At 43.3% G+C, this 501751-nt stretch overlaps 2 protein-coding genes and 1 pseudogene across 2 annotated transcripts; 1 reads left to right on the forward strand and 2 right to left on the reverse strand.

Moving 5' to 3' along the window:
• Positions 1–48397: 48397 nt before the first annotated feature.
• PLXNA1 (plexin A1) lies at positions 48398–102009 on the reverse strand. The gene is made up of 32 exons (XM_045849678.1): positions 101814–102009; positions 95177–96434; positions 92936–93118; positions 81964–82104; positions 80954–81054; positions 80485–80608; positions 80245–80398; positions 79776–79875; positions 78227–78341; positions 75407–75607; positions 73112–73208; positions 72847–73040; positions 72566–72717; positions 72361–72481; positions 71912–72048; positions 70515–70682; positions 69838–69931; positions 69408–69647; positions 69157–69300; positions 68576–68810; positions 65859–66001; positions 64233–64489; positions 63816–63882; positions 57763–57909; positions 57500–57659; positions 56506–56609; positions 56102–56198; positions 55561–55751; positions 55283–55452; positions 53710–53922; positions 53479–53629; positions 48398–51654 (listed from the first exon to the last, which is right to left on the reverse strand). The coding sequence occupies exons 1-32, from the start codon at positions 101828–101830 to the stop codon at positions 51559–51561; spliced, it is 5772 nt and encodes a 1923-aa protein (XP_045705634.1). The 5' UTR covers positions 101831–102009; the 3' UTR covers positions 48398–51558.
• A 26746-nt stretch (positions 102010–128755) lies between these two features.
• On the reverse strand, positions 128756–465874 carry CHCHD6 (coiled-coil-helix-coiled-coil-helix domain containing 6). The gene is made up of 9 exons (XM_045850165.1): positions 465761–465874; positions 425150–425270; positions 421245–421317; positions 419188–419332; positions 286817–286840; positions 285333–285395; positions 191365–191435; positions 131494–131629; positions 128756–128867 (listed from the first exon to the last, which is right to left on the reverse strand). Exons 1-9 carry the CDS (start codon positions 465845–465847, stop codon positions 128817–128819), a joined length of 771 nt encoding a protein of 256 aa, XP_045706121.1. The 5' UTR covers positions 465848–465874; the 3' UTR covers positions 128756–128816.
• LOC123826195 lies at positions 366685–367988 on the forward strand (annotated as a pseudogene).
• Positions 465875–501751: the final 35877 nt, after the last annotated feature.

The following is a 501751-nucleotide window of genomic DNA, read 5'->3' on the forward strand; positions in this document are numbered from 1 at the left end:
AGCCTCTCTGGGCCTCATTTTCTCATTGGTGAATGGAGAGCAGAATCTCAACCTTGCAGGGAACTTCTGAGTGAAGGGTCATTGCACAGTCCTTCTGGTTTCCTGTCTTCTTCTTCTTCTTGGTCCTAGCAGCCAATTTAAGTGCTAAGGTTATTCCTAAAAGCTGATTCCCCATCACCCAAGGCCTGTATATTAGTTTGCTATAATGCATGACAAATTACCATAATTTAGTGACTTAAAACAATACCCATTTACTATCTCAAAGTATCTGTGAGCCAAGTGTCTGGACACAGGTTAGCTGGTCCTCTGCTTGGGGTCTTCCTCAGCTGAATTCAAGCTGCTGCCTGGTCTTGTTTAAGTACTCCTCCAAGCTCACTGGTTGTTGGCAGGATTCTGTTCCTTGCAGCTATATGATTAAGGTTCCCATTTTCTTGCTGGCTATCCATAGAGAACACTTCTCAGATTTGAGAGATCACCCTCAGATCTTCATCATGCAGTCCGCTAACAACACGGCAGCTCACTTCTGTACAGCCTACAGGAGAACCTCTGTGCAGGTTGCTATGATGTACAGAAAGAGTGTAATAAAATGCAGCATGATCACAGGAGTGACTACTACCCCATGTATCCGCCATATAATGTAACTAATTAAAGGAGCAGCTATCCCATCATATTCACAAGCCCTGCTCATTCTCCAGGGAAAGAAATTATCCAGGCAATATATCCCTGGAGACAAGAATCTTGGTGCCATCTCAGGATTCTTCCCACAATAGTCTGCAGATGGCTCGACAATCCTGAGAGCTTCCAATCAAGAGCCCTGAACTCTTTATTAATTATGAATTTTGCCTAACAACCATTGCCAAGCAACAATTCTTCAGAAATAAATACTCAAAATTTTTTGTGGTTACTTCATGGTAAGGGTGAAGAAATATGGGTCAGTGGTTTCTGGGATGAGGATTACATATGGACAATCCTCTTTCTAGGCGACTGGAGTATGGGAGTCAGGGAGTCTGGTTGGTTCGCTGACCACCTATGTGACCTTGACAAAGTCACATTACCCTTCTGGATGTCAGGTTTGTAGCTGTCCAACTGGAATGACTTCAGTGCTGTCTTCCTTGAAAGGATGCAGGGAACCCAAGATGCTTGTATCAAGAACATGAATACTTCTAGAGTCCTCAGGTGGTGTAAAGGAGGAGCTCTGAGAGTGTTTTTCCCAATTGTATCAAGAGAAATGTTTGGTACTAAAATAAATGTTCTTTCATTCAACACTCAATCAGCACCTACTTGTCTGTCCCTCTGCTGAGTCCTGGGACCACAGGGATTCTTCACTCTCTCATTTATTTACTCATTCAATGAATATGCTATTGAACACCTACTATGTGTCAGGCACTGAGGCACTGTCACATTCTAGGGAGGAAAAACATAGAACAAAATAAACAAGTAAGTGTATGGTATTTCACATGGTTAAAGTTCAATGAAGATAATTAAAGCTAAAAATCGGGAGAAGGAATTATCAGGAGACAGGCAACTATAACTTTAAATAGAGTGGTCAGGGAAGTTCTCATGGGAAGAGAGAGCTTTGAGTAAAAACCAGAAAGGGATGGGGAGAAAAACATATAGTGCAGGCATCTGAGGAAATAATTGCAGGTAAGGTAAAAGCAAGCAAAGGGCCCTGAGGCACAATATGTGCCTGGTCTGAAGAAGTCAGCCAGGGAACCAGACATGCCCCTAACACAATGTAAAAAGGGCTTCTGTAGAAAGAACCACAGGAAACCCCTCAAGGAGAGATAAACCACATGAAGAGGAGTCAGCACAATGGCCCCAGTTGCATGCATCTCTGCTTGTGAGGCGGTACCCTTACTGGTTACTGCTATTACACCAGCTTTCCCTGAACTACATACCGCAGAACAGACAAGTGACCTCTGTAAAATGCAGGCTCCATCAGCCCCACTATAGGCCCTGACTAAAAAGTTTAAGTGCAGGACCCCAACCACGGCCTTCACATCCTACTCCCAGTCCTGGCTACACTGGGACCAGAAAAGCTCGAACACTTCTAATTTACCTTGGGCTGAAGGAGAGGAGGCAGCCCTCCCACCAAGACTACCCCAACAGACCCCAGATGTAGGAAGAAAGGTGTTCTCTGAGAATAGAAAAAAGCTGGAAACAGATCCACATATCTATAGAAGCTTGACTTATTACCAAGGTGACCTTGCAGGTCAGAGAGAAGGAGATAAACTAGTCAAACAAGAGTATGTGATCATTGGTGATCTATATGAAAGTCATGAGTAAAGTTAGATTCCTGGCTCATGCCCTACACAAAACCCAATGAATGAAAGGCTTAAATCTGAAAGTTCAGGATACTCTATGGGAGAATATCTTCATGGCTTTGGGATTAAACAAGTGATTCCTTCAGCAAACAGGAAAAAGGAAAAGACCAAGTCAATTATTTTAAAATGAAGAATTTCTTTTGTTGGGGAGGTTGTAGAGAAAAAGGGACCCTAGTGCACTGTTGGTGGTATTGCAGACTGGTACAACTACTATGGAAAACAGTATGGAATTTTCTCAGAAAACTAAAGATGGATCTGCCTTTTGACCAAGCAATTCCACTGCTAGGATTCTATCCTAAGAACTCTGAAACATCAATCCAAAAGAACCTATGCATCCCAATGTTCATAGCAGCACAATTTACAATAGCCAAGTGTTAGAAGCAACCTAGGTGCCCATCAGTAATGAATGGATCAAAAAACTGTGGTACATTTACACAATGGAATTCTATGCAGCAGAAAGAAAGAAGGAACTCTTACCCTTTGCAACAGCATGGATGGGACTGGAAAGCATTATGCTAAGTGAAATAAGCCAGGCAGTGAAAGACAAATACCATATAATATCACCTTTAACAGGAACCTTGACAACAAAACAAAGAAACAAGCAAAATATAACCAAAGACACTGAAATAGAGAACAGGCTGACAGTGACCAGAGGGGAGAGGAGAGGGGACTTCAGGGGGGAGGAGGGAAGGGTTTACAAGAACAAGTATGAAGGACACATGGACAAAAACTAGAGGGGGTGGAAATGGGAGGGAGGTGGGGTGGGCTGGGTGGGTGGGTTGGGATGGGAGTAAAAGATAGAAAATTATACTTGAACAATAATTAAAATAAAATTTTAAAAATAATAAAATGAAGAATTTCTTTTCATCAAAAACCCATTAAAAATTGAAATCAAATCATCAGTTACAAACTACAAGAAGGTATTCATAACAGGATTAATATCCAAAATATATGAAAGACTTCAGTAATCAATAAAGAAACAGTATAATAGAAAAATGGGCAAAAAGATGTGAATAGGCATTTCACAAAAAGAAAATCTAAATGACTAATAAACCTAATTAGTAACCTTGGAAAGTCAAGTGAAAACTACAATGAGATCCATTTCACACACACCAAATAAGTAAAAAACAGAAACTGGACAAAATCATGTGTGGGTGGGAATGTGGAAGAGAGGGGATGTGTTCTCATGCTGGTGGGAAAGTGAACTACTGCTGACCCTTGCAAATCCGTTTGCTGTTATCCGGGAAGTCAAACATGAAACACTGACCACTAGTGATTGTTCTCCCAGGAGTAAACCCAGGAGCACCAGGGGCTATTCAGGTATTTCACAGCAGCCTTGTTAAAGTAACCCAAAGTGAAAATGGCCACATGTCCATGGATATGGCAGTCACGGACCATCCTTACAGTAGAACTCTCTGCAGCCATAAAAACCACCAAGGTCTTTCCAAGGACTGTCTGTGTCATTGCCATAAAGAAGCCCCAACTATACATCAATACCAACAATATCAAAACCCTTGTGTTGAGCAAGAGAGAATAATCTCAGAAAATGAATAAAGTGTGACTCCATTTACATAAGTTAAAAAATGGGCAAACAAAACAGTATATTGTTTAGGAATGAAACTATCAATAAAAGCAAATAAGCATTCAACATACATTCCAGAACAGGGAATTAATTTGGGTAGAGGGGTCTTACAGGTGCTTCTTAAAGACTATCAACATCACCTTTGTCAACCTATGAGGTATACAGGTGTTTGTTTTGCTGTAAGTATATATGTACACATATATTTTATATATACTCTGATGTGTGTGATATATTACATAATTTTATAAAACAGTTTGGAGGGAAGATTACTTGCTATACTGTTTGGGAACCTTCAACTGTGCTAGAGAAAGAAAGAAAACAAATGGGATGGGTGAAATTCTAGATGAAGCATAGGTAAGTTAATGACCATGACACAAGTCAGAGAACACAGCACCTGTGCACCAACCATAGATAAAAAAGGGTGGAAGAACCAAGTAATAACTAGCATTAATGACACTAAATATGCAACTGAATATTCATGATACATTAAATTCATGACTCACTTCATTTTCTTGAGGTCTGCAATTGGTCACTCACTGGTGATCCCATTTGGGACCCTTTTGTGCAGGGGTGTCAAACTCATTTTCACCAGGGGCCACATCAGCCTCACTGTTGCCTTCAAAGGGCCAAAATAATTTTAGTACTGTATAAATGTAACTAATCCTCAACTGTTAAGGAGTTGAAATTGCATTCAGTCCTTTGAAGGCAACCATGGAGCTGATGTGGCCCCCAATGAAAATGAGTTTAACAGCCCTGTTCTTGTGGCTGGTTCATATGTGGACAGCTCTTGGCCAGATACTTGCTTTTGTGCTGCAGATACAAAAAGTGGCAGAGCTAGCTCCTGTCCTTGGCCCCAGGTACCTTCTGTCTGTCAGACCCCTGACTTGCCTCAATTTTGGTCCTTTATAATGCACCATCAGCTGGAAGGGAGCCTGAACCTAGGGACTTTGCATACCAGAATAGGGAGTGAGGGCTTCCATCACCTGTACCTACCCTCTCTAATGCCTTGCTTCTTGCTGTGTGATTTAATTTATTTTTAATAAGCCATATGCTTCAGGCATCTGTTATGGTCCATGAGCATCTATTAGTAACCTCTGAGAAATTCATGCCATCCTCTGGTCATGGCAGATCCCATTGCATCAGGGTGACTTTCCACACAATACCCACTAAACTAAAAGTGGAGAAGTGGTGAACAGGGTGAGGGATCACTAAAAAACAAAATGTCCAACATTCCCAAATGAGTATGCTGGGAAGGAAGGGAAGAGTTCATGAAACGGTCCCAGAGAACAAACCCCAACTAGAATAACAGGATGAGAAAGGGTATCCAGCCCATACCAGGATGTTGAAAAGAGTAAGAGCCATGGAAGGAAGTTCAGAGTGTGGGTGTTTTAGGAGGCATGGAAGGAGAGACCAGGTGATAAATTTAACTGTGGTGTGATAAGAATGAGAAGGGGAAAATATTTTTAAGAATCAAAATTTTGATTCTTAAGAAAGACCTGTCAAAATCCAGTGACATTTGAGGACAATAAAATGTATACATTTTTTAATTAACTGGTTCATGAAAAAATTCAAACAGTGCTAAAAGAGCAGTGTCTCCTTCTAGGTCTTCTAGGGTGTCAGCTTTAGTGAATGGGAAGAAATGGCATATAATTATCTGATCATTTGTTTCTAAACAGTCCTTTCAAGGCAATGCAGGCACTGAAGAACCTTCAATCAACACTTCACCATCATCTCCCACTCATTTTCCTTCTCTCTGGGAAAAGAGCTATTATACTGAAGAAATGTATTGGGGTCTGCTATGCATGCAGTACCGAATGAGACATGGTAAGAGAAAAATCAAATTATGCATATATTGTTTTGAAACTAATCTATTGTGTTGAATTATACATATTTAAAACATGTTTAAAAATTAGAGAACCCTAAAGGTTCATCAATAAGAGAAAGTTTAAGTAATTATGATACATCCATGCTATGAAGTACTATACAGCTATTTAAAAGGATGGGGCAGATCTATATGTATAGACACAGAAAGGTGTCCTTGATAAATACCAGCTGAAAAAAGAATTCAGAATGAGAGTTTGTCAGTTGAATCCTGTAGATAGTAGGCACTACAGCAGTCAGGACAGTGCAGAAGGTCTCTTGGGAAAACCACCTGGGAAAGGAAGATCAGAGAAACAGGGTTGGGTGGGAGAGCCCTCATTCTCCATGCAGACTGGACAGTCTTGCCACCTGATGGGAGCTGCAGAGTACAGATAACAGTTGGAGGAGCTGCATTAGGCAGAAATGAGCAGTTCCCATCTTGCCTTCTTGCTGGCTACTGGCTGGAGCTTCTCTGAGAGGCCATGGTCTTGCCTTAGAACCTGAGCTCCAAAAGAGCTCACAGCCACTCACAATCCTTGCAGTGGGCCTGTGAGCCCTTTCTCAAAGGGGAATTAAAGGGGTACGTCTCCATGTCTGCCCAAGTAGTATGATCACATTTTTTGTGGGAGAATGTTCACACAGGAATGTATTCTCAAGTCTACGATTAGCCATGTGCATAGAAAATTATCTCAAAAGATACATTCATAATAGTTAAAAGTGGTAATATCTGGGAAATGGAAAAATATAAGATGGTAAGAAAATGTCATTTTTATTCCTTTATTTTATGTTTCTATAATGTTTAAAATATTTCTATATCTACTAACCTTATATTTATAAAATAATTGAGGTACCCTGGTCAGGTGACTCAGTTGATTGGAGTATCATCCCATACACGAAAATGTTGCAGGCTCAGTTCCCAGTTGTGGCAGGTATGGGAGAAAACCAATCAATATTTTTCCCTCATATCAATGTTTCTATCTCTCCCTCCATTCCTCTCTCTAAAATGAATAAAAACATGTCCTTGGGTAAGGATTAAAAAATAATTGAGGTTTTTGGTTAAAGGTGATGGACTGACCATATATGAGTTTCCCTTTCCTTCCATTCAAGATTGTAGTAAAGAAATTAAAAATGTTTTAAAAACTTAAGCCCACAAAGGTATATGAAACGTTAGAGGGAACAGCAATAGTTAAAGATATTCTCACCTTTTGGAAGCCAAAAAGGGACACCTCACTTAACAGGTTGGAAAAGTCTCAATCTCAAGTGTAAGCGAAGCCAGATACAAATGAGAAGTCAGACCATTTTCCCTGCAGAAACCCCACAGGTCTTGAGACTTAGTAACACCAACAATGAAAGGAATGAAGAGCCAAGAAGAAAAGAGAGGAATGAGTTGAAAGTCTTTATACATTACTTCCAATCCCTTACTCTGCCATGCCCCAAGCACAAGACTGCAGACTTATTCTGTTGATATATTGAGCAGGAAAGACGAGAGAGATATGAGGACACAGGATGAGACCTAGGGTTAAATACAGAGTGAATACTTCAAAGTCTGGATACTTAATGGTAAACACTACTCCTTTACACCATACACAACTCCAGCAAGAAGGAGGCTACCCATCTCCTCTCCCTATACCCCCAGTAGAAAATCAGAGGGTTCTTCTCCAGATATTTGGCAGTTCTCAAAAAAAACAAAAAACTTGCTCTCTCCTGCAATTAACCAAAAAATAAGCTCACCAATCAAAAAGCCCAGCCCATAAGTACATAACATCCAATTAGCTCTTGATTATGAGTGGAAAACCAATGATGACCAGATACATGCAGTAAGTCCCAGCATGATAGACGGATAACAAAATAAACATAGAACAGGAAATTAAAGAAACCAAAGATAACAGAGGAAGCAGAAGGAAGCCTTCAAAAATGCTAATTAGTATTCTTATAGAAACAAGAGAAATGCTACCTATGTAAAACAAGAACAGTACACTCATTTTAAAAAACAGCAGTACTAAACACTTGGTGAAGATGTGAAACAACAGGCACTCTTGATCATTGCTGGTGGGAATGTAAAATGATACAGCTTTTTTTGGAAGACTGGCAGTAACCTAGCGATCATGCTGCCAGGCATTTACCAAATTGAGTTGAAAACTTACATCCACAATACTACAATTTTTATGTCAGTTTATTCATAATTGCCAAAAATTGGAAGCATTCAAAATATCGGTCAATAGATTCATGGAAAAACAAATGTGATACATAAACACAATAATTATTACTCGGTGATAAAAAATTAAGTGATCCCCCAATAACTTGATAAGTTATATAAATGTCTAACCACTATGCTGTACATCTGAAACTTGAATTAATACTGAATGTCAACTGTAATTGAAAAGTAACAAAAAAAATTAAAAACCACTAGCCTCAAATATAATGGATTTTAAAAAAGAAAGAAAGAGAGAGAGATACCAAGCCACACACACACAAAAGGAAACTTAAATACATATTACTAAGTGAAAGATGCCAGTATGAAAATGCTACATACACTTTGACACCAATTCTATGACATTCTGGAAAAGGCAAAATGATAGAAAGTGAAAAGATCAGTGATTGCTAAAACACAAGGCATTTTTAAGGCAATGAAACTAATTCGTATGATTCTGTAATGATGGGTACATGATATCATGCATTTTCCAAACCCATAGAACTGAACAACACTATGTGTTAACTATAGACTTAAATTAAAAACAATGTATTAATATTGATTTGTTAATCATAACAAGTGTACCACACTAGTGTAAGATGTTTGTAATAGGAGAAACTATGTCCAGGAGAGGGGGATTACATGGGAACTCTGTACAATTTTTCTATAAATCTAAAACTGTTCTTAAATGAAAGTCAATTTTTTAAATGATAACTGCAAAAAATAATGAACCCCAGCATCACATGTTATATAAAAATGAACTCAAAATGGATCACAAAGTATGGTTTTAAATATAAAATTATATACATAAATCTATAAACCTTTTAAGAAAACAAAAACAGAAGATAATCTGAAGATCTAGGGCTAAGCAAAGACTTCTTAGACTTGCACCAAAAGCATGATTTATAAAAGGAAAATTAATAAGTTGGAATTCATCCAAATTAAAAAAATTTTGCTTGCAAAAGACCTTATTATGAAGATGAACAAACAAGCTACACACTGGGAGAAATACTTGCAAACCACACATCCAACCAACAAAGGACTGGTGTCTGAATATATAAAGAACTCACAGGGACTCCCAGCCAAGATGGAGGCATGGGTAGACACACTGTGCCTCCTCGCATAACCAAAATAAAGAGAACAAAAATTTAGAAACAAAAATACAACCAGTACTGACAGAAAATTGAACTGTATGGAAGTTCAATAACCAAGGAGTTAAAGTAGACATATTCATCAAGACCGGTAAGAGGGTTGGAATTGGGCAGCTGGATGAAGAGGGGTTGCAGCAAAAAAAAGCAGTGCTGGCGGACCCCCAGTGCTCAAGACAGCAGTGGGTGGAACCAGTGAGGAGGCAGAACCACACAAGGCAGCTGGCAAACCAGGTGGTCCGACATTCCAATGCAGATAAACCAGGCGAAACTGGGGAGTGAGACAGACTGCACAACCCAGGCTCCATCTCAGGGAAATGAAGCCTGAAAACACCAATTAAAAACACCTGTGGGGGTTGAGGTGCCAGGCGAGACTCCCAGCCTCACAGGAGAGTTTGTTCGAGAGACCCACAGGGTCCTAAAATGTACACAAACACATCTACATGAGAATCAGCACCAGAAGGGCCTACTTTGCTTGGGGAAAGTGGCAGAAGTGACTGAAATCCAACAGAGACCTGGGCAAGCACCATTGTTCCCTCTTGGACCCCTGCCCCACATACAGCATCACAACTCAGCAACTGGGTTGCCCTGCCCTGGTGAACACCTAAGGCTCCACCCCTCACTACATAACAGGCGCATCAAGACAAAAAAAAAAAATGGTCCAAACAAAAGAAGAAAACAAAGCTCCAGAAAAAAATACAACTAAGTGATGAAGAGAGAGCCAGTCTATCAGATGCACAGTTCAAAGCACTGGTGATCAGGATGCTCACAGAATTGGTTGAATTTGGTCACAAATTAGATGAAAACATGAAGGCTATGCTAAACGAAATAAAGGGAAATGCACAGGGAACCAATAGTGATGGGAAGAAAACTGGGACTCAAATCAATGGAGTGGACCAGAAGGAAGAAAGAAACAACCAAACAGAAAAGAATGAAGAAACAGGAATTCAAAAAAATGAGGAGAGGCTTAGGAACCTCCAGGATATCTTTAAATGTTCAAACATCCCCGAATTATAGGGGTGCCAGAAGGAGAAGAGGAAGAGCAACAAGTGGAAAAGTTATTTGAACAAATAATAAAGGAGAACTTCCCCAATCTGGCAAAGGAAGTAGACTTCCAGGAAGTCCAGGAAGCTCAGAGACTCCCAAAGAAGTTGGATCCAAGGAGGAACACACCAAGACCCATCATAATGACATTACCCAAGATTAAAATGAAGGAGAGAATCCTAGAAGCAGCAAGAAATAAGGGGACAGTTACCTACAAAGGAGTTCCCATCAGACTTGCAGCTGGTTTGTCAAAAGAGACCTTACAGGCAAGAAGGGGCTGGAAAGAAATATTCCAAGTCATGAAAGGCAAGGACCAGCCCTGGCTGGCATAGCTCAGTGGATTGAGCACGGGCTGCAAACCAAAGTGTTGCAGGTTTGATTCCCAGTCAGGGTACATGCCTGGGTTGCAGGCCACTGCCCCCAGCAACCACACATTGATGTTTCTCTCTCTCTCTGTCTCTCTCCTTCCCTTCCCTGTCTAAAAATAAATAAATAAAACCTTAAAAAAAAAAGAAAGGCAAGGAGCTACATCCAAGATTGCTCTATCCAGCAAAGTTTTCATTTAGAATGGAAGGGCAGATCAAGTGCTTTTCAGATAAGATCAAGTTAAAGGAGTTCATCATCACCAAGCCCTTATTATATGAAATATTAAAGGGACTTGTCTAAGAAAAAGAAGATAAAAAATATGTATAGTAAAATGATGGCAAACTCACAATTATTAACAACCACACCTAAAGCAAAAACAAAAACCAACTAAGCAAACAACTAGAAGAGGAACAGAACCACAGAAATGGAGATCACATGGAGGGTTAGCAACAGGGAGTGGGAGGAGGAGAGGGGAAAAGGTACAGAGAACAAGTAGCAGAGATGGTAGATAGAAAATAGACAGGGGGAGAGCAAGAATAGTATGGGAAATGTAGAAGCTAAAGAACTTATAAGTATGACACATGGACATGAACTAAAGGCAGGGGAATGTGGATGGGAGAGGGTGTGCAGGATGGAGGGGAGTGAAGGGGGGAAATGGGACAACTGTAATAGCATAATCAATAAAATATATCTTTAAAAAAAAAGAACTCTCAGAATGTACCAGTAAAAAAATAAAGAACTCTCAGAATTCACCAGTATTTTAAAAATGGAGGAAAAGCATGAACAGACATTTCACCAAGGAAGATATACAGATGGCAAATAAGTGCACAAAAAAGATGTTCAGCATCATTAGCTATTAGGGAAAAGCAAGTTAAAACCACAATGAGATATAATATACACCTATTAGAATGACTAAAACTTAAAATAGTGACAACACCAAAAGCTGATGAGGATACAGAGAAATCTAACTGTTCATACATTGCTGGTAAGAATATAAAATGGTAGAACCACTCTAGAAAACAATCTGGCAGTTTCTTATAAAAACTAAATATGCAGCTATATGCAACCAAACAAATTGTACTCCTGTGCCTTGATCACAAAGAAATAAAAACTTAAGTTCCAGCAATAATCTGTATGTGAATATTAGTAGTAGCTTTATTCTTTTTTTTAAGATTTTATTTATTTCTTTCAAGGGAAGGGAAAGGAGGGAGAAGGAGAGGGTGAGAAACATTGATGTGAGAGAGAAACATCAACTGGTCACCTCTGTACACACCCCAACTGGGTACCAAATCCACAACCTAGGCATATGCCCTGACTGGGAATCAAACCAGAGACCTTTCACTTCTCAGGATGATTCCCAACCAACTGAGTCACACGACAATCATAGCTTTATTCTTAAAAGCCCAAACCTGAAACAACCCAGATGTCTTTCAGCAGGTAAATGGTTAAGAAAATGTGATCCATCCATACCACAGGATCCTATTCAGCAATCAAGGTATGGACTGTTTCTATATGGAACATGTCAACTGATTCTCCAGAGAGGTTTTTCTGAATGGAAAAAGGCCAATCACAAATGTTACATAAAAGTGAGGAGCATGAAAAGTCTGCACACAGGGTCATGAGATCCCCAGTGTATTCACAGAATGGCTTTCCAGAAGGAGAGCAGAAGGCTCCTCTCTAGAACATCTTGGCCCTGTGGGTTCATCACTGGGAAAACCACCTGTACACATACCCCACCTTCAACACAGTTTCATTTTTGTTTTTTATCAATTACAGTTGATATACAGTATTATATCAGTTTCAGATGTACAACATAATGATTAAACATTTATATGACTGATGAAGTGATCACACTAAGTGTATCGCACACTGGACACCATACGCAGTTGCTATATTATTGACTATATTCCTTATGCTGTACTTTACATCCTTGTGACTGTTTTTATAACGGGAAAATTGTGTATCATAATTCTTTTTTTTTTCAACTTTGATCTCCCCACCCTGCCTCCCTTCTGACAACTATCAAAATGTTCTCTGTATTTGAGTTTGTTTCTGTTTTGTCTATTTTGTTTTATAACTCTGGTTTTATTGATTTAAGAAAGAGACAGAGAAAGAGAGACATCAATTTTTTTTGTCCCACTTATTTATGCATTCATTGGTTGCTTCTTGAATGTGCACTGACCAGAGATCAAACCCATAGTTTTGGCATATATGGACAACACTCTAACCAACTCAGTTACCAGGTCAGGGCTGTTAATTTTATTTTTTTAGATTCCATATATACTTGAAATCATGTGGTATTTTTCTTTCTCTGTCTGGGTTATTTTACTTAGCATAATACCCTCTAGGTTCATCCACATTGTCAAAAATGATAAGATTTTATTCTTTTTATGATAAAATAATATTCCATTGAATATATGTTATTACATCATCTTAATATATTCATCTATCAATGGACATTTAGGTTGCTTCCATAGTTTGGTTATTGTAAATTATGCTGCAATGAACATAGGAGTGCATATATCTTTTCAACCTAGTGGTTTGGATTACTTTGCATAAATACTGAGAAGTGAAATTGCTAAATCATATGGTAGTACAATTTTCAATCTTTGAGAAACCTCCATATTGCTTGCCACAGTGGTTGTGACAATTTACAATCCAACCAACACTGCACAAGGATTTCCTTTTCCCCACATCCTCACCAACACTTTTTGTTTGTTGATTTATTGATTATAGCCATTCTGACAGGTATGTGGAGATATCTCATTGTGGTTTTAATTTTCATTTCCTTGATGATTAGTGCTGCTGAGCATCCTTTCATATGTCTGTTGGCCATCTATGTGTCCTCTTTGAAAGAACGTCTATTTAAGTCCTCTATTCGTTCTTTAATCATATTATTTTGGTTTTGGTTTTGGTTTTTTTGGGGGGTTGGTGTAAAGTTATAAGTTCCTTATAAATTTTGGATATTAACCAATTATCAGATGTATCATTGGTGAATATCTTCGCCCAACTGGTAAGACAGCTTTTTGTTTGGTTGATAGTTTCCTTTGCCTTGTAAAAACTCTTTAGTTTGATGTAGTATTATTTGTTTATTTTTTTTCTTCTGTTTCTCTTGCCCAAAGAGGCATATCCAAAACAATATTACCAAGACTGATGTCCCAGAGTTTACTGACTATGTTTTATTCTAGGGGTTTTATGGTATCTGGTCTTATATTTAAGTATTTCATTCATTTTGAGTATATTCTTGTTTATTGTGTAAGATAATGATCCAGTTTCACTCTTTTGCATGTGTTGGTCCAGAAACCCAGTAATTGAAGAGACTGTCTTTATCCCCATTTTATCTTCTTGCCTCCTCAGTCATAGATTTATTTTTAAGTTTTCTACTCTGTTCCATGGATCTATGTGTCTGTTTTTATGCTAGTACCATGCTGTTTTGATTACTTTAGACTTGTAGTATAGGTTAATATGAGATAGTTTGGTACATCCAATGTTGTTCTTCTTTTTCAAGGGTGTTGTGGCTATTGAGACCTTTTGCAGTTTCAAATAAGTTTTAGAATTATTTGTTCAAATGATACCTTGAACAAGGGTTTGATCTCCAAAATATATAAAGAACTCACATGACTCCACTCCAAGAAGACAGAAAACCCAATTACAAAATGGGCAAAGAACTTGAACAGACACTTCTCCAAGGAGGACATACGGAGGGCACAGAGACACATGAAAAGATGTTCAGTATCACTAACAATCAGAGAGATGCAAATTAAAACCACAAGGACATACCACTTCACACTGGTCAAAGTGGCCATCATAAACAAATCAACAAACAAGTGTTGGAGAGGTTGTGGAGAAAAGGAAACTCTAGTACACTGTTGTTGGGAATGCGAACTGGTGCAGCCACTGTGGAAAACAGTATGGAATTTCCTCAGAAAACTAAAAATGAAACTGCCTTTTGATCCAGCAATAAATCCACTGCTGGGATTATACCCTAAGAACACCAGAACACCAATCCAAAAGAACCTATGCACCCCAATGTTCATAGAAGCACAATTTACAATAGCCAAGTGCTGGAGGAAACCTAAGTGCCCATCAGTAAATGAGTGGAACAAAAACTATGGTACATTTACACAATGGAATAATACACAACAGAAAGAAAGGAGCTCCTACACTTTGCAACAGCATGGATGGATCTGGAGAGCATTGTGTTAAGTGAAATAAGCCAGGCAGTGAAAGACAAATACCATATAAACTCACCTATAAGTGGAACTTAATCAACAAAACAAATAAGTGAGCAAAGGGGAACCAGAAACATTGAAATAAAGAACAAACTGATGGTGACCAGAGAGGAGGGGTGAGGGTATAATCGGGAAAAAAGGGGGACGGACCATCAAGGAACATGTATAAAGGACACATGGACAAAGCCAAAGGGGGGTAGGATCAAGGGTGGGAGGTGGGGATGGGTAGGGCAGGGGGACTGGTGGGGAAAATGGAGACAACTGTGGTTAAACAACAATAAAAAAATAAAAACAAAAGAAATAAAAAATAAAAGAAAAAAGTTTTAGAATTATTTTTTCTAGTTGTGTGAAAAATTACATTGGTATTTGATAGTGATTTCACTGACATTATAGATTGCTTTGTTTATATGGACATGTTAACAATGTTAATTCTTCCTATCCATGGGCACAATACATGCTTCCATTTATTTGTATCTTCTTCCATATCTTATAGTATTCCAGAACAGGCCTTTTACCTCTTTGGTTAAATTTATTCCCAGGTATATTATTATTTTTGATGCAATTGTAAATAGAATTTTTCTTAATTTCTCTTTCTGATAGTTCATTACTGGCACATAAAAAATGGCAACCAATTTCTGAATATTAATTTTGTATTATGCTACTTTACTGAATACATTTATCAGTTCTAATAGTTTTTTGGTAGAATCTGTAGGGTTCTCTAAAACATAGTTTTGTGACATTGGCAAATAATAAGTTTTAGTTCTTCCATTCCAGTTTTAATTTCAATTTTAATTTTTCTTATTGTTTGATTGCTGTGGCTAGAATTTCCAGCACTATGTGGAATAAAAGTGGTGAAAGTGGACATCCTTGTATTTTCCTGATCTTAAGGAAAACCCTTTTTAGTTTTTCACCATTGAGTATAGTGTTAACTGTGAAAAGGATATATACAGCTTTTATATGTTGAGCTATATTTTCTCTACTTTTACTTTGCTGAGAGTTTTTATCATAAATGGATGCTGGATTTTGTCAAATGTTTTCTCTGTATATATCAATATGATCATATGATTTTTTTACTTACATTTTGTTTATATAGTGTATCATATTAATTGATTTGAGGATGTTGAACCAATCTTGCATTCCAGGAATAAATGCTACTTAATCATGGTATATGATCTTTTTGATGTATTGCTGAATTTGGTTTGCTAATATTTTGTTGAAGATCTTCTGCATTTATGTCTATCAAGGATATTGGCTTACAATTTTTTTCTTTGTAATGTCATTGTATGGTTTTGAAATCATGGTAATGCTGACCTCATAAAATACATTTGGGAGCCTTCCCTTCTCTTCAATTTTTTGGAATAGTTTGAGAAAGATAGGTATTAATTTTTTTGGAATTTTTGATATTCATCTGTAAAGTCATCCAATCCAGGATGTTTGTTTGTCAGGAGTTTTTAGATTACTGATTCAATATTCTTAGTAGTTATTGGTCTTCAGAATTTCTGTTTCTTCATTATTCAATCTTGGAAGATTGTATGTTTCAAAAAATGTATTCATTTCTTCCAGGTTGTCCAATTTCTTTGCATATACTTCTTTGTATTATTTTTTTATAATCCTCCGTGTTTCTGGGGTGTCCGTCTTCATTTTTCCTCTTTCATTTCTAATTTTATTTATTTGGGTTCTCTGTCTTTTTTTCATGATGAGTTTTGTTAAAAGTTTACCAATTTTATCTTTTCAAAGGAGCTTTTGGTTGTATTGATCTTTTGTAATTTTTAGACTATTATATTTATTTCTACTCTGATCTTTATTACTCACTTCCTTTTTCTCACTTCAGGCTCTATTTGTTTTTTCTTTTTCTAGTTCCTTTAGGTGTAAAGTTAGATTGTTTATTTTAAAATTCAACATTTTCTTTATATTTTTTGCTTCTTGAGATAGGCCTGTATTTCTATGAATTTCCCTCTTAGAACTGCCTTGGCTGTGTCCCATATATTGCTGTCATTGTGTTTTGATTTTCAGTTGCCACAAGATATCCTTTGATTTTTTCCACGATCGTGTTGTTCATCAATTCATTATTCAGTAGTATGTTATTTAGCTTCCATGTGTTTTTCTGTATTTTGGGATTTTTTTCCTGCCATTGATATTTATGTTCATACCATTGTGACTGAAGAGAGTACTTGACATGATTTCAGTATTCTTAAATTTACTGAGATTTGCTTGTGGCCTAAAATATGGTTTATCTTGTAAAATTTTCTGTGTGCAGTTTGAAAGAATATATATTCTGCTGCTTTGGGGTGAAATGTTTTTAAATTAAATCCACCTGGTCTAATGTGTTACACAATGCCACTGTTTCTTTTTTTGTCGATTTTCTGTCAGGATGGTCTCTCCATTGGTGTCAGTGGAGTGTTAAAATCTCCTACTATTACTTCAGTACTGTCAATCTCTTCCTAAATGTCTGTCAATATTTTCTTTATATATTTAGATGCTCCTACATTAGGTGCATAAATGCTTACAAGGGTTATATTCTCTTGTTGGATTGATTCCTTTATCATTTTGAAATATTTCTCTTTGTCTCTTATTTTAGCCACTATTTTAAACCCATTTTTGTCTGGTATACATATTCCTATACCAGCTTTTTTCATCCCCATTTTTATGGAATATCTTTTCTCATACTTTTACTTTCAGTCTGTGTGTGTCCTTTGATCAGAAGTGGGTCTCTTATAGGCAACATATGCATAAGTCTTATTTTCTTATCGATTCACCCACCTTATATTTCTTGATTGGAGTATTTAATTTGTTTACATTTAAAGTAATTATTGATAGATATGTAGTTATTGCCGCTTTATTATTCATAGTTTTACCTTTTTTCCTCCCCCTTTTTCTTTTTTCAAAGTACTTATACTCTTCACTTTATTTTTATAACTTCCCTGTAAAACATTTTATTTTCTTTTACAGTTGGTTTTATTAGAATGTAGGAATTGAGAAAAAGTGATAAAAAGAAAAGGAAACTATAGAAGTAGCCTAAACATTATCACAGCTATGGAAGAAAGACAGATTTAATAATTTTATTATAGGTACCTATTTTTATAACTCAGTGTGACACTTTATTAATTTTCAGTGAAAAGTACAACCACAAAATGAACTAAATTCCTGATATTACCTGGTTTGCACATTCTCTGCCCTATAAAAAATGCTTCTACATTAATTCAAATTACTTGGTAGAAATGCAATCAAAGCACATTTATGGGATGATCCTAAAGGCTTATATTATCAAATTATGACACATGATACCTCTCAACACACTCTAAGTCTGTATTTGCCAAGCAACCAGAATGTCCACATTAGCTGGCCAAGTCACCTTTATCTCTAAGTGGTGCTGAAAGTATGCTGACAGAATTGTATTCTTTGACTTCATGCAGACCATCTGTCTTCTTCTTCTTAAAGAACACCCTTTAACATTTCTTGCAATATTAATTCAGTGGAGATGAGAACTATTTTAGCTTTCTCTTGTCTGGGAAGTTCTTTACCTGTCTTTCAATTCTAAATGGTACCTTGGCTGGATAGAGGAGTCTCAGTTATAGGTCCTTGTTTTTCATCACTTTGAACATTTCATGCCAATCCCTCTGGCCTGCAAAGTTTGTGTTGAGAAATCTGCTGGAAATCCTATGGGAGTTCATTTGGAGATAACTAACTGCTTTTCTTTTGCTGCTTTTAAGATTCTCTCTTTGTCTTTAACCATTGGCATTTTAATTATGATGTGTGTTGGTGCGGGCTTTTTTGTTAGACTCTGTGCACTTCCTGGACTTGTATATCTATATCCTTCACCAGGTTAGGAATATTTTTTGTCATTATTTTTTCAAATAGATTTTCAATTTCTTGCCCTCTTTCTTCTTTTGCCCAAAACCCCATGATGCAAATGTTGGTATGCTTGAAGTTGTCTCAGAGCCTCCATATTGTATCCTCATTTTTTAATTTTTTTCTCTTTGCTGTTCTAATTGGATGTTTTCTGTTATCTTGTCTTTCAAATTGTTGATTTGACCCCCTGCTTTATCTACTGTACTGTTGATTCCCAGCAATGTATTCTTTATTTTAGTTATTGTATTCTTCATTTGTGACTTGTTCTTTTTTATGTTTTCTATCTCCATTTTTATGTTTCCTATCTCTTTGTTAAAGTTCTCAGTGAGTTCATCTACTCTTCCCCTTAGTTTATCAAGCATCTTATTATCAGTGTTTTGAATTTTGCATCTGGTAGATTGTTTGTGTCTGTTTTGTTGCACTCTTTTTCCAGAGTTTTGTTCTGTTATTTTATTTGGGTCATGTTTCTTTCTTTAAGATTTTATTTATTTTTTTTTTAGACAGAAGGGAAGGGAGGGAGAAAGAGATGGAGAGAAGTATCAATGTGTGGTTGCCTCTAGTGTGCCCCACACTGGGAGCCTGGTCTGCAACCCAGGCATGTGCCCTAACTGGGGATAGAACCAGCAACCCTTTTGTTCTCAGGCCAGTGCTCAATCCACTGAGCCACACCAGCCAGGGCTATGTCAGGGCTGTTTCTTTATATTCTCATTTTGGCTGCCTCCCTCTGTTTGTTTCTATGTATTAGATAGGTCTGCTACATCTCCCAGTCAGGGCTCTGGTGCCTTCTGGGTCCATCCTTTTGGTTTGTAATTTGTGGAGGTGGTTCTGTGGTTCTCTGGTGCAGTCTGAAGTCAGCCACCAAGTGTGTTGGTTCTGAGGCCTCTTGTGGGAGGCTGTGGTGCAGGTTAAATTCAACCACTGCCTGTGCCCTGTCCAGGGTCACCTGGCAGGAGCTATAAAGTGATTTGCATGTAGTTTCTCCCTGAGCTGGGCTAGGAGGAACCTGAAAAAAGCTAAGCTGCAAACTGAGGTTGGCTGTGTCTAGTGCTAGGTTTGGGGCCACCTAGCCAGGAATGAGTCATGCTGAGGTCAACTGACTTATTTGAGGTTGGTGCACCTTTAAGAGATTTTAGGAAAATTTCTATCACAAGTCAAGACATGCTGTTTATGTGCTAAGGCCAATAGAGTGGTTTGGTCTGGGTATGTGACTTGGGTGAGGCAGGGTCTTAGGGAATCACCACAGACAAGCAAAAGATGTTAGACAGGTTAATGCAGCATTCAGATTGGGCATCCATTTGTACCTGCCAGCTGTGTGAATGTAGGCTCAATGAAGAAACAGTGGTGTCTGTCGGCACTTCTGTCCCCGGAGTGAGTTGTCCTAACCCTGCCCCTCCAGCCCTTGCCCTGAAACTAGTCAATTCAGCTTCTCACCTTGTTTCTTTGGTGCTTTCTGAGCTGTTGCCCTAGCACTAAAGCTCAGAGCAAGGGAGTCCATGACAAAATAAGCCTGTGCATGGTCCCTTTAAGACCTATAGTACCTGGGTGTTCAGAAGGCCTCCCTCTCACTCAGCCACAATCCCCGGTGGTTTTCCCAGGCAGATAGTATGGCAATGTATCTTTCCAGCAGTGGAGCACTGGGTTGTGGAGGCCCATGTGGGTTTGGGATCACTTGCTCCATTGGGGAGACCTCTGCAGTTGAGATATCCCTCCTGTTTCTTAATACCACACTGTGGGTATGGGTCAGACTGATCCATGTCTTTGCCCCTCCTACCAATCTTAACGTAGTTTATTTTGTATATCCTTACTTATAAGACTTCTGTTCAGCCAGTCTTCAGGTGGTTCTCGATAATTCTATAGTTTAGTTATAATTTTGATATGGCCTTGGGAAGTGAGTGAGCACAGCATTTACCTACTCTACCATCTTGACCAGAAGTCAGATCATTTTTAAGTTTTTAACTATATTAAAGTATAATCAAGGTACAGTGATGTGTACTCATTGTAAATGTCCAGCTGCATAAATTTTCACTTACTAAACACACTTGTGCCAACAGTACCCAGATCAAGAAATAGAACATACCAGCATGCCAGAAACCCCTATAGTCCCTCCCAGCTCCAACCCCATTTCAAAGATAACCACTATCCTGACTTCTGGCAGCATAGATTTGTTTTGCCTATTTTTATGCATTATGTAAATTGAACCATGTATGTGCACTATTTCATGTCCAACTGCTTTTACTGAATATCACATTTGTGAGAGTTGCCTGTACAAACTACTGCATAGTATCCTGTTGTGGGAATATACTATTTTATCCATTCTACCATTGATGGGCATCTGGGTAATTCCCAGTTTGGGCTCTTACAAATGCTCATCATGTGTTTAATTAGCTTTTATTGTTTCTCTTTAAATATAAATAGATAGGTAAAGATGACCCAGAGAAAACCTCTAATATAAAAATAGAGAGTAAGGCAGGGTCTCAGAGGGCTTCTAATGTAGTCAGCACAGCAAAACTTCAAAGAAAAACTGAAACAAATATCTTCAGAGAGATAAGGGAAGATCTATAAAAGAAATACAAGATGCCCTAACAAAGGAAATTCAGAAAACAATTTCTATGGAACTCTTAGAAATTAATTATGTGGGGACACAAATTTTATAATTCAATAGGATGACTGAAAGTCAAAGCTGAGGGAATCTTCCAGAGAGTAAATTAAAATGACAAGAGAAAAGATAAGAAAATCATAGTCAATCCAGGATGTCCTGTATCTGAATAATAGGCATTCAGGGAAAACACAGAAAACTAAGGAGAGAAAATTATCCAATAAAAATAAAAAGTTACAGAAGTGAATAACATTAGTTTCTACAGTGACAAGCCTCACTAAGGCCCAATGAACTAAAAGAAAAAGATACAAGCCCTGGCTGGCATAGCTCAGTGGATTGAGCGTGGGCTGCGAACCAAAGTGTCACAAGTTCGATTCCCAATCAGGGTACATGCGTGGGTTGCAGGCCATGACCCCCAGCAACCACACATTGATGTTTCTCTCTCTGTCTCTCTCTCTATCTCCCTCCCTTCCCTCTCTAAAAATAAATAAATAAAATCTTTTAAAAAAAGAAAGAAAGAAAAGAAAAGATACATACTGAGGCACATCACCATAAAGTGTCAGAACACTGAAGGCAGAGATGCCATACACACCCCTGATAGACCAAAATGGCTCACTTACAAAGGACCACAGTAGCCCTAGAAGCTGAAATACAATGATGCAATGACTCTGAATGCTGAAGAGAAACATACTGCTACCTAGAATTCAAAACCCAGCCAAATTGTTATCAAGTGTGAAATACATATTTCATAGTGTAAGTGTAAAATACAATATTTTTAGACATGCAGGGTCTCAAAAATCTTGCCTCCTGCCTACTCACTTACAAACAACCTACCAGAGAATGCACTCTGTCTACATGTAGCACAAGCCAGGAGAAAAAGAGGACACCCCCTTCCTGAGGATGGAACCCAGGACTGAGGCAAAGGGAAGTTCCAAGCAATGAGAAAATAAAAAGACCTGAGACCACAACAAAAGTCAGTTTAAACATCCAGACTCCAAGAGGATATCATCAAGCAAAATTAAAATTCATGGATTACTAAAGTGTTTGAATTATCATCATCTTCTTCATATAAAAAATAGGACAATCCCAAGCAGAAGACTGCATAAGAAAAAAGGTGATCATGACACACTATGTGACTCAGCTATGAACAATATTAGACTGCAGAGTACTGTGAACCCTGGCCATCGATTTAACCAAAAACTAATTGAACTTCAAAGGTAGAACATAGAGGTAAGAAGGAGAGAGATGTACAAAAGATCTACATCCTGATTGTATAAAGATGTAATTCAGCATTTAATGTCTAATATTTAAATGTCTAGAATTAGTAGTACAGTTTTATTACTGAAATTGATGATGGCACATAACAGAAAAGGCATGTAAAAGGCTTAAAAATAGTTGCTTCAAAGGAATGGAGTTGGGTAGAACAGAGGACAAGATTTTTGTTTTAAGCTTGAGAATGCTCTATCTGAATTTTTAAGCAATACACATTTTATTGTGTTAAAAAAATTAAGTACAGAAAAAGCCTCTATTCACGATTCAATAAAACTGGGTATAACTAATATATAGGTCCTTTGCCTGGAAAGGTTAAATCTCTCTTTTAAGCAACATTTGGATCAAAGAAGAAATCAAAACCTAAATTTAGAATGTCCAGAAATAATAAAAATACTGCATTAGAGCTAATGGTCTTCAGAGGAAAATTCATGGCCTTAATTATTAATAAACAAGAAGCAGTGAAAAAACTGAATTAAATAGCCCTATTGTTACAGAACAGAACAAGGGAGGCCTGAGACAATATACTATTATTGAAAGAAGGCCCCGGGTCTGTTATGTCCGCCGCCCGAGGAAAGACGTCTCTCAATGCCAGAGATTCGTGAAAAGGAAAGGAAATGTTTATTTAATGCTATACAGACTTCAAGTAGTGACCTAATGTCTTCATCAAAAATCCTAGAGTCCCTTAAAACACCCACAAACAGACACAGTCCTTCCTTCCTTCCTTCCCCCTTTGCCCCGTCCAGAGTACCGTATCTCAGGGAAGGAAAATGAAGTCCATGTCTCAGACAGTACTCTGGTTCTTAGTTAGTCCTCCATCTCGACTGGGAGACCTCCCTGGGTTCCCGGCACCCTCGGCTGAGTCGCCGGATCTCTGCTAAAACCAGGTGGTGGTTCCCCTTCTAAAGCTGCGGGGGGTCCCCACTCTGTCCAGGCCTCGTAGTTCTCCCTCTCAGGGCTGCAGGAAGGGGAGAGTCCCCACTCTGCCAAAGCCACGTGGTTCTCTCTCCTAAAGCAGCACGGTTCTCTCTGGGATGCAGGAGTCTCCACTCCGTCAAAGCCGCGTGGTTCTCTCTCAATGGCCGCCAAGTCTCAGTTTTTAAATCCCTGCGGCCAATCTTCCTCTGCAGCCTCATTTCTGGCTCCTCCCACACTCGGCTTCACCTGCCAGAATTCATATCCTTCCATCTTTACTGGGCTGCCATCACGAGTCTGGGCAGGTGTGGCCCCATGTCCTGGAGCCAATCTTCTCTGAGCTCCCACACAGACACTGTAGCTTGGGGGATCTGCCCCCAGTCAGGTCTTGGTGGGGAAGTTACTTCTATTCTCCTGGCTCAGAGATGATCACAGCTATTTAACATATCTAAGCTACCAGCCAAAGGCTATAGATATGTTAAATGACCACACCAGAGGGTAGCTGCAAGGCTGTTGCTATGCAAAACAGCTCTCAATGGCCTTGCTCCATTTGTCCCTTCCCCCAACCCACACCCTGGGTGGGGGGGCATGGATACATCTTAAAATCTCCTGGACACCTTAAGTTCTGGACCCCATTTCAAATGCCCATTTGGGGTCCCCCTTCTTGGGTGCACCCTGTAACACTATGATTCTGATAGCAGTTTCAACATATTTTTTTTTAATAACCACAAAGCAATTCTCAGACACCAGCTAAGTCTCCTATGATTCAACTCAATTCTGACACTGTCTACCTGGAGATAGCACAGACCCCACAAGTTATGGGCTCAGTCCCACAAAACTGGCCCCCAACACTGCCTGCCCTACTTCAAATGTCATCCATAAATCCAGGTTCTCACATATGCTTCTGATTTATGAACTGTAGATAAGAGGTTCCCACAATTTCCTCCCAGGTCTGATTAATTTACTAGAGCAGCCCTGGCCGGTGTGGCTCAGTGGATTGAGAGCTAACCTGCAAAACAAATGTCACTGATTCGATTCTCAGTCAGGGCACATGCCTGGGTTGCAGGTTAGGTCCCCAGTGGGGGTGGGGGGCATAAGAAAGGCAACTGCACATTGATGTTTCCCTCCCTCTCTTTCTCCTTCCCTTCTCTCTAAAAATTAAATAAATAAATAAAATCTTTTTAAAAATGTACTAGAGCAGCTCACAGAAATCAGAGAAACATTTATTTACTAATTACTGGTTTATTATGAAGGAGGTAACTCAGGAATAGCCAAATGGAAGAGATGTGTAGGGAAGATACAGGGAAAGGGTTCGGAGCTTCCAGTGCTCTCTGGGCACTCTCCCCCTAATCTCCATATGCTCCCCATGCCTGAAGTTCCCTGAACATCATCCTTCTGGATTTTTATGGAGCCTTCATTACCAGGACATAATTGATTAAATCACTGGCCATTGCTGATATTCAACCTCCAGCCCCTCCCCACTCTCTGAGCTGAGGGCAGTGAGATATTGAAAGTTTTTAACCTCTAATCACCTCTAATCAGCTCCCATCCTTAGGTGACCAAGGGGCTTTCCAAAAACCACCTCATTAACATAACAAAGACACCCTTATCACTCTCATCAAGAGATTCCAGAGTTTTAGGAGCCCTGTGTCAGACACTGGGATGAAGAATATATATTTTGTATTAGAAATCACAATATCATAATCTCACTCAAGAGGTTAGAAAAACAAAATAATCCTGACTGTAATTTTTGGCTGCCCAACTTGTGCACACCCTGTGAGCAGAGCCCCCAAAGGGCTACATTCCCACCCAGTCAAGGATGTGAGCTTATGGCAAGCCCAGAGCTTGTCAAGCTGTGGTCAGCAGCCTCTGAGATTGCCTCAGCTTCCCCACCCACTGGCAGTCACAGCCTGTGTAGCCCTTCCCAGCCTGAGTGGGCCCAACCTGCAAGATGAAATGCATGACTTCGAAGGCTGGGCCACAGCAGGCACTGGGGCTTCCTCCTGGCCTTCTCTGGTATCACTTGCTTTGCAGCAGCTAGACACCATGATATAAGGACACTCAAGCAGTCCTATGGAGTAGAGAGGCCCCAAAGGCAGGAACTCCCACCTTCTGTCACACCAGCAATAACTTGCCAGACAGTGAGTTGCCACTTTGGAAGTGGATCCTCCAGCCCTCACTGGTGTGGCTCTGAGTGTTGGAGCATTATCTCATAACCAGAAGGTTATGGGTTTGATTCCCTCTCAGTGCACATACCTAGTTACAGGTTCGATCCTTGGTCTGGGTGCATACAGGAAGGCAACCAATCAATGTTCTCTCTTGCATTGATATTTCTCTGTCTCCCTTCCTCTCTCTCTGAAAGCAATGAAAAAATATCCTCAGGTGAGGATAAAAAAAAAAAGCAAACTCTCCAGCCCAGTCAAACCTTCACATGACCACAGCCTTAGTCAACATCCACCTAAACCACTCCCTGACCCTGAGAAACAGTGTGAGATCATTACTATTTATTGTTTTATACCACTAAGCTTTGGGGTGATGTGTCATGTAGTAATAGATAATTAATACAGTGGCATAAGAATCACTGGGAATCTTGTCAAATGTAGTTTCTCTCCCAGTCTTTAGGCAAGTCCTAAGGTTTGGCACTTAAACTAGATCTTGTGATGCCAATGGCTGGCCCATAATTGGCACATGAAGAGTAAAGATTTGTTTCCACAACCAGAAGCTTCCACCCCAACTTGAATGAAAAGCTGTGACACAAATAAGTAGACAACATGATGAGGGCAGGAAGGCCCAGAGTATTACAACAGTGGTGACGATGGTACAAGTCATCTTCCAGTGCCAGCAGTGACAGCAGTGAGGTACCCAGTCTTGCAGAACAGCTTTGTTATGTAGACTTCTCAAGGTCCTGTGAGGTGCCCCATAGGCTCTCGTTAAATTCTGGTTTTATTGAAATTATAGTTTGTTTCTGTTTGCCTGTAACTGGGAACACTGCCTGATAGAGCTAGCCAATGCTAAGGAATAGTTTCTGGCCAACACTTCAACAAAATGTCATCACCTAGACAAGGAGAACACTTGCCCTTGGCCTTAAAAGACATGCCCTCTTAAGGCAGGATGGTGCCAGAAACTGTGTCTCGATGACTTTGCTACTGTGAGGCCCAGCACCTAAGAGGCAGAAGATGAAGTTACAGGCCAAACCCTGTCTGAGACAGGGGAGTGAACCCACTGGAGCTACAGAGCCCAGGCCTCTTACAGGGGTCTTCGGAGGAATACTACATCATCAATCTGTAACTGAACATACCAAACTCAGAAGCACTTAAGGAATGACATAATATATAAGACTGAGTTTACACACCATGCCTTGAGGGAACATGAGAAATCTGGGAGAATCAAGCTGGGCATGAGCAATAAAGCCTGGGCCTTCTGCATTGATGGGAGCCACTTGGCTGCCCATGGGAGTAAGACTGTTCAATGCTATACTCAAAGATGGCATGTCAGCAGGTTAGCAGGCAGAAGAAGGAAAGGAGGCTAGCTTCTTGCCCAGTGGGATATGTTTAGTTTGTTGGAATATTTCAGGGCATCTCTGGAATCCCAGGTACACGTGGAGAGACTGGTTGGTGAAGTAAATAGAACTGTGGTGTAAGAATGTTTGGATAATGAGCTTGTCATCAAGGGCTTTGGAAGGGCAAGGAAAGGCAGTCCTGGGTTCTGGATCACACCTCCAGTGGGAAACGGGAAGTTTAGCACAGAGGGCCCATATACTGCCCATGGGGCAGTGGAGGGTCCTGTGGGGGATGACATCAGTTTTCCATTTGAGAGTATATGCAGACACTTCCCACTCCCAGTACCTGATTCATCTAACTGCAGGGAACAGGTATCCTAAGTGATGAGGGAGACATCCCATGCAGCTGGCCAAACATCTTTTCAGCTTGCCTCCAGCATCTGACTGATGCAGACACTGACCCACAGTGTCTGTGGTGTCACGAATGAGATGAAATAAATCCACGCAGACTACCAAGTCCTGTGGAGGAAAAGGGACAGGGCGACTTCTCTCTCAAGGAAAGAGCAAGCTTTGAAATGCTTTGGCCACCCTCTCAAGAGGAGAGCGTCCCGACCCTTGCCTTGAGATGGTTTTATTGGATTGAATAGGAATACAGGGTGTATACGTAAAGCTCATTAATCATTATCAGGCAGTAAGGATCAAACAATAGGTAACATACAAAGAACTCTGAGGGACTATTTTGAGTCAGGGTTAGAGAGCTAAATGGACATAAAACTTTGGGGAACAAACTTACTTCTTCCTTGGACCCTTATCATTTAATTGAGAGCATTCTAAATAAAGCAATTTTCACAGGATTTTACATATTCTTTCTTAGGCCTCATCGCTGTAGGGAACCCACCCTTTCCAGCACAGGGCTGCACCCACCACCAGCATTGTTTCAGGCTTAAGGCATTGTTTCAGGCTTAAGTCAGGCAGGGGAAATAAGGCAGCCAAGAGATTAGGAGAATTCTGGAAGACAGAATGAGGACTCAGGCTATGTCAAAGCCAAGGGACGAGGGTCCATCACCCCTGTTCTGTAGCCACCAAGTCCTTCCCTGGGGGCCCCTGTGATCATGCCTGTCTTAGATCATCCCTCTCTTGATGAATCTTACCCATCATTGGCTAACTGATCAAGCATTGGGGGCCAGGCAGGGTGAAGTAAAAGAGGCAGAGGTGGTGCCCATGACAGGAAGATAAGCTTTGTCTCCTTAGTGGCTTATGGTCCAAAGGTCACTCACTCAGCCTCAGCCATGGGGCTGAGCCATAGGGGGTTACAGCTCCTGAAACCAGGCAGGGCAGTTCCCAATATCTGACAGGCATGAGGACCTTGAAATCGTCGGGGTTATTGACTGCAAGCAACAGAAAGTCCATGTATTGATGGTCAGGGATAACTGGCAGGCTCTCTAGGAAGCCTGAAGAACAAGAGAAAGGGGAACCAGGCAGGAAAAACTACATTAGGACCACAGCCAAAATCGTACCACAAAGCCAGTGTAGGTGGCTAGGAGTCCACAGGGGTGGCATGGACTGATAGGTGACACCCTTGCAAAGCCTAGCCAAGTGAGGGGGCTCAGACCAGAGGATCTAATCACAAGAGTGTTGATGCAGGTCATGTGCAGTGTCTTGATTGTCAAAGGGACTGGGAATAGGAGCCTAACTTTTAATTTATGAAATGGAAAATCTACAAGATTCAGAAGATGGAGCCAGCTGGACAGGCCAGACAGCAGCAGGGAGGTCACACCCAGGCATCTGAGAAAGAAGAGTAATGTGCACCCCAGGCCTCTACCAGCCAGCCACACTGCAGGCCTTAGGAGCATAGGCCCTTGGCCTTTAGACATCCTCCAGGCCACATAGGGAACTCAAAACACTCAAGGACACTTCAGACTCCAGCCATCTTCCACAGAAACAGCAACCTAGCTTGGAATGTCAGGGCCATGTCATAGAGAATCACTCATCTGCTCCCACCTGACAGAGGAGCCCATGCTGCTCTCAAAAAGCAAGCTTTTAGCACAAATGTAGCAGAAAAGGGTCACCTCATTTTACTGGCATGGAACTGGCCACATAGCTCTGTTTGCTGGTAAAGACTGAGAACGAACTGTAGACACCTTAGCTCTTATGTCCCAACCTGGTTCATATGCTAGGGGTAATGTCCTTGGGGGTAGAGCAGGGGCTGCTCCCCACAAATGGGAAGGCACAATGAGCATCGTCTGCCTCCAAGAAGTGGCAACCCACCACCTCTCTGTCATCAGCTCAGATTGCTGTAAAAAACAACACAGACTGGGCAGCTCAAACAAAAGGCATTTATGTTCTCATAGTTGTGGAGGCCTGACATCTGAGATTGGGGTGTGGGCAGACCTGATTCTTTCCAGGCTTCTCTTCTTGGTTTACAGACAGTCATTTTCGTGTTTTGTCCTCACATGTTTTTCCTCCTGTGCGTGTCTATGTCCTAATATCCTCTTATAAGGACACCAGTTCTATTGGATTAGGGCTCACCCTAGTGACCTCATATTACTTTAATTACCTCTTTCAAGGTCCAAACACAGTTGAATTCTGAGGTACTGGTGGTTAGGACTTCAACATGTGAATTGGGGAGGATACAATTCAGCCCATAACACTGCTGCTTAACTAGGGTTGCCAAATAAAAACACAGGACAAGCAGTTAAATCTGAATTTCAGATGAGCAATAAATAATTTTCTACTGTTTACCTGACATTCAAATTCATCCTGCATTTTATCTGGCAACCCTCTGCTTAACAAACCACTCCAAACTCTGCAGCTTAAAATTAGAACTATTCATTATTGTTCACAGACCCACAGGTCTGCTGCTTGGTGTCAGCTGATCCTAGATGACCAGGACAGCTGGCCTCTCCTCCACATGGCCTCTCATCCTTCAGCTGGTTGGCCCAGGTTTGTTCCTACAATCCAAGGAAAAGGTAATACTGCAAGCCTCTGAAGGCCCTGTTTCAGAACTGGCACACAAACACTTCAGACATATTTTGTGGACCAAATTTAGTCACAGAGTCAGTCCAGATTCCAAGGGTAAGGAAATGGAACCTGCATACTCTTGGGAAAGGCAAGAGAGGCTGTAATAGGGAAGTAAGGAGCAGGGATGCTTTTGCAATCAATCTACCCTGGCAGCTTTGGAACTCCCCAATGTTGAGCCCATGGTGACTTCTTCATGGAGGGGAGAGCAGTTGGGACCCAGAGCAATGTGGGTAAGTCAGAGCTGGGAGCCATGGTCACAGAAGAGAAATGACCCTCTGAGTAGAGGGCACAGAGGTTCTGCTCTGGACCGGACATGGGGGAGAAGTTGTCAAGGTCCTGCACATTCCTGGGAACAGACTGTGGAAATGGCTAATCCTGCCTTGGAACAGGTGACAGCTCTATACATCTGCAAGAGAAATGGTACTGATGCACCTGGCTGAAGACAGGCAGGTGAGGATGGCCACATAAAAGTGTGGGTTTTGCATGTGCAAAGACCAGGCAGCCATTCAACAGATATTTCCTGAGGTCCTGCTGTGTGCCCAGCTCTGTTCTGTGCAGAGAAGATACAACAGGGACCAATACAGGAAATATCTCTCTCACACAGAGCAACAAACAAGACAGGTAAAATGATGGTGATAGGTGTATAGAGAAAAATACAGCAGAACAGAGAGCTGGAGACAGATTAGGGGTAATGGCCATTACAAATAAATTGGTTGAAAGTCTCACTGAAAAGGCAGCACCTGAGAAAATGGATGGAGAATTCAAACTAGCAAAATTTAGACACTGATGTGTATTGTTTCTAGAATCTAGGGGGTCATAACATGGGGACCCCACGTCATCTCCTCATGCCAGCCCTTCCCAACAGATCTCCCAGCCCCACCTGCACAGAGCTGTGGGGACAGATCTTCTCCTGACTTCAATTTAGTCTGATGGTGGGAGATATTTTGAGACTCAATTGTTTTGGAAAGTATTTCAATTGGCAGGAATTTAGCAGTCAAGAGTAACTGCCTATCAGCCTTTGAGGGTCCCCACCTGAGAAATTTAATGGGCCTTTATCAAGCATGCTAGGAACTCACCCTGGTTGAAGTGACTCCACAGCTTTGAAGCTGCATTATTTTTTTTTAAGATTTTATTTATTTATTTTTAGAGAGGGAAGGGAGGGAGAGAGAGAAACATCAATGTGCGGTTGCTGGGGGTCATGGCCTGCAACCCAGGCATGTACCCTGACTGGGAATTGAACCTGCGACACTTTGGTTCACAGCCCATGCTCAATCCACTGAGCTACACCAGCCAGGGAGAAGCTGCATTCTAATCCAGGATTATCCACCATGAGCAATGGGCCAGGGCTTCATGTCCTTTCCATTGATGTCCAAACAGGATCCCCAACTGTCTGTCAACCTCGGTGGGTAGAGGTAGAAAGGGACTGTCTGATTATGATAATTTAAACTGAGGAACATTATGGCCTCTCACCTATTGTGGCCACAGCACCTCTGAACAGATGTCCCTGATACAAGCTACAGGGTCCTGGGTTGCAGAGAGAGGAGGAGGCTTCCATAGGTAAACTAGAACCAGGAGGTTTCTGGTAAAGAGCCTCAGATTTTGAGAAAGTCCATCAAGGAGTTCCTTTGTAAGTTCTTTCTGTCAGAGGCTGGGGCTGGGGCTATAACACTTCATGACAACTTTCTGTGCTCTGGTTCAGATCACCCACAGAAATAGCCATGATCCATTGGGTGGCCAGGCTCCACTGCGGGGGGCAAAAGGGGGGCTCCTATCATCCCCCACAATGCTTCATGAAGGGTGGAAATTTACTAGGAGCAAGAGAAGGAGGAAACTGGAAACATCTGGTGGGATGTCAGCTCCCCTCCCCACCATGGGAAGCATGAGCCCTATTCCACCAAGACCTTCATTAGTGTCATTGGGGTCAGAGCTTGTCAGACTCAGAAATAGGGCAAAAATGCAGCTGACAGTGGTGTGTCCAGGGGTGAGAGCCCTTGTACCTGTGGGGGGCTTGTTGAACAAAACAGAAAACATTCCAGCAACTTCAAGAGAAAGATGTTAAACAATGGAATGGAGTCCTTGTACCACCACTGGAGAGGCTGAGAGATGACTTCTGGTCAGGGCCTCTAGGTGGCCTCCATTGGAAGTGTCAATATCCAAGACATTTGGCAACAACTGTGATACAAGAATTAGGAAGACATTGGATCAAACTGAAGAACACTAAAGATGAAACTCAGATCCTAAAAATAACCAATAAAATTAAAAATCACCTTCAAGAGAAGACAATTAGACAGATGGCCAACTTCTTAAGAATAATAAATGGAGCCATAAAACAATACACTAACATCTTCAATGTGCTCATAGAAAATTACTCAACAGATTTGCATACCTGGCAAAAATCATCTTTCAAAAAAGAGGGTGAAATAAAATAATTTCAGAAGATAAAATTTTTTCTTTGACAACAAAAGAAAAAATGCACATCAGACCTCATGAAAATTACAAACCTTTGTGCATCAAAAGACACTGTCAACAGAGTAAACAGGTAGTTCATAGAATGGGAGAAATATTTGCAAATCACAATAGATAAGAGATGGAAACAACCCAGGTATCCATTGACAGGTGAGTAGATAAATAAAAGAAAATGTGGTCTATATATACAATGGAATATTATTCTCCCATAAAGAGGAAGGAAATTCTGACACATGCTACAACTTGGATGAATCTTGAGGACATTATGCTTAAGTGAAATAAACCAGTCACAAAAATACATATATTATATGATTCAATTTATGAGGTCCCTAGAGTAATCAAATTCATAGAGACAGAAGTAGAATGATGGGTGGCAGTGGCTGGGGTTGGGTGGGAGAATGAAAAGTTGCTTTTTCATGGATACAGAGATTTAGTTTGGGAAGATGAAAAAGTTCTAGAGAATGATATAGTGATAGTTCGCAACAATGTAAATATATAAAATGCCACTGAACTAACTGCACACTTAAGAGTAGTTATGAATGCCCCTGACCAGGTAGCTCAGTTGGTTATAGCATTGCTTTGCTCTGCCAAGGTTACTGGTTCAATGACCAGTCAGTGCACATAAAAGAATCAACCAGCGAAAGCATAAATAAGTGGAGCAACTCATTTATCTCCCCCCCTCTCAAATAAATAAACAAATAAATAAATAAGTAAATAAGAATGGTTATGAAGGTAAATTTTGTGTAATGTATACTTTAATTTTTTAAATTTCAAAATGAAACAGCAAGTTTATCACCAAGTAACAGATTCAAAAGAGCTTGTGCTCAATATTTCTGTTTGTTCAGAGTTACTTTCCTTCTGTCTTTCCCAAGCACTACCCTTCCTGCCAGCTTCAAATTCTCTTTCTTGGATTCCATCCCACACCTCTGAATCTAACATCAGATGTCTCATTCTGTTATTAAAAACTGAACATTTAAAAGACAACACCAAGAAATTGAGAATATAACCCACAGAATAAGACAAAATTTTTTAAAAATTGTATATTTGATAATGAACTTGTACCTAGAGAACTCTTACAACTTAATAATGAAAAGACATATAACCTAATTTTAAAATAGGCAAAGGACCTGAATAAATGTTTCTCCAAAGAAGATCTGTGAGGTCTGTCCAGAAGGTATCCAGCCATGTAATATGAAAAATACAGACATTTATTGAAGGAGATAACAAGATATAAGAAACTTTGTACACAAGACAATGATGCCTCATTCACCTTCAAAGTAGGTACCTTGAGACCTCACACAGTACTCCCAATCACCCCCAGCTACCTCGTATTTCCCTGAATCTCACTGATGGTCTGAAATATCTTCCCTTTCTAAGGTGATTTCAGTTTTGGGAAAAGCCCAAAGTCACAGGGTGCCAAATTTGGGCTTTAGGGGGTCTGGGTCACCTGGGTGATTTGATATTTTGCCAAAACACTCTGCACAAGATATGGTGCTTGAATGGGCACATTATTGTGATGAAGATGCCAATCACCAGTTGCCCATAGCTGCAGCCTTTGATTCATCCAAATTGTTCCACAGAGGAATGTTCAAGCTTAATGCAAAATTTGATGCAAATTCATTGCTCTACTTGCTCAGTCATTTTGAATGTAATGGCCACACAATAAACACTCTCACTCAATGGTGTCTACCACCCCCACTGACTAGTACAGTGAAACCATCATTATTCACACATGTGAATTCCAGTTTTCTCATCTTGGCAGCCAGGTTACATTGCTGTCACACAAACCATTTCCATTATATTAACAATACCTGGACTTTTTCCGGACAGACCTCGTTGTATAGTCATAAATGGGCAATAAGTACATGGCAAGATGCTCAATATCATTGATCATCAGTGGGATGCAAATAAAAAAAATGTACAATGAGATACTACTGCATACCTGCTAGGATGACTATAATCTAAGAAACAGATAACAATAAGTGTTGAAAAGTATGTGGAGAAAATGGAACCTTCATATATGTCTGGTGAGAATGTAAAATGGTATAGCTGCTGTGGAAAACAGTTTAATATGTCCTTCAACTGCCAGACAAAATTTTCCTATGACCCACAGCTCCATTCCTAGGTATCTGTTCAAGAGAAAAAAACATGCATCCACACAAAAATTTGTACAAATATACACAGTAACTCTATTTATAATAATCAGAGTGGAAACAACTCACAAGTCCTTCAACTGTTCTACTTCCCTTTTTCATATATATCCATTGCTTTAGTCTCCTAATTTGAACACTATTTGTGTTTCTGCCCAAACCAGTGCTTTCTAAATTGCTATTCTTTTCATCTCACTTTGGTCTTTTATTTTTAGGTTAACAATACAATAGGTAGACTTCCAGCCAAGATGGAGGTGTAGGTAGATACACTTTGCCTCCTCACACAACCAAAAGAAGGACAACACATTTAAAAACAAAAAACAACCAGAACTGCCAGAAAATCAAACTGTATGGAAGTCCAGGGAGTTAAAAAAGAAACATTCATCCAGACTGGTAGGAGGGGCAGAGACAGGCAGCTGGACAGAAAGGACTTGCAGCAAGGTGGCGGCTGGCAGACTGGGTGGTCCCACATTTGCATGCAAATAACTGGAAAAAACAACTGGGGAACAAGACGGACCATACAACCCAGGGTTCCAGCATGGGGAAATAAAGCTTCAAAACCTCTAGTGGTAAAAACCTGTGGGGGTTGTGGTGGTGGGAGAAAATCTCAGCCTGGCAGGAGAGTTAGTTGGAGAGACCACAAGGTCCTGGAGTGTACACAAACCCACCCACATGGGAATCGGCACCAGAAGGGCCCAGTTTGCTTGTGGATAGCGGGGAAAGTGACTGAAATCTGGCCAAGAGCTAAACAAACAAGATTTTTCCCTCTGGGACCCCTCCCCCACATACAGCACCACTAAGCAGCAAGCTGGGTTGCCCACCCTGGTGAATACCTAGGGATTCGTCCCTTACATGTAATAGCTGAGCTGAGACTATATATATATATATATCCCCTAATGAAAGAACAGATCAAAGCTCCAAAAATAGAACCAAACACTGAAGAGATAGCCAACCTATCAGATGCAGAGTTCAACACACTGGTAATCAGGATGCTCACAGAAATGCTTGAGTACGGTTGCAAAATGGAGGAAAATGTGAAGGCTATGCAAGTGAAATGAAGAAAAATGTACAGGGAAACAACAGTGAAGGGAAGGAAACCAAGACTCAAATCAATGATTTGAAACAAAAAGAAGAAATAAACATTCAACCAGAACAGAATGAAGAAACAAGAATTCAAAAAAATGAGGAGAGGCTTAGGAACCTCAGGGACAACTTTAAATGTTCCAACATCCGAGTCATAGGGGTTCCAGAAGGAGAAGAGCAAGAAATTGAAAACTTACTTGAAAAAATAATAAAGGAGAACTTCCCCCATCTGGGAAAGGAAGTAGACTTCCAGGGGGTCCAGAAAGCTCAGAAGGTTCCAAAGAAGTTGGACCCAAGGAAGCACACACCAAGGCACATCAAAATTACATTACCCATGATTAAAATGAAGGAGAGAATCCTAGAAGCAGCAAGAGATAAGGAGAGAATTACCTACAAAGGAGTTCCCATTAGACAGCTGATTTCTCAAAAGAAACCTAACAGGCAAGAAGGGGCTGAAAAAAAATATTCGAAGTCATGAACAGCAAGGACCTACATCCAAGATTACCCTATCCAGCAAAGTGATCATTTAGAATGTGAGGTCAGATAAAATGCTTCCCACATAAGATCAAGTTAAAGGAGTTCATGACCACCAAGCCCTTATTATATAAAATGTTAAAGGGACTTATCTAAGAAAAAAAAGATTAAAAATATGAGCAGTAAAATGACAACAAACTCACAACTGTCATAACTGAACAACAGCAACAACAAAAAACAACCAAAACAAAAACAAACTAAGCAAACCACTAGAACAGGAACAGAATCACAGAAATGGAAATCACATGGAAGGTTATCAGCAGGGAGGAGGAGGAGGGGAAATAGAGGGGAAAGCTACAGAGAACAAGAAGTATAAATGGTAGGTACAATATAGACAGGGGAGGTTAAGAATAGTATAGGAAATGGAGAAGCCAAAGAACTTATATGAATGACCCATGGACATGAACTAAGGGGAGGTAATACTGATGGAAGTGAGTGTGCAGGGTAGAGGGGAATAAAGGGGAGGAGATGGGACAACTGTAATAGCATAATCAATAAAATATATTTTAAAAACAATACAATAGACTACTATACAGTCATAAAAAGGAATAAAGTCCTGATTCATGCCAAAACATGGAAGAATCTTTGAAAAGTTTTGCTAAGGGAAAGTCACCAGGCACAAAAGGCCACATATTGTCATTCCATTTATATGAAATGTCCAGAATAGGCAAGTCTATGGAGAAAAAGAATAGATTAGTGGTGCAAGGAGCTGGGAGTCAGAGGGTGGCAGACAATGAAGGAAAGGGGGAGGCAGTTTCTGTCAAGGTAATGAAGATTTCTAAAATTGATGGCAGTGATGGTTGTAGAGCCATGTGAGTATACTATAAAGCACTGAATCATACACTCTAAACTGGTGAATTGAATTATATGTTAATTATAGCTCAATAAAGCTGTTTAGCAAACTAAAAGCAGAGCATTTCCTCTTTCCCAGTTCCCACCCCAAACTTGCATGCCCAGATTCATCAGATACTCAGGAAACCAAGAAGCCCCTGGATAGCAGAAATCATTCTCCTCGGAAGCAATTGGTGTTAAGACAGATGACTACACACATGTGTGTGCACACACAATGAAAAAAAAAGCATATTCTTTCATTCCTAGAAAATTGGTCTAGTCCTGCTTTGTCAAATAAAATATTACATGAACCAGAAATGTAATTTTATATTTTCTAGTAACCATAGTTGTAAAAGTTAAAAGGAACAAATAAAATTAAAAATTTTTAAACAATTTATTTATTTTTAGAGAGAGTGGAAGGGAGGGTGAGAAACATTTTTAAAAGAGACAGAGAGACAGAGAGGGAGCGAAACATCAACTGGTTGCCTCTTGAAGTACCCCAACTGGGAACTGAACTCTCAACCTAGGCATGTGTCCTGACCAGGAATCAAACCGGCAACATTTTGCTTTGTGGAATGATACCCAACCAACTGAGCCACACTGGTCAGGGCATAAAATTAAATTTAATAACATTTAACCTTATCTACCCAATATATTATTATTTCAACATGTAATCAGTATAAATAATTTTAATGAGATATTTTACATCAGATGTGTATTTTACACTCAAAGTACATCTGAGTTCAAAGTAGCCACATTTAAAGTTCTCAACAGACAATGACTACCACACTGAACAGTGTAGAGCTACATTCTTGAGGTGGCAATGACAGATTGATTTGAGCAAAGCCAGGAAAAAAAGGGATTGTCTGTTTAATATGATTAAAAGCCAGAATAGATCTTGTCTCTAGGCACAGCTGAATCTAGGAGTTTAATGTCCCTCTCCCATCTGCCTTCTTCCTCTCTTCCCATCTCCTTCTGCCCTTCCCGTTTTTTCTGTTCTTGTTATCACCTCTTGGCTTCACATTCCTCTGAATTCCTCTGATCTGGATGTACCCCTGGGCAGGGTTGTAACGTGGCCCTGGATAGCTCATTCCAAACAAAAGAACATTCTCTCTTTTCAACAGTTTCAGGTGACATGCTGAGCCTGGCAGAAGGAAGCAATGCTCTGACTGGGGTCAAGTGTCAATGAGGGGATATGGCCAACTGCCCAGAGTTGGGAGGAAGAGCAGCTCCCTAAAACCAAGGACTGGCAGGCAGAGCCCACATACCCCTAGTCTGCAAGGGAGCCCAGTGTAATCTCTAGGGTTGAAAATGCACAGAGCTCTGCTCAGGTATTTTTGTAGCCCCTTAATTTTCTATAATTTATCTACTTTTTCTCCCAAGTTTCTGCTCTACTGGGAAATAGGAGCAAAACTTTAAATCTCAATCTAGTGCTATTTAATGTCTCTTTTGTTTAAACAAAGTTTCTGTTGGAAAAAAATGTTAAGTCACAATTCAACTTCCTAACAACGGTTCTTCTTCCTTTTACTTCCTTCTTCCCAAGGTCTGAGGTCTAAGGTAAAGCTTACCAGGGTTCCTGGCACTACAGAAGGGACGTGTATTGTTCTGTCAGCCTCCAGTGGGAGTGTCTCACCCATTCAGGCTCACCTTGTACAGCTGGCAGGTTGTGCACTGCAGAATTCCATAGGGGACCATTAACATCAACAACAGTGTAAATGGCTCTTCCTGGAGTTTGGGCCACAGCCCTGGTCCCATGCACCTGTGCTCCTCAGCCTCACTCCTTTACTGAATGCTTTGGCATTTGGACACGAACTGCTCCTCTGTCCTGACTCCAGATGCTGCTCTGCATCTCCACCCTCACCCCAGTACCTTCCTCTTCCTAACTCCTGACTTTCTGGCCCCAGCCCTGCTCACTGTGGCAGGGACTCTGATTGCTCTCTGTATCTTGAAACTGGTTCTGGCACTTGAGACACCTTAAGGGGTTTAGAAATCCCCCTTCATTCCTGACCATTGGCTCACAAAGGAAGAGGGTGCTTCAGCCAGAAGTGATGGGAGAATTCCTTTGCTCTGGATAGTTATTCACCCTCCAGGATAATAGGATGGACAGGGTATGAAATCACACCTACAAATATCTCAAACATAATCCCTGTTACTCTTTTTTTTAATGTATTTGATTGATTATGCTATTACAGTTGTCCCATTTCCCCCCTTCACTCCCCTCCACCCTGCACACCCTCTCCCACCCACATTCCCCCCTCTTTAGTTCATGTCCATGTGTCGTAAGTTCTTTAGCTTCTACATTTCCCACACTATTCTTGCCCTCCCCCTGTCCATTTTCTACCTACCATCTATGCTACTTATTCTCTGCACCTTTTCCCCGCCTCTCCTCCTCCCACTCCCCTGTTGCTAACCCTCCACGTGATCTCCATTTCTGTGGTTCTGTTCCTGTTCTAGTTGTTTGCTTAGTTTGTTTTTGTTTTTGTTTTAAGTGTGGCTGTTAATAATTGTGAGTGTGCTATCATTTTACTATACATGTTTTTTATCTTCATCTTCTTAGATAAGTCCTTTTAACATTTCATATAATAAGGGCTTGGTGCTGATGAACTCCTTTAACTTGACCTTATCTGAGAAGCACTTGATCTGCCCTTCCATTCTAAATGGAATGGCAAAAAAAAACTTTGCTAGATAGAGCAATCTTGGATGTAGATCCTTGCCTTTCATGGCTTGGAATACTTCTTTCCAGCCCCTTCTTGCCTGTAAGGTCTCTTTTGAGAAACCAGCTGCCAGTCTGATGGGAACTGCTTTGTAGGTAACTGTCTCCTTATTTCTTGCTGCTTCTAGGATTCTCTCCTTCATTTTAATCTTGGGTAATGTCATTATGATGGGTCTTGGTGTGTTCCTCCTTGGATCCAACTTCTCTGGGACTCCCTGAGCTTCCTGGACTTCCTGGAAGTCTACTTCCTTTGCCAGATTGGGGAAGTTCTCCTTTATTATTTGTTCAAATAACTTTTCCACTTGTTGCTCTTCCTTGTCCCCTTCTAGTACCCCTATAATTCAGATGTTGGAACATTTAAAGATATCCTGGAGGTTCCTAAGCCTCTCCTCATTTTTTTGAATTCCTGTTTCTTCATTCTTTTCTGTTTGGTTGTTTCTTTCTTCCTTCTGGTCCACTCCATTGATTTGAGTCCCAGTTTTCTTCCCATCACTATTGGTTCCCTGTGCATTTCCTTTTATTTCGTTTAGCATAGCCTTCATGTTTTCATCTAATTTGTGACCAAATTCAACCAATTCTGTGAGCATCCTGATCACCAGTGCTTTGAACTGTGCATCTGATAGGTTGGCTCTCTCTTCATCACTTAGTTGTATTTTTTTCTGGAGCTTTGTTTTCTTCTTTTGTTTGGACCATTTTTTTTTTTTGTCTTGATGCGCCTGTTATGTAGTGAGGGGTGGAGCCTTAGGTGTTCACCAGGGCAGGGCAACCCAGTTGCTGAGTTGTGATGCTGTATGTGGGGCAGGGGTCCAAGAGGGAACAATGGTGCTTGCCCAGGTCTCTGTTGGATTTCAGTCACTTCTGCCACTTTCCTCAAGCAAAGTAGGCCCTTCTGGTGCTGATGTCCATGTAAGTGGGCTTCTGTACATTCTAGGACTCTGTGGGTCTCTCCAACGAACTCTCCTGTGAGGCTGGGAGTCTCGCCTGGCACCTCAACCCCCACAGGTGTTTTCAATTGGTGTTTTCAGGCTTCATTTCCCTGAGATGGAGCCTGGGTTGTGCAGTCTGTCTCACTCCCCAGTTTCGCCTGTTTTTTCTGCACATGAATGTGAGACCGACTGGTCTGCCAGCCACCTCGTGCACTGCACCTGTCCACAATCTGCCACCTCACTGGGTTCACCCATTGCCACCCCACAGCCCGGGTGCGCCAGCCACTGCTTTTTTTGCTATAACCCCTCTCCGCTCAGCCCCCAACTCCGCCCCTCCTACCGGTCTGGATGAATGTGTCTATTTTAACTCCTTGGTTGTCGGACTTCCATGCAGTTCAATTTTCTGTCAGTACTGGTTGTTTTTTTGTTTCTAAATTTTTGTTGCCCTTATTTTGGTTGTTCAAGGAGGTGCAGTGTGTCTACTTACACTTCCATCTTGGTGGAAAGTCCCACTGTTACTCTTTTTTACACAAATATTATCATACAATTCTATTGTCAACCCTGACAGGAGTTTTAGAGTTGGTCTTCCATTTTACACATGAAGAAACTGAGGCTGAGGAAGAGACAGAGGCTTGCCCCATCACACAGTACTAAGTACAAACACCCAAGTTTTAAAGCCAGGAATTCCTCTTCCCCCTTTTGCAGACTGTTGACTTGAAAATAAATTTGTGTCTTGAAAACTATTCTTAAGTAATTCATTCCAGCAACAGAAATGGGGCCTTTCTTGTTCTCTTTCTTGGACTCAAAACTGTTGCTGCACTCTCCCCTCTGTTCTTTCAGGCCCTACAAATACACAAAGAATGACAAGGGAGATAGATACAGCACTGCTCAGACACACTTGAAGTCAGAGTTGGTGTCCGAAGGAGGGCCCTGGGGGCTTCCCCAGGAGCGTCAGGAGGTCAGTGGGAAAAAGGGAGGTAAAGTGCTAGCAAAAGCACTCATTCAGGGCAACTGAGACAGGCAGGGAAAGAGCAAGGACACACACTGGGGGAGGACCACTGATGCTAGGTGTTTGAAATATGTGGGGCGGGCACCCTGGGAGGTATGTGAGCATTGTAGGCAGGATAGACATGGTCTTAGATGAAGCTGAAGACTCTCCCAGGCAGCATTCAGTCACAAAAGCAGTGCCCCAGAGGGAACTTCACACCAGTGGAGAGGCAGAGGGGGCAGGAGCCTCAATCACTCAGCTAAAGGACAAGCAGGCAGAGGTGGCAATACCGGCTCAGAACTGGGCTGCCAGACAGTGCCAGGATCAAGTGGGGGGCACCCTTCCTGGGGGATTTTGGGGATCTCTCCTCCTCCATCTCAGCCTCCTGCCAGGGCAGCTGGCAAGAGAACCAGGGAGCAGCATGTACAGGCTCAGCAGGGAGCACAGAGGGTCCTAGCACCATGACTGTGCCCTGGGTCTCTCCACACCTAGCAGACACTTGGTAACTTTATCAGACAGAAGGACTTTATTTGTGTAACCACTTGTTGCTAAAATTTAATATTACTTTCACTTTATTGTACTATTTTGTCAGTCACCTATGACAAGCAATACCAGTCATCCACTTATGATAGTGCATGAAGTCTCCCTTTTAAATAATTTCTTCAAGTTAAAAAGGGGAGAGTGTATTTAGAGGAGAATTCAAAGTAGCTGGAAGGACCCCCAGTGGCCCAGGGAATTAAAGAGGTGAGACAATGGTCCCACCTAAGTAGTAGGACACTTGGGGGCTGTGACAGGAGAGGGAAAAGCTGAGGCTGGGGTCCTGGCCAGATGCTCCAGGAAGCACAGAGCCTGCTCCCCGAAAGATGGAACCTGAATCCAGCCTTCTAGATGCACTACTCTGGCTACATAGGGCAAAGGAGCAAGTCACCACTGCCATACACCCACATACTGTATCAGTTCTGAGGACAAAGGACCCACTTCTCTCGCAAGAAATGTCTTTAAAATAAAAGGGGGCTCATGGACCCAGATGAAGAAGACATCTCAGTCCTCATCAAACAAGCCATCTGTGAAAATGCACTTTTAAGACAATTCGTAAAACTTGATATGCAAATATTAATTTTATTAGTGCAACAATCACAAGGTGGTTATATAAAGAAAAAATGTCTTCCTCCATTAAAAAATAACAAAAACAGCATCATGAAGAGAGAGGAGAGAGGTGCTTTTGAAAGCTGGGTGGGAGCAAGTTTCACAAGGGAGCCACCAGGTGAGAGAGGGAGGCTGGAGCCCCAAGCCCAGCTGGGGCTTGGACACATGGGACCATCTGGGGTTGGGTCACAGCTTCCAACCCCCTACTTTGTTCATTAGGCCTGGCCAGAGTGAGGATGCCTAAGGGATCTTCCTGTAGGAGCTGGGGGGTTCAGACTGGGGAAGGTGGGACCAAGGGCAGGACTGCACCCAGAGGTGTCAAGTCCTTGCATTTGAGGGGTAGATCAGATCATCAAGGCCAGAGGGAAGAGTTGAGTGCTTCTTCTGCAGAATACTCTGGGGCCCTGTTGTCCACACAATAAAGCTCAGATTTTTTATATTTTTAATTATTATTTTAAAATGTGGTAAATTACACATAACATAAAATTGAACATCTTAACAATTTTTAAGTATACAGTTAGTTCAGTAGCACTAAGGACAACCATCACCACTATCCATCTCCAGAACTTTTTCATCTTCTTAAACCAAAACTCTGGTCCCATTAAATACATTTCCCTTCCCCAGTCCCTGGAGACTTCTACTTTCTGTCTCTATGACTTTGACTACTCTAGAAACCTTATATAAGTGGAATCTTACAGTATTTATCCTTTTGTTACTGGTTTATTTCATTAAGAATAATGTCCTCAAAGTTCCACCACACTGTAACATGTGTCAGAATTCCCTTCCTTTGTAATGCTGAATAATGTTCCATTGTATGTACAGATCACATTTTGTTTATCCATTCATCTATGAGCATGGGTGTACAAATATCTCTTCAAGACCCTGGTTTCAGTTCTTTTGGGTAAATACCTCTAAATAGAATTGCTGGATCATACAGTAGTTCTATTTTTAATTTTTTGAGGAACCTCCATACTGTTTTCCACAGCAGCTGTATCATTTTATATTCCCATCAACAGTATGCAAGGGTTCCAATTTCTTCACATCCTCACCAACACTTGTAAGCTTAAACTCTACATGGCATTCGGCATCCTTCAGGATCCTGCCTCAACCTAACCTGATGAACCTGTGGATGGATGTTTAGGAGGCTAGAGAGAAAGGAGGTATGAATTGCTAATAGAAGTGGGTAGATGGAAATGTATGATGGTCAGTGGGGTAGACTGGTGGGTGGGTACAATGAAGGAACAGTGGTTGGTTGGGTGGGTGAGTTGGGTGAAAGGTTGGTTGGTGAGGGTTGATGGCGTGAAGGAGGAGAAATGGTACTACTAAGGCTGGAGTAGGCCACCTCACACCCAACCCCAGTCCTAGAGGTCCCCAGTGCTAGAGGTCCCCACTGTGGGGACTTCTTGTGGGGAACTTCCAAGTTAGGGATCAGAATGCACCAACATCCAAATTGCGCACAAAGTCTATCACCCCTAATGGTCATAGATGTGGCACTGTTCCCCACCATGTCATTTCATGGCCCACCCCACCTGTCACCTGGCAGAGCTCACTGGTATTGTGCGTGGCCTCAGGCCAGTCTGCCCCTCAACAGAGGTCACACAAGCAACAACAGCTGGGTGGAAAACAGGATTCAGTCATTTTCAGTACTTAAAGTGGGCAGTCAGCAATTAATTACAGCCCCCAGAAAGAGACTGGGTAAAGATGCCCCAGAGCACCTCTGACAAAAAATCCATCCCATCAGGAATCCTGGGTACAGACACAGGCAGAATTTACAAATTGCATGAGACCCCCTAGTTCTATACAACTTGTAAAACACTGAGGAACAAATGGACTGACCCTGCCTCCTGCTGGGCATGTGACCCAATCAGAACACTTCATCCCATGGCCCAGCATAATTTATTCAAATAGGTACATGGACCCTACAGTTGGTCCATGAAATCCCTATCTAGACATGTGCTCACCCAAGCCACTCTTTCCACCATGGTTACCCAGCTGGTAAGCCTAGAGCTGCTAGCAGCCATCTTTGGGCCCCATTTAGGAAGAGCATGCCTGAGAAAGAAGCCCATAGAGAGGACATGGAAGGAGAAAGACAAATTCCTCATGACCTTATTGAGCTCCTGGACCCATCCATGCCTGAAGCTAGATGAACCCTGGGACTTTTCTATTACATGAACCTACCAGTTCCTTTCATTGTTCAAGCTAGTTTATGTTAAAATGGGCACCCAGCAAGGAACATAGGTTCAGGTATTTCTTGGGTGGTTTTCAACTGGATGCAGCAACGATGCTGGAAAATCAATTTCTTTCAAACTGAATAATAAGACCCCAAGTAAGCTGGTAGACAATCTGGATTTGAATCCTGGCTCTAGCACTGAAGCTGTGTACATGGGCAAGTGATGGACCTTACCTCTCTTTTCCCCCAAGCCCTCTTCTGTATTGATAATGCTATCAACTTGTATCAGTCAGTGTCATCTGAGTTGTGCTGCAGGAACAACTTTCAAAATGTTCATGTCTGGCGCAACTAAGCTTTGTTCTGTGTTCATGTCATGTGCCCAATAGAGGCTGTTTGAGGCTCTACTCTCTGGATCCTCACACCAGGACTAGATGCCCAGCCCAGATATGACCCAAGTCACTACTACTAACAATCCAATGATAGATTGGAACAAGTTACACAGCCCCATTTTCAGAAAGTCCACCTATTGTCACAGAGCAAGACCATTCGACATGCTGTCAGGTCACCAGGAAGGCCCAAAAGGGGTGCACTGGGGCCAAGATTGCTGGGGATGTCTGCAGGAGCCTCCCAATTGGTTTCTGGCTTCCTCTGGCCTCTGAACCTCTAGTCCCACAGCCCTCAAATGCAAATCAGAGCTCACATTCCTTGCTTCCCAAGGAGCCTCAGAACAATCTGCCTACTCCTCTTTAGTCTTGAGGCCCCCACGATGTGGAGCATCCTGGGTCTCAACACCTGCTGCCTTCCTCTTCCTCCTCCTCCCCACACATTGCCCACCCCACCTTCTCTCCCCCATTATTCATTTCTGACTCAGGAAACACTTTTCCTGATACCACCATTACTGCTCCCTCTTGGCCCTCAGGTCTCCATGCCACTGCTTGTCCCCAGATGACCCTCCCTGTCTACCTGGCTGCCGTCACATGTCATTATGTTGTCTTTATACACATGCCCCAGATGCTTTTACCTTAGTTTAGTATGGCCTACTAGTTTACCCCCACTCACAGAGTTTGTGTGCCACCTGCTGTCCCATCGCCAGGGCTTAGCACAATACTGGGCACAAAGAAGGGACACAGTTAAATGTGCCGGATTGCTAGCCTCACCCTTCTGCCATCCACAGACACCCCCATCCACATGGCCCAGTATTAGCAGCTGATGGTTTTAGTACCCTCCGTGCACTGCTGGGTCAGCAATCAGAAGGCACCTCTTTCCTTTACTGAACCAGCTGTACAGTCATGCTTGATCACTGCATGCTGTGCACCTGATTGCAGCTCAGAGATGATCACCTGCTTTCAGGCAGGCAGGCTGGCAGGGCTGGAGGCCCAGGCAACCAAACGAGGGTAATTGAGACAGGGCTGATTGTACTGGAAAGCTGGAGGGGCCCAAACCGTGAGAACTGGACATGTCACACCTCAGATTGGACCACATTTGCTAAATTTGTTTCCAGTGCAATTTCATGGTGATTATACTGATGTCTTTTTAGTAATTGATGCTGGCACTAAGCATGACACCTGCAGCCCTGGCTGTCAGAACTAGCCAGTTTTGGGGCTGGAGGTATTATGATTTATGGCCTGCTGTCAGAGCTCTTGGAATGGAGAGGTATTGAAGGAAGGCAGGCTGGAGTGCTACCAGGGTTTTCTGGGGATCTCCCTACTGATTTGCTGTGGCCTGCTTTCTGCCTGGCTGTCCCTTACTATTGTGTGGCCTTGGGCAAGACCTATGTTCCCCTCAGCATCCTAGGTTCAGGATAATAACTCCTACCTCAGAAAGTGGCTGTGAGGTCCCAACCAGTTCATTTACCAGAACTTGGACAGTGGCTAAACTACAAGTGGGTAATCAGCCTCTGTCATCATCATTGCCTAGGGATAGCCTGAAGATCAGGTATAGAACAGATCCAGATAAGCCCTTTGGGAACACCTCACACTTGTGTCATCCAGATATAGGCCTGCTTTACCCAAAACTATCACATCTGGTCCTCAGGCCCATCTTCTGAAGAGGAATGGCCATCCCTGTTGGGCCATGGAGGAAATGAGTCCAGAGCCAGCAAAGGCTGCACTAAGACTTTCTCCATCAGAAAAGTATGTCAAAATTTTTATGGGATGGAACAGCAGGATCTATGCTGGAGAAGCCAGCATTTCTCTACAAAAAGTGCTCTAAGAGAGGCCAAAACATGCAACTTTAGCCCTAATATATGAGGTCCATTCAGAAAGTATCCAGCCACATAATATGAAAAACAGAGACATTTATTGGAGAAGATATAAGAAACATTGTACATGGGACAATGACGCCTCATTCCCCTTCAAAATAGGCACCTTGGGACCTCACATTTCTCCCATTCACCATTTGCTGCCCTGTCCTATTTTCCTGAATCTCACTGATGGTCTGAAATCTCTTACCTTTGAAAGGTGATTTCAGTTCTGGGAAAAGCCAGAAGTCACAGGGCACCAAATCTGGGTTATAGTGGGGCTGAGTCACCTGGGTGATTTGATATTTTGCAAAAAACTTTGTATGAGGCATGGTGCATGAGCAGGTGCATTTGTTGTGATGAAGCTGCCACTCACCAGTTGCCCCTAGCTGTGGCCTCCTGAATCATCCCAATAGTTTCCATGGAGAAATATTCAAGCTCAATGTAAAATTCGATGCAGATTCGTTGCTCAACTCATTCAGTCATTTTGAATGTGACAGTCACACAGTACACATGCCACACAGCACACATGCTCACTCAATGGTGTCTATCACCCCTACTGACTAGTACAGTGAAGTCATCATTGTTTATCCATGTGCATTCCAGTCCACTCTCCTTGGCTGCCAGGTTACACTGACATTGCACAAACCATTCTCATTATACTAACAATGGCTAGACTTTTCCTGGACAGATATAGTACAAGGTGGGATCCCAGGACCAAAGTTTGATGCCCACAGGCATTTCCCCAGGGTTGTCTGTATCAGAGGCTGCATTTTAACAAAGCCCTCAAAACCACTACTCTGAGACGGAGGTCTACAACTCTGTTGCATGTAAGTCCCTGGGGAGCCTCTCAAAAGAACACTGCCAGGACCACAGGACCGATTGGCTGCCAAGCTGCTCAGACCCTGGTGTTTTCAGGTTCAGCAGATGATCTGAAAGTGCTTCCAAGGCCCCACGCATCTGTGGGTTCACAGCACACAGAAACAGTGCAACCCTAGCCCAGGCAATATACCTCTTGGGCTGCTGAAACATTGGAGGCCAAGAATCAGCACCTGTGGTCAGCCTGGGGTACTGCTACTGCAGATTATGCTGACCACTATCAGGAGCAAGACCTGGCTGCACCCTGTGGGCAGGGATCCCAGCATGGCCTGGGAGATGCCATTCCAAGCATGGGATGTGCTTTGCATCTGTAGCCATGTGCCACACACCCACCCTGACCCCTCCCAGCAAGAAAAGCCCAGAGCCATGAGGTTTAGCAAAAAATGTTTAATCTCTCCTTAATGTGTTTATTTACAAGTACTAAATCTGAAGAACAATAAAATAGGAAATGGCCATATATTTACACAATCTGTGGGCTGAGCACCTCATCAGCCACATTGTTCCTGGGAGAGGAAGTGGCAAGGGGCAGCTCAGGCCGGCCTAAAGATTACTCTTCTTTTGGATGGGGGCCCTGTGGCATTAAAGGACAGCTAATTGTGGGCTTCATCTTAAAAATATCTCTCTGTAAATATATCTATTCTAGCTTGTGTAGCACCAACATGAGCCATCACATCCAGAACTGGGAGGAAAACCAGGGTGGAGGCTCTCAGCAAGGTCAAACCAGAGAGGGCAGGAACATTTGGGGCCCTCCATCACAGGGTGACCCCAGCAGCTCTGCCTTGGGTCAGGGAGCACAGGGCAAGTTCGAGGTATGTGGAGAGGCCCTGTTGCCAGACCAAGGCATGAACCATCCCTGGGGAACTCCTGAGACAAAGGGAGAAGGTTGGAAGGGGAGGCCTGAGGCAGGACAGAACATAGCAGCAGTGCCTGGGACAGGAGGGATGTCCCTGAACAGCACCCTGTGCCGTGGCCCAGACCCCTGGGCCTGGGACTGCAGAGGGGCCTTTAGGATAGTCACATCCACCTTCACTGCAGAGTAGGACTCCATCCCCAGGCTCCTGCCAGGGCCCCACACCCTCTCAGGCCTGTGCCAGAGCGTGGATCAGAGCTCCTGGCAGTCCCCAAGGCTTAACTTTAACTACACGACCTGGCAAGAAGGGAGGTACGGAACCTCCAGCACTGGGTAGACAGCAGGCTTAGAATCAGCTGGATCAGCTCACATGTAAACAGATATTGCAAAAGTGCTTGCCCCCAGACAGGTATGTGCCTTGTTGTAGGCCACTCCCCTCCTCCTGAGGGGAGCACAGATGGTGCTCTGCTCTACAGGCTGGGAGGCCTCAAGGGGGGAGGGTGGGGACTGGATTCTGAAAAGGACAGAGAGGGGTGGAGGAACCCCAAACTCCATGTGGAACTGGAAGAACAGGGCTTTAATTAGAAACCAGTGCCCAGGGAAGACTAGAGGAAATCTGAGGCCATACCCAGGCACAGGCAGGAGGCATTAGAGAGGAGGCAGGGGGGCACCCAGGGACTGGAATTCAGACCAAAGAAGTGGTTACCAAAAAGACAGCCTAATTTCTAGAGCGGCCTCAGCTCTGGTCCCATAAGTCGGCCCAGGCACAAGCCCATGCAAGCTGCACTGAGTTCAGCAGGGCCTGCCAGAGCTCCAGCTAGTCATTCACAGCAAAAGGGGACTGGAGCCTTATTCACTGCCCACCCCTTTCCGTTTCAGAAGCCTCTCAAGTCAGAGGAGTTCTTAGATTTCACGCTGCTTCCCCAAGTGAGGGGGCAGCCCTTAACCTGATCTCCAAGGTGTGCAGCCTGGTTCCCCAGCTTAGGAAAGGGGACCTCAAGATCCACAGTTAGCTGTCCCTTAAAGTCTGTGGGAATTTTTAGTACCATCAAAAAACTGAACTTGAAGGGTCGGGGGACACTTGTCTGCTTTCACAAGTGGCTGATTAATTAAAAAACATTTAAAAAGTGTCTAGCAACCTCTAGTATTCAACACTTGCAGTTTTAAAAAAGATCAAGTCAGACTTAACGCTAGCACAGTCATGCAGAAACTCACAACCCTTCGCCCTGGAAGTGGGGGAGGGGGGTCCGCATTGAGAGAAGTCCTCTCCTTTTTACATCAAAACAATTAACTGGACAAACCGCAGGTCAAGGGGCGGAGGCCTGGGGTGTTCTGCTCAAGGAAAATGGCCACTTGCTTCACGACCATTTGGTATTGCTTTCCCACTGCCTTAATTTTCTTATTCTAAATTGTAAAATTTCTCCTCCTCCAGTCAACTATACAAGACCCCACTGGGGTTGGAGACTGAGGCTAGAGCCACACACACACACACACACACACACACACACACACGTATATATAATAATATACAGGTTTTGTTTTAGTTAAAAATTTGTTCTCTCTTGCTCACTGAGGGGAGGGTGGACAGAGCCAACCATCAAGCCCTCTGGTCACTGTGTCCTGCTCCCTGTCAGGCTGTGGAGTATGACCCACAGGGCCCAGCAGAGTGCAGCAGGATTTCTTTGTTCCCCTTAAAAGAACAGAAAACAGTCCCCAGATGTCCCATTGCACTTGAGGGGCCAGCACACAGCTGAGATGCCAGACTGGAAGCCGCTGGAAGGTGGAAGTGGAGGAGGAAAGACTGAGATGGAAGGAGGGAAGAGGATGGTTGGGGCTGCTCCCTGGAGCTCCACACTGAAGAGCTTGCCCAGAGCAGATGCAGTGGAGGAATAAATAATGGGAATGTGCACTCATGACTGGAGCTCCAGGCCCCAGTGGCTTCCAGAGGCACAGCCCTGAGGACACAAAGGGAGTCGTTGAGTCCTTCTGAAAGACACTTGGGAGCTGTGAGCACAGCCTTCCTACAGACCCTCCATAGGAGGGAGCTGGGGGCCTCTCGCTGGGCAAGGTGCTCCTGCCTCCACCGAAGAGCACACAGTGAATCAGAGGATGGTAGTGTGCTGCAGCAGCAAGCATGAGGGTGGCAGGCGGGTGGCAATGGCCCAGACTGACTTTGGCTCACCTTGGCTCAGCCTGGTATTCAGCCTCCCCCAGGCTGCCAGACAGGCCTCAGCCCTTAGACTCTGCCAGGGAAGCTAGGAAGGCTGACCTCCTCCCAAACCCTCATCCTGGCTCTTCTGGCCTTGCCAGTGTGGCCTCAAGGAGACGACCAGACTGGAAACTCCCCTTCTGGAGGGCTCAGCCTTTCTCCCCAGGTCTTCAGCAGTCACCTGAGTCACCTGAGAAGGATCCACCTGGGCTCCCCCTGCCCTGTGGCCAGAAGCTCTGGGCACAGAGGGTGCTGCAGGCACTGTCTCACCTACACCAGTAACAACCAGGACCTCTCTGCCAGGGGGAAGGGAGGGCCGGGAGGACACTGGCCTGCACGTCTGCCCTGAGCACATAGGCACTCAACACACACGGCAGAAGGCTGCCTCCAGGGACCTCCCAGCTTTGGCTGTCAGGTTGGAGGCCACCTCTGCAGGTCCTTTCACTAATCTCCCGCTGCGCAGTGGCAGCCAAGAGGCTCAGCTGCTCAGGGCCATTGTGTCCACCACTTGCTCCAGCTTGCTCCGGAGCCGCTGTCGGCGAGCCTGCTCGTCCTTCTCCAGGGCTGTCAGGATCTGGGGAAGCAAGTAGGAATGTTAGCAAGCCTGGCTGGGGCTGCCACTTACATGGGACCACTACACGGACACTTGGAGGATATACACAATGACCAAGTAGCATGGCTGTGGCTGGCAGGAGCTCTGGAACAGATACCTAATTCCAACCTTTCCATTCTGTGCTGAGGGACCTGGGTTTTGAGCCTGGACCCCTACAGGACCAGTGTGAAGAATAAGTCCCCTTTTTCCTTGACCACTATTCTTATCCTTCAGCCCCAAAATACCAGCCCCAAACAGGGCTCTAGTCACAGCCAGCCCTTCATGTCCCCTTGGTGCAGTTCCCTATTTGTAGATGGGAAGAGGGCCTGACGACCTGGGACACTGACATGCCACCAGCTCCTAGAAACCCTCTATGCACTGCAACTTGGCCTGCTGCTTCCAGCTGCTCTAGGAAGCAGAAGCACCCTGAGCTCACATTCCTGGTTCCTGCTGGCACATCAGGCCACCAGCATGTGGCCATGTCGCCATCTCCCTCCACCCCATCGCCCCAGTTTCTCTGTGTCCTTTACAGTGGAGCTCCTCAGAGAACCTCTGGCTCCTTTCTGGTTTCCTTCATGAGCCCAAGGATGTCAGGCTTTAGTCCCCAATCCCCAGGCAGTATCACCTAGTGATTGCTGCTTGTCCTTCTCGCCCCCGGGACACCTGCCACATCTGCCCAACCTCGCTTCTAGACACCCTGCCCCTGCCACCTCAGAGTCTCAGCCTGTCCTCCTCCTACTCCAAGGCCATCTCCTCCAGTCTAGCTGAAGGTCCTTCTGCTCACTGCTGACCCCCACACCCTGACCTTAGAGCCCGAGTCTCTCCTGAGCCCCAGCTCTACTCCCCTCAAATTTAAATCAAAGTCCAAGGCAGAATCCTTGGACTTTCCCACCTCCTATAGCTCACTCTGTCATACTCCAAGTCAGTCTGATCAGCAAGTCCTGGCCCCTCCCACCCATGGCTCAGCCCTTAGTTGGTCCCTGCTTCCCCCTTCCCCTGGTCACCTGACAGTCAGATCATAGCTCTGTCTCTAAACCCTTATGACCCATCTCATTTTCAGGGAAAACCCAAATTCCCCAAGGCCTACACACCCAGTGACAGGCCTCTTGCCTCATCCCGGCCTCCCCCTCCCCCGCTCCTTCCCTCCTCCCCGTTCCTGACATGGCTCTAATTCAGCCTCCTGGCCTCTACAGCCCTGTAGCCAGACCCACTCTGGCCTCAGGGCCTTGGCAGTAGCCATGCCCATCTTCCTCCCCAGCCTTGTGTGCCCCATCCAATTTAGCCCACAAGTCAGTCCTCCTTCCTCAGATATCTCAGGGAGCCCCATCACTGTGCAGCAGACTGTAAGGAGACCTGCTGAAATCTCACTCCAGGTCAGCAGAAAAAGCACTAAAGGAGGAAGGCTCTGGTGCCTGGCCCTAGAAATGTCCTCCCAAGCCCATCAACCTCATAACAGGCCCTCAGAGAATATTCCATCACCAACCCACATTCTCCACCACAGGAAGCCATTGTAATCTGCTCCCCTGAGCCCCAAAACCGTCCAGAAGCATGCTCCCTAACCTGCTGCAGTCCAGCCTGACACTGCCAGGCCTGGTAGTAATCACAACAGTGTTGTATCCCTGCCCCAGCAAGTGAGGTGGCCAGTGGGTAAGCAGAGCCAGGCCAGAGGCCCAGGAAGAAAATGGGACTGGGTGAGGTCGGCCAGAGGGTCTCGGGGAGGGAGTCCTGCTTAGCAAGGCCTGGTAAAGGGCTGAGCAGGGTGGAGTGAAGCAGGCAGCTTTGGGTGAGACTGGTTTGGGTGCTCACCTCATCCTTGTACTTGGTGATATAGGAGTAGATCTCGTGCAAGGCGCTCATGCTGTTGAACTGGCTCAGGTGCAGCCGAGACTGTTCAGCCAAGTATGCACTCATATCCTGGTCACTGATGGCAGGCATCTTGGCAATATCAGCATAGTACCTGCCAGCAGATGGCAGGCCAGCACATGAGCTGGTTCCTGGCCCTTGGCCCACCACCCACCCCATGAACACTCGCCTCACCTCTCCACCCAGCTCTTATAGTTGGGGATGTCCTTGGCATAGAGCAGTTTGTTGGAGGGCGAGTCCTTGCCCAACTTGTGCTCAGACGTGGAGCAGGAGTCCATAAAGGTCTGGGCCACCACCGACAGGCAGGCATCTGTGATGCTGCTCTTATGGATGTCGAACACAAACTGTGGGTTCTTGATCACATTCACCCAGAAGCGCAACGGCAGACTGTGGGGAGGCAGGCCAGATGCGTGGTCAGACAGGACTTCAGCATCCCTTCCAGACAGCATGGGGAAGTGGCCAGCCAGCAGCTTCCCAGCGTGCCTGGTTCTGACCTTCAATGACCATGGATTTCCATGCAGATGAGGAAACTGAAGCCCAAAGAGGAGTGCAGACTCTCAGGAAGTGAGGGCTGTCTCCTGCCACCCACAATCTACTAGAGCACAGTCTCTTCTGTAAGTATGGTCACATGGTTACATGCTTACAAACACACTCACATATGATCACAACCCTGCTTCTGCCTAGGAAGGGCTCCAGAGGACACATTCCCACAGACACTTGACCTCTGTGCCCAAAATGCCTCCTCTAATACAGCCATCAACTGGGCTACCCAGTAGCCACAAGCCAATTGTGGTTGTTTAAATCTAAATAAAGTTAAAAATTCAGATTCTCAGTTGCAGTAGTCACATGTCAGGTGATCAGTAGCCACAGGAGGCCAGCAGCCACTACTCTAGATAGCACAGATCTAGAACATTCTGTCACTTCAGAGTATTCTCCTGGATGGTGCTGACCTAGATGATGATGTCTCCCATGGTGCCCCATAGAACCTCTTCAAGGTTCACAGGCAGTACAGGCAGATCAAGAGGCCCAGGTCTGTGCCTAGGTTTTAGAAGTGACAGCACATAGAGGCCAGAGTGATAGAAGGGGTGAGACCACTAGGGGATCAGGGAGGAAGAGGCCAGAGGCACAGGAGCTTCTCTGAGGATGGGCCAAATGCTACAGGTGCACGTGGTCAGGTTCAGAGAAACAAACACCAGACTGGGTAGTGGCTGCTGGGATGGTGAGGGTGGGGGGGAGGGGTGGGGGTAAGGGTGCTGGCTACCTGAGGGATAGTGAGAGTCCCAAAGCATCTGCTGTAACTACCTCTGTCATCCTCATCACTGCCAATGGCTGGCATGGTCTGGCCCATCAAGTTTGTTTCTCACACAATCCCACACTCATTACCATTGCACACAGCCATGTATACCCAGGGAAACACATAGCACATGTGAGTAAACATACACATGCACACACATGCATACATCTAGCTCCCACAGCAAAGCAGGTCCTCTGAGTTGGAGCATAGGACATGCCCAGTCCCAGAGCACGGCAGGCAGTAGACATGCCAAACATGGGTTACTCAGGAAGGCTTACGTGAAAATAGGCTGACCACAGCTGGGGAACAGCTAACCCAGGCTGGACTTCCCCCTCAGCCATCAGAACAGGGCCCCCAGAGGACATGCCTCCTACAGAAGCTCAGTCTCAACCCAGCCTGACTGTACCCCCATGCCCCACATGGCCCCACTGCTAAATCCCACTCTGAAGGTACCAGTTGCTCTTCCAGGTGTGGCGCACATCTGAGTCGTGTATCTGGTGCTGGTCAGCCTGCTCGTCCAGGAAGTCAAACATGTACTTGATGGCCAGAGGCAGGGCTGAACCCCGGTGTGCCGTGCTAAAGATGGTCTCAAACAGGTCATCCACAAATTTCTGCAGTGTGCCCTATATGTAGGCGAAGACATAGAGCTCTAGGGCACCACCAGGAGCCCCTCACATCCTCAGCTGGCTGTGCTGCCACCATGTCCCCACTGCCTACTCATCCAGGCCTACCTTGGTGGCCAGCAACCGTGTCAGGTATATCTCTGAGACCATCTTACTGCCGCGGTCACCCTCCCGCTGGTCCAGGTGGTCGTGGTTCTTCACCAGGTGCCACAGCTTGGTGCCGCTCTCCAGGTCAGGTGTGATCATGGGCGTACGCGAGCGCAGGCTGTCAGGGCTGCTAGCTGTGCGTAGCATGCTCTCTGCAGGCATCACACAGTTAGCTGGAAGGCCCACTGCATCCAGCACCCATACCCTGCCCTGGCCGGGCAGCCTTGGCTCAGAAGCTGCTCGGTCTGAGTCTCAGTTTTCAAATCTGAAAACTGGGGTCCTCAGCCCCACCTCCCTGGCTGTCAGGGACAGGAGACATGCTGTGTGCTATAAGGGGAAACGTGCAGCCTCCAAATTGAGGGAAAGGCCAAGTGTCCAAGTGATGAACCATGCATGATGTGGCCTCTTCCAGCCTTTACAAGGCCCTGCTGTAGAGGGGCCCAGGGGAGGTATCCTATCCAGGCCAATGAGCCCTGCCCACTATCCCCACCTGACCCCTCACCATATCTGCTGAGGGACTTGGTAAAGGTGGACGAGTTAGAGATGTTGTAGGCGGACGTCTGCTTGGGCACCAGCGCCACCGAGGACCCATCCGTCACCTGTGGGCAGAGGGCCGGGAGACTCGTGACCCACCATTAGGAGCTGTAGACACCTTCAGCCCTTCCTGGTGCTGTGCCTGGAGGCCAGTCACTGCGCCACTCTGAGCCTCTGTTTTCCCAGTGGCGCATACCCAGGACTGTTGGAACAACCAGATGGGCCCAGTGTTGGGTCTGGAAAGATCATACGTGTGACCCTTGTCCGCCTTTCTGCCCAATATTTGTTGCCCATGCACAACCAAAGGCCTGGATATCAGCTTCCAAGGAAAGAGGCTGACCCATGGCCAGAGGGTGGGAGGTCCAGGATCACCTGATAGTGAGCCAGAGTATTCAGCCTCTTCCAGTCATTGTCAATCTTGGTGGTGACATCCTCGTCCTGCAGGATGATTCGTGCCATGCGGCCCTGACGCCACTCTGAAAAAGAGAGGAACACTGAGGGACAGAGCCACAGGAAAGTGCCTCCATTGCCCCCTTTCCTTGGTCTCACCTCTCAGCCCAAGAAGCAAAGGTGTCCTATGGGCACATAGTACAGGGCCTTGAACAGTAAAATAACAAAGGGACAGGGCTTCTCCTTTCCACTGCCCAAGCAGCTCCCATCCTGGCTCAGAGCAAGAAGCAGTATCCCTACCATTAAGTCCTGCATCTTGCAGCTGCAGCTGTCTTACTCCAGGGAGCCCACCCCATGTGACACCCTGCCTTTGAGCTCCAGGAAACTCTTCTAAATTCCTCAGCCTGAGCTCCAGGGAGCTCTTCTAAACTCCTCAGCCTAGCACAAGGCTCCGCCTCTCCAACCACACCAGGAACTTGCTGGCCCCAGTCCTGCCCCTGTTCCTGTAGTCTTCCCCTAGCTCTGTAGACACCCTCACATGTCCAGCTCATGAGTCAGGGTGCCACTCCCCCAGCTCTAATGGCCCACCCTCCTCCTAGAGTAAGTGGGAACTCCAACTCTTGGCCCCTCCCTAGATTGGGTAGTCCTCTAAGGGTACTCCCTGATTCCATCCTCCACCCCACCTGCCTCCACCCTGATCCACCCACATCTAGAGCCCACCTGGGATGGCATCCCTTGCCTCATGCCTTCCTCAACAGCCTCCTGCCATGGCCTCTAGCACCTTCCGCCAGCACCCAGTGCCTGGCCTGGAACAAGAGGCCCTGCTTGGACTTTTCCAGCTAAGCCTGTTACCTGAGGCCCCCATACACACACCATGGCACTGCCCCTCTCCTTGGTCTGCATACCTTGGCAGGTCCACTGTCCAGAACCCCAGCACAGCCACATTAGCATGAAAGCTCCTCCCTCACACACTTACCCAGATCCATGTCCCCAGCCTTGGGCCGCTGGGAGTAGGGCACACCCTTGTACACAGCATCCAGCAGCTTCTCCTTGACCTGTGTCACTGTGTCACAATTTAGTCCCTTCACTGGCACCTCAGGTGCATTCTCGTTCTCAGGGTTCACACAGTTCAGGGTCTGGGTGCAAGGAGGGGTGCAGCATCAGCGCCCACCTCTTAGGGAGCAGGCCCATGGGAAAGTATGGGTGGGGGACAGGGCAGGATGCTGGGCCTGCACTCACCAGCATCTTGTAGTCTATCTGCTGCCGGATCAACTTGTCCTCACTCAGGGAGTAGCGTGCCTCGCCTGTGATGGCATCAATGGGGCCCTTCTCCATCTGCTGCTTGATGGCGCAGTACAGCATGAAGAGAGGCTCCCCTGCGCACTCCTATAGCAGGAGGCAAGCAGGCCATCAGTCTGTAGCCAGGACCCCAGTGGCGTCCACCCCTGCCCACTTTCCCCCACCCTTCCAAGGCCTCTGTACTGTTCCCACAGGAGAAATGAGCAACATCTCCAAATTTTTATAAGAAGTCAAGTAGAACCCTGATTTCAGAATCTAACAAAGACTATGTAAGAGAATAAGTTAAACAACAGACCCACTGCCCCTATGAAAGTTGATGTGAAAAATCCCAACGTGACCTTAACAGGGAGTGCCAGAAGTGTATCAGAGAAGAACATGATGTGGCCAACCAGGCTTTATGCCAAGGAAGACGAAAGCCCTAAAGTCTCCCCAGCTCAGGTCTCAGTTTGTCTACAGCCCCAGTCCCCAGCCAATGCCCTAGCACCCCACTAACTGAAGCTTGCTGAAGTACCAGCGCTGGACCATGGCATGGGCAGATGCTGTGCCCATGTTGGTTGTCAGGACCCCACACCTGCAGGCAGAGGGCTAACCCCTCTGTTATTTGAGAGGTACAGACACACTGACCCAGGGCAGTTCACCAGCACTGAGGGGCACAGGAAGCCAGAGCCAACGCCCTGTGGGGCGGCCTCTGGGGACTGTGTGAAGGTATACTCTGCCCCTATCCCTGACCATCACAATTAAGCTTGGCATACCACAGCCCTGAAAGCTCCTCCAACCACCTAGTGTCTCACCTCACCCTGGCCTTGGCACCTGATGTCACTACAGCCAGAAATCTCTTCCCCAGGTCTTTACTGGTCCTTCTGGACTCCACCCAATTTCCCTCTCAGAAAGGCTCTCCTTTACCACCAGGCCAAAGCTTCTGGCCCTCACTGCCATCAGGGTCCTGCTATAATACCCAGTTTCTGCTACTCTCTTTGATGCCTTCTCCCAGCTGGAGTGGAAGTTGCCTGAGGGTCAGGGTACAGCTGGCTCACCTACATTATACTGTAATGCCCAGCACAGAGCCTATATATGCACGGGGCTCCAGATACTGCTGGACAACAAATGCCATTAGTGAAAAGAGTTGTCAGAGGGAGAGGCTCATGTCCTTACAGCAAAATGAAGAAAGCTAATGTCAGAGACTTGCCAGTCTCATTGGTCCCAGGGCTGCCCCCAACTGCAGGTGCCACACCTTGAGGGGCCAAACTTGCTGTGTCCTCTACACAAGTGAGGCCCCACCTGACTGTGGGCACAGGAACCTTTGTTGCCTTGGCTGCCTGATGGAGTTCAGGAGTGTACCCAGAAAAGGGAGCACACTGGCCTCCCCCACTCCCTCCATCACACAAATAGCAGCTCTGCCCCATAACCAGATGCTCTGGTTTTGTTGACATCTGCAATAACTAAAGAAATGGCTCAAGATTCTCCAAAAACATGCTTGTTTCTGAAATTGTTTGATTTGCAAACTTCACTTCATTAAGTTAGCTAAGAAGAAGGCAAGAATGGGTGCAGACTAGGATGTGGTGCCATTAATAGCTGCCTATCTTCCTACAAACCCCATCTAGACAAGTCCAAATGCTTTCCCAGGGGCTCTTCTGCCTGCACTCTGCTGAGGAGAAAGGGGCATCTATGAAAGTCAGAAGAAAGAGGTTTTTGGCCTAGGGTTACACAGTGAATAAGCAGAAGCCAGAATTCTAACCCAGATCCATCTACCTCTAAAGTACCTAGCCCTTAAACATCAAGTGTCCTCACAGAGAAGGCGTAAGCTGAAGGGGCTTTCTATTCCTGGCCCAGCCAGCAGGCCCCTAGTGCCAGCTCCAATCCCTCTTGCAATACCTGCCCAGATGGGGCAAAACAGGAACCAAAGAACCAAAGGTCAGGAGATAGGAGGGCCCAGAACCCAAGGACCTCACTCAGTCTTACCCTCTCTAGAAAAAGGATGCCCTCAGATGCCTCCCAGCCCCAGCTCTGAACATGCAGAAATTGCCAATGGATTTTCAAATAAAAAGATAGTACAAATATAGGTCATTCTAAAAATGATGTTGGAACAAGTACTTCCCTACTTGGGAGAGGGGAGGAATCAAGTGAAATCCCTACCTCATGCTGTACACAAATAAAAAGCATTTCTATGCACAGCACAAAGAAGTACTAAAAATGGAAAGTTTATATTAAAAAAAAACAACTACTGAAAGACATAACCCTAAAAAAGCAGGTAAAGGATAAAAAAGACATTCAAAGAAAAAATTAAAAGTACCCAATCAAACAAAAATATGCCCAACTTGTTGAAGAAATGGCAACTGCAGCAACAAGTTGGCAAAGATGAAAAAAAACTGATAAAGCAGGTGTTATCCAAGGTATGGATTAAGATTCTCAAACACTGAATCAGCACAACCTTTTTTTGCAAGACAACTTAGCAGCATATACTCCAAAAAAAAGTGAACGTTGCCTGTTCACTTACAATCACTTAAGTGTTGACCCAGCAAGCGAAGCGAAGATCACTGGATCAGCATGCCGGCTGCAGTGCCAGTCACGGAGAAGGAAAATTCAAGCTCTCCTAACACCTATCAGCAGTACAACAGTTAATAAAATGTATGATACCCACACTAGGGAACATTATGTAACTGCTAACAAGAATGAGATAACCGCCTATGTCCAAACTTGCAAAGGTGATGTCCACAACACCTTTGCCAGAGATGGTGGAAGCACAGTATAGTACAAAATGTATGGTACTACAAAAGAAAAAAATCTTATAATGAAGAAAATGTACAACACTAGGATTTTTCTTAATATAAAAAGCATACTCTATTTACAGATATTTGCTTTAGTTAAGAAACCAACCTGAGAGGGCTGATGGCTGTTAGCTTCAGAGCTCACAGGGGCCTTCGTCCTTTACTGCTCACTTCTGTGACGTTTAGGTATGCTACACGGAGTATGGGTTACTTTTCTAGCTAAATTTTTGTTTGTTTGTTTTTAAAGACAGCAAAGACTGAAAGGGATTTGGGTTGTTTGAAAAAATTTTGCACAACAATAAAAAAAAAGTTAGTTACCAAGCCATGAAAAGATATGGAGGAACCTGAAATGCACATTACTAGTGAAAGAAGACAGACTAACAAGGCTGTACACTGTATGATTCCAAGTATAGAACATTCTGGAAAAGGCAAAACTGTGGAGACAGTAAAATATCAGTGTTGCCAGGTGAACAAGTGGAGCACAGGGATCTTAGGGCAGTGAAACTACTCTCTAATACAATGGTGGATACATGTCACTATCATTTATCCAAATCCACAAAATGCACAGCACCGAGAGTGAGCTCTCGCATGAGGTATGGACTTTGGGGGTAATATTATGTTGGCATAGGTTCATTGATTGTAACCAATGCACTACTCTGGTGAAGGATGTAATAATGAGGAGGCTGTAAATCAGATATAAGAGATATATGGGAAATCTCTTAACTTCTCAATTTTTCGGTGAAACTAAAACTGCTCTAAAAAATCTAGTCAAAACATGGACAAATGGAAAAAAAACTGAATCATCACAAGAATTTTCTGTTTGTATTTGTATGAGATGGTGGATGTTAACTAAACCTGTTGTGGTAATCATTTCATAAAATATGTAAATCAAACCATCATGCTGTATGCTTTAAACTAATACAGTGATATGTCGAATACAACTTAGTAAAACTAGACAAGAACTACTACAGTGCAGTTGTCTCTCAGTACCCACGGTGACTGGTTCCAGGACCTCCCCCATAACAAACTCCGCAGATGCTTAAGTCCCTTACATAAAAAGGCATAGTATCTGCATATAACCTACAGACAGCCTCCCATTTACTTTTGATTATCTCTAGATTACTTATAGTACCTAATACAATAGAATACTGTGTAAATAGTTGTTTTACTATACAGTTTAGAGAATAATGATGAGAAAAAAGTCTGTACCTGTTCAGTACTGACACAACTATCATAGGTCTAACTACACAGTAACACACATAAAAATGTTAACATCTTTTTTCCTTAATATTTTTGGATTGGTTGAATCCATGTATGTAGAACCCACAGATACAAAGCGTTGACTGTATACTGTGAAAAAAACAAAACAGCCCGTGGCACAAAGAAGTCAATGGACAGGAGCAGTCTGGGCCAGCTTCAGGTACTCCCCCTGCTGTGGGTGTGGGCAGACAAATGTCAGCATGGCTACCCCACCAAATGGCCCTGGGGCAGTTCCTCCTGTCCAACATATCTCCTCATCCATATTGTGAGGGACAAACATGATTTGGGAGTAAAGGAATGCTCCGAGCAGATCGAAGCACACCCTGGCCCTACTCAGCTCCTTCCATGGGACCCACTGGGGAAAACAAGGGTGCGCTAGTCAGCTTGGCCCAGGGATCCCAAAACTTTTGTTTTCCCCCTTCCTGGATCCCTCCTTCCTGCTCCTTTGGCCAGTCCTGGCCTCTCTCTCCCTCTATCCACTGCCTCACCCAATCCTCCATAAAGTGGCTCCTGACCTCAATCCCACAGCTCCCTAACAACAGAACCCAGTCAGCCATTCTGCTTTCAACATCCTGCGCTGGTCCCATTTGCCCCACTTCCTGCAGCCTGATCCTCCACACAGCATTACATAGAACACACACCTGATCCAGGTGCTCAGCTGAGTCCCCTTTCTCTGCCTGGGGGGACCTGGGAACTGACAGGGGTCAGTGCAGCTAAGAAAGCTCGGACCCAGTGGTTCATGTTCTCTAAACCTTGTTTCTCATGGCTTCCAGAATGCAATTTAATGAGAATGTAAATTCACCATACAGCCCCACATAATTTCACAGGAAATACACAACTTTGTGTTACTGGCTCCCAGTTCAGATAAAAAGAACCCAAGCCCCAGCCTCCCTTGCCTCATAACCATACCTCACACCCACCTCAGAGCTGTCACTCCCTCAACCTTGCTAATTCCTCCTCTTTCTTCCTTGCTTAAACCTCACCCACCTCCTTGACATCCACCCCTTTTTCACATGTCCTGATTCCCATTCTCTCCCCCCAGACAGGCAGGAATCTGCTCTGGGCACCTCTGAGCCACTCTGTGTGGAGGGCTGAAGCCCCTCACCCCGTGTCCCTGATTCAGTAAGGACACAGGGAACAGCGGTCCATGGCTAAGAAGCAAACATGGAGATGTGCAGGCCACTAGGTTCCACTGCTCAACACACTGTCCATCTACAAGGCATCTACAGAGGTCAGAGAAATGAGGCGGAAGCACGTGTGAACATATACCCTGCACTTTGCCTGGGGGCCTCACTGCTCCACCTCAGAACATCTGCCAAGCCTTCATATTTCAAGGGAAACCACTTATCTCCAGAATGATCTCCTACTTTCTAAGTGCAGCCCAAACAGGATCCATCTGGACCCATATCTAGCCTGAGGCTGCAGTTTGCACCCTCTGGCCTCCTCCCCGTTCTGGGGACAGCCACAGATTAAGAACCGTCTTCTAGGATGGGGGACTTTCCTCAGCCTGAGCAGGGGCATGTATGTGCAACACTTCCCCACAATAAGAGTCAACAGAAACCCCCAGACATCTCTGCAGCCTGGCCCAATACTGGGTGCTGAACACACGGAGGCTCCCACCAGGGTGTCCCCCTTCATCCTTAGGTCCAGGACAGAAGCACAGTGCAGAAACCTAGGCCTAGATCCAATTCTAGCTCAGCCACATGACGGCTGTGGGGCCCAAGACAGTTCGCCTCAGAGTTGGGGTGTCCACTCCTGAGTCCGAGGCTGGGTGAGGCCTGGACAACCTCATGGAGAGTCACGAGAAGGGCCAATGGGTGCATGTCCTTCGAGAGCCCATGCTGAGGCCCCAGCTCCCTCTGAGCCACTCTGGGCTGAGAATGTTCGTCTCTGGTTTCCTCCTTTCCTCCCACCCATCAAAATGTCCCTAGTACTCTCTTGATGTTCTCTCCTCCTCAGCCCACCTACCTTGAGGAATTTGTACAAAAGGAAGGTGAACCAATTGGTCAGCATCTTCTCTGCCACTGACTCGGTCCTGGAGACAGATACAGGCAGGTGTGACATAACTCCCACCACAGACCCACACAACATGCCCACCCCACTATCCTCTCCTTCCTACAGCACTTAAAGGTCAGGCATTGAAAAGCACCCATGAATGGTGGACAGCTAGGGGAGATCCCAGCTCTGGCCCCAGAGTGGGTCTCTGAGTATGACTCAGGCCTGGCACTAACAGCCGCAGAGTGGAGTCCCATGCCTGGCACACCTGGTCCCCACTACTAACATCCAGTCAGAGAGAGCTGATGCTTCTCTCAGAACCACAATGGTACAGTTCCTGGAGCAGGTACTCAGTGGGGCCTCCAGTGTCTATAGAAAGTGTGGGCTCACCGCCGCAGCAGCAGCTTGGGGTGGTTTTTGCTCTCTAGGTTCTTCTCAATGAGGTCAGACAGCAGCTGCTTGAGCACGCCTGTGGCATACTCCATCTCGCCCTGCAGAGCTGTCATGATGAGTGAGGCCACGTTCCCACGGTCACGCATAGAGAAGCTGCGCTGGGCCTCCAGCGTGCGGATAAAGGTCAGCAGGAAGTGCTTCTTCGTCAACAGCTGACCAAACAATGTCAGTGATTTCTCCACATTGGCCTGCACCTGGGGAGGACGGGAGCTTGCTCAGATCCACAACAGAGAACGCAGTTCTGTGATGGTGGGGAGAGGCAGGGAAGGCCTTCTGGAGGAGGGGCTGTCCAAACCAGGTATACAGGGGAAGGGCAGGGCCAGAAAGCAGGTCTCAGAGGTAGGTGACATCACCCTGACAGGTGTCCAGACCTCAACTGTCTTCAGCAAAATAGATGTAGCCTGGCAGCTGCCTGAGAAGCCTAATCCAGGCAGATACCCAAGCATATTAGCATCAGTGATGGGTGAAGAATGAGGGCCTGTTCCTGCCACCCTCTCTGCAGCCAGGCCCTGGGACCAGCACTTCCTACAGTCTGGCTCTAGCAGCTCAGAGGGAGCCCAACACAACACCCCCATCTGCTGGGCACCAAACGTGCACATACATGGCTTTACTCTGCTCTTGCCACAACCATCAACACAGAAATCATCCTCCCCACTTCAGGAAAGATGCCTAAAGTCCAGTAGAGGAAGAGGCTTATTTCGGGCCACATGGCATGGAAGTGAGAAAAAGAGTTGGAATGTAGGCATGGCTGACTCCAGGGTCCCCAGCTCTCTCATCTGTACCAAGGCTTGTCAGACGGGAGGTTCCTTACCAGGCTATGCCAGAGGCCACCAGTAACACCTGGATCCCAGCTCAGGCAAAGAAAGACCCAATAAAAGGAAGACATGGAGCTCCCAAGGTGGCAGCAATCCCAGGGAATGCCTGGGCCCAAGCCAGAGTGATAGGAAAGCCCTTTCAGGTTCAGTTTAAGAGGAAACATCCCACCAATGGAACTGCACAGGGTGAGTAGGCCTTCCAACATGCAAGGTGTGCATATGGGATGCCTTTGGCCAGAGAGCATGACAGAGTTAATCTGCAGAGCCCTGGCTACTCCTAACTAGGAACTGGGCTCCCAGCCTACTGTGGTAAACCTTTAGAAAATGTGTTGTGCCAAGAGACTGGGCTCTGCCAACATCTTCAGAGAAAAGCCCTGCTCTCTGAAGACCTCCATGCTGCCTCAGACACATGTTCCCACCCCAAACAGCCACAAGAATTCCAGGCACTTACTGGAATTCTTACACCTTCCAGTATACATGGGCTGGCATTCAGAACCACCCAGGAGATAAGGCAGGTGAGCTATAGGGTGTATGAGATGGACTAGAGGACCCCAAAAAACAAAGGCAGCCCCAAGGAGCCCAACCACTGGGGTGGTTTTCTGGGGTATGGTCTCTCCCAGGCTCCTGCCAGCCCTTCCTCCTTGCTTCCCAGCTCCGCTCCCTGTATTCTCATGCCATCCCTCAGGACCCTTCAACTCCCCCACAACACCTCAGGCAAGTGCTAGGTGTGCCCCAGACAACAGCCCACCTCCATTTCCTTGAGCACTGGGTGGTCCTCAATCCCTGGGAAGAGCACCCGCATGGCGTATGTCCTGTAGTCGAGGAAGGGGATGCCAGCACCGTCTAGGTCGTTGGTCAGCTCATGGATGTCTGTCTGCAGCTCTGCAAAAGCTGCAGCCAGACCGGGTATCAAGCAGGTGCCCCACTGGCCCCCAAGCCTCCCCCCAACTCTGGGCCAGGCTCAAACACTGGCTCTGCTGCTTGCTGGCTGGGTGACCTTAGGAAACTACTACACCTGCCTGTGCCTCAGTTCTCCTAGTCCTAACACAGGGATAAAACCCTTCTGTTTCTCTGAGTTGTCACAGGATTAGCCAAGACAAGAGTAGAGAGGGTTCTGGGACAAGGTCCAGGTTGTAAGGGGCCCCCATACCTCACAGTGGCATTTGGGGGTAGAGTAACTATGGGTGCCAGCTCTTCCACCACCTGAGGGGATTGCCCGCTGCCTGCCCTGGCTCCCCTGGACCCAGTCACCTGGGAAGAGAAGGGGCAAGTCCAATTGAGGGAGATGACGAGTGGCAGAGGTGCCAGGACCCAGAGGCTATGGGCTGTCCCCAAGCTTCCCAGCACTCCACACTGATAACCACCAAATGCACAACTCAGGCCAGCAGGCCCTTTACCCTGCCCACTCCAGGAGGTTTTACCCCTTTCAGAAACAAAGCGGGCAGGGGCAGGCCCTAACAGAAACATTCCAGAAGTGTGAGATATTGATACAGCTGCAGCCCAAGGGATGATCAGGGGCCACAGGAGCACCTGGTGGGCTCCGGGCAACAGCTGACAGGTTTGAGAGCCAGGTCTTCATCTCTTCAGCACAGCTGCCAGGTGTCTGACTATTTCTACCTGGCTGCTCTGGAGTATCTGCCAGCTGCTGCACCTACACGTGTCTACAGATCAAGGCTTTTCGCACACCCACCTCAGTGGACAGCCATCCTTGACCCACTGAAAGGTCCTGCCTATAGAACTCCCCTATGGTCACTGTACACCTGCCCCTGCCCCATCAGGACTGCCTAGTGGGCAGGTAGGTATGTCCAGGAGTGAGGGGGCTCCCAGGACAGGCAGGATACTCAGCAAATGAATACTCCTGTCCCATTGGAGATAACAACCTATTGCCAGGCTCATTAAGGTCACGAGGCCCGCATGCCATGGTTCAAAACCCACCTAGCTACTTAGCCTATTTTCCTTATTCAAAAACAGGAATACTGCTAGCCTCTGCCTTCTAGAATTGTGAGCGTTCACTTATTTCTATCTGCAAAATGCTCAAGGTCACACCTAGCACCTGGTAAGCATCTCATGGCTAGTAATTATCATCAGTGCTGCTCTGTTCACCCCTTGTAACAGCCCCAGACTCCTCAGGTGAGACTCAAAGATGCGCACACAGCCCGGGACCATGAGTGGGCGAAGGGTGCCGCAGGCTGCACTGTTACTGGGGACCCAATCCTGACACACCATCTCACACTCAGCCAGGGAAGCCAGTGATTATGGGCCAAGGCTGCTGTCTGCTGCCTTGAGCACAGAGGCACATGCATGGGAGATGAACCCAATGCTCAAATAGCCACTGTGCAGCCCACAGCCCCAGCACTACCTCCCTGCTGCCAGTACTTAGTCCCATCCACCCAACCAGCAGCAGTGCCCTCAGCACTGCTAGGGATGAGCCAGGGCCTTGGGCATACTGACCTTCCTGTGACACATCAGACAGAGATGGGCAGCCCCTGGGGATGCCCTCTGTTCCAGGTTGCTGACACCCTAGCCCAATTGTCACCCATTTCTGATGTCTGCAACCTCTGCCTGCCAGAACCCAGCCCATTCTCTACACCACCTTAACCTGCTCTTGGGGTCTACCCACTTTCTATCAGGGGCTTCAAGGACACAGGCTTTAGGGGCATGTGACAGATATGACAATAAGAATTGGCCAGAGTTGGGCACAGTGGAGAAGCTGAACTCACCCACTATGGTTATCTTGTCACCACAGGGAGAGAAGAGCCCCGAGACAAGGGACTCAGGCTTACATTGTAGAAGCCAGCATACCCTTCACTTTCCCTGAAAAAGCCAGTCAGAGCTTATTTTTGCCACCCATACCCCAGGGTCATAATGTACACATGCCCCAACTTAAAAGGATGGACTGTAGCCTTGATTCCCTGGGAAAGGGCTCCTCAAGGGCAAATGCCAGTTCAGATCTCAGTCTGCATGTGCTGAGGGATAAAGAAAAGGATCCACTCCTCACCACCACACTTGACCACACACATGAAGCCACCACCACATCAGCACTAGTATGCATGCTGCACTGCCCTGCAGGATCTGCACAGGCCATCTGGATACTCACAGCACCCAGTGAAGTGGGCATCAGTACTGTGCCCATCCTACAGATAAGGAACCAATGCACAAAAGGTTAAGTGTCCATCTAAGGTCCTATGGCCAAGCTGGGGCTCAGATGTAGGCTCTCTAGCTAAGGAGCCTGTGTTGTAAGTAGCACCCCATGGAAGCTGTACCTGCTTCATGGCCCCAGTCCTCAGTCGGCCCTGCCTCCTCTCTGGGATCAAGCTGGGAATAGTGAGGCCATCGAAAATGTTGCAAACTGAGTAAAGTTGGAAGACAGGATAGGCCCTGGCTCAGAGGTAGCAGCACCCTCTATGAGCCCTGTAACCCGGGAATCAGCCCCCCATGTTCCCTGTGCCCACAACCCCAACAGACCTTCCTTGCATTCAAGGGCCACGCGGGACTCCAGGTTGTCCATCTGGAGCTGCAGCCGCTTGAGGGTGCGGTCGGCATCTCGTGACTTGCGCTTATAAGCGATGAGCACGACCACGATGACCAGCAGCAGGAGGCCCCCGCCCCCACCAATGCCCACAATGGCGGGCAGGGTCAGCAGGCTGTCTGAGTACACCTGCAGCATGCCCGGCGAGAACTCGAAGCCACCAGCCCGAACCTGGGGATGGGGATGCAGGCTGCTCAGAAAGTGACATGCCCACTCAGTCTCCTGGCCCCACAATCTCAAGATCCCTACAGCATCTGTCCCTGGCCAGGGCTATTCAGCAGAGATGGGAACACAGGGGGCCCATGGTAGGTACCAGGACCCCCAGTGGGCCCCAGGACTGGGTAAGGGCCAAGTTGGGGCCTGTACTAGAGCTGGGCTCCCTCTGGGCAAGAGGCCAGCCTGGGGCTCAAAGAGTTGGTGTTGCCCTGGGTGGGACTGGGTCAGCAGGTCAAAGGCAGGAGGGACCCAGAAGACCACTGCTGGGGCTGAAGCACAGATGGCCTGGCCATGAACATACCGTGACCTTGTGCTGCCCTGTGAGGTTGGGTGACTCGCATAGCAGCTGTGTCTCTGACACTGTGAGAGTGCAGGGTGTGGAGCCGATGAGCACTGTGTAGTTGAGCCTCAAGTTGCCGGGTGCTGGTGGCAGGAGATTCCGCCCCTGCGGGGGTTGGGGTAAGCCAGTGAGCATCATCAGTCTTGCTTCCTCACCTGCACCCCCACCTAGCCACCCCACACGCACACCCTAGCCCACAGACTGAGGCCCACCTTGAGGATGAGCGGGGAGCTGGGTTTCAGCTCCAGGAGGCCAGTGGGGCTGAGTGGCTCCAGCACAGGGTCGGGAAAATAGAGGAATGAGGAGGTGTTGAGCACAAGCAGGGCACGAACGTCATCCATGATAAAACCCAGCTCTTCAGGTTGCTCCCCCAGCTCCGGTGGGGTGCGGGAGGGATTGTCCACTGATGGGGCCCGGCACACCATGGTGGTATCGTTGTACACAAGGCAGCTCTGGGGACACAGGCAAGGAGACACTGGGCTGGCTGCTCTGCACATGGAGCCAGGCCCCGGCAGAGCCGAGGGACTGCAACTACATATGCACACCAAGGCCAGGGCCAGCTTCCTTCCCTGGAGCTTCCAAGTACAACCACAGCCCTAGGTAGCTCAAGCTGCATGGGGAGGGGGCAGGGCAAGGACTCACGTTCTCCCTTTCGACACCTCCGTACTTGGCCCGGATGCGGGGTTCTCGGATGGTGGCCAGGTTGGTGCCTGTGACTGTTAGAAGTGTCCCTCCACTAGAAGATGAGGGAATGAGTGGTCATGGGGTGAAGCTTTCTGCCCTGGCCCAGCACAAACAGATGGAACAAGATATACTACCAGCTTCACAGAAGACATAAGCAGGTCGCAACCTCTCAGCACTGGAACTCAGATTACAGCAACCACATCTCAGAGTGGACAAGGGTCCAACATCCTGAGAGCTGTGCCTCAGACACCTTATCTTTATTTTCTTTTGTTTTGTTTTGTTTAAGAGCATAGCATCAGAGTTTAGAGGGACTCTTCCTTAACATGGTTTTCCAGGTTGCTGCACACAGAGCACAGGAGTGACCAAAATCTTAACTTTGCTGTTTCTACTCCCACCCAGGGATAGACCCGGTGGGCAGCATAGTCAGGGTGTCACTACCCGCTGCCCAGCTCTGAGTCAGGACTACCATTATAAGGAAACTCTATCAGAAATTCAACTGGTTCCTCTACATATTCAGAAAATTTGGTGGCAGGACCATACAAGGAAGAAGGGAGAAGAGAACCTAGTGTAAGAGCCCCATCCTTGGCAGCATCACATGGATCATTGGGGCTAGGGACAGGCTGAGGCAGCCCTACCTGTTGATGCTCCACTCAGGATCAATCTTCAGGATGGTGGGGTCCTCGGTATAGTTGTATTTCACCTCAGGGTTGGTAAGCTGAGCACGGTTGATGTTGATGATGATGGGGGCACTGCCAGGGCTCTGCCCAGGGGGTGTCAGACACCGGATCTCCCGGGAATTCCTCCTGAAGGGGCCAGGTGGGACAGTGAGAACATGGGTGGTGCAGCTCACCTCCCAGATGGCCTAAGCTTCTAGGCACCAGTGCAAACAGGCATGTGGGCAAGTTACTCCCCAGGCCTCACCTGCCCATTTGTAAAACAAGGCCACACCAGGACCTGCCCCCAGGAGGCTGACAACTGTTATAGCCACTTACCCATCAGCCCCTCCAAAAGGCCAGGTAAATGTCTATCTACCTTGGGCCCAAGCCTGGCCCTCTCTGACTGAAACACCAGGTGAAGGGCAAGGGGCAATCCTGACTGCCCCACTCACTCTTCAGGTGACCCAGCCATGCCCATGCCTGAACTTGTGAGAGCCCCGCCCAGGCAGGCACCACAAGCAGGCCTGCTGGATGGGAAGGGAGCTCAAGAGGCCTCAACACAGCCTTGCAGCAGCCCAGGGATGGGCAGCAAAACAGAGCCTGCAAGACCTTGACCATCCTACCTGCTATGGTGCTCCTCCATTTAGCCTGTAGCTTCTGGTGCCAAGAGAGCTGGAGTGCTACGCTCAGTGCCAATTCTTGCTATGCTCAGTGGTGCACTCGCCTCCCCTGATGTGAAAGTGGGGCTAACCCTAGGCCTGGACCATGAGTAGGCAACATGAGCTGGCCAGAGTAGGGGAACTGGGTCACCCCCACTGGGCAGCCAGCCAGTCACTGCCTACACCTGGGTACCCATCTACTCAGCTCTTTCAGCACAGCTGGGAGGCCCCACAGCCGCCAGGCCCTCAAGCACAGCAAGGCTGCAAACACCAATAATTAGTCTGATAACGGGTAATTACCACAGGAAAATATTTAAAGGGCTGTTCCATTATCATCCCTAATCTAAAATTATCCACTTCAAGCCTCAGGGCTTTTGTTAGCATTTTTTTCTCTCTTAAATTAAAAAAAAAAATACATTCCAAAGGGATTCCCCAAGCTGAGGACAGGGTCAGGACAGGGTGGTTGTGCCTACCCCTTGGGCACAGGCCCTGCCCAACTACCAGGTCTGCCTACCAGCCCTTCCTACTCTGAGGTAACCTGTCTCCATGGTAACTTTCTCACCACTGGTTTCCATAGTGATCACCCTGGCCAGGCTCTCCACGTTCCCCTTGTTTCCCAGGCAACAGGAAGGGACATGCAGCCATCTGAACCAACCACCACCAAGAGAAGGTGGGCCATGCCTACCCCTTCACCCCAACCCCATCCACACCCCTTACCAGGAGAAGGAGCAAGGCCGGCCACCAACAGACACAGCCACATCACTGCCTGCATTTAGGTGGCTGCCCTCGATGCCAATCCACGTCCCCCCTGAAAGAGGCCCCCGGGCAGGGCTCACACGGTAGAAGGTTGGAGTCTATGGGAAGAAGAAACTCGCTGGAGCTCCAGGAAAGGCCTACCCCCTGGCCCAGGGGACTGCTTGCATCCCCAGCCTTACCAGGCCCTGTGCTCATGGGGCTCTCAGACACAGCCCACAGACATGGTCCAAAGTGCCTAGGGGAACCTGGAGTCAGGTTTCTGAGGAGGGGAGGTAGAGACCAGGAGAAGAGGTGTTGCTGCATGAGGAGGCCCAAGGAAGGAGAAGGAACTCACCTACGGAGACAGACCTCACAGCCCCCTGGGGCCTCATGGGAGAAGAGGGTTCTGGGCTGGGTGGATTGGGGCTTACCACAAAGGTGAAGCGTTTGGGTGACAGGGCCCGAAACTGGGGGGAGCAGTCCCGCACGCACACCTCCACCAGGGCATCATGGGCCCGCACTGTGCTGGCGTCTCCAATCTCACAGACGATCCTATGGGGTATCAGGGGATTCAGCAGGCTGCGGGGTCCAGCATGGGTGTCAGTGACTCCCCTACCTACCCTGGGCGGTACTCACTGCTCAGCGCTGATGTACTCGCTCTCCACAGGGCTGCACAACACCTTGCCCACACGCACACCCAGCCGCACATCCTCGAAGCGCAGGCCCAGGTTCTCACCCATGATTGTGAGCCTCGTACCTCCTTGCCGTGGGCCAGTCTCTGGGGACAGCTATGGGGAGACAGATGCTGGGAGGCTGAAGCCAGTCAGGGTCATCCCAGGCTAAGAGGAACTGCACAGGGGAGGTAGCTGGGCAAGTAGAGCTCTCACTGACCTCAGTAGCCTGAGAGGGTCACCTACCTTGAAGATCTTAGGGTCGGCACAACGGCTGCTGCCATGGTGGGCATGCATCCAGGTGACAGGCAAGTCGGCAGGGCAGTGGGGGCGCAGGGAGCAGCGGCGCTCGGCAACACACCAGCCACACTCAAATCGAGGGTCAGCTTTGAGACAGAGGCCACAGCTCTCCCGCAGGGCTGGGCACTTGTAGAGGTGGGCTACAGGGAAAAACATGGTCAGCTCTACCCAGTCACAGCCCCACCCCCAGGGGCCACCCCACCTGGCTCACCCTGGATGTTCTGAGGGTTATCAATGATGAAGTTGCCATTCCATACCACCGACAGGTTCACAGGCAGGTCGCTGATGTCATTGCCCTCATAAGAGTACTGCAGGCAGTATGCAGAGCAGTGAGGCAGAACCCCAGGGGGCAGATCAGGGCTTGTGTGCCCCTACTGGCCACCCCTGGGACTAGATGCTGGGAGAGAGCTTGACAAGGCAAGGCCTGGGGGCTTTGCCTGCCCAGACTGGCATTTCCAATCCAGAGCTGGATATCCAAAAGAAACACCTGCCCATTAAGCAACCTAGGCATCTAAGCCTCTCCTGCCACACCCAACTCCACCTCTGAACCCCCAACCAATGTCTTCCTTCCTAATGGCCATGGCCCCTGCTTTCCAGCCAAGCCTCTGTCCCCAGCAGCACATGAGGCGTATCCTCCTAGTCAGGGGTGTCAAACTCATTTTCACTGGGGGCCACAACAGCCTCACAGTTGCCTTCAAAGGGCCAAATGTAACTTTAGGATGGTATAAATGTAACTAACTACTCCTTAACTGTTAAGTGAGAACTTAGCGCTGTCCCCAGGTAGAAATAAGGTGCCAGGTCAGATAAAACAGGGTGGAGGGCCGAATTCAGCCCACGGGCCTTGTGTTCGCCACTGTGCTCTAGGTTGACCTCTCTACTTTCCCCTGTAGTCAGTCTCACCAGGAAAGCAGGACTTCCCAGCTGGATCCCTTGGATACCTATCAAAGATGCTCTGTGAACCTCCATTTCTACACCTGCCAAACAAGCTCAGTAATCCCTACACTGGGACTGCCTTGAGGTGCAAGCTGTGTGCCTTCATCCCCTGGGCAGAGGTTGGCAAAAATCACTGTCAAGTGAGGCTCAACTGCCACCACTTCCAGGCTTAGAAACATTGCCCCTCCCCAAAAGCCCTGGCCCAGAACTTCCAGCTGTGTCCCACTTTGTGAGGTCCTCCACTCCATCCCATAGCAATTCATCATTACTTTATCTGCAGGAATTTAATTGGATCCTATCACATTCCCTGATACTCCCTTTTCCCTTTAAAAATGGCTACAGAAAAGATAAATGTAAGCCTGGTGAGAGGGGAGAGGCAGAGGGGTTGAGGAATGCAGGGAAAGAGGTGACAGAATGGTGAAGAAATAAAGACACAGAGAGACATACAGATGGCCTTAGATGGAGAGGAAGGAAATGATGGACACAACAGGCCGGGGAGTCACAGAGAGATGCAGGTGAAAGGAATGGCCAACAGAACTCAGTGATACAGCAAAACAGAGAGAAATGAAGGACAGGACAGGCAGAACAGCACAAGGAACTCTAGGGCCAGGCAGCTGGGTAACCTGCCCCTAGGAGCCTGCTATGGCCCCTGGCCCCTGGCCCCCAGTCCCCAGCCGCCCCCCTACAGCCTCCTGCTGGGAAAGCGAGGTCGGCCAAGGGGCCATCTCCACTGGCAGGGGGCCAGGCCTCTGCCTCAGGACCCTTCCCTTGAAATTTTAGGGGTAGGGACCAAACACAGGCCTTAAAAGAGGACACAGAGGCACCACCCACCAACAGGGCCTCACCCACCACAGGAAGCCTCCTGCTCTCCTGACTACATTCTTCCTGAACAGATAAGGGAAACCAAGTCCTGCTAGTGACCATGGAAAAACCTGGGGCCTTTTGAGACCACCATTCCCTCCTGACCACCAGGGAAGGTTTTGACTCTGCAAAGATTACAGTCACTAAATTCACTGGACTTGATAAAAAGCTTTGAAAATGTCATCCTATTAGATTTGAGGCTCCAAAGGCAGCTGCTTTCTTGGCATTTGGACAATAACCCCCTGCTAGTGTACAAATGCACAGGCCACTATAAACAGTTCCTGTGTCTGGCCACAGGATATATAAAAGGAGCTGAGTGCTTGGGCACTATCACCCTGGCCTAAGCCCTCCTAGAAACACTGGGTGATGACAGCATGTGAGTGTTTCTACACACCTTCAATCTGGCCTCCTCACCCACATTTCTAAAAATCCCATGCAAAGCCATCTGCATATCCCACCACACCTAAACTGCCCACTCTCATGTCTGAGATGTGCTCCCTCCAAACATCTGGGTGACTCTTGGAAGTGCCCTAGCTGCACACCTGAAGGGCGTGGAACTCACATGGGGAGCTCAAAGTGCCTCTGAACACCTGACTGTGCCCTGTCCTTTCACTCATGAGCAGAAACTGGATAATAACGCTGTAAGTGTAGTCAGCCTAGTCCAGCAGCAGGAGTCCCCAAAAGGGCCCCTGCCAGCTCCAGATGGCCTTACCGAGGAGTTCTGACACTGCAGGCTAGAGCTGTTGAAGCGCAGGGCAGTGACTCGGGCTGGGCTTCCCGGGATATGAAAGAGACACTCGTATCCACGCTGGCCCGACTGTGGCTGCGGCAGGTTCCGGGCAGTGAGGGTTATAGGCTTCACCACACCCACTGGCACGTAGATCTGGGTGGAGGGCAGGATCTGCGGGCAGTCCTGGGAGTGACAAGGCTTCAGCTGAGCGCAGAGGAGGGGGCCAGTGAGCCTGGTGTAATCCTACTGCAGCCCAGACTGTGCTTCTCCAGAGTAAGCACCACTGTGCCCACTTTACACACCATCAGACTGAGGACCTCAGAAATAGTTCATCCAGAGCCAGGAGGCCTGGCTTCTAAACTTACCAGGCTGTATGGCTACATTCTGTGCCCTGGGCTGGCCCTGTCCCCTCTGGGCCCAGAGTGCCCTCTCTGACTAGTATTCTAGGACTCTACCATTTAACAACCAAGGGGCCCCATCTGGCCCACAGCTGAAAAGCTGTGAGACAGAAGGGCTTCTGGCCCTTGAGACAGAAGCAACCAAGAGTTGGGTGCTGTGGCTGTAAGCTCTGCTGGGGACCTGAACAGCACATAAAAATAGCCAGGCAGAAAAACAGTCAGGGCCCCCAAGGGCCAGCATTTCTGCAACAATAACTGACGCAAGGGCCCAGATCCCTTGCAGCACCCTGACAGCAGCCACAGGAGGAGACAGCCCCAGGGGCATATCAGCAAGCTGAGCTTTAAATAGAGATACTGAAAACAGGACATAATCCCCAAGGCCTGCAATATCTCCCAAACTGGTGCAGGCCCAATCCTGGCTCTGCAGAGGTTTTGGAGCCCTTAAGGGACACTGGGGGAGCAAAGCCAGCAAGGTATGGCCAGGCAGCAAGACCACTTACCCTGGGTCTACAGGGTACCCTGCCACCACCAAGAAGATGATGGTAATATGTATGGGGGTCCAACAGCCCTGCACTCAGGGGCCATCACCTATGCCAGCACTCTCCTAGCCATTTGAAGGGGTGCTCTAGCCCAGCCCCCAGGCCAAGGGATCTTCTTGGGGCTTTCCCAGACCTTGGCTGTCCTTCCTGGGCCCCACAGCAGCCCTGGCTCATCCTGGCCACCAGGACTATTCTCATTGTCACCCCATCTCACACCTCCACTCTTCATGGACACTATCTCAGCTGAACAGGAGGCCAGTGTCACTGTCAGGCTCTGTGACCCCTGTCTAGTCTCTCTGGCTGAGCCTCAGCACTTGGGGACCTCAGGCATTTAGAGGGACCTCTGACACTCCTTTCTGACCCAGTAAGTGACTTGAGATCAGGCTAAGCTGGGAGACAGACAGTGTGGAACAGTGGGCCAGGACTCTTCCACGAGGGAACTCCTTCCAGTGGGGTAGAGAACCAAGATACTGCTGAGTGAGCATGCTCCTGAGTGAGGGGTGTCCCCAGAGGAGCCAAACCTAAACCAGAGATGGGAAGGGGAAGCCTGGGCTGAGAGCTCAAGTTCTCCCAAACAGTGGAATTGGTTAAGTCTGTGGATATGTTATACTCCTTATAAACATAGGCATAAAACCTGGGACTACAGTTTAAGAGGAATATCTGTGGAATAAATCCATTCCCCAATAAACTTCCATGGACACACCATTGTTCCCAGCTCAGCGCTGCATGGGCAAATGCCTCAGGAGGGCTCCGCACTTGCTGCTCACCTTCCCTTGGCCATCAACACCCACAACAGTCCTCCCGAGGTTCCTAGACCCCAGGGTCACTAACTCCACTGAGATCAAATGCACCAGCTTCCTGCTGCCCCAGGGCGCCTGCCCAACCCAAGGAAACATTTGCCCAGCTCCTAATACAAGCCAAACCCCTAGGAAAGTCCAGACTGCCCACCCCCTATGCCCATGGCCTTCACATCAGCTGCTCTCACAGACACTGCTACCCCCAGATGCCCTCGGTCCCTGTCCACTCTCAGCCTGCCCCCCACTACCGTCTTGTCTGATTATGTGCAACAAAGGTCCAGGGGGTGATGGTGAGGGGCAACCAGGGGAGTATCCTCCTGTGAGGAAGGGCCTACTGTATGGTAGGGGCCCTGTGCATGCATTTCCTCTGCACCAAGACTATCCACAGATGTCCAAGCCAGCTACAGTCCCCAAGTGCCCCACAGCCAACAGGATTCACACCCTCTTGCCTGTCCTACAAACAGGCATTGTGTTACTGCAAAGGACCTGGTTTCAAGTCCTAGCTCTGCACCTGCAAGCTGGACATGGCGACCCCTGCCCACTCTCTACATGCCTGGCAAGTTCCAGGTCTGCTCATCATGGTTCTGAGAGACCAGTTTCCAGGAGTAGCAGCCCTACTGCTTGTAAATAAAGTCAGTACCTTACCGAGGCTCCAAATAATTATAATCTAATTACTCTCAGTTACCATGCAGAACCTCAGATAGCTCTAGGAACTGACCAGCTCCCCTGCAGGTCAGTCTGACATGTTTCCTGGTTCACATGACACTGGGTCTACCTAGCCAAACACCTCACACTCCAGGCTCCCATTCCCCTGCATGGACAGTCCCTCTTCACATCATCCCCCAGGGGAGCCCACTAGTCTGAGGCTTCTGTGCCTCCCCTAAAGGTCACAGCCACAAATGTCATTGGCTGGCCTCAGGCCAAGACAGCCATGAAGGATTTCCCCAACCTCACAGACCTCTTGGTTGGCATCCCAGCTATCCACAGGAGCTCTCCCAGGCCCCCCTGCAGGCAGCACCTGGTTCTGCTACATCTCTGAAATACTGCATCACCCCAAGAGGGCCTTACCTCGGACACATTGACGCGGCCCTCCAGGAAGGCACAGTCGGCGGCATTGTGTGTACATACATGGCGGTATTTGCACCAATGGCAGGGGAAGGAGCCATTCACACATGGCAGACAGCTGTAAGGAGGGTGGTGGACAGTGAGGATGGGTATCATGTGCCTCCCCAGTTGCCACACAGAGCCACACCACACCACTTCCCTACTGCTCCTCCAGTGGCTGATCACAGGGCCAACCTAGGGTCTTTGCACTGGCTGATCCTCCACCTGCTCAGAGACCTTCCCTGTCAGCTGGTCTTACCCACTGAACTGCCTGGTGCTCCCCTCCCTCCTTCGTTGCTCTTCCCCAGACCTTTAAACACCTAACAGTCCACCCCAGAGCCAACCCACAGAGACTTCCTGATGATGGCAAAAGTCCACACTGTCCACTGTGGTGACCCCTGGCCACAGTAGGACACACATGATAATTACCACTGGAAATGTATTAGTGCATCTAAAGAACTACATATTAAGTTATACCTTGTCTTAACTTGGATTTAAATTTTGGTGGCTAGCAGCTGCTGCAGAGCTACATAGAACTGTGGAAGACATGCACCCCTGAAAGCTCAGTCTGGCAGGAGCTTATTCCATTTATTCTGATACATCCCCAGAGCCTGGACAGGGCCCTTTCAGTGCTCTGGCCCCTCCCTGCAGCTTAGTATGACAGGCGCCTTGTCTCCACAGCCTCCATGGCCCCCTTGACCTCCAGGCAAATGCCACTAGCTCTCTAGAGGACCTCTCAACCTGCCAGCCAGGTTTCTCCTGAGAGTCTCAATCCCCTCCAGCTCTGCAGTGCAGACTCCAGCCCTAAAGATTCCAGCCTGCCCAAGACAGAGAGGTCATACCTTGGTGATAACAACAGTCAGAACATGTCAATAAAGGCAGGCACAGCTGAGACTGACCCCACCATCCCCATACCCCATGCTGGCCTTTCCAAGGCTGGGCACCCTCCAGGTCAGGTTTGGGGCCGAGAGTGCCCCTCTAGGCTCAGTGTCCCAGCTCATGGCAGTCCTCAGCCTCTTCTGCTCTTCCTGCTGCTCACAGCCAAGAAAGGCAGCAGACAAGTACTAGGGAGATCTCCCACTCTGGTTCTCTGTACCCCAGCCTCTCCACCCCCACCCCTTGACCCACACCTGGGGCAGCATGAGTTAGAGAGGAACCAGACTTCTACCTGTCCCAGAACAGCAAGCACTGAATACCCTAGCTTGTCCCAATGGCATACCGTTTGCCATCCAGATGATGCAACAGCCTCCCTCCTCCAACCCCCCAAGCTCTTTGCCTTGCTCTGGTGCCCATAGGCCATTCCTCACACCAAGGCTAAGAGCAAGATTCTCGAGGTGTGAACAGATGCATGTCACTCCCTACCACCTCACCTACTCTGACCACTGCCCCAGACTCAGACTCATCTGGACCCTCTGCCCAGAGGGCTGCTCTCACAACAGGCCTAGCCTCCCGCACTGACCACTGGCCCATGCTGCACCATATCCTGCCCATGCAGGAGGCCTGAAACACTCACGACTGGTGTACGCTGCAATTGTAGAAGACAAAGTCCACGGATGCAAACTTCTTGCCTGTCTCCTTAGACTTCAGGTAGAGTTTCACCACCCGCTGGTCTCCTGTAGGGCAGCACAAGGCTCAAGTCACCAGAGCCACTCAAAATCCCTCAACCCAGAATGCCCATGTGGGGCAATCCTGAACAGAAAATGACCTTGCCAACGACCAGCCCAATAACCAAGTGCAAAGCCCCTGGCGGTATCACAGCTTCTCTAGCTTGTGGACCCCTGAGCATACCAGGAGGGCCCCCAGCATCTTCACACCTGTGGTCCCTGCCTCCTATCTATACTGCTCCCATTTGGCATCTGTTCCTTACCCTACCATGCTCCTCAGTTACCATGTGACACCTATTCTCTGTCCTAAACAATGATCCACCTCCCCAGCAGGAGGCCCTTTTAAGCACTGCCCAGACCCAACTGTGATACACTTACCCTGGCCACGAGTGATTGGTGCCACCTCCTCAGAAGAAGGTGAGTAGCAGTGGATGCGGCCATCCTCCAGGATGCTTTCAGACTCAGTGAAGTCCTCAAAGGAGCAGTTGACACCAGCTGAGAGGTCGGGCACATTCCAGGCCTGTAGCACAAGCTGGGGCCCGCATGGCAGAAGGTGTGGATGAATGGAGTCCTGTCATCCCACCCATCCTCCAGCCCTTGCTAGGTGGCCACACTCACCGGGACCTGGGACATGGTGACGGAGACATTGCGAGGCTGCACAGTCAGCTGCACACACTGCAGCAGATCTGAGGCAAAGCGCTGAGGCTCATCTGCCCGCTCACAGGTGTCCCGACGGGAGCAGCTGCAGGCACAGGAGGCTGGGCTTAACATGGGCAGGGAGGTCCAAGGAGCAATCCAGCACCTATGCCCTGCTCAGCAGAGCTAACACCTACACTGGGGAAGCCCACCAACTTCACTATACCCCTTCTTTATTGGCATGTAATTGGGCTGGCTGTCACTCAGCTAGCTGCTCACAGGAAACTGTCAAACCCAGGGCACCTTGCCCAGAGAAGACCCAGAGGAGCTTGGAGAGAAGCTGTGACCACCTGAGTGCATATTAAGGCTGTCTGGGGCCCTCCAGGGCAGAGAGAGCCAGGCCAGGGTGCCAGAGTCCTGCTGTCCCCACCTCACCCCGATCCGGACTCACATGCTATGCAGAACACACCAGCCACAGTGGGGGTCCCGAGAGCCCAGGCACAGCTCACATGATGTGTACTGCACACAACTTTCCACTGGCACTCGCGTCACCTAGGAAGAGAAAACTCTGTTTCAGGCCCCCACCAGGGCCATCCCAGGTACCTCTGGCAGCCTCACCTCCTCAGCACCACTGTGTGCCCCTCTGACCCCACACTCCTGGGGCACCCCCATCCCAAGACTTCTTCCAGCTAGGTCTATTCAAAAGCCAGTCCTGAGTGACACAGCCTTGACTGAGTTAGTCTCCTAGAAGTCCAGGGTGGTGACAGCCAAGGAGCAAGTTGGTGCAGGTAAATCACCCAGAGAAGAACCAAGAGCCAGAGTTATGCTCCCATCTGTCTGGACTCTGAGGTTCCAGAAAGATCCAAGGCTCCTTGACCTGAATCCTAACCACAGGGGAAGGCTATGCCTCGCTCACCCTCACCTTGCTTGCTTGGCCCTGAGGTCCCCATGGATGTGAAAAAACCCAATAGCCAGAAGAGGGGCAGAAGAGAAGCAAGCGCTGACTAAGAAGAAAGGGAGGTCTTGTCTATCCCATCTGCCTCCCAATCTCCCTTCCCCCAGCTGCAATGGTTCACTGGGTAGACCAGAAGGACAAGGCTGGCTGCAAGGAGGCCAGACCAGGAACCAAAGCACATGGCCCTGACAAGCTCAGCCAGGCCAGTCACAAGCTCCTGCTCAAAGTCCCCACCAGGCAGATGAGGCCAGTGCTGAGCCAGGTCACAATCTGAGAGCTCATGGCCCCAGATGCATGCCCCAAACCCTGCAATGACACCAATACCCAGATAATGCTCTCATTCAAATATTTGCTCCTGTGAGCATGAAGTCATTCAGGGAAGGGCTGGGAATTCTATTCCTGGCTCAGGAGAACCTAGAGGCAGCATGGACAGTGTGGGCCCACAGCATCATGTGTAGTACCCTAGGGAAGGTCCACCCACATGCATCTGGCAGTATAGCACCCACCTGCTTTTCTGTCATGGCGTAGAGGTACTGGTGATCAGGGCTGAGGACCAGGTCACGAAGGATAGGGCTACCCTCTTGGGCCACCACATTCTCGTAGGCCAGGGCCGGCTGGCTGCTGGGGTTGGCCAGGTCCACCAGGATCTGTGGCAGTGAGGGCCTGAGAGAAGCTATGCCGATGTCTTTATGCCCCAGCCCCACGCCCACTTAAGGTGAGGGTCCCAAACCCCTCCCCAAACCATCCCCCAAAGCCCTAAAAGAACAAGGAAGCCCCAAAAGAACAAGGAAGCCCCCACCTCAACCCCATTAGCCTGCATGAGACAAATTGCATACTGTCAAGCTGGTCCTGGCCTAGCCCCTTCGTCAGTCAACAGAGGCCACAGCCTAAGCTGCACAGCCATACCCAATGCAAAGGCAGCAGGTGCCCCTGTGAGTGCATCACCTTCCCTGTGACAGGCTGGGAATCCCAGGTGAGAGATATCTCATGGGAAGGGGGGCAAAGAGGGGACTGAAGGAACTGTAAGAGGTCCAGTGCAGATGAGAAGGCTAAGAAGTGAGACCCCTGGAGCCTCCAAGGTGAGAAGGCTATATCAGTGTGAGGGGCTGAGCCCCAGGGCACCTTGGAGTTGGGGCACCCATCCCGCAGAGGAAGGCATATTTCAGATACCAAACAAGCCAGGCATTAATTAACCATCTCTTCTCTGCAGCTTGCAATGCTACAGGTATTTTTAGTTGCTTTTACCAAACAAATGTATTTAATTAACAGAGAGACCCAGGGGACTTTCCAGAGATGGGACTCATGGGGCAGCATCTGCTCAGCTCAGCTGGTCTGGGCAGGCTCCCATGGCTGATGGCCCTGCTCAGGCCCCTCCCTGCTCTGGCTATAACCAGAGGGGCCAGCCCACCTTTCTACCTACACCTTGGGGGCAGGGACTGGGCCAAGGCTCAGCCCAGTACCTCTGGTTTGCACCCCCACACTGATAAAACAGGGCAGGCATGACTGACAGGTGGGCTGTGAGGCAGGTAAAAGCCCCTGGCTGGAACTGGCTCCAACAGGGGCTAGACAAGGGTAGCCAGCCAGGGTAAGGCACTGTGTCTCTGGGCCAGAAGCTGCTGGCTGCAAGAGATGGAAGGCTGCATTCCTGAGAGCCCAGAGCCACCTCCCACCCCCACATCTGCTCAGCTGCACATCCTCTCAGTTGCCTCCCAGCCAGGCAAGCAGGCTTAAGTCAAACCAGACCAGGAAGAGCAGGGCCCAATGCTGGGAAAGGGGTGGCAGACCTGGGTTGGGCCTGTAGCTGCCCAAGTGGCTTCAGCCCAGATCCAGCCTACTCCCACAAACCTCCTGCCCTGCTTGGGTGGGTGGCCTGCAATTAGGTACTGCTCATAGGAGCTGGAGGTCAGCTCCTTGAGACGGCTGGGCCCAGGAGAGACATAAACCACAAGGGAGGACCAGGGAAACCAGGAGTCCAGTCTCTGGACCCACACTGCCTAAGCCCTGGCTCAGATACTCCCAGCTGTTGACTCTGGTGGGGTGCTGAAACCTCTCTGAGCCTCCGCTTCCCTACCTGTCAAATGGGAATGGCAGTCAATCAAAGTTTTTCTAAGGAGTAAATGAGGACCAAACCAGTGTACCAAACAGGGAACATGAAGTAGCCAGTCCCCACAGTAATAACCAAACCCCAGCAACCAGTCATATAGGCCTGGCAAGGCCAGTCGGGAGAGCAGTCAGGGAGCAGGAAACAGGAGAGCAGGGCAGGGCTGTAGTGGAGGCCCAGAGCTTAGACTGACTACCTTAGCCTAAATGACCAGAGTTAGGACTCTGGATTTCTCCCCAAGGCCTGGCCCTCCCTTGGCCCCATCCCTGAAGATGCTTCCAGTAGCACCCAGAAGCCCAAGCTGGACCCTATCTCTGAGATGCAGGCCTATAGCCCCTCCTCCAATACCCCAGGGTGGTCTCTCTCACTGGGGAACACCTGCTCCTGGGGCCTTGACAAGGGACACACTTGAAGGGTCTGCTGAACAGAGATATTTGAGGGGCCCCAGCCTCTCCCATTCTGACCATCAAGGGCCACATGGTGCCAGTCCTGACCTCCACCTGGCCAGGTTTGCATGCTCCTCCCCTATAAGGGATGAGGGTGTTGACTGAGGCATGGATGTCACATCCAGGGGACACACCAGCTCTGAGGCATGGTGATGGGGGAGCAAGCAGAGAGCAGGCCTCCTCCTCTGGGTCCTGGGGGGGCAGGCCAGGCCTGGGCTACAAAATGCCCCTGCCCCTGGGCTGGTAGCATGCCAACTCTGACAGATGGCACCCAACAGCTGTGACGGGGAGCATGCACATCCATCTGTCCATCCGCCTGCCCGATGCCAGACAGCTCCCAGCCCCTAAACACACATAAGCAGGCCCTAGGGAGACGGGGCATTTCTGGAGGGCACAGAGTGAGGTGGGTGTAGGAGGCCCAGGCCACAAACCAAAGGGTAGACATGGGTGATAGCCTCATGCCATGCACTGAGTAGTCATGGTCCAGGCTCAGCAGGGTCCATGCATGCACACACATAACAGTTGGGGGTCCAGCTAGGAATGACCAGTCCTGGGGACATGCCTGCTACATCCCAGATAGTTTTCAGACTGCAGAGCTAGTGTAACACAGACAAGTATACTGAGGTTCACAAGGGCCCTGGACTGCCAACTGGACCTGGGGACACAGAGTCTGTCCCAAAACTGGGAGGATGGAAGCAGCATGCTACCAGGAGGGCATTCTAGGAAGAATGAGCATGTAGGGCAGACACAGGGCCAGACCACTGGCAGGACATGGGGGTACATGCCACCATTGGCAGCATGCATGCTGACACCACACCTGCAGCTGTCCACTTTAGGGCCACCCAACTGGGGGTGGCCCACCATGGGGCAGCTGGGCCTGCAGAGCACACAGAATACTTCCAGAGTCCCCTGGTGTTCCCCTCTACCTCTAGCTGTTACCTCTGTGTTTGGCAAACCTTTCCCCAAAGACCACCAGAACACTCCAGGACTGGCTGCAACTGCCTTCCCTCTGACCTCCATCACAAAAACCCTCAGGGCCTAAACCTAGCCCTGCCCACAGAGATCCCTCTGCTGTGGTGCCATTCCCCACCTCTGCTGAGAAAGGAGCCCTCCCTCTACTCAGATGGCTTTAGTGAAGCTGTCCAGCCTCCCTAGGCACATCTCCCAGGCTGCACTAGGCCTGGTTACCCACCCACCCACTACTCTGGACCAGAAGGGCATAGCTACCAATACCCAGACTTTACCTGGGTTTTCCAGCCCTGTCCACTTCTCCCCTGGTCTTCCCTCTCCCTCTGTGATGGGGAGTTCCCTGGATTCTGAGCTGAGTCAAAGGGCTATCAGCACCCCTAGGGAAGGGCCACGCCCTGGAAACCCCTTAGAGCCAAGACAAGGCAACAGGCTGATTATGGGCCATGTACCTAACACCACCACCACTAGGGTATTGCTGCCCTCTTCACAGATGAGCCAGGGAGCAGGTTCACTCCTTCATCCCCAGGTCCCTGTAGAGGGAGCCCTGCCTAGGGCCAAGGGGAGGTAGAGGGACAGGTGGGTGGCCCTTAGCCCTGAGTCTCCTGTTCCAGGCTGGCCCAGTTGGCTGCCTCTACACTCATCACTGCATGGCCCTGGCCAACTGCTGCAGGCAGGCAGCTGACAGCCTGACCAGGTCAGCTGTCCATCCAGCCCAGAGCCAACAAAGGGTCCATTCTCCAGGCTGGGGGGCAGGAAGGGGCACTGTGGTGGATTTCTGGGCTGTCCAGGCTCCTTGCCAAGGCCGGCACGTGCCCTAGCTGCCTGGAGACAGGGGACTGCCCAGCCTGGCCCAAAAGGAGGGGAGAGAGCTCCCTGCTACACCCACCCCAAGATGCCAGCCCTCGTGTCTCTATCTGTAAAGTAAGGGTGCACTGACTGAGCATAGTCCTGGTCTCTAGAAAAGGGTGGGGGTGAGTACAGGACCATGGGTGGGAGGATAGGCAGAGAGTGGGGGCAGTAGCCAGCGAGCTGGCTACACACAGGGCCAGGACCTCACAGGCATCTCCCTCCTCCTGAGATGCAGCTGCCAAGCCTGTTCCAAGCCCCATTAGACAGGGTGGTCATGGGAGGGGCTGCACAAGGTGAAGGAGCCTCTACCACCCTTTTCTGGAAGGATTTGCCAAGTGGCAGATTTCATTTTCCCAGTCAGGGACAAATGGCTGAGGTTTGGATAGACCCAGCTCCTAGACTTTTGTTTATCCCCTCATGGACTGCCACAGGATTCCCCCTTCCTCTGGTGGGGGTCAGGTTCTAGGCCCCTTCCTGGGACCATTCTCAGAAAGGCCAGGAAGAATTTGATGGTGGAAAAGCAACTAGCCATTTCCTATTAAAACATGATTTCCAAGAGGCCCCAATGGCTATAACTGGGCCAGACTTATTACCTGGCAAGGTGTGTTGGGGGAAGGTCCCAGGAATCTTATCTTTCCTACCTGCAACTCACAGACATGTAAGAACAGGAACTAACCAACAGAAGCAGTGGTCCTTCATGACCCCTCAGTCTCATCTGCCAACTGAGTGAGAAGCTCAAGGTTCCCAAAGTTGGGGAGGCCAGGCTGCTGGAAGCTGCGTGGAGACTCAAGGTTCAACCCTGCCATAGAGCGGAGGTGCAAAGCTCTTTTGGAGAATCTGCCACTGCTGTGGAGGCTGCACAAAGCTAGGCCACGAAGCAGTGTAGACTGCATTGTCCTCCATCACATGTCATTGTCTGGGACTGTCCTTGGCTGGGATGTGGCCAGGGTGCCCAATTGCAGCCTGAAATTTAGCACCTGCTGCAACCAAGGATGCTGTGGCAGACAGCAGTGACCATCTAGCCTGATGTCACCTCAAACCCAAAAGCCATTTGCTGCCCACCCTCCCATTTATGATTCCAGAGCCCCACGGAGCTGGTCCTTCACAGACCCATATCACCCACACTATCCCTACCCACTGGGTCCCCAGCATGACCAGGTAGAAACAAGCTCCTTCCACATTCTCGAAGCCACCACAATCCTCTGGCTCCCTGCTCCCACCTAGGCCAGCCCTCCAAAGCCTCTCCCAGAAGCCTATGGGACATCACCCTGCCTCAATGCTAACTACTGCAGAGTCATCAGTAAATTGCCCACCACATGCAGAATAAGGGATGGCCTAGGCACCAGATGACATCTCTTCTTCCTCAGGCCCCCCTCAATTCCCACCATGCACTAGGGCATGCACCCCTGAGCTTTGATCATGCTGTTCCATCCCTTCAGACACCTTTCCTAGCAGACTCCCCAATCCCCTGGACTGTTCCAGCCTTTGAACTCATCTCACTGTGCTGCCAGGGACTCCTACACACTGACCCACAAGAGGACATCCTGGAAGGCAGGGCTCTATCTGCCATGGAGGAGAGGAACTGCTCACTATAAGCACTAACCTTGGGCCTTCATAAAGCTGTCCCCACAAGGATGGCCCTGAGTCTGGACATGCTAAATACTGAGCACAGCGAGGACACTGCTAGCCTGCATTTGCAATGGTCGTACTTATCAAAAGTACCCACATGCTCCTCCCAGGGCTAAGGCCTGATTAGCCAGACCCTACAAAAAGGAGGGCTTGGAGTACTAGGCCCATGACAGAACCCTCTGTTGATGTCTGTGGGCAACTTCTCTGGCTAACATGTGGCATGGGCTCTGGGATAAGGGGCTGGGATGGCACTAGACAGACCCACACGTTGAATGAGAAGTCTCTGCCCTTTTGGCTCAGTGCACCATGGTCAGTTGCACCCAGGAGAACCACAAAGAACAGAGCACACAGACATCCGCAGGATACCAGAGAATGCCACTCAAAGGTTCTAGCAACTATTGTCCTTGGTGGGCAGGAGTAGTACACCTGTGGGGCCCACAGGCACAACAGCAAAGACATGAAACAGACATCCAAGACCACTCCACTCCTTACCAACAATCCCTAGGGAAATGAACATAACCGGGACCAGTAGCCTATCATGAGCATAACTGCATGCTGACCAGCCACCCTACTAGGCACTACCACATGTCCCCACCTAGTCCTGGAAATACCTGGAGATTTAGGACAAAAAAAACACAAAAACAGGTCTGGCAGCCCCTCTCCCAGGTAGAAACCCAACAGAAGTTCAGCTCTGTGCTCACACAAGTTGTGCCCATAAGCCATGTGTGCATAGAAACTCACAAAGCAGCACTGCTGCCACAAACCCACGTAGAACACATGCAGCTCCCCCAGAGCAAAACATCATGCACATATGTGTGGAGTACACACCACCACAACACAGAACCAGCCCACACAGTACGGGAGAGTCCCACAAAGAGTGCTGAGCAAAGGAAGACAAAAGAAGATGTGCTGTGTGGCTCAAGCCACAAAAGTCCCCAAACCAACAACACAGTTCCAGGGAGGATGGAGATCAGACAGTATAGTAATTCTTAGAGAAGGGGAGTGACTACAGGTTTCAAGGGGACAAGGTGCCCAGTGTGCTCTCATGTGACACTTTTGAGGCTGCCCACCCACAGCACTGTCCTGTGGATACATCAACCTTCAGAGTGGACACCAGTCACAAAACGGCCACATACTACAGGCAGCCATGTGCATGTGCGCAGGGCTCACAGTTCAACATAAGAATGCCTTCAGGTCCACAGAAGCCAACAGTGCAGGCTACCCCATGGAGCTCCTGTGGGCCTCTGGAAGACAAGCTGCTAGAGATCAACACCACCTTGCAGACACACAGGATACAGATCCACAGGGCCACAGGAAGATCAGAAGGTGGCACAGCAAGCTGAGAGATTGTGGGTCTAAGACCCAGTCCTGCCCAGCATCTCTCTTGGGGCCAGTATCCCTGCCCTTAGCCTTACAAGGCTCCCCAACCTGCCTCCTGCACAGACCTAGGCTTTGGGGAACAGGAATCCCTGATGGATGCACCAAACAGGCTTTCAGCCCAAGGGAGGGAGACCTGGCACAGAGAATGAGAAGAGGCCCACAATGGCTAGCCCAGATGCAGGAACTTGCTGCCAACTGTTCCACATAGATCTTGAAAGCACCACTGGACTTTCAGGATGTCTGAATTTCAGAATCCTGTCAGGGGAAAGGTGGTACAAGGGGCATGGAAAGATGCATTCAGATGGAAGCTTTCAGAGACCTTCCCCTGTCCCTAGGAGCCCAGGTCCAGAGCAGCAACCACAGGCAAAGCAGTGATGCCTGAGGGGAAGGTAAGAACAGGTAGCTCCAGGTGTGAAGCTGCGAGCACAGGGACAGCAGCCTGGCCAGCTTAGCCCAGGTTCTGGGGGGACAAGCACTATAGCCACAGCCCTCATTCTCTCCTTCACAGAAGGATCATCACAGAGGAAAAGAATATCAGCATACCCATGGGCCACCCAACAGTCCCAGGGAGGCAGGACCCACTCACTGTGGAGGGAAGGAAACTCAGGACCTGAGAGGAAGGGGCTTCATTGAGGGACAGGTGCAGCCCCAGCACCCAGCTAGATAGCTGTCTTGGGCCCCACCCCAAGGCCCAGTACTCTGGGGGCCCATAGTGTCATGGTCTGTATCCCTAGGACACAAACTCATGGCTCACAGCAAGCTTGGGTTGATTCACGATGCCTTCTCTGTTGCCAAAGCTTAACAATCAAGAGATCTCACACAAAATACAGATATGAGCAGACAGGGCCCACAGCCACCAGGGAAGGCAGGGCTGTACTAAGGACAACACTATATTCCTCAACCAAGCCCCTCGGCCCTGCAGCAGGGACAGAACCTACGCAGGGCTAGCACCAGGGCACCCCTCACCAGGCCCACAGGGCAGGGACTGTTTCCACCTTTGCTTTGCAGAAAGGGAGAGTCAGAGAAGCCACTGGGCTGGGGAGAGTGGATGTCCACTAGCAGGAGTCCAGGGCCTGTTCCCTCCTCACCCACCACAGGTACTCAAACCGGCGGCTGCCCTTGGCAACTCCTACAGGGCCCAGGGGGTCTCCGGAGGCAACAGGAAGGGTTGGGGGTGGGATGGGCTATATGCAGGGCTGGGGTTCTGGGGGCATGTCGGCTGTGGAGGACAAGCTGCCTATGTTGGGGCGGGGAGAAGCAGGTGGCAGGCAGGGCCAGGAAGAGCCAGGGAGTCAGGGGGCACCCCCAGTCAGCCTTTACCAGCTGAAGTTGGCAGGTATTAGTCAGCTATAATTTTATATAACATTTGGAGGACTCTACCCTGAGGGCCACTCATGGTCCCTTGAGCTGTTCAGTCCCAGGCAGTAGGGAAAAAAGAGGTCTGCCTTAGGCTTACTCAGGGAGGGAGAAGGTAACTGAAGTAGGGGTCCCCATTTCCTGTCCTCCAGGGACCCATACAAAAGGGTGAGAGGCTACAGTCAGAAGCAAGGACCCTGGAGCCAGTAACCCTGGACATTAGCTACTTCTGCCTACATGCCTCAGTTTCCCCACTTGTCAAGGGGATGACAGGGTTGCTGTGAGAACTCTGTGAGATGCCAGCACACAACACTCAATGCATGTACTAAGTGGGGAACCGAAGCACATCAGGCTCCCGGTCTGCCTGCACATCTTCACTCCTTTCTCAGGCTGTACTCAGGGAAACCATGGCTCAGAGAAGCTGGACTGGTCAGCTCTAGATCACACAGCTGGTGAGGAGGAGAGCTGAGACCACACTATGCTCAGCCATATGTACAAGACAGGAGTGAACAACAATGTGACAACCCCCTGAAATGCCCTCTACTCAGGCAGGCACATTTGGATGGAAGGAGTACAGGTGTCAGGTCTAGGGTTGAGGCCGGGCACGCTTCTATGGGAGAGCCAAAACCAATGCAACAGAATCCAACTCAAAGAGCTGGTGGTGGACAATCCACCACCAGGCCAGCAGCACCTGGGCATGGCTGACCCCACACCCAGAAAGGGCACTGTCCACTCACACGCAGTGCATGGTGTTCAACCGATGATTCCAGGGGTGGAAAGAGATGGTACCCAGAATGGGGCTCTTTAAGACAGGTATGGTGGGTGGGGGGAGGGGGAAGGTTGAGGAAATGAGGAAGGGGACTTCTGGTTTTGGCTGCTCCATGCCCAATGAAGCCTCTTATTGATGGGCCTTAGTCAAACTCCACAATCCACATGCTAGGTCTCAGTTTTCCCTCTGTGGAAGTGGGTAGGGAGGCAGGAGAGCAGGACTAACTGGACTCAAAAGCTCCCACCCAGATTTCACCCAGAAGATGCCCTGGAGCAGGGGAGTAAGAAGGATTTGGGGAGGGGGAGAATAGGGCTGGAGTAACCTGTTCTCCCTGCCTTGCAGGATGGCCTGCTGCCAGCTATCAACCATTGACAGATTGGAAGAGGCTTTCCTAGGCCCAGGGAATCCAACCTCTTGCTGGGTAACAGGCTCTGGGATACCCTGTGCAATGAGTCCAAGAGATCCCCACCTCTACTTCCATGTACCTGCCTCTGGCCTCTACCAGGTACAACCTGCACAACACACCCTGAAGAGGCTCAGAGGGCCTTCTCTGCTGCTCTCCCAGGCCCATGTGTCCTCCCTGGGGCAGGAAGAAGGAATGCATGCTGAGTTGGGGCCTCATACCTGGGAAGGAAAAGGGCTCCACACTTAGGTTGCAAGCAGTACCCCCAATATCAAGGCTGGGGGTGTGAGGTGGGTCACACAGGAGGACTGGTTCTGAGGGCACAGGGGCTTGCATAGATGGTGACTGACAGAGTCTGCACTGGCCTGCCCCATACCCTCAGTAGCAGAAGTTATGCAGGCACTCAGCCTCACAGTTACTGTGAGCAGAAACCCATACCATCACAAGTTGGTCTTGTCAGGAGCTAGGCCCCAGGGCTACCCCAGCCCAAACCTGTGGAGAGGAGGTGGTGTCCCTTCTCAGAACTCACAGAGTCTGCAAGTGGGTAGGACATAATTCCCAAGGTACTCACCAGGCAGACATGGGGAGACCTCTCCTATATAACCCACACGGCAGCTGAGAGCACAGGCAAGCCCAGCCTCCACCCACGGGTGCATAGGAAGCTGTGTCAGCACTAGTCCTCAGGACAGCTTTTATTTCACCCACCAGGCTCCACTCCTGCACAGACCCTCTAGGGCACCCCCACCCTACAGTCACCCTGAGAACTTCCACAGCAGGCTAGCCCTACCCTGGTCTGGTCCCCCACCCATCAAGTCAGCCTGATCCACAAGGTGGCTTACTCCACCTGCTCCTCCAGGAAGCCCTCTCAGCCCTGTTCCATAACAGCTTTGCTCAGACCAACACTTGCTGGTAAGAAGGAAACCTGGAATCACCAGATAGGTCTTATCCCACAGAACCCCCAGTTCTTATCCTGAGAAGCCCAGGGGATGATCTTAAAGCTGGTCCCTGTCACTCTGCAGTCAGTTACCACATTCTACTCATATTAGCCACTGGTAGATGGAGGTAAAGGGCACCACCCTTGCTCTGCCCTTGGCCTTGCTGCCTCCTCAAAGGGGGGGTGGGTCTCCCTCACAGCACAAGATTACCTCATCAGACACTGGATCACCAGGAAAAGAGGGAACCCAGGCAGGCATACCTGCCCCTACCGCCCACACACAGACTTTCAAAGTTACCATGAGTCCCCAGAGAGTAGGGCCAGCATCTCTAGGCCACAGGAGGATGGCAGGATAGAGAGCCAGACCCCTCACAAACCCTGACCTGCCCAGCCAGTGTCTTTATAGTGTCAGATGCAAAAGAGACACCCAGGAGGAGCAAGGGAAGACAGGCAGGGGCCCACTGAGGCACCGTGACCCACCTTTTACTCCTCACCCAAGCCCCCATGGTCACTGAACCTAGCATAGGGGTGGTGCCCCCACCTCTTCATATACCAGATCTGGACTCCATGTCCAAGAGCAATGCTATCTCCTACCCATAGCTCCATCCACCCCATCATACCACCCCCATCCCCAGGCCTGACCTTTCGGATGTGGCCATTTCGCGTGCCGGTGAACACCACAGTGTGGCCCCGGTAGTCATAAGCAGCCACGGCGGTCAGACCATCCTCCTTGTCCACAAACAGGGGCATGCCCTCAATAGTAATCGTGCCCCCCAGGGGCTGGTTGAAGTCCTGTCCGCAGAAGTCATCGTCGATCTGTAGGGGCTATGGGAGGGTAGAGGTGAGTCTCTGGGCTGCCCAGCCTGTCCCAAACACCTTCTCCCTAAGAGCAGGGCCTGGAAGCCAGGACCAGCCAGTTCTAACTGAAAGTGCCCACAGAGGGTCTTCAGAGGCAAGCACATGGCCACACAGAACTTATATGGCCTGGGGCACTACCCATACAGATCTGAAGGATGAGGGACTCCTGAACCAACTCCACAGATGGAGCAACCCAGGCTCCTCGAGGCTGCCCGAGGGCCTATACAGGCCCAGAGCTAGACCCATGTCTCACATGCACACTACACACAGACCCCACATCCAATTTTGGAACGGGAAAATTAAAGAAGGAGACAGCCTGGGAAAGGCCAGGGAGCAGCCAACCAGGAGGCCAGGCCCACTGCACCAGTGACAGCTACACAGAGGCAAGGGATAGCTGTGGGTGGGGGATGGGAGACACATATCCTGTCTTAAATGGTTTATTCAAGACAGGAGACAAGGGTCAAACCTAAAAGGAGAAGGGAAGGGCCCCATCTCAGGAGGTGACTGAGGATGAAGTTCCAGAGAAGCTAGGAGATAGGGAATATGGGGGCTGCTGCTCTACCACAAGAGGGAGAAAGAACAAGATGAAAGAGGCAGGTTCTAGGTGGATGACCCCAGTCACAGGCTCAGGGTCTAAGGTTTGCAGGGGGAGAGGTCACCAAAGAGGTAGGGTCACCAGGACTAGGAGCCAAAAGTGGGCAGACAGATAGAAAAATAAGGTCAGGGCTGGGCCAGGGTCCTGGAGGGGCCCGAAGATAGTGACCTGGCTGGGGAAGACCATGAGGAAGAGTGAAGAGGATGTGAGGAAGAAGCGGGAACAATGCCCAAGGAAGGGGCAGACCTGGCCTTGGGCACAAGGAATGCCAATCACACAGTGTGACCTCAGCAGAAGCTGCCTCTCCAAGCCTGAGTTTCTCCATCCATACATGGAGATAAAACATCTTCCCTGAAAGGCCAAAAAGAGGATGGACAATGCATCTGCCTAGTGCACCTGGGACTCAATGTGGAAATAGCCCTGTCATGAGGCCCCACTGGACAGGAGAAGTGGACCTTTGTTGTCCTACCTGCCCTAGACACAAACCAGTGTCACTCTCAGTATAGAGATGGGAACACTGAGACCTAAGTGGGTTTTCCCTAGCCTCCTAACAAGTCCTGGGTAGTAGGAGTAGTAGGGCTGAAGTCTGTCTTGGATGTCCCCAACATGGGTGAATTCTCAGCTCTTAATACTCGCAACCCTGAACAAGTTCCCCACTAAGCCTGGTGCCTTCCTCTGAAAAACAGTGGATGCTACTACCTGGCTAAACGAAAAAGCACTGGCCCCAGGCAAGCCCCATCAGGACCTCAAGACAGGAGCTATGGCTGCCAGCTACTGAGCTCACAGCACACATGTGCTCAGGCAGCCCCAATGTCAGGGCTAGTGTTGTCTGATTACGCTGCCAGGTGAACTTCCAGGTGAGGGCAAAGAGACCCAGAGGGCAGGCACATCGCCAGGTGCCCAAGACAAGGGTGAATAGAGCCTCTTGACAGGGGACTGTGGAGCAGACAGTGTCTGGCACCCACCTGACCCTGGTCTGGCCCCAGCTCTGCCTCTTACTGACTAGTTATGTGACCCTAAGCAAGTCACCTATCTGAGTCTCAGAGACCACATCTGTAAAATGGAGACTAGCTAGAGCCAGCAAGTACCCAAAATACTGCCAAGCACCTGGTCAATTCTTTGTCCAACAGGGGCTTGTGGACTGGTGGACATGATACTATTCCCTCACCCCCCCTACTAAAGGAAGAGGATAGTACACACCTGCAAGCTGGCTCTGAGGCCAACACCAAGTGGCAAGCCCCTGTGGTGCTGCAAGCCTCTAGGAGACAATGGGCAAGCAGCAGCACCTGGCACAGGGCAAGTTCCACATGGACATATGGTCAGTACTGCTATTGTTTCAAAGAATGAAGTCATAGGGAGCAAAGGCTGCCAAGTGGGTGAGGCTGGCAGGACAGAACAGCATCACCCAAGGATGTGAGGTGTACACTCACCGAATTGATGCAGCCCAGCTCCTTATTGAGCAGCCAGGGCAGTGAGAGCTTGCCCTCACCACGGTAGCAAGACTGGATACGCTCCTTGATCTTCTCCTTGATGGCTCTGAGTGTAAACAGGCAAAGCACTGATTCCTTAGGCGGCTTCACACGGTTCTTCTGGCCCTGAGCGAACACAGTGAAGAGCACATCCTCATCATCAGCCAGGCCCAGCCGGTGGGCCAGAGCACTGCCAGGCCTGCTCAGGTAGGCATCCTGCACCAGGCGGTACTCCACCCCCGCCTGCTCACAGCCAATGGGGAACTCAACATACGAGTAAAACTTGGGGTCATCAACACACAGCCGCACAATCTTGGAGGTGAAGAAATGCTCGCCAGCAGCATCAGGAGAGGTCAGCTGTGTGTCCAGCTGCAGAGTTAGGTAGTACACAAACTGCTCACTGCGGAAGCTGTACACATAGTAGATGTCGAAGGCTGGGAACTTGGACAGTGTGTCCGAAGGGATCTTGAGCTGCGATGACACAAACTCATCCTGGTACACAAAGCTGAACATGTCCGCGTCCTCCTCATTGGCCATGAGTCGGCGGCTGGACAGAGTGGGGAAGTATTCAGACTTGCCATCAATGGGTGTACCCACGAAGAGCTTGGCCTGGGCCTGGCCTGGCGGTCCAGCAATGAGCACACCTGCCATGCTGCCAGCCTCACGCACACTGGACAGGTAGTGCTCTTTGCGGTGGTGCGGTTCACCCAGCTTAAAGAGGTCATCCAGCCGCAGGAACTGGCAGATGCCCTGGGAGGCACTGCCACAGGCTAGCAGGCGGTTAGCAGCATAGTCCAAAAGCAGCAACTTGTTGACATTGTCAGTGCTGCCCAGGCCATGTGGGCATGATTGCACACTGGGTGGTGGGTAACACTTCTCATTGTCCTCCACAGGGCCTGTCACATGAGCCCGCAGCAGTGTCAGGTTCCCCGACAACTTGAAGATGCGGTTCACCGCACCTACATACACCTCACCTGTCTGCTCATGGACCACTAGGTGGGTAAGGCCCCAGTCGCTGGCTGAGAAGGTGCGGAAAACAGGCTGCAGACCCCTGCCTGCCCTAGTGGCACCCGCCACTGCCCGAATAACCCCCAGCAACAGCAACAGCATCAGGAGCAGCCACAGGCTCAGACGTAGCAGTGGCATGGCAGGCCCGGGCCTCAGGCCTCGGCGCTCAGGTCCTCCAGAGATGTGCATTACAGGGCCAGGAGCTTCATCCCTGTGGGGAAGACAGCAAAAGAGGGTGTGAGTGTGGGCAGGGCTTCACCCCCAAGAGGGAAGACACACCCACATGCCATCTCCTGAGCTCTCTGGCCTGCCTGTCCAGGTTGGGACATCCCACGCTCCACAATCTAACCCTGGAGAAACCAGAGGTACAGAGAGGACACCTTCCTAGCCTAAAGCCCTGCAAACAGCAAGCAGTACACCAGGAGTCACCAAGACCAAGCCTGTGATCCAAGACATAGCACAGGACACTTGTCTAGCCAACAGACATGGATCATGAATGCCTAGGCCTGCCATTGCTGGCTGGGTGGAACAGAGTAATAGACCCAGGAACAAGGCAAGAGAGAAGATCTGGAGTCTAGACTGGATGCCATCACCTGACTCAGAGCCTCCCCATGTCCTAGGAGCAAGCCCCCCAAACTCTAAGCTCCCACGGCAGGTGACAGCCTCTGTCCTAGGCTCTGGGGACACATGCTCCTTTGCAGGCACTGGACAATCCTACTCACAGACACTACCCCCACAGCAGATGAGGGCATATGGGCAGCAACTCTCAATGTGGGCAGAGGGCAATATGGATCACCTTGGCCCTAGGGCCAGCCCCTTGCTGGACCTCGAGCCCCTTTACTCTGAGACTGATACAGAAGCCAAGTTGTGTGCATCTCCCACCTAACATCCCCAGCCCCAGCCAAAGGGTGCCCCCAACCTGTCCCCTCACCCCTTGCCCCATGCTCTGACCACTCCCAGGTTTCCTAGTCAACTGCCTCTGAGTTCCCCTTTGAAATCCTCAACCCAACTCCAAAGAAAGAGAAATTTCTCCAAAGAGAAAGGGGAACAGGGACTCCCTGAACCCCACCCCTCAGCAGTAGCCCTCTCCCCTCAACCTCCAGCCCCCAGGCTCACCTTCACCTGCCACTCTTCCCTACCTCATCACGCTCCCAGCACCATCCACCCTCCAACAGGCCCCAAGAATGCCCATGACCCTAACCCTTGATCCCCAGATCACACTTGCCCCCTAGACCTCCCCCAATCTGCCTATCCCTCTCCCACCTGGATGAACTCAGCACTGCCTCTCATGCCCACCTATAGCCCAGTCTCCACATAGTAGTCCGAGCCAAGGTCACTAGCCCCCCGCAAATCCTGTCACAGCTCCCTTTGCTCTGGAAAAATCTCATCTCCTCCCAGCCCAGAGGCTGACAGTCAGGTACTGGGTTAACCCAGACTCTGTCACTGTAGCCATGCAACCCTGAAGAGAGATCACTCCTCTTTCCCAACCTCAGTTTTCCCATTTATAAAATGGGGAGGACAACAGCTTCCCTCTCATGGGTAAAAGGGGAAAGATCAGGGCAGGGCACTCCTGCAAGGTGCCATCAGCAGGGGTAGCCTCTCCATGCCAGCAAGGACCTGGCTCTGCCAGATATACTGGGGCCTCTCACCCAACTCCTGGCTGGAAACTGAACCCAGAGATGCTGATCCCCAACTGCAGGTAGGTGCTGGCAGGAGCTGCACACATCCTTTACTCCCAGACAATGCTCCTAATATAGACCGACAGCCCCATTTTACAGGTGGGGAAGCTGAGGCCTACAGGACCTTCTGCCAAAAAGACCTTCTGCCAAGGTTGGAAGATGGGCACAGGGTAGGTGGCTCCTAGACAAGGCCCAGCAGTCTCTGGGCCTCCATGTCCGCCTTCTCCTGGACCCTTGGACTTGCTGTCCCCTCTTCTGGAGTGCTCTTCCCTCCCCTGCCCCCACACCCCTGCTCAGTTTCAGCTGTCCCCCTGATCTGTTGCTACCTGAAGGTAGCAGCTGCTCCCTCACAACCAGTTACCCAGTTTGAATTTGCAGCACAAAACCTGCTAATGGCATTGTTACTCCCAGATGCTCCTCCCACTAGACTGACAGCTCCCTCAGAGAAGGGCCAAGCTCTGTGGTTTGCCTCTGTATCTCCAAAGCTGACCCCAGGAGCCAACACTTATAATGAATGAATGGATGAATGGATGAATAAAAGAGTAGGTCCAAACAGAGCAGGACCTGCTTTCTCACTTTGTTCTCACTTCCCACACACCTTCTGTCCAGTGAATGCCATACTCACTCCTCAGACAGAGAAACTGAGGCTCAAGAAACAAGAGGCATTAGCCAGGATTCTACCAGCAAGAAAACCAGGTTGTGCTGCCTTGCAGGACCCTCCCAGCAGGCTATCTCAGCTGCCTTTCCTTGAGCATCTCTGCCTAGACTTAGCCCCCAAAACTACAGCCACCAGGGACCTCTGCTGGCAGCCAGGAGAGGAGGCCCCCAAATCCCCACACCCTAACCCCAGCTCAGGAGCCCAAAGGAGCACAGAGAAAAGGCTCCTCACAGTGGCAGCAGGGCCTGGGCTAAAAGCTGAGTGCATGTGAACACCAAAGAAAACATGAATCACTCACCGTTTATCAGTTCAAAGCAGACCTGCAATTACCAGGGGCTGGGCTCTCCCCTCCTCCAGGATAATTATACACGTCTTAATGCAATTATGGGCCCTACTTTTTATATTAAACAGAGGGATCCAGTTGAAGAAGCCACCATCCAAACTCTGGGCCTACCACTCTTCTTCCCCCACAACAGAGGCTGTGGGGGAGGGGCAGGGAGGGGCAGGCCAAGGGGAGGAGAGGGGAGGGGCAGGCCTAGGGAATGGGACTGCCTGCCAGGAAAAGGGGGATCGGGAACCCAGGGTGGGTTCCTCAAGCCCACCATCTCACAAGGGCCAGCAAACATGTCTGGGTCATTTCCCCTACCTTAGAAATAGGGTGCCCAGGGCTCAGGTAGATTCAAGGTCACCCAGCTAGTCCTGGCAGGACAGGGACTGATTCCTACACTCTTACAGAGACTTGGACGGCCAGGCTTGCTGGACTCCCACATACCTCTGACCTGCCCAGGGAAAAAATGCATTCATTCCAAAAAACGCATTCATGCCAGGGTGCTGGGGAGGGCCTTGCTGGGCTAGGGAAGGGGAGCAACACACATGGTGTGCTCTGTGGCTGAGAGGGGCTGGGAAGGACCAGAATCAGCCCCTGTGGTCTGGGGAAGCTCCCCCAGGGAGCCTATTCACCTGTTCTAGAAAGACTAAGCCCACAGGAGCTGGTGGGGGAGGAGGCACCCTGGGTAACAGACAGCAAGAGCAAAGGCCTGGGGTGGAACCTCCTGGACCATGCAGAGGGAACAGTGAAAATGACTGCAGCTTCCTGGCATGGAAAGCAGGCTATGCTAGGGCCCAGTCAGAGCCAAACTGGGGAAGGAGAAGCTGAACTGGTGTTGGATGTACCAACTGGGGGTGAGGCAAGGGACAGAAAGGCCAGGACAGAGGCTGACAGACCTGGTACAGTAGGCTCCACTCCTGCACAGGATGGGCTCAGTTGTGCAGCAGAGTATGGAGTGAGCAATGTCCTCTGTCCTCCCAGACAGCCTCTCCCCACTACTCTTATTCACCCTGAGAAATAAAGACCCTCACTCACTCACTCAGAGAGAGCCCAAGTTCCATATTTCTGGCTTGGGATCTTGCTGGGGCTTGGACAGGTTGGGGCATGGGAAGCCTGAGAAGATACTGCTATCCTGCCCAGTGGTATACCATTATCAACCAGGACAGAGAGCTACCTATCACCTTACCTCCCCCAACAAAGGCCTCAGAAGGTGGTCCCAAGATGGCCCATTCTCCCACCATTGCAGTCCTGTTTCTCAGGAAAAGTGCCTTCACTTGGCCTTCCCTGGAATTGATGCCCTCTTCTCCTGGCCAGTTTTAGACACAGGGAACCTTCCTGGGATATCAAAATACACAAACCACCTCAGGGCCACAGGAGGCCAGCAAGGGCTGTCTGCTTTGTCCATGGCACCTCATTTGTCCCCCCAGTCCCAGGCACATACCTCAACCACAAAGGGGCTTACCAGACTTCCATCCATGCTGTCCCCTACCTGACATGCCCTTGCTGGGCTTCTCTGTACCACCCTCCCAGGCTGACTTGCAGCCTGACCCTGGAGCAGAATGGTCTGCCTCTGGCATTGCAACTGGGTGCTCCTCAGGGCTGGACAGAGTCTTGGCTTCCTGGTACAAAACCTGGTCTCTCCTGCATATTCTAAAGCCAGCAGGGAACCGAGGACACCTGGAGGGTGCTCCCACAGGGGCCAGAAGGGCAAAGGCTGAACCCCACCCTAACCCACCCCCCTAGTCTCTAACCAGACCCAGAAAACTGGCCTCAGCAGGGAAGAAGGTACGGAAGCCCAGGCTCAGGGACCAGAGGCACGGGCCTCAGCACCCACAACACACACACCCCTTTCTTTCAAGGGGCGTGGCCCCCGCACCCCAGAGAACAGCAATGGCAGCTCCAGGCTCTAAGCAGTCAACGGGTCCCTCTCGCCTCCCCCCGCCCCGCCACCCCTTTCCCAGGCTGCACTTTCGATTTCACAGCAGGCAGGAGACTCCCTGGAAGCCCCGCTCCCCCTTCCTGGAGGCAATCTGAAATCAGCCATGCCGCCTCCAGCCACGGTGCACACCAGGCCCAGACTCTCCAGGAAGCAATTGGGAGCCTCCGAGGAAAGCAGACTGACCCTGGAGAGGCCTTACGAAGGGGAGTCCGAGGAGGCCCAAGCTAGCGGGTCGACCGCCCAGGAGGCACCCGCACCGCCCCCTCCTAGCCCGGGTGTGCGGCCCCGTGGGCGGGCGGGCGCACGGACTCAGCGCCCATCTCCCCGCACCCCACCCCAGGAGGAGTGGGGACGGGGACGCGGAGGGTCTGGATGAAGCTGTTCCAGCTTCCACCCTAGAGCCCTGAGGGGCGACAGTGGGCGCAGCCCCACACTCCCTTCTCCAGCTCCCGCGGCCCTGCCGGGGCCTGCACAGCCCCGCCCCCGCCCCGGCCCGGCCCTGCCGGCAGAGGTCCGACCTGTGGTCCAATCTACCGGTGCGGCCTGGGCACCCGCAGGGCCCTCCCTGCGGGGCAGCGGCAAACTTTCTTTCCAGCCTTTGAGGAGAGGGCAGCGCCGGCCCTAGCCTCTCAGCGCCGCACAGAGCGCTGCCCCGCGGTGCTCAGCAGGCCGAGCCCGGCCGGCGAGGAGGCCAATGGCGCAAGGCCTTGGGCCGGGTCGACCCTGGCCGAACCGATACAGGACTAGCTCAGCGCCGGCACCGCGGCCGCGCCCGGACACACTAGGGAGTCGGGCCGCAGCCGCAGGGGCACGCGGACACGCGCGCCGCAGTACCCCACGCACACTCCCTGCCCGCCTGGTCGCACGCCCGCGTCCTCCAGAGATCGCTGCCGCGGGCCAGAGGGCGTCTCCCACCCGACGCACCCTCGCTTGGGACCCCCGCCAGCCCCTCTCCCCGCCAAGGGGAAAGTTGCGCCCCTACTCACCAGCTGCCCACGGGCATGTCCCGCCGATGGCCATCACCGCATCCCACCGCTGCCGCCGCCTGCTCAGCCGCGGGGCCGCCCAAGCAGCGCAGGCCGAGGCCACAGCCGTAGGGCTCCGTTGCGTGGCTGCGTAGCCACTGCCCAGCATGAATGGGGCGCTCAGCCCCGAGCGGCTGCGGACCAGCCTCGATCTCGCCTCCCGCGGAGCGCGGTGTGGCGCGCCTGCGCGGCCGGAGGCCGGGGGCTGGGCTGACAGGACTGGAGGGGCGGGGCCGGCACCGGGGCGGGCCCGCAGCAACCTCCAGATGGCGCTCTCTCCCGCGCAGCGCGCCCTCCTTGTCCCATCATGTGCTTTCAAAGGGCGATGCAGCTACCGGCTTTAAATGGCTCTGCTCGGGGGTAGCGGCGGGATGTCCACAGGTGCCCCCCCCCCGTCCCGGCTGTCCCGAGCCTCTCCAGGGGCTAGAAGCACAAACTCCGTTCATAGAAACGTAAATGGAGGCCCCAGGAGGGAAAGCGCCCTATCCAGGATCCTTTGGCGCTGTAAGTCCTCAGCTCTTGGATTCGGTGACCGCCAACTGCTGGGTGGAATGGGTAACCTCTCTAGTGAGCAAAACGGCGCCTTCTGCCCGTGGAACTGCAAGACCCACGCTACTCTCCTCCCTGCTGCATATTCATTGATGCGGACGCGACCCTGGAGGAAAGTTCAGTCCTGAGGTGGAGGGGGGTGGGGGTGGCGGAATGGGAACCCGGGCTGCCCTGGACCGCGGCCGGGTGGACGGGGGGAATGCTGGGGCTGCCCAGCAGGAGGACAGATGCAGTCACCCGTGACGGTGCTTTCCCTGTGGCCTGCATATTCCGAGAGCCGCCCAAAGACGTGGGCGCAGGGAGGCCTCCTAGCAGAACGCCCCAGGCAAGGTGAGGCCAGGTGCAGGAGCGCCTTAAACCTCAAGGACCAGCAAACAAACCTCCTGATGGGTAGGCGAGCTGCATAGGTGAGAGCAGCAGAGTACCTCCACGCTCATGCTGTGTAAGAAGCTGACTGTCATCCCCACAGAGGAGAAAATGGTTGTAGTCTCAGGTAAGGAACTTAGATTGGCCAACGGTTCCCTACCCCCTCGTTCCTCTTGCTCCCTTGGAGCAGCAGCCGCTATCCTATTTCAGGGTTAATCCTTCCCTTGGTTTTCTTTGTGTATTTCAGTGTAGCCTGCTGCTTTGCTGTGCTTGTTGTGGAACATCACAGAAATCCGATCTGCTGGATGTGAAGACCCATAACTGGTGGGGTTGCTAATGGGCAGTTTGTTCGCTCTGCTTTGTAATGTTCTGGCATGTGGTACTAGTCATCCCTTCTGTTGATGGGCCAGTGCCCCTGGTTTAGAGCTACTGTGCAGTGAGTTGCTTTGGACATATCTTTGTAGTCTCTTGGCAGCAGTTAGACCCTGGGGTGGACTGTTAGGTCACCAGGTGTGTGTACATTTAGCTTTAGTGGATAACCCAAAACAGTTTGTCCAAGTGATAGCTGGGTCTGCAGTCCTGCAGCACTCTGGGAAGGCCCCAGTGTTAGCATAGGTAGCTAGATGTTAGTAAAGGAAAGAAGCAAAGGGAATCTGACACTGTTCAGCCTCGTGGGTGAGGGAGCTGAATTGGACACTGGGCCTGTTTAGCTGGGAAGTTGCCGCATTCATGGGCTCCCTAGGGGATTGCAGCATTGTTCCCCCAAGAGGATTAGCGCCTCTCCCTCCCCTGTGTAGGTAGGAAGGACGAATTTTTCTCTCTTCCCAGGATACAGCCATCCATCTCCCCTCCCCCAGACTACATGGGGAAGAAATAAACAATAAAAAGGAAATTCCTCTGCTGGGCACATGCCCAGTAGAAGCCAAGATGATAAGGGGGAGGTGCTTCCACTTTGAGGCATGCACAATAGAAGCTGAGATGGTGGCCATAAAGTCCTGTCTGTCTAGTCTGAGAAAAGGAATAGTTGTAGAAAATGGATTGGTTAAGGGGAGGACCTAGTGCCAGCCTGCGAAAGATTGGGAAGTTTATTGGTTAGTTTGAAGGAGGTCCCAGTCCCTCCCAAGGCCAAGATGATATAATCTGATATAATCCCAGTTTAACAAAAAATCAGTCTCTCTCTCTTTCCCCCTCCCTTCCTCTCTCCCTCCCAACACATGTGCTCTCTGGGTAACTCAAGCCCTGTTCATTCGTTTATTTAGGTGTTCTCTCTCCATAGCAGCTATGTGGCCCTAACAGCTGCCTGGGGCCAACAGCAGACAGCACAAACCTAGGCACAGTGCCAGCCAGAGTGCAGCCAGGAACAGACTATGCTAACTGAATGACAACAAACAGAGATTAAACTATACTAAACTTAGGCATGGCACATGACTTTTGGGCCTTGACTTTTTTTGTACTGGGCTAGATGAAGACCAGACTGGATTTTGTTCACAGTGGGATGAATAGAGATGAAGTACTTAGAACCTGGGGGTAGTCTTCTATTTCCACCCAAATAAATTTTGCCAGCAGACCTCACCCTCCTATGTGGGTCCCCAAAAATGTTTTTCTCACAACACTGCGACAACCCCATTTCCACTGGTAATACCAGCATGCCCCATCTTCACCCACACTTGGTACTGTTGTTCTGGAGTTGTTGTCTATCTGGTGACTTTCACTGATTTTTTATTGTGGATTTAATTTGCATATCCCTGAGTGAGGGTGAGCATCTTTTTCTAAAGTCCTACTTAGTATTTCATTGAACAAGCACTAATCTAGCACTGAATCCATATAGGACTCTGCTACTTTTAAGAGATGAGTAAACTGAGGCAGGAGAGGAGAAGGGATTTGCCCAAGTTCCCTGGCTGTAGGGTGGCAGAGTGGAGAGGCTACCCCTGGCAGTCTAGCTCCATAATCTGTGATCTCAACTCAGCCTCTCTGCTACAATGCACGCTTATAAACCAGCCAGCCAGATGCAAGCACCTTTGTTCCTCGTGGACTTCTGAGCCATACCACCTGGATGTGGATTCTGGGGCGGTTAGTTAATAGGCAACAAGTCCTATCTGTTTCCAAGCCCTGCTTTCCTCACCTCTGAGAAGGAGTTGGAGACCTGTCTGAGAGATGCGGTAAGGAGGTATGAATTTGAGCACTACAGTGGGCCTGAGGAAATGTTCAACCCTGTTCCCTATGTTGGCACCAGGGCTATTCCCACCACTCTGTCTGCTCCTCGCTAACCTATCTTCTGTGGAGCCACTAAGGCAGGCACTGCTTAAGGCCCTTCTCACTCTGGCTCAACAGTCCCCAAGAGCCAGGGCCACTCTATTGGGATCCAGCCCTCTATCTTCACTGTCTCCTGAAATGGCTTAAGAGGGTTGCTAGGCTCTGGGTGGCAGCCTGCTCATAGTTAACACGGCACCATCTTGTCCTACAGTTGCCCAACCAGGAACTGCAGTGTCCTGAACACCTTTCCCTTCCCCAGGGCACCTGCATCCCTGAGCCCTATGGATTCTCTTTGCAAACATTACACCAGATTATACCACTTCCCTCCATCCCCACTCTGTCCCCTGCTCCTGCTCATATCACCATTCTGTCTACTCCCCACACAGCAAAGGCAAGTCTTTCCAAGATGAAAATTTGATTATGTAACACTGGAACGTCACACACACCATCAATTCCAGGAGAGCCATAGGCCCAAGCTCCATTAAGAAAACCACAAGACTTTTAGAAGACAACAGAGCAGATTATCCTTATGACTGTGGGCTAGGGATGATTTCTTCAACAAAACATCAAAAATAAATAAATAAAGGAAAACGTAAGTCAATTTGACTACCTTACAATTGGTTTTTTTTTGTTCATTAAAAATTAGAGTTCATTGAGAGTTATAAAAAGGAAATGGCCAGAAAAGCGAGGATTTAGGAAAAGATATTTGCAACACATTTTTTCCAAATATGCATATTCATGATATAGAAGGAGCTCCCAAGAAGCAGTGAGTAAAAGACAACAATCCAATAGGAACATGGGGAGAAGAGCCCAACAGGCAGTTTGTTGAAGAGAAAATAATTAATAACTGTTGCTCCAATGAGCCCAGTGCAGCAGTACCTGCTCTCTGGAGCTCCATTGAACCCAGGAGCACCTGACCTGAATTTAGCTAGGAGCTCTTCACCTGCATGAGTCTGAGTGCCTGGCTGTACGTGCGCGCCCCCCCGCCCCCGTTTCCTGACACTGCCATCCACGGAGGTCGCCCCTGTGCAGTTAGAGAGGCAGAAGCTCAGCTAGATTTGTACCAGGCATCATGGGGGTAAAAGAGTTAGTGGGACAGGTTGAACCTTTCTCTCTGTATTTTCTCTGTGCTTTTTCTCCTGTTGGCCAAGCAGGTCAGGAGGGCATGGGGATCCTTGGATGGCATGGAACAATTTCTAGGAATGACTCTGATTGGGGTTTGAGAGGAGGTTCTCACCACAGGAGCAGCTCCCAGGGCCACTTCTGCATGCTATTGATTCAGAGCTTTGAACAAAAGTAGATTCAAGGGTGCCTTCTTTCCTCCAACAGTGGGCCCCCACCACTGATGGGTAAGCAGGAGGCCAGGGGAGGAAGCAGAGGGTGTACTGGGTACCCAAAACCCTTGTGGCATGCCCACTGATCCCCGGCTACTGGGCTCAAAGCTAGGATCACCCTGACTCCTGCCTGTGCCTTGCCCCCCATGTCAGAACCATGTCTCACCTTCTCCACTCCTATCACCTCCTGCCCCAAGGATGTGGAGGTGTTCTTACTCACCAGCCTTCACCTGCCCCACCCTACCCAGCTCTGTGTGGCTGAAAGGATCTGGGAGAGGAGAGGAGGTAGAGACCCTCCAAGAATTCCTTCAACACACAGAACACCTCCACCCCTAATCCCATGTTATGTGCACATACGTGCATATACACTGGGGACAGGCATGGAGCAGGTGTTCCCTGGGGGTTCTTTGATATTTGGTGGGGACTTGCCCTGGGCTTCCTGGCTATGAGTATGAAGTGCTATGAGTCATCTTGGCTTCTCCTCCCACACACCTCTGGGATGGTGCTATCAGCCTCAGCCCACATGCAGCTGCTGTGGACACAGCAGCAAGCCACAGACATTGTTGCACTCTAGAAGCCCACTCTGGCTCCTAGGTATAGAGAGGATTGAGGAGCCCATCCAGGGCCCAGAGCTATCCCCACAATCCAAACCTTTGGCATGTTGCTCTAAAACAGGAGGAGAGGGGTTCAGCTCAGGGGCCAGCACTCTGGAGAGAAAGTTGCTGGGCCCACCATGGCCATCTCCACCAGCCTAGCCCATTTTCCAGCCACCCCTGCCCTCACCAATTAGGTGCTGTTGGTTGCAGGAAACAGAAACTCAACTGGGCTTATGCTCCAATGGGGCCTACACTGGCTCAGGTGAGCAGCAGTTGGGCATGGCTGCATGGTCATCATGGGCTCTGCTGGTCACTACCTTGGTTCACCCATGCAGGTCTCTGCATATGGTGGCCTTGGCAGCTACAGGTGTTTCTTTGCCAATAGGTCCACGGAAATTCCCAGAATGGAGCCTCATGAAGTGGGCAGGATCAGATGGCTGCTTCAAACCAGTCATGGTGGCCAGGGGCTACAATCTGACACTTGGTGGTCAGGAGTCAGGAAGCTCTCCAGAGCCAGGGGGGTGGCATGGGGGAATGGTTCCCCCAAACAAAATCCAGGTGCAATTATCAAAACAAACAGGCCTGGATGGAGGGTATGCAAAGCATTCAAGGACCACCACCTACCTAACTGCTTTTCCTCCAATGTGCCCAGCATTGTTTTGCCATGTTGAGATTCTTTTTTAAAAATTACAGTTTACATTTGACATTATTTTATACTACTGATAGTTTCAGGTATTAAGTACAGTAGTCAGACAATCATATACTTCACCAAGATATTTCTAGTACTCACCTGGCCCATTAGATAGTTATTACAATATCATTGACTATATTCCCTACACTGAACTTTACATCCCCATGACTATTTTGTAACTACCAATTTGTACTTAATCCTTTCAACTTTTTTACTACCCTTCCCTCTTGCTAACATCAGTCTGTTCTCTGTATATATTATATATGAGTCTGTTTCAATTTTGTTTGTTCACTTATTTCATTCTTTAGATTCCACATGTAAGTGAGATCATATAACATTTGTCTTTCTCTGATTTATTTCACTTAGTATAATACCATCTAGCTCCATCAGTGCTGTTGCAAATGTTAAAATTTCATTCATTTTTATGGCCTAGTAATATTCCATTGTATATGTGTACCAAAACTTTTTTATCCACTTGTTTATTGATGGGCACTTGGGTTGCTTCCATATTTTGCCTGTTGTAAATAATTCAGTAATGAACATAGGGATGCATAATAGGGTGGGGCAAAAGTAGGTTTACAGTTGTTGGTACGCAAAACAGAGTTTATGCTTGCATTATTATTTATTAACTATAGTGTTATTTTGCATATAAATACTTACAAACCTACTTTTGACCCACCCTGTATTCTTTTGAATTAGGTTTTGGGGTTTCTTAGGATATATGCTATTGGGTCATAGGACAGTTTCATTTTTAATTTTTTTAGGAAATTCCATCCTGTTTTCCACAGTGGCTGCACCAGTCTGCATTCCCACCAACAGTACACAAGGGTTCTCGTCTCTACACCTCCTCCAACACTTGTTATTTGTTGATTTATCAATGATAGTCATTCTGACAGGTGTGCAATGGTATCTTCATTGTGGTTTTAATTTGCATTTCTCTGATGATTAGTGACATTGAATGTCTTTTCACATGTCTGTTGGCCATCTACACATCCTCTTTGGAGAAGTGTCTCCATTCTTTAACTGGATTGTTTGTAGGGGTGTTGGTGTTGAGTTGTATGAGCTCTTCAGAAATTTTGGATATTAACTCCTTATCAGATGTATCACTGGCAAATATCTTCTCCCATTCAGTAGGTTGTCTTTTCATTTTGTTGATAGTTTCTTTGCTGTGCAAAAGCTTTTTAGTTTGATGAGTCCCATTTGTTTTTCTTTTTCCCCCTTGCCCAAGGAGATTTTCCTGTATTTTTAGGACTATAAGACACACCGGACCGTAAGACACACAGGTTTTAGAGGAGGAAAATAGGAGAAAAAAATTTCAAGCAAAAAATGTGGTAAAATATTTAATGACCTATTCCACCCCACTCCACCACCACTGCCCCCAGCAAGCCAGGTAAGCTACACTCAGACTATAAGATGCACCTCCACTTTCCTCCTAAATTTGGGGTGTCTGTCTTATAGGCCGAAAAATACGGGTACCAGAAAAAAACAGTGCTAAGAGAAATGTCAGAGTTTTTACTCACTATGTTTTCTTCTAGGAGTTTTATAATTTTGAGTCTTAATTTAAGCCTTTAATCCATTTTGAGTTTATTTTTTTACATGGTTTAAGAAAGTTGTCTAGTTTCTTTTTTCTTTTTTTTTTTTGCATGTATCTGACCAATTTTCCTAACACTATGTGTGGAATAGACTATCTTTACCCAACTGAATGTTCTCACCTCGTTTGTCAAATATTAATTGGCTATAAAGCTGTGGGTTTTTTTCCTGGGTTCTCTATTCTGTTGCATTGATCCATTCCTGCTTTTATGCTACTAATGCTGTCATGATTACTATAGCATTGTAGTATGGGTTGAAATCAGGTAGCTTGATACCTCCAACTTTGTTCTTATTTCTGCAGATTGTTGTGGCTCTTGGGGACTCTTTTGTGGTTCCATATACATTTTTGGATTATTTGTTCTAGTTCTGTGAAATGTACCATTGTTGTATTGATAGGAATTGTGCTGAATCTATAGATTGCTTTGGGTAGGATGGACACTTGAATGATGTTAATTCTTCCCATCCATGAGCACAGTACATGTTTCCATTTATTTCTATCTTCTTCAGTTTCTTTCCTCAGTATGTTATAATTTTTTAGGAATATGTGTTTTACATCCTTGGTTACATTTATTCCTAGGTTTATTTTAAAAAATATTTTTATATGCTTGTGTACTATCTGTATATCTTCTTTTTTTAACATATTCTATTGATTATGCTATTACAGTTGTCCCATTTCCCCCTTCACTCCCCTCCATCCTGCACCCCCTCCCATCCACATTTCCCCCCTTTAGTTCATGTCCATGTGTCATACTTACAAGTTCTTTAGCTTTTATATTTCCCATACAATTCTTACCCTCCCCCTGTCCATTTTCTACCTACCATCTATGCTACTTATTCTCTGTACCTTTGCCCCCACTCTCCTCCTCCCACTCCCCTGTTGCTAACCCTCCATGTGATCTCCATTTCTGTGGTTCTGTTCCTCTTCTAGTTGTTTGCTTAGTTTGTTTTTATTTTCGTTTTAGGTGTGGTTGTTAATAATTGTGAGTTTGTTGTCATTTTACTGTCCACGCTTTTTATCTTCATCTTCTTAGATAAGTCCTTTTAACATTTCATATAGTAAGGGCTTGGTGATGATGAACTCCTTTAACTTGACCTTATCTGAGGAGCACTTGATCTGCCCTTCCATTCCAAATGAAAGCTTTGCTGGATAGAGCAATCTTGGATGTAGGTCCTTGCCTTTCATGACTTGGAATACTTCTTTCCAGCCCCTTTTTGCCTCTAAGGTCTCTTTTGAGAAATCAGCTGCCAGTCTGATGGGAACTCCTATGTAGGTAACTGTCTCCTTATTTCTTGCTGCTTCTAGGATTCTCTCCTTCATTTTAATCTTGGCTAATGTAATTATGATGTGCCTTGGTGTGTTCCTCCTTGGATCCAACTTCTCTGGGACTCTCTGAGTTTCCTGGGCTTCCTGCAAGTGTACTTCCTTTGCCAGATTGGGGAAGTTCTCCTTTATTATTTGTTCAAATAACTTTTCCACTTGTTGCTCTTCCTCTTCCTCTTCTGGTACCCCTATAATTCGGGGATGTTGGAACGTTTAAAGATGTCCTGGAGGTTCCTAAGCCTCACCTCATTTTTTTTTGTATTCTTGTTTCTTCATTCTTTTCTGTTTGGTTGTTTCTTTCTTCCTTCTGGTCCACTCTATTGATTTGAGTCCCAGTTTCCTTCCCATCACTTTTGGTCCCCTGTACATTTTCCTTTATTTCACTTAGCATAACCTTCATTTTTTCATCTAATTTATGACCAAATTCAACCAATTCTGTGAGCATCCTGATTACCAGTGTTTTGAACTGTGCATCTGATAGGTTGGCTATCTCTTTGTCGCTTAGCTGTATTTGTTCTGAAGGTTTGATCTGTTCTTTTGTTTGGGCCATTTTTTTGTCTTGATGTGCCTGTTATGTAATAAGGGGTGGAGCCTTGGGTGTTCATCAGGGCGGGGCAACCCAGTTGCTGGGTTGTGATGCTGTATGTGGGGCAGGGGTTTGAGAAGGAACAATGGCACTTGCTCAGCTCTCTGCTGGATTTCAGTCATTTCCTCTGCTTCCCTCAAGCAAACTGGGCCCCTCTGGTGTTGATTTCCGTGTGGGTGGGCTTGTGTACATTTTAGGACCCTGTGGGTCTCTTCAACAAACTCTCCTGTGAGGCTGGGAGTTTCTCCTGGCACCTCAACCCCCACAGGTGTTTTCGATTGGTGTTTTGAGGCTTTATTTCCCTGCGCTGGCACCCTGGGTTGCACAGTCTGTCTTGCTCCTCGGTTTCACCTGATTTATCTGCACCCGAATGTGTGATCACCCAGTCTGTCAGCCACCTTGTGCACTGCGCCCCTCTACAGTCCACCGTCTCACTGGGTCCTCCAGCTGCTGCCTTGTGTGCCCGGGGTCTGCCAGCCACCACTTTGCTGCGACCCCTCTCCACCCAGCCACCCGACTCCATCCCTTCTACCAGTCTGGATGAATATGTCTATTTTAACTCCTTGGTTGTTGGACTTCCATACAGTTTAATTTTCTGTTGGTTGTTTTTTGTTTCTAAATTTTTGTTGTCCTTATTTTGGTTGTGCAAGGAGGCACAGTGTGTCTACCTATGCCTCCATCTTGGCCAGAAGTCCCTGTATATCTTCCCTAGGTCTTTTTTTGATGCAATTGTGAATGGGATTTTTTTCTTAGTTTCCCTTTCTGATAGCTCATTATAGGTGTATAAAAATGTAAACATTTTCTGGATATTTATTTTGTGTTCTACTACTTTACTGAATTCATTTATAAGTTCTAGTAGTTTTTTGGTGGAATCTTTATATATAGTATATATACGGTTCTCTCTCTATATATAGGGTTCTTTATATATAATAGTACAATGTTACCTGCAAATAATGACAGTTTCACTACTTTCTTTCCAATCTGAATTCCTTTCATATCCCCTTCTTGTAAGATGGCTGTGGCCAGTATTCCAGCACCATGTTGAATAAAAATGGTAAAAGTGGACATCCCTGTCTTGTTCCCTAAATGCTTTTAGATTTACCCCATGGAGTATAATGTTAACTGTAAGTTGGTCATATATAGCCTTTATTATGTTAATATGTGTTCCCTCTATTCCCACTTTCCTGGGAGTTTTTTTTTTAATCATAAATACATGCTGGATTTTGTCAAATGATTTTTCTGCATTTATTGATATGATTATAGGACTTTTATCCTTTATTTTGTTTTTGTGGTGTATCACATTAATTAATTTGCAGCTACTGTGCCAAGCTTTAATCTCAGCAGAAAATTCAATTTGATCATGGTGTATAATCTTTTTAATTATTGTTGAATTTGGATTGCTAATATTTTGTTCAAGATTTTTGCATCTATGTTCATCAGGGATATTGGCCTGTAATTTTTTTTTCTTTGTTGTGTCTTTAACTGGTTTTGGGTTTGGGAAAATGCTGGTCTTATACAATGAGCTTGAGAGTCTTCACTCCTCTTGAATTTTCCTATTAGTTTGAGAAGCAGAAGTATCAGTTCTTCTCTGAATGTTTGGTAACATTCACCTGTGAAGCCATTCAGTCTAGGGCTTTTGTTTGTTGGGACTTTTTTTTTAATTACTTATTCAATTTCATTAGTTGTAATTGGTCTGTTCATACTTTGTGTTTCTTCTCAATTCAGTTTTGGAATATTGTACATTTCTAGGATTTTATCCATTTCTTCCAGATTGTCCAATTTGTTGGCATATCGTTCTTAATAGTTTCTTATAATCCTTTGAAAGGATTGAGGGGTTCACTCTCAGTTGTTAATGTCTCTTTTACTTCTGATTATATTTACTTTGGTCCTGTTTTGTTTTTGTTTGTTTGTTTGTTTGTTTGTTTGTTTATCCTTGATGAGTCTGGTAAAAGGCAGCTTTTCAAAAAACCAGCTCTTGGTTTCATTGATTTTTTTGTATCTTTTTAGATCCTATTTTGTTCATTCTGCTCAGATCTTTAGTAGTTCCCTCCTTCAACTCACTTTGGGCTTTATTTCTCATTATTTTTCTAGTTCCTTTAGGTGTATGGTTAGGCAGTTTGAGATTTTTCTTGTTTCTTGAGATAGGCCTGTAACGTTATGAATTTCCCTCTTAGGACTGCTCTAGCTATGTCCCAAAGATTTTTGTGTTGTGTTTTCATTTTTATTTGTTTCAAAGTATCTTTTGATTTCTTCCTTGATCTGATGGTTAACCCCTTTATTATTTAGTAACATGCTATTTAGCTTCCATGTATTTTGTTGCTTTTCAGTTTCTTTCTTATAGTTAATTTCTCATTTCTTTACCACTATGGACACAGAAGATGCTTGATATGATTTTAATTTTCTTAAACTTATTGAGACTTGTTTTGTATCCTAACATGCAGTATATCCTGAAAAATGTTCCATATGCACTTGAAAAAATGTATGTTCTGCTGCTTTTGGGTGAAGTGCTCTGAAAATATCTATTAAATCAATCTGGTCCAGTGTGTCATTTAAGGCAACTGTTTCCTTGTGGATTTTCTGACTGGAAGATTATCTATTGATGTCAATGGGGTGTTAAAAGCCCCCACTATGATGGTATTACTGTCACTCTTTCCCTTTATGTCCAACAAGATTTGCTTTATATATATTTAGGTATTCCTACCTTAGGTTCATAATTGGTTACAAAGCTTATATACTCTTATTAGATCAATCATTTTATCAATATGTAATGTTCTTCTTTGTCTCTTATTATACCCTTTGTTTTAAAGTCTACTGTGTCTGATATAAATATTGCTACCCCAGCTTTTTTTCATTTCCATTTGCATGAAATATCTTTTTCTAACTCTTTACCTTTAGTGTGTGTATGTATTGTTCTCAGATGGGTCTTTTATAAACAGCATATATATGGATCTTGTTTTCTTATCCATTCAATTATTCTATGTCTTTTGATCAGAGCATTTAAGCCATTTACATTTAGAGTGTGTTGGGAACTGTCCTGCCTGGTTTCAGAAGCTGTAACCTTGCCAACAAGTGAAAAGGCCCACTGGCTAGGGGACCTTGGGACCATAAGCCACTAAGAAGACAAAACTTATTCTCTTGGCAGGGGCATAGCCTCTGCTCCCTTTACTTCACCCTGCTTGGTCCCTAGAGTGTGGCTGGATAGTCAATGATGGGTAAGATTCCTCAAGGAAGGAACAACCTACAACAGGCACAGTTGCGAAGGGGCCATTAGGAAAGGACTTAGGAGATTGTGGAGAAGCAACAAAAAATCGTACCCCTTGGCTTTATCATAGCCTGAGTTCTCACACTATCTGTAAAAAGTCTCCTAATCTCTTGGCTTCCCTGCTTACCTCACCTGATTCAGGCCTGTTACAATGCTGAAAGGGGGTACAGCCCTGTGCCAGAACCAGCAGTTCCCAGTGTGGTGCAGGGTGGTGGGGGGTGGCAATCAGGCCTGAGAAAGAATGTATTAAATCCTGTGAAACCTGCTTTGCTAAGAATGCCCTCAATTTAAATGTTAAGGGTCCAAGCACAAAATAAATTTATTTCCCCAGGTTTTATGGCCAATTGGCATCACCCTGTCTACCAGACCCTGACTCAAAAGGACCCCCATGATCCCAGAAATATTATCTATAAACCATACCTCCCTTCTTTGATATGCATCCCTATGCAAGCTAAACTCAACAAAAGCCTGTTGAGAGAGAGATTCGAGACCTTTTGCCTCTGAGAGACTGGTCAGCCTTTTCTCTCTAAGCAAATCATGTCTTGGTGGACTTATTCTCATCCACCACAACTGGGAGAGCTCTGCTGGACAAAGCTCCCCCACATCTGGTGCCCAGAACAGGGACCTGATGGTTCAGGACCTGCATCAGCCAGAGGCTATGAGGCATCATTGTGGATGGCACACCTAAGAAGACAGAACTCAGTGCTATTGTACTCCCAGCAACAGTGGCACTGCATCTTTCAGTAAGGCTGCTAGGTGTGTTACAGATAAGAGGAAAGGTCTATCTCTCACCAACCCTTGAGTGGCTTTCTTTGCATTTCGCTCCCCTGCACCCTCTTCTGTGAATAGTAGTCTTGCTTTCTCTTTCCAAAGCATTTGCTGTACCTCACAGGCATGGGTCAAGCATTTAAAAGCCACTAGGGTGCTTGCTGCTAGAAGACATGTGTGAAAGGATAAGCTAGAACGTGCACTGGGACAGAACACTAGGTTTCCTGCCAGCTGTAAGCAAAAGTCCATGCAATGAGAGGCACATTGTAAAAGCACTCACAGTCCCATCCTCTGCACACAATCCCCACCTAGGTTTAGGCATGGGGAAGAGAAAGCAAAGACTTTCATTTTTTATCAGTTTTTGTAGTAAGGTATTTATGAGCCTCTCAGCTTTCCACTGAGCCCAGAAATAAAAAGAGGCACTCCCTCCCTCTGGCTTGAGATTCAGGCATCCCTACATAAGTAAAGTCCTCGTGGAGGTGTCCTAAGGTCATTCCTTAAAGACATAAAGGGGTCTCATAGGGAACTCCTATCTACAGTAATCTAATTTTCCGGTCATCTGGGGAAGTGCAAATAAGGATTGATCATCCAGCACTGAGCCCCCTGGATGTTTAAGACAGTCAGGGGAGAAACAGAGGCATAAGAGAGGCAGGGATGACCAAGGGGTGATGACCTTGGGAGTCCTCCTCACAAGCAGCACATTTTGACCCACTACACTCTCCTCACTAGCAAGAAGCAGGATCTGAGGGTGCAGACTGAGCAAAAATGATACTAGATTCTTAATCACCATGCTTGTGGCAGAAGAAATTCCAGGGGAAAGTTGGGCAGAGAAGCCCTCATAATTAGGAATGCTTAGAGAAAAAAAGAGAAGGGACCTATGGGAAGGTGTAAGTGACTCTGAACACCAGCCAGGCCCTTCCCATGGGTTGCCGCAGCTGTGGTGGGCATCTCAGCTGTGCCCAGTGAGCCCAGCTGGAGTGCCTGCCTTCACACACTTGCAGTGCTGGCAGGGCCAGTCTCTCCGCTGCAGATAGGCAGCGGGGCCAGGGGGTTGGGGGGCTTGATCCCCTTGTCTCCCCTCCTCCCTATGGGCACCAGAGGAACCTCCCCATCGCCAGTGCCTGACTGGGTCCCAATGGGCCAGTCTTCCCCTAAGGCCATGGTTCCATGCAGCATCTTGCCTAAGCCATTGCCTAGCAGCTGAATTGGAACTGGCACAGACAGCACATCATGAAGGGGGGTTCCAGCTAGGTCATACCTGACATAAGGGAGAGCAGCACCTGCACTTTGGGAGGCTGCCAGCATGCTTAGTCTTGTAAAGGGGGTTTCTACTATCCATCTACTATATATATATATCTCCCCCAGGAAAGGTACAGCATTATCAGCCTTGGCAGTATTTAGGATATGTCTTATTTCACTGTACGGTTAGGCCTCAAATAGTTCAGATCCAGGAAACAAACCTTCAAGATGTTACTAAATAAACAAAAAAAGGGGGTATTTCTCAACCCCCCAAAAGTGTGTGGTCTCTTAAATGTTTTGGTCTGGATGGGCAAGTTGGATGAATTCAGCCTTATATCCTTCCCACCCTGCTTAATATCTAAGGCAGGGACCTCTTCACTCAGTGGAGAATGCAAATCACCCTGCTCTCCACTTAATCCCAGACGGTTGCAACCTCAAATAATTTGGCAAGCAGATGTTACTCACTATCCCCACTTCAGAAGATTCAAATATTTACATATATCTGTAGACACTTACTCAGGTGCTCTACATGCCACTCCCCTCATTGGGAAATCAGCAAAGAATATTAGAGCTCATTGGCTTGAGGTCCTTCTCCTCTAGAGACTGGTCACCTTTCCTCCCCAAGCAGATCATGTCTTGGTAGATTTATTACCATCTGAGCTGGCCGGGGGAGATCTACTAGATGAAGCTCCCCTACAAAAGTGATTATTAATAGATTTGCATTTATTGCAATTTTATTCTTTATAATTGTGTTTCTTTTTTTTTCTTTTCTTTTCTTAAGGTGGGCCCTTTTACATTTGTTGTAATACTAGTTTGGTGGTAATGAATTCTTTCAACTTTTGCTTGTTTGGGAAGCTCTTTATTTCTCCTTCAATTTTAAATGATAGCCTTGCTGTGTAGAGTAGTCTTGGTTGCAGGTCCTTGCTTTGCATCATTTTGAACTCATGCCAATCCCTATTTCCTGTGAAGTATCTGTTGAGAAGTCAGCTGACAGCCATATGGGAACTCCTTTGTAGGTAATTGTCTTTCTCTTGCTACTTTTAAGATTATCTTTGTCTTAAACCTTTGGCATTTTAATTACGATGTATCTTGGTGTGGGCTTCTTTGGATTCATCTTGTTTAGGATTCTCTTCTTCCTGGACTTGTGTGTCTTCTTCCTTTACCAAGTTAGAAAAGTTTTCAGTCATTATTTCTTCAAATCAGTTCTCAATCCCTTTCTTTCTCTCTTCTCCTTCTGGTACCCCTATGTTGCTGATGTTGTTATGCTTGATATTGTCCCAGAGGACCTTTAAACTATCCTCATAATTTTAAATTCTTTTTTCTTTTTGCTTGTTTTGATTGGGTGTACTACCTTGTCTTCCTAATCACTGGTTCAATCGTTGACTTCATCTAACCTACTGTTGATTTTTTCTAGTGTATTCTTCATTTCAGATATTGTATTCTTCATATCTGACTGGATTTTTATGGTTTCTATGTTCATTTTTATGCTTACTATTCCTTTGTTAAAATTCTCACTGAGTTCATCCATTCTTCCACTAAGTTCCTTGAGCATCTTTGAACTCTGTATCTGGCAGAGTACTTGTTTCTATTTCATTTAGTTCTTTTTCTGGGGATTTCTCCTGTTCTTTCATTTGGGGCGTGTTTCTTTATCTTCCAATTTTGACTGCTTCTTTGTATTTGTCTATGTGTATTAGGTAGATCTGCTATGTCTTCCAGTCTTGTTATGATAGCCTTATGCACTGGGTGTCTGTGAGGCTCAGTGGCATGGTCTCCCTGATTACCTGCACTAGGAGCTCCAGGAATGTTCCTTGTGTGGGTTGTGTGAGCCCTGCTATTGTATTGAGTCTTGATTATTGTTGGCTCATCTGTGGGTGGGGTTGACCCTCAGGTGGCTTACTATGAGGATTGACCCTAACCATACTTTCTGTAGGGTAGCTGAATTCACAAAACAGAATTCACTCTAGCAGGGGCTGGTGCCTGCTCAGATCTCCCTTTGGGTATGCACTGTGGAGTTAATTGGGTTGTGTTCTGATATGGTCTGAAGCTCACCACCAGTTTGTTGGTTCTGGGGTCTCTTGGGAGGGATTCTGGTGTAGGTCAATGATAGGCAACACCTATAACCAGTCTTGGGCTACCAGTTTGGAGCTACATGGAAGTTCAAAGTTTGTGGCTGCCTCTGCTGGGCCTGGATATACATGAGAGGGGCCGAGCTGAATATCCAGGCCAGCTTCCATTAGCAGCAATCCTGAGGGCAGGTCAGCAAAAGTCCCAAGGCACCCTGAGATCCGCATTCACCTGCCTTTGCCATTTGGATGCTTGCTAGGCTCAGTCACCAAAAGTGCCTCTGGTAGTATGTCAGTTGCACGAGGTAGAGTCTCAGTAAGTTACCAGGTAGGGTCTAATAGTATTCACTAATAGTATTCACCAGGTTGATATAGATTCAAACTTTGTGCCAGTGATGGGTCTGAGGCTACCTGGCAAAAGTTTCAGAGGATACCATAGTCAGCTGACAGCCACTCTGAGCCTGAGGACATTTGTCATGGGGCAGGGTTTCAGAGAGTTGTCAGGGTGAGGCCAGCAGAGTTCATCAGGCTAAAGCAGACCAAGATGTGACTGTGTGGAAGCAGGGCTCTGCACAGGAATGGTGGTGCTGGTGTGCAAGGAAAAACTGGCCCTTGCTCTACAGCCACAAAACTGAGTTTCTGCCACCCCATCCCATCTTCCCAGACCTCAAGAGCCCTCCAAAAAATTCTGCACCATAGGCCCAGGCTGCCAGCAGCCAGCTCACTTCTTTTCATACCTAGAGCTCCACACAACAGGGCCTCAGGGAGTCAGGAAGATGGGGCTAGTGGATGTTCCGTGGCAGGGGTGGGGATGATTTAGTTGTAAATCCAGTTTGGTCCTAGAGGAGGTATGTGTAACTTTCACCTACTCTGCTGACTTGAATCCTGCAGAAGGCCATGCTGAGATTCTTGCTCCAAAGATGCCTTCGTATATCAGCTCTTTCCCCATGCTGTGCCCTTGTCCAGGAATGCCCCCACCTTTATTTTCCATATTTTGAAGGCCTATGCTCCCACTAACTCCCCTTCCTCCAGAATTCCTCCTTGACTACAAGTCCTCCCACTCATGAGCCCTCCTCAGGCTTCCTGTCCCTCTCTGTGCCAGCTGTGACTAGTGTGGCCTTAGGTCTGTCACCAGCTGTCCCTGGCCTTGAGGGTGCAACCAGGTTGCATCCTCAGCACTATGCTGCATGGAAAACACAGTAGCAGAGCTCCCCACCCACCAGTCCACAAACATTCCTCAAGGACACTGGAGGGATTCAGCATTGCCTTGCCCTGGATTACAAACTCAGATGACTCCAGGGTCCAAGTAGGTGATGTATGTAAAGAGTAAGGCAGGTTGGATGTAGAAGCCAATGAGGGCTGGAGTGGGCAGTGAGCTGGAGCTACAGGGAAACTGTGGAAAGCATGGACATGCTCTTGGGAAAGTGTTGAGTGAAAAAGACACACCACTGAGAAGAACCTATCCAGAGGATCTCCAGTTTTCAATCTTTGACTTGGGCCAACTCCCACAGTGCCATTGTGCCCAAGAGGTCCAGAACGGGTGCTTGTCACTTTGGGGCTCACAGTCAGGTTGCAGATGATGTCCCTAAGGATAGAAGAAGCCCTCTCTGGGTCTGTGGCCTCTGGAAAAGCCACTCCCTGCCCTTGTACCTCAAGCCCCAAGAATCAGACCCCCAGGGATCAGGAAAGCAGCCCAGGTTTTCTCATTGTGTTAAAATTCCCAGAGCTGAAGTGATTGAGCTGAACCTACCCTCCCACTCAAAGGTAACAAGACTGTGCTCTCTTTGCCACCCAAGCAGGGTCTGAGGAGGCAAGCTATAAAGCCAAAGGCTGAGATGCAATGTGGGATCTCAGTACACAGTAACCCAAATGTGCAGGACCCACTCAAAAGTCACTCGTCATAGCAAGCACCAGGGAAAGTTCAGCTTGTTTGAAAGTAACACAGTCAACAGATGCCAACACTAAGGTGACCCAGATGTTGGAATTATCTGACAAAGGTTTTTTAAGTAGCCATCCACTTTCCTCTGGGTGAATTCTCAGGTGCACTCTCCCTATAAGTTGGCAAAGATTCTGGCAGCTTACTGGAGTGATTGGAGTCATGTGATTGGCCTCTCATCTCTCCACAGCAAGGCATGGTTCAGGGGGGAGGCAATGCCTCCCGATAAACCTCCAGAACTGTTTATCTTCCAAGAGGTGTTACCATTTTTTAAAAACAATTAAAACAGGCTTTCAATTATTAAAATATATGCTCAAGGTACAAGAAAATCCAAGTAGCATACGTAATGAAAAACTAGGCTCCTTCCTACTGGCCCTCAGCTCAGAGACATGGTACACTACTACAAGCAAATGCAGACACCCATGGATATTCTTGCCTCTGTTTTCTTAAAAGATACAAACTGTACATCCTGCTTTTGACCTCCTTCATTTTCTTTCTTTTTTATTTTTCCTTACCAACAGATTTTTGGAGATCATTCCACAAGATACTTCCCTCTCACTCTTGAACTTGGTAGAAATAGAATCCTCGAGGACTGTCCTCCAGTAAGTCACACATTTGTGTAATTCTCCCTAAAAGTATGTGACTAGCTTCTAACCAGTAGGTCATGAGAGCTGCCTTCACTGACTTTGAAGAAGTGAATGCCCTGTTGAGGGAGGGTCTGTGAGTCATGTGGCCTTGGACTGGAGTACCTTTCATCTTATAGCCAAAAAGGAAGGAGTTCTGCCTATAGCCAGGGGAACTTGGGAGAGGAACCCAGGCTGGCTATGCCTTGACTGTTTCCTTGTGATGTCCAAGCAGGGGACAGGCTCAGCCATGCCAGGGCTGACCCAGGACCACATGGTTGTAAGTAGCTGGTTTGTGGTCATTTATTAGGAAGCTAAGAGAAGCGTGGACTCTATCTGGCTTTTCTCTCTTCATTAAATGTGAGATTCATTCTTGTCATTATGGGAACTCTAGTTTGTTCTTTTCATTGCTAGAGAGTATTTTGTTGTATACACAACAACCTATCCATTGCATTGTACGTGGATATTTAGGCTGTTATGAATAAAGTCATATGAACATTTCTGTGTGTACCACCCAGACACTACGCACATTCATTCTCTTGGATATCGACCCAAGAGTAAACTTGCTGCATCAGAGTGTAGGTGGATGTTTAACTTTATAAGAAACTGCTAAACCACTTTCCAAGGTAGTTTAATACTGCATTCCTAGCAGCAGTGCATAAGGGACCTGGTGGTTGCTCATCTTACCGGCACCTGGTATTGTCTGTCCTTGTTAAGTTCAGCCAGTGAATGGGTGTGCAGAAGTATTTCTTTGTGGTTTTATTTTGCATTTCCCTGATGAGTCATAAGGACATAGAACATTTTTTTCATATGTTTATTGGCTTCCCTTATGAGGTTCCTGATATCACTTTGTCTGCTCTATAGCAATTTGTTACCTGCCTTTGAACCCTAAGCTGGAGCTAGAGGGAAAGAGAAACTCTATAAGGCATGAATCATTGAGGCACTTCATGGAGCCCAAGCATGAAAGCCATACAGAGGACAGAGCTAAGAGATGGAAATAGAGAGAGACCAGGTCCCAATAACTGTGAAAGCTCTGAGATCCACACAGGTCTAGGCTACCTTCTGGGCTTTTCAATCACAGAGGCAACAACATTCTTTTTGTTTAAGTCCATTAGAGCTAGGGTTCTGTCACTTGCACTAAAAGGGTCCTACTGAGGCAGGGCCTGAGTCAGCCCCTGTCAGGGTTCCAGTCTGCCTAGCTCTCCAGGACACTTTCTTGAGGCCCACTGAACTCTGGAAAGGAACTGGGGAGGGGTTGTGACTCTGAATTCCAGGTGCTCCACTAACCCCCCAACCCATGCCCTCTGCTATGGTCTGCACCCTTCATAGCAGTGTGTGTTTTGAGGCTGAATAATCATGTAATTGAGTTATTGGTTCCATAGTCAAACTTCAGCAAATATATTTTTTATAATTAGTTGATGTTTACTTAACAGGAATCAATGGCTCACTAAATTAATGAGGCAGGTTATCAGGTATGAAGTGGAAGTGTTTTTCCTTCAGCACAACCCAGATTTGGCTGTGCTGGTTTCCAGGGCACAGAGATGCTGGCAGCTGCCTTGTCTGGGAGTGGGACCTCCCACAGAATGGGGGTGTAGGTGGCCTGTCTTCCCTGGACATGACAACCTCCACCCCTGGTGCTCCTGGGCCCTACTTTTTCCCCATTGCAAAACATCCTATAACATTGATTTTACCTTGTCTCTCTTGGATCTCCAAACTCCTGGGGGCAGGGTCCCTCTGTTTTGCTCAATGTTGCATCTCCAGCTCTAGAACCAGGACTGCACATAGCAGGCATTCAATGCCAATGTTTGTTGTGCAAATGATGAATAATTAAGGAGATCCCTCCTGCTGCTGCAATCCTTCATACCTTTGGACCCTGCCTTTTTCCTCTCCTAACTTCACTGCCCCTGCTTAGCAGGTAAAAAAAGTTCCTTATTTGGAAAGATCCAAATTCTGCCAAGGGGCAATCACTGGGCCACACAGCCCTTGTGAAGACAGAACACAGGGCCACCTTGACCCAGGGCCCAGGCCATGGAGGGCTACATCCACCAAGGGCATTCAAGAGGAGATCAGCTTGGAGGCTATTTTATAAAAATGTTCAAATTAGTTTAGAGCAAAAGAAAGTATAGTTAAATATATATATCTAAAACAAAACACACCCATCATCTAGTCATCTTGTCCTCTATAATATTTTGGTATATAATCCTTTGTGAACATGTGTATATTTTTACATATGTCTAGGTGATGTTTCCATCCAAAGAATAGGTCATACAAAAGATACTACTTATTTTTTTGAAATAGTGTGAGTTCCATGTTAATAACCATACTTCATGTCACTGTTAGTGGATGCAGAGCTATATTTTTTTATTTTAATTTTTTAAAGATTTTTTATTGTTATTCTTTTACAGTTGTCCCAATTTTTCCCCCTTTTCCCTCCCCTGCCCTGCCCACCCCCTGTTCCCACACTGTTGTCCATGTCCATGGGTCATTCATATGTGTTCTTTGGCTAGTTCCTTCCCCTTCTGTCCACTATTATCTACACTACCCACCCCGTGCCTCTGGTCACTGTCAGTCTGTTCCATGTTTCCATGCCTCTGGTTCTATTTTGTTCGTTAGTTTATTTTGTTCATTAGATTCCTCTTATAGGTGAGATCATACGGTATTTGTCTTCTACCGACTGGCTTATTTCACTTAGCATAATGCTGTCCAGTTCCACCCATGCTGTTACAAAGGGTAGGAATTCCTTTTTCTTTTCTGTTGCGTGATATTCCATTGTATAAATGTACCACAGTCTTTGATCCACTCATTTACTTATGGACAGTTAGGTTGCTTCCAGCACCTGCCTATTGTAAATTGTGCTGCTATGAACATTGGGGTGCATAGGTCCTTTTGAATTAGTGACTTGGGATTTTTAGGGTATATTCCCATCAGTGAAATCCTATTCTATCTAATACATCCCCTATTGTTGGACATTTAGGTTTCCAGTTCTTTGCCCTTGTGAACACTATGATAAACAAAGCAGTCGCTTTACGTGGCCAGCTCTGGCTAGGCCCTCAGATCCTAGAATAAGCCTCAGCTCAGAGAAGCCCTGATCCCACAGCCTGAGAACCCAGGGCTAGAGCTCCCAGGGCTTCTTCCTAGGGGTCTTCTCACAACTGAGCTCCAATGTCAGTTCTCCTTCTAGACCATCAGCCAAGCAGGCATGGATCAGGTATTGCCATGGTTTTCACAGTGCCTACAATATAATAACAATAACAGAGAAGCCAAGTCTGAGGCAGAGATGAACCTGCAGGACATTCATTAGGGGCCACCCTTGAGGTCAATACTTACTAGTATAAGGGGAAGGGGACAGGGGAAGGGGACAAGCTGGGCTGCCATGCAGTCTCACTGAGACCCTGCTCAGCTCTTGGGCACAGACACGCTTGTAATAATTGGATGTAGCTCCTTGGCCCCTGGGTCATGGCTTTGGTGAAATGCCTCCTTAGCAAAGGCACTTCCCAGAGCAAGAGACCTCAGGGTTGAAGGCTGTCTATGACAGCCTTGAAAGGAATTTGAGTGGCAGGCCCTCTACTATCACACTAATGAATACCATGTGAGGGACACCTGTCCTCACCAGCCCCTAGGAGGTAGCACCTGTGACTGTCACCCTTTTACAGATGAGGAAACAAGCTTAGAGGCTCAGAGATTGCTGCTGCTCAGATACTCCCAGTCAGGCTGCCTAGCAGGCACTGAAGAGACCTAGCAAGGGCCAGGACAAACACTCCAGGACACACGACCTGTGCACTCTGATTTCTTTTGAGTTATGACTGGGCAGAGGGGTGCATGTTCTCAAAGATCCAATGACAGTTGTGGATTTGGCTGTTTCTCCTTTCTGATCCATTGATTTTGCTTCATGTATTTTGCTCTTGTACCAGGTACACACATAGTAAGACTTAAGTCTCCCTGCAACTCATCCCTGTTACTATTTGAAATGGCTCCTCTGTTGCTCACAGCACTCCTTTTCTTGATGTCTACCTTGTCTCATAGGAACATGACCATTCTAGCTTTCTCAGAGTTTGCAAGTTTATCTTTTTCAACTAACCCATGCCCTCAGCATTAAGGTGACATCTCTTGTAAACAACTACAGATGACTTGAGTGGGGGTTTCATTTCCTTGGTTTTATTTTTTTGTGAGTTTGTACACTTTAAAAGGCTTTTGGTGCTTTTAACCAAAAGTGTCCTGAGAAGTCATAACTAGTCACCTCCTCCAGCAGTGGCCACAATGCAGAGCCCTCTCCATATCTGCAGTGACACTCTCCTCCCTCCTGTGCCCAGTGCACATGAGACATTCCCTCAGCACCCTGCCCTCATCCCCACCCCAACCACCTACAATGACTTGGAGTGTCTATGGCTGTGTCTGTCTTAGGTGGAGAAGGCAGCAGTTGTGAGTGGATAAAGTGGCAGCATGTGCCTGAGGCAGGGCCCCTTCCTCCCAATGGGAAGGAATCGGTACCTCAACCTGCTCAGGGGCCCAGACCCAGCCCTGGTGCCACTGGGCCTTCCAAGATCAATAATAACATTGGAAGGAAGGAATTTTAGCCATTTCTTCTGCCAGGGGCCACATTCCCCATCTGGGGATCAAGGCAAGGGTAAAGAATGCAGAATTGTCCCCTTCAGCTGGATCCTTGGAGCCTGGCCCAGCCTACAACCAGGATCCCACCTCCAAAAGGAGGTGTAGCATCAGCACTGAGCACCATGCAATCTGAGGCTAGTTACTCCCATTCTCTGTATCACAGTTCCTTGGTCTGTAAAGTGGGGCAGTAATGGCAGTAACTATTGCATAGGACTGTGTGAGACAGGCGTGGGAGGGTACCTAGCACATGATTAAGTGTCTGATGAAACTGATTGATAACTGGGAATATTCTTTGCAAGCTGGCCATCATGTGCCAGTGAAAACAGTAAATGCACACAGGTGTGTGTACATGCTGACACTGGCACCCACTACTCACACCCACCTAAGCACAGGTACACATACCCACCCAGTACATCCCAAATGTCATGCTGATGTACTTCCTGCTAACCTGCTTGTGATCCTGAGTCTTGGTGCTACCCCTCCACATAAGGGGCAGTTCTGGGACAGACTCATCTTCCAATCCCTGCTGGGTTCAGCCAACAAGAGGCACGAATAAATGGAGGATGGAGGATGGGAGGAGGGGAGAGTCCATAGGCAGTATCTCTTGCAGCAGCAGTGTCCTGTCAGAGGCCTGTTTTCAGCAGGGCCTCTGTGGTGTAGCTTCCACTGGGCAATCCTGTCTCTTCCCTTTGTCCCTTTAGTCCTGGGGTGAAAGAAGCTTCATACTGTTGCTACTTTCTGGGTTACTATACCATCACATTTAACGTTTCAGCACCTCTATCTCCTTGTGAGCAACTCACTGCATTCAACTCCCTATGTTTAAATAATCAGAGTACTTCTACAATAGTTTCCTAGTTGGATCCCGGATGTCACTCACAACCAGTATCATCATATTTAATCCCCCACAACTGGGCAGGATGGGTATTAATACCCCTTTCAGTAGTCACACATCTGAGACCTGAGCCTAGGATTGTCTGCCTCCAGGTCCACACCTTGCTGGACATAGCTCTCAACCATGTAGTGCTCTCTCAGACCTGACTTCTATAGGTACAATTGTGTGGAGGGATTGGAGATGCAGATCCACATGTAAGCAGGTCATATAGAGATGTATACACACATGCAACAAAGCCTGCACCCTAAGCACATGCACTCCCTCCCCGCCCCACACACTGACATTCCCATACAACTACACAGATGGCTCTGAACACTCACCCCTTATGTCCCCAATAGGGGAGGGGTAGATATCAGGCAAGGGAAGCTGGTTCTGACTCCAGAAAAGTCAGGGAAATGGGCTGAGATCCAAGTAGAGAGAGGCTAGGAACATTAGCAAATGGTGAATACAGCTGGCTGCCTGTGCACAAACACAAGTACACATGCATATACATGTGCATGCACACAAAGGTACCTGTATGTATATACACATACAGGTAGACAGGTACACACAGGCCCATGTGTACATACAGTTGCCCCTAAATAACACCTGGGTAGGAGTATGGAATCTGGAGTTATTCCTGTGAGATTTGGAAGTTGGACAAAGCCCTGGACACCGGAGGCTTCTGAGGAACTCTCAGAAGGGCCCCAGCAGTTTCTGGCTGAATGACTATTCTGATGTCAGTCATTCAGCCAGATGTTCTGATGTCTTAGATCAATCAGCCAGGTGGAGGTAGAAGAAGGTATATGGAGGATAAATGGTAATGAAAAAAATACAATAAAATAAATTTTAAAAAAGATCAATCACCTGGGTGACCTATCCATTAGGCTGACCTTGCAAAGGGCCAGCCCCTCCCTGGGCTGCCAGTGGGAGGTTGGGAGGGGGCTCAGGACAGAGTACCCTGACATCCACCCTGACCATTTACCTCTGTGTGGTTTAGTAAGCTGACCCAGAACTTCTAGATAGGGTGTCTCTTAAAGCTCTTTTCCTCTGCCAATAGTAGCCTGGCTGAATAAAACTGTTTTATGCTACCTGCTCAGACACCTGGACACCTGCCAAGCCTCAACCTCCCACTTGAGTCTGTGAATGAGGATCTGGGGATGAGCAGAAATGTTTGGGTTGCAAAGCCTGAGTTAAGATTGCAGTCTCTTGGCTCCAGATGACTTGGGGCTCTCCAAACTTTAGCAGGAAATCCAAGTTCACCAGCTGAGTGGTTAGTAGATCAGAAGCCCTGGCTCACATTCATCTTGCTGCCTCATCACACTGGGTCAGGCCAGAGTACAGCCCTAGGTGCTCTAGGTGCCTTAGCTGGGGGTCCTGCCAAAGGTCAAGGACTAGCAGGCCAGTGTTTGGACACCAGCTAAACAGAGCACATCTCAAATCTAGCTGTCATCTGCCTCTCAATCTCTTGTGTCCCTTATTTTAGTCCATAGAATCAACAGCACCCAAGTCAGAAATCTGGAAATCATCCTTGATCCCCTCTCTTCCACTCAGACCCAGAGTCCTGCCATTTTAACTTTTGAGCTCAGCCTCCATCTGTCCCCTGGATCATCTCACAAGCTTTCAGCAGTCCTGTCCCACTTGAGCCCAACATCCCATGGGAATGTGTGTGTGACATCACTCAGAGGGACTGGACAGGGCTGCTCCCTAATGGACAGCCCTGTAGCAGTTTGGCATGGCATCTACCCCCACTTTGCCCTATGGCCCCCACTTTGCTTTCCACAAACACCCAGTATGTGCAGTCTATGCTCCCCCAGGCCCACATCTGGGATCCCACTCTAACCAGCCTCCAGCTTGCCCAGCAGTCCTCCATTTAGAATTGAATTGGAGCTCAGGCAGAGCCTCTGTTAGGAAGCTGGCCTATTCTTCCTGCTCTGTCCCTAGAAAGAACCATTTCCCCCTCATTTTATCTCATACCTGCCTCTGGCTACAGCAGAATTATGGGTTCCCACCTGTATCCCCTAGTAAGCTGGGTGTTCTGGTGCTCTTCAAGGTGTGCAGCCTGTCTCATTAGCCTACATTGCTGGGCTCAGCACAGGGCTGGACAAAGGAGGCATCAGTGACTGTCTGTCAGCTATGGAAATGACTGAAAACAAAGATAGTTGCTTTATTTGTTTTCAGACAGTAGCACATCCTCCATTTCTTAAGCACATGGTGGCCCCAAGCACAGGGGCATCATAGGCATCTGGCAGAAAGTGGCTATGGCCTGGGGGGTCTATAGGCTGCAGTCCTATAACTGGTCCCTTCTTCAGGGCTCCAAGTCATAGCCAGGGTCAGGAACAATAGTTGCTTCTGAACCCTACAAAGGAGAACAGGTCAGAGTTCAGTCACGGCCCTCTTGCAGCAACCCTGCTCACTCTCAGAGCCCCAAGAGGGCCTAGGCTCTTAGGCTGCCTAGGAGTATAACTGTTTAATGGAAATGGTCCTCCCCACCTGATCCTAAGACCCAGAAGTAGCCCTCTTTACCTCCATGACCAGAGCCCCCTCAGCACATACGTATAGGGACCAGCTAACACATATCTTCCATTCATCTGACCTCCCCACTCCCAAAGATAGACAGGTGTCAGCTCAGTTCTCCTTAGCCCCACTGAGGTCTCCTCTCTGTTCTCTGAGAATTGTCTATGTGAAACCACTCAGAGAGCATGCTCTGGTATAAAGCCCTCACACTTTTGCTTGCTGTTCACATCCTTACACATGCTTATGTGCCCAGGCTTTCAAGGTGCTGCACAGGGGCGGGAACTTGTCCAGTCTGGGAAGTGCCTTCTACACAACTTCCAATCAGCTGGGCCTCTGTCCTGTATCTACTCTCTGCTGCCAGAGACACTGCCACCTGACCATTCTAAAACCAAATCACTAACAAAAGATCCTTGAACTTCCATTGTTGGTTCTGCCAGGCTCCTTCTGTGATAGAGGCTGGCAGGGGGCAGTGGGACTTTCTCTGGCACTGTCTACCTTCCACACACAGGGTGCAATTGGAGGGTTTGGTACTGAGGCCCTTCTGGAGTCAGGTCAAAAATGCTTTTCTGCAGGGAGGAAAGGCACAGGTGTGGGAAAGAGGGAGCCAGGCCTGGCAGTGCCCCAGAGTCTTTCTTGGGCGTGCTGGAGCTAGAGAAAATGCAACAGAGTTAAATGCAATCTGCCTTCCTTCATGACAATACCCTGGCCTCAGTGCAATGAAGCTATACTGGTAGGGCTGTCAAAGATATACTCTGCTGGGGAGAGGGACTGACAACTGCCATGGATGTGGGGCCTGGACAGAGAGCAGGAGGACAGAGATGGGGTTCTGCCAGGAAGCCAAGGGGGCTGCAGCAGGACTGTAGGTCTTTTCCTTGGTAAAAATAAAGTTAGGTATGTGGTGAGCAGGGGCTTGAAAGGGCCCACTCAGTGTGGTCTAGCAAGCTGGCCTAGGTCCAGGCTCCTTCCATGGACAGTGCTGCAGTGATGGTGGCAGCATCTTTTCTCCTCAACTTGAAGTAGAACAAAGAGCTTCCATGCTCTGCAGGGGTGAGGAAAACACCTCCTATCCAGACTCTGCACTCACCTGATCCCATGCAGGCCTGAACCTGGGTTTACTCTGTCCCAGAGCTGACTCTGGGCACATGTGAGCTGGGCAGAGCCTCAGACAGGCTGACAGGAAAGTGAGAAGAGCTCTGGTTAGGTCAAGCTGTTGAGCAGCTGACTCCGCCAGACCAGGCCTGAGGGCCACTTGACCTATGACCTTAGGCTTTCTACCACCAGTACCCACAGCAGCTTGTATCCTACTTGGGTAAAGAGGCTTTTCCATGGAAAAAAGTCCCCATCTTATAGTTTAAAAAAAATCATCACTCAAGGATATTAATTTTAGAGACAGCAAAGAAGGGAGAGAAAGAAAAACATTGATGTGAAAGAGAAACATCAGTTGGTTGCCTCCCGTTTGTGCCCCAACCGGGAATCAAACTCACAACCTAAGTAAGTGCCCTGACTGGGAATCAAATCTGCAATCTTTCTGGTGCATGGGATGATGCTGCAACCAACTGAGACACTTAGCCAGGGCCCACAGCTTTCAAAAAACACATCAGCCCTCTGGTGAATCCAAGCCACCAAGGTGCCCCTAGGTGTGTGTGTATAGGTGTGCCATGTCAGGGTGGGGGGAAGAGCCAGGTTCAGTCTAAACAGTGTACTGCTGGACTTGGATAGGGAGATGGAATGGTTTAGAAGAGAGCCAGGAACTGGGGAATATAGAGGAGAATGACAACTGTCTGGAAGGGCCAGGGAAAGAGGGCAAGGCCTTGGGACCAAGTCTCAGAGGAAGGAGGCTATCAGCCTCAGATATCTAGGACAGTCACAGCCCCCCTGAGACCTGGGCCCACTGTTACCCCTTCCCACCCATCAGAGGATGGTCCCCTTCAAATGACCATAGGAGTGGGGCGGGCAGAGAGGTATACCCAGGCCCCTCATCCTCTAAGGCAGATTACACCCGTTCCTCCACCTCCAGAACCCCAAGCCTCTTCCCTTCCACAGGGCTTCCCTGCTTTTCCCATGACTCCTACCCTATACCATGGGCCCTCCTCCATTCTCTCACCCCCAGGTGCTCAAATGTAAGAAGTGGGTGGCATATGCATGCCCTTAACTAGGTGGCTGGCTCCTTGAAGGTGGGGGACTGACTTTATGCAGTGCTGCTCCTAAACTCAGTCTTGTAGGGCCCAGTGTCCACAGGGCCCTTTTCTTAGCTTAGATTTCCAAGAGCACTGGTGGAAACGGCCAGGTGGGAAGTCTGAACCAGGAGGTGACTAAGGGACTCTAAGGCCCACCAGTCCCTCACTGTGTTAAAGGCAGAGACCTTCAGGTTAGAATGTCTGATGTAGCAGACAAAGATGGCAGACAGTGTCAGTACTGGCAGTGCCTGCCCCCCCAAACCCCCACAGCCCAGCAGCCCAGGGGTTTACCTTGTGGGCAGCAGTCACGCAGTGCTGGTAAGCCTTGACCAGGTCTGAGCACAGGAGCACCTCATGCAGGTGGTCGCTGTAGCAACGAAGGATCTGAACCTGCAGCCCTGAGCACACGGGCTCTAGCCTGCGAGGCCTGCAGGACAGAAAGCAGGAAGATCTGGGGCTCAGTTGCAGTGGGCAGAGAGGGAATTGGCTCACTTACTTAACATGGGTTAGGCAGTGGGTTTGGCACATCAGCGACCAGCTACTCCTCAGAGAGAAAAAGGGGACCAAGGAGGATCTGGTGCTGTGGGGTCTGAGGCTTAACAGCAGCAGATACCCATGGGACTAGGGTCTTGCTCTAGGGGGAGAGGGCCCAGTCACTAGCCAGAGGATCTCAGTGCTGATGCTTGCTGCCTCCCAGGACAATTCTGGCCTAAGTTGTATACCCCATTGTGACCTTGTGATTATACACATTGTAGCTACTTTCTACACAAGTAGAAAACACACAAAGTTGTTTTTCTGATTTCAAAACCATACATGCACAATGAGGAAAACTGGGTATACTATAGGAATATCTAAAAAAGAAAACTGTTCAGAATCTCACTTTCTAAAGATAACCACTTCAGTATTTTGGGAGTACTTTACTATATTTTTTCTTTCTTCATTTTTCAAAGGAGGTTTAGAACCTACAGAAACTTAAGATTTTCTTTTTAAAATATGAAATGAAAACAAAAAAACTGAAATAAAATTACACTAAAGTTGGTCACCAGGGTCCTTGGTCTCCTCTCTGGTGTATCTCTTCCTGATTCCTTCTTTTTTTTGCCCCCCCCCCTCCTTGTTTTTCTTGTTCTTCTTGTTCTTCTCTTTCTCCTCCTCCTCCTCCTCTTCCTCTCTCTCTCTCTCTCTCTCTCATACACACACACACACTCACACCACAGTATTGCCTTTGTGCCAGGCACCACCCTACTCACCTACTCCTGAAAGCTCTGAGCATTGTGTTATTATTTATCACCCCCTGTTACAAATCAGGAAACTGGGGCACAGAGAGGTTAAGTAACTAGCCCAAGGTCATACAGAGGAAATGGGAGTAGTAGGATTATTTTTTTTGCACAGTTTGGGTTGTACTGGTTCCACAGATGGTTTTCTGACTTGATTTTCAGGCTAGGTCCACATAGGAACCTTCACACCCATACAATGAATCAAAATACCTGATGCAGGCTTTCAGAATAAACACCACACATGGCTCAGGGCACTCAGTGAGAGTTAAAAATGCAGAAAATCGCTCACCAATGGAAGGATTACTATATCCTTTATGCACCTCTGCTCCTGTCACACAGGAGGACTTGTAGGTGAATAATTTTCCCAGTCCAGGATCTCTATATTTAAAAAAATCTGTATATTTTTAAAAATCTAGCCATGCAGTAAGTGCTAGAACAGAACAGCATCCTTATTATTTAAAAAAATTTTTTTTTGCTCTGGCTGGTGTGCATCAGTGGATTGAGCACCAGCTTGTGAGGGTTGTGAGCCAAGTCATGCCCCCAGGAGGGGGTGCATGAGAGGCAATCACACACTGACGTTGCTCTCCCTCTCTTTCTCCTTCCCTTCCCCTCTCTCTAAAAAGAAATAAGTAAAGTATTAATTTTTTTTTAATAATAAAAGGACTGGCACAAAGGAGTGACACTGGTTAACAAAATTATATAGGTTTCAGGTATACAATCATATCATACATCATCTGTATAGTTTGTTCACCACCCAAAGTCAAGTCTCCTTCCATTACCATTTATCCCATTTTACCCTCTCCCACCTCTCCTAACCTCCTTTCCCTCTGGTAATCACTATACTGTTGTCTGTGCCTATACATTTTGTTGTTTGGTTTTTGGGGTTTTTTTGCTTAATCTCTTTATCCAGGCCCCTCCCCTCTGAGAGCTGTTAGTCTGTTCTCCATGAGACTGTTTCTATTTTGTTTGTTTGTTTATTTTGTTCATTAGATTTCACATCATAAATGAGATTAATGGTATTTGTCTTTCCCTATCTGGCTTATTTCACTTAGTGTAATGCTCTCCAGGTCCATCTATGCTGTTGCAAGAGGTAAGATTTCCTTTTTTACAGCCATTGTATTCCATTGTGTAAACATACCACAGGTTTTTAGCCACTCACCTACTGCACCATTATTATTTTAAGATAACTGAAACACACTGAGTTCATCAGTTACATACATAAAGGAACAGAATACTCAGTTGCTCAGGAAGTAAGACACCCAGGATTTACTGTCACATTGTAAGAGTGTAGGGGTGGCACTTCCAGTACTGCTGTGCCATTAGTGATGCCACCCGGCCCAGAGATCTTTCCTCCTTCCTCCATACCACCAGGTGGTGGCTGTCATCTCAGGTCTGTTGTTTCATACACATCAGCTTTCTCCTTTTCTACTACCCAGCATTGGGTCATATGCCCACCCCTAAAACCATCACTAATGAGGGGAGTGAAGTGACTGTGTTTAGCTAAGACCAGTTAAAACTCAGGCCAAGAGCTGGAATAAAAATGATGATTTATAAACTAAAGAAGCCATGCCACGCCAAGTCACAAGTTTGTTACTCAGAAGGTAAAGAGCATGCCTAGAGAAACAACCTTCTCATTTCCAGGAAGGAGGGGAGCAGAAGGGATGGCCAAGCAGGCCATGCTGGCCAGGCTCTGCCCCAGCAACGTGAGATTGCCTTCTGAGGATGCAACCACGGGGGACAAGGCTGTTTCCGTCCTTGAGGACACATTTCTGGTTCATGTCCATACAGTGCAAAAGGAGGTCTTAGACATTTCTTACTTAAAGAAGACATGTGGCATTTTTTCTCAGCACATGGAGACAGATGGGCTCCTCAGATCAGGGGATCCTCTCCCTGGGTTCCACCCCTCACTGTAGACAACTGGGATACAATGGGGTGACCACCTAATTTTTCCAATGCTTGCAGAATGTCTCTCCATTCTTGTCTGTAAAAACTTTTTTACATGGATGCATATACTTGTGGGTCTTTAAAAAATGGATTTTTTTTCTTGAGGACAGCCAGGCTTTGGATGGGCATTCCATCTCAGTCAAGTTCCCTCTCTGACTATGCTTACCACTATAGTTCCAACTGTTCCATGTCTTCCCATAGGAACTCCATGAAGTAATACATAGATCTCTGCTTTCTGCCCTCCATTGCACTGTTTTCCCCTCTTTGTTTTACCCTGGTTTTCCATTCTTCAAAGGCATGAGCCTCTCCCTTCCCATTTCAGACCTGCCCTCATAGGGTGCAACCTGTGAGGCTGTCTTTCCATGGGCTCTCCTCTGGTACCTCTGTTGTTCTTCACACCAGCTCTACTCCTACCAGAAGCAGGAGCACCTGAGGGCACAGGTATTACTGCACCCTCATTTGCACTCCCTTAAAGCAGCATTCCACCATACCATTACCCCCAGGAGGGCCTGTTCCTGGCCACAGCTCAGTTGCTGGTAGGCATAGCAGACCTCCTTGATTGGGGAAGCACCAGGCTCAGTTCTGAGGTAGGAGGTTGGTATGAGGCTCACAGGTCTATGTGAAGAGGTATCTTGAAAGAGGATGGGCGGGGTCTGAGTGGCCTGAGCCAGATGGGGTGGCCGAGTCATCCTAGAACCAGAGCCCAGACCCTGAAGAGTATTGTCCTCTCCAGACCTAAAGTAAAGACATAACTCTCACTTTGCAGGTTATAAAAGGGCAGAGCAGTCTCTTCATAACTTGTCCCTCTCCCTCTGTCCCCTCCCCATTTGGTTTCAAGTCCCTACACAAGAGCCACTGTGTGTTTTGAGAGCAGACCTCACCAAATACCTAGTGGGCTCTCAGCTCAGGAAAAACTGGGCCAGGGTGAAATCCATCCCTTCCACACTAGCACCACCTCTGGGACTGCAGAGGCCTTTCTCCTCAGGGATTTATCAGGAACAATATGAGGAGACAGGATAGCAGGCAAATGTCATCTGGAAGAAATTTCACCCATCTGCCTGCAAAACAGCCCTGAATGAGATCTGACAGGGAGAGCACAGATCAACACATAAAAGGCTTTCTCTGAGCAGGGTAGGGCTAGCCTGCAGTCAAACCATTCATGAAAGTAGGTGTATTCTATCCAAGCACAGTCCTACTGAGCCCTGGTCCATCGTAACCTTGTATATACTGCACAAGAAACTGCTCAGATTTTCTAAAACATCCAGTCTGTGAACAGCTGCTCTTCCAATGCACAAAAAAAAAGGTATCTAGAGGGTTCTGCGAACTTTCCAGGATTGAGATAAGCCCTGTTCCCCTGTAGGAGGGTATCTGCTGGCTTTGGGGTGCTTAATGTCACCCAAGTCAGAAGCCTCACATGCATTGCTAAGGATGCCACTAGCCTCCTTGGCCTTTACTTTCTTCGTCTGAACAATGGGGATACCACCTATCTAGAGGCTGATGAAGAACAGACTGAAGTGTGTTTTGTGAAGCGCCAGTCTCCCTAATAACCTAGTTGTGAGTGTGGGACACCAAAGCAGGGTAGGGGTCAGGTGAAGTGGGAGGAGCTGAGGAAGGGAAGCTGGGGTTAATGGCGGCACTTGATGGAGCAGAGCTAAGGAGGCTTTGGGGGTTATGACTCCAGATGTGGCCCTGATAAGGGAACCCTGTCTGAATGTGCCTCTCTATATAACCTAAGCTTCCATATCATTCTAGACCCAGTTCAGAGCTTGCCCAGGCCTCTTTCCTCAGGAATCTTGGTGCCTCTTTTCCTCAGTCACCAATCATGGCATTCCTTGTCCAAGGAGCTAGAAAACCTGAACTTGGCACCCTGGGGGCCAACAGGGAAAATACAGATTTGGGAATCTGACAAACCCAGGGTAAGACTTCAGCTTTGCCACTTTCACCATGAGGTCAGGAGTCAGATGGGGAGGAGAACCCCACCATGCAGTGCTGCATGAGACTCAGAACCAGTGGGGCCTCTGGTCTGGCAGTGTCATGGGCACTCAGGAAATGGGCTGCTGCTCTGCCTGCACAAAGGGCATCCACAGCCTGTCTCTGTAATTGCCCTTGGCATGGGTGTGATGGACACAAGTAAGCAGAGACCACCTGATTCCAAGCACTTCCCTGCCCACTCACACAATAGGCCCTGTGGCTGACCAGTCACTAGGGACATAAGGCAAATGCTGGGGAGTGAGGACCCCCCAGAAGCTAACAGGCTGCACTGAGGCAATAATGATCTCTGGGCATTCAGAATCATGCATGTGCCCACTCTTCTGCTCTGGCAATGTTGCCCAAGAACCAGAGTTCTGCCTCCTTGGTGGTAATAACATGTTTACATGATGACAGTAGTGATAAGAACATCGGAAAAAGGAAAAGCATTATCCAGGAATAAAAACACACTACTCCTTCTCATCCCACAGCACCACATGCAGTTAGGCCCATGAGCACAGTGAGGAGCTGCCTTTAAACCCTCCAGAATGCAGCCCAGTTCCGCATCTGAGAAGCCAATGTCGCTCTCCCCACCAGGCATTGCACACTGGGCACTATTCTATCTCCAAGCTGCTACACCCCACCCCACCCCACCCCACATCCTTTGGACACAAAAACCCCTTCTAATTTCTTGTGCCAAGCAGAAGCTGTTTGGGTTTGAATTAGTTTGGGACCTTTTGGAAAGATCAGTGTGTTTTCAGTGGAAAAGGTGGAATGGCAAAGGTCTAAGAGAGAAAGGCCAGTAGGAGACCATTGGCTATTGGGCATCAGAAAGAAACATTGACTGGCTCTGCAGAAGGACTCAGCCCTGTTCCCCAGGCCAGCCTCACAAGCTCCTTCTGCTCAAAAGTGCTCACCCATCCCACTCACCAGGCCAACAGCATCATTTATTCTCAAGGCTCGGAAGCTCATTCCTGACTCTGCTCTGTTAGCTCTCTCCCAGCACACCAGTACATGGGCTTACAGTCCAGTATCTGAACCAGAGTTCTAGGCCTTTGCTTGTGTGGGCACTGATGGCCAAGCAGCCCAGGGGGCAGCCCACAGGTACCTAGGAGGCCTGGTCCTTGCCCTAGCACACTTCCTCCTGCACTTTTACCTTGGATGACAGCATAAACACCACCAGCCAAGCTGGGAATCCAGTTGTCCCTAACTTCCCCTACAGTCTATTCCCACCTTCCCACCACACTGAAGTTGCCCTAAGTTTTATCTCCCAAAGCCCCCAGTCCATCCCCTTGTCCCCATCATCATTATAACAACTAATTAAACTTTTCCTTATCTGCAGCTCATTCTTTCCACTGCAGTCAGTAATTTTTCTAGAACGTAAAGCAGGCCACAGATTTCTAAAACACCAAGCCAGTTTAAAGCCCCATTTCTTGGGTGATTACAGCTCACTGGACCCCATGTTAAGAATTACCCTGTAAGATGGGAACTATACTTTTAATTTATCTTAAATGAAGAAATAGTGGCCCAGAGAAACCCAGCAGCTTGCTTGTGCTCACCATCTGACAAACAAGGCCAGCAATCAGGTATGAACCTTACTCCAGGTCCACTGCCGTTGAGTGGTCCCCACACACCCTGTCACTGCCATCCATCATTTGTATTTAGCTGTGCTGTTAAAATCACTGTGCCACTAGCCCAAATGCCCTAAGAGGGCAGGTTGTGTCCCAAACATCTCATAAATTGGGTAAGGGATTGGTTTCAAGCCTTGGGTGGCCTGCTAACCTCTTGGCCTTGCTGCCACTTCCCCCAAGCATAGCTGTATCAGGGGGAAGCACCTAAAACATGGCTTGGGGATCTGGGGGCTTTTCCCACTTTGTCTTTTCCTTCTCCCTGGACTCACTGTTCTGTCCATGGGGGCAGAGCTTTGAGCAGCCTCATCTGTCTATGAGAGCCTCCTCAAGTTGCTCTCACCAGCATGTATACCACTGGATTCCATGTTCGCCTATGTCCGCCTATGGAACACAGGACTTGGAGCTGCATGGAGAACACATGTGGCTGGGTGTGCCCTGACAGCAGTATCTTAGTGACCATTCCCCAGATTCTGCCATGCAAGGACCTCAGAAACTCAACTTTATGAAGCAGCGACTGTGCACCATGCTAATCCATTAGTACATGATCACCAGATGAAGCGGATTTATCCTTTGCAGCTTCCATGGGGCTCTGCCCACCCGGGTCCACACAATCAAGGATGGGCTACCATAATCTTGTCCCACAGCCTCACAGGCTGAAGAAAAGTACAAGGCTAAAACTGTGCCCCTACAGGGAAGACCTAAAACTAGACCTCACACAGGCATGACCATGGCCAAAAAAGAAGCATATGCTCCCACCATGTGAACTTCTTGATGAGCAGCTAAGAACCATTTTTTGCTTTCCTATAGCACAAGCTAATACATTCAATCTTTTGGCTTATGTTAGCTGGGACTGGGTGTCTGTCACCTAGTGCAGCCAAAAGCGTGGTCTAGAGAAGACAATGTGGTGAGGTTGGGGGGTCAAGGGCTTCTGAGAATTGTCTGCACACATGAAGGAATGTCTCCCTCCAAAATCATTTCTTTCTCAAAACCTCAGAATGTGACCTTAATTGAAAACAGGGTTGTTACAAATAAAATGAGTTAGAATAAGTAATTCTGGGGTAGGGAGGGCCCTTAATCCAATATGGCTGGTGTCCTCATGAGAAGAGGAAAGACACTGAGACACAGACACACAGGGAGAAGGCCACAGTGATGATGGAGGCAGAGACTGGAGTGATGTATCTACAAGCCAGGGAATGCCGAGGAGCTTGAAGAAAAGCACAAAACATAACAACCCTCCCACCTTCAGGGAAAGCCAGTCTGATTTTGGCACTTTGTTGCAGCAGCCCTAGGAAATGCACACTGTCAGCCACACAGGAAAAGGGATCTGACCTGGTCTCCAGAGGCAGAGTTGGAAGTGCCAGCCAGTGGAAATTGGGTGGGAGGCAGATGAATCACTAGTCACTTTCTAATAGAGCAACATGCGAGCTTCTATGACATAAGGCTGCTTGACCACAGCAGTCATCCTTTAACATATCCAGCAAGTACCAGGCTCTGTGGTTTGCACAATGGTTTACTATCTCCATTTAGAGAAGAGCTGGTTCCTCTGACTGCAAGTCACCTAACTGGCAAGTGAAGGAGCTGTAATTCACAACCAAATCTGTAGAGCTGCTCCCTGTGCTCCCGTGAAACCTTCCCCAAAGGGAGAGATCTGGATAAAGATCAGGCTATGAGGGGGAGATGACAAGGGGCACATTTTTATCTTGGTAAACAGTATGGGTGGAAAATCTAGACTCATCTGATATTACATCTGGACAGGCCCATGGTTCTGGTCATACTGAGAACCAATACTTGCCAGGGCCTACTGTGTGCTAAGTCCTAGGCATGTCCAGAATAACCCTGTGAGTGGGGCATTACTGTCCTTTTCTGTAGATGGGGACACTAGTCTCAGAAGGTTAAGTAACTTGAGATCACACAGCAGTAAGATGGAGCCAGGATAAAAGCCTGGTGTATTTGGCTCCAAAGTCTTTGCTACTCACACTGTGTCATTGAGCTCCACTCGATCTTTGGAAAATCTCAAAATATTCCAAAGAAGAAACAACCAAGAAAGAAACAAAACAATAAAAAAACAAAAGACACTTGCTCCAAACCACACAGTAGGCAGGGTACCTCTATGGGGCCAGAAATTCACTGATCCAAGTGGGGAGTAGAAGAGAGCTGGTAGACCCTGATCCACAGGAGGAAGAGTGAAGGAGAAAGATCATAAATGTGTAGCCATGCAAGGAGGCTGAGAACAAAGAGCAGCATTAACTGGAAAGGTGGGACAGAGAAAACAAAGGCAGCAAACAGTTCCACCAGTACAGCTGTCACAGGAGAGGGTGGTAACAGCATCTCCTGCCTCTGAGCCTGAGTGTGCACAGCATCCTCTTGTATGCAGACCCAAACTCTCGGTGCTCTCTTATTTAATAAATGAAATCACAACAATTTCTCCTTCTATTATCACTGCTGACATCAATCTGATAATATTGGCCTGATGTGGAATTGGACTATTATATGTCCTTCTGATTATTTAATTTCAGAGAAACATCAGTAGGGGATGAGTATATACAGCATGCTTTTTATTACAGGCAGCACTAAGAAGATTGCAAGTGAATTAGACATTCACCTTCTTCAGCTCCAATTTAGCTGTTTAGGAAAGGTTTCTGCTTTAACCCGTAGCTAGCGCTGAGGTGCTGATGAGACCAGCTGGTTACTAAGGACTTGCTTAACTGGCTGCTCTTGACAATGTGCCATTCAGCCTGGGTAAGTGGAACCCCAAAATCCTGCCAATCGATCAACATACCATGTGGGATCACTATCAGCTACTGAATCCTGGCCTCTAGCTGCCCCCAGCTCTATTCCAAGAGCCAAGGCCTGGTGAGATGGCCCTCTGCTGAGCACTGAGGGAGAGCTCTGCTCACAAGAGGATACAAAACATAAACTGGCCTCTGGCTGTTGCTAGTCAATGAAGGAGAAGCTGCCTGTGACAGAATTCTTCTCTAGGACTATCACTTTGTGTACACATGTACAGGTAGACACACATACCCAGAATGGAAAAAGGCCATTCCTGGTTTTGTTCCTTTGTTGAAAATACAACAGAGGAGGCAGAGTTTCCCTTAAGGACCCCTCCCAATTCACTAGACTTGTGGGATAGACACAGGTTGGCACCTTCTGGGTGGCTGTGATGAGGAAAGAAACAAAAGGGTCACAGTGGTATCTGGTATCTGAGGAGCACTACACCAAGCTCTCCTGGGGCTGAAGAGCTTTCTGGCACTATTTTTGCCAATCAGAGGCCCATACTGTAGTACCTTGGTGGCCTTGGCCCTGGAGTGGAGGGGTTCTAAGGCCCCAGCCATGTTCTGCCTGGGGCTGCTGAAGATTTTCAGGACACCATCTCAGCAGAATTATTAACTGCATGAAATGCCTCCACAATCCCAGTCGTCACAATCCCCAACTTCCTGGAGAAGTCACTTCTTTTTTTAAAAAATATTTTATTTATTTATTTTTAGAGAGAGGGGAAGGAAGGGAAAAAGAAGGAGAGAAACATTGATCATTTGCCTCTAGATCAGTCTCTAACACGTCCCCAACTGGGGACCTGGCTCGCAACCCACGCAACCCAGGCATGTGCTCTGACTGGGAATGAAACCAGCAAACTTTTGCTCTGCATGCTGATGCCCAACCCACTGAGCCATACCAGTCAGGGCAGAAGCCACTTCTTTCCCCACCTTTTCCCCCTGAGACCTCACTGTCTCCCATGAGGGCAACTTAAGTCAGTTCCTGACTAATTTACAACCCTCCCTTTAGTTTGCCCTCCAGCCCACATCCTGGCTAACACCAGGTAGAGAGCCGCTCTAAACATGACAGTATAGATGCCCTGGCCCTCATCTTCTTGCTGTAGAATGGCCAAATGTCTGGGCCTGCCCTTCAAGCTCCAAGCTTCAGCTGCAGCCATGCCCACAGGCAAGGATCCTAGAACCAAGGCCTGACTGGCTCTACTCTCTTGCCCTATACCTCCCTCCTCTCACAAGGCCTTTTCATGGAGAACACTGCTGTACAGATGACTCCATTGCTCTGCTCCAGGTAAATGAAGGGTACTTCCTCATTCAGGTGACAATTATTTACTGAGGGCCTACAGTGTGATAGACCCTCAAGAGACAAAGCCTCAACTCTGCCCTCAGGGACTCACCCATGTACTTAAGGTTCAGAGGCAGATCCAGCTCCTCAGGGTGCCATCCAGGCCACCAGAGACCTCTTAATGCCACAACCTGAAGAGGAAATCAGCTTCCTCCTTCCTCAAGAGCTGTAGCAGTCACCTTCCAGAGAGCACTGAATCACAACAAGACCATCCCCAACCTCCTGCTTTCAGCCCTGCAACTGCACTTTGTCCCAGGAGATGAGAACAGGCTATAGGAGGGGATCTATGCACACAAGAGAACTGCAGGGGACTATGTGTGGCAGTGCCAGGTAGGGAGGAACATGACTTGAGGCAGGCTTTTGCTGATGTGACACATTGAGTGGTGACTCTGGATTCACAAGTTGGCTGACTGGGACAGGTGGCAAAAGCTGTCATGCTGTACTTGCACAAGGTGTGTGCAAAAGGACCGAATCCAGGTACTGCAACTTATGACAGGTGGCCTGCTTACCAATCCCTGGGAATTTATCCCTGAGGCACTGAGGGCCACTGAGGGCCTTGCTGAGAGGGGTCAGTGCCCTTGGGAGGTCTGTGATGACTGTTCTTCAAAGGCCAAGGCTGAGGTGGGAGATGCTGCTATGGAGGCAGACTCCTGAGGAGTCTGGGCAGTGCCTCTGACCTCAGAGCCCAGGGAGTCAGTCACTGAAAGGCGAAATAGAAATTTCTTTGTTGATGGCTACCTGGCCAAGGTGTCCCTGGGACTGAGATATAGAGTGACCTGCTCAAAGACTTGATTGGTTTGCATAAGTAAAAAGGTCCTCAGTCAAGTGAAGAGAGATTTGACTGGAGTCACCACAGTAGACCACAGACAATAGTCACAGCCCTGCCCCAATCCCCAGGCCCAAGCCCCTTCCATCATACTTCACTTTCCTGTTGCTAGCCTACCTCACATCCAGCCTGGGCCATGGCACCCCACACAGCTTTCCTGTGATTCCTTCTTACTACCCACTCCCCCACCCCCATCTCTGAGGGAAGGCTCCCAAGGGTCTAGCCATTGCCACTCTTGCTATGTGCACCCAGCCCCATGGGTGGGACTCACATGGCCCAGGACACCTTCATAGCAGTCAATGCTTAACACTGATTATAAATGAACAAACCAAGGAACTGCCATCAGGGCTAGGCTGGGCCACCCACAACCCTCCAACCTTCCACAGCCACCAGTAGAATTAAGGCAACCACATGAGCTAAGACACTAAGCCTAGGCATAAGAATGCTGAAACTGCCCCCGCCAACCTGTCACACCAGTACAAGAGAGTTCACAGTATTATGCGCTCTGGTGAGAGAGCTATCCCCCACAAGTGACACAAAGACAGAAAGACCAGCAATGAACCCAGATCCAGTCAGGTGTGCCTCAGACAGAATCACCTTATTGGTGGTGTTAAGCAGGCTCCTCCCTGGTGTCCTTCCTTACAGGTGCCTCTCAGGTTTGGCTGACTCTCACCTTTGACTGCCTATGTGCCCTTTGCCTAGTGAAACTCAAATCAAAGTTTTGAGGTCCTTACATCCCAACATGCTTATGGGGCTCCTTAATGTCACCAAACCCTCTACCCTGGACACCTGGCATGGGTCTTAGGAATACCCCCAACACCTCCTTCTGCTTACCCCTTATGGTCAACCTACACAGGCCATATTCTTCTACCACCACCAGAATAGCCTCATCTAGGGGCCTATTCCCATCTGTCCTCGACTGTCCATGAACTCAGGCTCTTCCTGAAGCTCTGCTCACTCCTTGACTGCACTTGAAGGGCCCCACGGGACCCCAAGGTGAATGCTAACTCTGAACCTTATCTTCTTCAGCTATCCTGAAACAGCTTTTCCTCTCTGCCTTTTAAGTTGTAGAAATGTTTTGTCAGCTGAAATCTTACACAGAATCACAATGAATGAACAGGTAAGTATTGGCAGGGGACTTTCCTGTGAGTCCTTCCCCTCACACTATAGTCTTCTGCAACATATTCAGAAACCTAACACACTGAAAATCATAGAGGAGGACTTCTTTCAGCTAGCTCTGGCATTTTGCATGGGAGCACCTGAATACTGGGGCTGTTTCACTATGTGGGAGAGGAAAAGGATGATGGCCCCAACTTCCTGTCCACTGACAGTGACAGCTGAGGAGATAAAGGGGATCCTCAAAGACATCAATTTTCCCTGTTCCCAAAATGTCACCAAAGGTAAGAAGGGAATTGTGGCAGTGTCCTTTATGGAGAAAGCACCAGAAAAATTGGTCTCATCCTCTAATGTCATATCTTGGCTTTAAACCAGAGTTGGTTTCCCTCAATATAATCTCAGAGTTAACTATGGGTCACTGGAGTTCAGCAAGATGCCTGACACAACCTAATCCAAGGTGAGGAAGCCCACACAAGCAAGGATGGGGGACATGGTTATGTCCTGCAAACATGCAGTGGTGGAAGGAGACTGTCTCCATTTCAACCTGAAATGGTTAACTCCCATCAACCTGAACTTGCTGAAGGACTGGAGCTCTTCTCAAAACACAAATGATGGATGCCTTTTCCTTCCACTTTGCTTTCCCTCTCAGCAGGAGAAGCTGGAAAAAGTGGGTGGTAAAAGGCCGCTAGACAGTGGTGGCAGTGGTGTGCCTGCAGATGAAGCAGTGGGTAGGGATGCAGAGGTAGGTAGAAAGACAGCCAGAACAGTGGTACAATTGGTTACACTGAGTACAAAAGTTCAGTGGTTGAGTAAGGAAGTATATATGTTCAGGATATCAGGAGCCAGACCTCTCGCTCTCTGAGAAGAGACCTCATAACATAAAGAAGGCTACAAGGAACCTGAGGTATTAGAATTAGAAGTATTAGTGTAAGCTATACATACACAGATAGACATGAAAATCCTTACAGATGAATGCACATGTGTATGTATGTTCACAAAAGCACACTCAGTGCCCAGGTCTTGTTCTCTAAATACCACTCTCCAGTAAAAGGAACAGCCACTTCTTGAAGAAGTGGCTGATTCCAGGACTGGGACTGGGAAAGAACAAGATAATCCTGGAACACAGTGTGCTAGAGGAAAAGGAGTGCTCAGGGAAAGAAGAGATATGTCAGAAGGACAGAAGAGTCTGTTTGAGGGCCAAATCCAGGACATTTTGAACATCAGAATAAATTAAAGTATATATACAACCCAATGAGTAATTGTGAATCCTTGACTCTTTACTAAGATAAACAAATAAATACCTAACTAATTGGGGCAGAAGGGAAAACTCCTTTAATAGAATGTCAATTCATAAATATAGGAGAAACAATGGAAATAAATAATCACCATTTGAAACCATTATTGTGGTGGCTGATTCAGGCAAGAGTCATCCCTGAGAGAAAAGGTTGCTGGGTGGAGGTGTGATTAAGATCAGGATACTGGCATACTATGGAGTATCCCCACATGAAATAATAATCAAATACAAAAGGAAAAGGCAGGCTTTGTACTAGAGAGACTAGGCAAATACCAATGTAACTAGGTCAAGGTCAACATCACTAGCAACAGGATGGGAGGCACCGTGAAGGCCACAGCACCAGTTTGGGGTCTTCCTGCCAAGAATGTATAGCTAGAGTTTGGTCATGAGAAATACTGGGAGGATCCAGGTTGGGGTCATCCTACAAAAAAAAAAAAGAAAAGGTCTGTACTGTTCTTTAATACTATCCGAATCATGAGACAGGGAAAGGCTAATGAACTGCTCCATACTGAATGAGACTGATGATACCACAAGAGTAAGTGCACCAGAAATAAAAGAGATGATGTTCTGCAGCAGGTAAAATGGGCATGTGGTCTGTGGCTGAATCAGTGTGGGTTTCCTGACTAGAACAGGTTTGTATAGTCTGAAACATGTGCCCTTGGGAAGTACATGATGGAGTAGAATACTTAGAGGTGATAGGTCACCATGTCAGAAAAAGACAGTATTTTTATCTAGAGAGAAAAGGTGGTAGTGCAAACTGTAACATGTAAGCAGTTAGGGAATCTGAGTTATGGACAAGTAGAAATTCACTGTATGACTCGTGTAACCTTTTATGGGTTTGAAAATATTTCAAAACAAAACAAACAATAAAGATGGTGACTTGAGAGGATTGAATATATTAAAAAAGATGCACTTATTGCAAGAAAAAGTCCACCATAGCTGCATAATATGTTTTAAACATATTTAAAACATGCAGGACTAGTGTTGAAAAACAGTCTAAAAATAGGCCTGAGAAATTCAGCATATGATTGGGCGGAATTTTGTATCATTGCCAATGGGACAAAGGACTACTTTAGGAAAAAAAGGAAGATCTGTACTTCATATCTTCCACTTAAATAAATCACAGTTGGGTCCTTTGGAGCAATGATTTGATGACAGAGAATAAAATCAGAGGCACTAGTCCTAAAAATATGAGTACTGGGGGATGCAGGGTCCTAGTAATGAAACTCAGAAACAGAAAAGTGAACATCAAAAATACTTTTGTTCCCTACTCCAAATCAACTTCCAAAGGGCAAAAATTAAAAAAAAAATTAATTAGAAAAACAGCTACAACAAAAATGATACATGATTAATAATACCATTATACAAAGGTCTTTTAAAAAGAAATAATAAGAAAAAATGGACAAAGGCTGTAGGGAATTCACAAAAGAAGAAATACAAATTGCTAGTAACACAGAAAGGGTTTAATCTCTTTAATACCTGAGGAAATGAGGAGTACTAAAAATGAGAGGTTTTGTTTATTTGTTTTTGTTTTTGAGATTGGCAAAGATATTTTTTAGAAATGTTATAATCCTATGCTTGAGGAATTTGAGGACACTGACACCCTCTAGCATCATTGTTTGGAGTGAAAATTGGTACACAACCTCTATGGTTCTGGACACCAGTTGGTAAGTTGTAAGTACATAAATATATATATGTAGCCTTGGCTGGCGTAGCTCAGTGGATTGAGTGTGGGCTGCGAACCAAAGTGTCGCAGGTTCGATTCCCAGTCAGGGTGCATGCCTGGGTTGCAGGCCATGACCCCCAGCAACCGCACATTGATGTTTCTCTCTCTCTCTCTTTCTCCCTCCCTTCCCTCTCTAAAAATAAATAAATAAAATCTTTTTAAAAACTTAAGAAAAGAAATATATATGTAGATATATGTTTTGTGTGTGTATCTTTTGGCCCAATACTGCCCTTTGGAAGGATTTAAACAAATAAGTGCACAAAAAGAGACAAGGCTGCTTGTCACAGTGTTTGTGATATTGGTAAGAAAATGGGAAAACACCCAAGGATTCATCAATAAGGGATTGATTATATTATAAATTCTGCTGTAATCATACAGAAGAATAATATGCTAATTAAAAATGAAGATATAAATCTCCTTTAACTGATGCAGAAAGAGGTTCATGGCATGTTAATGAGGGAAAACAGAAGTAAAAGATACTGAACTGTGTGTTTCTCAGGAGCTCATGATCCCACTCATGTGCAATTGTGTATCTATGTTCTTGTGAGCAGAGTGATGTCACCAAAACATAAGCATGGATAAATTTTAGATTCTTTTTTTTAAAGATTTTATTTATTTATTTTTAGGGAGGGAAGGGAGGGAGGGAGGGAGAGAGAGAGAGACAGACAGACAGACAGACAGACAGACACATTAATGTGTGGTTGCTGGGGGTTATGGCCTGCAACCCAGGAATGTACCCTGGCTGGGAATTGAACCTGGGACACTTTGGTTCCCAGCCCGCGCTCAATCCACTGAGCTACGCCAGCCAGGGCTCAATTTTAGATTCTTTAAACTCTATATTTTTCTGCATCATTTCAGTTTTTACAATATTCATGTATGATTTTCGAATGAGAATACAAAACTATTTTTCATTTTGAAAAACTATAAAGATATATACTCATCTGAATCTTTTTATCAGTAAAATGCTATAGTAAACAGCAAATCAAATGATGTATAAACAACAAATCTACACATTGTAAATATAAAGGACTGTACTATGTACAGTGCCTGGATGGATTTAAAAACACATATATTTAATAACATATACGTACACACATAGATAACAGTTATAGAAGATGAAGACAGATGGGCATGAGATGCAGAGTAAAGGAGTACTTCCATGTTGTAGGAGCTTTATATTTGTTGAACCAGAAGGAGCAAATGAAGGGTATCTTTATCTCTGAAATTCTAAAATATAACTTCCAAATCAATTTGCTCACAGATAGAGTAAATGGAATGAGCGTAAATTCTGGCATAGTTGTTAAAAGATCAGTAATAGTATTTTGGCATCCCATCTTGTTCCATCACTACCCATGTATGTGAGAGATAAATTCCTACTTTCTACACTGTCACAGGTCACAGCTGTCACAAGCCAGTGGCTGCATGGCAGGAAGCCATTCCAAGGCATTCTCCTGGTATACATACCCCTGACTCTACCCCCACTCCAAACACACACACAGACTGAGAGACAAGCTAAAACAACAGGTAAAGACAAATATAATATCCTTCACTGGGGTTTAAAAATAATCAATTGAACAAGGATAGGATGGGAAAGTTTGGTTTACCAGACTTAATACAGTATTATTAGAGTTATCTTCCTAAAACACACATCTGATTATATCATTTCATAGTTCAGGTACTTCCAATAGCTTCCCAAAGTATCAGAATAAAGCCCAAACTCCTGGCACTCAAAATTCCACCATTTGGTCCCATTTGTATTCCCTAGCCACACCTCCCTCTGAGGGGTAGATTCTGGAGGCAGCTGTCAAGGGTTTCAGTCTAACTCTCCTGCTCATTACCTCCATCACCTCAGGCAACTGTCTATAGAATAGGGATAATAAATGAGATAATATATTCACAAAGTGCTTATGGTGCTGAACCATAGGAAGGGTCTGATAAACACAAATGCCTTCCAACCTATCTTTCTCTGCCATTCATAGGAACATTTGCAGGAGCACCAAGGAGCAAAGGAAGAACAAGACAAAAGGCCTTGCAAGAAGAAAGGGACAACTAGATAGCTTATTGACACCTTGAGCTGGAAGGCAGTGAGGGCCTCATCCCTAGGAACATACAAATGGAGCTTTCTGAGAGGCTCTGTGACAGACTGGTAGAGCCTAATGTTCAAGGACTCCTGAGGGAAGGGGATCCCATGGAGCTGAAGTCTAGCCAGCAGGGCTGATCCTTCCTCCTGTGCCTGGGGTGGTTACTGACTGATGGCCCTGGAGGAAGATGAGCTCTCTTGACTAAGTACTGGGGCATCTTGGGTACTGGGATTTTCCCTCTTATGATGAGAGGCTTTTCATTTAAAACCTTACTGGCATGAGTCTTTTAATGTGGTTCATGGCAGAAAAAATTGCAACTTGGAAGTCTAAACTGGCTGCTGGATTCTAGCAGAGTCGACAGCACTGATAAATAAGATGAATGGCATTGATCAAATCTTTATTGTGAGCCAGGCCCTCCACCTCCTCCTTTATATTTATATCTCATGTGACCTAAATGCCATCTTATTGGGTGGTTCTCTCACCTCCACTTTACGGCTGAGAAAACAGACCTGGGAATATTGTCTAACCTGCCCAGAGTTCCAACGCTAGCTTGCAATGGGTGTGGTACTGAAACTCAGGTGTCTTTGCTCTCAAGGCTAGTGCCTAGACTCCTCTCCCTGCAATGCTAATGTAAAAAGGGTCATAATCTTCTTTACCCCTAGGCCAAAAGTCACTAGATGATGGCCAATTTGCTCTAATGGAAATAGATTCTGTTGCATCTTATTCTTTTACAAACTAGGAGAGTGAGGATACAGTGTTCTGGATAAGAAGAGCTGTTTCTTTGGGTTCTTAGGGTCATAATTTGCTGCTGGCTATCTGCAGAGTAAAATAATCAGCAGCCTGGCCTCTGTGTAGAGCCTGGAAATCCCACATTTTCTCAGTCACATGAGAAGTGCTAGACTGGGGATCCTTATGTGGATCTAGACTCCAGAGGTTATTGCAATTGCAGCTCCCCCCAGCAAGAGACTGAAAGAGCCCTGCAGTACTTTCTCTGCACATGCCCTCCAATCCCTTTCAAGCCTATCTGCCTCACACTGCTCAAATTCTTACTGATATATGCTCACTGGTGTCACCTGAGGATGAAAAGCATACAGAGCCACAGCAATGTAATGAGACCAGTGATTCACAGCACAACCCATGTAGAGATTCTGAACCTTTAGAGGGGCATTACCACGTACTGAGCTCCTTCACAATGTAGAATTCAATATTCACACAAATGAAGACCCTGAACTACTGCAGGTAGAGTGTTTGCCTGAGGTGACCCAGATCAAACTCCAAAGCCCCTGCAGTCCCAGGACTGGGATTAGAAGGTGCAATCTTCCCCAAGACCAGCTGCAAACACACTGGTCCTGAAGGTTGTATCACATGTAGCTCTATCTCTCATCCAAACCTATGGTCTTCTGTACTGCCCAAGCTGCTCCTCTGTGATGCTTAGAAGCTCAGTCTCTCCAATTCCACATGGACACCAAGCTCAGTGATACCTTAGACCCTGCTGTATGTCAGCCAATAAAATTTGGACATGTGGCATGGGAAAATCCCAGTGGACTGGAACAAAAAACAGGTTGGTCCCTACTTGACTACTAACTAGCTTCTGACTTTGGCAAAGTAATTTCATTTTATTTATACCTTCCTCATGTTTAAAATGGGAAAAGAAAGTGTGTTCTGCAAGATCACTGGTTCCACGGTTTTCTACTTGTGTTACCTCGATCAAATTCCTGTTTATGTAAATGTCCAGTGGGGACAGCACTTGTCATGCAAGGCTGCCTTGCAGATGAGGAGGAGGGCTATGTGGGGACACGTGGAACACAAGTCTGGTGTCTAGCAAGCTGGGCACCTGTGAGGTGGTGGGAACACTAAGAAGGGTGGGAGGCAGGCAAGGCATTAAGGAAGACATAGACCAATAGTGATGTCCAATAGAGATAGAATGTGGGCCATATATGGAATTTAAAATTTTCTGGTACCCACATCAAAAAAGTAAAAACAAATGTATGAAACTAATTTTAATAATGTACTTTATTTAACCAAATATTGTCATCTCAACATGTAAGCAACACGTTGAGATATTTTTTATTCTTTATTTTGTGCTAGGTCTTTGAAATCCAATGTAATAGCCACATGTGGCCAGTGATGACAGTATCTGAAAAGTCTAGGACTAACAATTTTGGAGGTCTTGTTTGGTGTCAACTTCTGTACTAGGTTCTAGAAACATCATCTCATATTATCCCTATTCTAGCCTGCAAGGACAGTACATCACAAATAAGGAAACTGAGATTCGGAGCAGATGAACCCCTTGTCCCAGGACCCAGAGCTAGAGTCACATAGGAGGAGAATTTGAACTCAGGTTCACCTGGCCGTGGGGTCACCAGGAATGCTCTGGGGGCTCTGCAACCAGAGAGACAGGAGAGACTGATTCAGGGTTGTGGGTACCACAGGGCACAAGGTGAGTTCCCAGATGCAGGCAACTATTTAGCCTGGGAGTGCCTTGTATAATACACTTTACATAGATCAAGTACATACCTACACTGTAGAAGAGTGGCCAAGGCTTTCCTTTGATGTGGATTTCTGGGCCACGAACCAGCAACTTTCTGCCACATTAGACAAAGGCAAAAGGCAGAAGGCAAAAGGCAAAGGCAAAGGCAAAAGCACAGTTCTCCCACCCATTCCAGCACTATTCTTCCCTTTTTTGAAATGCATGTTGGCCTGGCATTTTACCTCCTAAGCAATTCAGTTTAATCCATGCTAAAGATTTGCTATACTGTATAATCACCTTTTCATAATTTTTAATTCCTCAGGATGCATTTCTGCTGCTTTTGAAAAAATAAATGTAGTTCACTACTCATTTTTACCATATGGAAAGTGTCATAAATTTTACATTCATAACTAGCTTCGAGGTTTGTATTACGCACATCCTATTTTTTTTCCTTTAGACCTTCAAGCAGACTTTTGGCCTTGGCTTAAATAGGCATTTAGACCAAGCTGCAAATGGTTTTGAGCTAATGTAGCAAGAATCTGTACAGTAGCAAAACCTAAATGCAAAGAGCCATTTGTGACAATTGTTACCTGTCTACAATTTCCCACCAGGGTAACCCAGATTAGGCTCATTCTTCTGTGCTTCATCCATGCAGTGTTATTCTCATCTGGAACTTCAGCCTGGGATTTACAGACTAATCATTCTGTGAGCCTGGGTCTTACAGACTAGCCATCCTGTGATCCTGGGGTCATGAACCTGTCACTGAGTGAGTCTGGGACTCAAGACTGTCACTGTGTGAGGCTGGGACTAGAGGATGCAATGATGTGAGCTTGAGACTCCAGGACTAGTAATCTAGTTAAGTTTAGGATTTATAGACTAGTCACCAAGTAAGCAGGGGACTCACAATACATCATTGTGTGAGCCTAAGACTCGAGGACTAGTCATCAACTGAGCCTAGGACTTAAGGACTGGTCATTGTGTGAGCCTGGGACTTATGAACTAGTCATTGAGTGAGGCTGGTACTTGAGGACTAGTTATCATATAATCCTGGGACTCAAGGACTAATCATTGTGTGAGCCTGAGACTAGAGGATTAGTCACTGTGTAGGTCTAGGACTCAAGGTCCATTCATTGCAAAGCTGAGTGAGGTCAGAAAAAGCTGATCCCCAGGAGTGTTCCTAGTTCAAGACCACTCCAATAGTATTGTTGGACACAAACTGATGTTACACCTCAGACACACTGACTCATGTTTCATGCCAGCACTGCCATCTTGCTTATAGGAAACTAAGATCCAGTGTGAAAACATTACCAGAGGCACTGGCTAAGTGTCCTGCAGAGCCCAAGACAGAGCAGGTGATTTGCAGTCACACATGAATCTCAGAGCACATGGCAAGATACGTGCTCTTTCCAAAATGATTCCTAAACTGATGTGTCTTTAAAATATGAAACTGTGTCATAACAACTGTTTTCTCTTAGGATCAATGTGGTCACTTTTTCAGTCCCCTTTTATTTAAAAAACAACAACAACACTATATTTCTAATCCACATTTAGAACCTTATACCCATTTGAGGTAGGCATCATTTTACCTGACCCAAGGAGATAATATAAAAGATAAAAAGGGGGGAGCAATTTTGCAAGGGCTCCCAGCAAAGCCTGACATATGCTTCATGACAGTGACATTGTGCTCCAAGTGCTGCCAGCACTGTCAAAACTAACAATCCCAGAGGACAGCACTCTTAGCCAATTCACTAATTAGGGGACTGTTTGTAGAACTAATGGAAGGGTAGTCATCTGTTAGTTTAAGTAAAACTTTTGGACATTCCTGACAACTGTCATTACAGAAGTCTGGAAGGCAATTCATCAATCCCTGTGAAATTCAAAGGAAGAGCCTAGAAAGCTAGAGTTATTTTTGACAATAAAGAAGTGAACATAACCCCCTTAAGGCATTTGCTGGTAGGAACTCCCTGTCTTTGGCTCCTAACAGATCCCTTAGCAGCAAATAAATATGTGTACATACAAATGCAGGCATATTTCCATGTTTGCATTCCAGTGGTCTGATTTCTGTGGGTTCAATCCAGTTTCTTTCAGATTTTGATCCTAGGGAAACAGTCACAGCTAATGCCATTGACAGGAGAATAGCTCAAGAATCCCAACATGAAATGTACCATTTAATCTGGTGAGGGGCCAGGTAAGTGTGTGAGTGCATGAATGAGAGAGCGTATGTGTGTTGTGTGTGTTAGCATGTATATGAGTGTGTGTGAAGGAGTGAGTACATGAGAGAGAGTGTGTGTACATAGAAAGATATGATATTTTGATGCTGCAATCAATTTTCCTTGACTTGAGTGTTAAAAATGAATAAAACCAGCAAAGTTTTCCAAAGATGATTTTATTGCTCCTTAAATAAGTTATAAAAAGCATGAATTGTGAATAAAGAGTATCATTGTCATTGCTGGGAGATATTTTAGGAACAGGCTAAAGCAGTGTATAGAATTAGGGAATTTTTTAAACTCATAAATGTGGGACCTGAAAAAATTAATTCTTCTTAATTGTTTCCACCACCAGGATAAAATTTAATTTGCCATCCAAAGCTTCCTGAGCCCTTTTACCTTGGACTTGCTGAGTATATGGCCCACCACCCACAAAAGCTACTGAAGAGGCACAAGGGAGAGCTAAAAGCCTCTCAGAGCAGGATTACAAAAAGAGGCTGCACCACAAGTGTGCACTCAGCTTTCCTGGCATCCCCCCAGCCTGAGACCCTAACCCTTCAGCAGCCACCAGATGCTGACCCCATCCCACTAAGGTGGCTCTCCTTTCAGACCCAGGCCCCCTAGAGGGCAAGAGTTCAGTGATGGTGGCTGCAACAGGTGGCTGCTGAATCAATGCCCAGATGGGTAGCTCATCACAGTGAAACTGGCTCTGCAGCCTTTCCATGCCAGGTCTGAGCATGCCCATTTGTGGCAGCCTGGTGTTGCTGGATAATGGAGTATACTGGCTGCTCTGCAGTCCAGCAAGGCAGCAGGAAAGTCTGAACCCACCTGAGGAACCAATGCCAAGCCCACAGACCTCAGAGTACATGAGGGATAGTGTCCCAGAATCCCCTCCTGCAATGCTGTCAGTTGCTGCAGGCTGAGGAAGACCTTCTCTTGGGCCTGACCCTGGACAGGGGTCCGAATGAGGGAAGAACTCCCTGATTGGAAAGGAGGCAGCAGACCCCTCCAGCGTCTAGGGTCTTTGGAGCTATTCAGAAGCTGGGATGGATTTACTGGCATTCCCTGGTGTCTTTTCTAGGAAAGCCAAGTGTGAGTAATTTGTTGGCTGGAACACATTCACTTTGGCAGCTGATCTGAACTGCAGGGCTCATAACAATCATTAGGGAGTTTGTTTAAAACAATGCATACTCCAGGGCTAACAGCTTGGGGTAGGATCCTAGATTCTGCATTCCATGGGATTCTCAGGCAACCCAGGGTTATAGCATATGGGTACCAGCAAATCTGCCACAGCACTGTGTCATTAAGGCTACTGAGGGTCCTATGGACAGGAGGTGCAGCAAAGGCCTTGAAATGGCTCTCTCCTCGAAACAACGACACAGGACATCATACCAGAGTCTCTGGCATCTGATGAACAAGGACCTTAATGACCCTGAGCTCTTGGTGGCTGCAAGACAACACCTACATCCCAGGCTGTGGACAAGAAAATCCAGGACTTGAATTCTGGCCCCACCATTTCCTAGACCAATAACCTCAGGCAGGTCAGCAGGCTGGGCTTCAGTTTCATCATTAAAATGGGATAAGAGTATCTCCCTGTTTCAGGCAGGTGTCAGTACTCCATGAAAGGGGAAAAGGCCCAACCTTCTGTGTCATGTCTGTGTTGGCCCCTCTTTGCAAGTGCAGATAACACCAGAGCCCTGTAAGCTGGTATGGGACTCATCCTTTTCTACTTGGAGCAGATGATTAAGAAAGGGAGCTCTGAGAGCTCTGAAGGGGGACAACTGGAAGATGGGGTACAGCCACTAAGAAGGGAGAGGAGTGTTAGGCAATGTCTACCTGAAATGCTCTGGGGAATTCTGGACAGAAGAAAGGCTGCCTGGGCTGAGAGAGGTCAAAGTTTACTTGCTCCTCAAGCCACCTTAAACCATGAAGTGGTCACAAGGGCCACACAGTGAGGCACACATGTTCCTGTGACCAGTCCTCTTAAAAGGGTTCAAACAACAAACAGGCCTCCACACACCAGCCTAACCAACCAAGACTAGAGGGAGGCTGATAATGAGGCTGATAATGACCCTGAGGTCAGCTCTGAAAAACATCATCCCAAAAAGCAGGCCCTGAGGGTCCATGATCTGGGCCCAGAATGAAAATGAAAGATTCATCTAGAATTTTCACTTCCATGTGCAAAATCCCAATTAAACTAGTTTAAGCAAAAAGGTCATTTACTGCCCCTAGTAACTGGGAAATCCCAGAGTGACTCAATGAGGGATCCAGAGCCTAGACTTCTCTGTAGGAAGGGCAGACAGAGGGGTTCTGGTCCCACAGGGATGAGGCCATTCAGGGCCTTGGATGCTGGACAGAAATCCAGTGGGAAGCAAATCCTCATGTTTCTCCTATGCCCTGCTCCATGGAGACCTGCCCCATGCAGCAAGAATGGAGCCTGCCCACCAGGGATTCCTGAGAACACAGTGGCCTGGTCTAGGAGGGTGACTGACTGGGCAGCAATAGGGATAGAGTGGAACAGAAAGTCCTTATTTAGACACCCCAACCCATGAGGCTTTAGGGGGCATGAACAGGTGAGAGAAGCTGCACTTTGGGTTGATTTCTGTTTGCTTCCTAAGGAGATGGAGCTGTGGACTGCAGAGGGAAAAAGGATGGAAAAAGGATGGAAAAAGGCTTGCTTCCTCAGCCCTTACAACAGTCCTGAGCTCTGGATTGTCACCCCTTTTTCAGAGGAGAGGACTTTGGCTCAGAGGGGAAACTTACTGACCAAGTTTCATGTAATAAGGGAGAGGAATAACCAGGGTTTAAAGCCCATGTCTTTCCATTGTACCTGACCACCTACCAGAAGATGAAATGGAAACTAGGCCAAAAGTATAGGTCTTCACAGATGGGAAGGTGAACAGAGGGCACCAAGCTCCTCTCAGTGCCTGCACTCAAGAATACCAAGGGAGGAGTTTTGGCCAAGATGAAGGAGTAGGTAGAGACACTTTGCTTCCTCACATGAGCAAAAGAAGGATAACCAATTTAAAAACAAAAACCAACCAGAACTTCCAGAAAATCAAACTGCGTGGAAGTCCAACATCCAAGGTGTTAAAGCAGAAACATTCATCCAGACTGGTAGGAGGGGTGGAGACTGGAAGCTGGAGCAGAGAGGATGCATAGCAAAGTGGGGTTGAGGCAGCAGGAGAAACTCCCAGCCTGGCAGAAGAGTTCCTTGGAGAGACCCACAGGATCCTAGAATGTACACAAACCCACCCACCTGGGAATCAGCACCAGAAAAGCCGAATTTGCTTGTGGGTAGTAGGGGTAGTGACTGAAAGCGGGCCCAGAGCTGAGCAAGTGGCATTGTTCCCTCTGAGACTCCTCCCCCACATACAGCCACAACTCAGTGAAGTGGTTTGCCCTGCCCTAGCAAATACCTAAGGCATCGCCCCTTACAACATAACAGGTGTGCCAAGACAAAGAAACATGGCCCAAATGAAAGAACAGATCAAAACTCCAGAAAAATAATTAAGCAACAAAGAGATAGCTAACAAAGCTTCTCTTCAACAAAGAGAAGCTATTAGATGCAGAGTTCAAAACACTGGTAATCAGGATGTCCACAGAAATTATTGAGTTCAGTCACAAAATGAAGGAAGAAATGAAAGCTATACAAAGTGAAGTAAAGCAAAATATACAGAGAACCAACAGTGAAAGGAGGGAAACCAGGACACAAATCAATGACTTGGAACAAAATGAAGAAATAAGAATCATCTGGAACAGAATAAAAAAATAAGAGCTCAAAAAAAAATGAGGAAACAACTCTGGAACAACTTTAAACATTCCAACACCTGAATCATAGGGGTGCCAGAAGGAAAAAAGGAAGATCAAGACATTGAAAACTTACTTGAGCAAATAATGAAGAAAAACTTCCAAATCTGGCAAAGGAAACAGACTTCCATGAAGTTCAGGAAGCTCAGAGAGTCCCAAAAACGTTGTATCCAAGAAGAAACACACCAAGACACATTATATTACATTACCCAAGATTAAAGATAGGAGAGAATCTGAAGAGCAGCAAGAGCAAAGGGGACAGTTACCTTCAAAGGAGTTCCCATAAGACTAGCAGTTAATTTCTCAAAAGAAACCTTATAGGCAAGAAGGGGCTGGAAAGAAGTATTTGAAGTCATGAAAAGCAAGGACCTAATCCAAGATTACTCTATACAAAAAAGCTATCATTTAGAATGAAAGGACAGATAAAGTGCTTCCCAGATAAGATGAAGTTAAAAGAGTTCATCACCACCAAGCCCTTATTATATGAAGTGTTAAAGGACCTTATTTAAAAAGAAGGTCAAAACCTCTGAACTGTAAAATGACAAAAAAAACCTCACAACTATCAACAACGGAACAAAAATAAATACATAAAAACTAAGCAAACAACTAGAAGAGGAATAGAACCACAGACATGCAGGTCACATGAAGAGTTATCGGGGGGGAGGGGGAAAGGGAGAATGACTGAAAGATGTACAGGGAATAAGAAGCATAAATGGTAGGCACAAAATTGACAGGGGGAGGCTAAGAATAGTATAAGAAATGGAGAAGCCAAAGAACTTATATGTACAATCCATGGACATGAACTAAGGTAGTGGAATGCTGGAGGGTGTGGAGGCACAGGGTGGAGGGGAATAAAAAATAGAAAGTAAGGGGGCTAAGGTGGCATCAGAGTAGGAAGGAGCAGATATGTCTTCCCTCTGCTCAGGGGAGAAAATCTTGGCCGATCTATGGAGTAGAGAAGCAAACAACCAACATACTTCAGCATATGTGAAAATAGGGGACCAAGCATTGTGGTGGAACTGAAAAACCGGACCCTAAGAAGAGTGATGCAACAAGGTAGGGTCCCGGGGACTAGCGTGGGGTCTGGGGGCTGCTGCCCCAGGCCCAGGGCCTGCTGCTGGGTTTGCCACAGAGTCCTTGGGAGAGAGCCAGGACAACTGCTCCCTCCCCAGCCAAACAAGGTCTGAGCGGCACTGGGAGGAATCCAGGTGCTACCAAACACACAAGGGCTGTGAGCACCTTTGGAGGCTGTGGACACCGGAGGGGATGGGTCACGCAGCGGGCCCTGATCCCCACAGTTACTGGTCTGGCTGGAGAGTTTGGCTGCCAGAGAAGCCAGGCCATTGTGTGGAGCAGCAGGCTTGAACAGGAGGAATTTCTTAAGAGGAAGGAGTGAAAAGACAGACACTGTTTGGGGAATTGTTCTAAAGTGGTCAATTTCTCCAGCCTCCCTGCGACTCAGCTGGGGGAGTGCAGGCACGCGCGCAGGGAGAGCATCCCCACACCCCAGTCCACAGCAGTAACCCTGGGGAAAGGTGTGATTCCCACACCCAGAGAGCAAGGCTGAGGAGTCACATTAGCTTCCCAGACAGTGCAGGAGCCAGTGCATGCACCACTGACCCAGGAAGAAATGCCATACCAATCACCCCTCAGCCTGCCCCAGCCAGCAAGAGCAGAAAAACTGGTTTGGCCACTTTGAAACCAAGAAACTTCTTAATTCTATTCTATTTTTTTAACAATTCTTAATTTTTTTAACTTTTATTGTTTTTATTCTCTTTTGATTTCTTTTTCCTCTTTCCTGCTTTCTTGTTTTATTCCTTCCTCCTTCCTTTCCTCCAATTTTATCTCTTCTTCCTTCCTTCATCTGCCTTTTTTATTTTTATTTTTTTAATTTGTTTTCTAAATACTTACAAGTGAGACAAAATCCTGGATCTGTGAAAAGACCAAAGTTGAACCCAAAGAAGGGGCATCACAACAGCTGGGACAGTGAGACAAATTTCACTCTGCTATTACAGAGAACCTGCAAGTTATTGCATATTTGTATTATTATTATTTTTCCAGTATTCTTACATCTGTTTTTCAATAGTATTTTTGTATCCCTTTTCTTTCTGTATAGTCTTCTTTGCCTAGCTGGTTATATTGTATCATTTGACAGGTTTCCCCTGTTCTCTCTTTCATAGTGCATTGCTAATTTACTGTCTTTCATGTCACTTGTGTTTCTTTAGCATACTACTCAAGGTCCTATACTCCCTATTCTTGTTATCCAGATCATATAGATTCTGTCATATGATTGTTGCTCTAATATTATTGTAAATAATAGCTGTTCCATATAATTGTAAATACTTCACAACACCGTTCTCGGATCTTAGCCCACTTCACAGTTTCCTAAACTCTATTACTATAGTTGTTAACTCTTTTCTCTCACACACTACACCTATTTACTATCCTTTACTCTCACCTTACCTCAGAATCTGACATCCCACAACCTCACTACTTTATAGATCCAACTCACAATCCTTCCTTCCCCAACAAGAGTCTTATCTTCTTTCCATCCTTTCTAAAAATCAACTATCTGGGTGGAAGACCATGGTTAACACTATACATAACCAAAGGATCTCCTATCTCTTCTCTACTTGCTGCTACTGTAAATATTACAGAATACTCTCTTGTTGTCTTAAACCATTTTGCCTTCCCCCTCCAACTGATCACAAAAAAGAGTAGGTGGAGGCGGTGAACACCAGGATACCCACTGGAAGAGGAAACCCAACAACAAAGGAACCACTAACAGATAACAGAAGAAGGTAAAGGAGGGAGTGGTAACCACACAAACCTCAATCCAGGACCTATGTGGAAATACAACTAAACAGTAGAGACAATACCCAATACAAAAAACTGAACAAGAGCAAGGGAGAATTCTTAAAACCTTATACACACAGAAGAACCAGCTTCAACACAACCTGCCCTCACCAGCACAACAAAATACAAGAGGTGGTGGACAGAGTGACCCTCATTAACCAGCTGGTTGAAGGAACCACCAAAGAAAGACCTAAAAACAATCAAAACCCAAAGGCAAACACAAAGCCAACTTAAATGACAGCCCAAGACCAGTGAGCTCAGGAGATCGAGGAAACTGCACCACTTAATCTCACTGCTATTCTACTACAGAAGTTCACACCACAAACCCAGGGAGCCAGAACAGGTCAATCTAAGAAGCTGAGGCTAAAAAAAAAGAGTCTCACAAACAATGGGAAGACAAAGAAACAATCCCCAAATGAAAGGAAAAGAAGAAGTCTCAGAAAGAATGTTAAATGAAATAGAAGCAACTCAACTTTCAGATACTCACCTCAAAGCAATAGTTATCAGGAAGCTCAATGAGCTCACAATGAGCTGCCAGAAACTACAGGGAAACTACAATGAACTCACTGAAAACTATATCAACATGAAAAAGGAAACAGACACTATCAACAAGGGCCAAGAGGAAATGAAGAATACAATTTCTGAGCTGAAGAGCACAGTAGAAGGATTCAAAAGCAGGCTCGATGAAGCAGAAGATCGGATCAGCGAGTTGCTGGAAAAGGGAGAAGAAAACACCCAGAAAGAGCAAGAAAAGGAAAAGAGGCTCAGAAAGAATGAAGCCTGAGGGATTAAGAGAAATGCAAGACAATATGAAATGTAATAATATCCACATAATAGGGATACCAGAAGGAGAAGAAGAAGAGCAAGGGATAGAAAACCTATCTGAAAAAGTAATAATGAAAAACTTCCCTGATTTGATGAGAGAAAGAGTCCCACAAATCCAGGAAACACAGAGAGTCCTAATCAAGAGGAACCCAAAGAGGCCCACTTCAAGACATATCATAAATAAAATAGCAAAATACCAAGACAAAGAGAGAATCTTAAAAGCAGTAAGGGAGAAACAGGAAGTAAGATACAAGGAAGCCCCAATAAGGTTAGCAGCTGACTTCTCAATGGAAACGCTCCAAGCCAGAAGAGATTGGCAAGAAATATTCCAATTAATGAGAACCAGAGGTCTGCAACCAAAGCTGCTTTACCCAGCAAGGCTCTCAATCAATATAAAAGGCCAAATAAGAAGCTTCCCAGATGAAAGAAGTCTAAAAGAATACACCTCCACCAAACCACCTCTGCAAGAGATTCTAAAGGGACTGCTTTAAGGAAAAGAAGGAAAAGAGATAGAGGAACACAGGTACAAAAATGGCAATGAATAAGTACCTATCAGTAATAACCTTAAATGTAAATGGATTAAATGCTCCAATCAAAAGACATAGAATAGCTGAATGGATAAGAAAGCATGACCCACATATATGTTGCCTACCAGAGACCCACCTCAGGACAAAAGATCTACACAGACTAAAAGTAAAGGGCTGGAAACAAATTTTCCAAGCACATGGACAGAAAAAAAAAGCCAGGGTAGCAATACTCATATCAGACAAATTAGACTTCCAAAAAGGGCCATAAAAAGAGACCCAGAAGGTCACTTCATAATACTCAAGAGAAGAATCCACCAAGAAGACATAAACATTGTAAATATATATGCACCCAACATGGGAGCACCCAAATACATAAAGAAAATCTTAGAGGACTGTAAGAAGGATATTGACAGCAACACAATTATAGTAGGGGATTTTAACACCCCACTGCCAAAAATGGACAGATCTTCCAAACAAAATATCAACAAAGATATTGTGGCATTGAACAATGCCCTAGAAGAAATGGACTTAACTGATTTATATAGAGCCCTTCATCCCAAAGAAGCAAAATACACATTCTTTTCAAACGCACATGAAACATTTTCAAAGATAGACCACATGGTAGTGTCACAGGTGGGCACAGGTAACCAGGTTCTTAGTGATCGGGACAAAGAATTGAACCGAACACCCAGAGTTTATAGAAGAGAACATGGGAGCAGGCCGACTCCAAGCAGAGATTGACCTCATGGGCTGGATGGACTTTATTCTTATAGGGTGGATCTTTCCTGGCTAGTTTTAGTGGGCTTTTACTGAGTATATATGAGTAGTTGCATTACTTTAAAGCTACTGTACATGTGGTTTCCCATGATCCTCCCCGATTGGCCACCAGGGAAGAGCGTCCCACAATGCTACCAAATTGAGAATGGGGGTTTCTCCTGGGGTCCCCCTGTACTAGGTTTACCTTTCCCTAAGCCAGAGAATTATAGCTTTCCATGCTAGAGATTGGTGAAAAAGAAAAGAGTTATTTATTCAAGTTATACAGATTAAAAGTAATGACTTAATGTTTTTGTCAAAATCCCAAAATCCCTTGAAACACCCATAAACACATACAGTCCTTTCTCACCCCTTTGCCCAGTCTGGGGTACCGTATCTCAGGAAAAGAAATAGAAGTCCGTGGCTTAGGCAGCTCTCGGTTTTTCCTAGTAATTTGTGCTTAGCTGGCAGGCCTTCCTTAGTTCCCAGCACCATTGGTTGTGTTGCCAGGATCTCTAGCTAAAGCCTCTTGGTGATTCTTCTCATGGCTATGGGGCGGGGGCTGATCCCCCTTTTTGGGAGAGTGACGGTGATGGCAGTGGCAGCAGCAGCAGCAGTGCCCAGAGGGCTAGCGCAGAGCTTATTGTGTCCTGGCCCCAGGTCCAGAGCAGGTGGCTGTGAGGTTGGCCTGAGGCTCCAAGAGCCCGAGCAGTGAGCATGGGCACAGCACACCAAGGCCTGATGGTGGCTGCAGCAGCTGAGCAGTGAACTGGTGCTCCCGAGTTACTTACTGGTGTGTTGCGCGTGGGTCACCGGCTAGCAGTGACCACGGCACACTGTGGATGGCTCGACAATACGCGAGAAAAAACACACATGCACAGAGACAAACCAGTTTCTGTGGGGAAGTAGGGACAGAATGGCCACCCCCCCTAGTGGGGAGCGCGCTGATCCACCGTCCATACCTGCTTTTATTAGGCTCATTTTGCATAATAACTCAGGTAACGTACAATACTCATTAGGGGAAGTAAGGAATATAGAAAACAAAGAGCTCTGCCAGTCCATTGAGTTGGGGGTCAAAGAGCTGTAAGGCCGAGGAACAAACTAGCTTCCTCCTAAGACCCTCCTCATTCAACTGAGAGCGTTCTTGAACAAAGAAGGTTTCACAGTAATTTACATGTTCTTTCTTAGGCCTGATCACCCCGGGAAATCCGCACTTCCCAGTACCGAGCTGTACTTCCCCGTCATTGTTTCAGGCTTAGGTGGAGCGCGGGAACTAAGGCCACCGAGAGATAAGGAGATTTTCTTCTGGGACGCTGAGAACTCAGACTTTGTCAAAGCCGAGGAGTGAGGGTCCATCACCCCCCTTTTGCTGCAGCCCCCCAAGTCCTTCTTTTGGGGGGCCTCCCAAAGTGATCGTGCCTGGCTTGGGTTGTTCCCCCGTGGGGAATCTTACCCGTCTTTGGCTAACCGACCAAGCTTTTTGGGGTTCGGCAGCAGAAACAGCATTACTGCCAGGGAGATAAGCTTTTGTCTCCTTGCCGGCTCACGGTTCCAAGGGCATTCCCTTAGCCTAGCCTAGGCGGGGGTTTCAGTTTTCTGATACCAGTCAGGGCGGTTCCCAACACTGGTGGCCCCTTCTCATGGCCTCGGCTGCAGAGCTAGCTGGGGCTCGGAGCCAGGTGGTAAAGGAGCCGCAGGCAGCTGGATCCCGGACAGTGTCTGCACAGCTGCGGGAGTCCCCACTTCTGCTAAAGACGCATGGTTCTCTCTTCAATGGACACCAAGTCTGGGTTTTAAATCCCTGCACCAATCTTCCTCTGCAGCCCCATTTCTGACTTCTCCCACACTCAGCTTCACATGCAAAAACTCTCAAAGCCTTCCAGCTTTACTGGACTGCCATTGTGGGTCTAGGCAGGTGCTGCCCCATGACATGGAACCAATCATCTCCAAGTTCTCACGCAGGTACAGGCACTGTAACCAGGGGGAGTTGCCTCCCAGGCTCTGTAACCAGGGAAAGTTACTTCCATTTCCCTGGCTCAGAGCTTGGCCAGAGCTATTTAACATATCTGTGTAACCAGCCAAAGGCCATAGATATGTTAAAAGACCACACCAGAGGGTAGCTGCAAGGCTGTTGCTATGGGAAACAGCTCTCAATGGCCCTGCTCCATGTGTCCCTGCCTCCAACCCACACCTGGGGTAGAGGGTGAGGACATCCTATATTTTTTTAAATATTTCCTGGACATCTTGAGTTCTGAACCCCATTACAAATCCTTCTTTTGGGGACCCTTTGGCTGCACCCTCCTACAATAGGACACAAAGCAAGCCTCAACAAATTCAAGAAAACTGAAACCATACCAAGCATTTTCTCTGACCACAAGGGACTGAAACTAGAAACCAACCCCAAGGAAGAAACCCAAAACACTCAAAATCATGGAGATTGAATGGCATGCTATTAAACAATGAATGGGTCAAGAATGAAATAAGGGAAGACATCAGAAAGTTTCTGGAAACAAACAAAAATGAACTCACAACAACCCAAAATTTATGGGACACAGCCAAGGCAGTCCTGAGGGGGAATTTCATAGCGATACAAGCCTACCTAGAAAAGATAGAAACATTCCAAACAACAACCTAACCTACGTCTACAAGAACTTGAGGAAAAACAACAAAGACAGCCCACAGCAAGCAGAAGGAAGGAAATAACCAAGACCAGAGCAGAATTAAATGACATAGAGACTAAAAGCACAATTCTAAGGATCAATGAATCCAGGAGCTGGTTCTTTGAAAAGATAAACAAAATCAACAAACCTTTAAGCAGGCTCATCAAGAAAAAAAGAGAGAGGACTCAAATAAACACAATCAGAAGTGAAAGAGGAGAGATTACAACTGACACCACCGAAATACAAAGGACTGTAAGAAATTACTACGGAGAACTGTATGCCAAAGAAATTTGAAAACCTAGGTGAAATGGACAAATTTATAGAAAAATAGAATCTCCCAAAAGTCAATAAAAAAGAAGCAGAAAGCCTGAAGAGACCAATAACAGCACATGAAATTGAAGCAGTAATCAAAAAAACTCCCAACACACAAAAGCCCGGGTCCAAATGGTTTCACAGGAGAATTCTACAAAGCATTTAAGGAAGAGCTAATCTCTATCCTTCACAGACTATTCCAAAAAATCCAGAATGATGGAAGACTCCCAAACTCTTTTTATGAAGCCAGCATCATCCTAGTCCCCAAACCAGATAAAGACACAACAAAGAAAGAAAACTTCAGGCCAATATCACTGATGAACATAGACACTAAAATCCTCAACAAAATATTGGCAAACCACATCCAACAATACATTAAAAAGATCATACATCCTGACCAAGTGGGATTCATCCCAGGGATGCAAGGATGGTTCAATATTCGCAAATCAGTAAGTGTAATACATCACATAAACAAAATCAAAGACAAAAATTACGTGATCATATCAATAGATGCAGAAAAAGCATTTGATAAGGTACAGCACCCATTTATGATAAAAACACTCAGCAAAGTGGGAACAGAGGGAGCATTCCTCAACATAATAAAGGCCATATATGAGAGACCTACAGCCAACATCATACTCAATAGGCAAATACTAAAATCTTTTCCACTAAGATCAGGAACAAGGGAAGGTTGTCCACTTTCACCACTTCTATTCAATATAGCATTCGAAGTTTTAGCCACAGCAATCAGACAAGAAAAGAAAATAAAAAGCATCCAAATTGGAAAGGAGGAAACAAAACTGTCACTGTTTGTAGATAACATGATAGTGTACCTAGAAAATCCCATAGACTCTGCTTAAAAAACTGCTTCACCTAATAAACGAATTTGGCAAAACAGCAGGATACAAAGTCAATATCCAGAAATCAAAGGCATTTTTGTATACCAACAATGAAACAGCAGAAACAGAAATCAGGAAAAAAGTCTCATTTGACATAGCAGAAACGAAAAATAAAGTACCTAGGAATAAATCTAACCAAGGAAGTAAAAGACCTGTATAAAGAAAACTACACAACACTGAAGAAAGAAATCAAGGAAGACACAAACAAATGGAAACATATACAGTGCTCATGGATGGAAGAATTAACATCATCAAAATGTCCATGCTACCCAAAGCAATTAACACATTCAATGCAATGCCTATTAAAGTACCAATGGCATATTTCACAGACATAGAACAAACACTTCAAAAATTTATATGGAACCCTAAATGACCCTGAATAGCTGCTGCAATTGTGAGAAAGAAAAGCAAAGTAGGAGGGATCACAATACCTGATACCAAATTGTATTACAAGGCCACTGTAATCAAAATAGCCTGGTACTGGCATAAAAGCAGGCACATGGACCAATGGAACAGAACAGAGAGCCCAGAAATAAGCCCAAGTCTCTATAGTCAATGAATATTTGACAAAGGGGGCAGCAACATAAAATGGAGTAAAAACAGTCTCTTCAACAAATGGTGTTGGGAGAACTGGACAGCTACATGCAAAAAAAATGAAACTCGGGCACCAACTTACACCATACACAAAAATAAATTGAAGGTGGATAAAAGACTTAAATATAAGCCATGTCACCATTAAAGTCCTAGAGGAAAACACAGGCAGGAAAATGTCAGATATTTCACACAGCAACATTTTTACTGATTTATCCCCCAGAGTGAGGGACATTAAGGAAGGAATAAACAAATGGGATCTCATCAAAATAAAAAGCTTTTGCACAGCTAAAGGAAACAGTATTAAAATAAAAAGAGAACCAACTGTATGGGAAAACATATTTGCCAATGATATCTCAGACAAGGGTTTAATCTTCAAAATATATAAAGACTTACATGACTCCACTCTAAAAAGACAAGCAACCCAATTAAAAAATGGGCAAAGGACTTGAACAGACATTTCTCCAAGGAAGACATACAGAGGATCCAGAAACACATGAAAAGATGCTCAATATCACTAGCTATCAGAGAGATGCAAATTAAAACCACAATGAGATACCACTTTACACCAGTCAGAATGGCCATCATAAACAAAGCAACAAACAAGTGTTGGAGAGGTTGTGGTGAAAAGGGGACCCTAGTACACTGTTGGTGGGATTGAAGACTGGTACAACCACTATGGAAAGCAGTATGGAATTTTCTCAGAAAACTAAAAATGGACCTGCCTTTTGACCCAGGAATTCCACTGCTAGGATTATATCCTAAGAACCCTAAAACACCAATCCAAAAGACCCCAACCTATGCACCCCGATGTTCATAGCAGCACAATTTACAATAGCCAAGTGCTGGAAGCAACCTAGATGCTCATCAGTAAATGAATGGATCAAAAAACTGTGGTACATTTACACAACGGAATTCTATGCAGCAGAAAGAAAGAAGGAGCTCCTACCCTTTGCAACAGCATGGATGCAACTGGAAAGTATTATGCTAAGTGTAATAAGCCTGGTGGTGAAAAACAAATACCATATGATCTCACCTTTGACAGGAACCTAAACAACTAAACAAAGAAACAAACAAAATATAACCAAGGACACTGAAATAAAGAACAGACTGACAGAGTTCAGAGGGGAGAGGAGAGGGAATTTCAAGGGAATTTCAGGGGAAAAGGGGAAGGGTTTACAGGAACGAGTATAAGGACACATGGATAAAAACTAGGAGTGGGTGGAAATGGGAGGGAGGCGGGGAGGGTTGGGTGGATGGGTTGGGATGGGAGTAAAAGATAGAAAATTATACTGCAACAACAATTTAAATAAAATTTTTTAAAAAGAATAGAAAAAGTGAACAACTGTAATAGCATAATCAATAAAATATACTTAAAAATAAAAAAATAATAAAAGAAAAAAGAATAGCAAGAGAACTTGAGGGTGAGACCAGTGAGCTACTGTAGGTAAACTTTAAAGATTACTTGAGAACAAGGAACACTGTAAAGGAACAGTTTTCCATTTCATGGTTTTCAAAAGAGTATATTCCCTAAAATGTAGGCAGCACTCAGATAAGCTTCTAGAGTGGTTTAGTAAAGAGGCTGGTTTCAGAGTGCTTAGAAAAGGACCTGGTGTCAGTAGAAACAAGTAAGCCCACTGGAAAGATGTCATTCCACACTCTCTTCTCTTCCTTTTAACAGATATCCTGGCTAGGAGACCAGGGCCATACAATGGCCTGCTAGCCCCAGCCTCTACTTTCACAGTCTCACCTGGTGGAAAAGGATGAATAACATGGGCTGGATGCCTCAAGAAGTAAATATGTTAGGAATTAGTTGTATCACTGAACCCATGTGCAGGAGGTCAGCTTTAAAGGAGGTCTCTACTGGTGTTCTGTTTACAGCCTTGTGCAACTTAATGTTTTCATCAATAACTTAGTTGAAGAAAAGGTACATATAGCAACTTTATGGAAGACTGAGTTGGGAAGGATGATTCATGCATATGCTGGGTGACAGAATCCACATATCCAAATAATCAGCCTGTAGGCTGGGCTGAATATACCCAAATAAGTTTATTGGGGATAAATACAAGTTCCTCAACCCAATTCCAAACAGCATTTAATAGGTGTGCATGGAGATGAGCTTGCAGAAGCTTTATATGAATGGTCAGTGGGGTCCTGCTAATTAGACAGTGCACAATCAAGCTAATAAGGTGCTGCAGCCTGGCGAGTGTGCTGTTGACAGAACCATCTCTAGACAAGTGAAATGATGGTACACTGCATTCTGGCTGCTCAGCCTGCTCTGGATCCCAGAGTCTGTTGCTAACAGGGAGCAAAGGGAGAGGAGATGGAGATTGGAAGCCTAGCATGTGCTTTGTTCGGTGATTTCAGGAATTGGGTATTACTCCTGAAAGGATTAAGCTTAAGAAGTGTAGGGGGACACTACGTTCAAATATCTGTCTGGATGGAATACAGAGGCATTGTCACTGTGCTCTAGAAAGTTCCAAGGACAAAGCTAGGAAGTTCCCAAGAGAGCCCTGAGTTCCACTGGAGAGTGCTTCTGTAATAGTTAGGGCTGTGCACAGATGGAACGGACATGGACAGCTTGGTGAGGAAGAATCCTGCTTGCATCTTGTACTATACTGGATGACCCCAAAGGCCTGTCCAGCCATGGGGTCTGTGGTTTCAGAAATGGCACCAGGCAGAGTGACTCAGACCCTCATGTAATTGGTGCATGTATGTGTGCATGGGAGGGGAGCAATGATGGCAGTGGTGGTTAATCATGGCCTAGTATAGATACTCTCAACTTCCCAGAGAGACTGGGCTTTATGGGAAAGTCTTAGAATCATAGATCTTGACTCTCTTGGATCTGACTATACCCAGAACAAAAGCCCTTTCCTGTACAATAAAACCAGCAACCAACAGCCACAAGTCAAGTTGTGTCTCTTAGGATATACTCTGGCCTGGGTGTACTTGGGGTGGGCATAAGTCAAGTGCCAAGGGTTTCATGTGGCCACCCATACTATGCACACCATTTTGCTGAGGGAAGTCTTCAGGGAAGGCCCTCTGCTGGCACTTGCAGAGACAGATAGCTCTTTAACAGCAGGAATGGAGACCCCAACCATTCAGACCCTGCAATATCCCCACCTCTTCCTATAGTCTGGAGACTGTAAAGATCTTGAAACCACTTGAGATACCTGCTTCCACTAAATGTCAAGGTCTGTTAAAATGAATATGATTTTACAGAGTGCTGCAGAGGAAATAAATCTGGAACATCCACCCGATCCTGGAATAACTGGATTCCAGGACACAGTATCCAGCCTCTACCATGGTAGATCCTCTGGCAGCCTCTTGAGAGGTCAACAGAGCCCAAAGCCCTTGGTGCTTGCAGAGGACAAGCAGTGTGGTTGACTGTAATCAGATCTGAGGGGAATTCTTTGTCTCTGCCACCATTTTACCATCTAACAATCTTTTGACACGCTGGCCAGGGCTACCTTCTTGGGGGAAAAATGTGCACACTTACACACCACATTGTAGGGTGGGCCCATGGCCAGGCCTATCGCAAGTTAGACAGAAAGGCCCTACCTCCAACCAGGCTGCTACTTTCCACGTCAGAAATAATAAAAAATAAACATGAGCAAAGCTTCCTCTCAGGGAGCAGGGCAGCGCAATAGTACTTGGAAAAATCACTCTAAGATGCTCGTGTTAAGCAATAGCCTCTTCAATAATTAAAAAAAATTCTTCTACTGTAATAACATTTAATCCCTGGAAGTGAATCTAAATATAACAAAAGTGCACAAAAGAAAAGAGCCCCAGCCATGCCTTGGGGGATGCTGGCTTTATTCCCAAAGTGAGTCCATTAATAGAGCTGAAAATGAAATGCCAGTTTCATCTTTGTGGAGGGGAGGAGATTAACAAATTGTCATCTCTAGCCCAATTTCCCATCTCATGGATCTCTAAACAGTATGAAAGCACTGGGTGGGAGCTGCCCCTCAAGTCTGCCCTCTCCCTGGAGCCTGCAGCTACCCTCCTCAGAACCCCCATCAGAATCCCTGGTTCGGAGTCAGGTGTCAGTCCGGGACCTTGTCTCCAGGCACTTCAAATGCAACAGGACCTTCACTGAGCCCACTGCCCCACCAGTAGCTGGAGTGGCCCTCATCTGCCCACAGCACTGGGGGAGGGGGCAATGAACAAACCTCTGGGAGGCTCACGATCATCCCACCCTCAGTCAAGAGTTTCTCTGCCTTTCAACTTCTCACCCACCCACCACTGGACCTGGCTGGCCTTCCTGGCCTGGTGTTCAGTCTCCTGATAACTGACTGCACCCATGCCTGGGTATCTGCCCAAACCATTCTAATTGCAGTTGTGTTCCAGTGTCAGAGACAGCCCTGATCCTCCATCTAGAAGTCTCATCACCCTCTACAGCATTATTCTATTTTACCTTCCACATAGCACATTGTATAATGACCTTATTCCGCTACTGACCATTTGACCATCTCTCTGCCCTGAACACAAGGGCCCCTCTGCCTGACTCCTGCTGTAGCCTGGAACATGCCTACACAGACCCCCTCTGTGTGTAGCCACCAGATGGTGGGCCCTTATAGTACTGTAGCAAGTCCTAGGTAGAATTGCCTTCCACCCAACACCATTAACCATTTTCATCTCCCAAATGTGGCCAGTTATCTTTCTAAAACACAAATCTGATCATGCCAATTTTATCCTTAAAAGCACTTTTATGGCTCACCACTGCCTGTAGGGTGAATTCCACATTCTTTCATTAGCTCAGAAGGCCCTTTGTATCTGGTACCAACCTGCCTTTTCAGCTGCATCCAAGCCTCATCCTTACCCCCTCAAATATGGGTTTCTCCCCCCACAGTGCAGGTACCCTACCTTCCTTAAACAGCCCACAGAGAAAGATCCCACCCTGAGTCTCTGTTCACACTGACCACTGACAGCAGAGCCTGCTTGGATCCAGCACAAAGGTGAATTCATCTCTTAAGCCCCAGTGTACCCAGGCAGAACTCATCGCTCCATTGCCTCTGCTCTGAGAGTGCTTTATTCATATACTGCTGTTGTGTGTAATGTTACGTATTGTTATGCAGCATGTATGTAATGCTATGGTGGGTTTCCACTCATTAAATGGGCCCTGGGGATAGAAAGGTGAGTAAAGCAAGTTCCCTGCCCATAAAAAGTCTGTGGTCTAGTAGAATGTGATACTTGAACACAGAAGTGCAAAATGGTGCTATAAGTGGCACCCTAGAGTGTATCCCAGTGACCCCCAGGTTCCAAGGGGCACAAAGGGGGCATTCTATCTTGGGGTGGGTGGCGGGGGGCGGGGAAGGCTGCAAGCAGGGCAGCCTGGGGGAGTGTCTGTGCTCTCCAGTGGAGGCAAAGACTACATCTTACCCATTGTGCACACGTCCTATCTGGTACCGGTCTCTGGAGAGGCTCCAGATTACCATTGTCTAACCCTCTTTACTTTTCAAAAGATTTTATTTATTTATTTTTAGAGAGAGGGGAAGGGAGGGAGGGAGAGAAACATCAATGGTGGTTGCCTCTCACACAGCCCCTACTGGGGACCTGGCCTGCAACCCAGGCATGTGCCCTGACTGGGAATCAAACTGATGACCCTTTGGTTTGCAGGCTGGTGCTCAATCCACTGAGCCACACCAGGCAGGGCTATAATCCTCTTTTTGAAGTGGTTATAAAATACATTTAGAGAGTAAGGTTATATGCAAATACAACCAGGTTCTCCCCAACTCCCTTTTGTAGATGGTGGTCCCAGTCCCAGATCAGGTGCTTTGGGGATCAGGCGCTAGAAGGGGGATGGCCTTCCTGACCTAAGCAGCGGTCAAGAGCAAACCACCAAGAAACTCTTCATGGGAGAAACCTGGTGGCCAGCTGGCTGCCAGCCAGAGGAGGCAGAGACAGAATGCTGATGCTGATGCTGAGGAAGTAGCCCTTCTAATCCTTGTGATAAGATGGGGAAGAGGGCTGTTACACCACACATTACAATTACAGAATAACACTGTTGCTTTTCCTTAAATATCTTCAGAGGAAGATAAGGGCGCTATAGCTTCTTTCCCCCAGTTACCACATTATAATCTCTCATTGAAAATCAGAAAGTCCTTCTCTAGAGCTAACTTAAATTTTCAAACTGCAGTGCAAGGCTCTAGTCCTGCTACAAGTGAGATTTCTGAGGAATGCAGTTACATGCTGTAGCCAACCTTCTCCCTCCAGGAGGCATTTACCTACTCAACACTTCAACTCTTCGGCCTCTCTCCCTCTGCAGCCTCCCAATCTCTCTACTGCATGCTAGCATGGCACAGTAGGAAGCACCAGGTGCCCAGTGTTTGATTTATGATGACACGTACAGAATACAGAACAGAAAACCACTGGCTAATTTCTAAGTTTCCTTTGCTCAATAGCTTCATTCCAGGTGGAACTTTTGCATATATCTGCCAGCAAAAACTATATTGCCTGCCTCAAGTTTCATCTTTCATGACTTCCTTACTACTGTGTGAAATGGTATATCAGCCCTAACCTAGTCAGTAGTACCTGCAGGATCCTGTATGAGTGTGCTGGTCCCTAATTAAGGCAGGTGATGGGGGCCTGGAAGGAAAGGAGCCCATCTTTCCCCAGACCTCCAGCCTTGGAGGAGCTGGGCTTCTGACCCAAGAACCTCAGAATGTCCATTCTGGCTTCATCCAGAATCATATCATATCTGTGTTTACACATCATAACAGATTTCTTCTGAACACAAAAGCTGTAGCTTAAGGACATTTAAAAAACACAGATCTAGTCCAACAGGCCCAGTCTTTGACGGAACAAAAGTTCAAGAAAAGGGCACTAGTGAGAGTTAGAGGCCAAGACTTGACCAGAAAGCAATGCACATACAAATGTACACACATATGTACTCACACATGTGCATGCACACATACTCACATATACATGACCTCCTGCATATTCATGCATGTACATGTGCACATGCACAGTCACACACATACTCACATGTACAACCAGGAACACAGTGCCAGGGCCAGTTCTTGCCTCTGTGTGGTCACTGTCAGCTGTCAGTTTGAGGATATAATTGTCCTATACTGGGAAGCTCCCTCTCCTTGGGCCCAAACCATCAGCATTCCTTCTCTTATAATTATCTTTATATTCTTACTACATTAGCTATACATACTAATGTATTCTTTAGAAAATTTAAAACACCAGATAAAGGTAAATCCCCTTTGACCTTTTTTTATAATTCTAAACACGCTGGAACTGCCCAGATGTAACTACTGTGTTCATTTGGAGTGTGTTCTTTCAGACTTTCTTCTCTATATCCAGATAAGTTACGTGTACTTGTAGAACAGATAGTGTGCCAGTGTATGTGTGTCCAGTGTACATATACACAATAAACCACAACTTGCTTATTCACCCAAAAAGATGTCTCAGGCATCTTCCCATACCAGTACACAGAGCTCCCACTCATTCTTTTTAACTGCCATTTGCTATTCCAGAGTCAGATGGATAATGCTATCCACTGACCTGTTCATAGGCAGTGAGGCTGTTTCCAATTTCTCACACTTGGAACCAGGGTCACAGTGCCTCCTAGACTGTGTCTGCTTGTGCACACATGGAAGGTCTCTTTAGGGCAAGTCCCCAAAAGGAGAGCTGTGGGGTACTCCCTTCCTTCACGGCTTCAGGTTCAGAGAGTCGCTGAATCACTCTATGCATCAAGGACTATATGCTCCTTTGGCTACTGCACTTGAATCTTTTCCTTACTAAAATGTAAGTTTCTATATAATAATACTAACTGTTTACTGAGTACTTATTAAGTGCTTAACAAAATACTCCTGATGCCCTCAAAACGAACTTCGGAAGCAAGGAAAGTGTTCCTCAGAGCAGTTACATCATCTGACACAGGCCACACATCAGGCAGCACCACTGAGACATGCATACTCACTTGTTTGACCTCAAAGTTCCATTCCACATGGGGTCGCCACCCCATACAGGGCACTGCACATGCTACAGAAGCCTCCACAGAGAAGGTACTTAAACAGTGAACTATTGATTTTTAAATCCCACCCTTAATGTCCATACAACAGGCATCAGCTCATCAGCCCATCCAACACACACTTGGTGGCATCTATCACAGCTAAGCCCTGAACTGGACAGTGAGGGTCCAGAGAAAAAGAAGATATTGGATTGACCTCTGGGTAAGACAAACAGTAAGCAGAAAAGATGCTTAAGTTGAATTTTGAACAGTGGGCATAATGTGTAAGGAAAGAAGAGGGAGGGTATTCTAGACAGAACACAGGATGTACAAAGAAACAACTAAGTAGATTTTGTGTTCTGAAATCAGGAACCAAGCACAATATCAGATTTGAAAACCATCTTTAGAACTCATTAGATCCAGGGATGGCAAATAGGTTTCACCTTGAATGTCAACCCTGGACATTTGATACCAGTTGCTAGAGTGCTATGCTGAAGATCTTGAGGTCATGTCTAGGTTCAGCAGGAGACTGCTGGGATCCACAGTCTGACAGGGTACAGATGGGGGTAGAGGCAAAAAACCAACCTCTCCTCTCCCAGATGGCGCAATAGTGCCTTTCTGCAGGAGGCCCAAAGTTACTAACCCGCACAACCAGCCTAGGGCTTTGGCCCTAGAGAACACTGTCATCCCACATTTTCTTTTTGGACTTTCTATCCCCACATGGTACTCAAACACTACCTCTGTTGGCCTTTTTTCTCTATCTCCATGCATCTTTGTCTTTCTTGCTACAAAACAACAGGACTCTGCCAACATTTGGTGTGGGAGTAAATACCTACAAAGGGCCCTGCTGTTTGGGAAAAATCACATGCACAAACATGCACAGAGTTGTAGGCTGAAATGTAAGAAAATGTTACAGCTCTAGGAAAGTCGGTCAGACTGCTAATCAAGGAGTAGCTAATCCTCTGTCCTGTAAATTCCTTGATAGAGGGTAAGCATCCCAGTATAGCAGGAAAGAGCAAGTATTGTCTCATGCAGACTTGGTTCAAATTGCACTTTGCTGTCACCTGGTTGTGTGTCCCTGGGCACTTGTATGGATTATGCACTTAGTCTTGGGAATCACCACTGTCACTATTTTATAGACTAGGAAAATGAGCCTAGTGACTCAGTTTCCACATTTGCAAAATGGGACAATGATGGCCTCTGCTACATGAACTTATCTTGACTAGGAGATCCCAGGTATTGTGTATGTACCTAGCATAACAGCTGTACATGGTGATGGCCAATAATTGCTTTTTTAAAAAGAAACGTATTAGCTGAATTTTGAGTTGTTAAATGAATTATTAAGTGGGATTTGATTTGTTAACCTCTCAAAGGGACATGTACACCAGTTTAAGCCACATATTTTGGTAAATTTCTGAACAGAAATTTCTCCTTTTAAAGGGTTAGGTAAAATAGGGAAGAGATAGAAATATGTCAAATTCAAATTAATTTGAACATTATCTGAAATAAAGAAAGTTTAGAATGCCACCTGGGGACTTCCAGCCAAGATGGAGGTGTAGGTAGATATGCTTTGCCTCCTTGTACAACCAAAAGGACAACAAAAAATTTAAAAACAAAAAATAACCACAACTGCCAGAAAATTAAACTGTATGGAAGTCCAACAACCAAGGAGTTAAAGAAGAAACAATCACTCAGACTGGTAGGAGGGGCAAAGACAGGCAGCTGGGGTGGAGAGGATATGCAGCAAGGCAGGGGCTGGAAGACTGGGAATGCAAGGTGGATGTGGGCAGCCAGAGCAGTCCCACATTTGTGTGCAGATAAACCAGGATAAACAACTAGGAAGTAAGACACACCATGCAACCCAGGGTTTCAGCACAGAGAAAGAAAGCCTCAAAACCCCTGACTGTAAAAATCTGTGGGGGTTGTAGTGGCAGTAGAAACTCCCAGCCTGGCAGGAGAGTTCCTTGGAGAGACCCACAGGGTCTTAGAATGTACACAAACCCACACACTCAGGTATCGACACCAGAAGGGCTCAATTTGCTTGTGGGTAGTGGGGAAAGTGACTGAGCTGGCCCAGAGCCAAGCACACAGCATTGTTCCCTCTCTGACCTCTCCAGGTGAGTACCTAAGGCTCTGACCTTTCAATGTAACAGCTGTACTGAGGAAAAAAAAAAACAAACAACAACACAGCCCAGATGAAAGAACAGATCAAAACTCCAGAAAAACAACTAAGCAACGAAGAGATAGCCAACCTATCAGATGCAAAGTTCAAAACACTGGTAATAAGGATGCTCACAGAAATGGTTGAGTATGGTTGCAAAATGGAGGAAAAAGGGAAGGCTATGCAAAGTGAAATAAAGAAAAATGTACAGGGAACGAACAGTGAGTGGAAGGAAACCAGGACTCAAAGCAACAATTTGGAGCAGAGGGAACACATAAACACTCAGCCATAACAGAATGAAGAAAACAAGAATTCAAAAAAGTAAAGAGAGTCTTACAAACCTTTGGGACAACCTGAAACGCTCCAATATCCAAATTATAGGGGTGCCAGAAGGAGAAGAGGAAGAGCAAGACATTGAAACTTACTTGAACAAATAATGAAGGAGAACTTCCCCAATCTGGCAAAGGAAGTAGACTTCCAGGAAGTCCAGGAAGCTCAGAGAGCCCCAAAGAAGTTGGATTCAAGGAAGCACACACCAAAGCACAACATAATTACATTACCCAAGATTAAAGATAAGGAGAGAACATGAAAAGCAGCAAGAGCAAAGGAGACAGTTACCTACAAAGGAACTCCCATAAGACTATCAGCTGATTTCTCACAAAAAACAAACAAACAAACAAACAAAAAAAACCTTGCAGGCAAGAAGGTGCTGGGAAGAAGTATCCCAAGTCTGGAAAGGCAAGGTCCTACACAGAAAATTACTCTATACAGCAAAGCTATCATTTAGAATGGAAGGGCAGATAAAGGGCTTCCCAGATAAGGTAAGTTAAAGGAGTTCATCATCACCAAGCCCTTATTATATGAAATGTTAAAGGGACTTATCTATGAGAAAGATGATCAAAACTATGAACAGTAAAATGACAACAAACTTAACTATCAACAACCGGATAAAAAAAAAACCCAATAAGTAAACAACTAGAACAGGAACAGATTCACAGAAATGGAGATCACAGGGAGGGTTATCAACAGGGAGGGGATGGGGGTAGAATGGGGGGAAGGTACAGGGATAAGAAGCATAAATGGTAGGTACAAAACAGACAGGGGGAGGATAAGAATAGTGTAGGAAATGGAGAAGCCAAAGAACTTATATGTATGACCCCTGGACATGAACTAAGGTGGAGGGTGGGGGTACAGGGCAGAGGGGAATAAAAGGAAGAAAAAAATGGGACAATGGTAATAGCATAATCAATAAAACATACTTTAAAAAAAGCAAAAGAAAAATTGAATGCCACCTTATTAGGGGTTCAAATAAATGACCATTGTTTTAATAGGTAATCAATTTGTCATTTGCTCACTAAGTAGATGCAAAGCAGGGAAACTCAAGCCCCTGAAAATAATTTATCCTTCCAGTGGGGTCCAAACCTCTTTCTCATAGTTTATTTAAGAAGCCTCCCTTGCAGATGATGGTGAAAACATATAGCAGCAGCTCAGCTCCAGCAAGTTCCAGTTGGTCCTGTCCACATTAATCAGATATCTTTGTATCAAAGTACTTAGAGCACAATGACTCAGTTATAAGAAATAGTTAATACCCTTCTTCCTTCAACTCAACTGTTCTAACCTGTTTGAGGGCTGGTTCTTTGTGGGGCCAGGGAGGACTGTATAAGTTTCCTGACAGGAAGAAGATGAGACCAGCCCTGAATGAATCCCACAGGAAGAGAACTGAAGGTTGTCATAAAAAAATAGATGTGATACAATAAATACTGAATGTTTCCTGGGGTCTTAATCTCTTCTTTCAGAAAATCTGAATAATTGTACCTGCTGCATTGTTGTGAGGTACATGGGTCTGTATGTGTGCCTGAGTGTGTGTGTGTGGGGCGGGGGGGGGTTTGCCTATGCATACATACTTTGAATATTCATTTCTATCTAGACAATAGGATTCTTCCAAAACAAGAGTTCTCAAACTGTGAATGCTGACCTCGCCATCAACACCCTTCAGTCATAAGTTCTGTTGACCTTCAACTCAACCAGGCACCTTCTGTGTCCCTGTACCAATGCTGGGCTTGGAAGACTTCAGGAAAGCTTGGTGAGCTCAAGAAAAATTTGGAGAGTCACCCATGTCATTGTTGTCCAATGCTGTTAACATAACCAGTGTTTGACTCTGCTTTAGTACTTATCGTTTCTTCTACCTGCTATGGCCATTTTCTGCTTGGCAAACTTTAATCATCCCTCAAAAGCTAAGTCATGACTTCTGCTCCCAGCTACAGTGGAGTAGCTTGTGGTGGGGGGGGGGGGGAAATAAAGCAAAAAAAAACACTATACTCTGTTCTGAGACAAAAATTTTTAAATCTGCCATAAAAAAATTTGTTTGAAGGCATCTAAGGACTAAGACAAAGTAGAATTTAAGGGCTGATTATGAAAAGAAGGTAACTATAGAAAGGTAAGTGTTCATTCCCTAAGCCACTTTTGCCCTTAGAGTTTTTGCCAATTCTTGGTTCAGGAAAGAAGGCTTAGAGTAGGGCAAACAGTGCCAGCTAAAAAGCAGAAAAGTCAGCAGGGCTTTTGGCAACTTCACAGGACTGTAGAGAAACAACATTCCTTTGAAGGTTGAGGCTGCCAAAGCAGCTAGGATTTGAGGGACCAGGGATCTGGAAGAAGGGAGCTAAAAAGAAATAAGCCAACACTTAGTGGTTTTCCTCTTTTAAAGCATATGTCAAATTCCTGAGTATACTCAATGCAAGACGTTAAAGAGCTAAGCAAAAAGCCACTAAACACAGAGTAGCATTTTCAGAAGTCTCACAAAGCTGAGGAAGCAAAAGTAGAGGAGGAATAAAACAGTGGGGAAAATTACTTTGCTAGGCACAGAGACAGCAGAAACCAAGGTGCTAGGGGGAAGGAAGCTCATGCACAGTAGAAACCAGATGACACAGCAGAACTTTAGAGCATGAGCAGTAAGACCCAGAATGATGGCACAAAGGGGTGGAGCCTGCCCTGGGAAAAGAATCAGACTGGATAAGGGCTTGGAACCCAGGAAGGTCCAGAAAAGGAGGAGCGCCCAGCACCAGGCAGGGATGGAGTGGGGAGGAGAACCCATGAAGTAAGACAGATGGTTTGAAAGAAAGCCTGCTCCTTCCTGAAAACCAAGAAAGTATATGGAGGCTTATCTAGTAGCAGTTGCTACTAGATGTGTGTTATGTCCATTCACCCCAATAAATCTTGCCATTTCGCTTTACAAAACTAAAAAAATAGAGGTTTAGAACTCACTAACAAAAAGGAGCCCTGGCAATCAATACACTAGGAATAGGGGTAAATCAGATGTAGCCTGAGCTTCGACTAAAACTGCAGGCAAACCTCCATTCAGCTCAGTCCCCCATGGGTTTAAGGTGATCTGCTTTCACTCAGGTAGTAAACAAGAAATAGGGCAGAGCATCTCTGAGCGGAGATAATACACTCCAGAGCCACTGTACTTTATCTGTATAATGTGTGATATTCAGTCAAACCACACAAAGAAATAGGACCAAGACAAAAAATATGCCACAGCAAAGGACCCTCAGATGATATCAAAATAATAGATGGCAAAATCTAGAATCTCACCAGAGACTAAGAATTTTAAAAAATGAAAAAAGAGCAGATGGAACTTCTAGAGTTGAATAAAATGAAATAATTGAATTCAATGAATAGGTTTAAGGCAGACTTGACACATTAAAAACAGGATTAGTAAAATGCAATGTTAATAGAGAAAACTCAGGCTATTGCATGGGAATGACAAACGATAGATGAAAAACAGAAAAAAAAAAAGTGAGATAGTTATATATGTAACTGAAATTCCAGAGAGGAGAAAAGATAAAATAGGGCAGACTTTTTTATTTGCAGAGATAATGGCTGAGGAATTTCTGAAATTAACAACAAAAAAAATCAAACCCCAAGGCATGAAACCCATGGTGGGGGCAGAGAGAGGGGCAGTGGAACTTACACCTAGGCATACCACAGAAAACTGCTAAAAAACCAAAGGCAACAAGAAAATCTGAAAATCAGAGGAAAAAAAGAATTTACAAAAAAGGAGTAATAATATCAACAGATCAATAGCTGACTTCTTCACGGGGGGGGAAACAGAGATCAAATGAGAATGTGAAGATACCTCCAAAGAACTGAAACAAAGGATTGCTATAATCTTCAAAATGATTTCCAGACAATTAAAAACTTGTAATCAGCAAAGCTGCACTAAAATAAGTAATAAATGAGTCCTTCAGTTAGAAGGAAAGTGATCTCAAGGAGGAACTGAAACACATCTGATCAGTTCACTAAGGAGGAGTAGGGGAGGGGCCAGGAGAAGGTTGTCCTAGGCAATGGTAAACCTGCTAGGACAGGATTGGCTGAGAAGCTGAATATCTCCAAAGCTCATAGAATTATGGGCCAGAATATTTAAAATAAAACAAGGGCTCTCTGGTTCTCTGGCTCTGTCTTCCTCGAGGAAACCTGCATTTCCCAAAGGACAGTATTTTGGATGGGAAGAAACTCTGGGTATGCAGCCTAGGATGGGGCTGGCCTGGCAGAGGGGTGGCAAGGTTATTCTTCTTTGGGTGTTCTAGAGGGGGTAAGCTCTGAGACAGAAGCCTGCCATTCTTCCAAAACTGCGTAGCTTTTATATCCTATGTAGTTTGTAAACTAACCCTATAGAAATAATATAATTAAAAACTAATGGGGAATGATATGAGCACTCAGTTGTTAAAAGAGTTTCGCCTTTAATTGATAGGCTTAAGTGATTAAAGCTGTAAGTGACTAATGTATGTAGAAAGGTGTTATTCCAAAAATTGTGTACCTTTTGAATAAAGACTTATTTCCTTTATCACCAAACCTTGGTCTCTGGAATTTTGGCTAGAGGGTGGCAGAAGGCAGCAGGACCCCACTTGCTGTTCAGTAACAGCAAGAGTCAGATGACTCTGGTGAGACCCTAGCTTCCTATGGCTGGTCAACTGCAAGAATGGGACTATGGGGTTTCCCAGTCTCCAGGAATTCTTCTGCATGTCCGCTCAAGGCATTGGCTGCCCAAACATGCCTGGCTGGTGAAAAGGAAAATGGGTCTGGGAAGGGACAGACTGTGAAAGAAGGTCCAGGTGAAGACTGCTTTGGGGAAGCCATTGTGTGGGGACCACAGTTTATGAGATTGGTTGGCAGAAGGTTTACTGGTGAGTACTCTTTGCAATAATGGAGTGGTGGATACCAGTTTTGTTTGTATGTTCTCCGGTTTCTTGGATTTTTCTGGTTATAGCTTTTGACCTATATATCTGGGCCAATAAAGGTAGTTCTGTGCTGGCTCTTAGAAGAAGCCCCAGTAGGATTTTGGCAGACTGGAGTATGTATTGTCATTATTCAATGTCCAAGGAGGCATTGATTAATTATTGTAATACTATGTGGCCTACAGATGTTTTGGATTGTGAGGAAAGGTGGCCCATGCATGGCTCCCCAAGTTATTGTACCGTTATGCAATTGAAACAGTATTGTCAACAGATAGACAGATGGGATGAAATTAATTATGTCAATGCATTTATGTTGTTGCATAATAGAGTTTCACTGGGGACAGAGAACCATTTGATGGTGCATAGAAGAGGCCTCAAAACCTCTCACCACTAGTAAGGTGCAGGAAGGAGAATGAGGAGATAAATTTCATCAATGCTCTGAATCCAGAGGACACAGGGTGGGTGGCAGGAGGAGCTTTCTCACCACCACCCCCTTCACAAGCTACCCCTGAAGTAAAAACCACAGAGCCAACAGCTCCACTCCTATATGACAAGGGATGGGTCTCCACCTCAAAGACCTATCAGGGCACCCAATTTGTCCAGGGAGCCTACTTATCTGGAGCAAGCCAGTTTCCTCTGAGGCAGTATCTCATAGGTGGAATAAATCAACAAGGCCAGTCTGCTAGCTACTTTTGGGCCCATACTCCATTCTCCACTTTAGACTCACTGAATTGGAAAAATTGCAACCCCTCATATAAGGATGACCTTCAGAAAATGGCAGGTGTTATCACTTCCATTTTTGCCACTCATCATCCAAACTGGGCAAATATACAGCTCCCTTAACTGCAGATGAGAGACAGCTGGTTATAAATTGGGCTACTGAACAATGTCTCCACTAAAAGAATCCCAATGGGGCCCCCAACCCAGCTGGGCAATTCCCTTGACAGAGTCTAACTGGAATCCAAATGATGGGGGACTATCTTTCCTGGAACATTAGAGCAAGTACATACTGGAAGGGCTTAAGGAAGGTGTACCCAAACAAGAGGGCCTGAATATGATACTGGCTGTTCAACAAAGACCACATGGGGACTCTTCTGAATTTCTAGAGAGGATCAATCAGGCCTATAAGAAGCACAGTGATGCTGATCCACAGGCACCAGAGAATCTGTGGATGGTGAACATGACTTTTATTGGGCAAAGTGCTCTGGATATCAGAAAGAAACTTCAGCATTTAGATGGAGATTAGGAATGAATCTCTTTCAGCTAGTGGACATAGCATTTAAAGTTTATAATACCTGGGAAGACAGGAAGGTAAAGCAGGCCATGCTGTTCTTAGAAACAGGATGGTGAGACCAAAAAAAGAGACGGGACCTTAAAGGATGGAGGAAACACCCGCTAACTGCCAATCAATGTGCATATTGTAAGGAAGAGGGCCACTGGTGAAGAGAATGCCCAAAACTAAAAAAAGGAAAATGGAAGAGATTAGGTTTGAATTTTTAGAATATTATATAAATGGAATCATACAGTATATATACTCTTGTGCCTGGCTCATTTGGTCAGAAAAATATTTTTGGGATTTATTTATATCATTGTATTGCTTGTATAAATGTGAGACAAGCTAGTAAGCCAGGACAAGTGGAATAGGGGAACTAAGTAGATAGTTAATCTGGCAAGCAGTTTACAGTCATCTAGTAAATAAAAAAATCCTATCTTCCCTAAACCAAGGACACTTAGGAGTAAGTGGTTTACATTTCTCTTCCTCCCCAGCCAGAGGGTAAATAGCTTAAAACACCCTACTCAGGGAGTGGCTGAATTCCAACTAGTGTCATTTTTATTAACCACACCCAAAGACTGATGAAAATTCTGGAAGACTCAAGGTCCTGAACAGCAGCTAGCTGAACAATGGACTGGTCTCTATGATGTCCTGTTGACAAAGTATTCTTCTCTGAAGCTGATGGGAATCAAGCCCCGGATCCACCACACACTGACAAAATGGGCACTGCCTGAAGAGGACACAGACCCTGCTTCTGTGGTTGGTCCTGAAAGGGAAAGCTGGACCTGCACTCCTGAAGGAGATTTGAAATTCCTCTTCCAGAAAAGGACAGTGACTCCCAACACAGGGTGACAATGTTTCTTTTACTTTATTCGTGTGCTTGTAAATCTAAGGGCTTTTAACTGCCACATAGTGAATTTGAGTATTATCCTTTCCAGTGTGGAAAAGAATGAGAATTGAAAGTGAATTATGAGTAGATCTGAATGAGTAAAGGTATATAGAAAAGTTGTGAAAGTTCTAAACATGGAGGAAAGGAAACTTCACTCTTGGGTACAGTTATTCTTTGCTTGTTTTTTATTCTTATGGGGACATGGTTGGAACTTTACTGTTTTGGGTACATCGGGAACCCTCTGTCTCTGCTGTTTGGCACTGGGACCTAGAAGAGGTCATCTGTGAAACTGGTTGGAGAGGATGCCTTGGTCATTTTGGACCTAGGAGGGGTCATTTGGTGCCAGTGGAATCTGGCTTGGAGCAAGACAGCATGTCTCTGCCATGAGACTAGGTGATGAGAGGTCATGTCTCTGCCAAGAGACCAGTGGAGGGACTGATAGGCAACAGAATGCCTCTACCATTGGGGCTCTGTGCCATGGAATGCTGGTCAGTGTGCCAGCTAGGGTGAGTGGTCAGGTCTCTGCCAAAGGACCAGTGGAAGCACTGGTAGGCAAGAAAGTGCATCTACCAGTGAAGCTTAGGACCATTTGGGCTCTAAAAAAAGTTGCCTGTGTGACTGGTTAGTGGGACCAGTGGAAAATGAGACAAGATTATAAGGCTAGTTCCAGTCCGCCTTCTTTTGGAACTCTGTCTTTGCTTCGGACTTTGCTTTACTTTGGTTTTTGAAGGAAACTGAGGTTTCCCAGGAAAAGTTGAAACTTAACATAAAGTGAGAAAGTAAACAATAAAAGGTATAAAGCATGGAAATGTAATCTTGGTGCATACTGGAAGGACAAGGATTTTCCTTCATGCTTTATATTTTTCTCCCTACCTGATCCCTCCAGAATCTGGCATTCAGAAGATGGCATAAAGTTTCTCTGCATAAAACCAACAAGACTAGTTTCCAATGGTGGTTCTGTTAGCTAAGACTTTGACTGGAATATCATGCCTGAAGGAGGCAGGCCTGGACTCTGGTTATTACCAGAAAGCCTTAAGGAACTGAGGTTGACTTTCAAAGCTAACAAAAAAGCCCACTGGAGAAATGGCCTGGTACTGTATCTGGTCGTGTGGTTCATGGCAGTATTTTCAGGGAAGGTATGAATGTTGTTTTCCTGAAAGATGGCAAAGAGGAACCTTAACACACAACAGGAACCTCAAGGATTTGAGGGAAGCAGGTATTTCAGGCAAAGCTGGATGGTAGGTGTGTGGCTTTGTTTCTGTGCCCTGGAGGGTGGACCAAGACTCAATCTAAAGGTTCCATGTTTGAGGTCCAGCAAAGCAGACTTAAGGATCCTAGGTGATTGATAATTGCTCTTATTGTATTTATGCAAATGAGCAGGCAAAAATTAAAACTGGACTTAATGCAGTCCCTTTGAGGACAATGAGGGTGATCTTGAGAAAAATTGTGTCATAAGGAAAATCACAGTGTTCAGTGGTGGATGTTGGTCTAGTGCAGCTAACAGTCTTCAAAGTTTTGTTTTCACTTGGAAGTTAAACTGGGTTTGTGACATCATCAGAGATGTTCAATTTACAAGCAAGAAGTATTTGTCAAATTGTCATTGTTTGATATCATTCTGCCCATCAGTAAACAAGTGGATCAGAAAACTGGTATAGTTTCACAATGAAATACTACACAGCAGAAAGAAAGAAGACGCTCCTACCCTTTGCAACAACATGAATGGAACTGGAGAGCATTATGCTAAATGAAATAAGCCAGGAGATAAAAGACAAATACCAAATGATCACCTATAAGTGAAACCTAATCAACAAAACAAACAAGTAAGCAAAATATAACCAAAGACATTGAAATAAAGAACAAACTGACAGTAACCAGAGGGGAGGAGGGCAGGGATAACAGGGAAAAAAAGGAAGGGTTGTCAAGGAACATGTATGAAGTACACATGGACAAGGCCAAAGTGGGATAGGAATGAGGACATGGGGATGGGTGGGGTGGGGGGAAGTGGTGGGGGAAAATGGAGACAACTGTACTTGAACAACAAGAAAGAGAGAGAGAGAGAACACCAAGACCAGCAAAACAAAACAAAACAAAAAAAAGAGGAAAGAATAAATGGTTTCTACTTCTCCTTCCCAACCAGAGGGTAAATAGCTTAAATCACTCTACTCAGGGAGATAACAGAAATCCAACTACTGCCATTTGCCAATCACATTCAAGGACAGATGAAGTTAAGGGAATAAATCTCATTTTGGCACATCAGCATAAAACTGATAAACATTGTATTGAGATTCTCCCCTATGACCTCCCTTAAAAGTCTCAGCCTTTAAAACAACTCAAAACAAAGGTCCCGGTGTGCACTCTTTCTTCTAGGAGCACACCCATTCCTTTGTCCCCCACCCCTCTTCTTCTCTCACAGGCAGGCATCTCCTAAATTTTAAGGGACCCCATGAGACTTGCAGCCAGGAAGCCATGGGCAGAGGCAGTTCATCTCAGGCTAACCCCCTGAACCTGTCCCCTAGGCCCCCTTCTGTCTGACTTCCGAGTGAGCTAAAGCAGCACTGACTAGGTTCATTTCTTTTCTATAGCATTTCTAGAGAGCCAAGGCAGCCCTGACTAGGCTCTCCCCTTGCTTCCTTGTTTCACTGTCCCCAGCTTTAAAAAACATACTTTTAAAATCACCTGGACTCACGTTGTGAAATGTTTCCTAAACAAAGTCAAGAGCAGTGGCTGGCCCTAGGCAGAACTGCTCAGGGCCAGGTCCCCTTCCTGGTAACAATAGCAGACACTTTATACATGTGTGTTAAATAAATATGTGAATACATGGACATTAATTGACCATGTAAATAACCATTCAGTTTACTCAAAGTTGTTAAAAGATGCTCATTGTCTTGGAAGAAAACTCTCCAATATTATTGCTGACAGCAGTTGGCACTAATTCCTGTGGCATTTACAATGCAATTTACAACTCTTTGCTAACCCGAGAAATCTCCCAGTCAAGGATTCTAGCCCCACCCCTAATGTTTAAATACAAAAAAAATTTAACTCTACACTATTTACTGTTTACTTTGGTAAAAGATAAAATGTTTTCTTAGGTAAACTCTATTTACTACATCTGCTCCATCTATGCCAAGCTAGGTGCTATAAAAGTGATTCGAATGACTGCCATTATTAGTAATGGTCTATGGATGAGAAAAGGGCCCCATAGCACACCTAACAAGCTCAAGAGGGGCCTGCATGGCAGGCCTTACAAACTGAGAGACCAAAAGTAACCACATAATGTTGCTGGAGCAAAAGAAATTAGACATTAAGCTCAACAAACTGAGAGAATGAGCCTGTTTGCTTCACCAGGAAGATACAGTTTACACCTCAGGGGATCATAGCATTTCTCCATCAAGGACATTAACTAGCCTCCCTTCCCCACTCTGGTACGGAATTGTTGCGGGGTGCAGGGGGTGGTGCCTGACTTACGAGGCCAGTCAGTCTAACTAGGGGGTATAAACCTATCAAAAGCATGTGAAAACTTGGGAAGTTTATTGCTTCTTTTGAAAAAGCACCTGTTCTGACCCAAGACCAAGCTAATATAAACCCAGGAGCACAAAGAAATGCTCTCCCTGCTGTGCCCCCCCACCCCACCCCAACCCAGTAACACACTCATTCCATGCATTCATGCATTCTTTCTCTCCTGGAGCAAGTGAACATGTGGGTCTATCTGCTACTGGGTCCTGTGGCAGACTGTGCAGCCTCAAAAGACTAAGCTTAATATGAAGCTGAAACTCTAGACATTGGCTTTTGTTTTGGCCTTGCTAAGGACACAGCTGGACTTTTTCCATGGTGGGACAAACAGAGATGGAACACTGGAAACCCAATGGGCAGCTTTGTTTCCACCTGAATAAACCATGCCACAACACAATCTCCTGTGCATGGGTCCTCTGAATATTTTCCTCACAATCTTGTGGAAAAGCCTCCTTTCCACTAAAAAACAATAGGATGGGTTGTCTATTAAAATTGCTGACTAAAAGTGGGTCCAGGTAGATAGTTAAGCCTTAGGCTGGCCTGTACATTCCTTGACAAAGGTCAGTCTTCACCTTAAGTGAGCCTATGGTCTTTTTGCATCTAAGAACATGCCTTTGAAATGTCAGAGGAATCTCCTTTTCCAGGAGATTCCATGCATTGTGTCCAATACAGACGCAATTCTGCTTAGTTTAGGGTGAACATCATAGGAAGGTCTGAGGGGTTCCTGTGGGGAAGAGACAGCCAGGCCTTGTGCTCTGTGTCTTTTGGGTGAAGATGGTGTCCATGGACCTGGTAGACCTTCATAAAGTAACCAGAGGCTCTGACCAACTCTCTTCTCCTCCCTCAAGGGTCTGTCCCTTTCAAGGGCTAGTCAGGGTGACTTCCAAGCAAACCAGTCACAGTACAGAGTGCTGAGTGTTTGTGGCTGACACCATAAGAAGGAAACAGGAGGTCTGGGTGACTGGGAGGTGATACATTGCTTGTGAAAACAGCTGCTGATGAAAAACATGTGAGAAGCCAGGAGGGGCAAGGGCAGATGTACATGCAGTACAGGCCTAGGATGTACATAGGACACCTGAAGCTGGGGTGAAACACAGCCAGCTTGTGGGGAAGCTGACTAAAGAGCCAGTTTGGGAAAGAGAAAACAGTTATCTTGGAAGAGTTCAAGTCCTGTAGTAGTAATAGGAGACTCGGAAGAGGAACTTCCCAGTGGGCAGATGGAGATGAGGAAAGGCTTGCGCCTTCCCATTGGGGCCCCACAGAGCCTGGGTCCGAGTGAGTGCCACAAGCTATGTGGACCCTGAGGAATGGAATCTTCAGCTGCCTTAACAGGATGTGTAGGCCACACCACACACAGAAGCTCCTGTTCTCCCAAAGAGGGCCCATGTGGCTCACCTGGGGCTGACAAATACTCAGAATCACAATCAGTGAGAGCAAGAGGTTGGAAAGCAGTCACACCTCAGCGGTGGATGGTTGACAACCACCTGAGTAATGTAACTCCTAGAAAGGGCAAAATCGAGTTAGCTCCTCACCCTGGCCCACCCCTTGAAGTGTCTGTGGGGCAGTGATGCCAATTCCACAGTCTGGTCTCATCATGAACCAACTGCTGAGGGGGAGAAGCTCTAGGGAGAGGCCAGGCAGCTGTGTAGTCACTGACCATGCATTTTGTCACATGCCATGTGGCCCACAGTCCTGAGAGTTAGGTCTTCTGGCTTCCTGGTCCCTGGCTTAGTGAATTTGACCCTACTGCCATATTCTTTCGCAACCTCATATCTTCTAAAGGCAAAGGGGAGCTAGCATGAGTATATTTTTAATCTGAGTGAAGGATTGGTTATTTGTTTGCAACATCCCTGACAATGACTTATTTACTAAGTATAGTACTAACTGATAGGTGCTCTTTAGGCACTTCAACCATATGCTCTCATTTACTATTGTTGGTTCCATTTCACAGATGGAGAACTGAAGCTAGAGTGGTTGTCCACAGTTGGGTCAAGGCTAGCTGAGACTGCTATGAAGCCACTATTCTTCACTATTTTTCTTTGCATTTTCCCTGTCCCTTGAAGGTCTCCTCTGCACATAAGATGATCAGCAGGTTGCAGCCAAGAGCCTGCCTGGGCTTTGGAGTCAGGCTGACCTGGAATCACACCTTAGCCCTGCTTCTGATTAGCTCTGTACTCTTGGGCAAGTCACTTAACTTCTCTGGTTTCCTTATCTATAAAACTTAGAGGAACAAACCCTTTAAAGGTTTGAGTGAGATACCATGTAGAAAGTAGACCTGTGATGTCAACTATGTTGGTATAGTGTGACTTAACATCCAAACCTGTAGAGAATTTTTTTTATGAGTTTATTTGAGCCAAACTGATGACAGCTGTCATGAAGCAAACTCTCAAAGAACTGAGAAAAATGCTCTGGAGAATGGCAGTTTTGCAGCTTATTTTATACACTAGCATCAAAGGAGAAGATATAAGAAGGGTTACATGAAATCCATTGGTGGTAAATGAAGGGGGCAGGAGAAAGCAAAGCAAAGAAATCTCTGGGACTGGATAAAAAAGTAAACCAGAGAGACACATACTTGTTTTACATTGGTAGGTACAGTATTAGTTAATAATTAACATTTACAGCACATAGTGATGGTATGTGAGGGAACAAGAGAATAATGTGGGGCCCTGTGGTCTACTTTGGTGCAGTATGTTGTACAGGAGCACAACAGATGGGGGAAAGAATGCTGCTCTCAGCAGCACCATGTGACTGGAGTGAACCATCAGTATCCATAGCCCCAGTCCTTTTGGGAGTAAAACAGGGGCCACCTTGAATGTCAGCATACAAGAGGTTGTGGCACAGGGCCAGTCACCCAGGGGTGCCTACAGGGAATAGACCACCTCCACCTCCTGAAAATCACCTCCAGGAATGGCAGATAAGCAGCATCCCTTCCTTGACTTTCCTGGGGGCCTCATGGCCAGCTCCTGGGCTGGGTCACAGGACACTTGGCCTGAAATAGCCCAGTGAGTCTGCTGCAGTTACACTCCCATTTGCCAGGTTGCTAGGGAATAAGTAAGAGATCATGTGGCCAATTACAGATGACCAATGGCTGCCTCAGATCTAGGTGAGAGAACTGAGTAACAGATGGTCTTCTGTGTCATTAGAGAAATTTGAAATTAGGCAGGTGGCTCCGGGTTTCAAGTCATGTATGGGAATTTTTTTTTTTTTACAAATACAGGCTAAGTTTACGAAGAATAATAAACAAATTCTTACTTTATTGTGCCCTCCATTTTTGAAGCTGCCTCATGGAATTGCTGTGAAGATAGTTTATACATCTCAGCATTCTACAAAGAGAAAAACACAACTGGTTACCAAAGACTACAATTTCCCTCTGGCCCCTTCAAGTAAATTGACAGATGTTAATTTCTTGATCATCATCAAAGCAGACTGGTAGTTGATCCACAGCTTGTGTCTAGCTCCCACTCTGGACCAACCATAGTTACAGAATTCCATAGGAGCAAAGGATAGAAGGACATGGATCCTCTAGTGCACAGGTGGCAAACAAAAGGCCCACAGACCAAATCCGGCCCTCCATCTTGTTTTATCCTGTCCAGCACCTTGTTTCTACCCAGTGGCAGTGCCGAGCTCCTCGCCCCTAGTTAAGGAATAGTTACATTTATACAGCCCTAAAATTACATTTGGCCCTTTGAAGGCAACTGTGAGGCTGATGTGGCTCCCAGTGAAAATGAGTTTGATGCCACTGCTCTAATGCATGGGTCAGCAACCCACCACCCACCTGCCACCCCACCTGCCACCTGTTTTGGTCAATTAAGTTATATTGGAAAATGGTCATACTCAGGATTTGTTTACACATTATTTATAGTTGCTTCTGTGCTGCAATGGCCGAGTTTAGTGGTTGCAATGAGACTGTAGGGCCCGTAGAGCCCAAATTATTTACCATCTTTAAAGAAAAAGTTTGCTGAGTCTGAATCTAGTTCAAGCCTTATTTTATAAGTAGAGTCTGTTGCCCAGAGAGTTGAAGCAACTAACCCAAAGTCACACAGCAAGTGGCTGTGTCATGGCTGCAGCCCAGATGTCTGATCCTGAGTCAGGCATGAATTCTGCTGCCTGCCAAGACCAAGGTGCTTCTTGGCATGGTGAATGTCCAGCCAGAGCCTTGCAGGGTGGTTCCAAAGGCACACACATCCTTCCTGAGGTTGCCTAGTGAGTGAACATGTAAAGAAACAGGCCGGTGTGGGTACAGCCATGTTTGCAACAAGGTAGAGTTGGATTGAACTCTAGGGGCCACCAAAGTGTGACTCTGGGCCACTTCACCTCTTTGTGCCTCAGAAGCAAATTGCTCCAGGCCACACGCCCAGAATCCAGCACTCTCCACTTATTTCCCCAAGGAGTCCAAAAGAAATGTACCAGCTATCTCCACCTGCCACCATTGCTTTTTGCAGAGAACTATGAGGCTTGTGACTAGTAGACTGGCTTGCAGAAAACAGTCTTAAGGATGAAATCACCTAGAGGACTGCCCAGGACAGGGTTGGCAGTCAGACCTCCCCAAAGAGGATGGCAAGATAGCAGTCAGATAGCTTGACTTGAGGGGAATGAACCTCTCCTTAGATGGGACAAAGAAGGTGGCAAGTGCCCAGATCAGAGCCAGGCAGGGAAAGCACCCTGCTCCATCACCCATCTTCAGGGAAAGTAACCAAGGTGGGGAAGGAAGCATCTTTCCTAGGACCAACAGGACACCAAAGGTGGAGTATGGACACAAACAGACCCTTATCCCCATGCCTGTACCACAATCTCAGGGAAGAGCCAAGTGGGAGATAAACATGGAAGGCTGTTCCCAAGGGAGCACACCTGGGGCAGGAACCACAGTGTACAAACTCTGCTCTGGGTAGTGCTGGAGTGAGGCCAATGCCACACCTTCTAGTCCCTTCCACTCACTCCCTGCTACTGAGTGAGCTTGGGCAGGTCACACTGCCTCTTCCTGGCTTATGTCCTCATCTCTGAACTGGGAGATAGCTGATGCCTTCCCTCAGATGACCATCAGGCACATAGCTGGATGAGAAAGCTGCCACCATATGACAGGTACAAAATAAAGTGGGATTCTCCTTCCCTCACAGCCAGGCTGCCCTGGTTCCCACAGGGCACTCTGTGCTCACTCTGAGTTGACCAGCATATTTCTCTCTGGAGCTGGATGTTCTAGCCGAGAGATGCTGATTTTTCCTCAATCAACCTGACATTCATCTGACACTGACAGTTCCAGGCAAGGGAGTAAGGACAGAGATGAGTGAAATCAGGGCCTCCTCTCCACTCTGAGCAGAGGCTCTTATGTGACACCCTGATGGGGACTGCTGAGACTCAGTTTGTACCTCCAGTTCATGGATCTTCACAAAAGACTGCACAGTCCAGAGACCCACACTTTAGGCACATGATGTTTGTGTTCTTTGGGTCATGTACTTCCTTGAGCCTTGTTTCCTAGCAATAAGACAGGATACTCCCTTCCTCACAGGGTGGCTGAGAGACCATGCCTAGTAGTGCCTGGCTCAGGATGCCTTCCGTATTCCCAGTAACCACTATCATTGTACCATGGAACTTTCTAAAGCTAACATGTACCTTACCTAAGCACCCCTCAACTGATCCCAGTCTGTTTCCTTTCCCACAAGACAGCCTCACAACTCAAGCCTTCTCCTCTTTGGAAAAGTGCCAGGCTCCATTTTCTGAGCCCCACCACTCGTCAATGTCCCTTTCCAAGGGAGTATCCATGTCCCAGATGGGCCCAGCATGCTGTGGGCTAACGGAAAGCTCAGTGCCTTTGCTCTGACCTTGTATTTCCAGGCACACAGCCTGGAAAGGGTGAACATGGTAAGCGGTTAAGTTGACCACAAGCTCAGACTGAACATGTGGTCAGCAAGATTTGTCACAGGATGTGCCCACAGGCCAAAAAAGTGGTTGTGATTACCCCACTGCAGCTTCCTCTATTGTTTTGCAGAATGACTCAGAAGAAGTCCCCTTCCTTCCCTGACCCACTCACTCTGTCATCTAATCTGCCTGAGCAGACCTGGGACTGATGGGCCACTGTGGAATACCCCATTGTTGCTCCCCTGGTACATGAAAGTCCTGGTCAAGCCCTGGGAGTGCTGAGCTGGCTTCCTGTGTTCACAAAAGCTTCCTGCACCTTCCTGAGGCTTCTGAAGAGCACCCAGAACCTTCTTCTGGAAATAGCAGGGCACTCTGCAGACTTCTAAACCACACAACTATCATGGGCTTGTAAAGGACTGGGGCCACTGACATTCATACTGGGAACCAGTGAGTATTGAGACAAATGAGCCTGCTCCCAGGTCTCATGGGGCTCACAGTCAATGCAACATCACAATTACAATGGACATTTGGCCAGTCATCCCAGGTGATGTGAAGGCACCAGAAAGGACAGCCTGGGACAGACCATTAGCCTGGCTTTTTAGGCGCTAACAGAGGCATAAATCTTTCTCCTCCTCCTCCTTCTTCTTTTACATTAGACAGTGTTTGAAAAAACAACACAACACACAATTTAGAAAGGCAAAAAAGAGCCCTGGCTGGTATGGCTCAGTAGGTGAGTGCTGGCGGGTGAGTCAAAGGGTCGCCAGTTCAATTCCCAGTCTAGGGCATGTGCCTGGGTTGCGGGCCAGGTCCCCAGTGTAGGGTGTGCAGGAGGCAACCACACATTGTTGTTTCTTTCCCTTCCCCTCTCTAAAAAAATAAATGAATACAATCTTTAAAAAAAAAAAAAAAAAAAAAGAAAGGGCAAAGTGTAGGTATTTGGTGACCAGTAAGCTTTTCAACAGCTTGGACCTCAGTACTTTCACCTCCTTTGCATGTGCATGCCTGAGTGGGCTCATGTATGCACACCCTCTTCTGGTTATCTCCTTATCTCTTCACTTACTTCTTGGTGGCCTCATACATTTACTTGCTGAGTAAAATCCCATTGTAGGGCTTGGTGTCCCAAAGCTCACATTAGCAGTTCACCACCATGCACGTTAGGCTGTTTCCCATCTTTGGCTATTATGTGCTGAAACATAGTATCATGACATCTATACCTTTGTGCTCTAGTAAGTATGTCTGAAGGTACATTATAGAGTCAGATTCATGGATCAAAGTGTACATCCACTGTTAAACTGTCTTACAGAAATGAGCCAATAATGAGGGAGTCATGTAAAAGCAAGAGGGAGCAAGAGGGGTAACCTTTGGTAGATGCTATAGTCCCATCAAATGCTACAGCAAAGGAAGGAGCTGGGAAGAAAGTCACCTTGGGACCCAGTGAGGCAAGGGGGTAAGTTGGGGTCTCAAATGAAGGCTGAAAGCCTGGACCTCAGCCCACAGTCAATGAGTGGGGAACAAAGGTTTTCTTTTTTAAGCAAGGGAGTGGCAGGGTTGATTTGTATTTCAGAAAGAATATTCTGGCAGCAGTGTGGATAGTGGAGTGCAGTACCAGGGGGGCACCTGGGTCCCCACAGCACGATCCCACAGCATCTGTGCCTGACAAGGAGACCTATTACCCATTCATAAGTCACTGGGAGATCGTTCTGAAATCACTGTACTAAATCTGCACACATTAATTAACAGCCACTGATAGTGAACTGTTATTTCTGGAGAATTTTTCTTTCCCAGCAGACTCTTCTGATTCCTCATTTTTGAGTCTTTTTCTCTGCCCTATAAATGGCACCCCTCCTCCTTTCTCCTCCTCCTCCAGCTGCTCTGTATGCACATTTGAAACCAGAACACCTGATTTCCATTAATTAAATCTGCCATTAAAAATTAAATAGTGTGAGCAAGAAGGTGTGTTATCTCTATGGGTTTCAAAAGTTGCAGTGTTTCTTCAATTACTTCCCAAGCAGTTTTCATATTTCATACTGTCTGATTTCTCCAAGGGTTTGAATTTGCAAGATCAAAAGAGAGTGCAAGGGTGAGGGGAAGCATGGTGAGAAGGCTCAGAAGGGGGCGGGGGACAGGGAAACAGTTGTGGCAGGCCAAGGAAATGGTTCTGCTGCACCCAATGAGGATCTGAAATACAGGAGGGGCAAGGCCTGCTTAACCCACTAGACCATTCCTCGAGCAGGTGTGAGCGATTGAGGACAGGAAGACAACCAAGCTCATTCTGACTGCCTGCAAAGAAATGACTTGGGAACTTGGGAACCTCGACAGACACATACCTACACTGGGTGTCATGGGACATGAAGATTTTATGAGGCATTTCAGTCCAACAGAAAGACAGAATTAAGGTCTAACAAGCATATCAGGATCAAGGGAGAGGCCACCTGGAGCAGTGAGAATGGCTATGAGGCCTGGAGTCAGATGGGCTGAATTAGGACCCTGTTCCCATAAGCATGTAAATGTGGGCCAGCATCCAGACTGGGTGTCTGCCTCCTTGGCTTCTTGTCTATAAAATGAGGACATCAATAAAGCCTCTTTCATACAGTTTTGTTGGAAGTGGTATAGATGCAATAAGATAATGCATACAAAATGCTCAGAACAGTGCCCAGCACAGGGAAAACTCAATTCATGTTTTAAGAGCTTAGCACCCAAATATATATCAACCAAGGAATACTTCTGGAAGAGAGACCTGGAAGTGCTGAAAGAGTAAGGGAAAGTTACTTGAGGATGGAAACTCCATAAAAAGAGGGATTTTCACATGTCTTGCTTGCTGATCTATCCCCAGAGCCTCTCATACTGCCTGGCAAATAGTAGGCCCCCAATAAAAAGTTGTTGAGTAAATGGAAATAGGGGTCAGAACAACTGGAAGATCCAAAACCACTATAAAGACATGGTCATTTGCTTAGTCAATTCAGAAAGTCTGCTGGGCTGCCACTCTGTGACTGGTGTTCCACTCCAGAGGCACTAATGACAAGCCAAGTTTGGAAACAGCCCTGTGAGGGACACAGCCCTGTGAAGAACACTGGGTGTAACCACAGCTCAGAAGCAACTGAGAGCTGGACAGAGAGGGGGCTACAGGGGTTAAAAAAGAATCTGGAACTTGGACGTTTTCCCCAAAAGTGAGAGCATTTTAACAAATGCTTGGGAGAAGGTAAGAGCACCACTCACTGTTTCTTTTCTGTGGCTACAAGCATGTTGCTCACAAGGTTCCAAAGTCCACTTAAGCCAGGTGCTGTGGCAGGAACCTCCCAACAAGATGCCCCTCTAAGGTAGGAATGTGTACACCTTGCCATGTGGAAAGGACACATATAGAAAACTGTGAAGCCTAGGACCCTAGTTGCCTGGGGCTGGGGAGGATTCCCAGCAAGTCAGTGTAGCTGGGGAAAGGCCCAGGGGTGAGGGCTCAAGAAGTCCCAGAATCTGAGAATCAAGCTCAGGTGCTGTCAACATGCCCAAGGCCAGTCATCCAGGCAGATGTAGATCTCACCATCTAAATTACAGAAGCTTCCCAAACCTCCCATGAATGCTAATTTAAGAAGAGGGGAAAAAGTCTATTCAGGATTTGGAAAATGTCTGACTAGGAAAGAATAAAAAATACAAAGAAGAGATCACTAAGTATTTTGTGAAAAGTTGAAAATATCAATGTAAATTTTGTAATCCTTAGGTGAACAGATGGAAATTCAGTTTGGTCAAGTGTCTAAACAGCTGGTTCTTGGCTTTCAGTGAAGTTGGTCCACTATTTCTTTGCTTTGTTACTCTCCTCCTGGCACTGGTTCCTTTTCAAAACACTCAATGGACACCTAACCTAAGTTTAAAAACTACTCCTCCCTCTCTGCTCCCTTGCCCTTCCCCTTTCACTTTCCTTTAAGCCACTGCTACTGATAAAACAGCCTTAAAAGGAAGCTAGCCAGTTATACCCTGCTCTGTTGTCATGTGGAAGGAGTACCCATTTTTCCTGACTTGCTCTGGCACTTTCCCAGGATGGTGTTATGCAGACCACAGTCTTCACCTTCACCCCAAGACCTAACCTCATCAAAATCCATCTGGGATCCCTTTAATACAGAAACTCTTCCCTTCCACACTCTCTTCACCTCAGGCCCACCACTGAATTCTTCTATAGACATTAATGCATAGGGCCACACCCAGGGCTTCCCATTCTCCAGGATGGCCCTAAGAGTTCTTCCTTCATTCCACAGGACAACCCCTCTGGGATTCTCCCTGCATCTCCAGGATGGCCCTACTTCGTTCCTCATCCTCCCCCCACTGCCCAGGACTGCCCTACCTGAAATGTTGCTCCTCCTTGTGTCCCTGACCACAGGTTACCCTTGTCCACTTGTCCCAAATTCTTCTTTCTGGCCTCTGCTTTTTGATGCTGCCCAACCTCCAGGTAACAGTGCTTTCCTAGTTCCCTTTTTAGCCCTTTCTTAAATCTTCTTCCCTTCTATTCATTTAGGCTCAGCAGTCCCTGCCATTACATTCTAAGACTTCAAGCTCCTCACCCACTAGAGCACAGATTGCACTGTTAAATCAAGTGCTAAACCATCTACCTTTTTTTTTTTTTGCCCTGGGCCTAGGACACACTAGAGGGACTAAGAGATCTGCCATGACTGCAATAACCACAAACTCAGGGCTCCAGCCTCAGATGAACTTTCCCCACAACTTGTAATTCTTGACATTCTGGACAAGTTTCCCTGCCCATTCTACTAGATAGCTATCTCAGCCTTACCTGTTATCCAGCCCTGAACTCCTATGGTCAGCAGGTGACTTGTCTTTATTTCCATGATGACAGAGATTGCTGCTGGGCATGCATATGTGCACATTTCCCTCAGTAACAAGTGTACCTCTGCCTACATCCATGACACACCACCCACAGAGGAGAGCCCATCATCTATTCGAGTTCCTGGGTTCCAGGGCCTGTGGTGTCATGGTAAGATGATCCCCTCTCCCTGGTCCTGTTTCTTCATTGGACCCTGGGGAAGAATGTCTGTCAGTCTTTTTGGGGTGCTCTGAGCATGCAGTGAATAATGCATATGAACATCCTTAGCATGTTGTCCAGTATGTCAAGGTTCAGTTGTTTCTTTCTTTCATCCAACAAGTATTTATCGAGTGCCTACTGTTTATTAAGCCTTGCTCCACAATCAGGGGGGGCAGTAGTAATCCAGAGAATTGATCTTTACCTTCACAGAGCTAAAAGTTTGGGTATGGAAAAGCAAGAAAACAAGTCTTAGCAATAGTAAGCTCCATAAAGACACAGTAAGTTAAACAGATAAGGAGCAACAAGATGGGGGTTGGGCTATTTTAAATAGGTTGATCTAGGAAGGCCTCTCTACTGGGGTGACTTGGGGTAGAGATCTGAAAAATGTGATGAGGATAATACGATGAAGGGAGAGGTCCTGAGGTGAGACTACTTAGCGTGTTCTTGGAAAAGAATGAGCACAAGGAGCACGGATAGAATTTGTTGAGAAAACAGAAGCAGTGAAAAGACATAAGGGCCTGACGATGCTCACACAGAGCCCCTTCTAGGATTGGCAGGAAGCCACTGGAGGGTTTGATCAGGAGGTGACACATCTGATTTCCATGCTGGAAGGATTACAGCTGCTGTGTAACGGAGAGCTACTAGGAGGAGAGAGTGGAAGCAGCCAGGCCACCTGGAGGCTACTGCAGGAGAGAGATGGCAGGGCATTTACTGAGGGGGTGACAAACATGCTCTGTACCATCAGCTGTGGAGAAACAGACTGGTACCTCAGTCTTGGCCCTGCTGAGATGGAAATGTCCAGGACACAACCAGTATAAAATTCAGGAAGGCTATGGGGATACAAATGAGGAGCTCAGGGGCATGGCTGAAGTCCAGGTTATGATTTCTATAGCTTTTGCTGCAGCATCTACTCAATGTCTTACCTGAATATAGAAATCCCCTTTGGCCCTCACCAGACCCCATTCCATTAATGATCTGGTCTCATTCGAATTTCCTCTTCCTTTTTGTCATAACACACCACCTCCAGAACTCGACTCTTACAAACCCTCATCTTCTGGTTCTCTCATTATGTGTCTGCTCCCTGCATTTCCTGCATTAATGAATACCACCACTCCCTCTCCAACTCCTGCAAGGTAGGTGACCTGTCAAAAATCACTCTAGGGGCCCCCATACCAAGCTGGCAACCAAACGTGAGTAACTCTGCCTCCTGCTTGTCTCTCCTTTTCCCCATTGTCACTGCTTTCATTTGACCTTTATTATGTTATGAGTGGACTATTATGAGTACACACCTTATTCATACACCATGCTGGTTCCCCACCATCTGAAGAGCAGTGTCTAAGACTCTCGCTTTGAGATTGTCCTCTCTAACAAATGACTTTGGAACTGTCCCTCATATGCTCTGTACTTCTTGCCACAACTCATCATTTTCCAAGCCTCCATCATGTTGTCTGCATTGTGTCCCTGCCAATTCTTCCCCACCCACCTAAGAAACTCTGATTTATGCTTTGAGACTGACCCAACAACATCCCCTCTGCTGGGCAGTGTCATTCCCCTCCCATATCCCAGGCAAATTAATGATTTCCTTCTAGGTGCCCTAACTGAGACCTACTGTTCAGTAGCATTTCCCACAGTGCACTATAATCATCAGCTAATGTGCCTGTCCCCTCACATGGATGGGGACCATGTGAGTTCAGAGTCCATACTTGAAGAACAAATGAAGGCATTGTTGCTCAGCTCACTCCGGATCTGTGGACTCTGTCTCCTCCACATTCTCATGAGTGTTGCCTCACATTACCTTCAGCCTAAGTTAGCCAACAATTCTCTACCTAGTGGGCCTCCAGTCCCTGGTCTAACCTCCTTGGATCTGCTCCCCACCCTCCAAGGCCACGGGAACACTCCACCTGAAGTGCATACCTGACTATGTCATGACCCAGCTTATGTCCTGCACCCCTCTTCCAGGCACCCCATCTTGCCCTTCCAGGCACCCCTCCTTCCCTGGACATCTATTCCCAGGTCCTATTTCCTAACACATCTGGCTGGCTGCCCTCTGAACATCACTTGCTAAGGTGCCACCTGCTAATGGAGAGTGTTGTGACAGTGGCTTTAAGTGAGACCTCACATAAATATTTGCATTTGTAAAATGTCAGAAAAGAAGTAGGCTCTCTGTCTGTCTCTCTTTGCTGTGCTATGATGAGGAGCCTAACGCTCAGAACTGGGTTTTCTGGACCATACCTCTTCTGTGGGTTTGGCTGAATCTCCTAGCATTTCAGTGGTTTCTGGGGTGTGTGTTTGTGTGATTGGGGGTGGGAGTTGACTACTCTCTCCTTACTAAGGAATGAAAAGTATAGAGCCTTGAGCATCTACATACAAGGGGGGACCCCCACAAAAACCAGAATTATCTTCTAGAGGGCAGGCTCCTTGTAGTACAGGCTTCCCCAACTATGTGAGTGTTCTAGGAACCCTTCTGTATCAGTGTACTAGCTGGTGTTGTTGTGAGAGGTTGTGTTTGGCTTCAGTGAATTTTTTTCAAAGACTCTTTCAATGTGTTTGCCCATTTCATGATGGGTGATTTATGAGCACACCTGCCCAAACTGCTGAGTGTTCAGCAGTTTCTGACCAAAAACAGCATGACCCCAGTGCCCCACCCTCCCTGTTTACCCAGTCTCACCCCAAGTGACTTCTTTTTGTTTCCACAGATGAGAAGAATCCTCACAGGTAAAAGTTTTGCTGATGTGGAAAAGGTGAAACAGAAATGGCAGAAGCACTAAAAGGCATTAAAATTGATGAGTTCAAAAACTGTTTTGAGCAGTGGGAAAAATGTATTGATAGGTGAATTGCATCAAATGGAGAGTACTTTGAAGGGATTAAAGTTTAAACATGTAAAAATAAATACACACTTTATTAAAAAATTCCAGGTTTTTTGCCCCCCCCGCCTTATATAAGCATGTACACACATGGACACACATTTTGCACACTGTAAAGCACTAGGCAAATGTAAAGCTGTGTTAATTTATAATAACTGCACAGGTTGAAAAAAATTTTTGATTTACACTCAACACTAAACATTAATTGCCAGATACTGGGTGAGTGCTGATCTTCACCCAACAGCTGTTTTTCATTTAGTTATGTGTCTGGGTGAGAAGACCCTCCTCTTTGGGGTATATTTGTCAAGATTGTGGAGGACTGATGGAATCATATGGTTTCTCACAAACAAGTTGAGTGATCTGCATAGAAGGGGTTCAGCGTTAGCTCTTGTTTGAGAGTCTAATGGGAAGACTTTGTATTAGAGTGTATAGGAAGGCAGAAAAAATGAAGTTAGAGAAGTGGGATTATTTAAGAAAAACTTCATGGAAGAAGTATGATAAACAAGTTAAGGGCAAAAAGATCAAAGTGATGTATGAAAAAAATTGTTGTAAATATCTATGGTATGTGGAAGGCAAATTTCACACTGCACAGATCTGGGACCTGTAGACTAGGATGGAAACCCTGGAACCAAAATGAGGCCAGGAAGTGGGCATTAAAGTGCAAAGGAAGGCAAAGAGTTTTAAATGACTGCTAAGTATAGAGCAGCACTTAACCTAGATGGACAGAAGCCACGTAAAGGCAGACAGGGAGAGAATTCAACAGTGTGCTTGCAGTAAACAGGACAGACAAGGTATGGGCAGCATAACTGCTCTAACGCAAAAGCTGCACAGTTAGCCATGCCTTGGTTCTGCTGTTTTTGTTTTGTTTTGTTTTGTTCTGTTTTACGTTTGCAGAAATATTTGGCTAAATGACTATCTAAACAGTGTTTGAAAACAAAGCGCAAAGCACAACAGAAAATAAAAAGGAATAAAAAAATCAATACAGGTGAATTTTAATTCCAGTTCTGTAACTCACTGGTGATCTGATCCTGAGTTAATTATATGGAGTCCTGCTGCTGTGAATTGATGATTCTCTGAAACAAAGAATAGCAGAGTAAAAATCTCAAGGACAACCCTAAAAGCAGTGAAAACCTCTAAGGCTGAGAACTCTATGGTTAAGAAACAAGGGGTTTGCAGTGCAGGCCCTCTTAGACTCTAGTTGCATCAGACCTTCAGGTGCTATGTGTTTAGGTCACAGAGGTATTAAACAGATGTTTCTTCTTTTGGTGCTGATTCATGAGTTTCTGCATGCATCCAGATGAACTTCAGAGGCAGGCTCTCAGCATGGCACTGCACTCAGAGATTCTCAGCATTAGGACGCTCAACTCTCTGTGATGGAGGCCAGTCACACATTCCTGAAAGCACGCCTTTAGTCCCTCTCAGAAGACTTGCAAGAGATGGAAGATCCCCCAGGCAGGCAGCTACAAGTTTGGACACCCTGTTGCTTAGCACCTGGTCCTCCCACAACACTGAATGCTGCCTCTTTATCCCACCTCCACCTGGCCGGTCTGAGGCAGTGTGGCAGCCTGGGGCCCTGCTAATCAAAGGAAACCTCATGCACCAGCATAATCACTATCACCTGGGAGGTTGTTTGAACTCAAGACCTCAGAAACCAGGTCCCAGGTCATCTGTGTACACAGAAAGTTTGAGCAGCATAGATGTGCAGAAGGTAAGCCTCCTATGGACTATATTAATTTTTCAAAAAATGTGAATGCCCTTGATGAGGTCCTGTCCTCTTTAGTTCACCACAGTCTTTATATGTCCCTGTGGTTTTATACCTGCAACTCCATGTACCTGACATTCCCACTGAGCTACTGAAGGCAGCCATGCTGTGGTCCTTAGATTGGTGTTTACACTCCAGACTGGCTGGCCTCACTGAGCTGGCACATGAGAATTACCTGGTACATAGAAGAGTCTGATGATTGGTCTAGGGTAGCACCCAAGCATTGGTATTTTAAAGAAACTCCCCTAGAGGATTCTCATGTGTAGCTGAAGTTGAGAATCACTGTTCTAAGGTCAGGGAAAACTGAGCTTGACACTTTATATTAAACCTTGGCTTTGTCATTTGCTAGTTGTGTGTCTTTAGGCAAGTTACTTAACCACTCTATGCCTTGGTTTTCTTATCTATTGAATGAGGACACAAAGAGTAACTACATAACAGGTGTGGTGCCTCCCTCAAAAAAGTGCTGTAGAAATGAGGGAGACAGTATTGGTACAATAGCTAGCAATGCAATAACACTCATAAATAATAATGGTTAATGATATAATTTCACTGAGGAGATCTTATCGAAGAACGTGACCCTCCAGTTATGATGCCATTCAATTTTCTTTTACTAGCATCCAACCCCTCCTCACATGGCATAGTTTCCAATGTTCCCCAGATCCTGCAGGCACTATTTGGAAAGAGCCTCAGTTGATCCATGTTTCAGAGTGGAAGGAATATCAGTCCAAGATGCCAGTCAAAAGAATATTAGCCTGACTAGGAATATGACTGATACAGATTACTCCCACAGGAACATGGATTGCACTAACTTTCAGGATGATGCCACTTGAGTCCATCCTGATGCTGGCCTCTTCAGCATCCATTCCTTTTCTCCCTCCCCAACTGCTCCCTATTTTACTTGAAGAATCCATGTGGTTCTAGGGAAGCAGATATGGAGGTAGCATTGTCTGACTGAAGTCAAGCCAACCAATATATCTCACTGACCTACCCACAGGACTGGTGAGTGACCTAAGCTGGTCTGGCCAGGCCAAGTAAAATTTAAGATGATGCTGGGAATTCTGAGGCTCAGCTGGTATTGCTTGCTCTGGATGGTCAGAGGAAGACAAATCCAAAACAGTCCAAGAGAAACCAGCCGAGTTTGTGAAAGAAACCCAGAGCGGATGCTGCACCACTTCAAGTGTTGTGTCACACATTTCCTTATGGGTTAAGCTCATATGCCTACATCATGACCACTCTGCCACTGCTAAACTATATCAGCATCCAATCTGTTCTAGGTAACTTACAAACAGTATCTCGTTTGCCAAGGTCACAGCAAAAAGGCTGGCAATTAAAACCAATTCTTTCTAATTGTTTATCACATGGAAATTAATGGCAGCAAAAAATCCCAAGTCTTTTTCCTTTTCATTTTATTTTTTAATCATTTTTTATTGTTATTCTGTTATGGTTGTCCCAATTTTCCCCCTTTGCCCTCCTCTGTCCATGCCACCTCCAGCTCCCACAGTCAATTCCCCCTCCCCTCTGGTCACTTTCAGTCTGTTTCATGTTTCCATGCCTGTGGTTCTATTTTGTTCATTAGTTTATTGTTCATTAGATTCCTCTTATAGGCGGGATCATATGGTATTTGTTTTTCACTGACTGGCTTATTTCACTTAGCATAATATTCTCCAGTTCCATCCATGTATTTTTAAAATCATTTTTTTATTTTTTTAGTTTCAGTTGACATACACTATTTATTAGTTTAAGGTGTACAACATAGTTATTAGACATTATATAACTAACTAAGTGATCATCCCAATATATCTCATGCCCATCTGACACCATACATACTTAATAGAATATTATTGACTATAGTCCCTACGTTGTACTTTACATCCCCATGACTATTCTGTAACTACCAATTAGTACTCCTAAATCCCCTCACCCTTTTCACCCATCTCCTCAACCCCCCTCCCATCTGGCAACCATCAGTTTGTTCTCTGTATCTATGACTCTGTTTCTATTCTGCTTGTTTGTTTATTTTGTTTTTAAGATTCAATTGTTGATAGATATGCATTTATTGCCATTGTATTGTTTGTATTTTTTTCTACTTCTCCTTAAAGAAGACTTTTTAACATTTCATGCAATACTGGTTTGGTGGTGATGAATTCCTTTAGTTTCTTTTGTCTGGAAAGCTCTCCCTACCTGTCTTTCAATTCTAAATGAAAGCTTTGCTGGGTAGAGTAATCTTGGTTATAGGTCCTTGTTTTACCACTTTGAATATTTCTTGCCAATCTCTTCTGCCCTGCAAAGTTTCTGTTGAGAAATCAGCTGACAGTATTATGAGAGCATACTTGTAGGTACTAAGTGCTTTTCTCTTGGCTGCTTTTAAGATTCTTTCTTTGTCTTTAACCTTTTGCATTTTAATTATAATGTGTCTTGCTGTGGGCCCCTTTGGGTTGATCTTGTTTGGGACTCTCTGAGCTTCCTGGGCTTGTATGTCTATTTCATTTACCAGGTTAGGGAAGTTTTCTGTCATTATTTTTTCAAACAGGTTTTCAATTTCTTGCTCTCTTTCTCTTCTCTTTCTGGCACCCCCATGATGTGACCGTTGGTATGTTTGAAATTGTCCCAGAGACTCCCTTATACTAAACTCATTGCGGGTGGGGGCGGGGGCTGATATTCCTTTTCCTTTTTGCTATTCTGATAGGGTAGTTTTTGCTTCCTTATATTCCAAATCACAGATTTGATTCTCAGCTTAATCTATTCTATTGTTGACTCCCTATAAATTATTCTTCATTTATGACTAGTCCTTTTTTATACTGTTGAACTTCTCACTAAATTCATTGAGCATCCTTATAACCAGTATTTTGAACTCTGCATCTAGTAGATTGCTAGTCTCCATTTTGCTTAGTTCTTTCTCTGGAGTTCTGTTCTGTTCTTTCATATGGGATGTGTTCCACATTTTGGCAGCCTCCTTGTGTTTGTTTCTAAGTATTAGGTAGAGCTGCTACATCTCCTGGGCTTGGTAGAGTAGCCTTATGTAGCAAATGCTCTATAGGGGCTAGTAGCACAGCCTCCCCATTCACCCAAGCTGGGAACTCCAGTTGCAATCCCCCCTCTCCAATGTGGACTATGTACACCCTTCTGTTGTAGTTGACTCTTGATTGCTATTGGCATGTCAATGGGAAGGATTTACCCCCTTTTCTTCATGTCACTAAAAAGTACCTGCCCAAAGTTTTCTGGAACCAAGTAAAAAGTCTAACATTTATTCCCACAAAATTTCAGTGTAACAACTTAACAAACATTCAATTTAATGAATATGGTCTGGTGGGATTTTTGGAGATTGATTTAAGACTATGATAGTCAGGACACTTATAGTTGGTTGCAAATACTAGAAAATTAGACTTGAAGTGGTCTGAACAAGTAAAAGGAATTAGTGGCTCACATAGCTGCAAAGTCCAGTTGTACTTTTGGTAAGAATAAAATGGTTGAATAAAGGTGAATAAAAGTGGTTGAATAGGAAAGATGAATGAATGAAGCAAGAAAAGACAGTGTGCTCTTTGAAGCCCAAAACCTCATTGTTCACCAAGGTCACCAAACTTCTCTTCTGTCCTTTGGGCCTACACTGAGTCATGTTATTTGAATCAACCACAAAGGCCAAGAGGTTGAATGTGAAGATTAATTCAAGCCCATTGGGGAACACATTAGAATTGGCACTGGGTTCACTTCACTCAGAATCACATGGGCTATATGGACAGGAGTGGAAGATATTTGAAAGAAAATGCATCTAAATGAAAACACTGACACAAAAAAGGAAGGAAAAGTTCATTCAGGACAGCCTCAAATAGCAAATGTCTTTGATAGTCATTCAACACATTCACTATCCATTCAAGCTTTGAATAATTAACAAATTTGATGAGTGGACTTTCTTCCTCTTTAAATCACTAATAAAAATGTTGACTGAGACAGGAGTGAGAAGAAAGCTCTGGGTTGATGTTTATCTGTTTCTTAGCATCTTCCTAATGTGATAATTAAACCTATTACAAAGCAACTTAATCACCTCAACATTTAGCCACCCAACTCAAAAAGATGTCATTAGTCCTTATGCCAAATGTTCCATAGAAGCGTGGTTACAGTTAATCCAAGCTACTTTCATAATCTACCATTTTACATATCCCTAAAGAAAACAATGTCAGTATGAGACCTTTACAATATAACTCAAGCAATGATGAAGCCCAAAGCCCTCTCTGCACATCCAATTGCCCACTGGATCCAAATGCTCCACAGGTCCTCAACATATGCACATTTAACATGCTTTTTCCTCCTCCTATGCTTCACATTTCCTCTTGTTTTTAAATCATTTATTAAATAAAAATTCACATAACCTAAAATAAAGCACTTTCTTTTTTTAAAATACATTTTATTGATTATACTATTACAGTTGTCCCATTTTTTCTCCCCTTTATTCCCCTCTTCCTTATACCCTCTCCCACCAGCATTCCCCTACCTTAGTTCATGTCCATGGGTCATATATACAAGTTCTTTGACTTTTCCATTTCCCATACTATTCTTAACCTCCCCATGTTTATTTTGTACCTACCATTTTTGTTTCTTATTCCCTGTACCTTCCTTGCCCGATTCTACCTCCTCCCTTCCCCACTGATAACCCTCCCTGTGATCTCCATTTCTGTGATTCTGTTCCTGTTCTAGTTGTTTGCTTAGTTTGTTTTTCTTTTTTTAGATTAGGTTGTTGATAGTTGTGAATTTGTTGTCATATTACTGTTCATAGTTTTGATCTTTTTCTTAGATAAGTCCCTTTAACATTACATATACTAAGGGCTTAGTGATAATGATCTCCTTTAACTTACCTTATCTGGGAAGTACTTTATCTGCCCTTCCATTCTAAATTATAGCTTTTCTGTATAGAGTAATTTTGGATGTAGGTCCTTGCCTTTCCTGACTTGGAATACTTCTTTCCAGCACCTTCTTGCCTGCAAGGTTTTTTTTTGAGAAATCAGCTGACAGTCTTATGGGAACTCCTTTGTAGGAAACTGTCTCCTTTTCTCTTGCTGCTTTTCATATTCTCTCCTTATCTTTAACCTTAGATAATGTAATTACAATGTGCCTTGGTGTGTGCTTCCTTGGATCCAACTTCTTTGGGGCTCTCTGAGCTTCCTGGAGCTCCTGGAAGTTTATTTCCTTTGCCAGATTGAGGAAACTCTCCTTCATTATGCTTTCAAATATGTTTCAATATCTTGCTTTTCCTCTCTTCCTTCTGGCACCCCTATGATTAAGATGTTGGAGCATTTAAAGTTGTCCTGGAGGTTCCTAAGCCTCTTTTCATTGTTTTGAATTCTTGTTTCTTCATTCTGTCCTGGTTGAGTGTTTATTTCTTCCTTCTGCTCCAAATTGTTGATTTGAGTCCTGGTTCCCTTCCCTTAACTGTTGGTTCCCTGTACCTTTTCCTTTATTTCACTCTTCATAGCCTTCACTTTTTCCTCTTTTTTTTTTTTGTGACCATACTCAACCACTTCTGTAAGCATCCTGATTACCAGTGTTTTGAATTCTGCATCTGATAGGTTGACTATCTCTTCATTACTTAGTTCTATTTTTTCTGGAGCTTTGATCTAATCTTTGACTGGGACCATATTTCTTTGTCTCAGTGCAGCTGTTACATTGTAAGGGGCAGAGCCTTAGATATTCACCAGGGTGGGACAACCCACATTGCTGCATTGTGGCACTGTATGTGGGGGAGGGGCCTGAGAGGGAACAATGCTGTGTGCTTGGCTCTGGGCCAGCTTTCAGTCACTTCCTCCACTACCCACAAGCAAATTGGGCTCTTCTGGTGTGGATTCCTGGGTGTGTGGGTTTGTGTATATTCTAGGACCCTGTGGGTCTCTCCAAAAAACTCTCCTACCAGGCTGGGAGTTTCTCCTGCCTCTGCAACCACCACAGATTTTTTCAGTCAGAGATTTTGAGTCATTATATCCTCGTGCTAGAAGCCTGGGTTGCATGGACTGTCTCGCTCCCTGGTTGTTCCTCCCAGTTTATCCACATGCAAATGTAGGACCATGTATTCTGCCAGCCACTTCCTTGCCAGCCTGGTCCTCCTGCTGCTGCCTTGCCACCCAGCTGCCCATCTCTGCCCCTCCTACCAGCCTGGATGAATGTTTCTTCTTTAACTCCTTGGTTGTCAGACTTCCATACAGTTTGATTTTCTGGTAGTTCTGGTTATTTTTTGTTTGTTTGTTTTTAAATTTGTCATTGTCTTTCTTTTGGTTGTGCAAAGGACTCAAAGTGTATCTACCTATGCCTCCATCTTGGCTGGAAGCTCTAAAATAAACCATTTTCAAGTGAACATTTTAGTGGCATCTAATACAGTCACAAATGCACAACTACCACCTCTATGAATATACATGTACATACTTTTGAATCCCTCTTCTCAATTCATCTGGGCATATACCTGTGAATGGAACTCACAGATCATATGGTAAATCTGTGTTTAACTTTTTGAGGAACTGCCAAACTGTTCTCCACACTGGCTGAGCTGTTTTACATTCCCACCAGTAATGCATGAGGGTTCCAATTGCTCCGCATTATCACCAATACTTTTCTTTCTTTTAAAAAAAATTACAATCATCCTCATAGGTGGGAGGTAATATCTCACTGTTGTTTTGATTTGTATTTCCCTAGTAACTAATGACATTGAACATCTTTTCAGGTGTCTGTCAGCCATTTGTATATTCAAGTCCTTTGCCCATTATTAAATTGGGTTGTTTGTCTTTCTGTGGTTGAGTTGTAAGAGTTTCCCCCATTTCCTTTTAACTGAGTTATTCTAGTCAAAACTTTCAGAAATATCACTTCTTTATTCCCTCTTTACCCTGACAGTCACCAATTTCTGTTGTTATGTCTCAGAAATGTAGAAAATCTCTCTACCCTCCCTCCCAAATGCCCTACTTCAGGTCCTCACTGTCTTTTCCCAAGACAATCATGAGAGCCATGTGTCTTTTCTCTCCAGCTGCAAATTTCTTCCACATAACTGCTAATTTCTCTAGCATAAACTTAATCTTGTTACGCTTCTGCTAACAACATTTCCCAAATCTTGGCATCATCTAGGAAAGCCTAAGCATCCTGGCCTGGTGGTGAGCCCTCCACAGGCTGTCTTCTAGTCTCTTGAGTCCATATGCAGCAACTCTGCTCCAAGGAAGCTCTGTGAAGCTGAGTGCCATCCACCTACCTGCATTCTAGGTTATGCCCTGGCCAATGTGGGCCCAAGTCTAGAAAACAGTTCCCACTGTCTCTCTGAAGGTTCTTCTAATTCACCCTATCAGCTCTGACACAAAGTCATGTCTTTGGGGATCTTTAGTGGTACCACAGGATTATTTTTAACATGTGATATACATGCTACTAAAGATGCCAGCACACCCAGGTTATCCTTCCTGGAGACAGTGCCCAGTCGGGAGGCTACTCATGATTGTTGCTAACTGGACCTAGGGTGGACCAGGCCACCGGGAGAGAGTACAGTCTGGAGAACAGAGGGAAAATAGGCTAGTTGAATGTGAGAGGAGAGTGTATAGAACAGAGCAGGATGGAACAAGAAGACATCATTAAAAGAGCACAAATGGGTCTCAAGGCCAAACAAGAGACAGTAGATTCCTGGGTAGGCCTTAGTTGCCCAATATCTTCTCACACCTGGGCTGTGGATAGCCTTAGAGTGGCTTGAGCATAGTCTAGGCCTCACAACCACAGTAGCAAAATGCAGAGCCCCCAAAGATGCTTTGTGCTGACCTGAATTGTGCCCCAAATTCACATGTTGAAGTGCTAACCCCAGTACCTCAGATTGTGACCTTATTTGGGAATAGGGTTGCTGCAGATAGAATTCATTAGAATGAGGTCACACTGGAGCAAGAGACAAACAGAACAGGCACAGTCTCACTCTTGAGAAGCTTACAAGACAGTATGGAGACAGACAAGAAAATGAATGAGGTACTGCTATTTACACAAAGGAAATCAAGCAGGACAGTGTGATGGAGAGCAAAAAAGAAGGGTGAGGGAAATCATCTCTGAGGAGTTAAACTGTAGTTGGGACTTAAATGGGAAAAAAAATCAAAAGGTAAGGAAGAAAGAAAAGGAAAAATAAAAAGAACAAAGAGAAAGGAAAAGAAGAATGGAGAAAGAAGGTATGGAAGGCTAGTGTGGAAGGCTGAGAAACTAGTGAGTGCAATGGCACAGGTGAGGGTGGAGGATTTTCTGAAGTGAAGGCATGTGGGAGGGGGAAAGAGCAAGGACTGTGGAGGACACGATGCCAGGGCAGAAGCTATAGGGCTTCAAGTGCTGTGACCGTAGCTATGGAAGGATCTGAAGTAGAGGATAGTGCACATAGATTACAAAGCTTCTGGGAATGAAGGGGTGGGGGGGGCATTCAGAAGAGAAGCAGGAAGACCACTCTAGGGAGCTACGGCAAAGGTCCAGGGAGAGGTGAATGTGACCTGTCTTAGGGGTACTCACAGTTGTTTTTCCTCCTACTAAAGCAGGAGCTTCCAGAGAACAAGGACTGTGCTCACAGCAGGTAGCCAAGAAAGATTTGCTGAGTGAAACATGGAACCCTTTAAAAGGAAGTGGTCACAGGAGCCCACACAGGTGTGAATAGAGCATTCCCAAATATAACTATATGCCGGTCTCGTGAAAAATATGCCAGGGAGGCCAGCCAGCTTTCAGGGTACACACTTTAGAAAATCTCTTCTTCTCCTTGAAGAACCAGGGTTCAGTTGGCTGTTGTTAGTCTACAATACTTCTGTACCCACATCTTACAACTTCCCTGGAAGCCTCAGGTGTTTTCCCCTCAGCACTCAGCCTCCCTGAAGCAGTGTAGCGACTGTTTCCCAAGGTTCCCATGTTCTGCTTCTCTAATCCTTTTTTGGCTCAGAACAATTTCTCTAATTTCTTCCTCGAACTTCTGAGAGATAAGACTAGTAGAGTTGGGGGCTCTGCTTTTAGATGGCAGATGTGGGCCCCATCATGGTTAGACTTGGCCTATCTCCATCTTTGTGATCTGTGACAGCATCAGGAACAGAATCTTATTTTAAAAAGTAAAGTAATTGTATCCACTAGAAACAAGTAGCTTAGAATTCACCAGGAGAGGAAATACACTGGCCTTGTTTTTGAGCACTGGATGGGTTACATACAATATGATTGGTTGTGACAGGGAGTAGTGACCACAACACAAATACATTAACATCCTAATGGAGGCAAAAGGTCAAAATTTTCCATGCAGTGGTTAGTCAGTGTGGCAGACAGCTGCTGCTTTTGCCACCCAGCCTCTACTCACTCTTTCTCCTCTGAGTCACTGTAGCCTACCCCATTCAAATCACTGTTGGTCACTGAGGCTTAGCCAGGAGTGTGTCCATCAGCTAGGGATGAGTTGGGGAAGGCCATGTACTCTCACTCTGGGTGACTGGGGTCAAGCAGCTTCATCAGAGCACTTGTGTTTCCATTCCTAGTTAAGTGGACTTACTCTTGTGGATGTTGCAATGACATGAACATAAAACTGCCAAGGGACACTTTTTGGAACCTGAGAGTGGAACCCATCTGAGGAAGCAGAGCTGAGTGAGGGTTCTCTCAATGACCTCATGGAAAACCAGACTGGAGAAATACCTAAAGCCAGATCTAGGGAGTGGTGGGGGGGAACAGAAACAATTGTACTTGAACAACACTAAATAAAATTTAAAAATAATAATAAAAAATTAAATTAAAAAATAAAATAAAATAAAATAAAATAAAATAAAATAAAATAAAATAGTTTTTAAAAAGCCACATCTATTCTGGGGTTTTTGACTGTGTGAGCCAATGTCTCCCTCCCCTATCCCTTTTCTCTTTTTTAATAAAACCATTTAGATTGTGATTTTTGTCACTTACAACAGAGTCCTCATTGATGTGGCCTCTTTTTTTACAAAAGGGATTACATGAGAAAACAACCTTCCTGCAAAAGAGTGAGTGACTGCTGGAGCATGGGGAGAAGCTGTAAGGTACTTACCCTGTGTCAGGGATGACAGAGGGTGGCCTCCCACCACACATCTTGCCACATGGATCAGGCTGGGACAAGGTGCTGGACCTAAGTGCACAGGTATCCTTCTACAGCCTCAGAGGTTGCCTGCTGGACAGTCACTTCAGGGCAAAAATGTGAACTCCATCAGCCTGAGTCAGTAGACCTGAGGGGCATCATGGTATCAAACATATCGAAGAGAGCTGAGAATGATGCAAGCCCCACAAACTCAAAGTTCTCTTCCAGGATTGTGGCAACATTACCAGGAACTATGCTCCCAGGGATCAAAATGCTATACAAACCTTGGCTGGAACAAGGGGATGACAAGTTACTCCAACTTTTAAAGAAAGTGCATTCTCACTGTGAAATGATCTTCCTATTTCCAAACAGGTTGATTCTGGGGTTACCTATCCCGAGTGGCTAGGCCAGTCTTGGTGACAGCCAGAGACACCTGGGGACATATTCTTTTTTATAGATGAGAAAACAGAGATAAAGAAACTGTCCAAAGTCACAAAGCATGCCAACAGTAGAGGCAAGATTTAAACCCAGGTCTGTCTGACTCCCCTCACCTTCTCTATCAGAAAACAGAGTGAAACATACTAGTGTAAAAGGCCAGTAAAGAATATGAACAGGATCAAAACAGGTGAAAATGCAGGGTGCTCTAGTAATAGTGATTATCCTAGTTAGAAGAGGCTGCCTCATGCCCAGCACATTCACCTGCAGCAGCACCATTTTATTCACCCAAGAAGAGAAGTAACACTTGCTTGATTGTAGTTGGTAGGGTAATAATATCAGTGTAATAATTTATAGTTTTAATTTGAATACTTCGCCTAAATTGTCATATGGTGTGCTTGAGTGTGATTTGTTATCTTACAGAATTACAAGCTTATGATTTTATAATAATGAAGGGCGTTATTTGTGCCAGTTCCTGTATTTTAGAGTTGTTATCTGTTGATACCGTGACATTCCTGTGAAGGGAGATCCCTGGTAATTGTGTTTAGTGATACACATAGATTACTGCCCCTGAAGCACTGCCAGCCTCTCCTTGCTGAACAGAGATGACAGCCCAGCTGTAACAACACAGTGGTGGGACTTTGGTGTTAGCACTGCTCTCCCTCCCATGAGATGCCCTCCTTTGGCTCTCATCCCATTCTTTGCTATGTGTCTGTGAGGAGATCTGTGCTGATTAAACCTCTGGTGAGAAAATGACATTAAATGGTAGCCTGGGCCACAGCCTTAGGAAGGTGCTTGTTTAGACCATGGCTCTGCTAATAGGGAAAATTTATACACCTGGAAAGATATTAGGGTAGCAAGACAGCTCGAGTTTCTCACTAGGAAATAAATTTCATGTGGTGCAGAGGACCCACCGGGGAGGGAGGCGCCCATCATACTCATCAACTGTCTCCCATTCTAGGGTCTGCTATTCTTCTCTGTGAGGTAAACTGGCTGGATTAGAACCATCACCCACTAATGGGTTCATATTCACTTTTAAGCTCAATTGTCCTGCTTGTCCCTCCAGAAGGAAAGCCAGACAGGCTTAAGGAAATAGGAGCCTGGCTGGTGTGAGATGAGCTAGGCCAAATCAGCTTTCTTTTTGGGACTAAGCAGAGAAGCAAATGGAGGCAACTCAAGAGGAAGTCATTAGGGTGGATCAGGGCCATGGAACAGGCTTGGAAAGACCTAAGGAGACAGGCAGGCTTGTGGAGCTGTCAGGGGTGGGGGCTGAACACAGCCCAGCCCAAAGGGAAATACCCACCTGCACAGCTGAGCGCCCAGCTGACTTCCTGGTTCTAGTTTTGCACGTCCTTAAGATAAACTGCCATTTCTTAAGAAAATCTATATAATCTAACCAAAACATTTTCCAACAAAGTCCCAAAAAGCAGAGGAGAGGGAGAACACATGCCCTCCAGGGAATAGGAGGGTAAAGCCTGACATTGCCCAAGGCAAGGAAGAATAAAACTGCTTTTGAAATTGCCTGTTTTATCTTAAAAGTAACTTAAATTTTCCATGCTATTCCATAGTATCAGTGTTTGCTTTAATATAAAATAGTATTTCTCCCCCTGAAGCTTCATGTAAAAGTGATGTTCCAGAAAGATGAGCCCCTTCTAAAAGTCTGTGGTCTCATCTCCCACACCTGGTCAGTGGGCAACCCTGGGAGGCATACACCCTGGGGTGGAACAAGCTGGCTAGCAGAATCTCCAATAGTCCTCCTGGTTCTGACCTGCACACAGTTAAACAGAGAGCTTGTTAACATACAAATACTGGCTCTTAGGTACCTCAGAGGCAAGAGGTCTCATCTTTAGTGTGGGCCATCATACAGCCACACACAACTGCAGCTGGCAGTTCCCCAAGAAGGTTCTCAACTCATCCCTCACCAACATAAGGTATGATGCCAGTGGTCATAGGCAGTAGTGGGGATAGGGTCAGAAAATACAGCAAAGGAACAAGTTTGAGGCCAACAGGAGTCACAGCCAACTGGCCACAAAACTCTCCTTCAGTGCCTAACAAGAACTACAAAAGAACACACTCATGATCTGTGGACTTCTAAGGAAAACCCTTTGCTGTCCAAATGACGGGCAGTTTGTTCTATTGATAAAGATGGGCTTCCCACTGACACCTGGACACACATTTCTGCTAGCCCAGATGACATTTCTACTTCAGTATCTCGTGAACTGTGCTTCACTGTGCAGAAGACATATCATTTACTCTCTCCAACTAAAGGGTTTGTCCTCCTGCCCTTCCTCCTGCAGAATGATGGATATAGACAATGACACAATGAAAAGCAGCCAGCCAGCCACGGCCATTCCTTTCTGTCATCCCCAATACCCAGAGAGGAAAGAAGCTCTTGGAGGAATCCTTCTGTCTCACTAATGCACTGTGCCCTCTGGCAAGTCACCTCACCTCTCCAGGTTCTAGCAAAATGAGGCAATTAGATCACATTGATTGGAAAGTTCTTTCCAGCATGAAGAACTGCATTTAGCATGCAATTGTTAACCAGAACGAGAAAGGTTTATATATGCCAACAGAGAAAGAACTCCAAGACATATTATTAAAGAGGAAAAAGCAAGCTGTACAACAATATACTATGATTTGATTTGGATAAACTATATGCTTGAATACGCATTAAAATTTTTTGAAAGGATACGCAAGACAGTGTTAACAGTGTCTACTCTGGCAAGTAGGATAAGGAATTGGCAGAAAAGTGGTGTTCAGTTTCACATGTTTAATCATGTGCACACAGGGCTTTTTAAATTAAATAAATAAAGGAGTGGAAAGCATCAATCTATTGTCCCATGTGTCTCAGCATCACCTCCAGATTTTGGCTCATGCTGGAATGACAGCTCCAGTGTCTCTACTGCCTGGCTGTGTAGCTCTGCCATATGCATCTTGCAAAACAGCAAACAAAAGCCCTTTTCTAGTCACTAGTCTAACAAGGTCCTTCTAGGCTCAGCCTCCCAAATACCCATCAGTTCCTTCTGGGCTGGACTTTGGGCAGTGTGTTTACAACTGCGGTGGTGTTGGTGAGCCCAGGGCAGGGTCATTTGTGGGCCAGCTGCCTCCTCCCCTGATAGTCACTGTCTCCTGTGTATGGGCAGGCACCATAATATCCAGTGTATCCCCAACCCCCAGGGGTTGGTGTCTTTTCCCACAGCTCTAAGATACCCATTTTGGGATATACTCTCCCCAGGCCTAGAAACAGAGCTGTACAGGATGCTCAGGATAGTCACTGCCTCTTCCCTTTGCTGAAATGAAGTCAGGTGGGCCCCCAACATCCCTCCCCCCACAAAGCTGTGCTTTAAACCACCTCTCTCCAGGTGAGCTCAGTGTCTACTCCCAGATGGAGCTCCTCAGCTGGCTCTGGAGTGTCCTTCCCTGGGCAGCCTTCCCTTTGGAATCAACCTGTCCCATCTGGAGCTCTGCTATTATTACACTGGTATCATTTTATTTTTTGTAACAGTAGCCAAGAACTTGGGCTCACTGAATCAACGGCCATTATAACAAGTCCTAAGCAATAAACAGGAACTATTAGTCATGCTCAGTATCTGCCCTGACCTCATCCAAGGCTGGCCAGAGTACTGGAAGCAGCACCACCAATTCCCATAGGGCAGAGAATACAAATGAGCAGCTCAGGGAGACAAGACACCTCAATGATGGTGAGAAGAGAGAAAAATCTCCCTTATCCAGGAATCCAAAAGATTCTGAAATACTTCATTCAAAGCTTACAGATCACTCAATTAAAAACAAATCAGTTGAAGATACTTTTTGGCAATAAGAGCTATTTGAGAAAAGGAAAATCTCAATCAGCAGTACTTTCACTTGAGACAGATGAAATGGAAGATAGAAGTGTCAGGGGTGAGGAATAGACACTCTGCATTCTATTGGAGAAATGGGGTTCCTTTTTTAGGCCTTAAATCTGAGAGAAACAATCTACAATGTCTCCTGAGGAGGGTGGTGACCCAGATCACAAGGTTTCTAGAACTCTCATCACATATAATGAGAATAAGGGGCTGGAGTCTGGAGAAGGGGCATGAAGAACACCTTCACTCTCTTAAAAGTGCATATACACAGGGACAGACCTGTGCCTCCAGAGGGAAGACCTAGGAATGTTGAGTAGAATTTCCAAGAATGCCCAACATAGAGAAAGTTCAAACTATCAGTGCTCTAGAGCAAAGAAATGAGCTACATTGTGAAGTGTGAGTACCCTATCATGGGAAAAATCAAGGTCAGAGGCAGTTCTCTGGGAATGCTATAGCAGACTGTTCTGGACAATTAGAGGCTGAGCTGAATGACTTCTATGGATCAGAATTTCAACTTGGCTGTGAAGTTTTCATGGATTTTGCACAGGTTTAGCATCTTTTTAGGACACTGCACCTTAAATGAAGAATGGCCAGCTCACCATGCCAGAAACTTCCTGACCTGCACAAAAATGACCTAGTGGTGGAGTTGAGTTTGCTGGCACTTAGGAGGCTGTGATAGCAGGTCTCCAGAGAAGGGATGAGCCATGATGGCACCTAGTTGTGGAGCTGAGTTTGCTGGCACTGAGAAGGCTGTGATAGCAGGTCTCCAGAGAAGGGATGAGCCATGATGGCACCTAGTGGTGGAGCTGTTTACTGGCACTGAGAATGCCCCCTACTATCTGGCCCAGAGCAGAGGCTGTGAGCCCACTCAAGAAAAGCAAGCAACCATGCAGGCTGCAAGATGTAATAGCTGATACCAACCCGGATCCAGGATCTGTGCAGTGTTTATGCCACAAGAATTTTCTCAGGGGTTCTGGAGTACAGCCAAAAGCAGAGATATTTCCAAAATGCCCAAGGGTTTCACTTTCTTTGCTCCAGCATACATGGCCACCCTGTGAGTTCTGAGTTGTTGGGGGATAAAGCTTTAATAGATGCTCTGGAACAAGGCTAGGTTTAACTTCTATCCCACATGTCCCTAAGCTTTCCACCTCTTCCCATACACACATTAGTTCAGGACAAGAGCCAAAGCCATCTATGATCCACTCTTCTCTCTAATTTAACCCCTCAAATCCATCAGTATATCTAGTCACTCTAACCTTGAACAAACTTCCAGTCTACCAGCACTCACCAACCCTTAACCAAACTTGGTCTCAGCAAACAACATCATGCATCTGGATGACTAAGCAAGAGCCTCCTAGCTGGTCTCTCCTCTTCCACACTTGCTCTACTTGTTTATCCTTTTCAGCGGCCACAGTCATCTTCCCACAGTACAGTCATATCTGCTTAAATCCTTCCATTCACTCCCCACTCCTTCGGAACATCAGACTGCTTTCCCATCACCTACTGATGACTACCTAGCCAGGCTCCTCCTCCTGGCTGACCTCACTGCCAACCCCCTCTCTCATCTCCAAAGGACTATGGTCATACTAAACTCTCTTGGCCCTTGGACATGCAAGTTCATGTCCACCTCAGGGTCTTCCAATTAGCTCTTCCTTCTGCTCAAAGACCTTCCCAGAATTCAAATCCAGATCTGTTCCCCCTAGACCTTTCCATGACTGCCACCTTCTCATTCAGCTTTCAATTCAGATGTCTTTTTCTTAGGGAAGCCTCCAGACCAAGCTAGTTCAACACCCCCAAGCCTATCCTAATACCTCTTCCTATATTCTGAATGCTCACTAGCACCTGAAATAATGTTTTCTGAAGAATAGAGCACTGCCTTGCTTATTGCAAACGCCCCAGCATCCAGAACACTACCTGGGAAGTAGTAGTTGCTAAATAAACCCCATCAGTTCAGCCCTAAAAGCCCCTCCCCTCCTCCTTCACCAAGAAATTCAAGGCCTAGAGCTGGAGCTTCTGCTTTCCCAGTTTCCTTATCCCCTACCAGTGCCCTCTGTAATCCCATCCAGTGAGACAAGGCTTCTGAGAGGGAGAGGTCATAGCCCTGGGGTGGGTTAGGGATAGAGAAAAAGGTCAGCTGAGAGCCACTACTCAGTAATACATCTGGAAATATCAAGGCACTGATTTTTCCAGTGCCTTGTTAAGGTCTAATGTACCTTATTAAGTTACACTAGTAATCACAAAACCTAACAATGTTGATTTAGAAGCATTCTTACAGAATGTTTAGCCCAGTAGCTTTCATACATAGAGTACAGAGATATTCAAATGGACTCTCTTGCTCAGAAGCCCAGCATATTTTCAGAAACACAAGGGCACTTCTTTGTGGGAGGTAGGGGAAGGACTCTTCCCAGACTTCTCTTCCCCCTCTGCTGCCCCTGGGAGACCTCAAGAAGTCAGTGAACCCACCTCTGTTGTAGGTGGGATGCTGCAGCCCCTTGAAGCCCTTCAGAACCACAGTACTCAAGGAGGGGAGCCAGAACTGACTCTGCCCTGAGGCTGGTGCAGGGCGAGTGCATGCCTGGGACACTGTCTAGCCTGGAGCCCTTGCTCAGCTATTTATTATTTCTCCAAATTGCTGACAACTCCTGCTTCCCTGCCGGCAGCAGGGCTTTTGTCACATAGAAACCCAACCCATTTTCCAAGCAGCTGGCAGATGATCCAGGGAAGCTCCAATAATGAGTAAAGTACCTTCAGGGTCACTGCAAAGTCCCTCTGACTAGCCCTCTCCACATGGGCTATGTGGGCTACAGGTGAAACACAGCAGCTGTGACAAGCTTGTGGCTTTGACAGAGAGCCCACCCACAGTGTCAGGCTACCTGATGAAAAGTCAACTCAGGGCTGCTGATCCAGATACCTGCTGGACAGTCCCTATACCCACATTACCAGCACACCCACAAACCTGAGCAGGGTTCAGCCAGCCACTCCCCTTGTGCTTTCTGTGGACCTAGACAGAGACTATAGACCACTCACCAGCCATTCTGGGATTGCTGGGGCAACCGGCTCCTTCCTATAAATGATGTTCCTGACACTCATGGAGTCCCTCTACTCTGGAGAAGCTGTGGGAAGGAGGTGTAGAAAAATGAGGGAAAAAATGCAGTGGTGGTGTGCAGGTATATCCTGCTCTAAGTGTCCTGAGGTGGCTTGTGAGTGTGGCTGCCATGCGTACCCACTGCATAAACAGGCACTTGGACTGGGCTGCACAAAGCCATGGTCATGGTCAATAAACACTGACAAGTATGGATACAAAAGGGTCAGTAGGTTTCTGAACTACCAAGCCTCAAAGCAGGTCAGCCTTTAAGGCCAGATATAGCAGTAGGGGTGACTGGTGTCATGGCCTGGCTGCACCTCATCCTCTGAAGGAGATGGCGGGCAGGGCCTGCTACTTTCAGCCTAGCCCTTTCACACTGACATCCTAAGAGCTGGCACAGTGACCTTTCAGACATCCCAACCCTGCCTTCAAATGAACTTTGGATGAAGCCCACACCCCTCAGTGCCCTCATAACCTTGATCTCAGCCCCTCTTCCCTTCTTTCCACTAAAACTGCTTCAGCTCCCTATGCCTTGACTGGGCTAATCCCTATACTTTTTCTACAGCCTCCCTGATACCATCTCCTTCAAGAAGCCTCCATGGCTAGGCATAGACAGTCACTCTGGGCTTTCATTTCTTCCATCTTGACATGCACCCCTCCATGCTAGAACATGCTAATTCCCTGTCTTTCACTTCCACCAGGCTGCCCGGCTGCCAGCCCCCTGCAAGCTGTAGGGTCTAGGTCCCTTAGTCCATATCCTGGTACTAAGCAGACCTGGAGTCCTGCCATGGAGAACAGTTAACCATCTCCTCACAGGCATTATGCTTTGATCTCCCCATGGCTGGGCATTGCACAGTGACATGGGGCTGACATGTCTGCCTCCTTCCCAGAGCAGAAGTCCCAGCTGATCCACAAGGTCTCTTCTACACACACAGGGCCTACTCAGACTCAGACCATCTGTGCTCAGGCGTCTCCCAGGGAAAAAAGACCAGCCCTGGCCTGAGGTTAAACAAAGCAAGCACAACTACTGGGATGCACCCAGAAAGCAGGTCTATTTCTGTCTCCATTGTCCTTTTAAGTATACTGTGGAGAGCGGGACCAATAAAATGGCATCGGTCCAGTCAAGATAGGATAAAGTATATAAAACAAAATGGTATCACTCATGTCAACCAAGATGGCTGCCAGTCAGGCATGATGCTTTGGTTCAGGAAGGAAACTACCTCAATCATGCCTGGTAGGGTGGAGTGTTCAAGATATCTGCACACATGACATGAATAGGCATGCCAACAGAGGCAGAGTACCCCGGGATAATCCCACTGGGAATTCCCCGACAACTTATTAGAGGTTTCAATGTATTTATCAAGAGACTCAGAAGAGTGGAGTACATGACCCTCAAGGGTATAAGAAGTGGGGAACCTCAGACTGCTGCCAAAATGGCTGAGACTCACACACCAATGTGCTGCTCCATGCCATGCTGATCTGATTGCTGTGCCTCAGGAGGCTCTGCCCCGCTGTTGACCCAGTTCTGGAGATTCTGCTTTATAAGATGCTGAGAGCCCCTCTGCCTATGGTGCTGTCTTCTAAACCCCTAGACTAAGGCTCTGGGACTCAGGTTCATTATCCCCCAATTCTCTTGCATGATGTTATTACTGATTGTTTCTGAGTGATTATTATTGTTATTAGGTTAGTTGATCTAAATTAATAAAAGCTGAGTGAATAGCATAGTCACTTGTGTTGGCTCCCTGGTATTTCTCTGTACCAGTATCACTTGTAGGACTGGTGGTTGTGTAAGTGGCTCGATGCTTTTGGTTCATAGGGCCTAGATCAGACAACCTGAGCAGGAACTGAAGGCTCTCTTATAGGAAAGACTATATCTGGAAACATATACTTACTACACGTACTCAGTCAAGGAGGGTGGTTTCCTGTGCCTAAGGGAAAATGTGGGTGGCCCACATAGCTTTCCTGCTAACTTTTAGCACATCATTTCTTGAGTATATGAAATGTCTAGTCCTACACACTGTTTCCCAGAGTACCTTTACTTCTCCCCAGTCCTGCCTCTCAGTCCTGACCCCTCTAAAATGTGGTTGAGTGGAGGAGCCCAAAGGAGACTAAGCACTGAGGTTCTGAGACCATCCCCCGCCCCAAAACATACCCCCCCAGGCCTCACCTCTCTATCTACCATCCCTGCCAGTGTTGGCAAGCTCTCCCAGCACTGCCTGGATAGGAGAGCAGCATCTGCAACTAAGCACCCAGGAGCTCAGGGATATCCTCTGCTCTCCATTGGTCTCTGGCCCCTCCATGTGGCCAGTAGCCTCTAGGAAGTCCTATCTCACGTGGGAGGCAGAGTTCCTTAGAACCCATGATGTAGCTGGGTGGGGTATCATGTCAATATTATAAAAATGTCTCTGTTAATGTCAGCAATATTAATTAAAATGCAGCCATTGGTACAGTATGTGGTACAAAAGAGTAACTCAGTATCTGCTGAATGAGGAACGGTTAAATGGAACAATACAATTAGGTGCAACAGAAGGGGAATTCTTAATTGTGCCTTAGCTTAGATATCAGATAACATAAGGAGTTCTTTATCAATTAGGACTATGTAGGGGAGCTTTGTCCACAGAGCCCCACCCCTGTCCACCACGGATGAGAATAAGTCTACCAAGACATGATCTGCTTGGGGAGGAAAGGTGGCTGATCTCTCACAGGAGAAGGACCAAGAGCCTTTTTCCTCAACAGCTTTTAATGGGTTCATTTACACAGGAATTCAGGTAAAGCTCATTACTCATTGCTGGGAAGTAAGGATTAAATAACAAAGGAACTCTTAGGTCCTATTTTGAGTCAGGGTCAGATAGCTAAAGAGCTGTAAAAAACTTTAAGGAACAAGCTTACTTCTTCCTTGGACCCTTATCAGTTAATTGAGAGCATTCTAAACAAAGCAGGCTTCATAGGATTTTACATATTCTTTCTTAGGCCTGATCACCCGTGGAACCCACCCTTTCCAGCACAGGGCTGCACTACTCTCTGTCATTGTTTCAGGCTTAGGTGGAGCAAGGAAAGTAAGGCAGCCAAGAGATTAGGACATTTTCTCACAGACAATGAGGACTTGGGCTTGTCAAAGCTGAAGGGCAAGGGTCCATCATCCTCTTTTGCTATAGCCCCCAAAGTCCTTCCTTGGGGGCCTCCCACGTGATTGTGCCTGTCTTAGATCGTTCCCCACTTGGGGAATCTTACCCGCCATTGGCTAACCAACCAAGCATTGGGGGACAGTTATGGATGAAGTAAAAGTAGCAGAAGCGGTGCTCCTGCCAGGGAGATGAGCTTTTGTCTCCTTGCTGGCTTATGGTCCAAGGTCATTCCCTCAGCCTTAGCCTAGGTGGGGGTTACAGCTTCTGATACCAGGCAGGGCAGTTCCCAACAGGACTACATTGGGCTATGGATGACAGAAGGCCTACAGTAACAGTGGCTCTAACCACATGGAAGGCCTTTCCCTCTCATAAACTGAATAAGCGAAATAGAGACAGGCTCATAGATAACGAGCAGGATGACAGCTAAGGATGGGGGAGGAGGTTAGGAGATGGAAAAACTGAGCAAAAAGGAAAAGGGATTCATGGACATGGACAACAGTGTGGTGATTGCTGGGAAAGAGGGGGATATAAGGGGACTAAATGGTAATGGAAAAAGTAAAATAAAAATATTTTTTAAAAAGAAATTTTTAAAAAAAGAAAAATACATTAACTGCTAGAAGAGTTTTCTTTTAAATACTAATAAACCAAAAGACCTCCCCCCACCACACCTGCCAAAAAGAAAAAGCCAGATTCAGGCTGACCCTGTGCGGGTGGTGAACTCCCTTGGGAAGGTCTCTGGCTGTCCCTGCCTGTCCACTTTAGCACCCTGGGTAGCCTCTGCCATCAGAGTTGCCTTTTTTGGAAAAAAGGGTGCTCTAGCAGTCCATACTTCAGTTATCCAGAGAGAAACAGGAAGGAAGGACTCCAGCTGAAAAGAGCTTTCTCTGAGGCCACACATATCCTTCCCTCATGTATGCAATGCTAGAATGAGGTCAAAAGGCCACCCTCAGTGGCTGACAGGCTAGACAATGGATGCTAGCAGGAGACTTTGCAACCCCAAATAAAACTAGAGTTCTAACATCAAGAGAAGAAAATAAGAATGAATATTGAGTTGGCAACTGGCAGTTTCTGATCAGGCTCATGCTGGTCTGTGTTCATAATTCTCATTCAGCTTCAAGGCTGCCCTGGCTGAATGGATACCATGGACTGTACTATGGCTTGTCCAAAGTGGTCCAATGCACAGTGTTTCCAGAAGGCCCCTGGCAAGCCAGGGCCACACATAGACATCACCAGTGTTTTGGTCAGTCTGGAGTCACTTGCAATCCAGAACACAGGACCACTGGAAATAAGAGGCTGAGTGTTACAAGGCCTGGATTTCAGGCTGTAATTCATCCCTGGGACACTGGGCAATGTGCTGGACTTTTCTGGGAGCCATTTTCTTGGGCCTTCACACAGACATAGCAGTAGGAAGCTAGTGTGTCTTGTGTGGGAACTTAGATCTTCTGACAATGGGACATTGCTAGAATATCCACAAAGATGGAAGAAAATAATGGCACTCTATATGAGAAGCGAAGAGATCCCTGAATGAAGAAAATAATAATGATAATAACAATGAAAGCTACCATTCATAGGCACTTATTATGTGTTGGGTTGGTAATCCTTAAGTAATGCTGTATGGCAGAGATCAACATCCCCTGTCTATACACTGAAGAACAAATGATGCTCAGAATGGTAAACAGCTTGCCTGAGGAACACTGCTGGATGGTATTCTAAAACATAGGAAACAGCTGCACCTGGCTGATCCTCCCATGAATGGTTTTCCCTTTCACCATGTCAATTCATAGCATAAAGACCAGGAACAAGTATAAACCTTAAACCTAGAGCAGGTACAACCAGGCAGAGGGGTTTAATCAAATTTTGGGGGAAATAAATCTTCCTCATACTATTAGAAACAAGAATAATTACTAGACCAGTTCTAGTTGATAACCTATTAGACCAAAGAGCAATTGATGATAAGTTCAAATTGCAGGGCTGTTGAGAGAAAGGAATTGGGATGGGGCTGGGAGGAAAGCAGTGGCTTCCAAACAAGGGTGGGAGCAGGAAAAACCAGCACCTACTGGAGGGAGGCTGCATCCTATGACAAGGTGCTGTCCTGGGAAGAAGGGGTGAGATGCTCCCAAGGTGCCTTCTAGCTCCTAGATTCGAAGTGGCAGCTTGGGAAGCATTCTGAGGATGTCTGAGGGAAAAGGTGTGCTGAGATGTAGTAAGCAGGCAAGCACAGGGAAGAAGAGCCAGGAGGAATGGAGCCAGAATTCTAGCCAACCAGAGGAAGAAGCAGGTACAAGGGGGTCTAGCGTGCCATTGAGCTTGCCTGAGGGGACTAAAGAAGGGACTCAGCCTGGTTACCGCCCAAGCCCTCAGGGGAAGCTGCCCATCTTGAGAACAAAGAGAATCCTGTAGTCTAACAAAGTTTCCCACAGTACCTCCAAGTAGGGGTCCCTGAAACCCTTTGGGACATACATTCTAGATTCTCATTTGGCAACTACATATCTGTGTAAGGCAGATGCTCCTCCTATGCTTCAACCAAACAATAGATCTCAATAGACTGAATTCAAGGCACATATGAGAATCTAGCTGTCTTTCTATTAAACCAGATATCAAGACTGCCAAAATGTTAAAACAATGTGTCACTCTCCACACTAAACTATTTTTTATTTTGAAAAATAATTATTCTTTTCATTAAAAATGTGATGTATATGCCCTATCCGGGTGGCTCAGTTGGTTGAAGTGTCATCCCATACACCAAAATGCTGTGGGTTTGATTCCCAGAGAGGGCACATACCTAGACTGTGGGTTCAATCCCTGCTAGGGGTATGTACATGAGGCAGCTGACTGCTGTTTCTCTCTCACATCGATGTTCCTCTCTCTCCCTTCCTCTCTAAAATCAATTACAAAAATATCCTCAGGTGAAGATTAAAAAAAAAGTTATGTATATTAACACATGATAGATTTACTGCTGTTATTTTAAAATACATGAATAAACTTTTTAAATATTCTGTTTCAATTTTCAACATGGTCAATGTTGACAGTTATCACCCATATAAACAAAAGCTTTTAGGGGTCCTCAATAGTTTTTGTGTGTGTAAAAGGGTCCTAAACCAAAGAGTTTGAGAACCACTGTCTGGGTATTCTTGACCCACCCTCTGAGGTAGGTGGGTTGGCTCTCTATTCATAGTGCATCAAGAAATGCAGATCCTAGAGTCATTCAGGGCAGCAGGAGAAGTGAGAGAAGAAATAAAAGACAGTTGGGGGTAGGACCTTGTCATGGACTCTTAGTTAATACTACAGAAACAGGTTGGGGCTCTGAGTGCCCAGCATCCATTTTGATCTTGACTCTCCCTTGAACTCTGTACTAGAACCACTTATTTCCATTGGAATGTAGTCTGGGGAAATTTTAATCAGGGGTCTGCATGACGCAGGCAAGGACAATGACATCCCCTCCCTGGAGCTGGATCCTTGGGTAAGGAGCATACAGTAAAAGAGCAGCCAGTATCCCCATCTCTACTGGTGCCTCCCTCCCCATGGCTGCTTTCGCTTTGGGGCTACCCTTGTCCTCCAACATGCCCAAGCCTCATTCCCTATCTTCCTATCCCTCCTGGGAGTCCTTATGACAATGCTGTCAGCAAACACATTCTTGTTATGTTAGCCAATCCACCACAGCTACTTGCAACCACCTGCCTCACTTGTCCCATTCTTATGACCTCTGCTTGCCTCCCTGCCACCTCCATGCTCACTATCTCAAACATGCCATGCCACCTCATATCTCTTCCTGTGTCCCCCTGGGCCTGACACACCCATTTTGCTGCCTCAGACCCACCTTCTAGCCAGCACCAACATACACCTCCAAATTAGGCCCAAGCATCTTCTCTTATGATCCCCTGAAGGGAAAGAAGCCTCTATGCCTCCACATGCCCCCCTGGATTCCTTTCATATCCCCCACCTCACCTAATGTCACCTGTAAGACTCAGTGCTCCTGGGAGGAGCCCCGTTGGAGTCTTCGCAATACCCCTCAGTATATCATAAGTGTCCAATAAATGTTCATTTCTAAATGACTATATGCCCAACTCATGGAATCTTCCAGGCAAGGTCAGATATTGCCTCTTTCAGAAAGAGTTTCAGACACAGCCTATTCTGGGGTACTTCACCTCCTGCTGACCATGTCTGCCTTCATCACATGTTGTTGTAAGCATCTGTTCCTGTTCTCCCCACAGACGGTGAGCTGGAGGGCAGGACTTGGGTCTTGATTGCTGCCACTGGCCCCCCTCCCTCCACTCAGCACCTGTGCCTGGAACCACAATGGCTGCTAAGCACAGGTGATATGCAGAGTCCTCCTGGCCCCTTGATCAAGGGCAGTGTGGATACTGGAGCTTCTGCACCTTGTGTCAAAGTCATGTAAAGTGAAATACAGTTCCTAAAAGAGGTGAGAAATTGTACCTGCTTGGAAGTGGCTGGGGGTGTTGAGAGGCAAACAATACCACATACACTTTTCCTGTGCCCACAAAGAACCAAGCTACACAGGAGCAAGTTGCTAAGCCTAGGATCATCCAGCCCATCTATGTGTGCCACACAGATCTGACTGACTAGTGATGCTCTACAGGAGGATAAGCTGAGGATGCTCATTTTAACTTCCAGAAAAAATTACTAAAGTGTGGTTAAAGGCAGATTTTGGAAGAGGCAAGGTATTTTAGCAGTCCCAAAGCATAATACAATATATTTACCAAACTAGATGGGGGGCATTGTCCCTGTTTTTGAACATGAGCATAGAACCTAACAATCCTCTCCAAAAGTCTATCCATAATTCCACTTGTCTGAAAGTCCAGTGTGATGATGTGAGTAGCCTTTTATAACAGAGGCAGGGCTGACATGTTTCTACTCAGGCATATAACTTTGTTTATTTCTATTAAAGTTTGTTAGTTAAGGAACTTCTATTTTCAAAGCAGAATAAGCCTTGGTAATGATGTTTCAATTCAGGTGTTTTAATACATTTAAACAGTATTCACAGAGCAAGCTTCTAAAGAAATCAATACAATTAGGCAGCTTCTCACATCCTTAACTTTCATCACTCACATCTGAGACCTCGCCTTCCAACATTACTTAGAATGTTTCTCTCCACCCCTGCCCATTTTCTCCTCCTGGGTTTTCAGTCCCAGAACTTCATACCCAGGCAGCACACCCTTCTGCCTTTCATTCTTGCAATTCTCTTTCTACATCTCCTGCTGACATCCACTCTCCTACCGTCCAATTCCTCCCAATGTTCCTTCCACTCATTCTTTGGGGGAAGACAAAGAGAATGGCAGTGGCAAGGCAACAGAGGACATTCAAATTCCCATTCATTTTATGTGCAAATCATGGGCAATAACTTTCCCTTTTACCCCTCAAAAAGAGAAAGTCTCTCTCCAGAAGCTGCTGCAACAGATGAGGTGATGCTGGGGCTTAAATACAGAATTTATTTTTTAGATATATTCTGCCCTCCTGAAATTTCACAAATTATATTATTCTCTAAAATAGTTCAGATATGCCCTGGCTGGTGTGGCTCAGTTGTTGAGTGCCCATCTGAGAATCGAAGAGTCACCAGTTGGATTCCCAGTTTAGGGCACATACCTGGTTTGTAGCCAGGTCCCCAGTAGGGGGTGCATGAGAGGCAACCACACATTGATGGTTCTCTCCCTCTCTTTGTCCCTCTCTTCCCCTCTCTAAGAATAAATAAATAAAATCTTTTAAAAAATAGTTCATATCTTTTACTGCAAACAATTACATTTTGAACAATTTTTTTTTGCAAAATATTTTTCAAACTCTGATACAACTGATTTTGCAACATGTGCTTTAAAATGATTTCCAATGAGGTACTGGATTCTTAAAGGAGTACAGATCAATGTGAAGATCCTAAGGGTCTTAGCAAAAGGGGGCTACCTATTCTTTCTGCTAAGAAGTGGAGGAAGCTGGAAGAACAAGGAAGCAGAAAACAAAAGAACAAGGAAGTGGGGCCAGAACATGATTCAAAGGAAGTAGAGGGAAATCTCAGTGTTCCCAGTACCTGAAGGTCACAACTTAGATCAGAGAATAGTTTTCAAAGGAGCTGGTAGAGTCTCCAAAATGTTCAAACCTCAAGACTACACAGTGAACCCAGACTGACTAGACTTGGAAGGATCAACGGATCATGTACACTCCTGGCTGCCTAGCCTCCACACCTCTTTCCACAAAGATCTTCACTTTGGGGAGGTGGGTATGGAGCTGAGCCTGGGAACATGTCTTAGCTTTGACTTTCTTGTACTTGTCCAATGACACCAGGTGTGTCAAGTAACTGCCATAGTCAGTGGTGCTCACCAAGCAACTCCTCTAACCTACCCAAAAATTGAACTGAGAGGAAGTCAAGACATGCAGACATATAACCCACTCATAATTAAATATGCCACATAAGCACTGAGGGCCAAATTCGTGCTCCCCAAAGAACAATGACTTCTGAAAAATCTGACCTTTACATTTCAAAATTTGGAATTGCAGTGGGACACCAAAATTTGGTCCTTTGTATTATTTCCTAGCTGTTTGATAGTTTGTGGTTTGAGACATACACACACACACACACACACACACACAGAGGAGGAAAGAGGTTTGAAAAAAGAAAGAGAAAAACTGCTAGACCAAACTTTCTAATCATCTACTTGTATACTCATCTCTTTCATGGACTCTTTTTGCTACCCAAAACAATTTGAAAGAAGTTCAATTTCTACTCTTGCTTTTGTTTCTCCTTTCCTTCCTACAGATACATTTTTTCATGGTTTGTCAAGTCCTGTGAATTCCAATTTCTCATTTTAGAACAGTTTCAAAATGTTGGTGGGTAGATGGCTTTGTGGGGACAATGTAGGGACAAAATTTACAGGAATTTTCATATCTGTAAATACAGTCAGTTCAATATATGTAGAGATAGTGAATAAGAAATATCTCATAAGTAAAATGGGCTGGCAGTTAGAAATCCACAGCCCATAGTGTGTATGAAGTAGGTTAAAAATAATTCCCTCCCTTATTGCAGAAATTACTAATTATCTCAATTCAATATTAACTGTATAAGAGGTCTTGCTAAATGTTTACTAAAGGTGTAAAAGACCTTTTGGGAAAATATTTGCTGTGTTTGCAGGACACAACCTAATCTACTAGAGAAGAAATTCACCTATTATGAGCACCCAAGTGCTTTTCTGTGGCTCACACCATTCCACAAACAAAGATCCTAAGACTTGAAGCTGAAAAGTGAGTGAGCTAGGAATTAAATCCAATTGTGTCTCACTCAAGCTTGCTCTTCTTCATCAAAGAATGATTTTGAAACTTGATACAAAGAAAAGTAACAGATGCAAATAAGTAACAGATGCAATAAGTATTTTGCTCCCTATAAAAAAACAAATGCCTAGATGAGCTAAGACTTGAACTCCATAAATGAGAGCAGAAAAGAAATCTGTAACCATCACTGTGTATTTGCTCTCCAAGCTGTGCAAATGCAAACAGGAAATGTCACAAGTACTGAGGAAAGCTACTCAGGTTTTAACATAAGCCTAATGTTTGGGAGCTTCAAAAAGGTATTTTTAAAAAGGTCCTATTTTCATATCTGTAAATACAGTCAGTTCAACATATGTAGAGATAGCAAATAAGCAATACCTCAAAAATAAAAGAAGCCTGGAGTTAGAAATCCACAGCCCACAGGTGGTACTGGGCTGAGGGACATTCTCCAATCTAGTCAAAGAAAGGCCATAAAAGCACAAGGATAGTGGGTGCCATGGCTGGCACAATGGGCTGAAAGATTCCAAGAGTGACTTAGAAGGTTAGCAGGAAATTAAATAAATAAAATGAATTTTAAGGTATTTAAAAGCTCATTTGTCTCCACGAAAGCACCAAGTGACACAGTGCATTGAAGAAGCCTTTGGGAGTCAGGGAAAAAACTGTCTGTACCAGGAGTGGAAACAACTCCTAGGAGACAGTGGCCAGTATGATTAGATCCAGTCCTGGCTCTTACAGAAACCCTAGGCATGTAATGTTGCTTTAGAAAGATTCAAATGCTCTTATATAAAATTGAGGAAACATTACTTCCTTATAGATTTCCGTGATGAAAAAAGAAGACAATTTCTGATGTGTACATGCCAATACTGGATGTTAAAGTAATTGCAGCTATCATAATTATTATGACCAACAATTGATTTGTTAAAGAAATTAACTTGTAAGTACTGAAACACTGAATTAAAAGAGTTGAGGTAGGGTCAGAGTTTATGCTGGAGGGATGTCCGTGGTGGAGGGCCAAGATGGTCTGTTAGCTCCACACCAGAATCTCTCCATGGCACTTCGCTCTTGATGAAGCACTTTGGCAGCACGTTCTGATTCCATCCTGACAACAGGGCTGGCAGCCTAACTGAAGGTAAGGGGCTCCCTGGGAATGTGAGAGGCAGGAGGAACACCAAACATAGAGTGCTTCACAATCCTCCAATGGCTCCCCGTACCACTCAGGATTAAAGTCCCAACTCCTAAGTCAAACTCAGGGTCCTTAAGTCTAGCCTTATGTTCACTGATTCCCTCAGGCATCCCACAGTCAGTCATAATCAAGGCTGTCCTTCCAGAAAATGCCATACCATCCACACCCTTCTACTTCTGCAGGAGCTATTCCTTGCTCCAGAAGTACCTGCCACCAGGCTTCTCCAATCCACCTTTGTACCCTTTACAAATCACCTCACATTCAAATGACCAATAAACTCAGGAAGAGACTCTCAGCCTCAATATTAAATCAAAACATACAAATAGGACACAAGATACATTCTTCCTATCAGACTATCAAAATACAGAAGCACTGCTATGCAGGTCTTTCACACACTGCTGGAGAGGGTGGGATTTGATGGAATCTGTCTAGAAGGCACTTTGGCAATCTGTATCAGCATTTTAAATGAGCATTTCTTGTCATAAAGAAATAGATAAGTGTAGAGAGATGTATATTAAATAATTTTTACAATAGCATTGTTTATAATAGTAAAAAAACTAGCAACTATCAGGGGAGTAAATAAATTATTGTAATTATTATACATGCAAAGAATAAAATACTACACAGATTTTTAAAGAGATACATCATTATACACTGCCAAGGAAATATGTCCATAATAAAATATGTGCTCCTATAAAAGTAGTTGAATAAATAAAATACGGGGCAGTGTGGGGGGAGGAGGGAGAGAGATAGAAAAAAGAGAGAGGTGAAATACACAGATTGGCAGATATGAGCTGCCTCTGACTTTCTGGATTGCCCAAAGCTGTTTGGTACCTCTGTCCCCTGGACTTCTTTCAGAGCAGTTTTCAACCTTGAGTGATATGTCCAGGTCTCCCACCAGACTCTGAGTGGCTAATCAGAACAGGCAAGGTCTGAATCTTATTCAACACTGTGATTGCAGCCCCCAGCATGCAACATGGCATATAATAAGAGGGAGGGTGGATGGGATGGATAAAAGGAGAAGAAATTCTTAGCATGACCAACACACAGCTTTGCTTTGGGTGAGCCCTGGCCAGGCCACTTAACACTTTCTCAGGATCTCTGACACCCCAGGTAAAGCACTTTGTCAGGAACTAGGGCACTGGCTCTCTGCCTGGAGATGGAAGAACTTCCTAACCCAGGTCAAAATTAGCCAGGTCTCCCTCATCTCTTTGAGTCCCTAAGAACCCAAAAGTATGGCTAATTCAGGCAGTGAGAAAGCACATACATAAAAGCTTGGGTGTGCCAGAGCCCAAGGGCCTCAGCTGACAAAACCTCTCTAAGGCTTGCTACTTGGCAAGCAGGAGTTGGCAGGGGGTGTCCAGGAGCAGAGCAAAGGTAGTCAAGCTCCACCTTTACCCAGCACACCTGTCCCCTAACCTCAGAACATTGTCAATCCCTAGCTCCTGCAAGGGGCACCTAAAGTTATCCCAGGTGCAAAACTTTCCCCTATCAGCAGAATGACCCTGAGAGGGAATTAAAAGGGAAAAACTTTTAAGGGATGGTGTGGGATAGGAAGGCACAGCACTCTTTGGGACAGGTCGGTCAGAACTGCTAAATGGGCTCCTGTGCCTCTGAGACCTCACCCACCTAGCAAAAGGAAGACTTCTCTTGTCTCCACTTCTGGCTCTGAAGAAGGAATGGCAAAAGGTGGTGGGTCTGCCTGGAACGTCTCTCCATTGGCATGGCAGGTCAGCCTGCTCTTGAGCAGAGGAGGCCTGAACATTGAGCCTGTTCCCCACTTCACCCTTCATATGTCAGGACTTGCTCAGGTTTGTGCCTCCTTCACTCTGGCTGCTACAACCCCACAGATCTATACTGAAGTCACCCTGTCCCAAAGAGTGAGCCTCACTTTGCCATTATTTTGATCAAACAAGTGCTGTCAGGTATGAACTGTAGATCTAGCACTGTGCCTGGATCAACAGGCACACTGGCAGCTAGGTGGTCACTCTGATTCCCCAGAAGCTAGACAACTTGCTCATGTAATCCACTCAGAATGTTGGGAAATATGAAGGCACTAAGAGAAGCAGGAAGCATGTGGTATGGGGGACTGGGGCAGGGAGCTGGGGGTTGCAGGGAGTGGTGGTGTCAGGAGGTATTCCTTGCCTGGGGCATTGAAGACTCAGAGGCATCTGTGTGGAGTGAGCCTGGGAGACCTACCAGGATAGCTGAAGAGTACAAATATGGCCCCTAGTGGGCAGATTCCATGCACAGGTCGGAATGCCATTAACTTCCTATTGAGGAGAAGGCTGTTTGCAGCCACAGGCCGACCTCTCCCATAAATCGCAGTCACCAGTTTAGGTATCTCTCTGACCCAAATAGATTTCCTTCTAGGATATCTTTGATTACTGCTGTGTCCATTTGCTCTGGGATTTCTTTAGAAATCCCAAGAACTCAATTCTCTGTATGTTAGATCTACACTGTAGTCCTCCACATCTATCAGCAACCGGGAATCATTTCCTTCATTTCTTATTTTTTCACCCTTATTTCTTGTTAGTGACTTCTTTTAACTACCTTGAATACATAATTTCTACTAGCAAAACTTTAAAATTCAAATAAAAAAGGCTCTTTTTAGCTTTAGTAAAGCCTTGTTTTTCTTCTTTAGCATTGCATCATTTTTTATATACCTCTTGCTAGGTTTTTAAGCTTTCTTTCCTTTTTACTCATCCTTACCTGACTAATCTCTCTAGGCCTAGAATTTGCCCCCAAGATAGTATAAAAAGGTTTCTGTTAAATCCTTATCATCACCTAGATTTCTTAGTATCATCATCTTAGACATTAAGCTAGCAGGCAATAATGCACATTTATATTTTAAAACTTTGTGATTCAATATGGTGCAGAGGGCTGGAGAATCTCTGCAAGGGAATTTTGTCGTTGTGTGGTGTTATGGATTAAACATTTGTGTCTATACCCCACTCTCCCCAAATTCATATGCTGAATCCCTGACCACCAATGTAGCTATATGTGGAGATAGGACCTCTTTGGAAGTAATTACATTAAGTGAGGTCATGAAGGTAGAGTTCTGATCCAACAGAATTGGCATCCTTATAATAAGAGACACCAGAGAGTTTAGTACTCTCTCTGTGTGTACACACCTAGGAAACAGAAGACAGAGAATAGATAAAGAGATGGTAGAGGTACAGGTGGAGAGGTAAAGCTGAGGTAGTGCAGCACTGTTTGGAGGATTGACTCAAATAATTATGGAGGCCAATAAGTATCATAATCTGCCACCTGCAAGCTGGAAACCCAGGAAAGTGGGTGATGTAATTTAATCTGAGTCTGAAGGCCGAAGAACCACATATCAATGTCCCAGGGCAGAAGAAGATGGGTATCTCAGCTCAAGCAGAGAACAAACTTGTCTTATTAAGGCCTTCAAAGGATTGGATGGTGCTCAGCCTCCTTGGAGGGCCATCTTCTTTACTGAGTCCACCAATTCAAGTGCTCTTCTCTTCTGGAAACACCTTCACAGATACATGCAGAAATCATGTTTAACCAGCCACCTGGATATCCCTTAGCCAGAGTAAGTTGACACATAAAGTTAACCATCACACCATTTAAAGACACAACAGCAAGGTGTCTGTCTACAAGCTTAAAAGAGAGCTGTGTCACCAGGAACCAAAATGGCTGGAACTTTGGTCTTGGACCAGAACTGCAGTTCTGGTCTTTCAACTTTCAGAACTGCAAGAAATAAATTTCTATTTTTAAAGCTACCCAATCACCAGTACTTTGTAGTGACAGGCTGAGCTAACAGTTTCATGTCTAATTTTCTGAGTGGTCTGGCCACCACTCCAGATCCAAGGTTTGCCTATGGACAGCCTCCTGGGGCAAGTACAAGTCAGGGCAGGGCCTGGCTCAGCAGAGCCACTCCCACACACTTCACTACCCTGTCTTGCATGGCTACCATACCTTCAGTCTTTGTTTCTACAAAATGCAGGAGGTTGTGCAACTTGACAGTTGCCTTTCTATGAGTTTCCTTCCTAGAAAGGGGGTCTGTCAGTGGGCCACACTGGTTTTTTCTTCTGATTCCCTGTACATCACAGGTAGTACACTGTCACATGTGGGTGGTGTCTTCGTGACCAAGTAAGAATGCTGATGGCTGCTTTTTCCTTCATTTTTTCTTTTCTTCTTCTTTTGTTTAACATCCTTTTGTTTCCTTCCATCCTTCTAGAAATCTTATTTCTGCTATTTAGGGGGAGAGTCTGGGTACAGGCTTACTCCATCTCTGTATTTTTATTTTCAGACCTACACAACTTGGAGACTAGTATGATAAATACTCATGTACGCCTCACCTAGATTCATCACTGGCTTGGGTTTTGCCACATCTAACACAGTTAAGCGTGTGTACACACACATACTGTTTTAGGCTGGAGCTATGTGAGAGTTCATTGATGTCACCATGACCCTTCACACCTAAATACTCCAGCTGCATCTTCTAAGAATAAGGATATTTTGATATTTTCCTATATCAACACAAAACAATGACCACGCTCAGGACATTTTGCATCAATAGAATACCAATATAAAATCTTCATATGAGCCTCAGCCTGTGTGGACCAATTGGTTGGAGCATTGTATGTAAATCAGATGGTCGGTGGTTCCATTTCCAGTCAGGGCACATGCCTGGGTTACAGGTTCAATCCTGGGTCAGTGCACATGTGGGAGGCAGCCAGTCGATGTTTTCCTCTTTCATCAATGTCTTTCTCGCATCAATGTCTCTCTCTCTCTCTCCCCCCCGCCCTTCCTCTCTCTAAAATCAATAAATGTATTTTGAAAAATAAAAAAAAATCTATATTTGATATTTTTCAATTGTTTCAAGAATACTCCCCAATTTGGGGCTCAGTCAAGGATCACACATTGTATTTAGTTGATGTGGTTCTTTATTCTTCTTTAGTCTTATCTGTTTCTTTTTTTGGCCTTTCAGGATACTGATATTTTTTTTTCTATTTTGTTTTGTATCATTTTTTTAAATTAATTTTTGAATACAGTTGTCTCCATTTTCCCACAACTTTCCCCTGCCCCATCCCCTCCCACCCTCAATCCTACCCCCCCTTTGGCTTTGTCCATGGGTCCTTTATATATGTTCTTTGACAACCCTTTTCCTTCTTTCCTCCATTATTTCCTCCCTCCATTATTTCCTCCCCCCTCCCCTCTGGTTACTGTCAGTTTGTTCTTAATTTCAATGTCTCTGATTATATCTTGCTTATTTGTTTGTTTTGTTGATTAGGTCCACTTACAGGTGAGATTATATGGTATTTGTGAGTCCAGGACAGTTGTTTTGGAGACTGTCCCTCGATTTGCATTTGAAGGATTATTTTCTCATGATTAAATTTATCTTAAAATTTGTGGTAGAGAAATAATATAGGTGATGTAGTGTCCTTTTCAGTGTGTCTCATTGTTGGGGATAAGAAAATTAAGGTGGAGACCACTAGACTTCTCTTTTGTATGGTAGATATTTTCTAGAGATAATCACAGCAATGTCTCCTGCCCCACATACTCTGTTTATGATGTGACATGATACTTCTCTCACACTTAAGTGAGGTAGACATCCCCTCACCCAACCCTGGGTGGAACTTAGTGACTGCTTCAACCAGCAGCATATGGGGAAAGTGACATTATGTGACTTCAAAAGCTAAATGATAAAACACCATTCACGTCTACCTTGCTCTCTTGAGACACAGCTGCCCTGCTGTAAGGAAGTCTAAAATAGCCCATATGGAGAACCACATGTAAATGTTTTGGCTAACAGGCCAGCTTAGGTTTCAACTGACAGCCAGCACCAACAGCCAGATGTATAAGCAAATGACAGTTCTAGATGATTCAAGCCCCAGCCATCAAGTTGTATCAGCCTTCACATCTTCCCAGATGAGGCCCAAGACATTATAAATAGCAGAGATAAGCTGTTCCTGTGCTTTATCTGAACTTCTGACTCACAGTACCCAAAACTGTGATAAAATGATTATTCAATGGCACTAAATTTTGACGTGATTTGTTACATATCATTTTCTACAACCATATAACTACAACCATATCATTTTCCTTCATAATGAATAAATAAGTTGAGGAATAATTCTATAAGACCATGTGATTATCCTATTTCCCAACAGTCTTTTATCCAATAGTTTTAGATCAATTCATGGTTTTTAATTGATTTAATCAGTATTATGATAGAAGCAAACTGTGATTATTATTCTTTCTATATTTAATAGTTGTCATTTTTAATAAAGACAGTTTTCCTTTCCTCATCATCTTTTGTTTTATATATTTTTATATCAGTATGGTCTTAGGTTCTTTTTAAAATAATATATTTCTGTAATTTTTTTATTTTTAAATATATTTTATTGATTATGCTATCACAGTTGTCCCAGTTTTCTCCCTTTTATTCTGCTCTGCCCTGCATCTCCCCTCCCAGCAGTATTTCTCTACTTTAGTTCATGTCAGTGGGTCCTACATATAAATTCTTTGGCTTCTACATTTCCTATACTATTCTTAAGCTCCCCTTGGCTTTTTTGTACCTACCATTTATGCTACTTATTCCTGGTATATTTCCCTACATTCTCCCCTCTACCCCTTTCCACCGATTTTCTTAGCTAAGTCCCTTTAACATTTCCTATAATAAGGGCTTGGAGATGATGAACTCCTTCAACTTGATCTTATCTGTAAAATACTTTATCTGCCCTTCCATCTAAGTGAGAGCTTTGCTGGATAGAGTTATCTTGGTTGTCGGTAGCCTTTCAAGACTTCAAATATGTCTTTCCAGCCTCTTCTTGTCTGTAAGGTTTCTTTTGAGAAATCATTTTATAGTCCTATAGGCACTCCTTAGCAGGTAACTGTCTCCTTTTCTCTTGCTGCTTTAAAAGTCTCTCCTTATCTTTATCTTGCATAATGTAATCATGATGTGCCTTGGTATATGCTTCCTTTTGTCCAACTTTGTTGGGACTCTCTGAGTTTCCTGGAAGTCTGTTTCCTTTGCCAGATCGGAGAAGTTCTCCTTCATATGTTTTCAAAAGGTTTTCAATTTCTTGTTCTTCCTTTTATCCTTCTGGTACCCCCATGATTTGGATGTTGGAACATTTAGAGTTATCCAGGAGATTCCTAAGAATCTCCTCATTTTTCTGAAATCTCATTTCTTCATTCTTTTCTGGTTGAATGTGTATTTCTTCCTTCTGCTCCAAATTGTTCATATGAGTCCCAGTTTCCTTCCCTTCATTTTTGGTTCCCTGTATATTATTCTTTTGTTTTTTTTTAATTTTGTTTTACTCATTGTTCAAATACAGTTTTCTCCTTTTTACTCCCAATCCAGCCCCCCCTCCACGCCCCCCACTTCCCTCCCATTACCACCCTCCCTTTAGTTTTTGACAATGTGTCCTTTAAGTTTGTTCCCATGAACCCTTCCCAATGTCCCCTGAAATTCCCTCTACTCTCCCCTGTGGGCACTGTCAACCTGACCTCTATTTCAGTGTCTTTGGTTATATTTTGCTCGTTTCTTTGTTTTGTTGCTTAGGTTCCTGTTAAAGGTGAGATCATATGGTATTTGTCTTTCACTGCCTGGCTTGTTTCACTTAGCATAATGTTTTCCAGGTCCATCCACGCTGTTGCAAAGGGTAGGAGCTCCTTTCTTTCTGCTGCATAGAATTCCATTGTGTAAATGTACCATTGATTTTTGATCCATTCATTTACTGATGGGCATCTTGGTTGCTTCCAGCATCTAGCTATTGTAAATTGTGCTGCTATGAACATTGGGATGTATAGGTTCTTTTGTATTGGTGTTTTAGTACTCTTAGGATAGAGTCCCAGCAGTGGAATTGCGGGGTCAAAAGGAAGATCCATTTTTAGTTTTCTGAGGAAGTTCCATACTGCTTTCCATAGTGGTTGTACCAGTCTGCAGTCCCACCAACAGTGCACTACGAATCCCTTTTCTCCACAACCTCTCCAACACTTGTTGTTTGTTGCTTTGTTTATGATGCCCATTCTGACTGGTGTGAAGTGGTAACTCATTGTGGTTTTAATTTGCATCTCTCTGATAGCTAGCGATATTGAAAATCGTTTCATGTGTCTTTGGATTTTCTGTATGTCCTCCTTGGAGAAATGTCTGTTCAAGTCCTTTGCCCACTTTTTAATTGGGTTACTTGTCTTCTTAGAGTGCAGTCATGTAAGTTCTTTATATAATTTGGAGATTAAACCCTTGTCTGGAGTATCATTGGCAAATGTTTTCCCATATAGTTGGTTCTCTTTTACTTTTGATACTGTTTTCTTTAGCTGTGCAGAAGCTTTTAATTTTGATGAGGTCCCATTTGTTTATTCTTTCCTTTATGTCCCTTCCTCTATGGGACAAGTCAGTAAAAAAGTTTTTGTGTGAAATATCAGAGATTTTCCTATTTATGTTCTCCTCTAGGACTTTAATGGTGTCACATTTTATATTTAACTCTTTTATCCATATCCACCTTGAATTTATTTTTGTATATGGTGTAAGTTGGTGCTCAAGTTTCATTTTTTTGCACGTGGTTGTCCAGTTCTACCAACACCATTTGTTCAAGAGGCTATTTTTATTCCACTTTATCTTGCTGCCTTCTTTGTCAAATATTAATTGACCTTAGAGACCTGGATTTATTTCTGGGCTCTCTGTTCTGTTCCATTGGTCTATGTGCCTGTTTTTATGCCAGTACCAGGCTGTTTTGATTACAGTGGCCTTCTAGTATAGTTTAGTGTGGGGTATTGTGATCGCTCCTACTTTACTCTTCTTTCTCAAAATTGCAACAGTTATTCGGGTCGTTTATGGTTCCATATAAATTTTTGAAGTGTTTGTTCTATGTCTGTGAAATATGCCATTGGTACTTTAATAGGAATTGCATTGAATGTGTAAATTTCTTTGGGTAGTATGGACATTTTGATGATATTAATTCTTCCAATACATGAACACAGTACATGTTTCCATTTGTTTGTGTCTTCCTTGATTTCTCTCCTCAGTGTTATGTAGTCTTCTGAATACAGGTCTTTTACCCATTTGGTTAGGTTTATTCCAAGATGTTTTATTTTTCTTTTTGCTATTTCAAATGGGATTTTTTCCTTGATCTCTGCTTCTGCTGTTTCATTGTTGGTGTACAGAAATGCCTTTGATTTCTGGATATTGACTTTGTATCCCGCTGTTTTGCCAAATTCTTTTTTTAGGTCAAGCAGTTTTTTGGTGGAGTCTATAGGATTTTCTATGTACACTATCATGTCATTGGCAAACAGTGACAGTTTTGTTTGCTCCTTTCCGATTTGGATGCCTTTTATTTTTTTTTCTTGTCTGATCGTTGTGGCTAAAACTTCCAGTACTCTATTGAATAGAAGTGGTGAAAGTGGACATCCTTCTCTTGTTCCTGATCTTAGTGGAAAAGATTTTAATTTTTTGCCCATTGAGTATGATGTTGGCTATAGGTCTCTCATATATGGCCTTTATTATGCTGAGGAATGCTCCCTCTATTCCCACTTTGCTGAGTGTTTTTATCATAAATGGGTGCTGTACCTTATCAAATGCTTTTTTCTGCATCTATTGATATGATCATGTGGTTTTTGTCTTTGCTTTTGTTTATGTGATGTATTACATTTACTGATTTGCGAATATTGTACCATCCTTGCATCCCTGGAATGAATTCCACTTGGTCATGGTGTATGATCTTTTTAATGTACTGTTGGATGCAGTTTGCCAGTATTTTGTTGAGGATTTTAGCATCCATGTTCATCAGCGATATTGGCCTGAGGTTTTCTTTCTTTGTTGTGTCTTTATCTGGTTTTGGAATTAGGATGATGTTGGCCTCATAAAAAGAGTTTGGGAGACTACCATCTTTTTGGATTTTTTGGAATAGTCTGTGAAGGATAGGGGTTAGCTCTTCCTTAAATGCTTTGTAGAATTCTCCTGTGAAACCATCTGGTCCAGGGCTTTTGTGTGTTGGGAGTTTTTTGATTACTGCTTCAATTTCTTTTGCTGTTATTGGTTTGTTCAGGCTTTCTGCTTCTTTTTCATTGAGTTTTGGAAGATTGTATTTTTCTAGAAATTTGTCCATTTCATCTAGGTTTTCAAATTTCTTGGCATACAGTTCTTCATAGTAATTTCTTACTATTCTTTGTATTTCTGTGGTATCTGTTGTAATCTCTCCTCTTTCATTTCTGATTGTGTTTATTTGGGTTTTCTTTCTTTTTTGCTTGATGAATCTGCTTAAAGGCTTGTCGATTTTTTTTATCTTTTCAAAGAACCAGCTCTTGGATTCATTGATCCTTTGAATTGTGCTTTTAGTCTCTATGTCATTTAATTCTGCTCTGATCTTGGTTATTTCCTTCCTTCTGCTTGCTCTGGGCTGTCTTTGTTGTTGTTCCTCGAGTTCTTGTAGACATAGGGTTAGGTTGTTTGTTTGGAATGTTTCTAACTGTTTTAGGTGGGCCTGTATCGCTATGAACTTCCCTCTCAGGACTGCATTGGCTGTGTCCCATAAGTTTGGGGTTGTTGTGAGTTTGTTTTCATTTGTCCAGAAACCTTTTGATTTCTTCCATAATATTATTCTTGACCCATTTATTATTTAATAGCATGCTATTTAATCTCCATGGATTTGAGTGTTTTGGGTTTTTTTCTTTGGGGTTGGTTTCTAGCTTCAGTCCCTTGTGGTCCGAGAAAATGCTTGGTATGATTTCAATTTTCTTGAAATTCCTGAGGCTTGTTTTGTGTCCTATCATGTGGTCTATCTTTGAAAATGTTCCATGTACATTTGAAAAGAATGTATATTTAGCTTCTTTTGGATGGAGGGCTCTGTATATATCAGTAAAGTCCATTTCATCAAGGGTATTGTTCAATGCCACGATATCTTTGTTGATATTTTGTTTGGAAGATCTGTCCATTTTTGATAGTGGGGTGTTAAAATCTCCCACTATAATTGTGTTGCTGTCCATATCTTTCTTGAAGTCCTCTAAGATTTTCTTTATATATCTGGGTGCTGCTATGTTGGGTGCATATATATTTACAATATTTATGTGTTCTTGGTGGATTCTTCCCTTGAGTATTATGAAGTGACTTTCTCGGTCTCTCTTTATGAACCTTTTTTGGAAGTCTATTTTGTCTGATATGAATATTGGTACCCCGGCTTTTTTTTTTCCTGTGCATTTGCCTGGAAGATTTGTTTCCAGACCCTCACTTTCAGCCTGTGTAGGTCTTTTATCCTGAGGTGTGTCTCTTGTAGACAGCAGATATGTGGGTCATTTTTTCTTATCCATTCAGCTATTCTATGTCTTTTGATTGGAGCATTTAATCCATTTACATTTAAGGTTATTACTGATAGGTACTTATTCATTGTCTTTTATGTACGTGTGTTCCTCTCTCTCTCTCTCTCTCTCTCTCTCTCTCTCTCTCTCTCTCTCTCTCTCTCTCTCTTTTCCTTCCCTTCCTTAAAGCAGTCCCTTTAGAATCTCTTTCAGAGCTGGTTTGGTGGAGGTGTATTCTTTTAGACTTCTTTTGTCTGGGAAGCTTCTTATTTGGCCTTGTATCTTGATTGAGAGCCTTGCTGGATATAGTAGCCTTGGTTGCAGACCTCTGGTTCTCATTACCTGTAGTATTTCTTGCCATTCTCTTCTGGCTTGAAGTGTTTCCATTGAGAAGTCATCTGTTAGCCTTATTGGGGCTCCCTTGTATGTTACTTCCTGTTTCTCCCTTGCTGCCTTTAAGATTCTCTCTTTGTCTTGAAATTTTGCCATTTTAATTATGATGTGTCTTGAGGTGGGTCTCTTTGTGTTCCTCTTGACTGGGATTCTGTGTTTCCTGGATTTGTGGGACTTTTTCTCTCATCAAATTAGGGAAGTTCTCCTTCATTACTTTTTCAATTAGGTTTTCTATCCCTTGCTCTTCTTCTTCTCCTTCTGGTATCCCTATTATATGGATATTATTACATTTCATATTGTCTTGCATTTCTCTTAATCCCTCTTCATTCTTTCTGAGCCTCTTTTCCTTTTCTTGCTCTTTCTGGATGTTGTTTTCTACTTTGTCCTCTAGCTCGCTAATCCAATCTTCTGCTTCATCGATCTTGCTTTTCATTCCTTGTACTGTGTTCTTCAGTTCAGAAATTGTATTCTTCATTTCCTCATAAGCAATATGTAATACAGTTGACTTTAAATGTTGAGCTCATGACTTGACCTCATTAAATTCATTTATTGACATGGACACTGGCCCACAGTGTGTGCGGTGTTATGGATGAGATATGAGATAAATTCACATGGACTACTGAGTCCTGTGGAGGAAAAGAGATGGCACAGCTACTCTCTCAAAGGAAGTGCTCCCAACCCTTGCCTTGACAGGTTTTCATTGGGTTCAATTTGCACAGGAATACAGGTAAAGTTCATTCATCACTGTCAGGCAGTAAGGATCAAACAATAGATAGCATACAAGAACTATGAGGGCTTATTCTGAGTCAGGGTGTGTTAGCTAAAGGGCTACAAAACTTTGGGAAACAAACTCATTTTCTTCTCAGACTTTTATCATTTAACTGAGAGAATTCTTAGAAAAGCAGGTTACACAGGATTTTATGTATTCTTTCTCAGGCCTGATCACCCAGAGAACCTGCCCTTTCCAGCACAGGGCTGCACTCATCTCTGGCATTGTTTCAGGCTTAAATCAGGCAGGGGAAGTAAGGCAGCCAAGAGGTTAGGAGACTTCTCACAGACAGAATGAGGACTCAGGCTATGTCAAAGCTAACAGGTGAGGGTCCATCACCCCCTTTTCCTATAGCCCCCGAGTCCTTCCCTGGGGCCTCCACATGAGCGTGCCTGTCTTAGATCATTCCCTCCTTGGGGAATCTTACCTGTCATTGGCTAACCGATCAAGCACTGGGGTCCAGGCAGGGTGAAGAAAAGGAGCAGAAGTGGAGCCCCTGCCAGGGAGATAAGCTTTGTCTCCTTAGTGGCTTATGGTCCCAAGGTTGCTCACTCAGCCTTAGCCATGGGCAGTTACAGCTTCTGAAACCAGGCAGGGTGGTTCCCAACAATTTATCAGTACTAGGAGGTTAGGAGGGTGTTTTTTTTTTAAAGAATTCTTTGGAATTTTCTATGTAGATGACCATGTCATGTGTATATAGGTACAGTTTTATTTCTAATTTCATATGCCTTTTATTTTTCTTGTCTTACTGCAGTAACTAGTGTCTTATTTGTGGCTTCACTCCAGCACAATGTTAAGTAAAAGTAACAGGACCAGGTATCCTTGCCTTGTTCCTGATCTTAGAGGAAAGAACTCAGTACTATTTCATTACTACATATGATGTTATCCATATGTTTTCTGGTATATGCTCTTTATTTTCTAAGAGTTTTTATTATAAATGGTTGTTGATGTTTGTCAAATGCTTTCTGTGTCAATTAACACAACCATTTTTCCCCCTTAGCTTGTTGATATGGTAGATTTCAACAACTGATTTTCAAACACTGACCCAGCCTTGCATACCTGGAATAAACATCACTTTATATACACATGGTGTACATGAGATGTGTCTGGGAAAAGTCCAGCCATTGTTAATATAACAAGAACAGTTTGCATGACATTGATGTAACCTGGAAGCCAAGGAGAGTGGACTGGAATGTGCATGTGTGGACAATGATGACTTCACTGTACTAGTTGGTGGGGTTGGTACATGCCCTTGAGTGAGCATGTGTACTGTGTGGCCATCGCATTCACAGTACACATGACTGAGAGAGTAGAACAATGAATCTGTATCAAATTTTGCATTAAGCTTGAACAATCCTGCATGGAAACTATTCAGATGATTTAGAAGACTTTCAGTATAATGCAGTAAGTGCAGTGCAAATAAAAGTGTGAAGCACAAATGCTTCAAAGTTCATCAAGAATCTATTGAAAGTGACCCACATTCTACAAGGCCTAGAACAATCAGAACACCTGAGAATGCTGAACGTGTACAGGCTGCAATCAACAAAGATTGGTTAGCCAGGTGACTTAGCCCCCTACAGCCCAGATTTCACACCCTGAGACTTCTGGCTTTTTCCAAAAGTAAGATCATCTTTGAAAGTGAAGAGATTTCAGACGGTTGATGAGATTCAGAAAAACACAATGGGGCAGCTGTTGGTGACTGGGAGAACTGTATGAGGTCCCAAGGTGCCTACTTTCAAGGGAGCTTGGGAATCATTGTCTTATGTACAACATTTCTTGTATCTTCTTCAATAAATATGTTTTTCATATTAAATGGCCGAATACTTTCTGGACAGACCTACATAACTTTTTATACATTGCTGGATTTGGTTTGAAAATATTTTGTTGAGGATATCTGTGTCTAAGTTAATGAGAGATATTTGTCTGTAGGTCTTCTTTGGTTTGGTAACACTATGTCTATTAAGGTAATCCTGGCTTCATAAAATGACTTGTAAAGTTTACCCTGATCTTCTATTTTCTCAAAAAGATCATGTAAAATTGGTTTTAATTCTTAGCCCTGGCTGGCGTAGCTCAGTGGATTGAGCACGGGCTGCGAACCAAAGTGTCGCAGATTCGATTCCCAGTCAGGGTATATGCCTGGGTTGCAGGCCATGGCCCCCAGCAACTGCACATTGATGTTTCTCTCTCTCTGTCTTTCTCCCTCCCTTCCCTCTCTAAAAATAAATAAATAAAATCTTTTTAAAAAGCCATAGAAAATTGGTTTTAATTCTTCTTTAACTATTTTACAGGACTTTTTAGGTTATCAATTTTATCTTGGTTGGGTGTTAGTAGTTTATAGTTTTCATGGAACTGCTCCATTTCTTCTATATTGTCAAAGTTATGAGCATAAAATTGTTCTTAGTATTACCTTATTCTCTTCTATGGGTTGTGAATTCTCAGGGATATAACCAGCTTCATGACAGACACTGATTTATGTCTTCACTCTTTTTATCTTTGTCAGTCTTACTAGATGACTAATTTTATTTTTCTCCTAGAACCAGCTTTTTTAAATCTCATTTATTCTATTGTTTTTCTGTTTCAGTTACATTGATTTTAGTTCTTATCCTTATTATTTTATTCTTTCTACTTGCTTTGGGTTTATTTTCCTCTTCTTTTACTAGTTTCTTGAGGTAGTAACTTAAATTTAATTGGGAACTTTTTCTCTTTTCTAATATAAGCACTTACTGGTATAAATTTCCCTTTTAATCATCCTTGAGCAGTATCCCACAATATTTGATATGGTATGTTGGGAATTGCCCTGCCTGGTTTCAGAAACTGTAACCCCTCATGGTGAAGGCTGAGTAAAAAGACCTTGGGACCATAAGCCACTTAGGAGACAAAGCTTATCTTCCTTGTAGGGGCTTCCTTGCCTCTGTCCCCTTTCACTTCACCCTGTTTGACCCCAGGGGGTGACTGGTTATCCAATGACAGGTAAGATTCCTCAAAAGATGGACAACCTAAGACAGGCGTGGTCGTGAACGGGCCCTCAGGGAAAGACTCGGGGGGCTATAGAAAAAGGTGGTGATGGACCCCTTGGCTTTGACATCACCCGAGTCCTCATTCTGTCTGCAAGAAGTCTCCTAATCTCTTGGCTGCCTTACTTCCCCTGCCTTATTTAAGCCTGAAACAATGCCAGAGGTGAGTGCAGCCCTGTGCTGGAAAGGGCGGGTTCCCTGGGGTGATGCGGCCTAAGAAAGAATGCATAAAATCCTATAAAACCTACTTTGCTAATACCCTCAATTTAAATGATAAGGATCCAAGCATGAAATGAGTTTGTTTCCCAAAGTTTCATGGCCCTTTAACTATCTGACCCTGATTCAGAATAAGCCCTCAGAGTTTTCTGAATGATATCTATTGTTTAATCATTTCTGCCTGACAATGACTGATGAGCTTTATGTATACCCCCTGTATTCCTATGCAAATTAAACCCAATAAAAGCTTGTCAAGGCAAGGGTAAGGGTGCTCTCCTCTTGAGAGAGTGGCCGAGGTGCTCTGAGGCACTCTCTCCTTTAGAGAGTGGTCATGCCATCCCTTTTCCTCCACTGGACTTTGGAGATCCATGTGAATTTGTCTTGTCTTATCCACAGTGCCGCGGACACTGTGGGCCAGTGTCCACAGAAATGGTGATTTCAATTATTATAAATTTGTTAAGGTTTGTTTTATGGCTCAAAATATAGTCTATCTTGGTTCCAGGAGTGTTTGAAAAAATATGAATTATGTTATTGTTGGAGTATCCTTTATATGTTAATTAGATCATGTTGGTTTGTTGTGTCATTTAGATCTTTTATATCCTTGATGATTTTCCAACTAGTTGCTGAAAAGGGGGTGTTGACATACTCCCAACAATTATTTTAGATTTGTATATTTCTCCTTTCAGCTCTATCAGTCTTGGTTTAATTATTGATGAGAGAGACAGAGAGAGAGAGAGGTCCATTTATACATTCAATGGTTGATTCTTGCATGTGCCTTGACTTGAGAATCAAAACCATAACCTTGGCATATAAGGACAATGTTCTAGCCAGTTGAGCTATCTGGCCAGGACTCTATTAGTTTTTGGTCCATGTATTCTAAGATTCTATTCTTTGATTGCACACACATTTAGGATTGTTATGTCTTCCTGGTGGATTGATAACTTTTATCATCATACGATGTCCTTTGATAGTTTTCTGATAATTTTCTTTGCTCTAAAGTACTTTAGCTGATATTAATACAGCTACTTCTATGTTTTATAAATGTTGACATCTTTATTTTTATCCTTTTAATTTCAACTTATGTCAATGTATTTGAACTGAATTTATTATAGAAAGCATAGTTGTGTGTATGTTTGTTTAATCTACTCTGGCAATCTCTGCCTTTTAATTGGCAAATTTGACCACTTACTGTAAGGTAATTATTGACATGTTAGAGCCTAAGTCTACCATTTTATTATATATTTTCTTTTTGTTCCCTCATTTTCTCATTTTCCATTTCAATTTTCTTGCTTCCCTGTAGGTTATTTAAACATTTCATATGATTCCATGTTGATTTATTAATAGTTTTTTAGCATACTGCCTCATATGATTTTCTCAGTGACTGCACTAAATATTACAATATACATATGTAACTTACTACAATCTACTGGTAATACTGTTTTACAACTTAAAGTATGAAACCCTTACATCCATTTAGGTTTTTTCTTTTATTTTCAAAATCCTTTGCTTTGAGCACTTTCAAGCATACATTTGTCCCACATCAGACAGTAACACTGAAACATTTTTTGTTTCAATCATTAAATATGATTAAAAAACTCAAGAAAAATCTATCTATATTTTTTTGCTTTTTTAATTGTTCTTAGATTTTCATGTTCCAAGATTATTTCTTATATCATTTTCTTTTTGTTTTAAGAACTTACTTTAGCCATTCTTTAAAGGTAGGTTGGCTAGCAGCAAGTTCTCTCATTTCCTGTAATCTGAAAATATCTTATTTCCCCTTAATGCCTAAAGGATAGTTTTTCTGGGTATAGAATTCATGGCTAACAATTTTTTTTTTTTTTTACTTCAGCACCTGAAAAAATATGTCATTTCCTTCTTGATGCCATGGTTTTAAATGAGATTCTACTGTCATTCAAATTGGTGTTACCTTAAACTAATATGCTCATTTTCTCTGATGCTTTCAAGATTTTTTAATTTAGTTTTCAGAACTTTCATTATTATGAGTCTAGGTGTGGATTTCTTTGGGTTTATCTTTTTTAGTTTGCTCAGCTTCTTGAATCAGAGCCTTTACTCCATTACTTTGGTCTGCTTGGTTCATCTGAGGTCACTGCAGTGCTTGCTAATCTCTGTTAGGGTTGCCTGTAGGGGCAAAAAGTGCTTCCCTGGGCTGTGGAGACAAAGATTGCTTCCTTGCCTGTCACTTGTTGTGGGGAAATCCTTCCTGCCAGTGTCAGACCTCCTAGGGTCTCCAGATGGGTGATGAGAGCCTTGACCAACAGGACACAAAGAGCACTGCCCTGGCAACTTGTGGCAGAATATTCCCCTCAGTTGTTTCTGGGTAAGAGACTTTCTGATCCACAGGAAAAAGATACTTCCCAGGACAGTGCTTCCTAGCCACCTGTTATCTCTAGGTAGGAAGGGGAGTCTCTGACTGAATGGACAGAGTGCTCCCATCGGGGCCCCTTGTAGCGTGATCCTGTTGGTGCTGTTGAGCCACTTGAAATGTTATGCTTATTGTATGATGGGAGTCTCTGGCCTGCAGGGACAAAGAGTACTTCTAGGGGACACTCGTCATTGGGATTCCCACTTGACCCCCTTGCTGGTGCTGCTGGACCTACCTGCTGTGGTACTCCCTCTGAATCTGGTGGAGCAATAAGCCTACTTGGGCAGTTGTCTGCCACTAGGATTGGGGACCAGAGATAATGGCACTGGGTTGCTTTCTGTTATTGTGTGGGACCTCATGAGGCACCACGCTCTGTTATTCTTCTAGTCCAAGGTCCCTAGCAAGTCTACTTTCTTCTTCCTACATTTTAGAGTTCTTGTATGGTTGCTTCCCAGCTTATTTCCAGGGCTCATAGTTATACTTAGTGGGAATGAACACGGAGAGATTGAGTCTAGCCATCTTGCCCAGACTATAAGTTCACTTAAATTAATATTGTTCCTTCTGTGTGGTGTGGCATCTATTTGAAATATAGTGAGGCTTATTTATTTCTGTTTCTATTGGGCTGGCCAAAAAGTCCATTTAGTTTATTCTATAAAATAAAAGACACATTTTTCATTTTCACCAATAATTATATTGATTTGGATATTTTTGAGTATCTTGGCTATCTCCTTCATGTCAGAACATTGATTATTCTCAATTAATGTCTTGATTTGATCACTATCAATTTCAACCAGTCTACCTGACTGTGGAGCATTGTCCAGCGAGAAATCTCCAGCATGAAATTTCATGAACCGCTTTTGACACATTCTCCATACACTGCACAAATCATTTTTTGTATTGCAGTTGTAGTTTTACCTTTCTTGAAATTTAAAGCATAACATGCCAAAAAATGTTGCATATTTTCTTGCATCTTCAATATTAAAATGGCTACACATTCACCAATTTTAAGGGGTTTTTTTAATGCATGATGATATGACAGCTGTCACAATACAATCTAGCAAAATTGTTTCAAATGAAGATAAAGACAACTAAGTACTACTAGAGCCATCTTATGGAAAAAAACAAATTAACTTTTTGGCCAACCCAAAAGTAGTTTTTAACCCCATCTTTGTTGATTTAATTTTTGAGTAAGCAAAATATTAGTATGTTTAAAAGTCAAACTATATGTAAAAAGTATACTCAGAGGTATACTCATTTCCTTCCCTGTCTTCCCACCCCACTTTCATGCATACTCTGTAGGTGACCATCTCATTAGTTTCTGGTTTATTCTTTCTGAGTTTCAGAAAATTCACACATTTGTGTCTTTTCTGTTTACTTCAGCTGAGGTGTGATATTGGCTTCAGGATAACAGTCATCAGTTGATCCTTCATAGCCCAGCAACTTCAAATTTTCATAATCTCAGTGTTTCTTATCAAAACTCCTTTGATGTATCTCTAATCCTATTTAAACCTGTTCTCTACATTCTGATCATATTCCTCAATCTGTTGAATCGTTCATCTGCTTTCCCTCTTTAAACTGTATTGACCCAGTTTTTTACTGGTTTTCCTCATAATTCTTTTATTTTAAAAAAATACTTTATTTAGTTATGTTTAGAGAGAGGGTAAGGGAAAGAGAGAGAAAGGAAGAGAAACATCAATGTGTGAGAGAAACATTGATCAGTTGCCTCTCATATGCCCCCAAACAGGGACCTGGTCTGCAACCCAGGCATATGCCTTGACTGGAAATTGAACTGGTGATCTTTCAGTTTGCAAGATAATGCCCAACTCACTGAGCCACACAATTCAGGGCTTCCTCATAATTCTTATTCTTCCTCCAATCATAAACATATTTGAGAGTAAATCTTAAAAAAAAAGATGTTTACCTTAATGGAATAAATGCATTCTGTTAAGAGTTGGTTTTAAAGTGAATTTCTGTGAAGGAAATTCCATTTTCCAATGAAGTATATTAAGTACACTGTGGAGGTGGGGCAGGGAAGTGGTCGTGGGATATAATTAATATCACAAAAGTGCTGCCTATACTTTTAAGATCACATATTCATGAGGGAAGTGAGATATCTGCAATGAACACTGCTGACAACTTAAAATGTTAACCACGATATGTCACCATATCTTTTAAAATTCCACAAAATAGAAATCCCAAAAATGACAACACAACACTGTCACAGTTCTGGTAGGCTTATCTGTCAGATTAGCCTTATACACAGTCCCTACATGTGGGCAAAGGTCCCCTGGAATCTTGGCAATTTAGCTCAATTTCTTCTCAAAAGGCTCAGAAACCTTCACACTCACTTTACTCTCAAATAGCTTTCTGCTGCTTTTGTGCCACTTGAACTCACCAGGATGCTTTTCTAGCCCCACCTACCCTCCACCCCTAGACAATGCCAGTCATGTCCACCATTGCATACTGGGGTTGGTAAAAAAAAAACAGATTAGAAAGCAGGTTTCCCTCCAAGTTGGCTGGGAACCCTATGTGATTTGCACATGAGTCAAACAATAAGCATTTACTGAGTATCTATAAGGTAGCAGGCTATATGAGCAGACAGTGACTGGCACAAAGTAAGTATCCAGTGAGTACCATTATTCTAGATTAGGCAAAATTACCAGCTAATAGCCAGCAACCAGAAGCAAAATTGCAGATTCTGCCATATATTCTACTTATTTCACTGATAGCCAGTGCTCTCATCAGATACAAATAGCACATAAAAATATTTGGCAAGTCTGATTATTTTAATAAGAGACAGTAAAACAACCTATATTCCTTCTAGGAGAACAGCATAAAGTATGGGATGCTAAAGGTTTTCATGGTGACATTCCTTAAGAGAATCAGCAAAAGTGCATAAATTCCTTTAATTCCAAAGCATTTAAAAAATATGGAGTACTGTATTTTAGAAGCCCTTTCATGAACTGTTCCACTTGGATAAATTATAGAGCCTCCCAGTGCTTGACTTTAAAATCTGGGATTGCACAAAGTATGATGCCATAAAGAGCACTCACCAGAAGCCCTGGAGGTCTTTAATTAAATACTATAAAACTGGAACCCACTTCTTCACCAACCTTTACCCTGCACATCATTGCCAGTATCCTGAATGTCTGAGGGGAGGCTCTGACGTGCATTTTTTCTTTTCTTTTTATTTAATGATTGTTCTTATTTTTCAATTAGTTGATATACAATATTATATTAGTTTCAGGTGTACACCCCAGTGATTAGTCCTTATATAACTTACTAGGTCATGATCCCAATAAATCTCATACCCGTCTGACACCATACATAGTGTTAGAATTAGAATATTATTAACTATATTCCTTTTGCTGTACTTTACATCCCTGTGATGTTCTGTAACTACCAATTTGTACTTCTTAATCCCTTCACCTTTTCCACCCATCACCCAAACTTCCTCCCATCTGGCAACCACCAAAATGTTCTCTGTATCTATAAGTTTGTTTGTTATGCTTGTTTGTATATTTTGTTTTTAAGATTCAGTTGTTGATAGATATGTATTTATTGCCATTGTATTGTTTATGTTTTTTATCTTTGTCTCCTTCTTCTTCTAGGAGATCTGTTAACATTTCATGTAATACTGGTCTGGTGGTGATGAACTCCTTTAGCTTTTTCTTGTCTGGGAAGCCCTTTACCAGTACTTCAATTCTAAATGATAGCTTTGCTGGGTAGAGAAATCTTGGTTGTAGGTCCTTGCTTTTCATCACTTTGAATATTTCATGTCAATTCCTTCTGGCCTGCAAAGTTTATTTTGAGAAATGAGCTGACAGTCTTATGGCAGCTCCCTTGTAGGTAACTGCTTTTCTCCTGCTGCTTTTAAGATTCTCTCTTTGTCTTTAACCTTTTGCATTTTAATACTGATATGTCTTGGTGTGGGTCTCTTTGGGTTCATCTTGTTTGGGACTCTCTGTGCTTCCTAGACTTGTATGTCTATTTCATTTACCAGGTTAGGGAAGTTTTCCATCATTTTTTTTTCAAACATGTTTTCAATTTCTTGCTCTTTCTTTTCCTTCCAGCAATCCCATGATGCAAGTGCTGGTATGCTTTAAGTTGTCCAAGAGGCTCCTTACACTATTCTGATTTTATTTGAAAAGAAAATTTTTTGTCTGTTCTTACTGGCTGTTTTTTGCTTCCTTATATTCCAAATAACTGCACTGATTCTTGACTTCATCTTCTTTCTTTTAAATTTTATTTATTTATTTTTAGAGAGGGAAAGAAGGAAGAGAGGGAGAGGGAGAGGGAGAGGGAGAGGGAGAGAGAGAGAGAGAGAGAGAGAGAGAGAGAGAGAGAGAGAGAGAGAGAGAGAGAGAGAAACATCAATGTGCGGTTGCTGGGGGTCATGGCCTGCTACCCAGGCATGTACCCTGACTGGGAATCGAACCTGTGACACTTTGGTTTGCAGCCCGCGCTCAATCCACTGAGCTACACCAGCCAGGGCAACCTCATCTTCTTTATTGTTTATTCCTTCTAAAATATTTTTCATTTCCAATTGGTTATTTTTTATGGTTTCCATGTCCTTTTTTTATGCTGTTGGAGTTCTCACTAAGTTCCTGAGCATCCTTACAACCATTATTTTGAATTCTGTATCTATTAGTTTGCTTGCCTGAATTTAATTCTTTTTCTTGTTCTTTGACTTGGGACCTGTTTCTATGACTCCTAACTTTTGCTGCTTCTGTGTTTGTTTTTATATATTAGTTAGAGCTGCTATATCTCCTGAACTTGGTAGAGTAGCCTAGTGTAACAGTTTCCTATAATGTACAGTGGCACACCCAAGATGGGCACTCCAGGTGTGCCACCCACCTGTGTGGGATGTATACACCCTTCTGTATACACCCTTGTAGTTGAGCCTTGTTTGCTGCTGGCACCTCAATGGGAGGGATTTACTGCCAAAATGATTGACTGCAAGGACCAGCTCAAAATACCTTGGAGAATCATCTGTGCAGGGGCCCACCTGACAGAGCAGGACTTACTTCAGTGGGGTCTGGTGTCCACTGAGTCTTCCCCTGAGTGTGTCACTTTTGCAGGTGGTTGTGTGCTGCTTCGATGTGTTGTGAAGCTGTGAACTGGGTATGCTGGCTCTGGGACATCCAAACAGGTACAGACCAAAGTCAGCTGCCACCTGTGTTTGGCCTAGGGCCACCCAGAATGAGCTACAAAGCAATCTGGAGATGGCTGCTACTTTTGCTGGTCATGGAAGTGCCCAGGAGAGGCCAAGTTGTGAACCAAGGATGGCTTCACTATGGCCAGGCCTGGGGATACTTAGTGAGAGTTAGGGAGCACACTGAATCCAGATGCTGCTTGTTTGAGAGATTTTCGAAAAGTCTGATGGATGATCCAAGACAGGCCATTTGTATGGGGGGAAAAAAGTGGAAAAAGCTTGGGAGGGCCTGCAAGTTAGGTGGGGCAGGATCTCAGGGAACAACCAGGGCAGGGCAAATAGTGTGAGCCAGGTTGATGGAGACTCAGATATGGCACCCACCTGCCAGTTCTATAGGGAAGGGCTCAGAAAAGGAACAATGGCCTCTGCCAGCATTTCTCTCTGGAAGAACACTGCCTCCACAGTTCTTGCCCTGATGCTAGTTAACTTGGTTCCTCCATCTATGTCCCTTGTTGCCTTTTGAGCTGCTACCCCAGGGCTAGAATTCAGAGGGAGTGAATACAAGTACATATGTGCACAGATCCTTTAAGAGAAAGTGCCTAGGACTCTAGAAGCCCTCTGTCTCATTCAGCCACAATCCCTGCTGGTTTTTATAGTCAGAAGTCCTGGGGACTTCTCTTCTTGGTATGGAAACTCAGGGCTGGGGGGCTGGGACCCCTCACTCTTCAGGGGTAAGCTCCACAGCTGAAATATCCCTCCCAATTTTTATCTAACACATATGGGTGTGGGTTTAGCACATTCTGCTCTTTGCTTCTCCTATCAGTCTCAATGTAGCTTCTTCTTTATATACTTAGTTGTAGGACTTCTATTGGCTAGATTTCAGGTAGTTCTGAATGATGGTTGTTCTGTAGTTTATCTGTAATTTTGATGCGGTTGTGGGACAATGCGAGTACCACATTTACCTATACTGTCACCTTGACTGGAAGCCTTCATGTGTATTTTAAATGCAGTAGGAACCACCTTGGCTGGTGGTTTGGTTGGTTGGAGCATCATCCCATACACCAAAATGTTGCTGGGTTTGATCTCTGGTCAAGGCACATACCTAGGTTTTGGGTTTGATCCCTGGTCAGGGTGTGTATGAGAGGCAACTGATCAATGTTTCTCTCTCACACCAATGTTTCTCTGTCTTTGTCTCTTTCTCTCTCTCTCTCTAAAAACAAATCAATAAATATATCCTCAGGAGAAGACTTTAAAAAAAAACAATAAAGAAATAAATACAGTATCAGCCATGTGCCTGCTCTTGTTCCCCTATGGTCTGCCAGTGTCCAGTATGGGCCTCAGTTGCTAGTGATGAGAAAGCAGGAAGCCTTCTCCTCTGAAGAGACCTGTGATGGCTGTGGTCCCCTTGTGTGGGAGGATAATGGTGTCTTTAGGCTCCCTAAGAACCTGTGCTGGAGGGCTACCATTCCACAAAGTACCCTTCTTCTTCTTTTTTTTCCTGCTCTAGATTTTGGATCTCTAGCGCTATGGTGGGAATAAGAATCACTTCCCGATCTGGAGAGTATGAAGTGGGGCTGTGGAAACTGAGGAGATGCAGGCAGAGGCTGAGTGCTGAGACTGTGAAGTTCAGGCCATAAAGATGAGGACCATCTTTTTGAACATTGGACCAGCAGAGTCAGTTTGTGGCAATAAGGAATCTGCACAATGGGGACTGCCACTAAAGGCAAGGAGAACATTAGGGATGACTGCTCTCCTCTGGGTAACATGACAAGGAGCTGAGGATGGGAGGAAGAGACAGATTTTAACTATTTTGGAATTGTGCTAATGAAATGAATGTAGAAAATCCAGGAACAAGGAAAGAAAACAGACCAACAGAGCTTGAGTTTTCCAATGTGGGTGACGAATGGGGCCATGCACTTCACATTACTGAGGAAGATGGCAGTCTGAGGTGACGGTGAGTTCTCTACATGGAACTGCCTCCACTTATGGCCTTGAACAACTCTTGGCATCCCTGTTTCTGGCCAGGCCCATTGGTACAGGCATGAGCCACCTAACCCTCAACTCTGAATTTTTTTTCCTGAAATCAATGACCCACTTTTGTTCCTAAGGCTTCTTCTGGGTTAGACTTTACTGTAAACACTTTTATCGATCCTAAAAGCAGGAACAAAACTGTAGGTAAACACTAAACCACTATGCAAGTGTTCATGCAAATAACAGACTGCTTGAGAAGGACAGTCCAGAGCAACCAGAGCTCCCAGACAAGCACTTCACAAGACCAGGATATAACAACAATCTGGAGATGACACAGTCTGGATACAGAACAGGCAGGGCAACATGGTTGCTTCTACAGGGCTGTGGCCATTTCCACTGTGACACACTTCTGCCTGCCCTTTACAAAGATAAACACATTACAGCTTGAATAGTGGAGGTCAGACTAAAGATTCTAAAATTGGCCAGCACCAGGTATAAATCCTAACTCCACCACTTATGAGCCTGGTAGTCTTGCACAAATTTCTTACAGTTCCTAAGGCCCCAAGTCCTTACCTGGCCAATGGGAATGACTGTATCCATGTAACAAGATCTGTGTGATGGCAGATAAAGCCTCAAGGGAATGCCTGGTTCTTAGGCACTTGACAAATGGCATATACAGGTGGTCATCTGAAAGCTGCTCTAAGGCCACAGCTCTCTGTTCAGTAGTGGTGGCTGCCAGGACAACAGAGGCCAAAAAGGGGTGTGGACAACCAGAAGGTCTTGTTGTGGTGCTCCAGTCAGACATGGCCCTATGGATTTGTTCCTTTGGATGACCTACCTGAACCAGTTCTCAGTTGAAGTAGCTTCTTGCACCCTGAATCTGGGTGTGCTTGAGGTCTCTCTGAGCTCAGACAATTAAGTCTTCCCCCTTCAGCTCTTACTCTGCCAACACCACTAGTAATATCAGTGAAGCATGCAGTATATAATGGACTAGAAAGAACAAACAAATGAAGCAAGGCAGGGAGAGGCCTTCAGGAAAGAGGGGAAAGACAAACAAATTCTGTACATAATGCACGTGAGCAATCACCATGTCTCCAGACAACACAGGAAGAGCAAGCAGTACTGTGGCCCTGGACCAGCTCTACCACAGGTCCTCTTCTAGAGAAGATGACAGGCCTGTGTAGCCTCCACTCCAGTATCTGAATATCCTAAAATGCTTTGCAAACCCTGATGTTTAATGTGATGGTAAACAGCCAGTGGAGATACACAAATGTACTCATATCACTGTGGCTACTTATGACCAGCTATGTCTGAGTAAGCAGCAATAAAAGCTGCCCCAGGATTATGGAGTTTTCTCACACTCCTGACTAGAAGGCAGAGGCATAGTAGTCCCCTATCATACAAATATGTACCTAACCTAAGAGTTCAAATATACTAAAACATACCTGGCTTTAGGGTGAAGGAAAGAAGAAGCAAGGTTAGGCCTAAGTGGAAAGTGAGCAGTATCTTGCCTCAAGTAGATCATGACAAGGACAGGGGCAGTGGTGACTGAGCAGCATCCTTATCTATAATCCATCTGAGGAATGTCTCACTTGGCCCAGAGGTTTTAGAAAATAGTGATGAAAATCTGGGATCTCCAAAGAAGCAAGGAGCTAGACCTAAGTTGGCCCAAGGGAAAAAAGCCCACTTGACCTCAGAGCTCCTGACAGTTCAGGAGAGGGTAGGTCTAAATGCAGGAGTGCCTAGGGCTCTCACAGGGGCAAGAGTCCAAGGAATTCCAAGCTCTAACCCAAGATTCTAAACTAGTACTTCTCAAATTGTTAGAATCACCTGTGGTTAAAATGCTGATCTGGGCCCACCTAGACCTGGACTCTCTACAGCAGGGGTGTCCAACCTGTGGCACACAGGCAGCATGACACCCAGGATGGCTATGAATGTGGCCCAATACAAAATCATAAATTTACTTAACACATTGTGAGATTTTTTTGTTTTCATTAGTGTTTGCATATTTAATGTGTGGCCCAAGACAACTCTTCTTCCAGTGTGCCCAGAGATGCCAAAAGGTTGGACACCCTTGCTCCAGAAGAAACCTGCACTTGTGAATAGGCACCTTAGTGACAATGATGACCAGAGTTGGCAGCACTATTGACCTTTATGAAGGATAATTCATTGTTGTGGGGCTATCCAGGACACAGTAGGATGTTTAAAGATCATCCCTGACCTCTGCCCATGAGATGCCAATAATGCCCCAGTATGGGCAATCAGTATGTCCCCAGATGTCACCAAATGTCCTTTGGAGGGCAAAATTGCCCCTTGTCAAGAACCACTGCTCTGTGATGACAGGACAGCTTAAGAATGATAAGAGTCTTTAAAAATACATTTCTGAATAATATAATTATGAAGGATCTTAATAATGGGAAGAGAATGGTGAGCACCTGAAGATTATGATGGACCCCTACTCACTCTTCCAGATGCTATCTAATCTTCCAAGGAGGAGAGCTATGATTCAAAGATGCAGAGGTAATTTCTGCCCTGGGATTCCCATAGTGAAACTTTTGAGAGTTCCTGACCTAGACAGTCTCTGGGGCCAGTGGACGGAGCTTTCACAGAAGCACATCTAACAGAGGACAAGAGGGTGCAAACCAGCTAGGAACCCTAAGAAGTGGAGTGGGCCTGTAAAAATAAAAGGATCAGGGGGCTAAGATGGCGTCGGAGTAAGAAGGAGCAGATTCGGCTTCCCTCTGCTCAGGGGAGAAAATCCTGACCCATCTATGGAGTAGAGAAGCAAGCAACCAACATACTTCAGCATTTTTTAAAATAGGGGACCAAGGATTGTGGCAGAACCAAAAAACCGGACCCTAAGAGGAGTGCTGCAACAAGGTAGGGTCCCGGGGACCAGCATGGGGTCTGGGGGCTGCAGCCCCAGGCCCAGGGCCTGCTGCTGGGTTTGCCACAGAGTCCTTGGGAGAGAGCCAGGACAACTGCTCCCTCCCCAGCCAAACAAGGTCTGAGCGGCACTGGGAGGAATCCAGGTGCTACCAAATACACAAGGGCTGTGAGCACCTTTGGAAGCTGTGGACACCGGAGGGGATGGGTCACGCAGCGGGCCCTTATCCCCACAGTTACTGGTCTGGCTGGAGAGTTTGGCTGCCAGAGAAGCCAGGCCATTGTGTGGAGCAGCAGGCTTGAACAGGAGGAATTTCTCAAGAGGAAGGAGTGAAAAGACAGACACTGTTTGGGGAATTGTTCTAAAGTGATCAATTTCTCCAGCCTCCCTGCCACCCAGCTGGGGGAGCGCCGGCACACCTGCAGGGAGAGCATCCCCACACCCCAGTCCACAGCAGTAACCCTGGGGAAAGACCTGATTCCCACACCCAGGGCACAAGGCTGAGGAGCCACTTCCAGCTCCCCTGGCCTAGGAAGAAAAGCCATATCAATCACCTTTCAGCCTACCTCAGCCAGCAAGAGCAGAAAAACTAGTTTGGCCACTTTGAAACCAAGAGACTTTTTAATTTGATTCTACTTTTCTTAACAATTTTTAATTTTTTAATTTTTATTATTTTTATTCTCTTTTGATTTCTTTTTCCTCTCTTACCTGATTTCTTGTTTTATTCCTTCCTCATTCCAGTCCTCCAATTTTATCTCTTCTTCCTTCCTTGGTCTGCCTTTTCTATTTTTACTTTTTTAAATTTTTTCTAAATACCTACAAGTGAGACAAAATCCTGGATCTGTGAAAAGACCAAAGTTAAACCCAAAAAACGGGCATCACAACAGCTGGGACAGTGAGATAAATTTCACTCTGCTATTACAGAGAACCTGCAAGTTATTGAATATTTGTATTAATATTATTTTTCCAGTATTCCTACATCATTTTTAATAGTATTTTTATATCCCTCTTCTTTTTGTATAGTCTGCTTTGCTAGACTGGATATATTGTATGACCTGACAGCTTTCCCCTGATATCTCTTTCCATACTGTATTGCTAATCTACTGTCCTTTAACTCACCTGTGTCTCATTAGCACACTACTCAAGGTTCTGTACTCCCTATTCCTGTTACCTAGATCTCATAGATTCTGTCATATGATTGTTGCTCTAATATTATTGTAAATAACTGCTGTTCCATGCAATTGTAATTACTTCACAACACCCCTCCCCCTCCAGATCTTAGCCCATTTCAAAGTTTCCTGAACTCTATTACTGTAGTGGTTAACTCTATTCTATAACACACTATACCTATTTACTATCCTTTACTCTCACCTTACCTCAGAATCTGACCTCCCACAATCTCCCTGCTTTATAGTTCCAACTCACAATCCTTCCGTCCCCAACAAGAGTCTTATCTTCTTTCCATCCTTTCTAAAAATCAGCTAGCTGGGTGGAAGATCACGGTTAACACTATACATAGTCAAAGGGTCTCCTATCTCTTCCCTACTTGCTACTACTGTAAATAGCATAGAATTCTCTGTTGCTGTCTTAAACCATTTTGCCTTCCCCCTCCAACTGATGACAAAAAAGAATAGGTGGAGGTGGTGAACACCAGGATACCCACTGGAAGAGGAAACCCAACAACCAAGGAACCACTAACAGATAACAACAGAAGAAGGTGAAGGAGGGAGTAGTAACCACACAAACCTCAATCCAGGACCTATCTGGAAATACAACTAAACAGTAGAGACAGTACCCAATACAAACAACTGAACAAGAATTCTTTAAACCTTATACACACGGAAGAACCAGCTTCAACACAACCTGCCCTCACCAGCACAACAAAATACAGGAGGTGGTGGACAGAGTGACCCTCATTTAACCAGCTAGTGGGAAGGAACCACCAAAGAAAGACCCAACAACAATCAAAACCCAAAGGCAAACACAAAGCCAACTTAAATGGCAGCCCAAGACCACTGAGCTTGGGAGATCAAGGAAACTGCACCACTGAAACTCACTGCTATTCTACTAAAGAAGTTCACAACATAAACCCAGGGAGCCAGAAAAGATCAATATAAGAAGCTGAGGCGAACAAGAAGAGTCTCACAAACAATGGGAAGACAAGGAAACAATCCCCAAATGAAAGGAAAGGAGGAAGCCTCAGAAAGAATGCTAGATGAAATAGAGGCAATTCAACTATCAGATATTGAGTTCAAAGCAATGATTGTCAGGAAGCTCAATGAGCTCACAATGAGCTACCAGAAACTACAGGGAAGGTACAATGAACTCACTGAAAACTACATCAGCATGAAAAAGGAAATACAAACTCTCAACAAGGGCCAAGAGGAAATAAAGAATACAATTTCTGAACTGAAGAACACAGTACAAGGAATGAAAAGCAGAATCGATGAAGCAGAAGATCGGATAAGGGAGATAGAGGACAAAGTAGAAGAAAACAACCAGAAAGAGCAAGAAAAGAAAAAGAGGCTCAGAAAGAATGAAGAGGGATTAAGAGAAATGCAAGACAACATGAAACGTAATAATATCCATATAATAGGGATGTCAGAAGAAGAAGAAGAACAAGGGATAGAAAACCTATTTGAAAAAGTAATGATGGAAAACTTCCCTAATTTGATGAGAGAAAAAGTCACACAAATCCAGGAAAGACAGAGAGTCCCAATGCAGAGGAACCCAAAGAGACCCACCTCAAGACACATCATAATTAAAATGGCAAAATTTCAAGACAAACAGAGAATCTTAAAGGCAGCAAGAGAGAAACAGGAAGTAACATACAAGGGAGCCCCAATAAGGCTAACAGCTACTTCTCGATGGAAACACTACTAGCTAGAAGAGAATGGCAAGAAATATTCCAAGTAGGCAACCAAGAGGTCGGCAACCAAGGCTACTTTACGCAGAAAGGCTCTCAATCACGATACAAGGCCAAATAAGAAGCTTCCCAGACAAAAGAAGTCTAAAAGAATACACCTCCACCAAACCAGCTCTGCAAGAGATTCTAAAGGAACTGCTTTAAGGAAAGGAAGGAAAAGAGTGAAAGGGAGAGGAACACATGTACATAAAAGACAATGAATAAGTACCTATTAATAATAACCTTAAATGTAAATGGATTAAATGCTCCAATTCAAAGACATAGAATAGCTGATTGCATAAGAAAACACGACCCACACATATGCTACCTACAAGAGACCCACCTCAGTATAAAAGATCTGCACAGTCTGAAAGTGAAGGGCTGAAAACAAATTTTTCAAGCAAATGCACAGGAAAAAGAAGCCGGGGTAGCAATATTCATATCAGACAAAATAGACTTCCAAAAAAGGTTCATAAAGAGAGACCCAGAAGGTCACTTCATAATACTCAAGGGAAGAATCCACCAAGAACACATAAATATTGTAAATATATATGCACCCAAAATAGCAGCACCCAGATATATAAAGAAAATCTTAGAGGACTTCAAGAAAGATATTGACAACAACATAATTACTGTGGGGGATTTTAACACCCCACTATCAAAAATGGACAGATCTTCCAAACAAAATATCAACAAAGATATTGTGGTATTGAACAATACCCTAGATGAAATGGGCTTTACTGATATATAAAGAACCCTCCGTCCCAAAAGAGCGAAATACACATTCTTTTCAAATGTACATGGAACATTTTCAAAGATAGACCACATGATAGGACACAAAACAAGCCTCAGGAATTTCAAGAAAATTGAAATCATACCAAGCATTTTCTCGGACCACAAGGGACTGAAGCTAGAAACCAACCCCAAGGAAAAAAACCCAAAACACTCAAATCCATGGAGATTAAATAGCATGCTATTAAATAATAAATGGGTCAAGAATAATATTACGGAAGAAATCAAAAGGTTTCTGGACAAATGAAAACAAACTCACAACAACCCCAAACTTATGGGACACAGCCAATGCAGTCCTGAGAGGGATGTTCATAGCGATACAGGCCCACCTAAAACAGTTAGAAACATTCCAAACAAACAACCTAACCCCTACGTCTACAAGAACTCAAGGAACAACAACAAAGACAGCCCAGAGCAAGCAGAAGGAAGGAAATAACCAAGATCAGAGCAGAATTAAATGACATAGAGACTAAAAGCACAATTCAAAGGATCAATGAATCCAAGAGCTGGTTCTTTGAAAAGATAAAAAAAATCGACAAGCCTTTAAGCAGATTCATCAAGCAAAAAAGAAAGAAAACCCAAATAAACACAATCAGAAATGAAAGAGGAGAGATTACAACAGATACCACAGAAATACAAAGAATAGTAAGAAATTACTATGAAGAACTGTATGCCAAGAAATTTGAAAACCTAGATGAAATGGACAAATTTCTAGAAAAATACAATCTTCCAAAACTCAATGAAAAAGAAGCAGAAAGCCTGAACAAACCAATAACAGCAAAAGAAATTGAAGCAGTAATCAAAAAAATTCCCAACACACAAAAGCCCTGGACAAGATGGTTTCACAGGAGAATTCTACAAAGCATTTAAGGAAGAGCTAACCCCTATCCTTCACATACTATTCCAAAAAATCCCAAAAAGATGGTAGTCTCCCAAACTCTTTTTATGAGGCCAACATCATCCTAATTCCAAAACCAGATAAAGACACAACAAAGAAAGAAAACCTCAGGCCAATATCGCTGATGAACATGGACGCTAAAATCCTCAACAAAATACTGGCAAACTGCATCCAACAGTACATTAAAAAGATCATACACCATGACCAAGTGGAATTCATTCCAGGGATGCAAGGATGGTACAATATTCGCAAATCAGTAAATGTAATACATCACATAAACAAAAGCAAAGACAAAAACCACATGATCATATCAATAGATGCAGAAAAAGCATTTGATAAGGTACAGCACCCATTTATGATAAAAACACTCAGCAAAGTGGGAATAGAGGGAGCATTCCTCAGCATAATAAAGGCCATATATGAGAGACCTATAGCCAACATCATACTCAATGGGCAAAAATTAAAATCTTTTCCACTAAGATCAGGAACAAGAGAAGGATGTCCACTTTCACCACTTCTATTCAATAGAGTACTGGAAGTTTTAGCCACAACGATCAGACAAGAAAAAAAAATAAAAGGCATCCAAATCGGAAAGGAGCAAACAAAACTGTCACTGTTTGCCAATGACATGATAGTGTACATAGAAAATCCTATAGACTCCACCAAAAAATGTTTGACCTAATAAATGAATTTTGCAAAACAGCGGGATACAGAGTCAATATCCAGAAATCAAAGGCATTTCTGTACACCAAAAATGAAACAGCAGAACCAGAAATCAAGAAAAAAAATCCCATTTGAAATAGCAAAAAGAAAAATAAAATACCTAGGAATAAACCTAACCAAATGGGTAAAAGACCTGTATTCAGAAAACTACATAACACTGAGGAGAGAAATCAAGGAAGACACAAACAAATGGAAACATATACTGTGTTCATGGATTGGAAGAATTAATATCATCAAAATGTTCATACTACCCAAAGCAATTTACACATTCAATGCAATACCTAATAAAGTACCAATGGCTTATTTCACAGACATAGAACAAACACTTCAAAAATTTATATGGAACCATAAACGACCCCAAACAGCTGCTGCAATTTTGAGAAAGAAGAGTAAAATAGGAGGGATCACAATACCCGACACTAAACTACTACAAGGCCACTGTCATCAAAACAGCCTGGTACTGGCATAAAAACAGGCACATAGACCAATGGAACAGAACAGAGAGCCCAGAAATAAACCCAAGTCTCTACGGTCAACTAATATTTGACAAAGGAAGAAGCAACATAAAATGGAATAAAAATAGCCTCTTCAACAAATGGTGTTGGGAGGACTGGACAACTACATGCAAAAAAATGAAACTCGAGCACCAACTTACACCTTATACAAAAATAAATTCTAGGTGGATAAAAGACTTAAATATAAACCATGATACCATTAAAGTCCTAGAAAAGAACGTAGGCAGGAATATCTCAGATATTTCACGCAAAAACTTTTTTACTGACATGTCCCCTAGAGCAAGGGACATAAAGGAAAGAATAAACAAATGGGACCTCATCAAAATGAAAAGCTTTTGCACAGCTAAAGAAAACAGTATCAAAATTAAAAGAGAACCAACTGTATGGCAAAACATATTTGCCAATGATACCTCAGACAAGGGTTTAATCTCAAAAATATAGAAAGAACTTACACGACTACACTCTAAGAAGACAAGGAACCCAGTTAAAAAATGGGCAAAGGACTTGAACAGACACTTTTCCAAGGAGAACATACAGAAAATCCAAAGACACATGAAACGATGTTCAATATCACTAGCTATCAGAGAGATGCAAATTAAAACCACAATGAGATACCACTTCACACCAGTCAGAATGGCCATCATAAACAAAGCAACAACAACAAGTGTTGGAGAGGTTGTGGAGAAAAGGGGACCCTAGTGCACTGTTGGTGGGACTGCAGACTGGTACAACCACTATGGAAAGCTGTATGGAACTTCCTCAGAAAACTAAAAGTGGATCTGCCTTTTGACTCTGCAATTTCACTGTTGGGACTATATCCTAAGAACACTAAAACACCAATACAAAAGAACCTTTGCACCCCGATGTTCATAGCAGCACAATTTACAATAGCTAGGTGCTGGAAGCAACCAAGATTCCCATCAGTAAATGAATGGATCAAAAATCTATGGTACATTTACACAATGGAATTCTATGCAGCAGAAAGAAAGAAGGAGCTCCTACCCTTTGCAACAGCATGGATGGAGCTGGAAAGCATTATGCTAAGCGAAACAAGCCAGGCAGTGAAAGACAAATACCACATGATATCACCTTTAACAGGAACCTAAGCAACAAAACAAAGAAACAAGCAAAATATAACCAAAGACACTGAAATAGGGGACAGACTGACAGTGACCAGAGGGGAGAGAAGAGGGAATTTCAGGGGGGAATGGGTAGGGTTTACAGGAACAAATTTAAAGGACACATGGACAAAAACTAGGAGTGGGTGGTAATGGGAGGGAAATAGGGAGGGTTGGGTGGGTGGGCTGGAATGGGAGTACAAGGGAGAAAACTGTACTTGAACAATGATTAAAATAAAATAATAAAAAAAAAGGATCAGGCAAGTTTAGCTGTTTAGAAAATGCTAAAGACAAAAATAAAAAGCTTTTAAAATTGGATTAGGAATGATAGGAACAAGAAGGGATTAGGCCCATATTGGGGTGAAAAGTTTTCAGTTAACAGACGATGAAGAGAAAGAACTACCAACTCCCATTTTCTATCAAGCAGAACAATCTTCAGACTGAAAAGGGTGAATCAAACACTGATAGGAGAGAATTGAAATGCAAGTTGGGGGAGAGACTGAGAGAACATCTAGTCACACTAAGTGAATTCAAATCTCCTGATCCAGAAGAATCACATCAGAGCTCTGAATTAACTTACAGAACAGACTTGCTCAAAGCTGGCAATCTAAGGAATGCAAAGAAAATGGGAAGATGCCCAAGATAAGAAAATGTCTAATGTAGCAAAGCAGAAAAGGTATTTTTGCAAGCCACAGTTGACGATCCAGACTCAAATCCCTGAAAGAATTCTACAGTCTAAGTACTTACAAACAGAAATGCCAGCCACCAGAAAGCAGCCTAGGCAGATAGAAAATAGTCAGGCAGACCCACCTATTCACTTCATCATAAATTGATGAGGGGACATTTCCTAGAGTGATAGGGACACTGTCTAGAGTGATGGGGACACATCCTAAGGCAATGAGAACACAGCCTAGACCACTGGGAACATCGCCTAGAGCAATGGGCATACCTCCTCGAACAATGGGAGACACCTCCTAGAATGATGGGGGACACTTCCTAGAGTGATGGGGACATGGCCTTAAGCAATGGGGATACCTTTTAGAGCAATGGGCCACCTCCTAGAGCAATGGGCACATGGCCTAGAGCACTGGGGGATACTTCCTAAAATGATGGGGGACACCTCCTAGAGTGATGGGGGAAACTGTCTAGAGCGATGTATACACAGTCTAGAGTGATGGGGAAACACCTCCTAGAGCAATGGAGACATTGCATAGTGAGAAGTCTATCTGGGTGGACCAAATAGTACAAGGGAGCTGGATTGGTATTCCCATTCTTGGAAGGCCTGAGAGTGAGGAGTAAATGGCTTGACCATAGTCTGTAGTATCTTCTTTCTCAGCATCATTACTGATGATTAGAGGAGGGAGAAGCAGCATGTGATCAAATCTGCAGGTGACATGAAACTCAGAGGGGGATTAAATATACTGGATAGATAACAGAATCAGAATCCAAATATCTTGAAAAGCTGAAGAGCCCTGCCCATCCCAATTAGATGAAATGGAAGTGTGTTGTGACGGTTCAAGGCCAGACAGGTTCTGGGATTCAGCTAGATAGAAGAACATATGTGGAACTGTTAGGATATCTGACATGCCTTTACTCAAGGGTGGGTGATCCACGCTTGCCCCAAGCCACGTCTCTTTGCATGGCACCCAGCAGGAAGCCCCTATCCCCTTACATTCTAACTATACACAAAGCCAGCAGGGAGCCAGAACATTGTATAATACAGCATGATTCTGCACACACAAGTCCACTCAATGTTATGGGAACCATTTATCAGACAGGGTCTCAAGGCTATGAGAATACTACTTATCTTGGTTCCCCAGACATCTGAGTGAGGAAGCCAGACTGCCTCCTTCTACCTTACAGGAGGGAGTATGGGTTCCTAGCAGTGTACACATAGGAAACCAAGGGACCTAAACACAGCCAAAGGCAGCTTTGCAGCCCTACCAGCAAGAAATGCCCACACAGAAGGACCAGCGAGGGCAATGGCATGGCCCTGTCCTGCCCCATATAACAAAACCTGCCTGCTGCCTTCAGTTCCAGGGTCCCATGGGAACAGGGACAAACTAAAATCTACCAAAAAAAGAATTACTTCCTGAGGATTGCCTGAGAGAACTGGAGATAAGATTTAACTTGGAAGGGTGGTAAGGGTAGGCTGGAAGGAGGAGTTAATCTTCACCTCTGATATACCACATGACCTTGTCCTGTGGGACTCTTAACAGCTTACTCAAGGTAAAAGTTGAAGCAGCAAGTGAGAGTTAAATGCAGGACACCTGAATTAACCTCAATGTAGAAAAAAAAATGCAGTTGTCCATTACATGGATGAACTATCTCAGGAGGAATGAATATGACCATATATCCATACACAAGATGACAGGCATGTTGATATGTTATATCATTCAGTTCTCATTAGTCCAATCAGACTGTTGTTATTATTTCCTGAAGAATACAGAATCTAGGTTCAGAAAAGTTAACTAGTTTGCTTAAGGTAACATAGTTGGAACTCAGGTAAGGAGGCAGACCCAGGTATAAATCATGCTTGTCCAACCAGTGGTGGAAAAACAGGACAACTCCTGCAGCAGGTCAGAGTCCCTTCAGACAAAAGCTTCTGACAGTGATTAGAATGGATAAATAGGATTTCAGAGAAGAGTGAACACCATCACTCAACTGGTAATAAAAAAGTACAAAATCAAAAAACTACTTTTTGCCCATCAAATCAACAAATTTTTAAAATAAAGATTTTATTTATTTTTAGAGAGAAAAGGGGAGCGAAGATGAAAGAGAGGGAGAGAAACATCAATGGGCAAGGGATACATCCATCATTTGCCTCTCACATGCCCCCAACCGGGGATCTGGCCCCCAACCGGGGACCTGGCCCCCAACCCAGGCATGTGCCTTAACTGGGAATCAAACCAGCAACCCTTTGGTTTGCAGGCTGGCACTAAAGCCACTGAGCCACACCAGCCAGAGCTTTTTTTGTTTTGTTTTTCCCCCAACAAACTTAATACAATGAAAATGGGGATGTTTTTAAGCTTATAATAAAAGACAGATTTTAAACATCAAAATACCAAAAACTGTATTGACAAAGTTAAAACAAGAAGAAATAGGAAGACAGTTACCATGAATATAATCACTGACAGTTAATATCCATTTCCATAAAGAGGTTTTATAAATCAATTTTTATTTATTTTTATTTATTCTTTTTTAAAAGATTTTCTTTATTTTTACTTTTAGATAGAGGAAAGGGAGGGAGAAAGACGAAGAGAAACATCAATATGTGGTTGCCTCTCACACGCCCCCTACTGGGGACCTGGCCTGCAACTGAGGCATGTTGCCCAATTGGGAATATAAATCAATTTTTAAAAAGATAAACTGCCTAATAGAAAAATGGATAAAAAATATGACAAGGCAATTCTCAAACTAGGAAATACAAGATGCTAATAAATTTATGAAAAGATGCTCAGCCATATCAATAGTTAAATGTACCAATTTTAAGGCTGATAAAAGCCTGTAATAGCACAGATGAGTGAGGGGAACTCACTAACCCTTTTTGTTGGTACATACTTCTAGAGAGAAATGTAGATGTATCCATTAAAATTAACTGTGAAAGACTGAAAATAACCCTAAATGTCCATTAACAGGTAAATGGTTAAATGATAATACCCATCATTCAGTCATTAAAGGAAAATGGCAGAAATGACATGCAAAGTTGTCCAAGACATACTGTTAGGTATAGGAAACAAGCTGGGAAATAGAAACTAGGACCTCCCCATGTGAAAAACAACCACATTCTATTCCTCATACAAATAGGGCTGATATTTGCTGAGGATGGCTCAAAGCACACCTACCCTTCTGGAGAGTCTGGGCCACATTTTCTCCACTTTCATAATGCCTTGACTTCTTGATGTATTACAGTTGTAATTATTTTTAATTTTTAATTATATTTTATTGATGATGCTCTTACAGTTGTCTCAATTATTCCCCCTTTGTCCCCTTCATCCAGCCTCCCCCACTCTCTCAGGCAATCCCACACCATTGTTGATGTCCATGAGCCATGTGTATTAAGTTTTTTGGCTACCTCCTTTCCTATACTGTACTTTATATCCTCATGGCTGTTCTGTAACTACTTGTTTGCACTTCATAAGCCTCTTACCTTTTCACCCATTCCCCTACAAACCCCTCCCACCTGGCAGCCATTAAAGTGCTCTCCTCATCCATGACTCTGTCTCTGTTCTTGTTTGCTTAGTCCATATTTTAGATTCAATTGTTGTATGTATTTATTGCTATTTTATTGTTCATAGTTTTATCTTCTTTTTTTAAGTAATTCCCTTTAACATTTCATATAATAAGGGCTTGGTGATGATGAACTTCTTTAGCTGTCTTCTTGTCTGGGAAGCCCTTTACTTGCCCCTCAACTTTAAATGATATCTTTGCTCGATAGAGTAATCTAGTTTGTAGGCCCCTGCTTTTCATCACTTTGAATACTTTGTTCCAGTCCCTTCTAGCCTGCAAAGTTGCTTTTGTGAAATCAGCTGAAAGTCTTATGGGTACTCCCCTATAGGTAACTAACTGCTTTTCCCCTCCTGCTTTAAAGATTCTCTCTTTGTCTTTAACCTTCAGCATTTTAATTATGATGTGTCTTGGAGTGAACCTCTTTGCATCCCTCTTGTTTGGGACTCTGTGCTTCCTGGACTTGTATGTTTATTTCCTTCACCAAATTAGGAAGGTTTTATTTCATTATTGTTTTCAAATAGGTTTCCAATGTTTTTATCTTTCTCTTCTCCTTCTGGGACCCCTATGATGTGAAAGTTGGAAGGCTTGAAGTTGTCCCAGAGGTTGCTTACATTATTCTAATTTTTTAAAGATTTTTCCTTCTTGTTGTTCTGATGGTTGTTTTTGCTTTCTTATATTCCAAATCATTGATTTGATTCTTGGCTTCATCTACTCTTCTACTGTTTCCCTGTAAATTGTTCTTTTTTTCAATTGGTGTATCCTTCATTTCTGACTGGATCTTTATTATGCTGTTCAGGTCCTCACTAAGTTCCTTGAGTATCATTATAACCAGTGTTTGATAGATTACTTATCTCCATTTTGCTTAGTTCTTTTTCTGGAGTTTTGATCTGTTTCTTCATTTAGGCCATGTTCTTTGTCTCCTTACTTTGGCATCCTCCCTGTGTTTGTTTCTGTGTATTAGGTAGAGCTGCTATGACTCCCTGCCTTGGTTGCATGGCCTAATGTAGTATATGTCTTGTAGGGTCCAGTGGCACAGCATCCCCTATCACCCTAGCTGGGTATTCAAGGTACAGCTTTCATGTGGGCTGAGTACACCCTCCTCTTGCAATTGAGCCTTGATTGCTGTTGGCAGGTCAATGGGAGGGATTTGCCCATGCAGTCAGCTACTAGGACTGGCTGCGAACACTGACCACTGACCTGAGCCCTTTGTGGAAGATCAGTTGTTCAGAAGCAGGGTGGCAGTGCTCTGATGTGGACTGTAGCTGTCCACTGGGTGCACAGGCTCTGGGGTTTCCTGGGTGGTGCAGGCCAAGGTCAGCCGCCATCTGTGTTCTGCCTAGGGCCACCCTGCATGAGCTATAAAGCAATCTGAGATGGCTGCTACTTGTGGTGGGCTTGGAGATTCCCAGACAAAGCAAAACTATGAATCTAGGCTGCTAGTGCCAGACCTGGGGCCACTTTGCAAGAGTTATGGGGGCTGGGAGCTTACTGAAGTTTGCTGTTGCTTATTCTATAGGATTTAGGAAGTTGAAAGCATGAGCCAATAACAGCGATTCACATAGAAAAGGTCTCTTTACAGCTTGGGTTGGCCCACAAGTTGGGTGGGATGAAGTCTCAGAGGATTTCCAGTGCAGGGCAAACAGTGTTAGCTAGATTGATGGAGTCTTAGATATGGCACCCACCTGCCAGCTCTGTGGCTCTGTGGAAGAAGGGACAATGGCCTCTGCCCACCTTTCTGTCTAGGAAAAAGCTATCCCCCAGCTCCCCCAGCTCCTATCTTGATGCCAGACACTTCAGTTCCTCCCTATATGCCACTGGTGCCTTTCAAGCTCCTACTCTGGTGCTGGAGCTCAGAAGGAGTGAGTCTGAGTAAGTCTGTGTGTGGGTTCTTGAACACAATGGTCCTCAAATGTTTTGGCACCCAGGACCGGTTTCATGGAAGACATTTTTACCATAGACTGGGAAGGTAGGGTAGGAGACAGGAGGCAGAGCTCAGGAAATAATGCCAGTGAAGTTTCGCTCACTAGCCTACCACCCACTTCCTGCTGTGCAGCCTGGCTCCTAACAGGCCACAAACTGGTACCAGTCTGCAGCCCAGGGGTTGGAGACCCCTGGTTTAAGGGAAACTGCTTGGGACCTCAGCAGATTTTCTACTGACTCAATCTCCACTGGTTTTTACACCTAGAAGTTATAGGGACTTATCTTCCTGGCAATGGAACCCTGGGCTTGGGGACCTGGTTGGGGGATATTCCTCCTGAATTTTTATCCACCACAGGTGGGTATGGGACCAGCCCATTCAGTGTCTCCACTCCTCCTACCAGTCTGGATGGATGTGGTTTCTTTAATTCCATAGTTGTCAGACTTCTATTCAACTCAATTTCTGATGGTTCTACATGATGGCTGTTCTATATTTTAGTTGTAATTTTGATGTGGTTGCACAAAGAGGCAAGCCATGTTTACTTATGCTGCCATCTTGACCAGAAGTCCCCATACTTGTAATTAATTTAATAAATGGAAAGGAAAATAGCCAATGTTGATGAAAGGGTGGGAGTCTGGCACCATTGTATACCACTGGCAGAAGTATAAACTGTTACAAACTTACTGCATGATCTACCAAGCTGTGACAAGCCTGAAGGACATACACAATCTATGGCCCAGTAATTGTAATCCTAAACATTTTTCCTGAGTTCAGGCAGCAATAAAGGTGGTCAAAGAAACCTCCACCCCCTTTTTAAAGAAAAGCCTAAAGCAACTTAACAGTACAATGAAAGGGAACTAGTAGAGTAAGTTATGACACAGTCATAAGAAGGAATAGTATACAACTAATTAAGTGTAGAAATAGATTTTATATAGAAAGAAGGTCCATAATGGATTGAGTTTTTTTAAAGGTGACCAAATGACATGGATGGTTATAATCCATTTTTGTAAATATTATACCATGACCATAACAGAAATAGATCTGGGCAGTATCCACCAAGATGTTAAAAATGGTTAGCTCTCTAGGTGGGGGTCTCATTTGGCAAATTTCATTTTATGTCTTGGGCTTATCTGTAATTTTTGTTTTTTTCTACCATGAACATGTGTTTCTTAAGAAATAAGTATAAGCAATTATTAAAAAGGCAATGCTGTTCCACAGCTGGTTAAGCTCCAAACACACTGCTAGGTAATTCTCATGATGCCCATGGCCAAGGCAGAGTTTTCAGGGCAGAGAGGCCCAGGATCCCTTGGCTAGCACCAAGCAACATGCAGAGAATCACCTTCAACTACTTGCATGAACTGCAGCCCCATTCTGCTGCTGATGCTGTGTGCTGTCAGTGCTGTCATCTGTCCTGACTGGTGAGCCACCGTGTCAGGCATCTACCAGGCACTAAGCTCACTCTGGGATCACAACAGTGAGTTAGGATGTGGGGCAGCAAGATGTGGTCAGAGGCCTCCAGAGTGATTCCAGTGTCCAGGGAGAAGCTGAATGGCTGGACAGCATGCCAGGTATAACTGTGGAAAGGCAGAAAACACAGGCAAGACCCAGCTGAGGAATCCCAGCTTTCTCCTGAATGCAGCAGGGAGTCGCAGGTGGATTTAGAGAGTCTTCCTTCAAGAAATAAATGCCAGATCATAGGTGGAGGGTCTTGCCAAAAGAACAACAGCAGGGAGGTGATGACTACCATTCAAGAGAAAGATTAGCAAGGCACCGCCATTGTGGAGGGAGGACACAGTAAGATCAGGAACCATAAGCTCAGTGACCTGGACAGGACTTGGTCACCAGTGCAACAGGGAGGCAGAGAAACAATAGAGAGAGGCCCAAGGGAACTTTTGGATTCTCTTCTCAGCAGCTCATTGCCAACTGGTGAATGAAAGGCCCAAGGGTCAAATTGAGCTAATCGAGGTTGAGAAGAGCTGAGAAGGAAAGGAAAAGGAAAGACCATGGAGTACCCATTTAATTAAAATTATCTGTTAACCTGTTTCCAGCAGGGATAGGTGGCAAACTGCATACATGACAGACAGACACTTCTGGATCTTCAACCTGTAAGTACCTACATAAGGGACTTTATGTGCTGCAAGAAAACCAACAGACAATAATGCTGGATCAGGACCTGCCATATGTTAGTGTACCTGCTGCCAGGAATGGTACAGGGACAACTTCAAGAATACACAATGAGCTGGTATTGGCTCAGTGGATTGAGTGCCATACTGTGAACCAAAGGGTTTCAGGTTTGATTCTCTGTCAGGGCACATGCCTGGTTTGCGGTCAGGTCCCCAGGAGGGGGCACACTAGGTGCAACCACACACTGGTGTTTCTCTCCCTCTCTTCTCCCTTCCTTCTACTCTGTTTAAAAATAAGTAAAATCTTAAAAAAGAAAATACACAGTGATTGAGCCTGTACTTAAAAAAACCCTAGCACCAAAAACAGAGGAAATGACATAAATCAGCAGATATGAACAATGCCCTCATCTCTATGAATGGGCTCTGGCCTTTCATGAAAACTTCCCCTCCTAACACAGGCTACAGTTGGCTTTTACCACAGTATTTACCTTTACTTTTCTAGACTGGTTTCGATACAGTGAAGAAGAAAAAAGGCAGTAAGAACTTAAGGAGTTCTTGCAATAAGTTGCTAATCTATACAAAATGGGGTAGGGTCTGTTCTAGGTGACAATAGACTTAATAGCAACCAATGGCAATGCAGTGATTGTGGTGGATCTTGACTTACACCAGAAACAAACAAAAAGACAAGCCAAAACCCTGGGGAAAGATATTGTTTAGGAAATTGGGGAAATCAATGTTAATTCTCTGAAGCAAGAAACAATATTGTAGTTATATAAGAAAATGTCCATACTTTTTAGAGACAAATATAGAAGTATGTAGGGGAAAAGTCATGGTCACTGGGATTTGCTTTAAAGTACTTTAGCAAAGAACAAAGAAGGAAAGGGGAATAGATATGAGAAAATGTAAAATTGTTAAGTCTGGGGGACAGGAACAGAGAGATTCATTCTACTATTGTCCTATTCTACTTTGAGTAAATTCCATTGTAGATTGTTTTAATACAGATTCAAGCAGTGTTCTGAGTAGCTGATGAACAACTGATCCCCTTAATTAGCCTGCCATAGCCTATGGGTAGGAAACTCTACTGTTCCCCATGATTCCAAATCATTTACAAAACAACTTGCTGCCTATTTCAAAGCCTGTTTCTTTAGCTGTAAAGTAGGGATGATAATAGTTCTTACCTCAAAAGACCATTTTGAGGACATAATACCTTAGTGCATGTTGTGAGTCTAGAACACACCTGGCACTTTCACAGCAAGGATTCAAACAAGGGCAGTTGTCAGTTTATCACCCAGATCACTGGGTTCTTATGAAGGTCAAAGGAAGGACTCCTGGTAAGGTATTTGGCCAGTCCTTTGCAAGTGGGGAGCACTCAGCAAATTTTAGCTACTGAGCACCAAGAAAACCAGTTTTGGAAACAGAGAGAGAGAATTTGTTAGCAATATTTTACCCATTTGATTCTCAAAACTGAAACTACCCTACAAAATAGGAACTACTACTACTCCAACTTTATACAAGTGGATTCAGAAAGAACTAACTCTTAGATCTGAAGTTTAATGGCTGTGAAACCTTACACCATCCCTTAACCTATGTGTCCTCATTTTCATTTCCAGTAAACATTCCTCCCCTATTCCTCCCCTCCCCCACTTCCATAAAACCTAAGTGACATAACTTAGGTACTGTGTGTCACAAAGAGAAGGTATGCCACCAGTTCAGCAGGGTTCTTATCCCAGACATCTATCCAAGAAAAGCCTGGTCACAAGACCCAGGAAAGCCACAACCTCTCCAAATGTGCAACAGAAACTATAGTCTCTGCTCCCTCTTCACCTCAAAGGTTATTATGAGATAAACTAGAGGATTTTTTCAAAGTATGAGATGAGACTAAGGTAAAGAAGCAGACATACCAGAAACAATATACAAAGTAGAGGTAGGGAAGGTGAAATGATGTGATGATGGAGGTAATGAGATGGAGGTGAAGGTGGTGAAAATGATGGTGATGGTGGCAGTGGATATGGAGGCAAAGGTGAAGGTGGTAGAAATAGTAGGAGTAGAGTTAGAGGTAGATGTGATAGAGATGATGGTGGAAATAACAGTGCCAGTGGAGGTGAAGGTGGTGGAGGTGAAGGAGGTGAGGGTGATGGAAGTGATGGTAGAGGTAGTGGTGAAGGAGTTGGAGGTGAGGGTAGGGGTAAGGTGATGGTTATAGAGGTGGAGGTAGGGATGATGGAAGCCAAGATATAAAAGCATCTAATTCTAGCACCTATAATTAACAACTACTCTCATGCTATATAGTGAAAAAACAAAAGCAAAAAACTGTAAGACTAATGAATAGAATGGCAAGGAACTAGAGTCCTGGTTATACTATTAACCAGTTATTTGACCTCTGGGGATAGTATAGCTAGCTGGTAATAGTAATGGCAGCTACTATTTATACTATAATATATTACAACAGGATAGGTTCTATGTTATACCCTTTATTACCTTAAAAATGTGATTATTACTGTCCCATTGTGAAAATGAAGACACCCAAGGCTTGAGGGCTTTAAGTGACTTGATCATGCCTATAAAGCCATTAGGTGATGAAGTTGAATTCAAACATAGGTCCCTCTAGATCTAAAGCTTACCCAGCTTACCATGTGGGTCTCAAACCACTTAGCTGCCTTTAGGGCCATTTTCTTATTTGTGAAAATAATTGAATTGAAGCAATGGTTCTCAATTTCTTTGCTTCCTCCTATCTCACTGACTACCCTTTAGTACTAAAGGCCCTGGGTCCCACTGACATAGGTATAAAAAGTCCATCCATGCTAAGAAAAGCTTTTCTAAATCTCAGTAATGTGCTCTTTCACTTACCACTTTTGTACACTATTGAGAATATACGAAATGGTCACTTTTATGTTGGTACCATTACCAAAAAGTGGTATTAGTGGGGTGACTGGTGTGCAGGTATCCTTCTTTACCTCACCTGGTAAATAACATCTGGACTCAATAATCTTCAAAAGTTCTTTGGGCTTACACCTTTTTACCAGCTCAGGAGATAAAGAACTGCTCCCATGATGACTGGGGAAAGTAAGCTCCTTCCTGACTACAGCCAATTTCTTATTGTACTGTTTTCAGGTCACTGTTATCTGTTCCCTCCTTTGAATTCCCACTGCTCTGGCAGCTTCTCTCTGTAGACATGTCACATTAGAGTTCCTACCTTGTCTCAGTCTTGCATCCTAAATAGTGAACACTTCTCTGAGTCTCTGGTACTGACTTTGGGCCTAACACAAAGCAAACCTCCCTGCACTCAGGAAATATCTGCTGGCCATTAGAGCCGTTGGCAGTCAGCATTTCTGCCAATAATACACACCAGTCACTCACCTTGCAGCCTCCTGAGCCAAAGGGTGACTCCTCTGAGAACACTTCTCTCAGATAAAACTGGCCCTTCTTATTGCATGCCTTCAAAACACCTTTGGAACTGGTTTCCACCAGATCCCCCTCAGCGACACATCATGAATTCTCTTCCTCCCATAAGTGGGCTCAAGTGACTCCCTCTTAAACTATAATGTTCTCTCTCTGTGGACCCATATAACTCTATATGTAACCTAGCTTCAGTCTCCACTGCAATCCTGAAAAGGCTCCTTCAACGTAATTCATGTGACTTTCAAAGCAATTAAGAGGCCTCTTCTCAATATTAGGTCTCTCTGACCTGCAGCCTTGACACTGTAAACTATGTACTCCTGAAGCTTTTCTTCCTGAGCTGATTTGGGAGGCAACATGAAGTGGGGGAAAGAGTAGACGCATTGGACTTCACCCAGCAGCTGAATGGCCTTTGGCAGCCCATTTCACCTAATCCCCAGTTTCTTTGTTTGTAAAATGTGTAATATAATATGCCTTGCAGGACTACTGGAAAGATTAATGATAACTTATGTAAAAGAACCTGGCACATAACACATGCTCATAAAAAATATAGTGACTGTCATCTTGCAAGACACAGAACTCTATGTCTGACACTTCTCAATAACCTGCTGGTCATCTCCACCTCATATGTGCATGATTAGAATTAAACTGGTGACCTTACCTAAATGTAGTGGCTCACTTGAATTTCTTTTTTCCTCTTAATAATTTTTCTGGATATCCAAGTTCCAATTTTTCTCCCTTTATAGCCCTTTAAGAATTCCCAACATTACCTCAAATGAAGGCCACACTTGCCAGCCAGTCATCCAAGGTCCCCCTCAATCTAACCCCAATCTATTTTTACAGCTTTACCACCTACTACCAACTGTCACCTTGGTTGAGGTTTCCATCCAGAAGCCCCACTTTCTCCATGTCCTGCTCATTCTCCAAACATAGCTTCTACCAAAAAGCCTTTTCAGCAAGAGCTCTCCTCTTTTCTTCCTGGAGGCCCACCATGTCACTGTTTCCTGTTTGTGCACATACACTTTCCTTTCATTATTCTTGCAAAATTTATGGAGCACCTATTTTATGCTAGACATTGCATCCCCAGCCCTTGGTGATGAATCAGACCAGTGAGAACTTTGAGCTCTCAGACCTTCACAGTATGGGAGGGGAGAAAACCACAGACACCAGGAGCCACAAGACAATGTGGCAAGTGCTAGAACATACAACAGGGACACAAGGCCTACAGGTGTGCAGAAGAGGGTGTGGTGGGTGATTCTGTTGGTGCCTAAGGGCAGGCCTGCCTCCTTCAACTGCATCCAACTTTTTATTAAGTATGACATACTGGCAGAAAAGTATAAAATCCTTTAAGCATAGCTTAATGTACTCTCACCACTGAACACACCAGTATAACTAGAACCCAGGTCAAGAAAGGGAACATTGCCCTACCTTATAAGCTCCCTGCATGTTCCCTGAGTCACTACTATCCTCAAAAGGTAATATTATCCCATTTGCTGACATCACAAATTAGTTTTGATTTGTTTGAATATCATATAAATGGGCCCATCTGATGTGTACATACTGTTGTCTGGCCCTTTTGTTCAGTGTTCTGTTGGTAAGTTTCCCACATCATGAAGCTTGTTCATCCTTGTTTCTGTGCAAGCCTCTGTTGTGGTGACTACTATAATGTATCTATCCTATTGTTGACAATTTGGGGCTATTATGAATGATGCAGTGATGACCATCCTACAGCATTTCTTTTGGTGAAGCTAGGGACACACTTCTGTTGGGTACACCATTGCCAGGTCATAAATAAGCTTATCTAGCTTCAACAGAACTAGATAACAGTTTTCCAAAGTGGCTTTGTCAATTTATACTCCCTTCAGCAGTGCCTAAGAGCCTGGGTTAAACCATAGCCTTACCAGCAACATCTTCTCTTGTGAAGTGGGATTTCCTGTATTAAACACCTCTTCTCTGAACCCTAGAGTGGCTCCTATTTTCCTTACACACTCTGACACCCCAAAAGATACCAGTCAGGGATCTGCTTAGTGCTGTCACTGAGAAGGCTCTAGGCTTGGCAGGGTCACATGACAGTCATTCCTTAAAAAAAGAAAGCCAGAGTAGAACAAAAACAAAAACAGGAGGGAGGGCTACCTACTCACATATCAATGCTGGGATGGTGTATGCACTGGCAGGAAGGAAGCAAGATCTACATTCTAGGGAAAAGAGCTTGAAATCCAAAAAGAACACTTATATTTCCAAGTTTCTTCCTTTTTCCCTCAGTTTTTGAAGCCAGACCCCAAAAATGCCCTCTCCACTTCACAGGTGCTGAGTTTGGGAAAAAAATGAGACTATTCTTATACAGTTGAAAGGTCCTCTGGTCATATGCAACTGGCTCTTAGGCATCCTGTCATATGGGTTCCTAAACTTTGACACCATTCCCCCCTTCTAAACTGGATTTTGAATTTCATAAGGCAGGAACCACAACTGTCTGAACTATATCGGGCATTTAGCAGAAATAAATAAATGTACAGTTAATGAATAGTTATGCATTTATTAAATAAGAAGAAAGAGGGTGGAAATAATATGAAAGAGAACTGAATACTCTAGAGTACTTTTACATAAATAACTACTCATCCTGAAAAGAATTAGCAGGCTAGTCTTAAAATTTCCATTTCAAAGATAAGGAAACTGAACCCAAGGAATTCAAACAACTTGCTCAGAGTCATAAAGCTGTTAAATTGTTGTGGCAGAACTAGGGCTGAGGTCTGCTGGGCTCCAAAGCCTGCTTGTCTCCCTGCCTACTTGGCCCCATGGTGGAGAGCAGAAGAGAGGTCAGCTCAACAGCTGTCAAGATCCTGTTCAGAGCCACTCAGCACCAAGGTGTCTGCTAGAAGACAATAAATGGGCTGGTTTTGAAGTGGCACAAGTTGCTCTTAGCCCCATGATAGCTGAATCCAGGTGTGGTATGAGTGGAGTTCACTCCTACTTCTTTTGTTTTCTACAGGAAATCACAATGTGGCAGCTGAGTAAAGGCCCTGGGAGATGAATTAATGTGGCAAGAAGTTCACAGATAGTACAGAGCTTTACCCTCCTGGGCTGTATATCCAATGTACAGAAATGGGAATGGCCTTGTTCTCTAACACTTTCAGGCATGTGAGAAACACCCAGCTGTAAGCAGCACTTGGTCTCCACATTGCTTTTTACAAAGCCCTCTTCTATCCCTGCACACTGAATGACCAATGAGTGCCACAGTAGTCATCTGAAAAAAGCCTGTTCCAGAGACTGGGCCATCATATAAGATAAAATCTATTTCAACACACATATGTGAGTACATGCATGAATACACTCATCCATTCAATCCAAACCTGAAGCATTATGACTTGAAACAGAATCCCTGATACTGCTGTATACTTGAAAGTGGAGCCATAGCATACGCCAACGTTTTTGCAGACATTACCCTGTCTAATGCCCCCATCAACTCCCTGAATGAATTAGTGTCTCCATTTTACAGTTGCAAAAGCTGAGATGTGAGAAGGTGCAGTAGCTGCAGAGTACAAGGATGCAGAGTATAATGATGCAGAGTGCAATGATACATATCTGCATGCAGGCCCAGGTCCATCATTTACTGGCACTGCTTTCTGCTACACAGCCTATGTGTGAACACCATGTCTGGGTGTGCTTCCAGGTGCCAAAAGAACTTCACAAGGCACCTCCAGCAGCTGAATGCTCTCTGTGGTGAAACAGAAAACACTTTTCACTTAGATCTTGCAGTGTGGGCATGAGGAACAATTACTCAGAAAGATTATAAGGCATAGGAGCCCTATGAAATATGATTTCTGTACTGAATAATCAATCATCTAAGGAAAAAATACTGTAATACAAAAGGGTCAAAAAGTCTCCACCTCCTTGAAAATGAGTCTGAATTTTGTGCAGGCTTTCCCTACATGCCAAGCACAATGGGCCAACACTCCAGGCCAGTATCCTGCAGACAGAAGGGCAGCAGGGATCCAGCCAAGAGGCCTGTGGACATACCATGGCACCTCCAAGAGCCCAGGCCACTGCCTTCCTCATCCCAACTTTCATCTGTGACAAAACACCAAATAACTTGGGGGTGGTAGAGGATGATTCAACAACTGTTCCAAGTTTCCCAAGTTTCCCCCTGAACAGGCTGCCACCATCAATTTCTAAATTAAGAGGAATTGGGGGTGGGGGGAAGTGGAGGAAAGAAAAGGAGCATGATGATTGGAAGGCCCTGAAGCTGTTTGTACAGAATCTGAAATGTCAAGGTCTGAGAGTATTAGACAAATGAAAGCAGAATTATATAAAAGCAACAGTTAATAAAAGAGATTGTCAGATGCTGTGTTTCCATCCTCCCAAGTCATTACAGGAGTAAAATTATCCACAGAGAAAATGGAAAACTTTTTTTCAAAGCTGATACAATTAAGCTTTCGACCATACCTCCTTGATCCCCTCTTTCCAGCCTCCCTCCATTCCCCAAATCCCTCACCAATCTCCAGTTCCTGGGGATGTTGGAAGCACTTTTCTTCTTTGTATTAGTATGAGCAAAATGCATGTGTTTGAAAGTCAGAAAGGAGATCATGTTTTGTACCACCTTCTGTATACATTCAATGACTATTCACAATCATGGAGGAAAGTCTCATTTAAAAAATAGCCTACATCTTCATACAAAAGAAATTTGGACTTCACTTTATAATGAGTGGGAAGACCAGATTAGAAAGAACGGCTTGTCCTGGAGAATTTCCTTTCCTTCAGGAAAGCAGAGAACCAGTTTTAAGGAGGAGAACTATAGTAGAGAGGAGTGAGGAGAGTGATGAGAGGAAACAGACTTTAGGGAAGGAAAAATGCTGAAGCTACTTGCTTTCCACACCAAACAGACACACGCTACTAGAAGCCAAACTCAAAGAGGGAAAATGCAGGAGGAGCACAGCAGGTGACTGTAAAATTGCACATATAACAAAAAACATCTGTGCTTATGAACATATGGGCAACAGTGAAAATTAGAGCTATGGCTGGTGAAATTTTTTATCCTTTGCAGGATCTGAAATCACAATCCTTGTCATTATAGCTACAGTCGAACCTGGGCAGCAGGAAGCTGTCCAGGGAAATATGTGCTTGCTAAGAGCTACCTCTGCAGGCAGCTTGAGGTTACCTGCCAACCCTTGAAACCACAGGCTGTCACCATCAGTACTCCGTGTTCACATCACAATTCACATGGTCCCCTAAACACCCCCAAAAGAGTAAACAGGTGAGGGTATCCATGGAGCAGGGAGGAACCTCCTTCATGTTCCCACTGCCTACAGAAATCCAGGTTATCTGCCAGGCCACAGGAGACATCCCCTATGAAAATCAAGCCCCTTAAGCAAGCTGTCAATTTCAAACCTCCAAACCATGACAAACAATTCTCAAAGATTTACCTGCAATAAGCTAATGGCTCAGGCAGCTTGGCATGCTGTCTCAGGAAGGAGAGAGAACAATTTTTTTACCCTTCCAACCATCCCCTCTCACGTTTTAAGTCATTTCTTTGAAAAAAAATCTGTCATGGTCAACAAATGAATACCCCCTACCCCCACAAAGTAAGCAAGTTACCAAATGAAATTTTAATAATTGTTATAGGTTTTACAAAAAAGAATGACAAAAATGACATGTCTTTGAATCTCATTCATGTCAAAGGCTTATCCTTAGAAAAGCAATGTAGTTGCACTTTGATCTCTCCAACTCCCATGAGAAAACCAATGATACAACTTTAATACATTTGTATAGCAAGACTTCATGTTATTATTATTTTTATCCAACACAGCTTAACTAAAGTGAGAAAGGTATACTGGGTCTCAACACTGCCCTGTGGCAAAATGAGTTTTTTCTAAAATTGAACTATAATGAGCCAGTCACATTCAACAAAAAGATCTCTGTGCCTGCCACCTGCTGAAAGGTTGGGGGTGTGGTGCTCATGCCCCTAGGATGACTGACTATTGGGGAAATGAGCACTGAGGCCTGTGGGTTCCTCTCTCCCCAGTGGGGTCTTTAGGACTCGGCCCCCAAAAGGCAGCCTAGCCCTAGCCTTACCTTCCTCTCAATGTGCGCTAGTTGTTCCTTATAGAGGGTATTCTGGCATCTCAGCTCCCTGGCCTAGTTGGAAGAGAATAAAGCTCATGTTAAACAGAAGCAGCTAGGCTGGGGCTGCAAGGTAAAACCCACAATGATTTCTGTTCACAAAGACATGAAAAGAACAGCAATAATGAACTGAAACCTATTCTATGGTAGATTGCTTACCTACCTTGTGTTTATTTTTCACCACAAAACTTAAAGGTAGGTCATTGCTACAACCATTTCACAGATGACAAGCACTAACATTTACTGAATTCTTACTAATGTATGTGCCAAGTACTGGTCTAAGTGCTTCTCACAGATTCTTTCATTTGATCCTTACAATTTCTCTAAAGGATAGGTAGGATTACTATGATCTTCTATTATAGATGAAGAAACAGAGGAGCTAAGTTACTCCAAAGCTCACAGCTACAAGGGAGTAGCTGGGTTTGAACCTCAGCAAATACAGGGCCTGACCATGGAGTCCTTACACCTGGCACCACACCATGCCACTAACTCACTGTCTAAATCATAAGAGGCAGTGCAGGGGTGCCAAAATGCCCTTTTCCTGGTCAGGCAAACTCTCTGCCTTAGGGGTCAGGGATCTGAAAGGTGAATAGTATCAGAATCCCAGAATCTTACAGCTGCTTCCTCACCCACCTGATGCAGAACAAACAGAACTGTTGGTGCACATAGCTGAGGACCCTCCCTCATGGTCACAATTAGGCTGAGAGTGGCTTGGCTAACTAGCACAAGCAATGTGGAACTAGCAGATTTGGGGCAAACCCACCCCATCCTTAACTAAATGGGTGGCCTGAAACAATTTCCTAACTCCGCCAAGTTCCTGCTCGGTTAGGTATAATATGCAAACCTGGAACGGGGCCCCACAGGACTGTGCAGAGGTAAAGGAAACCCCACAGAAAGGGGCATGGTCACTTCAGGCCATCACAATGGGACACCAACATCATGGCAAATCGGGGTCTGAGCACTCTGGAAGACAGGGTTGGTGCTTGTAGGAGAAATAATGCCATCTGTTTGCCATCTGCCCTCTGCTAAGGGTCAAGTGTGCTCAGATACCATTCTAGACTCCCATGTCACTTAAGTCTCATTATCTCAAGAGCACACAGCTAGTCCACAACTGAGGTGGCCCATGAACCTGTCAGTGAGATTCTGAGTTCTTGGCTTTTTCCTTCAAACTCCACTATGGTATGAGTACCTGGGTTTGAACTGTTAAAAAAATACTAGGTAGGACAAGAACTGATATTTTTGAAAGCTCATTTCCTTAGCACTGCTATTGTCCTTGGCATGAAACCTTTCTGAAGCCTCAATGGGAGTTGAGGGTAGGGGGTAGGTTGGTCATGAGCTGACTATACAACTGCGCCTGAGGAAAGGCTTGGGTTTAGAGGATCACACTGCTGCTAGGAAAACTCCAGGTCAGCAGGGCTTGGCAACAGGCCGACCACTTGAGAGTCAAGTTCTAATGCCAGCTAGACCACCAAGTGGCCTGTAAGCTTGAGCAAGCTTCTAGCCTTTTCTGTGTATTTTTTTCTTACCTGTGGAATAGAGAAATGAGTAGTAACTTGGCTCTGGAGGCAGCTGTAGAATATCTAAAATTGCCACAAAGGCTTCGGGAATGCCTATGTAATGCCAACACTTCAAAAAAGCTAAATACAAACAGTGAGGCTGAATGTTGGGGATTTCTTGCAGGATTTTTCAAAGCACAATGCTGAGCACACCCCGGGAATGCGGGCACAGCTAATTTGTGCTGGGCCTTCAGCAGACAGCCCTGAATGGTTAAGTATCCCTGTTGTAAACAGAGAAGTTGGTCTGATACAGTAAAGCAGCCAGCACAGAAATATCTCCCAAGACCCTGGACCTGCCATTTTCTGGCCAACAGACCCAGCCAAACAAGAGGATGACATCGGAAAGCAAAATTATTTTGAGGCTCTTCCACAGGCATTCACAAGGGGCCAGTGGGGCAGCAGACAAGGAGGCTCTTCCACACTTCTATCCACCATCTCATTAACACACTGGGATGCCTCCTCTGGGCAGAGCCTCCAGGAATGCTTAGCCCATGGTTCCTGGGCCTGTGCCAGCATGAACACCAACACCAGGAATGTGAAACAGAGCTAAGACTCCAGTCAAACCTCTCCAACCACCACAGCTTCCTCAGACCACTGAGAGACTGTTCACAAAGAAGGAGGTATATTGAGGAGACAGAAGGCGTTCTGTAGTCACATCTTTGCCACACAACTAAGCTGTTATCAAGTAAATAAGTGATGAACTGTTTCAAAAGGTATAAGTCTGTCTTGCCTACAGGAATGGAAACTCTAAGAGGAAAGCCCTTGCCTGATTCCAGTAAACCCCCAAAGCCATAGCCTCCATCACAGTGAGCCAGCCAGGTGACTAGCTCACTGCTTTCATCCCATCCGCTAATCAGCACTACCTACACATTCTGTTCACCTCTGAGATTTATAATGAAATCCAATGATTGACACTGGACAAGAGATGACATGGAAAAGGGCTATGGAAAATGAATAAGATATCAACACCTGGAGTTCAGTGCCTGGCCCAGAGCAGGCACACAATGATTCAATTCTGATGAATGGGGGTGGGCATCAGACAACACTAGTCACTCTACATAGCTGTTATAGTCCAATATCTACTTCTCAGCACTTGTGATAGGCCATGCAACAGGCATCTCTCAGCATGACCATGAAATTAGGGAGGCATAGACAGGTTTCAGTGTCTGATTCAGTAATCATCAGAACATTATTGATTGTCCACCATGTGAAAGACACTATCGTAAAGGGGATGGGGTTACAAAAGAGAAAAGAGACAGAAAGTTTCTGCTCCATGGAGTTTAGATCCTAGTGGGAGAGACAAATGTGTAAGCACATAAATTAGATAATTTCAGAGAGGAATTATGTGCTGGGGAAACCACAGACAGAGAAACATGTGAGGGTAGGAGTTGCCATTTTCTCTAAGGAGATTTCCAAAAGACTCTTCTTGGGGGAAAACACTGAATAAAGTATGTTGTTTCCAATACAAAGGAAAAACATCACCATTATGAAGATCTACTCAGCAGATTATAGTCTTTGAATTGGGAACTGAAAGGAATCTTTAGTGATTTAGTCAAGGACTTCCTTCCAGTTAAGAGAGCACACAATGAGTTCATATACTCTGATGTGTTTACTCTGCTCCAAGCATATAGCAGGCAGATTAAAAATAAGAGTACAAGACCAAAAAGACATGGTAAAGCTCAAAACAAGATAAAATGCCCAACAAGACAAATGCAAAGCAGATGAGGCTTCAGAGATAGCCCAAACAAACAGAGGTAAGGAACTGAAGCCAGGTTTGCCACACAAATCCTAGATTTCCCCCAAAATAAGAAGCTGGTGTAAAAAATTCCTCAAGATTCCCAAGCAGGATGTGGGTTTCAGTTTGCCTGAACCTAATTTCAGCCCACAGGCCAAGGCTATAGCCCTAACAAATGAACCACACACCATGGTTCAGGTCCCAGAGCCACAGCACCACCAGGACCACCACAGAGACAGGCCTCCTAAGGGCACAATTGCACCTGGCCCTGCACTTGGGTGCAGACATAGGCAACCACAGAGATGCTACAAAGGGAGAAAAGAGAATGAGAGAAAACCAAGCAAAGCAAAACAAGGCAAGCATCAAACTTTCTTCTTAAAACAAGCCTGCAAACCAATCCCAAATATGTGTAGAAATGTAATGCTTAGAAGGACTACCAATAAAATCAACTAGAATATGATTCTGAGACAGGCTAGTAAGCCAGGACAAGTGGATTAGAGAAACTGAGCCAGGATAGCTGAACAAAATGGCCAAACAATTTACAGCCAAATACAGAAAGTCACCTCTCTAGAGATAACATCCAGGCCTTAGTTCTATTTCTTGTCCAGGACCAGAAAAGCGGCAAAACCAGGTGAGTGATGCCAAGACCAGCTCCAATGACTAGAGACCCTCTGCCCTGGCACTGACCAATCAGTGGAGGTCACAACCCTGAAAAAGTGCACCTGGAAAACTGATGAATATTCTGCCGAAACTCTCCTTGAGACCTCCCCTAAGATTCCCACCTGCAAGAGAGAGATGAAAGCCTCAGGACAAAAGAAGTGACCCAGTGCAGATGGGGAGCAGCCCGCACTATTCTCTTTCTCTTCTTCCCTCACAGGCACACATCTCCTAAGCTCTAAGAGACTTGCAATCAGGGAAGCAATGGGCAGTGGCAGTTCATCGCAGGCTAACTCCCTGAACTTGTCCCCACAGGCCCCTTTTTCTGACTTCACAGTGAGCTAAGGCAGTCCAGCCTGAGTTCTCCTGTTCTTTCTTTTATGCTAAGCCCTTCCTTATTTTACTGTTCCAGCTTTAATAAATGTACCCTCACAGTCACCTTCACTTGTGTTGTGAAATCTTTCCTGCACTACATTAAGAACCCACACACTACAACTGGTCCCAGGGAGACCCTCTCAGGGTCAGATCCTTTATCCAATAACAAGATCACTCCTGATTAAATTTATTTATGGGACATTATAAACAGAATTAAAAAAAAATTTTTAATTATGCAAAAATTTAAATGCAAAACAGAATAATGTAATAAAACCACAGACAGCCATCATAAAGCTTCAAAAATTATAAACTAAACAAAATCTTGTTTAATCTATATTCTCCACAACCCCCAAACCCTCAAGTTTCTTGTAGGAGACCATTTCATCTGTATATACTACCATTGCACATCAAAAAAAAGATTAATGGTGGCAGAAGAGGGTAGAGGGGATAAATGGCTATGGAAGGAGACTTGACTTGGGGTGCTGAATAAACAATACAATATACAGATTATATATTATAGAATTGTACACCTTAAACCTATATAATTTTATTAACCAATGTCATCCCAATAAATTCAATAAAAAGGCAAAAAAAAGCTAATTTAGTATCATAAAATATTTAGCCAGTGTTCAAATTTCCAAATGATAAAATGTTTTAAATGTATAGTTAAGATATTAAAAAGATATATGGAAAGAATAACTTTTAATTTAGAAAGAAGAAATTATGAACCAGAACAGGAAAACCCCCCAACTGGGTAAATATTATAAATTTAAAATTCTTCAAAATGAAAAATAGGACAAACCCTAGATTGAGGGCAGTAAGGAAGAAATTAACAAATTGAAATATAGCATAGAGATTTCAACCAGAATGTTGCAATGAGAGACAAAGATAACAAGTGTGAAAGAAGAGTCTGTCAGTATTGACATGCTATTTCAGAACAGCATGGCAGGGAAGGCAGAGGAAGAGGAAGGTGGAAAAGGAAGAAAAGGGAGGGAGAAAAGAGGAAAGAAAAAGAGGACAGATGTAAAGGCAAGTTAGAGAAAGAGGAATGTGGGGAAGGTTAGGGTGAAGATGAGGTTGGGGGAGGGAGAGGTGGACATAAAAAGAAAAATGGGGGGACTCATGGAAAATGAAGGGAGAAGGAGAAGGAGGAGAGGATTAAACAGAAAATATCAATTAAAATTATAGGAATAAGTATAAGAAAACCAGTTATCACAATAAATATGTAGGAGACAGCTTCTAAAATGGACCACAGTAGTCATGCCCTTGTGTGATGCCCTCTCCAGAGTATGGGCTGTTGTCATATGACTAATTTCTGATGCATAGAATATGGCTAGTATGATAAGATGTCACTTTCTGATTGTCAAAGGCAGTGATTTTCATCTTACTCACACTCTCTCCCTCACTTGATCAAACGATAGAGATGTCCACATGGTAAGGAACTGAGCCAGTAAAAAGCTAAATCCTGCCACATGAGGGAAGATGAAGCAGTGCCTTCCCAAGCTGCATCCTCAGATGAGACCTGAGTGCAGCCTGTGAGAAACATTGAGGCAGAGGTACCAGCCAAGCCAGGCCCACATTGCAGATCCACACAAACCATGAGATAATAAATGTTGACCATTTTAAACCAAATTTTGTAATCTGTTATTTAGCAATAGGTAATACAAAATGTGAATCAATTAATCTCACCCTTAACATTACCACTTTGGATAAAAGAAATAGAAAGAAAACTCAACTATATTCCATTTATAAGAGACCCAATCCCCCATACTAATAGCCTTACAAAACAAAAGAAGACCATTCACTAGACATAAATATAAATGGCAGTCTCCACTGTTTTGTTTCATTTACACATAAGACTGAACATTCAAACAGAAAGATTTTAAAACACACATTAAAAAAAAGGGGGAACGATCTACCTTAAAGAAAAAATACTCAATAGAACCAGATGTAGCAGTGGCCCAGACATTAGAATCAACATAAAAAGACTTTAAAATAATTACAATTAATATGTTAAAGAATCTAGTAAAAAAGGGTAGACGCCACAGGTGAAAAGATGGAGAATTTCCACAGAGATATGGATACTATCTGGCCTCTATTATTCATGATAAGAAATCAACCGTTAATATCATTGAAGGTTCCTTTCATGTGATGAATTACTTTTCTCTTGCTACTTTCAAAATTCCTTTTTTGGCTTTGGATTTTGACAGTTTATGATATATCTAGGTGTCAATCTCTTTGAGATTTCCCTTTGCACAGCCCTACATATACATGCAGTGTTCTAGATTTCCTGAAATATGTCAGAGCTTTTCCAAAGTCCCCATGGGCATCTCATTCTCTACCTTTTCTTTTTAAGCTTTTGAGTTACCCTATCGTTTGCCTACACTGTTACCACCTCATCAGGCAGCTGTGATGTTCAATAATCTCCTCTGATAATTTTGACAAATGCCCCCTGGGAAAATGTTTTTTCCACTGGGTAATGTCTAAGTAACATCAAATAAAGACAGCCTTGCAAATGGTGTCTTCCAGAGTACTAGCAGATAGGAAAAACACTGATAACTCTAGAGGAATGGGGCTTAGAGTGACTCTAGTCCTTTTCTGCCCTGTCTAGTTGTTGCCGGGCTGCTGTTTTTTACCATGACTGGAGCTGTTGGTTTTCCAGGTTACTGCTTAGTTGGGGAGAAGAGGATGGGAATAAGACAGTTTAAAATGCCACAAAACTCACTGTCTTTACTGAGATTCACAAAAAAAATTTTGAACAAATATTCCTGGATTGCTGCAAGCCTTTAGTTAATTTTCAGAGGTCTGGAAAAATAGATTTTGACCACTTTCATTGCTTTTATGGAAGAGAGGATTTTCAGAGGTCCTTCACCATTCTCACTGACACTACCCAAAACTATAAAACAGAACCAAACAGAATTTCTAGCATAGTATTGTATGAAGTCATGCATTTAACAGACTGGAGAGAGCAAAGAACCAATGAAGTTGAAAACAAATCATTAGAAATTACTCAAAATGAAACACAAAGATCATGGAAAATAAAATGGAACAGGGCATGCAAAATAATAAGACATCAAATGAAATAGCATACACTTAATTGGAGTCCTAATAGGAGAAGAGAAAAATGGGGCAGAAGAGTGAAGAGACAAAAAACAAGAATTTCCCAAAATAACTAAATACTACACATAACATATCTAAGAAGCTCAGAAAAATGCCAGGAAGGATGCTTTTATAAAGTTCTCAAATATTTCCTGAAGTAATAGAATTTTTTAACACAGACTGTCATAAGTTTTTTAAAAAACTAATTTCAAAAGCAACCATTAAAAAAAAGTAACAAAAAGGGGAACAAATAAAAAGTCAATAAAGGAGATAAAATGGAATTCTAAGGTATATTGATTCATTTCCACTCTCCACTGCCCCCCACCAAAAAAATCCTCCATGAAACTACCAACAGAAGAACAAAGAACAAATGGAACAGAAATTAAAAGATGGTAGATTTAAATCCAGTCATATCAATAATGACATTAAACATAAATGGACTTAACCCCCATATTAGTTTCCTATTTTGTAAGAAATTACCAAAAAAAACTTAGTAACTTAAAACTATGCAAAAGTTGTAGAGTTCAGGAGTCCCAAATAAATCTTATTTGGCTAAACTCATGGTGTGGGGAGGGTTATATCCTTCTGGATGCTCTAGAGAAGAATCTATAATATTTACTTGCCTTTTTCAGCTTCTAGAGGCTGCCTGCATTCCTTGGCTCATGGCCCCACATCACCTGGACCTCTTTCCTTCTCTGACATTCCTGTCTCCCTCTTTCTCTGATAAGGACCCTTGAAGTTACACTGGACTCACCTGGATAATACAAGATGATATCTCCATCACATATCCTTAACTTAATCACATCTGCAAAGTACCTTCTACCATATAAAAGAACAAATTCACAGGTTCTGCAATTAGGGGGTGGGCATTTTGTGGGGGGCATCACTTTGCTTATCATATCCCCCAAAGAGAAAGCAAAACACTAACTCTATGTTATTGATAAGGAATACATTTTAAATATAAAAACACAAACAGATTTTAAAAAGAGAGGAAAAAGATATATTTAAAAAGATATATGGCACAGCTACTGAGGCGTCTGAGAGGCAAGTTAATGATCTAAATGCTTTATTTGCAAGAAATGAGATAAAGATTCCTCATTTCATGTATGAATAAAATAAGACTCAGATTAAGTAACTTGCTCCAGGTAATGCAGATGTAGGGCTATGAACAGTTTTCCTGACTCCTACTTTACCAACCTAATAATATTTTGGGACCATGGCATCCCATCCTGAATTGTTTTGATAATGTCAATTCACCAGTTGCTCATCAAACTGGATGCCTCTAAAGTTATGTATTGCAACAGTGCTTCTCAAATGTTTAAAGCACATTTGAATCACCTGAGATTTTGATAAAATACAGATTCTAAATTATAGGTCTGGGAAGGGCCTAAGATTACACATTTCTAGCAAGTTCCCAGGTAATGTTACTTTGGGTAACAAGACACTAGATAACACCTATAAAAAGATATATGATGATTATAATGACATCTCAAAGACCCAACAAGACCCATGATTGGTCTACACTGTGTTCCATACAACCCTTCCTTTAAATTACTAACTGTATTCTAATTTTAAGATATGATATAGTAGTGGTTTAAGAGAGCAGGCTTTAGAGTTAGAAAAAAAAAAAAACTAGATTTAAATACTAGATCTGCACTTCCCTAGTGACCTTGGTCCAGTCAGAACTTCTCTAAGTCTTGGTTTCCTAAACTGTACAATGGGGAGATTAACACCACCTATATTTCATAAGGTTGTAGTGAAGTTAAATGAGATTATGCATACAAGAAGTATAAAGCATTAAATGCAGTATCTAGTACACTGTAGTTTTAAAAAAATAAATGGAAGCCAAGAATGATTACCATGATAATAAGTATTATTAAATACTCAACCAGAAAAGAAAATATACCTATTCAAAACCATAATGGATATCAGATTTTTAACATAAAAAGGCAAATCTCAATGACAAATATAACTTTAAGATGATCTGAGATATTCTCTGCCCTTTACCTGATACTGAGGTGCTCTGAGATGCTATATGCCAACTACCCTCTAATGCTGGTACATATCAGTGTTAACTTTCCCTTGTTATACCTACATGTACCCCTCCTTAATATGTCTATCTATAGTAACTGTTAAAGATAACTTTTTAAAAATGTTATTGGATTTTTCTCTTGATATAATTCACATACCATAAAACACACCCTTTTAAAATACACAATTCAGTGGTTTTTAGTATATTCACTAAGTTGTGCAACCATCACCACTATCTAATTCCAGAACATTTTCATCACCCCAAAAGAAACTCTGTCCATCAGCAGTCCATCATTACCCTTTCCCCTCCTCTACCCAGTCCCTAAATGTCCACCTGAATTTTAAAAAGTGACATATATCCACACAATGGAATATATTCAGTCCTAAAAATGACTGAAGTACTGATAGATGCTTAAAAATATTATACTAACTGAAAGAAGCCAGAAACAAAAGGCCACATATTATGATTCAACTTACATAAAATATCCAGAACAGGCACATCCATAGAGATTAAAAAGCAGGTTAGTGGTTTCCATGAGCTGGCGATAGTAGAGAATGTAGACTGACTACTAAGGGTTTCTTTTTGGGGTGATGAAAATGTCCTAAGCTTAGATTATGGTGATAGCTGAACAACTCAGTGACTGTATTAAAAACCATTGAATTGTATACTTTAAATAGGTGATTTTATGATAATGAATTATACATCAATAAAGATGTTAAAAATATATAGGATTATAAAGGAAACAAATTATTCTTAAATAAAGTTACCAAAATTAAGGAACAAAAAAGACTTGTGGTTGGAAGACCAGTTAGAAGGCCTATGCAACAATCCAGGTTAGAGAAGACAGCATGAACAGAGGCTGGCTGGGGTGGGAAAGAGGGTCACACGAGAAGACCGCCTGATTAAATACAAGGAGGAAGGCAGGGAAACACAGCTTGCTGGCCTGAAAATGGGAAATTATATCCACCTAGATTGTGAAGACAAATTAAATAGTGCACCTTGTACTTATATGTGTCATCTATACAGAATGACATATATTTGCACAGATAAATACATTTATTTAGCACATGGATATACTTAAATAAACTGCTGAGTGTTGCCAGATGCCAACTTGTACTGTGTATGAATTTGTATGTATACAGAGATGCATTCCAAGATGACAAATTGTATACAGAGATGCATTCCAAGATGACAAATTGTGTATTTGCTGGTCTGTTTACCAGCCTGTACCCCTTCTAGACTGTAAGTTCCTAGAGGTCAGGAGAATTGTTGTGTTTGCTGTCCTATGGCCAGGGCCACACAGGTAATATGTGCTCAAGGAATAAAGTGAATGATGTTATTGGGAAGCTGATTTTGCAGGGAAAGACATGCTAATCTTTAAGAAGATTGCACACTGTGATACCTAAAAGTGTGGTCCAGATTCTGTCTCTAACAATTACTTGCCACAAGAAAATGGATGTTTGGTTTCTCTGAACCCAGGTGCCCTCGTAAGTTTGCCACAAAAGTTTGGGGTCCTTAACTGACTATCAAATGGGTCTGTACAGGTCAGAGTCCAAAAGAAAAGTGTGGAGGATCAGAGCTATGTGGGCATTGACTCCAGGACAAGGTCCCAGCTCCTTAAGAGTCCATGGAGAAACCAGGAGGGGCCACTTCTCTAGGATTAACTTCTTAACTTTCCAAACTAGATACTGTGCCAGGAAAGAGAGGGAAACTCAGCAATGTGCCATCGAGAAAGAGTGCTCAAAGCCATTTTTTTGTTCCTCATTACTGGATGCACATTTTCTCAGTCACTGATATCTTGCAGAAAACCTTGAGAAAACATTCTATTACAAGACTATCTGCTGAAATATTATAAGCTCTCTACAGTGCCCATTTCCTTTTATTACCAAGGAAAGTTACATGAAAATAGTTTTATTCTACAGACTTCTGTCTGCCCATGCTGCCTCCTTCCCAGTCTCCACCCACTGGCAGCAGTGCTGAGACCCCCATCCATGGGGTAGACACAGTGCCCACATCCAGAGAACCAGAGTACAGAGACTTTGAGTGCAAGAGATCACAGAGCAGGTGGCCTCTAAGGCAACTGAAGCCTGCTGTCCCCAGATAAACCAAGTAAGAAAATAATAAGACCAAAAGGAAAGGAAAAATGGAAATGCTTGATGCTGGTAAACTCATACATTTGATCCCATAAGTACAACGCTCTCTGCAGCCTTCCTTCCTCTTAGCAACATCCAAGTACTGGTTGAAAAGTATAATGTTGGCTATCACAGAAACAAGGATCAGCAGAGTCTCATGAAACAATTGAGAACAAATCAATAAAATTGGCAATGACCATTTATTAACAGTTAATATATAGTTACCTAAATGCTCCTTGAATTTACACAACAGTGTGGTGGGGTAGAGAACTATTTATTAAACCCATTTAAAAGGCAAGAAAAATGAGGCACAGAGTAATTAAGTCACCCAGAGCCACACAATCAGTACATGGTAGAGCTAAAATTTAGAAGTAATGTACCTCACCTCCCAGAGTGATAAAGTCTTACCTGGTATAATTTTCCAAGCAAGAGTATCTTAAGAAGCCAGGATATCACTTCAGCAGTTTCTAATTGAGTTCTAGGGCACAGGAAAGATGAGGGTTGGAAATTAAACATACCACTCAGCTGGGGTGGCAGAGAGAGGGTGGGCAGGAGGAACCCCAGATTAGCATAGAGCAACAGTGAATCACATGGGACCTCCTGCGTATGAAAGCTCAAAGGGACAGCCAGCCCAATCTCTTCTGGGAAAAGAGGCTGCCAGGCACCCTCCTCTGTCACAGTCCTATCATTCAGGAAGGGGTTATTTGCCCCTCCCGTGGACCACAAACCCCCTAAGGACAGTGAACTTTCATCTCCATATTTGAAACTGAACTCAAGGAAAGGGGTCACTAAACATCTGGTGAACAGATACAAGAATTAATCAGGAAAGGCAAATCATGCTGGTGGCCTATGAACTACTTGATCCTATTTTGTTTGGTCTGTTAGGTGGTTTGGGTTTAGTTTGGTTTTCAATTCAATCAATCACCAGCATTTACAAAACCATTTTATACAAAAAACATTTTTATTTCCATATGAAAAACTGGAAAATGAGGCATTAACCAAGTGTCGATGAAAGCTGCCCTGGGGAGGGGGTGCTTCTCGGAGCAGAGTGCCGGGCCTGATCTCAGTGGGACCTTTCTCCTCTTGTCATCTCTGCATAATTCCTGTCATGGCTTCCTCTCCCTATACAAATGTCTCTTCTGCTGCTATTTCATTCATTTGGTCAGTCAGTCACAAAAGTGTCCTAGATGCTCATTTAGCCAGACTACTCTTGGAGCAAGGAGTACTTCGATGAATGAGGGAATGGCTAGGTGAACACAAAAAGATGTTGGCCAGTGATGAGGGGCTATGCGAACAGAGTGACAGCCCAGAGAGGTAGGATGAGGAATAAATGACAAAACAAGGGCCCTCTGATGATGTGACATCTGGGCTGACAGCCAAAGGACAGGAAGGAAGGCCCACAAAGATGCAGGGAAGTTGGTTCCCAGCAGAGAGAACAAATGTGTATGCCCTTACCTGGAAAAATGTGACTCCCTTCAGAGCACAAGGAGAACAGAACAAACAACACAACAAACAGCTGAGCACAGAGGGAGTGGCAGGAGAGATTGCAAGAAAGTCAGGCTGAGGCCATCTGTGTGGGACCTGGCAGGTGGCACCAAGGAGTGTACACTGTCTTCTATGAGCAGTGGGAAGCCACTGGAGAGTTTTAAGCAGGAGAGTGATATGATCTGACTCATTTATTTTTTAAATCCAGTTCATAAAAGCTGAACTGGAAGGCTGCTGCCTAAGAGGATGGCCTGATTATCTTCCTGAGCCGTGCACTTGCAAGGCAGGCACAGAAAATATCAACCATGGTTAAGACAGCTGTATGCTACATAAAGACAGCAAAGAGAAACCTTTACAGAGGAAATAATATGAAATTTTCTAGCTGAACTCCTTTTTAAAAAATAGTGATAGAGAATACAGTCACTGCCTGTGAGTGAGGCAGGGGTTGTCTTTCGGGGCAGGATAACAACATGCCACTTGAAATAAGCACAAGTGGGATAAAGGGAGCTTACTCATATTTTGAAATCTGCAGGCTGAAAAGACAGGGAGAGGGAGGAAGGAACTAGGATTCCATTCAGCTGCCTGCTGCTTCTCCCTGTGGCTACAAGTATTGAGTTCAGAGATGATGCTTGAACATGACATGTGACTGAACTTGCTCCTAGCAGAGGAGCAAGGGTCAGTCTACAGCCCCAGCTGCGAGGGAAAGACACAAACTGAGCAGAGCCAGTCATGGGTGAGTGTGGGGCTCTCGCAAGCCTAAAGGCTTCCAGAGAAATCCTTCCCTGACCTGATGTGAACCCCAAACCTGAAGGTCAGTTGTGCTAATGGGTTAGAAGGTGTGTTATAGAATGCCATGAGGTGAAGGAGTCAGAGAAGCAGCTCCCAACTACCCAGGAGCAGGTGGCCTGGGGTCCTGGTCCCACCCTGAGCCTGAAGCTGTATCAGCAGGCAAGTTGGCCAAGCTTCACACCTACCACAGAGATCATGGGCTCTGTACAGCACTGCCCTATCTCCACTGCCAGCACCTATGACCTGGGCTAAAACAGAATCATCAAGAACATGAAACAGCTAGCTGCCCTGATACCAGCATGGAGCTTACTGGGCTCCAGGTCAGTTCCTGTGGCACTGCCTAGAGACTAAGCTGCAGAAGATGGTGACAATCATCCTGATGGCCTTCAAGGTCCCATTTGAAGGTCTGCTCCTCAGAGGAGCCACTCAGAGGTCTGCTCCAGCTCTGTGGGTCCATCAATAATCCCTACCTGTGCTACCTCTGGGGATAATGAATATGAAAAACTAAAGTAATACTTTTAAAAATATTTTATTGATTATGCTATTACAGTTGCCCCATTTTTTTTCATCCCTTTTGTCCCCCTCCACCCTGCATCCCCCATCCACCTGCATTTCCACCCTTCCCTTAGTTCATGTTCATTGACTAAAAATTAAAGTAATACCTTTCTTAGCCCTTGTCTCACCTACCTAGAAAATACTGCTCATGCCAAACTGCAGCTCTCCCTTGCACATCAGTTTCCATGGCATTTGCTTTTGGCTCCTACTGTTCCTTACCAGAAAGACCTCTTGTTCTATATACTTTTGGCCAACCTGGAAAATTTTTCACAACCCACCTATGTGTTCTATGGATCTTTGATTGTCCAGGCCCCAATCAACTGTTCCTTCAGTACCATGTAAAATCCCATCTTAGAGTCTTGGGAGACAATGGGAGATGCTGTACTATTTCTAGGTGGGGGCAGATATGTATGTTTGCTCTGCCCTGGACTCATCAAAGGCAGGCACCTGGCTGGGGCTCTGACAGTCACCATCCCATGAATCTAAATACTGAGTAAATGACACAGAATGAAGGAACTGACAGAGACCACACTGACAGCAATAGGAGCAGCAGTACAATTGAGGACACAACTCGTAGGGCTTCAGGACTGAGGCTTCCTTGTTTCTAGGCCATTCCCTAAACCTGGTCCTCCAGGTTCACATCCACTGGCTGGTCCACAGAATCCCTCCTGTGAATCCCTCTTTGATATAACAGCCAGAGCTGGTTTTAATGGCTGCAATCAAAATCCTGACTGATATATATATTTTCCTTCTCTCTCCATCCAAACAGAAGTATTTCTCTCATCTATACTCCCATTGCTCTTAAATATATTTTAAAATTATTCTAATTATTGTTTTACTAATTGATCTATATTTATTGATCCCCCTGCAAATATTTCCTGAGAGAAGCCCAAGTCACTTCTGTTTGTCTGGCATGGTACCTGGTAGGTAGACACTTAACAAATGTATGTTGAAGTAAATTTGTACTTACAACTTACGCCACCCATAACAATGCTATGATCCTCAAGGATCTTTTGGGGGAAGTTATATATTTATTCTCCAACAAAAATTGTTATTATTGTCACTATTACAATGGCATACAGGATATGGGTGCCAGATGAGAACTATGGACTAAACTCAGACAGCTATTAGATGGCAGAGCTGGGATTTGAACTCAGGTTTGTATGGTCATGAAGCCCACATTCTTTCTATCTCCTCACACTACTTCTCCATGAGTCTTTATTAAAGAAATACTACAGGCAAGTCACTACATAAATTATTCTAACAAATCTACTGTTTAAGATATGGTTTAGAAAAAGTTTTTAGAATCAACATGTTTAGGCATATTTTTTTTTATCATGGAAAATCTTTGATCTTTAAGAGGGGTATCAAGTTTCTGGAAAGAGCTAGAAGGTTTCTGCACCAGGGCCAAGGAAGGAGGCCAGGTGTCCTGCTGGGGGGCAAACCAGCCATAAAATTTGGAGTGTGTGCCCCAATGCCAGGAGGAGCTGACTTCCCTCATGTGGCTCCTAAACAAGCAAGTCCAAGGAGTGAGTACAGAATTTTGACTATGCTTAAATCTAGAAGGCATGTGTGTGAACATACATGTATGCATATGCATGTGGATGCATGCATGTGTGTACACATGTGGAGGGAACTGATTACTCCCCATTAACCCCCTGGTTATACCCCTGGTTATAACCCCCTGGTTATACTTGAACCCTTATAGGAACTGTGTCATTGTGTTGGGAACCGTCCTCCCAGGTTTCAGAAGCTGTAACCCCACAAACAAGCATAAAGGCCCCACGGCTAAGGGACCTTGGGACCGTAAGTCACTGAGACAAAACTTATTCTCCTGGCAGGGGTGCAGCCTCTGCCCCCTTTATTTCACCCTGCTGGGCCCCTGGAGGATGGCTGGATAGTCAATGATGGGTAAGATTCCTCAAGAAAAGAACAACCTAAGACAGGCACAGTTGTGAAGGGGCCATCAGGGAAGGACATAGGAGATTGTGGAGAAGGGACAAAAAACCCTCATCCCTCAGCTTTATCATAGCCTGAGTCCTCATTCTGTCTGTAAAAAGTCTCCTAATCTCTTGGCTTCCTTGCTTCCCCCACCTGATTCAGGCCTGAAACAATGCTGAAGGGAGGTTCCCAGCAGAGGGCAATCAGGCCTAAGAAAGAATGCATGAATTCCTGTGAAACCTGCTTTGCTAAGAATGTCCTCAATTTAAATGTTAAGGGTTCAAGTACAAAATAAGTTTGTTTCCCAAGGTTTTACAACCAATTGGCATCACCCTGTCTACCAGACCCTGACTCAAAAGGACCCCTGTGATCCCAGAAATGTTATCTGTAAACCATACCTCATTTCTTTAATATGCATCCCTATGTAAGCTAAACTCAATAAAAGCCCATTAAGAGAGAGGCTCGAGACCTTTCTCCTCTGAGGCAATGGTCAGCCTCTCCTCCCTAAGCAGATCATGTCTTGGTAGAGACATGTCTTGACAGAGATCACCAGATTCTCATCCACGGCAGCTGGGGGAGCTCTGCTGGACAAAGCTCCCTGACATCATTGTGTGCATTGTTTATCCCACTAAACTTTTAAGCAAGCACTGGAGGAGCTCCTAGCACAAAATGAAGGCTGGATCTATAAACTGTTGAACTCAAAATGATGACTAGGAAGGCAAAATGCTAATGGAAGGATTTTCCACCACCCTTCCAATATCAGTAGACCTTGCCTCGGATGAAGGCTTACCTTGCATAGTCCCTCACTCCTCTGAGAGTTATTATCATAGCACTAATTCAGGGGGCTCTGATCAATTCTGGTCCCATACCAGCAACCCCATTACTGGGTTTTTCCAGGCCACTGGGATGCACTACTTGAGTTCTGTTCCCAAGGGTGCCAGATGGCAGAAGAAAATACAACGCACGCTGAAATATTAGGATGGCAGCAATCCCAAGAGCCAAAAGACTCTCCAGGTACCCTGTGTCCTGGTCTTGGCAAAAACTAGAGAGTAAGTACAGTTCCTCCTCTGTAAGGCAGGCACTGACAGCTTCACAGCTCCAGGCCTAGCTGTTTTAACAGGAAAAAAGCAGCCCATACTCAGGAAGAGTCCTGCCAGCTATTGTTGTGGATTCTATAAATACTCAAAAGCAGCTACTATATGACTAGTAGAAGCTTGTCAAGGACATGGTCAAGATGACGCAGAGGGCCTATACTCAGGGGCTCCACCACTGCTAAAATAACACAGTCCCTGGCATTCAAGTGTGGTTTCTTACTGAGGACAGATAAGCTAACATAGAACAAGAAAAGATAGCATGTGTTAGGAGAAAAGAAGAGGTAGAACATGTTTGTTCAAGTGCCTACTATGAGCCATTAGACTCATTGAATGTGCCATTAGATACTTTGAGCCAGAGACATGTTTTGGAATCCCAATTCTCAACCTTACTATACACAGGGCTGTGAGAAAGTCAGCTCTCTTCTCAGTGGCTCAGTTTCTCTATGTACTGTAGTGAAGACTAACAAAAGCATATGTGAAAAGCTCCTGGCACATCATAAAAGCTCAATAATCATGTCTTTTTTCTCCTTAATTAATACCTGTTGGCTGTACATTTTCATATACCTTTGAGAAGCATTTATCATATTTTCTATCCCTTTCTGCAGAAGGGATCAAAACAGTAACAGCTCCAACACCCACAAAGTAAGCCTCTCACAGCCCGAAGAAAGAGTGTCACATGCTCACTTAAAATCAACAGCAGTTTCCCACCTGAACATTAAACCAAACACATTCTCCTTTTTTAATAATGGTTGAGAAGGTAAAGATGACTTATTTTTTACTTGGTAAGGATAGGTACAAGTCTTACCTTTCTCATAGAGATTTAAAATGTGTTTGAAGTCTACCTACTGAACATGAATCAGCTTTTCAGCTCAGTGGCCACACAGCACATCTGCTGAGACAACAGTAACTGTGCACCTTTCCCACCATACTAGACACCAACCCAGGGCAGACTGCCTACAGCCCTGAAGAGTTCTCAGTTGGTGGAAATGGGTCCTGCTGGGTCCTGTTTTGCATGAGGTATTAGGGATACTGAGATCAACTTGACAAGGTTACTAACACTTAAGGGGGGAGATAACAAAAGATAATTTCAATGTAGCACTTAAAGTATTATCACAGAAGCATCTGCAGAGGAGAGATCACCTGACTCTGGCTTAGAAAGGTCAAGAAGGTTCACAGAGGAGGCAACATTCCTCTAGCTCAAGACTGAGGGTCCATGTGGCAGAGAAATGGGAGAAGTACACAGCATGCAGCACATCAGCAGGCCTAGGCATGTGAAAGGGTTATCCTTTGAGCAGCAGTGGTGCTGCTCAGCTGTAGCCCAGAGGGAGTAAGGAGGAGTGCCTGGGAATGGGGCCAAAAGAGGCAGGCAGGACCAGAGCCCAAAGACCCCAAATACTATGATAAAAGGGCCCAAGTAATGAAGAGGTACTGAAGTGTTTTCATGAGGGCCATTAATACTAAAAACTGCCTCTTCCTAAGGTTAGTCTCATGGCAGTGTTAAAAGTTGATTGCAAAGGGGAGGAACACGAGAGTAAGAAGACCGTGCAACAAGAGATGATGAGGCCAGAAACCCAAACAGTGGTCATGATGAGGTTTCTTTATGAACAGAGATTATATGGCAAGAAGAATGTTCCTTTATTAGAAAAAAGTGAGTGGGTCCCCCTCAAGGTCCACAGGACAATGACTTAGCCCTCCAGTGTCTGTATTACAAGCTCCATCAAGGGGATACTTGAGCTGTGTGCTATGTGTAAGTGTGCCCCAGATTAATAATAATTCTCTGGTGAATGTACAGTACAAAGCATAAGCTGAACCTCATGTGTTCCACTCATAATGAAGGTTTACCAAATAAAAAAAAAGTGAGTAGGGACACAGGAAGAACAATGGGGTAGGACAGATGGCAAGCTCCATTGTGAACATGCTACTTATACAATGGTCTCCAGTGGGAGCCACCCAGGAGACAGGTGGGTTTGTATGTCATCTGAGGCCTAAGCCAGAGACAGGGATGTAGGGATCTTTAGCACACAGGGTACAGCTGAAACCATGGGAAGCCTGATGGATGGAATTATAAAGGAGTCCCTGCTTCCCAGACTCCAGAGTGACCTCTCTCCAGGTCTGATTCCTCAGCTGCCCATCAGTTCTGGGAGTCACCAGTATCCTTTCAACACATGCTTTTAAGTTTGCTGGAACTGGTTTCTAGGATTTCCAACTAAAGAATCCCAACTGATACCAGGGGCTCAGGCATGCCATGTTAGGAAAAATGGCAAGTGCATGGAGGACAGCACTGCACCCATGGAAAGAAAGAAGCAACTTTTATAGAAGGAAAGACACCAGAAGCTGGCACCACAGTCAGAGGCCATGCCAATGTAGTAGGGACCTGGATCCAACCTCATACCAGTCTCTTCTCCTCAACCTCAACAGGAACCCAAGAGCTGAGGCCTCCAGAGAAGTGAGCAAGCTTTTGCTGTGACCAAGAAATGACAAGGAGAAAGGCAGCAGCAATAAGGATTCTCCTGGGGCAGAGTCACCAGGAGGTTCTGAGATGGAGAACTAGCAATTCTGCCTGGAGATGCAAGTGTTCTCCACTGAAGGAGAACTCAAGTCACAAGCGGGGAGGTAGGGAAAGCAGTCCTACTTCTGGGCCCAGTATCTTGAGCTTCTCTCCATCCTGGCTTCCCAGTCTGCCTTGGGAACTGGTGTGGCTTCACACAAGCCATTAGGCAAGTATCATAGCACAGCTCCTGTCAACCCTGGTTGCTCAGTAGCTACTGTTGATGCCCATAGGGAGCAGGGTTCTGCCATTAGCCCAGCACACTAGACAGGAGGTCCCAAGTTCACACACTACTGTGCTGAGTGTTTAGAAATCTTTGCCAAATTATCTAATTACTCACCTCATATCTATCTTGCTGGATGATAGAAGTGTTCTCTCTCTTTAACAGACTTGAAAAAGAAAGAAAGGAGGCAACAGATTTAATGAATGAATGATAAGGCAACAGGAAGTGGAAAAGCAGACCTGATTTCTAGTTCGGCATTCTACTGACAATTTCTTGTAGTTCATTCCATTACCATTTCTTAAGCATGCACTCTATGCCAGACCCTGAAGTATAAAACACATTCCCTGCTCACAATTTAGCTAAGGAAAATGGCAGATAAATAACTGCTCATTCATTTATATTTTTAAATCACATTTTATTGATTATTCTATTACAGTTGTCCTGATTGTCCCCCCTTTGATCTTCCCTCCACCTAGTAACACCCACTCCCTCAGGCAATCCCCCCACTACTGTTCATGTCCAGGGATCATGCGTATAAGTCCTTTGGCTACTCTGTTCTCTATACTGTACTTTACATCCTCATGGCTATTTTATAACTGCCTGTTTGTACTTCTTAATCCCCTCACCTCTTCACTCATTTCCCCATACCCACCTCCCATCTGGCAACCATCGAAATGTTCTCTGTATCCAAGATTCTGTATTTGTTCTTGCTGGCATAGTTTATTTTTTAGATTCATTTGTTGACAGATGTGTATTTCTTGCCATTTTATTGTTCATAGTTTTGATCTTCTTTTTCTTAAATAGGTCCCTTTAACATTTCATATAATAATGGTTTAGTGATGATGAACTACTTTAGTGTTTTCTTGTCTGGGAAGCTCTTTATTCACCCTTCAATTCTAAATGATATCTTTCCTAGGTAGAGCAATCTTGGCTGTAGGTCCATGCTTTTCATCACTTTGAATAATTTTTGCCATTCCCTTCTCACCTGCAAAGTTTCCTTTGAGAAATCAGCTGACAGTCTTATGGAGACTCCCCTGTAGGTAACTAACTGCTTTTCTCTTGCTGCTTTTAAGATTCTCTGTCTTTAACCTTTTGCATTTTAATTATGATGGGTCTTAGAGTGCTCCTCTTTGCATCCCTCTTCTTTGGGACTCTCCATGCTTCCTGGACTTGCATGTCTAACATCTTCACCAAATTAGGAAAATTTTCTTTCATTATTTTTTTCAAATAGATTTCCAATTTTTTTATCTTTCTCTTCTCTTTCTGGCACCCCTATGATGAGAATGTTGGACCTCTTGAAGTTGTCCCAGAGGCTATTTATACTGTACTCATTTTTTTTAATTCTTTTTTTCTTCTTGTTCTTCCGATTGCTTGTTTTTTTGCTTCTTATGTTCCATATCACTGATTGGATTTCAGGTTCATCCACTCTACTGTTGTTTCCCTGTAAATTACTCTTTATTTCAATTGGTGTTTTGTCTGACTGGATCTTTTTTATGCTATTCAGGTCCTAAGTTCTTGAGTATCCTTATGAACAGTGTTTTGAACTCTATATCTGATAGATTGCTTATCTCCATATCATTTAGATCTTTTTCTGGAGTTTTGATCTGTTCTTTCATTTGGGCCATATTTCTTTGTCTCCCCATTTTGGCAGCCTCCCTGTGTTTGTTTCTATGTATTAGGTACAGGTGCTTTGACTCCATGTCTTGGAGTCAAAGTATAGCCTAATGTAGCAGGAGTCCTGTACAGCCCAGTGGCACAGTCTCCCCCATCATCCAAGCTAGGTACTTGAGGTGAGCCTTTCGTGTGGGCTGAGCACACCCTCCTCTTGCAGTTTAGCCTTGGATGCTTTTGGCAGATCAATGGGAGGGATTTACCCAGGCCAGCCAGCTGCAAGGATTAGCTGTGACCACTGACTACAAACTTCCACCCTCTGTAGAGGATCAGCTGTGCAGGGGCAGGGTGGTGGTGCACCTACATTGTCCATAACTTTCCAATGGGTACATTGGCCCTGGAGTTTCCTGGGTCATTCAGGCCAAAGTCAGCCCCTACCTGTGTTTTGCCTAGGGCCACCCTGCCTGAGCTATAAAGCAATCTGAGATGGCTGCTACTTGTGCTGGGCTTGGAGATTCCCAGGAAAATCCAAGCTATGAATCTAGGCCAGCTGCTAATATTGCCTGTCCTGGGGCTCACTGAGGCTAGCTGTTGCTTGTTTGATAGGAGTAGAAAGTTGTGAAGTATGAGCCAAGATCAGCCATTCGTATGAAAAAGCAGTTTGGGTGGGCCCATAAATTGGGTGGGGTGAAGTCTGGATGGATCTCCAAGGGAGGTCAAACAGTGTTAGCCAGGTTGATGAAGTCTCAGATAGGGCACCAGCTTGCCAGCTCAGGCTGGATTGATGTGACTTCTTTAATTCCATAGTTGTCAGACTTCCATTCAATTTGATTTCTGATGGTTATGAGTGATGGTTGTTCTATATTTTAGTTGTAATTTTGATGTATGTGGTTTTGCGAAGCAGTGAGCAATGCCTGCCTATACTGCCATCTTGACCAAAAGTCCTGTTCATTCATTTAGAGTCTCATTCATCAGATAGGCACAGTGTAAAAGTAAGTTCAAATCCAGCCTTGGATACCAGCTGTATGACCTAAGGCAAGTTTTGTAACTTATCTGAGCCTTGACTTTCCTGGATGAAACATGGCAGGCCCAGCTACATCAAGGTGTTACTGAGGGGGTTCAATGAAGTGACAATGTTAGACACCTGGCACACGGCAGGTGCTCAATGACTCCATTCCCTTCCTCTATTCCCAAGTTCTAGAGCAAATCCTTGGATACTTTTTGCAGAGGCTCCATTTTCTTTCTTCCATCTTTGAACCAAGGGACACCAAGTACAGTGAGTGACACACAATAAACCTTCAGTAGGTGAAGTTGTTTTCAGCATTAACATTTCCTGATGGCCCCCAAAGTGTCAAGCACTGGGCTGTACACTGAAACCACAGGATACAGTCATTCAACAAAAATTTATTAGGCCTATGATGTGCCAGCTACTGTTGTTAGTGCAAAGTTACAGAAGAAGAGTCTTTGAGAGCAAGAAAACTAACTAACTAACTAAACAGTTATTTGAGCCTAGACAATAAAGGAAGAACAAGCTTTCAATTCAAGTAAAGGAATAAGGGGGGTAGTGGTGGGGGAGAAGTGTCAGAGAATAAGCTGACTTCTAAGTTTTAGAGACCTGCGAGAGTCTCAGAGTAGATGTTAAGTAGACCACTTGTTATGCAGGCCAGAGCTGAGGGGTTTTCTGAACTTAAAGGGACAAGTGAAACCCAGAGAGGAGACAACATTTCTTGGGAAACCACAAAGACTGAAAAAAGAAGAAGCTGATGAAGTTAAGCCTGGGGGCTCAACATTTAAGGTGGGAAGGACCTACCAGAAGAGACTGAGAAAGACAAAACTGAGGATGAGAGTCAGAGGTCCCAGATGAGAGTGGCATCTTAGAAGCTAGGGGGAAGGAAGGTCCTTAGTATCGCACTAAAGAGAATGAAGCCCCCTTACCAAGCTACCAATTTAAGTTAGTGATTTTCAAACCATGTTCCCTTGGAGGTATCCCAGGAGCTGCTATAGCATGGAAGAGGTGGAGAGGTGGATGCACCACTGCTATTTCAACCAGAGCAACTCCATTTTCAATATTTTATTAGTTTATTTCTTAGAGAGGGGAAGGGAGGGAGAGAGAAGGAGAGAAACATCGATGTGTGAGGGAAAAATCGACTGGTCACCTCTTGCATTGTGCCCTAACTGGGGGCCAGGCCCACAACCCAGACATGTGCCCTGACCAGGGAGTCAAACCAAAGACCTTTCACTTGTCCAGACAATGCTCAACTAAGCCATGCCAGTCAGAGCAGAGCGACTGCACTTTCACTTAAGGGTCTTGTCTTTACCTCTGATCCCTCTTTGAATACTCAACAAATGCTACTGATTTTTCTTACTAAATATTTCCAGAGGCATTCTCCATTTCTTCCCCATCCATCATTCTGGCTCAGGACTGATTAACTGCCTCCTAGATTACTACACCAGCTGGGAACTGCTCTTTCTTCTTCCAGTGTTGCTTCACTCTGCAGAATTCCTCACACTGAAGCAAGATCACCTTACCAAAACACAAACCTGATCATGTTCTTTCCTTGCATACAAGCCTTCAATAGACTCACAATGTCCACAGATAAAAAGTCCAAACCTTCTTAAAATGGCTTTAAATCCCTGAAAATGGCTTTAAATTCCTGCTTACCCCCAAGTCTCATCCTGCCCCTTTCACTCTCTCACCTCCTGGCACACAGTCTCCTCTTCCTGGTTGGTTCCTCCTCCCTCTGCCCCTTCCAACATGTTTTACTTGTTAAACCCTACTTATTCTTCAAGTCTCAGATCTCTGGCCTTCCCTGATTTGTTAAGTGTATGTGACACACTTAACAAATGTGTGTCACAAACAAATTGGTAAGAAGCTAGAAAAGTTCCTTGGCAAAAGTGAAATAGGGAAACTGAGATATACCTGAACAAAATGGCTAAGCAATTTACAGCCAGATACAGAAGGTCACCTAGTATCTCAGCTGTATTTCAGCTCTAGGCCCAGAAAAACAGCAAAACCAGGTGGGTGACATCAGAATCAACTGCAATGACTAAAGACCCCCTGCCCTGTCACTGACCAATCAGTGGACACCATGACCCTATAAGGGCACACCTGGAAAACTAATGAATGTTCTACTGAAAACCTCCTGTGAGACCTCCTCTAAGATTCCAGCCTGCAAAAGAGAGAAAGAAAAACCTCAAGACAAAGGACCCAGCCATGTCTTGCCATTATTCCTTTTCCCTTCTTCTCCCACTTCTTTCCCCACAGGCATAAGTATCCTAAACTGTAAGGCAATGGCAGCTTGTCCCAGGCTAACCCCCAATCCTGTCCCCAAAGCCCCTTTCCCCTGACTTCCCAGTGAAGTAAGGTAGCCCAGCCTAGGGTCTCCTATTGCTTCTTCTGTGCTAAGTCCTTCCTTATTTTACTGCCCCTAGCTTTAACAAATGTAACCTCATAGTCACCTGGGCTCTGTGTTGTGAATTTTTTCCTACACAAAGTCAAGAACACACACATCACAGCTGACCCTACGTAGACACTCAGGGCCAGGCCCCCTCTCTGGTAACATAGCTGTCCTTCCCACGGACCACCAAGAACTTTCAGATCCCCACCATTATAGGCTGGATCTTGTCTTAGCTCTTTTGCAAAAACTGGCCCCAGGGTGGGAGTGGAAATTGTGGCCATATTGTACTATAAGCTTCAAGTTGACCTGCTAAACTGAACCTTAAAAAATCCATCATCACACTTTCCTGGCCTCCCTGTGGTAATGGAAGCAGACACAGCAGGAATGCAGACCACAACCACACTGGCAGATACCTCTGTCAGCTCACCTCATGCCTTGTTAGACCTTTTGACAATGCCATGAGGCCTGTGGCAGAAGAGACCAGGTTGTTACAGAGAATGGAATCAGACAATAGGGAGATACAAGGGGCTAGGGCTGATGTCTGTTGGCCCCCAACCAAGGAAAGGTTCCTGGTAGTGAGGTCCACTGTCTTGCAGGAAGAAACCTCTACAGGGAGCACTGGGTAATGGTGGCCAATCTGCTTAGCCTCTGTGGGCAGGAGAGTTCATCCTCCTAACTGGTGAAATGTAAAGGCTGCTATGTTGCCATGGTGATCTGCATTAGAGAACACTGAAACCCACATAAATAGGCCATTGCTTCATATGCCTTTATTTATTTCCTCTTAAAATATATATTTTAATATAGAGTCAAAACCAATGCAAGTAATAAACATAATAAAAGGCAGGCTGGCTGTCTCTAAGAGGATCCAGTCACCTCTGGAAAACTGACTTGGAACTTAGTAGTATACTCATGCACTCAGCAAGCATGAATGGATCAGGGAAACCTGGTGAGTGGCTGCTAGTCTGGGCTTTGTGGGAAACAGAGTCAGTGGCTGCCAAAGTACATGAGAAAGATGGGAAGTTCATCCATAATAGTTACAATAAAGGTGGGAAGTACCAAATGCGTATGAACTCAGAGGAAGAAAAGATTCCTTAGGAAGACCAGGAAAGAGGGCTACATACAAGAAAAGAGAGGAGTAAGAAATTCATGAACACCTCCCTCTGTCAAGTTTTGATTCACAGGTCATCTCACTCCATCCTAACAGGCACTAGGCCGATCATGCCACCTTGTATAGGGGAGAGGCTCTGAGGGAAGAAGTGAACTGCCCAAAGACAGAGCTAGATGGCAGCCAAGTCAGGATTTCAACCCAGACTTTCCTCAGCACATTCTAAGGCCCCCTGGTGGCATTCAACCAAGACCAAGAGACTACATTTCAAGTATGAAATGGGGTATGGGCACCCCAGGCTGGTAGCAGAATCCCAGACCCTTAGAGGCAGTGTAGCACAGGGCACATAGGAGGGAGGAATGTGGGCCAGATGGGGCAGGAAGTTCATGGAGGGGAAGAGGAAGGCTCAAATGTAGCCACCTATGAAGTTGGAAACTTCATGGAGTTCAGCAGAGATAATGACAACAAGACTGTAAACTGGTAAGCTATACAGCAGTTGACTGACCCTGGTGGCCCAGTGCCCCGCAGGGAGGATTATGGGAGGCATCCCTGAAGCAGTGGCTGGCAGGCAGCCAGGCACTTGGCCTTCTCTAGATGACAGCACAAGTGTGGAAACACAGTCAGCTGACAGGGAGAGGAAGCCAGGACTGGGGTTTGGTGTGTTTTTTTCCGGGGCGGGGGGGGCGGTGGCAGAGAGGGGAGGAGTAACTATCAGTGACCTAGAAGTGGCTTTCTAACATTTGCCAGGAAAGCTTTTAATTACAAAAAAAAAAAAAGAAAGAAACACAAAAAAGCAAGAAAAAAATCTATCTGGCAAAACCCCAAAGGTACTCAACTGTAAAGATAAAATATCAAGACTGCATTTTTCTTTTCTATAGTGCTCTAGCTTCTGTCTTTCAGTCATTAAAACAGACAGGCAAGGACATTTTGCAAAGGTATAGCCCTGAGCTCACTCACCATAATCCACTCAGGGAGAGTGGTAGGTAACTGTGTGAGATATAGGAGCTTCCATATCCTTAAAAAAGGGTCCCCAGCAGGACTCCTTTCAAGTTCCCTAGAGCATATGCATCATCCCCTGCTCCCATCATTATAAGCAAGTACGTTTAAAGGATACAGCTCAAGAACAAGCTGTCCCAATCTCTCAGGCCCACACCCAACATCTCAAGGAGTCCCAAGATTCTTGAAGTCATATCCTTCCATAAGGGAGACAAACTTCCCTTACCAGGGATAGCTGGCTGGCTCAAAATCTCTGTCACTGGGCACGTCTGCTATAAATAAAATGTGAATTGTGAAAAATCTAGGTGGTCACCCCATTAAAAGCCAAGCAATGGCTCTTTAGTCCATACAGCCACTGGGGCATTAGCTGTTTGTTTAGTCACGTCCAACATGACAAAGCCTCTGTGTACTTGGCTCTGTGCTGGGCTCCTGTCATTCTCCTGAGAAATCTGCTTCAAGCACAAACTATACACTGTAGCCAGAGGAAACAATACAAATGACATCAGTCCTCAAGCACATTCTGGCCTAGCAACATACAGTGCTCCATGAGAGGAGAGGACTGAGGAACCAGAAGGGCCCACAGAGAGAAGAGGGCACTTAGGCTGGATGTTAGCAGACATCTTTTCCTGGGGGTGAGGACCAGTGACTTAGGCATCTTTGGAGCAGAAGGTACATTCTAAGCAAAGCACAGAGAGTTGGAACTGCAGTCTTTCCCAAATGGTGAGATGTTCTATGCCTCCAGTAGAGGTGCAGGTCTCTTCTATTCCTTGGGGAAAAGCTCTGATGAGGCCAGCAGAGGCACAGCTAAACACCTTGACTGCTGAACTATAGGGCTGGCACTTGATCACAGAAATAAAGGAAAGCCTTGCATGGTTTTGATCAAAGGAGTAGCACCATCAGACATGTGTTTCTGATAGGTAATTCTGGGGGGACATGGTACAGGATAGATCCCAAAGGAGCAAGGATTACTGACAGAGATCAGGTAGGGACCAGGAGCCTGCAAAACAGCAGTTAGGACCAAGATTACCAGAGTGGTCATGGGGAGAAAAGAGGGTTGATTTGAAAGGGAAAATGTAAGGTTAAGTATATAGGACTTTGTTTTTGTTGTTTTGTTTTTAAGTAAATAGGACTTGTTATTGTAACCAGGTAAGAGACAAGGAGGAGTCAGAGATGCTAACCATCTGAGACAAGAGCAGACTAGGGAAACAAGAAAGAGAAATCTGACCTGGACATGCCACAGAATTAGGAGTCTTTGGTGTAGAAAGGACAGCTGAAACCACAGAAAGGTAGGAAATCACCCAAAGGTCTATTCAATAAAATTAAGATATGACCCTGGGGAACACCAAATATAAGGATCAAGTAGGAAATAAAACAAGGTCTTGATGAAAACATAATAACCCTGTGATAAAACGGCTTAGGACACCAAACTGAAGGTCTCCCAAGTTTGGGTGAGATTCATAAACTCCTTCCTGTTTGTGCTTCAGCAGAGACAAATTACCTTAAGAAAGCAGAGAGGCAGAGACAAAGAGATACCTCTAACATTTTTAAAGTGAATCCCTGGTCTATCCATCTGCTCTTTCAATAGAGAGATCTTTCCTATCCTATATGTTTTGTACACATATGATTTCATGCCAATAACCTGCCATAGAAAATTGTACCTCAATCCAAAAATACAAAATCAAGAAGAGCCACACATCAGTATTCTTGGCACAATAAGCCTAGCAAAGTTAGCTAAGTCTAATGCTTGATTCAAAAACAATACCTTTGGGGAAACTCTATTATATATCTCATAAATACTGAGTTGGATTTGGACTCTTCTCCATTTATTCTCCCATCTGAGTGAGAACTTTAAAAATCTAGAACTAACAGCTTTCTGGCAGCTCCCTCAAGCTGAAACTAGTATCCTGCAACTAATGGATACTTTGAGGTTCACTCTGGGCAGAAACCCTCCTGGCCCCAATAAACCAGCCCCAGGCCTCTAAGACTGGCTCAAGGGCCTGGAACCACAACTAGCCAGGAAACAAGTGAGGGTGGGCCCTGGATCCAGCTTGCGCCATGCCAATCAATGGACGGCCAGACTGCCCTGTGTAGGGCAGGATAGTGGGTTCTCCACCCAGGTATTCTGGCAATATGGCCTCTCTGTCTTCATTTGCAAAAATAAAGCTAAGGCCTTTCCCAAAGAATGTTTATGATGATTCAAGGAGTTACTGTGGGTAAAAGCACTCAGTAGTGGCCACAGTTACCTTTCTTGCTGTCCTTCCTCTCAATCTTCCTTGGAGATTACAGTGTAGAGGTACCTGCAACTTTAGAAAAACTCATTGAAAATAAAGTGACCATTCATATTCCTTAAGTTTTCTTCAAAGAGAAAACTGCTCTAGTATATTTTAAAATGACAGCAGCAATGTAATTGACTAACATCAATTTTTAACTGATTTACCCAAAACCTCTTTTGATCCTTAATAATAATCTAGTATGGTTAACAGGTCGGGACAGCATCCCTATCAACAAAATGAGAAATCCAAGATTCAGAGAAGTGACCTGACTTGCCAAAGTAAGATCACTTTGCAAGTAAAAGGCAAAATAGGGACCTGACAAAAACTTTATTTTTTTTTTAATTTTAAGATTTACTGACCCACACTGCTTACTGTGGGTAAGAAATTTCACACAAAATGTCTGATTCTAAGTTCTGTATGCTTCTACAACACCATGCTGACTCCCTAAAAAAAATTCATACTTACAAAGTTTAATTTTTACAAACTTAATCAGATTTGTAATATATAAAGCAAGCACTATGTATATATAATCACAATAAGTTCCAATACTGCATAGAGGAAGAGAAGCTACAGACACCAGAACTTCCAACAGGAAATCTCCAGAGAACAAAGACAATATACATTGGATAATCCACAGGTGCATATAAAATGGCAGGTGATAACTTTGCATGGTTGGTTACTAGACTTAGTATGTCGATTACATAGTAATGTATACAAATGTCAAACCACTATATTGTACACCTGAAACTAATATCAAGTTATATGACAGCTATTCTTAAAAAAAAATCCCAAGGTGCTAATCAACAGGCAAAAGAGATAGACTTCCACATACTAAGAGTAGTATAAAGTTTACGCAAGGAGATGAGAAGATGGTATCGGGATAGGAGGGAGTAGACTCCATTTCCCCCTACACACAGGAGAAAATCCTAGCCAATCTATGGAGTAAAAGAGCAAACAGCCAACAGTACCTCAGCATATATGAAAATAAGAGACCAAAAATTGTAGCAGACACCAAAAAAACAGACAGTATGGGGAGTGCTTCAGGACAATAAGGTCCCAGGGACTAGTGTGGGGACCAGGGTGGCTGCTGCCCCAGGCCCAGCATGCTCCAGGTCTGCCATAGAGTCCTTGGGAGAGAGCCAGGGCAACTGCTCCCTCCCCGTCCAAACAAGGTCTGAGCAGCACTAGGGCAACCGTGGTTGCTTGAAGTCACAGAGAGGGAAATAAGGTCTAAGTGGCAAACACATAGGCACTACAAGCACCCGCAGGGTCTGTGGACGCTGGCACAGTGATGGGCGCTGACCCCGATAGTCACGGTTCTGGCTGGAGAATTGTGCTGTGGGAAAGGCCAGGATGCTGTACAGAGTGGTAGACTTGAGTAGGAGGAATTTCTCAAAAAGAAAAAGTGAAAAGACAGACACTGGGGAATTCTCCTGCAGCATTCGCTCAAGCCTCCTCAGACCCCCAGAGCAGTGATCCGGAGGTTGCCCAGAAGTTTTTGCGGAATGCTCTGTGCACCCCCATAGCATTGCGAAGGGTGTGCACCAGCAGGACCTAAGCAGTGGCCGAGCACATGTGCGCTTGCACCCCAGCCCACAGCCGTAACCCCAGCAGAGAAACACCTGGATCCTGCACCCAAGGTGCTGCGGAGAGATGCCAGGCTAGCTCCCAGAGGCTGAATGACTGCAGACCTGGAAAGAAGAAAACCAATCACCCCTCAGCCTGCTGCAGCCAGCAAGACCAGAAAAACCAGTCTGGCCACTTTGAAACCAAGAGACTTTTTTATTTTCCTCTATTTTAATTTTTTTAATAATTTTTTATTTTTTAACTTTATTATGTTTTTATCTTTCAATTCCTTTTTTCTCTCTTTCCATCTTTCTTGTTTTATTCTTTCTTTCTTTCTTTCCAATTTTATCTCTTCTTCCTTCCTTCCTCTGCCTTTTTTATTTTAACACCTGGAAGTGAGACAAAAAATAAAAAACCTGGAATTGTGAAAAGACCAGAATTGGACCCAAAGAAGGGGCATCACAACACCTGAGACAGTGAGACACATTTCACTTTGCTATTACAGAAAACCTGCAAGTTATTGCATATTTGTATTCTGAGTATTTTTTTCATTATTCTTAAATCTTTTATTTTAATAGTATTTTTGTATTCCTCTTCTTTCAGTATAGTCTCCTTTGCTTGGCTGGTTATGTTGCATCATTTGACAGGTCTCCCCTGTTCTCTCTTTCATAGTGTATTGTTAATTTACTGTCCTTCACTTCACTTGTGTCCCATTAGCACACTACTCAAGGTACTATACTCCCTATTCTTATTATCCAGATCACACAGATTCTGTCATATGATTGTTGCTCTAATATTATTGTAAATAATAGTTGTTCCATACAATTGTAGATACTACACAACATCCCTCCCAGATCATAGCCCATTTCACGGTTTCCTGAAATCTATTACTACAGTGGTTAACTCTTTTCTCTCACACACGGCACCTATTTACTATCACTTTACTCTCACCTTACCTCAGACTCTGACCTCCCGCAACCTCACTGCCTTCTAGATCCAACCCACAGAGCCCTTCCCCCCACAACAAGAGTCTTATCTTCTCTCCATCCTTTCTAAAAATTGGCCAGTTGGGTGGAAGATCATGGTTAATACTACATAGACAAAGGATCTCCTATTTCTTCTCTACCAGCTGCTACTGTAAATATCATAGAATGCTCTCTTGCTGTCTTAAACCATTTTGCCTTCCCCCTCCAAGTGATCACAAAAAAACATTAAGTGGAAGCAGAGAACACCAAGATACCCCCTGGAAGAGGAAACCTAACAAAAAAGGAACCACCAACAGATAACAACAGAAGGAGGTGAAGGAGAGAGTGGAAACCACACAAACTTCAATCTAGGACCTATCTGGAAATACAACTAAATAGTGGAGAAATTACTCAGAACAAACAACTGAACAAGAGCAAGAGAGAACACTCAAACCTTGTACAAAAGTAAGAACCAGCTTCAACACAGCCTGCCCTCACCAGCACAACAAAATACAAGAAGTGGTGGACAGAGTGACCCTCAGTTAACCAGCTGGTGGAAAAGACCCACTGAAGAAAGATCCAACAACAATAAAAACCCAAAGACAAACACAGAGCCAACTTAAATTACAGCCCAAGACCAGTAAGCTCAGGAGATCAGGGAGACTGCACTACTGAAACTCACAAGTATTCTACCACAAAAGTTCACACCATAAACCCAGGAAGCCAGAACAGATCAATCTAAGAAGCTGAGGCTAAAAAGAAGAGTTTCACAAACAATGGGAAGACAAAGAAACAATCCCCAAATGAAAGAAAAGGAAGAAGTCTCAGAAAGAATGTTAAATGAAATAGAAGCAACTCAACTATCAGATATTCACTTCAAAGCAATAGTTATCAGGAAGCTCAATGAGCTCACAATGAGCTGCCAGAAACTACAGGGAAACTACAATGAACTCACTGAAAACTATATCAACATGAAAAAGGAAACAGACACTATCAACAAGGGCCAAGAGGAAATGAAGAATACAATTTCTGAACTGAAGAGCACAGTAGAAAGATTCAAAAGCAGTCTCAATGAAGCAGAAGATCGGATCAGCGAGTTGCAGGACAAGGGAGAAAAAAACACCCAGAAAGAGCAAGAAAAGGAAAAGAGGCTCAGAAAGAATGAAGAGGGATTAAGAGAAATGCAAGAAATATGAAATGTAATAATATCCATATAATAGGGATACCAGAAGGAGAAGAAGAAGAGCAAGGGATAGAAAACCTATTCAAAAAAGTAATGATGAAAAATTCCATAATTTGATGAGAGAAAAAGTCCCACAAATCCAGGAAACACAGAGAATCCCAATCAAGGGGAACCCAAAAGAGGCCCACTTCAAGACATATCATAAATAACATAGCAAAATACCAAGACAAACAGGGAACCTTAAAAGCAGCAAGGGAGAAACAGGAAGTAATATACAAGGAAGCCCCAATAAGGTTAGCAGCTGACTTCTAAATGGAAACGCTCCAAGCCAGAAGAGATTGGCAAGAAATATTCCAATTAATGAGAACCAGAGGTCTGCAACCAAAGCTACTTTACCCAGCAAGGCTCTCAATCAAGATAAAAGGCCAAATAAGAAGCTTCCCATAAAAAAGAAGTCTGAAAGAATACACCTCCACCAAACCACCTCTGCAAGAGATGCTAAAGGGACTGCTTTAAAGAAAGGAAAAGAGAGAGAGAGAAACACAGGTACAAAAATGGCAGTGAATAAGTACCTACCAATAATAACCTTAAATGTAAACGGATTAAATGCTCCAATAAAAAGATATAGAATAGCTGAATGGATAAGGAAGCATGACCCACACATATGCTGCCTACAAGAGACCCACCTCAGGATAAAAGACCTACACAGGCTGAAAGTGAAGGGCTGGAAACAGGTTTACCAAGCAAACACACAGGAAAAAAAAGCCAGAGTAACAATACTCATATCAGACAAAATACACTTCTAAAAAAGGGCCATAAAGAGAGACCCAGAAGATCACTTCATAATAGTCAAGGGAAGAATCCATCAAGAAGACATAAAAATTGTAAATATATATGCACCCAACATAGGAGCACCCAAATACATAAAGAAAAGCTTAGAAGACTTCAAGAAAAATTATTGACAGCAACACAATTATAGTAGGGGATTTTAACAGCCCACTCTCAAAAATGGACATAGCTTCCAAACAAAATATCAACAAAGATATTGTGGTATTGAACAATGCCCTAGATGAAATGGACTTAACTAATATATACAGAGCCTTTCATCCCAAGCAAGCTAAATGCACATTCTTTTCAAATGAACATGGAACATTTTCAAAGATAGACCACATGATAGGACACAAAACAAGGCTCCACAAATTCAAGAAAATTGAAACCATACCAAGCATTTTCTCGGACCACAAGAGACTGAAACTAGAAACAAACCCCAAGGGAAATAACCCAAAACACTCAAAATCATGGAGATTGAATAGCATGCTATTAAACAATGAATGGGTCAAGAATGAAGTTAGGGAAGAAATCAAAAAGTTTCTGGAAAAAAATGAAAATGAACTAAAAAAAAACCCCAAACTTGTGGGACACAGCTAAGGCAGTCCTGAGAGGGAAGTTCATAGCGATACGGGCCTACCTAAAAAAGATAGAAGTGTTTCAAACAGACAACCTAACCCTACATCTACAAGAACTCAAGGAACAACAACAAAGACAGCCCAGAGCAAGTAGAAGGAGAGAATTAACCAAGATCAGAGCAGAATGAAATGACATAGAGACTAAAAGCACAATTCGAAGAATCAATGAATCCAAGAGCTGGTACTTTGAAAAGATAAACAAAATCGACAAGCTTTTAAGCAGGCTCATCAAGGAAAAAAAGAAAGAGGAACCAAATAAACACAATCAGAAATAAAAGAAGAGAGATTACAACAGATACCACAGAAATACAAAGCATTGTAAGAAATTACTATGAAGAACTGTATGCCAAGAAATTTGAAAACCTAGGTGAAATGGGCAAATTTCTAGAAAAATATAACCTTCCAAAACTCAGTGAAGAAGAAGCAGAAAGCCTGAACAGATCAATAACAGCACATGAAATTGAAGCGGTAACCAAAAAACTCCCAACACACAAAAGCCATGGACCAGATGGTTTCACAGGAGAATTCTACAAAACATTTAAGGAAGAGCTAACCCCTATCCTTCACAGACTATTCAAAAAAATCCAGAATGATGGAAGACTCCCAAACTCTTTTTATGAAGCCAGCATCATCCCAATCCCAAAACCAGATGAAGACACAACAAAGAAAGAAAACTTCAGGCCAATATTGCTGATGAACACAGATGCTAAAATCCTCAACAAAATACTGGCAAAACACATCCAACAATACATTAAAAAGATCATACACCCTGACCAAACAGGATTCATTCCAGGGATGCAAGGATGGTACAATATTCGCAAATCAGTAAATGGAATACATCACATAAACAAAAGCAAAGACAAAAATTACATGATTATATCAATAGATACAGAAAAAGCATGTGATAAGGTACAACACCCATTTATGATAAAAACACTCAGCAAAGTGGGAATAGAGGGAGCATCCCTCAACATAATAAAAGCCATATATGAGAGACCTACAGCCAACACCATACTCAATGGGAAAAAACTAAAATCTTTTCCACTAAGATCAGGAACAAGACAAGGTTGTCCATTTTCACCACTTCTATTCAACACAGTATTGGAAGTTTTAGCCACAGTGATCAGACAAGAAAAGGAAATAAAAGGCATAAAAATCACGAAGGAGGAAACAAAACTGTCATTGTTTGCAGATGACATGATAGGGTACATAGGAAATCCTATAGACTCCACCAAAAAACTGCTCAATCTAATAAAGAAATTTGGCAAAACAGCAGTATACAAAGTCAATATCCAGACATCAAAGGCATTTCTGTACACCAACAATGAAACAGCAGAAGCAGAAATCAAGAAAAAAAATCCCATTTTATATAGCAAAAAGAAAAATAAAATACCTAGGAATAAACCTAACCAAGGAGGTAAAAAACTGGTATTCAGAAATCTACACAGCACTGAAGAAAGAAATCAAGGAAGACACAAACAAATGGAAACATATATTGTGTTCATGGACTGGAAGAATTAACATCATCAAATTGTCCATAGGATACCCAAAGCAATTTACAGATTCAATGCAATCCCTATTAAAGTGCCAATGGCATATTTCACCGACATACAACAAACACTTTAAAAATTTATATGGAACCATAAAGGACCCCAAACAGCTGCTGCAATTTTGAGAAAGAAGAACAAAGTAGGAGGGATCACAATACCTGATACCAAACTGTACTACAAGGCCACACAAATAAAAACAGCCTGGTACTGGCATAAAAGCAGGCACATGGACAAATGGAACAAAACAGAGAGCCCAGAAATAAACCCAAGTCTCTACGGTCAATTAATATTTGACAAAGGGAACAGCAATATAAAATGGAGTAGCAATATAAAATGGAGTAACAATAGCCTCTTGAACAAATGGTGTTGGGAGAACTGGACAGCTACATGCAAAACAATGACACTCCAGCAATAACTTACACCATAAACAAAAATAAATTCAAGGTGGATAAAAGACTTAAATATAAACTGTGACACCATTAAAGTCCTAGAGGAGAACATAGGCAGGAAAATCTGATATTTTACGCAGAAACATTTTTACTGGTATGTCCCCTAGAGCAAGGGACATAAAGGAAAGAATAAACAAATGGGACCTCATCAAAATAAAAAGCTTCTGCATGGCTAAAGAAAACAGTATTAAAATGAAAAGAGAACCAACTATTTGGGAAAACATATTTGCCAATGATACCTCAGACAAGGGTTTAATTTCCAAAATAAAAAAAGAACTTACACAACTCCACTCTAAGAAGACAAAGAACCCAATTAAAATATGGGCAAAGGACTTGAACAGACACTTCTCCAAGGAGGACCTACAGAGGATCCAGAGACACATGAAAAGATGTTCAATATTGCTAGCTATCAGAGAGATGCAAATTAAAACCACAAGGAGTTACCACTTCACACCGGTCAGAATGGCCATCATAAACAAAGCAACAAACAACAAGTATTGGAGAGGTTGCAGAGGAAAAGGGAACCCTAGTGCACTGTTGGTGGGATTGAAGACTGGTACAACTACTATGGAGAATAGTATGGAATTTTCTCAGAAAACTAAAAATGGATCTGCCTTTTGACCCAGCAATTCCACTACTAGGATTATATCCTAAGAACCCTGAAACACCAATCCAAAAGAACCTATGCACCCCAATGTTCATAGCAGCACAATTTACAATAGCCAGGTGTTGGAAGCATCCTAAGTGCCCATCAGTAAATATATGGAGCAAAAAACTATGGTACATTTACACGATGGAATTTTATGCAGCAGAAAGAAAGAAGGAGGTCCTACCCTTTGCAACAGCATGGATGGAACTGGAAAGCATTATGCTAAGTGAAAAAAGCCAAGCAGTAAAAGACAAACCATATGATCTCACCTTTAACAGGAACCTAAACAACAAAATAAACAAACAAGCAAAATATAACCAAAGACACTGAAATAGAGAACAAGCTAACAGTGACCAGAGGAGAGAGGGGAGGGGGTTTAGGGGAATAGGGGAAGGATTTACAGGAACAAGTATAAAAGACACATGGACAAAAACTAGGGAGGAATGGAAATGGGAGGGAGTTGTGGAGTGTTGCGGGGTGGTTGGCTGGGATTGGAATAAAAGACACAAAACTGTACTTGAACAACAATTAAAAAAAATTTTTAAAGCTTATGCAAGAAATGAGATGCAATATAAAAAAAGACATAAATAGACAGGAAAACATTCTTTAGCAACACTAGAAGCCAGGAAAAGATGATCTTGCTAATTTTTAATATGAGGTTGATAACTCATCTTGTGGAAAGTAACTGTAATGCTCTTTTCTCCAAATTCAAAGTCACATGTAGACTAAAGACTTTCAATTAGGTCACATCGAAAAGAGGTAGGTGGGAAACCAGATCTGTATCTCCAGATTTACATTTGGGACACTTAGGAAAGTGGCCAAATACATCCCAGGCAATCTGGTATTTCTAAGATTTCATGGAGGACTGAGAATATGCCTGAGCAACCTGGAAAAGAGCCACTATGAGTTCTGTATGTACAAAGAAACTTTAAGGATATAAGAATGGAAACCTGCAGGTCCATAAATTTCATTCAAAGGTTTGCATTTTTTCCTTCTAATGCTAAAATTATGTTCTTTCCTGATTGTCACAAGCAGCATGGGGGTAGAAATAAAAACACAGAATTCATTTGCAAATACCTAAAAGGAAAACGTGTCATGCTATGCTGTCACTTTATGAAGAGCAAGTCCAGCCACATTAGATGATTCTTCTAGACTAGAATAAAATGCCCACAGGTCTTAGGGCAAAATTGTCTCACTTTGGAATGAAAATAGGCCCTGCCTTCTATGACACAGTCATCATTGACAAGGGACAATCATGAGATAAATAAAGTCCCTTTAAGCAAGAACCTAAATGTCTGGCAAACTGCATTCAGTTCACATTAGTAAGCCAGTGCGCTTCTGGGGTATAGGGATTTAATAAACAGGACTGCAAAGGAATATGTCCTAGGTTCAAATTTGTCAATAGCCTCATCAAATATACATTGCCAGTCTGCTGGGGTACTTTGGATTAAATGCACAGATAAAAGTTTCAGGTAACGTAAAGAACAAGAACAGTGGCCTTATGCATAGGAAAGAATTTGAATAGAGGTCACAAAGAAGTGGCCCACAAGCCACTCTGTCAACAGACATGTTCTATTTGTTTAACAAAAATTAAAAATAATTAATTGCCAACACTTAGAAATTGGAAGGGTTCACATAACACTCTGTATTTTTGACTTAGAAATAAAATGTGTCACTTTTAGACCCACATTACCACCTAGCAACAATCAGCTGGAGCTGAAGCTGAAGTCCTCTGGGCAGAACAGGCACACTTCAGTTTGCCACAGTTTATACCATTCCCCATTACCCACATACAAGGTCACTTTACCCCAATTAATTATGCATGGTTTCCATAGGCTTTGGAGTTTGTTAGCTCTTGATTAGAATTATAATATAATATAGAAGTTCAGTAGTAACTGGTCTCATAAAAATAAGTAAACCAATACAAAGTACTACAATCAGGAATGAAACTCAAATGGCAAAAATAGCACTTTTTGTCATAATGTTTTTGGTATTTATTAGAGCTCTATCTTTCTCTTTTCCCCTCACACACATTCCATGGGCACATGCCATCTTCTCCCAATCAATAATCCAGAGAATGATGGCTCACACTTCTTATTCACTAATCTAGAAGTCCTGTCTAGAAGACAGCAGATGTACCTGGATACACAGACTTCTCTGAAGTCTATATCTGTACCTTTCCTCTTTGCCCACCCTACCCACCCACACAACCAGCTCCTCTTCTTTTGTCTATAACTCAGGAAGTACCCACCATCCACTCAGCAGCCTGAGAACATCAACACTGAGCCTTATTCATCTTGCCTCTCTTTTTTTTTCTTAAATAATCTTCCTAAATTTAAACTGGCAAATTTAAATTTAAATTGGGATAAATTTAAATTGACAAAAAAGTTGCAAAGAGAAAATAGAGTTCTTACATTCTCCTCACCCAGTTTGCCCTGATGTTAACATCTTACATTACCATGTACTTTTGTCCAAATTAAGAATTAATTAAACTGGAGACTATTCAAATTTTACATTTTTCCACTATTGTCCTTTCCCTGTTCACCAGAATCCAACCCAGATACCATGCTGCATTTAGATATCCTCTTTGCAAAGTTCATTTCCATTAACATCAAATAGTATGTAAAGTCTATCTGTTTGTCTCACTTCTCCCCATTTCCTTGGAGACAACCAAAATTATTTCAGCTGTTTCTTCAAGTATATGCCTCCATGTTTCTAATTCTGCCAGCTACTGGCTTACTATTATGAAAGATGACAATGTAGCTCCCTTATACAAACCTCCATGTACGTCTCCTCTTACCCCATCATCCCAGTGGGTTTGATCATAACATTTATATAGCTTAATAGTTGGTGCTTACAGTGTAAATATTAATAGATAAGCAATTTTATATACTTTCTAGAATAACTTTGTTTTCTATGGAATTAAATGTTTATTCCTTTTAGGAATTGTAAGGATATTTGTTCCATTGTCTTGTAGCTTCCAGTGTTGCTGTTGTGTGAAGATACTGTGATTCTTAACCCTTTGTACATAACCTCTTTTTTTTTCCTCTTGAGTTATATAGCCTTCTAAGGTGGCCCCAATGATCCCTATCTCCAGTGTACCCTTGTAATGGCAATTCCCTCACTTTGAACATGAACTGGACTTAGCAACTTGGTACTAAAAAAGAAAATATGGTAAAAGTGATAGGATGTCACTTCTGAGGTTACAAAAGACGGTGGCTTCTGTCTTGTTCGAGCTCTTTAGAGCTTGCTCACTCTGAGGAAGCAAGCTGCCTACAGAGAAAACTGAGTGGCAAGGAACTGAGACCCTTGATGCAATAGCCCACAGAAACTGAGCCCTGCAAACAGCCATGTGAATGAGTGTTGAAGCAGATCCACCCCAGTCAAACATGGTTGGATCTTAGCCCTAATCAACACCTCAGTGGCAGCCCTGTGAGAAACCCAGAGCTGAATGACCCAGCTAAGCCACAGGAACTGTAAAACAAAATGTTCTTCTAAGCTAGGATTGGCAAACTACAGTCCTGGAGTGGTCATGCACTTCTGTAACTAAAATTTTATTAGGAAACAGTCATAACTACTCATTTACGTATAATCTATGCCTGCTTTTGTGCTGCAGCAGCAGAGTTGAGTAGACTGTGTGGTCCACAAAGGTAAAATACTTTAAGAAAAAGTTTGCCATTCCTTGTGCTAAGCCACTATGTTTTGAAGCGATTTGTTATGCAGCAATAGATAATATGTCCTTCTCTCTGGAAACTTGTAGCATCAGTTTGGTGCTTTATGTTCTAAAACTTCATGAAGATATAGCTTGTTATAAACCTATTCTCAAAAGCTAATGGGCTGGGAACTAATAGGATCTTTAAATCTGAAAGCTCTTATTCCTCAGTTCTGGGAAACTTTCTAAAATCATTTCATTGATAATTTCTTCAGTTCTTCTCTTCTGATATTGCTATTGTTTGGATGTCTGATCTCCTAAATGAAGTCTCTGATGATTCTAACATTTCTCTCATAATTTCCATCTCCTACTTTTTGTTCTAATTTCTGGGAGAATGCCTCAACTCTATTTCTTAGCCCTTCAATTGAATTGTTTATTTCTAGTATTGTATGTTTAATTTCTAAGACCTCTCTTTTCTAAGCATTATTTTTTAACAGCTCCTCTTCTTATTTCCAATATTTCCTCTAATCTGAGGATTTTTTAAACTGTAAAAAAGCTTTTCTTCTATTCCTCTGCATTGTTTCCTGTGTTCTTTCTCTGTTTGTTTGGAACTATAGAGGCCAGTTGTTTTGGTCTTATATTTATATTCATTTATATTTTGATCATTTCAGAGAAAGTTAACAAATGTTTGATTATATCTTAATGGGACTGTCCCCTTGTATTTAAAAATAAACCAGTAAGAAATTGGTGCAAGGTGTGATTCTATGGAGGAATTTGTCAGTTGGAAGGATGATCTAGTTCAGAACATTTTACTGAAGAAATTCCAACTTTCAGTGTTTATGCAGCTTTTCACTGGGTTCACCAACTTCTCATAAAGGAATGGTTTAATCTCTTGTCTGGAAGGGTTATGCCTATGCTCTTGGGAGTTGTGCAGGTCTGAAGAGTCTCACCTGGTCTTGAGCATGATGTACCATTCTCAGTGATGCCTGCTTTTCCTGTACCCAGAGTCCTTCAACTTTAATCTACCAGGTGATAACCTGGAGAATAAACTATGTATCTTCTGCAGGTGTGAAGAAAGTGCAATCATCATACTGTTACAGAACAACAAGGGGTGGCCTGGGACGATATACTGCTACCAAAAGGAACCCCCAAGGTTTGTTATGTCCGCTGCCAGAGGAAAGACATCTCTCAATGCAAGAGATTTGTGAAAAGGAAAGGAAATGTTTATTTAATGCTATACAAACTTAAAGTAGTGACCTAATGTCTTCATCAAAATCCCAAAGTCCCTTAAAACACCCACAAGCATGCACAGTCCTTCCTTCCCCCCCTTTGCCCAGTCTGGGGTACCATATGTCAGGAAAAGAAACAGAAGTCTGTGGCTCAGACAGCCCCCAGTTCTTCTCAGTAATCCATCTCAGCTGGCCTCCCTTGGTTCCCGGAACCATCAGTTATGTCGCTGGGATCTCTGCTAAAGCCAGGTGGTGGTCCCCCCTTCTAAAGCTGCAGGGATCCCCACTCTGGCAAAGCTGCGAGGTTCTCTCTCTCAGGGCCATGGGAGGCCCCACTCCGCCAAAACAGCGTGGTTCTCTCTCTACTACCCCAGCCACATGGTCCTCTGCACAAAGGCTGCAAGAGTCTCCACTCTGCCAAAGCTGCGTGATTCTCCCTTCAAAGGCTGCCGCGTCTGGGTTTAAACCCCCGTGCCAATCTTCCTCTGTAGCCCATTTCTGTCTCCTCCCACAATCGGCTACACATGCCAGTACTCTCATATCCTTCCAGCTTCACTGGGCTGCCATTGTGGGTCTGGGCAGGCATGGGCCCATGTCATGGAGCCAATCTTCTCCAAGCTCCCACGCAGGTGCTATAACTCAGGGGACCTGCCTCCCAGTTACATCTTGGTGGGGAAGTTACTTCCATTCCCCTGGCTCAGAGCATGGCCACAGCTATTTAACATATCTATGCAACCAGTTAAAGGTTATAGATATGTTAAATGACCATGCCAGAGGTTAGCTGCAGTGCTGTTGCTATGCAAAACAGCTCTCAATGGCCCTGCTCCATTTGTCCCTTCCCCCAACCCACACATGTGGGGGGGAGGTGGTGAGGACAACCTAATATTTCCTGAATACCTTGAGTTCTGGACCCCATTCCAAATCCCTATTTGGGATCCCCCCTCTTGGCTGCACCCTGTTACAATACTACACAGGTGAGGGGGGAATCGGACTACTCACACAGACTTTCTCTACCCCACCCCCAGCACCCCACTTTCAGGCATGCCTGGTCTCTCTGATTTTGGAGATCTCCGAGGCTCCTTGATGAGATCCAACTATTTCTGTGCTTCTACATTTTAGGCTAGAGATCCATCTATCTCTGGTCTGCTTAGCCAATTACTTACAGATCACTGATCTCTTTTCCAGCTATCACAATGTTGCCATCCTCCTTCCCTCTCAGTGTTTTTACTCTTATTTCAATCAGGCTTGAGTAAGGGGATAAGCTAGGTAAGTGGGTGTGTTCAATATGCCACTTATAACAGACAGCCAAGTACCCACAATTCTGACAGACTTATAATCACCGAGTTGAGTTCTAAATTGTTTCCTTGCTAGCTCTTTAATGATGCGCTCCTCTGGAAGTTCACTGTCATTTTTCCAGGCCAGACCCTTATCTCTCATTGAAGTACAGCCAGTTTCCTCATTTCCTTGCCCTTCAGCCTCTCCTTCCTCACAAGCCACTCTCCAATATTGTTGGTTTAAAATTCAAATCAGATCATTGTCACTTCCCAACTGTTATGGGCTAAACTGTCTCCCCCCAAAATTCATATGTGACAGTCCTGACTCAGTAACTGGGAATGACACCTTATTTGGAGAGAAGGTCTGTACAGAGGTCATTAAGTTGGCCTGAGGTCATTAGGGTGGACCCCAATCCAATACAATTGGTGACCTTATAAAAGGGGGACATTTTGGACTTAGAGACAGAGACACATACACAGGGAGAATGCCATGTGAAGGGACACAGGGAGCAGACAGCCAAATGTAAGCCAACAAATGGCTGAGGTTACCAGAAGCAAGGAGAAAGGGCTGGAAATGACCCTTCCTTAGCACTTTCACCATGCCAACACCATGGTTTCAGACATCTGGCCTCCAGAACTGTGAGACAATAAATTTCAGTTGCTGTAAGCCACCCAGTTTGTCGTGCTTTGTTATGTAGACTTCAGAAATGAATGCACAGGCTTAAAACAATTTAATGATTCCCCATTTCTCTCTGAAAAAAAGGCTTTCATTTGGATTGCAAAGTCATGATCTTGTCAACCTCCTTTATTTCAACCCCCTCTTCTGTTTCCTGTTCCAGTGACCCTGAGCAGCTTTTAATTCTTCTAACTTGCTTATCTCTTCCTCATTTTCAGTCTTTATATAAACTGTTCCCTCTAGCCTAAAATTTGTCTCTCTGCTTCCACTTTTCTATCTCTGACAAGGTAACTCCTTCTCAATCTTAAGGTCTCTGTTTAGACATCAATGAATTCTGGATCTCTCTCCTGACAGTTCTTCTGTCTCTCTCCCCAACCCATCCCCCCAAAAATCCATTCCTGGGCTCTGTGTTTCTCCAATGTATACTTTGTGCTTTCTTTATCCACAGCATGTATAATATTTTCACTTGCCTAATTATTTCTCACATTCTTCCACAGTATAGAAGCTTTATAGCAGGAGTGTCAAAATTTCCACCAGGGGCCACATCAGCCTCACAGCTGGTTGTCTTCATAGGGCTGAATGTAATTTCAACTCCTTAACAGTTAAGGAGTAGTTACATTTAAACAGTCCTAAAATTATTTTGGCCCTTTGAAGGCAACCATGAGGTTGATGTGACCTCTGGTGAAAATGAGTTTGACACCCCTGCTTTATAGGAAGGCAAAACTATGGTCTTTCTATTGACAGCTTGCCTCCAGCACACAGGAAGTACAGGAACTACTCCATTGGTGAATGAATAAGCAAACCAGTATGAGAAACAGAGGTCTGCATATAAGAAATTGTCAAAAAACACATAAAGAATCCCATACTAAATATAAAGATGTTAATCTTCCCCAATTGAAACTGAAAACAAATAGGCTTTTTGCAACTTGAAAACCTAATTCCAAAATTAAAAAAAATAAACATGTAAGAACAATGAGGAAAATTTACAAAAAAATGCAGCAAGCTTTGTCTTACCAGATGTTAAAATATATTATAAAGGTATAATAATTAAAATAAGTTTAGGTCTCCAAGACAATGTTAAGTTACCAAAAAAAGCACAGAATAGTATACAGAATATGCCACTATATGTGTAAAAAGCATAAAAATAAAATAAATTTTCATTTTTGATTGAATGTGCTTTAAAAAAATTTTCTGCAAGAATAGAAAAAAAAACTAGTAATAGTTCCTTATGGAGGATGGTTGGAATTGGGTGGATGGTTTAAGGATGGGTGGGAAACTTTTCATTGCCTAGTTTCCTATATGTTTTAAAATTTCAATCATGTGACCATTTTACTTAAAAAATAAATTAAATTTTAGAATTTGAAGCATCATAGCATGAATACATTAAATGTGTATGGTAGGCAGTTAGACAGGAATGAGCAGAGCAAGGACTATGGCCCAGGTACAGAAGGTCACCGGGTGGAAGCCTCAGGTGCTTCGCAACAGGCAAAACTGGGAAAACAAGGACCTTGCCCCCAGGGTAACCTTTCCTCCCCTAGCATATCACTGTTCATGGGGCTCAGACCCTCCTGACCTTTCCTCCTCTGGCATGTCCTTAGTCATTCGTGTTAGACCCCCTTAGAGGAAGACTGGTCAAAGGGGATGGAGAATAGCCCGTAAACATTAAGCCCACAAGACAATGAGTTTCTGACCCATATCAAATGCCTCTAGGCCTCAGTTGTGTTTCAGCTCCAGGCCCAGAAAAGCAGCAAAACCAGACAAATGATGCCAAGGCTGTCATCAGGACCAGCTATATTGACTAATGAGGCCCTGCCCTGGCACTGAACAATCAGTAGAGACCATGACTCTGAAAGAACACACCTGGAAAGCTGATGAATATTCTATTGGGATCCTCCCCTGAGACCTTCAGAGAAATCCCCTCAAGAGAGAGGGTCCAGTGGAGCTCTCTCTGTGGAGCACACCCAAGCCTTCCCCACCCACCCCTTTCTCCTACCCTCTTCCTCCAGGCACATTTCCCTTACCTCTCTCTTTCTCCTAAGCTCTGAGGTACCTTTTTTTTTTTTGCCTCTGTAACTTGTTTTCTGAGCCCCTTTCTTCTTCATCTCACTTCTACCTCTGTAACTTTAAATGAACTTTCTCTTATAGTTTGTCTTGGCTGTGACTTCTTTCTTAGCCAGAATTCAAATACCAAGGTCCAGTCTGTCTCCACCAGTATATCACCTGGTGCCATTTTGGCGACAACAGGTACATGATAGGTTATGTGAATAAAGTGTCAAGAAACAGAATTAAAAACTTCAACTAAACACAGGAAATTAATTTGTAAAACAAAAGTTATTTTAAATCAATGGATAAATTGATTCATAATGTCTTAATTACTGATATTGAGACTACTACTAATCAATTTAAGGGGGAAAAATTGGCCACCTACTTTATGTCATACACTAAAACATATTTCAAATAAACTGAACAGTTATACATTAACAATAAAACCACAAAATTACTAGAAAAATTATATATAATATATACATAAATGTATACATATGCATACAGTAAACTATTTTTAGAGATGTTTCTTACAGAATGATCTAAACATATATATTAATTTTAAATGTGCACATGATTTGACTATGCAATGCCATTTTAGGAATTTAATCTAAAGGAAATATGGACAAAAGAAGTTAAGATATACATGTATAAATCTGCACAGGGTTGATTTTAATATTAAAAATAGGAAATTAAAAAATTATACTTATCTAACTATGAAACACTGATCTCTATTTAATGGCATGAAAAATGTCTACTAGTTTTTGTTGAATAAAAAAGACCATTTATAAAAGTGCACATATGAAAAGTACAGGACATTATCAGTCTTCTTTCTCTCTAGATAGCAGAATTTGAATAAATGTTTACTTTCTTCTTTTTGCTGTTCTGTTCTCTGAATTTCTCCCACAACCCCCAGAATGGAAAATTCTCAAGGCTTGACATGTGGCTGTCAGTAGGGTACTAGAGAGGCATCTGGAATATAGGGTGTGGCTAGCTGCATGACTATCTTACTCAGGAGTCAAGACAAGCTGGTTCATCTCCCAGCCCTGTTCCTACTGTGAAGACCACTTTGGACAGTTATTTCTTCTTTGTCTCCATTTTTTAAAAGTAACATAGATCAATGTTTTATCACATGGATATGAATACTATGACAATAAATATGGCCAGACCACAAAGATATAAATACATTTACTTATTTATTTATTTAATCCTCACCCAATGATATGTTTTATTGATTTTTTTACTTGCAGCCAAGATGGAGGCATAGGTAGATACACTGTGCCTACTTGCACAACCAAAAGAAGGGCAACAACAAATTTAAAAACAAAAAACAACCAGAACTGACAGAAAATCAAACTGTATGAAAGTCTGACAACCAGGTAGTTAAAGAAACATTCATCCAGACTGGTAGGGAGGGCAGAGACAGGCATCTGCAGTGGAGAGGACATGTAGTAAGGTGGTGGCTGGAGGACCTGGGTAGGTGAGGCAGTGGCGAGTGGACAGGGTGATCCCACATTTGCATGTGGATAAACTGGGAGGAAAAACTGGGGAGCAAGACAGACCACACAGCCCAGGGTTCCAGTGTGAGGAAATAAAGCCTCAAAACCTTGGAATCTGTGGTAGTTGTGGAGGCAGGAAAACTCCTAGCTTCACAAGAGAGTTCACTGGAGAGACCCACAGGGTCCTAGAATGTACACAAACCCACCCACCTGGGAATCAGCACCAGAAGGGCTTGATTTGATAGTGGGTAGCAGGGCAAGTGACTGAAAGCCAGCAGAGAGCTGAGCAAGTGACACTGTTCCCACTCTGACCCCTCCCACACATACAGCACCACAACACAGAGACGTGGGTTGCCCTGTCTTAGCAAATACCTAAGGCTCTGCCCCTTACTACTTAACAGGCACATAGAGACAAAAAAAAAATATGGCCCAAATGAAAGAATAGATCAAAACTCCAGAAAAAATACAACTAAGCAATGAAGCAATAGCCAACATATCAGATGCAGAGTTCAAAACACTAGTAATCAGGATACTCACAGAAATGGTTGAGTATGGTCGCAAAATGGAGGAAAAATTACAGGCTATGAAAACTGAAAATAAAGGAAAATGTACAGGGAACAAACAGTGAAAGGAAGGAAACCGGGATTCAAATAAATGATTTGGACCAGAAGAAAGAAATAAACATTCAACCAGAACACAACAAAGAAAGGATTCAAAAAAAATGAGGAGAGGCTTAAGAACCTCTGGGACAACTTTAAACATTCCAACAGTAGAATTATAGGGGTGCCAGAAGGAAGAGAGGAAGAATAAGATATTGAAAACTTAGTTGAAAAAAATAATGAAGGAAAACTTCCCCAATCTGGCAAAGGAAATAGACTTTCCAGGAAGTCCAGGAAGCTCAGAGTCCCAATTCTTTGGGACCCAAGGAAACATACACCAAGGCACATCAAAATTATATTACCCAAGATTAAAGATAAGGAAAGAATCTTAAAAGCAGCAAGAGAAAATGAGACAGTTACCTACAAAGTGGTGTTCCCATGAGACTGTCAGCTGAGTTCTCAAAAGAAACCTTACAGGCCAGAAGGGACTGGAAAGAAGTACTTGACATTATGAAAGGCAAGGACCTATATCCAAGATTACTCTATCCAGCAAAGCTATTATGTAGAACAGAAGGGTGGATAAAGTACTTCCCAGATAAGATCAAGTTAAAAGAGTCCATCATCACCAAGCCTTTATTATATGAAATGTTAAAGAGACTAACATAAGAAAAAGAAGATAAAAAATATGAACAGCAAAATGACAACTCACAACTATCAACAACTGAACCCAAAAAAAAAATGAACTAAGCAAACAACTAGAAAAAGAACAGAATCACAGAAATGGAGATCACATGGAGGGTTATCAGTGGGGAAGGGAAGAGGGGAGAATGGGGGGAAAGGTACAGGGAATAAGAAGCATAAATGGTAGGTACAAAAATAGACAAGAGGAGGTTAAGAATAGTATAGGACATGGAGAAGCCACAGAACTTACATGTATGACCCATGGACATTAACTAAGGAAGGGGAATTAATGCTGGTGGGAGAGGAGGTGCAGGGCAGAGGGGAAAATGGGACAAGTGTAATAGCATAATTAATAAACTATATTTTTAAAAAACTAATATGCTCAAAGTGAAAAAAAAAAACATCTTTTAGAGAGAGAAAGGGAGAAACATCAATCAGTTGTCTTCTGTACACACCCTGACCAGGGATTGAACTAGAAGCTTAGGTATGTGCCCTGATTGGGGATTGAAAGTACAACCCTTTGGTGTACAGGACTATGCTCCAATCAACTGAGCCACCTGATCAGGGAAGAAATAAATACATTTTTAGGACAAAGGTCATGCAGTTTGTCCAGGCATCTCTAGACCTTATGCCATCAGTTCGGATCCAGCAACCTTTCTTCCTTTCAAATATCTGTTACAGCTTACAGTACCTAGTATCTGCTAAGCATAGCCAGAGACAAGAGTCCTTTAGTCATTCCATACTTTGTTTCCTTTTTTCAGTCCCCATCAAGTTCCTAGCTGAAAGCTGGAGATTCAGGGATGACTCAATCACAGATGCTGCCTTCAAGGAATTTGTATTCTAGGTAATGGGAGACAAGCAGCAAGATAAACAAAGTTCAGAGCACAGTGCTGCAAAAACCAGCCCTGGGAGAGCCATCAATGCTTTCTAAAGGAGGGGAATCTAGGCTGACCCTGAAACTTGTCCTGTTAAACTGGGGAAAGCAAGAAACTGGAACATTTCAGGATATGAGAGCAATAGTCTAAGGCATAAAATAATTCAGAATGCTCAGAAACACATGGCTTTTTTCTGGATGAAATCAGGCACTGAGGCCCACATTGAAGTGCACAGCAACTCAGACCACAGCCCAGCTTGAATTCCTGCAAAAGCAACCTTGCAGGGACTGGATAGCTGTTATCTGTGAATCTCAGAGGTCCTCATTAGCCAAAGAGTCCAGAAGACCATGTGCTCGACATCAGGAGGACAAAACAGTGACTCAGGCCCAGACCCTACTTTCATGAACACATAGGCTGGTAAGGGGCCAGGAGCAGAACTCAACACTTTTCAGGAATCAAAGAGAGAGAGCATTCATTCAGTCCCTGTGACTGTTGTCTACTAGGAAGGAAAAAGCCAATTGGAAAAAGAGAATGGAAGGTATCCATTAAAGAGGACAAATTTACTTTCCAGCTCAAATTGTGGCTGACCATGAAAGCATGAGAAGCAGACTGACAATACAGACCTCAACAGATCCCAAGCTCTTTACAAGAACCACTTTTTGTTGTTTTAAGAATTACAAGGTTTTAACAGGTTAGGGTCTTTTCCCTTTTATCTTGAAATAGATGGTCAAAGAAGAAAAGCCACCCAATCTGCCTTGGTTGAGTAGCTCAGTTGGTTAGAGCTTTGTCCCAATACACTAAGGCTACAAGTTTGATCCCTGATCAGAGCACATATAAGATTCAATCAATGAATGCATAAGTAAGTGAAACAACAAATGGATGTTTCTCTCTCTCTCTCTCTCTCTCTCTCTCTCTCTCTCTCAAATCAATAAATTAAAAATTTTTTTTTCAAAGAAAAGCCACTGCAGAAACAACACTGTGAAGTCATATTTGCCATGGAGTACTGGAACCTCTCTGGCTTAGAGATCTTAACAACTCATCTTTGGAAGTAAAACTCAGTCTCACTATCAGTGTCCTTGGCATGGGAGGCAAGGCAAATCCCCAGCTGAGTGGATCTCCTTAGTGAACTTCCAGCACTCCATTTGATTTTTCCTCCTCTTGCCCCTCCATTATAATGCTGTGCTTCAAACCGTGAAGCAAAAATTATAGACATTTTAAAAAGAGAGGAAGAAACTTTATTAAATACACATTAGCAGCGCATAGCACAAGGCTTGAGAAGGAAAAAAAGAACAGTTGGGGAAAGTTTATTTATTCATCTCTTCCCAGCATCCTCACTTGACAAAGAAAGCAAAGTTACCCTGTCATTTTTCTCCCTCCTCCTTCCCAAAACAACCATACCGCAGCAGAGAACCCTTCCATACCTCAGCACTGATGGGGGAGGCAGAATGGCCTGCTGAGCTCACACCAGATCTAGTCCTTCAGTGGAACACAAGTGTTAGAAAGAGTCCGCAATGATCCTCACTGGTACCTCCTCCATAGTGAGCCTGGGAGTGGCATGGGAGCAAGAGGACTTTAACTTTTTGTTTTGAAAACTTCTGGGGATTTTTATAAGTTTTTAATGAACATGTATTACTTTTAAAAGTATGTATCCCTGCTGTATTTAAAAGAAAACATACCGAAAAAGGTCCTAAGGTGGGCAATCAAAAGTCCCCAAAGTCCCATGGTACACCACATTTTCTAGCCACAAATAAGTGGGAACAACAAACTAGAAACAAAGATTTTTGGAAGATTCTCTAGCTTAAACCAGACTCTCAGTGTTTTCAGTATTTTAAGGAAACAGAAACTTCCTGGGGAACTAAATGTCAAATGTGGGATATTTTATTCAGGTCCACTTACTCCTGTGCTGTCAACAACCCTCCCCTCCCTTAGGGTCTCAACCGTCATCTTGATCCTCCTCCTTATTATCATAATCATCATCTTCTTCACTTCATTGTGTTCATCATCTCTCCTTAGAATTCATGGCAGTAGAAACATGAAGTTTTCCCCACTAAAACAACACAGAAATCTTCTACATGCCCCTGTGGACAGCCATATCTCTGTCTATCACTTTGAAGCTCTCAGAGGTCTCCTCTCCTCTGCATCCCCCAAAGACTCAGGAGTACAGGCCAAGACACTGACAACCCAGTCTGTATTCTCCCACTACCAGCTGTACAGGGACCAGATGTAGCTTGAACATCTGAGCCTCTAAAAAATTCTATGACTTGGGCAAGGAACGGAAAAAAGGCAGACCAGAAAAGTCAGTGGGAGGGCAGCTTTCCCAGAGCTTTCCTGGCAGTCACACTCTGGGGCTCCTGGCTCTAAGTGCTGCCACCTCCTCCTGACTCTCAGGACTGCTGAGAGAGCTAAGAACACAAGGAGAAGCCAGCACATTCGACTTCAGCCAGACTGAGAAGCTCAGAGTGGGCCCAAATCAAGGCCTCCCAAGTGCATGTACAGTATAGTCCACCCCCAACACAGAAACTCTCTGTCAGGGAGACTAAAGAACTTACATGTATGACCCATGAACTGAGGTGGGAATGCTGGTGGGAGATGGGGGTGAGGGGCAGAAGGGAGTAAAGGGGAGAAAAAAATGGGACAAGTGTAATAGCATAATCAAGAAAATATATTAAAAAAGGAAAAAATATCACAAAATGTTCAAGTATCCTACAGAAAGGCAGAAAAGGAGAAACAGTAACCAAAAAAAACCTGTGGAAACAACAGAAAACAAATAATAAAATGGCAAACCTATATCCTGCCATATTATTAATTAAATTAAATATAAATAATCTAAACATACCTATTTAAAGAAGATATTGTCAGAAAGAACTTTTTAAAATAACCCAACTATATCCTAGCAAAGAAGTTTATGTGAGAAGATTAAAAGTTAAGATATTAAAAAATATATATCATGCAAATACTAATCAAATCTGGACAAGCAACATTAATTTCAGATGAAGTAGATTTCTGAGAGAAGAATATTACCAGCGAAAAAGTGGGACATTACATAGTGACAAATGGGTCAATTCATTAAGACAGCATAACATCTTAAATGTGTAACACAAAATAATACAGTTCCCATTACATAAACAGCAGATATAACAGAACTGATCACAGAAACAGGCAATTCTAGAATTACAGCTGGAAACTTCAATACGACTGTCTCAGAAATTCATACAACCACTAGGCAGAAAATAAGCATGAATATATAAGAGTTGACACAACCATAAATCAACACAATCTATTTAACACTTATAAAGCACTTCACCAAAAAGGAATAAACATTAGTTTCAAGCATTCATGGAGTATTCTCAAAAACAGATCATCTATTAGGCTTTAAAATAAACCTTAAAAAACTGAAATTAGCTGAAGTCATGGAAAATATATTCTCTGACCAGAATGTATTTAATTAGAAATGAATAATATAAAGATAACAGGGAAACTTTGAAAAGCTTGGAAAATAATACCACAATTCTAAATGATCCACAGGAAAACAAAATTTTCTTTAAGTTTTCTCAAAATTTAAAAAGCTTATTTTTGTTACTGTACCAAATAAAAAAATAACAACACATCAAAATATGTGGGATGTTATTGAAACTCTTGTACATTACTAGTGAAAATGTATAATAGTGGAAAACAGCTTGATGATTTCTCAAAAGTTTAATCATAAGAATACCTTATCATTCCAGCAATTCCACTTCTAAGTATATACATCAAAGAATTGAAAGTAGGAATTCAAATAGATACCTGTACACCTATATTCACAACAGCATTATTCATAATAGTCAAAAGGCAGGCTAACTGGCTTGAGGCTAATGGATGAGTTTGGGGAAACAGAAAGAGGAGAAGAAAAGGCAGTGAATAGGTTGAAAGTGTTTAATAGGAGTTGATTCAATTAGAAAGCCACTGTTTCTACTATATTTTATATTCAGTGGCACTTTTCAGAGCAAAACACTTTCATATAAATTTTATCACAGGCTTCATAACAAATCAGAAGACAGACATTATTATCCCTAATATTCAGATGTTTAAAAAAAACTTCAAAATTTCTAGATAGGCAAAAAGAAGACCATAGTTTTGATGTCACAGTGTCTAACAGGATTATCTAAATCTCCTAGGATGGCAGATTAGGTGGAAGCTATGCTAACCTCCCAAGGCCAAATTGTAATTAGAACTAAATTATAGAAAAATCAAACTTAATAACCAATTGAAGAATAGCTGGAGAGAAGCCTTATAACCAAAGACTTACAGAAAAGACACATTGAAACTGGTAGGAAGTGCAGAGGCATTTAAAGGACTGGGCTAGACACCCAAGGATGGCAGCTGAAGTATTGGAGGCATACCTCAGTAGCAGGGAATTCCCCTGAGAAGTGTGGGATCTAAACCCCAAGCCAGTCTCCCAAACCTAGAGCACCAGAACCAGGAAAAGCATCCACAAAACATCTGGCTGTGAAAAGCAATAGTGGTTCTGTCTGCCAAGAAGAGATGGCTACAGATGCAGACACCCTATTAAAGGGCCAACACAAAATTTTGTTTGTAGCCACCTACTCTGGGCTCTGGCAGAAGGAGGGCAGAGCAAACTAGAGCCAAGTGAAGAGAGTCTGAGGTAGGTGGCTCTGAGAAGAGAGCTGAAGGATCACCTGCCAGGATCCCAATGCTCAGTCATTTCCCACACTGTAGAAGCCATCTTTCTCTCTTCTACATGGCATCAGTCTGTGGGAGCAATACCAGACCTGCAGGAATACCTCTTGCTTCAACATGTGGACCTTAAGCCCTACATTGGAGTACAGCTGGAGGTAATTTCAGTGACTAAGCCTAATAGGGTAGCATGTACTATTTGATGTGGACTTCTTGGAGCTCTAAAACTTTAGCTGACCTTCCCAAAGACAGGTGTTGGTAAAGCCAGGCTTGGTGCACAACTTGGCCCTTTCTGTACACACCCAGGCCCAACAGAGGGAGCCAAAAGCTATGCATTCCAAACAGGTTGCCCAGGGCCAGTCACAAGCACTGTCTGACATAGGTCTGTACCAGAGTCTTTGTAGATCTACCCAATACATAGAAACAAATACAAAGAGGCATCCCAAATGAAGAGACAAAGAAACATGCTCAAAATGAAAGAACAAGAGAATTCTGCAAAGGAGCTAAATAAAATGGAGGCAAGCGATTTATCAGATATAGTTAAAACTAATGATTAAAAGGATGCTCAACAGCATGAAAAAAGATATAGAAACCATAGAAAAGGACTGCTCAGAATTCAAGAATGCAATATCTTAAAGAAACAATACACTGGAAGGAATAAACATTAGGTGAGATGAAGCACAGAAACAAATCAGTGATTTGGAAAAAAAACTAGAAAAAACACCCATTCAGAGCAGCAAAAATAATTTTTTGTTTTAAAAATGAGGATAGTTTAAGGGACCTTTGGGACAACATGAAGCATAACAACATCCACATCATTGAGGTACCAGTAGAAGAGAGAAAGCAAGAAAGTGAGAACCTATTTGAAGGAATTATGACCAAAAACATCCCTAACCTAGTGAAGAAAAAGACACCCAAGTCCAGGTAACACAGAGAATCCCAAAAAAGATGGACCCAAAAAGGCACACCACCAAGACACATCATAATTAAAATGGCAAAGCTAAAAGACAAAGAGATAATCTTAAATGACACAGAAGAAACACAGTTAATTACCTACAAAGAAGCTCCCCTAAGATGGTCATCAGATATCTCAAAAGAAACATTTCAAGCCAGAAGGAACTGCCATGAAATACTAAAAGTGATGAAAAGCAAGCACCTACAACCAAGGCTACTGCTGGGTAACCAAGGATACCCAGCAATGCTATCATTTAAAATTGAAGGATAAATAAACAGTTTTCCATACAAGAAAAAGCTAAAAGAGATTGTTACCACCAAATCAGTATTACAACAAATGTTAAAGCGGGGAGGAGGAGGAAGAAGAAGAGGGAAGGAAGGAAAGGAGAAGGATAGATGAACATAGTTAAAAAATAAAATGATAATAAATATGTATCTATCAATAATCACTTTAAATGTAAATGGTATACTCCAATCAAAAGATATAGGGTACCTGAATGGATAAGAAAATGAGACCCATATATATGATATCTTCAAAGACATACTTCAGAATGAAAGATATACAGAGACTAAAAGTAAAGGGATGGAAAAAATATTGCATGCAAATGGAAAAAAATCCTGGGGAAGCAATAGGCACAGCTAACAAAACAGGCTTTAAAACCAAGGCTATAGTAAGAGGCAAAGAAGGACATTACATAATGATAAAGGAAAGAATCAACAAGAGGATATAACCCTAGTAAAAATTTATGAACCCACCATAGGAACACCTAAGTATGTAAAGCAAATCTTGATGAACATGAAGGAAGACTGACAGAAATACAGTCATAGTAGGGGATTGTAATACTACAATGACATCAATAGATAGCTCTTTAAGCCAAAAAATCAACAAGAAGGTGGCAGCTTTAAACAACACACTAGATCAAATGGATTTACTTAATTGCCTTCAGAGCATTTTTCCCAAAAGCAGCAGAATATACATTCTTTTTAAGTGCACATGGAACATTTTCTAAACTAGACCATGTTAGGACACAAAACAATCCTCAGTAAATTTAAGAAGACTGAAATCATACCAAGCATGTTCTCTGACCACAAAGCTATGAAACTAGAACTCAACTGCAAGAAGAAAACTGAAAAAAATACACAGAAATATTGAAGCTAAATAATGTTACTAAAAATGAATGTTAACAATGAAACCAAGAAAGAAATAAAAAGATACCTTGAAACAAATGAAAATGAAAATGAAAACAAAACATCCCATAATCTGTGGGACACAAAGAAAGCAGTGCTAAGGGCAAAATTCTTAGAATTACAGGCCTGTATCAAGAAAGCAAAAAAAGCTGAAATACACAATCTAAATTTATACTTAAAGGAATTGGTAAAATAACAACAACTAAAACCCAAAGTGAGTAGAAGGAAGGAAATAATAAAGATCAGAACAAAAATAAATGAGTCTTAAAAACAACAGAAAAGATCAATGAATCCAAGAGCTTGGTCATTGAAAAGATAAACAAGACTGACAAACGTTTAACCAGATTTATCAAGAAAAAAAAAGAAAGGACTCAAATAAATAAAATCAGAAATGAAAGAGGAAAGGTAACAAGTGACATTAAGAAAGACAAAAGATTGTCCAAAAATATTACAACCAACTATACACCAAAAATTGGGCAATCTGGAAAAAAATGCATGAATTCATATAAATATTACAATTTTCCAAAACTAAATCAGGGAGAATCAAACAATCTGAATAGACAGATTAAAACTACTGAAATTGAAGCAGTAATAAACAGAACTCCCAACAAACAAAAGCCTTGGACCAGGTTAGCTTCACAGGTGGATTTTACCAAATATTCAGAGAAAATCTAACACCTCTCCTTCTAAAACTATTCCAAAGTTTTCAAGAGGAGGGAAGGCTCCCAACCTCATGTTATGAGGCTACAGTTGTCATAATTCCAAAAACAGATAAAGACACTACAAAGAAAGAAAATTATATGCCAATACCCTTGATGAATATAGTTGCTAAAATCCTCAACAAAATATTAGCAAACTGAATACAGTAACACATCAAAAAGATATTACACCATGATCAAGTGGGATATCTTTTTGGGGATGCAAAAATTGTACAATATCTGCAGATCATTAAACGTGATATACCATATAAACAAAGTGAAAAATAAAAACCACATGATGATATCAATAGATGCAGAAAAAGCATTTGATAAAATCCAGCACCCATTTATGATAAAAACACATAGTAAAGTGGGAATAGAGGGAACATACCTAAACATAACAAAGGCCATATATAAAAAACCCAGAGTGAACATCATAATCAATGGGCAAAAATACAAGCATTCCCCTTAAGATTGGGAACAAGACAGGGATGTGTGCTTTCCTCATTATTATTAAACATAATAGTAGAAGTCCTAGCCACAGTAATCAGACAAAAAGAAATAAAAGGCATCCAAATTGGAAAGAAGTAAAACTATCATGATTTGCAGATAACATATACTGTATACAGGGAACCCTAAATATTCCACCAAAAGCTACTAGAACTGATCAATGAATTCATCAAAGTAGCAGGATACAAAATTAATATCCAGAAATCAATTGTATTTTATTTTATTTTTTACTTTTTTAAAGATTTTATTTATTTATTTTTAGAGAAGAGAAGATGAGAGAGAGAGGGAGAAAAACATCAATGTGTGGTTGCCTCTCAAGCATCCCCTACTGGAGGCCTGGCCCACAACCCAGGCATGTGCCCTGACTGGGAATCAAACTGGTGATGCCTCTTTTCATAGGCCAGTTTTCAATCCACTGAGCCCACCAGCCAGGGCCCAAAATCAATTGCATTTGCCAACAATGCCAACAATGAACTAACAGGGAACGAAAATAACTCCATTCACAATTGCTACAAAAAGAATAAAATACCTAGGAATAAATTTAGCCAAGGATGTAAAAGACCTGTACTTGGAAAATTATAAGCACTGAAGGAAGAAAGAGAACATACAAATAAGAGGAAGCACATATAGTGTTCAGGTTAGGAAGAATTAACATCATAAAAAGTCTATACTACCTGAGGCAATCTACAGATTCAACACAATTCCTATCCAGATACCAATGGCCTACTTCGCAGAACTAGAAACAGTATCTTAAAATTTATATGGAACCACAAAAGACCCTCAATAGCAACAGCAATCTTCAAAAGAAGAACAAAGTTGGAGGAATCACACTACCTAATATCAAACAGTACTACAAGGCCCTAGTACTCAAAACAGCCATGTTACTGGCATAGAAACAGACATATAGATCAATGGAACAGAATAGAGAACTAAGAAATAAAACCATACCTTTGTAGTCAATTAATATTTGACAAAGGAGGCTAAAACATACAATGGGCTAAAGACAGTTTATTCAGTAAATGGTACTGGGAAAATTGGACAGGTTTGAGCAAAAAAGTGAAACCAGACCACATTCTTATTCAACATGCAAGAAACTCAAAATGGATTAAAGACTTAAATGTTATACTTGAAACCATAAAAATCCTAAAAGAAAACATAGGCAGTAAAATCTCAGACAATGCCCATAGCAATGTATTTTTTTTTCTGATAGGAAACAAACAAACAAAAAAATAAACAAATGGGACTATATCAAACTAAAAATTTTTGCACAGTAAAGAAACCATCCACAGAATAAAAAGACAACCCACTTAATGGGAGAACATATATGCTAAAGGATTTATCTGATAAAAGATTTATATTCAAAATTTATAAAGAAGTTTTAAAACTCAAGAGCAAAAACACAATCCAATTCAAAAATGGGCAAAGGTCGTGAATAGACACTTCTCCAAAGAAGACATATAGATGAATAACAATAAAATAATTTAAAAAAAGAAATATGAAAAGATGCTCAACATCACTAATCATCAGAGAAATGTAAATTAAAACCATAATGAGTTATCACCTCACAACTGTTAGAATGGCTACCATCAATAAATCAACAAACAAAAAGTATTGGTAAGGATATGGAAAATGGGTATGCTTGTACACTGTTTGTGGGAATGAAGATTGGTCCAGCCACTGTGAAAAGCAGTATGGAGAATGCTGAAAAAATTAAAAATGGAACTCTCTTATGACCCAGCAATTCCACTTTTGGTAATACATCTGAAGAAACCCGAAACACCAATTTGAAAGTATTTTTTATGGAAGCAATCAAACTACCCATCAATAAATGAGTGGATAAAAAAGTCTATGGTACATATATACTTATGACTGAGTAATAATGAAATTATATAATAATGAAACAATGAAATATTACTCAGTCATAAAATGAATGAAATCCTAGCATTTGCAACAGCATGGATGGACCTAGAGGGTATTATGTTAAATGAAAAAGTCAGACAGAGAAAGACAAATACCATATGATTTAACTTATATGTAGAATTTAAAAGAAAAGTAAATGAATGAAATATAAACAAACTCATAGATAAAGAGATCAGACTGATAGTTACCAGAGGGGAGGAGGTCTGGGTGGCTGGGTAAAAAGGGTTGAGGAATTAAGAAGTACAATATGGCAGTCACAAAACAGTCATAGGAAGAAGATTAAAAATGGCAGAGGAGTAAGTACAAGCAACAATAACCTACTACCAGGACTAATCTGGAATTACAACTAAATTGTAGAGAAATCATCCAGAATAATGGAATAGCTGAAGAGAAGCCTTATAACCACAGACAGACAGAAGAAACCACTTCACCACAACGTTATCTGTACTGAGTGCAGAGGAGATGCGAGACAGCTGGCTGGGCTCCCACAGGCAGCAGCTCAAGTGCCAGAAGGAAATTCAGAGGCCAGGAGTGTGGGGACTAAATCCTAAACTGGGCTGCCTAGCCTACAGCACCAGAGCCAAGAAAGGAACCCACATAATATTCAGCTGTGAAAAGTGGAAGAGTTTCTATCGACCAGGAAGAGACAGCTTAAAGTCATACAGAGGCTTTTAAAGAGCTAACACACATAATTTCATTTACAGCCACTTAATTTGTGCTCCATCAAAGGGAGGCCTGAGTAGACTACAGATACTTGAGAAGAGTCTGAGGTTGGTGGCTCTGAGGAAAGACCTAAGGGAGCAGCCACCAGAATCCCTGTACTACGTCATTCCCCATACGGAAGGAGCCATCTTGCTCAGACAGACCACTCCATCTGGCATCGGCCTGAGGGGAAGCAATGGCCCTGCCTGCAGGAGTTAGTCTGCCTCACTGTGTAGTGCTTAAGCCTGACTGCTGATTAGAGATTGACTAGATTAATAACAGAAGGAGACAGCCACAGTGTGTGGATTGCTGGTAGTCTCAAAAAGACAGTCCAGGGCCAGACTAGGATACCAGCTGACATCACCAGGGGCAGATCCAGGAAAAAAAAAAAAAAAAAAAAAACACTGAGACGAATTTCAGCATGGTCTTCATGATTTGCTCTCCTGCATAGCTTTTTAACATTCATTTCTTGTGCTTCAAGTCTGTGCATATTAAGTCACTAGTTTTTATATTACATTTTATTTCAAATCTCATATTTTGTTCCTCCCTTCTCTTACTCCATTTTACCTCCTTCTTTCCTCTTCTTACTTTCATTTAAATTTTATTTTCTCTCTTCCTATGACTTGATTCCATTCACACTCTAACAATTTCTCCCCGCTCCAGCCTCTGAAAACCATTTTTCTTGTCATTAGTCATCTCACATTCTTTTTCTCATTCTTAAAATACCCTTATCCTTTCTCCACCTTTATCAATCTTTGCTTGTCAGTTGTAGATATGGTGGTTGTTTTTCCTTTTGTCCAACTTTATTTCTAGATCTTCACTATTTTTGTATTTCACATCTCAAATCTTACCATTCCTCTCTCCTACTCCATTTTGCCTTTCTCCTGCCCTCTTTTTTTTCATTTTAAATTTAATTTTTCCCTTAGACTGGTTTTCCTTCCTCACTCTTATTATTCCCTCTCCCTCTATCATCTCAAAATAACTTCCTTTTCCTCTAGACATCTCTTAAGCTCTTCTCTTCCTTTTATTTTTTAAAGATTTTATTTATGTATTCTTAGAGAGCTGGGAAGGGAAGGAGAAAGAGAGAAAGAGAAACAACAGTGTGTGGTTGCTTCTCACACACCCCCCCCAAAGGGGACCTGGACTCGCAACCCAGGCATATGCCCTAACTGGGAATCGAACTGGTGACCCTTTGCTTCACAGGCTGGTGCTCAATCCACTGAGCCATACCAGCCAGGGCTTAAGCTCTTCTCTTTCTTTTTTCCCTCTTATTCCCCTCCCACCTATATTAATCTTTGCTCATTGTTAATAGCACTGTGGTGGATCTTTTTTTCCAACTTGATTCCCTTTATTTTCCTTCTCTCTCTCACTAATATATGTATATTTTAATTCTGTTTAAATCCAATACTATATGCTTCCCTTCTCTTGCTCCATTCTGCTTTCTTCCATCCCTTTTTTATTTATGATGTAAATTTTTCTTTCTCTCTTTGCCTTGTCACTATTTCCTACTCTTAGTTCCTCCTTCTAACCTCTCAAAATCATGTTTCTTTCATTTAGTCATCTCACATGCATTTTTCCTTTCTTATAATAGTCTTAAGGTCTTTACAGTTTTATTAATACTGGCTCATTTGCTGTTGACAGTGTGATTGTCCATGGGGGTTAATTTTGTGGGTATGGGTGTGCTTCCTGAGCTGATTGGTTTTGTTCCAGCAGCACCTGTACAACAGCATACAAGATTTGGTGGGTGGAGTGATTCTCAGCCAGCCAGAGGGAAGGACCCTCCTAAGAACAACCCAACAACAACCAAAATCCAAGTACAACAAGAGTCCACATAAAAGGCATAAAGCATATCTCAAGAACATCACATTAAGGAGATCAAGAAGACTGTACCACTGAATCCCACAGGTCTACTACAGAAGGTCACACCACGAAGACAGGGAGTCAAAGCACATCAATCTAAGAAGCAGAAACAAACAAGAAGAGTCGCCTAAAATGGGGAGACCAAGAATCCCCAACTGAAAGGAAAGGAGGAATCTCCAGAAAGTGCATTAAATGAAATTGAGGCAAACTATCAGACACTGAGTTCAAAATAATGGTGATAAGGATGATCAATGAGCTCAGTGAGAACTACAAAGAACTCCAGGGAAGCTACAAGGAACTTACTGAGAACTACACTAGCATGAAAAAGGACACAGAAACTATCAATAAGAGCCAGGAGGAAATGAAGAATATCTGAAACGAAGAACACAGCAGAAGGAATTAAAAGCAGGCTAGATGAAGCATAGGATTGAATCAGTGAGCTAGAAGACAAGGTAGAAAAAAATTCCCAGACAGAGCAATAAAACAAAACAAAACAAAATATTCAGAAAGAATGAAGAGGGCTTATGGGAGCTGTAGGACAACATGAAACATAATAATATCCATATCATAGGGATACCAGAAAGAGGAGAAGAGCAAGGGACATAAAACCTATTTGAAAAAGTTATAACAGAAAATATCCCTAAATTGATGAAACTGTCACTCAAGTCCAGGAAGAACAGAGGGTTCCAATCAAGAGGAACCCAAAAAGGCCCACTCCAAGATACATAATAATTAAAATGCAAAAATTTAAAGACAAAGAGAATCTTAAAGACACAAGGGAAAAACTGCTAGTAAGATCTTACAAGGGAGACCCGATAAGCCTATCAGCTAACTGCTCAACAAAAACACTACAAGCCAGAGGGAATGACAAGAAATATTCCAGGTAATGTAAAGCAAGGACCTACAACTAAGATTACTCTATTTAAGATTCTCATTTGAAATGGAAGACAAAATAAGGAGTTTCCCAAACAAACAAAAAAAGTCTAAAAAAATACATCTCCACCAAACCAGCATTTCAAGAGATGCTAAAAAGACTCCTTTAAGAAGACGAAGGCGGGGAACACAGGTACAAAGAAAAAAATGGCAGTGAATAACTACCTATCAATAACAACCTTAAACATAATGGATTAAATGCGCCAATCAAAAGATAAAGGATAGCTGAATGATAAGAAAACACGACCTGTATATATGCTGTCTACAAGAGTCCCACCTCAGAACAATGATCTACACAGACTGAGAGTGATGGATGAAAGAAATATTGCAATCAAAAGGACATTAAAAAAAAGCTGGCATAGCAATACTTATATCAGACAAAATATATTGAACACAAAGGATATAAAAAGAGACGAAGATACCATATAATACTTCAATCCAGCAAGAAGATTAAACCCTTGTAAACATACATGCACCCAACATAGGACAACCAAGATATATAAGGAAAATGTTGGAGGATCTCAAGAAAGATATTGACAAAAACATACTCATAGTAGGGGGTTTTAACACCCCATTGTCAACAATGGAGAGATCTTCCAAGCAAAGAATCAAGAAGAATATTGTGGCATTGACCAACACTCTAGATCAATTGTACATAATTGTGATATATATAGAACCTTTCATCCTAAAGAAGCAAAATATACATTCTTTTCAAATGCACATAGAACATTTTCAAAGATAGACTACATGGTAGGTCACAGAACAAGTCTCAAAAAAACTCAAGGAAGTTGAAATCTTATCAAGCATATTGTTGGATCACAATGGCTTGAAACTAGAAACCAATCTCAAGGAAAAAAACTCAAAAACATTCAAATAACATGTTATTAAATAATGACTACATTAATAATGAGATCAAGGAAGATATAAAAAAAATTCTGGAAACAACTGAAAATGAACATGCCACAGCACAAAACCCATGGGATGCAGCAAAGGCAGACCTGAGAGGGAAGTTCATAGTAACACAAACCTACATAAAAAAGGTAGAAAATTTCCCAAAAAACAACCTAACCCTATACTACATGAACTACAAGAACAACAACAAGCAAAGCCCAGAGTGAATAGAAGGAAGAAAATAATCAAGATCAGAGCAGAATTAAATGACACAGAGAATAAAAGAACAATTCAAAGGATCAATAAATCCAGGAGCTGGTTATTTGAAAAGATAAATAAAACTAACAAGCCTTTAACTATATTCATCAAGAAAAAAAAAGAGAGAGAGAACCCAAACAAAATCAGAAATAAAAGAGAAATTACAACTGATAACACAGAAATACAAAGGATCATAAGAAATTACTATGAACAAATATATGCCAAGATATTGGACAACTTGGGTAAGTGGACAAATTTCTACAAAAACATAAACTTCCAAAACTGAATCAAGGAGGAGGAGAAAGCCTGACAGACTAATAACAGCCAGTGAAATTGAAGCAGTAATCAAAAGCTCCCAACACACAAAAGCCCTGGACTGGATGGTTTCACAGGAGAATTGTACAAAACATTTAAGGAAAAGCTAATGCCTTTCATCTCAAAATATTCCAAAAAATCCAAGAATAGGGAAGATTCCCAAACTCTTTTTATGAGGCCAGCATCATCCTAATCCCAAAACAAGGTAAAGACACAACAAAGGAAGAAAACTACAGGCCAATATCATTGATGAACACAAATGCTAAAATCCTCACCAAACTACTGGCAAACTGCATCCAGAAGAAAGATCACAAACCATGATCAAGTGGAATTTATCTGAGAAATGCAAGGATGGTACAGTATTCACAAGTCGATAAACATAATATATCATATAAATAAAGGGAAAGGCAAAAATCACATGATTGTATCAATAGATGTGGAAAAGGCATTTGATAAAGTACTGCACCCATTTGTGATAAAAACACTCAGCAATGTGGAAGCAGAGGGAGCATACCTCAACATAATAAAGGCCAAATATGAGAAACCTAAAGCCAACATAATGCTCAATGGGTAAAAACTAAAAGCTTTCCCCTTAAGATCAGGAATAAGAGAAAAATGTCAGGTTTTACCACTTCTATTCAACATAGTAGTAGAAGTTCTAGCCACAGCAATGAGACAAGAAAAAGTAATAAAAGGTATCCAAATTGGAAAGGAGGAAGCAAAACAGTCATTATTCCCAGATGACATGGTAGTCTACATAAAAACCCTATAGATTGCACCAGAAAACTACTCGACCTAATAAGTGAATTTGACAAAACAGCAGGATACAAAATCAGTGTTCAGAAATCAAAGGCATTTTTGTACAACAATGAAATATCAGAATGATAAATTAGGAAAAATATCCCCTTTACTATACCAACAAGAAAATTAAAAGTTCCTAGGAATAAATGTAACCAAGTAGGTGAAAGACCTGTAGTCAGAAAACTACAGAACACCAAAGAAAGAAATTAAGGACAATAAAAATAAATGGAATCATATACTGTGTTCATGGACTGGCAGAATTAACATCATCAAAATGTCCATACTACCCAAAGCATTTACAGATTCAATGCAATCCCCATTAAAATACCAATGACATACATCACAGATTTAGAATAAATATTTCAAAAATTTATATGGAACCAAAAAGAACCCTGAATAGGATCAGCAAACTTGATAAAGAGAACAAAGTAGGAGGCATCACAATACTTGATATCAAACTATATTACAAGGCCACTATAATCAAAACAGTCTGGTACTGATGTAAGAACAGACACATAGATCAATGGAACAGAATTGAGAGCCAAGAAATAAACCCATGTCTCTATAGGCAATGAATATTTGACATAGTGGGTAGGAGCATAAACTGGAGTAAAAACAACCTCTTCAACAAATGGTGTTGGGAGATCTGGACAGCTACATGAAAATAAATGAAACTAGACCACTAATTTATACCAGACTCTAGAATAAACTCAAAATAGATAAAAGACTTAAATATAAGCTGTGACACCAATAAAGTCCTAGAGGAAAACATAGGCAGGAAAATCTCAGATATCCCACCCAGCAATATTTTCACCAATATATCCTCTAGGGCAAGGGTGTCAAACTCATTTTCATGGGGGGCCACATAAGCCTTGCAGTTGCCTTCAAAGGGCTGAAATAATTTTAGGACTGCATACATGTAACTACCCCTTAGTTGTTAAGGAGCTGAAATTACATTTGGCCCTTTGAAGACAACCACGAGGCTGATGTGGCCTCCAGTGAAAATGAGTTTGACACCCCTGTTCTAGGGCAAGGGAAAAAAAGGACAGACTAAACATATATAATTTGGGACTATACCAAATTCCAAAGCTTCTGCATGGCTGAAGAAAATATCAGCAAAATGAAAAGGGATCCAACCATACAGGAAAACATTTTTCCCAAAGATACCTTGGACAAGGGTTTGATCTCCAAAATATACAGAAAACTCATATGACTCAAAACCAGGAAGACAAACAATCCAATTAAAAAATGAGTAAAGAACCCAAAAGGCACTTCTCTGAAGAGGACATACAGAGGGTCCACAGACATATGAAAGGATGCTCAGCATCACTAGACATCAGAGAGATGCAAATTAAAACCACATTGAGATACCATCTCACACTGGTCAGAATGGCCACCATTAACAAATCAACAAATAACAAGTGCTGGTGAGGATGTGGAGAAAAAGGAACCCTAGTGCACTGTTGGGTGGGAAGGCAGACTGTAGCAGCCACTGTGGAAAACACTATGGAATTTCCTCTAAACACTAAAAATGGTACTGCCTTTTGACCCAGTTATTCCACTGCTGGGATTATACCCTAAGAATCCCAATACACCAATTCAAAAGGATCTATGCAACTCTATGTTTAGAGCAGTATTATTTACAATAGCCAAGTGCTGGAAACAGCCTAAGTACCCATCAGTAAATGAGTGGATCAAAAACTTGTGGTACATTTACACAATAGAATACCATGCAGCAGAAGGAAAGGAAGGAAAGAAAGGAAAAACAAAGGAAGGAAGGAAGGAAGGGAGGGAGGGAGGGAGGGAGGGAGGAAGGAAGAAACAAACTCCTACCTTTTGTGACAGCATGGATGGAACTGGAGAGTATTTTGTTAAGTAAAGTAAGCCATACAGTGAAACACAAATACCATATGATCTCACCTATAAGATAATTCTAATGAACAAAACAAATAAGTGAGCAAAATAGAATCAGGGGCATGGAAACAAGGAACAGGTTGACAGGGACCAAAGGAGATGTGGGAGAGGGATACGAGGGGAAAGAAGGGAAGGGCCTAATCAACAAACAGATATAAATGACCAATGGACATGAACAACAGAGTGGGGATTGATTGTGGGAGTGGAGAATGGGCAGAACAGGGGAGTGCAACAAAGGAAAATTGGGACAAGTGGAATAGAACAAAAATTTAAAATAAATAAATCAGAAATATTCAAAGTTAACACAACAGTCATAGGAAGGTAAAGTACAACAAAGGGAATATCGTCAAGAATACTGTAATAATTATGTATGGTGCCTAGGGGTTACTTGAAATATTGGGAGGGGGTATCACTTTGTAAAGTACATGACTGTCCAACCACTGAAACCTAATGCAAAATAATACTGAATGTAAACTGTAATTTTAAAAAATGCTGATTATTTGAAAAGATCAGTAAAACTAATGAACTTCTAGTAAAACTGACAAAAAAGGAACAGATTAACAATATAAAGAATTAAAGATGGATATAACTACAGACCCCACAGACATTACGTAAATAAGGGAATACTACAAACAAATCTACACATCAATTCAACAACTATGATGAAATGAAACATTTCTCCTAAACTACAAACAACCAAAATACACCCAAGATGACATAAATAAACTGAATAGTAACTATTAAAGAACTGAACTCATAATTAACCTTTGATAAAGAAATCTCCAGGTCCTAATTATTTCATTATCAAATTCCTTCATGCACTACAAAAAGAAGTGTTAGCAATTCTATACATTCTTTTCCAGAAAATAGGAGCTACACTTCCTAATTCATTTTATGAGATTAGCATAACCCTAATACCAAAATCAAATAAAGACAAAAAAAAACCCCTAAAGACCAAGAGTTAATAACTTAATGAAAAGAAATGTAAAAATCCTAAAGAAAATACTAGTTTAATGTATTTAACATATGTATGTGCACACAAACATGCCTGTATATATACATACATTATGACCAGTGGAGTTCATTTTAGAAATGCCATGCTGGTTGAATTGTCACAAAAACCAATGTAAACCACCAAATTAGAAGTCTAAAGAAGAAAACCACATGATTATATCAATTGAAGGAAAAGTATCTGACAAAATTCAACAACCATTCATCATACAACCTCTCAGCAAACTAGGAATAAATGGGAACTTCCTCAACATAAATAAAAAACACCTACAAAAGTCTTCAGAGACTTTCAGTTAAGATGGTAAATGCCACTCAAAAACTCCCACAACCACATCAGAAATTACACTAACAACAGAACAACCATCATTCAGAAGTGCCTGACTCTAGCTGAACAGAAGTTCTATAACTAATCATATAAAGAAAAAGCCATATACAGACTTGTAGGAGTAGCAAAGATGCAAAATGGAATGGTCCTGACTCCACATCAGAACTCCCAGCCCAGAGTTCCCGTGCCAGGAAAAAAAGTCACCACAACATCTAGCTGTATAAACCAGTGGGGATTGTGGTTGAGTGAGATGAAGGGCTACTGGATTCCCAGGCACTCCTCTTAAAGGGCCCATGCATGAGCTTATTCAGACTCACTTACTCTGAGGTCCAGTGCTCGGGCAGTAGCTCAAAAGGCACCAGGGGCACATTGAGAGAAATGAATTGGCATCTGGGTGAGAGCTGGAAAAGCAGCTTTCTCCCAGAGAGAACTGTTGGCAGAGGCCATTGTTCCTTTGCTGAGCTCTCCCCATACAGATCTGGCAGGCAGATACCATACCTGAGTCTACATTAGGGGTGTCAGACTCATTTTCACTGGGGACTACATCAGCCTTGTGGTTGCCTTCAAAGGGATGAAATAATTTTAAGATGTATAAATGTAACTACTCCTTAACTGTTAAGGAGCTGAAATTATATCTGGCCCTTTGAGGGCAACCATGAGGCTGATGTGGCCTCCAGTGAAAATGTGTTTGACACCTCTGGTCTATACCAACCTAGCTAATTCAGTTCATTCAGCCCTGGTGATGCACTGAGACCCTAGCTGATCCAACTTGTGAGCCCAGCCAAGCCCTTCCCAGTGATTTTTTCATACAAATGGACCATCATTGCTCATGCCACCTACTTTCCTAAAACCTCTAAAACAAGCAGCATAGCATCTGCCCCTCTACATACCTTGTACCTCATGCTAACTGGCCCCAGGCCTGGCACTAGCATCAGCTAGGTCTCTAAGCCCAGCAGAAGTAGCAGCCATCTGCAATTACTTTATAGTTCATGTCAGGTGGCCCCACGCAGGGCACAGGCACCAGCTGAACTTGGCCTTTATGGCCTGAGAGGCCTCAAAGCCAGCATACTCAGTGGAGAGCTTCAGACCATGCTGGAGCACTACACAATCACCTCCACAAGCAACAAACTGAAGGGGTGAAATTGGCAGGCACTTGAGCCCTGTTGACGTGAGTTCTGCTCCATGGGGGTAGACAACCCACAGTTGATCCTCAAGGTGGTCACAGCAAGTCCTTGCAGCAAATCAGCCTAGTAGTAAATCCCTCTGTTTACATGACAACAAATTCAAGACTCAACCACAACACTAGGGTACACATAGCCCACACAGGGGATGCACTTGAGGCATCCAGCTCAGATGACTAGGGAGGTGTCACCACTGGGCCCTGTAGAACACCTACTACATAAGGCCACTCTACCAAGCCCAGGAGATGTAGCAGCTCTACTTAAGCAGAGAAACAAACACAGGGAGGCAGCCAAATTGAGGACACAAAGAAATGTGTTCCAAATGAAAGAACACAACAAAACTCCAGATAAAGAACTAAAGAAAATGGAGACAAGTAATACATCAAATGTAGAGTTCAAAACACTGGTTATAAGGATGTTCTATGAACTTAAGGGAAGAGTAGAGGAACTCAGTGAGAACTTTAGGACATGGGAAACACAAAAACAAAGATAGAAAACATAAAAAAGCACCGGTCAGAAATGAAGAATACAGGGAATCAGCAGTGGAGTAAATGAAACAGAACCAAATCAGAGATTTGGAGGATAAGGAAGCAGAAAATACCCAATCACAATGTCAAGAAGAATAAAAAAATTCAATAAAAAATGAGTATAGTATAAGGAGCTTCTAGGACAACTGCAGGCACACCAACATTCACTTCATGGGGGTGCCAAAGGAGAAGAGAGAGAGCAAGAAATTAAAAACCTACATGAAAAAATGACAGCTTCCTTAACCTGGTTAAGGAAATAGACAAAGAAGTCTAGGAAGTGCAGAGAGTCCCAAACAAGATGAGGCCAAAGTGGCACACACCACAGCACATCATAATTAAAATGCAAAAGGTTAAAGACAATGAAATAATCTTAAAAGCAGCAAGAGAAAAGCAGTTAGTTACCTACAAGGGAGCTCCTATAAGAGTGTCAGCTATTTTCTCAACAGAATTCTTGCAGGTCAGAAGGGATTGGCAAGAAATATTCAAAGTGATGAAAAGCAAGGACCTAGAACCAGAATACTCTACCCAGCAAAGCTATCATTTAGAATTTAAGGAGTGATAAAGAGCTTCCCAGACAAGAAAAAGCTAAAGGAGTTCATCACCACCAAACCAATATTACAAGAAATGTCAAAGGGTCTCCTTTAAGCAGAAGAAAAAATGAGATAAAAAATATGAATAATGAAATGACAATAAATACATAACTATCAACAATTACTTTAAATGCAAACACATTAAATGATCCAATCAAAAGACATAAGTCCCTTACATGCAGGGTGGGCAAAAGTAGGTTTAGAATTGTGATGAGGCGAAACGGAGTTTCTTCTTGTATTATATGTCTTTCCATAGGAACAACTGTAAACCTACTGACATCCACTCCTGTGCACTGTCTTAAAGAGACTCACTTCAGATTGAAAGACCCACACAGAATGTAAATAAGGGAATGAAAAAAATATTTCATAAAAACAAGCAAACAAAAAGCCAGGACAGCAATACTTATACCAGACAAAACAGACTTTAAAATAAAGGCTATAACAAGAGACAAAGAAGAACTCAGCAATACCATTTCTGGTATTCATCTGAAGAAACTCTAACAGGGTGCAGCCAAGAGGGGGGCCCCAAATAGGGATTTGGAATGGGGTCTAGAACTCAAGGTGTCCAGGAAATATTAGGATGTCCTCACTCCTTCCCCTACAGGTGTGGGTTGGGGGAGGGGACACATGGAGCAGGCCCACTGAGAGCTGTTTTGCATAGCAACAGCTTTGTAGCTAACCACTGGCATGGTCATTTAACATATCTATAACCTTTAGCTGTTTGCACAGATACGTTAAATAGCTGTGGCCATGCTCTGAGCCAGGGGAATGGAAGTAACTTCCCCACCAAGATGTAACTGGGAGGCAGGTCCCCCGAGTTACAGCACCTGCGTGGGAGCTTGGAGAAGATTGGCTCCATGACATGGGCCCATGCCTGCCCAGACTCACAATGGCAGCCCAGAAAGGCTGGAAGGATATGAGAGTGCTGGCAGGTGTAACTGATGGTAGGAGGAGTCAGAAATAGGGCTTCAGAGGAGGATTGGCGCGGGGATTTAAACCTAGAGGCAGCAGCCATTGTGGAAAGAGAACCACGCGGCTGGGGCAGTGGAAAGGGGAAAACCACTCAGTCTTTAGCAGAGTGGGGACTCCCGCAGCCCTGTGGGAGAGAATCACCATGTGGTTTTAGCAGAGAACCACCACTCAGCTTTGGCAGAGTGGCAACCCCCCCTCCTTGCAGCCATTGAGGGGAGAACCATGCAGTTTTAGCAGAGTGGGGACTCTCGCAGCCATTGTGCAGAGAGGACCACATGGCTGGGGCAATGGAGAGAGAACCTCTGGCTTTGCCAGAGTGGGGACCCCTGCAGCTTTAGAAGGGGGAACCACCACCCAGCTTTAGCTGAGATCCCGGTGACACAACTGAGGTGCTAGGAACTGAAGGAGGCCTACCAGCCAAGGCGGATTACTAGAAAGAACCGGGGGCTGCCTGAGCCACAGACTTCTATTTCTTTTCCTGAGATACAGTATCTCAGGCTGAGCAAAGGGGGAAGGAAGGACTGTGTGTGTTTGTGGGTGTTTTAAGGGACTTTGGGATTTTGATGTAGACATTAGGTTACTACTTTAAGTCTGTACAGCATTAAATAAACATTTCCTTTCCTTTTCATGAATCTCTGGCATTAAGAAATGTCTTTCGTCTGGCGGTGGACATAACGAACCTGGGGGGTTCCTTTTGGTAATTGCATATCGCCCTTGGCCCCCCCTTGTTGTTCTGTAACAAAACCCAAAACACTAAATTAAAAAGACATAAACATCTATATGTTTATTGCAGCATTATTTAAAATAGCTAAGATATGGAAGCAACCTAAGTGTCCATCAATAGATGAATGGATATAGAAGACGTGGTGAACATATACAATGGAATATGAATGAGAAAGCCATAAAAAATAATGAAATCTTGCCACCTGCAACAACTTGAATGGACCTAGACAGTACTGTGCTAAGCAAAATAAGTCAGACAGAGAAAGACAAATGCCAGGTGATTTCACTTATTTTGAAATCTGAAGAACAAAATAAATGAACAGGAGAAACAGGAGCTGACTCATAAAATAGAACATTTTGATGGTTGCCAGCTGGGAGGGGAGTTGAGAGGCTGGGTAAAAAAGCTGATGGGAGTTAGAAATACAGATTCATAGTTACAGAATAGTCACAGAGAACTAGATGATCCTCCTTAGGGAAAATAGTCAATAATATTGTAATAACTATGTATGGGGCGAGGTGAATACTAAATTCTTAATGAGCACATGAATGAATACACAACACTGTTAGCCATTAGGGAATTGCAAATTAAAGCCACAATAAGATAACACTACTTATGTGCAGGGTCTGGCAAAAGTAACACCTACTTGAGTGCAGTTGGTAGGGTAATAATATGGTTGTAATAATTTACAGTTTTAATTTGAACATTTCACCTAAAATGTCATATGGTATGCTTGAGTGTGATATTGTTATGTTACAGAATCATGCTTATGATTTTGTGATAAAAGTTTTTGTAATAAAAAGGGGCATTTGTACTAGACCCTGTATTAGAACAGTTAATTGTTTACTGACACTCTTTTACTTTAAATGCTTTAAATTATTTTAAATACTGACAGTTCTCATACTGTGAGTATGACAGTATAAAAAGGTAAAATACTCATACCTTGCTGTAACAATGTAAAATGGTACAGCCACTTTGGAAAACAGTTTAGCAGCATCTTATAAAGTTAAACATTCACTTACCAAGTGACCCAGCAACCCCACTCCTGTTTTATGGTGTAAAAATGAAAGTTAGGTTTACACAAAAAAAACTGTACATGCATATACATAGACATTCACTATATTTGCAACAAAAAAAACTGAAAACAACTCACATGTCTTTTAAGAAGGTGAGAGGGTAAGCAAAGTGGTATGCCTGTATAAAGGTATACTATGCAGTAATAAAAAGGACCCAATTATTAATACAAACAATAACTTGGATGTATCTCGAGGTCATTATACTAAGTGAAATAAAAGCTAGTCTCAAAAGGTGACATACTATATGATTCCACTTACATAATAACACTCTCAAAATGACAAAATTTTGCTCACAGAGAGGACATTAAGGATTGCTAGGTTAGATTAAAGTAGGTGAGTTTTCTTTGGAGTTGATGAAATAGAATCTGCATCCTTGATCGTGGTGATGACTTTGTGAAAAAAAATATGTATATGTATACCTGTATGTATATGTGTGTGTGTGTACATATATAATATGACATATAGAAAATGTAGGTAAAATTTGACATAATGTTAACCAAAGATTAATAGTGATAAAAAACAATGAGTGCATGTAGAAACTTCATTGATGTGCTGTAGCAAGGTCTATCTCCCAGCTGTGGTCACTGTACTGGGCAGTGCCTGGCAGGCAGAATACAGCTTGTCAAAGATGTCTGTACCCTAATCCCTGGGAACTGTGACTCAGATGATATTATCCTGGATTATTCAGTGGGCCCAATGTCACCACATGAGCCCTTAAAAGCACAAAAGTTTTTCTAGCTGATGGTAGAAAAAGAAATTGCAGATTCAAAGCATGAGAACTAGATACTTGCTGCTGGTTTGAAAAAAGAATGGCCAAATAGAAAGCATGGGACCTGGATTTTGCCAACAAGCAGGATGAGTCTGCAAGCAGACTCTTCCCCTGAATGTTCAAAGAGAACTGAAGCCCTAGATGATACCTTGATTTTAGCCCTGGAGACTCTAAGCAGAGAATCCAGTCACACATGTCAGACTTTGAACCTAAAGAGCTAGAAGAGGATAAATCCCTGTTGTTTTAAGCCACAAACTCAGTGGTAACTTGTTACAGCTTTAATAGGAAATTAATACAGAGCAGGTTTCTACTGGGTGGTCTGGGGACATTTGGTAACATCTGGAGACACTTTTGTTTGTCACACCTAGGGACTGCCACTGGTATCTAATGGGTAAAGGCTAGGGATGCTGCTAAACATTATATAATGCAAAGGACAATGCCACCCCCTCCCATCCAACAAAGAAGTACCCAGCCCAAAATATCAATAGAGCTGAGGTTGAGAGACCCCATACTATGGTTATCTTAGATGTCATTACTGGAGGAAGAGCACATAGGAATCACTATACTATTTTTGAAACTTCTATGTGAGCCTAAATTTGTTTCAAAATTAAACATTTTAAAACATATAAGCATAATCTCAAGGACAATAGTAGGATGCATAGTTTCTACAACACTAGAAGCAAGTTAATAACAATAGGGTACTTTGGGAATCATGGGGAAACAGTAAGCTGAGAAGCAGTCAGTGGGGAGGGAAAAATATAAACAAAAAGCAAGAGGAATGACAATGGCAGATGAAAAGTCCCAGGTAAGACCTTTCCTCAGGATCCAGTCAAGATCACAAGTTCAAGGGGGACCATGCTGAGTGAAGAATCTGAGACACTAATATGAAAGGAAGAAGCAGCAACAGTTAAAATTGGAAGGCCTCCTTCCTCAGTGAGCAGTGAGCTGCAAGGCAAAGGTGTTTGCTGAGAATAAGGGGTACCTGGGTGAGAAGAGCTGTGAAAAAGCTGCTATGGGCAGTCAAGGAAGATCAGGGAGCAGTGCTGCTACATTGTGCAGCAGCACTGAGACTGGGCTGACATGCTACACATTGGCTCCTGAGTTTTCTCCAACAGCACTCCAATTTGGGCATAGGCCTAATACTGAGCACTAGAGAAAGGAAACATTAAACCTGACATGCTAATTGGGGTCTTCCCAGGGTAAGAACACAAATGATACCAGAGATAATGAATTGGGACAACAAGGAAGTTTTGAGAATGCAATGAAAGCAAAGAGAAAGTTCCAGAGGAAAGAGAGAGCAAAAAGAGCAAAACAATGATGAATCTGTGGCCAGGGAAAAGGTTGCTCAAGAACTTAAAGGCAGAATATGGAGATGAGGTCAAAGCTAAGCTGTGTTTCCTATGTCAAATTAAGACAAGAATCACTGATGAGAAGAAAACCATAAGGCCAGGGGCTATAAAATGGATTCAGATTCTTACCTATCCTGTTTGTGGTTAGCATATCCACTGGCAATCATAAAACCTGCAGGCAGCTTTCAAGACTTTTTCTGTACAAAGGCATGGTATCTCCCAAGAGAGATCAAGAAAAAAATGAATCTATGGGGATCTGAAGAAATTCAATTAAATTCTTAGTCTGTTTGGACTATTTAAAAAATACCATAGTCTGGGCTACAAACAAAATTAATTTATTTCTGAAATAAATAAATATAGAAGTCTGAAATCAAACAAATCTGGAGCCTTAGAAATCTTGTATCAAGGCACCAGCAGATTTGGTATTTAGTGAGGGCCTGCTTCCTGGTTCATAAATGACACTCTTCTCACATGATAAAAGGGGCAAGGAAGCTCTCTGAGGTTCCTTTTATAAAGGCACTAATCCCATTCATAGGTCTCACCTTCATGATGTAATCACCTCCCTAAAGCCCCACCTCCAAATATCATCACACTGGAGATTAGGTCTCCACATACAAATTTTATATGAATTTTGGGGAGGATACAAACATTTAGTCTACATCACTCCCCTACTCATAAGAGTGCCCTTTTACTCTCTCTGAAAAGTACTGAATTACTTATCTTTTCTGATTCAGTTCCTTAACAAAGAAACCAAAATCATGTATTTGACTGCAGTGTGTACCAGAGAGGCCTCCCTCCCACTTACAGTAGAGGCCAGCATGCCATGGCCCCAGCCTGCACCCTTCACACAGCCTGTTAATTTACAAATGACAGTTGCTGATCAAAAAGGTGTATGTGGCTCCACACCACATATCTTCACGACTAGAAAAATCATACCAAACAGGGTAAGTGACTGTTTTGAGAGACAGAAAGTATCAGGGAAGCACATCCAGCATAAGGACATCTACAAGGTTCCTTAAAAAGACAAGGTCTTTCTAGCCCTGGCTGGCGTAGCTCAGTGGATTGAGCGCGGGCTGGGAACCAAAGTGTCCCAGGTTCGATTTTCAGCTAGGGTACATTCCTGGGTTGCAGGCCATAACCCCCAGCAACCGCACATTGATGTTTCTCTCTCTCTCTCCCTCTCTCTCTCTCTCTCTCTCTCTCTCTCTCTCTCTCCCCCCTAAAAATAAATAAATAAAATCTTAAAAAAAAAAAAAAGACAAGGTCTTTCTTACACACCTGGTCCAAAATGACAATGAATCTGCTCAGGAGTTCCCAGTGCCATACACAAAATGATATTACTGGAAAGTTCAGGGTAGTCATCTGAAGAGAGTATCTTCCTGGACCCCAAGGCCAGCAAATAAGACTGCAAATTAAAAAAAAAAAAGCAAAATGGTGTCCACAAGAAAGGAAGGGCAGAGCCTTGCTGATGCAGACCTGTGGCCCCAGGTGGTGCTAAGCTTTCCTCCCTATGTATCCCCTTCCTATAGTGGGCACACTCTCTTCTGTGACAGAAAAGAGGTGAACATTCAGAGGTTGAAGATGGGACTTTTGGAGGATGCCCACCAAACATTCCTGCTTCTGGTAAAGTGGGCACAGTCAAAATGACCCACTCTCCATTGCCAAGTGTGTGACTGACTCATGAACTGGAATCAATTCAGTGTGAAATGACAGACTAGAAACTCTGAAGCTCAGTCTCTTCCTAGTGTCCTGCAGGGACTAACTGCCTAATGTCTGTCCTACAGAGATTAAGTGTCCCACCAAGACCCTGGTTTTAGCTCTCTTCTTCAAGGCCCTGCTTCTCCAGCTTTGCCTTGGACTCTGAGCTTCCTGATATCCTCCTAAAAAGTTCATGTTGTTTTGCCTAAATTAGCTGAGCAGACTTTGTTGCTGGAAGAGAAATTAATAAAAAGCAGTCAGAAATGGCTGTTTTCCCTTCTCTCTAGAGAATGTGACATCAGCCCAGGCCCCATCCACTGTCAACAAAAAGTGATGCCATACGGGTTGCCATGAGGCAGTCAAAACAGGCACTAAAATCACGAGGGAAGTGGGCATCACCAAAAGACTAAGAGAGACAGAAGGGCCTGGCATTGCAGAAATGCAAGGGCAAGAACAGAGCACAACAAATAGGCAGCCCCTTCATTATTCAATTACTCACTCTGTAAATTGAGAATTAATGTTCATGGGTTCTGGTGAGTGATATAATTACAATTTAAAAAGGGCAATTAAAACAAAGGGCAGTTAATCATTGGCTTGTTGTTCATTTCCTTGCCAGGAGCCTCTTGCTTTATGAACACCAACAAAGAGCCACAAAAGGATTGAACACACAAATCCCAGCCTTCTCTGGTCCCTCTATCTTCCAACTCCCCTGACTAGGCTGTCACACAGGATCTCCACCTCTGTTTCTCATTCCTGTGACTTTCCTCCAATCTTCCCCAAGTCTCCACCTGCTCAATAGTGCCCCTCCCCTTCACAGCTGATGAAAACAACAGGGCTCCCTAAAGTTGTACACACTGAAAGGAAAGAAAAGACCTTGGGGCCTCTAGCTCTCAATTCTACAGGGCTATAAAGGAAAGAGTAGAAAAAGAGTTGAGTGAGAAAAGGACAGGAAAGAAAAAAGAGCAACAGAGAAGTAGGAGAGGATGAAACTGGAAAGACTGGGCTCTCAGCATGGGCACAAGAATTCCAACTTGGGCTCTGAAAACAGGGCAAGCCAGCATCTTCTAAGTACCAGCATCTTCTGTCCACTCAAGCACCCCCTCTCCAGTTCTAACCAGTTGGCTGATGACCAGCTGCTCAACCAGACTCTAAGAATCCAGACACAGGCCAGGAGGGAGCAGAGGCATTTTTGGTTTCTTCTAACAGGAAGACTGGAACAAAGAGTTCTCCCAAAGGATGTTAAGTCACAGGGGTAAAAAACTTCAAAAGAAGAAAAACTCTGGGATCTAATTCTACTGCACAAAACTTGGGGCAAGAATGAGTATTTGTGGCTCCACACTGCCAGTGCTTCAGGCCCAATCAGTTACTTGTCCTTGTCCTTGAGCTCAGAAATGAATGTGCAACCTGAGACTTCTCTGAGCAAGAATATCTGTCTTAACTCTTCCATTGGCATCCCTATAAAGTCCTGCAGCAGATACTGTGCACTGGCCATCCACAGCCATTTCCACAAGGCTGCTAATTCTCCAGTTTTGTGGAAGGTGGAAGCCTCTAATCTCAGGAAAATCAACCCTTTGCAAGCCTTGGGAGGAAACTGTGACAGACCTAAACCAATCATGAACCAAGCTTTCATGGTAACCCTGGCCTCCACTGCAGTGATTGGTCTAACATGGCTATACATACTAGTTCCAGCCAAACAAATATGTGTAAATCACTGGACAAAAGTCTTGCCTAAATGAAGAAACAGATCCACGACTCTAGCCCTTCCTGTTTGAGACCCTGGTGTGAGGAATGGATGCCCATTATGGTGGCAGACACTGGTGTGAGGACTGGATGCCCATGACTGTGAGGAGCAACTGGTGAGGACTAGATGCCCGTGACTGGGAGGGACACTGATATCAGGACTGGATGCCTGTGACTGGGAGGGATGCTGGTGTGAGCACCGGAAACCCATGACTGCAAGGGACAGTGGTGTGAAGACTGGATGACCATGACTGTGAGGAACACTGGTGTGAAGACTAGATGTCCTGTGAGTATGAGGGACACTAGTTGGAGGACTAGATGCCTGTGACTGGGAGGGACACTGGTGTGAGGACTATATGCCCTGTGATTTCAATGTAAGGCCACAGAACTATGGAAAAGCCACCTTATCTCAAACACCATTGGACCAGTCTTCTTTTAGAGGAAGATAATATTTGCTTACACGTTTAAGCTTCTCATATTGGATATTCTTTTTTCTTACAGCCAAAAGCAGTCCTAATCCACACACATTAGTATTGCCTAGGATCATAGCCTTTTAACATGTCTTTCTAATATATTAAATGTTTGAGACATCACTATAGAAATAGGGATAGTCAAGGGTCACAAGCAATTTACAGACTACCCCAGGCCAAGAACTACCTTCAAGGCAAGGGAGATCCAGGCAGAGTAAGGAATCATTTGTGTAAAGCAGTAGTAAAAGATCACATAGGCAGATTTTTCTGTGTATGCATCAACAACCTCTGAAGAGATATGTAAGAAATCAATAAGTTTACCCCAAGGCAGGGGCCAGGTGGCTAGAGGAATAGAGTGAGGGTCTTTTTGGTGTATGTCTTTTGAACTTTTTGACTTTTGAGTCAAGTCAGTGTATCATCCATTCAAAAATAAAAATAAAAAGTGAAAAAATAAATAGATAACAAAGGTAAACCCTCCTTTAGGTGTTTCCCTAACTTTCATTATTCGAGGACACCCTGGTGATTTTAGCAACATCTGTGTATCACCATATTTAATATTTCTTTAAAAATCTACCTTTGCTTTTTTCCTTAAATTGATTTTAAAACTTCATGTAACTAGCAAAAATGGAAAATCATTACCACTTGCAATTAATGGAAGCTACATGTAAAAGTGGATACAATGAAAATAAAACTTTCTTAAATTCTTATAGCTAGACCCCCAAAACTTTTGAGACTGACATGTGCACTCCATTAAAAAGGACTGGATACCCTGTGGCTGTGACGGACACTGGTATGACTACTGGATGCCCTGTGACTATGAGCGACACTGGTGTCAGAACTTGATGCAAACTTAAACCATCATACTGAGACTTTATTTTTAAATAAGAAGTTAAAATTGAAAAGGAAAATCCTTTTCAGTAATCCCTATACAATTTGCTTATTACAGTATTAGCGATGTAAGCTCATTGGCAGGGTCTGGGACACCCTTGAGAATCAACAGGAGATATGTTTTCTTACACTCTCATTAATCAGGCCTCTGTTGCTCTCTCTGATTTACTCAGAAGTCCAGTATATATTATACACTGAGCTGCATGCTAAAGGGAATAGAGACAAATAAGACCTGACTTTTTCTTTCCCTAAGCAGTTTATAACCTACTGAGGCAGGAAAAAAAAATAGAGAGCTAAGGATGGGAGAAGAATGGTGCACCTGAACAGCAACCCAGGCCTCCTCTCTGCACCTTGCTCTCACAGCCTACATACCCTGCCACATGTTCAATCCCCCAGAACATCTTCCACCATGGCTACCTCAGTGAGTTCCGACTTAAAGAAAGGCATCAAGCAGGTCTACATATTCCTGTGTCAGAGGGATAAAGTCCAAGCTATCTATATCTGGATCGATGGTACTGAAGAAGAACTGCTTTGTAAGACCTGGACCCTAGACAAATGTATGGAAAAGTTGCCTAAGCAGAATTTTCAGTTTTTTAATCCTCACCCAAGGATATGCTTATTGATTTTAGAGAGAAAAGAAGAGGGAGAGAGAGACATCAATGCTAGAGAGGAATATCAATCAGTTGCCGCCCACATGCACCCCAACTGGGTGATTGAACCCATTGCCTAGGTATATGCCCAGACCAGGAATTGAACCCACAGCCTTCTGGACAATGTTTCAACTGAGCCACTCAGCCATAACCCAAGTGGAATTTTGATGGCACTAGTTCTTTTCAGTCTGAAGGCCCCAACAGTGAATTTTACCTTGTCTCTGCTGACATGTTTTGGGACCCTCTCTACAAGGACCCCAAGAAGCCAGTGTTCTGTGAAGTCTTCAAGTATAACCAAAAGCCTGGAGAGACAACTGTAAACAGATAATGGTCATGGTGAACAATCAGCACTCCTGGTTTGGAATGGAGAAGGAATATACTTTGATTGGCAACCCCTTTGGTTGACTTTCCTTCCAGTGGCTTCTCCAGGCCCGGCTACTGTGGTATGAGAGCAGACAAAGACTATGGCAGAAATATTATGGAGGCTCACTGCCAGGCCTGTTTGTGTGCCAGTATCAAAATTGTGAGGGCAAACACCAAGGTCATACCTACCCAGTGGGAACTCCATATAGGACCCTATGAAGGAACTGATATGGCAGATCACCTCAGGGTTGGCCCACTTCATCTTGTATTGAATATGTGAAGACTTTGGAGTCACAAAAACCTTTGATCTTAAACCCATTCCTGGGAAGTGGAATGATGCAGGCTGCCACACCAACTTCATTACCAAGGCCACATGAGAGGAGAACAGTCTAAAGTACACTGATTCCATCAAGAGACTAAGTAAGTAGCTCCAGTACCACATGCAATCCTTTAATCCCAAGAGGAGTTCTGACCAATGCCCATTGCCTCACTAGATTCCACAAAATGTCCAACATCAACAACTTTTCTGCTGACATGGCCAACCACACCACTAGCATCCACATTCCCTGGACTGTCATCCAAGAGAAAAAAGGTTACTTTGAAGACAAGACTATTGCCCCTCTGCCAGCTGTGACCCCTTTGCAATGACAAAAGCCCTCTAAACAAAACTGGTAATGAGCCCTTCCAGTATAAAAACTAAGTGTACTAAACTTGCAACCAGTGAACCCCTTCTAATTATTCATCCTGCTCTAACTCCTACCCCCTTCAACTGTTACAATAGCTGTAACTCAAAGGGTAGAATATCAAGGTCTTTTTTTATGCCTCATGTCCAATTAATATCTCTTGCTTTCTTTGGCCAGGATACAGAGGTCAAGTTCTTAATCTCTCCACACATATATCCTCTTTTTTCCCCCATTACTAAAGCCTTCTAATGCATTAGTGTGTGTGGCAGTGGGGAAGGGACATAACCATTGCTTCCATTTAATCAGGTGTGTTTACCTAATAGGCATAGCTATATAGACAATAAGCATTTGTGAAGGGAGGGGAAGGACTTAGTCTTTATGGTAGCTGAAGGGAGTGGGAGTAGTAGAGGGCTTACTTTGTGGTTATTTTTCCCCTCTTGGTGAGAAGTTCCATTTCTTAAAAGGTTATAATCAATTTTCTAATAAAAAGTGAGAATCAGGAGTAAGGAAAGAGTGGGAAGAGGCAGGAAAATGCCCTCTTATCCTGGTGTGGCGCTTCCCTTGCCTTGGGCTAAATTTTCTCACTTGAAGACAAGCTCAGTACAAAGGGATGGGATGGACAGGCTGCCTTAGAAGAAAAAGTTCTCACTGCTTGGTCCTCCATTTATAACATGAAACAAAGTAGTATTTTTATATTTAAATGCAAAAACAAAAATTATGTATACAGGTGTGCAGATATGTGTGCTTTTTCTAAAGGAGAAAACTCATTCTGGTCACTGAGAGCCAATTTGAACAAATAGTCTGATTAGAAATAAGAGTCTCCTTTTGAGTGGGGGTATGGGTGAAGATGCTTGAAAAGTTGGCTCTTTAGAGCTGTTACTCCCAAGTTACCACTTAAGAGCTTCACTGTGCCCTGCCCACCCTTCTAAAAGGAGTGGACGCTGGTTGGAAGGACATTATAGCAGCAGTCACTGAGCTCTGCAGCTTTGGTTTAAAGACCCACATATACATACTCACAGGGTCTTAAAAATGTGAGATGGCTGATCACAGGTTGAGCATGTTACTGACATAGGGGTATCAGGGTTATTTTCTGGTAAAAGTAGTGTGTCACTAAAGCAGGCCTTTTGTCATATTAAACATTTTTTAAAAAGGAAAAGAGAAGTTTAGACTTTAATCATATTTGTAGGGATTTAAAGCCTTTGTTTTATAGAATTGCTTATTTGCTTCAACTGTCTCCTTCCCACCTCTGCTCTTTGAGGAAATGGACACAGGACTGGAGTCAATACACCTGTAATTGTTTATCCTGGTGTTCGTTGTGAGTGTGAACTGTCCCTTTTCTTTGTTAAGATTCCTGGGGAATCATTTTTTTTTCTTTCAAATAAAAACAAATCCCAACTTCATCCAAGTAGAACATAGACTTAAGAGCTAAAACTATAAAACTTTTAGAAAAACTATATGTGTAAATATCCAGAACCTGAGATGTGACATCAAAAGCAAAAGCAACAAAGAAAAAAACACCTAAATTGGACTTCAGAAAAAATAAAAAATTTCTGTGCTTTAAAGGATACCATAAGATCCATCCATGCTATTACAAAACATAAAATTTCCTTCTTTCTTATGGCTGAGTAGTATTCCATTATGTAAAGAGAGTATTATGCTAAATGAAATAAGCCAGTCAGAGAAAGACAAATACCATATGATTTCACTAATATGTGGAATCTAATGAACAAAAAAACCTAACAAACAAAGTAGAAACAGATTCTTAAGCTGTCAGAGAGGGGCAGGTAGGCTGCTGGGTGAAAAAGGTGAAAAGATTAAGCAAAAAAAAAAGGAAAAAGAAAAAGAAACTCTCACAGACAAATAACAGCATGGTCATTACAAGAGGGAAGTAGGAATAGGGGAGGCAGGAGAGGCTAAAGTGGGGATAAATGGTGGATGGAAAATGACATGACTTGGGGTGGTAAACACACAATACAATATACATATGCTATATTACAGAATTATACACCTTAAACCTATATAATTTTATTAACAAGTGTAACCCCAATAAATTTAATAAAAAACAAATAAAGGATACCATCAAGTAAGTAAAAAGACACCTTTTATAAACCATTATCTCCTAAGAGATTACTGTCCAAAATATACAAAGAATTGCTACAACTGAATAATAAAAAAGATAAATAACTCAATTAGAAATAGGAAAAGAATTCGAATAGGTATTTTTCCAACGAAGATATATAAACAGCCAATAGCACATGAAAAGGTGCTCAATACCATTAGTCATTAATGGAAGTCAAAACTACAATGAGATATCACTTCATACCCACTAGAATGGCTATACTCAAAACAACATAATAACAAATACTGGCAAAGATGTGGAGAAACTAGCACCCTTATATACTGCTAGTGAAATGGACAGGCACCTGCTTTGGGAAACAATCTGGGCATTTCTCAACAGGTTAAACACAGACTCACCATATGACCCAGCAAATCCAGTCCTAGGTATATACCCAAGAGAAATGAAAACATACATCCACAGAAGAAGCTGTACACAAATGTTCACAGCATCATTACTCAAAATTGCTAAAAAGTGCAAAAACCCAAATGTCCTTCAACTAATAGGTACAAAAAATGTGGTATGAGCATACAATGGAATGTTATTTAGCAATACCAGTACATGCCTGTGGCACAGATAAAGCCTGAAAAACATCATGCTAAATAAGAAGCCAGTCATCAAGACCACATGATGTATGATTCCACTTATAAGACATGTCCAGAGTAGGCAAATCCATAGAGACACAAAGTAAATTAGTGGCTATCCAGGGCTAGAAGGACTGTGGAAAACGGAGAGTGACTGCTATTGGACAGAGTTTATTTTGGGGGGTGATGAAAATATTCTAAAATTTATTGTGATGCTTGCATATCTCTATGAACAAAGTAAAAATCATCAAATTGGGTACTTTACAAGACAATGAAGGTGTTAAAACCAAATTTTTAAAATTGAAAAATGGGGAAAAATTAACATTTTTCTCAATGAACAAATGCCTTGGAAAGGAGCTCAGTTAGCTTGCTACAGGGCTGCCATATCTGGCCACACCAGCTAAGCTCTGCAATGAAAAGTGGACTGTGTAAGCAGAAGACATGCCTCCCATAGTCCACCTCAGTTCCTGTGTATCTCTTAAGAGTATAAATGTCTCGTTACACTCACAAGTGCAAGCCTAGTGTTGAAGATCAGTATTTCCCCTACAACATACCTACAAAACACAAGGCTTGATCTGGTACTGAGTTAAAAAACAGTGATATGCCTGATGTGGTAGAAAAAACTGGACCCCAACCTAATTCAGTCTTCATAAAGGGTGTATGTACATGGGTAATTTTGATCATGAATGGTTTCTACTTTACAAGCCAACTTGGATTCTGGTTACCTCAGAAAATGAAACTCCACTAAACAAAAGACATAGATGAAAAAGTGAAATAAATGTCATAAGGAAATGCTATGTGGTTCAAAAAAATAAAGAAATGACAGCCGACCACCAGGGTAGCATGGGTAAAGAAAGTTTAGCATGGCAAGTGAAGTCTGAGCTGGACTTGGAGGCTGAAGAAGACAGAAACAGGTGGCTAGGTGCAAAGGACATTCTCTGTAGATGGTAGGAGAGGAAGGCAGCCAGGGAAGAAGAGTAGGTCCCTGACTTGGCTGTTGTAAATAATGCTGCTATGAACATGAACATGTATACAGGACTCATAGTAATGGACAACAGGGTGGGAACTGACTGAGGGATCATAGGGTGGGGGAGGGAAGGCAGGGCAGGGGAAAGCAAGAGGGGAAAATTGGGACAACCATAACTGAACAACAATTAAAAAAAAAAGTAGGGCCTCAATAATGGAGGACAGGCTTCTTAGCCCAAGTCTGATGCTTTCTACCAGAGCAGCCTGGAGCAAGATATTTAACCCCTTGTGGACCAGTTTCCTGATCTATAAATGGGAAATAACACCACATTTAATCGAATCTAAAACACCATCAATTGTAAGATAAATTATTATCCTATCACCACTAAGCAAAAATCAATTATAAGATGTCACTAATAAAATTTCAGAGATGTTAAAATGGAAAAAAGATGTTCACCTCATATGGATATAATATGGTTATGATAACTACTTACAAAGTTGATGTAGGCATTAAATAATTATATGTAAAAAAATTGTTGCTGTTGTTATTAACATTAATTTAACAAAAATATATTGAGCAAGTGCCCTCAAGCCCTGTGAATAAGAACAAATATGGTCCAGCCCTTACAAATCTAGAATCAATCACCTGTCCTCATTTGTTTTCCTGTTTCTGTCACAGGAAAACAAATGACAACAAGTGATAAAGAAATAAGATGTATGCACACAAGTTCAAGCCACAGGGAGCCTCTGGTTTGACTGCAATGTAAACTGAAGTCTCATGTTACTGAACTGACAAGTGAAGAGGAGATAGGTTCTAAAGTAAAGGGACAACAGCGGGTGATTGTGGGGAGAGGGGGATATAAGGGGACTAAATAGTAATGGGAAAAATACAATAATAAAAGCTTAAAAAATTAATGCGAAAAAAATTAAAAAATAAAGGGGCAATAAGATTTGGTTAAAATTACCCCTAAAAAAACTTAAAATCCCCCATGAAGTACATATATATATATGTACTTCACACACATATATATACATTTTTATACCTGATTCTCTATGACAATACATATGTAGCACACACAGAATAGTAAACATGTGGAAAATATATTTAAGGACCATGTTGTAAAAAAAAAAGAAATAACACAAAAATCATGCTCACTACGCCAGGATACTCAAACTATGGAAGGAACTAAAGAACAAAGGCAGGTAAGCACAGCAGATTTGTGTCTCCAACCCCTCACACAGAAAAGGCAACAATCATTAGGGAAATGGTAGCTGAGCTGGTCAAGGAGTTCTTTTATCTCAGGTCCTAGCACGCCGTTTTATACTGAGTTCTGTGATGCTAAGCCTAGGACCATGTAAATCTCATGTAGGCATGAAAGTCTCTTCACTAGGGGACACTAGAAGGAAACTATAAGGATAGAGGAGAGAGACTGGCTCCTTCTTCCTCTGTGCTTGTGCACTTCTTGCTGTTTTGAGAAACATCATTCCAGCAATGCTCCTTCACCAGGAGCACCATGGCTCACTGTAGCAGCAGCTGATTCCAGTTATTTACAAAACCTGAAGAACGGACTTCTTTACACACCCTACCTCTAGGGACAAAAGCTCCAAGCTAGCATTACCCTCCCTCCAAACTCTGAGTTTCTATTGGGCCCTTCCCTTGAGGGTTTTTTAACTTTAAATAACTTTTAATTTTTCTTTTCTTTTTTTTACATTAAAATTTGAATTTATTTTTTAAGTATATGTGATTGGTTATGCTATTACAGTTGTCCTATTTTTTTTTCTCTCCTTTATTCCCCTCTACCCTGCACCACTCCTCCGACCAGCATTCCCCACACCCTCAGTTCATGTCCATGGGTTGTAAGAACATAAAAGTTCTTTGGCTTTTCTATGTCTTGTACTATTCTTAACCTCCCCCTGTCTATTTTGTACCTATGATTTATGCTTCTGATTCCCTGTACCTTTTCCTCCATTACCTCCCCCAACCTCTCCCCTCTGATAACCCTCCATGTGATCTCCATTTCTGTGATTCTGTTCCTGTTCTGGTTGTTTGCTTAGTTTGATTTTTTCTTTTTTTTTTTAGGTTCAGTTGTTGATAGTTATGAGTTTGTTGTTATTTTACTGTTCATATTTCTTATCTTCTTTTTCTTAGATAAGTCTCTTTAACATTTCACAAAATAAAGGCTTGGTGATGATAAACTCCTTTAACTTGACCTTATCTGAGAAGAACTTTATCTTCCCTTCCACTCTACATGATAGCTTTGCTGGATAGAATAATCTTAGATGTAGGTCCTTGCCTTTCATGGCTTCAAATACTTCTTTCCAGCCCTTCTTGCAAGTAAGGTTTTATTTTGAGAAATTAGCCTTATGGGAACTCCTTTGTAGGTAACTGTCTCCTTTTCTCTTGCTGCTTTTAAGACACTCTCCTTATCTTTAATCTTGGGTAATGTATTTATGATGTGCCTTGGAGTGTATTTCTTTGGGTCCAGCTTCTCTGGGACTCTCTGAGCTTCCTGGACTTCCTGGAAAGTCTATCCTTTGCCAGATTGGTGAAGTTCTCCTTCATTATTTGTTCAAATAAGTTTTCAATGTCTCCTTCATTATTTGTTCAAATAAGTTTTCAATGTCTCCTTCATTATTTGTTCAAATAAGTGTGGGGGAGGGGTCTTCCTCTTTTCCTTCTGGCACCCCTATGATTCAGATGTTGGAATGTTTCAAGTTGTCCTGGAGGTTCCTAAGCCTCTCATTTTTTTGAAATCTTGTTTCTTCATTCTGTTCTGGTTGAATGTTTACTTCTTCCTTCTGGTCCAAATCATTGATTTAAGTGCTGGTTTCTTTCCCTTCACTATTGGTTCCCTGATATTTTTTTTTATTTCACTTTGCATAGCCTTCACTTCTTCCTCTATTTTGCAACCATAATCAGCCATTTCTGTGAGAATCTTGATTACCAGTGCTCTGAACTCTGCATCTGATAGGTTGGTTACCTCTTCATTGCTAAGTTCTATTTTCAGGGTTTCGATCTGTTCTTTCATTTGGGTCATATTTCTTTGTCTTGGTATATCTGAAACGTTGTAAGGGATGGAGCCTTAGGCATTCATCAGGGCGGGGCAACCCAAGTCACTAGGTAGTGGCATTCTATGTGAGGGAGGGGTCAGAGAGGGAGCAATGCTGCAAAGCTGGGCTCTGGGCCAGCTTTCAGTCACTTCCTCTGCTACCCACAAACAATTTGGGGCCTTCTGGTGCTGATTCCCAGGTGGGTGATATTGTGTATGCTCTAGGACCCTGTGGGTCTCTCCAACGAACTCTCCTGGGAGGCTGGGAGTTTCTCCCACCACCACCAAAACCCCCACAGGTTTTTACAGCCAGAGGCTTTGAGGCTTTCTTTTCCAACACTGGAAACCTCAGTTGCTCAGTCTGTCTCACTGTCCAGTTGTTCCTCCTGGTTTATATGCACATAAATGTGGGACTGCCCAGTCCTCCAAGTGCTGCTTTGCCACTTGTCCACTCTTCCATGGCTGCCTGTCTCCACCCCTCCTACCAGTCTGAAGGAATGTTTCTTCTTTAACTCCTTGGTTGTCAGACTTCCATACAGTTCAATTTATTGGAAGTTCTGGTTATTTTTTGTTTTTAAATTTGTTGTTGTCCTTCTTCTGGTTGTGGATGAAGCAAAGTGCATCTATCTACACCTCCATCTTGGCTGGAAGTCTAATTTTTTATTTTTCAATTACAGCTGAGATAGAATATTATATTAGTTTCAGGTGTACAACCTAGACATTATGTAACTTATTAAATGATCATCCTGATAAATCTAGTACTCCTCTGACACATACACAGTTATTATAATATTATTGACTATATTTCCTACGCTGTACTTTACACCCCACATCTATTCTGTTACTACCAATTTGTATTTCCTAATCCATTTATCTCTTTTACCCAGACTCCTAAACTACCTCCCACCTGGCAAATGTCAAAATGTTCTATCTAGTTACGGCCAAGATGAAAGCGTAGGTAGAAACCCTTCACTTCCTCACACAACCAAAAGGAGGATAACAACCAATATAAAATCAATAAACAACCAGAAGCACCAGAAAATCAAACTGCATGGAACTCCAACAACCAAGGAATTAAAGAAAAAATCAGTCACAACAACCAGACTGGTAAGGCAGTGGACCACACAGGCTGGCGAGAAGAGAAAAACTGCTGCAAGTTGGCAGACCTTGGGGGCTGGCTGTGGTATGGTGATGGGCTGCATGGGTGGGGCTGACTTAAGGGGAAACTGAGACTCAGAGTTGATATGGTTGCTACATTGGGAGAAACTCCCAGGTTCACACATGAGTCCATCGAAAAGTGCACTAGGCAAGCTGCACTGTTCCCTCTCTGGTGCCTCCCACACAGGCAGCACAGCAGTGCAGCAAAGAGGGCTGCCCTGCCCCAGTGAATTCCTAAGGCCCTGCCCCCTTACAACTCCTCAGGTACACCAAGACAAAGAAATATGGCCCAAATGAAAGAACAGAGCTTAACCTCAAAAACAGAACTAAATGATGAGATCATAGCCAACCTATCTGATGGAGAATTTAAAGTTCTGGTAATCAAAATACTCCCAGATCTGATTGAGCTTGGTCGAAAAATGAAAAAAACAAATGAAAGATACCCAAAATGAGAAAAAGCAAAATATTCAGGGAACCAACAGTGACAGGAAGGAAACCAGGACTCAAAGCAACAGTTTGGAGGGAAAACCCAAAAGGAAAAAATAAATATCCAACGGGAGCAGAATGAAGAAACAAGAATTCAAAAAAGTAAAGAGAGTCTTACTAACCTCTGGGAAAACCTGAAATGCTCCAATATCTGAATTATAGGGGTGTCAGAAGGAGAAGAGGAAAACCAAGAAATTCAAAACTTATTTGAACAAATAATGAAGGAAAACTTCCCCAATCTGGTAAAGGAAATAGAATTCCAGGAAGTTCAGGAAACCCAGAAAATCCCAAAGAAGTTGTACCCAAAGAGGAACACACCAAGGCATATCATCATTAAGTTACCCAAGATTAAATATAGAGAAAATCCTAAAAGAAGCAAGGAGAAAGGAAGACAGTTACAGCTGATAACCTAATGCACACAAAATGTGATGAGTGCCCATGAGGCTATCAGCTGATTTCTCAAAAGAAACTTTGCAAGAAAGAATGGGCTGGAAAGAAGTATTTGAAGTCATGAAAGGCAAGGACCTACATCCAAAAATACTCTATCCAGCAAAGCTTTCATTTAGAATGGAAGGGCAGATAAAGTTCTTCCCAGATAAGGTCAACTTAAAGGAGTTCCTCATCATCAAGCCCTTATTATATGAAATATTAAAGGGACTTATCTAAGAAGAAGAAGAAGATAAAAAATGTGAACAGTAAAATGACAACAAACACAACTATCAACAAATTAACCTAAAATAAAAGAAAAACAACAAAAACAAAAACTAAGCAAATAATTAGAACAGGAACAAAATCAGAGAAATGGACATCAAATGGAGGGATTTCAGTGGGGAGTGGAAAGGGAGAAATAGGGAGGAAAAGGTACAAGGAAGAAGCATAATTAGTAGGCATAAAATAGACAGGGAGAGATAAAAATGGTATAGGAAACAGAGAACTCAAAGAACTTATATGTACAACCCATGGACATGAACTAAAGGTATGTGTGGGGGGGGTAATACTGGAGGGTGGTAGGGAGCAGGTGGAGGGGGGATAAAAGGAGAAAAAATTGGGAAAACTGTAATAGCGTAATCGATAAAAATACTTTAAAAATGTTCTATCTATAAGTCAGTTTCCATTTCTCTTGTTTATATATTTCGGTTTAGATCCCACATATACATGAAATAACCTGGCATTTGTCTTTTTCTGTGTGACTTATTTCAATTAGGACAATACTCTTTAGGTCCATCCATGTTGTTGCAGATGGCATGACTGCATTCCTTTTATGGCTGAGTCATGTTCCATTGTATATATGCACCACTTCTTTAGCCATTCATCTATTGATAGACACTTAGGTTGCTTCCACATCTTGGCTTTTGTAAATAATGTTTCAATGGCCCTGACTGGCGTAGCTCAGTGGATTGAGCGCGGGCTGCAAACCAAAGTGTCACAGGTTCGATTCCCAGCCAGGGTACATGCCTGGGTTGCAGGCAATAACTCCCAGCAACCGCACATTGATGTTTCTGTCTCTCTCTATCTCCCTCCCTTCTCTCTCTAAAAATAAATAAATAAAATCTTAAAAAATAAAAAATAATGTTTCAATGAATATATGAATGTATATGTCTATTTGATTTAGTGTTTTGGGCTTCTTCAGATAAATATCCTGAAGTAAAATCGCTGGGTTCTTCTTTGTCTCCTGTTATAGCCTTTGTTTTAAAGTTTATTTTGTCTGGTGTAAGTAAAGCTACCCAGATTTTTTGTTTGTTTCCATTTTCATGAAAAATCTTCTTCCATCCCTTTACTTTCATTCTGTGTTTGTCTTTTGATCTGAAGTGAGTCACTTATAGACAACCTATGTAAAGGTCTTGTTTTGTTATCCATTCAGCCTATATATGTCTTTCAATTGAAGAATTTAATCCACTTGTATTTTTTGTGTTGAAAATATATATTTATTGCCATTTTATTATTTGTTTCCTAAGTTTTCTTTTTGCTTCATATATCCTGGACTAGGGACTCTAGAATATGTCAAGGGGAGATAGAAAGACCCCAGAAAAGCCTTTTTTTTTTACCAAAGGACCAGGAAAGAAGTAGCCAAGCAAAACAGAAACTTTTACATAGCTACCCTACTCCAGTCTAACCCCCCCACACACAAAAAACCTGCAGCCACACTCCCACTGGGAAGCCTAGATGTTCCTCTTCACCAATTTGCCACAAGATACACTACCACCTTCCCTGATGGAGTGCTATCAGAGAATAACAGGTGAGAAGGCAGATTCCTAACCACCATTCAGCAGTAATGACACCCTCCTCCCTGCAGTGTAAGTGGAGACCATTTAACAAACAGTAACAAGGATTCCCCTCTCTAGAGGTGGTGTCACCATAGGCCTAGTAGACGGAGCCTGAACTCCTGGTTCCAGGAATGCACACATGTAATAAAATGACCCAGAACTATACCTACACATTGTACTGCTGTCAATTTCCCAGTTTTGATATTGTATTTCAGTTATGCAAAATGTACCCTTCAGGGAAAATTCCATGAAGGATGCACTGGGCATCTCTCTACTATATTTAAAAATTCCTGTGAAGCTCTAATTGTTTCTAAATAAAAGGCAAAAACAAAAAGGCCATTGTAAAGGATCATGGGAGAAGTTTCTAGGGAGAAGGACATGTTCTATAACTTGATTGAGATGACTGTTACATGATTGTTACATGGTGCATTTGCCAAAGTCATTAACCTGAACACAGAAAGTAAATGGGCTCCATTTTTATAAATTATACCTCTCTAAGGTTATTTAAAATAATAAGCTATTCAAATGTCTAAATTCATATCAATACTAATTATGTATAAACAAACAAGAGAGACAGAAAATAAAACACTTTCTGTTCAATAAAAGAATACCAACTAATAAATATTAAAAAATTACAGAAATTCAAAATGACCATTTTGCAACCATCAGCATAATGATTCAGATGAGAATCATCAGTTGAGGAAAATAGAAGAATGAGAAGCCCCAAGTTCTCATCTTCCCACAGAAACATTGGAAGAAAATAAGCAGACACTCTCAGAACCAACTTTGTCAGAACTTTGAAAAACAGAGAAAGGATTAAAGCAACCAAGCAAATACTGAATCAAGAAAAAACCCACTTGAAAATTTGGGGGGAAAAGTTGAAAATTAGAAAAGCTTTGTGGCATTCTTACTTGTCCTTGTCCTTCCCCTTCCATGGCTTGGTAGCAGTCTACGTATCCAGTGTAGACCCTTGTTCCCTCATACTAGAGGTAGCAAATCTTATTTATAAATTATTATATATGTTTGTTCTAACATGTCTGAGGGATGCTTGAAGGACTTATTCAAGGCACATCCCACTGTTTCACCTAACTCAAAACTCTGCTTGGAAAGGGAGCAGGCATGGCTAGGGAAAAAGACTATAGTTCAGACAACAGAATACCTATGAAGAAAAGCTGGAGAAGATTCTTTGAGCCAGTAGAAGAGTTAAGAGCATCCATGTATACAGGAAAAGTTAGAGCCACACACAGTCCAATGGCAAGACACATGCTTGAGAAGACTTGAGAAGCCCCTAACGTTTTACCCTGGGCTGATTTCTAGGTTCAAAAACAAGCCTAGCTAACTGTTGAAAGGGTTTTCCAGCAAACAGCAAATATGCAAAGACTAGGAAAGTGTCTGAATTTTATTTTGTTTTTCTTTTTACCTGGTGTTTTTTAAGCCCTGGCATTAAAGGAAAATTCTGTCAAAACATTAGCTGAACACAAGCTAAAGTAATAGAGGTTTCAGTGACTACACACAACAAGAAATATAGTCTTTGCAACAACAGAGAAAGGAGTTAAACAGATGGATTACCATGGCCTTTAAAAAATGACAAAACTGGACATTTTGGAGATGGTGGAGAAGTGAATGGAAGCCACACTAACATCTTCCCAGGATTAATCTGTAATTACAACTAAATTGTAATTCCAGGTGGAAAAAACAACTGAACAATAGTGAGAGAGAACCTTTATAAGCTCGGACAGACAGAAGAATCAGCTTCAGCACAACCTGACTGGTAAGGAGTGCAGTGGAAACTTGAGAAGGCTGACTGGGCGCCCACAGTCAGCCGTGCAGGAGGGATAATTAAGCAACCAGTTGGATCCCCCTGACAAGTGTGGGATTTAAACCCTAAGATGGAAGCCCCAGCCTAGAGCAGCAGAGCCCAAAAAGTGCACAGAAAACAACCAGCAATGAAAAGAAGCAGTGTTGCTCTCTGCCAGAGACAGACAGCTGGAAACATAAAGAGCCATTTAAAGGGCCAATGCACAAATTTTCATTTGCAGCCACTTACACTGGGCTCTGGCAAAGGCAGAGGTACAGTGGGCTAGAGAGGCTGAGGAGAGACCAAAGACACAGAGGCTTTGGGGAGAAAACTGAGAGAGTTGATACCAGTATCCTGGTGCTGAGTCATCCCCCATATGGCAGCAGTCATCCTGCTCAGCAGACCACTCCTCTACGAATGGCAGCAGTCTAAGGGGAAACAATACCCACAACCTAAGAAGGGACTCTGCCCTGCTGTATGGTGCTTAAGCCTTACTGCTGAGTGCAGGGTGACTACATTAACAACTGAAAGAGTCAGCCACAGAGAGTAGATCCCTGGCAAAGAGGAGGCAGAGCAGACTAGAGATAATTTAGGAGAGACTGGGGATGGAGGCTTTAGAGACAGAAGTAAGAGAGTAGCCCACAATATCCTGGGGCTCAGTCATCACCCATACCACAGCAGCCATCCTGCTCAGGCAGACCACTCCACACTGAGCCACAGCATCCTGAGGAGAAACAATAGCCCTGACCCCAGGAGGGATTCTGCCCTGCCCTATGAGGCTTAAGCCTGACTGCTGAGTGTGGAGTGACTAGATTAACAACTGAAGGAGACAGCCACAGACAGTAGAACCCTGGAAGTTTAGAAGCAGAAGGCCAAAGGTCAGACAAGGTAAACATCTGACACCACCTGAGGTGGATCCAGAAAGAAGAAACAGTGGTAAATATTACAGGCTATGAAGATGAAATCCACTATGATCTTCTCCTTAACTTGTGTTATTTTCTTTCCTGCATAGCTTTTTAACATTCATTTCTTGTTCATCAAGTTTGTGCATATTAAGTCACTAGATTTCATACTATAGTTCATTTCTCTCCTTTTTCATACTAGGCTTAATCTCTTTACACCATTATTAACACTGGTTCATTTGCTGTTGATACTGGGGTTGTGGGGGAGCAGCTATTTTTGCAGATGTGAATTTGTTTCCTGGGCTTTGTGATTTATTATGGCAGCACCTGCACAACAGCATACAAGACAACTAGATGGAGGGAAGGACCTACCAAAGAAAGACCCAACAACAATAAAAACCCAATTATACCAAGAGAGCCAGCATAAATGGCATAAAGGGCATCCCAAGAGCACCAAGTTCAGGAGATCAAGGAGAATGCACCACTGATTCCCACAGGCCTCCTACCGTAGTTCACACCACAAAGTTAGAAAGTCAAAATACATCAATTTAAAAGAAAGAAGCAAACAATAAGAGTACCACAAATAATGGGAAGACAAAGTAATAACCCCCAATCAAAAGGAAAGGAGGAATCCTCAGAAAGAATGCTAAATGAAACAGAGGCAAGTCAACTATCAGATACTGAGTTCAAAACAATGGTTATAAGGAAGCTCAATGACCTCACAGAGAATTACCAAAACTACAAGGAAACTACAAGGAACTTACTGCAAACTGTATCTGCATGAAGAAAGGACATAGAAACTATCAATAAGAGCCAAGAGGAAATGAAGAATACAATTTCTGAATTGAAGAACACACTAGAAGGAACCAAAAGGCTATATGAGGCAGAGGATTGAATCAGCAAGCTGGAGGACAGGGTAGAAAGAAATTTCCAGAAACAGCAAGAAAAGGAAGAAGACTCAAAAAGAAAGAAGAGGGGTTAAGGGAACTGCAGAACAATATGATATGTAATAGTATCTATGTAAGAGGGATACCAGAAGGAGAAGAGAAACAAGGCATAGAAAGCCTGTCTGAAAAACTAGTGATGGAAAACTTCCCTAATTTGATGAGAGAAAAAGTCACACAAGTCCAGGAAGCACACAGGGTCCTAATCAACAGGAACCCAAACAGACCCACTCCAAGATGCACCATAATTAAAATGGCAAAATTCCAAGACAAAGAGAGAATCTTAAAGGCAGCAGGGGAGAAACAAGAAGTAACATACCAGGGAGCCCTGATAAGGCTAGCAGCTAACTTCTCAACAGAAACACTATAAGCCAGAAGGGCATGGCAAGAATATTCCAAGGAATGAAAAACAACAGCCTGCAACCAAGACCACTCTACCCAGCAAGGTTCTCAATTAGAACAGAAGGTGAAATAAGGAGTTTCCTAGACAAAAGAAGGCTGAAAGAATATATCTCCACCAAACCAGTGCTGCATGATGTGCTAAAGAAATTGCTTTAAGAAGGAGAACAGTGAGAGAGAGAGAGGACGACAGGTACAATAGGGGTAAAATGGAAATGAATGACTACCTATCAATAATAACCTTAAATGTAAATGGATAAAATGCTCCAATCAAAAGGCATAGAATAGCTGAATGGATAAGAAATCATGACCCACACATATGATCCCTACAAGTAACCCAACAGAACAAAAGACCTACACAGACTGAAAGTGAAGGGTTGGAAAAAAATATTCCATGCAACTGGACAGGAAAAAACAGCCAGGGTAGCAATCCTTATATCTGACAAAATAGACTTCAAAACAGAGGCCATAAAAAGAGACCCAGAAGGACACTTCATAATACTCAAGGGAAAAATCCATCAAGAGCATAAACATTATAAAAATATATACACCCAACATAGGAGCACCCAATACACAAGGAAATTTTTTGATGACTTCAGGAAAGACAGACAGCAACACACTTATACTACGGGATTTTAACAACCCACTGTCAAAATGGATAGGTCTTCCAAACAAAATGTCAACAAGGATATTGCAGCATTGAACAATGCCCTACATCAAATGGACTTAACTGATATATATAGAAACTTTCACCCCAAAGTAGCAAAATACACATTTGTTTCAAATACACATGGAACATTTTCATAGACCACATAATAGGACACAAAACAAGCCTCAACAAATTCAAGAAATTGAAATCATACCAAGCATCTTCTCAGATCACAAGGGACTGAAACTAGAAACCAACCCCAAGGAAAAAGCTCAAAACACTCAAACTCATGGAGACTGAATAGCATGCTATTAAACAATGAATGGGTCAAGAATGAGATCAAGGAAGAATTCAAAAGTTTCTGGAAACAAATGGAAATGAACTCACAACAGTCCAAAATTTATGGGACACAGCGAAGGCAGTCCTGAGAGGGAAGTTCACAGTGATGCAGGCCCACCTAAAAAAGACAGAAACATTTTAAATAAACAACCTAACCCTACATCAACAAAAACTAGAGGAACAACAATAAAGGCAGCCCAGAGCAAGTAGAAGGAAGAAAATAACCAAGATCAGAGCGTAATTAAATGAAATAAGAGACTAAAAAAACAATTCAAAGGATCTATAAATCTAAGAGCTGATTCTTTGAAAAGATAAACAAAACTGATAAGCTTTTAAGAAGACTCATCAAGAACAAAAAGAGAGGACCCAAATAAACACAATCAGAAACAAAAGAGGAGAAATTATAACTGACATCACAGAAATACAAAGGATTGTAAAAAATTACTATGAAGAACTATATGCCAAACTTGAAGACCTAGGTGAAATAGACAAATTTCTAGAAAAATATAGTCTTCCAAAACTTAACGAAGAAGCAGCAGAAATCCTGAACAGACCAATAACAGCTGACGGAATCAAAGCAGTAATCAAAAAACTCCCGGCACACAAAAGCCCTGGATGAGATGGTTTCACAGGAGAATTTTACAAAACATTTAAGAAAGAGCTAACCCCTATCATTCACAGATTCTTCCAAAAAATCCAAGAGGGAAGACTCCCAAACTCTTTTTTGAAGCCAGCATCATCCTAATCCCAAAATCAGATAAAGACACAAAGAAAGGAAGCTACAGGCCAATATCACTGAGGAATATAGTAGCTAAAATCCTCAACAAAATATTGGCAAACCTCATCCAGCAATACATTAAAAAGATCATACACAATGATCAAGTAGGATTCATCCCAGGGGTACAAGGATGGTACAATATTCACAAATCAATAAACGTAATACATCACATAAAACAAAAGACAAAAATCACATGATAATATCAATAGATGCTGCATTTGGTAAGGTACAGCACCCATTTATGATAAAAACACTCAGCACAGTGGAAATAGAGAGAGCATTCCTCAACATAATAAAGACCATATACGAGAGACCTATAGCCAACATCAAACTCACCAGGCAAAAACTAAAAGTTTTCTCACTGAGATCAGGAACAAAACATGAATGTTCACTTTCACCACTCCTATTCAACATAGTACTGGAAGTCCTGCTCACAGCAATCAGACAAGAAAAATAAATAAAAGGCATACAAACTAGAAAAGAGTAAGCAAAACTGTCATTGTTTGCAGATGACATGACAGTGTACATAAAAACTCTATAGACTCCACCAAAGAACTACTGAACCTAATAAGTGAATTTGGCAGACAGCAGAACACAAAGTCAATTTTCAGACACCAACAATGATATATCAGATGAGAAACTAGTGGGGGAAATCCCATTTACTAGAGCAACAAGAAAAATAAAGTACCTAGGAATAAACCTCACCAAGGAGGTAAAAGACCTGTACTCAGACAACTACATAACACTGGAGAAAGAAATTAAGGAAGACACAAATATATGGAAGTATATACAATGTTCATGGATTGGAAGAATTAACATCATCAAAATGTCCATACTACCCAAAGCAAATTATAGATTCAACGCCAATACGTACATCACCGATTTAGAATACATATTTTGAAAATTTATATGGAAAAAACAACCCTGAACAGCCTCAGCAAACTTGAGAAAGAGAACAAAGTAGGAGGGATCACAATACCTGATATGAAATTGTATTACTGGCCACTGTAATCAAAACAGTCTGGTACTGGCGTAAGAACAGACACATAGACCAATGGAACAGAATAGAGAACCCAGAAATAAACCCATGTCTCTACAGTCAATTAATATTCAAGAAAGGGGGCAGAAGCATAAAATGGAATCAAATTAGCCTCTTCAACCAATGGTGTTGGGCAACCTGGACAGCTACATGCAAAAAAATGAAACATGACCACCAACTTACACCATACACAAAAATAAATGCAAGGTGGATAACAGACTTAAATATAAGTTGTGATACCATTAAAGTCCTAGAGGAGAAGATAGGCAGGAAAATGTCAGACATTCCACACAGCAACATCTTCACTGAAATGTCCCCTAGAGCAAGGGACATAAAGGAAAGAATAAAACAAATGGGACCTCATCGAATTAAAAAGCTTCTGCATGGCTAAAGAAAATAGCATTAAAATTAAAAGGGACCAACCATATGGGAAAACATTTGCCAATGACACCTTGGACAAGGGTTTGATCTCCAAAATATATAAAGAACTCACACAACTCCACTCTAGGAAAAGAAAAAACCCAATTACAAAATGGGCACAGGATCTGAACAGACATGTCTGCAAGAAGGACATACAGAGGGCCCAGAGACACATGAAAGCATGCCCAGCATCACTAGCCATCAGAGAGAGGCAAATTAAAACCACAATGAGCCCTGGCTGGTGTGATTCAATGGACTGAGCACTAGCCTGCGAACCAAGGAGTCAACTGGTTCAATTCCCAGCCAGGACACATGCCTGGGTTGCAGGCCAGGTTCCCTGGTGCAGGACATGCTAGAGGCAACCACACATTGATGTTTCTCTCCCTCTCTATCTCCCTCCCTTCCTCTTTTCCCTCCCTTCCTCTTCTCCCCTCCCTTCCTCTCTGTCTAAAAATAAATAAAATCTTTAAAAAATAAATAAATAAAAAATAAAACCACAATGAGATACCACTTCACACTGGTCAGAATGGCCATCATAAACAAATCAATAACAAGCGCTGGAGAGGTTGTGGAGAAAAGGGAACTCTAATACATTGTTGGTGGGAATGCAGACTGGTGCAGCCACTGTGAAAAACTGTATGGAATTTCCTGTTAAAACTAGAAATGGAACTGTCTTGTGACATGGCAATTCCACTGTTGGGATTATACCCTAAGAGCCCTGAAACACCAAGTCAAAAGGGCCTATGCACCCCAATGTTCACAGGAGCACAATTTACAATAGCAAAGTATTGCAATAAAACTAAGTGCCCATCAGTCAATGAGTAAATCAAAAAACTACAGTACATTTACACAATAGAATACTAGAAGCAAAAAAGCATCAGAAGGAAAAAAAGAGTTCCTACCCTTCATGAAAGCATGCATGGAACTGAAAAGCATTATGCTAAGTGGAGTAAGCCAGGCAGTGAAAGACAAATAGCACATGATCTCAACTATATGTGGAACCTGATCAACAAAACATAAAAGCAAACTAAAATTAACATGAGACATTGAAAGAAAGAACTGACAGTAACCTGATGGGAGGAGGGAAGGCGTAAGGATTGGGGGTTGATGGGAATGATCATCGAGGAACATGTATAAAAGACACGTGGACAAAGCCAAAGGAGGGCAGAGTTGAGGGTGGGAGGTGGGGATGGGTAGGGCAAAGGGGGGTGGTAGGGGGAAAATGAAGACAACTGTACTTGAACAATAATTTTAAAAGAAAAAGAACAAAAATTGAGAAAACTGAAAATCCTGGGAAAGAGAAAGACTCTGACTTCCAGAGTTATGACATTATCATATTCAAATGTGCACTCTTCAACAACAGCAAAAATAATCAAAAGGAATACAAAGAAAGTAGCAAGTATAGCCCACACAAAAGAGTAAAATTAATTGACAGAAAAAAAAAACCAAGAAAGCCCAGACAACAGACTTACCAAACAGAAATCATTTAAATATGTTCAAAGAAATAAAGGAAAACATGGAATTATAACAAAGGAAATCAGGAAAAGTATACATAAACAAAATGAGAATATCAATGCAAAGATAGAAACTTTTATAAAATGAACCAGCCAAAAATTCTGTAGCTGAAATGAAAATTCACTAGAAGGAGTCAATGAGCACTTAACCCATCCCACACCTAAAATGAATTATAGCCCCAGCAGAACAAAGAAATTCTCTCTTGCTTGTTTCTCATTGTGTGGGACCTGCACTAGGATGGTGCACTAGCCCATGGTCTCCAAGAGGGAGTCTCTCCCTCTCTCACTGACCTGGTGAAGCATTTGCCAGCACCAGTGTGTTCTCCAGTCCAGGAGCACATGACCTTGCAGCTGTAGTAAGGTCATGGCCACACCTGCTCCACAGGTAGCCTCCAGGAGGGAACCTGAAGGTGGATAGTAGCTGACAACAAGCTACCTAAATGACCTCTTAGAAGTTTCCCTGGGCTCCAAAGAACAGTATTTTAAAATGGAGCAGACTCAGACCACTGCCTTTTACTCTGGTCTTCCTGAGGACAGCTAGGTTCTGTCCAGGTTTTGCAGAGATGGGCTTTGAGATGGGGAGTCCACCATTCTCCAAGATGGTGCAGCATCAGAATAAAACCTTTTCATTTTGCATCAGTACCCACCTCACTAACAGGCAGCCAAACTCCCATTTGTATTGCAGTTGTTTTGTTCAGTAACAGCAGAAATAACCCACCGATTACTTACTGACTTAAAAAAGGAAAAGGTACTTTAAAATTGAGAAATCTGGTGTATAACACTTAACCAAGAAATCAAATTTGACATTACCAATAATAAGACAAGGTGATATCATGTGCCTCTTCATGTAATGCACTGGGAAGAATACAAAAGTACTTATTTAAACATCCTGGCCAAAATGTTTAACCTGAATGTAATCATGAAGAAATGATCACATATACTACAAATTCAGGGATATTTTTAAAAGTTTTTAACAATAGACTCTTCAATAATATCAACGTCACAAAAGACTACATAATGCCTGGGCTACTGTTCTGCTAGATAAAGGACACTGGAGGCATGCCACATATACATGCAATGCATGATTCTTTACTGAATCCTGGATTTTTACAAGACAGCTATCAACAAGATTGGGACATCTAGAAAAAGTGAATATGGCCTATGCAGGGTGGGGTGAAAGTAGACTTACAGTTATGAATAAGCAAAACATATAGTTTATTCTTATATCATTATTAATTATTGTACTATTTTCCATATGAATGACTATCTTACATAAATGATCATTTTATTGTAGTTAGGTAGAACCGTTCTTGTTCTTAGAAGATGAGATATGAGCTAAAGTATTTAGGGACAAAATGACAATGCCTGCAAGTAACTCAAATGACTCAACAATAATAACACCAGTAGAATGAGATGTGGAGAATGCTCTGGATTTCGCAGGAAGAACAAATCATTGGCATCTCTGAAAGAATCGTTGTAGAATAATAATAAGGTTGACTGCCAGATTATAAAAACTCTATAAATGAGCAGGCAATCAGAGCTTCAACCCATTGTTAGAAGGAGGGATGCTGGAGGATCAGTAGTGTGGGAATGGAGAGGACAGGAAGATCTAACCATATTGGTGAGCTGAGAGAGAGTGAGTGGAGAATGAGAAATTAAACATAGTATGTAAGAAGACAATGGAGTCAAGAGGACAAAAGTAAAGGTTTACTCAGAAAGGGTTCTCACAGTTATTCTTCACTGAAATCAATCAAAAGGGAAGTAGCTTAAATTACATTTGTGATGCAGGTTAGACAGAAAGAAGGACTTTCTAGAAGAACACATTCAGTTTCTGGCCTTAGAAGGAGAGAAAGCAGCCCTTCCTACAAGGTACAAGCTAGGAAATCATCTTTTGGCCCCATGTATCTACCTCTGACACTTCAAAGACTGCACATATCTCCTTACTCAAATACAAACTTGAGTAGTAGCTTGAGAATTAAAGTCAGTTGCCAAACATGAGTCAGCAATAAGCTGACTTAATAGAAACACAAAACCCATGTCTCAAGCTAAAAGAGAAAAGCTGCTTAAAGCATTCCCATACCCATCCCATGAGACCCTCTTTGCAGAGACCTCCATTTTCCTCACAAGAAGAAAGCAGTCATTCTCTCCTGTGCCTGCTTTCAGACTGAATGTATGATGGACAAGACACAGTGTGATATGCTTTGATTTGCTCAGAGAAATGAGATGTAGTTCAATACCACTATGATTTGTAATTACGTGTTTATGTAATTAAACACAAAGACGAGTGCCACAAAAAGGTGGATTTGGTTGATGCAGTTACAGAAGAGCTAAAAAATAGCAAACAGCTACAAACTGGAGGGGACATTGGGAATGGTACCTGCTGATGGGCACTGATGGTCATGGGAAGACTGTCAATTTGCCAAGGGTGTCTTTTCTATTTAGTTAAGGCCTTTTAATTAAGATTTTAAAGTTCCCCATGGACATGGAGGAGCTGCTGGTGGCCTGTTTTACAAACTTAAGGTTATCAACAGGGCCACAGAGGGTTTGCAGGAGAGTTTACCACACTCACAAATTTCAACTCAAAAACTAACCAACAATCTGTATTCTCCAAAAGACTTGAGGGTAGGTGCATCTGAATGGAAGTTTGAAATGCAGTGGGCCTTTGGACCGCATTTAGATTTGCTTTGTTTGCACCACACAATTTTTTTGTTCTCCAATTCCTTACTCTTCTTTTTTTAAGTCTGAATATCTGCTAACATGTAAAAATTCCCATAAGACCCTGTATCTCCAGCTGAGCACTGCTAGGCCCATGCTCCAGGACAACAGCAGGCTGCCCTGTTGAGGGGCCATGTGAGCCTCACAGTGCCCAGTCCTCACACTCCCTGCTGTTTTCCATTGCCAATTCTCACCTGTTTCTGTGGCCTGCTTGGCCTAGGAAGGCCTCTACATACATAACTTTTGATCTAAAACTGGCTTAAAACTAGCTCAGGTTTCTAGCCTGTGTTACCTCATGATGTTTAACCACAAAATATCTCTGTGTTGAATTTCCCATTCAATCTTTAAAAACTACCTCCTGGCTCTGGTTTGAGTTTGGTGAAGAAGTTTGCACTTTCTCTACTTCCCAATGATCTACACTTGGTAAACAATGCATCCCTGGCCTTACACTGTGCAGAAGCCTTTTAGCATATTTTTCAGACTATAAGACACACTCCCCACTAAATTTGGGAGGAAAGGGGGGTGTGTCTTTTTTTAAAATATTTTATTTATTTATTTTTTAGAAAGGGAAGGGAGGGAGATAGAGAGAGAGAGAGAAACATCAATGTGCGGATGCTGGGGGTTATGGCCTGCAACCCAGGAATGTACCCTGGCTGAAAATCGAACCTGGGACACTTTGGTTCCCAGCCCGCGCTCAATCCACTGAGCTACACCAGCCAGGGCTAGGGGGGTGTGTCTTATAGTCTGAATGTAGCTTACCTGGCTCACTGGGGTAGGGGGCGGCGGTGGAGTGGGGTCACAGGTTATTAAATATTTTACCACATTTTTAGCTTAAAATTTTTTTTCCTATTTTCCTCCTCTAAAACCTGGGTGCTTCTTATGGTCTATTGTGTCTTATAGCCATTAAAATATGGTAGTTTTTAAGATTGTGTTTTCATAGTAATGCATCCCATCTTCCCTTTTACCCTTCCTACTACCACCTCATCCCTGCATTATTAATTTTAATTCCCTTTCCCTGGACCTTCCCAGATGGGTTATATCTTTTTTTCTATAGGCAATGTCCCCAAGTACGACCTGCAACTTTATCAAGGAAAACATAAATATTTGTTTGATTTTTAAAGACTTTTTTCCAAGTGTAAATAAACAGGAGAAACAGGCAGAAATTTGTAGCACCACTACTCAATTTATAGGTGTACAAGGTGGACACACCAAAAAAATGTAACATGATTCTTGCCTTAATTAACAAGATACAGGCAGATAACCAGCCAAAGACAAAACCAAGAAATTGTGATTTGTACAGAACCAGGATGGCAGCCAGAAAGGATGCTGCATACCTAGTGAGTGCCTGATGCATGTGCAGTATGCCACTGAGTCACTCCAACCTTCTCAAAGCTCCGCCATAGGCCCTCCCATCTCACCTCCCATAGCTCCCCCCCACTCACACTGAACAGCCTTCTGGCCTCCTTGTTAGGCCTCAAGTCCACCAAAGCAGCTCTTTGCCTCAAGGTCTTCCCATTTGCCAGCCCTCCACCTGGAAAGGTCCTGTTCTAGACATTTTCATGGGTCACTTCCTCATTTTTTCATGTTTCTGATCAAATGTCACCTTTCTACATAAAGATGACACCCACTTTGGAGGTGATGAAAACGTTCTGGAATTAGGTAGAGGTGATAGGTGCACAAGAATGTGAATATACAAAATGCCATTGAATTAACATTAAAATGTTTTGTGTATTTCATCTCAGTAAAAAAGAAAAAAAGCACATCTAGCCTTCACCCTATCTCTCTTAAAATGAACCTTGTTTGTCTTCATGACACTTACCATTTGACGTATTATCTATGTGTTTACTATGTGTCTCCCTATACTTACATTCTATACAACTAAAATATAAATACAAAGGATAAGAATTTATTCTGTCCATGTCATATCCCAGTACCAAGAACAGAGCATACTGTACTCATGTTCTCATTTGTTGAAGGAACAAGTAAATGAATGAGTTCTCACTTAGTTCTCATAACCTGTGAAGCTGCTGGTTGTTCTACTCTAGCCCTTCCAACCCATGGTGTGGGTGTGACAGAGTGAAGGGAGACTTCAGTTTACAAAGGAGATGTAATCATGAAAAAAACTGGTGAGACACAAATTCCATTTCTCCACTGATCTACAGCATACAAGTGAGGATGGAGACCCCTCCCAGATCCAGGTGGAGTGAAGAAGAAGTTAAAGCAGATCCTGCCTCACTCAGGATGTCATGTTCTCCAGCAGCCTAGGGCTCCCCCAGTAGTTCTTTTGGAGACTAAGGAGAAGCATTTTAATAATGTTCATCTTTCTCCTTGTACAAAAACTATTGATTCTCAGTAGTGGTCATATTTAACAGAATTACTCAAGAGGCCTCTGCAATCTCTATTTCCTTTCCCCACCTCCCACCACCCTAGATTCTAATGCATGGTGAGGTCGGAAGTAAGGCAGAGGGTGGCTGAGAATCCTGCCTACAGCCAGACAAGCCTAAAGGCCTACTCTGTTTTGCAGCTGCATTTTCATCTGGTTCTCCAGCATCAATACCTAAACACAAGCTGCTGTGACTTGGGTTCACCTCCCTGAGCCTCAGTCATTTGCAAAATGGGCTGAGACTGTCCCTACCTAGCAGGTTAATCATGAAGAAAACTGAGAACTCACATACAAAACACCTATCCCAGGACCAGGCATGAGGAGTGGCTATGCTATACACATAGGCATGAGCATACACATATACATAGACACTACAGTACCTTGAACACCAGAACATTTCATAATAGTAAGGTACAACACTTTGCTCCCATTTCATTAATGTAATGACAAAATATCTTAATACATTGAGTTTACAAATAAAAGGAATAACTGGCATTCTTTTTTTTATACTAATGGAATGCTCCATTTTTTTTCCAAGCCACATAAGTATATCTGCCTTTAATGAGACAGTTGTGCCTACCTGTCAGGCCTAAATAATCGGGCTGCCAAAAAACAGAGCTATAGTGACTTAAATACAGATTATATTGCATAATCCCTTGGGAGTTTAGTGAAACTACGAAATTTCAAGGAACAGTGTGAAAGATACTTCCTGATTCTATGCTGTGCAGCAGAGACTTAGAGATGACTCTCCAGACAATGCTATCAGCCCAGTGCTCAGGACAGATGCCCAGGGACTTTCAGACATGGGTACTAGCTGAGGTCCTTGGATAGGCCACCTAACCTTATCTAGGCTTCAGTTCTTTTGTACAGTGACAGAGCTGAGGGAGACAAACTCAGAACCTACTCTCAGCTCTGAAAATCTATAACTGTACACCTCCTTCCCTACTGAAGACAGCTCTGCTGCATACCAGCCAGGACAGATCCTGCTGAGAGAGAAGAGTTTCACTGAACTCTAATTTCTCTTAAACCCCTCCTCACATTCTCTCCTGACGCTATTTACACTTGGAGTGCCTTCTTCTGCTCTCCCTGGCTTATTTTTTTTAGGCTATCATTCTTCATATACTTGAGGAGCTCTGATTCTCTCCACAGTCTCCTTTTCCCTAGAATTTTAGAATATGACCACATACTACCTCCACTGGGAAGATGCCAGACCCAGGAAGACTGACAGCAGTCTCACTTCACCTGTGACCATTTCTCTGTCTGCTTTCCACTTCTCAACCTAGAAACCCTTCCAAGGAAGAACCTCCAAAGCCCAAAGGCTGAAGGTGCCTACCTTCATCTACAGGGCCCCTAAACATGTCCTTCTAAAAAAGGTGGAGGATGGACTCTGTGGTGGCTAAAAAAAAAAATTCATCTGGTGATCCCCAAGGACAGAGACATCAGGGTTCCTGGCAGCAGTTACACACAAAAATCAATTTCCCCTGAAAACCAATTAGAGTGAGCACACAGGATTTTCACTTTGGCAGTTGAGCTGCTCAAAGCAGTCTGCTTTGGAGAGGAAACAAAAGAAAGAATGTTCCTGGGCAGGCTGGGCTCCTTGCCCTAGCTCCCTCCTCTGCCAACAGCTAGCACCTTAAAAAGAGCTCTCCCAAGAGGGATGCCCCTGGATGTCCTGGCACAAATGCACACTGGGCAATTTAAATTCCTTATGGGCTGAGTACCTAACTTAGAGACTGGAGGAAAGGATGTGCTGACCAGAAACCAGGTGCAGGCACCATCTCCAAAAGAGAATGAATGCTTACTGAGGACCTACAGTGTGTAATACACTGAGTGAGGTACTTTGACTATGTTTATACTCTGTCCTTGCAACAACTTTGTCAAGTAAGTACTACTGTCCCCTTTTTACAAATGGAGAAATCAACGTCCAGGCCACACAAATTGTTTAAGTACTTTTTGGATTTTTCTACCAGTCACTACCTCCCTCTTAGACCATTTCAGACTATTATAAGAACTGGAGGTCTATTTGCTGAGACTATTTTATAGACTGTAGACTAACAAAATAGGTTACTTTTTTATCTACCTATAAACCAGAGATTAAAGACCGAGACCACAGGGATTTCTGTGCTGCTGTGACTTCTTTAAAGAAGCATGTGGATAATTCTAATAAGTGTCCCACTATACCTAGAATTTATATACCACCTTCAAAGCAGTATTCTCCCAACAAAGGCTCCAGGCAGGCAATCCCTGTCCTTCCCATCCCCTCAGGAAAATGGCTCCAAGTGAGCTTCTCAATAGTAACAACTTCCAGGGGAGTTTGGTATGTGTGTGTCCATACCACCAGAAGACTCATGCTAGAGTGCCATAGCCCAGAGAATAGAAAGAACAAAGCCTGAAGGCCCATAAAGGCTCTGGGCCATGTGCTTGTAGGCCAGAAAGAAGATGGGAAAGGCAGGGTCACAGTGAGAAGATGAAGACAGAAAAGAAAGGCAGGAGTGTGCTGATGTCTGTCTGGGAAAAGAATGCCAAGGAGCTGATAAGGCTGAGACAACTCAGCAAGCTCTCCTAGAAGCTGTTCCCCCATCTGGCTATTACTCAGGATCCACCCCGGCTGGGGTGGGCCAATGCTCTGCAAAGGGAGTTATGGCAAACATGGAGCTAATGAATGCAGGCCTTTGGGCAGGCTGCTGCATGCTTACTAGAGTATCACTAGAATGAGCTGCACCAGGCCATGAGTACCAGCACAACCCTCCTCTCCTCCACCTCCAGTAGGGCAAAAAGACAACAGGACCTCTGCTGCCAGGGCCTTGACTTCTCAGCAGAAAAAAGCAAGAAAGTCAATGTTAGGATGTCAACTTCAGGTTCCTTAAACCCAACAGCTATTTGCCATGGGAAGTGAAAATCATCACTATGATTTCCCCATGTCCCTTCTCCAGGCCGTAAAGAATCTCTTTGGCTGCCAAAACCATTGCAGTCCTTCCACCCACAGCAAAGTCAGAATCTGCTTGTTTTGCAAAAGTGAGCCAAAGAAAAGGCACATGGGGTGGGGGCTGGGGTGGGGAGTGGGCACTAGCTCCAGCAGGAAGTGCTTATGGAAGGAATCTTCCTATCTTTCCTCCCATGTGAAGAATACCAGAGACTGAGCTCTTAATTTGGCCTTAATCTCAAGTATTTGTCAAGGAGAAGCAATGTGACTTACCAGCTCAAGGAAGAACCAGAAGAACCAGGAAGAACCTGTGGTTGAGGAGCAAATGCCCCAGCCTATCCTAAAAACCCCAACATTTCTCATTCCTTATCTACTCCCAATTGTTCTTCCTCTACAATTTTAGGACCCAAATCAAGCCACTAGCAACTTTCTGGATGAGGCATAGACTACCATATACTGCAGGCAGCCCACTGAAGGGGCTGGAGGGCAAGATGCATCCCTGGGCAGCCACAACAAAGGGAGGCCTCCAGAAACAAGGGAAAAACCCTAGGACTCCCAACACAAGGTAAAGGGGGCAGCGGGAGATCCAGCCCAGAATAATGGACACTTTGAGTTTTCTCACCTGGATTCAGCCCCTCAAATGGAGCACATTAGATTGAGAGGGCCTGCCACCCCTGCCTGCCTGAGGCCTGTTCCCAAGGACTCATGTCCTCCCAGTCAAAGCCAGGCCCAGGACTGCCACCTAAAGGGACCAATACACAATACAGGAAGAGGCTCCAGGACAACAGGGCCTTAGACTTCATTCAGAAAGTACAGTGGTTTTCTGGCTGTGGCAACAACCAAAATCATTACCACAGAGTTCCCTGGAACCCATGACAACAAGAAAAGTAGAAAGGAATCACCTGAGTTCTTCCCTACCATTCCTAAACCTAGACAAGCAGCACCTGCCCAAGAGCCTGCTCCCAGTGAGTACAAACAATGCAATGGGCAGGTACATAGCAGCATGTGACCCCCTTCCCCCAAACACACAGGATCTGAGCTCCGACCTTTACCCTAAGATTCTGGTCCAAAACCCAATGTAAAGTCCTTAGAACTTAGAAAATCCTTTACATGGCCATCAGATGAGCAAGTTGGGCAGAGTAAAGGTGTAAGAGGGTGCAGCCAGGGCACCCCCAAAAGAAGGATTTCTAATAGGGTCTAGAACTCAGGGTGTCCAGGAAATGTTAAAAATATGGGATGTCCTCACCCCCACAAGTCTGAGCTGGGGGATGGGATACATGGAGCAGGGCCATTGAGTTGTTGTACATAGCAACAGTTTTGCAGATAACCTCTAGAATGGTCATTTAACATATCTATAACCTTTAACTGGTTGCATAGATATGTTAAATAGCTTTAAGCTATTGCTTTAAGCCAGGTAGAAAGGAGGGACTTCTACCCAAGATGTAACTGGGAGGAAACTCCCCCTAGTTACAGAGCCTGCCTGAGAGCTTGGAGATGATTGACTCCATACCATGGGGCCGTGCCTGCTCAGACTTATTATGGTAGCCCAGTAAAGCTGGAAAATGCAGGAGTGCTGGCAAGTGTAGCTGATTGTGGGAGCAGTCAAAAATGGCACTGCAGAGGAAGATTAGCACTGGGATTCAAACCCAGGTGTAGCAAACATGACAAGAATTGACACACGGCTTTGGCAAAGAATCACCAGGTGGCTTTTTGGCAGAAAACCGCCATGCAGCTTTGGCAGAGAATCACCACATGGCTTTGGCAGGAGACAATCACTTGGCTTTGGGTCTCCCTTTGCCACACAGCTTAGGAAGCTGAAAAGCAAGATGTAGCAGCAAGGCAGACCTCTCTCTTAGCAGTTCAGAAGAATGCAGGAGAGATGCTGCAGGAAGGAAAGGGGTGAAAGGACTCTTGCTGGTGGGACATCAGAAGGTGCCAAGTAGTTTTGGAATAAGAACTAGAGATCCCAATGACACAGCAGATGGTGCTGGGAACTGAGGGAGGCCTACCAGCCGAGCACGGATTACTGGGAAGAACTGGGGGCTGCCTGAACCACAGACTTCTATTTCTTTTCCTGAGATACAGTACCCCAGACTGGGCAAAGGGGGAAGGAAGGACTGTGTGTGTTTGTGGGTGTTTTAAGGGACTTTGGGATTTTGATGAAGACATTAGGTCACTACTTTAAGTCTGTACAGTATTAAATAAATATTTCCTTTTCTTTTCACCAATCTCTAACATGGAGAGCTATAATTAATTCTCTGGTGAGGGGAAAAGTGAACCTAGTACAGGGGGACCCCAGGAGAAAGGGGGTCCATTCAGTAATATTGTGGGACCCCTGTCCCCGGCAGCCAATCAGGGAAAATCATGGAAAACCACATGAGCAGTAGCTTTAAAGTAATAAAACTACTTGTACATGTGCACTAAAAGCCCACCAAAACTAGCCAGGAAGGATCCACCCTATAAGAATAGAGTCCCTCCAGCCCATGAGGTCAATCTCTGCTTGGAGTTGGCCTGCTTCCATGTTCTCTGCTATAAACTCTGGGTGTTCAGTTCAATTCTTTGTCCCAATCACCAAGAACCTGGTTACCTGTGCCCACCTGGGACAAAGGGTCTCAGTGGGTGAGAACCTAGTAAATAGCAGACAGTTATGCAGACATATGGGGCCCCTTCAACTGAACAACCATGAGGATGTTTACTGAGTCCTACCAGGTGCCAATCACTTACCTAAGCACTTTACATACATTATTGCAACAAGTCCTCGTGGCAATCTAGGAAACAGGCAAAACCATCCTCTTCATTTAAAAGGGACAACTGAGAGGAAAGGGGACTTAACCCAAGGAACACAGCTAGGAAGCAAAATTTGATCCCAATCAATTTGGCCCCTGAGCCCAGGCTATGCCAATGCCTCCCATTCCAGCTGCTGGACATAACAAGAACAAAAAAAATCTCTACCTTAAAATTTGAAAAACCTGGGTCCTTTCTGACCAGAGGGTCCAGCAAAGGAGCAGAACTCTACTACAGGGGAGCAGAGATAAGAATCAAGTTAGACTATGCTGGCGAATTCTTCTTGGAGAAAAGCAGAAGGAGAAAAAGCAACTGTATTCAAAGAACTGCTATCAGAGGTCAGGAAGAAAACACCATTCCCAAGAGGCTCTGCAGGTTGCACAAAGATAAAACACACATTCCCTTTCTCCAGTCCCAGCATACAACATAGGGAAAACCAGAGCACACCATAGATAAGAATGCCCTCCTCCACACAATCTCTCTCTCCCATGCTTCCTGAGCCTCTAGAGGTCAAGAGGGTCAAACTGGGGTCAGCAAAGAGTATCACCTGCCCTCCCTCTGCTCTCCTTTCCTATGGAGGAAGGCAAGGCTGAGCACCTGAGAGTGGCCCCTATCCCTGGAAGAATTTCATAGATCCTTCATTAGCAAGGGGAATTAGCATTAAAGCTGGATGGGTCTGCTCTCTCAGGGGAGGACTTGGTAGGAAAATGGGGAAACTGACCCAGGGCCTGAACACTCTATAACACAGGTGGCTAACACAAGACCCGCTGGCTGACTCCGGCCCTCCACCTGGTTTTATCCGGCCTGGCACCTTGTTTCTACCCGGCCGCAGAGCCTAGATCTCACTTAACTGTTAAGGAGTAGTCACCTTTATACAGTCCTAAAATTACATTCAGCCCTTTGAGGGCAACCATGAGGCATATGTGGCCCCTGGTGAAAATGAGTTTGATGCCCCGGCTCTAGAAGCTTCAATGCTCAACCAAGGCCAGATCCTCCAGTGAGCCTATGGCACCAGTGACCTGGCCAGCTTGGACCATGCCCCAGTCCTCCTCTTCTTCCTGATCCAACTTCCAGGAAAGAGTCCCTAGTCCTGAAGGACTTCTCCTCTCTCATTCAATCTGATCTGCTGGAAAACACCATCCCTGTGTGAGGTCTGACCAGGGCCCAACTGTGGACAGACGGTCAGGGAAGAGCCATGTTCCTTGCCACATTCAGCATCCTGACAGATCATCTTCAAAACAACAGATTCACCTGTCTGAGGTTTTAGTGGAAGGCCTCAAGACCAGCTACCTAGAAGGTCTGCTGAGCACTAGGAAGGAAAAGTCAAAGACAACTCAACCAAGGGAGGAACATCCTCCACTGCTACTCAGAACCACTTCTCACAAATGGGAGGAGCCAACAACATTATACCTTCTCTAGGGCCCTTTACTGATAAATGTGGAGAACTGAGCAGTTATCACAATGGAAAAAATAGTTTGTAGATGACTGAAGTACATGTTTAGGAAGAAGACAGGTTCTGTTCTGGACTTTCTCAGTTGGAGGTAGCTAAAAGCATCAGTAGAGAAATGTTCAAACAGTACCTAGAAATGCAAAGCCCTGGACAGGTCTGGTCAAACACAGATGTGGGGGATGTCTTTGAGGGAGAATGAAGAGGCAACAGACGACAGTGGCAGTTTTCCTACTGTCCCCCATCACCCAATCTTCCCATCCTCCAGTTTAATAATGTTTTGGGGGGCACTTGGCTAGACTACATTTCCTAAACAACCCGTCGCTAGGTGTGGCCATGTTACTGCCTTTGGGCAATAAACTATGGACAGAAATGGCATCCACGTCTTGGCCTTAAATGACTGAGTGGGTGTGTACACACCTGACCTCTTCTTTTTCCCACGTCTGAAAACCAAGAGAATAGCAACCACCTTGAACCCCTAGGTAATGAGGCTGGCAGAGTCCCCACCTAACCTGAACTACCCACCTACCTCTAGACTGTTACATGAGAGAGGAATAGATGTATCTGGGGGCCTCTTTGTTACAGCTGCTCAATCTCTGCCCTTATACTAATGTTACAGAGCACAACAAGGGGGGCCTGGGACAATATACTATTACCGAAAGAACCCCCAGGTCCATTATGTCTGCCGCCTATAGGAAAGATGTCTTTCAATGCCAGAGATTCGTGAAAAGGAAAGGAAATGTTTATTTAATGCTATACAAACTTAAAGTAGTGACCTAATGTCTTCATCAAAAATCCTAAAGTCCCTTAAAATACCCACAAACAGACACAGTTCTTCCTTCCCACTTTGCCCAGTCCAAAGTACTGTATCTCAGGAAAGGAAATAGAAGCCCATGGCTCAGGCAGTCCTCTGGTTATTCCCAGCACTCCATCTCGACTGGGAGACCTCCCTGGGTTCCCGGCAGCCTCAGCTGAGTCGCCGGGATCTCTGCTAAAGCTGGGTGGTGGTTCCCCCTTCTAAAGCTGCAGGGGTCCCCACTCTGGCACAGGCACGTGGTCCTCTCTCCACTGTTCCAGATGCGTGGTCCTCTCTCCCAGGGCCACGAGAGTCCCCACTCAGCCAAAACCATGTGATTCTCCCCTGCAATGGCTGCAGGGGGTGGGGGGCAGTCGCCACTCTGCCAAAGCCGAGTGCTGATTCTCTGCTAAAGCTGCATGCTGATTCTCTCCCACAGGGTTGTGGGAGTCCCCACTCTGCTAAAGATGCGTGGTTCTCCCTCCCTCAATAGCTGTGATCCTCTCTGCACTGCCACAGCCGCATGGTTCTCTCTCTCAGGACTGCCATGTCTCAGTTTAAATCCCCGCACCCATCTTCCTCTGCAGCCCCATTTCCGACTCCTCCCACACTCGGCCTCACATGCCAGAACACATATCCTTCCAGCTTTACTGGGCTACCATCATGGGTCTAGGCAGGTGCAGCCCCACGTCAAGGAGCCAATCATCTCCAAGCTCTCACGCAGGCGCTTTAACTCGGGGGACCTGCCCCCCTAGTTATGTCTTGGTGGGGAAGTTACTTCCATTCCCCTGGCTCAGGGCATGGCCACAGCTATTTAACATATCTATGCAATTAGTCAAAGGTTAAATGACCACACCAGAGGTTACCTGCAAAGCTGTTGCTATGGGAATATGGGAAACAGTTCTCAATGGCCCTGCTCCATTTGTCCCTTCCCCAACCCACACGGGATGGGCGGGTGCGGGGGAGGACATCCTAAAATCTGGACACCTTGAGTTCTGGACCCAATTTCAAAAGCCCATTTGGGGTCCGCCCTCTTGGCTGCACCCTGAAACACCAAGACCATGCATGGATAGCACACCAATTTGGGAGTGGGCAGAGGCCAAGGATGAAATGGCTCATTACCCTAGTCAGCAAAGGGCATCTGGCTCCAGCCAGAAGTCCCAGAATCATGCACAACACTTCCTTCCTCCTCATCCCACATGCCCACATTTGTCCATTCTTTCTCAGTGCAATTCTCCCTATCCACTTGGTCACTGTTCCTTGTCTGGGTCACCATAACACCTTACCAGGACTCCTGGATAGTTTCCCATTGATCTCCCTCCCCTGTTCTTGTCTATTCTAAGCCACCTGGTCCAGAACCTTTATGAAAACCTTTCATAGGCTCCTTCCTGCATCTGACCCAAACCTCTCCCTGCTCCATGCTTACTCCCTTGTTCACATACTAGTTGCCTACAGTTGTTCTCAATGGGCTCCCTCCTACCTCAAGGCCCATGACCATGCTCTTCCTTCTGATCACAGGGTCCTTATCCCAGTTCTTTGTTTAATTTCATTCTTCCTCTAGGTCTTACTTGGCTCATATGTCTATTCTTCAGAGAAGCCTTTGCTGACCTCCATCTAAAGTAGTTCCTTATTGTTTCTCTCTCTATATATATAAATACCTTGTTCTTTAACAGCACTATAGGTATCTCAGTTTGTAATTCAATAAATATTTACTTGTTTAATGTCTATGTCTCCAACTGGGTCAGGCTACAGCAGGGCCAGGATATGTCACTTCTGTGTACCAGCAATTGTGCCCCTTGGTAAAACATGTGTTGAATGGATAAATCATGCAGAAAGGGAGGTGCAGAGACTAACAAAAATGAGAGTTTAAAGACAGGGTAGCTCCTTACTGTCAAATGCCCCATGAAGGAAACACAAAGAAGGAATATCATCAGATTTGTTGGAAAGAAGGTGGTGGTTTCTGAGAACAAAGTATTAATGGAAACAAAGGCCAAACTGTAGTAAGTTTGAGAAGTAAGATCATAATCTTACTTTTACCACTATGATTTCAAAACACTGCAGTAAAGGGAAAATAAGATCCAGGTTGCAATTAGAGAAGCAGCTGGAAAATGGGCACTGGTTTCAGACAGGAAGGAGCTGAATGGGGAGCAGGAAGAAAATAGAACAAGCTCCAAGGGGGCAGGAGGGACTAGACCCAAGCCAGCAGCAGATAAGGCACCCTTTGAGATGATAGAAAAGAGAGGGTGGCAAGGCAAGGACAAAGAAAGCTGAGTGGTATTAAATAAGTCAGTGTAGAGAGTGCACAGGATGGATGCAGTTGGAAATGCCACAGGAGCTGGCTGGAAAGGAGTGACAGAAGGAATGAGCCAGAAGCAGGGAGGATGACCCTTTAGCCTGGTGTGTAACTTCCTCTTGTGGCCCCCGGGAACCTTGGCCCACATGCAGAGAAAGCAAATGGTAGAGTTTACCCATGCCTGAAATCTGGAAATGTGGGATGGAGGAAGGACATGAGAATGAAGGGAAGGAGTGAAGGAAAAGAAGGTGATGGCTGTAAGTAGAGGTCAGTACAGTTCCTGCAGGGCAAGGAAGTGCCTACGGCTAGGAGACACAAAGAGGGTGAAGATAAAGGTTCAGGGAAGTGAAGAAGGAAGAGAGTTTAAAAAGGATGTTTCTGATTTAAGATGTACCAACAGAACAGCCATACTACAGGGAAGACTGAGAAACACAATCCAGAAACTGATGGCAAGGAATGCTTTCAAGCTTTAAGGCTCACTAAGAAAATGTTTAATAATTTTTGTTGAGGACCTAACTACAGTGCAGACATTTTCCTAGATGCTAAAGTATTATCTCATTTAAACCCATACTAAACCTATGGCCCACATGCATTTTTTTCCTCTACAGCTGAGGAAATTGAAGATATACAAAGATATTAACAGGGTAATCAGTATACAACAGCAAACCTAATACCCACAATATCTACAGTACTGCCCTTGACCACGTCAAGATCCAGATATTCTGAGTAAGTCATTCTTCTCCTGGGTTTTAGGATCCAATGCCTCAGAAAAACTGAGGCATCACTAGCAGCTCAAGGAAAATAAGGAGATGAGGTGAAGGGGGGAAAATAGAAAATAGCTCCAAAGCTTCAAACATCTTAAAAGAGAAGCCATTGGTCCCAGCAGCCCTATGCAGTCATAAAGGGGCTTCCCCTTGGCCTGAGGCTAGGATGAGAAATTCAGGGTGAGACAACCAAGACTGAGGTGAGAGTTCTCCCTGTGCCCCTGGGCCACCTTTAGACCCCCACAGACCTCCCTCCCAAGGCAAGCCAGATCCTCCTGTCAGTGCCAGCAGAGCACTGCTCAAGCAGCAGTAATTTAAATAAAAAATCCTGAGGCAGCAAAACCCCACTGCTCGGGAGCAAAAGATTAAGGAAGCACTGCAGAGAATGAAGAAGGGGAAAAGAAAAAAAAGGAAGAAAGGAAACCTGCCAGACACCCACCTTCCTAGAGTTAACAATCTTACTCATTTCTCATCAAAAAACCTCTTCAGAAGAGGTTAAGCAGACAATAAGCTATTGAAAGCACCAGCCAGCATAGCTGCTTGAAATTCCACACATGTGCCCTGGCTATGTATTTCTATTAATGTCCAGTGTGTGTCAGCATGAAGATAAGGTGTCAACATCGTGTCCAACCAGTTAACTAGAGAATGGGCCCTGTGTTTCACATTGTCTGACACTTGGGAACCCCAAGAACAGAGGCTCTTCAGCAGAGCCTGCCTGCACTCACCTGCATGCCTACTGCAGTGGCCATCAAGGGTGAAGGTACAGAGGAGAGGAATGGAGGTCATGACAAGGCAGAGGACTGGGGCTGTGGGAAAAACTAACAGCTACACAGCAAGAGGGAAAAAATCCACATAGTGTAACAGGGTGAAGCCAAGAGGGGGGCCCCAAATAGGGATTTGGAATGGGGTCCAGAACTCTAGGTGTCTAGGAAATATTAGAAAGACATATAAGATGTCCTCAGCCTTTCCCACCCCTCAACAGGTATGAGTTGGGGGAAGGGACACATGGAGCAGGGCCATTGACAGCTGTTTTGCATAGCAACAGCTCTGCAGCTAACCTCTGGCATGGTCATTTAACATATCTATAACCTTTAACTGGTTGCATAGATATGTTAAATAGCTGTGGCCATGCCTTGAGCCAGGGAGAAGGGAGGGACTTCCACCCAAGATGTAACTGGGGGGCAGGTCCCCCTGATTACAGCGCCTGCTTGAGAGCTTGGAGATGATTGGCTCCACACCATGGGGCCATGCCTGCCCAGGCTCACTATGGCTGCCCAGGAAAGCTGGAAGGATATGGGAGTGCTGGCAAGTGTAGCTGATTGTGAGAGGAGTCAGAAATGGGGCTGCAGAGGAAGACTGGCGCTGGGATTTAAACCCAACTTGGCAGCCATGCAAAGGGAGAAAACCATGCAGCTGTGGGAATAGAAAGGAGAACCACTCGGCTTTAGCCAGAGTGGGAACCCCCACAGCTTTGGTGGAAGAGAACCACAAAGCTTTGGGGTGCTCCCTTTGGCCATGTGGCCTGGGAAGCAGGAGAGACTTTGCCTAGAAGAAGCATGAGAGAACTCTTGCCAGTAGGCCATGAGAAGGTAATCCAAGGCCATATGGCTTTGGATTAATTAGAGATCTTGCCTGGACGGCAACACAGCTGATGGTGCCAGCAGCCTGAGTCACGGACGTTTGCTTCTTTTTCTGGGATATGGTACCACAAATTAGGGAAGGGGAAGAAAGAAGCACTGTGGGCATCTGTGGGTATCCAAAAGGACTTTGATATTTTAATGAAGACATTGGGTCACTACTTTAAGTCTGTATAGCTTTAAATAAACATTTCCTTTCCTTTTCACAAATCTCTGGCATTGAGAGACGTCTTTCCTAAGGTGGTGGACAATCGAACCTAGAGGGGGTTCCTTTCGGTAATAGTACATGGTACACCCCTTGGCCCTGTGTGTTCTGTAACAGTTTTTGGCATGTCTGGGTGGGCCAATAATTGCCCGCCACCCCCCCACCCCGCCCCTGTTCTGTAACAATAGGGCTATGTTTAGGGAAGAGTATGAGCAATGGCAGAGTCAGCATAGTAACTAGAGAGTGGGTGACTGACTGTCCTGCAGTTGGGTGATGCTAACATGGAGGTAGGGGTGGGCAGGGGGAAGCCAACAAGCTTCAGGGAACCCCTCCATGGAGACCCCCTCCCAACACCTAGTCCCAGTGGCATCAGAGCTCAGCTGCTCAGGCATGAATCATACAAAGGCCTTGTACACAGAGCTGTTCTACTGGACACTCCCCCTTAGCTGCTACCCCAACTCCCTCTCTGAGTCCCAGCAAAGAGAAAAGCACGAGAATCCTCCAAAGAAATCCTGCTGGATTCAGCAAGGCAAGGAAGAAGGAATTGCTGCCAAGAGTTGGGGTTCCCCAACTCCACTAAGAATGCATGCAAGTGGGCTCTCCCCTCAGCCTCGCAAGAGCCCAGGGCCCACAAAAACACTCCAATCGGGGCCTCCAGGAAGACACAAACAAGGACAGTGCAGGCACCAGAGCAGCAGCACTTCCTCTCTTAGCTCAAATTAACCTTAGGAGTCAGCAGATAATGCCCAAGAGGATTTAGATGATCTGCTTCAGGACAAAGGAGCACAAGGTAGAAAGGGATGTGCTGCGTATGCTGCTGATAATGACACAGGCTCAGGTGAAGGAGGGCTGGGACTCAGTAACAGCCACAACACACACCCTCTGTGTCTTGTCGCTTCTCCACCATGTGGAGACTCAGTCCCCTCTTCCATCTTTTGGATGCAGATTAGTCCCTGTTTAGCTTTTCTTCCCCTTTATTTTGGGGGAGTTGGCATAATGCAAAGAATGAACTGGCTGCCTTCCATCTGCCAGACAGCGTGCTGCATTATTCTGCTTACATCGTGTCACAAAGCATCCTAACAAATCTAGATGTTTGCCATTTGGCACATGAGAAAACCAAGGCTCACAAAGGTTAAGTAATGTGTCCAGGGTCATGGACAGTGCTTGGTGAATATGAGTCTAGATCTAACAGGTCCCAAAGCAGGGCTCTACACTGCCATGATACAGAAAGTGCTGCTTGTCACCTGACCAGCATCCAGCCCCTTCTTCATTAATAACATAACCCTAATTATTTGGGGGAGGGGTCAAGTGCCCAGCAAAAATTACTCACTATCCTCCTTTAGCCTTGATGGCTCTATGACATAGTTGTGCTAATGAGAGTCCCTGGGGAAGGTGTTACTCCCACATAAAACAACACAACTTCACTAGAAAAAGGCTCTTGGTCTTTTCTTCTTCCAGCCTGGAGGCATAGTAGCCATCCTGCGGCCCTGAGAAGAGCTGCACTGAGGATGGAGGATCAAAAGGAAAGGAGGACAACAATGGATCCCTCCTGATACACTGAGCTACCATACCTGCCGGGGCTGTCTGCCCCAGACTTCTTATTTTCATAAGATAAACAACCCCTACTATTTCAGCCACTGCCACCTGGGCTGCCATTATAGCCAAAACTCTCTTGATTGGCACACATGTTGCTCTATCTGAGGGCAATCATCTTGGTACCCAGACTTGGGAGATGGAAACCTGGTTAGACCACTGATTGGATACAGAGGTAAAGGGGAATAATTTGCAACTTTTCTCCTATTTCACTTTTCAACAATTCCTTTTCAATTTCTTTACTGTGCCAGTAGCCAGCAGTGGCATCTACCCAAAAGGGCAAACACATTCTGCTTAACTGACAAATCTAAAACTTTTTTTTTCACAAAAAGGAAATGGCAGAATGATAGTTCTCCAAAGATTACGTGAACAGACCACACAAATTGACTTATAATAAACCATGACCCTCCTCTCTTCCTCGACCTGCTAACATCTTAGAGAGATGTATGGAAGTCAGCAGGCACCAGCCTAATTTCCCTCCAGCAGGAGAGAAAAGGAAAATATACTGCTGCCAAGATCACCCTGGATTCCAGGATCAGCCCCAGTTGCTCCCCAGGCATGAAAAGAGTGGCAGGGTAGTAACCAACACTACCCCACAGGAGAGGAAGGGAACAGGTGCAGAGCAGGCACAAACAGCAGGTACTGCCTGGACAGCCTGTGTCCTCTCAGAGGCAAGACTGCTAGCATACACCATCCGACTCCAGCTAGAAGGAGGGCCCCAGTTCTCAAATCAGGTTTCCTGACAATTGTAGGCTGATACACAGTTGCACAAGACCTATTCAAAACACAAAAGCCCCAAACTCTCAAAAGCAGTAGGTCAGTAAGGTGCCACCTGCTGCTTTGATGCCTGTCAGCCGACGCAGGTTACCCCCCTTTGCTGGTGGGTTTCTGCATGGAGGTCTGCAGCTGAGATCCCTTGGGACCCATCAGGCACACAGAGGCCAAGGAGCCTGGCTGGTCAGCAGCTGAGTCCCTGAAGAGGCTTAAGAGGAAAAGCTTCTTTCATAGTTCCCTCCAGATCCCAGCCCTAGCTGCCAGCCTCTTTAGCTCATCCTTGGTGCTAACAGACATTTTGATAGAAATGCAATCTGCTAATTAGAAGCAAAAACATCAGGAATGGAACCACGATCAACCATTTGCCTAATAAAGTTAGCAGCTAATGAGGATTTCCAGCTTTGTCAGCACACAGCAGAGGTCACCTGAGCTAGCATCAGAGCCAGGGATGGGAAAACAAAAGGCATCTGCAGATCTGTGAGGTGGCAAAGGGAAGAAGGCTGTACAAATCCTAATCAGGCCAGGCTGTGACACACACTTGAGTTTCAGCTTAACTAAAAAAATACTAAATGCACATCTTGTATTATTCCAAAGTGTTGGGACTCTTCCTTCCCACCTCATAGCCATTCTGGACCAATCAGATTCTGAAGTTCCTACATTTTAATCTGAGAAGTTCACAGAGTAATAGCTTTCCTTCAAGAGGAGTCCATAAGTCCTTAAAGAGGAGTCCACAAGTTTTCTACTTTCCGCTAAAATTCAAACAGCTGGAGACCACTATTCACCTTCTCCTTTCCCCAATGGCACCACCCTGGTGACCTGGTCCAGACAAATCTTGGGCCCCTCTAAACCCCATCCCACTACTCATCCCCTCACCCTAGTCCTTTTCCCCCTCCTCACTACCAGGGTGACCACCACCTTCACAGTGGCATGTAAAACAAATGCATAGAACAGCTGACAGAAAAGCAGGACTTTTTCACCCCAAGGACACCATCACAATGCACTTAATGAGGTAAATGAAAAACAAGAACTTAACAGGCTTCTCAGGGACAATACAGGAGTGTAACCCTCAGAGGTCTGTTGGGCCCACCTGTGGCCATGTTCTCATGGCAAGAGAAGCAACTAGATCATAGCAGCCCTCCCATGTTTTGTCTGGCTCATGAGTTCAACATGCTTTGTGAAGGTTTGTTTCAGTTTCTGCCACATGTCTCCAGCATTACAGAGGCTGCTGCTGCAAGGCACCAAGAGTCTGGGCTCTCACATAAACCAGGTTATTACTGGGAGTCTGATAGGTGGCACTTGGCATTCTCCATGTCCCATCACCATCACCACTTGGCATCTAGCAACATTTTCTTATGCTCCATCCCCTAAAATGCTGAGTCCAGCTCATTTAGACCCTTCCCAGAGCATGGTACCAGCAGATGACTGATTCTCTTGATTATCTATCCTCAGCAAAGAAAAGAGCTCCTGCTTTCCTTTGAGGCTGAGAAGTCTGACAAAGGCATCCAGGTGGTCAGCAATCTGTGTCAGGGACAGGGCCATTGGTCACCTGGTGAGCGTTTGAAACAGCAGAGTCCCTGCCTGGAGAGCCATAGCATCAGTGGGACACTCCATATCCTTTAGTAGACCAGATAGCAGAAAGGGCCATGAGTCCTCCTGGTGTCACTGGCTCCCACTGTCAGCCCAGGAGCCAGCTCTGGGCCTGTTGTGCCAGTATTACATGCGAGCTGTTAAAAACATAAATTCCAGGGTCATGGCAGCAAAGAATCCAGTCCTGTTACTTCCAGAGTGAGAGTCAACTATATGTATTTTTTACCAAATTTCCCAGTGATTCTGATGGACAGCATGTTGAAAAGCCTGGCAGAGAGGACAAAGAGCAAAGTGAAGCTGGTAAAGACAGTTGGCAGCATCAAAGCCACCACAGGGCCCTCATCCTATACCCGTAACACACACATCTGGAAAACCCCAAGGCCTCTGCTTAGAAGGAAGGTGTTTCTGTGAGGCCCTGCCTCTCTTTTCACACAACCGGTCAGAAGGCTCCATGGCTGTTTTATTCTAAGAATCTGTTCACATCAACTCTGTGTCCTAAGACCACAAGTCCTAGGAGGTGAAGAAAAGACTAAATTATAACACTGCCAACAATGTGAAACCCTGTCTACTCCCATTCCAGAGAGAAGGAACAGTGCAGTAGAGTGAAAAGATCCCAGTGACAGGCATTTGGATGCAGTGCTCTATCTGCCTCACCTTCTCAGAACAACATGTTCACTTCCTTGAGCACCTGGGTGCCAGTATTTAGGTTAGCCTCTGGTCAATCTTCATGACCATCCACAAAGTGGGCATCACAATCCTGTTCTTATGCACTAAGGGCCATCCCTAGACTTAGTGCCAGACTCTTAGATGGTAACTGGCTGCCATGTCTGGTTTTTATGCCCTTCCTCCACCAATTTGTATAAAATATATGAGAAATAAAACCAAAGGTTTTTTTTAGTGTATAATCAATTAAAAATACAGTTGAACCAGTTTTCATGTAAGCCTATCTACAGTTTTCTTTTCTCCAAAGAGAAAAAGAAAATAATCTCTCATCAGATTATGTTAATGCTGATCTTAATAAAGAAATTAGGAACCCAGGAGGCCTCACAATGACCCTTCAAACTAATTATCCCACACCTCTAAAATAATGAAATGTACACACCCCTGCTCTTTTAGCAAATGTGGGAATAGTGGTAGTCAGCTGTGTGGTGTGTCCCTTTATATCTGTCTCTGGGAGACTCCACTTGTCCTGTGGAAGGACTGACCCTATACATTAATTGCCATTTGGGACCAAACATTCAGGTAGGGAATGAGAGCAGTCATAGTACTTTGCCCTTTTCATTTTCTCTGGTGAGTGAAGAGTGCTTCAAAGTGATGACAATAAAAGGGAAGAGTAAAATAAATTTGGTATTGGTCATGAGAATCTTCTTTAACTATACTATTTAAAAGACTTGGATACAGAGCAGAATTGAATGAGCTCCTTCCATGAACACTCCCAAGGCACAAGTGCACAGGGTCTGTTGACACCTGAAAGTCAGGCAGGAGATGGAGAGAAACCTCTTGGTACTCCAGACTCTACACTAAGCACCACATACCAGCTGTCCACAGCTACAGCAGGTACAAGGAAGTATCCTGGGACAGGTAAGCAGGGCCTCCAAATAGTCTGATGGAGCAGGAGAGCACAGACAAACCCTGAAGTGATCAGATTCTAAGCCTGCTAAACAGGTTTTGGTTATACCCTCACAGGGTCTGAAGCCAAAGCAACAATGAAGCCCACACCATTCTCAACTATCAACTAAATTTACTCATCCACCCACACTAATGATCTGTCAAAGAAGAAAAGTGGCATTTCTGGGCATAAACCCTATTTACCTCAGTATCTACTGTTCTGTCCATGATGTCCAGTGGAAATAAAAAGTTACAAGGCACATAAAGCTGTGGGAAAATGGGATTATCAACAGAGGAAACAGTCTATTGAACCAGAGCCAGAAATGACCCAGATGTTGGAATTCTCAGATACAGATTTTAGAATAACTATGATAAATATGGGAAAAGTGTATAACATGTGTAAATAACAGGGAATGTCAGCAGAAAAGTAGCAACCATAAAAAATTCCAAAAGTAAAGAGAATCAGGACTTAAAGTGGAAGTTCATGACCCTTCACAAAGAGCCCTGCAGTCTGTCTCAAGGAAAAACTTTCATTTTGCAGATCAGAAGACTGAGCCCTGGCTGGTGTGGCTCAGTGGATTGAGTGGCGGCCTGTGAACCAGAGTCTCCAGTTTGATTCCCAGTCTAGAGCACATGCCTGGGTTGCAGGTCAGGTCCCCAGTAGGGGGCACACAAGAGGCATCCACACATTGATATTTCTCTCCCACTCTCTCTCCCTCCCTTCTTCTCTAAAATAAATAAAATCTTTTTAAAAAAGAAAAGAAAAAAAGAAGACTGAGGCTGACAGACACCACCATGCCATGAAACTTCTCACAGGAATGAGAACCACTGAGGAACTGGGACCACTGGCAGTGCCACTGTCTCCCGGCTCCTTGAGGTATCTGGTTCCTCAGAGATTTAAAAAATTAAAATCCCCAGAGCTGCACTGTCCAGTCCATGGGTCAGCAAACTACAGCCCACAAGTGGAATACAACCTAGAGCCTCTTTTGGTATGACCTCTAAGCTAAGAATATTTTTACATATTTTAGAGCTATAAAAACAACAAAGAACATGTGACAGAGACCAATTGTGGCCTGAAAAACCTGAAATATTTACTATCTGGCTCCTACAGAGAAAATTTGTCAATCCCTGATGTAATCTAGGAAAAAAAAAAAGCCCAGCAAGATTTAAGGGAACAAAGAAAGGGACTATGGATATCATGCTCTCTTTTTTCCAGATTATGCCTTTTACCAGCCTTCTAAGTGCTTACAAGTAGATCTCCATAGGAATTCAAGATCTCTATCTGCAGCTCAAACTGGAGGAAGCATAAGAACAAAGCCTCCAGAATCCCCAGGCCTAAATCGCCAAAGACCCACTCTCTGCCTATTCCACACAAGTTAAACCCAAGTCCCTATATCTCTGACTAGTAGTCATATAAACTGTTCTCTAGTTGACTCCAAGATATCATGCTGCATGTGCTTTTTTATTGTTGTTGTTCTGCTTTGCTTTATTGTTTGAAAGGTCAGATATGTGAGTTGCTATCCATTCTAGGAAAGGCTGAAATGGGTACCTGTTCCACCTACTTGCAATGGGGCACTGCAGTGAGGAGTCAACCAAGGCTTTATGCAGTCTCCTAAGCAGGAGACACCACCCCACACCCTCAATCACTTGAGATTTGCCATTCCAAAACTATCTGTTGTGCATTTATAATTTGCTGAGCATTACAGAGAAGACCAAAGTGATGTTGCTTACAGAGAGAGCACAGTTCTTACCCCTCAAGGAGTTTATAATCTGAGGAACAAGACTTACAAAGATGCAGGAGAGAAGAATTAGGAAAAAATGCTGTAGTAAAACCAAAATAAATCTTCCATCTCATTCATAATTTCAGTAAATTGCAATTTAAAAACTTCTGAATCTGGTATTTTCTTAAAATTCTGATTATTGGGTTCATGGAGCTAAAGTGGCAGCCACTTGGAGTGCTTGACCAAAGAAAATAATGCAATAATAGATCAAAACTCCCCTGAAAACTGGAAAGCAGAGCAAGACAGTCACTTTTTTCTGTGTTAAGTCCTTAAATTAGATGGGCACATTCAGGTAGAGAAGCACTCAGTTACTGCCCTCTATTTAGCAGAAAGATTTGGTCCCAACATTGTCATCTGCCATTTAAAACTTTTTCCAGTGTTCATTCAGTAGAAAAAGTCTCTCTTCTTCAGTGTCTCTTTTGAGGATGAAGAAAGCATTGTCCTAAAGATCCCTGTTACACTTCCAGAATTTCACTCTGGGCAAAGGCCTAAACTGGCCTCTCCTATCTGCCACACTCACCACTCCCCTTGACTCCAGCCAAAAGGCTTGTCTTCTCTCAGCCACTAGCCTTTGCTCCTCCTGTACCCTTATCTGCAACATCCTTTCTTACTCTTCCTCACTTTGCAAATTTCTCTTCAGTCTTTAAGATTCGGCTGACATGTCACTTCCTCTTAAAAGACTTTCCTACTCCACCATGAAGAGGCTATTGTTGCTGCCTCCTTCCTCCTATGGTAGTTTCCTGTCCTTTTGGTATGATGTTACAATACTCTATGGTCACTTCTGAGGACATGTTACTCTGCTGACAAACAGATCTTCACAAGGAAAACTATTGTCTGGGAAGCTCTTCATCCTTTGACTCTAAATGATAGCTTTTCTAGATAGAGTAATCTTGGTTGTAGGTCCTTGCTTTTAATCCCTGAATATTTCTTGCCAATCCCTTGCGGACTGCCAAGTGTCTGTTGAAAAATCAGTTGACAATTTTATGGGTGTTCCCTTATAGGTGACTGCTTTTCTCTTTCTTGTTGCTTTTAAGATTCTCTTATTGTCACCTTGGCTGGTGTGGCTCACTTGGTTGAAGCATTGTCCTCTAGGCTGAAAAGTCACCAGTTCAATTCCCAGTCAGGGCACATGCCTGGGTTGCAGGTTCAGTCCCTGTTTGGGGTGCATATAAGAGGCAACCAATCAGTGTTTCTCTCCAACACTGACATTTCTCTCTCCCTCTCTCTCTCTTCCACTCTCTCTAAAATCAATAAGTGTGTCTTTGGGTAAGAATTTAAAAAAATTCATTGTCTTTAACCTTTGGCATTTTAATTATGATGTGTCTTGGTGTGTGCCTCTTTGGGTTCACCTACTTTGGAACTCTGCACTAGGATCCTGGGCTTGTGTGCCTATTTCTTTCACCAAGTTAAAGAAGTTTTCCATCATTTTTTCACATAGGTTTTTTAATTCCTTGTTTTCTCTCTTCTCTTTCCAGCACCTCCATGATGTGAATGTTGATATGACTGAAGTTGTCCAAGAGGCTTCTTATACTATTCTCATGTTTTTGAATTCTTTTTTTTCTTTTTGCTTTTCTGATTAGGTATTTTCCTTAACTTCCAAAACTCTGATTTTATCCTCAGCTTTATCTACTCCACTGCCAATTCTCTGTAATATGTTATTCATTTCAATTAATGTATATTTCATTTCTGATTCTTTTTTGTTTTTATCTCTCTCTGTTTCCTATCTCCTTGTTGAAGTTCTCACAAAGTTCCTCTACTCTTCCCCAAGTTCATTTGACCAGTCTTTTGAACTCTACATCTAGTAAATTGTCTCCATTTGTTTAGTTCTTTTTCTGGAGTTTTACTCTGTTCTTTCATTTAGAATGTGTTTCTTTGTCTTCTCATTTTGGCTGCCTCCATGCTTTTGTTTCTATGCATTAGGTAGAGTTGCTACATCTCCCTGGCTTGGTAGAACGGCCTTATGCAGGAAATGTCCTGTAGGGTCCAGTGCACAGCCTCCCCAATACCCAAGCTAGGCACTTCAGGTGCACCCCCCATGTGGGCTGTGTGCACACTCCTGTTGTAGTTGAACCTTGATCACTGTTGGCACCTTAATGGCAAGAATTTATCCCCAAGCTGATTGGTTGTGAGGACTGGCTATGACCACCATGTAGGATCAGCTATGCAGGGGTTCACCCCACAGAGCAAGACTCACTTCAGTGGAGCTCTGATGCCCACTGAGTCCACCCCTTGAGTGTGTCACTTCAGTGTGGAAGTGGTTGGGGAGGTGCTCTGACATGGTCTGAACCACAGGGTGTGCTGGTTCTGAGGCCTCTTGGGAGGAATAGGCCAAGGTCACCCACCACCTGTGGGCTCTCTGCCTTAGCTACAAAGTGATCTGCAGATGGCTGTTATCTGTGCTATGCTTGGAGGCACTTTGGAGAGACCAAGCTATGAACCAAGGTCCACTGCCATTAGTACCACACCTGGAGTCACTTAGCTATTGGTATGGGCATGCTGAGGCCAGATGCTGTTTATTTGAGAGATTTTAGGAAAGCCCAAAGCGTGAGCATAGACAGGCCATTTGTATGGAAAAGCTACTGAAAATGGCTTGGGTGGGCCCAAAAGTTGGTTGGGGCAAGGTCATAGATCACCAGCACAGGGCAAACAGTGTTAGCCAGGTTGATGAAGACTCAGATATGGAGCCTGCCTGCTGACTCTTTAGGGTTAGGGCTCAGCAAGGGAACAATGGCCTATGCCAGACTTCCGTATGGGGGAAAGCTGCCCCCCCAGCTCTTGCCCTGATGTCCAGAGAAATTAAGTTCTTTCCCTAGTGACTTTCAAGCTGCTGCCTCGGTGCTGGAGCTCAGAGTAAGTGAATCTGAGTAAGTCTGTGTATGGGTCCTTAAGTGGAGCTATGTGGGACTCCAGAAGCCCTTCCTCTCACTCATCCACAGTCCTGCTGGTTTTTACACTCAGAAGTTATGGGGACTTCTCTTCTGGGCACTGAAATCCTGGGCTAGGGGGCTTGATAGGGGGCTGAGGCCCCTCACTCCTCAGAGGGAACTTCCACAGCCAAGATATCCCTCTAGATTTTTAACTGCTACACAAGGGTATGGGACCAGCTGGTTCCAAGTCTCTTTAGTTGTAGAACTAAATCTTTAGTTGCAGAACTTCTGTTCAGCTAGATTTTAAGCAGTCAGGCTATATCTTACTTATTTCTATTTAACAGGAAACCCAATATCTAACATATAAGCACACAAAAAAATTTTACTTATACATACACACACACATAAACTGCTCACCCCCCTGCAAAATGAAAGTTTTTATTTTCTATCAGGTGTAATGCAGTCACATATACCTAATAATATGTGTCAGAATCCAATAGGCAAGGTTATAAATTTCATTCTTCCCTAAAGTAAAGCTACTGCCAAGCCTTTATTATTCCATCAATTGGATTTTTAATGCTCTCCCCATCAGAAAACTCAGCCCAAAAAACCACTCTGTTCCTTTCTCTCCAGAATGTTTTGGACTCCAAAACATTTATTTAGACACCAAATTCCCTCCCCTAATTCAGAGAGAAGAATACCTTGCATAGGCTCCATTGACACCAGGGCCATTGCCCCAATTATATAACAGGGACTTTAACAGTCTGCAAGTGTGAAAAATTAGGCAAAAACAGTTTATCACTGATATACTAGATGGGAAATGATAACTCTTTTGTCATCAGAAGTTGGTTATAAAAGTTATTACCTTTCCTCATCATTAGTTTTATGAACTTTTCTCAATTATGAGCTGAATCATTCCCTTATGCAAAAAAAAAAAATTAATATTATAAAAGTCAGAGGCAAAGAGACAGGGCAAAAGAGCACTTTAAATGTCAAACTGCACTCAGTATACACACAAAAAAAGTCCTCCAGACAAAGTTCAAGAGGACACTAGTCAGAGAAGTCACTGAGAACAAGTGTGCAGCAGCTCATGTGGCCAGTGACCATGCCAGGTCTGCGTCAGGGTGCAACCTAGACTCCTCGCTAAGCGGGTATGCTGTGATCCCAACATTGGGAACTTTAGTGCTTTGCCAAGCAGGCTCCTTCAATCCTTGCATCTAGAAGATGCAGATGAAAAATGAAAATTCGCCATGATTCTGTTCAGGTTCTTCTCTCAATTTTTCTTCTCCTATTTAAATCCTCCAAAGTACACTTTTGAAGTTATCACCACTAAAAGCACATGCCACCCATACCAACACAAATGGAAGTAATGGCCATAGCTTTGCTCAGCATCTAGGTGAGTACCCTGTTGGCACTTACAGAACAGGGCCTGGTTCTAGCTTCCTTTCTCCTCTGTTTACACAGAATATCGAATGTGGCTGTAAGCCTTTAAAACTGGGCTCTGCATCGGCTATAGCACCTAACAACAGAAACCAACTGCAGCTAACTGAAGCAAAGGAGAATTGGCAGCAAGTTACCAGCAAATGATCCAATCCTCAAGAAGGCAGGAGGACCAGACAAAAATCAATGGCAGCCTCACAGGACAATGTCTTGGTCAGTCATGCAACAAAACAACCCCACCCTGGCCTCCTTACTCACTCAAAACTGAAAGTCCCCAGAGAGAGGATCTGACTGGCTTCCCTTGGGCCCTGTACCCAGATTCTGCCTTTGCCATGGCAGGGAGAAAGAAGAGATCTAGCTTCCATAGAAGAAGCTGAGAGTTAGAATTGCAATCCCAGCAAGATGACACAACAACAGGAAACAGGTATGGTCCCAAAAGGAAATAGGGGCACCGAATGTGTGAAGAAATGGATGCTGAACGGTCAAAAAATGGGAATGCCCAAAAATGTAGTTACTAAACCTCTTCAAAACAAAGAAAGTCACTTGCTTCACTATTTCCTAGGAACTCTGGTTCAGAAGGGCATTACCCATCCAGAAATTCAGGGGCAGGAATCAAATAAGAATTTATCTCCTTTAAAGTTAGCCTTCATTTAAAAAATCCTACACACTTGTACTGAAGATCATTGATATCACTTCATACTTGTATAGGTTCTCTTCCAGGGATAATCCACAGGAAGCAGGGCCCAGCCCTCTCCTTTGCAGGTGGAGAAGGGATGCTGTGTATTCCCTTTCATTGTAATTAATACATTCCAGGTGAGAATAAAGAGATACCACATCTGGAAGCTGCAATTTTCCATGCTAGATGACTGTTCTAGGTGGCCAACCATTTTTGCTTGTGCCACATTGATTAACCCTTCGTCTCCAGGACCTGACTATTTTTGTCTTGGTTGTCAGGCTGCCTGCAGAGGGCTAACAACCTGCCTGCCCCTGAGAGACTGCAAGAGCCTCTAAAACTGTGTTCCCACCCCAACTTCTCTCTACATTAACTGATTCTTCACCAGGATGCCACAGGGTTCTAAAAACACAAGTCAAATGACATTGTTCCCATCCTTATAAACATCTGGGAATCCTCTGCAGTTTCAGAGTCGCTGTGAGATATATTGTGGGTTAACTACTCAAGGTGTCTAAGGCCTTCCCTAATGTAGCTTCATACCTCACTCACTTCTCAGTGTCCCATTACCTCCTGGTTATCCACCTATAGCAGCCCAGCTGCTCCCTCAGCCTGGGGGCTCCACATTGCTCAAGGCTGAGGTCAAATGCCATCTCTTTCACCAGCAGTTGATCGACACCACTGCCCTTGTATACCTAATCATATTATCTTTATCTCCATTGCACACTTAATGTAACTGATTTGGCCTTTTCAGTTTTGTTGTAAGGCTGTCTTCTCACTAGACTAAAAATATCCCAAGGAAGAGGATCCTACATTGTTCATATTTCCCAGAGGGCCCAGCCCAGTTCAACAACATTTCTTATGTGACTACTGCATACTTTGAATATCCATGCACTTACAGCAGAATGACTCCTAACTAAGAGACTCCCATCAGTTAAGTATACTAATAACAATAACAGCAACAATAGCACACATTTGTGAGCTGCCAGGGAGGACTACATCCTTCAGAGTTACTTATCACCTCCAATGATCCCTTGGGTAATACTGTGTGCAAACATCGTGACCCTTGACCAAAGCTCATGGGCACTAGAGGATGTGCCCATGCTAACTAGTAGGGAGCTAAGATTCACACACAGGCTGCCTAATTCTACAAATCCAACATCTTATTTACTGCATGGCTCCAAGCCCCAGTCCTCTCCCTTCACACCCTCCTAGCAGCACACATATCACTGAAGCACTTACAACTCTCAAGTTTCAGAGCAGTACCAGGCCATCAAGTGATCCAGCTCTTACACTATAGACCTGAGGTTCCACAGAGACAGAAAACATAAGCCAAGCCAGAGGTAGCAAAGTATATCAATGTCACAGCAAGATTTACAAGAACCAAGTTTCTGCTCCCTAAAAAGACACTCTTTCTACAAAGGTGACTTGGAGGACATCCAATGGGCAGCCTGTGCCCCGGGCTTCAGACCAATCAGGCCCGACCTCTGCTTCCCTGTATTGTAAAAGCATGAAAGGCCAGCTCAGGAAGATCTGCACTCACCATCAGGGCTGACTTCTGCTTTTCCTGGTCAACGCTGCCCTCCCCTCGATGCAGGAATGCACTCCGGTACTTTGTGGTTGCCTCTCTTTTCTTCATCACCACCTGGAACAGCTCATCCTGGACTACAGCCTGCTCCTTTTTATACCTGTGCCAGGAAAGACATGGGAAATGCAGGTGCAGAGGTAATGACTTGGCAGCAGGTAGCCAGGAAAAAGTTTGCGCACTCATTTCAGCTTGTTGGGGGACTGGGATCTATAGGCCAGTAGAACTGGAGGCTGGCCAGAGAGAATACTGTGAAACTCCATACTGTCTGACCCAACCCCCCCCCCATGTCAGGCATTGGTGACAATCCCCAAGGCAAGGGAAAAGAGCTGACACTTTCTCAACCAGAATAATATACATTAGGAAAAGAAGGAAAGCTGACCACTAGGTGAGGAATCTGGCAGCCACCTGCCAAATGAGAGATTCTTGGGGCAGGGTTTCAATTCCTCACTAGCTACTCTTTCAAAATGAGTAGGAAGGGTGGGAAGCCTACCTTCCCTGCCTCTATTTGAGAGCTTGAAGGTTTTTATATAAAAATATTTTATATAAAAAGATAGTATGTAACTATCTTTTTCTTGAACACGTAACTCTTCATCCTTAGTCTTTTCCTAATCTTTGACCTATTTCTGTGCTTTCTGCCCAGTAAAATAATCCTAAAGAGAGAAAAAAGTTACTAGTACTAAGATGATCTTAATGGTATTATTCATTATAGTGTAAGAAATGCAAGCAACTATAATGTCCAGCAATTAAGATCAAGTTTAAAAGCATCTGGTATAATCATATAATGATATATTACATTAGCATTAGAAAATATATTATTTGATTTGTCTATAGATTCAACCTAAAAATTGAGAATGAAAAACTTCTTTTTAGCAATAAAAATGTTTCTAAAAGCAGGTATAACAAATGGGAAAAATTATAATACTAAGTAAAAACAGCAAAATATAAAATTATATATGACTCTGAAAAAATAATCCTAAACTAGGGAAAAGACACATTTGAAAGAAAACTCCAAATATTAACAGTGGTTGTCTTTTAATGATGAATCTATGGATGATATTTTCATTTTATATATTTTCTAAGTCTTTCATTAGCATGTATTACTTGATCTTTTTTAACTGTTTAAAAGTATAAAAAAAGAGTTCAAGTTAGTTATTCTTGGAGAGGCCTCTTAGATTACAGAGGTGAAATTCTTAGGATGTGGATTAATCTATGACTATGGAACAGACCCACATGGCTAACCTGCTGGAGGGAGAAAACCAACTGTAGCTGACACTGCACACCCCTAAACAAACTCATTTGGTCCTTTGCCACAGAGGCCAGCGTCTTCAAGGGTTTGAAGAAGTCAATCAGTAACAATTACAGTTAGCATTCACTGAGAACTCTGTGTACCTGGCACTTTGTGTACTTTATATGCATTAACATATTTAATCAGGGCAAAACCAATGAAAGAGGTACTTCATTTATGTCTTCTCAGTGGCCTAGAAAGATGCAGTAATTTTCCAGAGTCATATTACCAGGAAATCACAAAATTGGGATGCAAACCTGCACTCCACGAAGGCCTCTATGCCTTAAACACTATTATACAAGCCTCAAGAGGTGAAGCAGATCCCACTTCAGATGTATGGCTAGCTCTCCAGTGTTTTGGCCTATGCTGGTGGAACATCACCAACATCCTGGAGCCAAGTCCATCTCACCAACTACAGTTAGAATTCTAAGAACTCCACTTTCTCCTTCATATCTCTAAAAATATGCTTGCACACACACACAGGCACAGAAGGTCCAGACACTAATTTTTGAAAACATTAGTATTCAACTCCCACATGCCCTTTTTGGTGTTTCTTCATCTTTAAACTAGGATTAGTACCACCTATGCTACAGGGTTGTTGTACAATCTAAATAAGACAAAATACATGAGATAAACCTAGGGCCTTTAGGCCAGGGAAAGGGCCCCAGTGAGGAAAGAGCATTCAGCCACAGCACGAAGCCAGGGGTGAGTGGGCACTCACACTCACCTCTTAAGGAGATCCCCCTCCACCCCTGAGGGTGTCTGGCTACTACCATACTCTGACCTGGGCAGTCTGGAGCCTGCAAAGGGATGAAAAGAAAAGACCTGTCAGTAGCACCAGAGGACAAAGGAAGGCATTGCAGTCATCCAGGAAAGGGGCTCAGGAATACACTCCCAAGGAGGGACATGCCCCAGGGATGAATACAGAACACATCCTTGATCCAGCCAGTCTGGAGAGGAACAGCCCAAAGACCTTCCACTCCTTCATTCTGGACCAGAACCTCTAACTACACAGGACTGGCAGTAGACAGAACTACTTGAGTGCAGTGTTTCCAATTCATCCCAACTCACTCTACAATTGCTTGGAATCTAGGTCATCTACTAAACACAGGCCAGGAACAGCTGAAAGACCACATCATGCTTCGTGCTAAAAGGATAATCTCTGGGGTCTCAGTTTTGACATGGGGGAAGGGGGTTCCTTAAATCTTATTTATCTTAGTACCCCACTCTATGAATTTCTAATCCCAAATATGGCAAACACTCCCTATTAATGGTATTTTATATATCAATTAACCTGAATCAACCTCTAGTATTATTGGGTTCTTTAAATTGTTACAGTCAGTCTACCTTTTGACAGTCATGAACTTGGAGATTTCTGAGCAAATCCAATTCACTCTACTCTCCTCACCACTTGGTGATATAGAATGTTTTGTTCTCCTCCTTCCCCCAGCCTTTATCCTTCCCATCTCTCAGCCAAATTTCAACACTTCTGTGGCCTTGACCAAATGTCCTACACTTCCAGCATAGGCTTCTAAAGTGGCACAAAATATGATAGAAGAACCAGACTTTGTAAAAGAATACGTGAGGATTTGCTATTCCACTCCCAAGACCTTTCAAAGCATGCTGAACTCACAGGCTAAAGCACTCAACCTTCAGGGAGTCATTTCCTAAAGTAATCATCCTATGATTCCCACTTTCAGACCCCCTATGGAAGGATGGGCCCAGTGATGCTCCAGCCTGCAAGGAAGGCACAACTATATGTTTCATAGTAACATTACAAGTTCTCAACAAGGAATAGAAAATAGTATACTGCTGACAAGTTTTTATTTTGATGTTAATGCTCCCTGTCCTTACTTATTTGCTTATGACAGCTTTATTGAGATATAATGTATCCTATTTTTGCTGTTTATACAATTTCCCTTTTATTGCTACAAAATAATGTATCAAATATATCAATCCATTGTAGAGAAAGTAACACTAATCCACACTCCCACCTTCTATGTACAAGTCTACCCATTTCCCTGCCCCCTTGTACTCCTCATTTTTTAATGTGTCTAATCATTAGTGAAGTTGTAATCTCATCACATGTATATGACCATTTTTGTACATTTTCATTAAGAATCTTTTAAGAACTCTTTATATATTAAGACTACCAATACTGTCATGTTATAGTTCCCTAGTTTCTTATTCATTCTTCATTTATTTTTTTAAAATATCTCTAATTTCTTTAGCTTTAGTACCTACTTTTCTTCATAATTTAGGGTTTCTTCATTTGATGTGGAGCTTAGAAAGTCTACTTATTGTACTTTTATGTACTTGTGTACATTTTTATGGCTTCAATTCTTGAATTTAAATCTTGTAATGCCTCTGACATTTATTTTGAGGTATGGTGTAACATAAGGATTTAAATTTTTTTAGAGATTTTATTTATTTATTTTTAGAGAGGGAAGGGAGGGAGGGGGGAGAGAGAGAGAGAGAGAGAAACATCAATGTGCAGTTGCTGGGGGCTATGGCCTGCAACCCAGGCATGCACCCTGGCTGGGAATCAAACCTGGGACACTTTGGTTCCCAGCCTGTGCTCAATCCACTGAGCTACACCAGCCAGGGCTAGGATTTAATTTTAACTTCTTTTTTCTCATTAGTTTCTATCATTAAATTAAAGTAAGCACTGATTTTAAAAGTAAAAATATTTTAAAATTAGTCAATTCCAAGACAGTCCATTTATGCTGACTATTCTTTAGCATTCAGAAACTCAAAACTCACTCATTATTTAAACAAAAAAAATACATCATTATAACTAAAACCAAATGACAAAAGAACCACAATTTTTGCTTCTCAAACTATTGAAACTTACCAAAACTGCAATGTGCTTCTTTTATCTTTCAAAGCTGAAACTGACATGTGCATAATATATTTGGCAATTTTTGTTTTTTTCATTACTCTCCCTCTCACCAGTTAAATGCAGCTTATTAAAGTGTCCTAGGTTACGTTAGGCCCACTTCAACTCATCAGTCAGCTAGAGAAATCATGGGAGCTAGCCCTTATGATAATAGATGGGGGTATTTTGTGTGGGTTTTGAGAACTTCACTCAGCCCCTTCACTAATAGAATATTCTAAAAGATCTTGGGATGGGTCCAAATATAGGTACTGATTTGTGCTAAAGCTCAGGAAGCCCTCAAGCAGACAATACAGGGAGAGAGATGTAAAGGGCCTGGCAGGCACTCTGGCCACAAGGATGAAGCCAAAGCTCTCTTGTCACCATGTAGAGGTCTCCAGGACCTAGCCCCTGAGCACAGCCCTGACACCTCCTCTTTCCTTCTTGTACTCCAGAGATGGCAAACTGCCTTGAGGTCCACAAACTGGCCAGGCTGCGCCCCCTCTGGACCTCTGCTGATGCTATTCAGCATGCCTAAACCACCTGTCCACCACTGCTCTTGCTTTCAAAACCCAGTTTAAAAGTCATCCCCCCTTGGAGCCCAGCCCTAAAATAGTGAGTCACTCACTCCTCTGCCTTAGACTTTGGGCATGCATCTAGTGTTGCAGTATCACATGAAAAATGTGACCTACTGGGTTATATGTATATTTGGCTCCTTAACCAGACCAATGGGTGCCATAAGAATGGTGTCTCTGTATACCTGTCACTGTGTCCCAGAACAAGGCACATGCCCTGATCCCTGGCCAGCTTTCAGTAAATACTGAATAGACAGGATATCATTCTTGCGTTCTATAACCTTATAACCTAATAGGAAGGATCAGCAGAAAAGGCAACTCTAATGTAAGACCACATACAGTACAAAGAACAGTTATCCATGGTGAGACAGAGTTTATACTCCATAGTGCCATGGCTCTTCCAGTCAATTGGTGAAAAGGTACACAAGTTATAAGTGATAGCTAAGACCCAGATTCTCATGAACAGCAAATGCCTCAAGACTTTTGTAGTTTGTAATATCTTAACATTTTTGTACCTTATACCTCCTTTCTTAAACTTTTTTTGTTCCTTTGTGTTTGCTGAAAGTAGTTATTTAGAGAAAAGCACAAATTTCTTCATCTGTGATAGGCAAGAAACAGTAGTGAACAAATCAGCTTAGACCTCTGAATGGCGTGGGTACATGAAGAAGAACTCCTGGGAAGTATAGGATAAAAGGCCCTCCCAGAAGTCCAGGCCAGAACCAGGATGTGTGGGCTAGGTTAGAGTTGCTGAGGTTGACGCTAGAGTCACCTACTCAATTCCTGCTAATTGTCTCAATTCACATACATCTCTACCATTCTTTGGACCATACCAACATTAATGATTATGCTTTGCTCATGAATCTTTAAAAGCAACTTCTTATAGGAGTTGTCAAACCAAGCCCTTTTGCCTCATTTTTACATATAGAAAAACCGAAACAGTAAGGCAAAACCAATCGCAGAAGCTCTGACTAAGCTGTGCTGTTCTCATTATACTAGACAGCATCTGTCATGCACGGAAGCCACACTCTCCTCAAAAGCAGTTATCAGAATGGAGTTGTTCATATCTCCCAAAAACAAACCAGAGCCACATTAGCTGTCAAACATGTTCTGCAAGGAACGTGGTTTATCATTCCTTTCATACTCTAATCCAGTTTTCCACAGAATGACTACATCATGCCGTACCTTTCTCCGGGCCTTTAGAGGTGCCAAATGTGGAAGGTGGAAGAGCAGGAAGAAAAGTCAGCTGGCCCACTTTGGAAGGCTGGTTGGATTCCTTCATGAGGTTAACCACATTTTCAGAAAGCTAAGGGAAGAATTAAAGAATGGGAAAAAGTTATACCATAGAAACCTCTGGAAATGAGGATTAGCCTTTAACCATGCCCTAGACTGACCACTGACACCACATCCTCAAGACCAACTCCAATAATATAATTCCATTCCAAACTTCTTGTAATGGCCCAGTGCTTATCAGATTAGCAAACCCCTGTATGGATTCCAGGTTGACCACAGCAGGTTCCCTGCTGGTTCTCTAGCTTCATCAACTGCTGCTCCCTGCCTGCACCAGTGAAACCTGAGTTCTCACTTTTCTTGCCTCCTCTGAATTCATTATGCTCTCCCACCAAGAACCACCAGCAGCCCCCACCCCTGGTATGCCTCCAACTGCCCAAATCTTGTCTTTCCTTTAAGAGCATCTCAGTGTCCCCTCCTCTGTGGGATCTTCCCTGTTAACACCCAAGTGAAGTAGTATTTCTCCTGTTCCTTTCAGAACTCATGTGTACCTCTTAGCAACACACCACATATCCTGTCTGCCTCATCCTAATGGTTTGTAAACACCTGGAAGGCTGGGGTTTCCTCTTACTCAACTTTGTATACTCCCCCGTGCCACACATACTCATTTCACCTTAGTTCCCTCTAATGAAAACTGGATAATGGAAACTTTCATTCATTTTAGAGGAAGTGAAATAGGCATGAGGGTGTCATTGAACAGTTTATTAAAATGAATAGCAAGTTAAGGATAAATGCAGAATGAAAACCCTTAAGTGTTCACTTCAGTGAGTATTTATTAAGTGCCTAATATGTGCAAAGCATCATAAAGTACAGCTGAGGGAAAAATATAAAAATGACTTTAAGACAAAAATCCCAATGAGTAATTCCACTTTCAGGTATCCATCTGAGAAAAGTCTTCCCACATGTATTCAACAGCATTGAAATAGAGAGGAGAAAAAGAAAGAAAACAATACAAATATGCAGCAATAGAGAACTCATTAAAGAAATGATGATGTATACCTGCTATGAAATATCATGCAACCATTAAGAAAGAATGAGGTGCCCTGGCTCGTGTGGCTCTGTTGGTTGGAGCATCATCCCATAAACCAGAACATCGCAGATTTAATTCCTGGTCAGGGCACATGCCTGAGTTGTGGGTTCGGTCTCTGGTCAGGGCACAAGTGAGAGGCAACGTTTCTCTCTCAAACTGACATTTCTCTCCCTCTTTCTCTCCTACCCTTCTCTTCTCTATAAAATCAATGAAATTGTCTTTGGGTAAGGATAAAAAAAATTTTTTTTAATTTTTTAAATCTGAAAAAAGAATGTTGCCCTGGCTGGTGTGGCTCAGTGGATTGAGTGCCAGCCTGCGAACCAAAGGGTTACCAGTTCGATTCCCAGTCAGGGCACATGCCTGGGTTGAGGACCAGGTCCCCAGAGGGGGACACATGAGAGGCAACCACACACTGAGGTTTCTCTCCCTGTCTTTCCCCCTTCCTTCCCCTCTGTCTAAAAATAAATAAATAAAATCTTTTAAAAAATTAAAAAATAAAAAAAGAATGAGGTAACACATGGAACTGTCACAAAGGGATGTATATGATATACTGCTGATTTAGAAAGTTACAGGACACTGTATATCTCAATTTTGCAAAAAGAGATATACAATTATAAAAATTATAAACATACAAATATAAATGTCAATATATACATGTGTACATTCACAAATGTAAAAATGCATTTGAATATTTGCATTTATGCATACACAGATGTATGAAACTGTTCATATATAAAAGTCTAAAAGGCTACATAAAAAACAAAGCCCTGCAAGTAGCAGCAGGAAAAGCTGGGGCAGGATTTTTACTTTTAGCACTTCTGCATTTTTTTTTTAATTTTAATTGTTGTTCAAGTACAGTTTTCTGCCTTTTACTCCCATCCCAGCGCACCCCCTCAGCCCTCTCCACCTCCCTCCCATTTCACCGCCCCCCTTTGTTTTTGCCCATGTGTCCTTTAAACTTGTTCCTGTAAACCCTTCCCCTTTTCCCCTGAAATTACCTCCCCTCACCTCTCTGGTCACTGTCAGCCTGTTCTCTATTTCAGTGTCTTTGGTTATATTTTGCTTGCTTGTTTGTTTTGTTGTTTAGGTCCCTGTGAAAGGTGAGATCATATGGTATTTGTCTTTCACCACCTGGCTTATTTCACTTAGCATAATGCTTTCCAGCTTAAACATTTTTTTAGCAATGTAAGGAAATAGTAATAATAATAATTGAGTCCCTCTAGTATTTAAGATGGATGAAAATCAAATAGCTATTTAGTAATATAGGACAAAAGAAGACCCAAGCATGTACTGTGATGGAAGAAAATTAAGAATCTAAAAACAAACCTATATGTCTATGGTGAACTGATTGACAGACATACCAATATAATTTAATGGGGTGAGAAAAGTCTCAACAAATGGTGCTAGTACAACTGGATTTACACATGCAAAAAAATGAAGTTGAGCACCTACCTCACACCATATACACATGAATCAGACACCTAAATGTAGGAGCTAAAACAATGAAATTCTTTTAAGAAAATATAGGAGTTAACCCCTTTTTCTTCTTTTTAGGAGTAAATCTTTATGATCTTGGCTTTGGCAGTGGATTTATAAATATGACACCAAAAGCAGGAGCAATCAAAGAAAAACAGATATGCTGAAAGTCAACAAAATTCAACTTCCTAGTACCAAAGGACAAAATCAAATGAAAATATAACCAACAGAATGGGAGGAAATATTTGCAAACCATGTACCTGGCAAGAGATACATATCTAGAATATATAAAAAAATTCCCACAGCTCAATAACAAAAAGAATATAACCCAATCAAAAAATGGACAAAGGATCTGAATAAGTATTTCTCCAAAGAAAATATACAAAAGATACTCAATATCATTAGTCATTAGAGAAAGGCAAATTCAAACTACAGGGAAATACTACTTTCATACCCACTAGAATGGCTATAATCAAAAAGTCAGATAATAACAAGTGTTGACAAGGATATAGAGAAATCAGAATCCTCATATATTGCTGATGACAATATAAAATAACACATAAAATAACACAGCCACTGTGGAAAACACTCTGGAAGTTCCTCGAAAGGTTAAACATAGAGTTACCATTGGATCCATAAAAAAGAATTAAGTATTCACACATGCTACAAAATGAATAAACCTGTAACCATTCCAATATGTGAAATAAGCTAAACATAAATGTAAAGCTAAACTATATGATTCCACTAATTTGAAATGTTCAGAATAAGCAAATATCCTGAGACAAAAAGGTAGTTAGTGGTTGCCTTGGACTTGGGGGAATGGGGAGACCGAGAACTGATGACTAAAGAGTTAAGAGGGCTTTTCTGGGGGTGGGGGGTAATAAAATGTTCTAAAAATTATTTTATGAATGGTTGCACATATTTGTGACTATTCTAAAAACCAGTGAATTGTGCACTTTAAGTGGGTGAATTGCATGGTATATAAATCACATCTTAATAAACCTGTTATAAAAAGAGAACCAGAAGCAAAAATGAGCATTCCAGACAGGATGTCACTCAGCAAGAGCAAGATATCCTAAGGATAGTACGCCTGTGTGTGTTCCTGAGGTCAGCACCAGGATTTGAACAGAAGAGAAGCTACCATGTGTGGAGAGGAAGAAGAGGTAATCTCTCACAGTGCCAGCCTGGTGAAAAGAGACAGTCAGCCAGAGACCAGTATGCCTGCAGCCCTTTCACTTTGAAAGGTATGGATTTGGAAGGTGGACTTGGGTAGAGCTGGTACTGACAGGAACTTCAAAGTCAGACAGAGGGCTCAAACAATTGTGGGCCTTGGTGAAAGTTTTTGAGCCAGGAAAGAACATAGGGTGGTGTTTGGGAAGGTGAATTGGCTGTGTTAATGGGGAGCACACTAGAGTAGGGAGCATGCCCTTATTCATGAAGTGACAAGGGCCTGCAGCAGCAGCAATGACTTAAAGTAACAGGTTTTGTCTGCTGCTACCTCAGTGGTGAGGGACAAAAGAGGGTGCAGAGTTAAAGAAAAAGGAGTTTTGGTCTTAAGTTAGTGGAAGAATTTGTGTGAGAATGACAGCAAAAGGCAAATCAAGGAAAGAGAGACTATTTGAAAAAATAGAAAATTAGCTTGATTATAGATATAAAATCCCAGATTATGTATATTTGAAGGGAAAGAGCCTTTAAAATTCACTGGCTCATTCCTTCCTTTTTACAGCGTAGCAACTAAAACCTGTAATGACATTGAGTAAAGTCAATGTTTTGTGAAGTCAAGAGTAAACTCTACAGTACAGTCTAGTGCCCATTTCTTGCTCAAATCAACTACACAGGTCACATCTGATTGGGTGTTAAGTGACAGCAGGCTGAGATGGGATGTTTTTCCAGGCAGGTAAGGCATGGAGCAGGCACTCAAGAGTGAATCTGCATGGGAAAAGATTCGGGTGTCCCAAAAGTGTGCTGGAATTGGCCTGCAAGAGCCTATTTTTAAATTTTCAGGAATTACGCAAGCTGGGTGACTTCATGACCAGCTTTAAATTAACTACAGACATTTTTTTGAGACCTGATAATTTTTTAAATTCAAATACAATTGTTCTATAGCACACCATAAATTAAAGATTAAATATATACATATATCAGAGACTTAGCTTAAAAAGCCACAGAAATCAGGATCCTTTCTTGGGAGAAAAGCCAGTTGTTAAACATTTACCAGCTCTTATTCTCCCCCCAGCTCCCAGTGGATTCTCCAAAATACACCAGTCCTCTGAGACATGTGTCCGAAGGGAGGAGAACGCTGAGTGGTCCTATGTGGGTATGGGTGATCAATGATGCATGATGTGCATGAAACAGGCAGTCACCTTGGTAATGGCCATGCTATAAAGGGTCACATGACCAGGAAGAACAGATGCTGGCACATGTAGAAAGGAGGCCCTGGGAACCAAAAGAAGCAGCCTCACCAAGGACAAGGTAACTCCAGCCCATTTTCCCTCAGCTAATATTTGCTTATTAAGCACCCACTGTGTGAAAGCAATGTTCTAGAAACAGTAGGTGAAAGAAACAGCAGTGAAATAGCAGTGAAAGAGAAATGGTCTCTGCTTTAATGGAGCTTACATTCTAATGGGAGGTGAGACAATAAACAAGTAAACATTTTACAAATCTTATTTCATCCAATCTAAGACAACCTAAAACAGTTATAAATCATACCATTATTTTTACATTACCTGAAGACAAAGAACACCAATGAAATTACCATTCCATCTATGTTATGACATCCCTATTCAGAGATGTTAAAATGTATCTTAAAAATCAGTGATATATGTTACTGATAAGTGTTAGGAAAGAATAAAATACATCATCTCAGTGATGAGATGTGTGCAGGAGGCCACAGGCATTAGGGAAGACCTCTCAGAGGAGATGACACCAATGTTAAGACATCTGTCTCCACATTTATATCTTGAGATCCAGAAGAAAATGATCTAGTTCCAAGCAGAGGAGAAGGTAAGTATAAAGTCTCTGAGAGGAGCTGAAGCTGGCATGTCCAAGGGCCTGAAAGAAGGCCAGTGTGTGAGAAGAATCAGGCTAAATAATTGGACCAGAGAGCCAGGAAAAGGCAAGAACCTATGCCCTGGCAGGTGAAAGTTAAAGGCTCACTTTTGATCTAAGAGTAAGAGCAGCTATGGTGGAGTTCTACACAGGCTGAGTCACAGGCTCTGATTCCCAAATTCCAGCCCAGGTGGTATCATCTGAACCATACTACATGGGGAGTTAAGGTGTTAAGGAAAACATTGGCAGGCTTCTTATTGGCAATGGAATATTTGTAATATATTTTAATGTTGCTACAAAATACAGCAAGTAATATTTTTAATCAACAAATATACATACACACACAGTAGTCATGCAAGAATAAACACCATCCAGGCAGTGCTCCATGTACCAAGAGAACCGGAATGGAGGTCTGCAGAGCCATATGGGTTTGGGAACTTGGTGCCAGAGGCCCTGGTCACTGTGCCATCATAACTGGCCAGATATGGTCCTATGTGGTCAGGAGATGGGAGGGCCAAATCCAGAACAGTGCAAGAAAAAATGAGTGCTACCTATGCTCCAGCTGTGTGGCCTTCACCCAATTCTTCACCTTCATTGAGCATTACCTCTATTACCTATGAAATGGGGACCCCTGTCATACAGCTCAGGAATTAAGTGTTTTGTGGTCAAAGAGATGTGGGTTTGTCTCAACTAAATTATTTACTAGCTGCATGACCGTGGACAAGGGACTTTCATGCTCTAAGTCAGTTTCTTTATCTGTAAGATGAAAATAATTAGTGGCATAGACTATAGTGCTGTTGTGAGGATTAAATGAAGTAATCTACCTAAAGCAGTTTATACAAAGTAAAAATCAGTATTAGCTGTTATACGAAACTGCAAAGCACTATACAAATACCAAATATAATCGATACCAGGCACATACTGGATAAGTAAAATTGCATGAACTAATCAGTAATGCAGAAGTCCAAATGGGGTATGTTCCAAGATCCTCAATAGGTGCCTGAAACCATGGATAGTATCAAGCCCTGTATGTACTGATTTTTCCTATACATACAAGCCTACAATGAAATTTAATTAATTAGGCACAATAAAAAATAGAACTATAAAATATGCTTTGATAAAAGTTAGGTGAATGTAGTCTCTCCCTCAAATTACCTTATTGTACTATACATACAGTGTCTATACACTGGACAAAGGAATCATTCGAACCCCAGATGAGACAAAACAAGATTTCATCATACTAACTCAGTGAACAGTTTAAAACTTATTAATTGTGGAGGAGGAAGATGGAGGTGAGGTAGGAGGGAGCAGATTCCACTTCCCCCTACACAAGGGAGAAAAACCTAGCCATCTACAGAGGAACAGAGCAAACAGCCAACAGTACCGTAGCATATATGAAAATAGGCATAGCATATACCGTAGCATATATGAAAATAGGCATGTCCCTTGTTTAGCGGACATTGAGAAACCAGACCGTAAGGAGAGTGCTTCAGAACAATAAGGTCCCAGGAACCAATGCAGGGACCAGGGTGGCTGCAGCCCCAGGCCCGGTGCCCATGGGGTCTGCCACAGGGTCCTTGGGAGAGAGCTGGGTCAACTGCTCCCTCCACTGCCAAACAAGGTTTGAGCAGCACCAGGAGAGACATGGTTGCTTCAAGTCGCAGAGAGGGAAATAAGGACTAAGTGGCAAACACACAGGAGCTGTGACCACCCACAGAGTCTGTGGGGGCAGGCTCAGGAAAGTTAAGAGTTGTGCTGTGGGGGGCCCTGACCCCAATAGTCACCAGTCTGGAAAATTGGGCTGTGCTAGAGACCAGGCCACTGTATAGAGCAGCAGGCTTGAGTAGGAGAAATTTCTCAAAAAGAAAAAGTGAAAAAAGAGACACTGTTTGAGGAATTCTCCTGCAGAAATCGCTCCAGCCTCCTCGCCATTCAGCCAGGCAGCACTACTGAGAAGGAGGCACGGGAATCCCTGTGTGCCCCCATAGAAATGGGAATGGTGTGTCCGAACCCGAACCCATTGGGCCACGGGTGCCCTGGCTGAGCACACCCCCACAACACCAGGATAAAGCGCTTTGTGGAAGGCCCCAGCCCACAGCGGTAACCCCAGGGTAAAGTGTGGTCTGAGGAAGGCCTGGATCCCATACCCAAGGAACCTCGGAGAAGCACCAGGCTAGGTCTGGTGAGAGTGCTCACCCGCTGATTGGGAAGGGAGAGAAGTCCCTCAGCCTGCTGCAGCCAGCAAGACCAGAAAAACTGGTGTGGCCAGTTTAAAGCCACCAGGAGGCTTCTTTTTTTTTTTAAGTAATTTTTTATTTTTAAATTTTTATCTCTCAATTCCTTTCTCCTCACTCTCCTTCTTTCTTGTTTTATTCCCTCTTCCTTTCTTTCCAGTTTTATCTCTTCTTTCTTCCTTCTTCTGCTTCCCTCTCTCTCTTTTTTTTTAAATACCCACAAGTGAGACAAAAAACCCTGGAACTGTGAAAAGACCAGACTTGGGCCCAAAGAAGGGGCATCACAACAGCTGAGACAGTGAGACAAATTTCACTTTGCTATTACAGAGAACCTGCAAGTTATTGTATATTTGTATTATTATTTTTTCATTATTTTTACATCTTATATTTTAATAGTATTTTTGTATTCCTCTTCTTTCTGTCAGTCTTCTTTGCTTGGCTGGTTATATTGTATCCTTTGACAGGTTTCCCCTGTTCTCTCTTTCATAGTGTATTGCTAATTTGCTGTCCTTCACTTCACTTGTGTTCCATTAGCACACTATTCAAGGTCCTACACTCCCTATTCTTGTTAGCCAGATCATGTAGATTCCATCACATGATTGTTCCTCTAATACAATTGTAAATAATAGCTGTTCCATACAATTGTAAAGACTACACAAAACCCCTCCCAGATCTAAGCCCACTTCACGGTTTCCTGAACTCTATTACTGTAGTGATTAATTCTATTCTCTCACACACTACACCTATTTACTATCCTTTACTCTTACCTTACACCAGAATCTGACTTTCCACAACCTCACTGCCTTCTAGATCCAACTCACAACCCTCACCTTCCCAACAAGAGTCTTATCTTCTCTCCATCCTTTCTAAAAAGTAGCTAGTTGGGTGGAATATCATGGTTAACATTATAGATATCCAAAGGATCTCCTATCTCTTCTCTACCAGCTGCTACTGCAAATATCATAGAATGCTCTCTTGCTGTCTTAAACCATTTTGCTTGCCCCTCCAAGTGATCACAAAAAAGAGTAGGGGGAAGTTCTGAACACCAGGATACACAAAGGAGACTTCACCACTGACTCTCACAGGTATTCTACCACAGAAGTTCACACCATAAACCCAGGGAGCCAGAACAGATCAATTTAAGAAGCAGAGGATAACAAGAAGAGTCTCACAAACAGTGGGAAGACAAAGAAACAATACCCAAATGAAAGGAAAAAAGGAAGCCTCAGAAAGAATGCTAAATGAAACAGAGGCAACTCAACTATCAGATATTGATTTCATAGCAATGGTTATCAAGAAGCTCAAAGAGCTCACAGTGAATTACCAGAAATTACAAGGAAACTACAATGAACTCACTAAAAACTATATTAACATGAAAAAGGAAATACAAACTACCAACAACGGCCAAGAGAAAATGAAGAATACAATTTTTGAAATAAAGAATACAGTAGAAGGAATGAAAAGCAGGATCAATAAGGAAGAAGATTGGATCAGTGAGCCAGAGGACAAAGTAGCAAAAAACATCCAGAAAGAGCAAGGAAAAGAGGCTCAGAAAGAATGAAGAGGGATTAAGAGAAATGCAAGACAATATAAAACATAATAATATCTGTATTATAGGGATACCAGAAGAAGAAGAGCAAGAGAAAGAAAACCTATTTGAAAAAGTAATGATGGAAAACTTTCTTAATTTGATGAGAGAGACAGTACCACAAATCCAGGAAACACAGAGAGTCCCAATCAAGAGGAACCCAAAGAAGCCTACTTCAAGACACATCATAATTAAAATGGCAAAATTCCAAACAAAGAGAGAATCTTAAAAGCAGCAAGAGAGAAACAGGAAATAACATACAAGGGAGCTCCAGTAAGGCTAGCAGCTGACTTCTCAATGGAAATGCTCCAAGCCAGAAGAGGATGGCAAGAAATATTCTAAGTAATGAGAACCAGAAGCCTACAACCAAGGCTACTTTACCCAGCAAGGCTCTCAATCATGACAGAAGGTCAAAAAGAAGTTTCCCAGACAAAAGAAGTATAAAAGAATACACCTCCACCAAACCAGCTATGCAGGACATGATAACGGGACTGCTTTAAGGAAAGAGAGAGAGACAGAGACAGAGAGAGACAGAGAGAGGAACACAGGTACCGTAAATGGCAATAAATGAGTACTTATCAATAATCACCTTAAATGTAAATGGATTAAATGCTCCAATCAAAAGACATAGAATAGCTGAATGGATAAGGAAGCATGACCACACATATGCAGCCTACAAGAGCCCCACCTCAGGACAAAAGACCTACACAGACTGAAAGTGAAGGGCTGGAAACAAATTTTCCAAGCAAATGGACAGGAAAAAAAAGCCGGGGTAGCAATACTCATATCAGACACAAAAGACTTCTAAAAAAGGGCCATAAAGAGAGACCCAGAAGGTCACTTCATAATACTCAAGGGAAGAATCCACCAAGAAGACATAAACATTGTAAATATGTAGGCAACCAACATAGAAGCACCCAAATACATAAAGAAAATCATAGAGGACTTCAAGAAAAATATTAACAGCAACACAATTATAGTAGGGGATTTTAACAGCCCACTCTCAAAACTGGACAGATCTTCCAAAGAAAATATCAGCAAAGATATTCTGGCATTGAAAATGCCCTAGATGAGATGGACTTAATCGATATATAGAGAGCCCTTCATCCCAAAGAAGCTAAATGCACATTCTTTTCAAATGAACATGGAAGATTTTCAAAGATAGACCACATGATAGGACACAAAACAAGGCTCCACAAATTCAAGAAATTGAAATCATACCAAGCATTTTCTCCTACCAGAAGGGACTGAAACTGGAAAACAACCTGAAGGAAAAAAACCCAAAATACTCAAATTCATGAAGATTGAATAGCATGCTATTAAACAATGAATGGATCAAGAATGAAATTAGGGAAGAAATCAAAAAGTTTCTGGAAACAAATGAAAATGAACTCACAACAACCCAAAACTTATGGGACACAGCTAAGGCAGTCCTGAGTGAAGCTCATAGTGATACAGGCCTACCTAAAAAAGATAGACACATTTCAAGCAAACAACCTAACCCTACACGTATAAGAACTCAAGAAACAACAACAAAGACAGCCCAGAGCAAGTAGAAGGAAGGAAATAACCAAGATCAGAGCAGAATTAAATGACATAGAGACTAAGAGCACAATTCTAAAGATCAATGAGTACAGGAGCTGGTTCTCTGAAAAGATAAACAAAACCAACAAGCCTTTAAACAGGCTCATCAAGAAAAAAAGAGAGAGGACCCAAATAAACACAATCAGAAATGAAAGAGTAGAGATTACAACTGATACCACTGAAATACAAAGCATTGTAAGAAATTAGTACAAAGAACTGTATGCCAAGAAATTTGAAAACCTAGGTGAAATGGACAAATTTCTAGAAAAATATAAGCTTCCAAAACTCAATGAAGAAGAAGCAAAAAGCCTGAAGAGACCAATAACAGCAGATGAAATTGATGCGGTGATCAAAATACACCTGACACACAAAAGCCCGGGTCCAGATGGTGTCACAGGAGAATTCTGCAAAGCATCTAAGGAAGAGCTAATCCCTATCCTTCACAGACTATTCCAAAAAATCCAGAATGATGGAAGACTCCCAAACTCTTTTTAAGATGCCAATATCATCCTAATCCCAAAACCAGATAAAGACACACAAAGAAAGAAAACTTCACGCCAATATCGCTGATGAACATAGATGCTAAAATCCTCAATAAAATATTGACAAACTGCATCCAACAACACATTAAAAAGGTCATACAACATGACCAAAATGGGATTCATCCCAGAGACTCAAGGATGGTTCAATATTCACAAATCAGTAAATGGAATACATCACATAAACAAAAGTAAAGACAAAAATCACATGATCATATCAATAGTTGTGGAAAAAGTATTTGATAGGGTACAGCACCCATTTATGATAAAAACACTCAGCAAAGTGGGAATAGAGGGAGCATTTCTCAACATAATAAAGGCCATATATGACAGACCTACAGCCAACATCATACTCAATGGGCAAAAATTAAAATCTTTTCCAGTAAGATCAGGAACAAGACAAGGCTGTCCACTTTCACCACTTCTATTCAACATAGTATTGGAAGTTTTAGCTACAGCAATCAGACAAGGAAATAAATGGCATCCAAATCAGAAAGGAGGAAACAAAACTGTCATTTTTTTGCAGATGACATGATAGTGTACATAGAAAATCCTATCGACTTGGCTAAAAAACTGCTAAACCTAATAAATGAATTTGGCAAAAGAGCGGGATACAAAGTCAATATCCAGAAATCAAAGGCATTTTTGTATATCAACAATGAAATAGCAGAAGTAAAAATCAAGAAAAAGAATCCCATTTTATATAGCAAAAAGAAAAATAAAATACCTAGGAATAAACCTAACCAAGGAGGTAGAAGACCTGTATTCAGAAAACTACACAACACTGAAGAAAGAAATCAAGGAAGACACAAACAAATGGAAACACATATCGTGTGTTCATGGATCAGAAGAAGTAACATCATCAAAATGTCCATACTACCCAAAGCAATTTACAGATTCAATGCAATCCCTATTAAAGTGCCAATGACATATTTCACAGACAAAGAATAAACACTTCAAAAATTTATGTGGAATCATAAACGACCCCGAATAGCTGCTGCAATTTTGAGAAAAAAGAGTAAAGTAGGAGGGATCACAATACCTGATACTAAACTATACTACAAGGCCACTGTAATCAAAACAGCCTGGTACTGGCATAAAACAGGCACATAGACCAATGGAACAGAACAGAGAGCCCAGAAATAAATCCAAGTCTCTATGCTCAATTAATATTTGACAAAGGAGGTAGCAACATAAAATGGAGTAACAATAGCCTCTTCAACAAATGGTGTTGGGAGAACTGGACAGCTACATGCAAAAAAATGAAACTCCAGCAATAACTTACACCATAAACAAAAATAAATTCAAGGTGGATAAAAGACTTAAATATAAGCCGAGACACTATTAAAGTACGAGAGGAGAACATAGGTAGGAAAATCTCAGATATTTCATGCAGCAACATTTTTACTGATATGTCCCCTAGAGCAAGGGACATTAAGGAAAGAATAAATAAATGGGATCTCGTCAAATTAAAAAGCTTCTGCACAGCTAAAGAAAACAGTATTAAAATAAAAAGAGAACCAACTGTATGGGAAAACATATTTGCCAATGATACCCCAGACAAGGGTTTAATCTTCAAAATATATAAAGAACTTAGACGACTCCATTCTAAGAAGACAAGGAACCCAATTAAAAAATGGGCAAAGGACTTGAACAGACACTTCTCCAAGGAGGATATACAGAGGATCCAGAAACACATGAAAAGATGCTCAATATCACTAGCTATCAGAGAGATGCAAATTAAAACCACAATGAGATACGACTTCACACCAGTCAGAATGGCCATCATAAACAAAGCAACAAACAACAAGTGTTGGAGAGGTTATGGAGAAAAGGGAATCCTAGTGCACTGTTGGTGGGATTGCAGACTGATACAACCACTATAGAATAGTATAGAATTTTCTCAGAAAACTAAAAATGGATCTGCCTTTTAACCCAGCAATTCCACTGCTAGAATTATATCCTAAGAACCCTGAAACACCAATCCAAAAGAACCTATGCACCCCAATGTTCATAACAGCACAATTTACAATAGCCAAGTGTTGGAAGCAACCTAGGTGCCCATCAGTAAATGAATGGATCAAAAAACTATGATACATTTACAGAGTGGAATTCTATGCAAAAGAGATAAAGAAGGAACTCCTACCCTTTGCAACAGCATGGATGGAAATGGAAAGCATTATGCTAAGTGAAATAAGTCAGGTGGTGAAAGACAAATACCATATGATCTCACCTTTAACAGGAACCTAAACAACAAAACAAACAAGCAAGCAAAATATAACCAAAGACACTGAAATAGAGAACAGGCTGACAGTGACCAGAGGGGAGAGGGGAGGAAATTTCAGGGGAAAAGGGGAAGGGTTTACAGGAACAAGTATAAAGGACACATAGACAAAAACTCCATGGGGAGGGGGGGCGGTTTGGAAATGGGAAGGAGGTGGAAAGGGCTAGGGGGTTGGCTGAGATGGGAGTAAAAGACAAAAAGCTGGACTTGAACAACAATTAAATAAAAAATTAGAAAAAAACCTTATTGTTTATTTCTTGAATTTTCCATCTAGTATTTTCGAACCACGGTTGACCACAGGCAATAAACTGTGGAAACCAAAACTGTGGATAAAGGGGACTATTGTAATAACAATAGGTAACAGTCACCACATACTTTAAACTGAGCACTGTTCTAAATGTTCTACATGTATAATCTGTTCAAAATTAAGTTGGGAAGATTGGGGGTTTTCTAAACATTTTATTTATTTATTTTTAGAGACAGGGGAAGGGAGGAAGAAAAAAAGGGAGAGACACATCAACACAACAGAGAAACATCAATCCTTGCCTCTTGTATGTACTCTGACCAGAGACTAAACTTGCAACCCAGGCCTGTGCCTTGACGGGAAATTGAAATGACCTTTTGATTTGTGAGATGATGCCCCACCGAATCACACCAGTTAGGGTAGGAAGATTGTTTTTAAAGTGCTCTCCAGCTCTGACCTACTACCCTCAGCATGAAGTAACATGGGATTTAAGGAAGAAGGGCTTTTCCCTGCCACCACCATGTCTCCAGTGACAACATGGAAACCAAGAAAGAACTCTCTCTCCTCCCCTCTCCAGCTCACTGCCACAGGACTGTGATGGCCACAGGTCAGCAGGCCACAAACAGCTGAAGTCAGGCCTCAACTGAAGTCACACACATGCCGAGACCTCACCACTTCTGTCATAACAAATACACTGAATTCAGACCCTGCATCTTAATGATTACCAGTGCATGACTGCAACCAAATGCTTTCCTCACTGACTTTAGAGGCAAGTCCCCAAAGAGGGAACTAGAGGTTTCTTTTTTAAACCATAGAGGTTTATCAGTAAGTTGTGACCACCCTATGACTAAAAGGCTAGGGGAAAAGGGTGCTGCCAGAAAAATTGTAAGTGGGTATTATCCAGCAGTGAACAGAAGAACCATGATAGGAATGAGCAGTGTCCCAATGACCCAGTACAATAAAGGTCAGAGTCACAATAACTACAAGCTGTAACACGCTACTTACTAACACACTAGTTAAGTGCACTCAGCACTCACAGACTACCTCATTAATCCTCACAATGCAATGCCCACCTCCCTCTAGAAAACTAAGGCACAGAAAGGGTAAAGCACTCACCCAGGCTATGAAGCTCACAGAGTGCAGGCCAGGTTGCCTCTTAACCACTGTCCAGTCTGCTGCAGGGCAAAAGGATGCTGACCCCAATGACAAAAGCAAGGGGAGATGTACTTGTAAAGCAGCACTCACAGGCAGGAGAGGCCCCTGGAAGGGACAACTACTGCAAAAGCTAAAGCGACAAAGGAGTCAGGATTGCTAAGAGAAGCCAGGGAACATCACTTGAGTCACAAGTAGGCTCAAACACAAAAAATACTTCCTGCAATTCCCTGGCAACCCTAAGTTACAACCCTATATCATCACTTTTTCTCTCCCTTCCTGTGCTTCATTTTGTTTCACAGCACTTGTTACCCACCTGACATAACTCACATTTGGTCACTTGTTTATCTTTATTCCTACCAGAATATAATCTTTATGGGAGCAGGGATTCTGTTTTGCTCTTGCTGTATCTTCAGTGCCTAGAAAGTGCACAGCACACTGGAAGTGCTCAGTGTTTGTTAAATGCATGAAGTAAACAAATATTTACTAAAGGCACATGTCTACAACACACTAGTGCAATGGAGCATATAAAGATATAACAGCCAAGAGCTTTAAATCCAAAGAGCTTATGGTCCGAGAGGGTCGGGTAGACAAATGCGCAAAGACCACACAAGTGGCTAAGCTGCCAGGTATGAGAAGTTCAACTAAGGTACTAGTAAAGGAACCCTAGTTCCAGAGGAAAGGGAGATGGCCTGAGCTGGGCCTAAAGAGATGACTGCAGAGAACAGGTGAAAGTAAAGGAGAAGGACAGGAGCAAAGGTAGAGAGAGAGCACTCAGAGAAGTCTGAGGTTCAGCCTGACACAGCACAAGTCTGTGAAGAAAACCAGATGTAGAGGGCAGGTGGTTTCTCTTTAGTGAAGACCTTGAATGACACGGTAAGGAGGCTGCAATTTATTCTGCATTGGGAGCTGCCAATGCTTTCTGAACGGGAACTCAGTCAGATTGTCACCTTACACAGAACAGTCTGTCACAACAGTGCACATCAGGAGTAAGAGGGTTGAAATGTAATTGCTGAACTAAGGGAAATGAATGTATGCAAGAGACACCAAGGAAGTGAAGATATGGTAGCTGACCAGTGCACAGGGCAAGTGAAAGACACAATTTAAAGCCTGGCTAGTGTAGCTCAGTGGATTGAGTGCAGGCCTGCAAACCAAAGGGTTGTCAGTTTGATTCCCAGTTAGGGCACTTACCTGGGTTGTGGGCCAGGTCCCCAGTAGGGGGCGTGCATGAGGCAACCACACATTGATGTTTCTCTCCCTCTCTTTCTCCTTCCCTTCCCTCTCTCTAAAAATAAATATATAAAATATTTAAAAAGAAGAGAAGCAATTTATAGAGTGGAACATACAGTAGCTCATGTGTACTTTAAAGAGGGAAAGAGTATGCTTTTATATGGAGGCTTGAAAAAGCCTGAAAGTATTTAGGAGAAATTGTAAACAGGTGGCACGTTAAAAATGAGCTGCATCTTGCAAGAAGAAAAAGTCTTAAAGAACTAAATGAGGGAAAGATAACAGCAACACCCAAGCCTGGCTAACTGGACAAGGGGTTGTCAACAAGGAGCCAAGAACCATTCTTGTGTGTATGCAGGCTCTAAATCTGTCCAACATCTCTGTTCCACAGGGAAAAAGACAGATTACACAGGAAGCTGCAAGAGGCTGCATATAGAGAAAGAAACAGAGAGGCCTCTAAGTGCTGAAGAGACCAGAGAGGATGTGATGTCCCCAAATTCCAGAAGGGGGCAACACAGCTCAAAGCTGTAGCAGAGGCACTCAACCCTAGAGTGATGACAGGGGTTCTTATGTAAAGATAACGATTAAAACAACCACTACCTAATATTCTCTGGACATGCCCCACATGCCAGCCCCCAGGCTAGGAGCATTCCCATTTTATAGATGAAGCAGTAAGAGTTGGGGAGATGCAACAATTCTCCCAAGATTACAGGAAGTTCTAAGGGCTGGGGCCAAGACTCATCCAAAGCTTGGGGGCATTTAACAGAGATACTTGCACAAGTGAAGGCAGGCAGTAACACAGAGCCACTGAGGTGACAAGTAACCATGCTTGTGGAAGGGCCAATTCAAGAAAAGTAAAACTACATGAAAGTCACAGTTCCCAATTTATGGTGTTTTATTGAGCCCCAGGCTAGGGGGTGTAAGGGGGAACATGTATTCATAAAACAGCCCAGTTAGTAAAATGTCAGTATGAAAATAAGCACTTTTTAGTCTTAAAATGTTACTCATCTAGACACATTTGAGAAGAAACAATGTGCAGCTTCCTAGCCATTATCTTTGTATTACTAGTGCATTCACTCCCTCATAGGCAGGAGAGGTGCCCTCCTCATGCATAGTGTAAAAGATGTGGTGCAGAGAAGCAGCTTGCCCAAGGTTCTATGGTGAGTTAGCAGTGAGCTAGGTCTGCCCGGCCATACCCATGGCCACTCAGGGTACCATTTTCTGAGGACCCACAGGTGCCAGTAGATAAACTGCAGCTTATTGCTCTCTCCCACCAGGGCCTAGGGCTCCTCCAGTCAGGCTGAGAACCCAAGGTAGTTTCCAGAAAAACAAGCTTGTCAGGTCTGTCAGTGGCTCCTGGTGTCTGTACACCCCAATCCCAATGGAGGTACAACCCAATCCTATGATCCTAAATAAGATTCCTCTCCTTGCCTAAGGTTGTTGCCTTAGAAATTTTGTTCACTAGTCCTTCAGTTTTTCAATAAGGTCAAGTTAGATCCTCCAGCTGCTCATCACAGATTCAAGTCCCAGTATGTCACACTAAGAAGAGCCCTTGGAGACCTCCTATACCAAGTGTGGTAAACACGAATGCCCACAGGGGTCAAACAGGTAAGAAAGTTAAGTAAAATGGAACTGATAGGGTGGAAAGGGCAATGACAATGTGGTGAGGACAGTGGTAAAAGTATATGTTCCCATAACTCTAAGGGTCACCACATGGGAATGTGGACCAGACTTTAAATTTTTTCCCAAGAAAGCTTAAAATTAAATTTATGAAAAACCTTCAGTTTTTAGATGTTGGCAATTACTAATTCAATTAAAATCACAAAGTTTCTGGACTCATGGTTTGGGGCAAGAAAATTCAGCCAGTGGCTTAAAATTCCATCCAACAGTATTTTGCTGACTTGTGCCCAGCTCTGGACTAGGTGCTAGAGACAGACAGAGGTAGCTGCTGTTCATGTGGTGGTAAAGGAGTAAGCAAAGAAGAAATCATCTCTGCCCAGAGCAATAAGCACTGGGTGGTGAACAGAATCTGCAGGACCCAGGATGGTGACCACTGAGAAGTGGGGCAGTGACATCACAAAAGACGTCCTTCTGAAGGCAATATTTGAATCAGTCCTAAGGATGAAGAGGAATTTAGCCAGTCAAAGGGAAGTACTACAGACTTAGAACAGAATCATAGACACAGAAGCATGAAATAGCTTTGAGTATAGCAGGAGCGAGTATCTTCCCTGCTGAGATGTGTAGTAAGAGGCAGAAAGTAGCGCAGACACATGGAGGGCCTCGTAAGCCAGGCCCAAGAGTCTTCTTTTGGCCTAGATGCAATGGGAAGCTTGTAAGGACAGGAAGGGAGTAACACAATTAGCTTTAATAGAAACAATCACTAATACATAATGGGCTGCCTCTGAGAGCAGCATTGACAAGGCGAAAGTGAGATGTTCTTTTTCCTATGTGCCACCTTCTGAATTTTATTACCATTTGCCTGAAACATGTCCAAAAGAAAAATTTACCTACAAAAAAATCATCCTGCTAGCACCAGGAGATATAAATTTATGGGAGGCAAGCCTCCTGGGAGAAAGAAGAGCTTATCAGATGACCAAAGAAAAGAGGGAATAGACCTAAACTGATATAAAGAAAAGGATAAAACAAAGGATAAAGAGGAGAGAAACAGAAGGGAGACCTCAAGATTTGTCATTAACTATAGAGAAAAAAAAAGGAATGTAGGATCCAGCCTTCTGGATGAGTCTGGATGGAGCCATTCACAACCTAGCAAACACAGAGTGACTTCTAAGTGGCAGAGGAGGGGATGCAGATAAGTTCCACTGGAAGTAGTGAGTTACAAGTGCCCAGGCAACATGAAAGGGGACATAGCCAACAGTATTCAGAACATCTCTGAGTTGCATATTTAGGATGCAGAACTCATCAGCTCATGGATGAAAATGAAAGAGAATGACCAGGGACAGAAGGTAGAAGGGTAAGAAAGCTGAACTAGAGAACATTCTGAAGCTTTGACCAGCCACAGAGGAATAGCACAGACAGCAGGTTTGATCCTGGAAACCAGAGCTGCTACAGGAGAGTATGCAGCAACCTCTCTTTATGAGTAGCACTTAAAATCTACAGAATCAAAGATGCTTCCAATGTAGCATCTTTACCTCCCAATGAGGGAACTAACCTGAGATAAACTTCATAAGAGTTAAAGTTAACTCTCCATATATTACTTTATAGATTAATCTTTTACATAGAAAGATCTTCACTATACTGCAATACAGTTAAGGAGTATTACAAAAGACTTTCAATTTATTTAATTCAAAGGTTATATACCGAAATCAGAAGGTAAAATGGAAATCACCTCAACTCTTACTCCATTTAAATTTTATTACTGGTTGCTCTGTAGCACTATAAAGAGAAAATTTAAAGGATGCTCAAATAAACCCTTGAAAGTTGCTAAGTCTGCGCATAAAATACAGTATGGTTGTGTAGCCAGCATTTACTGTCCTCATAGCCAGTGATTCTGGGAAACCTTGAGCCAGATAAATGCAGGACACTAAAACAAAGTCTACATCCAGGCATCCAGGCCTTCATACCATCTTGTCTTTAAGATGATTCTCCACTCCTGGGCAACTGAAGAGGGAAAGGTGGAGGGACCAAAAGTTCTCTGTTCCCCTATAGAATCAGCTATACTTTGTTTTCAGATACTTCACCACATGTTAGAAGGTGTGATATTTGCGACCACCAAAGAAAATAACACGGGGGGGCTAAGATGGTGTCAGAGTAGGAAGGAGCAGATTCGGCTTCCCTCTGCTCAGGGGAGAAAATCCTGGCCAATCTGTGGAGTAGAGAAGCAAGCAACCAACATACTTCAGCATTTTTGAAAGTAGGGGACCAAGGATTGTGGCAGAACCGAAGGACTGGACCCTAAGAAGAGTGCTGCAACAAGGTAGGGTCCCAGGGACCAGCGTGTGGTCCGGGGACTGCAGCCCCTGGGCCCAGGCCCAGGGCCCGCTGCTGAGTTTGCCACAGAGTCCGTGGGAGAGAGCCAGGACAACTGCTCCCTCCCCAGCCAAACAAGGTCTGAGCGGCTCTGGGAGGAATCCAGATGCTAGCAAACACACGGGAGCTGTGAGCACCTTTGGAGGCTGTGGACACTGGAGGGGCTGAGTCGCGCAGTGGACCTGGACCCCCATGGTCACCGGTCTGGCTGGAGGGTTTGGTGGTGGGAGAAGCCAGGCCACTGTGGGGAGTGGCAGGCTTGAACAGGAGGAATTTCTCAAGAGGAAGGAGTGAATAGACACAGACACTGTTTGGGGAATTCTCCTAAAGTGATCAGTGGCTCCGGCCTCCCTGCTACCCAGCAGTGGGCGCACCGGGGTGCATGCAGGGAGAGCATCCCCATACCCCAGTCCACAGCAGTAACCCTGGGGAAAGACCTGATTCCCACACCCAGGGTGCAAGGCTGAGGAGCCAGTGAGAGCTCCACTAGCCTAGGAAGAAAAGGCATATCAATCACCCTTCAGCCTGCCTCAGCCAGCAAGAGCAGAAAAACCGGTTTGGCCACTTTGAAACCAAGAGACTTTTTAATTTGATTCTATTTTTTTAACAATTTTTATTTTTTTAATTTTTATTGTTTTTATTCTCTTTTGATTTCTTTTTCCTCTCTTACCTGATTTCTTGTTTTATTCCTTCCTCATTCCTGTCCTCCAATTTTATCTCTTCTTCCTTCCTTCGCCTGCCTTTTCTATTTTTAATTTTTTAAATTTTTTCTAAATACCTACAAGTGAGACAAAAACCTGGATCTGTGAAAAGACCAAAGTTGAACCCAAAGAAGGGGCACCACAACAGCTGGGACAGTGAGATAAATTTCACTCTGCTATTACAGAGAACCTGCAAGTTATTGCATATTTGTATTATTATTATTTTTCCAGTATTCCTACATCTTTTTTTAATGGTATTTGTGTATCCCTCTTCTTTTTGTATAGTCTGCTTTGCTAGACTGGATATATTGTATGACCTGACAGCTTTCCCCTGATATCTCTTTCCATACTGTATTGCTGATCGACTATCCTTTAACTCACCTGTGTCCCATTAGCACATTATTTGAGGTTCTGTACTCCCTATTCTTGTTACCTAGATCTCATAGATTCCGTCATATGATTGTTGCCATATTATTGTAAATAACTGCTGTTCCATGCAATTGTAATTACTTCACAACAACCCCCCTCCCTCCCCAGATCTTAGCCCATTTCAAAGTTTCCTGAACTCTATTACTGTAGTGGTTGACCCTATTCTATAACACACTATACCTATTTACTATCCTTTACTCTCACCTTACCTCAGAATCTGACCTCCCACAATCTCCCTGTTTTATAGATCCAACTCACAATCCTTCCTTCCCCAACAAGAGTCTTATCTTCTTTCCATCCTTTCTAAAAATCAGCTAGCTGGGTGGAAGATCACGGTTAACACTATACAGAGTCAAAGGATCTCCTATCTCTTCCCTACCTGCTACTACTGTAAAAACCATAGAATTCTCTGTTGCTGTCTTAAACCATTTTGCCTTCCCCCTCCAACTGATGACAAAAAAGAATAGGTGGAGGTGGTGAACACCAAGATACCCACTGGAAGAGGAAACCCAACAACCAAGGAACCACTAACAGATAACAACAGAAGAAGGTGAAGGAGGGAGTAGTAACCACACAAACCTCAATCCAGGACCTATCTGGAAATACAACTAAACAGTAGAGACAGTACCCAATACAAACAACTGAACAAGAATTCTTCAAACCTTACACACACAGAAGAACCAGCTTCAACACAACATGCCCTCACCAGCACAACAAAATACAGGAGGTGGTGGACAGAGTGACCCTTATTTAACCAGCTGGCGGGAAGGAACCACCAAAGAAAGACTCAACAACAATCAAAACCCAAAGGCAAACACAAAGCCAACTTAAATGGCAGCCCAAGACCACTGAGCTTGGGAGATCAAGGAAACTGCACCACTGAAACTCACTGATATTCTACTAAAGAAGTTCACAACATAAACCCAGGGAGCCAGAAAAGATCAATATAAGAAGCTGAGACTAACAAGAAGAGTCTCACAAACAATGGGAAGACAAGGAAACAATCCCCAAATGAAAGGAAAGGAGGAAGCCTCAGAAAGAATGCTAAATGAAATAGAGGCAATTCAACTATCAGATATTGAGTTCAAAGCAATGATTGTCAGGAAGCTCAATGAGTTCACAATCAGCTACCAGAAACTACAGGGAAGCTACAATGAACTCACTGAAAACTACATCAGCATGAAAAAGGAAATAGAAACTCTCAACAAGGGCCAAGAGGAACTGAAGAATACAATTTCTGAACTGAAAAACACAGTAGAAGGAATGAAAAGCAGGATCGATGAAGCCGAAGATCGGATCAGCGAGCTAGAGGACAGAGTAGAAGACAACACCCAGAAAGAGAAAGAAAAGGAAAAGAGGCTCAGAAAGAATGAAGAGGGATTAAGAGAAATGCAAGACAATATGAAACGTAATAATATCCATATAATAGGGATACCAGAAGGAGGAGAAGAAGAAGAGCAAGGGATTGAAAACCTAGTTGAAAACGTAATGAAGGAAAACTTCTCTAATTTGATGAGAGAAAAAGTCACACAAATCCAGAAAACACAGAGAGTCCCAATCAAGAGGAACCCAAAGAGGCCCACCTCAAGACACATCATAATTAAAATGGCAAAATTTCAAGACAAACAGAGAATCTTAAAGGCAGCAAGAGAGAAACAGGAAGTGACATACAAGGGAGCCCCAATAAGGCTACTAGCTGACTTCTCAGTGGAAACACTTGAAGCCAGAGGAGAATGGCAAGAAATATTCCAAGTAATGAGAACCAGAGGCCTGCAACCACAACTACTTTACCCAGTAAGGCTCTCAGTCAAGATAGAAGGCCAAATAAGAAGCCTTTCAGACAAAGGAAGTCTAAAAGAATACACCTCCACTAAACCAGCTCTGCAAGAGATGCTAAAAAGACTGCTTTAAAGAAAGAAAGGAAAAGAGAGAGTGAGAGATGAACACACATACATAAAAGGCAATGAATAAGTACCTATCAATAATAACCTTAAACGTAAATGGATTAAATGCTCCAATCAAAAGACATAGAATAGCTGATTGGATAAGAAAACATGACCCACACATATGCTGCCTACAAGAGACCCACATCAGGATAAAAGATCTGCACAGGCTGAAAGTGAAGGGCTGGAAACAAATTTTCCAAGCAAATGGACAGGAAAAAAAAAGCCGGGGTAGCAATACTCATATCTGACAAAATAGACTTCAAAAAAAGGACCATAAAGAGAGACCCAGAAGGTCATTTCATAATACATAAGGGAAGAATCCACCTAGAAGACATAAATATTGTAAATATATATGCACCTAACATAGGAGCACCCAAATACATAAAGAAAATCTTAGAGGACTTCAAGAAAGATATTGAGAGCAACATAATTATTGTGGGGGATTTTAACACCCCACTATCAAAAATGGACAGATCTTCCAAACAAAATATCAACAAAGATATTGTGGCATTGAACAATACCCTAGATGAAATGGGCTTTACTGATATATACAGAGCCCTCCATCCAAAAGAAGCTAAATACACATTCTTTTCAAATGTACATGGAACATTTTCAAAGATTGACCACATGATAGGACACAAAACAAGCCTCAACAATTTCAAGAAAATTGAAATCATACCAAGCATTTTCTCGGACCACAAGGGACTGAAGCTAGAAACCAACCCCAAGGAAAGAAACCCAAAACACTCAAATTCATGGAGATTAAATAGCATGCTATTAAACAATGAATGGGCCAAGAATGATATTAGGGAAGAAATCAAAAGGTTTCTGGAAACAAATGAAAACACACTCACAACAACCCAAAACTTATGGGACACAGCTAAGGCAGTCCTGAGAGGGAAGTTCATAGTGATACAGGCCCACCTAAAAAAGTTAGAAACATTCCACCCAAACAACCTAACCCTATGTCTACAAGAACTCAAGGAACAACAACAAAGACAGCCCAGAGCAAGCAGAAGGAAGAAAATAACCAAGATCAGAGCAGAATTAAATGACATAGAGACTAAAAGCACAATTCTAAGGATCAATGAATCCAAGAGCTGGTTCGTTGAAAAGATAAACAATATCGACAAGCCTTTAAGCAGATTCATCAAGAAAAAAAGAGAGAAAACCCAAATAAACACAATCAGAAATGAAAGAGGAGAGATTACAACAGATACCACAGAAATACAAAGCATTGTAAGAAATTACTCCGACGAACTGTATGCCAAGAAATTTGAAAGCCTAGATGAAATGGACAAATTTCTAGAAAAATATAAGCTTCCAAAACTCAATGAAAAAGAAGCAGAATGCCTGAACAGACCAATAACAGCAAAAGAAATTGAAGCAGTAATCAAAAAACTCCCAACACACAAAAGCCCTGGACCAGATGGTTTCACAGGAGAATTCTACAAAGCATTTAAGGAAAAGCTAACCCCTATCCTTCACGGACTATTTCAAAAAAAGCCAAAAAGATGGAAGTCTCCCAAACTCTTTTTATGAGGCCAACATCATCCTAATTCTAAAACCAGATAAAGAAACAACAAAGAAAGAAAACTGCAGGCCAATATCGCTGATGAACATGGACGCTAAAATCCTGAACAAAATACTGGCAAACTGCATCCAACAGCACATTAAAAAGATCATACACCATGACCAAGTGGGATTCATTGCAAGGATGCAAGGATGGTACAATATTTGCAAATCAGTAAATGGAATACATCACATAAACAAAAGCAAAAACAAAAACCACATGATCATATCAACAGATGCACAAAAAGTATTTAATAAGGTACAGCATCCATTTATGATAAAAACACTCAGCAAAGTGGGAATAGAGGGAGCATTCCTCAACATAATGGCTATATATGACAGATAATAAAGGCTATATATGACAGACCTACAGCCAACATCATACTCAATGGGCAAAAATTAAAATCTTTTCCACTAAGATCAGGAACAAGACAAGGATGTCCACTTTCACCACTTCTATTCAATATAGTACTGGAAGTTTTAGCCACAATGATCAGACAAGAAAAAGAAATAAAAGACATCCAAATCAGAAAGGAGGAAACAAAACTGTCACTGTTTGCACATGACATGATAGTGTACATAGAAAATCCTATCAACTCCACCAAAAAACTGCTTGACCTAATAAATTAATTTGGCAAAACAGTGGGATACAAAATCAATATCCAGACATCAAAGGCATTTCTGTACACCAACAATGAAACAGCAGAAGCAGAAATCAAGGGAAAAATCCCATTTGAAATACCAAACAGAAAAATAAAATACCTAGGAATAAATCTAACCAAATAGGTAAAAGACCTGTATTCAGAAAACTACATAACACTGAGGAAAGAAATCAAGGACGACACAAACAAATGGAAACATATACCGTGTTCATGGATTGGAAGAATGAATATCATCAAAATGTCCATACTACCCAAAGAAATTTACACATTCAATGCAATACCTATTAAAGTGCCAATGGCATATTTCACAGACATAGAACAAACACTTCAAAAATTTATATGGAATCATAAACGACCCCGAATAGCTGCTGCAATTTTGAGAAAGAAGAGTAAAGTAGGAGGGATCACAATACCTGACACTAAACTATACTACAAGGCCACTGTAATCATAACAGCCTGGTACTGGCATAAAAACAGGCACATGGACCAATGGAACAGAACAGAGAGTCCAGAAATAAACCCAAGTCTCTATGGTCAATTAATATTAGACAAAGGAGGCAGCAACATAAAATGGAATAAAAATAGCCTCTTCAACAAATGGTGTTGGGAGGACTGGACCGCTACATGCAAAAAAATGAAACTTGAGCACCAACAAAGCACCTTATACAAAAATAAATTCAAGGTGGATAAAAGACTTAAATATAAAATGTGATACCATTAAAGTCCTAGAAGAGAATGTAGGCAGGAAAATCTCAGATATTTCACACAGAAACTTTTTTACTGACATGTCTCCTAGAGCAAGGGACATAAAGGAAAGAATAAACAAATGGTACCTCATCAAAATAAAAAGCTTTTGCACAGCTAAAGAAAACAGTATTAAAATAAAAAGAGAACCAACTGTATGGGAAAACATATTTGCCAATGATACCTCAGACAAGGGTTTAATCTCCAAAATACATAAAGAACTTAGATGACTCCACTCTAAGACAAGGAACCCAATTAAAAAATGGGCAAAGGACTTGAACAGACACTTGTCCAAGGAGGACATACAGAAAATCCAAAGACACATGAAACGATGTCCAAAATTGCTAGCTATCAGAGAGATGCAGATTAAAACCACAATGAGATACCACTTCACACCAGTCAGAATGGCCATCATAAACAAAGCAACAAACAACAAATGTTGGAGAGGTTGTGGAGAAAAGGGGACCCTAGTGCACTGTTGGTGGGACTGCAGACTGGTACAACCACTATGGAAAGCAGTATGGAATTTTCTCAGAAAACTAAAAATGGATCTGCCTTTTGACCCTGCAATTCCACTGCTGAGGCTATATCCTAAGAACACTAAAACACCAATACAAAAGAACCTTTGCACCCCGATGTTCATAGCAGCACAATTTACAATAGCTAGGTGCTGGAAGCAACCTAGATGCCCATCAGTAAATGAATGGATCAAAAGACTATGGTACATTTACACAATGGAATTCTATGCAGCAGAAAGAAAGAGCTCCTACCCTTTACAACAGCATGGATGGAGCTGGAAAGCATTATGCTAAGCGAAACAAGCCAGGCAGTGAAAGACAAATACCACATGATATCACCTTTAACAGGAACCTAAACAACAAAACAAACAAGCAAGCAAAATATAACCAAAGACACTCAAATGGGGGACAGACTGACAGTGACCAGAGGGAAGAGAAGAGGGAATTTCATGGGGGAATGGGTAGGGTTTACAGGAACAAATTTAAAGGACACATGGACAAAAACTAGGGGTGGGTGGTAATGGGAGGGAAGTAGGGAGGGATGGGTGGATAGGCTGGAATGGGAGTAAAAGGGAGAAAACTGCACTTGAACAATGGTTAAAATAAAATTTAAAAAAAAGGAAAAAAAGAAAAACAGCCCTGGCTGGTGTAGCTCAGTGGATTGAGCTCGGGCTGGGAACCAAAGTGTCCTAGGTTCGATTCCCAGCCAGGGTATATGCCTGGGTTGCAGGCCATAACCCCCAGCAACCGCACATTGATGTTTCTCTCTCTGTCTCTCTCTCTCTCTCTATCTATCTCCCTCCCTTCCCCCTCTAAAAATAAGTAAATAAAATCTTTAAAAAAATAGGGGGGCAGGCCAAAAATTAAAAAAAAAAGAAAAACAAAATCCAGAGAGCAATTTAAAAAAAACAAACTATGATACATTTACATGATGGAATACTACACAGCAGAAAGAAAGATGGAGCTCCTACCCTTCCCAACAGCATAGATGGATCTGGAGAACATTATGCTAGGAGAAATAAGCCAGGTGGTGAAAGACAAATACCATATGATCTCAACTATAAGTGGAACCTAATCAACAAAACAAACAAGTAAGCAAAACACAACCAGACACATTGAAATTAAGAACAAACTGACAGTAACCAGGGGGGGGATGGAGGGGATAATGGTGGGAAAAGGAAGAAGGGTTTTCAGGAACATGTATAAAGGACACATGGCCAAAGCCAAAGTGGGATAACATCAAGGGTTGGAAGTGGGGATGGGTGGGGTCAGGGGGAAGTGGTGGTGTGGAAATGGAGACAACTGTACTTAAACAACAATAAAAATAAAGTTAATTTAGAAAAAGAAAAATAAATTAAAAAAAAAGAAAATAACACCTGGGAAAGCACCTAGCCCCAGGACTGGCACATGTTGTGTAACTGAGCAATGTTTGCCAAACTTGCTATTCAGAACCACAGACACCATTCATTGGAGAGCTATAGAGAACTTGGCCATCTATTTCCTGGCTTTCCAACCTGGCATTTCCTGTTGTGGTCTCATCAACTGCACTCAAGTAGAGCATTAAATCTGAGGAAGAATGGAGAGGATTTGTGACCTAACCCCTTCGAGGTACCTAGATAACAGGTGCATGAATGTGATACACCATACAGCCATCTTGAACATAGAGAGGTGGTCTTCTATGATCATTTGTTTACCACAGTGCCTCTAAACTGTCAATTAAGATGATGTAATATGAAATTATATGATAAGGAGCATCAACATGTATGCTGAGACATTTAAGAAGCTACCTAGCAAGGTAGCAAAGGAAGTCTGCTGCATACAGATGAAATAAGTTTGCATTAAAGCCTTGGAATTGTAAGCAGAAGAGTAGGATTTTGATGCATAGCTGCCACCAGATCACCAGCTTCAATAAAAGAAGGGTCATCAACTCACTAATCCAAGCATTCAATCCAATATCCACTTACTAATGAGACAGCCAATGTAATAAGTAAGACAGCTTTTCTCCTCCAAGAGCTTACAAAAGAAAAACAGGATCTAAGGACAGAGAGGAAGGAATGACTGGGAATATTAAAAGATAAAATCATCGATCTGATAAAGGGCAACTTTGAAAAAATCTACAGCTAACATACTTAATGGTGGAAAACTGAATGTTTTCTCCCTAAGCAGTGTAGCAAAGCAAAGACATTCACTTTCACCACTTCTATTCAATATTGTATTGGAGGTTCCAGTCAATGCAATAAGGCAAGAAAAAAATGGGGGTATCCAAATTAGAAAGAAAGAAGGAAAACTGTCTTTATTTGGAGACAGCATGATCCTACCTATATAAAATCCTAAGGAATAAAAAAACCCTACTAAAGTAAATGAGTTCAGCAAGGTTTCTTGATACAAAATCAATATACAAAAATCAAATGTATTTCTATATACTAGTAATAAAGAATCCAAAAACGAAATTAAGAAAACAATTCCATTTATAATGGAATCAAGAGAAATAAAATACTTGGAAATAATTTAAGAAGTGCAGACTTGTATATTGAAAGTACAAAATAATGCTGAGAAAAGCTTTTAAAGATTTGAATAAATGAAGAGAGATTTCATATCCAATGACTGAAGGACCCAATATTGTTAAAATGGCAAGTCTCCCGAAGTAATCTATAGATTCAATACCAGCCTCCATCAAAATCCCAATAGGTAGTTTTTACAGAAGTTTACAAACTGATCCTGAAATGTATAAGGATGTGCAAAGGACTCAGAACAGCCAAAATAAGCTTGAAAAAAAGAACAAAATTTAAGGCCTTGTATTTCCCAATTTTGAAACTTGCTACAATGCCACAATAATCATGGCAGTGCACAGGACATGCATCAGTGGAACTCTCAACAGAACTTAGAGTCCTGATGTTTATGGTCAACTGATGTTCACAAAAGTCCCTACATAATTCAATGGGCAAAAGATAGCTTTTTCAACAAATGTAGTTTGAAAACATTAGATATGCAAAAAAGATGGATTTAAATGAGGGTTCAACTCTAGTACTAGGGCCAAATCCAACCAAACACCTGATTTTGTAAATAAAGTTTCAATGAAACCTAACCACACCCATTCATTACATACTGCCTATGTCTGCTTTCATCCTTAAATGGCAGAGATGAATAGCTATGACAAAGACCTTCCAGTGATTTTGTCTAGTGACAAGGCCAAAGTATTTATCTGGTCATTTTTTTAAAATTTTGCGAAACTCTAATTTAGGACTTTACCTCATGACATGCACAAAAATTAATTCAAAATGGATTATAGACTTACATTGAAAAACCCAAACCATAACACTCTTAGAAAAAAAACAAAGGAAAAAGTTTCCATAACTTTAAATTAGGCACAGATTTATAAAATATGATACCAAAAGCACAATCAATAAAAAAAACAATTTGATAAATTAAACCATCAAACTTATAAATGTTTGCCCTTCAAAAACACCATTAAGAAAAAGACAAGCCATGTATTGGGAGAAAATATTTGCAAATCATAATATGATAAAGTACTCATATCCAGCATAAAGAAATCCTATATCTCAATAATAAAAAGACAAACAACCCAATTGAAAGTGGGCAAAAGACTTGAATACACACTTCACCAGAGAGAACACATAGATGGTGAAAAAGCACATGAAAAGACGCTCAACATGATTAGTTATTAGGGACATGCAAATTTAAAACACAGTAAGATACCATTTCAGATCCACCACAATAGCTATGATTAAAAAGACAAACACTAACAGGTGTGGCTGAGAATATGAAGAAACTGGAACCCTCATATATTGCTGATAGGAATGATGTAAAGTGGTACAGCAACTTTAGAGAATTTGACAGTTTCTTAGTAAGTTAAACCTAACAATTCATCAAATTCATAAACAAAATGACCCAGAAATTCTACTCTAAGGTATCTACCCAAGTGAAATGAAAACACGTCTACCAAAAAACTTGTGCATAAATGTCCACAGCAACTATGTCCACAACAGTCAAGAACTAGATACAATTCAAATGTGCACTGACTGGTAACTGGATAAACAAAATGCAGTACAGCCATACTGTGAGATACTATTGAGCAATAAAAAAGAACTACTGATACATGCTACATCAATAAACCAACACCAAAAACATTGTGCTAAGTGAAAGAAGTCAGATGTGAAAGATGTATAAGTGCATTTACATGAAATGTCCAGAAAAGATCAATGTATGGGGACAGAAGGATTAATGGTGACCTGAGGCTGGAAGTGTGAGGAGTGACTGCAAATATATCTTTAGGTCTTGCGAATGTTCTAAAATCCAATTTCGATGACAGTTACTCAACTTTGTAAATTTGTTTAAAAAATCATTGAAATGGGTGTTGTGTATGTAAAATACAACTCTATAAAGCTAGTTTTTTGTGTGTGTTTAATTGTGTGTGTTTTTTTTTAAAGAAACACCATTGCCCTGGCTGACCTGACTCAGTAGGTTGAGCATCAGCCTGCAAAGTAAAGGTCACTCGTTCAATTCCCAGTCAGGGCCACATCCCCGGTTGGGGGTGTGCAAGAAACAACCTGTAGATGTCTCCTTCTCTTTCCCCTTCCCTTCCCCTCTCTCAAAAAAGAAAATCTTAAAAAAAAAAATCACTATCATCAGCCCTAGCTGGTGTGGCTCAGTGGATTGAGCACCAGCCTGCAAAGGGTCACCAGTTCAATACCCAGTCAGGACACTTGCCTTGATTGTGGGCCAGATCCCCAGAAGGGGGTGTGCAAGAGGTAACCACACATTGATGTTTCTCCCCGTCTCTTTCTTCCATCCTTCCCCTCTGTCTAAAAATAAGTAAATAAAATCTTAAAAAAAAAAATAGTCACCATGACCAGATACAATCTTTGCAAAGCTCCACTCCTGATTAGAGAAATGCACTGTTGCATCCAGAGCAACATGTATACAGCCCTCTCTGGCATTCAGTGCCCATTATCTATCTGGCCTCCTCACCTGATCAACTTTCTCCAACAGCCCAGTCCATGTGGTTGCCATGCACATAAGTTTTGGAGTTGGAACATCTGAAATTCCAGTTCAAACACCAACACACTGTGACCTTGGGTTACTTTACCTTCCTTGAACCTGTTTCCTCACCTCTGAGATGGGGATGATAAAATCTCACGAGGTCAGCATAGGGAATACCTGAGATAGCACTCTTAAAACATTCAGCAAAGAATAAATATGTATACTTCTCCTGGCTGGCTCAGGCACATCTTCAAAGTCATCTCCTCAGGGCAGCATTAGCTGACTATCCCACCTTGACCAGCTAGCCCCATTACTCCCTGCATCTTTTGCTTTCTTCACAGAACTTGCAATTCTTTTATTCCTTTGTCTTTTTTCTTTTTGTCTGTCCTTCCTACTGGGCTGAGGTCTCCATGAAGGCAGGGACTTTATGCTTTGTCTTTATTGTCTCTGCAAGCCCAAGCTCTGTAAACACCTTCACAATGCACACTTTACTGAGGTGATGGATAAATGGCAGCTATGGATACAGTGCTCAGCATGTGGCTTCTCTGGGAACTGTTTCTTGTGTATTTAATTACGTCCTCCTTGATCTTCCTCTCACCAGTGGTCCAGACTCACCTCATAGGACCAATGAAATGGCGGTAAAGGTGATGTAGCCAGGAGAGTGTAATGAGCCTGGGAACATATCTTAAAGTAGCAAGTTAGGGAAGTACTAGAGAAAATGCAAAAGAGAGTGGAGTCTGGATGTTTAGGAGCAACCAATTTCAGTTGAATCACCAAAGATGGCTGCTTACATGGAGCAGAGAATAGGCAAAGCAGACATTAACAGGACACTATTGCCATGTATGTTTTCTTCTCTTACTGGAGGATGAGGATGAGGTTGAAATGAAGTCTTTATGTATTGGGTTGGCTAAAACATTCATTGATTTTTAAGTAAAAATAAAAGACACAGTTTTTATTTTCACCAATAACTTTATTGAACAATGTATTCACCATTCTGTTCCACTACCTTCTGCCATCTTTCAGACAACTTCATAATTCCATCTTCCCAAAACTTTTTATCTTTTTGAGCAAAGAACTGTCTTCCAGGGAACTGAAATATTTTCCTTTAAGAGAATTTTGTAAAGACTAAAATAAATGGAAATGCAAAGGTGCAATGTTTGGTAAATATGACAGATGAATCAGAACTTCCCAGCCAAGACGTAACAGTTTTTGCCTGGTCATCAAAGAAGCATGAGGTCTTGTATTACCCTGATGGATTATTATTTGTTTTCTGTTGACTAACTCTAGATACTTTTTGTTGAGTGCTGCTTTCAATTGGTCTAACTGGGAGCAGTACTTGTCAGAATTGTTTGGTTTTCCAGAAGGAGCTTATAATAGAGGACTCCCTTCTAACCCCACCATATACACAGCATCACCTTCTTTGGATGAAGACTGGCCTTTGGTGTGGTTGGTATGGTTTATTTCACTTGCCCCACTCTCTCCTCCATTCCACATTATTATAAAGTATCCACTTTTCATCACCTATCATAATTTGTTTTAAATATAGTCAAGAAGGTTATTTTCACTTAATTTATGTGAAACCCAAACATAACCAAGCTGGTGCAAATGATTTTCAACACCTGATTTGGATATTTTGAGTGTACTGGCTATCTCATGCATGGTATAATGCCGATTGTTCTCAATTAATGTCTCGATTTGATCACTATCAACTTCAACTGGTCTACCCAACCATGGAGCATGATCCAATGAAAAATCTCCAGCACAAAACTTCACAAAGCACTTTTGACACATTAAACCAGTCACAGCACTTTCTCCATACACTGCACAAATCTTTTTTGCATGTTCCAGTTGCATTTTTATTTTTTTTGGAATAAAGCATAATATGCTGAAAATGTTATATATTTTCTTCCATCTTGGATATTAAAATGGTTACATAAAAATTCACCAGTTTTGGTAATTTTTTAAATGCACACCAATATGACAGCTGTCACACACAATCTAACAAAATTGTTTTGAATGAAGTTAACAACAACTAAGTGCCACTAGATCTATTTTATGGAGAAAAAAGCAAATGAACTTTTTGGCTACATGCTTGCTTTGAAAATGAGTTGATTGAAACATTTTGTATTAATTAAATTTCTTTTACCTTCTGAAGAAATAGGGCTTTAACTCAGCATGTAAATTTATGCAAATAAGTATACAAACTAGCAAGGCCCTAGCATTTAATTTTAAGGGAACTAGAGCACTTTCTAGGACCACGCCTTGGGGGTTAAACACAAGTGGTCTTTATAAATATTTTACTTTCTCTGAAGGAGCTGGGGCATATACTCTTCTTTGGCACCTACCTTTTATTAAATTAACTTCTTGGACACCTTGCAAACACCACTACTGAACTCCTGTGCCCAGCCATGATCAACCCTACTGTGCTCTGGAACATTGCTGTCAAAGGTGAGCCGTTGGGGTGCCATCTCCTTGGAGTTGTTTGCAGACAAAGTTCCAAAGACAGCAGAAGACTTCCATGCTCTGAGTACTGGAGAGTAAGGATTTGGTTTTTAAGATTCCTGCTTTCCCAGAATTATTCCAAGATTTATGTGCCAGGGTGGTGACTTCACATGCCATAATGGCACAGATGGCAAGTTCATTTATGGAAAGAAATTTGATAAGAATTTCATCCCTATAGCATACAGGTCCTGGCATCTTGTCCATGGCAAATGCTGAACCTGAAACAAATGGTTCCCAGTTTTTCATCTGCATTGCCAAGCCTGAGTGGTTATGGCAAGCATGTGGTGTTCAGCTAGGTGAAAGACACATGGATGTTGTGGCAGCTAGAAAGCACTTTGGGTCCAGGAATGGCAAAACTACCATTGCTGACCACAGACAACTCTAACAAATTTGACTTGTGTTTTATCTTAACCACCAGACCATTCCCTCTGTAGCTAAAGACAGCACCCCTTCACTCCCATCTGCTTGGAATGTTCTATAATCTTCATGTTCTGGCCACAGTTCATTAGGTTCTATATTTTCCTTACCCCTTCCAAATCTAGCTGGATCACAGAGTTCAGTTTATGATTATAAAATAAAAACTAAAATTACAAAAATTAACTTCTTATTTTGTTCATCCAATGATTTTTTCTACTGATTTTTACTTGCCTGCCTAAAGACACAGTGGACTACCCGACCCTCAAGTAATTTTGCAAACAAAAAAGTCACTAAACCAAAACACTTCACTGCCATCACCTCCTTTTCTCTGATCTCCAAGGGAGGAAGGGACAGAGGGAAGAAGGGACTGTCATAGCATGGGGCCATGTATGCCATAGTGTACTTCAGGATAAGTTGTTTATTCTGTCTAAAGAGTTTGCCCAGCAGTCAACCAGTCACCAAAGCTCCCTCTCACTTTAACAACTTCTGTTAGAACTAAGTGAGACACGAGCACCCTGTCAGGAGAGGTGGAACCTTTGCCACAGAATTTTCTTGCTGTCTTGTATGTAAATGGTGGGGAGGAAGGAGTCATGAGAAAAGGCTACTTTTTGCAAAGTTCTGGATTAAAGTCCCAGAAGTTACCCAGGTAACACCTTAGACAAATTCCTTAATCTTTCTATGCCTGATTCTCCATCTTTAAAGAGAATTTATATTTTGCAGAATTGTTAAGAAAACTAGAAATAAAATGCATTTGTCTGATATAATACCAAAAACATATGATGTTCCTCTGACAACTTAAAGGAAATCACTTCCCAAAGGACTCCCACTGACCTATTTTCCAACATTCCCAAAAGCAGGATACCTGCTAGTAAGGTGGTAGAGCACACAAACAGAAGCGAGGGTATCCAACTTTCAATTCAGGCTCTTGCCTCTCAACCTTCAAACACCAGTCATCTTCTCCTCATTTTGTCATTGCCACCAGTCAGGTCAAGATTAGATAACACCCAGCAGGCAGCAAAGGCACTAAGTACTATGGCACGCAGAGTCAGAGGCCCCCACTCTGTTAAAAAGCACTCTGTACTTTCTCTAAACACTTCAACACATGTCTTCATCTTATCATAGGCAGCACTTATGATTATCACACCTTCCCCTTTATTTTTTTTTAAATATGGTGACTGAGACTCAAAACATAAGTTGTTCACCCAAGGTCACAACAGCTAATGAGCATCTGCCCAGAAGCTGGTGTTGGGAACCACCCTGCCTGATATCAGAAGCTGTAACCCCCGCCAAGGCCAAGGCTGAGGGAACAACTTTGAGCCGTAAGCCACCAAGGAGACAAAAGCTTATCTCCCTGGCAGGAGCACCGCTTCTGCTCCTTTTACTTCACCCTGCCTGGCCCCCAATGCTTGGTCAGTTAGCCAATGGTGGGTAAGATTCCCCAAGGGGGGAATGATCTAAGACAGGCATAGTCATGTGGGAGGCCCTTTGGCCAAAGGAAGGATTTGGGGGGCTACAGCAAAAGGCCTCGCCCCTCAGCTTTGACAAAGCCTGAGTCCTCATTGTCTGCGAGAAAATCTCCTAATCTCTTGGCTGCCTTACTTTCCTTGCTCCACCTAAACCTGAAACAATGACAGAGGGTGGTGCAGCCCTGTGCTGGAAAGGGCAGGTTCCCCAGGTGATCATGTTACAGAACAGACAAGGGGGGCCTGAGACAATATACTATTATTGAAAGAAGGCCCCGGGTCCGTTATGTCCGCCGCCCGAGGAAAGACATCTCTCAATGCCAGAGATTCGTGAAAAGGAAAGGAAATGTTTATTTAATGCTATACAGACTTCAAGTAGTGACCTAATGTCTTCATCAAAAATCCTAGAGTCTCTTAAAACACCCACAAACAGACACAGTCCTTCCTTCCTTCCCCCTTTGCCCAGTCCAGAGTACCGTATCTCAGGGAAGGAAAACGAAGTCCATGGCTCAGACAGTCCTCTGGTTCTTAGTTAGTCCTCCTTCTCGACTGGGAGACCTCCCTGGGTTCCCGGCACCCTTGGCTGAGTCGCCATTATCTCTGCTAAAACCAGGTGGTGGTTCCCCCTTCTAAAGCTGCGGGGGTCCCCGCTCTGTCCAGGCCTCGTGGTTCTCCCTTTCAGGGCTGCGGGAGTCTCCACTCTGTCAAGGCCGCGTGGTTCTCTCTCCTAAAGCAGCACGGTTCTCCCTCAATGGCTGAGGTCCTCCCTATTCTGCTAAAGCCACATGGTTCTCTCCTCTCAGGGCTGCGCATGGCTCTCCTCAAAGCAGCATGGTTCTCTCTCTGGGATGCAGGAGTCTCCACTCCGTCAAAGCCGCGTGGTTCTCTCTCCCAGGGCTGCGGGAAGGGGAGAGTCCCCACTCTGCCAAAGCCACGTGGTTCTCTCTTCTCTCAGGGCTGCGCATGGTTCTCTCCTTCCTAAAGCACCACGGTTCTCCCTCCGAAAGCTGCGGGAGTCTCCACTCTGTCAAGCCGCGTGGTTCTCTCTCCTATGGCTGCAGGAAGGGAGACTCCTCACTCTGCCAAAGCCGCGTGGTTCTCTCTTAATGGCCGCCAAGTCTCGGTTTTTAAATCCCCGCGGCCAATCTTCCTCTGCAGCCTCATTTCCGACTCCTCCCACACTCAGCTTCACTTGCCAGAATTCATATCCTTCCAGCTTTACTGGGCTGCCATCATGAGTCTGGGCAGGTGTGGCCCCAGGTCCTGGAGCCAATCTTCTCCGAGCTCCCACGCAGGTGCTGTAGCTTGGGGGATCTGCCCCCAGTCATGTCTTGTTGGGAAGTTACTTCCATTCCCCTGGCTCAGAGATGATCACAGCTATTTAACATATCCATGCAACCAGCCAAAGGCTATAGATATGTTAAATGACCATGCCAGAGGGTGGCTGCAAGGCTGTTGCTATGCAAAACAGATCTCAGTGGCCCTGCTCCATTTGTCCCTTCCCTCAACCCACACCCTGGGTGGGGGGTTGGAGACATCTTAAATCTCCTGGACACTTTAAGTTCTGGACCCCATTTCAAATGCCCATTTGGGCCCCCTCTTGGCTGTACCCTGTAACAATCAGGCCTAAGAAAGAATATGTAAAATCCTATGAAACCTGCTTTGTTTAGAATGCTCTCAATTAAATGATAAGGGTCCAAGGAAGAAGTTTGTTCCTTAAAGTTTTTTTACAGCTCTTTAGCTATCTGACCCTGACTCAAAATAGGCCCTCAGAGTTCCTTGTTATTTGATCCTTACTTCCCAGCAATGAGTAATGAGCTTTACCTGAATTCCTGTGTAAATGAACCCAATAAAAGCTGTTGAGGAAAAGGCTCTTGGTCCTCCTGTGAGAGATCGGCCACCTTTCGTCCCCAAGCAGATCATGTCTTGGTAGACTTATTCTCATCCGTGGTGGATGGGGGACTCTGTGGACAAAGCTCCCCCAAAAGCTGGGCCTCCTGATGTCATGAGCCACTTGCCTAATTAACTCATTCACCTACACCCAGTTCTGTGCATTTTATTTAAACTCAGTCTCTGTTTCAACAGATTCAGTCATTTAATCACTCAACATTCACAAAGCACCACTATCTGCCAGATACAGATGTAGGAGGAAGTATAGCATTCAGTGAACAGGCCTGAGTTGCCTACTTCAATCTCAGTTCTACCACATGTCACCTAGGTGACCCCGGATAAGTTACTTCATCTCTCAGTGCCTTGGTTGTCTTTAGCCTATAAAATGAGCAAATAGAATTCTACATCTCTCACCAAGCTGTTGAAAATTAAATGAGAGGATACCTATAAAGGGTATCCCATGCCCCGACTAAGCATTCATATATAAGCTGCTTTTATTATTCTAGGTTCTGAGGGTAGCGTGTCAAATCAGACAAGGGCCTTAGCCTCAAGGACCTTACACTGTACTGGGAAATGTAAAACAAGTAAATTATTAATAGAAGTTGCAAATGCTTATGAGCACCGTGAAAAAAAATAGACGTGTTACACTGTAGGTGGGAAAGTACTTTAAGTGGTCAGAGAAGGATACTCAGATATTATATTTTAACTATAACAAGAATGATAAAAGCCGGATATAAGAAAAACTGGGGTGGGGGGAGGATGGTGGGGAGACGTCAGATAAGGCCTGGAAAGGAAGTGTTCATCAGAATTGTGATGCAGCCAACAGACTACTTGGAGAGCAAGCACTGAAACAGATTAAAGCCAAGGGGCTGAGAGGCTAGTCCACCTCACCCTGGCAACAATGTTGATTTGGGAGAAATAAAAGCATCCGGTACAATGGTAAGGTGATTGGCAACATGGATTGGGAAGCTACCAGAAGAGTCTGGCATTTGCATATATCCCTGTAGAGCTAAGTAAGGTAGTACAAGTGGAAGTTGAAGTATTAGGCAAACATTACCCAGCAATCATCATATAAGAACCCTTGGCATTGACAGATCCCCCAGAAACTACTTTCAGAAAAAAGATGGAAAGGACAAAATCTGAAAAAGACCTTCAGAAGCCTGCTATATAACTGTCCTAAAAATTATAATTGATTTGTAGGGAAATAGGGAAAGCAAGGATTCATTTCAAAATCATCAAAATCTAGATTTAGCATCTTAAAAAAAACTTCCTGTTTTCTCAGCAAGACAGAATAATGGATTAGTGTTTACACTGTTGTTTCAAATGAAGGAATTAGAAATGTTTTTATTACTCTATACTGTTATGAAATTCAATCAGGAAAACATTTAGGTATTTGCTAATATACAATCATTATTACAACAGAATTAGAGAACATTATATAATTTTAGGAACTTATTAGCTAAAAACAAATTATTAAATTACGCAAAAAAAAAAAAATTCTGTTAAAGCTGGGGAAGAGAAAACAGCAAATGCAGAGATCCTGTGCTTGGAGCAAGCTGGTATCTTGCTGGGATAAGGATGTCCTGAGGCTAGTGAATAGATGCGGAGTGGTAGGTATAGGAACTAGCACAAGGTGTGGTGAGAAAGATCAGCACCACAGTTTTGTAAAACAAGGTAAGGAGGGGTCATTCCTTTTCATTTTCATTGCGCTAGGCATTCATTAAAACCGTTGCTTAGGATTTTAACCAAGGGGAAGTGTATAGAATTTGAATCACAACTTTTAAAGTGCCCAATTGGCTGCAGTGTTGAGAAGCCAAGAAGCCCTAGTTAAGAGGCTGTTGCAATTGTCCATTATTGGGAGCATCTCATGTTTACATAACAACACGTACGCACTTGGTGTGCAGTGAAACAAATTCAGGTCTGGAACAATTACGTCAACTGGAGCTGGAATGTGGCCTCAGCACCTCTCTCGCTCTCCACTCTTTCTCCCCCGAGGCCACCATAGTGGTGAAGCTTGAAGCGGCCACTCACCGCACAGGGGTCCCCCGACATTTCCTGAGCCACATCTCGCTCATTTACTGGGCAGCGGGAGAGACGCTCTCCACCAAGGAGTAGGCAGTATTCTAAGAACAAGCGCACCCACCCGTTATCTGCACGCACCTTCCCCTAAGGCTGCCGAGGCCACCACACCCTTGGAGCCCTCCACCCCCTCCACGCCGTCTAGTCCGAGCCGCGTTCACACGTCCCACCGGCCGGGGGCTAGCTCACCCGGATGCCCTGCAGCACCCGGACCCGCTCCTCCTCGTCCATGCCGAAGGACACTCTGCGACCCTCGCTGCTTTCTGTGCCCCCCATAGCAGGAGACCAGTAAACACTCGGGAAGGCGACCAGTCCCCGAGTTACCAGGCAGACACCCCGCTTCTGGGTGGCTGCTCTCCGCAGGAACCGACACAACCACGTTTTACTCGACGCCTCCAGAGGCTCAGCCAATAATGTGACGAAGGATCGCGGGGCATTGTAGGAATTGTAGTCCCGCCAGCCCGGTTTGCCTTGTAATCCTGGAGCTCCGGAAGATGTAGTGTGGGAGTCCGGTAAAACGGGTTGAAAGACCTGCAGCTGGTCTCTAGGCACGGAGGGCCTCCAATGACAGGATAAGAAGCAGGGAAGTGATGGATGATGCTTGCTTTGGAAAGGTCACCCTTGAAGCAGAGCTGAAGGTGATGTTCTGAAGCCAGGAGACCTTCATGGGGGCTGAGCCAAGCATGTGATGGTGAATTTATGCGCGGTTCTCTGCTTGATTTCTTCAACAAACTAATATTGAACACCTACCTAATAAGCATTGACCTAGCCACGTGCAATATCACTAACAAAACGTGTCCTGCCTTCCTGGATATAATGGAGTAAACAAATGAAGACACAAACAGGCTTGTAAATAAGTTTGCTAATCACTGTGATAAATGCCATGAAAGAAATTAATAGGAGGCCTCCTTCAATTTGAGAGGCCAGAGCAACCTCTCTAAGGAAAAAGCATTTAATTTGAGAGCTAAGGTCTAGTAGGAGTTAGCCAAGAGAAGATAGGCAAAGAAGTTTGCTGGAGACCAGCCAGTGCAAAGATCTTGAGTCAGGAACAACCTTGCCACATTAAAGAAAGAAAGAGGGTCTAGCTACATGAATGGAAAGTGTGGAAAATTAGAGGCAAGCAGAGGAGAGCCCCAGGCAAGGAGATTAGACCATGTAGGGCTGTATAGTCCAAAGTCAGAGTTTTATTCCTAGGAGGGCAGTAATGGTCCTAAACATTTCCGAGACATTATCCAAGGACAGTGTGTTTGCTTCTCACACAGGATCATATGTGTAATGAATAAATGCAAATGATTGCTATTCACATCCACAGCAACCATGTATGAAGCACACCACCCCCCAACTTGTTCCTCTGAATTGCTGAATGGCTTTGATTTGCCAAAGTGGGCCTGGAGTTGAGTTTGGAACTGAGGAACACTGGATTGCTACATGAAATAGCAAGAATAATTTGGAACTTCTTGTGGCAATCTGGAAAGGAAGGAGTGAGGAGAAGAGAGTAAAAGAGAAAGACCAGTGAATGCACCCTGAGATGGAAACAACTTGAATGAATAAGCCAGTGAACATTCCAGATGTGGGGTAGCCAGAGGATTTTTATGAACAAGAACATATTCTAGTTTTATTCAAATACTTTGATTTGCAAATCTCCCTCCATCCCTCTTGTCCTCCATTTCTTCCCTATAAGCAGAGCTTGAGTAGGGGATTCTAGGACAAGCAGTGTAAGGGAGGAGTGCCTCAGGAGAAATGAAGTGACGGAACAGGATAAGCTAAGTACAGATGGGGTCAAAGCTGCTGCCTGGCTTCAACTTGATCCCACAGGGTGCTCTGGAGCACAAGTTATGGCCAGAAACACTCTTACTGTGAGGCAAGGGGACAAGCATTATCTCCCCCACATCAATCATTGGTAGCCCAGGACAATTGCCAGTGAAGGGGGCATCTGTGAGTTGCCAACACCCATAGTAGCTAGGGGATGGCCTCACCAGCCAGTAAAAAATCTGGGTGGGGCACTTTGGGCATTCCCTAGATGCTCACCATATTTTTCAAGGCTTCCTCAACACCCAAACATCTTGACTGTGAAGGGGGTGTTATAAAACTTGAAGAAGGAGATTTCACTTCTGGCCCAGATGACAAAATAATTAACACACAACTAATTCAGCAAAACAAGAGTCACACCCACAGATAACCATGAAACTGTGTATGGCTTCCTCCTCCCCACAATCATCTGCAAAATAATGGGAGAGAATTGGAATTTCACAAGACTTAGAGAGGGGCTTACACTGACAGCCACATAGCTAAGCCTCATGAAAACTCAACAAGTTCTGTGTCCCTGTTTCACAGACAACAAAACTGAACTGCAAACAAGTGAAGATAATGCAACATAAGTGCAAAGTAGGATGAGAAATTTATTTTCTAATGTATTTTTATTGATTATGCTATTACAGTTTTTCCAATTTTCCCCCTTTACTGCCCCTCTGCCCTGCACCCCCCAACCCTCCAGTTCATGTCCATGGGTTGTACATATAAGTTCTTTGAGTCCTCTGTTTCCTATACCATTTTTATCTCTTCCCTTGTGTTTTATGCCTACTAATTATGCTTCTTCTTCCCTATACCTTTTCCCCTCATTCCTCCCTTCCTGCTCCCTACTGAAAACTTCCCATGTGATGTCCATTTCTCTGATTCTGTCCCTGTTCTAGTTGTGTGTTTAGTTTTTGTTTTTATTGTTTTTTTTTCTTTTTTTTAGGTTCATTTGTTGATAGTTGAGAGTTTGTTGTCATTTTACTGTTCATATTTTTTATCTTCTTTTTCTTCGTTAAGTCCTTTTAACATTGCATATAATAATGGCTTGATGATGATGAACTCCTTTCACTTGACCTTATCTAGGAAGCACTTTATCTGCCCTTCTGTTCTAAAGGAAAGCTTTGCTGGATAGAGTAATCTTGAATGTAGGTCCTTGTCTTTCATGACTTCAAGTACTTCTTTCTAGCCCCTTTTTGCCTGCAAGGTTTCTTTTGAGAAATCAGGTGATAGTCTAATGGGAACTCCTTTGTAGGTAACTCTATCCTTTTCTCTTGCTATTTTTAAGATTCTCTCCTTATCTTTAATCTTGGGTAACTTAATGATGATGTGCCTTGATATGTTCCTCTTTGGGTACAACTTCTTTGAGACTCTCTGGGCTTCCTGGACTTCCTGGAATTCTATTTCCTTTGACAGATTGGGGAAGTTTTCCTTCATTATTTTTTCAAATAGGTTTTCAGTTTCTTGGTCTTCCTCTTCTCCTTCTGGCACCCCTATAATTTGGATATTGGAACATTTCAGGTTGTCCCAGAGGTTTGTAAGACTCTCTTCACTTTTTTGAATTCTTGTTTCTTCATTCTCCTCTTGTTTGATGTTTATTTTTTTTCCTTTTGGGTTTTTCCTCCAAACTGTTGCTTTGAGTCCTGGTTTCCTTCCTGTCACTGTTGGTTCCCTGAATAGTTTGCTTTATTTCATTTTGGGTATCTTTCATCAGTTTTTTTCATTTTTTGACCAAGCTCAATCAGATTTGTGAGCATTTTAATTAGTAGGGTTTCTAATTCTCCATCAGATAGGTTTGCTCTCTTTCTGAAGTTTTTCTCTGTTCTTTCATTTGGGCCATATTTCTTTGTCTTGGCACACCTGTTAAGTTGTAAGGGGTGGAACAACCCTCCTTGCTGTGCTTCAGCACTGCCTGTGGGGGAGGCACCAGAGAGGGAACAACACAGGTCTCCTGCTCAGCTCCACCTTTCAATGATTTAACGTGAGACTGTGAGTTTCTCCCACCGGGACAACCACCATAGTCCAAAGTCAACTCTGAGTCTCAGTTTTGCCTTCAGCCAGCCCTGCCTGTGAGGTCCGAGGCCTCAGGTTCTTATCAGTCTGGTTGTTCTGGTTAACTTTTTCTTTAATTTGTTGGTTCTTGGAGTTCCATGCAGTTTGATTTTCTGGCATTCCTGGTTGTTTATTGATTTTAGATTGATTGTTATCTTTCTTTTGGTTGTGCAAGGAAGTGAAGGGTTTCTACCTATGCCTTCATCTTGGCCAGAACTCAGATGAGAAATTTAAACAAAGGCCGTGGCATAAGGAAGAATAGGAAGGGAGATTCTTTTTTTTTTTAATGCCTTCTCTGTGCCAGGCTCTATGACACTGGCAAACGTGCCTTCCATGCATTTAATCCATGACCAATTCATTTAGCTCTGGAAATTATCCTGAGAGAGTTATTACCCCATTCTAAAGCTTAGGAAATGGAGGCTTTGGAGAGATAAGGTATTACAGACCCCCTAGTTGCAGGCCAATAACCATTTGCTCCTTCATTAAAACAGAACCCCAATTTCCTTTGGTGAAACAATGTGCCAGGTTAGAAAATTTGCCTCTTAGGCTCCTACTGGTCAAACTTGGACAATTTGAGCATTATGACATATTGACAATGTGAATTTATAACATTTAATTTTTTAATCCTACGGCTCATATGGAGAAGAGAAAGGGGAACAATGGAAAAGGGGGAAAACTTCTTTACAAAAGAATATTAGCAAATCAATGTGAGATTTAAAAATTGCCATGTTGTTCTGACCAGTGTGGCTTAGTTGATTGGGTGTTGTTTCACAAAGCAAAAGGTCACCAGTTTGATTCCCAGTCAGGGGCATATGCCTGGGTTGCAGGTTCCTCATACAAGAGGCAACCAATTGATATTACTCACATCACTGTTTCTCTCTCTCTCTTTTTCTCTTCCTCCCTCTCTCTCTAAAAATAAATAAAAGAAAATATTTTTTTAAATTTCTATTTTACAACTCTCACCGAATTAACTGAACCAGGCAAAAATCATCAATGGATAGTAAAGCCATTGTGTCAAATGTAGTTGGGAAACACAATATTCACCCAATCTCCAAGTTTCACCACAGATTACTTACTAATAACAAAGTGAAAACTATATTGCAATGAAGAGACCTGAAAGTCACTGCCTTAACCAAATGGCCAAATTTAACATCACAAAGAGTAGGACAACCTGACATTATTTCCCTGCTAATATGATGCAATTAGAAACACACACATCTCCCATGGAGTATTGTAAAAAATGTGAGACCTAAATCTAATCATGAGAAAACAATCAGACAAATTCAGAATGTAAAACATCTTGCCAAATGACTTTCCTGGGCCCTTCCAAAAATCAATGTCATAAATAATAAAACAAAACAAAAAGGTGGTTTAAAAAAGGTAAAAGAAGCATAGTAATGAAATGCAACAGTGACTTTGATTAGATCCTGGATTAAAATGCAACAGCAGCAATAACAACAAAGGCATAAAAAGGTACTTTGGACAATTGGGAGAGTTTTATATAGAGAAGAGTATCCTAGATGTTATTAAGTAACTGTTAATTTTCTTGTACTTGGGAGATGCATGCTGACATATTTGGGCATGGAGTGTCATAGGGTCTGCAACTTGCACTCAATTGGTGCAGAAAAATGTCAACAATTGATGGATCTAGATGAAATACATATATATTAGAATTAATTATATTATTATTTCACTATTTCCATGGCTTTGAAAATTTTCAAAATGACAAGTAGAAGAGAAAAAGTTCTACACCTAGGGAAAAAAATACTTCCATCACAAGACTCTCTTGTCCTTTGTCTCTGAAAGTGACCATGTAGTCAGGCTCTGGCCACGGTGGCTCTTGAACAGTGATACCTGGAGAAGAGCACAGAGCTGAAGAGAGTAGTGAGATGTGGTTATGTGAAAAGGGTACAAGCCTGAGCTCTGTCTCTTTCTAGGCTTTTGTTTGTGGGCAAGTTAGTGAATATCTTTGTATCTCAGTTTTTTGACATATAAAGTGGTGCTGAATTACCTGGAGTGCTTGCCCTGAACTAGGCACTTATTAAATTCATTCAGGGATAGTTATTATTATCAAATGGTTTTGTTTTATAAATAATGCTTTCTCAACCAGTATAGAGCATGGGTTGGAGAGTTGTGTGAGGAGGGTTCTCTTAAATTGGGTTCTCTGTAAGCAGGCAAGAAAAGAGAAGGGCTGTTAGGGAGAAAAAAAAGGTAATACTACTTCTGGTCAAGATGGAGGCATAGGTAGATACACTTTGCATCCTCACACAACCAAAAGGATAACAACAAACTTAAAAACAAAATACAACCAGAACTGCCAGAAAATCAAACTGTATGGAAGTCCAACAACCAAGAAGTTAAAGAAGAAAAATTCATTCACACTGGTAGGAGTAGCAGAGACAGGTAGAACAGGCAGAGACAGATAGGATGTGCAGCAAGGCAGTGGCTGGCAGACAAGGCAGACCCACATTTGCATGTAGATAAACTGGGATGAACAACTGGGGTGTTAGACCATGAAAACCAGGGTTCCAGAATGGGGAAATAAAGCCTCAAAACCTCTGGCCATAAAAACCTGTGGCAATAGCAGTGGTAGAAGAAACACCCAGCTACATAGAAAGTTCATTGGAGAGACCCACAGGGTCGTAGAATGTACACAAGCCCACCCACTTGAAACCCAGTTTGCTTGTGGGTAGTGGGAGAAGTGACTGAAAGCCAGCTGAGAGCTGAGCAAACAGCATTGTTCCCTTTTGAACCTCTTCCCCACACAGAGTGCCACAATGCATCAAAGTGGGTTGCCCCATCCTGGTGAATACCTAAGGCTCTGCCCCTTAGAAAATAATAGGTGCCCCCAGACAAAAAATTATGGCCCAAATGAAACAATAGATCAAAGTTTCAAAAATAGAACTAAGTGATGAAGAGATAGCCAACCTATCAGATGCAGAGTTCAAAACACTGGTAATCAGGATGTTCATAGAAATGGTTAAGTATGGTCACAAAATAGAGTGAGAAGTGGAGGCTATGCAAAGTGAAATAAAGAAAAATATACAGGGAACTAACAGTGAAGGGGAAGAAATTGGGACTCAAATCAATGATTTGGAGCAGAGGGAAGAAATAAACATTCAACCAGAAGAGAATGAAGTAACAAGAAATGAAAATGAGGAGAGGATTAGGAACTTCTGGGACAACTTTAAGCATTCCAACATCTGAATCATGTGGGTGCTGGAAGAAGAAGAGGAAAAGCAAGAGACTGAAAACTTATTTGAAAAAATAATGAAAGGGAACTTCCCCAATCTGGCAGAAGAAATAGACTTCCAGGACATCCAGGAAGCTCAGAAAGTCCCAAAGAAGTTGAACCCAAGGAAGCACACACCAAGGTACATCATAATTACATTACCCAAGATTAAAAATAAGGAGAGAATCTTAAAAGTAGGAAGAGAAGAGGAGAGAGTTACCTAAAAAGGAGTTCCCATAAGACTATCAGCTGATTTCTCAAAAGAAACCTTACATGCAAGAAGAGGCTGGAAAGAAGTATTTGAAGTCATGAAAGGCAAAGACCTACATTCAAGATTACTCTATCCAGCAAAGCTATCATTTAGAATGGGAGGGCAGATAAAGTGCTTCCCACATAAGGTCAAGTTAAAGGAGTTCCTCATCATCAAGCCCGTATTATATGAAATGTTAAAGGGACTTATCTAAGAAAAAGAAGAAGATAAAAAATATGAACAGTTAAATGACAACAAACTCACAACTATCAACAACCAAACTTAAAAAAAAAAAAACTAAGCAAACATCTAGAACAGGAACAGTGATCACAGGGAAGGTTGTCAGTGGGGAATGGGTGACGTGAGAATGGGGGGAAGAGAAGCATAATTCATAGATCAAAATAGACAGGGGAAGGTTAAGAATAGTACTGGAAATGGAGAAGCCAAAGAACTTATATGTACGACCCATGGACGTGAACTGAGAGGGGGTGGAAATGCTGGAAGGAGGGGACATGAAGGGTTGAGATGGGTAAAAGGGGAAAAATGAGACCACTGTAATAGCATAATCAATAAAATATACTTAAAAATAAAAAAGCAGTATAAAAGATCAATGAAAGCAAGACTTGGTTTTAGAAAAGATAGACAAGGTTGATAAACTTTTAATCAAACTTATCAAGAAAAAAAGAAAGAAGACCCCCCAAAATAAAATCAGAAATAAAAGAGAAGTAACAACTAACATCACAGAAATGCATAAGATTATAAAAACTACTGTGAACAACTGTTGACAAAAAACTGGACAGTCAGGACAAAATGGATAAGTACCTAGAAACATACAATCTTCCAAAACTGAATTTGAAAAAAAAAACAGAAAATATGAACAGACTGATTTCAACTAACAAAATCAAAGCAGTAATCAAAGAAACTCCTGGGGTGGGGGGTAAGCCCTAGACTATATGGCTTCACAGGTTATTTTTACCAAACATTCAAAAAAGAGCCAACACCTATCCTTCTCAAACAAGTATGAAAAATTCAAGAGGAGGGAAGACTCCCAAGCTCATTTACAAGGCCAGCATTAATCTAATTCCAAAACCAGATAAAGAAATTACAAGGAAAGAAAATTATAGGTTAATATCCCTGATGAACAGAAAAACAAAAATCCTCAACAAAATATTAGCAAACCCAATGTATTAAAACATTAAAAAATTTATACACCATGATCAAGTTGGATGAATTCCTGGGATACAAGGTTGGTACAATATCCACAAATCAATAAACGTGATACACCACATTAAAAAAAATAAAAATTATATAACCATATGAATAGATGCTGAATAAGCATTTGACAAAACTCAGCACCTATTAATGATAAAAAACTCTCAGCAAAGTAAGGATAAAGGAAACATACCTCAACATAATGAAGTCCATATATGACAAACCAACAGCTAACATCATATTCAATTAAGAAAAACAAAAACTGTCTCCCTTTAAAAAAAGGAGCAACACATGGATTGGGAGAATTAACATCATCAAAATGCCCATACTACCCAAAGCAGTTTATAAATTGAATGCAATCCCTATTAAAGTACCAATGACATATTTCACAGATACAGAACAAACATTTCAGAAAATTATATGAAACCATAAATAACCCCAAATAGCTATAGCAATTTTGAGAAAGAAGAACAAAGTAGGAGGGATCACAATACCTGATATCAAACTGTATTACAAGGCCACTGTAACCAAAACAGCCTGGTACTGGCATAAGAACAGACATATAGACCAATGGAACAGAACACAGAGCCCATAAATAAACCCAGGTCTCTATGGTCAATTAATATTTGACAAAGGGGGAAGAAGCATAAAATGGAGTAAAAATAGCCTCTTCAAATGGTGTAGGGAGAGCTGGACAGCTACATGCAAGAAAATGAAACTCAATCACCAACTTACACCATACACAAAAATAAATGCAAGGTGGATAAAAGACTTAAATATGAGTCATGACACAATAAAAGCCCTAAAGGAAAATATAGTCAGGAAAATCCCAAACATTCCATGCAACAACATCTTCATTGATATGTCCCCTAAAGCAAGGGACATAAAGGAAAGAATAAACAAATGGGACCTCATCAAATTAAAAAGATTCTGCATGGCTAAAGGTAAAACAGCATTAAAATGAAAACAGAACCAACTATATGGGAAAACATATTTTCCAATGATACCTCAGACAAGGCTTTGATCTCCAAAATATATAAAGAACTCACATAAGTCCACTCCAGAAAGATAAGCAACCCAATTTAAAAAATTGGCAAAAGACTTGAACAGATACTTCTCCAAGGAGGACATACAGAGGACCAGAAACACATGAAAGGACACCCAGCTTCACTAGCCATTAGAAAATGCAAATTAAAACCACAATGAAATACCACTTCACACCAGTCAGAATGGCCATTATAAATAAATCAACAAACAGGTGTTGGAGAGGATGTAGAGAAAATGGAACTCTAGTGCACTAAAGCATGGTGGGAATGTAGATTTGTGCAGCCACTGTGGAAAACAATATGAAATGTCCTCAGAAAACTAAAAATGGAACTGCCTTTTGACCCAGCAATTCCACTACTGGGATTATATCCTAAGAGCCCTGAAACAGCAATCCAAAAGAACCTATGCACCCTAATGTTCACAGCAGCACAATTTACAATAGCCAAGTGCTGGAAGCAACCTAAGTGCCCATCAGTAAATGAGTGGATCAAAATGTGTATGGTACATTTACACAATGGACTACTACACAGCAGAGAGAAAGGAGGAGCTCCTACCCTTTGCAACAGCATGGATGGAACTGGAGAGCATTATGCTAAGTGAAATAAGCCAAGCAGTCAGGGACAAATACCATATGATCTCACCTTTAACTGGAACATAATCAACAAAAAAGAAAAAAGCAAGCAAAATATAACCAGAGACATTGAAATTAAGAACAATCTGGCAGTAACCAGAGAGGAGGTGGGAGGGGATAATGGGGAGAAGGGTTTACAGGAACAAGTATAAAGGACACATGGACAAAACCAAGGGGAGGTGGAAGCAAGGGAGGGAGATGGGTTTCGTTGGGGTGGGGGAGAGTGGTGGGGGAAAATGCAGACCACTGTAATTGAACAATAAACTAATTTTAAAAAAACAAACAAATTGTTGATTTGAGTCCTGGTTTCCTTCCCTTCACTGCTGGTTCCCTGTACATTCACCTTTATTTCACTTTGCATTGCCTTCACTTCTTACTTTATTTTGTGACCATACTCAACTATCTCTGTGAACAACCTGATTACCAGTGTTTTGAACTCTGCATCTGATAGATTGGCTATCTCTTCATCGCTTAGTTCTATTTTTGGAACTTTGATCTATTCCTTCATTTGGGACATATATATATATATTTTTGGGGGGGGGGCTCCGGGTGCCTGTTACTTTCTAAGGGGTGGAACCTTAGGTATCAGCCAGGGTGGGGCAATCCAAGTCACAGCATTGTGGTGCTATATGTGGGGAGGGGTAAGAGAGAGAACAATGCTACTCGCTCAGCTCTTGGCTGGCTCTCAGTCACTTCCTCTGCTACCCACCAGCAAATTGGGCCTTTTGCTTCTGGTTTTCAGGTGGGTGGGATTGTGTACATTCTAGGATCCTGTGGGTCTCCCCAACAAACTCTCCTGTGAGACTGGGAGTTTCTCCCACTGCACAATTCCTACAACTTTTTACAGTCAAAGTTTTGAGGCTCTATTTCCCCACACTGAAACCCTAGGTTGTGAGGTGTGTCTAGTTCCCCAGTTGTACCTCCTGGCTTATCCTCAAGAAAGTGTAGGACCACCTCATCTGCCAGTCACCACCTTGCCCAGCTGGGTTCCTCCAGCCATGAGACGTCCTTCTTGGCCCCTCCTACTGATCTGGATGAATATTTCTTCTTTAACTCCTTGGTTGTCAGACTTCCATACAGTTTGATTTTCTGTCAGTTCTGGTTATTTTTTGTTTTTAAATATGTTGTTATTCTTGGTTGTATGAGGAGGCAAAGTGTAAATACCTATGCCTCTGTCTTGGCCAGAAGTCTCATTTTCTTTGTCTTATTAAATGGTTTGACTTTGAATTCTATTTCAACTGATTTTATATTGCCATATTTTTGTCTTATTAGCATTTTTATTCCTTCAATTTTATTTTTCCTGGATTGTTTCAGTTAGATATGTTTGACCTTTATGTCATACATACAGGGCATACAGCTAGAGTATTTATTTTTATCAAACCAGAGTCTTTTTCTTTCAATTACTGAGTTTAGCCCATTCACATCTATTGTGATAGCTGATATTATAACTGTTTTGCTTTTTTCTTTCTTGTGTATTTTTTGTTTATTTTCCCCTTTTCTTACATTTTCTTATGCCAACTGAATTTTCTTTGTTTTTTTCACCTTTGAAAAGTATATAAAGTTATATTTAAAGAACATTACCTGTAGTTAAGATATTCTCCCCAAGCAGTCAAAAACTATAGTTCTATTTCTCTCTGCTCCATTTACGGCTTCTCTAGAATTTTTGTTCCATGATTATTTTATTTATTTATTTTTCATTGAAATATAACATATACACATTCATATGTCAAAGTCTTAAGTATATAGCTTGATGAATTTTTCAAAGTTGAACACACTTATGTAAACACTGCCCAGAGCAAGATACAGAACATTACCAGTACTCCAAAATGCTTTTTTGGGTCTCCCAGTCATTTCCCCCTACCACAGTTAAACCATAATGCTTACTCCCATTACCATAAATCAATTTGTCCTGTTTTTCAACTTTATATATTTGAAATCATAGTGTCTATTCCTTTATGTCTAACTTGTTTTGCTTTGCATTATGCCTCTGAGACTTATCCACATAGACACATTCAGCATGGTGCTTTTCTTGTGCTGTATAGTCCATTCTGTGAATATCACAAGTTATCTGTTCTATTGTTAGTGAACATTTGTGTTGGTCTCAGTTTGTGGGTGTTGCAAATAATGCTGCTGTAAACATTTTAGCATGTATCTTTTTGGTACAAATATCCATGCATTCCTTTTGGATACATACCTAGAAACAGAACTGCTTGGTCATAGGGTATGCATTTGAGGATAACTGTCAGTTTTCCAAGTAATGTAACCATATTATCATTTAAAATACCTTTCCCTAAACAATGAGCATTTATTTACTCTTTAAAAATAGCTTTTATTATTTTATTTTATCACTGATGCTTTTGGTATTGTATTTTTTGTATGTCTTCAAATATTTTTCTTCTTGCTAGAGCTATCATCTAATATTTGGTTTTTATTTGTTTGCTTTACAGAGTGTCTGTGCAGCTGAAATGATTGATTTCTTGTATGCCTGAAAATGTCTTTATTTCACCCTCATAATGAATGACAGCTTATAATAGTTAGGCTTGATATCTGTTTATATTTCCAAGTGGTTTTCACTCAGAATTTTGAAGATATTGTTCAATTATCATGTTAATCTCCTGAGGGGCCCTGTCAACCTCAGCATTCATAAATTTCTTTTCTTTTTTCTTTTTTTAGTTTGGAAAGAATTTTCTCTATTTCTTGGAAAATTTCCTCCTTTCCATTCTCTCTATGCTCTCTTCCTAGAACTCCTATTTGATGGCTTTTGCAATTTTTCTATCTTTCCTGACCCCTAACTTTTATTTCATGCTTTCTATTTTTTTGTACTTTTATGATAATTCCTCAGGTTTTTCTAGATTACCAATTTGATCTTCAGCTGTATTCATTCCATTTTTAGCCCATCTATTGCGCATTTGTTTCCTTTATTTAGCGATTGAGTTTTTCATATCCTTATTTGTCTATGAAGGCAATATCCTTGTGCATCTCTCTGAAGCCATTAATTATACTTATTAAAAATTTCTGCCCTGTTTTTTAAAAAATCTTATTTCTCAGATACATATTTTTTGTTGTTGATGGAATTTAATGACTCCCTTTCACAGTGTTACTATTTAGAGGAGACAGCAGAAAGACTTTCTCATTAATAATGTTCAGATTCTCAAATCATCTCACAGATTTGCAAACAGATCTGAGCAGTTAGTGGCACTGGTGCTAAAATGGAGATTGACCAAAGGGGTTCACTTTAGCTGTGTCTGGGGAGAATCGTGGCAGCTTTCAAGGCCTACATAGCTGTTCCCTTCCACACTCCTTTCTCTTTCCCTTCTCAGCACTCCTTCCCATTGCTCCAAAATACGAACTCCTTTACTAGTTGGTTTGGTGCACTGCCCCCACCCCCAATTAAGTAATTAGTTGTTGGATCATGGGAGTCAAAGGTTGGTTGTGGTGTCTTCCTTGGGTGGAGAAGAAATCCAGTAGATATGAAAATCCCTCCAAAATGCCAAGGGTTGAGCCAGTAAATCATGCCCCTTCTCATTGTAACCCACCTCCCTCCAGCATCTCCACCTTTTTTTTACCTTACCCACTTCTTATTTTCCATTCTGCATCCCACTTGGCCACTTACTAAGATGTGGGCTTCAGCAAGTCACAACTTCTCTGGGTCTCAGCTTCCTTGTCTGTGAAATGGGGATAATCATAGTAGCTCAGAGAGTCAGACACCTCTTGTGAGGTTTCAGTGAGCCAACCCCTGCAAAGAAGATAGCATAGTTTTTATCCTTCCCTCCTTGAAACAATGCTTTTAGAACTTTTCACTCTTCACAGCTGTCAACATGCCTTCCTGCCCAGGATGGGGTTCTCTGTAGTTGGTTCAGGGCATCCCTTAAGAGAAGGTACCTCTCTGCTTCCTTTTCATCAGTGTGTCCACACCAAGGGTTCTGCCCCAGTCTTTACAGTTCATGCTGTCTGCTTATATCCACTCTCTCTGGATCAGAGTCAGGCTCCCTATATTGTTTAATGGGAAAATAAGCCCTGGAGGGGCAGAGTCAATGAATGGGTAGATGCTCTGTGGGCCGCTGCCTCAGTGGTCAAAAGATGTTTAGTTGTACAGGGCACCAGGCAGCTGGGAGGAACCTGCTACCTAGAAGCTGGCCTCAGAAGTGCTCCTGAGCCCCTGAAGCTGCCTGACTCAACCAGCTGTAGTGCAGCTTTGCCTCTGTTACTCCTCTGTAAGTGGGGATGGGCTCTGGGGGTATGCTTGAAACTCACTGATTTCATGCCAAAACCCTCTAACAGGTCCAGGTCTGGGCCTTGCTATGGGGGAAACAGAGAGGTAACTGGGGGCTTATGGAAGAGGAAGAACCCCACTGTCTTAACTGTAGGGGATCCTAGAGAACTGTAAAGACAGAGACTGATGTGAATGAAGCCCCCTGCACTGAGTGCTGGGAGTCTGAACACAAAAGAGCTCTTCAAATCCACCCAGATAGCATAGCTCTTGTCCAGTGCTCTGCTTCAATTCCCCACTTGCTCCAAATGACTGAGTCTGCAATTCAGGCTTAGAACCTTGCTGCCCAAATAATTTAAGAACCCCAAGGGCTATGCAGAGATAGAGGCACCTATCTGGGCTTGATGTTGGCAGTTGTCAGAGTACATACCTGCTGGAAAGAGAACACACTGAGTAGAAACCTGTGGTTAGCATGGTATGGGCAAGCCACCCAAAAGCCAGACAGAGAATTATCCTCCAGGGCTGTGGCTACCCTTTCCTGCTGAGGGACCTCATGGAGGCCACACCAGTCTCTATGAGAGGGTCTGGTTTCAATAAAAGGACAACTCTTTTTCTAGCAGGCTGGTGGCCCCTGTGTGAATCTGCCACCATTTCCTCCATGCCTTTGTATTTTAAAGACTGAGGGGTAGGCACTTCCAATCCAAAAAAAAAGCAAGGGTCCCTTTATGCTTTTCTTCAAAAAATGGCAATGCTGACTTGCCTTACATTTATATAACTTAAGGAAACTCAGAAGACAGGCAGATTCTTCCCAGGTGACTTAAGGTCTCCATTAATAGCAGAGTAGCTGCATGATTTTAAGTTTCTGCCTGAGCAAGCACTTCCATTACCCTCATAACCTCTATGGCTGGTTTCTGGAAAGATCAACTCCAGAGGGGAAGAGGGGACTAGCTCTTCCTTCCCTTCAGAGCCTCAGTCTAATCCTCTGTTGCCTCCCTGTGTTGGAGAGGGAGAGTGAGTCTCCCTTTCAATATTCTGTTCCAGCAGTGATCTCAGTGATCTGAATGCCTTTCTTCTGGCTCCCTTAGATCAGGGAGCCATACTGGGTCCATCCAAGGGCTTCTCTACATGTGGAATAAGGGAAATAAACATAGCAAAGTCTAAACTATACAGAACACCTGGAGTTTTGATCTAAGAAAAATGATCCATATAGAAGAAAGGAAGAGAAAGCCCACCTAGCAGAAGAGGTACTATTTTACTACTTTTAAAAAATCCTTATTTCTTCTAGCCATTGGTTAGAGCATTGTCCTGATATACCAAGTTTGCAGGTTTGATCCCGGTCAGGGCACATACAAGAATCAGTCAATGGATGCATAAATAAGTGGAACAACAAATCTCTCTCTCTCTCTCTCCCTTTCAAATAATCAATAAAAAATTAAAATAAAAATCCTTATTTTTTCCCATTAGTAATTGATTGCAAAAGTAGCCCTGATTTTTCACACTTTCTGTATCCACATCACCAGTGATATGACTGTGCAGCTCCTCTCCTCAAGATGTGCAGTTTATTTCCTACCCTCTTGAGTCTGAGCTGGCCCCTTTACTCCATTTGGTTAACAGAATGTGGCAGAAGGAAGGTGTTTTGGTTCTGCGTTTAGGCTTCAAGAGGTCTTACTTCCTTCCTCTCTTGGATCTCTGGGCCATCTTGCAGAGATCGCCTAGAGCTGAGTGAGTCAGCCCAGTTGTTCCAGCTGAGTCTGCAGATTTGTTAGATGGCCCTATCAAGGTCAGCAAAGCTACCTGGCTGCATATAGCTGACTCAAGGTTAATGCATGAGTAAACCCTGCTGAGCCCATCTCAGATTAGCAGATCTATCCTGCCCACTCACAGACTCACATGAACAATACAACATGGTTGTTTGAAGCCATTACACTTTGGGATGATTTGTTATGTAGCAATAGCTAATATACCCATTAACTTTATTCTTCTGCTTGTTTTCTGGACTTGCTCAAGGTCATCCAGCTGGGTAGCTCTGTCTCTGTGAGTAACTTCCCCACCCTCTGCCTTCTGGGGCTCAATACTAGGAAAGCAGCCCCCCATGAAGGAATCTTTACAAACATGAAGAGTCAGCTGAGAATGAGCTCAACCTTGATGAACCTACTCACTGAGGGATGAGAGGCTGCTTTTCTGTGCAGGTAATGGTTGCTGCAGTCTCTGATTTTTTTCTTGGACATTTTCCTCCTTTTCTTTAAACCAATTGCTCTCTAACACTGCTATTTGGCTGTCGCCCAGGGACTTCCAGTTGTTAGCCACAGAGGGAAACTACAAATAACTTCCTGAGAATTTTTGTGTGCAAGGTAAACCTCCTGAGTCCTTCCATATCTGAAAACATCTTTATTTTCCCTTTAAACAATGGCTTGTATTAGATGTCTAGGTGCAAGATTTTTGTTGCTCACAAATTTACAGGCAGTAGTGCATTTTCTTCTGGCACCCAGAGTTAGTGATGAGGCAAAATGTATCTTCTTGCACTCACCCTTTTTGGAAGTTTGTAGGATAGTTCTATCATTCTTGATATTCTGATTATTTTGTGCTGAGATCACATAGGTCTGTTTGATCCATTATGCTGGGCACTTGGAGGGCCCCATTGAACTGAAGACTTATGTGCTTCATAAGGAAATTATCTTGTATTATTATTACTACTATTATTATTTTACTATTTCTTTTTGCTCTGTCATGTATTTTTGAAGTTCCTATTAGACAGACATTTCAACATTATGGCTTGATCTTTTAATCTTTTCTTTTGTATTTTCTGTCTTTTTACTTTATTGTGCCATATTGGGGGCAATTCTCTTAAGACATAAACATACATGTGTATACATATAAATATAGATTATAATTATACATCATATTAGCTGTATAATATTATATTTAACATTAGTTATATACAATATGTGTATTTATATAATTTATATGATAATTTTATGTAAGTTATGTGTAATAATTTAATTGTATGCAATAATACATATAATATATATAAATAAAATTGGTCAACAATGCTTTAAATTTCTAAGAATTTTCTTCCCAATTATTTCTCATTTTATTCAGTGTAATTTTTAAATAATTATTTTATTGTTGTTCAATTACAGTTGTCTAATTTTCCCCCAACCTCTCCCCCCACCCTAGCCAAGCCCACCTTCCCTCCCTGCTTCCATCCTCCCCTTTAGGTTTTGTCCATGTGTCCCTCATAGTAGTTCCTGAAAACCTTTCCCCTCATTATCCTCTCCCACTTCCTCTCTGGTTACTGCCAGATTGTTCTTAATTTCAATGTCTCTGGTTATATTTTGCTTGCTTTTTTTCTTTTTTGTTGATTATGTTCCAGTTAAAGGTGAGATCATATGGTATTTGTCCCTGACTGCTTGGCTTATTTCACTTAGCATAATGCTCTCCAGTTCCATCCATGCTGTTGCAAAGGGTAGGAGCTCCTTCTTTCTCTCTGCTGTGTAGTAGTCCATTGTGTAAATGTACCATACACATTTTGATCCACTCATTTACTGATGGGCACTTAGGTTGCTTCCAGCACTTGGCTATTGTAAATTGTGCTGCTGTGAACATTGAGGTGTATAGGTTCTTTTGGATTGGTATTTCAGGGTTCTTGGGATATAACCCCAGCAGTGGAATTGCTGGGTCATTATTCAGTATAATTTTCCTTTAACAACTTAATTAAGATAAGTCATATACCACACAATTCACCCATTTAAAATATAAAATCAGTGGCTTCTATTATATTTACAGAGTAGTGTGCCTATCACCACAATCAATTTTAGAGTATTTTCATTACTCAAAAAATAAAAAAATAGCCTTTAGCCATCACCCCATGTCCCCCTATTCTCCCCCTCACTGTACAGACCAAGATGACCACTAGTCTACTTTCTGTTGATCTTTTTGGCTTTATCATGTGATTTCTTATATCTGTCTTCAATTAATTAAGAACTTACAAAGGGTAAGAGGTGATTAGTTAAACTATATCTTTCTTAATAGACAATATATAGAAGAAAAAAACAAATATATGTTGAAAATAAAAGGCTGAAAAATGATATGCATACAAATATCAACAAAAGAAAGTAGATTTGGCCACAGTAATATTTGGGGAAAAAATAGAATTTAAGAGCTAAAGAGTTAACTAGGATAAAGAAAGACATTTATGATAAAAATATAATTCATAAAGAAATTACAAGTCATGAATTTTTCTGCACTTACCATCAAAACATTGAAGTATTTAATTTTGTTAGGATGCTTTTCACTGCCAATAACAGAAAACACAATTCAAGCTGGCTTAAATAATGTAGGGAATTCATTGAACCACAATAGTCAAGATAGGACAGCTTTCAGGTGAGATCTCGTCTAGTAGTTGAATGAAGCTCCCAGAGACCCCATTTCCTTCTTTGAATCATCCTTATTTTCAGGGCATTTACTTCACTTAAAGCAGTCTCTCCTCATGATCAGAGGATAGCTGGTAGTAGCATCTGGAGAAAAATATTTCCTCATTAGCATCAACTATCTTTCTCTTTAACTGCACACACACACACACATCCTGAACTACACTCTTCATGGACCAACTTAGGTCATATGATCATGGTTGAACCAGTTTATACAGCCAAGGGGTTGGCTTAGACATGGCTTGTGTAAATTCTGTATAAACTGAAGCAAGGGGGAAGTCATTCTTCAGTTATCTGGCACATCATGGCCCATCTATGGTATGATATCAATTATGGCCCAAACACTTGGAAGTGACACAACATAGAAGAGATGGGACTAGTCCCAGAGAGCCAACCACATGCCCAAAATTTATACATGCAAATGTGTTGAATTTTTGATAAGTTTATAATCATAGTAAGAGATTTTTAACTCACCTCTTTTTTAATTGACAACAAAAATAAATTGGGATGCTGTGATGTGAAATACACAATCACAACATACTGAAAATGCACATTCTTTTTAAATAGTCAAGGAGCATCGACAAAAATTAATTTCTGTCACACTATGGAGAGAATCTAATAAGTTTCAAAAAGTAAAAATTAAAGAAGCCATATTTTGGCCATAATATAAAGAAGTTTTTGCAAAATTGTATGGAACAGTCTAGCACAACAAGACTCCAACCTTTTCTATATGACAGACTCTAAAGCAGTTGTGGCTAGGGATCCTAGAGACTTAGGCCATTGATGACATACATTTTTCCACCACTGTTGCTTGACTTTCCAACAAATTATAGATCATCTGCCAGCAGATACTGATCAAGAACTTGCTTAGAGATGTTACAACCAAGGGACAAGGATCTGAAGATCTCATGGGAAGACAAAGGGTGGGTAAAGAGGGCTTCAGAGGGAGTGGTAATCTCATTCATCCAGAGTATAGTCTGTACCATCTCGCTGTCGCCGCTGGTCTGGGTTTGAAAAGTGAACTGATCCATCCTATTGGCAACTATGTTGGCAATGGCTTGGTCTTTTAAGTGCTTTTTTAAAATATAGGTTTTCCTAAAAACAGTGTCATGGAGCATCCAATGAAGCTTTGATGTGAATCCATCATAGCTATCAATAGTTATAAGGGCATGAGCAGGATGCAGAGTAAAACAAGTATCCAGGAACTGAGGGCATTGAAAGAGATGTGTGCTATCCTTCTTTTCAATGACTTAGTCTCTGGCTGAGGAAACTATCAGAAGGTGAGGATGGGAGAAAATGTGATAATGACTGAGTCACAGAACACTTGGTGATCTATGGGGCTGTACCCAGACTGGGAGAGTTGGCATCCAGCCTTGTGGATACATGACCATAATATTTTTAAAATGGTGAGAAATTGAGGTGAAAACTTTTGTGTTAAGGTTACCCATGTGCATTGTGTCAGTTGTCTGCAGCAGCTACACATGCTCCATGGGGGTAAGGAGTTATCAGAAACTGTGTACCTGGGTAGCTGTTGGAACCCTGAAAATATGAGGTAATGGTTCATTCTAAATATTCTGTTTTGTATCCTTCTATAAAGCTATTTAAACATAGTATTAGACTAAAGTTTATTGTGGCTTGTGAATTAGATTGCCAATCTGAACCCATGAAAACCAACTATTGATACTGCAGGATCTATGCATAAATGCTACTAAAAAAGGAATGAGGACAGGAACTAGTAAGGAATTGTTGATGAAAAGTACACATCACAAAAGAATCAACCCACAACTAGACGTTGGAAGAATTCACACAAGTACTTCTCTATAATTTCAAAGAAGCTAGAGAAAAATAATGTCTTTAAAAAAAAAATGAGAACAGGAGAAAGAGAAAAGATGGTGGCCAAGTAAGAAAATACATCACATACCTCCTCCCAGAATCGAATTGGAAATAAAACTAAAGAGAGGACTAGGTACCTCAAGCAAACTGAAGACTACCTGAAAAGGAGGCTTTTAACAAGGTCAGGGGAAAAACCACCATCACTGATAGGAAGGATGAGGCTATTAAAGGGGCTGGCCTGTTCACAATGGCAGCAGTGCAGCTATTGGAGCTTTCTCTTGAAAAAGAAGCTGGGAACACAAACTGGGCTCCCAAACACAGAGTGTCAGTCTGGAATTAGCCACGTGGAATCCAGCGCTGAAAGGTTTTGGGATTTATCTCTGGTGGGGAGAGACAAGAACTGCTGGGAGAAAAAAACTCTATTTTTTTTCTTGCTTAATTCTTAAAGGAGCTAAAGCACAGGTCTTGTGTTCGCAACCACTCACCTAGGATCCCAGCAAAGGGAAGGAGTCATGGACCTGAGTCTTGTGAGGAAACTCTAGTGTGGGAGACACTGGGGAGCAATGTAGGATGGTGGCTGTGAGGCTTTCTGTGCTGGGATATACCTGGATTCTGCAGTAACCATTTTGCTTGAGAAGAGAAAGCCTCTCCCAGGAAAAAGAAATTACCATCCCCTGTGGGATATTGCTCATCCCATTTTTCCTCTGTAACCCTGATCTCTTCACCTTGTATTTTTTTCCCTTTTATGTGGTTCATTTGTTTGTTTTTTGTTCATTTTGTGTGGGTTTTTTTCCTTTTATTCTTTGTTTTTTACTATCCTGCATCTTTAAAAAAAAGATTTTATTTATTTATTTTTAGAGAGAGGAGAAGGGAGGGAGAAAGAGAGGGAGAGAAACATCAATGTGCGGTTGTCTCTCACATGGCCCTGCAACCCAGGTACGTGCCCTGACTGGGAATTGAACTGGCAACTCTTTTTTTCACAACCCTGAACTCAATGCACTGAGCTACACCAGCCAGGGCCTTTGCATCTTAACTTATGATGAGCAGACAGCAGCATATGCAGACTCAGGGAGTGTTAGAGACTGGCTGCAGGCTGCAGCCATACCATAAACTCTCCCAGGAAACAGACTGGTATTTACCCCTCATGGGAGAGGCATAGAAACACCCTCCCAATTTCTGGTAGACCCAAAACCTGAACTCTGGAAGCCCCACCCAATAGCCTACTAGGGGCCCTGCCCTGCTGAGTACCAGGAAATAATCCTCAACCTACTCAGACCAGTGGCTTGGGGGACAGGTGAACACACCAATCATCTTCCCTGAGACCTGAGGCACCTGCATGGGATATCCAGGAGTCCCATCCCCCAATCCTATGAAAAGCCCTCTCAGAAACAGTTGGGTATATGATTTGTCTAAGGCTGACAGAAAGCAGAGGCAGACAGAGGTGTATCCAGTGGTGACTTGGGTCATTTCCTAACATACCCCTGGCCCCAGTGCTGTTAAAACCTAGCTGTGCAGAGCAGCTTGGGTGCAGCCAATCCTGGAGGAAGCAGCCACAGACTGTGGATCACTGGTAGCTCCAGAAATGCTGCTGAGGGCTAGGCATTGACAGCACCTGACACTGGTGTATATCATCCTCAGAGTACATGAAAGTCATATCCATAGGGAAAGCCCAGCAGGCAAGCACTAAACTCTGCTGAGATGAATTACACTTGTTCTTTTTAATTATTTTTGTTATTTTTTTCTTTTTCATAGACTTATCATTAGTGTTTTTCTGTTTTTTCTTTTCTATTTTTATTGCTCCATTTTTTCTGTCATATCTTTTATTTTACTCTTACCATTGATTACCCCATTGTTCCCTTATCCTTTTCTTTTCTTAATTTTGTTATTCTTTCTCTTTCTTTGTTTTCGTGTGTTATTCTTTCAGTTCATTATTTGTATTAGTTCTTCCCCATTTTCTCCTTGTATAATCATTTTTGGGTCCTTTGGTTTTCTCTTATTCTTTTTATTTCCCCCTTTCCCTAATATGCCATTTCTCTTTCCACTTTAACTAGTTTCTGATCTTTTGTTGTAGAAATTGCTATTGTGGTTGGGAGAAGTTGCTTGTTTTATTTTAATTTTTTGTGTTGTTTTGCTTTGTTCTGCCAGCACCTGTACAACACTGTACAAGATGTGGTGTGTGTCGAGCCTCTCAGTCACCAGCCAGAAAGGAAACCCCACCATTGAGTAAACCAACAACAACCAAAAGGACCAAAATACAATAGGAGAGCCCATGTAACCCAAGCAAAGGACATTCCTAGAGCATTCAGATTAGGAGATAAAGGAGTCTGCACTACTGGGTACCACAGGACTCTTACGACATAAGGCTACTCTACAACACAGGGAGTCAAAGCAGATCTAATTAAAACATAAAAACAAACAAAAAGAGACAGCTAAAATGGGGAGACAAAGAAACAACCTCCAAATGAAAGAAAGGGAGGAATCCCCAGAAAAAGAGCTAAGTAAAACTGAGGCAAGCAAATTATCAGACATTGAATTCAAAGCAATGGTTACAAGGATGCTCAAGGAACTTAGTAAGAACTACAAGGAACTTAGTGGGAACAATATCAGAATGAAAAAGGACATAAAAACTATGAATAGGGATCAGATAGAAATGAATAATGCAGTATCTGAAGTGAAGAATACATTAGAAGGAATTAAAAGCAAGCTAGACAAAGCAAAGGATAGAGTCAGCAATTTGAAAGATAAGGTAGAAAAAACGCCCAGTCAACAACAAAATGAAAAAAGAACTAAAAAGAACAAGGAGAGTTTAAGGGAGTTTTGAGGCAACATGAAACATAACAATATTAGCATCATAGTACATCACAAGGAGAAGGAAGGGAGGAAGGGAACAAGGGATAGAAAACCTGTTTGAAGAACTAATGACAGAAAACTCCCCTAACTTAGTGATGGAAAAAGTTATGCAAGTTCAGAAAACACAGAGAGTCCCAAACAAGATGAATCCAAAGAAGCCTACACCAAGACACATCATAAGTAAAATGGCAAAGTTTAAAGAAAAGAGAAAAATCTTAAAAGCAGGAAGAGAGAAATAATCAGTAATCTACAAGTGAACTCCAATAAGGCTATCAACTGCTTTCTCAACAGCAACAATACAAACCAAAAGGGATTTGGCACGAAATATTCCAAGTAATGAAAAAAAGCAAGGACCTGCAACCAATAGTACTCTATTCAGCAAGTCTCTCATTTAAAATGGAAGATGAAATAAAGATCTTCCTAAACAAAGAAAAAAGGCTGAAGGAGAATATTCCCACCAAACCAGCATTGAAAGAGATGCTAAGAGGACTGCTTAAAGAAGAAGAAAAAATAGAAAGAGGAACACAGGTGTCAAGGGAAAAAATGGCAGTGAATAACCCTGGCTGGTGTGGCTGAGTGGATTGAGTGCTGGCCTGTAAATCAAAGGGTTGCCGGTTTGATTCTCAGTCAGGGTACATGCCTGGGTTGTGAGTCAGGTTCCCAGTGGGGGATGCATGAGAGGCAATGACACATTGATGTTTCTCTCCCTTTTTTTCTCCCTCCCTTCCTGTCTGTCTAAAAATAAGTAAATAAATTTTTTTTAAATGTCAGTGAATAAGTACCCATCAATAATAACCTCAAATTTAAATGAATTAAATGCTCTGATCAAAAGACATAGGGTAGCTGAATGGATGAGAAAAGATGACCCACATATGTCCTGACTATAAGAGACCCACCTCAGAACAAAAGACTTGCATAGGCTACAAGTGAAGGGATGGAAAACTATTCCATGCAAATGGAGGGAAAAAAAGCTGAGTTAGCAATACTTCTGTCTGGCAAAATAGCCTTCAAAAGAAAGGCCATAATAAGAAACAAAGAAGGACACTACATAATACTCAAGGGTAATACTCAAGGGTTCAGTCCAATAAGAGGATATAACCCTTAGAAACATATACATATATGGACCCAATAAAGGAGCACCTAAGTATATAAAGAAAATCTTAGAGGACTTTAAGAAAGGGATCAACAGCAATACAGTCATAGTGGGGATTTTAACACCCAACTGTCAACAATGGACAGATCTTCCAGGCCAAAAAAAAAAAAATAAAAAATTGTGTTACAGCAGCATTGAATAACACAGTAGATCAAATGAACTTAATTGATATCTACAGAACATTTCACCCCAAAGAAGCAAAATAACACATTCTTCTCAAATACACGTGGATCATTCTCAAAGACAGATCACATGGTAGGACACAAAATAAGTCTTAACAAATTCAAGAAAACTGAAATCATATCAAACATATTCTTGGATCACAATGGCCTGAAAGTAGAAATCAACATCAAGAAGAATAAACCCAAAACAAATACTTGCAAGCTAAAAATCATGCTATTAAATAATGAATGGGTTAACAATGAGATCAAGGAAGAAATCAAAAAGTACCTAGAAAGAAATAGAAATGAACACAGTACAACTCCAAACCTATGGGATACAGCCAAAGCAGTGTTGAGAGGGAAGTTCATGGGATTACAGGATTAACTAAAGAAGATAGAAGAATCTCAAATAAACAAACTAACCCTACACCTAAAAGAACTAGAAGACAACAACAATAAAGAAAAATCCCAGAGCAAGTAGAAGGAAGGAAATAATCAAGATCAGAGCAGAAAAAAATGACATAGAAACTAAAAACCAATTTAAAAGATCAATGAATCCAGAAGGTGGTTCTTTGAAAAGATAGACAAAATCGAAAAACCTTTAACCAAACACATCAAGAAAAAAAGAGAGGACCCAAATAAATGAAATTGGAAATGAAAGGGGAGAAGTAACAACTTATAATTCAGAAATGCAAAAGGTTGTACAAAATTTCTAAGAACAACTACTGACCAAGAAATTGGACAACCTGGGTGAAATGGATAAATTTCTAGAAATACACAATCTTCCAAAACTGGACCAGGAAGAATCAGAAAACCTGAAAAGATGCATAACAACCAGTGAAAATGAAGCAGCAATCAAAAAACTCCTGGCAGACAAAAGCCCTGGATCAGATGGCTTCAAGGGCAAATTTTACCAATCATTCAAACAAGAACTAACACATATTCTTCTCAAACTATTCCAAAAAATTCAACAAGAAAGACTTTGACTTTGTATAAGGTCACTATTATTCTAATTTTAAAACAAGGTAAAGACACAACAAAGGAAGAAAATTACAGGCCAATATCTCTAAAAGATATAGACACTGAAATCCTCTATAACAGGGGTGTCAAACTCATTTTCACCAGGGGCCACATCAGCCTCATGGTTGCCTTCAAAGGGCTGAATGTAGAGCTCCTTGCCCCTAGTTAAGGAGTAGTTACATTTATACAGTCCTAAAATTACATTCGGCCCTTTGAAGGCAACTACAAGGCTGATGTGGCCCCCAGTGAAAATGAGTTTGACATCCCTGCTTTACAAAATATTAGCAAACAGGATCCAACAATACATCAAAAAGATCATACACCACAATCAAATGGGTTTTAGTCCAGAGTAGCAAGGATCGTATAATAACCGCAAGTCAGTCAATGTAATACATCACATAAACAAAATGAAAGGCAAAAATCACATGATCATATCAATAGATACTGAAAAAAGCACTTTATAGAATCCAGCATCTATTTATGATTAAAAAAAAGCACTCAGCAAAGTGGGAATAGAGGGAGCATACCTCAACATAATAAAGGCCCTATATGAAAAACCTACTGCCAACATCATATTCAATAGGCAAAAACTATAAGTATTTCCTTTAAGATCAGGGACAAGACAGGGATGTCTGTTCTCATCACTCTTATTTTTTAAATATATTTTATTATTGATTATGCTATTACAGTTGTGCCATTTTTCCGCCCTTCACTCCCCTCTACCCTGCACACCCTCTCCCACCCACATTACTGCCCTTTAGTTCATGTCCATATGTCATAATTGTAAGTTCTTTAGCTTCTACATTCCCTTTACTACTCTTGTCCTCCCTCTGTCTATGTTCTCCCCATCTATGCTACTTATTCTCTGTACCCTTTCCCTGTCTCTCTTCCTCTCACTCCCCTGTTGATAACCCTCCATGTGATCTCCATTTCTGTGGTTCTGTTCCTGTTCTAATTCTTTGCTTTGTTTTAGGTGTGGTTGTTAATACTTGTGAGGTTGCTGTCATTTTACTATACATGTTTTTAATCTTCTTTTTCTTAGATAAGTTCCTTTAACATTTCATATAATAAGGGCTTGGTGATGATGAACTCCTTTAACTTGACCATATCTGGGAAGCACTTGATCTGCCCTTCCATTCTAAATAAAAGCTTTGCTGGATAGAGCAATCTTGGATGTAGGCCCTTGCCTTTCATGACCTGGAATACTTCTTTCCAGCACCTTCTTGCCTGTAAGGTCTCTTTTGAGAACTCAGCTGACAGTCTGATGGGAACTCCTTTCTAGGTAATTGTCTCCTTTTCTCTTGCTGCTTCTAGGATTCTCTCCTTTATCTTAGTCTTGAGTAATGTAATTATGATGTGCCTTGTTGTGTTCCTCCTTGGGTCCAACTTGTCTGGGATTCTCTGAGCTTCCTGGACTTCCTGGAAGTCTATTTCCTTTGCCAGAGTGGAGAAGTTCTCCTTTATTATTTGTTCAAATAACTTTTCCACTTGTTGCTCTTCCTCTTCTCCTTCTGGTAACCCTATAATTCGAATGTTGGAACATTGAGGTTTCTAAGCCTCTCCTCATTTTTTTTGAATTCTTGTTTCTTCATTCTTTTCTGTTTGGTTGTTTCTTTCTTCCTTCTGGTCCACTGCATTGATTTGAGTCCCAGTTTCCTTCCCATCACTATAGGTTTCCTGTGCATTTTCCTTTATTTCACTTAACATAGTCTTCATTTTTTCATCTAATTTGCAGTTACATTCATCCAATTCTGTGAGCATCCTGATCACCAGTGCTTTGAACTGTGCATCTGATGGGATGGCTATCTCTTCATCGCTTAGTTATATTTTCTCTGGAGCTTTGATCTGTTCTTTCGTTTGGGTCATTTTTTTTTTGTTTGTCTTGATGCCCCTGTTACATAGTGAGGGGCAGAGCCTTAGGTATTCACCAAGGCAGGGCAACCCATGTCACTGCGTTGTGATGCTGTTTGTGGGGGAGGGGGTCTGAGAGGCAACAATGGTGCTTGCTCCATTCTCTGCTGGATTTCAATCACTTCCCCCGCTTCCCCCAAGCAAACTGGGCCCTTCTGGTGCTGATTTCCATGTGAGTGGGCGTGTGTACATTCTAGGACCCTCTGGGTCTCCCCAGCGAACTCACCTGTGAGGCTGGGAGTCTCTCCCGGTACCGCAACCCCCCACAGGTGTTTTTAATTGGTGTTTTCAGGCTTTATTTCCCCATGCTGGCACCCTGGGTTGCATGGTGTGTCTCACTCCCCAGTTTCCCTTGGTTTGTCTGCGCATGAATGTGGGGGCTACCCAGTCTGACAGCCCCTTGTGTGCCACACCTTCCCACAATCCACCGCCTTTCTTGGTTCGCCTGCTGTCACCCTGCACCCGGGGTCCTCCAGCCACCACCTTTTTGCTGCCACCCCTCTCCACCTGGCTGCCCGACTCCACCCCTCCTACTGGTCTGGATGAATATGTCTGTTTTAACTCCTTGGTTGTTGAACTTCCATACAGTTCAATTTTCTGTCAGTATTTTGTTGTTTTTTTGTTTCTAAATTTTTGTTGTCCTTAATTTAGTTGTGCGAGGAGGCACGGTCTGTCTACCTATGCCTCCATCTTGGCAGGAAGTCAAATATCCTCATCTTTCTTATTTAATATAGTACTGGAAGTCCTAGCCACAGTAATCAGATAAGAAGAAATAAAAGGTGTCCAAATCAGAAAACAGAAAGTAAAGCTGTCATTATTCACAGACAACATGAAATTATGCATTAAAAACTCGATAGGCCCGACCATAAAACTTACTCAACCTAATAAATCAATTGGGCAAAGCAGAGGGATACAAAGTCAATAATCAGAAATTGATGACATTTTTATATACCAATAATGAATTATCAGAAAGAGAAATTAAGAAAACAATCCCACTTACTATCATAACAACAACAAAAATAAAGTATCTAGGAATAAATTTAACCAAGGAGGCAAAAGACCTGTAGTTTGGCAACTATTGGACAGTGAAGAAATAAAATGAGGAATATACAAATAAGTGGAGGCATATATTGTGTTCAGGGATTAGAAGAACTAACATCATTAAAATGCCCATAATACTCAAAGCAATCTAAAGATTCAGTGCAATTCCTATTAAGATACCATGGCATATTTTACAGATATGGAACAAATATGCCAAAAATTTATATGAACCAAAATGATCCTGAATAGCCTCAGCAATTTGAGAAAGAAGAACAAAATAGGAGGGATCACAATACCTGATATTAAACTATACTATGAGGCCACTGTATTCAAAACAGTCTGGTACTGGCATAAGAACAGACACATAGATCAATGGAACAGAATAGAGAGCCCAGAAATAAACCCATGTCTTTATGGTCAATTAATATTATTAGACAAAGGAGGCAAGAGCATATAATGGAATAAAAACAGTCTCTTCAGTAAATGATGTTGGGAGAATTGGACTGGTAGAATTCAATGCAAAAAAATGAAACTAGACCACCTTCTTACACCATACACAAGAATAAACTCAAAATGGATAAAAGACTTAAATATAAGTTGTGATACCATAAAAATCCTAGAGGAAAACACAGGCAGTTAAGTTTTGGATATCTCATGTAGACATATTTTTGCCAATATATCTCTTAAGGTAAGGGAAATAAAGGAAAATATAAACAAATGGGAATACATCAAAAATAAAAGGCTTCTGAGCCCTGGCTGGTGTAGCTCAGTGGATTGAGTGTGGGCTACGAACCAAAGTGTCATAGGTTCGATTCCCAATCAGGGTACATGCCTGGGTTTCAGGCCATGACCCCCAGCAACCACACATTGATGTTTCTCTCTCTTTCTCCCTCCCTTCCCTCTCAAATAAATAAATAAATAAATAAATAAAATCTTTAAAAAAATAAAAAATAAATAAAAAGTTTCTGCACAGCTAAAGTAACCACCATCAAAATGAAAAGAGGACTGATTGTATGGGAGAACATATTTTCCAAGATATATTGGACAAGGGTTTAGTCTCCAAAACATATAAAGAACTATAAGGACTTAACACCAGGAAGAGAAATAATTGACTTAAAAATGGGAAAAGGATCTCAATAGATACTTCCTCAAGGAGGACATTCAGATGGTCCATAGACATATGAAAAAATGCTCAACATCATCAGCCACCAGAGAGATGCAAATTAAAACCATAATGAGATATCATCTCACATCTGTCAAAATGGCCACCTTTAATAAATCAACAAATGACAAGTGCTGGAGAGGGTGTAGAGAAAAGGGGTCCCTAGTGTACTGTTGGTGGGAATGAATGCAGCCTGTTGTAGCCACTGTGAAAAACAGTATGAAATTTTTTGAGAAAATTTGAGCAATTCCAGTGCTAGGAATATACCCAAGTTCAAAACACCAATTCAAAAGAATTTATGCACCCCCATGTTCATAGCAGCACTATTTGCACTTGCCAAGATTTGGAAACAGCCTAAGTGCCCATCAGCAGATGAGCAGATTAAAAAAACCTGTGGTACATTTATACAATGGAATACTATACAGCAGAAAGAAAGATTGAACTTCTATATTTTCTGACAGCATGAATGAAACTGGAAACTTGATGCAGATACTGGCCCGCAGTATCTGTGGCATTGTAGATGGAACATGAGACATTCACACAGACTACCGAGTCCTGTGGAGGAATAGGGATGGCATAGCTACCCTCTCAAGGGGAGGGTACCTCGGAGTGACCTGGCCACTCTCTCAAAGGAGAGCACGCTACACCGCTGCCTGAACAGGCTTTTATTAGGTAGTTTTAGGTAAGAATACAGATACAGCTTATTAACCATTGTCTGGCAGTGAGGATCAAACAAATAGATAATGTTCAAAGAACTAAAAAGGGCTCACACTGAGCTGGGGTCTATCACTACAGAATTTAAGGGGCCAAACCCATTCCTGCCCGGGCCTTCATAATCTAATCAAGAGCATCCTCAGCAAAGCAGGTTTCACAAGATTTTACATATCCTGTCTCAGGCCTGATTACCCTGGGAAGCCTGCCATTTCCAGCATAGGGCTACACCACCCTTTGTCATTGTCACAGGCTTGAGTCAGGCAGAGAAGACAAGGTAGCCAAGAGGTTTGAGACTTCTCGCAGGCAGAATGAGGACTCAGGCTTTGTCAAAGCTGAAGGGCGAGGGTTGATCACCCCCATTTTCCACAGCCCCCCAAGTCCTTCCTTGAGAGCCTTCCCATGTGATCGTGCCAATCTTAAGTCCATCCTCCCTTGAGGAATCTTACCGGTCATTGGCTAACTGACCAAGCAATGGGGGCCAGACAAGGAGCAAAAACAGCACTCCTGCCAGGGAGATAAGCTTGTCTCCTAAGTGTCTCCTGGTCCAGAGGTCTCTCACTCAGCCTTAGCCATGGGGGATTACAGCTTCCTGAAACCAGGCAGGGCGGTTCCCAACAGAAACTCCTATGCTAAGTGAAATAAGCCAGGCAGTGAAAGACAAATACCATATAATCTCACTTATAAGAGGAACCTAATGAAAAAATAAACTAATGTGAAAAATAGAACCAGAGGCATAAAATCATGGAAGAGACTGACAGCTGTAAAAGGGGTGGGGGGTCAGATTGAAAGAAAATGAAGAGATTAGTCAAAGAACATATATGAAGGACCCATGGGCATGGACAACCATGAGGGGATTGATTGTCAAAGTGGAGGGCAGGCAAGGTGGAAGGAGAAAAAGGGGGGAAAGTGGGGCAACTGTAATAGCATAAACAATAAAATATTTTAAGAAATAAATTAAAATGAGGGCAGGAAGCTCAAGGAAAAAAGGCACAAAGTTTCAAAAAAGAAGTAAGTCTGCATAAGGTAATAAGATGTGCCATTAAGGGACACATATGAGATCATGGCCACTTATTTTGGAGGTTTGGATTCACAGACAATAAAAACCCCAAGGCAAATGTGAATAATGAAGCACTTTATTAACTGAGATCAAGGCAAAAGCAAGAATCAAGATCATATACATCACCAAATGGGAGCTCACCAACACTCAAACATAGATGCTGGGGAATCCCAGAAACAGCTTTCAGGGTGTGACTGGGAAAGCTCTGAGCAAAGTGTCCTTCCCTCAGATGAGATTCCAAAGTCTCACTTTAGAAGCTATGGTTAAATATGTGTTAGACAAAAATGGCTACGTGCCAAGGGTCTTGTGTGAGTTAGCTAACCAACAGGTCCCTCTGGGAGAAGTGCCAGTTCTCCCTGAAGGAACAGTTCAATATTAAAAGTACTAATCTTCCAGGGAGTAAGGCCAGTTCTCCCTGGGAGAGAGCACACCTATATTTCATTCTTACAATAAAGGTCACAGCTCGGGCATAAACAGGGAGGATTCTCAATATCCCTTTAACCCATCAGATGATTAGAGAAAGCTGGCAGAGCAAATAAAGTAAATTAAAAATAAAAGTAATCTATGCCCTGACTGGTGTGGCTCTGCTACATCTCCCAGTTGATTCCAGTTCAAGACACATGACTGGGTTGTGGGTTTGGTCCCTGGTAGGGGCGCGTACGAGAGGCAATCCATCAATGTTTCTCTCTCACATAAATATTTCTCTCCCTCTCTTTTTCTCCCTCCCTTCCCCTCTCTCTAAATAAATAAATAAATAAATAAATAAATATTAAAAATAAAGATAATATAGAGCACAAAACCACATTAAAAACAGCAAATATATTCTTTTTACAAGTAATTGTATCTAAAATACACATATAGAATAAATATGACTATAAACACATTAAGGGACATGATGGATAAGGTAGAAGAAACACAAAGTTAAAAAGTTAATAGAAAACAATAAGGTTATAACCATAATTATAGAGATAATGAATGTAAAAGCAAAGGAAACCCAGCATATTATAATAATTATCTGAACAAAGAAAAACTAAACAAATAAAATAGACAAAAGATCTAAAGATGTAGTAGAGGAAAATATTCTTAAAGTAAAGATGCACCTGGATTTGTGCTCAAAAGATCACACACACCAAGACATAGCTGGATGATGTTTCCAAATCTCAAGGGTAAGTAAAAAATAAGATAGGCTTCTATACAGAAAAAGAAAATGGACATGGTATATGGTGATCTTCAAAATATTCCCACGAGTTTTTTGATACAGTTCTCATCAAAAGGTGGAGCTAAATTCCTTTTTCCTTAATTAATGGTTAGAGATGTTTATAGGTAACATAATACAGCAGAAATGATGGGATGTTCTGAGGTCTGGTTATAAAAGGGATATGAAAATGTGGCTTCTAGCTGGGTTCACGTGGACTCTCTTTCTATCTCTATCTTTTTAATTACTCATTCTGGGGAAAGTCACTTGTCATTAAACACCCAAGAAATCTACAGAGAGGCCTATGTGGTGAGAACTGACTCCCATTAACAACTAAGTGAGTAGAACTGTAAGCAGATTCTTCAGTCTCAGTCAATAGCTTAATTGCAACTTCATAGAGACTCTGAGGCAGAATCATCCAGCCAATTTGTCCCCAGATTTCTCACCCATTGTAAGACAATTACAGAAACTGTAAGACAATTACAGAAACTGTAAGATAATAAATATTTGCTCTTTTCAGCCAAGTTTTGGCTGAAGCAATAGGTTCTGTAGCAATAGGTTCTGAAGCAAATTTGTTCTGTAGTAATAGGTAACTAACATGTGATTCAAGATGGAAACTGTTGTTCTCAGAATTTTCCACATGCATATTCCAATCCAGAAGATGAGCAAATCTACAAAGTTCAGAGGGAAAGAAAATATGATCCAGGAATTTTAAAGTTAGCTGAGTTGCTCATGTGCATATATAATAGCATGCTCGAGAATGTAAAAACAGGGCAGATAACTATGGTCTTTCTTTTAAAAAAATTGAGATACTTCAAATCAAACATTGAAGAAGTGATTAAAATTCTGAAGTTCAGTAATAAAAAAGACATGGCAAAAAAACAGTGTTAGATGCCAAATCCATTGAGTATCCCCTCAAAAAAGAGTCAACAGATAGATGATTTTTGGCATTAATTCAATGCCAACAGGCAATGAAGAAGGAAAATTCATTCAGTCCAAACAGTTTAACTGTGACACAGCAGAGCTATGAGAACAGCTCAATAATGTTAGAGGTCAATTATGAGACAGCAACCCTGTGAGAAAGCTGTGGGGCCAGGCAGCCCTGGAGTGAGGGCACTGCTCTGCTCTGGTCTACTCCACCTCCTCCATTCTGCTCTGTGTCATGCTGGTCTGTGCTGATCTGCTCCACTTTGTTTACTCTGCCAAGACAATGTTTTATCTTTGGTGTTTCAGCTTCAGCCAGGGAAACACAAGGGTTAGTATTCCATGGAAAGGCAGAGTACACTCTCTAAGCCAGAGGGGAGCCAACTTACACAGACGGAAGTCCCTGCACCTGGTCCCTGATTGGTCTGATCTCATGAAAATAAGGACTTTTTATTTTTTCAAATGAGGACTTTAAATTCTTGAAGTTTACTGGTCCAGAAAGCACTGTTGGGATTGGTTAGAATGGAGCCACTGTGATTGGTCAGTAAAGATGCCAATGGGCATATAGCTGCACAGCTCTGATTAGATGGGGAAAGCCTCAGTATCATTAGTTGAAATAGAATTATAAGGACTTTTTTGGAAGGGCTGGCTCAGATGGTAGGAACACAGTGCAAACAGGCAATTCAGTCCAAGAGGCAGGCAGCTTTAGGAAAAATTGTATTTAAAAAAGTTTATTTCCCATAAGCTAAATAAAAATAATACCTTTCCCATAACAACATAGGTTTAAAATGAGTTTCCTAGGTTACAGTATCTAAGTCCCTACCCAATACATAGAATTCTGGAGACTTCTCTAACAAAGGGACCTAAAATGTGGTTTGCACGAGAGTCACCTTAGGTAGTATGGACATTTTGATGATGTTATTTCTTCCAATCCATGAACCCAATATATGCTTCCATTTGTTTGTGTCTTCCTTAATTTCTTTCTTCAGTGTTGTTTAGTTTTCTGAGTACAGGTCTTTTACTTTCTTGGTTAGTTTTATTCCTAGGTACTTTATTTTTCTTGTTGCTATATCAAGTGGGATTTTTTCCCTGATTGATATTTCATTGTGGGTGAGACATCTATTTAGAAATGGCTGCTAGGTTCTGCTTTTAAATTTGAGCTCAGTTAGCCACCCAGAATCCTTCTTTGTAGGTCTTTTCTCTCAGGGTGCACATAAGTAAAACTAAATTGTGAGAGGTTTAGTGGGGATTTGGAATACAAATGTTATAAACCTGACAATTATAAATAATAATATAATTCATAAAATTCATGAGTAAAGAGAAGAGATAAGTGTAAGTGTTCTAATTTTTTCATTATTTTACCATGAAGTAAAAATATACAGTTGAAAGTTGAAATTTGTTAAAAATTAATTCTCAATGCTAAGTGAAATAAATCAGACAAAGACCAATACAATATGATTTAACCTATATGTGGAATCTAAAGAACAAAATAAATGAACAAACAAAATAGAAACAGACTCATAAATGCAGAGAAAATACTGCTGATTGCTGGAGGAGTGGGGCTTTGGGGGACTGCGTGAAAAAGGTAAACAGATTAGCAGTACAAATTGGTAGTTACAAAATAGTCACAGGATGTAAAGTGCAGCATAAGGAATATAGTCAATAATATTGTAATAACTATGTATGGTTTCAGGTAGGTATTTGAAATTTGGGGGGGCTGCTTTGTAAAGTATGTGGTTTTCCATTAGGTAGAAGTTAGAGAATGTAGAAGGAAGAGGGGTCAGAGGGGGCCCATAGTGCTTATAGGAAAAAAAACAACCATAAATAACTTTGGCTAACTGTCTTACCTTTGATTAACCTCTTCCAGAAATGTATCTGTTTTAAGAGGGGTCCATAATGTTTATAGACAAAGCCCATAAATAATTTTGGTTAACTGCCTTAACTTTATTAACTGTCTCTGGTAACATATGTTTCACAATGGATGACCAGATGTGGTCTGGAACAAACGTAAGGACCATGGGAAATAGACCCACACACCTGCTTACCTTTAGGTGGTCACTTCCTCCCGTGGGAAGGCAGAGACACGACCTTTATCCATCAAGCAATATGGGGTAACTCCCTCACCCCACAAACTATGTAAGTTTTCAGGACAAAGGGACCAGAGGCCTATGTCTCTCTCATCCACCTCAGGAAAAAAGAACTTTTATTACTAATAAACTCTCCTTGTCCTGACTTGCTGATCTTTAATCCTTTACTGTGTAGGCAAGAAGAACTGAGTTTCCAACATTTCCACTATCTTGTACA

Source organism: Phyllostomus hastatus, unplaced genomic scaffold (genome assembly GCF_019186645.2).
Source record: "Phyllostomus hastatus isolate PE091 unplaced genomic scaffold, TTU_PhHast_1.1 phas_contig_80, whole genome shotgun sequence".
Taxonomy (NCBI): domain Eukaryota; kingdom Metazoa; phylum Chordata; class Mammalia; order Chiroptera; family Phyllostomidae; genus Phyllostomus; species Phyllostomus hastatus.

What these genes read in the sequence shown, in the direction of transcription:
- PLXNA1 (XM_045849678.1), bottom strand. An exon ending in ACCAATCACTCGTGGCCAGG is followed by an intron (nt 79,876 to 80,244) that starts GTAAGTGTATCA and finishes GCTGCCCTACAG; the next exon opens with GAGACCAGCGGGTGGTGAAA. An exon ending in GCCGCGTCAATGTGTCCGAG is followed by an intron (nt 75,608 to 78,226) that starts GTAAGGCCCTCT and finishes TGTCACTCCCAG; the next exon opens with GACTGCCCGCAGATCCTGCC.
- CHCHD6 (XM_045850165.1), bottom strand. Translation starts at nt 465,847, where the DNA reads ATGGGGGGCACAGAAAGCAGCGAGGGTCGCAGAGTGTCCTTCGGCATG. An exon ending in GGGTGCTGCAGGGCATCCGG is followed by an intron (nt 425,271 to 465,760) that starts GTGAGCTAGCCC and finishes TTCTTCCCTTAG; the next exon opens with CTTTCTGAAAATGTGGTTAA. An exon ending in TAGCGCACATTGAGAGGAAG is followed by an intron (nt 191,436 to 285,332) that starts GTAAGGCTAGGG and finishes TTCTCTTTGTAG; the next exon opens with AATGCTGAGATGTATAAACT.